The sequence below is a fragment of the Embiotoca jacksoni genome, unplaced genomic scaffold (assembly GCF_022577435.1).
Source record: "Embiotoca jacksoni isolate LCO1_2020_lvr unplaced genomic scaffold, fEmbJac1.0.p SCAF_2, whole genome shotgun sequence".
In the NCBI taxonomy this organism is placed as follows: domain Eukaryota; kingdom Metazoa; phylum Chordata; class Actinopteri; family Embiotocidae; genus Embiotoca; species Embiotoca jacksoni.
In genome coordinates, this window is record NW_027185340.1 from 1,976,157 (window position 1) to 2,552,872 (window position 576,716).

Sequence of the window (576,716 nt, forward strand, 5' to 3'; positions counted from 1 at the left end):
CAGGACAGAAATCAGTCACACTCAAAGCCCTTCATAGCCACAGCTCTGAGTACTTGACTTGTGGTTTAACAAAATGTTTCTTTGAGCCTCTCCTCGGGCCAGCTGTTGAAACCTGAGTGTTGAACCCTGATTCTGCTGCAGATGATTCATGCGAAGAGAATCTGAATCTATTTACTGCTGGACAGACATGAAGTAATTGAAAGGTAATGCGCCACAGTCTTAATGGAGCCAATCACATTCTTGACATGAGAAACTCCCTCTCCTGGCAGTGCTCTGTAGTGCAATCCACAGTGTGAAGTAACACCCTGTGACATCTGAGGATACTTAACCCTGCAGGGCTCATCGTGGCCAAATTTTCTCCTTCTTCTGCAGGAAACTTCTGTGCTACAAAAGATATATCTGTCTCCTTTACATTACACAGACGTTGGAAATGTCATCAACTTGTCTCATCACAGGAATCGATTATCAACTATATTTGCCATGATGTGATATATGCATATTAAAGTAAAGCCTCAAAGGCCACAGACACGGACACTTTAATAGAATCCAGCTATCGTGGGGAGTAAATTCCAAGACCTCGATGTAATGGAAAAAACGCCTGCCTGATCTCCCCAAAGCTCCGTTGTGGAATCTGAAGGGCTTCTCGGTGCTGTTATCAGACGTTGAACTGGGTCTGCAGTCACAGGGGTGTTATGGGTAGTCAGCCAGGGGGAAGAGGGGCTCTGACTCGTGCTCCCTCCCCGATGTCACCTAAACACACATTGCTGCAAAATTATGGCACAATCATCAGCAAAGCAATGACAGCTTCATAAACTTTGATTTAATCAGACAGGAGAAATTGAACCGTTATATGACATGATACAACTCTGTGGTGATATATCTCAAATGTGATGTGAGACTGCGCTGATTAGAATTCATACCTTAGCGTGCGATCCTGGAGAATCTAATCTAGAAAGCCGCTCGAAACGAAAAGTCCACCTGCTTCTGTGGATGTGAGTGTTTGTGTGCGTGCCAGGGCATTTATTAATTTTCTTCTGTTTGTATTATTACACATTGGCTGGCGCTGCCAGTTTAATATGTTGTACATCTCTTTTTTTTTTTTTTTTTTTTTTTGTGGTCTCATTCCTTATAGTAGATTCAATGTCATCTTTTTGTTGTCTCAAAATGCAATCAATGAAGGTCTTCCTACCCGTTCTACTGAAAGTCAAACCCAACCTATCTGGGGCCACGCTGAGCTGTTCTGTCAAATCTAAGAATCAAGCCCATATTTCTTGGGAGTCATGTTGTGCAAGTCCTCACTCCAGTTTGTGTGTGCTCTCGCACCTAATATACAAAAGATCTATTGAAATATGCATGAGAGCCATGATGCCTGCACTAAAAATACACTCAAATAGGGAATACATTGACAGCTCTGTTATTGAGCTCTCCTTGAGCTTCCTGTCACGGCAGCCACAGATCTCTCTCGTATTATCAAAAGCATGCAGCATCTCTCTCTTTCCTTCTCTCACACTCGGCACTGCTCTGTGTTTTTGTTGCTCTATCACTCTCTTTCTCATTTTACCTGCCAGCTCCGTGCAAATTCACGCTCAAATACCAACGTTTTTTTTTTTCCAAGTTCCCCTTAAAGACACTTTTCTCCTCCTAAAATTTTTAATTTAGCCAAATTATAAGTGTTTACTTCGTGGATATTTACACATTACAGAATTAAAACATAGACACACAAGTATAGAGATCAGCCGTTAAATGGTCTCACTAACTGTTCGTATACGACCAGTTTAGTTTGAAAAATAAAAGTTGACCTGATACGTCATCAGAATTATGTTGAATAATGATGTTAACTTTTATAAAACTATTTTTCCAAATACATAACATCATTACAAAAACATTGTACCTCTAATGTCAGCCTAAATGACAAAATACTGTTGGTTAGGTTAACTTACTGAGATATTTCATTCACTTGAACGTACGTAAATATTTTCATTGGTTTTATTACATTTGTAACTTGTAGTGTTTATTTCAGTCTGGGTTTTTATGTTTCCTGTTTTGTTTAGTTGTCTCTCACCCCGTGTGTCATGGCATGCTGCATTTCACGCCCTTGTCTGATTTTCCTCTCTGCTCTGATTAGTTTCAACTGTCCCTCGTTGTCCTCCTCTCTCTCGTGTATTCACTCGGTGTTCTCCGTCCCTCTTTGTCAGTTCGTCCTTCTCTCTTCCCGTGTTTTTGGATGCTTGTGTCCGGCTCGTCGGCCATGTTCTGGCCCATCTGTTAGTTCTGACTTTTCACCCCCGTGCGAGCTTGTTCACTCCGTTTTTTTTGGGATTCAGCCCAGTTAAGGTCACTTTACTTTTTTACCCCCCCCCCCCGACACTTTTTATTGAACAAAAACTCTTTTATTTACTGTTACCTCCTTTTCATTTGCTCTGCATTTGGGTCCTCTCTGCTTGTGAACATTATCTTAACAAATACAACACACATTTGTCCACATAGCATGCATAAATAAAACATGGTTGGTTGAATATGCTAATGGCCCCATGAAACTGTTATTTTTTTTTTTAGAAATGATCATACAGCTGTGTAAAGTTAGACATGCTGAGATATTTCTAGTGTTGTTATTGTGCAATTTAATTTGACTAATATAACCTTGGAAGTAATATTCACACACTTAGGAATGGATTTGCAAACAGTTGGTGGAAGACAAAACCCGAAGGCTTCCCAACTCTTTGAAACACAACATGTGTACAAATGTAAAGAGCAAGTTTAACCAACCACCTTCAAAGTACTTTCAACAATTATTCCTATAATACAGTCAAGGCCTCCTTTTACTGCACGAGATGATCTAGAGGACAGAGTTTTATGCCACATTAGCTGCTGCTCTACCATAAAGAACATTGAGGGGATAGAAATTGGCCACCAACATGCACGAGTAGACACTTTTTATTTGACATAATACGTCATAAAAACAGGACTCGTATCCCACAACTCCCCCTCTGTGTTATTGGTTCTGTAAAAAAAATGTTTCAATGTAATCACTGTAAACTGCACTGTTGTCATGTCCACTTTGACAAAAGTGGTGATGCTTTACAGTTTGGACTAAGGGGCCAAAATCGGTGACCATCAGTACCAGCTACACCTCTGTAATTGGGCAGGATTCAGAAGAGTGCCATGAAATACACCCCTGCAACTTTAATAAGTTCCAGAGTCCTGGGCTGCAGGTTGCTGCTCCCAAGGTGCTGGTCTGAGTTAGCTAACATTTATCACATAAACATCTAACACCACTCCTGCTAAAGCAGACAAATGCCTTCCTGCTCTGCAGTCCCTTCCATAGCTGTCAGAATCAGGGCAACAAATCCAGCTTTAATAGTTATCTATGGAGGCTCTCGCATGCAATGAACACCCACATTTATTTCTCTGCTTTCTCCCGATGAGGGTAAGTGGATCAATTAGTGAAGACTACAAGTTCAGCATCTTTACACATAGTATCAATTGTTAAGTTGAGCAACAGCAGGTCCCCAGATTATCTCAGATCTGTACCTCCCCTCGCTCCCATCCCTCCTCCACATCCAAAGCTAGCCTCATTACAAATGATCCTCTGATACACACAACCTTGGCACACACCTTCGCGCTAATGGCCCACAGATTGATTTTTAATTAGTAACACTTTTGGATAGTGGCCAACTCAAATGGACTTTTATGAAAAACTAATCACCTTTTAGCTTTAAGTGTCGAAAGGTGTAAGTGGATGCTTTAAAGCTTTAACCGTGTTCAGAAATTCACTGTAAATGAAAACGACTAATTATTCACCATCTTACATTTGTATGAATTATAGCGGGAGCCGAATATCTCGAAGGAAAAACTGATTTTCTTTTTCACCACACGGAGCACGAGGATGACCTTAGAGTTCTTAAAAGTTCTGTGCTGAGAAGACGGCCCAGGAGTAGGCGAAAAGTGGGTCAGGTCACGTATCGTCTCGGGGTTGCTGAAGGTTTTGGGCCAATGGAATGTCAGTCCGCATTAAACAAGCAGGTCAGATGAGCCTGAAAACGGTGCGCCCCGTGAGTTCATCTGGCATCAGTTCATTCCTAAAGTGCACCCAGCTTTTATAATCTGGGCCACTATTTATGATGGCAAAAAGAGACACGAAGAACATCTGCAACGTTTTAGGCCCAGATGTGCACACTGCAGTGTCTGGGTCAAGACCGTGAAGAGGAATCTTCATCCTTCACAATCCTTATCATTACCATCATTTCCATCACTGTTGCCTTATTATTTGAAATGAATTAGGAGTAGAAAAATACGGCTGTGTTTCTAGATCGTGGCAGTTTTTTGTCTCTCCATTTTCTAAATGTATTGATGTTATTATTTATGGTCTAAATAAAACATCTATTCACGTGTGTTTGTCATAGGAATGTTTTTTTTTTTCTCATTTGCTCTGCCCGAGTGTTTCTCTTTATTATTTTCTATCAAAAAGGTTTATTGTGGAATTTGTCCTGATCTGAACTAAGAGTTTAAGGGCTGTTATTTGAGATTTTATCTTCCACGATACATCATCATACCTCCTACTAAGTATTTCAGGAGTGTTGTTTTGAAATACTTGTTTCTGTTGAATGTTTTGAGTCATAAAGTCTTTTTTTTCCCAGTGTAGCTAAGGTTTCAAGACTTTTGCTGTTGTTGGCAAGAAATGGCAAACTTTCCGTGAAATTTGCAAAAGTAAAAGAATAAAGTCAAATTGGAGCGAAGGACACATACAAGGATGAATTTCTGCACCGTGTTCTTCACATAAATAGAGAAAACCTTGTGTATGGGCAACACATGTTCCCCTCTGTAACTCTGCAGAGAAAGACTGTAACATGTAAAAAAAAAAAAATCTATAATCAAATTTGGTTTGTTTCCACTTTAAGCTGCAGAGAAATAAGGACCGGCAGAAATGTTCCACTGCATATTGCATGGTAACTATGCATACACATACAGTATGTTTGCATTTGTTTGCCTGTCTGTGTTCACCTCGCTGGGGGGTTGAGGGACAGGAGATTCATAGTTTCCTGGGTGTTCAGGGCGATCACACGTTTGCTGCAGCTCACACACACACTAACACATCTGACCTAACAATCCACTCAACAGTAATTTATCGGTGTGATCCATCATTATCATGTTTTATTATGGCCACCATTGGAGATATAATTCACAAATAGGCACACGCTGTAGAGATGACAGTGAGGGAGAGGGATGTCCTTTACCTTCGTCCTCTGCAAGGAGCCTTGAGGAGTCTCGGAGGTCCTGTATGCAAGAGACCCAACCCCAGAATAAGCAGGCGAGCTGGGGATCTGGGGAGCGGGAGCCTGCCCTGTGAGCCCACTGCATTGTGGGCCAGCAGGACTCCCATTAAGTGCCAGAGAGGAGAAAGAGAGAGAGAACGCAGCACGGCAACAGCAGAGCCGTGTCGGTGCCATGTGTCACATGACCACCTTTGTATTCGGTAGCCATAACTCACTGCTGGTGCACAGGGATTGATCCCAGGCTGGACACTCCCAGGAGGAGCTCTGGCACTCAGTGGAGTTTGATCCCTCAGATTAATGCAATAGGGATTCCAGGCCTTTGTCTCCGGCCAAACACTTAACGTCCCCCGAATTTGTATCCAGCAAAGGTTGAGTCCCATGTTTATTTGGGTAATGAATTGCTGTAATTAATGCACCTATTGATTCCCCCTCAGTGTCTCCTACAAAGGCCAGTCCGATTTCTAATTTAAAGGGAGTAGGAGTGTTAGCAAGAGGATGAGTAAAGGGGAGGAGGGCCCAGTATAGGCAAAACAATTGCACTATGTGCTCGCAGAATGAGAGTGTAATTGTTCAATGAATCACATTTGAATACATTCAATTAAATCCTTCAGTTTGTGTGCTGGGTCTATGGGCGTGCTGTTATATCATTTTGTTTTGCCTTTCATGTTGTAATAAAAATGTAAATCCTTGGAGGGCATCTGAGAGCCGATGAGGACGTTTGCCAAGTGGCATCTCAGTGCTCCGGTGTCACACTAATAACCACAATGCAATTTTCTGGCACAAACAGGCGAGAGTACATTAGCATATAATCCCCTGGAATTATGACGATACTAATCTCCATCACTGCGCCCTCTCAGGGGAATTCAGGATTCACAAAAAAAAACCTGCATGCAGAGGAATTTACAGAGCCCTTCAAGGACAGGAAGTTTTCTGGTTTGCAAATGTAACTTGTAATTGCACCGTGGTGAAAGTGTAATATTCCTTTCCCTCTGGGTTGTGTGTGTGTGTGGCACTATTGCTTGTGTCTTTTTCTTTGAGTCTGGTTGTGTGTTTGTGTGGTTGTGTGTTTGTGTGTTAGTGTGGCTGTGTTAGTGTGGTTGTGTGTTGGTGTGGTCGTGCCCCGTGTAAACACCTGGTCACCGCTGCTGTGGAACATCTGACCACAAAACAATGAGCAGCCAGCTGCTCCATTTATTATTGTGTGTTGAGGTTCACCTCAAGAATTGCACCCCCCCCCCTCCCCACCCCACACCTGTGAGTAATTACAAGAAAATGAGCCTCTGACCTTTGATGTACATCGGAAAAAACTTTAAGGGTATATTGTCAATGTGTGCGTATTGATCTCAACTGTAATTGCAACTGAATACCTTGACAGTCGAGAGGTGGGCAGTTTCACACAGAAAACACATAACATCCCTCTAATCAGGAAGCACAGTCCATTAGATTTGGTCTTAGTTGCCATTAAGTGTGATTTTTAAATCGGTTTGATATTCAAGGAGAGCACTGATTGTGTGCGGACCAACAACGTAACAGACCTACTTATTCATCTCATTAATAATACGCTTTAACTAAATCATAGCCAGCAGTTCAGTCTATTGCCCGGTTTTCACCATTCGAACAACAATGATGATGAATAATGATTCATTGCAGCATCCTGGAGTTTCTAAGAACCTATGGCATGCCTTATTAAAGACAAAATAGGTAGAAGACTAATTAAGCTGGCCAAACAGGAATGACGGCGTGCCCAACTGCCAGAGCCAAGTAAGAGCTTGAAAAATGGCTCTTCTGCAGTTTCAATTAATCAGTTGTATTTTGCTTAATTTTGTTTGACGTTGGCAGAGGAAACGTCCTCTGGGAGTATGTGTCCTTTGACCACTAATGCTTTAGTAATTCTTCCATCAGTGGAACCCATGATTGAAACAATCAAGTGTGTGTGTGTGTGTGTGTGTGTGTGTGTGTGTGTGTGTGTGTGTGTGTGTGTGTGTGTGCAGTTCATATTTGTGTGCATGTCGCCACGGTTACGTCTGTGTTTCAGCTTGCATGCGATGACGAGTGCAGCCGTTGATGGCGAAGCCCACACAGCTGAGAGTGGAGACCTGATTAACCTCGCAGTGACTCCAAAAGCATGTGACCACCGCGGCTTCCCTTCCCCTCCAACGCGGGAGAGAGATGCTGAACTTAACCTCTGCAGCAGTGATGAATTAACAATAGAACAATTCAATGCCCCGGTAATTACAAAACACTTTGGACACGGCAACATTTTTCAGCTCCGCCACACAGGTTTTGTCCGTGTTGGTGGCTTTCACCTGGAAGACTCGGTCTCTTTGCTCTTCCTAACTTTGTTTTCTCTGACGCAGATTAGATCTGCCACCCCATTACAGATTCATTTTCCTAATTTTTCATGTCTGCGCCGCGCCCCATCTGCACAGGGCTGATAATTGTGGGGACCAGCCCTGGTGATTAACATCAGCAGAATTAATTACGCCCGCCATTAAGGCTCCAGGTTGCACACAATGATCAAGAGAAATTAACTTTCTCCCAGGCCCCTAAATCATCTCACCTTCAAGTGGAGTGATGGCAAAGAGACAGGCCGGGAGTCCTGGACCCCGCGCAACACCTTCTTAACCAAACACGAGGTGCGCATCTTGCCTCCCACCAAGGAGATTATAGCTGCGGCTGATGGGTATCAATTACGCCACCTTATGTGGTGGGATGAGCGAGAGGTGTCCGGGGTCTGGTGGCTAATGGACCTGGGTTGGAGCCACCCTGCAGCTGGAGACCGGCGGGCTGACTGTTCCTCGGGCCGGGGAGCAGCCGCCAGATGCTGAGAGTTTAAAGGCCTGACACGCAGGCGTATATCTGCACAGCACATTTGACTACGCACTCAGGAGTAGGGTGGTTGTAGTGGAGCCAGGAACTGACTTGACTTTGTTTAGTTATGCAGTCACAGAGCTTCTTTTTTTTTTTTTCTTGACAAGAATATAAGATTATTTTCAAGATGAAGCCCAATTAGAAGACAACAGAATATAAAAGAAGTGTGACTGTGTTGTAGCGTATACAGTATGAGTGTGGCGCCTCAGAGAGAGGGAGAGAGTGATGTGTTTGTAAGCTATGCTAATGGAGCAGACCCCCATGCCCCCGCAGCAGGGAGAACAGTGGTAATGTCAGGAGGAGATAAGCAAATTGCGTCGGTATCATATTGACTTGTCAAGGTTAAGCAGTGTGAGCAGGGGGGAGGAGTGAGAGGCGAAAACTCCACATCCTTCTCACTCCCTCGTTCCTCGACTGCGGAAAAAGATGCACGAGAGGAGGGTCGAAGACGTGAACGAGAAGAGACAGAGTGGTGGTTTTGCTTTGAAGGCACCCCTCCCCACCCCAACCCTCTACCCCCCCCCCCCCCCCCCCCCCCCCCCCATCCTCCATCCTCCGAACACCATCCTGTTGAGATAGCAATCACACATACGACAGACACGCGTTTGTGTAGGGAGGGTTCGGCTCGCTGCTCTCGTTTAGACTGATTTGATTTAGCTCCACAGGATCTAATTAAGCTCAGACCCAAACCTCTTTGGAGTTTCAGCAGTCATATTGTGAATGTCAGGCTTTTGAGAAATGGCCGTGAAACGATCAAACCTGCGGATGTGAGCCCGTTTGCACGCGCAGCGATGGAATAATGTCTGTTGATGGATATATGGTAATAAAAACTGACAATTGTTAGGCTTAAGGGATCGTACACATTTTAATGACAACAAATGCAACGCAACGTTGTAAAAATAATAACCGAAACACTAACAATAATGAGTCTGACAAGTTAACTTGTATAAAAATAAAAAAAAAAAAGAAGTGAAAAAACACCTCCACTGGCTGCACTGCCTAAGGTTCATCCCATGGTGATTGTCACCGTGCCTCCCCTTTCCCTCTAATTAGCTGCAACAGCTCTGCCTGAATTCACTGTACAATCCCCTGAATGAAGTGCAGTCAGCATCTTTCCTGTTCCTTAAAAGCACGAGAGGTGCAGTATCATCAACTCCATCTTCGCTCCAACACTGCCTCTGGATGATTTAATAAGGTTAAAAGACTAGTCAGCAATTACCCCCTACTCAGTGGAGGGAAAACTCCGAAACACAATCACACGAGCTGCAGATAAATGCCAGACACCACGTCCACAAAGAAAGTGGCTATCTCCACCTTTTACAATCAAGACATAAAAGAGCTTTTTAGTTAGAAATGTACTGATGGCTTATTTACATTTGATTCTCTGTGTGTGTGTGTGTGTTTGTGTCTCCATCCCAGAGTCCTTGTAACGGTCGGGGTGAGACAGTCCAGAGAGTGTCACGGAGTGACATTTACTGCCTCGGCTGTGGGGGAAACAGGTAAGCAGAGCACACCATCTACAAAGTACTCCCCTTTGACACCGGCACTCCACAAATCAGGGCTGAAGGGCAGGCCAGAATGGGGGCACTGACACAGAGGTCCTTTAGAGCTCCGGCAGGACCGAGGAATGTGGCAGAGCGAAGGCAGCTGGGGCAGAACAACCAGACGTCTGGGATTTGTCTGGCACTGTGTTTGATTTTTCTTAACCTCAACATAAGACAACTCAAAGGTAGAGAGGTGTGTCTGGTCAGCGCCTGTCCCACTAAACCAACTCCGGTCTTGCTTCCCAGTGCTAAAAGTTTTCTAACTGGGTTATCGTCTCCACGGCGACAAGCTTTTGGAAGCTGCTCATTGGGGGGTATCGGCTCCGGGTGAAATTAGTCCTCCTAGTTGCACTTATTAGATAATACTTCCTGTATTAGTGGGGCGGCAGTGATAGCAGGCAGATTTACAGCTCTCCGCGGCGGGCCCGCTCTCTTTAACATGGGCTGCGTTAACTCTGCTCATTAAACAGAGGATGTCATCACTCCACGCCACCGCTGCATGTTACATGTCCCACACATCCTCCACAGGCCAGCCTCTGTCCACCTCCGTCCACAACATCCTCTAAATCTGTCAGTGCCACCTGGACGAGCGTCCCGCGTTTGACCACACCGCCCCCTCCGCTGCAGCTTTTCTACATGCGTGTTTGTGTGTACGAGTTTCTCCCATTGTATGCGTGGACGGATGCGCGGGACGGCGGCCGGTCCGTCCACACGGGGCCGAGGTTGCTCATTACGGACCCGACTCTGTACGCAGGCCAGATAAGCAGAACAGGACAAGATAAGGAAGCGCGGCCGGCTACAGAAAAGTGCAGCCAGATATTCTGATGCCACCGCCGGATGAAGCAGCATCCACTCCCTCTCTAAACATTTACTCAGTATTTCAATTAACTGAAGTTTGATCACGGAATCTGCAGGTTTTGCTCAAAATATTTTTATTGTAACGAAAGCACGCAAATTAAAAAAGACCCCGTTTCAATTAAGACATTTCTTTGTCTGGATTTCACAGAATCAAACAGGTTTTTAGAGGAACATCGCACTACTTTACATTTCTATCATCATTATGGAAATAAACTACAAGGATGATATTATAAAGGAACATTTCATCATTTTCTGTGTCTTACTCCCTGGACTGTTTGCTTAAGACGACAGGAATGAGCTAATAGCTGTTTGCTTTTAGCGTCGCTTCAACCTCATGCTTAAGGCTCCCTCCAAAGTTGTGTCTCAGCACTGCATGTGATTTATTTTTCCGAGGACCCATATCCCTTTACATGAATCACCATTAACATCAAACAGGGAAAGTTCTCAGCAATTAAAGGGGCCAAGTATGCTTTGACTGAACCATTATTTATTTAAATATACATCGAACAAAACTAAACCTTAGGCTTATCTTAGGTCTTTGAAATGCAAAGATCAGCTCAGCTAATATAATTATTATTAGATTATTTGATTATAATGATAAAAAGGTATCACATGTGGCCAATATGTGTTTGTATTTTTATTCTAATATACGTTTTGTCTACATTAGCACGTCTGAGATACTTAAAACATTATCTATACACCTCGTTTAAATGGATCAGGTTTATTGGACATTATATGACGAGAATGGTTCCCTATAAAGTCTAAAAATGTGTTGAAATGCCTTCATAGTAATCATTTCCTTAACTGGATAAGAGACCGTGGAGGATTTGCCTGGGTCGACTTGCAAAATGACCCATGCCAGCACTGGCTATTATACCACATTAGTCATCGACTCCTGGGACCCCCGCAGACCTTATGCTTATTCCTCCTTAAATGGAGTATCATCTAATTCAAAACATTACAGAAATATGTGTATCTGACTGCCAGTGCACAAAGCTGCTGCTCGTGTGTGTGTGTGTGTGTGTGTGTGTGTGTGTGCGTGTCTGTGTGTTCAGTATTGGAACAGGTGGGAAGGTCATAATTCAGCTGTTTCATAGTGATGCAGATAGTATTTACTGTATCCAAGTGGTGCCATTAGACATCATGTCTGCTGAAATTTAGCTGCTCCCTCTCATCCAATAGATTCGCACCTCTCATCATCAACAGTACAATCATTCTCAGTGATAGTAAGACACAGGGGAGGCGAGAGGAGCCGGCCCTCCAAGATGGATGTGTGTTATTGTTTGTGGGATGACAGTGTGTTTCAATCAGGTCCTCTTCTCTAATCCCAGGTAGAGCTCTTAAAGTGCTGAGTCAGTTACTGCTTCATCGATCCATCACAGTGGGTTAGTAGTGGGCAGGTGTACTCCCCGGCTCCCGGGAGACCGAGGAAACACCTGCCCTGCACTGCTCGGGACTTCATCATCCCGCCGTTCCTTTGTCTCGTTGTGCCGGGAGCTCAACGTCGGGCCGCAAAAAACTGTGAAAGCAGCATTTTTGTGCTCGTTTGTTGCCCGTACACAAAAATTAGGGGAAGGGAGAGACGGTTTTCCCCTCGGCCTCCCACACCCGCCCCTCCCTCCCTCCCTCCCTCCCTCCCTTATTTCTCACCCAGAAAGACGGGACATGCATTGAATGGACCGCACAGCACTGCCTTGGAGCTGCACATCATTATACGCTGAGACTACTTAAACAGAGAGAAGTCATGCAGGGCGGCGCAGAACAATACACACTAGACAAATCTTCATTTTATTATCGGGTCCCTGAGTTTTCAAAATGAATACTCTTTTCCAGGAGCTGTGGAGGACAATGAATGTGGAAGCACATTGAGAGAAAGCACAGTGGTTATTACTACATCTGAGAGAGCAGCGCCGGCGACGAGTGAGAGTCTGCTGCAGGCAGTCAATTAGTGCCAGAGGGAAACACAGCTCTCCTCTGTTGCTCGCTGCTGAGGAGCTGTAAATAAAGGTTTTTATTACACCGCACTATCTGCGTCTCCTCTCTGGACATCAATAGGCCAATGCATTGGACTGCTTCCGAGCATAATCACGTCTTTCTCCGCTTAAAAGCAAAAGAAGAGGGCTTAAAACACAAAATTCCTCACGCCATTGGATCAATCTGTATTTTGCGTTACTAGCTTTAAGGCCAACTTTACAGAAATGCCTACAGTTCTTCATTTGGAAAAGCTTTGACAAAGCAAACAGTCCAGCGCACTTTATTGCTCCCTCAGAGCATTTGGAGAAAACCCTGCAATTTAAAAAGCCTTTGTCTTGGCCTGTCTGACAGTATCAATGCATGGTGGGATGGTCCCCATGTATCAGACCACCACAATCACTCAATATTAGAAACAACTTAGTGCACTCAGGCTCCTATGAAAATAAATCTCAACCCTTTTGAGAGTTCAAACAAAATACCTAAATGGGACAAGATTTTACATTTATTCCTGCAGAAAATATCAATTATTGTTGAATTATCTGTAAGAAGTAAAAACACTAAACAACGATCTGTATATCACAAAAATGTAATAGTATAATTGTATAACTCAGAATTTATAGCAAGACCTCATTAGGTATCAGTTTTACATGTAAAACATTGGATTTTACATTAAAAAAAAAATAGAAACCAGTTTTCTATTACAGACACTTACAGACAGAAAGAGGGATTTTAATTAATAATTCATTTAAGGCAAGAAAAAAAAAAAAACACCAGCAATTTGAATCCAAAATAACATTGATGGTCAGGACTCTGAGCAGTAGTGTCCATTTTTGCAGCCAGTATTCAAGTTCAGCAAAAATATATTCATGTTTAATGGGAAACAGAGTTCTCACTAATTCATCTCATCACGTTCTGCTATTTTGAGATTTGTCATAGATTTTGTTGCTGTAAACTGAAGAGGCACATAACTTAAATCCTCTTTTAATAATAATGTTGTAAGTTTGGTTTTTAACCCTGATGATCAGGATGATGATAAAACACAAGAGTCTTTCATACATGTTGTGCTTTGGGAGACACATCGGTGCTGTGTGATGAGTATAAGTCAGTGAAATGTCCAATGTTTCATCCTCGGCAGCTACACCCATAATGTCAGTGACAGAAAGAACGGAAAATTCAAGGCCACAGCCACCAACTTTTAGCTCCTGTAAATTGAATGCTGATTCTATTTATATTTGGTGTGATTTACACCCGGTTTCCGCCGTACAAGTGAACAGGAAACAGATGCTAGGAATTGTTCTGTCCATAAATTCCTCAGAGAGAGATTCTAGTCAACACCACCGTGTGAGATTGGCTTTGTACTTGCATGCGAAAAGGTAGTAGACCGTGACTAAATTGACTCCCTGGTTTCCCTGCTCTGAATCTCCATTTCCTCACAGTTTCCACTTGCGTACGTCCGTCTGCCCAAACCCAGGTTGTGGCGGGCAGGCGGGCTTCCCTAATGGAGCCGAGTCTACGCTTTCTCAGGACAAGGTCAACCTGAACACCCCAGGCACCACAGGCAATGGGAGGTAGCGTTTGTAAAGAACATTAAGTTCATCCAAATATTTCAGTGATAAATGATAAGACAAGGTAAACACATATGACTTGTGTGGCCACAAAAGGAAACCAATATATTGTCCCCTAAAATGTTCTAAAAGAGATCAGAGCTTTAAATGAATTAATCATTTCACCACAGTCTCCCTTTAGTATTGTTTTACTATGCAGCAGCTAATAGGCCAATAATAAAAATGTGTTCCCTTTAATTGCATTAATTATGAAAACAAATAGTAACAACTATAATTAAGGTTTTGAGATTATTGAAGCTAATCAAGTACCCAGACATGTGACACAAGGGGAAAATAGTAATTTAGTATTGAGGAATATTGTTTGACATTTACAAGGTGATATGATTTGAAAATAAAAAGGCCCATCTTTTCATGGACCATGGCGCCATCTAGAGGACACCGAAAACAAAATGCAAATCAGACACTGTGGCCATTATCTGAGAGGTCATATAATCTGAATGAAGCTTTTAGCTTCGTGCACATTTCAAGGCTTGTGTATGGACAAATGTGAGTTCACTGCTCCCTGGTAAAGGTCATTTTTATATTTGTCAGGCTTTACAGTTCCTCCATATGTGTTATCCTGATGTGCTGAGCATCATGATATGGCGCCACCCACTTGATCGTATCATATAATATATATATATTATTATTATATATAACTGAACCTAAAACACAATGAGAGAAGAGTTCTTATCAATGTAGTCAAATTTGATTGAAAAAAAAAAGCTTCACGGTTTAATAGCACACACGGTAAGTGAGCGTGCATGTGTGTTGTCCCTACTCGCCCGTGTCAACTGATAAGAATGAAGGGGGAAAGGTTATATTCATGTCATCCCTCACCTCCTGTATGATTTGCAGCCGCTGGCCCCTCCCTCGCAAGATTTACTACATGAAATTTTTTGCTGACATGGTACTCCTCAGCCGCTCCACAGATATATGGCAAACCATAATTTGGAGGTGTAAAATGGGCATAAAACCTGTATTAATTATTTAATCGTGGTTCTACAGTAAGTGCTGCCTTTTAGCCCAGACAAGGATGTCATCCCCCTCTATTTCAGCCGATCGTTATATCACTCATTTGTCACGGACAAAAATTACAATCAAGACCAAGATTGTGTAGCAGTATGGTAAATCAGGGCAAACCAAGACTTCTTTACGAGCGTCATTAGCTAACAATTTGATTCATTTTTTACTTCATTTGATGTAAATGAACTGCTAATTGCATTTAAATCTGACTTCACTCCACTGAGTTGAAGTCCTGGCATACGTGGATGTGAAAAATACCCAAAACTGCAGGTATTAAACAAAAGCTGCACACTTTAGAGATGAAATATGAAAGTAAAATAGGAGCCACCACAAGCACAGAGAGTCAAAATGTCCACGGCGGGGAGCAGTGTGTGGGACCCGTGATATATCTCGGTGTCAGGGGGCAGTTAGGTACAAAGACTGAGGGGTGTGATCAACAACCCAACAAACATGTTGTCCTGAGGTGAGGGCGAGGAGGTGTACACAGAGCATCCATCAAACTACATCTGCGAGAGGCTGATACTGCTCTGTTTACTCTCGCCACGCTCAGCTCATCTCCTCCTCGCAAATCTCACACGTCCACTTTCAATTATGAGATTATTCATTAGTCACAGCCGGGAGGATTGCTGGGCATTTGTTTTTTTTAATATGTATTTGCGATATGATGGTGCCCCGGTAGTCGTGTGATTTGATTGCCCTCAGCACAAATGCAAACACATCCACGTTACAGTTGTTAAATAACACAACTTATTTCAGAAGTTTCCATCTGCAGCTGTTCATTTCTTCAACTTTCAGTAATGAACACACACAGTTGCTCCTCTATGGGCCAAAATACGTCTTTGTCGTGTACAAGTAGGTCAATCATCCATAAAATGTTTCAGAAATAAAAAATACATCAGTGTCAAAAGCAAAAGTACAGTTTTTCAGGCAGTGGATCATCATTACTGACACATTCATGTGTTCACCACATTTTCATGTTTGTCTGCTGATTCTAGCTCGTTATGTGTTATTGGTTCGACCCGTACACATTACAAGCTCATCACATTGGACACAGGATACTGGATAACAGCAATATTCAGTCCAACTATACACAGTAAACCTAAAATGATAGTACAAGTAGATCCTATTTGTACCTCAGTAAATGTACTTAATTCAATAATACATGACATGAATTCATCAAATTCTAATTCCTCACGTTTAATGAAAGACACTTTCAACTGTAATTTAAACTGTGATTCTTTTCTTCTTCATTGTTTTTTTTAAAAGATATCATAGAAATAGAAAAAAATATGTGTTGCAATGTGTGACAGTAAATGCAGTAGGATAAAAAGGAGCAAAACATGGGGGGGCTCTTGAATTTGAACTATGTACCGATCGTAAATACTCATCATTAACAGTGTCAGAAAAACATTAGCCTTTTTTATTGGGGCTGTATTTTCCTCACATACTACAATAAAGTTAATGACAGACATTGTCTAAACCATAAAACAGTCATATATTTGGAGATGCTGGTCAGCTTCAACAAGGCTCGGTAACATCTGGCCCATAGATCATACTTCCCCAATCAAGAGCCGACGTCACAGAGCTGGAAATACAGATGCATGTCCTGTTTCCACTGAGGCGGCTGAAAACAATTAGAATATTTTCATTCATAATCTGAGGATGTGTAGTCGGAGAAATGACTATTTACCACATACCATTAAAAAAAAAAGAAGAAAATTAGAAAGTTAACAAAGGGGATGCCCCTCAACGTACCGAGTAACGGCACAAAACCACCACGAGGCTTCACTTTTTGAGGGCATCATTTCTTGTGTTGTAAGTCTGAACACAATCTTTTTTGTTTTAGTGGGTGATGCTGATAAATGTGGGCTGGATGTGAAATCTAACGTAGGTTTACTGAGGCTTTCCGAAAAGTAAGATTCTGCTTTGTTTTTAATTGACGGATTAACATGTTTGGGTCTATTTAGACTCTTTGTAGTCGCCCTGTCGCTGTAATAATAAAAAAAAAAAGATGTGTAAAGTTGGACAAATACATCTATTGTAGCTGAAATGAGCTTTCTTTGTATATGCGATTATAATATTGGTTGCAAACACTGTAAATGTGAGACAAGGGAGTTTAGCACAACAAGAGAAGTGCATTAAGAACCAGGAACAGCGTGGCTCAATAGCTCTTGTGGTCACAGCAACACTCATGGTAAACTGAAAATACTGAGCATGCCTCATACCTCAAACCCACCACGGCCCCTCTGCCAAGCCCTTTTCAGATCATGTCTTGTGGGGGGACCATGTGGCTTTAAGAGCTTCATTCATTTTGTTTGCAGTGTTTACATGTTGCTCAATTACTTTAATTCCCACAAACTACACAGGTTCACAGGCTCCGCCACATCTGTCAAGCAACTACAGTGTTTGTTGTTTTCACCATGCATATATTTTATTTTTTGGGAACTAACAGCACGACAGTGGATCTATTTAAAATTCATTCTTCCATTTATGGTGGCCTGAGGTCTGCCTGAACAATGCCGTGTCCCTGGAGGACAATTGTTCAAGACATGTCTCTTTTTAACCAGCAGATGGCGCACATCATTATTTTAACTCCATGAAAAGAGGCAGCATGTAAAGGACAAATTGGACTAACTTTATACTTTAATTAGAAATGATCCTTGATAGATATAAAGATTTGTATAACTGTGTGTGCATGAAGAGTTAAAGTGATTTAACTGCAGTGATTCCTTTGTTATTCTTTGTTATGATGTTTTTTTGAGTAGGTAGAAGGAGATTTCACTCACGTTGCCTGGCAAAAAACAAAATAAGGAGTTTATTTTATGTCTATAGATGATAAGGACCTATGTAGAAATTCACAATGTAGTTATGCTCAAATTTATACAGATGCTTCAAAAGAACTAAGCTCACAAAATTGTTATTTCTTTCATAGTTCGCAAACAAATCTGGGATGGATTATCAGTGTTTACTGGGGAGATGCTGGAAATGTTATTTGCATTGCAATGGGTTGAAGACGTGAGACCTTTGACAGCAGTGAGACGTTCTGATTACAGTTTACAATTACACAGCTTTTCACAGCCATTCAGACGCGAGAGCAGATGTTTTAATAATAAATATATTAAAGTAAATAAAATAATAATATAATAAAACACTATAGTATAATTTAAATGATGGGACAAAGTCGGACGTGTTGTATGGATAAGAGCACATATAGTGCTGGAACTGAAGTAAATGAAATAGCTGACAAATGTGCAAAGAAAACCACAAATATGAATCAGATTGACATTAAAACAACCTTTAGTTAAAACAGAAATGGAGACCACAATCAAGCACAAGTTAAAAGATAGGCGGCGTAGCGAGTAAGACATATGATTAAGCATTAAATGGAAATACTGGAGTAAAGTGCAAGTAGCTTTAGATTGCACTTAAATACAGTACTTGAGTAAATGTAGTGAATTACTCTCCACCACCGACGACAGTATTTTATTTAAGATAGGATGGATAATCAGGGACAGGCTGCTTGACTTGGCTGCAGGTCGTTGTTTTGATCCGTCCTCCGGGGCAGCAGGGGGCGCTCCTGCACCGATCACGTGTGTTGCGCAGAAGAAGAGCGCGCGGCAGCAGCCAGCAGAGCGGTTTCATCACGCGACCTCCTCCCTCAGACCTCCGCCCGTGGACATCTGCAAAATGGAGGTGAGCTGCAGCCAAATGCTGCAAATTAAAACACGGTTCCTGGTGAAACTGCAGGAGAGCTTCGTGTCCTCTTCAGCGCGGAGGTGTTTCTGAATATTGTCGTGTTGTAAAGTCGCGGCTCCTCTGCAGCTTTTGATGCGTTCACGGTCCAGCGCTGCTCCCGTTAGCTGCGGCTAAGCTAATGCTTGACATGACTGACAGCTAACCGGGGCCGTTTCCGTCAGCTGTCAATCATTGATCATAATTCACAGAAGGGTTTTTATTTTGTTTTTTTTTGTATAGTCGGTGCAGCGTGTTTTATCAGCTCGTCCAAATAACGCGCAGCTTATTGTTGGCCGGGTGTCGCAGGCGGAGCTGCACGGCCTGCTGCTAACACCACCCGCTGCTAACACCACCCGCTGCTAACACCACCCGCTGCTAACACCACCCGCTGCTAACACCACCCGCTGCTAACACCACCCGCAGGATGGAGTCGCGGAAACATCCGAGCAGCAGCAGCAGAGTTTCACTCTGCAGAAACACGGCAGTGTTATGCAACACGCTTCAGGTTTCTACTACTGGCTCCCTGAGGAGTTGTTTACATGCAGTCATGTTGTTGTTGTTGTTGTTGTTTTTAACAGGACCGTGAAGCGAAGGAGCCCGAGCAGCTCAGAAAGCTGTTTATTGGAGGTTTAAGCTTTGAAACAACGGAGGAGAGTTTACGGGCCCATTTTGAACAATGGGGAAGTCTCACAGACTGTGTGGTTGGTATTTATTATTATTATTATTGTTTGTTTTGTGTCATTATCTGTAAACATCGTGCCAAAGAACACTGATAAATGTCCTGGTGCATCCAGACGCAGCAGCAGCTGACCTGTGTGTTGTTTCCAGGTGATGAGAGACCCCAACAGCAAGAGATCCAGAGGCTTCGGCTTCGTGACGTACGCGTCTGTGACGGAGGTGGACGAAGCCATGAAAGAAAGACCTCACAAAGTGGACGGCCGAGTGGTCGAGCCCAAGAGGGCCGTGTCCCGAGAGGTGAGACGATCGCTCCCGAACCGGAGAGCCGGCGTCTTCCCGTCTTTTCTTTTTTTTTTTATGGCCCGCTGACGCGCTCCTTGTTTTAAGGACTCGAATAAACCGGGCGCCCATCTGACGGTGAAGAAGATCTTCGTGGGCGGCATCAAGGAGGACACGGAGGAGTACCACATCCGGGAGTACTTCGAGAAGTACGGGAAGATCGAGTGCATCGACATCATGGAGGAACGCTCCACGGGGAAGAAGAGGGGATTCTGCTTCGTCTCCTTCGACGACCACGACACCGTCGACAAGATCGTCGGTATGTTGTCACGCCGACGTCGGAGCGAACCGACTGAACGCAACGCAGCGTGACGGCGTGTTGTTGTTGTTGTTGTTGTTGTTTTTTCCTGCAGCCCAGAAATTCCACACAATCAACTTCCACAACTGCGAGGTCAGGAAAGCGCTGTCCAAACAGGAAATGAGCGCCATCTCCAGCAACAGAGGTGAGCGCGCCGCGCCGCGCCGCGTCACGAAGACTCGCGTCACGTGTTGTTGTCACCGCAGACTTTAACCTGAAGCTTTCCTTCGGTTCAGGGAGGAGCGGAGGATCCGGAAATTTCATGGGCAGAGGTGGTAATTTTGGAGGTGGTGGCAACTTCAGCCGAGGTGGTTAGTATTTGTACATCGGAACAAAGTTCCCCCGGCACGAAGCTTCGTTTCGTCGCCTTCGTCAGATCCAACAAATGATTTGTTTTCACGCAAAAGATCCACATTTGACGGTTGTGTTTTTCAGGAGGCTACGGTGGAGGACGCGGAGGTTATGGAGATGATTTTGACAACGGTGAGCTGCTGTGAAATGTTGAAGACCGTCACTGTTTTGACATCATAAGTCAGATGAACTGCTGCTGCGGTTGTTTACTTCCACAACAACTGCGTTGTGTCTTTGGAGGATTCTTTCCCACAATGTCACGTTACGGCCGCGTGTTCGTTATCCAGCAAATAAGGTAACATTGCGTGTATGGCTTCGTTTCTTTTAAAGGTCCAGGAGGGAATTATGGTGGCGGACCAGGTTACGGTGGTGGCCGAGGGGGCTACGGAGGCGGTGGCCCGGGCTACAGTAACCAGGGGGGAGGATTTGGTGGCAGCTGCGATGGAGGTTACGGAGGTAACGATGGAGGTAAAAAAAAACAAAAAAATTAAAACTTTTTGACTTCAGAATTTAAATGAGCTCTCGAGATATAATAAAAAAAAGAAAACATGAACCTGAAATCAGACCGAAAACTAACTTTAATCCTCAGGATACGGAGGTGGTGGAAATTACAATGACTTTGGAAATTATGGTGGACAGCAGTCCAACTACGGACCGATGAAGGGAAACAACTTTGGTGGCAGAAACTCCGGTGGACCCTACGGGGGTGAGTTTTACCCTCCAACCGCTTTATTACAACCACGCTTCAAAAAAATGCCACACGGAGTAACGTCGTGATTTCTTCTGTTGAGTAACAAAACTCATTTTTGCGGGGGTTGGCGGGGGTCAATCCTTAACAGGTGGCTACGGCTCCGGCGGCGGCGGCGGCGGGGGGGGCGGAGGCGGCTACGGCTCACGCCGATATTAAAACACGTCATGTGTTGGTAAGTAGAATTCAGTTTGGCACCAGCCTCGTAGCACAGTACAGAGTGAGCCCATGAAAGTGCAGAATAACTATTTGTTCTATCCTGTATCCATTCAACAGGCTTCAGTTCTTAGCAGGAGAGGCGAGGAGGTGAGCAAAAGGAATTGTCAGGAAAGCTGCAGGTTACATTGAGGCAGTCATCTGAAAGCATTAGAGGAACACAAGTCAGACATTACTGCAGCTAAATCGGAGAAGTTTATGGAAGAAGGACTGTTTACGCAAGACATGAGTGCAGATGAAACCCTTCCTTCATTGTGATAGATGTTTCCCTACTGAGTCATTTTTTCCTTCTATGCGTCTGAAGTGTGTGTATTGTGCCTATGGTATCAGGGGTAAAGAGTGAATTGTTTCTTTTTTCTTTTCTTTCTTTCTTTCTTTTTTTTTTTTTTTAATCTAAAGTCAGTTCTAAATATCTTTTTATTTTTAATTTTTTTTTTATATATATATATAGATATATATATATATATCTATATATATACATGGGTTAGTTTTCTGCTGGCCAATTAATTGTTTGTCTTTTAACCTGGTTTTTGTCAAATAGCATAGTTACATGAGCCCGTAGATCCTTACAAATTTGTTCTTTTTGAAGTTATTATGATTGCTGAATTGCAAGTGTCACGTGTAATCTGATTTTTTGTATGTAAAGCACAGTGTGTAAATCCTTCACAGTACCAGTGTCAACAAATATAAGCAGTCTGGATTAGAATCAAGGGAATCCCTCACTCCTGTTCCCAGCAAACCGAATTTTAGATTGTTCCAATATTTTGATCAGTAGAAAAATACTGAATAAAAATTGTGTAGTAAAGTAACACGAGGTTCAGTGCATCATTGGTTCAGAAAAAGATTAATTTATCTGTTGCAAATAAGCCTGTCCAGAATTTTCCCAACTTGGGGAGTAAAATTTAAGACTTCTGTGGATGAATTATAGTGTGTGTATATATACATATTGTATGTATTTACTTGTAACCAAGGCCAACAAAAAGGGAGCTTTGGCTAGTCCTAGGGAAGGGCCCGGCCACCACATATGCCAGAGTTGAGCGAGTAGGAGTGTAACGGCCACAAGCACCTGCAGTCGGGCCCTCAGCATCGCTAGGGTGGAAGATTGCAGATGACTGTCAGACAGGACGTCTTCAGCCCCAGCACAGTGGACCAGTCAGCATTTTGAGAGAAGGGAGAAGGCAGCATCGAGCACAAGGACCATGGAGGAAGCTTGCAGAGCCCGGTAGTGAGCGTCTAGCCCTCTTTCAAGGCTAGCTAAACTCTCCAGCAGCTGCTGCTAGCGAAGAAAGACTAGGTCCTGGACACACTGGAGATCCTGTTGAGTCAGAGATACCGCAGAGTTTCCCCCCCGCAAACACTAGATTACAGACATTAACGAGAAAAGGGAGTGAGTATATCACAAAAGCTGACTTGAGAAGATGGAGCAGGTAAGAGTAACCACTTTGCTTGATTTACAGATGTGGAAAGAGGCATTCTCTTCTTGCTGAAAATCTGTAAAGACCTGATAACATGGAAGGTTCTGGATGGGTAAGACTTTTTTTGAAATATTATCCAAGGCTGCTCTTATTTTAATCTAATAGTACACATTGTGGTTGTAGAAAGTGCAAGCCGAGGGATCTTAAAAGGTCAATCGAGCAGGATGGCGTCCGGTATCTCTCCACTTTGACCAGAATCAGCTTTTGCCCTTCACCCCTCTGCTTTATACGCCCTGAAGGTACAATATGTTTTATTGTGCTTACTATCAGACAATTAGTTCAGACAAAGTTCGTAGTGATGAAACACTCTTGAGCAACCGAGACGTTCCCAATACAGCCCCGTTTGCAAATCATGTAAACTCGTATTTAATTGAAAATAGATTAAAGACGACGTTACAAATGTAGAAACAAAGATATTCTTTTGGTCTTTTATAAAAATATATTCTAAGTTTGAATTTGATGGCAGAAACATGGTGGAACATTTCAGAAAGATGGAAAAGCTCTCCGCTCTTTGTATTATTACTTCAAAGGCTGCTCAGTGAAGTCGTAAGGAAAAGGGCTGGTTTTCATAAAGGTAGCGATGGCAACTAACGGAGCTCCGAAGGGGTTAAATCTTTTTCACAAATCACAGAAGCATCTTCCAAAAAAAAAAAAAAAAAAAAAATGCAAGTAATATAAAAAGACAGCCTCCAACAACGGAGCAACGGTGGTCACGAGTTGAAACTGCTGGCAACAAACATGAATACTTGACTAGTCTCAAATGTTCGTCATCTGCATGCCGTCCAAGTGTATGAACAGATGGATTTCTCTTTAAGGGCCCAAAACCTTTTCAATAAAGTGCTGACTTTTTTTTGTAATCCTGAGTTCAAAACAAGTGTAGATTTATGGGGAAGTTTCTTGGTGCATATTCTAACCTGTAGTATTCATGGAATGAGGAATCACTTCAATCAACATCTACATAAAAGTAGATTTGTGGTTTTGGATCATTTTGATCTTTAAGATTTATGAATTGTTTCTTAAAATATTTTTGTTATTAACCATTGCCAAATTAAGTAGACATGTCTGTGTTGTACTTTCTAAAATTCCACGCAGGATGAGGCTACTCTGTCTGTTTTTATTTTTATTTAAAAGGTGTCTGTGGTTTCCTGACAGTTGCAGAATAGTTTTTTCACAGAGGAATATTGAATGACTGACTTTATGACCGAATAAATAATAAACGTGTTCTTTGCAAAGGCACAAAAGTGTCAATGAGCTATTTTGGTTTTTAAACTAAAGATGTAAATGGGATGTGTCACTTGTGTTTTCAAAATAAAAACATTTCAATGAGACGAGTGTTTTATTTTTCTGAAATGAAGACGAGGTCACCGAGCTGTAAATGTTTTTCTTTATTGTGTGGTGCAGCGTTTTATTGTTTGATTTGTTGTTCTGCTCCCTGCTCTAGTTTTCCGTGGGCAGAACATGAAAAGGTAGCGTCTGTGTGTGAAAGTGCATCCAGAGGGCACAACTGACTGCGTCGCCCTTTCCCTTTGAATACGCCTCCCCGGTGGGCCGTTGTGGAGTTGCCATGCCTGGTTTACGTTGTGCATACTCTACTGTCGCTCAACAATTGTGCTCTTTGTTGTGCGTCATGATGAATGCAGTTGGGTGTGATTCCTTTGGCCAGGCATCTCATGGAATTAAAAGATTTGGGTTACTGTACAAGCAAGCTCGCCTTAATGAAAGGCGAACACGCTTTACACCGACGACTCTTTTGTTTCACTACAAGATTCCATTTGTTTGCTGTTTTGTAAGTCCTTTTGTTGAGCATTTAAGTCAAGCACCGACTTGACGTGTGGTAAGCTCTGTAATCGGTCCTTCTATAGATCCATGTTGCGGGCTGTGGCCTCACTACACCGCACCATGTTCTGTTGTCAGAAACCAGGAGGCCATATAGCTATAGGAATAGTTTATTTAAAAGAACAGAAGTTGGGATTTAACACAAAAAAAAACTGGGCAATAAATCATAAAGGAAAAGTTATAAAATAAGTAACAATGATTGAAACATCATTAGCATACAGAAATATGATATATACAATATATATATATATATACACACACACACATACAGTAACATTTTTATCAATCTCAAAAGCAAGTGCTGCTTATATTTACAAACTATTGGTTAAAGAATCTGTGAGAGTACAAAAGAAGTAAAATATCAAAAATATTACAACATTCAAGAGAAGTAAGCAAAAACTATACAATAGTTCTGCTGGGCTGCTAAAACTTAAAGCTGAGTGACTACAAAGTTATTGCATAGTATACTATGATAATGCAGTACCATATTACAAAGGAGATTAGTGGTTGTCTTCGGTCTTGAAAGTCTTTTTAATACGAGGAACGAGAAAGATGCTGCCGTCAGTGGACTGCTGGAGCGAGTAGTCCGACGGAGAGTAGCGGTTCCCCTTCTCGTCTCTCAGCATGCCGAACACCTCCAGGTACAAGCTGCTGAGCTGCCGCTTCATTTGCTTCAGGTTCGTGATGTTCTTGCTCTTCTCGCTCAGCATATGCTCCTTCTCCTCCTTCAGCGAGTCCAGCTCACCCTCCAGACCCACGATGTTCTCCATCTTGCGTTTGCGGCAGTTCTGGGCGGCCACTTTGTTCTTGCCGCGGCGGCGGATGTCGCGGACCAGCGCCAGCTGGGCCTCGTTCAGCTGGTGCTTCGACATCATCTCGGTGAAGTCGTCGACGGGCAGATTGATGATCATGTCGACGGTGAAGGGGATTTTGAGGGCTTTGGCCCTCTGCTCGTCTCTGGAGAGACGTACGTGGGAGCGTTTCTTCTGCTTGTCTTTGGTGAAGGGAGCGTCGTCGTGACCGCTCTCCTCTGACGGCTCCACCTTGCGCTGCTTCGGATTCTTTTCCAGCTGCTGCGGCTGCCCGGTCGTCGCAGATACGCAAACTGCCGACTCCAGATCATCGGGTTGGAAATTTAACGAAAACATCTCGGAGTAGTCGGACTCTGCACTCCCGGGGTTGTGGTCCATCTCCTCCATGTCTGAATCACTGTACCCGAAGGACCCGGTTCCGTATCCAGACTTCCCAGGTGAACTAGCATTTGGACTCGCGTTGGAAGAGATCCCTGAATCTGAGTCGGGCACTTCTGCTGTCAAATTTAGTTTGCCCCTCTCGAACGCATCTCCGGGTGAGAGGCTGCGAAGGTCCATGGAAGTCAGGGGTGCCGTGTTCGGGACGTCAGACACGGCGCTACTTTCATTTCCTTCGAGGCCACTCTGAACGCTGCCCTCCTCCGGCGTAGCGGCGGGATAGAATATGTCGCAGAAACTTTCTGCACCGAAGTTTGCGTTTAACTGAGGAGCTTTTATTTTCATATGGCTGAGGTCGTCAGACGGAGCCATACCGGGAACAGAGCCATCAAACGAAGCCATGAACTCTGCAGGACCGACGTTTAAACTGTTTGTTTTCCCGTCTGGGACATTGGTCATCGGGTAAAAAGAGAAGTTCGGATTCTGTCCTTCAGGACTGTTGGGAAGAGGATAAGTCGTCGTCGCCAGTGTGTCCTCCATTTGCATGTTTAGACATTGCTAGAAGAAAGACCAGAAAGATGTAGAACCATTAATAAAAGGACAGTCAAGTCACATATCACAGTTAAAGTTGAAGCGTTTTCCAACATATGAAATGTGAAAATCTTCAGACAAATTGTACAACAGGAGGCTGCGTAGCACACGTTGAAAGTGGGATTATTTGTAATGATCTAACCGGTAATCCTCAAACATCGGAACCTGAGATATGTTGAAATAAGATTATCATTTACGGTTTAAACTGTTATCATCACTGAGCAGAGTTTGTGTTGGCGAGGCCATCGACCCATCCAGTTACTCCAGTCGACTGGTATTTCCCAGATAAATCCTGGTTGAACTGGTTGTATCTCAACGTATCTCACACTAACTAGATGCTCCCTGTTGCTTTTAAAGTCAACCGACCATTTTGATCTCCAACAAGCAGTTCACGAGAACCAAAACTAAATTCTACCCATTATCAGTCTCATCAGCAGTTTATCAGATCAAGTATTAAAATGCTATTTTATGATCAGGACTATAGTCCAGTCTATTGTGGTGAGGGCAATAAATGGCACATAGCTCCACCCATCAGCGAATGCAAATATGAGGTGCCTTGAAACCAAGCTGATAAAGCAGCTTCTGAAAAAAAACTACTCTGCACAAATCTTCACCTTTCAACTACTAAGCAAAGGTTTGAACAGAAACACACCCACTCACAATAATCTGCTGGATGAAGGTAGTCAACTGCCAAAGATTCTTTCAACAGATTTGACAAATACATAAATCAGACTGGAATGAGCTGTCTGCACCCGTCTCACATGTATGACGTCCCACTCACAGGACAAACAGAAAAAGGGTTTGTCCTCTAATGCCATGATCCTGCCATTCATGCATTCGTTGGGTGTTTGTTCCACAGCAAAGATCGCCGTGGGACTGAATCCCCGTTTTATACCTGCAGCTCAGGGAGGGACAACAGCTCCATCCAGGCCTGCTCCAAGTCCGGAGACATCCTCGGTGGCGGGGTCAGCTGACCGGGGGTGAGGACGGCCGGCGACAGAGCCGGCTGCTCGGGGGACATCATGATGGGGACAGCAACAGCAGGCGTGTCCAGGCAAACGGAAGGATTCTGTGGGACAAATCAGTTTTTTATACAACCGGAGGTCACGGCGGAGGCGGTTAAATCTGCGGTAATAATTTAGTCAACACGCTCACCTCTGACTCCTCTACAGGAAACGTCTCCGCCAGTAGCTGCAAACATTCATCAAAGGACATCGCACCACCGGTCTCCCCTGTGAAGCCGACATTCTGCAGCAGAAGTTAAAGCACGTTATTTCATTTACCGGCTGGCATCCGTGGTGGCAGATCGTCCTTTCAAAAGCAGCACATGATTTGATATTTATAGAGCTCAGGTCTCTGTAGAGTCGTTTCTGCAGCACACGACATCGATGCAAAACGACAGACCCACCTGTGCTTCTGTAATTATACCAGCAGAGGTGGTTACCTAGCTACACCGCCACCGGAGCCTATCGCATCAGGTGGGAGTGCTCCACCTCCGACATGAGTAATGAGGGCACGCGCTCGTACCTGCGTAACCTCTAGAGGTGTGACGGCCGACTGCAGCGGGGCGCCGGGTGGCGGCCGAGGAATGTACTCTCCCGTCTCCTCGTCCAGCTGCAGCTGGGCCAGCAGGGCCTTCTCCTCCTCCCGCAGCAGATGCAGCCTCTTCTCCTCCTCCAGCTCCCGCTGCCTCTGCAGCTCATGCTCCTTCTGACGGTGGTTGTAGTCGAACACCTCCCGCCTGGCGCCGAGATCGATGTCCTGCTTCCACAGTATGTCAATCAGGTCCATGTCCTGGAAGAGACAACCGCAGAGCGCTTTAGGGAGTCGGCGGCGGCCATGCTGTCCCGCACCGAGAATACGATCAACAACGTCCCTGCTGGGAAACGTGGCCGCTCCACCTGCCACACCCCGTCCCTCCGTATCATTCACAACAACACTGGCACTAATGTCAAGAGGGAGACGCTGCATGAATAATAAATGTTCTTCTCTCTTTCCCCCGTTGCCACCACGCACCAGCAGAACACACGGATGCTCATTCAATACTCTTTCCGGGGGAAGCAGTCGATTACACCGAGGTGTGAATTCCTTTGTCGCATTCAAACTCACAGTCGGGTATCTTTTACCAAAACATTCTCCATTTAAAATGATGGTTTAGTTTCCAGTTACTCTCAAAGAGAATTCAAATCTCGCACATATATTTAAGAACACAGGTAGTTTTAAAGAATCCAGTTTATCTTTGAGTTTGGAGAACACGTGATGAATCATATATGTAACCAAATATAATTATGAATGTTGATGTGTCGCTGGGTGGAATTACCAGCCTGGTTTCCCCAATTTCTTCCTTGCTATGTGTTCAAGTAAATAACAACAGCTGTTGATGACTAATCTTAGCACAACACTACAATAATCTCATCCTACATTTACACAGAACATTTGGAACCAGCGAACTCGGAGTAGTAATTTAATAGTGCTTCCTGTTGAGTTCCTGCCACAGTCCAAACAACATTTGCCTTTTTAAACAAGAATGTCTAAAGATAAATCATGCTGCTCTTTTAAGCAGAATGTATTTACAGAAGGAAGCCGTTTCTCAAGGACCTCGGGATGTTGCATAAAACCCAGACACTAGTTTCACCAGAAAACATGTGACTTGTTTGTTCCTCAGATTTGGGCATAAACAGCATCATAATACTCGGTTATATAGGCGGAGAACAGACGCAGCCTGGAGGACGCCGAGGGGAAAGAAAGCACAAAGCAGAACAATGCACAATAAAGAGGATGTGAAACTGTTGACAAAATGTGATAAGATGATGTTTTCTCATGAAAGGAAAATAAAGAGTGTGTCATTAACCTTTAGACACTAATTATAGTAGCACACGACATATTTTAAGACATTGTTGACAGTTTGTCTAACTACAACTGTGCCACTGCAAAATAAGAACCCACTAACCCTCTTTGCCTCAGTGTTGCATCAGAAGCATGACCACGGAGGGATTACACGCTACGAGGGCAGTCTACTATAAACCTGCCTCACCGGCCCAGAGGTGAGCACACGACCGCAAATTATGGCCTCGGCAGGAATGAGGAAGTTCACAGAAAAAGTTCGAGGTCGCTCGTGTTTTCTAAACTTAAAAAAAAAAAACACACAAAAAAACCCCACTTCTCTGTTAGTCACACTTTATAATCTCAGACGAGTCATACGAGTCCCTTGAAAACAATCACATGTCCAGAAAAAAAAGAAAAAGGTCTGTTGTTTACACAATGGAATTTGAATCGTGACTTTCACCGACACTGGAGAGTTATGATGTTATAAAATGTCACAGAGTCAAAGTTGACTTCTTCCACCAGAGTTTATTTAGTTTGTGATGAGAAGTAGATTGTGTGAATGTGGGCGTGTCACAGATCAGGTGTTCTGTCACAGATGTCACGAGACCCAGATTGGCATCGGAACAAGGAAACAAGCTGGGAAAAGTACTCCAATTTCCCAACATCTCTACCAGACTACAGTGACAGAGACACCAGCCAAACACGCCCTGGCTTTGAATTGGACACTAAACACACAGAGCAAACAACAACCAGCAGGAAATACAGGCTCCAAAACATATTTTGACAACAAGCCAATCTGATAGCTGATGGTTCCTCCAGCTTTTCGTGCCAGTTGTTCATTTACCTCTCAGCTCAAACACAAGGGCCTCAAAGAGGGACCTGCCTCTGGTGGGTTATTACACCTTCTTTCATCACATTTCACTGGACATCCACCCTTGACCAAGGATGATGAAACGCAGCTGCACGTGTTCCCAGACGGCCCTTCAGGCCTCCCATCACTCAACTTTGTACTTCCACTGAACCCTTTTACTCGTGACAGGTTTACCCCCAACGCAGAAGATGTCCGGGCCCCTTCGAGGCTTCAGTCAGACTACATGAACATATTTGGGAAGACAAGCCGGGCCTGTGGGGCTTTAACATGATGAAACACCAACAGAGGCAGCAGTGTTACAGAAGTCCTTCACTGTGGTGAGAAGCTTGTACTATATCAGATATGGTATCACATGCTTTAAGGGAGGGGGAGGAGAGGGAGGAGGAGGAGGAGGAGGAGGAGGGACAGTTACGAGAAACGGCTCCGGACAGTCCAGCTTGCTGTTTACCAAACTTGTCAGAATGAAAGAAACATTGCAGTTTTATTCTGAAAACCCCTGAAAGCTGTTTTATTTTTTAACCATAATATTAATTTGATTTCCTGTCGAGGAAGAACGTCACAAGTGGATGACTTGCAGAACTGAAAGTGTTACAGAGGGCAACCGGAACATCTCCAACTGAACACAGCCTCGCGCTGTGACAACATTTACGCGGATATTTGTACATGATAACGTCTTCACTGCGTCATGTCATTATGACACCGGGTGTCTTGTTTGGAACAGCAAACATGAAAAAGTTGGCCTGAAGTCTGTCTCCTTCAGTGAAAGTTGACAGCCGGTGTTAGTCCAGTCAGAAATGCCGTATTTACCTGTTGACTGGAACGCATCACCTCCGTCTCCATCATCATGGAGAAGCTGTCCGGCCGGAATAGAAACACACCTTCTGACTGCTGACTGGGTTTTAGTCCTCCAATGGCAGATTAAAATGGCGAGCGGTCCGGAGCCGATACGGTCCGTCGAAGCAGCTGAGCTTAGAGGGAAATAACGCTTCCTCCAAATCTAATGAACGTTACTGAACGTTACCGAAGCCCCGGCCCTGCCCACCGAGCTGCGGCGCCGGGATCGTCCCCCTCTCAGCGGCCTATGAGGCTGCAGATAACAGACCCCGTGTGTGCATGCGCGTGGAGGCCGGAGCAGATAGTGCAATTAAATTGTTACAAAAAAAAAAAAAAAAAAAAAAAAATTACATAACATATTTATGTGCGTTTCATTTTGAACATGCCTCAGATAAATAAACTACTCTTAATGAAAATACCAAACAGGGTTGTTTTTTTTAGCGGCGCGTGACGCAGCTGATGCAAAACTGCAACCTATTTCTATTTGAACTCCGTCATCAGGAGACTGTTGTTAGGTGCATAGCGCCCCCTGCTGCTGAGGGTGTCTGGTGTGGAGCTGGAGGCCCTGGGGCCCTAATGTCCCGTGGATCCACTGCTCACTCAGAAGAGCACTCCACTGCAAGTAAAAGCCACATATTCAAAGGTCAATTTAACAGTTCAGAACAGGTCAAACTCATCATTATGCAGAACAACCGCTGCCAGTGCAGCCTAAGATGTTTTATTTCATCATCATTATAATGTCTTGACATTAATTGGTTGAACTGGAGCTAATTTGAACTGATACCTTTTGCATAGCATAATCTCGAGGATTGATTTGTGTTTTATTTGTTTATCAAATAGCCTATTTTGTATGGAAAACCGTAATCTGCAGTAACAGACAACTGCAGGTGTTAAATAAGTGTAGTAAAACATACAGTACAATATGCCCATATACTTTATGATATAGTTAAAGTGAGATGGAGGTGGTCCAGTAAAGTAGGTCAACCTATAGTTCATGAAAAAGGTTTATACTTAAAGCCACAGCTGGGTGTATAACAGGTAGTACTATTAACATGATTTACTCGTAAGATGTACATTTACTGAAGTATTACACTAAAGTATAATAATACTGGTGCTGTAGCTCAATCAAAAAAAACCAACAACAGTAAAACGTGTCTCCATTACAACATGGGCTACTACTTAAACATGAATGCTATCAGTAATGATAATCCAGGAATACAATGTGGAGTAATGCTTTGAAAAGGACATTCTCCACAGAGACTACTTTCCACTTGTTGATAACACGTTGAACTTTGACTAAGATCTGAACACAGACCTTTGGTAATAGTGTTGTTGTTTATTTACTATTTTCCTATGAAGGAATAGTAACTTCTCTCATGATCGTGGACAGGACAGACACCTTACCATAAACTTCAGCGGATCCAAGATCATTTAAGAAAGTGGTTAAGAGTCATACAGTCTGACAGTTAATGAAATGTTGACCAGTCTGACACCTCAGTGAAGTCAGAAGTCAGATCGAGCTGTAATTAAGTGTCTTTTGAAATATGTCAGGATAATAAGACCGACTTGGTCCTGCCTGTGGCACCTATCTGTAAAGAACCTCACACTGGTGCAGCTCACTGTGCCACTGCGTGAAATTACACTAAAACAGCCTATTTTTTCCCCCTCTCGTGCGCGCTCATGAGCACGCGTTCACGTTTGGCAGCTCCACGTCGACATTCTTCCAGCTGCATATAGTGAACTGCACAGCGCTGGGGGAAGAAAAGGTAAAAGCGGCGGTGGCCACCTTACGATTGGAGCGCTGCAAGTCCGCAGACGGACATCAACCGCTGAGAAAAACAGGCGTTTGCATTTTGAATGTCCAGCCTCGGTCCGCCGTGTCCTCGGCTCCATTTCTGCCTTTGCATTTTGTGATCAAGACTATTTGCCCCTCGTGTTGGATTGCAGCTGGTCCCCTTGCGTCTACCTATATCAGGTACAGTATGACTTGCAGGACTTGGTTTACCTTGATCATTTTACTTTTGACGGAAATCATTGTCCATATTGTGATTTAGTCATGGCACTATTTGTTTTGTTACATTATTTTGCACTTGTGAAGTTGCTGTCAGTTGATTGCAGATGACGTCTCCTAACTACCTTCAGACTGATAGAACTTAATACTCCTGGAGCTCAGCTGCCCTTCTGCCCTTCCGCTCATCGCTATCATATCTATCTCTATTGTTCAGTGAAAAGCCCATTCCCCAGGGCCTGTTCAATCCTTAACGTTGTGTAAATGCAACAGGTAGAGTGAATGACAGCCCGGCACAGGAGTGAAATAATCCCAGCAAAGAAATCGGCAAAAGTGTAAACTTCAAACATGTCAGCCAGATTAGTTAATGTGTCAACTTTCAAACCTGACCAGATGGTCAGGTTTGAAGAGGTAAGTAAATATATTTTAGGATCATTTTTTTGGGGGGGGAGGGGGCGGGGGGGGGTGTACTACAGGACCAACAATGGCACAAATGATATTTAGCCATTTAATAATCTCTGCATAGATCTGATAATGTGTAAAAAGACTCCACCCGGCCTGCTTTACCTGTGACTCTAGGGAGGGCCCACCACACAGCAAGGCTTTCTGTAGGCCCTCTTTGAAGCATCAGGCCTACACTTCTTACTCTATAGTCTTTTGCAAATTACACCAATTTCCAGTCCTATATAGTTTAGATTGGAGTGAACACAATGAAAAGAGATGATACAACATGGCTGTCCTGTTTTTTTGCTTGCTTTTTGTGCCTTGCTGCAGGTTAAAAGGAGCACCGAGTCATGAGGAGGATAAGGTTCCACACAAGGACAGACCTATGAGGTGGCACTGTGGCTTTCCAAATAAAGTTCTGTGATACACTCAGACTCTAATTGCCTGCAGTCAGTGCATTACAGAACTTTGTTTTGGGAGTAAAAAACTTTAACCGGCGGGAAGTGAATCCTCAAACATCTGGATATTTTAGTTTACAGCATTATTGAAATGTTTGTCTTTAAAAATGACAATTTTCTCAAATAAAGTTTTTCTGTATTTTACACATTTTTCCGCCTCTGTTCCATTTTTTTTCATTATCGTTTAACCGTTTGCTTTCCACAATATTGTTGCTTGTCATTTATGCACTATAACTTTGTGTTGAATCCTCACTTAAAGCGAGCCTCTGTGTAACATATGGAAACACAAGCCACGCTGGTGAGGTGAGGCAGAAAGGTAAACAGTGCTGTCACTCCGTTTCACGTAACTGTATTTTCAAATCCACGTCATGAAGATTACACAAGGAATTTTTATAATGTAATAAATGCAAAAAGTCGGATAAACTGCCGAATTTTGGACACAATGCAATTAAAAAGGTTTAGTGTCAATCTACACATTTATTATCTGGGGTTTACCTTATCACATTTACAAAAATACAGACTACAGTATAAATTTAGGTAATTCTGATGTTAAGCTCTCAGCTATGATTAATTGTATGTTACTACTTTTGGTCCTCTGTTCAAATTCTTGCATTATTCGGAGCGCCCATGTATATTTTCTTTTTACCTTATAAACTGTTGAATATACCAAGCAGGAAACTAGAAGGCTTCAATGCCTTTTCTACTCTTTAAGCAAAATGACTATAAATTCCAGTCTCAGCAGTCAGTGGACCATATATGCAACGAGGCCTATAGCACACTGCAAAGCATGCTGGGAAATGCGTTAAATGGTGCATTCCAGTGCTTCTGGTCAGTTCTACTTCACAAAGAAATAGGAACTTGTCATTTGTATAACTGTGTGCTATTTTTTGATTTGAGGGTTGTACAAAAAGACTAAAAACATACAATAATGACCCTTTTACTCTGAATCCTACCATAATTACAAGCAGAATGTGTCATTCCCTCATATTTGCACTGACCTCAATCCATGCACAGAAACCCGTCCCTTAAACATATCTGATCAACGGTCTCAACTCAGGATACTTTTCTTGTTATGAATTCATCCGCTGATTCATTTGATGGGTCCTAAGGTGAAAAAAATGCCCAGTGCATATTTTGTTTGAACTGTTAATTGTCTAATCAATCGATTTACTGTTTTAGCTCTAATCTGGCCCAATAACAATTTAACAAAACAAAACAAAAATAACAATTTATAATATCTATCATATGGTATTATGTTGTAATCCGTGGTGGAATGTAACTAAGTACATTTTTCTCGGGTACTGTACTAAAATACAAATTGAACTATTTCCATTTATACAACTTTACAGGCTACTTCTCCTCCACTATATCTCAATGGTAGGTTTTGTACTCCATTACAATTCACTGACAGCTTCAGTTACAATTGGTCAGGTCCTAGTAAAGGACCTGAATACTTCTTCTTACAATTAATATCGTCGTTTCTTTCTTTCTTTCTTTCCCACCGGAGAATTCTGTAATTCTTTTACATTCACCGAGGTTTGCCACTTTTGCGTAATTCGTGTGGCCCGAGTATTTCCTACGGGCCGTGAACGCAGCGCGCTCCCCCGGCCTGACCTCTGACAGCCGCCCGGATGGATCCGCTCCCTCCCGTCACAAACACGGAAGCAGCATGGCGTCCGACGGCAGCCCCGACAGGCGACGGGTCGCGCAGCAAAGACTGAGTATAATCGCCGGACATTTACGGAGACCGGGGGACCGGGACTCGGCCGTCGCAGCCGCGGAGTGCAAAGCCCCGGAGACCAAGCCAGAAGTGTCCGGCGGCGAGGGGAAGACGGTTCCGAGGAGGAGGTGAGGTACACGGCTGTGATGGTACGGCAGGACAAGGGTCCGTTCTCTGTGGCTCCGGCTGGATATTAAGTCAAACATTTAGCGACTTACCAGCCCGACCGGAGCCGTCTGGGCGGCGTGCAGCGCCGGGCTGGCGGTCCTCTCTCCTCCGAACCAAACGAACCGAGAGCCGCAGCTGGAGCGGACGGTCGTTAGCCTGCTAGCTAACGTTCCTGAGCTGTCTTCGGGGTGGGTGCGGCTGGGAGTCGGTCCGGTCCGGTCCGGTCCGGTCCGGTCCACTTTCTCAAAGTCCCCCGGAGCCTTTCTTCGTTTCTTTGGTCGTGAGACAGCGAGGTAGTAAAAGCCCAACATAAGAGTTGAACTGGAAATGGCTGCTCTTTCGGCGTTTAGTGATGCCCCGGTTATCCGAGTCGATTAATCGAAGCTTTAAGTAGCTGCTATTTGTCGAATAGTTGTTACTTTAAAGTAGTTACTGTTACTGTAACTATTACTATTAATGTTACTGTAATTGCTACTGTTACTAACTATTACTGTTACTGCTACTGTAACTATTGCTGTTACTGTAACTGTTGCTGTAACTGTTACTGTAACTATTACTATTAATGTTACTGTAACTATTACTGTTACTAACTATTACTGTAACTGCTACTGTAACTATTGCTGTTACTGTAACTATTAATGTTACTGTAACTGTTATTGTAACTGTTACTGTAACTGTTAATGTTACTATTACTGTAACTATTACTGCCACTGTAACTATTACTGTTACTGTAACTATTAATGTTAATGTAACTGTAACTATTAATGTTACTGTAACTGTTATTGTAACTGTTACTGTAACTGTTAATGTTACTAGTACTGTAACTATTACTGCTACTGTAACTATTAATGTTACTGTAACTGTAACTATTACTGTAACTGTTACTATTAATGTTACTGTAACTAACTAACTGTTACTGTAACTGTTACTATTAATGTTAATGTTACTGTAACTGTAACTAACTGTTACTGTAACTAACTGTTACTGTTACTATTAATGTTAATGTTACTGTAACTGTAACCATTAATGACGCATTATGTTTCCTTCTGCTCTGTTGTTCAATAACTACGCTGAGTGCTGTATTTCGGCTCGTGACCTTACTAGAGTAGATGTTTTAACAGCTGATTGTTTGACTGAATGAGGTCTGGTCATTTATTAGGACATACTTTTGGGGAAATAAGCATTTAATTTGCGTCTTAACATCAGTCTATGGAGACAATGAAAGTTCTGTTCCCTGTGTTTGTCTGATTGGTCAGGACAAGTGGTGGTCTGACTTCCAACCTATTGGCAGCTCAGCTCCTCTTGAGGAACCGGCACCAGTCTGAGCTGACATCTAGCGTCAGTCTGAGATAACAGCAGCGGCAATTGTACATTGTACAATCAGAAGTATGCTGCATTTGGCCTTGTGAATTGCATCATGTCCTGTTTTGGCCAATATGACACTGATAACAATCAGCTGTTAAAACATCTACTCTAGTAAATATTATGTCTTCTACTCCAGTCTGTTTTGCCAAAGGAAATGCTGTTGAAAAAGCACTAAAGGCGGTTTAATGGTTAAACACTCAGTGGGTTTGTCCATCAATACAATCACAGTAGGTTAGGTTAGGTTAGGTAGTTACTTTATTAATCCCCGAGGGGAATTTTTTTCGCTACAGCAGCATACAGAAGCAATAAGATAATAATAGAAAAGCAATAAAATAGCAGTAAAAAATATAAAATATAAAATGCACAGTATATACAGTACAGTATATATCTATATATATTATATACAGTAATAGTTCAGTCAAAGGATTTCATGGGGAATAGTGCAACCCTTCTTGATGCCACCTTTCTTGCGTGTTGAGTTCAGTTCTTTCTAAAGGATCCTGACTTGCAGGTTATGTTGAGTCTCCAGAAGCCAAAGCTGAAACCAGCACTGGTGCAGTTTTAAAAGGATATTTACTTGTATTATTACTTGTATATAAAATGCATAGTTGTTCTAGTTATACTATTCACTGAAGCCTGCATGCCACATATTCACAGCAGATTGACATCTAACAGAAAACGTATTTCCAAACTGTGGGCGATTTCCTTCCCCAAATCAGTGCATATTTGATTTGATTGTAGAAACCTCAGTCTATATTGAAAAAGGTTTTAAATACCCAGTGTCTTGCAAGTTTAAGATAGTTATTTACACGTAGAAAAGAGGGAATTTCCTTTCTGCATTCGAAGCTGCTGCATTATTCTGTCAGATTTTTGGGGTTGTAAAGTTTCTAAGCTCCAGTTGTTCACCATCAATTTGTTATATCCAAAATAAGTCACGTCAAGGCAGTTTTATTCATAAACTGCTCAAAATTATAAATCACATTCCCCTCACTGTCTATAAAACATGTCAGCCCTTATTTTTAAACCAGATCTTGCTCATAAACTCAAAAAAAAAAAACATTAAGGGTAAAAAAAACAAAAACGGTAAAACCTGAGGAGGAACAGCCGAAGATGATCCCACTTCAAGGATGGACAGACATGCAACAGATGTTGTGTGTGTAGAGTCTGAGTCACACACCCAGGAAGCAGCTCTGCTTATCAAAAGAAATTAATCAAGACCTACTGTTGTGCCTTTGAACAGAACATTTTCATACAGACTGAGATAGTTATGTTGGTAAATGTGTGAAAGTTTGTAGTCTGTATTCACCAACCTTTACAAACACTTGCATCATTTATTCACACATTTTTATTCAGTATGTTCGGCAGCAACAGGATTCATCAAAGTGTGACTCAAATGTGTCACCCTCACGTAATTCATCGGAAGCTCCATTTTGTCAGGTTTTAATCTTAATCATGTTTTCTACTCCACTGTTAGCCTCCATCCCGAGTACCCGTGAGTTATTGTGGATCTGTCTTCCTGCAACGAGTCTTAAGCACAGCACTCATGCTTTGTGCAATATTAGAGCAAAGACAAGGATCCATCATCTGTGCTTGTTAAGCAGTTATTATATAGAAATATCCCTCAACAGTAACAGAACAGCAGCGTTTGTTTGAGAAATTCTGCGTCTTTTTTTACAAGCACAACCATCTTTATAATCTTTGGCTACTTCTCCCCGAGTGGTTTCATGTTTTTACAGCAAGGAATAGAAAGTGTGGCTCATGTTTATTTGCCATTTAAGTAATCAGTGCAATCTTGTTACTTTACACATTTGGACCTCATCGTAAAACCGGAGCATTATTGACATAAATGTAGAATACTTTTAACATGTTCCATTGAAAACAGCTGAGGCAGTTTTCCTCCTCTGCCGATGGATATGTTGCTAGAACACTTTACTATGTGAGCAGTGCGTTTATTGAAGGTGTGCCGGACTTCACCTCGGATGAATGGAAAGGCTGTAAATGAAATTCAGAGAGTATGATGCTTTCTCTCGGTGATATTCTTGATGTCTGGTCGTTCAAATATCAGCATGAAGTATCAGATTGTCAGGAAGGACTTTCCTATTTTGTCTTGAGGAAATTGCAAATGCCAAACCTGTTGTGAGATGGCAAGTTGAGAATACACCAAGTGTCCCTCCTCAGGGAAACCTTAACACGTGTTTTGGTAACTTCCTGTGATGATGGTATTTCATGTCATGTCTAAATTGCAGAGTATTACTTGTTATCCTAACCTGTGGCAATGTTTATTTTTCCACAGGCAGGAGATTATGAAGTGGAATGGCTGGGGATACAGCGATTCGAGATTCCTCTTCAATAAGAAAGGCCAAGCAGAATTTACTGGCAAAAGGTAAAGTGTAATAACGCCCACTGCTCTTACAGCTGATTCTTATCTGTTGAAGATTTAGTAAAAACAATGAAGTGTCCCCCGCTGCCTCTAATCTTGTTTTAACCACAGTTTTAAGCTTCAGCATTTGTTGTGTTTGTGGGACTTGAGGTTGAAGTTATGCATTGATCTTTTTTACAGCCCTTACTTTGAAATCAGTTGCTGCCTCCCTCCTACGCTCACAACAATGTGGTGCTACTGCCACCTAGTGTTTGGCATTTAAACTGTTCATTGTCATCTGAGAAGGTCAATGCTTGTGATTTTCAGCAGACAAACTCGGGTCCTCATGAACACAAATTACTTTCCAGTCTGTTCAAAAATGGATCATATTATGCAGGGAATTATTTATGTGTCTCTAGGGAGATCAAATAATGTTGGAGGAAAAAAAGTTTAGTTTTAATGGTTGCTGGTGTCCAAAAAAAGCATATTCTCCTCAGTCTGACTGAATATTCAGTTTACAGCCAGAAGAGTATCTCTGTTCACACCTTGTCGATGCCTCCCATCAGTAGAGCGCAAGTGTACGTGTCCTGTTTTTGTCGTTTTCACTTGCTTGTCAGACAGTTAAAACAGAGAAGTGGCGCAGCGTGCACTAGGGTGTATTTTGAGCTAAAAAGGATGTTGCATAGCAGATTGTCGCCTCCTGTGAAAGTGCTCGCCACACAATGCACCGTGTCCTCCCAACTAAAACGCTTCCTGGCTGCTGTACAGAAACCGAGGCGGGGCGGCGTAGACGACGTTCTCCCCTTCAGCGCTTGCTGTGACTGAGGGTTTTTCATTATAGAGTATGTTTCATGGACAAAGGTGCTCTCCAGTCCCCTGATGGCTCAGGCTGTGCCAGCAGCTCAATTGTTCTAGAGATGGTGACGGTGATGACATGAGCAGCTCTGGCTCGCTGCTCTGCTTGTGTAATAACGTCACTGGACTCCGAGCTCCTACTTTTCTTCTTATTGGTCTCACGTCTGGTTTTCCAAATGAATTAACCCGGTCAAGTATTTAGATACTTTCAATTCCAGGTTTTTGCTTCCACTGCTGGAAGTCACAAAGACATGAGTCTTAGTTGATTATCTTTAATTGGTAGATCACATGATGTGTCCTCCTTTACGCGATACAGGTATAGACTCAGTGGGATGATCATGCCTGGTCTCAAAGATTGGTTCGAAGACACGTTCGGTGCCAGTATGCAGCATAAAACTCCAGCAACAGTGAGTGCCACTCATGTTTACATCGAACGGGAATGCTCAGCATTTAGTCGCAGCTACCAAAACCACAACGGTTTGTTTTGTGTCAGCCCATTCTGAACAGCAGCGGTGTGCAGCCGCCCACTCTGAACGAGGCCTTCGTGGAAGAACTGAAGTCGACGGGTATTCCCTTCTCTCACGATGCAGAGGACCGAGTGTTTCGTGCCCACGGTAAGGCACAAAAAAAAAAAAAAAATACTCTAACCAACTTGAAATTCAGCGATAGTAGCTTTATTTGTGACGAATATATTAAAAGTTGTGTTGTGTTTTCTTTCAGGCCACTGCCTACACGAGATCTTCGCTCTGCGAGAGGGGAAATTCGGTCGTGTTCCAGATATGGTGGTTTGGCCAAGTGAGCGCAGAAGCTGTATTATCACTTTTTTATTTTTTCTCCCATTAGTCTGTTTTTCTCCTCCCACGTAGCATCACTGATCCCCCCCACTGGCTTAGGTGATTTAAAGGGTTAATCTCTGCAGAGGCAGGGATATTAATATGTATGAGTGAAAGCTTAATAAGAAGCGTCAGGGGGAGGATGGTTGACACCCAATACTCCACAGTCTGGCCCAGCACAGTACACCCATGAATTATGATTCTGAGATTGGTTTTCTCTTGTTATGGCTGGCACTATTTTATCATGCAAATGAGTGTTGACTGATGGTTGAAACTTGATTAGCAGCCTCCCAAATGGGCAGCAAATCACAGAGCAACTGAGGGTTTATTCTCATCCTCACTGGCACCGAATTTCAACTTTTCCAACCCTGCAAATATATTCTCATTTACTATGTATCTAATGGGTATTTTGATCTGTAATTTGCATTTGTCAGTAGTCCCTCCAAGTCAAGCTGTGAATGTTTAGTTCGTTGAGCTGTAATCCGCGGCCAAAGCTGTGTGTTTAATTGGATGGCAAAATGCACTAAAATGTAAGCATTTCTCACCGCCTCTTAAAGCACTCGAGGCCAGTCAAGCACATCCATGGAGGTGGGTATTGCAGCTCTTCCCACTCACTCACCACTCCAGCGTGAATGGATGTGTGCTCTGTGATTGGTTAGAATACGTCTGTATTGATCCAGCACATCCCACCCAGGAGAGCGTAGCTTCATGCAGTGTGACTCCGCCTGAGGAAAGCCCCGGGCAAATCAAAAGATACCCTGCCTCCCCGCTGGCCCCCCGTGCTCTCCTATATGTATATATTGTCAGCTTTATGCATATATTGTTACGTGCCGTCTTTTATTTCCGTTGCTGCATTTGTTTTTATATGAACACGTATAAGCTGGTAAATGAAAACATTTCCTTTATGACGGTCCTCTAATTTTTCTTAAAATGATCTTCTATGTTTTTGCAGACTGTCACAATGATGTCGTGAAAATTGTGGAGCTGGCGTGCAAACACGATGTTTGTTTGATACCATATGGAGGTGAGTCCTGGCGTCAAGGACTTGAATCAGCACAACCTACAATATAAACAGGACACGAATACATTTCTTTTGCATGAACTTTAAATATGTGGTTTATTCTCAACCCGTGCTCCTGATTTTTTTTTTTTTTTTTTTTTGTGGATAAATAAACCTGATACATAATGTAATGCTGACGGGGCAGTAGATGCTATGCTGGATTACCTTCCCTGCTGTGTGGCTTTTGTACTGGAACATCAAGAAAATAAGAGCACACTATTCGCTAATACTTGGCAATCACCCGAAGCATATGATGCATGTCATATGTAATCCCTTTTTCTCACTCCACCAACGTCTCCTGTCACTCACATCTATCTACTATATCACGACGGCATGACAGTAGAAATTGATTTTAATAGTGTTACAGCAGTTTATGAAAAGGTTCGTAAAAAAAATCATACAATCAGTAAATGTCAGTCTTCTCATTTATTCAATGAAATCCTGAAGTATTCAGTCACATCAGAAGAATCTCGTGAACCGCAGCCAGAGGAGAAGCTGTTCACAGTCTGAAAACCTGAAATATTTGATAATAGTTCTCTGAAATAGTACAAAAGTGATTTATGGGAGACAAAACAAGACATTTACTTGAACACAGCAGGGTTTTTGTTTTTCAAAATAAAATGCTTTAAAACTGGCAAAGTAATGAGTTAAATCATGAAATCTTTAAGAGCTTCAGCGTTTTCATCAAAACTCAATTTTATAGACACATTTCAGTTGTAATCAGCAGGTATTAATAATTAGGTATTATGTCTCGGATTCTCGATCCTTTGTGTCTGCAGCCAGAGTTTCTGCTGGGGCGTAAGTGTGCGTGTTTGTTTTAAAAATATGAAACCAGGAAACTTTTCCAGTATGATCACATGGTCTGTGTGTGAGTTCCACCTTTGTGTCTCCTTCTTGGGGATATTTTGACTTGTCACAGCAGGGTAAGGACATCAGTATTAATGATGGCTGCATCCCCCCCCCAGAGGACGTCCTGATTTTGAGCGAGTTGGTTGACTGTGATGATGTACTGGGATATTTTATGTAATCATTAATTCCACCTGTGGTTTTTCTACTCTGACGAGTCAAAATGTCTGCTATAAAAACGGGCTTTATTGTAACAGCTGTTTTTTTTTTTTCTCAGGAGGGACGAGTGTCTCGAGCGCCCTCGAATGCCCCGCAGAGGAAACTCGTACCATCGTCTCTTTGGATACCTCACAGATGGTACGTCTGACACCTTTATGTTAAAGTGTTGAACTGCACTAATGACAATAAAAACAATTTAAATGCAGTGTGATACATAAAAAAACCCAAAAAAACCAAAACAACATTGTGAAATTTAAAACACAAACTGCTGCCTCAAATATGACATTGGAGCCACAATGTGGGACATCTCAGGTAAAAGACACCGTCTTGCCTGAGAGTCACCGTGTTTTTCAAAGCTATTAATTGCACGGCTTCTATATAGAATTGAAACAGTGTTTTCTGGTATAACTCGTTATCTGGGTCGTTGAAGTTAGTGAGTCATGTTCTATCGGTATTCCTATTCAGAGACACCAAGCCCTGAAGTGAGGCGGTTTTGCAGATGAAATAAGATCAGATCTTTTAATTTAATATTAATGTTTAAAATTCATGTCTCTATACATTTCTTTTATTAAATCAAGCATGAAAAGTGAGATTTAGTTTTTGGCATAACAAAATTACAGCATTATTTCCAGATACCACGTGATCTTTTTATCTAATGTGAATGGACCTAATATTCATAATATTGTTAAAACTAAAACTAAAATCCATTAATCAACCAACAGAAATGTAATATTGTGATTTAAATTATGAACATTTTCAAATTATCAAGAACAAAAAACATTCTTTCAATTCGACCTCGTAAATGTGAGGATTTGACACATTTTATATAAATATAAACTAAATACATTTTGATTTTACAAAAACTAAATTTTATTCACATTGGACTCTGGGAATCTGTGATTGGCATTTTTCATTGTTTCTTTAAAGCTTCAGTAACACAAATAAGCTTTAATGGCAGCCACAGCTAGAACTGTGTGAAACTGGGACACAACATAAGTGTTCCCCCCCATCACTGATTTTAGTAGAACACCCCCCCCCCCCCCCACCCCAGCCAGCCACATGATAATATTTCATTGGAAATAATATAAAATGGTGAAAATTGTCACCAGTACAGTACAGCCCTTTGATCCAGGCACACATAGAGGTGATATACAAGCTGTCTGCACGCTGCTAGCCTTCAAGTCATTGAGTTTGGTGCCATAGACATCAGTGACCAGTGTTCTGTGTCAGGGGTCAGAGGTCAGGTGGCTCCAATGGAAGCACATGAAAGGAGCAGGATGGAAGGAACATAAAGTTTATTACCTCTGCAGAATAATTGATGGCGGTTATGAGATGACCTCCTGCAGGTAGGGGGCAGTGGCCTAAATAAGAGGCATATATTTGGAATTAGATGTTAAGCTCAAGACAGCTGACTGGTGTCTCCGTCCAGCGACCCCGCTGTACATTTATCCTTAAACCGAGCCGGTGGAAAGCGTACAGTGTTGTAAGCAAGCTGTCGAGGGACCGTCTCCGTGGTGAGTGCAGTGTTTATGTCTGAGTCTCAGATATTTTAAATCCACATAACAAATGTAGGCAGGTTTAGAGTTCAGATGACAGACATGGTGATACATAACATTCTTATTAAGATATTGGAACCTACTTCAAATCAGTGGTTTTACATAAATGAAACAAACCGCATTAGAGAGTATTTTTTTTCCATACTGTATGACATAAAGAGTTTATTTTGAATGTTTATGACTTCCTCCGTCATGTTTTTGTTTGTTTGTAACAGAACCAGATTCTGTGGATTGACGAGAAAAATTTAACTGCCCGTGTGGAGGCGGGCATCGTCGGTCAGGACCTGGAGAGATCGGTAAGCGCCGCTCATCCGTCCACATTCATCCGCCGAAAGATCTGACGTTAACGTCGTACGTTAACGCCGACAGTCGAGCCGCGTGACCGTCGGCGTGCAGGTCGTCCGAGCTCAGTCACCTCGGTGCTCTTTGCTCAGCGGAGCTCGCAGGGTTTCGGCAGGAGTTAGAGACGGAGCAGAGTGCTGAAGGGGAGAGATTAGAGAGCGAGACGGTGGTCGTGAGCAGATGGCACCATCAAGCTAATTCAGAAAAATGGAGAAGGAGCGGGTGTTTGATGTGGAGGAATGCGTGAGCTGCATCTAAAGCAGACTCCACCTCTGCATTTAGTCTGGGCCCATTTGATAGAGCAGATGGGTCTGCATTATAAACTGCCTTCCACAGGAGTGCTGTGATAAAACCAGGCCTGACTTTACCCTTGTGCTTCTGGGGAGCGTTGTTGTCATACTTTAAGGTCTCTATTATTATTACTATTAAATGTTCTCCCTATAGATGCAGTCTTTCAGAAGTACGGCGGCCTGCAGGAGAATGTGCAGGTTCCTCACGACCTACACATTCTTCTCAAAGCCTCGGGGATGGTGTGTGTGATGCACAGGTTCCTCAGGAGGTTTTTTTGTGTGTGTTACAAACACACTAATAACCCCAGACGTATACACATTGATATGACCATGTGGCAAAGTCATTTACAGTTTGTGCTTTGGGTGGAGCTGTGGAAACTGAATTTGCAGTCTTGCATTACAGTAGTGGGAGACGGAGCCTGTACAAGTCACAGACTTACATAAAAATGTAAACGTTTCTCTTATTGTAACTTTACTAATGATGCTAATAAAAGCATCGCTGCAGTCAGGCTGAGATTTGGCTCTGCCAGATAATGCACTGATCTCTCTCTTTAGTCTTTTCGTGCTCCTTCTACGTGGTTTATTTGAGGCCGTTATAAAAATCTGTGATGCCATAAACCCTGAAATCTACATTGCAGTATAACTCATGAAGTGCAGCAGCAGAGCTGCAATTATTTTCTCCCTTTTTCCCTTTGCTCATTCTTTTCGCTTCTTATTAAAACATTCTTGTGGCTTTACTAACATCTTGTTTTCCAAACATTTTTTCTCTGGCTTTTAACTACGACAACAAACGAATGCCTTCTTTCTTTTCATCACAGCTTAATGAGAGCGGCTACTGCACCGGGCATGAGCCTGACTCCATGGAGTTCAGCTCTCTGGGGGGCTGGGTAGCAACCAGAGCGTCAGGCATGAAGAAGAACATCTATGGTAACATCGAGGACCTGGTGAGTCGCCTGCCCTCTCTTCTACCTTTCTGCTGCCGTTTGTTCCGAGCAGAGAATAATGGCCGAGACGTTACAGCGCAGGAAAGAAATTATTAGCAAGAGTTTAGTGGACTTTGCCCTCACCTCTAAAATACAGGGTCACTTGGACAATATCTACATTGTATTATTTGTCAGCATTTATAATTGTCAAAAAGGAAGGTATAATAGCGTTTGGAAATATTTGTCTCTAAAAGTGCGTGTTGTTTTTCTGTGTTGTGACCGGACAGGTCGTCCATGTGAAGATGGTTACCCCGCAAGGAGTGATCGAAAAGAGTTGTCAGGGGCCACGCGTGTCCACGGGGCCGGACATTCACCACTTCATCATGGGCTCAGAAGGTTTGCTAGTCCTCTCATGTGATTTCAGTTGTGTAAACTTGTGTGTTACTGCAGGTTTGTGTGTGCGTGCATAAAGCCCTCGTGAGCATCAGGACAGTTCTCAGGCTGTGAGCTTCTTGCACATTAACTAGCATCGCTGGGAAAGGGATCTGGAGGGGTGTTAGTTAGGAACCAGCAAGTGTCCTCTGCACCCCATCTGCAGTGCCCTGTCCTTGTGAATGCCCACAGAGAGTACTGCCATATGCCAGGTTCCCACTACATAATGAGGAGGTTCAGAGACTCTTGGCATCGCTATGTTAAACAGCTGTGGATACAAACTTTATATTCGCCCTACAAAGCTCAGCAATCTGCTCCCTGACTGGGCTGGGATTGCTGCAGAAGTCTCTATTTGTACTTATTAGAAGTGATTTCAGTACCAGGGTTTTAAAGAAATGTGCTATTTATGTCTAGATTACTTAATAATCCATTAATACATACAAGCCTGGAAATGTTTTGTCTTGATTGTGCAGGTTAACTGTGAGTTATACCGTATAAGCCAGTTTGTGATAATCAGCCTAGACCTGTATGAACTGATCGCCATCAGGCTTCATGTTTTAGCTGGCACTTACCATTTCATCCTGCCTCAAAGATATTTGCCGGAAGTTATAAACACTTTGAGGTTGCGGAGTGATAAATAATTTATATGCTTTCCCTTAACCTTACTTTTCCCAAAGGTAGATTTGAATTGAATAGATCGGTAGGCTTTGGTTACTTGTATGAAACATACTGGTATGATTCCTCCATGTTTGACTGGATTTGCTGTTCACCTCATAAGATCATGAAAAATATCATAGCAGCAAATATTGTAAACATAAAACTTCTGAAACAAATTCATTTTGAACAGATTTGTGTAATATCAGAGTAAAGAAGTGTGTACTTTTGGTATACACTTAAGTGGAACGCATCCATTTCATTAGAAATGACTGTGAAACCTCAAGCTTCTCATTCTCTGCACAACAGCGGGTCTGTCTATCTCTCTGACCTTGAAGTAGCTTGAATACAAAGCAGTTCTTCCCCCTTGCTACAGCCAGTGTAAAGAATGATTGGAATGATCAATGATAATCCCTTTCTCTTTTTAAACCCCTCTCAACCGTGGAGAATTTAATATGAAGCCAACTAATACTAATCTGAGTTAAATGGTTGCTTCTATAGTGGCTTCACACTGTCACCACACATATTTTTTTGTTGTTGTTGTTGCTGGAAATATTTGTCGTTGAAAGCAGAGACGCTTCATTGCAAACAGTCGCTCTACACAAATACTAATCCTGTAAAATGAGGTTTGTTCAGTGGAGATAGTCGCAGTAAAAATGGCTTAAGCTGCACTCCAGCATTTCATTTTATCGGCCCCAAAAGAGTGTTTTTCTGATGTTGCTGTTCTTATTGCATCCAAGTCCTCACTTGCTCACTGTCTTGTACTCACTTGTACTCCAGCTCCTCCCTAGCTCCTTTTCTCTCTCACCCTGTCTCTCGCTTGCCCAGTGGCCCCTCCCTCATGCTGTCAGGAAGGCGGAGCCTGTCTTGGGTGAGGCCCACTGGAGTCACATGTTTTCCACCAGGCCACTAGGGAGCAGCATGTGGTGTGTAGTGTCACATTAGAGGGCTCATTAAAAACCATAACAGGCTGACAAAGCTTCCTAATTGACGACGGCCTTGTTCATGAGATGTCCGTCTATAAATGAAGTCAAAAAGCCTCAGTCAGTTTGCAATGATGTAAAACAGCAACAACAAAAAAAGCAGTAGATCCTTAAATTTGAGAAGCTAAAACCAGTACTAGCATATTGTTTGATAAATTTATTAAAATTAAATACATTTTCAGTCCATCAGCAAATTGACAGACAGACAGACAGATGGACTTTATTGATCCCGCAAGGGCAATTTTTTCTAAAAATACATGAAGCGAATGATAGAATATTATAAAAATATATCTACAATCTGTCAAAGCCTCTGAAACTGTTTCTTGCCGATGATTTTCAACAGCCTTCCTGTTTTTTTTCTATGGTTTATTATAATCAGTGTTAGAATCTGCAGGAACGACAAACAGCTCTCCCTAATCCTTTGCTGTAGTTCACTGGGAACTTTTTTTTTAATTTTTTATATATATATAAGCATTCAGCATATGTGCTATGTGAGAGAGAGTAGACAGGCAATGTGACTCCTGCAGCAGCAGCTAATGGTTGACCGTTTTCAGGGTCATAAGGTAAGCCGGAGGTTCCCTTGTACCTGTATGTGTGTTGCTGCTGTTGGCCTCGCTGCCTTTGATAGAGCCCTGCTTTATTTCCTCCTGCTCCTAAGCTGATAAATCTTAGTTGTCCCCCAATGTGTGGTAGAAAACCAGGTCTACTAAGTGAAATGTGAGACAAAGGTCACCTTAACGACCCACGGGACGCAGCACAGCCCTTAAAAACGGTCTAAAGTTTCCGCTCTGAGAGGGTTAGGTCATATAAATTTGTGGGAACTGGTATAATTCTTTTTGTTCTACTCAAAATCTCTCGCTGTGATTTTCCACAGGAACCCTGGGTGTGGTTACCGAGGTAACCATGAAGATTCGTCCAATGCCAGAGTACCAGAAATACGGCTCTGTGGTTTTCCCCAATTTTGAGCAGGGAGTTGCCTGCCTTCGAGAGGTTGCTAAACAGGTAACATGTTTATCTCTTTTTAAAGTGTTGTGTTTTTCTCCTGCTTCATCTCCATTTCTCAACCCGACACCGAGGCCTGTTTTTTGTTTTTGTGTTTGAGGTTTTTCAAAATGGCAATAAGCACATCATTTCTTCACTTGTTTAAAACTGACCTGCCAACAAAAATCTAAATTTATGTGCTGTCTGTTAAAACTAAACTAGCTGAACATCAGTTTCCGTGACACACCAAGACCACTACGTTCTGTCAGGGGCAGTGATACGGGCAAAACCAAACATCATAATGTGCTTAACAAGATATCACGACCATATAGTTGGGATGACTGTTTGTGCTTTCGAAATAATAATAACACGGAGATTTTTAAGAAAAATAATCATCAGTAATGGATGTAAAGACACAGTGGATAAAGGCAAAATACTAGAACAATCTGTTAGGGTCAGAAAATGGCATCACTTTTCTGTAATGGCCAACATCTAATCTCATATTAAGATATTGATATAAAATCGATGTATATTCCATCAGCTGTGTCCAATCACTGCTTGTAGTTTTTGTGGCACATCCAACATCACGGGTTGTACTGAGCCTCGATCAGTGCTCTTCAGATCAATCTGAGGGTTGAAACAGTAAATTCAGTTTCACCTTTGCTTTTTCAGTTTTTTTCTGTTCCAACTCAAACACCACATCCTGAAACTTTCCAGAGACATTTGAAACTTGTTGTCAAAAGCAACAAGCAAACTGGAGAGGAAAACTTTAGATTTTACATTCAGGACATCCAACAAGAAACCAAGAACCAACAATCCAACAGTTGCCCTGAATCTTTACACTATTAAATACTTTGGTCTCATATCAGCTTTATTTTAAATCAATTATTTTCCTATAATTCAGCTATTTTGCGGAAATTATTATCCAAACAAACTAAAACAGACCAACTTTTTCTTCCCCAGAGGTGTGCTCCGGCATCTATAAGGCTCATGGATAATGAACAATTTAAATTTGGTAAGTTTTGTTTGATCATTAACAACGTGGCCCAGCCGTCACTGCTGTTATTACGTCTTGATGTGAACATCTCATTTCAGCCACAGTTGTCTCGTGGTGACTCGTAGGACTGTATTTCACCTGCTTTTCAGTTTTAGGAAATGTTTTTAGGCCCCATTATAACCTTTGACAGTCAGTCAGTGATCCCATTTATTTAGAGCAGTTTCTCACGCTGTAAGTTTTGTCAGTATTTTGATTGGTGTTTCAATTTAGAATAAATGGCAACGGTGCAGCAGGGAACGATGTCACCCGCTGCAGCGGCAAATTGTTCAATTGATTCTTATTCCTGCAGCAGAACACACACACACACACACACACACACACACACACACACACACACACACACACACACACACACACACACACACACACACACACAGACTTGAAGCACGATGAAAAATAACCCTCGCCAAAATTAAGTAGTTGTTACATTGAAGTTTTATGATGTTGTTTCTTAAGGTCTTGTGGAATGCATCTGGCGTTGCCAGAGATCTGTGTAAAGTAGTTCCCCAGCCTCCAGGGATCTCATTATCTCCCCTATATTTCCACTTTTCACAGAGTAGGCACTTCTTAGCCTTAAGTAGGTAAGATGAAGCAACCAGGTTTTTTTTTTTTTTTTTGTTTTTTACTAATAACTAAAACTCATGGCTCTATGATGCCTTCTTGGGCTTATTAGTGGCTTGTACTTACTTTTAATCATGTTGGCTGTTGAGCACGTTGATGTATTCACAGGTTATTTTCAGTTTGGGACAAACAAATACAATTTAGCACTGCTTGTCTTGACACCTAAGATAAAACATGATAATGTTGTCGTAAGGAGCAGCATATGTTGATATGAAAAGAAAAAATAAATAAAAAAGAAAACAGAGGGGAGAGTTAGATGTGAAATTATGCTCAGTGCAGGTGTAATTTTCTCTCTCTGGATTTTGAGTATTTAATTAACGAGTATGATGGCTGTGAGAGACCTTAAGACCTGCAATCAAATTTTGGAATGGAAACAATTAGGACACTAAGTGATGAAGAGACTTGAGCATGGGGGGAAATAAATGAACTGTTAAGTCTCGGCGACATCACCCATGACTTCCCCGCTGTGATTGATAACCATCCCATTGGCCCCAGCCCCTCATTTTCGCTTGTCCACAGGCGCTTTTGTGCGTCCGATCAGGAATAAATCAAAAAGTGTGGGTGAGGAAGACGGATATCACCGTGTCAACCCCACTTCCCTTCGGAAACTCTCTGATTTATAGTCGCTGTCGCTGGCAGCCACTGGCCAGTTGTAAAGTTATTCAAATGTTACCATTTATTTTTCCTCCTTTTGTTTGAAACTCCAAATAAACCTGACTAGCTTGCCCTCTCGGAGGTTGCAGGCTGCAGCGGGGTTTACCTAACGTGTGAAAAATAGCATCTGACTTTGAGGCCCACTTCTGTGTGAATTAATGGATCTGACTTTTATCTGATGTTCTCACAGGTCACGCCCTGAAGCCGCAAGTATCTTCAATGTTCACTTCCTTTTTGGAAGGCTTAAAGAAATTTTACATCACCAAGGTAAAACGGATCAGAAGTGAACACCACCAGTTTGTAGCCACAGGTGTTTTTTGTGGAAAATGAAACCACCTTTCTAATTCTCAGTTCAAAGGGTTTGACCCCAACCACTTGTGTGTGGCCACCCTGCTGTTTGAGGGAGACCGCGAGAAGGTCCTGCAGCACGAGAAGCAAGTTTATGACATCGCAGCAAAATTTGGGTAAGTAGTAGTTGCTGCTCACTTTCCTGTTTCCCTGTCAGTTAAAGATCCTTGCCACAGAAATGTGCCACTTGGTGGAGCTGCCTTTGGCCCTGATGTCCCTTCAGCTTATTATGGAGTAGCAGTGAAAAGAATAGAAAAGCAGTTGCACACTTCAGTTTCTGTGCTCTGCTCAGTAGTTTGTCTCTGTGTGGATTGATGGATCACCTGTGGAGGTCCTCCTGTCAGGCCGGCTCGGTCCTCCTGTCAGGCCGGCTCTAATGTTAAAGTAGGTTTGGTGTGGGCAGTGATAGCGGGGCACAGCGCCGGCCTAGAGGACACAGCTGGGGAGTGCTCGGCTGTTCTGATTGATCATGAAATGGATCAATATGGACTTTGGTGGAAATCAGTTACCTGCCAGCTTGAGCGGAAACCTCTCTCTATCCGTAGCCGTTTTTAAACCATTTACACCCTTTAAACCAAAAAATATTTGGTGTCCTCTCACAGGTGGCTGGTAGCTTTACTTTTAGAAAGTAAATAGGCAGCCTGTGTTTATGTTGAATAATTAAAAGATAAATAATGGCAAAAATCTGATTTTGAGGAGTTAACAAAAATCAGATTTGAATGCATCATATCTTGTTTTCTGTCACTAATTTAAAGAAACATAATCAGCCACCTTTGGACATTTCCCTCTCTTTATTTTTAATTTAAAATGTAAAAATTGTTCTCGCTTTAATTTAAATTCTGAACATTTTCTTTGGCCTTATTTAGTGTTAATCACACAAACAGCTCCCTCTTTAGAAACACACCAACCATTGGAAGCACACAGACATAATATTCATCAAATATATTTAAAAATTGTTATTGTAGAGTTAAAACTGAAAGAAGTCAGATCTAAGTAGTATATAGATCCTATTAATATAAATTAATTTCGATCAGGAAGATTTATCATTTCAAAGTTAATATAAAGTTTTCACTCTAAATGTATTTCAACCATTACTCTGCTCAAAGTATGAACCACTCGTTAATGAGGTACACATCGGAGATTATTCGATGGCACTGTCACTGATTTTTTGTTTAATGTTTTTTCATTATTACTGTTAGTGTTACTGCTGGACGACTGCCCTGACGATAAGAAGCAATTAAAACCACAAGAAGCTTTTAAGTCACATGCAAACATCCTCTGCATAATTGCATTGTCTCAAATAAAAGCTGATCACCCATCCGAATAAGTGTCAGTGATGGATTAGTGAGGTTTAGGTTTGGCGAGGAACGTTTTCCTCTGGTGTTGGGAAACAGGAAGAGGGGTGAAAATCAATATAGTGATTTTCTGATGAGCGCGGCCTGATTAGTTTGGATGGTAGATGAAAATGTGATTACCCACCGCAGGTGATAGATGTGCAGCTGACCTGTGGCGATGCACGGAGCCTCGCGTCATTGATCTGTACATTGTTGGACTGACAGGCTCCGAGACAGCTGTTGTGAGGGGGGGCGGTCGCACCAACAAAGCTGAAAGAAAAGAGCGGTTAAATATTAACCCTGTTGTCTCCTTCCAGGGGTCTGGCAGCTGGAGAGGACAATGGGCAGAGGGGCTACATGTTGACCTTCGTCATCGCTTACCTCCGGGTGGGTCACTCCTCTGGCTGTTTCTCTGCCTGAGCTGATGGGCAGGTGGGGCGGGTGGGGCGGGTGGGGAGGCTGCAGTCGGACAGCAGATAGGAGAGGGAGCAACAAAGAGAGGCTGCAGAATATGACCTCAGGAGGTCTTTGATTCGATCTGGTCACAGTTCTTGTCAGGGCCTCTAACAAGGAGCACAGTGGCTGCAGACAGAGTGACAATAGAGAGCTGACTGAGGTCAGTCCTGCTGGAGCCCTTTCTGATAATCATAAGAACGTATCAACAAACACGGTGTTTACATTCACTTAAGGAACCCGGTTACTGACAGCTCTCTGCTGACGTTCTGTAGTCAGGGTGAGTTATTTTCTCAGCAACATTTCAAGCAAGAAGCCTTAGCCATGTAAACACTTAACCAAGTTTCAATTCGGCTTTCAGACATCTTGTATCACTTATAATAAGGCCACAAATAATAAAATTGCACATTTAACATCATTATAGATTAATCTACTTTCTATTTTCTGGATTTATGTGTTTACTTCTTTGGTCTGTATAATGTCAGCCAGCTGGAATAAATGCTGCAGGACCCATAGTGATGTAATAAAATGTTTTATCCAATAAACTAGTAAAATAGTTGGTAATTATCTTTCTGTTGATTGGCTGAATGTTTCAGCTCTAATTAATTAAGTTAAATTAGGAAGATGCAGTTTTGAAAATAAGGTCAGAGGCTGAGGTTTTCATTCCTGATCTGCTGCACTCATATTAACAGTAAAAGCATTGCTTGTGTTGTGTACATGTACATGTATAACTTGTATATATAACTTATCAGCCGACTAATGTTCGTATTGTGCTCCAACTAGGACTTGGGGATGGACTACTATGTGATTGGGGAGTCCTTTGAAACCTCTGTGCCTTGGGACAGGTAAATACATTAACATGAGCTGCAGGCTTTCCTGTGTCAGATTGAAATAGCTCAGTACACATATTTCTTTACTCACCTCCCACACAGTCTGCCCTGAGAGAGTCCTCTGCCTTTTCTCCTGCTCCCGTTTCCCCTCCTTTCTTTTATTTCTCTTTGCCGCTGTGTTTGACATTCACCTTCATGCCTGCCTTCTCCACCATTAAACGACTGTACGTCGGTGGACGCTTTGCCTCCTCTGCCTATAAACCCACCATTACTCACACACACATGCTCACAGAGGGTAGAGGTCTATATGTAATGTGTGTCGTGTTAGCCACAGATTCATCTCACACCCATGTTGTGTGATCTGCATTCTCTCCATGTTTTCATTATGCTGTTTTCTCACTCAACAAACAAGAGCACATGCAGCTCCCTTGTTGTGTAACATGCCTGACGGGAGAGACCGAGAGATCAGGCACTGAGGCGAGCATATGTGCCTGGCTCATTACCCACCCTCCTCCCCATCCTCCACCCTCCTCCCCATCCTCCACCATCCTCCATCCTCCTCCCCATCCTCCACCCTCCACACACGGCTGCACATGCTTAGGACTGGCGGCCATTTCCACACCAGTGGGAATCTCTTCCACAATGGTCGTCATGTTCGTCAGTCTGTCCTCCTTCTCCTTCCTGGCATCCTGCCTTCCTCTGAATTTTAATAATTTTGCACCACTAATTAATTTATTACATTTCCTATACACATCACAGTCATGTTTTGAGATACACAAAAATCAGTTTAGACCGCACTCTTTAAACATTTCATGAGCATAATGTTGCAGCATTACAAATTCATCCTCTTTCTGTTTAATCCGGTTCAGACAGGACATAAGAAATCTCGTATTTATTTCCAGGGTGTTGGACATCTGCAGGAATGTAAAGGCACGCATCGTTCGAGAGTGTAAAGACAAAGGAGTGCAGTTTCAACCTTTGTCCACGTGCAGGTAATATTTGAAAACAACAGAATTGAGCCTGAACACAACACGCTGTCCCGCAATCTCCAAACAAAGGTTGAATATAGTTTTATGAAAGTTTGAATTCCAGTGTAAAAACAGACCCTATATATTCTATATTTGTCTTTTTGTCAACAAATCCCATGATAGGAACAAAACAGGTCCCAGATATCAGAGTAACTTATTAAACCTGCAGAGCTCTATGGATTTGAGCCATTGTTACTCAAACGGGAGTAAATTGTGCTCTTGTTGGGGACTATTTTCAGCCACTGAATAATACATAGTTCTAGCAGCATGACAGTATATGTGGTATTGACTCAAAATAAAGTGCAGGGCCGGTGTTTATGATAATAAAGGTGTAGCAGTGTGGCTCATTTATATGTTTTTACTAATGTTGGGACTGTAATGTATCTCTGCTGCAAAAATCTGTTTTATCAGGCTTATAGAAAATCACCAGATTCATATTTTAAATGGTTAAACTCAAACAGGAACCTCTCTAATAATATTTGTCTAAAACTGGTGTAAATCAGAAGCTATCAGTTTAAAAAGAAAACTGTGAAGCTGACTGTTGGTACTTGAAAATAATTAACACTAAATACTTGAGATACAATGCATTCATTGCTTAGGAAGTATTGGAGGTTGCGCAACTATTCCGACCCCTGTTGAGTTAGCAAGAGCCACGCAGACAGACAGACAGACGGACGGCGAGCTGGCTGAGGAGCACCCGGCTGCTGCTTGCAGATTGCCGACAGATTAGGCCTCAGCCTGATTACGCTACGGCCATTCGTTTCCCGGCTGCAGTCTGTCACATGATTGATTTGTCCATTTAACCTCCAGAGCAGTCAGTGTGCCAGGTGATGGGCCATGTCAAATGAACAAGGGCTCTGCACCAGTTCCTCCACGGAGAACGAGGCCAGAGAGAGCTCATGTAAACCAGAGAGGTGCTCACTCTCAACAGAAAGCTCACTCCACATGTTCCAACATCTGAATTCAAATTGCATTCATTCAGAAAAGTGAAGGAGTTATTTAAGTCTCTTTGAAATGATAAACATCAGCGTGTCGGTTGAACCGTCCAGTTACCTGCAGCGTAAGTTTGGCTCAGGTGATTCAGGTAAAAGTGTTTTAATGTTTGATAATGTTACGTTATTGAAGGCGACAGTGCTTCCACGCTGCCTCCGCTTTCTGGTAACCATGAATGGAATTGAGGTCAGGGGTTCACTGGGGAAAACCAAACCTCCCACTTCACTTTGTCTTCCAATTACAAAGGAAAAGAAAATGCATTTATTGGTTGAAAATGGAGCACCGGGACAAAACACTGATGTAAATGAGATTTTCAGAGGGACAGCTGAAGGAGAAACATTAAGGTGTCTTGTTTGTGCAGGGTGACTCAGACGTATGATGCCGGTGCCTGCATCTACTTTTACTTTGCCTTCAACTACCGGGGACTCGGTGATCCAGTACACGTGTATGAACAAGTGGAGGTAGGTCCAGTTTCAGTTTTAGCAGCATTAGAACAAAGTCCAACCTTTCATAGATCATAATTTAATGTAATGATATGTTGAATCTCCAACACCCACAGAGTCAATGTTTTGTTTTTTTCCAGCATGCAGCCAGAGAAGAGATCCTCGCCAACGGAGGGAGCTTGTCACATCACCATGGAGGTACTAAAAACGGAGGTTTTTTTAAACTAAAATATTGAGTCCGTCCTCTCAAACCGCAGAAAGCAGGTGCACACGAATCTCAAGAATCACTCTGACTTGAATGACGGCATTTTTGCACATTTCACTAAAATTATAATTCATGAAAACAGGGTGCCCTGAATAGCACCGAGAAAACGCTGCGCGTTCCCAGCGTGCTCTTCCGTGCCGGCGAGCAGGCGGCCAGTCGTGTCAAAAATGTGCATTTGGTCTGAGATCTTTCATAGCTTCCTTCAAGTGTCCAAAATCTGTTCCTGCAGCTCAGATGAATGACTCCGACTCGGCTATTTGTTCATTTCAGCAGTGACCAAATGAAACGTGAGCAGGGGAGGGCGGCGAAACAACTCTCTGGGCCCCATCGGGGCTAACCGAAATGGCTGCCTTATCTATATTGCCATCCGCCTCGCTGTTTTCATACATCACTTCAGGCTATTCATCACACCTGTCAAAAACAGTATGCAGTGAATCAGCTGCGATATTAAATCACAATTTCTCCTGAAGGCGGGGACGGGTTCAAAATTAAAAGATTGCTAATAAAAAGGAGGCAGCGGGCCGGGGTAAATGATGCCACCGTTATCGCTAGCTGTATACTGACCTCCAAACGGTGGCCCGGCCACCCCAAGCAGCACGGGGAGGTGACAGGGGGGAGAGGAGGGGATATTGATGCAGCTCCTGCGTGCGAGGCCCACTCTGTAATTGTGATTAATAACAGTGGGCCTCGCTATCTGGGCGCAGACAGGCCAGTTTGTCTGCCCACAATCAGCGCTTGACAAATGGAGGTAGTTTCACTGGGTTTTGTGTATCAAACAAAACAGATGTAGTCAAGGATGGTGAGGTGGGAGGGCACCGGAGGAAATATACATTTTTGTGGCCTCGTATTTACAGCAGGTCATCGTGGAGCTGCATGGGCGGAGGAAGGGGATCTGGGCGTGTGGAGCGCGCTGCCCTTTTCTCTGCAGGACATAATACTCAGCTAACACCACGGTGTGTTGACTGCTGTCCACGACAAAAAGTACAATTTCAACCTCGGAGAGGAGTCGGATTAATCCCACTTATTGTAAAACAATGCTTTATGTGTGATTATTGGCTGGTTCTGAAAGCCCGAACACTGGGAGAAATGTCCTCGTTAAGTAGGTCACCAGAGTCGCAGCGGTGAAGAGTTGTTGAACATCCATCACTCGGAGAGTCGTCCATCTATCAACCCTGCACCGCAACTTCCCAACCAATACTCGGCCTCAGCCGTATCAGAGGAGCGCAGGGCCGCTACCTTCCTCTGTCTGTCACGTCCTGACCCCCATTTGTCAGAGACACCCAGGGAGAGTGAGAGCAGCGTGTCGAGGGGTTGAAGCTCAGCCCGGCTTTTGCCTTCTCCCCGGTATGAGGCCACCCCAGGGTGCCCGGCATCGTCACCTCACCTTGGGGCTCCGCAGAGCTTCAATCTCACTCGCTCTGCCAACTGCACCTCCACGCAGGTCAGCGCGTTCAGGAGATACAACAAATGACCTGATTTAGTGAAGTTCCCCTTGTGTCATTCGTCCTGAACTTCCCCAGGCTTTTCCACACAAGAGAAATATCATTCGTAAAAAAAAAAGAAAGAAAAAAAAAAAAGTAATTTCTGAAATGGCTACCTGTACTTCTTTGCATGTCTCAGCTGCACAGACCAAGCCTGGTGAGATTGATTGCAATAGCAAGCAAAAGAGAGACAATATGACAAGATAGATGTGTAAATTATCACAGTGATGGAGGCAATGATGCAGTCCCAGCACCTTCTGTTTTCTCTCCCTTTCCTGAGAGGAGGGAGGGATGGAGGTGGAACAAGGGGGAAGGAGCGGGGAGGAGGAGGTGGAAGAGAGCACGATACTTTCTTAGTTATTGGGTAGCAGCTGATTGGTCGCTATGTCACCATCTGGAGGTTTGTGTGGTATCAGGGTCCCTGGTGACCCTGCTGTCTGCCCTGTTTTGTCAGGAGATGGGCCTCACTAGCCTCATGGCTGATCCCCATCTGGGGTTTCCTGGCTGGACTGTGATAAGGTGGCGCTGTGAGGCGTCGGGGTGGCCCCTTCGCTCCACACGCCCCGTTAACACGGGGGGCTGCCTGCTACCGATGCAGAGAGAAGCATGTGGAGAGGGATAGGAAGGCGTGTGAACACTCCCATCATGCACCTTCCTATTTTCAGGCCTCTATATCTAATCTGTGGTGATTACGTTGTTGGTTCACACAGCCAGCAGCATCTGTTCTGAGCTGCTCGCTTCTCAAATCTATCTTTTTCACTTCAGACATATCGAGTGTTCCTCTTAAAGTGACACGACCTCCAGAAGTTCATATTTACCGAGCTCTGGTCAGTGACTCTTTTTAAGTTGCTTTCTGCACTGTTACTAAAGACAGACTTTTATGTCTGTCATTTTATTTTGTGTTGATTGTTTGTTTTGTTTTTTTCCGTCACTTTAAATCTTCTGATAATAATTTGTTTTGTTTAAACTGATTTTCTCTGCAGAGTGTGCAGTAGGTGCTGTTGGTTTTATAATCCTGTTTTGTATCACATGTTCATCAGTCTCTCAGAGCTGAAACCAAAAGATCTTCAATTAGAAAGAAAAAAAGCAGCAAAACTTCACCTCCAGCACTGGAGAATTTCTGGTTAATTATTATTTTCTGCTGATCAATTAATTATCCTCTACTGGGAATGGCAGGATTGAGCTTTCAGATGGACCTCGCTTGTACTGATTTTATTACACGACTTCAGCGGTTTTAATTCCATCCAAAATATTTATTAACTTAAAAACAACAACAACAACAGCAGCTATCACACAGTAGGTCTGGGACTTTGGGGGGTCTTGGGGCCCCTCAGCAATTTCTCAGCAGCATTGCTACTTGTGGTTTTTGTTGTACGTCAGCCTCCAGCAGCTCCACCGTCTTTCCTCTTTTTTGTCGGTCTCTACTTTCTCAACTATCAAATAAAGGCAACAAATAATAATAATTTACAAAATCTTGCCTTTAAATCTTCAGCATCTATATATCAATACATCTATAAGTTTGGTCTGCTGATTTAAATAGAGTTTAAAAAGTCTGAAATGTCAAAGCTCACCAGCTGAATGTCTTGAACAGAATGTGCCTGATTTTTACAAAAAGTAGTTTAAAACGCGACTTTAAAATTAAAAAATTAAAAATATATATATATTCAGCTTTATTAGCTCGGTGAAAGTAAAAGTTTGTTTTTAATTTGAACTTCTTGAACAAGAGTGAGGTTTCACAGTCCTCCGCAGTCACCAGACCTCTCGCTGGCTCCAGACTCTCCGATAAGAACCTGTCGGGTCCAGACGCTGTGGAGGATGTCGGACTGGACAGCTGGTGAAGTAATGGCCACCCTCACTAGGCTTCATGCCGAAGCCGCTCTCGCTCCTCAGGTTGTGGTTTGGAGAAGAAGGGGAGGAGGGACGGCGAGGAGCGGCTGGAAGCCAGAGCCCTTCTGACGGAGGAGCATTGTGTGGCGCTCCACGGTTGGCTTCGGCACCCTGATGGTGATCGGGCCGGTGTCGGGGCGCGACAGCCTCGCAGGTCGTGTGCACAATGAGACAGAAACACACAGACAAAACGCCCGGTGACTCTGGAGGGAGGGAATCTGAGGGGAGCGGTGGCTCAAAGAGTGAGGGAGCTGGGGACGGCCCGCTACAGCCGCCAGCCGGCCCCTCCTCTGGGAACACACAGAGCCTAATGAGTTTGATAGTCTGCTGAGCTCCATAAATCATGCCATGCAAAACATTTCTCCTCTCTGAATAAAAGCATTTATCACCCTCTGTTTATTCACTCACTCTCACAAGATTGATTGGCTCCCAGCAGCCTGCTGAGCAATCAGCCGTGCCGATTCCTCTATTTCTCCCCCTCGGTCGTCTTCCTTGGTTTATTTATTTATTTGTCTCCTCTGTCATTCAGTGGGGAAACTTCGCAAGGAGTGGATGAGAGAGACCGTCTCCAATGTCGGCATGGGGATGCTCAAGTCTGTCAAGGACTACGTGGACCCGAATAACATCTTCGGCAACAGGAACCTCCTCTAATTTCCCGCTCCTGTTCATCTCCATCTCACCTTTTTCTAAAAGCATCTTGTGCATTTTGGATTAATAGAAACTAAATGTGAATTTAAAATGGACAGAGATCATGTCTTCTCCATCAAAAATGTCATACGGTGCCATTTAACGATTCACCCCGATTTTTTTTTCTTTTACATTACCTTGCACTTAATCTGCTGTAACAATCATATCGTCACCCATGTTGAAGCTCACTTCTGCCGTCGTGGCTTCGGCCTCTTACGCTACGGCCGCGACGCACCTTGACGTGATGCGACAAAACCTTGATTTTTGTCATGTTTGCTTTTGTCTAACCGCTTCCTAAACATCCTTGCCAACAATTTGTTTGTGTGTGTGTGTGTATGTGTGTGTGTGTGTGGGGCACTTCTTTAGTGGTGAGTTCTCGATGAATGCGCTTTCTAAAGCTCTGTGCCTTTCTAAAGCTTTTGTCTGCCTTCCCGTCTCCTACGACACACTTTCTGTACAGTGAGTCCCTTTGTGAAGCATAACAGACTTGGACATGATGGTTTTCAGTGTCTCCTGTTTGTCTTTTCATGCCCTCCTGCCTTCTGTTGTACTGACCTATTGCCATAAGAGACTTGTTTCTGGACTGAAAGAGTGTTTGTGTGTGATAAACTTAATCAGCTAAACCCCCGTTCTACTCCCAACAAATTTTACAACGACCCTTAGAAGTACAGTATGAATACTGAGAGAGAGTTTCCATGTGTGCTTAGTTTTTGTACTGAAAACGTTTACCTTGCATGGTTTGTTACTCAGAAAGCAAAGTGGAGTTTAAAAAAAAAAGAAAGAAAAGAAGCCATTTCGATCATCATGCCTGTTTCCACATTTGCAATTTAAGGCCTCTGGATCCCGGTGCTCATGTTGTACCAAAGACTCAACTCATCAGATCATGCAAACACACTGTAAACATGTGTTTGGTATCATATCCACCATGTTCATACACATTTTTAGTAACCTCATGCACAGCTACACTATTTTTTAATTAGCATATGCAAAGATAACCATCTTGAGAACTCTAAAATGTAGATATTTGTGACTGTTACATGTGCTAAAACTTTCCAACTCAACACGGTTGCATCTTGTTAAAGACCCTTTTTTTTTTTTTTCTTTCCTGCAGTATTATTTTATGATCGTTTCCCCAGAATTGTTCATCTCCTCAAACGGTTTCATAGTTTTGTGTGTCACTTTGTGGAAATGTTTTTTGGACAGATACTGTAATATCCTACAGTTTGATACCAGACTTGTACCATTTAGCGAGGGATGCACGATATTGGATTCTTTGCCGATATTCTGATATTTTCCAGCTGTTTTGCCGATTGTCGATTGTGATAAACGCACTCTCTCTTTGTTTTTCACTAATTTGTCGTAATGATCAGGATCAATGCTCCTAAAAGGGGCAGTTAAATCTGCGATGTTTAAGGAATGCGATGTGGCTCCTCCTTGCATGGCCGACACTGACCAACCACTGCAGACGGCAGCTTTACATCCATGTTGGACAAACCTCCACAAAGACATGGCATCGAGCATGTAGTCAGGCATCATTAAATACTTAATACTTACTTAATACGTCCTTTTCATATCGGTAGAAAGGATCCTTTCAGGCCGGTGCCGATATTTCATTTTAAGGCCTTTATCGTGCGGGACCGAAGACGTGCCGATATTATCCTGCATCTCAACGTTCAGCTGCTCATTTTGACACGAGGTTGATCTATCAGACAGTTGTTGACTGAAGAATCTTGGCTTGTTTTTGGTTTTTTTCTCCTGATCTATGATTAACATTTTCCAGGACCATTGTGTCCTTTTCCAGTCAAAATATTCCCCTTCCATATAAAAGGACTCGTTCGGGACCCGTCATCTGACATTTTACCTCATGTGTCGAGAGCTTTTGAAGGTCATGTCTGTACCTTTTCTTGTCAATTTTCCACTTCTCTTAACAACACAGTAACATCCAAGTACATTTCGTCAATGCTGTTTGTGCAATAAATTGGAACTAAAACATCCCAGTTGTGGATTTTTCTCCTTCTCGTACATCATATCCAATTCGGCTCTTCACTCGTAGTCTTTAATTATACTGTCAGACAGAGCGAGGAAGGTCAGCGAGAGCCTGGGAGCAGGATGGTGTTTGCTCTGCCTCCACCTGCACCATACAGAGCTCAAGGTAATCCTGCACAGCGAAGTTTAACAGCCTGTCTCTTGCTTCCTGTCAGGCTTCTTTTTTCTTTTCTTTTTTTCTACACACAGGCTCATTTGGGCGTCATCTTCACCCACACAGCCACCCACACACTGCTGGCTGACGTCACCACCACCTATCAACGGCAGTGGAGCTCAGCCTTGAACGGAGAAAAAATGTAGTTTAATACGAAGGATTGTGTGAATGGATACGTCAGGTTTAGATAAGACAGGAGGGCTTTAAAATGAAAACATTATTTCTGATTAATGACTCAGATTTGTCTTATATTGATCAGGTTTATATATTTCCATCCATTTCCTGTCTCCTTTTATATATATATATATATACTAGCTTTTCCAACCTCATTTAATGTATTGTGCAATTTTCCCTTTTTCATGATTTCAAATATATCATTGAAATGTGCTTATATCTGCAGTATTTCATTGTTATAATTTGTCTGTAAAGACACGTTTGTCCACAAGAGGGCAGCACTGCACTGGGAGAATTGTAAACTAGGAGGCAAAGGCAGTGGAGGAGGAAGGACTCAGATCTTTAGGTAAAAGGACTAATGACATTTTAAAATACAATTGATTGTCACCCAAGTAAAATCATTTTAATATGTGCATAAAACAAATCTGCTTAAAGTGTTAAAAGTAAAGGTTCATAATGTACAGTTTTATACTATATGGTTTTGGGTAGTTTATAGCAATTTATCACCTTTTAAAGATGTAAAATAAATGTAGTGGAACAATATTTCACCCTTTACGGTAGCAGACTTAAAATATACATTCAAATAAAGTGCAATATTTTGTAGGAAAGCTGGATCACCACGGTCAGAGTAAACCAGAGCACTCGTAGCAGCATATTTTTATTTAAACTCTCAACAGAAACATTGCACATTTGCCTTTTCATGCCTTTAGGTTTCTTTCAGTTTAGCCTGCCGTGACTAAATCCAGAGTCCGAACCGAGAGAGGAAAGAAGAAACACAAGAAGCACGTTACATTGCAAAAAAAGACTAGTAGAAGTCGGCTATGTCTGGAGACCTAATAGAAAAATAGAACCGCAATATTCATACGTAAATCACGTAACATGATGCAATAGAATTGAAGTCATGCATTTCTGATGAGAGAAAGTGTTTACTGATGAAAATACGAGGTATTTGTTGGCTCACGTGTTTGCTACATCCTTAGCAAGTGGTTGAATTTAATACTGCATAAAACATGCAAGTCCAAAAAATTCTTCTCTGGTTGATTTCAATTGAGCTCTTGAACTAAAATACAGTAGAGCACACAGATCCATGCCACACAATGTGCACAGTCACGTTTTAAACTTCAATTAACAAAGCTACAACATAAAGCTCCATAAGGTAAACCCCTACCCCCAAAATTATACTCATAATAATTAGAATAATACTATCAAAATCAAATGTTTGTGACTACGTGGGCACTTCAGTACTACGAGTTTCAGTGTCTCAGTCTTCTGGAGATTTTAAAAGCTGTTTGTAGCATTTTGTGAGCTTTGAGAAAAAAAAAAAAAAAAAAAAAAAAAAGGCCAAGAATTAGAAGAAAAACAAAAGTCTGACGTTTCAGAAAAAACACTTAATCGGTTTTCTGATGGAAAGTTAGACGAGAGTATATCGCTCGTATCTGTCGCTCTGCTGCAGTTAAAGTCAGCTGATGGTTAGCTTAGCTTAGCATAAAGACTGGTAACAGTAGGAAACAGCAAGCTTGACTCTGACGTCAGACATCATTTCTTTTAGTCCGTACAAGAACTGAGGTGTGAAAGTGATTTGTTTTCTGGTTTTGTGTTGGTTCAGGACTTCTTCTAGTTGGCTCTGACCGGTCCGCGCAACCAGAGGACCGAAGGAAAGTCCTGGTTCCGGCCAAGAAACAGCCGAGCACACGAACCCCTATAAAAGGGCACAACGTCACTTTTACGCGGCGTTTCTGCTGGTCGGCTGTTTTTGTGACTTTTGGACAGACCCGGACCAACTTCCTCCTCTGGTTCATAGTCCTCGTACGAAGCTAAGCCAACCTGCTGCTGTTCAACAGATAATCATGAGAGTGGTTCATAATGGATCTTCTTGTCAATCTCTTCTGCCGTAAGCGAGAAAGTGGAGCTCTTAAAATGTCAAACCGTTGGTTTTGATATTAAAGGACCAGTGTGTAGGATTTATGAGCAGCAATCGTATATAATATTCATAATTATGCTTTCACGAGTTTATAATCCCCTGAAACTTCAGATCCCTCGAGTGAGAACGAGCCCTTCGTGTCTTTACGGAGCGGACGGCCGGTTCCGGTTTAGGCCAATCACAGCAGAGATTTCATCTCTCGCATGAACCGGAGCCGGGACCCTCCACGTTGCACCGCCGTGTTTCTACAGCAGCCCAGGAGGGACAAACCAAACCCTGGCTCTGCAGAGGGCCTTTCACGTATCTACGTGACCTGAAGGCCTCCAGGAGGGAAGAGGAGGGTCGCAATCTGCAACCTCACCTCCGGATGCCACAGAAATCCTACAGACCGCTCCTTTAATGTACATCGTTTAGTTTTAAGTTGCAGCTGTCCGTGTTAAATCAGTAAATGAGAGGACTTTTTTTTTTTTTTTTTTTGCAGAAATTAATGTCATTTCAGAACAACTTCATCAAGGCACGTTGTGTGTATTTGTGTGACAAGTGAGACCCTGCATTTATAAAATTGGGCAAAATATATTTCCACGTGTAAATAATGTTTTGTGGCTAGCATGGGGTCAGGACATAACTGTAGTCATTGGTTTTTTAAAAATGATGGCGAAAATACAGCATGGTTCAACGTGGACTTCCATACTATGGAAGAACCTCAGCGAGGAGGCCATGCATTTTTCAGAAGGATCTTAAAACAAGGCACAGGAAGGGAGGGAGCGGAGAATTCAATTTGCATCGCAAGCACTGCCACAGGTCCTGCTGTTCCTGCACCCCTTTAAACTCTACGGCCACATTACAACTCAATCCTTACAGGGTTGTTGTTGTTGTTGTTGTTGTTGTTTTTTTTTTTTTTTAAACAGCACTTGTAAATAACTCAATAGCCTATTTACAGATTTACAAAAGATATCTGAGTTAACCCGGACACACCGAGAGCAAAACAAACCAACAGTCTTCTCCAATATCCTCCATGCCTTGTGCCAAAAATCTGTGCAATGCCCAGAAACAGTTCGTGTTTGCTCACAAGTTGACTGGTTTGTGTTTCCTTTCTGACTCGACGTCATCAGCTGATTTGTAGCTGCTCCGACAAGCTCGCCAAACAACTCCTGTCAGCCTCCAGCACAGGGAAACTGAAGTGAGCAGAGAAAAACCTGCAGGGCAGCGCCAGACTCAAGTCTAAAGCTCATCTCTAGTAGCAAAAGCGAAGAGGAGCAGAGCCCAAGAACCTCTGCATGCGCTGCGTTGGCCTCTGTTGCAGGCTGCATTTAGGAGGAAATAAGCCGAAGAGATCAGCTGGGACGCTCTGCAGCAGGAGCTAGCTGGCAGCTTTCGACGGTGTGCCGTCGGCGTCCCCGCTGCAGCACGGTGCGCTGCCGGTTTTGGCCACCGTGCAGCCGCCGGTTTTGGCCACCGTGCAGCCGCCGGTTTTGGCCACCGTGCAGCCGCCGGTTTCTGCGCTGTCGCCGCTGCAGGGGCTCGCGGGCGCAGACACACTCTGGCCGCGTTGTCTCTTCTTGTTCAGTTCTTCCCATTTGGCCCTGTTGGCTTTGATCATGTCAAGCATCGGCTGAAGTTTAGGATTCAACTTGACCAGAGTCTGGAGAGAGGAAGAGGAAGAGGGAGACAGATTAGAGTACACAGTTACACTACATGTGTTTACAGTAAAAAAAAAAAATTTAAAAAAAATTAGGTTTAGAAACAATTACATGTTAATGTAAATGTTTATGTAAATGTTTGGGGTTATTGGGTTAAAGTAGGTCAACTCCATGCTGAAGGATGCCAGAGCTATCAACAGGGCTGAGTAGCTTCAGAGTCTTTAGATTCTGGTTCCTGAACGACTCTTTTTAAATCTCTTGGTCTTTGTCTGACGACACCTTGCCGTGGTTGGTTACAGCAATCCACATCGACTTGGTTGGCAGATGAGAGGCAAAAATATTCAACAGAATGAATATTTTTTTGCTCGTATTTCACAAAAAGAAAGAACATATCTTGTTTCTGGACACCTGGATTAGTTGCTATTTCAGATGTGGGTTAAAAATCTTTTTCTTTGCACTACAAACTGAATATATTTTCATCTCGAGCATTAAACGAGTCTTTAAGGATTTAAAATGATCCGTTGCCGGCTACTTATTTTTCTGAAATTCAAATGCTTACTTCTGTGACTGGAATGTGACAGTAATACATGAGCGGCTGAGACTGGGGCTAAAATAAAACGCCACCTAATTCATCAAATGTATTATATGGGCAAAACAAATGAAACAATATGGAGGGAACCCCTGACTACAATAACAACAACATGCAGCCGGTTGAGAGCTGCAGTCCATTAAATAGCTGGTCTTTAAAGATTAGCAGCACATGTATGACTGAGATTAGTTGCCTTTGTCATTTTTCTGTGTTGCACTGTAAGTCAAACCCGTCACCCACCGGTTAATAAATGAGCTGACAGACGGCAGCACTTTGTTCCTTCTGTTCCTCTCATTGTCTGCTGGATTTCCAGGAAATCTGTGTAATTACCTTTTCTTCTCATTAACCCTGTTTGATATGGAAATATAACATGTGGGAATGTGTCTGATTCAGGAAACAAAAGCAAACTTTAGTATTTTTAAGGATCTGTATGAGTTCAATAGATATGTATGCAAGTGCTGTACAACTTCACTGAGGGTTGTGTATTATGTGTTTGAAAGGGAAATCAAATCTTTTGTACCAGTTGGGGAAAACACAACTAATCGCACCTGCAAATTAACTCGGCTTTAAACTCAGCTGTGCAATTTGAGATGCATTTATATTCAGAGGGTGCCTTCGCTAAATCATAAGAACAATTAAAACGCCTGTGTAGGCGTCTGACTAGAAAACAGCTCTATAATGTGGCCAAGTTCAGACATCAGGACTATTTTGTTTTTTCTGTCTGCCCACTCTTCATAAAGAAGAAGAATAACTGTTCATATTGTATTCGGTGTGTGCTGCTAATGTTGAAGCGGTCCACCTGTGATGCCGAGTAACATTAGAGCCCGACATGAATTTCCATTTCCGTGATTTGAGGACAAGTCGATGTTCATTTCTTTAGTTTAGTTTACGTTTATTTCTAGTTGGGACCATGTACAGAAAACATTAATCACAAAGAGAAGAGATGCTCTGTGCCAAATTTAGCTACTTGTGATTTCCATCTGCAGTCAGACTGCTCTGACTGCTCCTATTTTATTTCTTTTTTTTTTTTTTTAACATGTCTGTGTTTTATGTGTTTGCTTTATTGTACCATAATGTCATATAAATATATATATATATACATGTCTATATATGGTTTCATCTTCTGGAATGGTATGTCCCTTTTCTTTAATTTGTGTAATGCGATTGTATGTTCATATTTTTAGACTGTTTGTCGGACAAAAGGAGCAATTTAAAAACATCAAATTGGCCTTCAAGGATCTGACTTTTCTACGACATTTGTTGTGGCAGTTTAGTGTAATCATTGCTGTTATTATTGTTTGTTTTTGGACGTTTCACTTCATACTTCTTTATCTTAGAACAGTCATTCACAAAGGATTCTATTTAGTTTATTTTACAGTAGTAATGGTGTATATATATATATATATATATATATATATATATATATAAAATATATTTAATTGTATCTCTATTATAAACCTGAGGTTTAATGTAGTGCTACTATCTTGGCCAACACTTGTGTGAGTGAGGCTCTTGCTTGGTTATATTCTGTATACATAGCATATCAATCAGAGGCCAAACTGGTTAATTGTCTGTGGGTTTTCCAGTGGAGGACAATTTCCCTCTTTCTCTGCAGTACACACCCTCTGTGGGACATCGTCACGGGCGTCATTATTCCACCGAGGTGGACTCGGAGGAGGAAGAGCGAGACTGTCATATGGTGGGGTGTAAAGATGGAAGGTTATATAATGGGGGATTAATATTCCACAAAGTAAGCGAGCCACCACCAGGAGAAGGAGATCAGCGAGATCAAGAACGAGATCTCTTCCGCCCACGGACAAAAAAAAAAGAAAAAAAACCTGCCGCCTCTGAACTTCCTCTGTTCTCCCCCTCGCAAGTTTAATTGGCAGCAGCGTGATCGTGAGCTCCATATCTGCATTCTCCAAACATCAGCCTTTTACACGAGGCAGTGTGGAGACAAACCCCCCACGCAGACAACACACACCGCTTTGATGCTTTTTTATCTTCCACTACACAGACAGCAACAATGGTGAGACCGGAGCCCGCCGCAGATTAGTCTGCTCTAACTTTTGACACTGATCGTTGGATAATTCAGGAGATCTGTGGTTGGTTTTCTCCTCCTGATGACTGAATGTGGTCCATGACAGGAAAACGGAGAGAATTCTTGCTGCGTAGTTTAACAGCACAAAAACAAGAGAAAATCAGGCAGTGCTGTAAGAATGAATGATTTATCTCATCCTTGACTCCTTTTACAACTTCTCTTCTGTCTGACTTTCATGAATTTAACTCCAGCATGCCTCATCTCTTAACAGACCTGATCTCAGTAAGTCAGCCTCCTTCGTCCTCCCACACAGCCGCTGCTGCCGGCAGTGGGAGGGGGGGAGGAGGGTTGGGAGAGGGGGGGGGGGGCAGGTGAGTCTGTTGATGTCATCCGGAAACACACGCACACACATCACTATAGCAGCAAGGACACAGTATAGATTTCCTTTAATTCCCTGAAAGATAACCGCTAGCTTTAACTCTAATTCTAATATTTGCTCAGCCGGGATCCTCCAATAAAATCGGTCCTATTTTCTGAAGAAGAGCATCCAGCCAAGAGTCAGGCCTTGCTAATTTCATTACCGTGCAGTGAAACCCAAAGTACACTGTCTTACTGAGGGGACTTAACCCGACTTACATCACAGCTCTATTCACACACTCGACTACCTCCGAGCTTTCTCTCAGTCACAAAATGCTCACTCGCTCTGCTGTTCTCACAAGAACAGGATGCAACCTTGAAGTTGTTCCACAGCTTTAAAAAAAAAATAAAAAAGAAACCTTTTTTTTTTTTTCTGTGAGAAATCAGTGGCTGCAAAGAAAAGTCGAATAGTTGTTGGTGACAGTTTCATTGCTGCCGTCAGTAGGGAGGGGGGACAATAACTGAGGAAGGACAGCGTCTACTGATGTATGAGGCGGATGTGTGATAAGAGCGAGACAATGAAGGCCGGAGAGCAGTGAGTCTTCGAGTGTTACCTCGTACAGTGGCGCACAAATCCCATCAATCCACTCCAGCTGAAGACCCGGCAACTCATCCTTCCTGTTTCTGTCAAAGATGGCCTGAAACACAAGAAGATAGCGTTTATTTACATGTGTGCTCACACTGGAGAAACAAAGGCTGCCGGTCGGGCCTACAGTCCCTAAAGTGCTGCTCTTCCTTCTCTTTCATCTCTCAAGTCAACTGAGTTTATTTCACGTCCATTTTCTCTTCTTCTTCTGCAGCCTGAACTTGAGAGGCTCCACTGAGGCTGTGCTTCAGAGATAGTTACCGGGCTACGACTCAGAAGTTAATATTTAATTTCCAACACCCACACACATTGCGCTAAAGGTTTGACACAAGCAGCAGACCTGAGGCTACTGAATTAGTTGTTTCAGAGGAAAGGCAATGTGGCCTGGCTCGATTACTCAACTGCCATTAATTGCAGGCAGAAAGCTGTTGGTTTTCCCCCTTTTCATGGACTTGTAACAGCTCAGCTACAAAAACTCCTCAATCAAACAGACAGTGCTCTTCTGCTGGCTGAAGCTTTTAAGGTCTGGATGTAAAACATCTTCATGAGGACCATTTGAATTTATTAGTTATTTTTACACCTATATGAGAAAACCTTGAAGGCTAGTAAATGCCAATACACCAACACGGCCTGTGTGTTTTCAGATGAATAAATAGAAAGGTCAGTATTTGCTCTGCATCTCGTGCAGGGTGAGTGCTGGTTTTAAGAATGATTGTTTTCTCGGCTCACAGTTTGCCCTGCAGCGGAGCAGTCAAGCTGACCACACACTTTCCTCACACTATGAGACTATGAGACTTTTAGCATCATCAGATCTTCGAGGTCACAGAAGGGGAGAGAAACTGTAAAAAGTAGAAAAGCAGAGCGGGTTTTGATTGACTCACGGAGGGCGTGAGCTTCAGCTCCAGCCTCTCTCTGTCGCCCTGCTCGAAGAACTCACTCGTCACCAACTCTGCCACCTGAGAAAAGACACCAGACTCGTGTCAGGGCTGCAACTAACATTCATAGATATTATCTGCCGATTGTTTTCTCAGTTAATCAATACTTTTAAACATTTCCTAAAGCCCAAGATGATGTTCTTAATCAAGAAAAAGCAGCAAATCTTCACCATTTAGAAGCTGTAGGTTGGAAATGTTTGGCTCCCTTGCTTGAAAATGTCTTTAATGACATCAAAATAGTTGCTAATTATTCTCATCAACTATTCATTTCAGCTCTACATCCACAGATTTCACTATGGTTGATGTATACGTGACAGTTCACCCTGTATTTGTCACCTTGCGTGAGATGTCCCAGGGTTTAGTCACAGCACCCAGGTCGCACGCCGTCATCATCATGGATCTGAGTGGAAAGCAGATTTATTTTGTCAGTAAATATCAGTGACTTTGATAAGTTTTCATCTATTTTCAGGGAGACCAAGACACAGGACGTTACCTGCACATGTCTCTATGACCTTTCACATTCCAGTTGTACTCTCCTTTGCTGACCAGCTCAAAGAACGTGTTTCTATTCCTGAAGGGAAAACAGAAAAACTCTATCTGCAGGTGTAAATTACAAGAAATCCACAAGGGGGCGGTATTACCTAAAAGAAACCTGCAAAGCTACAGGATAGTAAACCGTGTCATGATTCAGGCTCAGCAGCTTCATTGTAAATGTGTCAGTGCTCTGTGGACATCTCACTAACAGTTTAATAAGCAGAGCGTTTAGCAGAACATACTCAAAGTAAAGAGTGAGGTCTGTGGCCAGAATCGACTGCTTCAGCAGCTGCATGAGGTCGCTGTACTCTGTAGACGACAGGTTGGAGAAGATATTGTGACCCTGTGGACACAAAGAGATAACATGATTAAAAAAAACCAAAAAAAAAACCTTACATCACTTTTCTAACTGCACACAAAGAGCCGGTGATAAAGGACAGCAGTTCCTGGAAGAATTATTGATTAAATTTAGCATGTGTTCCATAAATACTACCTGTTACGTGCCTATTTTTAAGATATGTAACAGGTCATGGGTCTGTTCGACATGATGTGGAATCTCTTAAAAAAAAATTATTATCTCACCTTCAAATATTCGGTCTGTGTATTTTACTCAGTAAAATCTTTTTATCAAGATATTTTTATTCTATTTGATTTTTATTCCCAAATATCAGCTTCAAATAGTCCAGAATCAGCCTGGCTTGTTCACTGTTAGCCTTCAACACAAGGTTTGGAGTAACAAGTAAGTATAGTTACCGCACACTCATTATCTGGATGTAAAAATAACCATTTATATCAACAGGAGAAAGGAAACTATGTTCATTGTTGAATGTTGTTGAAGGTTTTTGTGCATAAACACAAAATTATAGTCTCGATCCAGATTTCTGACCTACTGCCCATGTTTCAGGTTTTTTTTTCAGTGAGCAAAGAACAAATCGAATAATCACATAATGAACAAAATGTCCCGTCAGTCGCTCTATCGAGCTTTGTGAACTCCATTCTAAAAGGAAACCTAAAAATAAGTTGTAATTTCTGCTTCCCTTTATTGAATCACAGAGTCAGCTTTCATTTGAATCTGTAGGCCTTTTTCACAGCAGACATTTTTACTTTTCATAGCAGGAAACACACAACATGGTAAAATCTAAATTTACTACAGAGCATGATATTTACTGAGCGTGAATTTTTATGCCCTCAAAGATTCCCACAATACAGACAAGTAGAGTCAGTGGGACTGTGCTACGACCATAAAACAGCTAAATCTCAGACCAAACTGTTGGCAGCTCACAGCTTCAGTTTTGATCCCTTTAAAACTGCCCATCATGAGTCGGACAGAGTTACAAGAGAGCCGTGCTAAATCAGCTGATGTGAAAAAGACAGCTGAACATTTAGACCTGTCAGTGATGAGTTTCTATTTTAAAAGGGAGCCGTGAATGTGTGAACCAAAAGAGTGACTTTCCTTTTTTTCCACAATGACAGTTGCTTCTTCTTTTTGTACAATTAAACCGTAATGGTAAAAGGAATTGTTATAATAAAACTGATGGGATCTGTTCAGGGGAGGAGGGAAGCCGGCAGCTCTTAATAAGTAAGCAACATAGCTCACCTCATCATTAAAGCGGGCTTCTGTCTCCCCAACATGTATAATATATTCATTCAGCACTTAGGCTCTCTCCTCTGGAGGTTGGTTTGTAAATTAGCAACGATCTTTAAAACCTCTGTTTTCCTTTGAAACACTGAAAAGTCCAAATCTGATAGTGCCAACGCGCCTGCGACGACCCTCATCAGCTCACGGCTGCCCATAAAATATTGAACTACGTAACAGCAGAAGTGGAGCAGATGAAGGAGGGAGGAGAGTAAAACAGAGAGTGAGAATGACTGGAGGAAATAGAGAGATACAAAGGAAGCGCGTGACGTTTAAAAGTTTGCATTTTTATTAATGGTTGGTGCGGGCTGGTGGATTGAATCGTGAGCTTTCTCTTCTGCTTGAATTAGCCACACTATTCATTTATATGCTAATGAACTGAAGACAACCCAGTATCAACAGGCACCATTATGATATTCCAAGCAAACATTTGTCAGCTTGCTGTGTTGTCAGCACCGTGATAATGAAGCCAGCGGAACCGGCTGCTAAGCCTCGTCTCCCCGCTCCCTCGAAACACCTTCAATTACAACTTCATGAAAACCCAGTCACCTGGTAAAATGTCTCTCTCAACCGATTACCACCGAATCTATCATCTCTGTAATTACATTGATTTGAGGGCAGCGCAAGCTATTTATTAACTCGCTCAAATGTAGTCGACACTGAAGCGCCACATGGTTTGCCTTTAAGCACTGTGAGCACAAACTCCCTTATTTCTTTTAAGGGAAAGTGGCCTTTCATTGATTTGAGAAAGTAAAGTGAGAGATACAGCGTACACGTTGATTTCTGGACAGCAGTGGCACACATGGACAAACCTCAGTGCAAACCGGGTTTCCTGACTACAATTATAGTGAAAACTAAAGCTGTGAGCGGTCGGGAGGCGGAGCCAGGCTGCTGTCATGGTACAATAGGTCCACGTCACAACTTTGAAGGAATACTTTTTTTTGCTTTCTTGGTGGCAGTTCGATGAGAAGATCAACATCACTCTCTGTTAAATGTGAATCATACCATCAGCTTAACAGTGGAAAACAGATAGCCTTGTCTTTGTGCCGGAGTCTCTGCTGGTTGGCAGCAGAGACTCACGGCCGTGAAAAGTCACCAGGAAATCAGTACGCCCACACAGGACAATTGTGCAGTTCATTATCCTCACACACTTTTCTTTAAACCTTTGAGCGGCGCCTGGCCAGCTGTTTCCCCGTTTCCAGCCTGTGTGCTATGATGCTAACTGCTGGCTGCACCTTTATATTGACAGACATGAGAGTGTATTAATCAGTGCATTTCCCAAAATGTTGAACTAGTCCCTCCTTTAATTTTCCTCACTGTTCCACCAGCAGGCGGAAAAGACCTTTTTCACAGCAGACATTTTGACATGTCATAACAGGGAAAGCACAGCTGTTATTAGAAATGCCTTTGTGCACTTGTTTAAAACTAATTCACTCTAATACAAGAATAAATCCTTCATGAAAATTCACGTTCAGGTTTTGCTGAAGAGAAGTTGATTCAACTGTAGAGTCATTTTCAACGGCTGCGTTAGCTTTAGTTCGGTGTACCTAAAACTACACACGTGGACTGATAAATTATACTCTTCTCTTTTTGGCCGTTTTAACTATAAAAATAAAAGCTCTGTAAGTAAAACATCTTTTTTTTAAATACAAGACATGGAAGAGTAATCAACTTAAACTTTAAAAACATGGTGTGGCGGTTAAAGGCTGATTAACTTGGTTGTAAATGCTGTTTGAAAGCACCTGAAATGAAACAAAATGCCCAAATACAACATGCAGTGGCAGCAGATATGGTCACTGCACTGCAGCAGAGATTAGAACATAGCGCACCTCGCTCTGCAGGATCATAACAGCGTGGTTGAAGTGGTGGTGCTCCAGTGTAGCAGAGGTCCCATAAAGCAGAGCGAGGGCTGAACCCGTCCTGCCGCACACACACACACACACACACACACACACACACACAAACAAACAAACAAACAAACATACAAACAAACATACATTGGGATTAAAAAAGAGGGATGATCCGATTTCAACACATGCTGAGAAACAAAGTCTGCTCTTGAGTCTGTTGCACTTCACTCTGAGTGAGTTCACTCTTCTCTCTGTCGTCAACTTCTGGCTTGAATAATAAAAAGCAATTGTTACCAGTATTGATATGTTGGCTTCGATACTGGTTCCTGATCAATATTTTTTTTTCAGTACCAATTTCAGAAATTTCATTCGTTCAGAAAAACTAAAAATTGCAAAATTACAAATCTTTAGTCGTCATTTAATTTAGAGGAGTGTAACTCAGGCTGTTTGCTGTAAAATACAATTAACAAATGCCCCCTAAACGGCTCCCGTGCAAATTAGTGTAATAATTGACAATTATATCAGAAGATGTTTGCTGGCAGAAATGATTATGTTGTGTTAGTTCAGCTCACCATTATGACTTTCTCCCACCTAGTTTCTGTTATGGTTTTAAAACCTTGTGGGTCAGGTGAGAGCCTTTAAGTTATTTTACCTGGTGAACTAAATGCGCCCGGAGACAGCAGTGTTTACTGTCTCTTCGTTAAGCAGACTCTTATATAAACCTAAAAACAACTTCCCACTTGACTCTTGCTGATCTGGGCTGGACTGATGCAGATGGGAAAACACACTATGAACAGTGTGTAGGAGGCGGCGTGTTTGTGTGTGTGTGTGTGTGTGTGTGTGTGTGTGTGTTTGGCGGTGACAGAGGAAGCAGGAACACTTACTTTGCCTGAAAAGCGTTGTTGGTGCCCCTGTGGTCCAAGTCATGGCACACACAACCTACAATAAGCGCTAAGATCTCCACCTCCGTCAGAGTCTCCTGGAAACCCGCCGTCTGATTGGCACAGAGCAGAGCAGTCAAATGAGGAAACAAACACACACTACGAGCAACAGAGCTGCATCTCTCGCTCTTATTATTCTACGTAGCCGTGAGGAGAGCATTGAATAAAAATGGAAAAAAAAAAAAAAAAAAAAATCCTCCAACAGCATCGGCGACCTAAAAAAACAACAACAACCAGTATCTTCCTGAAATGCCAGTGGGACTGCAGTAACACAGCCACACAGCGAGATTTATGGCTTGGATGAATGGCTTCTGGAGGCCATGTGCTGAGTGAGTCACTGTAGGTCATTGTGGGGATAGCGGCAAAGATAGCAGGGCTCTGAGCCCACTCATTAAAACACATGGCAGAGGAGTGGAAGGGCCCAAAACAGCTTACACACTACTATTCCATTTTCCTCTGCCAATAATCAATTCAGATGGGACACCAGGCATTAATGCTGCGCTTGATTAAATGAGCGGTGTTTGTGTAAGAGCTTGCGTGCACGTCGGTGTGTAAATGTGCGTGAGAGTGAGTTGCCCCAAGGACCAGATGAAGTAAAGGCCTGCTGGAACCACGTGAAGTCGTTCTCCTCAAACAATCATCTCTGTGCAGAACTGGCTGCGTACAGTTGGTCAAAACAATGAGCTGCAACTTCACTTGAACATAGGTTAAGCTGAAATGTAATGTCGACTTAATATAATGACAGAATTTCAATCAACAGAAGCACTGATCACTGGTTCATTCACCAGCTGCCCAGTCATACTCAGGCAGGTGTGCAGTAACCGGATACGTCTCACTTTTATTCTCATAGCTCTCTGCCAACTTTATTTGCTTCACTCACTTTTACTGTTGAATAAGCTGTTGTCACTGCACATCTGTTCTAACTGTTTGGGCTTGTAGAGGGCTACTGGTCGGATCAGGAGGCTGTTATCGCCTATTTATTTCATCCATCCAGTGTTCAGAGAGAGTTACAGTCAATGTGACCTCTAGTGGCCTTAGTATAAAGCCTGAGATGGTATTCGGAGGACAGGATGGACATTTGACAAAGCTGATGAGTAGCATGTCTTTTTTTTTTTTTTTTTTTTGTACCGCAGCATCTAATCTCACTGAACGCGTTTCAGCCTGGTAGTATCGTGTTCCTCTTCGCTTCCTTTGTTGCGTGACGGTCGCTGGCGTACAGCTTTTAGGTGCATTACTGCCACCTTCTGGTGCTAGCAACACATTACTATCAGATGACAGCGAACACAAGGTGGACAAGTTATACGTTTGTGGTAACTTACGAAACTAGCTAAGCAGTTTTGGTGATAAACGTAACTAGACTGCAACCGCAACACAACGTGAACCATTTGTTACCATGACGACAAAGGTCTGGTTTGCCTGTGGCTGCTACTGTCTCACAGTAATATATGTTGTTGATTCCAACTAATCGATTTATTAGGCTCCTAATAACTCACACATAGGGACAGATATGTAATGATAGCTGCCTGTTCAATAGTCTGATTACAGTCAAACCATGTGTTTGCTTAAATAAAGATTTATTATTCAAATCAAACCACACATATTAACAGAAAAGCACAATTATCATTAGCAAAATGTACTTAATTATCAAAACAAAATGTCTCATTTCTGCATGAAAAATATGAATCTTATTATTAGGTTTACTACATATAATATGTTTGTATTCATTTTTGGTATTTTCTTTACAACCACCTGAATATATTTTTTTAGGGGAAATCCCTTCTTAAGTGTAACAAGAATCTCCGAGTAGATTTGTGTAAAGGGTCCCAAGTCATCCAAAACAATGCAGTGCATCTTATATCACACTGTACATGCCCTGTACTTGGGTAAAGCAGGCTACTTACTTCCACCAGAGGCAACCCCCTCCTCTTGTGCTAGACTTTTGTAATTATTGATTTAACTGTAATCTATGATGTTTACTGCTTTCACAGTATTTATTTAGAAAGAAGAATCACCGCTGCTGCTCAGATCAATTGAGATCTTCCTTAAAGAAAGCTTTTTCTGACAACTAATTTGAACATTTGTTGTAAACGGTCCCTGCGTTGAGGTCACTGTCTGTGAAACGGATCTAATGATCTATAGTCAGCTTGTTTTTTTTTGTTTTTTTTTTACCGTTAGCATGGCGAACATGCACTGGCACACGTTGAATGCATGTCTCCAGTTGTGATAGAGAACCATTCTGTAGTTTTTCCTGACAGTCAGCAGCCATCTGCACAGTGTCTGGAGGGGAAGACGGACAGAGAGGAGCACACGGGTCAGCAGTCGTCACGAGGATTCAGAACAGCGTTCAGGCCAATCAGAGTACTCAAAGGGCAGACGACGGAGAAAGCCAGCGATCTCACCTCATAGTCAATCTTGAATTTCTGCACCATTCCCAACTCCATAAACATTCTCAGAGCAGCCGTTATCATGGCGTCGACATCCAGAGAGAAATCATCAAAGGAGAGCTTGTCGATGCCCAGCTCGCAGACCAGGGGGATGTTAGCAGCCTGTTTCATCACGGCAGGAGAAAACATATAGGAGGAATGAGAATATGAGTTCAGAGAGCAGAAGAAGATGGAGAGGTCAGAGGGTGCTTTGCCATTTTCAGATGATATATGGAAGACATGCTAATTAAGACTCTGAGGCCTCATTTGGAGAGGGTTAAGATTAATGAGGGAGCTTTACTGAAGGATTTCACTGTTGTTTACTTTTGGAGCTCATTGATAGTTGCGCAATAGTAATCATCAACAGCTTTTTTTTTTTTCATTGTTATTCAAACAAAAACAAAAACACAGCACATACAAGATTCCAATTAACCATATTCATTTTGAGGCATGTCTTCTATCTTTAATGCGGTCTAATGAGCACAATGGCTGTCTGAGCAGGATACGTCCCTCCTGCCTCTAGTCAGCATTTATTATATGACCATTTCAAGCTTTCTAGTCCAAGCGCTCTTACAAATCTGTGTTTCAGTACCGCCGTGTTCCTCTCCTCTCTCGCTCTCCTCTCTAACAGCCACCAGAGCCCAACGTTTCCCTCACAAACATTTGCCTGTCAGGTCAGCAGGTATTCTCCTTTTCTTAATTCACAGCCCCGGGTTATGAAATGTCAACCGGGTTTGTTTATCACTGCCATTTTCACTCCGGTGGAACTACAGGTAAGAATAAGGCTCCATATGTAGAGAGGTTATGAAAGAAAGTGGGTGTGGGGTGGGGGGGTGGGGGGGGGGAGGCAGGAAGCAGAGCGTGATGCTGTATTGAGGGGGCTGAAAGATCACACAGGCACACCAGAGAGCAGGGATCCACGATGCGGTAATGGCCACAGGGGAAAATCCTACACATGAAAGTGCAGGAAAATAGGTCATATCTATATTTCAGAAATGTCACGCCAATTAAAAATGTAGATATTTTAAATTTTTTTCATCTTTATAAATAATGTATTGGGAATGATTGCTTATTGATTGGAGTAATCCATTTGAAATGACTCAATTAGCTGATTTGCACCGGGGGAATTCTCGGCCCATATTTATGCTTGTGTGCTAACACAGTTCTTTGGAGAAACTTCAAAATGAAGTCGAGCAGACAGGATGCCAATACTTCCTCTCTGCTGCCATAGATTTTTCTCTCTCCCATTAAAGTTAATAAGAAATTGTTATTTAATTAGAAAAAAAGCCTCTTAATTAAGGGGCCTACAAGCAAACCAAACGCTTTATGCACTAAACATCTCAAATTTTACTTTCTTACAAAGAAAGTTAAATTTTAGGCCTCAGAAACTTTACTTCACCTTCCATAATACCTCAGTAAAATATTAGGATTTAGCAGAATCGCACCTTCAATGTTGATATTTTCTTTTAGATTTCTGAAATGAATTAACTATAAATCCTTGACATTAAGGATTACATCACGAAGAAGAATTAAATAGTATTATGGCGATTATCTGCACCTCCAGAGCAAACTTCATTGAGAAAATACATTTTAATTCCCACCAAGAGTGTGTGTTCACTGCAAAGTACAGGAGAGACTGTTCTCACCAGAGAACATCAAGCACCAAAGGCAGTAACGTTTTACTCCATCTCTCAAGGTCCTTTTTTATTTTGTCATCTTTATTGCGAGTCGGACAACAAGACCACAGCATCAGTCCTCGTCCCCCCTACTTGGAATATAAGTCTTTCAAATATAAGTCTTTTTGTGGTTGAGGTATTTTGTCAAAACACCTCTGCACCACAGTTTCCAGCAGGCCTTCAACAGTAGTTGTTGTCAATTTTCTGCTGCATATTAACGGTGCCCTGTGGAGCTATGTAACTTCTCAGCTGACTCGCTGAGCTGTTGTTTAGAACGGGTCCAGATAAACCTTAAGTTCAGAACGTAGCTCGGTGCTAAACCAGATCCGACTGCTGTGTCACAACCAACACGGACTCCGCTGTACTTTGGCTAAACTGCAGCTAAACCAGGTCGTCTGAGCCGTCCAACCTATCTGTCAGAGAACTGCATCGTCACGTATGGCGATGGGAGTGGTCGTGTCTGATGGGATACCAGTATGCCCTGGGGTTCGAGGAGGATTGGCTGATATCACATGTTTATCTGTGTTGTTGTTGCGTTGTTACCACTGGGTATGTTTGTGATCTGCATTATGTTGTGCAACGTTTTAACCGCTGCTCATATTTCTGTGTTGTTGTACAATTAATCGATACCAGTGAATGATGACACCGCAGGCAATACTGACACACAATTATTGAGACTGTCACCATCGACTGTGATCGAATGACTCGACTCACTTGCAACCAGTGAATCACATTATGTGAGGAACCGTCCGTGCTATATTTTTTTCCCTCCAAGAAAAACCTTGAAAATCTTGACAGACTTATACTTGCACTTGTGGTAGTTGATTTAGAAACATCATTCGAGATATTTGAGTCGCATCATATCATAGCATATTTGCCACCTTGATTTTGATCTTTTTATGGCATTCGTTACCAGTAAGAAATGCAGCGATATTGACAGCTGTTAAAGGATAAGCAAATGTCACTCAGAAAAGAGTCAACCAATCAGAAGAGAGGGTTATTGACATCAATGTGCCTTAAAAGCAGAGACACAAAACAGCCTGTTCTTGGCAGAGCTCCAGAGAGAAGCTTAAGAAAGAAGATGTAAAACTATATTCATATGGATTTTGGTACTTAAAACCACAAAAATATCTTCTTATAAATATCAAGACTACAAATAAAACACCAGGAAAATGTAAAATATGGGAACTTTAATATCTGTGTTGAGTTCAGAGTCAAAAAAACTCCCACAACTGTCACTACGAAGTGAAAGAAACAGTGCTTGCGGAGACAAATGTAATGATGACAGCAGTGAATTATCTTTTACCTTGAATTTGTCAACTTCAGTCTTGGAGCAAGTGGCATGGTAGGACAGAACCTGCAAAATAATGACACGATGTCACTCAAGGTATTTTCCAAATCCTTAAAATAACCAATAACAGAAGCACAACTGTGGCTGCAACTGAAAATACTGCACACGGGTATAAGTGATTTTTAGTGTCTCTTCCAGATGGGGAGGTTAACACTCACATCTGGAACAGTCTACAAGAGCAGTGATGTCTGTCCTGATTCCAGCCGTGTTCCTCTCATTTCCTGAGAGAAATACCTTGTGTAAACCTGCAGTTGCTTATTTGATCATAAATGCTCATGTTTATTCAACGCTGCCAGAAGCAGTGCATCTACATATTAGTTCATTCTGTGTCTCTCTTTTAAATGCTCTACCTGTCTATATCTATCTATTCTCTACATCTCCTATGTTGAAACAGTGGCGCTCACTACTATAATGCACCTGAAAACACCCTATTGTAATCTAAGGACAAACTGTAAAGGCTGACTAGTGCTGAATGGCTACATACTGCGGGGCAGATGAGGGATTGCTTTTCACTGCCTCTCATTAATTTTCAATAAAACCTTTGTGAGAAGGTTATCTACAAAGAGAGATCAGCACTTTTTTCATGCGTATATTCTCGTGGAAAGCCAAGTACAAAGACCCCTGAGAGAGAATAAGTGGGAAGAGGCTTTATATTTTCCATGTAGCAGCTGTTGTTTCCTGTGACTTCTGGGTAAATGTGTCACCCCTGAGCATGTGTCGACTGGAATGGAAAGTAAAGATACTATCATAGCAAATAAAACAGAAGAATAGGCAGGATAGGATGGGGAAGTATGCAGAGGTTAAAATTATCTGAGGGAGAGGATGAAGCTAACATAAATACAATGAGCAAACAGTTGTGACAAACAGAAGCAGTACAAAATCAACCTTAGTCAACATTTTCTACCTGTTTGCATAGCAATGTTTTTGCAAATGTGAGCAAATGAAAAGATTTTTGTTCAAAACGTAAAAGACATGTAATGGGATAGAAGGCAAGGAAACCGAGAGATGTTGTATTCTTACATCCAAAGCCACCGACTGCTTCGCCCAGGACTTCTTCACCTGGTCGTACATGATGGTGTTGTTGATGCCGAGTCCACAAAAAATCACAAACGCCTGGGGAATGGATAAAATGCAGAAATACTCAACTCCGACAGTTTAAAAAATGCCTACTGGATACAGCAGAAAACAAAGCAAGTGTAATACCTCAAAGAGACGCTGGTCTGCATCATCAAACGGTTTCCCATCAAGCCTGTTCAGCACTTGGGCGACACCTGTTACACAAAATCAGTTTATCCACACAATAAATACGATATTGGCTGTAGTGCATGTAGCTCTGTTTCAATTCAAAGAGCATCCACCCGGAAAACAGCATGCTATCCACTTATTTGAGTTATTGATTCAAATTAAGCAAAGACACATCTTCTCACATGAATAGCAGCATTTTCCATTCATCTAAAAGGCTGTAGTAATATCTGTTGAGTCAAGCTATTAAAAATCTAAATGAAAACAGTACAATGCTGTGTTTTTCATAATGACACGTGGTTGTACAGAATGATAAAACTGTAGCTGTGGTGAAACTGGCATTCAATTCATGTTATCTTTGACAGAAAATCCAGCTGTTGTCCACAACGCAGCGGTGAGACTGAAAACCTTTTTATTTGGCAGTAATCTTCCCTGTTTAGATGGCTTCCCTCATCATGTACTTAAAAACAGAAAAGGCTTTGATACTAAAGCAACAACACTTAACTGATAGACAATGACTTTTATTATCACTGAGGAATTATGCTTGAAAAGTAATTACACAATACATTATCATTTTGATTTATCTCTGGGAGGTCAAACAAACCTGCCAAAGTGACATTTAATTTCAATGTATAGTTAGAAAAGGATTAATACTGTAGCTAAGAACAATTTTCATTACAGTTCCATTAGAATAATTTAGAATACAGAGCGAGTGTTTTCTCCAAACCTACTATTGCTCCCTCTGTAATAAGCTTGTAATTTGTGATGATTTGCAGCATAGGTGGCCCCGGGCATAAGCAAGCTAAATGACTGCTGAGAGCCTCGTGGACACCACGTAGTCTTTAACTACGCCCCGTTCCTAATGTCATAAGTGCTTTCATTATCACAATAAACATAACAAACATAACACTACAATCCTTTACAGCTCCGTTACAAGTTTGTGCATAGATGACCCATAGTGCTGTGACTGAAAAATGCAGTTATTCACCGGGGACTATCGGTGGAGGAGGTGTCAAATTCTGCTTAGAGCTTCACAAAGCCTCGGGCCGAACCTGAGCTGCAACCAGCTCAGCACTGCGTTAACCCTCAAGGAATTACTGTATATCAAACAAACCAGCTCAACTCCAAGTCGTCTTCACATGGTGGCTCTTCATCATAGTGGGTCGTGCAGGTAACAGTTGTTTGCATTTTGTAGAACAACAATCTTTAAGAAGAACTACATTTACACATTAAGTCCGCGCTGCAAATCATTGGCTTAAAACAATAATGTTAATGTCCTGGAGTAGCTGAATATGGGTCGACCTTCTCGACCTAGTTTAAGATTTTGTGGCTGAAAAAAATGCTGTTTTCTCACATAAAACCCAACAGAGTTAGAACAGTTTTACAAAAAAGAATATCCAGATGTGCAAAGCTGATAGCGACCAAATTTCAGAGGCTCATGGGTGACAACTTGGAGGTGGCAAAAGCAAACAAATACTCAATATTTTATATTTGTAATTAACTTTGATCACTTTTTTGACACCTGTCAAAAAAGCCACCTTAGAACTACTTTTACTCAGAGCTAAAACACTCACTCAATCAGAAAATCAAAAAATGTATTCATAATACAGGTCTGTCGCTCAGTCAGCTGATAAGACATCTGAATCGTGACCCTAAAGAACTCTGAAAATAGCCCCTGAATAAAAATCTGGTGCTACAACCAAACGGTGGTGCTTCAGTATTGTGTTTCTGGCCCGAGGTTCCTCATTCAAACTATTCATGGACCGCAAGACTCCAATTTTATTTTATTGTTAAATTCAGGTAGAATCAAAAACAAAATTGCTATTCACTCTAATCATTTTTATTATAATCTTACAGGATATTCATCAAATTTGAAAAACAAATCATCCCCAAAAAAAAAAAAAGTGCAGAAGCCACCCTTATTAAAATTTATTTAAATAGCAGATTGCTGCCGAAAGTGCTAATATTGATTTTACTCTTTTGATATTTGACATTAAACCCCATAATTATTGATATAGTTCCAACAATACTTCTTGTGGTTCCAGTTTGAACGAGCTGGCTGTAACCTCAGCAGATGACACACGGACATTCATTTTCTACCTGAATATATCCTTGACTTGAGAATTTCATCTCCTGCTGCTTTGTTTGCATAATGGTTTTTCACTCCCGATCCTCAGGTGCCACCCACACACTGCATTTCTTTCTCCCCTCACTCTTTCTATTCTTCTTCCTCTACCCTCTCCCTTCCCCGTCAAATGCACTTACACCTACGCAAAGACGCACACAGGTCTTAACCAACCGTTTGCAGCAGATATGCTGATCACTTTGCACTCAAATAAAACCAATGACTTCCTGCGTCAGATCTCAGTGGACCGAGAATATCCAGCACCAAAACCAGACGAGAGATCAATGATTTATCAGCGTGTCAGAGTGGTGCTAGCCTGGGGCTTATTCACAAACACAAGGCACACTGCCAGAAGAAGAGAACTCCACCTCCAAGAGTGGAGCGATGGTGCAGCGTGGATCTGATCACACACATGCAGCCTCAGCTGAACACATGCTCACGCTGCGCTCGCCTTTATTGTCAGCTTTATGCAGCAAAAAAGTGCACGCAAGAGCTATTTGATGTTAGTGCAAAATGCATTCCTGCATTATAGCTCGAACATGTTGCTGAAAGTATATGGATGCCTTTTTGGTTTGGGGCTGTTTTTGCTTTGAGCTGGTCCCAATAGTTCCAATTAAGGTAAACCTTTGTGGCCGCATGTTAGGGAAAGCAATTTTCTGTTTCAACATGACAACATTCATGATCGCAAAGCAGCAAAAAAGAAAGTGAATTTAACGGGCCTGCACAGACACCAAACCATAACTTCTAACACCTTTTTGGATTAACTGGAACGCCAACTGCTAGACAGACCTTAGAGCAGGTTTATTCAAACTCCATAGCACGAGGCCAGATAGAAAGATCACTGGGGGCTTCAGGGACACCGAATATTTTGTCAATTAGTGACTACAAATAACTCTTAATGTTATTAATAGATAAATTAATACATGAAATAAACACTTTCAGACAGCAACCTCCCTGGTGCTCTTGTAGCTGAATAGGAACAAAACACTGCAGCCAGGTTTCCAAATCTAGTAAAAAGCTGTTATGGCAGCACATTCCTATTTTTTTTTTTTTTAATCTAAGGGTTATCCAAAGGCAACTGGACTTTCTTCTGGTTTTTGAAAACGTTTCACCTCACACCTGAAAGGCTCTACAGTTCTGCACTGAAGAAGCCTTTTGCATAAGAGGTCAAATGTCTTCAAGAGACACAAGAATGTCCAGTTGCCTTATAACCCTCAGATTGACCATGACCTGGACGAATGAGAAACTTCACACACACTGGTTTTTAAAGTAGATAAACACATGGGTATGTTCACATGTCCACATACTTTATACAGATACGAGATTCATGTTTATGATTGACATATTGAATTAAAACCAAGTATCAGTGCAACTTGTGGACTTACCAATGATCTGGTGGTTGCTGTTCCATATAGGAACACAAAGCACAGAGCGGATATGGAAGTCAGAGAACTGGTCTGCCTGCAAAAAGTGGGAGAGTGAACACTATATAAATTAAGTATTATAATCAATCTGTGTAAAAAAAAAAATGTCTTACACACTGTCCTAGACACTATAATTTAGATTTTTATTTCATTAAGACTGATTCTAACTGCTTCAAATCACCACAACATGTTTTTATTTTTCAAAGTGAGGCAGTAAGGGACTGAAGCTGTCAATAAACTCAAACGTTGTATGAGCACAAGTACTGAAAGATTTAAAATGATAGCCAGGTTTTCGGTAATAAATTAATCTCTGGAGTATTAACTGTGTGTACATGCATCACCTCTAATGGAAGAGCAGTGCTACATGAACCTATAGGAGCTGCGGGAGGCAGTGTACGATAGCAAGCAGCAAGTTTCCCTCTCTAGTCAGTCCAGTGAGGACCTGCTGGTAGCTCCTCTGCCGAGCCAAGCAGCAGCGGTTGTGTTATAAATGAGTACACACTAAATCTGTTACTTAAAGAAATGTTTTATCACCTAAATCCAAGAATTGTCAAACCTTTGCTGCTTGCAACAGGACTCAGAGTGTTTCGATCAATGCAGCATCAGCTTCTGTCGATATAGCTTTCAAGTTTGTCTATACCAGGTGTGTGTGTGTGTGTGTGTGTGTGTGTGTGTGTGTGTGTGTGTGTGTGTGTGTGTGTGTGTGTGTGTGTGTGTGTGTGTGTGTGTGTTGAGTATCAATTTGTTATTGTTCACATAAAAGAAGCTTATTCAGCTGGTTTGGTGGAGCTCAGCTATGTGAATAAATGTCACAGTGTCCGAGAGCTACATGAGTAGCTGGACACATGGAGAACCCTTGTCTATACTTACACCGTTCAACTCAAGCTTTACTTTTGATCTTAAAGACATTTCCAAGAGACTCCTACATCTTTACTGGCTGGCAGCCATTTTAAATCTGTGTGAGCTCTTCACACCTGGACGAGTCCATGAGGTCAAATGTGAGTGTTTAAGGTCAGACGCCAATCTTGTGAGGCTTATTGAGGTGTAAATTGTTATGAAACCATCTTGAGTGTCAAGACAGCAACATAACCTGATACACAGGTCGGGTTTCACATTGAAGGTCCCCTTAATTTCGGTTTCACGCCATCTATCTTATCCAAATACACACTTATAATGCCATCCTGACATCACCTCCCAGGTGCTTTCATGAATGGCTTCATTAATTAATCCCTTGTGACCTTATTAACTTGTGTGTGACATCAAGGTGTGAACATCTCATCGTGGTATAAAATGAGCAGCACTCCACACCAGCCAGTGGAAGTGAAGATGCCTCTTGAATTAAACGACTTATTTGATACTTCTGGATCTATTTAGTACCTGGGTGACTAGAAATCGTCAAGGGGCACACTTCAATACTGGTCCTTTACATTTCACTGTGAAATTTGAACGGTACCTCAGCATCGAAGCGAGGATCCTGATAGGCGTCACTAATGTTCACGGGTAGTCCCGTGGAGGCCACCAGCTCTGCGATGCTGTTGTTGATGAGCCAGTCGGAGTACGATGATTTCTCCAGACTGTCTTTGAAACTAGGGGCAGAAAATAAATTAGTAGGAGGACAAAGAAAACATAATGAATACAATGCTGAACAATACATGGTAGAAAAAAGTTTGACGTAGCTCTGGCTCTATAGTCTCCCATTCAGTTTCTCTCATGAAATTAAAGTTCAATAAAGTTATTATTGTGTCGTTCGCTAAAGTCACAAACTCATATTAGTTTTCTGACAGCACACCTAAAAATGTTCCTTTTCTAAGAAAGTGTTTATTCTCAAAAAGTATTTTTTTTTAATACACTCCTTCAGCTAATATCTTTGATATTCTAAAAATGAAAATCATATTTTTTATTGTGTTCAAATAAAAAGCCTTTAATTCTCTTTCACACCTGAAATGCAAGCTGGCGGAAGGCCGCCCTTGTTTCTCCTCACGGACCCTCTTTTACATTAACTTGTATTTAATGAACTTTTTATGCGGTAGATGTCAGTAAACCTCTCCTGCAGTTTATGAAGTAATGAAAAGTTAATTGTGTGATTGTCTTCCTCATTGCAAAACGCCCCCACACTGTGTCACAGAAACCCCTGCATCACCGCTCAGCCTTCCTCTTCACATTTATTTCAGGGGCCCGGCGAGTTTTCACCTTCAAATGCAACCAGGTAAATGCCCAACGTTGCTCATTTTGTCTTTCAAGATGAGAATAAAGATTGAGAGACACTGATGTCAGATCTTTTGAATCCCTTTGATCCGGCGATACAGCTGTGTGTGCACGTGGAGCTCCCAGTGCTGCAGGGAATAGACCTCATAGGTGCGATCGCAGAAGGCCTTACCGCCTTTTTCATGCTTGTTTTCCTTCTCTTTTAATTCTCTCTGTCAGTTCCCTGTCTCATATCTGTCATTTAGCAACATTATCGTCCTCATGGGAGCTGCTGAGGATTGTCGGCACATTCGAAATCCATACAGTATGGTCACCTTTTGACGCCAAAATTGCTTATTTAATGAAACACATAAATCGCACAACCGTCTTTGTTATTCAGATTTAATCCTTTAGGAAGACTAATGACACCACAGAGACATCGTACGTTTGTAATTTCAGCACAGACTGAAATTTTTGCAGTTTTATTAGTTGAATTTACAAATTAGCTTTTTCTATTTGAACATGTGATAGCAGTGAAAGAAATGTGTTTCATCAGAAAGACTTCACGAGCCAATCTAGCTGCCTGACATTTCTTTCATTACTAATTTCCTAATATTTGTATTTCTTGTGTTTTTTTAAATGACTGTTTCCGTCATCACTACTGCCTTAAAGTGACCGTATCACTTATGGCAAGTGCAGGGCTTTGGGGGGAGGGGGAATAATTTGTCTTCCTTTCAGTGTTGTTTTCATCCATAAACATCCCACACAATATTAAGTCTTTCTCCACTCAGCCATGCCTAGCAGTCGAGAGAAGCAGCAAAACCCAATTAAGTAGGGATCCCGCAGTATGCCTTCTATTCAGAATCCGCATATTACTCCCACAGCACTACAGAATAGTCAATTTTCCTTCTCATTTTTTTGTCCTTAATGGACGCGTTACAGATTCAAAAGAGGCTCTGAAAAGAATTGACAGGTGATGTGGTGCCAAAGGCAAACAAAGATAGAGGTTACCGGTATGACAAGGGGGGTTGGGGGGGTAAATGGATAGTAAAATATACTTTTCATTGGGCCAGATGTTACTGAGGTGCAGAGCAGGTTTTAATACTGATACATGATACATACCTGCTTTCAGTGTCTGCGCTACACTTAGGGGACAGTAGTTCAAAGGACTTGGTGAACTTCACCACCTGAAAGATGTGAATGGGAAGAAATCACCCAAGCTCATGGAGATACACGGTATTTACTGAAAAGAACTAAGGCAGACAGAAAGATCAGGCATGCACATGCACAAATGTACTGACAGATAGACACATGCACAGCAGGACAGCAGAGAGAAAAACAGTACCGGTGACTCAATATCCTCCAGCAACTGAACGGAGCAGCGCTCACACTTAAGCAGTGTCTGGGCACGGTGCATGATCTTCCTGACAATCTTCTCCAGGTCAGTCTGTTCTTCAAACAGGTCATTGACTACTTCCAAGAGTGCCTGAACACCAGTAACAGAAAAAGACACTACTGGCATTATTCCAAACAATCTGAACCACATGCTTCTGCAAAATGAGAAATCTGTCAGCAGGCAATAGTGAGGACCCTTTAAATAAAGATGTTTTGCTCGCTCAGCTGTTGAGACCCGATTATTATCATCATCATCCTTAAACCATAAACCGACAGGATGATATAACATGATTACTTTCCTCAATAAAAGTAAATTAAGGCCCTTTATCTAAAGCAGTACCAATCCAAGATAATACACAAGCACATAAAAATCATGTGCTGTAAAGGGAGCTCTCCTCATTTTTCTCCTCTACTCACTGAGCTGTGTTCTCATTATGTTCTCTTCCATCACAGATCAATGTGTGACGTGAATTAGTGCATCTCTTAACATTCCTGAGGAGATTTAGATCATGGAGCCAGCCCTCGTCTGGATACAGGCCCATCCCCCTCCGCACGTCAAGGGAAAACGTCCATGCAGGGCCGCATGCCGCTCTGTGATTCCCACTGCAGTGGCAGCAAGTGGGCTGCTGCTGATCAATACTCTGCCTCAGCGTCAGCATCGGGGGGAGGGGGGCAGGAGGGGGGGGGGGGTAATGCTGATCCTAGGGAGGGGAGGGTTATTATCTTGGTTGGCCGTGTGGCCCTTACCCGACTCCTGTCGTACTCCTTCCTTGAGGCGGCAAAGAGTTGGGCGTTGGAGATTGCAATACCACAGAAGGGCAGGTACATCTGCAGCACCTGTGGACACATTAAATACCGGATCAAATTTACTGTAACTTAATGAAGCGACAGGTATTTGTTAATAGTTGTTGGAATGAGACATGTACCTGTCACATTTTTAGGGAATATGTTTAAGGATACCAGGTGGAATTTGTGCCCACCAGGAGCACTATTAGTAGTATTTGTAGAGTGACTTCGCCTGTTTCACGTGAGCACGTGGTTTGTTTCACGCTGTTCCACTCTCATACGAATAGGAATAACATCAAGGAAGCATAGCTATGAGCCAAAAAAGAAGATGACTGCTGGCTGGCAAACATAACTGTTCGGAAACAAAATGTAGACGTAACTTTTGGTTTGTTTTCAACTCGACAGGACATCTTATAGTGTTAAATTAAAGCTGTTTAGAAAAAGAAAACTAACAACAAAAAAAGAGTCATGTTTTCATCTGAGAAAAACTTAGCTTTTCAATTGGAACAGATAAGAAATGGCCTTTCATTGGCATTATTACTTGCCAGGACAAATAAATCAATTCAACTGACATTTTACCATTTCACTGAATGGACTGATTTACTGTGCCTTGGGCTGATAACATAAATTCCTTATTTCACTCATATTTTCTTCACATAAATAATGTAATCACTTTATGTGGCCTAATGGCCAGAGTTAATATGCATGCTGAAATCGAATCAATGTCTTACAGGTTTGGAGTCGAACTACATTTCTTTGTTTCTCACCACTGTTTGATTCATAATGAATATCAATATGCAAGCTCACTCTGCAGAGGATGCAAAGGCGGGGCTGCAACCGCCTGCTACTAACACAACTGATACGTGAATGCACAGCTTGGATTCTATACGACGACGATCAGCCAACAGTGTAGCTTTTATCTGGGAGACACTCAACCCCCATAACATGGAATCAATAGAATTTAGGTTGTGTGCTTCCTTCCTCTGCCTCTTTGTTTAGTTATCTATCTTTAGCATCTGGCTGCTGTGTACACAATATAATCAGTACAACAAACCCACTAATATTTACCAGCCTTCAGCCTGACCTGAGGGTAGGGACACTACAACAATGCATGAATGGGAAGTTACTCAGCTGTGGCAGCTGATACAGGGATATCTCTTTCACCTCTCAGAAATGATAATGTATCAGTTACTCATCAGCCCTAAATTAACATGTGAAGAACATAACCCTGTAGCATTAGGTGGAAAACTACACCTGTACCTACACAAAATATTTTTATGGTAGTCCACTAGTTCACAAGCTGGAGTCAGGGCTGCAATGAGGTGATGCTATGTGCAGCTGGGGGACATTAATAGACTAATATTGGTTATTCATATTTGTTTGATGTCCTTTAGAAAATACTAAATATGATGTAATAATGAAAATACAATAATAATCAAGTACAATACGTTCAGAACTTCTTTTATGCTCTTAAAATTATGATTAGGGATCTAAAATGGCATCACAGACAAGAAAAGGTTGAGAAACTCAATTTCCTCTACAATCAAGCCATTTGGCTTTGTTGTGTTTTAGTTCTCAATGATTGACTTCTCATGTTACAGTATTGTGTTTACGGCAGTGTATTTTTAATCATCAAATAAATTCAATCAATCAACATCAAAAATATAATTCTTCTGCTCTGGTATGTCGCACTGATGTGCTTATTATGATGCACATCAGAATTATGCAAATCACCTCATCAAAAACATTTTGCATCATAATGTGATATGATGTAAGGCTCATGCTAATGAGTAAATGAACTGAGAACAAGCACTTCATTCAGTCGTTATACATAATCAAGCGCCCTGTGCGATTGTTTTCGGACACAGAGAGCAGATGATGCTGAGCCATAAGTTCATTCATAATGCTACTTCAGCTGTCTTGTGGAATTCTCTAATAATGATCTTCCAGAAAGGCAGTGGCCATCAATAGCCCCAGCAGGAGCAGAATCATTAGCGAGCAGGACGTTTGGGGATCTGGCTATGGATCTGCCTGTGGAACTAACAGGCAAACCCAAGAAAAGTACTGCTCTCTAATTACATTCTGTCAGGCAGGCCATTATACAAGGTTGCATTACAAATAAGTCGTTTTTGCCTGGAGACCTCTGGACTGACCAGTAAAGAGTGGTTTAATAACAAAACTAAGTGGCCGAGGCCTCAGGGACAGTCAGCTCCTCCGACCTCAATGACTACCTTTTCCACAAATGAAAATTCACATGAAGCAAGTCGAGCGAAATTACATGGCTTGTTTCTCCATTTCTCCCACTAGTCGACTTAAAAAGCCGTGTTCACCTTGTGTGTGAGGTGAAATAAGACTATTGTTGTTTTGCCAAGAATTGGTATGAGGGACCAAAGATAAATCTCTGATCTCATATGGATCTTCACATTTGATTTCATTTAAATGAGTAGAGGTACAGATGTTTATTTTAAAATAACAAATCTACAAGAAGTAGCCTTCAGAGCTACGAAAAACACTTAAGTAATTTAAATACATATTAAATATGCAATATGAAAACTGAAGATGAAATGTTTGTATTAAACACTTAAGCATTGAGACCCAAAAAAATGTTGGGTAGAAGACGGTACTTTGTATTTATAAGCATAAAGGTTGATTTAGTCATTGAAGGGCACCGATGGCACTTCATTAACATCACTGTCACTCCGCTAGGCAGTGACACACGGTTGTTTATAGATGCTAATTTCTAGGTTGTGTAATGAGTTTAATCAGCTAGCATTATTAATTAAGAATTACATAATTTAATAATTAACAGTAGCGTGTTTTGTGTCACCAGGCCTATTGAGCTTATTAGCGTGTTGAACACCTGGAAACGTAATGACTGAAACTGTATTTCATTCAGAAATTTGGAAAAACAAACAATTTGGTGAGTAAAAAGTCACATTCAGAAGGAAATTATACAGATTTTTGTTCAGCTGATAACAGTTACAGGTGAAGAAAATAAATAACACTAATGTCACCTAAATTAAAGCATGGAAACAAAAATACAACTAACATTTTTCAAAATTAAAGCTCCATTAAAATATTTATATCATGAAATTATTTTTGCAAATCTGCCCACAATGTATAACCTGCTATTAAAACGAGATCAGTGAATCAATGTATCACATTTTCATTAAAAGTTGAAGGGAGGAACTAAACGGAGTTTTTCTTGAACAAACAATGCCAGCTCTTGCTTTTTGATGATGAGCTTAATGAAAGCTTGCACATGTTTTATATGTTGGACTCAGATGTCTTTAATTGAAATGATCACACAAATAAGGGCTCGATTTAAAGCAAATAATTATTAGTGCGCGACAGATAATAGTGGCTTTTATCTGTTCTTGTTTTGTATCAGTTCATGTTCATTTTGAGGGCTGTCCACTCAGATCTCACAATCTGTTGCAGCTGCTGAATCTCCTGGTCTGGAAACCCCCACAGTACAGTTGTAGGTCCTCTTTTTTTTTTTTTTTACTTTGAAACTAAATGTCCTCTTTGACTTATTTACAATAAAAATGGCTGTGCATTACAAAAAAAAACCAACATAAAACTCTGCTCTGAATGAAAAAATAATCTGAATCCTAACAGAAGCAACCCTTTATTGTTTATACCAAAAACAGGATAAACACAATAAGTAAAGTTTAGATTCAATACACACTTTGCCAGCATGAAGTTCAAATTCTGACATTTTTCTGTCATACGAAGCTCTTTGTAAGAAACACGTTTGTTATGATGCACTGCATAAATGTGATTTGAGCTGCTATCCACCAGGATTATAAAAACATGTGGCTCAGAGTAGAAATTGTGTTCTCTGTTCTTTAGCTGCAGATTCACATTGGGAAATTGGGATATTGTGTGAAAGTGGTTGTTACAGAATTGCTTCACGTCAATTTGACAGTGACTTTGGCAGCCAGAGGTGGTGAGGGGAGAATGCTGTTTGACAATCGACTCACACAGATGTTAAACTGTATTGGCAGATGGAACCTACATGGGAGCGTTTGCATCTCAACAAGAGACAATTCATGAAAATGTCTGCCTGAGAATAATACACTTCATGTGCAATGTATTAGAAGGCATGCAGAGTGGGAGAAAAGCTATATCAAGGTAATAATGCACGGTGTAGAGATAGCAGGATGCGGTCAGTTTATACACTTAAATTAAGTCAGTAGCTATATTCCTCCACAGAAGATAATGAGGCATTGCAATTATACATGGGTTGAACCATTATTCAAACTCCCCAAAGGCCTCCAATCCAGTGGGGGTATCAACAGAACACAATTAGGGCAGTGTGTGATTTAAAACCAGCCATGTAATGTGTTAAAAATCCTGAAAGGTTTCAGTACATAGAGACCAATTTTGTTTTGATAAAGGTTCACTTAAGCCACTAATGGCATCTGCGATCGCAGCATCTTTTAATGTTTTGGAAAACATGATACGTTTTCTTATTACAAGGTCTGCCATAAAAGCAGAACTGCAGCTGTGCTGTGCAGGGAGCTTACTGTGTTCGCTGATGCTAGCGTTGCATTTCATTACTAATTCAGCTGTAGCCATCCCAGGCACTAGTGTGACGTTAATGCAATGTGAAACATACTCAAAACAAGGGAAATAAAAAAATAAAAAAAAGAATCCCTAATCTGCATCTGTTATGAACAATGGATTGAATCTAGATGCGTAATTTTGACAGGAGAACGCCAAGAGAGAGAAACATACAATAAATATTTAAAAAAAACTAGTCACTTGCTACAGCGAAACTTAACTCTAAAATAAAAGCACAACTAGATTTACGCTTTCACGTTTCATCTTTTCCCCCTTTAGGGGCTCATGCAATCAGAGAGCAAGTCAGTGCATTGGTTTGTCACCGCCTTTCTGCTTCATCTATTCAAGCGTGCTGATGGACTAAACACGTGCTCCTCGTGCCTCTCTGATAAACGATCATTCAGAAACACAACACTATCTGGATCAGTGTGAGCCGACTGCTCTAACATATTCGATATTCAGGTATTATTTTCATTCATATACGTCTGTGCCTTCGTGTTTGTTGCAGCTGCCAACTTGACTGACCTGTTTACAGATTGAACTAATTCACGAAGGAGTGAAATACTAAGAGAGTGCTTTAGTCCTCTTGGAGCATAAATCTGTTTTAAAACAGAAGATCTGTGGACAACTGGAACAGCTGAGGGAGCCCGAGCTGTCTCACAAATTCCTTTTTCTGGTTGGCAATCATTTAAAATTTACATGAATTGGGCAATCGAGATGGTGACACTAAATTAATCGCTGACACGTTGACTGTTCCACGCAGCATTTCAGTAAACTGTTAACCAATCTGAAATTCTGTACATCATATAGAAAGTTATTGTGTCCTGGTCCTTTGGACGAGCTTCAATCCAACCAGAAACAAAGACTGAAGTTTAGAGTAAATATGCTACATGTCAGACAAGTGAGCTGGGTGAGATGTTCAGAGAATACAAAGAGTGAGCAAACATTACCCGCTGTTTATCAGACGACACATATACAGTTAGCGTTGATGGTCAAATATTCAATTTAAAATAGAAAAAATGGAAAAGGGAAAAAACAAGCGGCACGGAACGATCCACATCTGAACTCTGAGCACGATCTCGAGTAAGAAGAACTATCCATTCGGTCCTCCTGTACGCTGTGTACCTGCATCAAATACTATGTTCTTCAGTTAAATGTGAGGCTTCGTACATAATAGTATTCCTGTATATTTCAATGATTATCGTTTAGGATACTGTGAAAAAATAAAATGGAATAACTTTCTAAACTGCAAGAAACTGAATCAATTCACCGTTAAAAGCAAGTTTTTGAACTACAGTGTTCGCGAACAATTAAAAGACATGTTTGAAAACTACTTCTGAAAAATCTCAATCTGAAAACTCAGAATGATTAGCTCGGCTCCAGGCCTCTGAAACGTCACAACCAGCTCTGATTTGTTAAGCAATTCGAACAATACAGTAAAACCAAACTCAGTCTGAGTATCAGGCCACAGAAACTGAAGAATCCTCCAATGATGAATAAAATCTTCCACGATTGTACGTCAACATACAAACAATAAAATGCTTGGTGGAAAAATCAAGAAAAAAAACACCAAACTGTTTACTTATAGGAACTGAATATTTCTGCTACTGTAAACTCATGAGTGTAATGAAAAAACACAGTTCACATCACTGTGGCCCCGCTGTACTCGACAAAACACCACAAAACAGCATCAGCATTACTTCATGGCTCCTCTTATTGTTATTCTTTCCTCTGTACTCAACTTCAACGTACTGCAATAATACGAGTCTGATGACAAGCTGCTGTGTAAAGCTGTAGTTGGGCACCTATTATCACGACAACCTGCTTACAATGTAAACCTGCTGATGGTTTGCCAGTTTACCATTTTCACAACCTTTGACCAGCGTGTTAGCATTATATCATTTGCTACTTAGGCTCCTGGTAGCGCCGACAGTTTTGCAGCTATTAGTTCTCAAACCAAAATACTGGCCAACTTGAAAGTGTGACCTGATGACGGCTGTAGAGGAAAAGTCGGGGCATTACAAGTTGTTACACGTCATTGGAAAATATGAATGTCGACACAAAATTAAATCGCAATTGCTGGAACGTTTTACTCCAAACAACAACAACAAAAAAGTGTGTACTATATTTATTGTCAATCACTGAGCCAGATGCAGAGGAATCTTAGAGGATAGGCCTACTTGAAAACAATAAAGACCATTTTACACTAACCCAGAAATGTCAGCCAAGTGGAGGTGCTGGAAGAAAAGTCACAGGATCACTAGTGATTCCAGTTCATCCTCTGGGGAGCCTGAACACTTGTATCTTACTGCTGTGTGAACCAAAGAGGTGACATTGCTCTCTCTTGTGCAATGCAGCAAATGTGGCAGAATTTTACAACCAAACTAACATTTTACCATAGACCCATAAAGCATATGATAAAATGGCCAAATATAATCCAATCAATTCACTTGACTTTGCCACTCCATTGAATATACGCAAGAAAAAATACTTGATCAGTTTGATTTACTGTCCCTTTACTCATAAGAAGATTTTCTATTTATACATAAATGATAAATGATCTGATCTAAAACTGCCCCAACTATTATTCCTATCCATTTTCTGCTCTAAAAAGTTAATTAAATCAGACATACAAATATTCTTTGGGTGGTGTATTAGTGAAGAGATAATCTACATTTCACATGTGCAGAAAACAAAAATTGAATACACCAGAATGGAGAGGATACTAACAGGTTTTGAGACAAAACACAGAAAAACAAACCCATCTTGATCTATTGTGCACACGCCACGCAGGCAGCAGGCCGCATATTGTATTATGTTGGTGTGTTCTTCACCCACCATTTCTGCTCACAACTTTAATAACGAAATTACCTTCTCGTCATCTTCAGTGAAGAGTTGGCCACTTGAAGTCTTGTTGATGGCCTGAGCAACTCCAATGATCTCTCCATCACTGTTGCCAATGGGCATGCACAGGAGGGACTTGGTTTTGTACCCTGTCAGCTTGTCAATTTCATCACTGAACCGACGATCCTGCAATCCACAGGCACAGTACAAAACAAAGACACAACGTAAGCACTTGTTGGAGGAAGGCAGTTTCCCACTCTTATTTTAAGATGACAGAGCATTAAAATGAATCAGGACTACAAGTCTTACTCACAAAAACTGTCTACAGGGAAAGCAAAATGATAAGACAGCAGCCTAGTCTGAGGTTTGCTCTATAAAATATTGTCCTAAACCTGAACAGATGTCTGACTTGAAGAAGAGTTCCTCAGATGGTGGCTCAGTTTGGACAGTAAAGTGACATAACTCTTCATTTCCAGTGTGAATATTCTGTCAACCAAGAAGAATTTTGGACTTTTCTTCTCTAGAAAAGGGGGATATTTAAATCATGAAGCAATTTCACATCTTCAATCATTTTAATGTAATCTAATTTTGTTTTTGTTAGTAAAAAAAAAAAGAAATCACAGTGAACTTGTAAAAACAGCAGAGACTTAGACTTTTATATATATATCAATCAATCAATAATGACTCGTGTAAATGTGGTTTGACACAAGCTGGGCTCATTGGACTACTGTGACCACCGGTGTTGGTTTCCACGCTTTCAGTTGAGACAGTTTGACTGATGATCAACTGTAACGGATATAATGACAAGCTGAAAGAAAATGACCTGTTGTATCTTTTTCTCAGTCTTTCTGTGACTCATACGAATGCACACACACGCATGCATGCATGCACAAAGAGAAGGCAAGCACCTGATAGGCGTCAGGAATGTTCACTGTCTCTCCGTGTTCAGCCACATATCCAATGATCCCTTTCCCCCACGGCACTTGCACTTCATCTGAATTCATTGAGGGTAAAACTGTTGTACCTGCGTGCACGTCAAAGAATTTGGACATTAGTGTTTTCTTGTTGCCCGTTCCCTCCACTAGAAACAAGGAGCACCGGTCTGCATCGACCATAATACAAACAAACACAAGGATTTTGTAGCTGAGACTCGTTAGATCCAAGTCGTTAGATATGTCTTTTACAAGCTCCAGGAAAAACTCTCTTTCATTGTGTTCTTTGAGGTAATATTTAAAATCCACGGCAGTGGACGGGTACTGGGGGATGTTGACTCTGGACTCCAGCAGTGCGCTCAGTATGTGCGCAGTGGTCGGGGGCAGAGAGCTCGCCTTCCTCAGCAGAGCTCTCCTCCTCATGCTCGTCAGCGGCTCCTGGGCCCTGGAGTTCACATGTTCGTCGTATGTCCTGTTGACATTGATGGCTTTTGATCTGGCGAAAGTTTTGCGCAGCTCTTTCTGAGACGCTCTCCGCTGCAGACCATCACATCTGCTCGCCCAGCTGTCCTTGCACGCGTTGATCTTCTCTCTCGACTCGGCGGGAGCCGCCGCCGCCGCCACCGCCGCCGCCGCCGGACTTTTGCTTGCCTGGTGATTCTTGAGCCATTTCTCTACCATGCTATAATTCCCCTTTCTGTTCAGGTAGTCCTCAAATAAGTCGGGATGCGAGTCCAGAAAACTTTCCACGTCAGAGAACACCATACTTGACACTGCCATGTCTTTTCTTCAGATGGTCCTCAGTGAACCAAATCCATGAAGTCGCGCAGATAAATATCATCTATGAGGCTTTACTGAGGGTTAAAGTGTAGAATCGTGTGAATCCCATAACTTCCAAGATGCATTATGCCGGGAACACCCCTGGAGCTCTGGCTTCATCTCCAGTTTCCACTCTGTGGGGAGAGGGATGGAGACTCCCTTTGCGCTCCATATTCCCCCACAGCATTTCCACACCGCTCACTTAATTTAAGCAGATCCACGTAAAACAATGTGGAAGCAAATTGAAGCTCGCGCAGACTATCACAGGCATTTGGAAATCTCACACAGAGCCACTTCCGAGCATCATCCGTCTTATGGGTCTTCTTGTGTGCAAATGACGCTGGCTGTGGTTGGCTCGGTCCGGCTGATGCTCGCTTCGTCACACAGACAGGAGCTCGGGATTGCTTCAGCACTCAGCCCTCTGGCCATTTGAACCGTTTGCCCTCGTTTAGAAAGGCTCTGGTGATGATGGTGCTGAGGATGCTGATGATAACTATGGTAAATTACCTTATCGTCTTCTCAGCATGCATAATAAAAGGATACATGTTGTAAACAGATAAAATGGTGGATTAGAGTGGTGCATGTTTGCTCATTAATGACATTTGTGAAGCTTCTTAAAAGAAATATATCCCTATGTGACAGGATTATCTCATAATATGCTCCAAACATAATAAGTTATTATGCATGAAAAAGATTTGCTGTCTAACAAGAGAAATCGCAGTGATACACTGTCGACTAAATTCAAATGAGTAAAACAAACACTACAACATTTAGCAAATGTAAAATCTGGTCTATGTCATAATTTGTGCTATTTAACAGACTTTTATTGGCAGTGAGCACGTCAGAAAATCAAATTCCTTTATACATTATTATTAGTCAATCTGTGTGCAGATGTGCCATTTGAACGCTAGGGGGAGCTCTACTCCACAATTTTGAATACAGATTTCTGTTCAACTCTTATCGGTCTCCCATCATGGACTCATGGACAGCCCTGGTCCGAGACCTCTGACTCAAAGCCTTATAGGTTGGAAAAGTTATGAATATAAATGAGTAAATGTAAATATAATCTATACCCACGACACAAAACCAAAACTACGTTGTTTTCTACTAGCTTTTGTCAAATCAATAAAAACAATGCCCTCTCCAACTTTAGCTGAAGTCAAACAACACGTATTTACAGTATAACCAGCTTCAAAAAGATGTGGGACTTAAATAAGATAGCTGCTTCCAATTTAATCAAAGTCTCCAAAGCAATACATTTAAAGGCATGTCCTTCAGAGGGTGAAGTTAACTCTTTTCAAAATTACCCAAATGTAGTGCTGCATTATGCAAATCCAACGAGAACACGCATAAATACATTACAAAATGTTTTATAACAGCTACCCAATTTCTTGTTGAGGTGTCACACTCTCTGACATAGAAGAAATTAGAACATATGACTCTTAATTTTCGCTCATCAATCCACTATCAGCCAAAGATTATAAGCCCGACATGCAGGTTACCTTATTCTTACCATGCAGTCACATCTGGGAACATATCAAGTCAAACAAATTCAAAAGAAAATGTTACGTGCCAGTTTTATTCAACTTGAAATTTCAAAAAGGACTGGACTATTGAGGTATCATTGATGCAAAAAAAAAAAAGGCATATTCATTCTTGAAAGACAATTAGAATATAAACCAAGACACTCCTCAGCAGAAAACAACAACAATGGATGACAGATAGTAAACACAGCTTTCAGTCCTTACGTTCTGAATGAACAGTATATAGATTAATAATTTACGTTAGAAAAGAAACCTGTTAAAACCAGGAGATGTGGCCAAGATGACAATTTATGGTAACACATCTTTCGATCGGTTGTTGTTCTGCCTTAAGAAAAAAAAACAAAAAACATGTTGAGTCCTGGTCTCTTGAGAAAAAAGTTTTTCAAGACACAAAAATACACAAAGGTGCACAGATGAGGAGTTCTTTATGAAGTTGCAGACTTAAGATATGCCACAAGGTCAGCTCGCTCATTCTTCTTTTTAATCCCAGCGAAGATCATCTTTGTTCCTGGAATGTATTTCTTTGGATTCTCCAAATAAGTCATGAGGTTGTCCTCATCCCAGATAATGCCTGGAATTAAAGAAACAATGAGCAATAATGTTTAAGTCAAAATGGCATGACTTAAAAGAATATTCAAATAATGCATATATACATATATATATATATATATATGTACACAGACATGCAGGATTTACCTTTGCTTTTGTTGGCATCAGTGTAGGAGTAGCCGTCCGCCTGGCCTGTTTTGCGTCCAAAGAGACCCCAAAGGTTCGGCCCAACCTTATGTTTTCCACCATTCTCCACAGTATGACACTGGGCACACTTCTGGACAAATGCCTTCTTGCCCTTGTTAATGTCTACAGGCATGATTTCTACACAGGGAGAAAACACACACATAGAAACATTGGTATTGACTTTATGACCTTTTCATAATTACCCACATATATTAAGTTGTTTCCATTTAAAAAAAAAAAACAACAACATATTATTATTTTACTGCTTTTATTAATTAAAATACAAAGTTATACCCTCATTCAGCCACAAGGGGGAGTTCCCCTTCCAGTTGCGTAACTAATATGGCCCCGGCAATGTTACAAAACTTTTACAACTTCAGTTTTATAACATAGCTCCGAAGATAAACGGAAATCAGTGGCTGTACACGTTTACTGTCTTTATGATATGAAGGATTTCATCAAAAAGTGTCCAAATGGTTTAATAAACGGCATCTTAGACTTAAGACTACCACATAATGTTACATATGGACATTGGGACAACTTATATGAACATTATATTAAATAAACGTTAAATTGGGGATATTTGTGCGGATTAAATGTCCCTCGACATTATCAGGTCAAACATTTACAGTATTTGCCGGAAACAGACCGGCACTGGACCACGTTGCATGTGATCATCGAAACCCACAGATTTGAACCGAAAGACGGGACAGGAACAACAACGATCAGAGCAGCTTGGTATTATTTGGATGATTATCGTCTTACCGCTTCTTGAGATGTACTCAAACGTCTGGATGTGATTTTTCGGGTTTTTTTTTTGTCCGCCTGCCGGCTTTTCTCCTCACCGTTTCACAACTGAAGTTACTCCCGCTGAACGTCATCAGTCAGCTGACCTGTGTCGGTCAGACACGTCACGGCGGAGGATCGTTCACTGTCAGTTGCGCAATACAACACCACATGTACGTGATGAACTGCTTTCTTCTGATGGAAAGTAACTCAGTACTTTTACTTACTCTAAGTAGCCTACGATTTTGAGGTGCTGATTTTATCTGAGTATTTAAATCCACTGGAAACTTTTATTTGACAACAACATTACAGGTTTTTAAAATACAACACATTGTCAAAGATTTAAACCAGTGGGTTTGAACTTTCGTCTTCTGACATCTTACAAAAATCAGTGCAGTCGGGGTCACATCTCAGATGTTAAACAGCTTCTTAACTTCTAACGGTTGGATTTCAATAAATGTTTGAACAATCTAATATCCCATAAAATATTTATTTAGAAAAAAGTCCCAAAACTGAAAACAGTTTGTGGACGACAACTCGTTTTCTTCTTCTTTCCTCTCCCAGTAATCATCATCATCGACCTGTCAGCTTTATCTGCTGTCTGTCACACACTGATACTTCTGTATTAATAAGCTAATTATGTCCTATAATTAGATACTCACACTTTACCTTTAACTACATTTTGCTTTACATACATTTTCATGCTGGACTTCCACTTGTAGTAGAATATTTCTGTATTGGTATGTTTACTTAAGTTAATGAGATCAATACTGCTTCTTTTTTTTAATCCCAATGCAATAAACAAAGATGCGACAGTTCACCACACACCACATTTCAAATAGATACAGGCAATGAACAAATTGTAAGGTTTTCTGAACAGCTTCACTTGGTATTACAACCTGTTTGAGGATGGGGCATCACAAATCATACAAAAGGTTTCAACACATCTAATAGAAAAGAGCAAAAATGTGTGTCATGTCATGCTGCCGGAGCACAATGAAGAAAACGTAGTCACCTTATAGACTCACAATTAATGGACTGTCTTTGTCTTCCTACACACTTTCACTGATTTCCACCCACACAGGATTCATACAATTCCCTTGTTGTCCAACAATATAATTGAATATGAAAATGTTCAGTAATGACAGGGACTATATTCTGACAATTACAAGACATTTAAATAGGAGTATGTCAGAGTACATGCTGGGCATGCTTGCTGTGAAATCTGATATCTGATCATTTTCAGAGACAGACATGTATGGGAAGACTTTAGGTTCCCCATATTGCCTCTCAACATTTCCCATAACCCCCTGGTGTGTAAAAAAAATCTCAGGAGTTCACCAATTTCGAAGATACGGAGACTGCAAACACTGATGAGAACTAAATCACTCCATACAAATGCCCTGAGGTCACCGCCGGCACAAATCTCTCCATTATTGTGTTGCTGTTTTTTGTGACTTACCTTTCACCTAATGACACCAAAACTCCTCTAGTGTCATCCAGTGTCAAGTATTTCAATGTGGGCGGGGTCTACGGTTTGACTCCTCCCACATTTCGCCCCGCAAACAAGCCAACAGGTTTTGGTTTTGGCTGAGCCTCAGGCTGGATCAGCGGGAGGGACGCTCTGCCTGTGATTGCGGGCATGCGTCCCCCCATCTGATCCAATCCAGCACCAGCCTTTTTGAATAGCTAAAACATGTTCCAGGGGTTTATTGTGCATATTCTAAGATATCTATTTGCTATTGTAGTCGATAGTAGAATTTTAGATCCTCATCTTAAATTAAATTCATTAACCAGGGCTTTGTTAGCATACGATGATTAAATCACCTGAGAGGCTTTGAAAACTCTAAATAATGAAAAAAAAAATACAGATTTTTTTTTTTTTTATTGTACAAAAGAAAATGCTGTTCCTGTCTTCCTCTCTCAAATGATAATAATAATAATAATAATAATAATAATAATAATGCGTCCCTTTTGTCAGGTGGAACATGAAACTGAGCATTGCAGCACTTATTCTTGAAGGTTCCTCCTCGATCTACTTTGGCTTTTGTACCGAATTAAAAACAAAAGTGTCTACCAAAATGAATAAATGCAGAGCAGAAACACCACAATTTAATTATCAAACCCAACTGATAAATTAGCTGATATTTGCTTTCACTATATATCCGCATCTACAAAACGTATTGGCCACAATGACGTAGTTATTTGGAAACCACTTGTCCAGCAGAGGGCGCTGTTTCGAGCTGTGCGCCACTCCTGTTTATCCTCAACACAATTATTTAAAGGAACACGTTTGGATTCTTTTCACCAGTTTGTTAAATGTATGGTTGGAATTATTTCTTTATCCAGATATATTTCTGTCAGATAGAGTCAACATTGCTGTTGGCCTCAAAAATCCAAACAGAGATTAATCAAAATCCTTAATTACAATATTTGTCCAAATTTGACACAACTATGGGCCTAATTAAAAAAACAAACACTGAGGCTGCAATAGTTAATTTTCAGATATGGATGTGTGTAACTGTGTGAGAGTGAATAAATGCAGATTTCTGGTGGAAAACAAATAATTATGGAGGGAATCTTATTAAGTGTTCCAAATTTGAATTAATGTCACTGAGGCATTAATGCTTAAGCTGCATTGAAATGTTGAAATTGGTCGAGATGGAGATCATTTTAACCTTTTTATAGTATACTCAATATAATGTTGGATTATTTAATCCATATTTGATCCATATTTTATTAACAGATTGTTTTTAATTGCGTTTTAATTGGACAATTGCGGTTAAATGCACGCCTGAGATGTAACGGAGTAGAAATATAAACCAATACAACTCACTAGTTTCCAAAGTTAAAGTCGTAATATAGTTTATAATAATAAACTTCTACTTTTAGGACGTTGCAGGTTATTTACTTGTATTTATTATTATTTTTTTGGTGTGTGTATTGCTACTTCTACTTCAGGATCTTGAATATCTTCCATCACAACTTTAACGCCTGGTTGCATCCCATCAGTGAAGCTGATGGGATGTGCGAGAGCCGTTGCTAAGCAACCGGTCCGGGTACGATTCGGCATCAAAAAAAAAAAAAGGGGTTAAAAGCAGGTGATGGCTTTTGTTTCACAGCTGCAGGAGACATTCACGTTCAAGTCATCACTTTTTCTTTTTTTTTTTTTTTAACTTTCCGCAGCAGCAGCCGTTTGACCTCACAGCTTCCGTACGTTACTCCGTGACGTAGAGGGGGGGGTCTCTCTCCGGGGGGTCCGGGTCCCGGTCCCGTCCGAGGTTTGTGCGACTCCGTTGCCATGTTTTGTGAACAGCCGCTGTCCTCCAGTTTAGGTTTTTCTTTTTTTTTTTTCTTCTTTTCTCGGTGATCCACTCCGGCGATTTCTTCCCGCTCAAAGCCGATCTTGCTGCAGGGAGGAGCGACCGGAGCGCAGTTGAGCCGAGCCGAGCCGAGCCGAGCATCACCAGCCCCGCATTCAAGGAAACGGTGCAAACACAGCACTTTTCTTCTCTGCTCCCTCCTCGACTTCCCCATCATGTTGTAGTCTCCGAGTCTTCAACCGACACATGCACCCCGCCGGGACCCCGATGGACGCCGCCTGTCTTTGAGCAGCTGGGAATCTCTGGCCAGTCAAGGGAGACCCCCCCCCCCCCCCCACCACCTCCTCCACCACCACCACCACCACCTCCTCCACCCCTCCACCTCCTTCAATTGTTTCCTGCGCCAAGAGCTGTGAAGACATGGCCATCACACCGCAGCCGTGGTAAGACGAGACGCTTCTTCCTCCTTATTGCGAAGCAACCTGAAAGCTAATATAACGACAACTACCTAACAATGCAAATGTTGAATGTCCTGTTTCTACCCCCCCCCCCTCCTCCTCCTCCTCCTCCTCCACCCTCCCCTCCACCCCCCAACACTGAGACCCTCTCATCCTTTTGTATTTGCATCCTCAGTGAGTCAGACATGACCACACAGCCGCGGCTAAACGGAGCTAGCTCGCGTGCACTGCAGACATCGATAGTGCACGTGCATGAATCCAAACATCCCATAATCCCTGCTGCATTATCACGATGGAGGATCCATACAAAAAAAACATGGATGCCCCTGCTGGAGTAATAACACAGCCACGGCAGCCAAACTCTGTCACTGACTTTGATGATGTAGGATGTAATGCGTCACTCACATTTTCAACCTTTTTTAACTGAGGGTGCCCCCCCTCCCCCTCACCCCCCCCACCCCCCATCCACACACACACACACACACACACACACACACACACACACACACACACACACACACACACACAGTACCTTTTGGGTATAACCGTCCCGTGATATGTGGTCTCCATTCATGATCTCTGTGCGCTCCACTCATTATGTTGTCAGTGTTGAAACTGATTGAAAGTTCGCCAACTTCTGTCACTCACCCGGGTCGGCCCACGACATCATCACGACATCACCGCGACATCATCACGACATCATCACGACATCACTCGGCCTCGTCTCAACTGAAGGTCAGTCGGTGACTTTGCAGTCGTCTAAAATAGCCTCCGAACACATAAATTAAAGAGGAGCGGAGGAGAAGCTCGGTGCCTCTGTGGTTTGTAACTGACATGCTCGAATCGAATAGATGTTGCTCTGATCAGCAGTGATTATTGATCTGCTGATATATTGCCCCCCCCCGCCCCCCCCCCCTCCACCCGGCCCTGAAGAACCCTTCCTGCTGAAGGTGTCCCCGTCCCATTCACATGACGTCTTTGCAAAGCTTGCGTGTGCCTCGTGCTTTGATCGACGGAGACGGCATGAAGTCGACCTCGCTTCAAAGCTCCAAATAATCCATTCAGATTGTCTTTTTTTCTTCTCATTATTATTTACAGACAACAGCACACACTCCTATTCAGTAAATGAGCTGACACATTCAAGCACAAAGTTCTCGATGAATTAAAGCAGTGGGTTGATTAATATGATGACTCATGTATAGCTTGTCCCTTTTGTTTGCTTTTATAATTGGCTTTTACGTCACTTCTTCATTGTCTGATATTTTTCGCCGAATGAGTTTATTTCGTTTTCTGGAAGCGTCGAGCTTCCTCTCGTCATAATTTATAGACACCGTAGTAAATGTGATACCTGACTTTTTTTTTTTTTTTTTAAATCCAATGCCAAAACGATACTTTACATTCATTAATTATAAAGAAATGTTCCCCTTTCCTGCCCAACACTGCAGAGGCACAGAATAAAACATAAATCACGGTTCACATGAGGCAACAGCTGAGAGGATCTGAACAAGACTTCAGTTTCCACCACACGAGTTTTTCTAATATGGGCACAAGTCAGGCAGTACCTTAAAAAGTATTGCTGCGTGTGATACCCAGCTCTACCTAGATGATGTAATGTGTGCAGCGCGGGATAAACTGGCTCTGTCCAGTTGGTGTTATGAAAAGAGAAGGAAAAAAAAATAAATAAAAAAAAAGACAGGCCTACTTTAAAGAGACTCAGTGCTTCCATATGTCACACAGCCGGACGCTGAACACGCAGGTAGACGGTGAAAACAGCGCTCTGCCGATCGATACGCATTATCAGCCAGATGTACATTCAGACAACACTTGTCCTCTCCAGACCCTGTAATATAATCTAAGGACATTTTGTTGGCCTACTTTAATTATGCAACAGGAAAAGGGGGGTGGGAGGGGGGGGGGGCAAACTCGGTTGACGGCGGCGTGCCGGTCAATAATGTGATACTGTGCTCCTCGGATGTGGTGACAACACAAAACACGAATGTGTTCATTACGTGACGGTGACGGTGCCGTTAAACGTTTGTGTTGCTTCAGCAGCAAACGCATCACGTAAGAGGATTTCTTATTTCTAAATGTTTGGCCGGTTTGTTTATCTCTGGGTCTTGCGGTTCTTGACATATCGAGCGTCTAAGTTTATTTTCTTTATCCCTCGCAGATTTCCCAGAGCGGGCGTGGAGATAGTGGGATTATCCGGTCCTCCATGTCTCTCTTTAGACAGCTCTGCTTCACTCTTCTCAGCCTGACCCACGTCAGGACGGATGATAGTCAATTCTTTGTGTCATACTCTATTGATCCCTGAAGGAGAAACTTGACTTTTAACTTGCCACCCCCACTGAGGTCGCGGCACATATTCAGTGATCAAAAGCCTGCAGTCTGTAGGAATGAAGGAGATTCGGTGAAGCAGATTGTTGTTGTTGCAGGTTTGTGTTTGTCCTTCTGCCGCGCTGCTCAAACTAGTTCACTTTTTATTCAATCTTTTCAATTTGAAAGTAAAAATCATTTTAGGATTCTTAGGCTTCATTCGGACTTCAGGCAAATCGGACTTGTTCCTCGAATCAGATGTTTGGGATGGAGATGTCCGCACCGGTGAACGGATCAGATTCGGTGTGTGCAGACACCCCCGACCCGTATCTGCATGGCTCGCCGTAGTCGTGTCTTTTACCGGCGTTGCGGCTTTCCAACACGCCAGCGAGGCAAGTGGAGGTCCGTCATCTTGCCAGCTGACAGTTTGCGTCAGCGTCTGCTCACCAGATGTGGTTCTCGTATTCATATAGTGCCAAAATCTTCTCAGCTGGCGGTAGCATCGACTCTGCTCACTCCGTCACTCTCACAAACACGTTGTTGTGTGTTGTGTTACGAGTGACATAAGAAATCCGACCTGAGCCACCGGAGCATCTCAACAGAAATCCGATTAGATTTCAAACAAGCTCCAAATTTCCAATTTGCTGTCGAACAAGATTTAAGTACAATGACTGCCTTGTTTGTTTAGACCCTATAAAGTGTTCACCAAACCTAATTAAAAGAACCTTCAGAGATTTTTTTCTTTAAAACTTACCTCTACTGTGTGTTGTGCTCAAACACCACAATTATTACGGACGACCAAACGTGAAACTCTTTATTCCAGTTTTAATATACCACCAGTGGAATTTTTTGGTACATCTAACGTTCAATAATACTATAAAGATGTTTTGATCCACCGACGCTCAGATACAGAGAAACACTCCGATGCAAAGAAAGACCAGATGATCTTCTGAGAGGTCCACAAATCACAAAAAACATCTCTAAACCGTTTGTAGAGGTAATGAGAATTTATGTCATAACACTAATTATCATGTCCACTCTGCAAGTTATGTATATTTTCTAAAAACGCTGCTACTGTAAACAAGAGAACAGCCACAAACGAAGCCTGTTCAGCTTATTCCCACTTATTAGAGTCGCTTACTCGGCTCCTTCCACGCGTCTCCAGATGGTAGATTAATGAACCTCGTATGATCTTAGAAATTTCAAGACATTCATTTCATATTGGTGGCACAGCTCAGACATTAAATTATCCCCCCCCCCCCACCCCCAGAACATCTTCTCTGACAGTTTTCATCATCACTTGTGAAATTGAGAAAACCCCTCTCCCCAAATTCGGCTGCGTTTCTGGAACATGAAATGAGACAGAGCTAATTTTTTTATTTTTTATTTTTTACTGCGATCAAGCTGAGATGAAGGGATCGGGAAGAGAACCTTTTTTTTTTTGTTGCTTATCTAGACATTTCGTGACCATGGAACAAACACAACTGTGAGCTGTAAACACGTCTGAGGAAATTAGACGAAGGATCGGCTCATTTCATGAAGAATACTGTCGTGTGTAATTCATCATCACAAAGAGGCTGCACTTCACACAAAGGCAGTTTTGTTAATTAGTAAATGTGTAAATGTTAAAGTATAACTTTTTACACACCCCCTATATATATAGTATAAAATCAAAATCTTTTATCCACCTTTATTTCATCACTACACATAAAACTGACAAGTATTCTCTTATTATGTGTCATTACATTATTTGTTTTTACTGACCATCTGACTGCATGTTTTTCAAATGGACAATATAAAAGATGACTAAGAATAAGGGCTGAAAATAACTTAATTTCAAACGAAATTATATTCATTAGTGATTTATCTGTTATAAAAATATAATTCATCTATTGGTATAATTCAACACTCGGTACTAGTTACACCGGAGCTTCACACTTAGGTTCACTTTAATTAAACAATGAAAGTGGCCGAGGTATTCTGTTATTCTCCGTAATGTTTATATATAAAATGGGCATAAATATGGTGCACATATGTATGACAGTCTTTTGCTGTATTACGCAGCTGCTTTTGCAATAACTCTCATCTATTTTAAAACACCAGCCTTCCCCATACTTTCTTTTGCAATACTAGCCATGGGTTGAACGTAGACACAGAGAGGTGTTGACCACCGTTTATGATATTTAATCATTTCATGGCTCATCCCCCTCTCTCAGAAACAAACTGCTCATGTGCTTTGAATTGTTATCTATTTTTAATTTAGTCTTGTTATATTTTTATATGAATCGATTGGGTCTTCATGTCTGGTTGTAGAAGACGTGTTGCTCTGAAGCAGTTTGAGCAGCAAAGTGACTGCACATATTGCACATATTATTGGAAGATTCCTTCAAGATCATACAACTGAAATCTTTTGAAAAATGATAACGCTATTTAGATAATTTCTCAGGACTTAAACTGGAACACTCAGTTACAGAGAGACAGTTGATTCTTAGAAAATGAAACTTCCCTTTGTGTGAAGCACACAAATGGGTATACTTTTTTTTTTTTTAATTATTAAGATCCACACAGTCCACTCCTGTTCAGTCTTTATTGCCCCACAGGGGGAAATCTTGCTTGGAGCATAATCGAAGCAGAAGCTCATCCAGCATCACACACAATAAAAATATTAATTAGAGAAGTAATATGCAATAACAGGAAAGAGAATAAATGACACACAAAACAATGTTAAAACCCATTGCCAGTTCAAATGATAAAACTACAGGGATGCTAAAAATATTGTGAAAAAATGAGTCCTTTGTAAAAAAAAAAAAAAGGAAGAAATCCCAGAAGTCCCAGAGCCTACTGCACTATTACATCATGTTTTAAATCTGCATAGTGTTTGGTTTGACTTGGTTGAAGTCTTGACCAGGTGTTTCAGAAGTACCCTTGCAGCATGCACAGGGCCGGGCCTCCCTTGTCTTCCTGCTCAGAGAATCCTAATCATGGTGGCTGGATTTAGAACAATAAGCTCGTGACTAATCGAGTCCTGATCGGACATTCCCCAAAATTATAACCGGCTCCGCGTGGAGCAACGCAACCGTCCATCTAAACAGGAGTCAAACAGACAAGCTTAATGTCCATCTGTCAGATTCATGCTACCAAGTTTTACCTTTCTGGCCACATTCGACACTATTGGTTTTCGCTGTAATCCCACTCCACGGTTTACATCATCTGCACAAAGAGTCATAGGGCGGCAATGGTTGGCTGATTTAGTCTGTAAATCCTGAACTTTTTTGGGTTCTGCTTTAGTGTATGCACATTGTCACGAGATGGATGGTGAAATCACGTGCTCTGCAAAACGGAATAAAAACTAAGTGAAAAAGTTTTCTTTTTTTTCTTTTTTTTTTTTTACAGTTTTGGTTGCGAGTTTTCACTTCACCTTTGCTTCCTGTAGATTTTTATCAGTTTTAATATCGTTGGACTCTTTTTATGTGCTAAGAGGTATCTGTGTATTATGTCTTTCAATGTCAGCAAAATGAACTGAAAATATTCTAAACTTTTAGTTCACAAACTGGAGCCTTCAGAGTCACAGATTAATAGTGTTTAAAAAAGGCAAAGTTTACACTGAAAGCACTCGTCACTTCTGCTTTATTAGGTCAAGGAGAGTGGGTCTATTAAATAGGCTAAGTGGAGAACACTATCTGAATGGACTAAGTGCCTTGTCTTACAGTAGCTTACAGCCTAGATGGCTTAAGACAAGACGGGGATGATGACGTTGGAGGATCTGAATTATAGATTATTGTGTTTGAGTGTACTGCATGGTTGCATCATGTGATCGTTCATACAGCGCTGGGGTGTGTGCAGGCTAGAGCTGTTTAGAGGACTCTGAGTTTCCCCGACACAGACTTCCTGTAGTTAAAACCACAGGGTGCTCCACAGATGTATACAATGAGAACAAACTGTCACTGCCTACGGTGGACGGTTGGTAATTACACTCAGGTTTCTGTATCACTCTTTCAGAGTTTGTCTTTGGCCTCATGATAGATAGATAGATAGATAGATAGATAGATAGATAGATAGATGATTGATAGATAGATAGATAGATAGATAGATAGATAGATAGATAGATAGATAGATAGATAGATAGATAGATAGATAGATAGATAGATAGATAGATAGATAGATAGATAGATAGATAGATAGATAGATAGATACTTTATTAATCCCACAAGGGGAAATTTTTTCGCTACAGCAGCATTTATAGATACAGGAAAGAAATAAAATAACAGTAAAAAATATAAAATATAAAAATGCACAGTATATACAATAAAATAGAATAGAATAATGAAATTAAAACTAACTAAACAATAGTGCAAAGTTTTTTATTTTTTTATTTTTAAACAACCAAGAAAAACAGACAACGGTGTTATTGTTGTGTGATGGATTTTGCCAGAGATGAGTTATTGTACAGTCTTGTGATACACAAAAACTGATGTATTACTAACATATTCTGCCTTCATGAGACTTAATTGTCGGTGAATTTTGCTACCGTCTAGGGCTGCAATTAACAATTATTTTCTATATTGATTAAGACTAACTGATGAAAATGTCAGAAAATGTCTTTCTTTTTTTTCAAAAAAATAGAGAGAGAGTTGAGAGTATACTACCACAGATATGGATTTTATTTACGACCACAAAAGACAGAAAACCCACAAACCATCACAACAGAGAAGGTCCAATGAGGGTGTGTTTAATTAAAACTATTTATAAATTACTGAAATTGTAGGTTGATTAGTTTTCATTCAAATCAGTTCCTTGACTCAACAAATAGCGACAGATTTAACCGTACAATTGTATTACACAGTAACTATACACGGGCTGAAGTAGTGCGTGTCTGGCCATCAGGGCCAACACTTAACCTTGATGGGATTAAGGTTAATGGACCACACAAGTGTAACAGTGTTTTCTCCATACATGATTTATCAGGGAACGGCTCTATAATTATCATGTTTTGAAAGCTCTATCGCAGTAATGTGATTGAGTTTAATAGCTGGATGTAGCTGAATGAGATGAAATGAAATGAAATGAAATGAAGGCCCCTTTTTCTTTGTTCATTATATTCACATTACTGATATCTGTTTCTCAACATGTGCTTGTGGGTAAATACGGCATCCTCTCAAATCCCAAAAGTCACATTATCAACAACGATGTATTTGATGTCCAATCTCAGTCTCTCAACTGAATGGGCTTTGTTTATCTGTTTGTTTTCTATTATCTTGCAATCAATGTATGTTTTAACAGTGCTGAGGCCCCCTGAGAGCTCAGACAATTACACAACACCGCTGCAGGCAGTATTATGGGTGTCAGCATGGAGCAACACGGTGCGACGGTTAATGATGGAAACGAGCCGTCTCGACGTAAGGTTAACCAGACATTTTGAATTTAATATTCAAATTACGGCTATGCCTTTTTCTGTTGGAGGTTTTGAAAGGTCAAACTGGTGGATGTTGGTATTCTGGGAGCTTTGGCTCGTGTGTGTCAGATGTATAAGCTAGTTTGAACTGGTCTGTAACCACACAAATAGAGCTGATGTCTTCTTGTATTGATTTGGTATCCTCTTCTAAATACAATCATTATCATAGAGGTAATTAGATGTCTAAAGATTTATTCTACAAAACAGTCCTGTGGGATGATGTCAGTCTTCTGCAGTAAACACACTCACCTGTACAAAGACATACAGTTTTCTGTTTAACTGAAGTAAGTAGTCGCCACAGTTAGAAACTCGACAGGTCAGAGAGCTGAACCAGTCAATTAAATGATCTGTGGATTGACAGAAAAATGATTGGCGAATATACTTTGATAATTAATGAATTGTTAATCATTGTTTATCAAGTAAAAATTGCATGGAAAGTCTGTCATAATGTCATATAGCAACGCAATAGGCTACATCATAGCAAACATAATAGGGTTGTGGAATTGGACTGAAAATGTGTGCATTGTTTCACTATTACTGACTTTTCATGGACCAAATGATTATCTGATTAGCCTTATACAGACACTATAATGAGCATATTAATTGATCATTTGAAATATCATCAGCTGCAAACCTAATATGGGTTGTGTTTAGATTTGAGGTTATTCGTTGAACCGCTGAATGTGTGTCAAGTAATACTGAGAGGCGCCAATCCCACAGCAAACATAATGAACGGCTGATGCAGTAATGCACTCGAAATGAGAGGAATCTTAAGAACCCGTGCTTCAAAGAATAGCTCTGGGTGTCTCAAGTGAGCATCTTGTGAGTTGTATTAACATTGAAATTGCCAGAGGACACCCCTGAAAGCCTACGAGAGGCCCAGACGCTCGTGTTTTATTGTCAGCACTGCAGCGCAATGAGGAAGGCGAAGTGTAACTTCCTGACCCTTGTGTTTCAGATGAGCAGCCAGCAGTGAGCGTGAGGAAGTGTCAGGGGATGCTCCTGGTCTGTGGGGCCCAGTGCTGACGGAGGTCCACGGAGCCGACGAGCGCCCACCATGTCCTACCACCAACACTACCAGCGAGGCCCCCACGGCCGCACCATGAGCACCGAGGAGAGGAGCTCCACGCCAGTGAACAAGACCTCCACACCAGTTCACAAGAGCGCCTCCTCCTCTTCCTCCTCCCAGCGCGACAGCCGGCAGGTAATTTTCAGGCCACTGGAGCACGCCATCTCGAAATAGATTGCCGGCACGGCAGCGCTTTCAATGAATGCAACTTGAGCGGAGGTGGTACGGAGAGGATCGAGCATCGGTTTGGATTGCTGCAGTCTTCTATCTGCGTGAGGCTGTTTTATGCAGGAGAAAAGCAGGCAGATAGATGGGAACTGGTTCTGTGAGGAAGGATTCAATCATGAAATATTCAGTCAGTTGTTTTAGGATGTAAAATAAAAAAAGGCAAAACTATCTTGATGGGTTAGTTTGTTATAAAAATCAGCTGCAATCATCCAGAGATGTTAAGAGTGTACAGCGTGTTCTCGGCTTAAAGATGTTCAGGCACTGCATTGCCTTCCCTCAAACAACCTCAAACAAACAATCTGGGAAAAATTCCTCCCATTTCTAAAATTAGCCAGGGGAACTCAATTCCCAGATAAAATTAGACTGGATGTGTACAGTGTCCTTCCAGCATCATCGTGAGAGTTTTATTTCAAATTGATCTGTTAAATATGTTAAATTGTGTTTTTATTTTCCTTCTGCAAATGAATTCAAGCATACAGAACGCTCTCTTCTGATAACAAATAAGGATTAATAATTTATTCCTTTTGAAAAGTTAATTAAAAAAAAAGGTCAACCAACTATCAACCTTCCGAGACCTTATCAACTTATTAGCTACCTAATTAGTTTCGAGGCAGCAGCCTTCATTCTCCGGTTAGTAGAGAAGAGCCTTGCAGAGACACAGTAAACACTCGTATTTCACAGTTCACAGGACAAGTGCTTAAACTTAACCCCTGCAGTAAGCTATCTGAAGCCCCGCCCCCTCCCCCCCATCCCTCCGGCCCACCTTACCTCACCGAGCTGCTGTATCACTGCGGCCGCGTAGAAACAGGACACCCAAACTGGAATATCTGACATCACAGCTTTTCCGTCGGCACCGGTTGATGAATATTTCATGATGGACAGGCGGCGGCTCGGTGCTCCGCTGAACATGTGGCACACTCTGGTATGCAATGTGGAGGCCCGGCTTCGTATCCGCAGGAGACGGCTCCGAACAGAAAAGGGAACCGGTTTGAGAAATGGTGCATGTTAGAAAAGCGCAGTGGAAGTCCTGCTGCTCGACGAAACACACGGTTAACCATCCATCCAGCCCTTCTGCTCATGGTTCCTTTCTTTAATGTCGCCTACTTTCTTTTGATAACAAGGCCTGCGTGGGTGAAAGGGTTTAGCATTTCATTTTCCAAATACTCAATAATCTCAAAGGAAGGTTATGTGCTGGCACTTCTTTTCTTGTTATTCTCTTTTAATGCGTTTAAGGAAGTCTGGCTCCAGCCAAAGAAGTCGTCCCATAGATTCACTTCTTTTTGTGCACCTGCTTGATAAAGACCTTCAGATATAACCAGCAAATCAGTGACAGGACAAGAATTTAACGAGGAATTAGAGTCTTTGTTGTTGCAGCTGTTTCCAGTCGGGATTTAACAGCAGAATTTGTGCATAGATATAGCTGCTGGTGATCCAGACTCATATAAGCGAAACCTTTGTCTTCTCATCCTATATTAAATGTGTTTTAAATGCGTGATCAAAGTAGACTTCAACAAAGTCTCTTAATCATATAAAGTTGTTGTAAATTGTTTGTTTCTGCCTGATGAGGCGGTGCACGTTTATGAGATTTGATAATTTGCAAAACTGACTGAAACTGATATATAAGGCTCTTATGATGTTTCGTTTGGACCCAAGAGAAAATTCTAAATATTAAAATGCTGATAAATGCCTGAAATCCTCTTAGATTAATTGTACATAACATAACATAACATAACATAACATAACAGAATACATCTTTGTATGAGTGGTTCCTGCTTGACACCCATTAAGGTTAGGGTAGGGTAGGTTAACACTGAAGTAACAGTGGCTTCATAATGTGACATTACTTCCAAGTGAAACTAAGTACTTGTGGTGGGGCTGATTTGACTAGATTGCTCAACAGTGGGTGCGGCTTAATGAATATAAGGAGGAACAGAAAGAGAGAGGACTTTTGCACTCCACCCACACCTCCGTCACTCATGCTACATCAGGGAAAAAAGGACGAAGTGAGAAATTTTAAAATGAACTAGATTATTTTTTAGATATAATACAAGTGTTTCACAGCTGACAGCTAAATACACCTCTGAGCCATGCTACTGCTCTGACAGTTACAAACAGTGAGGCGTGGTGTTAGCTTGTCGCTACATATTACATTTGACTAGATAAATATATGTACACACTCCTCAGCTCAAACTAAGTTGTCAAAAACATTTCAGTTTTCTCGGAAGAGAAAGTAGAGGCATCTCTTTGATGGATACAGTATTTGAAATATAGCAAGAGACACGTAGGCAATCCATGCAGGGATGCAGGATTAGAAAGTTGGAAAAGCTTTTGATTTTAGTGTCACTACGTGTCAAGACATAACCTTGGAAAAAAATCGAGGTCCATTTAATAGCTTTTCTGGAGCTTTCTCTCATATCACACAATCTTCCTGAAGTCGTGTGATGTGCACATCAGAGCAGCTACTAAAAAGACCTTGTGATGAGGACGTTTTTTCAGCTGCAGTTCTCCTTATCATGAAAGGACTTTTACAAATTATTATTATACAATAGATTATTATGCAAGTGGCTGATTTGTGAGGCCCCGTACAACAAGTGTCTCTGTACTTGATTGATATTATGCAAACTTATACTTGCACTTTTGTTTGTGCATTGACCTTTATAGAGTATTAGCTGTCTGCTTAATGTCTTCTGTGCAGGGAGCTCAGCACATCTTCCTCCTGCACAGCAGACACTTAGAAAAGACCTTAGCTAGCTTGGCCGGGCCTCAGTTTTTGAGACATTTTGTGTGGGAAAAGCCTTAATGGGATCCTGCCTCCATTTCAAATCAATATATGTCACTTTCCCCTCTGCTGACAACTACTGTTCACTCTGGAGACCCTCATGAGAGCAATTAGAGGCACCACCTCCAGTAAGCACAGGCTCTCACAAACAGTCACACACAAACACACAAAAACACCACTCAGGATGTCACTGTAGCTATTTTATGTTTGTCTTGTTGCTTCTCACTTCCTGGTAAGATACTCGCAGGAAATGATAAAATCAGGTTGCTTTTCTGTGAAAATATTCAAGAAAGGTTCTCTTGATGGAGGCACGACTTGATGTATGAGAGCGGAAATCTGTGGTTCGATTGTCAGTTGCTGTCGGATTTTATGGCGATGACCAGAAAACATAATCTTCTCTCTCTTGTACAGACATCTAACTTTAGAAGCATATTTTAGTTGTGAGGTTGTCATCGAGTTTAAGATATCATACATGTTACAGATCAGCTTAAAAACAGAGGAGGGATGATTCATAAGGAACTGGAATACATAATCTGGAAAATAAGATGTGTAAAAAAAAAAAATCCAGACAGAGTTGTTTTCATCTTGGATTAAGACTCGGTAAGTTTTCAGCTGATGTTCATCCATGATCTTCTCTGTGAGATCAACCCCCTTAACCTCTTTTTATTCTGTTATTTTGTCAGTAAAGAGGCCATGGATAAATATGATCCTGGTGTTTCCAGACCCAAATTCCCAGTGTGAATATCTACGGTTGGACCACCCTCCATTGAGGATTGTTTCCAGTCGTTGCATCCTAATGAGCAAAGAACTTGGGTTCATTTTATAACTACTGGAGCGGCCTTTAACCAATCAGCATTGACCACCGAATATTATACGTTGTGTGCTAAACCACTACCGCCGCTGTCATTGGAACTACTTTAATGCCATCGTACTTAGCCGTCCCCACTCGTCGCTGTTTAGTCTTGTACGGTTTTCTGAAGGGATCATAACTTTGTGGTAAACAATCTGGCTGAAAAACTTAAACAAGCAATCCAAAAACAGGATCTGTTCCCTTTCATCACATTGTATAGGCTTTTAGAATAACTTATAAGTTAAACAATAAGTTTATTTATAGCCGGGACCATGTCCAGAATACATTAATCTCACAAAGGGAGCAGATTCTCTGTACCAGATTTAGCTACTCGCTAATTTCCATCTGCAAGGCTGTTTTCTTTTAAACATTTTTTGAAAAGGTATTTTTAATCGTGCTTTTTTAAATAAAGTAATCAGAATGTGCTTATAGACTCTAAAAATACCAATTCATCATTTGGTGTTTCATAAATATTGATGATCTGTAAATAGTCTTTCCGTTTAAACGCTACACCTTTTTAGTGGTTGTTAGGGTTGAAGAGGATTGTTTCCCGTGCCACAGCCCGTCTAATCCAACGTACAAAAGTTAAGAATTGATTTTCAAGATCAAGAATAATTCATGTTTCAGTAAATCAATCTACATTTCCTCAGTCCCGCTCCTCTTCATCAGTAATCCAATTATGCTTTTGCCAGAATGAGGCACAGTGTTTCACCTCCAAGCTAACAGGTCACACGTGTCGACCGTAAGTCTAGAACTGAATCTGTGGCGTTTACGCGGCGTTTCTCTCCGGGTGTTAACTTCCCGTCCATGCAGCGGCCGAGCCTCCGACTCGAAGCTTTACAGCTGAGCCACGCAGACACTGCGGTGAAATCCATCCTCACAACAATTCCTCTGTGGTTAATATCATCTTTCAGTGGTGATTGTGGTGAGGAGGTGAGAACATTGTACACTTTATCTATCCGGGACTACCGTTTCATAATATATCCACTGATACTCCGGAGACCGCAAACCGTAAGCTTCATTTTTATGCCTCCGTGCTGGAGACAGCCGTAGTCAGAGGAATTTAGTTTTCCGGTTGTCTGTGCGTCCATGTGAATTTATTCAGTGCGATATCTGAAGAACGCCTTTTGGGAATTTCTTTAAACTTGGCAGATATGAACTCATTAGATTTTGCTAGTCAACGGCCAGCTCATGTTGATCTCTTCTTTTGAACCCGAAGTCTCAGAATCCCCTTGATGGATCTGTGACTTCAAAATGTTAGAAAAAACACTTCTGTAGCCATTATTGAAAAATGTCCCCTTGTTGGATCAATAAAGTATATCCATCCATCCATCCATCCGTCCGTCCATCCCTCCATCATCCATCCATCCATCCATCCATCCATCCATCCATCCATCCATCCATCCAACCATCCATCCATAACTCCATCCAACCATTCATCCATCCATCCATCCATCCAACCATCCATCCATCCAACCATTCATCCATCCATCCCTCCATCATCCATCCATCCATCCATCCATCCATCCATCCATCCATCACCCATCCATCCATCCATCCATCCAACCATCCAACCATCCATCCATAACTCCATCCAACCATTCATCCATCCATCCAACCATCCATCCATCCATCATCCATCCATCCATCCATCCATCTCCATGGAGTTGATAAACAAATCATTTTATTCACTAACGGTTGCAGCTTTACTCTTATGGAGGACAGATCTTGGAGAAACAACTGGACCTTTTCTCAAGATAATAGGATATTGAACTCATTATGTTGTCAAAACAATATCTATCTTGTTACCTTGTGAGAAAACAAGACAATTAACCTGTTTACATAAAAAAAACAACTGCGTTATCTCCAGAAAACCAGAAACAGAAATTGATTCATGAGCTCAAGATTACGGAATGAAATAGAAATCTTGCTCGTCCTGCTGTCCTCGGCTCGTCCTGCTGTCCTCGGCTCGGCTTGTCCTGCTGTCCTCGGCTCCCGTCGCCTCCACAAACTGTGACTATATATTGTTCAGCTGAATTATCTGATTTTCTGGTCTTTATTTTTGTTTAATTTGGGTAATCATCTAAGCCCTCAGAACTCCCATTACAGGCTAAAAGGTTTTATGTTTTTCATCATTTTATCGCTCATCTAATTGATTTCTGTAATTTTGCTTTATTGCTGCTTGAATACACTGTATTTGAAAGTGATTGTGTTGGGTATATGGAGTGAAACCCCTTTAGAGAAGTTGCAGAGACAGACTCTACAGCAGCGTCTATGCAAGAAGCAGATGTGTAAGAGACAGTGGTCATCAGCAGTGGGCTGTTACACTGATATTTATAGTGCTGATTTAGCCTGAGGTGTCTCCAAGGAGTATTTGTCCTTTCTCCTGCTCAGGCAGACCTTAACTGTAATAGTTTGATTCATTGCAGCTTTCAAAGCTCTACTCTGCCACTGTACTGAGTGTCACTGCAGGTGGTGGATCCCATAAGACTGAGACAACTGACAGTCAGGGTTATCAAAGGTCTTTACTCACTGTATTGTTTTTTTTTAAAATATATTGGCGTCTCGTTCCACTGATATTAAGAATCTCTTTTTCAAGGTAGACAGGAAACGTTTTTCACTATCAAAGGAGCAGGTTGATGGAACAAAACATTTGAAATCTTGGCATAGAAAAGCAGGCAGTCTCTTACTGCCACAAGATGCTTCATTAAATAAGCAAACTCAACAACAGGGACCGGCTCATTCAGCTTTAAATTATTCTGCAGCGAGATCAATGAATGTAAGCAGAGTGCAGGAAGTGACTTTGGCTTAATTCAGTTCTGTTTTCAGGTTGAAACAACAAAAGCTATTTCTCCCACTGTATTAGTCATTTCCATACAGGCCAGTAATCTGCATATACTGTCTTATATACGTGCAGCCTGAGGTTGTGGTCACTGTAGCTCATAAGGAGTATGTTGATTTATATTGTGAATGGTTTGGATCTCAAAATGAGGCCCAGTAAAGTGCAATGAGTTGCAATACTTGCAACACAAGCGGTTCTTTATTTAGTGTGCTAATGGTTTATCAATTTGGAGCCAGTTGAAAGTCTGTAATGCTGCAGATAACACAGGAAGTTTGTGTGAAGCATCTCTAAGTGGCTGCGGCTTGTTATTGACTGTTAGGGAGGCTGCTCATCGTGTGCGGCGTAAAGCAGCTGTTACGTTGTAAATAAAGTGGCATTGAAGCGTTCATCATTTCACAGGTAACCACATGTAGCTGAGCTCTTCAACTGTTGATGATCTAAATGCTCAAGAGTATAATTAGAATAGACTGCTGCCTTGATAGGATTGTTTTGAGATTTTGCTGATGAAGTTGAGCTCTTCCACTTCCCCATTTTCACAGGGGCCACTCGAAGGAGGGGCTGCCCTCGGTGGAGATACACGACCTCATTACTAGACCGATCTGTTTGCCTGGTCATTAGATTAAACAAGCTGTTGTCTCCTTTTGTTAAATGTCCTGCAAACCAAGGTCAGGCGTCGTCACGCACACCCAGAGAGCTGTCTTTAAGGTTACAGCGTCTCATAGTGCAGTGAGGAGCCACGAGCTATTATTTGTTTGCCAGAGAAGCTCGTGCATTTTAAGTTGTGGATTTTGCCTTGAGGGCTCTGCCGCTACTGATTCAAGTATGAAATTAATAGTCTGACCTACTAAAATCATGGTAAATTAAATGCACTCCATTTTGTGAATTTTTTTACTAATTGTGATGTATCACTGCCTCTAAAAATAGACAACTACGTAATATTTTGTAATATTTCTACGGAGAACAGAAAATGTAAACACCTTTTAAAACAGAAGTCGATCAGAACAGAATGCCTGATTTCCTGTTGCTCTCTCCAACTTCTGTACTCATTTGACATAGCCAACAATGTGTAATAAGTGCAGGCCTATTCACTGAGGCTTGTTTAAGTCCCCTGAAAACCTGCTTTTAAATTTCTAATTAAATAAGAAATTTGAGGTTCAAATGTACTTATTTATTTCACTGTTTGGGAGTAGTGTGAACAGATGTGTTGACAGTGGCCTTGTAACCTCAGCAAGTCATCTTACAAATGCCATCGGATGTTTTATTAAAAAGCCAGTATGGCTGAATGTGTTTTTTTTTGTTTTTTTTTTGTCCAAAACAGAAAGATTGCAGCATTCAGTCGACCAGTTGTATAACGTCTACGCTCACTCACGTGCCCTGTGGCTGAGCAGCCGTGTCTCTTTATCATTCAGTCACTCACGCTGATAGACATCAACGTTTACAGGCTTCACTGTTGCGGCCCAGCAAAAAAAAAAATCAAGTTGTGTCCAATAATATTGTCCTTCTGCAGACATTTGCAAATGTAGTTGAGTAGAAATGTTGTGTTTATTAGAGATTAAAATACGCATTTAAAAAAAATCCTGAATGCCTTTAATACCAAGAAACTCTTTTAACCAAGAAACCTAATTGACTGCGGCGTGCTAGCCCTGCTAATGCAGGAGGAGATACAAAAACAGGGCCAGTAAAAGACAGTGAATGGATCATGTCAAGACATTTTTCTGTCATCAAAAGCATTACCCCGTGTTTCCCAGTGTCTCTTCCAAAGGGACGCGCATGGGATGTCTTACCTGTCCCTCCGTGACCCTGCCGTCCCCCTACTCCAGAGGCGTCACTTTGATTTCCAGACCCACCGGGAACAGGAAGAGCCGAGTCAGGAGAAAGCTAATGGAGTGGAAATGCTGAGCGAGCAGGAGGAATTTCAATGGGGCTGTATTTCTTTAAATGTGTGGCATAGGGGAAAAAAGAAGTGTTATATGTTTTCCTGTTGTTCTCCTCATGAAAATAATCGCACAAAAAGAGCGTCTCTTGGATCAGTTCTGACAGCTTTGTGATTTTATTCCTTTCTAGGAGGCAGACAGCTGGGAAATAATCGAGGGGCTGAAAATCGGTCAGAGCAACGTCCAGAGGCCTGACAAACACGAGGGTTTTATGTTGAAGAAGCGGAAATGGCCCCTGAAAGGTTGGCACAAGGTAAGATCCACATGCAAAAGGAGGCACACAAGCTTTTGTTGCTGGAAAAACACTTTCAAACTCAACTAGGGCTGTTTCTTGGAAGAAGTTCCCCTTTTCGTGCACCTCTTCTTTTTTTTTTTTTTTACCCCTTCTTACCTTTTCTGTAAGCCTGCTATGTATGTCTCATGAATTCACCACTTTTAGCATCAGCTTAACACATGAATGCTAATGGAAATGTACCGAACTCAGAGTCGCTGTTTTATAGCTAATTCTGAAAAACATGACTGTAGATGACTTTGCATTTGTTACTGGATCTACAGAATTGAACATTATCTCTATTCTGTGTTCTTCCTGTTTTTTTAACAGACACATATTTTTGTGCTTCCTTCCTCTGCAGCGTTTTTTTGTTCTGGACAATGGTATCCTGAAGTACTCCAAGTCCCCCATTGATGTAAGTAACCCTGACTATAACCCACAGGCAGAAAACAGGGCAGCCTGGGCTGACATCAGCTCGGCTTGGCAATGAGTCAGCAGAAACATCTGCAACATGGGTCACGATGTTCAGGGTGTTTGAGCATGCCATGTCACTTTGCAGGAGAGCCAAAACTTCCCTGACAAGATGGAAACGTAATAACAGAGGACTGAAGAAACCAACCACTCCTGCACAATTTGAAAAACATTTTTTTTTAGCGGTCTCTTTGAACCTGCTTATCATTTTTTATGCTCTCTCTGTAGCAACATGTGGTCCAGCTGACTGAAGCTGGTGAGGAGGACGTCCTGTTGGTAACTGCTGCAGTTGAGAATGAACTAAGCATCAAATCCGCTCCATTTTGTGGCCTTATTTATGTAAATGTTCTTCTTAATCAAATATGTGGTTATATATTTTTTAACCAATTCAATTTAGATAAGCCACTCCGCAATATATCTACATACCCATGACAAATTTCAGGAGCAGTCTCTTGGTAAAATTAGCAAACGCTAGTTCATTTCTTCACTCCGGCGGTTTGGCAAAATAGATTTTACCAGATTTTTTTTTTTAAAGTTTGAGGGCTCAGGCACAAATAATTAAAACTGTGTGGGTTTCTCGGGATTCTTCAAGCTTATCACTGTGAAATAACATACTGAAATGTAATTAAAGATAAGAAATTATGCGTGCACATAAATCACAAATATTTTGACAATATGCGCAATATAAAATATGTTTCTGTCATCCTCAGATCCAAAAAGGAAAACTTCATGGCAGCATTGACGTCGGCCTCTCAGTCATGTCCATCAAAAAGAGGGCCCGTCGCATCGACCTGGACACGGAGGAGCACATCTATCACCTGAAGGTAACACCGACGATGGATCGGTATTTCAACACTGACAGATTGGAGGTCGGCGAGATGACGGACTTCAAAGCTCGTTGTTCTCTTCCTCTTCAGGTCAAATCTCAAGACATCTTTGATGCCTGGGTGTCAAAGTTGCGTCATCACCGGCTTTATCGCCAGAACGAGATTGTGCGATCTCCCCGGGAGGTCACCATCCGAACATTTCCTCCCTCGGCTGCCATGGAGTCCCCCCAGCCCACCCCGAGTGTGGTGAATGAAGCCAAGGTGAGCGCCTCCTCATAGCACAACTGTTTGTGCTCTTTGGAGCTCTAGAATTGACAGGAAAATCGAATTATATTAATATTATTATTATATATAAAGTGTTTTTTTTGTACATACTAATAAGCAAAGAACATGTGACATGTTGATTAATGAGCTTTATTAGGCAGATTTTCATTACTAGCTGTTTCTCCCAGTTTTAAATTTTCATACAAAGTGAACCAGCTGATGCTCCTGTATCTTATTTACCTCACAGCTACATGGCGAGAGTGGCATCGATCTTCTGATCACATTCTCAGGAGGAAAGCAAAAAAATGGCAGACTGCTTTTATTTCTTCAAAACTTCACTTTGAACACGCTACACAAAGAAATCAACTGTGTGTCTGGCTCAAAAGTCATTTCTCTCAGCAGTGTGCGATCACTTATTCAAAGTGTGTCATGGGTAATGAGAGATCACCTTGTTTTGATTTTTAATGGAAGCTGGGATCGTGTACCAAAATATCACCCAGAGGAGAGGAAGAAAAATTGAGCGACAGAACTGTCAGACGTTATGGTCAGACATGATCGTGTGATGAATCAAACACGTGTGGAACCGCTGTGTTACTTGGTACAACCTGAGAACTATTTCCACATTGCGGTTCTCACCATGGGTCCGATATGTGCCCTGAATTATGTGGCTAATTGCTCGACTAATGGATGTGGATTGTGGAGACAGATATCTGCCTAATGCAGTAAAGCTGATTGGACAGGTAACTGGACCCAAACCACTCGATGACAAAACGGGCTGTTTCCAGTTTAGCATGAAGCCCGGGTCTCCGTCCGTGAGGTTGAAGTGTGTGTAAATGTGAGGATGCAGCCAGAGCAGCTTCTCCCGGGAGTGATGCTCCGTGCCATATGAAGGCCATTAGAGGTGAGCAGTAGGATTTGGATTCAGAGCAGCTGGCTGCAGCCTGATGAGCTCTCCCAGAAGAACAGATTAAATGAGAGACTCCAGTCCTGGAGTCAGAATTAACTGCTGCTTCAAAGACTTGGAAAGAAGATATTTAAGGTCTCCCTTAAGTAGGAAAGCTTTGTCTTGGCAGCCTTTGCACATGCTCCTAACAGCAGATAATACCCTGCATTATTCCTGACATGCTTTAATACAAACTGCTGTATGTATAAGTACGTTTTTTTAAAAGTTGTCAGAGAGCATGTTATTGGACGGCTAAGCTCATTCAGTTATACATACTGAGAGCGGCCAGTCCCTCACACGTAGCTGTTAACAAATTCACTGCAGCTGTTACAGATGGGTCACATGCCTTTGTCAAGACACAAAAAGTCCATGAAGTATGAGGAATCCTTTCAAACACCGGTGATGGTTTTCTGTGCAGAATTGTGCAAAAATGTATCTACAGAAATTCTCTTCAGACATTTATCAAAAAATATTTTGTGCTTTCAATTTTTTAATTATGATATATATACAAAACATTACTAATAGCTTAGTTAGCTTGGCTGGATAAAATGCGTTAACATTATAAATGTTAGTTATAAATAACTAAAGTATCATCAATAGCCGCCGTGTGTTGCACACATATGATACATGGGAACATGATGTTTCAGCCAAAACATCCAAATCTCAATCTTTGTGTTCTCGCATCACCACAGCAGGCCAAACCGAGCAGCTTGCCGTGGCAGCCGGCGGCCCCGAGTATCAGCAGCAACAGCAGCCTGCCGGCCTCCTACAGCAACGGACAGAGCAAGGTGGTTGCTTGGCTGCAGGAGTCAGAGGAGATGGACAAGTGTGCAGAGGGTAAGTGCCATTTCCCCCCCGGCCTTACGATAAGTCCGTGAGAGGTGGATTGTTGACTATTGCATGACACATAATGCCGATTGTGTTTATGAGCGAGTGGGTGTGAACTTTATTTTCAGAGCTCGCACGCTGCCAGTCCAACCTGACCGAGCTTAGCCGGCTATTGCAGAGTCTGGAGATTCTACAAAGGACACAGTCGGCGCCCAATTTCACGGATATGCAGGTGAAACAGAAACAGAAACACACACAGACACACACACACATGTGCACAGACACACACACGCATGCGCAAACACGACAGAGAGCAGGGGAAGCAATTTAGTGAGTGTTTCTTTTCGAAGTTTCTTTCCACACTGTGCTGTGCTGCATTGTGATTCCTGCATGTGTGTGTGTGTGATAAATCAGGTAATGAATGAGACACAGGATTCAGCGATGCTCACAGAACACCTGCTGCTTCTCTAACTGATCAGTTAACTATTGATTTAACACCACAAATGCCTTCTTCTTTTTTCTTTTCTTTTTTTTTGCAACCCATTTGTAAGAACGTTGTTGTCCTTTTTTGTCATTTCACTGCAATCTGCTTGTAAAATTTTGCTTCTTTTTGTCATGTGTTTGTCTTATTAACCACACTGTGCATATTTTGATCCACTTGTGTGCCACAAAGACCAGTTGTGTAGAATTGTCAAAGAAAGAAAAGCGCTTGAACAGAAGATGGAGAACAAAAAGTGTCGGCAAAGATGCAAAATTCCAGCTTCAGGTACCTCTTCAGATCTCTTCTTACAGACACACACAGGCAGGATTTGGATGTTTACATATTTGAAATGACTGCACACTGTATGGTCCTTTATAATTATAATATCACTGGTAAATGTTATAACTGAAGTCACAAAGAAAAACTGTTTATTTAGCTGTTTACAAACTTTTTAAAACAATATCTTCAAATATTCAAACACTTTTTTCAATGTTTTATGATGACCATGTAGAAAACGTGGTGAGCAGTGGTTGTTAGTGGTTGTGGAGACTCTGATGGAGCTGAGACATCACAGTTTGGATTTCCGCTTGTCAAAGTGTTGTTGAGCAAGACTGAAGTGTTAAATGTGATCACACTGCTTTTTAGACGGGACACACACACACACACACACGCACACACACACGCACACACACACGCGCACACACACGCACACACACACACACACAAAACCACAACAACTTAAGTGTTTTCTGTCCTCTTTCTTCTCTTTGGTTCTTTAATCTGCACTGCAACTGGCACTTACTAGCAATGTGTGTCATGGCCTTAATACTTTTTGCTAACTTAAGCTTATTTGGCATAATAAATTAATCTTCACGTCCTGCAAAGACTGAATGTGCTTCCATACACCGTAATGCACTTTGTTACACCAGCCTTAAAGCACGAATCACAAATAGATTTTTATGTATTTATTTATGGTAATCTCACTATTTATACGTCTTATCAGGAAGATCTGGATTCTTGATATCCTATGACCTTGATGATTAAAACGTTTACTCAGAAAGAGGATAGTATGTGCGAGTAAATAAGGAAGCAGTTATTATGTCGTGGCATTTTCAGGGAACTGGCACAGAAATAAAGTTGCTTCTGCTCTGTGTGACGTGTGAAACTCTGTCACGGTGTGAATGGTACAATTATAACATCTGTTCAGAGCTAACAACTGTATGTCTTGCTGGACCAAACTTCCTGGTCCTCGTAGTTCTGTCTGTCAGGCACACAACACATCAGCATTGTTGGACCTCTGAGGTGACTGACAGTTGTCCTCTGTGGTTGTCACCTCTCTCCAGGTCCCTCTGTCTGCCAGCATGTCCCCTGTCCGCCTCCACTCATCCAACCCCAACCTGTGTGCAGAGATGGTGGACTTTCAGCCTCCTGTCTCCCGCTTGACGGACAGCGTGGAGTGTGCCAGCGACTACATTAAACTTCAGGAGGAATTCTGCGTCATTGCCCAGAAAGGTACACAGGCAGCACGTATGACTGATCTTTAAGGATGATTGGGCTTCATCACAACCGGGATCCTGTTTTTATATTGTACTTTAGCTCTGAATTTTTCTTGTTTATGATGTCATGGCACTTACTTAAAACTTAACTATATTACTTCGCTGAGATCCTATAACAAGGCGAAAAAGAGGTCAGATGATCACATGTTTTAAAGTCCCAGGTTAAAAAAAAAGAAAAGAAAGGTGAGCAATACAATTATGAAACAAACTCTCACTTCATGAACAGCTTAAAGCGTATGCAGTGAAGGATTATGAAGATTAGAGGTGCGCTAATCAGTTTTATCTCCAAATAAAACAGTTGACATTCTAGCTAAACTGCTCACAAACAGCTTGTCACACTTTCACAAACAACACTTTCTGAGATACTTTGATTTTTAAGAGATGCATTGGTGGGTAAAGCTACTGTTTTTGTCTCTGCAGTCCACACTCTGCTGAAGTCGGCCTTCAACACTGTGGCCATAGAGAAAGAAAAGATCAAACAGATTCTGTCTGACCAGGAACAATCAAACCAGTCAGCCCAGATCAACTCTCTCAGGAAGTCTCTGTCACAGGTAAGGAGCTCCTTTCCCCCACGACCCATGATGCCTCTTTCCTCCTACTCTTAGTTGGGGTTAATTGACCTGAACTGTTTGTCAGACGTATTTCCACTACTTCCATATCGCACACGCTAATTTTGATGCTGCTTTAACATATAATCAACAGGAGCGATTGGGACACGACTGAGAAAAACACTGCTGTAATTCGACAAGTGCGTCTTTTGTCTTTAAACCGAAACCCATTTTGTAGTTCCGCTCACAGCGCCAGGCTGTCAGATAAAACACACGCTGGTGTTTATCCCGAGCAGTCGCATTAGTCACAATTAAAAATAAATAAATAAATAAATAAAAAAAAGATGACGTTTGGAGATGAGAGTGGAGGAAAAGTGAGTCGTGAAAGTCCGATCGTCTCTTCCAGTATTAATTGGTGAGAGAGAGGAACGTGCAGTGCAGTTCGTTAGCTCTGCTCCTCGGGGCTGTCTCTCTTCCCCACTGATTTAATTGGACTGTTCTTCTGCTAACAGTTGACATCATTTCGATGAAATGTTTCACTTGCTGCTTTATCTCCGTTTTGTTCCTAATTGGATGCTTGTGTGACACGGCTGTCACCGACTGGAGGTCAGGTTTTATGGCAAAGCTGCGTAGGAGGTTTGATAATCAGGAGCTGTGGTTGCTATAGCTGCAGGATATTACTGAGGGATACGGCTTTCTTAATTTTGTATGTTTTATGTTGTGTTTAACATATTTTGAATATGTTTAAACCTGCATTTGCTTCCTTATCAACTTTGGTTAAGTTGGTTTTGGTAAACCGCTGAGCAAACCGCTGTTTGGGAATCCAGCAGCGATCCGTTATCGTGTTTCCAATTTCCACTATTCATTCACTTTTAGCTCTTTTTTTTTAGTCACTACAAACTCCTGAGGAAAAAATATGTGTTACTGCAGCTGCTATGTGCTCCACTGTGTTCACGAGGGGAAGTTTTGGACTTTGACTGTCTTTCTCCACCGTTGCTGAGCAGGAGGTGCATGCAAATCACCTACTTCATTAAAAACAGCTGCTTTGTGCTGATGAAAAAGATGCTGATGAGAGCAGTGAAGCCCCTCGGACGTCTTGGGTCGGCTGGACCAGGCTCAGTAGTTGTGTCTACACTTAAAACTAAAAAACTAAACATGTGAAGTGCTCTTTGCCTTCTATGCTGCACATATGGAATAAATTGAAACACGTTTTAAACACGCCAGTTTTAATGGGGTAACCATCCAAAATCTGGAGTTTTCGGTGCATTAACGCACGAATATTTCCTATTAATTAACCTCCAGGTGTACAACCGGTTATGAATATGAACATACTGTGTAGTTTCATGTGAAATCTGGAAGATAGAAACCTTTTTTTTTGTTATTCAGGCCCTGTCCCAAAACGCAGAACTTCGAACTCGACTCAACCGCATCCACTCTGAATCTGTCCTGACTGAACAAGTTGTCAGTGTGAACATTATCTCCACGCCTGATGAGGTATATCACTGTTGTCACTGACAGAGCTAATTTCTCATTCTGATATTGATGAAACTACATCTGCCAAGGCTGGCCAGGTAGTTGAAGTGTTTACTTCCTGCATTTGTCAGATGCATTATTGATCCCTGTCCTTATAGATTGATGGTATTCCCAGTACGTCCTGGCAGGTAAGCTTAAAGGATCCTTATTCTACCAAGAACCTGACATGAAGGTTAACGGAAAAAATGAGCAATTAGAAACGGATGGGAGGTCGCCCTTTGGCAAGGAGACACATGCTGCAAGATGAACTCTGTGTTGTCTTCTGGTGTTTGTGTTTGTTCTGCTCCATTTTGGTTTCTTAAACATGTCATCATAGCAAGAAACGGTGAACATGTCGTGCTTTTGCTTGTGTTTGCCCGCAGGCCGGAGAACAGATGGGGATCCCTCTGACTCAGCAGGCCTCTAATGAGAGCCGACTCTCCATGTCGGAGTCTGTCTCCGAGTTCTTTGATGCCCAGGAAGTGCTTCTGTCGGCCAGCTCGTCAGAGAACGAGGTATAACCGCGGACGGTGGAGGCTTAAAGAGAGGATGGATGTGCTGGAGTGTGAGCAGGAGCGGGTGGTGGTGGAGGTGGATGAAGGAAGGAAGGGGTTAATTAAAGAGGAGGGGGGGGGACTTCTGATGGAGAGAAAAACGTCACTGTGAGGTCTGTGTGAGGTGTTTAGCAATTAATGAAGACACCGTGAAAAGCAGGGATAGCGTATAACAAGCTCACACACACACACACACACACACACACACACACACACACACACACATGAGAGGGCTTCTTTAGGATCTGTCCCGAAGGCCTAACCTCTGTCGTGCCTCAGAATCACGACGTTCTTATTTTTTTTAAATATCTATTTCTCCTGATTTGTAGCTTCTAGCTTTGTTAAATAGGTTGATCACGTGAAACAACCATTTCTGATGTCTTCCCTTTTAACTGCTGCGAACACCCTGCTTCAATTATACTGTGTGTCCGGAGAGCCTTTAAGCATTGAAGCTCTCCAGGCATGCATCGAGCCACGCTGAAGGATTACTCTTCACTGAACCTCCCCTGCCTGTCACTTCAACGCCAGGTCCATTCAGACCCACGGTACGCTGTCTGCCAGCCTTCACCGGCAGCAGGCGACTGTAACAGAAGCTTTTACTGAAAGTGAAGATAATACGCTCCTCTCTGATGGCGTCAATGGCCTCATTGCGTTTGCTAAATATAAAGTATGAAAACGCTGCAGTGTCTCGTCTCATGATTACTGCAGTGGGACAGATAGCCGGCGACTGCTGCAGTTTGTTAGCCACTGGCAAACTGCAGTGACTGTGCGCGTGTGTGTGCGTGTGTGCGTGTGTGTGTGTGTGTGTGTGTGTGTGTGTGTGTGTGTGTGTGTGTGAGGCTAAGTCCGTCTGCTCTCCTGATCACTTTGTGTTGCACTGACTCGCACTCCGCTCTGTACCTGTTCACCTCGCAGGGTTCAGACGATGAGTCATATGTCAGCGACGTGAGCGATAACATTTCCGAGGACAACGCCAGCGTGACCGATAACGTCTCCAGACAAAGTAGGTCCAAGTCTGCAACCATCACAAGCACCCTGTTAGAAAGAGGGAGAACTTAATAAAGCAGGGGAACCCACTTCAGCCGTGCTTCCTCTACAGCGGCAACACACTAAAAGACATACAGAAAGACACACACTTCTGCCAGCGAGCTCATTTATCAGTGTTGCCGAAGCAGTTGACTTTGCAGTGTTGCTCTGTGCCGGGTGCTTCTCTCAGGCTTTATGAAAGTTATATATGTAGAGAAGGAATCTCCCTCCTCCATCTTCATCACCCACCACACTGGTGAGAGAGAACACTCACAGTGATGAAAACACTCAGGCTTCCTCTGAAGTCTGGAAAAAGGTTTTGCGTACATGTACAGGGATGGCATAAAAAGTACATGAATTTAGTGTACAACATATTTCCTTTATCTGATGATTATTTCTATTCTGATGAACAATTGGGAAAAATGCTGTCAAAATTAACCAAGTCCAAGAGGATGTGTTTGTGTATGTGTAGACATACAGCTATATTCAGTTTATTCAGTTCACTGTCGCGTTAGACAAATACAAGCTTCACATTCAATTCCATTTTATTTATATAACACCAAGTCACAGCATAAGCCATCTCAGGGCAGTTTATATATTAAAGGTCTTCCAACAGAACGTTAGCAACCCTGCAGGGAGAAACACAACAATTTAACAGCTCCTGCATGGGCGACAGCTGGAAGGAAAAACTCCCTTTTAACGGGAAGAAAACCTCCGACAGAACCAGACCCAGAGGTGGGCGGCCATCAACCGGCTGGGATGAGGGGGAGAGCAGAGAGAGAAAAGAACAGCATAGAAAGAGAAGCGTAGCGAGTACAGTACCCTCATTGGAGGGGGCAGTAACCAGTTACTGTGATTTAGAATTATAGAAAACTACATTAATGACCAATGTTATATATGAATATCAAAACATTTTAACCTGCAAGAAAATCTCAAAACAATTTCAATGTTGAAATTTGAGAATTTCGGGCATTTTTGCTTGAACAGTTCCGATTTAATCAATTACTAATATAGTTTATTGTTCATTTTCTGTCAATCAAGTACCAGTGTTGATTTGTAGATTTCATTTATGTTATGTTTTGATTTGCTGTCACATTTTTAGGACTTGTATTTTGAAACAGCTCTATGAACGAAGATCATTATGATTGTGTTATTAAGAGTATATTTCAAGGGACAGCAGTGAGTGTTCCAGATAACATCAGTCCAGATTGAATGAAGCGATTATGAGTTATTACTGTACTATTGTTTTTGGTCTTCAGTGGCCAACGGAGACTTTGCTGGCTGCGCCTTCCGCAACGGCCGACGCATCTGTCTGCCGGCGCCCTGTCCGGACACCAGCAACATCAACCTCTGGAACATCTTGAGGAACAACATCGGCAAGGATCTGTCCAAAGTGTCCATGCCAGTGGAGCTCAACGAGCCCCTCAACACCCTGCAGCGTATGTGTGAGGAGCTGGAGTACAGCGAGCTGCTGGACAAGGCTGCCGAGACCGAGGATCCCTTTGAGCGCATGGTAAAGAAGCCGCCAGTTAAAAGCAGCTTGTCAAATGAAATCGGTTGAGGACACGGTGACCCGTCACAGCGGATCTTAAATGTTTTTTTTTCTGTACAGTAAATCCTTTTAAAGTACCTTCTGCAACTGAGGATACTTGAGTTTGTTCCCAGAGATGCATCCTAAATTCCTCCTCATTTCCCTCGTATATTTTAATGCACGCAGTCACACTGCAAGTCACAAGCTAACATAAATAGTCTCTCACGGAGAGGCATGTCTGTGAGGTGGTAGTAGGCTTCAGCGCCGCAGTCGACCTTGAATCCACCAGTTTTTGTCTTTTCCTCGGATAGTGTTCGATGCATACTAATGTGGGGCTTATTCATGACAAAGCCTGTTTGTTGGAGCCGGCTAATCCCGCTTTTGTTTATGTTGTTTTGACCCTCTGACAGGTTCTCGTCGCTGCTTTTGCTGTCTCAGGCTACTCATCCACTTACTACAGAGCAGGAAGCAAGCCATTCAACCCGCTACTTGGTGAGACTTACGAATGTATTCGGGAAGACAAGGGCTTCTGTTTCTTCTCAGAGCAGGTGAGTCCATCCACAGATAAATGACATAAGTGCATTTAAAACAGGAGCGTTATCTTGGATATAGAGCCATGCTCTTAGTGTCACAGATAATAATACATTTTTGTGTAAGAATAACACAGCGGTTGCTACTCTGAACTTTTTGTATTAAAACAAGGTCATTGCTACTTGTGGCCCCTTGTGATATGTTGCATATATCTACCAGTGGTTGGTGGTTTTTTTTTTTTTCCTTTACAATATAAGAATATTATTAAATTTTTAAAGAAATATTATTGAATCATTACCTATAAAAGCAAAGACTAAAGGGAAATATAAACAATGTTTTTGGGTTGTCCGTCTGGCCGTGCGTCCGTATGTCCTGTCCCAATATCTCAGGTCAAAGGTCAAGTTCAGCGTCACCTGACATTGACCCATCCTCGTGAACGTGATATTTCAGGAACGCCTCGAGAGAATATCTTCAAATTTGTCACAAATTGTCTCTATGCTATTAGAATTTAATTTCTGAAGGTCAAGGTCACTCTGACCTCACGTTTTTCACATTGTTATGAATGCAGTATTTAACGCTTTGAAGGACCTTCTTTAAATTTGGCAGTCATTTTTTTTTAATATAATATCTCGGGAACGCCTTGACAGAATTTCTTCAAATTTGTTAAGGATGAAGTGATGAGATTTTGGTGGTCAAAGGTCAAGGTCACTGTGACCTCACATCGACCCATGCTGCTGAGCACGACATCTGCACGACGCCTAAAGTGAATACCTTCAAATTTAGCACAAGTGTTCACTCGGCCTCAACAATTAATCGATTGTATTTTGGTGGTCAGAGGTCTGATCGTGGTCTCGGTGACCTCACATCCTTCCCAGCTTTGGGAACGCCATATCTTGGGAATGCAGTGACCTGTTGCTGGAATCATTGTCTGAACAACAATATAATATTGTCTATGACAGAGAAAAACTGAATCTTCACTACGATGAATTAGTAATCAGAAGCAGGTGCTGTATGTGATGTCTAATCTGAGCAGCTGCCAGAGATTTTTTATTTGATCTTTTCTCGAAGGTGAGCCACCACCCTCCCGTCTCTGCCTGCCACTGCGAGTCTAAGAACTTCACCTTCTGGCAAGGTAGGTTACCAGTCTAATTACTGAGGGTTGCTCCTCATGGGATCTGCTGGGGCTCAATTACAAGCTGAATATTTAAGAAACATGGATTTTATTTATGATAATAAAAACATTTTAAAAAGGCAAAACAAATGTAGAGTTCAGTGCATTATTCTTTATTTCTGATTTTTTTGTTTGTTTTTTTTTTGTTTTTTTTTGCTGTTTTTCTTTTCAGATGTGAGATGGAAAAACAAGTTCTGGGGAAAATCAATGGAGATTTTACCAATCGGAACTGTTAATCTCACGATTCCCAGGTAACTTTCACCCAGATGCTTTTTGCAGTGACTGAATTTGAAGCCTTAGATTTGATTCTAGCAAATAAGACGTGTCGTTTCAGCTGGTCTTGATGTCACATTCATGTCATCAAGGTTATCGTAACAACCCGCGTGCTACTTTTAGTTGCATTCATGTCAACATCCAAATTATAATTGTGACTGGAAAACTGTTTTTCTAAAAAGACATGACTCGGTGATCATTTAGATAAAAGAAAACTTCCAAATTGTATTATCGGTGTCGTGACAGCTCTTAATGACACTTAAGCACCAAATAAACCAAATAAACAGCTGTATCGCACCAACCAGTCTGTCATTCAAGATAATTAAACTAAAAGTTAATGGACTTTGTTATATTGTCATTAACATTTAGATATTTACATTATGCATTGCAGAAATGTCAGTGCTTCTCCATCAGTTTACAGACAATTGTGGAAATATAAAACACATTTTACAATAATATTTACTCATGTAGAGTTTCAGAACAGAAATAACTTTGACTTTCTTGTCTGTATCTGTAAAACTTTGACATTTCAGGTCTCTTCACAGTATTTTAGTATTCTGTCTGAATGTCTTTTTTAGAAAGAAACCGTGGTCTTACGTTGTCCCTCCTTTTAAATACTAATGTTCATGTGGTTCAGAGGAGCTTGGAAGGCGTTCCAACCCACAAATCACGCCCTCCATGGGGTGGATTGGGGAGAGGAACGAGCATATTTTTTTTTAAATGATTTATATAAAGTCTGTTGAATAAGCTGCCACATCAAACTAGATCTTTCACAGTTGGTTGAAAAAGAATGTCGTTGTACATTCATCACTTTTATCATCTGGTGTCGTTCCAGCAGTACCTCAAACCGAGCCGCTGTTTCTGTGCCTTTCTAGGTTTGGAGATCACTATGAATGGAATAAAGTCACCACCTGTGTACACAACATCCTCAGCGGACGACGGTGGATCGAACACTACGGGGAGATCACCATCAGAAACACAAAGAGCAGCGCCTGCCTCTGCAAACTTACCTTCGTCAAGGTAAAAAAAAAAAAAAAAAGCACCATTATATACGATTTAATCTATCTTAATGTGGTCTCTTCAAAACAATCCGAACAATTACTTAGCTAAAAGGGCCGTTTCTGTCTTGTAGGGAAACTACTGGAGCTCTAATGTGAATGAGGTTCAAGGATTTGTGATGGATCAAGAAGGAAAAGTGATTCACAGGCTTTTTGGAAAATGGCACGAGGGCCTTTACTGCGGTGTCCCACCGTCTGCCAAATGCGTCTGGAGGCCAGGTAAACAACACTTCTTCACCCCACTCACTTAGGACTTGCTGTATAAGTGGTGTTAATGGTCCCTCACGGTCCAGCGGGAGCTTTCAGGCTTAAAAGGAGCTTTGTTGCTTTTTTTGCTGTCAGGCTCCATGCCCACAGACTACGAGCTCTACTACGGCTTCACCAGGTTCGCCATCGAACTGAATGAGCTTTGCCCCGAGTTGAAAGACGTCTTGCCGCGTACAGATGCCCGATTCAGGCGAGATCAAAGGTACAGCATGAAATCTGCACCTGCTGCCATGAGACTTTGAGATACCGTATGTTTTCTGCACCTGACTGAGGAAATCTTTTTTTACTGATTGTCGTTCGTGTCGTTCGACTCATACAGGCATCTGGAAGAAGGGAACCTGGAGATGGCGTCCTCGGAGAAGCAGCGTATCGAAGACATGCAGAGGGGCAGGAGGAGGTGGAACGACGAGAACAACATCAAACTGGAGCCGCGCTTCTTCAAGTAAGGACCGAGAGTAGCTGCCAGATGTTGAGCCGTATGCAACATCATTTGTTCCATTTCTAGTTTTGTCTCTTAAGTGAGAAGTCAGTCCTGATCAGGAATCCTACTACACATTTACACAATTCAAATGTTTGCACAGCCCCAAAAAAAGATGAACAAAAATACATGTACATTGAGAAGATGTGGAAAAAGGCCAGAGGAAAAGCACCATTAGCTGCATGAGATGAAGCGAATGTCCCTGAAAAAGCTCTTCGTTTCAGGCCTCCGTCTGAACCATCAAACTACCGTTTTCTCCATTCGACGCAGCTCCAAAATGTTTTCCAGAGTGCATCAATGTTAAATTGCCGGTCTCGGGTCTCTAATGTGGAAACAGCAAAAAAGCTGCATGTGGGCTGTAGACAGGACGGGATGAATATGATTGTTTACAAGTCAGGCCGCCGGGATGTTTACCAGCCAGAGTAACATCTCCTCCTCATTCCTCTCGGGGTTATGATTTACAACTCGTGTCTTTCTAACAGGAAAGTGGTTGATGCCAATCACAGGGAGAGATGGGTGTCCAACAGCACGTACTGGGAGCTCCGCAAGAACCCTGGCTTCATCAACATGGAGTCGACAGTGAACCTGTGGTAGCACATGGATCTCTACGTCCATCATCACACACGAGAAGGCTGTTACTTATGCACAATAAGGTGTTAAGAGAAACACGTCAACAATCAAAACATCTGCGTGCACGGATATGAGCGACTGCAGAGCCGAGGGATGGCCTGACGCCCAGCGACCCCGTGGAGGTCGTGTGGCGCTGCCACGCGGTCATCCACCCATGGAAACATCCTTCATTGTGCTTGTCGAAGCTGGGTTGTCAGGGCAACAAGCGTACCACTCCTATGTAGATCTTTCCTCAGCTCTTTTGACTTCCGAGTTTGTCCTTGCCTTAAAAAGACACCCGTACAGGTCACATGATTAGGCGCCTTTTAGTTGAAGCCATTTAATTTCTGAGAGCAGTTTGGTTAGACTATGAAGTAGACGTTTTGATTCATTGATTAACTACGATACCGTGCATGTGTAGAGAACAGCTTTCAGTGGCATAAAGCCTATTTACTGTATCATCAATTATTGTAGAAAAAAAGAGGTATTTTTATAAAGTATCCTGGACTCAGAATTTAGTGAAGAAGTATTACGTGAACTGGCAGATTTTATTTATTTTTGCCTTTTTAATACTGTTGAATCTGTGAGATAGCAGTACTCTCTCATCGTGGGAAACAACTCATTTAAAATGAAGCGCGACTGCAGTAGAGCATCCACAGACGGAGTTATTTTCAAAGAGTAACTGAGGTGAAGATGAAGTAGGATTTAAACATGACGGCTGTTTAGGATGCGTGAACCGTCGACAGGTCTCGTAGTGTAAATAGAGGGAGGACCAAAACTTCACCAGTCACCACCCTTCCCTGCCTCACTGTCTAATTTTAAACATTGTTACATGAAACCAACTCCCCTGAATCACACACTTGCATAAATACCTACCGTGCCATATAAAGTGGACATACTGAACGTATGTTCGGCTTTCTGGACGCGGTGCAGAGAGATGTGTGAAATGATGGACTCTCAAACATCCGCATCATCTAAAAAAAGACAATGTAGTAGGTTGTACAGGTTGTAAAGCCCTCAAAGACACTTTGGTGATTTTTGGCCTTTATAAATAGACTTTACTTGCCAGTGAAACACGAGAAGAGGAGTCACACATTTCTATTACAAGACCAAACCCTCATCTGTTGTACATCCAACCACAACTACAGCTACAGCATGCAGTGATTTTAAATCACCTCAAATATTTCATCACCAAATCCGTCATTTGTCATAACTAGCGATAAATTCCAAAGAGAATTAACGTTCTTGTTCTTACTAACAATCAAAAATGATGACTGATGATATAAAAGTAGTAGTGACCCTCCTCATTTGTGAAACAAGTACCGGTAAATGTTTACTATTTGTCTTGATACTTTACATTACTAATCAATCATAAAATCAGAAATTCTTCTTATTAATGATTAAGAAATGATTTCTATTCAGCCACTCCATCAGCCAATCAGTGAAGGACACACAGTTCGTCCATTATGAAACACCAGAGACACCTACAGGTCGCCCTGTGAAGTGCAGGAAGTATATTCAAAGCGTGTTGAGATTTGTACAGTAACAAGTTTTACTGCACAAAATTGAAGCTGATATTTTTGATGTGTCTGATTCCCCAGAGAATTTACTGCTATGTCGCGGGCTTCTGCAAAGCACCAGTTACTTATTTGAAGTTTGTATATTTATTGCAAAGCAGATTAGCTTTAATGTTTTAACGAGTGTCCCTGTCGCCCCTTTTTTGTTTTTGTTTGACAGAGTAAGGACATAGACATGCCGGGGCCTTTTGAAATCAAGCCCGAGTACATTGCCCTCTTGTGTGAGAGCAGGTTTAAGTTGGTTCCCCTCGTTGAGAACTGCAGGGTGACGACGCTGAAGGAGGAGAAGAGGGAATATAAATATGTAGAGAGAAAACTGTGTGAAGCAACTCCATCGTGTATGCACTGTTCACATGGTACTGTAGATTATAAAACCAAAAAGGTAGTACTGCTTTGCATCCACGTACTTTTTTTTTTTTTTTTTTTTTTTTTTTAACAATGTACTTGTCGTGTTGCATTTCATTTTTTATTTTTTCTCTGATCACAGACTCAATGCTACAACTTGTCAGTTTTCACTTGCTGTGCCTTAATGCATTTATCAATGCTTTTCACAAACCCACAACTGATGAGAACCCCACGCTGAGAGGACGGTACGCCACTAAACCAGTGAAGCGCCGCACATTCTCCACAGTCCACCTGCCTACAGATGATCCACTTCACTGACGAGCAGGAGACTCGAAGGGAGATTTCTTCCACATTAGACGGAAACAGAAGAGTTTCGTCTGACTGTAAAATGCTTGCGGTGTCCCAACGCACCGCTCCGCTACTCCTAACATGTAACCGGTACATTTTGGTTATCACTATATAAATACAGCACATTTAGAAGAAGGAGCACTACTGTAAAAGCTGATTTGGTTTTCCTCCTCCATCGGTGACTACATCGCAGCAGCTGTGTGTGGAGGTAGGAGGAGTGCTTTGCATAGTGTTTGGTGTCATAGTGTCAGAATGTAGTGGGAAAAAAATATATAAGGAAACCTCCAGCTTTTCTTCATCCATTGTTCTACCTGCATGTCTAGACAACTTCGCTTGCCAATGAATGTTGCAGATGCCTTACAGGAAAAAAAAGAAAAAAAAAAGGGGTTTGTTTTCTCAATTGGACACTTTTTGGTTTGTTTCGGACTGACATGTATCATGAAGCACTATGTCGGCTCAGTTTGTTCAAATCTATTTCCTAATGGGTACCCTCTAAAGTGCAATTTTAACAAAGTACATATCTTTCCATGAACACTGTACACTGCTGCTGCATAGTGCTTGTTCTAATAAAACTGCAAAACTCAATCGGGAGGGGGGAGGAGTGTGTGGTTCATATGTTAAAAATAATTAATTAATTAATAGCTGTGCACATGAGATTTGCCAATCAATTATTTAGACTACAAAATGTCATAAAACACTGATCAGTCCATCCCAGACTCTCAGGTGACATCTTCAGTCCTCTTTATGCTGTTCAATTAATAGTCCAAAATCAAAAGCTTTTCAGTTTGTTATGAGGTAAAACAGAAAAATAAAAGCGATATCATTTGTCAATTTTTTTTTCCCAAATCATGGCAATTAATTATCACAATAGTTTGCAGTAATTTTCTGTAGATTAATTAGCAATTTATCGATTAATAATTTCAGCTATAGTTGTAAAAACTCATCAAATCACAAACCAATTATTTGGAGAAGTAAAACCCATCTTAACTCAAAAATGTGTTTTTTTTTTTTTTTTTTTTATTGAGTCCAGCAATTTAATTTGCAATAAGTGTTTCTGACCACCTTGTATATCAAACTCCAATATTCTGCTAATTAAAGTTGCTAAATCCTCCACAGTGTTCTCCAGCTGGTCTCTGAAATCGTGTCTGTTTGGTGATGAACAGCTATGAAATAAAATATGTGTCTAGAAACCTACAAATAATTCAAACTGCAAGCAGTGACATGCGGACCGTCGCACGGGTCAGGGCCGCCGGCTCCCCGACGTGCAGCACCGAGGGTCGGTATATCCCCCCTTGCAGTTATTTATTTATTTTTCTCGATCTCGTTCCTTATTCTTTTAAAAAAAAAAAAAAAAGGCTTCGTTACGTCTCATGAACGTCCCGTGAACGTCCCAGGAATGTTAGTTCCGGTCTGAAAGTTTGCCAGAGGGACGTTCAATGGACGTTGGTCACATTCAACGATGGTTTTGTCGGGGAACCTGCAGGTCTCGTTGCGTCCCGTTTTTTATGACCATTTGAAGACACCACAAACATTCAATAACACTCAAAGTGTTCGGATTTATTTTCTGGATTCATACACACGTTATTACTGCCATTGTTTTCCACAAGACTTCAGTTCATACAGCAGAGGACAACAGTCAGTCAATATATTTAATATAGCACACGTTTCACTTCTAGTACTAAGAGGCACAGTGCAAAAGAATGGCAACAGACCAGATGGGATTTTAAAGTAACACATCTGTTTTTAGAGTCTACCAGATAAAGACAGGAGGGTTTTTACTTCTGATTGCAAACTGACAGATGGAAGAGTGGAAATAGGAAGAAAGGATCATTTATATTTTCTTGCAGATGAAAATGCAGACCATCCTCACAAATAGAAAAATGTCAAATTAAGTTTTTTTCTCTCTTTCTCTGTGTCACTGAAGAGAAACTATGTGAAATAAAACAAATTAAATTAGGTCAACATGAAATTTAAATAATGTCCATCCTGATTCATTAAAAAATAAAAATAAAAATAAAATAAAAAAAAGAGGCAAAGGTATTTCCACTAAAGCAGCAGATGGAAACATGAATAACTAAAACTCTGCATGTAAAAACTATAAAAAAAGGAGTTGCTTCATAATATTTACACTTGTGTTCCCGCTTCATGTACACATTTATATGTTTAACATCGAAAATACAATGATAGCATCTTAACCACCCAAAGACAAAATATATTTCTGATTTGATTCTCAATTCTACTGACATTTCCTCACAAAAACAAAAACGCATGATTCAAGTCGATTAGTGTGTAGCTATGCCTGCTTTGCGATATGCATAAATACAAAAATATATATCGCAGGAAGACTTGGTTGTGGGGGGGAGAGGGGAGGAGGGGCAGTTGATATACAACTGGTGGTGTTTATTTGGTGGAGGCCATGATCTTGATGTACTGGAGGGCGCTGTGCGCCGCGTCGTTGTGGGCGTTGCTGCAGGAGATGCCGGTGCCGTGGCACACGGTGACGGGAGACGTGGACAGCTCGGCCAGGCACTGGTACTGCCCGTTCACCGTCAGCTCATCTGTCCAACAGTCACAAAGCACGTCAACATGGCATTTCTGCAGAGTGCTGACACGCAATTTTTTTACAGCCAGATCATCGTCCCTCCGTCATCCATCACAAACGTCAAACTAAATCATTCTTACTTCCCATTTTAGTGACAAAGTCCATCCCAATAGAAAGGAAACAATGCAGCATTTAATCAGGTTAATGTGTGTCATTCTATCTGCTCACAGCTGTCACATTACTGTCAATACAAATTGAACATTTCCTACTGCTGATGTTTCAAATTAACATGGCAGAAGTGTTTTTTCTTTTATTGTGAAGGAGTCAAATATTGATTATTTTCATTATCGATTAATCTGTTATTATTCTTTGGATTAATTGATTGGCTGTTTGGTCTCTCAAAACAAAACGCTCCACCAATTTTTTTTCTCCAAGAGAGAAAATAAAACGTTATAGTTTCCTAAATGTGGTTGAAGTTCATTTTCATTCCTTAAGTGCTGGACATCATCTCTAAAGCATTTTAAAACACTTTCCGTATCTGTTTCAAATTAAAAGCAATCTAGCATTTTAGTAGACGAATGACTCAGAAATGGAAAATTGGCCAAAGCAGAAAATAACATTTGAACAATTCCTAAATTAAAAAATAACTGAAACGATTATTTGATTAATAAAATAGTTAGTCTGGAAAACTGTGCAGCGCAAACTTAAAACGGGCTCTAATTACTTTTGACTGACTTCTTAATGAAAACGATGTGAGTGTTTGTTTGGTTGCTCTGTAACGATCCAGCTGCTCCCGTGTTCATAGGAGCGTTTGTAGTTTGTGTTAAAGATGCACACAAGCAACCAGAACTGGCGCTGAAATCTTCGATGTATGCAAATGTATTTTAAATGTAAATATTGAAATGAATTGAATTTCATTATTTTCGCATGTCTGATTACTTCCTTCAGAAATAAACTGATTTTAACTGTCCAGTCTTTTCTCCTATCACGCCCATCATAATTGATTTATTATAATTGTCATCATAATTGATTTATTATAATTGTCCATTTAAACACAGAACTAAAAATCCCAATATGTGTGCATACTAGTTATAAAGTCATTAATTTATAAACAGAATATCAATAAATGCTGATGAATAAACATTATGAAAAGTAGAGCTGCAACAGAACTAAACTGTCTTGACTGATTTCTACATAATGTCTACAGAAGATGCAAATGGCGGAAACACGACTGCAATAAAGAGAACTGGACTGAAAACACACGGTATCACGGGGGGTGAAACAGATGTGGCGTTGTCTTACCAATATCAAAGTACGTGACCTCAAAACCTTGCTCCTTGGAAAGCTCCAGCATCATCTGAATGTAATCAGTGTTGGGAATGCTCAGCGGGTTTCTTCTCAGTAACGATATCTTCTCTGCCGACGAGTTCCTTAAGTTTTCAAATCGCACACTCGGTTTGGGAGTCTGAAAAACACAAAGTTAAATGCGACAAACTCAAAAACTACTTTTGAAGACTTTCACTCATAAATGTCACAGCTGCCTCGAGAGGTCAGGGGGGAAAAGAAAAGGAACTATTTGACGCACCCATGTGATTTCAGAACAGCCTGACAGACTCTGAAGCTTCGCCACCATTTTCTCTGCAGCTGCCTTTTTTGCGGCTTTTTTTGAATTTCCTACGGCTGTCAGAAGACCAGACAAAGACTAAGAACAGGACGAACAAGACAAAATTGTAGACAATTTAACTTCTTCGTGTCAAAAATATTCCCACCTTTCTCTGACAGGGACTCCAATCGACAAGTAACTGTGAACTCTCTGTTGTGCGGCGGGCCGGCCTCCATTAAAACCGTGTACTCGGGAAGACGCCATCCTTTCTGCAACGCTAACTCCTGAAAGGAAAGACCACGTAAAAAAGGAAAGAAAGGAGAAGAGGCACAGTTTAAAAAAGCGTTGATTTTTTTTTTTTTTTTTTTTTAATACATATGCAAATTAGACAGGATTTACTAAAATCCTGACATATAGACAGAACTAGTGGCGTACCTGCAGTATTCCCACAGAGTTGGGGTGGCTGTTTGTTTCTGCCGCGACGCCATTACTGTCAGACTTCCCGGGAGCGTTCCTGTTGGGAAGGAAATCACAGCTGCAACAGGCACGAAACCAATCTGACGTATTTACTGTTGGGCTGCAGCCGACTTTTATTCCAGCAATTTATCATTTTGTCAAACTTATTCAGTTTAGTTGTCACGTGTGACAATGAAAAACTTTTGATGATAAAAACAGATGTCGACTGACTAATCCATCAATCGTTGATTTTTCACACCAGGCAGGAGGACAATTATTATTATTACTGATTAATCTGACAATTATTTCCTCGATTGTTTTTTTTTCCCTGCGTTTCAGGTATCTCAGGAAATAATTATAAATTGCCGAAGTTAGTACACTCAATACTCCATTTACAATCCAACGTGACAAATATTCACATTTGAAACCATGTTAGCAGCACATTTGTGGAAGATTTGCTTTTAAATCATTTTTAAAAACGATTTATTGATTGGCGAAATTTGTTGCCGCTTCATTTGAAATTAGTTAACTAATTAAATTCGGTAATAGTTCACCTCTACTCACACTATCCCTGCGTCTATATTCAGAATATTCAGGACGGCCTCGGCAGCCTGGTGTTTAGCCGCCTTTTTACTGGGACCTTGACCTGAAACAAAAGACAATCAGACACGTGTTATATAAAACCTTACAATAATCATTTTACAGCTGCGTGGCAGTCGTAGAGTGAGTTAACCACCTTTAGTGGCTGTGGCGTACCTGTGCAGCTGACATCTTTGACGGTCACGCTGAAGACGAAGCTGGGCTGGTGAGCTTCTCCTTCAGCCTTCTCCATCACGTACACGGGGAGGTTGCCGCTCTTGGTGCCGTATTCGTGCAGGATTTGTATCGGCGTCTTCCCGGGGCTGCTCTTCTGTGATTCATTCGTTTCCCAGCTGCTGTTTTCAACAAGCAGAAAACAAACACTGAACGAGGACCGCATCAACCGCATTGTTCAAAACATTAACATGTGAAAGTCAGGAGAAGTTTACAGACCAGAAATAATCCCTGCAAATGGTAGAAATAAATTACAGCATTAATCTGATATATATATGATTTTTTTTTTATCTGACCAACCGTCCAAAACTTTAAATATTCAGTTTAAAATAAGCGAGAAAAGCCAGAGATTCTCACATCTGCATTTAACTGTAAAAACTAAAGGCGGTGAACGTTTCTGCTTGAAAAATGCCTGAAATGACTGAATGAATATCAGAGGATTTCCTCTCTGTCCTTCAAATAGTCCTTCTTTTTTTTTTTTTTTTTAAGATTTTTCAAACTGCAGACTTTGTGAGAATCTTCCAAAATGTTGTGTTTTAGAGTTCAAAATGTGGATGATTTTGGAAGATGAAGAAAATCATTTAAAAAGACAAATTCAAGGAGTTGGAGAAAAACAAGTTTACGTGATGTGTTGAGTGGAATATACAGAAACAAGCTTTCTGTGATTCCTGAGGGACTTTTCCACATACAAAGTCGATGCAGTTTTACTGTTTTGTAATTCACGGCTGACAATAAATAATTATGCATTAAATGTACTGATGTGCAGTTTAGTGGTTAATATGATAATTTGCTGGTACAAATCTGGGGATTTCCCAAAGTCCAAACTAGATTAACCAATAATCCTTCATGCAATAATAATAATAATAATAATAATAATAATAATAAAGTCATTGGAAGTTTCCAGCATGTCAAAAGGAAGATTTTAAAGGCGTTTCTTTGTCATAATATGGGAATAAAATGAATATCTTTGGTTTGGTTGGACAGCATGTGTATACACTGTTTTGCACTGATGGAAATCATCGCAGACATTTTTAAAAAGAAATTATCGAGCAAATAACATGAAAATATAAACAAAATAGTCATTAACAACAAAAGACAGTCAAAATGTCAAAACACCTCTTAATAAATTAATATTAAGAGAGCTGCAGCTGACCGTCACCGTCGGTATCTCACGAGTTTATAATTAAACTAGATAATTAAACGTTAAGTTGTCTAACTAGTGATGATGCAAACTAACCTCGTGTCGGCGGGACTTTGCACTGCTGGTGATGGAAATGTCTCCTGAGACATCTTTGAAGACCCTAAACTAAAAAAGGACCTGAAACACCACTTTCTCGGGACATTAATTTATGTTTTTACGAAGAATATGAAACTGCCTGTGTCTGCTAACTGCGCTTCATCGCAGCCGAAAGAACCAGTCTGACATCATATCAACATCCGGGTCATCAGCGGGTCAGCCTGCGTCAGTGTGCGGCGGTAATACTTTTACTGCCCCCTGCTGGTGATGGCGGGTTAACTCTGAATGAAGTTTTGTCCACAACACCGAGACATTTGTCTTCTTCAGGCACCTTTTACTGTGCTACGAAATTTAAAACTGCTTCTTTGATACAGTGACATCTTCTGCTTTTGTCCTTTTTCCTCGTAAAAATATTAAGATTAAAATTGTATTTGTTCTAATTTAGTAGTGTACCATGTTTACATCAAACCTTTGTATTGTAATATCAATAATATGCCATTATTGCCACAGAAATATAGGAAACACAGCTCTTGTTGTGAAGATATTTGTATGCAGTGCAGCACTAGTCAGTGATATTGAAAATATTTGATAACATTTCTAAAGTCTCTTTAGATCTATTTTCTCACTCTATTGTACTCGTCACCACGGATGAGAGCACAAGACCGCTGATCAATCATTTTTAACTCTTTTCAGTGAATCCTTGGTAGGTCTAATCTATATTGTAAGTATATTTGTATGATGCAATCTTTTTTTATTGCAAAGCTATGGGACTGAAATAGGCAAGTACAAAAGCATGTGTGTATACACCTACTAAATGCAGACTTAAAAAGAGATTACTGATTTACTTTGGTTTTGTGATGTTAATATTTTGAGTTGTCTTTTTAACTTTTTAACGCTTTGTTGCATTTTTATTTGTTGGCCAGAGTATTGCACAGAAAATATTTAGGAACAAAGCCAGCAGCAGTGATGCAGCTTCACAGGGATTATGTATTAAAGACTCAGGAAGTTATGAATGAAACAGACTGTAAAAAACATTTTACGGCACAGTTGTTTTTTTAATGCATCTATGCGAAACCAAACGTAAATAACACATTCAAATTACAAAATGTTTTCAAAATGGAAATGCATTAAGAATGTGTCATTTGGTTAATAGAAAAAAACCCTCCGTTTGAACGTATTTCTAATGTGACAACTGTGTGTAAACTGTGGTAAAAAAAAAAAAGACAATATGTCAGTCTGCTGCTTGTATACTTGGACTTACTGGCTAAAAATGATTGTAAAATAAAAGAGAACATATTCAGAACTGGATGTTTTACTCCTGCATCTATGTGCATGATTAGCTCATGCAGTTCATTAAGGTAAACATTAAAATTCAAAAAAGTGCTTAATTTTGGCAATGCTTTAAAAGGAGGAAGACAGTGTGTATCTGTGTATGACGCCAGCTTGGACCGTCTTGAACACGTTCTACATCTTAAAAAAATATCATAGCAAACTTCCACCACTTACAAGCATTTGTGAATGTAAGTTAAGTGTCGTCAGTGCGTCAGATTTGGAGGAACGGCTTTGGGGACTGGAAAGATCACTTTCTTCCTGAGTGAGGAGGTTAGTTGAGGCATCTGCTTTTTCCACCCAGTGGAATCAGACTTCTTGCTCACATCTTCATTCACTTTGGTCAGCAGAGACACAAGGTCGCACCCTCTGGGAAAAACAAAAGATATAAAGTGAGATGGTGGCCTAAAAAACTACAGACTAATTGCAATGTACATATATCACATTAGTAACACAAAATTTAATTTTTGTTTCTGCAACAACAATATAAAATAGCCAAGTAAAAGTTCAGGATTTTGGCATCTAAAGTAAAAAATACATGCATATCAGCTTCTTGAAGTATAATGTAGCACGAAATGAAAAGTAAGAAGTGAGGAAATTAAATTGTAAATACATTATTTCTTTAAGTGAATGTACTTTCTCTTCCCCACTGCAAAAATTACCATCACATTCACGTGTCTTTTACTTTGTCTTACTAACCTGGGCACCATCTGAACGAGGTTTTGGCACAATGACTGAATAAACCAAGTGCCGTTTTTCGTCTCTCTGAAGGAGACAAAAGAAGGAACAGTGGCCATTGCCATGATGAAATCTGCATGAGCCGGGATGGAGGCTCCGAAATCATCATTACAACACAGACTGAAGTGAGGGCTATCGTCCTCAATGCACACGGGTTTCTGCTCGTTGCGGCCCTGGCAGGCCTGGATAAAAAACAGCTTGGGTTTTTTTACTAAAGAGGGGCAGTTAATTCCATCGAATGGGTTCGTCAGCTGCCTGAGCTCGACAGTCTGGCCGTCCACACCATACACGCTTCCCTCTAGGCCGTGGCTGAGAACGCAGCAGACCAGACAGTCCATCTGACTGTGGTCTGTGCTGCTGAGCTGCTTAAGGATGGACAGCATTTTCTCCCCGCTACAGTCTCTGTAGAGGCGGATGTCAAAGCCCAGCCACTCAAACACACGCTGCAGACTTTCTGGAAGATACACATGGAAACAGTACTTCCACACACACGCAGAGCAGGGCTGGGAAACACACACCTGTTTTATTAAGAGATTTTCAAAGTGAATCAAACTTTCGCTTACCTTCATCAAGCTTGGTTCCTATTCGCTCCTTGAGATACACACGGGATCCAGTGAAGTCATTGTTGTTGACTATCAAACAGATACCTCTCTTTTCTCCAGTCATGGAATACGTTCCCAAACCCTGCACAGATAAATCCATAACCCAGATTAAATACTTTAAGGATTAAGAGTAACATTTGTAAAATTATAATTCACATGCTTCACCATAAATTACATGTTCAAACTTTAGCTTTCATCAGCACATGCAGGGAAGAATTAACTCACTAGGGGGCCTCAGGTCAAAACTGAGCAGTGGGTCCTCTACTCTGGCATCTATTTGAACATATATACTTGTATAACTAATAAATATTAAATAAAATACCTCAGTATTTGTTGTTGTAATCTGAGGTGGCATCGTTTCTGGGGAGGTCTTGATGTCATGCGATGGCAGCTTTTCTGTGGAGGTCTTGATGTCATGCGATGGCAGCTTTTCTGTGGAGGTCTTGATGTCATGAGATGGCAGCTTTTCTGGGGAGGTCTTGATGTCATGCGATGGCAGCTTTTCTGTGGAGGTCTTGATGTCATGAGATGGCAGCTTTTCTGTGGAGGTCTTGATGTCATGAGATGGCAGCTTTTCTGTGGAGGTCTTGATGTCATGCGATGGCAGCTTTTCCAAACTACTACTTGTCCCTATGGGACATATAATTGCATTAATTTCAGGGAAAAGGAAGGGACAGTAAATATATTTGAATATTTCAAAGGTCTGACATCTCGTTTTGTTCATGACTTTATAGAGAACATACTTATAAGCACCTTTCAATAAAGCAGAGTCGCTTGTTCTAAGGCTTAAATGACCGAGTCGATGTGACAGGCCCTCACATTTATCTCCAGCATCAGGGAAATCTATTAAAAGTGAAAATAGATTATGAATAAATGAATCCACTACATCTTTGTGTTTAAACGTTTGGAGAAAAAAACATAAACAACTCACCAACAGAGGTGCTGGAAGAATTCATGGAGGACTGTGCAGGATACAAGAGAAATTTAAAATAAACATAAAAGAAAAAGAAAAAGAAATATCAGGATTTGAATTTATTGGCATATAATGTCCCCTGAATTTTAATGACTGAATACTGAGTTTCTTACCGTAGTCAACGATCGAGTCCTCGCTAAAGACTGATCATCCTGATGAGAGAGAGAACAAACAGAAACAGAACAAAAGTGAAAAGTGTGAAGATAATGTTGTAGTAGGAATCTTCCGCTGCAGCTTAGAGGGATTGAAACTGTCGAAACATGTACCTGGTTTGGTGCAGAAAAAGACGCAGACCTTTGTCGACCCGTTTCTTGAGCTATAAGGCAGCTGTGAGGTACTGTGGTAAAAAAAAAGAAAGAAAAAAATCAATCGAAAAGTGATTTGCAGACAGATGATTCAGTAAATATTAAAATCATATGTGACAGAATGACTGAAACTCTCAACACTGTAAGTTATTAAAGTTACAGGTTACCACTTTGTATATAACCTTCAATTTCTACAATAAAGGTTGGAAAGATCACCGTTCAGAAAAATGCAAGTCAAAGTAAAGTCCCTTTATCTGACTTGTCGGCAGCCCTGCTGCCTCCTCTGCTGCTGTTCTCACCTCACCACTCACTGTCTGCACATTTCTAATTCCTCTTCCTGTGTGTAGTGTCCCCTTTGAATCTTGAAGTGAACCCTCTGACAGTAAAAACCTGCAGCTGTCTCCGGTGTCTGCTCTTCCATCCTACGTTTGCCGTTACGAGTAGCTCACCCTGCTGTGCTTTAAACTGGTTGATCTTTTCATTCAACATGGGACACACTGACTTCAATATGGTCTCCAGTGTGTTTAGATTAGTATCACTGATGAGCTCCATGTGCTCCATCGCCAGGAAGACTTCCAGTGTAGTCTGAAAAATTATGCAAACGTACAGTTACACTACTTTTTATCAAACAATACATATTTTATGCAGCTGAGGTTCATATCAAATTTAACTGTATATCAGATATAATTACCTTCAAATATCTATGATATGCCTGATACCGAATCAAAAATGTATTTTTTATTAAACTTTAAAATGTTATGAACCTACAGATATATAATAGGCATGTTTGTAGGCTTTGGACTTCTATGGGATTTTCATGCCTAAAAAAAACAACTCAGATTTTACACCAACAGCAAACCAAAATTTCTAACATTGAACTTCTAAAGAAGCACTCACAACATTTTCATCTCGTTTTCTGCGTGAGATAATTTTGTCTAACAAGAACTTCATGTCTTTCAACTCTTCATCGGTGATTTCCTCAGACAGGCTGTAAAGCAGCTTCCTGGAATGACAGAGAACACTTTTACTTTTGGGTCACTACAGTTTGGTCATTATTATTAAGGCCGATCCATAATTACAGAAATAGTTGCACAGTTTAGGAAGTACATGTAATCGATTTTGTTTGTTCAGCAGGACACAAACCAAAGTGTAAAAAGTTTCACAGGGGTTGTGTGTATCTCAGCAGGAAGCTGTGGCCATGCAACTAACAAAGACTTTAAGATACTTTTAAGCCACAAAAAGTTCCACAGGTGATCATACGCTCACTGAGACAGGGTTCAACTCCCTGCCTTTTCCCGGCTCATAACAATGACTCATCCTGTTGTTACATATAAAGCTCCATGACACGATTCCAAATTAGTACCGAGATACTCCTGCACACACCACAACAAGTTTTAGTGTTGTCACAAAGTCAATCATGTCTGTGCAAACATTGGTACAACTGTCTTTTATGAAAGTTGAAAACTTTTCCTTTTTAGTTGCATGTGTTGTGCCTTGTTTGGTGTCATTTCTTTTTCCCCCGTGGACTCTGAGTCCGACCACAAAGACGAACTGACGATGTGGGGCGGCCCACCTGTAGGGAGAGATGCTTGTACTTGGTTGGTCAAGGAGGCGCAGCTTGCGGACCAGACGATCGCGTTGGATGGTGAGGAGAAGCTCAGTCAGCAGCTCTGGTTTCTCAGGTGATAGGTAGTCTTTATCGGCCAGACGAGAGAAGAGGTCACCGGCTGTCTCCACCCTGGTCGGGTTTTGGCTCAGGAGGTCCGTGCAAAGAAAAACCAGAGCTTTGACCTCGCGTCTACTCAGCTCCTTACCGACCTCCAGCAGCACCTTTTGGAATTCCATTTCCTGCAATCAGAGCAGAATCAGACTCACTCAGACTTCTTGGGCCTCACGTGGAGTTGTTCCTTCATTTGTTTTACTTATTTGGAGAAACTGGCAGCAGAAACTGTGATATTTTGTGCATCCTGGAGGAGATTCTGTGAATGTGTTGTGACTCATAGTTGACTTGTCAACATGTTAAAACTAATTTAGCCTGTAATTCTGTGTGTGTGTGTGTGTGTGTGTGTGTGTGTGTGTGTGTGTGTGTGTGTGTGTGTGTGTGTGTGTGTGTGTCAAACACAGGAAGTGTTAAGCCAGTTGCAAAATAAATCTCATGTCAGGACAAATAAATGAAGAGGTCAATATTGTAGACAAATAGAAGTGGCACACACACCATCTGTAGATATCAAACCAGCCTGACATGCCATTACATGATCACTTCAACACACGAACTGCTGCCTCAGTCACAATCTCTAAACTCGAAATGTTGCGCAACGATACCTGTTTGGAGACGGTTTTCAGCTGGTCTGACGCAAAGGGATGTTGGTTGTTCACGTCAGCATATTTCAGAGCTACTGTAGTCCGCAGGCTGCTGAAATATTTTTTTTTAAATCTCCAACTGGAAATTGACAGAGACGCGGAACTTCGGACGCTGCTGGTATCATAGAGGGTTCAAAAGAGGAAACCGAAACTGACAGTGAGAGAGCGCATGACCTGCCTGAGTTAACTCCTACTGGATGGTGCTGCCATCTGGGTGATAAACGTGCCCTTATTTGGAGATATCCAAGAGCACGTGTTCCACCATAGGCTTGCACAAGAGTAAGTGTGTTTATTTAATGAAGCACCTTTCACAGACGAAGTCACAAAGTGCGTCACAATAGAAATTAACAGCAGAACACAATAATATTAAAAGCAACCTACAATCACAGTACACAACAACAAACCACTGAAATAAAGGCAGTAGATGAGATCAAAAACAATCTGAAAAGATTTGTCGCGATCACCTTTTTCAAACGGGTGCGCGAGACAGCCAGTAAATCCTGATTAGAGCAATGATTCATCGAGGTTGGGCTGCGAAGTTCATGTGAAACACGATGAAGATTTCAAAAGAAGTTTATCTCTCATTTCTACTGATTAAATATGTTGGTCATTAACAGGACAATTTAAATACATTGATGGATGGCAGATACTGTTCTGTAGTACTGCTAGTAAGGGTGTCGACTAATGCCAGAGAATGCTGAATTAAATATATACCATTACACATTTATTAATTGTGATTAATTCATTTAAAGTATATTAAATCTACACTGTCTCTGTTTTATGTATAATTAGGACTAACGTTTTTGTTTTTTTTTATCAGAAAATGATTCAGAAATAACTATGAACTATTATCTCCTTGCATGTAATTTACAGAATAGGCTATAATTTATATCATGTTCAAATGTGGATCGATTAATTCCAGTAAGTGTCATCTTTAGCTCAGTCATCATTTACTCCCAAGTGTAAATTTGAATTGTCACGGACAAACGACTTGCAGCCATGACCTATGCATTTATTGTACTTAAAATGAACAAACAAACATAACAACATTACTTTAAGGAGCAGAAACATGGCCTGACTTGCAGGGTAATGTCAAAAATAAACATAAGAGCGCACCGAACATACTTTATGTTTAATCACAATTTTGATACAGAGTGTCCTAAACTGTAATGTACGTCACCTTGGCAACAATACAGTTCTTGGTGCAATGATGGCATTAAAAAAAGGGATAATCATTTTATCTTTTGGAGGCGGTCCTGAAAAGTGTGATAGTAAAGTTCAACGTGTCCAAATATATAAAAATAATATGGAGACCTCAACCCTGTTGTCTTTGTCTATAATAAAAGTTAACAAAACTCATTATTGAAAACCACAGATATCCTACCTGTAAGGGCATTATAGTGAAAAATAGTAGGAGAGAAAATATTGACAAAAGCTGGTGTGTGTTTTATTTCGGTTCGGTCTTCGGGGTCTTGATGTGTCCTCCGCGTCTCACTCTGACACTCAGCTACGCCTGCGACTTCACTCCAGAGCGGTTGAACCTGAAGGACTCTGTAGAGGACACACACACACACACACACACACACACACACACACACACACACACACACACACACACACATACACACACACACACACCAGAGAGAGAGAGAGAGAGAGAGAGAGAGAGAGAGAGAGAAAGAGTGAGCATTATACAACAGATGATTGTATACATAACAACTACAAAGTGCTAACAGAGTATAGTCTGAAAGTGGGTTTTTAGCCTGCACTGGAGGATGGCCAGTGAATCAGATCCACAGTTGAGAGTTCATTCAACCACTGTGGAGCCAAAACAGAGAAAAGCCTGGACTGAGATGAGGTCCTCTGAGGGAAGGGACAGCTGAGCGTCCAGGGGCAGAGGAACACAGCGGTCGGACTTTAGCTTTATAGGTAGGAAGGCCGAATTCTTTACCGTCCTGTATGTCACCAATACGGTTTTAAACTGGCTGCGAACAGCAGCAGGGAGGCATTGAGGTGAACTAAGAAGAAAAGTGAGCGAGGTGGGGAAACTTGGGAAGGCTAAACTCCAGGAAACATTCAGCATCAGCTGCAGAGGTCTGACTGCAGAGGAGCTGCAACAAAGGGGGAGTAACAACCGTCCAGGTCAAAGAGGACGACTGCCTGGAGGAGGGAAACCTTTTTATGTTGTAAAGGAGGGATCAGCAAGAGCTGGCTAATACTGGGATGTTTTCTTTGACAGGCAAGCAGCAATGCGTGTCTCCATGGGAGTGAAAGATGGAGTAAACAACAAGAAAGGCTGGGAGCCATTGACATAGCAGTGCCAGTATAACAGCAGGAAAGTCCTGTCGAGGGACACGAGGGGAGGCAACAACTTTGGGATATGGAGATCATCATCGTACTATATATTGAGGGAAAAGCTTTATAGTCAAACTCATATCCAACAATACACCACGAGGCACTAACCATGTTCTCGGCTCCGATTCAAAGAACAGAGTCGAGGGAGAAGTCGGTCCTGCTGTGGATTGATGACGCGTGTGATACTTCAGCACTCAATCAGATGAGCTCACTGCATCTTCAGACATGACATCAATGCAAAGTTGTAACCCAGATTAGTTCCTTTCTTCAGTCATATAAACAGGAGTTTTGGAGAGGGGCCTGAATCTGCTTTTGTTTTGCTTGTGTTTGACCTACATTCAGCATCCTCAGAGGCTAAGGCCTCGTCCACACCTGGCATTAATAGCTGTCCTGGTTGTTCACAAGTGGACAGCTCTAAGTCGGTCAGTTCACACCTGCCCGAATCACAACAAAATTCATGTCAGGGCACTTAACATGGCAAGGTCCTTACAACAGAACACATTTACAGACATACATATAGCAAATAAACGCACACAGTCCATCACTAACGTTTACAAAGACCAAATGTGTTGTTTTTAAATGATGCAAGAAGAAGAAGAAGAAGAAGAAGAAATCAAAACCACTTCCTCTTCGTATGTTGGCACCAAACGATGTGGACTTCCGTTTAAACAGAGGACATCAGTTGAGTAGGTGGTCCTTCATATGCTCAGCATACGTTTGTGTAATCACTGCTTTAATGTGGCCCATATGTGGACCAAACATGCTGAACGTCGTCTCAGCGCTCTGATCTGTATCATCTTGGGTGCATTGACACCGATACTTAAGAGTTGTAGACCCAAGAAGCAGTTTAATGCAGTTCAATGCAGTTTAATGCAGTTTAATGCCAGGTGTGAACAGGACAAGAGCTGTCAGCTGGAAGCACGTCCATCCACACATCCCTCACCCCTCTCACTGACAGACGGACCAACACTGCCAGCGTCTCAGAACAAGGAAAAGCAAAGCATTTACCCTGAGAGGGAATATGTCAATACTGTTGAAAGCTGTTAGGTGCTCTCACTTTTGTTTCACACAATAGTCATACAATTATTAATTTCAGAGCAGATAGGACATTTAAAATGATTTTATGGCTAAATTTACGATTTATAAGAAAATCATTAAGAAATGAGCTAATTTTGCGTCAACATATTTGACAGGTCTGATTCTGTCACAGCATGCATTGATATCATGACGTCTACACGTGAAAGTCTGGAGTTTCAGTTCTGATTCACATTTTGAGTTAATTTAACGATTTCAATGTGGACTTGAAAAACGGTGAAAAAAATATAAAGACCTTTATTGTGCTGCAAAATGATTCAAAGCAGCTGAGACTCAATGTAACATTAATTTTTTAATAATGTGGGATTGAGTGGAATAATTCACCATCATTTATTGCTGCTCTATGACTGAAACTAACTTCTATAAGTATTTATATACTTTGCAAATGGTTTAGTTCACAAGTGAGTATTATTTCACAAATTTCTCCATTAATATTTGATTTATTACATGCAGATAAAATTGAAAATAGATAATAATTAGAAAAACAACAAAATAAATTCTCAATCTAATCATTATTACAAGTGACTATTCTTTCCATTTAAAGCACCACCAGTCTGCTGGTACACTTATCCCAAGTTTTTCAAGGTATTTGACAGATTCTGCTTGTGATTTTCATTTACTTTCAATTTCTAGATCTATAATTCCGCTGATTTGATTGAGAGGAAACTTTTAGAAGTAAAATGTGTTTTTGAGCACTTACTGTCTGTAATGAGCGAGTGCACCGCGGTGCTGTGTCTCCGCCCCAGGCCGTGACTCCTGGACAGGACGCAGTCCAGATAGAGGTCCCAGAAGACCTGGGCCAGGTCCCAGAACAGCGCCGTGTGTTTGCTGTTGTCTGATGACCCGAGGGACTCCATGAGCTCCCAGAAGGCGGGCACCGTGTCAGCAATCCTCGGAGAGCGCATCTCCAGCAGCAGAGCCGAGGAGGAGTCCCAGCACTGCGGGTTGGCCCGGTTGGCATTCAACGGGTCCACCTGACCCGGCTTCTGGCCTTGCAGCGGCACGGCGCAGAAGCAGGACAGCACGAGCACTGTGGCCACGGGTACGTTAACGAGCACCGGGACCATCTGCACAGACCAAACACAGGTCAGCTGCTTCACTGGGATTTATCTATTAAGCTTTGTGTCAATTCACATTTTTAACAAAATCGCTGACAGAGGTCCACAAAATTTAGGTTATGCATATTTCGAATAAAAAAAAAAAAGGCCAGTCGAGACACTTAACATGACATATTAACATCACATAATTAAATGCATTTCAAATGGCTAACTGCATATTGGCAAACATTCATTTCTGTGCTTGTGATTAAATCATTGATCAACATTCTCAACTCATCAGTTTAAATAAACCTCATCAGCGTCTCAAATTCAAATATTAGCCCAAGAAAACTAAATACGGGTTTTATGAATACAAAATATAAATGTTGCCTGAACAGAGAGCGGTTGTGGTATATATTGTACTTACCACTAAAGCTGGGCCGACCGCCAAGGCTGTAGTGTTGTTTAGGGGTTTGGTAAATACCTGTTAAGTCTTTACTGACGTCAGTGCCTCCCTCCTTTGCGTGCGTGTTAGTCTTGTCACGTTTATTAATCGTTATGTTTAAAAAATATGCACCCTTGTCTGCACGCAAACAATAAGCATGTGGTCTTTAACATTAAGTCTTTGTTGCTGTAATTATCAAGAATTGATCATGACTTAAATTCTTGAATAATTTCAGGGAAATTTGTGAATTCAAATTTCAAAATGTATATTTTTTTGTTATTTTGTTTTATCTATCTATCTATCTATCTATCTATCTATCTATCTATCTATCTATCTATCTATCTATCTATCTATCTATCTATCTATCTATGCAACTAGTCATAATCTATATATGTACTGGAGATTTTCTCAATTAATTAACTCATACTTTGGTCTACAAAACATCACAAATGCCCATATATATATATAAATCAACATTTTTGCTGAAGACATGGGACACTTCTTTTGGCGTGAATAACTCTCAGTAACCAGCAGTATTAAGAACATCGATAAAAAAAAATTATAATAGTGATCATTTTAATGAAGAATTTGCACAATGATTAACATAACTTTTTCTAATCAATCAAATCAAAGTAATTTTTGGTATTGCATTTCATGATCTTCATTCAGAGCTTAATGTAGCCTAAACACCCAGGACAGGACAGGCTTAAGTTCAAGATAAAGAGATGGCAGAAAACATGAGCAATCTCTCCTCTTAAGCTTTGGTGGTTCCTGCCGTCTGTAAAAACAAACTCAGTGATGAACAATGTTCCAGAAGGTGGTGAACGACTTCCTTTTCTATGCTTTTACTGAAATGTCACATGCATACCTGATCTCCAATGTAATTACTTTCACAGTGAGAGTCCAACGGTAAATGTACTGGGTGGGTTTCTAACTCAGTCATTCATCCTTCTGATGATTCAAAGAAACAGACTTCACCACAATTTCCGCTGCCAGGGGTAAATTATAACTTTTAAATAAACACCTCATACATAAACACAAAATGTAATGTTCGGATGCTTCTAGACAGGAAAGGAGGCAGTAAAGTACAAATTAATATGATCAAATATGAAATTATCTGAAGGGAAAATATTTCTAACTTTAACTGTTTTTTTATTTGAAATTAAAATTTAAACAAATTAATATCTAGAAAAGAACTTCTTTTTTTAAAATCTTAATTAAAAATGTAGAAATCAAGACTTTTGTGGTTCAACAGTAATTCAGTGCTATTGTTTTACATTTATTTACTCTTTTACAAATAATTTTATATTGATAGAATTTTTATGTGAATTTCTTTCATTTTATGTGAAAAAAAAAAGGATTGTATTTTATGCTCAGGTTTTCAGGATTCTTAAAATGATTATCCTGCAGGAACACTGTGAGTCAATCATATAATACTGTCCCCGTGATAAATGTCAAATATAAGTGAAAAAACGGTGCACCCCTCCTCACTCAACTTCACCTTATCACATATCAAGCTGCAGCTGAGGCGCATCTTTACACAGCTTTTGTCTTTTATTTATTTTACTTGTACGTTGTATTTTAGTTTTGGAAATGTTTGTATTTAGTTTAGATTTATGTGCTTCTGAGCATTACTACTTGCTTTAAAAAAAACTTTTGTACAATGAAAGCCACACTGAGAACCCAAACAAACAAATTAAATCTGGTTCTACGTTGTATATTATCACCAAAAAGTGAGAACGAGTACCATCACCGTATTTGTGTTGTAATACCACTTGCAAATCTTTCTATAATAATATTATTTGCAAGGAAAGAGCGGGTCAAAAATGTCAGAAATGGCCCGGCTGAGCGTGGTTATCGTTACTTATCTTCAGCCATCACTTCCCTCAGCTTTGGTCATCTGACATTAAATCTCACTCAGTTAAAGAAAATGGATAATTTGGGAAACTGCTTTTTTTTTTTTAAAGATTTGGTTGAGAAGATCGTTACCATCCTTCAAATATAAGAGTGCATCAATCTTCTCATGTAACGTTGAGCAAATAACCCTATTTGAGAAAATGTGAAACTATTCCTTTAATTTCTGGACTTTTGAAGGTACATTGCTTTTTGTAAAAAAAAAAAAATCTAAATTGTTGTGCCGCCCCAAAGGTATAAGCTTTCAAGTAATAATACTTATATTTGGTAAAGAAAAAGACGGATGCTCGGATAAAATTTGTCAGTAGTTTATTAATCAGTCCAACTGTACATGATGCAGTGAGAGAGGGACACCAGACGATGAGTAACACGGAGGATTACAACGATGCCAGTGCTATGGCAGCACCTGGAACACACCAACTATCAGCTGGACTGGAAATGATAGCCCTGCACAAGGAAAACCTTCAGGCCTCAATGTGTACAGGCACCATACAGTGTGTGTGTGTGTGTGTGTGTGTGTGTGTGTGTGTGTGTGTGTGTGTGTGTGTGTGTGTGTGTGTGTGCGCGTTTGTGTGTGTGTTTGTGTGATTAAAAATATCAGACTGGATGAAAAACACACAAAAATGATTTTCAGTTCCACAAATGTAAAAGGGTGCTCTCGCTTTTCACTTGGATATTAATTCAGTTCTTGTTTTTTATTGGTTTGTTTGTCCATCCACAGTTTGAGTACGTTGAAAGCGAAATGAAACGAGATGTGGGAGTGGCCAGATACAAAAGATTAGCTGATTAGCAGAGGTTTCTGTAATTCCATGTCTACATTGATATCACTATTACCCATACTTTTGTGCAATATCTCTCTTTGCATAGTAAATAAAAGTTAAATGTTTTTGTTGTTGACATGCACCTATCTTTTGTAGCATATTTTTCTTGCGGATTTTGGGGACTCCCATATAGAATTATAAGCCCACTATAGTGATTGCATGCAGCGTTGCCAGTAGAGCTGAACTTGATTTCTATTAAGAGTTTATGAGAGCAAAAGGCTAAGCCAGTATAGTGGGTGTTGATGAGGACTGTTAAGTGAGACCTGGCTGGACAGGTGAGCACCTGCGTGGACAGACTTCATGGCCTCAGCACGAGAGGCACCACTGGCTGCAGACAGAGGTGGGAAAGTGCTCCGTGTGCAACAACATCCATATGTTCAGGTGATTGGTTCTTTGGCTTTTGAGTCACTGTTGAAGATACTTCGGGGGGGAAATCTCGTGACATTAATCTGACGTGGTCACAGTCTGAATCTCTCGAGAACTGACGTGCTTCTCCTCGACACCGCAGCTGCTCTGTCCGCTGTCATCCATCCAACTTTTGACTCCTGCTCAAACGATTTTGGCCCGAATCAGAATTGCAGTTTTGTTTTTAATAACATTGCCAAAAACACCCGCTATACGACATGCGAAGATACAAAACAAAAGCAGTTGATGTCCTTGTAAAATATGCAGTCAGTTCCAAACCTGAACTCCTTATTTATGTACAGTTTTTGTGTGTGTGCATTCACTATGTGGTCTGCACTGCCCTCACAGGTCCTCACATGCAGCCTCCTTAATCTTCCGCAGCACCTAAACATGACCTAGAGGAGCTTTAACCGGCGTTCCAGTGGGTTTGGTTTTTAACCAAGCTTTCTCCTGCACTGGATAATCCCTTTTTTTCCCCCTGTCTTTGTATGTTTTTTTCTGCGGTATATTCATAGCTTTGGTAGCCATGCAGAGCCCTGCAGAGAGGGCTCTTCATGCCAGAGGGCCAGCAAGCAGCACGCTTTGTGTGGATGGTCATGCCAGGTGAGAGAGTGGTGTGGATTCCGCCTGAACGCCTGTGCACTGGCACTAAAGGATGGAAGAGGAGCTCTGTCGCTTTAGAGATCAGGGTGGAGGGGGTGGGAGTGCGGAGGGGGTTGTTACATGGGTGAGGTGGAGTTGAAAAGGCTGCATTTATAATGTCACTACGATGGAATTTGTTAAAATGTCCACTATGTCTTTTTCAAGTAAATCTAATGCCAAAGATCAGCAGCAATAAGTGCAGTCCAGCTGTCAGGTAGCCAACCAAGGAAGCCTCGGAGGAGTCCGTCTGTGATTGCCATCTCTCCTTGGGTTAAATGGCTGAGGCGTTGGGGTCGTATCGCCGTTTCTTCACATTTCTTATGAGGAGATAAGAAACAGGAGTAAGTGTCTGCTAAAATTATGACTGTAACACAGCGAGTGCAACCTGGACAAGCAACCACACTCATCTCTCCAGTTAGAAAATGCTGTAATTGTTTTTTTCATTATTGTTCTGTTCAAGAGTCCCAAATACAAATGTTCCCAGTGTGAACTTTTTCAGGTTCTTCAGTATTAAAGGCTGAATACGGTGAGGTGAGGAAAGGCTGGTCCACGTTGGCCAACTCAGTCTTGACTGCAAAGAGACAGTCGGAGGTAAATATAGTCACAAACCTTAAGGACTCAACTTGTTTATGACGTCATTGTCAGAGCAAACAAAAGCCTAGTGGAAAGACATCATTTTTACTTAGAAGCCAATTAACTTCATATTTTCTGACCATTTAACCAGTTTTCTGAGCCAAAGAACAATGAAGTCTACTCAGAAATAAGCTGGAAACGTAATTTTGAAGGTCTATGAATGTATATGTCCTCTGTTGCCTCCTTGCAGACAGGTGCTGTTTGGCTTGTGCGTGCAACATCGGTTTACAAGGTGAAGTGTAGGAGACATGTGTCATTACCAGTTCTGATGGGAAAGACATTAGTTCCACTCAAAAACATAACCATCTGGGAGGAAAGAGCTAACATAAAATATACTCTAAAGAGGAGGGAAAGAGGAGACGACCACATAAACAACAACCACAGCAGCAGCAGCAGCAGCAACAATATCTACTACCACAACAGTGGGACAACAACAAATAGGACAACAGGAGTGATGCATAACCTCCCCGTACTGTGGCTTGTTGTGGGGCTCCTATCACTCTGTCATGCACCTGTTCCAATAGTAGGCCATTTGAAGGTGGCACTATTGCTGTGCGTGGTTCATGCAGTGCAATGCGCCGTGTTTGTACCAGGTCTGTGAAGCAGGCAGCAATGGCAGCTGGTGTGGGCGGGTCCGAGAGTCCTGCTCCGCTCTAGGGCGGAGCCTGGCCATCCAGGTGGGTGTGGCCAGCCATGGCACAAAGGCTGCAGGCAACAAAAAGGTCCTGGCTTCTCTCTGTCTCTGTCTCTCTCTGTCGCTCTCACCACTCCATTTAAAGTGTCAGCCTCAAAACAGTGACGGACCGAGAAAAAGATCATGGAAGTGATGAGAGCACGACAACCCTGGACCAAATCACTCTGGGTTTGGCTCAGCCTTTGTGCAATGAACTGACCTCCTCCAAATCAACAAGTCAACATGCAGAAACCTTCAGTTCCTCAATCTGTTTTCTTTGCTTTTTTTTTTTTTCCTTCTGTTTCGGTGACAACCATGATGCTTTGCTATCTGGCATGCTTTGGTGGCTGCAGGATTGTATTTTTCATTTCGTCCTTAGGTCTGTTCAGACTAAGATGCGTAACACCCCTGTTGCTCAAGACATCAGGCTAATCAGCAGTGGATTTTATTTAACATAATCTATAGTACAATAAAGTACATTTCCTGGATACACAGAGATGTTATCTACATAAAGTTTGTCTTTGGATTTCAGAGGGGAATAAGATTTTATTTACACAAGCATACACAAGATTATTTTTCTTTAAAACCATTTAGCTGTTCAAAGTATTCTTTCCCCTCTGTTTTGTAAAGATCTCTGTTATCGGGTCCTTGACTGAACATGCATGTCAAGCATTGAGCGCTGCCCGTCTAATCAGTTTGAAGTTCTGCTACAGACGCACAGAAACCCCCAGTGTCTCTTAAAGAAGAATCACATTTACACATACATACTCCTGAACGTCCTCCTCCATGAGACCACCAAGACTGCATTTCAGATACGTGGTAAAGCATGTGCTCTGTTAACGGGCTTTTTGCTCTCGTGTCGTCCACACTGGGGTCCATATTCTGTAGCAGGAGCTCAAACCCTGGTGTCTAGAAGCAGCAGGGATGCTAAGAGTTACAGCAGGAGTGGCATGCGGCGTGTTGCTTACTTAAAGCCCCATCCAGTCCCCCCCAGCACTATGGCAGCCACAAGGATGGCTCCGGCGATGGAGCCTATTATTAGATTGGTGGCACTAGGACCTGTAAAGGGTTATGGGGAAAAAGACATGAGTTTTCTATACTCACTTACTGTATCCATAACATGTATCTGTACAATGACGATTTCACATGGAACAGAAAACATACCATAGGTATACTATTACAGTAAAATGATTGAATCTGAGAATGTGTTTCGCATGCTTTTCAGCCCCCTTTAGAGTGTAAAGAGATTTGAATGTAATCAAGCAAACGCCCTGGGAATATTTACACTTATCTGGTGTCAGTTGAGGTAGTAGTGATTATCAGTGGTTTGTCTGTTAAGGTTGTGCAGAAGACTAGACCCTGGGTATCCATCACTGTAAATGTTTAGTTCAACAGATGATATGTATACGTGACCTGCAGTAGGATCAGTACCAAATGTTTTTAGGGGTCCCAGTCACCACACAGCATTACCACTGACTGACAAGCCAGGTCACTAGCTGGACACTTCTCAGGACTGTTTTCATCTAAATGCCCCACATGCCCCAGAAAGGAGAGGATCACAGGAGCAACCACATAACGACTAAGAATAAGAGAAAGAAAAGGGACAAGAGGAGGAAGAGGCAGGATGAAGAAAGAGGCTCGTCATAATGGGGGAACAACAGGAAGTGGCAGGAGAGGAGGAGGAGAAGGAGGAGGAGGAGGAGAAGGAGGAGGAGGAGGAAGGAAGGAGGGGAAATCCATCAACCAATCACACGACACTGAAAACATTCAATCACATGACAATTATATGGTCATCACCAACACACGAGAAAACACAAAGCCACCGGGACGCACACACGGGCTCAGGCCGGCTCACGAGACCGCCCGCACACTGAGGCACCACTATGAGAGGAAGAGCTGTGAAAGGGTTAAAGATGCTTACTCTATTCCCCACCCTGTGCCTCCAAAAATCACCCCCAGGGCCAGAATGGTCCCTGCTACTGCCCCTATCAGCCTGTTAGTGGCCACGCTCACTGTGCAGAGGGAAAAGGAGCATTATTACCACCCTGTCAAAAACAAATAGCAGGCTTCTGCTTCAGAGTCATGGATGAGGAGACACGGTGCCCTGTATGACGCCGCCCAACCCCCCTTAAGCACCTCCACGTATCCCCTGTGGTCAAAGCATCAGAGTACAGCAGAACTGTGTGTTCATTTCATCTTCAGGATCAAAGTACACAAATCTAACACTGATTTTATTGTCTCCGTTGGAAGTCGCTATGACTCCAGTACACCTGTGAAACTCCCGTCTCAGGAATCTGTGCTGAATCAGATCTAACAGTGTGAAGATATAAAATCTATATTTGATCAAATTGAATCTGGGCTAAAGTAAATGAACACAAATAAACTTGGGTGTTATTGATTCGTTCAGATGGTAGAGGTTGAAAGAGGTGGAAACCGACCCTTGGGTTCTTCGTCCGGAGTGACCTCGGGCTCTTTAGGCGGGTCAGGCATGCTACAGTCAGTCCCCGCCCAGGTGGTGTCACAGGTGCACGTGGCTTCATTGTTGCACACCTGTATGGATCAGACAGAAGTAGATGAGGGGAACGCAAGAGCCATAAATAAAGGCGCCGACATGGCAGGCTTATTTTTGGGACGTATACCCAACGGGACCGTTCCCTTCAGCTATCTTTACACTCGGCTTTTATGAAGTGTTATTTTTTTCCACAGGATCTAGATTGTAACAATTCAGCTCTTTATTTTTGGTCATTTTTGACAGGTTAGCTTCGTAAAAACAAATTGAATTATGCAAATATTACAAAACACATTACGTAAACCACAACGGCAGGAGCCAGTGAAACGTAGAGGACTATAATAGGTCTTTTTAACAGCAGACATTTTGACTCATCATGGAAGGAAATGTGCAGGTCATGCTACTAACATTAACACTGGCTCTCCTCTCTACAGTGCCACCCTCAGCCTGCATCAACAGCAGACCTTTTTCAAGGCAAACATTTTGCCATTATAGCAAGAAAAGCACAGATGTTACAAATAACATTACAAATAGTTTTCTCGGACAAATTTGTCCAGTTTATTTTGATGTCTGAATAATGGACTCTTTAGTTGTTCATCTATCTGAAATGCCTGTCCTCAGTGAATTCCTGTTGAGCCTTGACAAACTACAATGAGAAAGGTGTGAACTGTTGGTTGGTGTGCACCAGGACTCACCCCATGGGCAGAGCACACCTGACCATTAGGTCCACTTGGGCAGGTGCTCATATTGAGTGACTGGATGGGCAGACACTTGTGGTCAAGGCACATCATCGACGGCCCACAGGGAGTCCCGTCCTCCACGTAGCCTAAATCAGTGTCATCATCCAGAAGGACATGGGCACCACTGAGAGGAAGACAAGGACGGAGGAGAGGTGAGGCGAGAAGAAGGGAATCAAATCTCTACAGGAGCTCTGCCTGTAGTTAATCAGTCACAGCACTTAACAGGTGTTATAATAAAGTAAACATGTTTACGTGCACTGTATCACGTTGCCTTGGTGATTGAAGGAGGTGGGGGTAACTTCTCCTTTCATACTTCCGATGCGTGGGATACGCCCAACGTTGGTGCACAGCAGGTAACCGCAGAACACATCGCTGTAAAAGACAAGCAAAGACAAATGTGTACAGACGCCACTCTTCCACTTGATGTACATTATGTTTTTCAGGTCCTCGCCAGTGATGAACACATTTCAAATCTTAAGAGAACCACTGACAGATAATGCTGCGTGGCAATGGGAAACTTTAAGAGGGATGTTTGTTGAAGAAGCAGATCGATTAACAGAGTAAATGGTAAGATTTTCTTTTTTAAGCATAAAGATTTAATGTCAGACCTCTCAGAGCCAAGGAAATAATGTGTGTAACATCATTTCAGAGAAGTCTGCAGAATGCATCAGTGGGTTTAGAAAAAGAAAAACTATAGAAGGCCAAACAAAACTGAGGGATATTTTGGTGTGTGTCCTGGGTGAGAATACTTCACTAGAAAAAATGGGCAAAGTTTTGGAGTACGGTATCCAGTTTGTAAAATACAATCATGGCTTTCGAAGGCGATGTTCCTTTAAGAGAAGTGTGCTCTGTTGCCCTCTGTCGGGTGACTGCTAAATAATCAGAAACCTGAAACTGAAGATCCCCATATCAGGACAAGAGGCCGGGGTGAAATCCAATTAGTTTACAACCTGTCTTCGTACAGCCACACTCAAAGGTCGAGAAAAAAAGGCTGCAAGATCTGGACATATGTTTAAAAATTGGCTGCTTTCTCACCTCTGCACGGCTGGCTAATACCAGCAGGAAGTAAATGTTGGATTATCAGTTTACATAATCATCAGGCACAGCCTGCCCAGTTCTGATGTCGGAAAGGTTACGGAGGTGGTGGGGAAACGTCCTCATTTAAAACTCACTGCTTGCTACACTGGACCCATTTTTCTCCATCCTTTCCACAGTTGCCCTTCTCCGTGCCCTCCGTGTTCAGCTTCTCGTAGCAGAACTTCTCTGAGCCTCCAGTCTCTGAAAGGAAGAGAGAGGAGGGATGAACTGCACCGTTACTTTTGATACTACGACATCCACTAATGTGAACCAAAAGACTATTAATCTTACTTGACCCCCAGATGTATTTACACTGGTTGTCTCTGGTCTTGCACTCTCCGTTGTAGCAGCGACCCTTCGGACAGAGAAAGACACAAATTAAGAGTAAATTTACCTTCTTGGTTTGCCAAACAAAGACTGCTCCTGTTTGGAACGTAAAAGAAGTCTTTATTTCATACCAAGTTTATCTGGCAGTGGTAACCGTCTTGTTTATGAAGGTTGGGAGGGCACTGCAAAGTCACAAACAGAACACGTTTTTTGAACCATTCATTTTGTCTTCAACATGCAAAGAAGGACCCATTTGAAACCAAAATAAATTAACAGTGCAGCATAAGAACACCTGTCCAGAGTCCCCGGAGCAGGTCTCTGAGATATCACAGTCGTTCACGGCGTAGCGACAGCTGTAACCTCGTGGGTAGAACTGGCAAGAAAATGGGAGACGACAAAACACGTGAATGCTTCAGAAGTTAAGACTCGGTGCTGTAAAAGTTGAAGAAAACGCCGAGCTCGTACCAGACATGTGTTATTGCAGCACGGTCCGTCGCTGCAGTGCGCCCCGTTGGCAAGGGAGCATTTCTTGCAGCATTCCTTGTAGCAGTCCTGAAAAATGGAAATGAGAAAGAGTTTCACCCGTCTGAACAAACAGACGACAGCAGCGCCGACGTGACGCAGCGACGTAGAAAAGAAACTCACTGTTCTCATTCCGCAGTCGCACTCCTCTCCCACTTCTACAAATCCATTCCCACAATGAGCGACCTCGAACAGCTGCCCAAAGGAGACGAGACGGCGTGAAGCGAGGATGTAATTCATGTCAGCGGTGACGTGTAAAGAGAGGGGCAGAAAAGTGTGAGTCTGACCTTGGTTGGCCTGTTAAACAGACACGAGCCTCCGCCCTTCAAGAGGAACTCCTTGTAGTCTGAGATGCTGCATTTGGAGAATCTCTGTGGATGTTGAACTCTGCAGAGAAAGAGAATATCAGCGGATATTCAATCTGTGGTAAAAGTCCAACCAAAGACATTTCAGACATGTTGTCATGATGTTTTTGAGGACAACAATAAAGCTTTACGCCGCAGAGGAGTTAACTAAACCGGTTTTGAATACACTTGTTAGCAGATCTACTTCATTGTTGTTTTTTCATTGACGATAAGAAAATTGTGAAACTCAAAAGCTTCATTCTTTCAGGGCCTTTTCAAAACCAAACTGACTGGAACAAAATAAAGACTGAGTGGGTCTTCACATCAATCCCACTTTTAGTTTAGCAGTGACAAACATCTGAAAGACCTCAATCAGGCACAACATCACTGCCGATGACAGGCAAAGACTTTTGTAAATTCAATTTATATTGGGGGGAATAAATTCAATGCTTTCAACAACTTTTTAAGATATGTAGGTCAAAGCATTGATCAGTTTACATTTAAATTATGTTAAATCAGGTTTTGTGTAGTAATACATCAGGTACATGCTTTTGTTATCAACACTGGTTAAACTCCATCCCGTCTTCACAAAACCAAATTATCACAATCTTTTTTTTTTGTACTATTGCGGACTTGTCCATCGTATGTGCCACAGATTGAGCAAAAATTCCACAAAATGAAAAAAACTAAATAGCAGCTGGTGTAAACAAAAACACATCATAGTACAGAATAAAAATACATGGTACAAATCATTAAAAACAAACCTGTAGTGGGACTATAACAGAGTTAAAAAAAAAAAATTCACATATAACAGTAATTAATAACAACATGTTGACCCCATTTCTACCTTTAACACACAGTCTGTATCTACCAGGTGTAAATGAGGCCACCTTTGTTTTCCCTGAGTGGATATGTGGTTAAAAACTGAGTAACGGGCCGACGCTGAGCAGGGATTCAGAATTAATCAACATTAATCAACGAATGAAAACTGATCAGTGGTAATCAGTGATCACTACATTATAGAGCGTACATGAACAAGCATCTGTATTTTCGTTTCACTATACCTATACTTTGTGTGTGTGTGTGTGTGTGTGTGTGTGTGTGTGTCTCAGGAGTAGGTTTGGCCATTACCCAGTGTCCTCCATGATGCAGCCAGCCCACTGGTTAGCACAACCACATTCCTCTGCAAACGAGACACAGACAGCAGAAAAAACAGTCAGAGACAAGGAGAGAAAATAAATGTCCACATCCTGAATTTAAATACAATTTAAGAAGTATTTCAATTGAAATTTTTTTTTTTTTTTTTTTAAATATGATTGTGTTTCTTCCATGTCATTAGCCAGTGGATTTATCACCTGACGTCCAAAGCTTTCTGCTGAATAACAAAGAATTCCTTCACTCTGTTTGTCGTTGACATGGTCACGCTCGGACAGTTTTAGGACCCTGAGGGGAATTTTGCTGATAGTCAGCATTTATTTGAACTCACATTTTCTAACCTGGCAGCTGCTTGATGACTCTGCCTCATTAAACACTATTATGTTAAATCTGATAGCAGACAAATGCTTTTCAAACCAGACTAAAGGCAGTCTACTTTTTCCAAAACAAACAGTGCATGTTATTCTTGGCACTGAGTTTGTAATGAGGCAGTTTGCGCCGATCAAAGAGCACATTTCTGTTTTACAGACGCCGTCTGTTGTTATAAAGATCTGAAGACCTTTTAATGTGAAGATCTAACGTAAGACACTTTTAGTTCCTAAATGCAGTTTATATCAAAATGTACTTACTTATATGAAGTTCATTAATTGGTTTTATTTAACTAAAATATTTACACATCTGACATCTGAAGTCTCAGTTAACACGAAACATTTTATTGAACTAACTTGGTTTACAATATTTTGTCAACAGAGTGGACGGCAACTGAATTTCTGGTGTTCAAAGTAGTGGAAAACTACATTTGAAAAATTCTAAAGAAACGGGGCATTTATAAAAACATCCTCTCAGATGAATCCAGTTGGGAACGATTTGTGTTGGGAACTTTTTTAAATTGAATAAGAAAAACAACAGAAGTGCTGGATATAAAACCTCAGCAAATATGATGACATTGCATTACATTTATTCAGCTGACACGACTTAAAATTAAAGAGTAAATTGATTTTGATTTTTAAGGGTCTGACCGTCTGTGCCCGAGATATAAGTCAGTCAAATGATTTTAAACTATAATAGCAGAGGATCCACTGCGAGGGGAGCAGTTAGAGGAGATTGTAAAACAAGATTAATACAATCCAGTAAAAAATTAAAAGCCCACAGATATGGAATATCCTGCCATCAGAAATAAAAACATGAACTGAGTTTAAATATTTCAATACAAAGAAAAAACCAATGGCTGCTTTCTTCAGTTACTGATTGCAGTACTGTTATGCCATAAAAGCCGAACAAGACCCAAGGACTGCAAATTAGCCACAAAATGTGTTTCATGTATACTTCTCTTGGATGCCGGGTCCCACTGGATGCCCAGGTTCTGAGCCAGGCTCTGGGACAGAGACCCCACCATGGACCAGGTGGTGCCGTACTGTGGGGGCAGCAGAGACCAGAGATGATTCACCTGCAGTCACACTCTGCCGTACAAGCACAGAGTGATACTGGATGTCTGACAGCGAGTCTGACCTCATTGACTCCGACTCCACGGCTCACAGAACACATGCCTCCGAAGTATGCAGTGCTGCTTCTGCGGTAGTGGAAGGTCACGTTTCTACAAGAAGGAAGGATGACAAAGAGGAAGACATGAACAAGAGGATCAGGTCAGTCCAAAAAGTGAGCCTGACCAAATACTAAATACCACACAGTACCTAACCAAATACTACAAAGACACAGTAGTGTTTCAACAGGTAGCTTCAGTTGAACCACGAACTTACAAACACATACAGAGAGAATATTATGGGAAGAAACAGCTGCATAGAAAAGATGTCAAACTTAAGTTTTCAGTCAGTTATTTTATGCAGCATGCAGACCAGACTTCTGTAATCGGTATTGCAGACTGTTGTATGGAGTACAATTACAAAATATTGTAAAAAAAGGAAACGTAGTTTTACTTGAAAGCTAAAGTTAAACATAGACGAAGGATTTAAATATTATTTTTTCCATATTATTCATTGATCTCGCTGAATAAACTTCGATCAGGTCAAAATAGAGACTGTGCCAAAGTATTATTTCACCTATCATTTATATGTATATGTATATATATATATATATATATATATATATGTATATATTATAAGATTCAACATAAACACTGCAATAAAAATGCACGACAAGGTGATGACTTACGAGAGGAGCTGCACAGAATCGGCGTGGTGCTTTATGCTCTGCTGCCGGTACTTGGAAAAATCTCGCAGCATCTCCAGCGGCTTCACACTTATGGGGATCTGATCCTTGTCGGTCCAGATCTCCACGGCAACCAGCACCACACGTGTATGGAGTTGTTCTTTGAAGATCTGCCATTGAAGCACGCAGTGAATAAAGAAGAACAGAGAGAGAGCGAGAGCGAGCGACAGGCAGAGGGAGACAGGAAGAAGAAAAAAAAAAACAGCAGAGGGAGAGGAGAGCAACACCGAGTGTGAATTTGAATCTGAGCTGTCTGAGGAGGACAGACGACGGGAGGTAACACACTGGGAGCAGGGAGGAACAACGGGAGGATTAACACACATGACGAGGACACTGAATCTATCACTATCTCAAAGCCACTATGTTGTATGTTCCGATGTAACTCGCGCACCACCGATAGTTGGGAACTTGTTTTATTCTGCTGCGACTCCTCAACTATCAAACAAACAACATTATGCCAGCAGCTCTGTGAGGCTTTACGGCACTGAGCTAAATGCTACCATCAGCATGCAAACATAACTCATAATGGCAACGCTAACATGCTGACGTAAACAGGTATGTTCACTATCTCAGCTGAGCATGCTGACATTTCCTTATTCAGGTTAAATACAAAGTACAGCTGAGGCTGAAGGGATCGCCCCTCGCATCGCTTGCAAATTTTGGTGTTAGTTGGAATGTAAAGGCACCATCAAATTTACTATATTTTTATGTTGCAGGAGACGTTCCTGAATGACTTTTACATAAAAACAGAATAAACAGTTGTTACGTGAATTCTAAAAGTGGTTCATATGAAGCCACACCGCACATTTATCAAAGGGTGACTAAAAAGCTTACTCACACCATCCACAAGATTCACTACTGACTTTGCAAAATTCCTCGTGTGCTGCTTGTTCTTGTGTCGTTTATACTGCAGACAGAAATAAAACAAAGCGGAAGATGAATAAACTGCAGTGATTCCACAATGCACAGTGCGGTACATTAAGTGACGCTGCTCCCTCTTGTGGAATAAAGCAAAGTCTAAAATATTCATGTTTTTTTTTTTTTTATTTCTTTTTTTACCAGTACAAAAAAATAAGGTCAAAGCAGGTATTTGAAGTTGTTGTTGAGTTGAATGAAGTCACATACCATACTGTGGTCACTGACAATCATGACTTCCATATACTTCATCTCCTCAAATACACTGCGAGGCATCTGCAAAACAAAACAGCAATGAAAAGGGAGTTTTGAGGCAGATCATTTGGAGTCCTGGTATCACCACAGGTTTGACTTTGTACACTAGTGCAACGTTATGTAAACTCCTTGTATAATGAATCAAGGCTGGATGAACTGCAGTTGATGCATTACTTTGGAGAGAGGTGAGATCAGAGACTCACTGCTCGCTTTTTCCTGCGCTTCAGCCAGGATAATTCATCCACCTCTGAGAAGAGCTGCTCCTCCTCCGCTGCAAAAACACGAGGAAACAGTGACACTTCAACACACGAATGAAGTATTTACAGCTGTGTTGTTTCCAGTGTTCAAGCTTGCAGGAAGGGGATTTTGCATATTCCCAGTTCCCAGAAATTCTAAAATCTTTTCCCTAAAATGTCCAATGAAGCGTGCTAGAAAATAATGCCAGGGTCAAGAGAGGTGTGGTGCTGGACTGATGGAGAAGGTTTTTTAACATGAAGGATGATGCGATTGGAAACCTCACCCTGTTCCGGAAGGGAGGCTGTTCTTCTTAGTTTGTGAGGCCTTGCAGCTGTATCCTGCAGAGGTGAGACAAACACGTGTAAAAAGCCTGAACAGGAAGTGAGACAGGCAGGCAGAGGGACGGTGTTTACTCAGGACACCTTTAGGTCCAACCAACCTCTTGGGGTAATAGTAAATGTAAAAGTAGTATTTATACATACGTTTAGCATAAATGAATAATTACACCAGCAAAGCACATTTCTTGGATTTATTTGCATGCATCAACGTTTATTTACAGTTGTATGCTATATCTGTATTTCAACATGTATTTACTTATCTATGTTTACTCTTTTCTTTATTCTACATTTTAAAAATTTGTATGTATGTATTTTTGTCATTTAAAGCCACTGCATCGGTAGTTTGTGTCAAAAGTTTGTTTCTATGTGGTTCGTCCAGCTGACCCGTTCTGCTTCAGACCTAACAGAGGTTAGGACCTCCCACTCAATTACCATACAGACACAGAAGTACAGAAATGAAGAAATGTAGAAATACATTAATTAAATTATACCATTTTTATTACCAGAATGTAATGTTTTTTTAAAATATATTTATTCAATGTATTTAATAATTGATTTATGCATTTAGTGTTTTGTTTTTTTAATTTTTTTTTATAAATGTTTGTCCTCCATATTAATCAGGGCTGGTCATTAATTTAGGATAAGCTTTCTAAATAAATAATTTGACATTTTTGGAAGTAAGCTGATTTTCTCTCTTGCAGAGATTTAATTTTTGAGAAAGCAAAACTGTAAGAAGAACTGATCCCTTTAGGCAGAAATAGAAAGAGCTTGAATAAATAGCTTCAGAGGAGCAGCTAGGAGATTTATTTATATTTTTTGGAGAAAGCTGGACTGAATAGTTTTCACTATTTAAGCTAAACTAAATTAACTGTCTGCTGGCTGTTGCTTCATATTCATTAAACAGACATGAGAGTGGTATTAATCTTCTCAATTAACTCTTGAGTAAACTGCCGTGTTTCCCAAAATGTAAAATTATTCCTTTAATACTCTTCAGAAGAAATGTGTCATGGCAACAAAATCACACGTGGTACAAATGTTTGGGGTTCAAATAAAGTTGTAACTGACAACAGTTTACTACTGACAGTCTTGTTTGTAATTCATGACAGTGAAGCTCAGTTCACTGTTTTGCTCAGTTTTGATTATTACATGTATTCTTCCTGTGTTTGATAGGCCCTGATGTAAACTGGAATCTATAGAAATTCAAATATATCAGCCCTACATAACACAATATAACCACTTGATTAATAGAGACAAAGGGGAAATAATGACGATTCATTGTCAGTAAAGATATTGCGTGTTTGTTTTCCGATAGCAGGATGGTAAACCATAAACAATGTCCCATTATTGAAACAAGTCTGCGACAACATGAAGTCAGGAACTTAGTCACATGTTGGAATTCACTTTGTCCAGGATGCTCATTATCTCATCTCCTTCCATTAAAGACAGGGTTATCCTTGGAGAGGTCAGGATATCCTCAACTGAAAATATGAAAGCAGTCACAGCCGAGAGTGTCGCGTCTGTGCGTCACAGGTGTCTGAGGGCATTTGTGAGATACGTATTTTGAATAACTTACAATTGAATGAGTGTGTTGTAAAGGCTCAATTAGATACACATGGACTCCATCGTGAAACATCCCGCTGCCAGGCAGAAGAAGAGAAGGGAGAGAAGACAGTCGATGCTGAGTGAAGCAGAGACGAATATATGGAGGGATATTCTGTACACGGCAAGGATTACGCATAACTCTGCTGTTCACTTACTGCAACCCGTTACAAGTAGATAAGGCCACGTGGGAGTTCTCGTTCCCTCTCACCTGGCCGTGGTAGTAACAGTGCTCACCGCCCTGAGGGGAGAAGATACAGTACTAAAGCAGCATCACAGCCAGGCGGCTCAACACAAGCTGGTAACACAACACTCGAAGCAGTGTGGGCACCGACCGATCTCTCAGATTCGCCATTACACGGTGAAAGTGTGAGTTCACTACTTAATAAATCATGTGCTTGAGTTTCCTAGCACTTCTAAAAATGTAACAGCTTGTGTCACAGATGTCGGTTTGGCTTATTTGCAGAGCATTCCTGCGGGGGGTCTCAATCTATGCTCGTTAAGAAGTGAAGTTAATACATTGCAAAGGTGGGTTCTGGCGCTATTTGTGACTCAGCTGTCGGATCCAGGGTGAGCAGAGGACACCCCCCACGTCTCTCTCTCTCTCTCTCTCTCTCTCTCTCACGCACACTACCACCCATCCCACCCTGCGCTGATACTGCAGAGTGCTTTCTCTCCCGCATCACGTGACCAGAGCTCCAGCAGGAGGCTGCAGGGGAGCAAAACCCTGCTGATTCAGCTACAGTATGCCCAACCCAGCTCTCTGCCTGAATCAGCAGCAGCAGCAGGAACCAACTTTCATCCCCCTCTCTCCATCTCCTCTTTCCTTCTGCTCTACCAAACCATACACTCTCACGTTTTTATCTATCTATCTATCTATCTATCTATCTATCTATCTATCTATCTATCTATCTATCTATCTATCTATCTATCTATCTATCTATCTATCTATCTATCTACCTATCTATCTATCTATCTACCTATCTATCTATCCATCCATCCATCCATCCATCCATCCATCCATCCATCCATCCATCCATCTATCTATCATCTATCGTCCGTCCGTCCGTCCGTCCGTCCGTCCATCCATCCATCCATCCATCCATCCATCCATCCATCCATCCATCCATCCATCCATCTATCTATCACTCTTCTTTCTGTACATTTTGTTCTCTCTCTTATTCTGCAGAGAAGACTTCCTGGATGCAACTGCAGTTTTTTGGAAGAATTTGCAGACAGTTGGACAATAAAGATGACATAAAGATGAAGATAACAACCAGGAAATCACCATCAGCTCTGACATTTGTTTTACACCTTTTGTTTTGGAGCTTGTTTTCTTTCATTTTTGTGCCTTTTACTCTACCGACAACATGCATGACTGCACAGTTTTGGACAAACACAGGACTCACATCAGACTCCAGCAAAATAAGAAAGAAAATGTGCATTTTGAAAATTACCTTAGACAGAACAGGTTTACCCCCCTCATAGTGGATCTCAACATAGTCTGAAGACAGCAAGTCACTGATAAAAACAGAGATTGCAGTTAGTTAAAGCGGAAGCATGTGATGCAGCGACAATAAAAACACACAATAGTCTGCCTGCCTGTCTGTCTGCCTATCTGTCTGTCTGTCTTTGCTCCCTCTGAGTCACATATTGTGGTTTTAAAGTAGCGGTGAGTGCATTTTGGTTGGCGTTTAAACAAGAACACTCATCGCCACTGTGCCTGGATTAGCCTTCACAAACACTCCCATGACATCTGAAAAGTGCGGTGGAGATGTTAAATGTTGCCTGCCCTCAGGAAAAATCATGATGCATGTACACCAGAGGGTAATTAATCAAGCCTGAAAGAGGCTGCACAAATAAAATGGGATTTGGTAAAAATTAACAATTTCTTAAAAAAACATGTAAACAAACAACACAGTGATGAGATGCAAAAGGAGATGCTCACTTCCACTCTAATTATGCAAACCAGCCTTAAATGTCAGCCTTAAGTCAGAAAATCTAACACAATCATCTGACTCGCTGTTTCTTCCTCAAATTTCCCTCCAAATTCGAGCCCTGATGGAGAAATGGCACAAATAACAGGAACAGAAACAACTAACTCAATCTGAAAGCTGCCAATGAGGCCTAATGTGGTAAATGATTGTGAGACCTCGGCTTCACCTTGAACACAACAGTCCTCCCGGCACTTCCTGCTTTCTGAGTCAGCGTCCCTCACCATTACACGCACTCAATCTGTTAGCTGACTTCAAGAGACTGCAGTTTCTGCCACAATGGCGCTTTTTTCTGAGTAACCTTGCAAATCAAAAACGTCCTTCTCTCTGTGGACACGTAATGGTGTCGCAGCATGAAAAAAAAAATAAAGGATGGAAGTGATGGATCTGCGTTGTGTCACCGGCAGCGTGACATTTTTTGCGTGATGCTGAGCAGCATGTGAGCAGGAAGTGCCCCATTATGAGACGGGAGTCAAGGCTTGAGCAGCATCTCTGAGAGATTCCTGAGTGAAGGGCTATTTATAGCTTGACAGATGAGGCAGGGAGCGAAGAGTGGACCACGCCAGAGTGTGTTGGAGTTTGTATGAGTGTGTGTGTGTGTGTGTGTGGGTTGTCGGCAACATTTCCAGAGTATGGAGGGATGAAGTGCAGGAACATGAGCACCTCGAGGTGTTTGTTCGGTTTTAAGAGCCATGATTTTGTGTGGAGACCACGAGGAGGGAGTCCCGCCCCGCGGTCTCTCTGTCCACAGGAGACGGAGAGCCACAATGCAGCAGCAGAGAAAAAAAGGGGAAAGAGGTGAGGCAGGGAGGGAGGACCAGAAAAACTGCAGGAGGTTCTTATGTCTGGCACCAGATCAAATGCAGTTCTGAAATCCTGTAGCATCGGACGACGCTGTCACGCTGTTCATACGATGAATTAATCTGCTCTGAGTCTTAATAAATGGAGATACTCTGATAAAAGGTCAGCAGCACTGAAGTATTCACAAAAACATAGCAGAGAGAGAAAATCTCCCAGGGAACGAAAAAAATGAGCAGCTCCATTGAGGCTAAACTACAGTAAGAAGACACGATCCAGGTTCTCTCTCTCTATTTCAGAGGCTCGCAATCCCAGGTACAGTACGAGGAGAGCAAATAAAGAAGCACCCATTGGCAGGTTGCAGACCAATCTATATTTAGATCAGGACTGTCGCAGCTACAACACTAAGCAGAATTCAAACCCCTGTTCTCACACCGTAGAAAAAAAAAAAGGCATTGCACAGGTAGCCTGCAAGCAAACAGCTGGGAATCAAGGTCACACCTTCCAGCCTCTTCACTGCCGTAAAGATTTTCTGTTGTATCATGCGGTGAGTCCTGAACGTCTGACAACATTTGTTGAAAACGATGTACCGTGTGTGTCAATCCTCTGTTAGATTGTGTCAGCTGGGAACGAGAAAGCTGTCTCTCTGCTCCTGAACACGCTACATGTAAATACATATGTACATATGCTACAAGCAACACATGTAGAAACACACACAGAACAAAAACCTGACACGTTTGTGACAGAATATATAATATTGCATTTGTTCATTCCAACTAAAGCCTGCAGAATATTTTGAAATTGAAGACAGAGAGAAGAAAGACAGACGCTGCAGAGATCGTGGCAGAAGATGACTCTCCCTCTGGCCCTCCTGACACAATGTGTGATTTCCAAATAACATGGAGCTCTACACATTTCTGAAGTTGCACATTTACATAATAAGACAAGTGCTATTTACTCCAAATAGGTGCTGAAATCTGCACTTTGTAAGCCTCTACGATGCCACTGAAATGATACTTAAACCACTACAAATACTGTAGTGGAGGGGAAGGCGCACTTGCCACGTTCACTTTATTACTGTGTGTCACAGCTGTAAAAGAGCGACATGAATGTAAGTTCAGAGGAGCTTAAGCTTACGACACTTCCTTTGTGATTGTCAGACACAGACTGAATATACCACCAACCAATATTTTATGATAGAATCCAGTTTTAAATCCCATTAAGGGATCTGAAATCCAATCAGCATCTTTAAGACCTTATATCCATGTACATTAAGCCTCCACATATGTAGTCTGGCTTCTTTATGTAGAGAGTAGATCAATATGATTGAGTGTCCTCAGACACTGATGGCGGATCACAGAAGAACTGTCTCTGCTCGTTTTGATGCGTGCCCATTAGCACTCATTTAAGATGGACACTCGTTTTCCAAAATCATTCTGCTAAAAAACTGTTTGTCTTTGTCTGTCGTCTGGCAGCTGAACTAAGATGGCTTTTAGCACTTGGAAACAAGCGTGCTGATCTCTTTAGTTACAGCTTCCCTGATTACATTATCTTTGAACGGTTCTGCGTTAATCACTGATATGACATATAATACATATATCATTTACAAACACAGTAGGCTACTGATGGGAATAGTGAATGTTGTCATTTTTGCACATGCCGCTCGACCACTGAGTCAGTTTGTAGCACAGATTTGAACCTTCATTTGTAGTTATTACGATGTCAGAGGTGAGACGTGTTTAATTCAACTTCACTCAGCTTCACTGAACTATGACTTTTTGTCATATCATCAAAAACACAAAAGTGTGCCAAGTGCACTTTATTGACGGCCGTTTGAGCGTCACACTGACTGTTAGACTTCCTAACCTGGAGCATGCATTGCCCCACAGCCCCAAATCTTTTTCAATTGTATCGTAGTTTAACATTTCCTACATCATGAACCTTACATTAAAGGTTTATAACTACATTACAATCAGTAAAACTAAATCGCTCTGCTCTAGGACATATAACCTGCATCACAGCTTTCCTTTCATGGTCTTAATCATTTTCAATAGTGTCAGAAGATATTTCGCATATTATCTGTGGAGAGAAGAGTGTCAGCTGGAATCTTTTGTGGCAGAAACATTTGGACAAGATTTACGCAGCCTCTCTTCAACACCAGCATGAATAAAGATACTGACACGCCTTTTTCAAATATTGGCTCACTGCTGTCAACATGACCTTGACTGTAAATACTGTTTGTTAGGATTATAATTCTGGTTTATTTCCCTCCATGTGTATTTACCCTAAATGTGGCTGTCGTGGCTCTATGGATCATGTTAACTCTGCACAACTCCCTTGCAGAGATTTGGGGAAACGATAATTACCACAAAATAATGTATGAGCCCCTTACAGCTTTCTGAATAAATGTGATTTTTACGGGATTCATTTCAAACTCTCTGACAGAGAGTAGCCCCACGTAACAGCTCACTGCATGGGCATCGACATCCAGAATTTTCCTTTACTATCCACAGAGGCTGAGACTTAGCTATAAAACTGATTGATTGAGCTAAATGAATCGCTGTAGGTAGATCAGATGAGGAACACTTACTTGTTCAGTGTTAGATCCAGAACAAACCTGGAGCCAAATGCCTCTAACTGGAAACTGGCCTGGGCGAGGTGGACTGCCTGTGGAGGAGAGAAGAGTAGTCACTGCAGATGATGGCAGCTTGCAGAGAATAAGACGATAGCAGCAGGAATCCTCCAGAGTCCATCTTCAACATCATTCAGAGGACAGCGCACAAATAACAGATGTGCTGAATAAATGACAGATGGTGATGTACAGAGGAAGAAAGCTTTGGTGTCATTCCAGTTCTGAAAGAAGCACATAAACCATGTCTGTGGAAGAGCTGCATGTGTCTTTACGACAGGTATCTTGGCTTCGTCTAACACCGTGCAGTCGTCCGACATTAAAGACGGGCTTCATGTGTCATAATATGGACTTACAACTTCAAAGCCTTGACCACATATCCTGCTAGGTCTTCACCACATCTCCCTCATCCATCCCCTGACTCACCTGGCCCTCTGTGGCTTGGTTCTTGGCCCGGGTGTTCAGGTCATGGTAGGTGCTCTCCGAGTCCTCGTTCAGGTAGTAGATCAACCGCGAGGGGTAGGTGATCACATTCTCTGCTGCATGGCGTGTTGTGTTGTCTGTAGCAGGTGCTGCAGTTGCCTGTTGCTTCAGCAGTGCTGGCACTGCGTCCCTCTCAGCCCTGTCCTCTACTCCTTGAGAATCTGCAAGAGAATTTCCACCGCAGACATGAAAAAAAAAAACAGACCAGACCGTACACACATGCACCGAGCCAGCTGCCATCCTTTATTCATGAAACACAGATAACACTGAGGCAAGTAGCCTCAGCTTTATGCAATTCTTCACGACACCGTTCAGTTCCACTAGATACACGTTGTAGTATACTGTTAACTAAATATGGCAGTTATACAGAGCAAAAAATGGCTTCATTTACCAGAAAGCTACTTTTAACATGCTTATTTCTAAAGTGAAAACTGCACCAGATAAATGCATGTAATCCAGACAACTGCAGATATAATATCATGCACCTGCGCAAAAGGAGTCCCAGAGACTGTTAATTCAAATGTAGTAACCATACATAATTGAGAGCACTATTTTTTATTAGCTGAACAAAAGATGCTGATGTGCTGTAGTCTGCCCTCATGCAGCATCACGGCGAAGACGCCGCATATGAAATACAACAACTCCCCGTGGCTTCTGGAGATAAACGCGATCATACGTGCCAACAGCACATCATCAGATGTTATTGTAGCCACACACATAAAGTGAAAGGTGAACCCAGATAGATGAAAGTGACAAGACAGCCAGCAGGCTTTTTGCAATACGTACCGGATGAAGCTAGTGATGGATGAAGCCAAGGCGAAAGGACGCTGACGAGCAAAGTGGCCAGAAATATCAAATGCATGATTCATATTTGATAACTGAAATATCTCAATATCAACACATCAACGCAGTTAAGAGCTCGCGGTCCATCGTGGCGGGGGAGGTACCGTGCAGGGAGGGGGGCTTTCTTCATGGATCCAGGAGACACCGGGCTCTGCTGCTGCAGCAGCCGCTGAGGAGGAGGAGGAGGAGGAGGAAGAGGAAGAGGAGGAGGGGGGGAGGGAGGGAGGGAGGGTGCTGAAAGAAGGCGGTGGCCAGGCAGCTACTGGAAGTCAACCTGCAGGCTCCTCCTCGATGAGCTCAAAGATGTCCTTCCTCCCCGCAGGGCCTGAAGGAGCCCGTAGTGTCTGCACAACACGAGAAACAGAAAGGAAGTGACCGGTCACACACATGACTGTGGATCAATCATGATCAGACAACAGTTACATACGAGCCTTCATCATATATAAATAAATAATGAAGCAAAAAAACAAAAAACATAAGCTATGAATTACAAACATAGGCTATTAGAATGATGCATACTGTGATTATTATTACCACAGCAAGTAAAACATTAAATCAAATTATTGTAGCCTGTAATATGTAATATTCATCATGTTTTTGTTAATGTAGTAAAACGTGGATATTTTTAACCTCTGTTGTAAACAATGACAGGATGCAAGGATTAAGCTAGTGTCTTTAAGTGTATGGTTCACTAAAACAAAATGGTTATGTCGGCTGCTCGCTGTGAAAGCAGCATTGAGATTTTGAAGCAGCAAAAATACGCCACTGCACAAGGCAGGTTACCAACAGAGCAAAGCCCCAGATCTCCATGTGATCCCAAAAAAGCCCCAGGTTTCACATGTGTGACATGCATTTGATAATAATAGCTATTTTTCATGAAAAGCACAGCTGTTAACATGAACAAAATGTATTTTCTGCTCGAGTGTCTTAATGCACCGTGACAGTGTGACTGAGAGACAGCAGTGAGCTAAATTCAACCCAGCCATCAGTGGTTGCATATTAACACATGTCATGTCTCCTGTGAAAAAGGCTTAAATTAGGTACATTTTGATCTTATACAAATTCCAGTCCTCCACAGATACAGATGACATCTCTCACAGATGATAAAAGCAGCACATATCCTACATTCACATTTTTATTTTCACATTTTATTGATGTAAAGCACATAAAGTCAAGCTATACATTAGAATCAATACTGAATTAAAGGCTCAATGTCATTACTGTAACAAGGTGAGCTGCTAAACCTTTTTAAAAAAAGCTTTTATTAATGGTATTATACACTTTATGTGGAAACCTGAATATTTTGGGGGTATATGAACTACTGGCCAGAAAAATAAGCAATCCAAATCTGTCAACACGAGTACTGGAAAATGACAATCAGCATTATATGACAAGTCATGAAGAAAATTAAGAAAATAATTGGCAACCAAAATCTGTTGATGAATCATGTTAACGTTTGTTACAGTCCTTATAGCATTGTTCAAAAACTGCATTCAAATGTTTGCACTGATGCATGTTTCGTCACTATTTATCACAAGAAAGCTTTAAATTAAAATAAGTGGATTGTGTATTTGAACACAGCTTGGTGAGACGGTGCCTGAGGGAAAGCATGGATGCTTGCGTTAAAGTGATGACGACTGCTCCATTAAGTTTGATGAAGAGACACTTAATCTGCCCTTTCCATTTAGCCTCATTCAGAGACAGCAGAGTACCTCCGAGGAGGACTGTGTGACGTGGTCTTTGGACTGTAATCGGTACATGGCGTGACTTTTAGATTTGATTGGCGCGACACATCGTGCGCACACACACACACACACACACACACACACACACACACACACACACACACATATATAGAGACACAGCACACACACACACACATATATAGAGACACAGCACACAGAGCTATTGAGGGATGTGACAGCTCCCCCCTCAGGGCAGAGTGGTCCACAGAGGGATGAGATGGTCATTTTGAGACGCTGGAGATCAAGACAACGCTGTCTGGCTATCTGATGAAACAAAAAGGGAAGAGTAAGCATTACTGTCCACATGAACAGTCTTTGTTAGTTCAATCTGCATCAGTTTGGACCTTATACATACCAAATTTGACTCATTTGTTATATACTCTTTTTTTTTTTTCCTGCAAAGATCAGCTCACTAAGTTTTGATACTGCTAAGTTATTTATAGTACTGGACCAGTGGGAAGTAATTTTGCTGATTTGCTTTCTGTTTGGGAGATAAAGCATAAAGTTTTGCTTTGGACGGCTAGTTGTGACATCACTGATTGGGTTGAGGCCATAACAGCAACATGTTTTTAAAGTATCAGCCCGCAGAGAGTCGGGTGGCCGCACTGATGATAGGCTGTGATGCAGACATGTGGCTGCATTTTTCACTATAATTTGAGATTTAAGCATAAAAAACAGTTATATTTTTGTACGTAAACAGCCAGTTTTCCCTTGTAATTCCATTCATACTGGATGTTTTTGCTTCATAGATTTACTTCACTTGCCAATGTTCAAATACAGAGTTTGTACGTTGCCAGTTATGAAGGTGGGTGAGGTGGATGTGTGTTTCACTACACTGGAGTTTGTAACCCATCGCCAAAAGTCTGGGAAAATAACCCTCAGTGATGTCATCAGGGTTGTGCCAGCTTGGGCTTGAAACATGTTTACCAGTCCACTTGAATTGAAGTGTAGAGTTAGAAAGATGACAGTTTTAAGTCTGAAAAAGGAAGCTATTACATTGCATTATGGGTGGTGTAGTATCAAGCATTTTTCGGTCTAGATATATTAGCGGTTTAACCATACAGACTCTATACCCTTGATGCTGCGTGTTGATTTTTCAGATATAGTCTGAAGAGTCACACATTTCCCACATGAATATCAGAATACTCATCAGAGGATGTAGTGGAGTCTATGATAGCTGTTGTATAATGTCTGTTGTGTGTCTCTGGAGGAGCTTCAATCAGAAAGTAACCCCTCATCAGATTCATCTCAGCTTGTGCGTGCACAGATTGAAACTGTGTGCGTAGAGTTTCAAAGATGTGAGTGTGAACCAGGGAATGAAGCTCTGATGAGAAACATTAAAGAGCTGCATTATGGATTTATGATGTTGGAGCTGTGGAGCCTGACCGTCATGACATCTCAGCCTGCTGCAGTGATTTTACCCAAATTTATGAACGTGCAAGGCAAATTGCTTGACCTCTTTCCGCTTGACTGTTGCTGCCATGGATTCAAAATGAATTCACCACTTTTTAATGTGGGTGTTAATGGTAAGTGTAAGTCAACTGAAGTAAAAGATTCCTCAATAAATTATCTGTGACTCTGGGAAGCAGCTGCCAAACAGCACCAGCAGTCAATTTACACACAGTGACAAGGTTGGTGGCCAAAAGAACTCCAGGCTAATTTGGCTGTCTGGGTATCCAGGGGGCGCTCGACATGCAGCTCAAAAACAGAGCCTTGCTATCTTTGCTTGAACTGCAACTAGCTACATCTCCAATTGAAAATATGTAATCTCAAAATATAAGTGCGGAGGATGTTTAGGACATTTTACAGCGTTTATGATGACTCAGATATTGAGCCGTATTTATTTGAGCCAGAGTATACGGCCAAAGAAATGCAGCAGAGACGGGCTGTATAAGTTGTGCAGGAGGATACGGACCATTCAGGAACTGAGCTGCCAAGAGAAAACAGTGACTGGTGGTACCGTCTCTCAAATTGCCTCAGATGTAAACAGAAATCGAATCTTTCTACTTCAATGAATTACAGTGTAGGCAGTTTTTGAAATGCTGCTGCCAAGTCTGACCCAGAGAATCGTGTGCGAGTACTGCTTACTTGAAGAGATGTGCTGGAGACCTTCTTCAGGATACCAAAGATAAACTCTCAAATCAACAACTGAAACAAACTAAAACAACAACAACTAAAAGAGCAGACCACAAACTATGTCAACTAAAAGTGACCTTTCTGCTCATTACTGAGCGGATGCCAAAGGGAGACACTTTAGGTGTCAAAACCTTTCACACAATGCATTCTGGTACATGTAGGCTCTGCCAGCAGGAACAAAACATAGGTCAAATTAAAACTGCAAGCAGTGATATAAGGGTCGGCTCCCTGACGTACACCATGCGAGGGCCCGCATATCCACGCTTAAAGTTGCATTTTTTTGTCTCATTTCCTGTCTCCAGCAGGGGGCGCTATGACTATGAGCGAATATTACCATACAGGTGTCTTCAGGGAGTTGACTGTTATCAAAGACGTAATGTTTGAGGAAGATCGGAATACGTACATAAAAGTTAGTCACTTGTAGTGTCACGGCGAGACGCTCAAAATGGCCACCACGCCACGGGCACACCGATCGACAAAAACAAATTCATGATGCCGAGACACTTTTCGGTACATCTCGGTGTGATACACCAGTCCAACGAATTTGGTGCATGTAGGTGAAACTAGGTGCCGGGGCTGCAGTATAGGGGGCGCTAGCGAGCCGTTTGGCCACGCCCACTCGCAAAACACCACGCCGGATGTATGTGACACGTTTCGTGAGGTTTCAAGCATCCTTTGACCTTAAACATCAACTTCCTGTGTCACGGCGAGACATCAAACTTTGCTGCATCGCCACGGCGACGCCCGTTAACAAAGTCGAAGGAATTTCTCAATATGTCATCAACCACATGTTTAAGCTATTCTGATCCCGACTTTAGGTTCATGCGATCAACTGGCTCGACGTACAATGCCTATAAAAAGCATTCACCCCCTTGGATGTTTCACCTTTTTGTTGCTTTTATACATGAAATCACAGTCAATATAATTTGGCTTTTTTGACAAGAATTTGCAAAAAAAAAAAAAACTTATCAAAGTGAAAACAGATTTTTACAAAATAATGTCAATTAATTAAAAATATATAAGGTAAAAGTAAATGATTGCATAAATATTCACCCCCTTCAGGTCAGTATTTAGTAGATGCACCTTTGGCTGCAGTCACAGCGTCTGAGTCTGTGTGGATTTGTCTCAATCAGGCCGGCACATCTGGATTCTGATATTTTTCTGCATTCATGTTCCCCTCTACCTTTACAAGCCCTCCAGGGCCTGCTGCTGAGAAGCATCCCCAGAGCATGATGCTGCCACCACCGTGCTTCACGGTGGAGACGGTGTGTTTGTGGGGATGTGCAGTGTTTGGTGTCCGCCAAACATAGCGTCCAGTCTGAAGGCCAAAAAGCTCAATTTTTGTTTCATCAGACCAAATAACCTTCTTCAACTGACCTTGGAGTCTCCCACATGCCTTTGGGCGAACTCCAGGCGAGATTTAATTTGAGCTTTTTTCAACAGTGGCTTTCTCTTTGCCACTCTAACCATACAGCTTCGACTGGTGAAGAACCCGGGCAACAGTTGTTGTATGTACAGTCTCTCCCATCTGAGCCACTGAAGCTTCCACCTCCTCCAGAGTGGTTGTAGGTGTCTTGGTGTTCTCCCTCACCAGTCTTCTTCTCGCCCGGTCACTCAGTTTTTGAGGACTGCCAGCTCTTGGCAGATTTAAACAAGTGCCATACTCCTTCCATTTTTTAATGATGGATTTAACTGAACTCTGTGGGATGTCCAGTGAGTTGGAAATCTTTTTGTAGCCATCTCCTGACTTATACTTTTCAAAGATCTTTTGTCTTCATGTTGCAATTGTAGCAGGAATACTGATGAACCAGAGACTGGACCTCCCAGGGCCCTAAATAGCTGGCACTGAGGAATTACTGACCTCAGTAGACATTTAACACTGAGGGAACATTCACAGAAAAGGGGCAGCATGTCCCTTTAATGTTGCAGAAATAAATGATGAAAGAAATTGGCATTGATTTTGAAATTGTCTGAAATCAAATTCTTCAGACTGGAATGTTGAAATAACACTGGATTTTACCTTCTTGTTTTAGCAAATATTTTACAGTGTAACAAACCTCCACAATCCATGTACTGCCCACAAGCTTATTCTGTAAGCATCAAACAACAGGGTGCTAGATCATGCAGAAGCAAAACGCAGCTGACAGACCACAAACTATGTCAACGTAGGCCGCGCGCCCAGAAAAAGTTTGTCTTTGGGAGAGAATTTTGTATATTTTTGTTTTAAATCAGACATAAACAACAACAACAAAAAAGTCTGCAACAGTCAAAAACCCTTTCGTGAATCCCCTGAAGGGTACAGCGTGCAGCTGATGGTTTCCCTGCTGTTATGAGAAGCAGCCACAGCTCCGTTGAATGAAAGCATTCTTCATTCCGAGCCGGTGACCAATAACTTTTCTTCCCTCTGTGGTCCCCGTTTGACGCGTCAGCCCGGCGCACCCACTGAACATCTCAGCCCCGCCGTACCCAGCGACGGAGTTTAGTTTGGATGGACTCGCGGAAAGACTACACATGCCGCCGGAGAGAGAAGAGTTTCTGCAACCGACAGGGAAGTCACCAACCAGGCCCGGCGAGACGGAGCTAAGAGGCTATCGGAGCCGCTGATTTCATTCCAGAGGGAGCAGCTGAAGTTTGGATCCAAATACTAACAAAAGAGAGAGCTGCACTTTTAGGTAAGTGATGCATTCTCTGGCTGAAGAAAACACACTCAACGTTTATCCCATTAGTATGCCAATAGTGTGAATGTGGCACTGACTGTACAACGAACTTGTACTTCCTACCGGCAGCCAGATATTGATATATCTTACACGTTAGTGCATCGTTTACTGAGATTTGTAGATTAATAGCAGGTTCTACTTATTTTGTATTTGCTTATTGAACTGATTCTGCTCTCAGTATTTTGTCCACGTAATTTCAAGTCTGCCTTTTTTTTTTTCTTTCTCTTTTGAATAATCTAAGTTCTACTCTTGAATTTAAAAAATTTAAAGGGTAGATTTTACAACAAATCTTTATTTAACAAGTTTTTATTTCTTGATTGCACTAATGCAGCACAGCATTTTGTCCATGCAAACTCTAAATAGTGCTGGTTGGTGTGTTGATGGTGCTCTCAACAATTATTTCTTTAAAAGATTCCTATTTATCTTGTTAAACAATATTTATATTTTATTCTTTGATATTGATGTTTAATTTTGTTGTTATGGTAGTTTAAGACTTCCTTTTCACTCCATTGTTTACCAAAACTTTTTATTTAAATTTTTTTTTTTTTAAAGCTTACTAATAGGCTGCATATAAATACATGTGTATTATGTAATAAGGACTAGAAATAGCTCAAGATGAACATGTGTCTCACTTAACCAGCCAGCATCCACCTCAGTCGACTGACTCATGGTAAATTTGTTTTTTGGTCGGACTTGAGTGAAAGCTGTAGCAGCTGTGTGCTATCCCTTCACCCAGATTAGTTGGTGGTTGTGTCCTTGACAAAGATGAACAATGACATATGTTTCTTCTTTCCTTCTGATACTAAAATTTTGTACGAGTTATGTAACGTAACAGTTTTAGTCAGTTCCTCCCTGTTTACTTACAGAACAAAATAAATGAATCATGCTGCGTTACTCCTTCTGCCTCATCTACGAAGCATTTCACTGTTCAGAGTTAATCTAAATGGATGTTGACACAATGTTCCAGGGTTGTTTAGTCAGGACACACCCAGCTGAAACTTCAACACAGGAACCGAATGAGCGGAAGGACGGACGAGACGGGCAGCTGGATCTCTGTGGAGAATCAGCCAGTGAAATCACAAGAGTGTGAGGTGAGAACACGTATTACAGGTTGTATATAACGCGAGGAGATTCGTTATTGTGCTCACAGAGATGCATCGTATCCTGAGATTCTCTTTCCCACAGATTACTACAGCGCAGAGGTCACATCCCTGAAACCATGGACAACTCCACCGAAGACTACGGAAACTACACCTATGAATATTACCTGGAGTATGGCGACATGGAGGAACTTAAAGTACACCACAGGCAGAGGGAAACCATGCACATTATCTCAGTGGTCATCTACATTATTTCCTTTGTGCTCGGTCTGATCGGAAATGGAACCGTCATTTGGGTGACGGCATTTAAAAGCAAAAAGACTGTGAACAGCGTGTGGTTGCTTAATCTAGCCATGGCCGACTTTGTGTTTGTGCTTTTCCTGCCCTTCTCCATTGATTACATACTGCGTGACTTCCACTGGGACTTTGGTGTGGCCATGTGTAAGCTGAACTCCTTTGTGTCTGTGATGAACATGTACGCCAGCGTGCTCTTTCTCACAGTGCTCAGCGTAGACAGGTACGTCTCTCTGGTGCACCTGAACTGGTCTCGGAGGTGTCGCACTGTAGAGCGAGCCTGGGTTGTATGCGGCTGCATATGGGGGCTCGCCGCCGCCATGAGCTGTCCGGCTTTGATCTTTCGCGACACCATGCGCTTACACGACAAGGTGGTGTGCTTCAACAACTTCCACACGCAGGACGGGCACACGGCGGCCATGAGGCACATTGCGATCGTCGCCATCCGCACCACCGTGGGCTTTCTTCTGCCGTTTACCGCTATATGTGTGACAGGCATACTTCTGACAATCAAAGTGAAGCGGTCCGGGGGCTCAGTCCACCTGTCGAGCTTCTCCAAAACAGTCACAGCAGTGATCCTGGCCTTCTTTCTGTGCTGGACACCTTTTCATACTTTCTGCTTGATGGAGTTATCCATACATTCCTCATTTTACCTGCATAGCATACTGAAAGCTGGCTTTCCTCTCGCCACCAGCTTGGGCTTTTTTAACAGCTGCATTAACCCCCTGCTGTACATCCTACTGGGTAAGAAAGTGCGTCACATCCTGAAGCGTGCATGTTTGGACCTAACTAAGAGTTCGCTGAGAGAGCTCAGCCAGTCGATCTCCGCCACTGAGATGGAGTCTGTGACAGGGGTCCATCAGGACAGCGTCCCAGAGGAGACATTGGAGTCATCAATTCTATGATTGCGGCTTTGCTCAGACTCGTGAAGTTGTCGGTGAAAAACAAGTGTTAAAGACTGAGTGTTGCATTAATGTAAATGTGGTGGATTATCACAGCTGTTCTTCTGTAGTTAAGATTTTCCTATTTTGTTTCATGGCGCCTTCTTCAACTGACATAAAGGTGAATGGACCTGCATATAAACTGCAAGTGGACCTAATATTTTTCCTTTTTTCTTTTTTTTCAGAAGTTAAATTATATGCAGAGAAAGAGGCAACATAAAATGAAATCTGACTCCATCTGCAATTATTTGGATAATCAATTTATCATGAAATCATTTTTAAAACAAAGATACCAAGAATTCTCTGGTTTCAGCTTCTCAGTTGTGATAATTTGCTGCTTTTACGTAAGTAAATAAGATATTTGTGTTTCTGACTGTTGCTTACACTAATCAAGCCAAGCGATGACGTCTCCTCGGCCACTGGAAAGTTGTGATGGAAAATTGTGATGATTTTTCAGTATTTTCAGCATCAAGAAACAATTGATGGTTTCAGCTTTTGATCAAAAGCATCTTACATATTTACTGATTTATTTTAGTTTTTATAATCTTTTTAAAAAAGGTATTTACTCCTTTAATGCTCAATGGATTGCTACGGTTCTTAAGTATCTGATTGTAGTCTGCAATGTTAAAAAAAAAAAAAAAAAAAGTTTTTATACAGTTTCATATTGGCTGGTACAATCCCGTATTGATGCATTTTTAAGATTTTTTTTTTAACTATAAGAACATGGTTTATTCTAATATATTTAAAGTAAATAGTGTATATCTTAATAAATGTGTTCTTCTGAACATTACTGTGCTTTGTTTGGGCATCCTCTTTTATTTCATTTGATGTCAACATTGTTTGAAAAGGAGGCTTTGATGTTTCATTTAAACACTGACCAGATTTCTTGGAGTATTTACACATGCCGAGAAAGTCTGCACGTGCCTGCCATAAATCCACATGGGCACTTCCTATTTCCTGACAGTGTCTTGTTTACAAAAATCACTCATTTCCTGTTGTTGCATTTTTTTTTTTCCCTTGAGGGGAACTTTAAGGAATTGAGGATTACATCACTGCCAGATTTGAGATCGAGCACCATCCTATGTCCACGGATGCTGGGTTGAATCTACGTGGGAATATAGACAGGAAGCGAGCATTTGTTTTTTAATCTTCTTTAACATAAAGTCCTCCAATAATCCAAATGTTCTGGATCTGAGGGGAAAGGATGTCCCACATCCCACCAGGCTGTCACAAACTGAAATAGATGAATTAGGTAGGTAGGTAGGTATTTACTTTATTAATCCCCGAGGGGAAATTTTTTTCGCTACAGCAGCAATAAGATAATAATAGAAATAATAGAATAAAATAATAGAATAGAATAATAGAAAAGCAATAAAATAGCAGTAAAAAATATAAAATGCACAGTATATACAGTACATTATATATCTATATATATTATATACAAACAAACCATAATTAATACCCGCTAAAAGAGACATGTGACTTTCCTCTCCTCGTGTTGAACATCTTGTTCTGACAGGTTAGTCGGCATTTACGGAAGAAGTAGTCCTCCCGTTTGGATTATGGCACACGGGATTACTTAATCCGTGACGCAGCAGAATAACAAAACGTTGCGCAATCCCGTCGTCGCGCGCCGTGTGAGGAGGAAGGTGAGTGACGGGAGACAGAAGAGCGCGAGGCGGACATCTCGGGAGGTTTGTTCCGTTAACGGTGAAGTCAGCCTCCGGTCGGGCTTTAGATACACACCGGGTGTAACGTGGCTCGCCGGGTTTATTTATTTATTTGTTTGATTAGACGTTACAACCGTTAAAATACATCGTCACGTCGTGACGGTGACTTTTATTACGTAGCAACGACAACGTCGCGAGCTGTCGGTTATTAACGTTGAACACAGTGGAGTGACTTTTAATGTTTTAATATTTAATATTTAATATGTCTACATGTGTGATCGGGGTACTTAGACTGACGACGACGCGCTCTTTCTGCCGGTACGTCGTACGACGAACGGCCGCTAGCTTACTTCTGCGTTTTGTTTTGGTAGCCGGTCGCGCGGAGGCCAGCTTGAGCTCATACGTCACGCAGCAACTTTAAAAAACATCCTAAAGTCTCGTCGAACAAACTGGAACCGGAGAGAGTCGGTTGGGTTTGACGGTGCACGTCACGCTCGTCTGTTGTGCTTCTCTTGCAGCATGTTGCGTTTGCACGTCGCGAGCCGCAGCCTCTTTCCGGCAGCTGTCAGCAGGGGAGGCGCGGCGGCAAGTCACCATGGTAACAACACGCTCACCTGATCACATGATTGATTGATTGTACCCTTTTAATTGTTTACATTACAGACATTTTTTTTGTTGTCAGTTGTGCTTTAACTAACTATCACAGCGCTTAGCAAGCACCTGCCTTACTTTATTCCACTAATGGATAATCTGCAGGATTACCAACAGCTACCCCAGTTTGGTGCCAGGCTGTTGTTGCCGCAGTTTAATCAATGGCAGAGTGCGTTAATAATTTTGTCATTACTATGCAACATGCAGTAAATGATGGTAAAGATAAAGTCTGTTTATGTCTGTCTGTCTGCAGCTCGCAGTGCATCTGCAGCAGCAGCAGCTGCCAGTAACTTCGTGGAGGTGTTTGTGGACGGGAAGCCCATCATGGTAGAGCCAGGAACGACTGTGCTGCAGGTAAATTCAGACGTATACGTAGTTTTATAAAATGCCTAAATGTCCAGACGTCCATTTACTCAAAGCATCTGATGCAACGCTGTGATTCTGCCGCAGGTATGTGAGAAGGCAGGCATGCAGATTCCTCGCTTCTGCTACCATGAACGCTTGTCCGTCGCTGGAAACTGTCGAATGTGTCTCGTGGAGATAGAGAAAGTTCCCAAGGTAATTTTGAGGCTGCGTTTTTTGTTTTGTTTTTGTTTGTTTCTACTCCGGAAAGCCTTGAATGTCTTTGTTAGTCGTGTGTTTCTGTTCCTCATCTCAGAGAGTCGGTGCTACGGCTGCGTAAAATAACCTGTGGTTCATTTTCATTCACCTTCCAGCCGGTGGCAGCTTGTGCGATGCCCGTCATGAAAGGCTGGAACATTTTAACCAACTCTGATAAAACCAGGAAGGCCAGGTAGGATCAGTTCAAGTTAAAGTCATGTTAGGCTTTGTGATTTACTAATAATATTACATACGTGTGTTGTTGAATTACTATTGCTCTGTAATCATACCTAATTGTTTGTCATACTTAACTGAGTTGATGGGATGGCCTGCATCTGTTTTCTGGAGAATTTTGGCTATATTTTATATTAAAGTAACTCAAAATAATTTTATTCAACACGTTTTGATTTTCAACAGAGAGGGTGTGATGGAGTTCCTGCTGGCTAACCACCCGTTAGATTGTCCAATTTGTGATCAAGGCGGTGAATGTGATCTACAGGTAAATCAGAGATGTTCTTTGTAGTCTTGACTGTTTGGATAACGTGATTGTTTTGCTTGTCATATCACATACTACTAAGTGATTGACTAATAATATTGAATATCATTTTGTGTGAAGGACCAGTCAATGCAGTTCGGCAGCGACCGGAGCCGCTTCACGGAGAGCAAAAGAGCCGTGGAAGACAAAAACATCGGCCCCCTCATCAAAACCATCATGACTCGCTGCATCCAGTGCACTCGCTGTGTGCGGTGAGTCGTACTTAAATGCTCAGACTTAATTGAGTTGTTGTATTAATTTTGGAATATTAACATGTCAAAATTGATTTTGCTTCTACAGCTTTGCCAGTGAGATCGCAGGCGTGGAGGACTTGGGCACCACCGGCAGAGGCAACGATCTGCAGATCGGGACCTACGTGGAGAAGATGTTCATGTCCGAGTTATCTGGTAACGTCATCGACATCTGCCCAGTGGGAGCCCTGACCTCCAAACCGTACGCTTTCACTGCCCGTCCTTGGGAGACCAGGTGTTTTCATTTTGCTCGACATTTTGAGACACATTTAAGGGGTGAGAGACGTTTAACTTACACTCGTGTATTCTCATTGGTTTTTCTGCAGGAAGACTGAATCCATCGATGTCCTGGACGCTGTGGGCAGTAACATCGTAGTGAGCACGCGCGGTGGTGAGGTGATGAGAATTCTGCCTCGTCTTAATGAAGATATTAATGAGGAGTGGATCTCCGACAAAACCAGGTTCCTTTCTTGTCATGCGAAGTTTGTATCATATACTGTACACAGGTTTGCAGTGATGATGCTCGCTTCATTGAGAAAAACTCCTCCTTGCCTCCGATCTTGACAGGTTTGCTTATGATGGACTTAAGAGACAGAGGCTCACCCAGCCGATGGTGAAACACGAGTCTGGGTGGGTTCCTACATCCTGGGAAGACGCGCTGACTCGAGTTGCAGGAGCTGTATGTATTTCATGGTTTAATAGCCTCCGGTGCTAGTCCGATATTAAAACAGTGTATAATCATTTATGTACCTGATGTGACTATTGTCTGTTTTGTTTGACAGTTGCAAGGACCTGAAGGAAAAGATGTCGCTGCTGTGGTCGGAGGCCTGGTGGACGCAGAGGCTCTCATTTCCCTGAAAGACTTGCTAAACCGTTTGAATAGTGACAATTTATGCACTGAGGAGGTGTTCCCCGTGGCTGGAGCTGGGTAAGACCATACGAAGACAAACTGAATGTGGAACAAATCCAGTTTAGGAAAGAACTGATGTTAGGTATCTTGGCTTTTGTAGATCTGACCTGCGCTCAAACTATCTCCTGAACACGGGGATTGCTGGCATTGAAGAGGCTGACCTGCTGCTTCTCGTTGGCACTAACCCGCGCTATGAGGCTCCTCTGCTCAATGCACGCATCAGAAAAGGGTAAGAATAGCTGCTTAACTGTGGTGAACTACTGAATCTGAGGGATGGTAAACAACTAATACCTGTTCTTCAATATGACTCTGGTGTCTCCAACTCAGCTGGTTGCACAATGAGTTGCAAGTGGCTCTGGTGGGAAAAGAAGTGGACTTAAGTTACACTTATGACCATCTCGGGGAGTCTGCCAAGATCCTCCAAGAAATTGCTTCAGGAACGCACCCTTTCTCCCAGGTAACACCCTGAGCACGCTCGCTTATAAATGTCAACAGTCAGCGCCAATGTCTCGTCCTGATTTTGTGTCTTTTATCTCCTTGCAGGTTTTGGCTGAAGCGAAGCATCCTGTTGTTATGGTTGGTAGCAGCTGCCTGCAGAGAGAGGATGGCGCTGCGATAATGGCTGCTGTGTCAACCATTGCTCAGAACGCTCGTGTCAGCAGTGGAGTGGAGGAAACCTGGAAGATTCTCAATGTGCTTCACAGGTCATTGTCTGGGAAATTTAAAGGGGAAAGCGTACGGTAACAGTCCCGTCATTAATGTGCTGTTGTTTCTGTGTTGTCAGGGTTGCCAGTCAAGTGGCAGCACTTGATCTTGGGTACAAGCCAGGAGTGGAGGCTATCAGGAAGAACCCACCCAAACTTCTGTTCCTGCTGGGGGCTGATGCTGGCTGCGTTACCCGCCAAGACCTCCCTAAAGACAGCTTTATAATTTATCAAGGTCAGTGTTTTGACTTCACAAAAGCCAAAGCTCATTCACAGCATCTCACATTTAGATTAATTTGTGGCATCGTTCATGTACAGAAGTGTGAAAGCATTTAAAAAACTGCGCCTCAACAGCAGATCCAGGGGGCCGAGGCAAACCAATGCCGTGAACTTGAGACAGGAGATCTCCCATTTTGTCAATTTCTCCCGTCTTTTTCTGGAGCAGCTCCGTCATCTAAAGGAGTTAAATAAGAGTCTAATAAGAGTTTTAAAAAAATGGTATCGTTCCCTCACAGTCTAAAACTGCCCACTTGCAACTTGACACGCTGAGTCACAGGTGACTCCATCAGCTGACTTGACTCGAGTTGAATTCACATCGCTGCAACTTTTCCATGTTAACGTTCTATAGATGGTTTTGTCTCATTTCGAATCTTCTGTCTCAACTGGGCTTTAAGGGTCACGCTTAATTTCAGTAATCTTGTTTTTTCCCAGGTCACCATGGTGATGTGGGTGCACCAATGGCTGACATCATACTTCCTGGAGCTGCATACACTGAGAAATGTAGCACCTATGTGAACACTGAGGGTCGTGCCCAGCAGACCAAGGTGGCCGTGACTCCTCCGGGCATGGCCAGGGAGGACTGGAGGATCATCAGAGCCGTATCGGAGGTGAACTGCAATACAGGATAAACTTGCCATGTTCAACAAAACAAAACAAGACTAAACTCTTGTGTTTTTCCATCCCTTTTTTAAAGCTTGCTGGGGTGCCTCTGCCATATGACACCCTAGATGAAGTGCGTAATAGACTGGCAGAGGTTTCCCCAAATCTGGTGCGATATGATGACGTTGAGGAGGCCAACTACTTTAAACAGGCGAATGAACTGTCTAAGGTCAGCAGCTAACCTTCTCCACCATGTGTTCAGTTGCTTGTAGAGAAGGAACCAAAAAAAAAAAAAAAAAATCTTGATTTCAATGTTAGCTTGTAGTTAATTTATCTCAGTTCACGTCAAGACTGTTCTCCATGATGGTGGTGATGTCTGGCTCATCTCTTTCAGTCAGTGAACCAGGCTGTCCTGACTGAACCTTTAGTCCCTCCACAGCTGACTGTGAAGGACTTTTACATGACAGGTGGGTCACCAGTACTTTGAATTGAGGTATTGTATGTCTCTCCTCTAATTATATCATGTTTAATATTATTTTCATTCCAAGGTCCTCCAGGAATCAGAGCAGCGTTGTATCAATTTCCTAATTTCAGTATAATCGTGCCCGTTTTATTTTTATAGGGACAATACAAATAATACTAATCCCACATATTATAGCACAAAACCATGTGTCCTCAGTGAGAACTGTCCAAATGAAACAAATCCAAACATTTCCCTAAACAGTGTTGCTACTATCACTGAATAAAGTAATATTTTAAATCACCATTATTCTTCACATGACATTGTGAAGTGATTAAACACGCGAAATAATTCTTAGAATTATTTTAATGTAATAATGGAAAACTTCAAAATATATAAACAAATTACAGTATCATTACACTTTACTGCTGTTTTTAGATACATTAATTATGTGCACACTGCTTTACATGCTTAAATGAAAAAAAAAATGCAGACATTTTTTATTTTGACAGGAATTAGTAATCACAGTACATTTTGCAGCCAGATATAATTTCAATTTGTACAATAAGGAATTTGATGTGGCATATATAAATGCTCCTTAGTTCAAAGTAGGTAGTCTGACTTTTTGAAATACTTTATCGCATAACATGCTATTTATTCATTCATGCAATTTTGGCAATACATTTGTAAGTAATAGTCTTTTTGAAATTCAAAGCATCATAAACAGGCAATAATTTTCTACTTGCACCCATTTAAAAAAAAAAAAAAAAAATTTAATCTTATTTTATGATCTTCACAGTTAGTGTAAATGTGCTAATTTAAAATCTGCTCTCAATTTTTACCCACAGATCCGATCAGCAGAGCTTCGCAGACTATGGCGAAATGTGTGAAAGCTGTCACAGAGGGAGCGCAAGCTGTGGACGAGCCAGCCATATGCTAAAGCTCAATGGATAGCCATCCAGTTCCTAAAAAAAATGATACGCACAACTCCTGTATTTGCACATTTCTAGAAGCACATTTATTTGCACTTGTCTTTTACCATAGTAAAAGTTTTTAGATGTCTCAACATCTATAAACTATAACATACCTGCAGAAACTTTTTGTAAGTGCTATTTGGAGAGTGAATCTTAGATTTGACAGATCTTAATCTGTTGTAGCCCCTAATATTTACATTTCAGTAGGTGTGACCAAAGATTTTAATATATTTTCCCTCACAAGGTAAATGTTGTCTTCCTATAAACCAGCTTTTGAAGTGTTCAGAATATATTTTTTAGCATTGCACATGTGGTATTTGTAAATGTATTATAAATGAACAAATCAATTCCATGTAGCAAATCTAATACATGTAATACTTGTGCTTTTGCTCATTAAAAAAAAAAAAAAAAAAAAAGTATTTAAATGCGTGTAGATGCCATGGATATAACACTTATCTGTGTTTACTGAACTTTTTCCAAGTGTGGAGTTCCGGTATCCGCTTGGCACGCGGTTCATCATTAGGCTGATAACTCATCTATAAGAGGAATGAGACTCCTCGTGGTTCAGGTGGATTTTTATTTATTTATTTTACACCGTTAACACTCAGCCACTTTATTTTACCCTTATTGGTGGAACATTTCGGTCTCCATTGCCTCCCCCCCCCCCACCCTGTTCACAAACTAATTTATTTCACAGATTAACACTGTAAGGGCTTTTTTTTTTTATTATTATTATTATTATTATTATTATTTTTTGAACAAAGTTGAATTTCCAACATGGTAGGAGAGGTTGTTGTTGTTGAGCGGGTTGTTGTCATGTCCCCGCAGTGCCTGTAGTGGTGCTGTGAGGAGTCTGCTGTGGCTCCCAACTAAAATCCCCCAGCAGCCTGCCTACTGCTTGTAATTTGCTCTGGATAAGATTATATTTTACATGCATCCCTAATTCAACAAACACCGAGCTCGATGAAAGATCGCCGTCACCGTCCTGTCTGGATTATCGATGCACAAATAGCTTAGCTCGGAGTCGAACAGACATTTCGGCCGTCTGCTCTGGAGCGGATACCTCAACACAGCCCGGACCAATTCAAGGTAAGCGGAATCCTAACAACAGCCTCGGCCTCGATTTCCGCGCGTGGCCGCTCTTCACGGGGCTTCAGCCGGACGCGCGTTCTACTCGACACCGCTGCTTCTTCCTCCTCCCCCTTCATCGAAGCTAAGAGGCCTCTTTATTTTAATTTGTATAACTCGTGATAAAACCAGATAATCCGGAGCCCCAAACAGACGCGCGGCGTCACTGAGTGTTGTCGGTCTTCAGTCGTATCGGCTGCTGGTGTCAGATTATGTAACGATGGTGGTTTATAATTCATATCGATTATTACGGAGGCCTTCGGTAACGAGGCCTTAAAGCCTCGTATGTGTACCCTTTGTTTGGAAGTATTTTGACCGTAAATGTATGATATTTATCAACGGTACGATCTTACGACTGGAGCCGACCGACTATCGCGTGTATTTTATGCGTATTCTTGCGTTTCACGAAATAAAACGGAACACGAAATGGACCTTTATCGTGTTTCCGTTTCCTGGTTAGCTACCGCCTACTAATGTGGTGTTTTTAGCTTTGATAGCTAACTAGCAAATGTGACTTTCCCCGTGTTTGGTCGGTCCGTATTTCCTCCTTAAAGACGGACAGGTTTCTGTCTTCTTGAGTCAGGTCACTTGTGACCGACGCACACGTATTTAAAACACGTTTAAAACGTGTCATCGCGTGTAAAGTTTCACACAGCTTTGTCTTTATCGGCTTCGAGCTAATGTTGCTAACGCTAGCTCGACGTTACTCACCGTTTGTAACGTGTCCGGTTCTCTTGAGTTTATTTAACTTTATTTAACTTCAGAGGATTAATTCAACCTGCTGGTCTTCGTCCGGTGTGAACTTAAAGCTGTCGACACCGACTCGGGAAAAAAACAAAACACCAAAGTTTAAAATAGCAGCTAAAAGCTACAACTGAGCGCTTTTTTAAAAATTTTTTTTATAAAGTCTCAGATTCGTTATTTCACTTTTTATTTTTTTATTTTTTATTGTTTAATTGATAAAAGTTTTCTTCTTGTGTTGTTTGAGTGTTCAGATGGAAAGTCGGTTGTTTTTTTTTGTTTGTTTTTAACTAACTTATTATTATTATTATTATATTAGTTTCTATCTTTATTTTATTTATTAGTTTTAGACGAAGAATTATTAAAATCAAAGAGAGATTTTGACCTTTTTTAAAAAAAAAAAAATAATCCAGGGTTAGTTTGTTCAGACTGTTGAGTCATAGCACCGTTTTTATTATTTAAAACACACACATCATAATAGTTTAGCAAACAAGCAACTCCTGGAATAAGAAGAAGCTTTTGATTTAAAATGATTTGCTGTCACTGAAATACCTTTATAATATATATATATATATATATATATATATAAGGATGCATACAGCAGTAATCACCCTGGTTACCTCCACTGAAGTGTTAGTGATGTAATTTATTATTTTTTTTCTGCCTTTATCCCATCAGCTGATGTTGTCAAGGACAAGAGTCACGTGATGTATGAAGGCAAACACATACACTTCTCAGAGGTGGACAATAAGCCGTTGTGCTCGTACAGCCCAAAGCTGTGCAAGCAGCGCCGACTAAATGGCTACGCTTTCTGTATACGACACGTTCTGGAGGATAAGACGGCTCCCTTCAAGCAGTGCGAGTATGTGGCCAAGTACAACAGCCAGCGGTGTACCAACCCCATCCCCAAGTCTGAGGACCGCAGGTGCGTGTGTTTGCAGGTATTCCTCGTTGTCGTCCCCCGATTTGCGCGACGCGCTGAAGGACGGATGTGTTCTTGTTTTCCAGATACTGTAACAGCCACCTGCAGGTTCTCGGCTTCATCCCCAAGAAGGAACGGAAAAAGAAACACGACGCTTTGGAGGAAATGCGCTCCCGGGCTCACCTGGAGTCGGTGGCTCTCAACATAACCGTGCCCTCTCTGGCGCTGAAAACTCCCAACGGTCTCGATGAACTTCCGCCGTCTCCCCCCTGTACGCGCCTGCTGCCCCTCCCCGACGGGGAGCTCCTGGACCCTTTTGCCTTTTACGAGGATGACACGGACGGGGAGGAGGCGGGTGCGCTTCGGAAGGGCAACGCCATCAAGAAGAAACTACAGAGTCGGCTGGTGCTCAACCAGAAACTCTGCCATGACACAGACCTCTTCCAGCCGCCTCCTGAGCACTTTAGTCCCTCCCCCGTCCCCCGCGTCCACCCCTCCTCGCCGCTCAACGCCCACCTCCCACGGCAGCAGCCGGGCCTCCTCCAGCCGCCCCAGCACTCCAGCGTGACTTCCTTCATCTTCCCAGGACAGCAGCAGGGTTTATTATGCAATCCACCACCACCTCAGACGGTCAACTTTCTGCCTCCAAGGATTCCCGCTAACGCAGCACCCAGTCCAGTGCAACATTCTGGGCCGTCGCTCGGCAGGAAAACGCCTTTCACTGCTGCTCACTTGCCCGTCAGTTGCAAGGACAGCGGCAGTACCAATCAGCGGCACGTGGTCGTCATGCGGCCCGCTGCCTTCTCACCTTCTGCCAGCTGCCTGGCCAGGTTGCAACATCTGGTGCAGCTCTGTGCCAAAAGACACCGGGATCACGGAGACCTCTTTCCTCATTTAGGTGACTCATTTTAACGTATTTACCTCCTGAAATGAGCTTTTTCACAATTTACAAATGAATATGTATTTCTGAAGGACTGTGGTAGATGAGCTGCTCTAACAAGCTGTCTTCCAGGACTGGACTGGTCAGAAGACAGTGCTGACGACGACGACGACGAAGAGGAGGCGGAGAGATTTGCTCCCTTTCACGGCTCTTGGAGACCACAGAATGGGTCGGTATCCGAACGCTCATCCCCACGGTGTAACGTTGACCTCCTTATCACGACGACGACCTTCATTTGGTTTTTTCCGCGCAGGTTGGAGGACGACAGCGGTTCCTCTCGGAGAACGCGGCTACTTCGGCTCTGCTCGTACCTCCAGGAGAAATACAAGCACATGTGCAGGCAGGAGAGGGCGAGTATCCGCCAGAAGAGATACCGCTATGCCTTCCGCAAAGCCTTGCTGCATGCTGCCAGTAAAAACCCCGACTGTGCAGGGAAGCTCATCCAGGAGTTGAGTGGTGCCTCTCGCAGCCCCTCAGGGTATCATATCAGTCAATTTTGTTCACCTTTGAATATAATATGATTCGTAGGTCATAGATAGAAATTCAATGTATGTAGTTTCCTGAACTGATTTGATTTAAATCCAGTGTTTTAATGGCTAATCTCCCGACTCTCGGTTTCAAACGAACACAACATAATGAAGCTGTTATCAGTGTTGCTGCTGTTTGCTCAGTTCTGGATGTGTTTGTGTCCACAGTGTGGCTCCAGCAAGGCCGCAGAGCGCCGACTCTGGGACCTGCAGCGGCAGCACAAAGGGCCAGGCCTGCAACAACAGAGCTCTGCCCTTCACTCAACACTGCTTTCAGCGTATCCTTTCCACCACATCGCTGCAAGTGCAGAACAACAGCTGTGAATCTGTTATCTACTTTAAGATGGGATTTAATAAATCTCAGTTTTATGTGCCTTTTTAATAAAAAAAAAAAAGATATATATAAATAAATCATATGCACAATCTGCCTTTGTGCTAGAGTACCGTGATCACATGTCCTCTGGTTCGTGCGTTATGTTTTTTGTTTTTTTTTCCTTTATTGTTCTCTGCAGACATTCTGTTGAATCGTTCCCAGCAGCTCTTTGCTAGTTGCACAGCCAAATTTGCAGATGGTCAGCAGTGCTCCATCCCCGTGTTTGATATCACGCACCAGACACCTCTCTGTGAAGAGCATGCCAAAAAGATGGTGAGTTCAGTGTTTAAGGGAAAACATTTTGGGATATAGGCGTATTTGCTGTCTCCAGAGAGATGAAAGGAGACTGAGAGCACTCTCATGTGTGCACGTTCAATCTGCAGCCAGTTTTTATGTTAGAAATGGGAGACCAGCCAGCCTGGCTCTGTTTGAAGGGAACGAAATCTGCCTACCAGCATCTCACAAAATAAAAATTTATAGATCGGGAGACTCTAAGAAGTCTTGGTCCTGAGCAAGGAATCATTTTTAATGTTTCATTTTTTTTTTTAATAGATTAAACAATGATATATGTTTTAATTAATGCATTTTAGTTTTGCTTAAGTGGAATTTGTTGTCTACAGATTAATGCTTGCCAGCTTTCCATCGTGCTTCCAGTCGTTGTGCTAAGATAAGTCCGTTGCCTGGTGGCGGCAGGGTCTTATTTAAGGACCGTTTTCTCATCAAAATGTCCAGTTCTCTCTCTTTTTATTTTTTTTTTAATCGTGACTCTGTTTGATTTGATTTCATCCATCTCCTCCGCTCATTGTGCACAGGATAACTTCCTGCGTGGGGACGGGAACCGACGAGTGCAGCACCAGCAGCAGCAACAGCGAAAGCCACGTAAAAAGACCAAACCACCGGCGCTCACCAAAAAACACAAGAAGAAGAGGAGGAGAGGACCACGGAGGCCTCAGAAACCCATCCCACCAGCGCTGCCGCAGGGGAACCTGGGAATGCCTTCCACGAGCCTGGCGATGCCCTCACAGGCCAGCATCAGGTCTGATGCACCTCTCGGTTAAAAGTGCAGCATGCGGCCGATCCAGACCGTTCACGGGCTCTCGTGTTTGAACAGCTTGTTCACTTGTACCTCTTATCGAAGCCCTTTTTTCTTATCTGTGACAGAAGCCCTTCAACTCCAGACCTGAGTGCAGAGGAGCTTCCCGATGACATCACCAATGACATGGCAGACATTCCAAATGACCTCGAGCTCAACCAGGAGGACTTCTCTGACGTGTTGCCCAGAATACCCGATGACCTGCAGGACTTTGACTTGTTTGAAGGTTGCCTAGCAGCTCATTCATCACGATGCTTTCTTTGTGTACACTAAGTCCTCTCGGTCTGTCAGTTTCTAACGACGCACATTGTAAATGTTCACGCAGGTAAGAACGGGGAGCTGCTGCCCACCACGGAGGAGGCTGAGGAGCTGGTACGTGCCCTGCAGGCTATGGGGTCCTACACAGACTCTTTGGTGTGCCTGACCTCCATGGGAGACCTGGCGACCGCTGAAGGAGTGGACCACAGAGCCATGACGGTGTTTTCTGGTCCAGTCCAGCCGGGGGGGATGGGAGACCTGCTGAACAGCCGCATCCCTACAGAGAACTTCACCAGCCTCGAGCTGGAGGACAATCTACTGCAGTCCACTGGGGATCACTTTCCCCCATCGCCGCCATCGCAGCCTGCTAACCAGCCCCCGGCGTCGTGCTCCAACCTGACCTCATCTTCATCTGCGGTGGCCGCCTCCACCACCTCCCTGCTCACTCAGACCTCAGAGCGAACGTTTCCTCGGACACACTCATCCCACGTCCTGGCCAAGTCGGACGCACCGACGTCATCTCCTCAAGGCAGCCACTACAGCAGTGAGCATGTGCCATCCCCATACAGTGACCACATATCGTCCCCCCACGCCAGCTCCTTCCAGACGGACACCCCTCTGCTGCTGGAAGTCCCACTCAGCGGGGTACCGGGTACCCCGCGCTCCACGTGGAACAACCTCCCTCTCCCCCTCGCCGATCCCACGCAGTTCGGCAATCTCATCGGATCAGAAAGTCATCTCATATCCACCTCCCTGTCCACGCCCCCCGCCGCCACCCACTCTGTGACGCTGCAGCCGATGGCCGCCCTCTCGGCGATGCCCCAGAGCGGCATGACGGGTTTGACGACCCCTCCCGCTCCCTCGTCCTCCCTCCCATCTTCCTCACATGATCTTTTGACCTCCACACAGCCCAAGCAACAGCTCCCTCAGTTCAGCGCGGCCTTTGGCCATCAACTGGCCTCCCACAGTGGCATCCCGAAAGACGTGCAGCCCAGCCACAGCTCCACAGCGCCCCCCGCTGGTTTCTCCATAGTTAGTGCCACCGCTGCAAGTGCCAACAGCGCCACGCCACCCTTCACGCAAAGTAAATGAGAGCAGGCGGCACGCAGCGGCTGCGTGTCGGTCTGTGGACTCACAGTAACTTACAGTCCGGTTGACTGGCTTCTGATTAACCACCCTGTTCATCTGCTACATGTGTGCAATGTGGTAATAGTGCACTATTTGATAATGAATTTGCACAACCTCAGATTTTCCTCCTATTTCTTTTTTCCTTCTGTAGCCAGACAATGTCTGAGATTTTAAGTCAGTGTGAGTCCACTTGTTCGATGCCTCGTGGTTTCGTCAGCAGGAGGTCACCGTCAGAGTTTGTGGTGAATTAAACGGGTGAAAATTGGCAGAAGGACGTTATAGCAGAGATTATCAGTGTCACAGTGCTCAGAAGTCATAGATGCCTCAATCAGTGGTCTTTTTTTTTTTTTTTTTTTTTTTTTTTTTGCTTTGTCAGTTCGAGTCCTGTCTTAAAACGATCAACTGTACCCTGCCTTGCTCAGATGGCCATTGCATTTTTTGTTTTGTTTTTAAATCCCCACCTGTTTCATACACTGCTTCAGTCACCCTCTGAAAAACAAGAGTACAGACATTTTTGTGACCCCATTATGTTTCAAGCTATTTAACTGTTATCATGATATAGAATCTTACCGAGTCCGATTTCACAGTCATATAAATTTACCAAAATACTTTTAAACAGCTGTTTTTATATTGTGTATATTGTATGTGCTCATTTATTGGTTGGCTCAGATGTCAAAATCTCTGACCTCACCATTGGTTGTGGGACTCTGAGTGGCCTAGTAGACACTTGAAGGTAAATCTAGTTTCTTAAAGCAATAAACACATTAACATAACTCTAGCTTTGTCAGGTATTTTATTGGTCTCATTACATGTAGCTTCACTTGCTGAATCCAGGCTGGATCAGGAAAATTCCTGGCCTCCGTAACTCGTAAACTTTGGAGCTTTTGGAGGCAAGTGATCAGGTCAGCTTCTTCTCCCTCGAGGGGCTTTTTAAGGCTAATAAATTAGCTTCAGTGTTATGGTGAGGATGATGATGGCATAATCCAGGGACTTTTAAGTGTCTACTCTCAAAGGTGCTCTCTGGTCCACATGTACAATGGTCTTTCAGTGGCTTGCATGTCTCATGATAAAAGGGCAAGTTCAGTTTCACGACTCCCAAGGAAACCCGCTATCAGACGGCCCGGACGACCCGAAGAAGGCTCGAGGCGGCGACGCGTTATTGGAACTTTCTCTTGGACTCGTCGGCTCGGTGAAACACGATGGTATGAATTGGTGTATTTTGCACGTCTGAAGTAAAACGCTCCGTTTTACTCAGTTTTAAGGTAACTTTTAAGCTAAATGATGCAAACCTGGGGTCTGGTTATAGTTTTTGAAAACGCGGACTCGTCCACCTGAGAGCCCCCCCCCCCCCCCCCCCCCCCCTCCCCTGTCTGGTAACTCACACAGCAGTACAACCATGGCTTTTGATAGATACTAGACATTTGACAGCTCGTCAGACATTGTTGAGTATTAGGTATATAGAATAGAAGTCTCTATCTTGGGGTTTGTTGGTGGATTATTGAGTAGCAATGGATTGAAAATTGTTATTTGCAATGTATTCAGTGGAACCTGTCTTGTGGAATGAATCTCTTGCTCTTAATGGCTATCAAAATGGTTGTGAGTTGTCTGTCGTCGGAGGGATCAATGTTTGTATGTTGTCATGTTGTTTTTGAATAATGTTCTGATGGAGAATTTTTTTTTTGATAGCTATTAAACTCCAGGAAGAAGTCTTGAGATTGCATGGGGCAGCAACCGTTTGTGCTCGAGCGTTACGATATCATTACTAGATGATGATCTCTGGCTTTGATTCTTGGTGGCAAGAAATATTGGAATATATGCATTTGTGGAGACAAAACAGATCAACGTACTATTTCTACATTAGATTTGCACAGGAGTGGATGAGGCCCGTGTCCCATGTCTGTCTTGCCTTTTAATTTAATTTTTTTTTTTTTCGTTGCTTGGATGCTCATTTACATGAACAGCTGCCATCACTACCAGCTCTGAGCCTGCACCAGAACCCACGTTTCCAGCTGTGAGAAGGCCCAGTTCTGTCTCTCCCTTCCAAAGAGAAAAAAACCCCACAGTCTGAAGTGTGAAACTTGTAGCTCCACCAGAGACGACTGGGCCTCTCTGTGACTGCAGTGTTGTAACTTACACAAACACAGCGCCCCTAGAAATAAGGAAGGAAAAAAATAATACAAAAAAAAAAAGAGGTCGGGTGAAAATGTCCTGTTTGAAATAAGCAAGGAAATACTGCTGTATCCACATAGCATGAGATTAGTCGCTGCACCAGTTTACTCTCCCGACAACCACGTAGAACAAAATTTTACAGGGCTCGTAGGCACATGTAACTGCTTGAATTCAGAGATGGCTGACAAATTCCTATACTCATTGAATGTACTGTATTACTGTTTTTAAAGATAGGATGAGCTAATCTAGTCACCTTTTGTTATTGGTCCTTGTTTAATTTGTCTAAGGTATTTTTTGTATACAAAAGTTTACATTTTTATGTATATTTTTCTTGTGTACAAATTATGTAATATGTGTACAAACACTGTATGTAATATCTGTATATAGTGTGAGAAATTTGATCTTTTGTTTTTGGATGTATAAATAAAACTTGCTGTGAGGTATTTGCCGACATGGTTTGATGTGGTTTTTACCATCGAATCATTTTAAAGAGTCTCCGAAACATAGAAATTGAATCGCTATGATGAGTTCAGTTCAGTTTAGTTCATCAAATGCCATAAATCGACACAGTAGTTGGCGGTATGCTTCTTTAAACCAGGTTTGTGATCTGCCAATAAACCACAGGAGAAGATTGGGACAATTTTGTGAAGAAGAACGAAAACGTGTGCTATATGATGGATATCATAAAGACGGGAAAATAATCCAATATCGTGCATCTGTAAACTGAACATGTCATTCTAAAATAGAACTATTGGTTTCAATATGAAAATGACTATCTGGCAGTCATGTAATCCTGAAAAAAGAAAAGGTCATATGATCAACACAACACTGACACGTGAATCCAAATTTGTGAAACCAGACGATAACAAAACTTCAATTGAGGAAATAATCTCAGCATAAATTTAGCAGCGTTTTGTTTTTTACATTTGGATTCGAAAGAAACGGTATAAACTTCCTTCCATCTGATTTACTTTAATCCAAATACTGAATTAAACGCTACTCAAAAGTACTGAAGTCACGACATCTTAAAAAGCAAAGTTGTTTTCACATGAAAGCTGTTTTAGCTGACCGCAGACTGACAGCTTAAAAAAAAGATGAAATATTTTTAGTGGTAAGTTCAAGAACGGTTTCATTCAGAAATAGCGTTTCGGTGTCTCCCTGTATAACTCTATGATTAATGAGTTTCTGTTATAATGGTCCAAATTTGACAAGTAATTGTTTCATCTTGAAAACTCAAGCTGAAGACTGAAGATGCACCTGCAGTATTCAATTTGTGCCAAAATTCAAACTGCAAAAGGGATGAAATCCTGAAGCGGAAGCTCACGAATTGAATTTTTAAGACGGCGGATGTTTCAGGGAGGAACTGGTTTCATGTAATGCGCTTAAAATATTCTTCACAGGTTTTTAAAAAGCTTTCACAGGCAAGTAAACTCTTCAAACTTGTACAGAATTATTTATTTTGTCCTTAATCATTTGACATCTTCCAATAAATCCAACAGCACTGTCCTGAATTAGCAAACATGTATACTGGACTATAAACTGTCAGCCAAGTCACACAAAATGAAATGTACATTTCAAATGATTGCTATCCAGTGTTAACTGAAACTTGAACACATCACAGAACCGAACTTTACTCCCTCTATTACATAATACTGCTCTTTGGGGTTATAAAAATAGTTTAATAGCATATATGCCTACTTGTGCTGAGAAATGACTCTTGGCGATCACACTGCTTTATTGCCGAACAACACAAAGGGGAGGAAAAAAAAGAAAAAGAAGAAAACTGGTATAACTGCAAACAAAATATTGTAGCCTTCAGTACCATTAAAAAAAAAAAAAAAAAATCTACAAAGTGCAACACAAAAAGATAAGAGTCCTTTTATACTGTGTAAAAGGTGCAAATTGTGTTGTGTTTGTCTGAGTTGGGCGGGGGAGGGGGGGGGGGTCACATGATGGCACATTTCACGAAGTCTGAATGAAGAAGATTCGAGTCATTTTTCACAGAAGAGCAGAAAAAGGAACAGAAGGTGAAAATGTAAAACGCTGATGTAGCATCAGGTGACACGAGTCTACGGATTAATATTTGACTTTTCCTCACTCGACTGTGTCTCCTGCCGTAACTGCGAGCTGAAAAGAACAAATATAATGTATTTAAGCAGAAATGGGCTGGAAATGTTCTGTTTATGTACAAGTTAAGAGAGCAGTTTGGCATTGTGGGAAATACTCCATATTTTCACGCCACCGTTTTGTCTTGTCAGCTAAATATAAAACCACAGCCGGCTGTACAATCTAATACAATCCAACACAACAGCCCTGATAAAAAACATCCATCCTATAATGCTCAATGTTAAATTTTGAAGTTTATCATGATTTTTTTTTACAGATTTATCAGCATGTTTCCTTCATTGTAAAGATAATTGTATATTGTAATGGCATCAATGCTAAAAACACTTTACTGAAATCCAATGCCAATAATCTTTTTACATTAATAGTCATTATAGAATTAGACTTCGAGGCAAAACTCTAATCTTGTGTTGCATCAGACTGTAACAGCGTACCTAAGAAAGTCAGTACTAAATGTATATTTGAGTAGTATCAATATTCTTCTTTCCCTCCGACAGAATAAATGAAAGTATTTCCCAGAATGTTGAACTGTTCCTTTAACCTGCCCTGTGCAATATTGGCCCCCAACAAAAAACACAATATATCATCTGACCACCAAGATTCATGAAAACTCCGCAAAACAAATACTGCAACCAGGGCTGCAAATGATTATTTTCACTATCGATAATTTTCTTGATTAATCGATTAGCTCTTTAAAATGTCCGTAAATGTTGAAAAATGTTAACCGGTATTTCCCAAAGCACAAGATGCAGCCTCAAATTTCTTGTTTTGTCCCGATCGACAGTCCATAATAAAAAAACATATATATATATATATATTTTTTTTTTTTTAAATCATGGAGAACTAAAGGAACCAGGAAATATTCACATTATAGATGCTGGAATCAGAGAATTTAACATTATTTTTAAAAAAAAGAAGAAAAAAAAAAGTCGCAAAACAATTAATCAGTCATTAAAATAGTGGGCTAATCATTTTCTGTTGACCAACTGATCGATTAATCGATTAATAGTTGCAGCTCTAACTGCGTATTTTAGATTTTGTTCATGCTCATCGTATTCTGGCAAAAAAAATTAGACTAATTATTTTGATCTTTCATTTTTTTTTTTTTTGATGTATCGCTGCAAATACACTTTAATGCCAGAGAGGGAAGAAAAAAAACAACAACAAAAAAAAAGAAATAAAGAAGGAAATCACAAGAAAAACATCAGATCTACCATTTTTAAAGCTGATTCTATCCGTCCCGTTCATCACAAACACTATAAGGCTGATTCAGTCCTGCAGCAGTATCCTACAACACATACCGCCCAGGGAGACCGATCGGCTTCACACTGTTAATACTATCATGCACGTTCCTTTTAACCGACAGTCGGGAGGAGCAGCGGAGCCGCCGGTCTCCCGGCCGCCTCTCGGCTTTACGTTAATATGTACATCCGAAGAGGAGCGTCGTCTGCCGTGGGACGATGTCGTTTTACCGGAAAAACTTTTCACGAGTCCGAAATGAAAAGTTACAGCCGGGCAAATATTACACTGCACGACCAACTGTAGAGTCCAAGCTGTGAGACTTCAGGTGCACTTTTTGTTTCGTCCCAGATAGTCTGCTGCAGACCTGCAAAAATACCGCCAGTCTCATGCTACTGTTTTATGGCTACTTTGTTTATAGTCAAAAGGCATTTATACTTTTAAGTGCAATTAAAGCTGTCGGTACCGTGAGGAGATGGTACCACTTCAGCTCCTCGGAAGACTAACGGAGTCTGCTGATTTATTAACTAGATGATGGCACGGCCCTGTTAATGGAATGAATGGACGAAACCTTAGTTTATCTGATCAATCGACCGCACGGCAAAAAACAAAAAGAAAACAAAAAAGGGGATGAGCCCAAAAAAAAAAACAACAACAATGCAAGTGGAGGCTTTGTGGAATCGGGGGGCTGGAAACAGAGCGTCCAGTGTTTAAAACTGGTGGGGCTTCAATAAACCTGCCTTTTTTTGTTTTTTTTGTTCATTCTCTAATATTATTACAGCCACAGCAAAATAGTGTGAAACCAAAACGTTAAAGAGAATCAAGAAATACATAATAAATCAATAGTAAAACATGATAGAGGGCAGCCAGTCTCATTCACTGGATGAGTACTTAAAAAGTTTACAACTAGAGAGAGAAATCAAAGACTGATATACAAAAGAACACGTACGAAGGCAAGGCAATCTCATTTGTGGCCACTTTAGTCTCTCAAAATATTTACCTCACAACCATTATCTACAGTTTGCATTTGGCCATTTGTACACAGTGGTTCCAAACGCTCCATCATTGTTTTTCACACGTCTGTAGAAATGAGCTTATTTACAAGTCTGTACAACCACCTGGTAGAGCTCTTTCCATCTCCCAGAGGACCCGGTCCACTTAAAGCAGGATACCTGAGAGTTTTCAATAGAACGCTTCAACCCACTCGCCACTCTTCATTGCATGTTTCACACGAGATCTCGCACAGCTACACACACACACACACACACACACACACACAGACAGACAGACAGACAGACAGACAGACAGACAGACAGACACACACACAGACAGACAGACACACACACACAGACAGCCACACACAGCCACACACACACACACACACAGACAGACAGCCACACACACACAGACAGACAGACACACACACACACACACACACAGACAGCCACACACACACAGACAGACACACACACACACACACACAGACAGACAGCCACACACACACACAGACAGCCACACACAGCCACACACACACACACACACACACACAATTAATTAAGCAAGGTATTTTCTCCAAAAGGATGCCGAGTGTAAACCTTTGTGAAAAAAGCCACCAACGCACCAAAACCCCCAAAAAACTCAAAGAGTCCTTCCAGACAAGCTAGCCAACTCCACTCATAAAATAAAACGGTTGAGAAGGAGGTATTGAGAAGGGACATCTTACAGCAGCTGGCAGCGTGGCCACTGACTGTCCTGAATAGGACCCTCTGGTGCTGTGCTTGCATATGAACAGACATTAAGTAGGCCCGGGATTCGCTTCAGGCAAATGAGTGATGGAGACCTTCCTGGGAGACTTCATCCCGGCTGTGGAGGTCAGAGGAAAAGATCTGACCGCTGCCACCAGGGTGGGAAAGTAGAGCCGAGCCGGACGTCGCTCCTCTCACTGAGCCGGGCCGGCCTGAGGCACGGAGAACCTGACGACCGGCAGAGAGGAAGGTTAATGCTCACAGGACACCTCAACACCTGCAGTCAAGAGACGGACCTTCATGTCCCTTTACATAGAAAAAAAAAAAAAAAAAGAAAAAAAAAAGTAATATAGCGGGAAAGTGGCGACATGAACTTGACTTACGTCTGAAGTCTCTGCACTAGTTCAGCCACCAGGGAGTCACAGATCCCCGGGTGCGTTTCCTCTGCCAATAAAATGGCCTCCCGCAGCTCCTCGGCAGCTTCTGGCTTGCCGTTACTTGTCCTGCTCTTTTCTTTCAACTGCAACAATGACAGCTTTTACAACATGTGTAAAGTTGGAGACGTTGATTTAATTCTGATCAGCTCAGTACTTATTTACATTTCCTACAATAGTTGTGTTTTAAATCGTCCGTTCAACGAAGCTGATCATGTTTTAATTGGAGTAAATTTGTGACGCTTTTACCTCAGAAAACAACGGAGAAAAGATTGTTGATAAGCTTTGTGACAAAGGCCTCTTTGGAGTCTCCTGCACCTGGAAACAAGATGATTTTCTTTAAGGTGAAAAAGGAACTCGAGGAAACCTTGAACATACTAAATATATACTAAAATATGCTTCTACCTGTTTCCTTCCTATCTCAGCAGGCTGCGCCGCCCCGTTCTGAAACTTCTTCAGGTCCTTTTCCCGGATGGTGTTGAAGATCCAGTCGTCGCTGCCGGCGTCGTTTCCTCCTGACGCCTGGCCGTCTGGCTCCCTGTTGTGAAACAGGATTTCAGGAACACCATCAGTGCGCTCAAAGTTGCGAGACTTTGCTCCTCCACCTGCAGACAACTTACTCGTCAGAGTCATCGGAGCTCGATTGCTCCCGAGACTGCTCCGATTTCCACCTCTTGTATCGGTCGATCAGCTCCGTCAGATAGGTGGTCTTTTTGGCGTGCCTTACAATATACTTATGTTTCAACAACTCTTTGGCAGTCGGCCTCTGTAGAAAACACACAAAACGAAAGGTAACGCCGAACATTAAAAGAATCACTTTCCTTTTCGTGTGCAAATGCAGGAAAAACTGCTGTACAACAGTACAAACGAGATTCCGTCAAACTTACAAAGCTGGGCTCCTTATTTAAACAGGCTTCAATAAATTCTTTAAGTGGTTTACTGTAGTTTCCTTCCAGTGTCGGTGGATTGTTCTTTGGGATGAGGAACAACACCTTCATAGGATGAAGTTCAGAGTGGGGCGGCTCTCCTTTAGCCAGTTCTATTGCTGTTATTCCTAATGACCAGATATCTGCCTATTAACAAAAAACAAAACAAAACAAAAACATTTGAAACAAAAGATCAGCTCACTAGGAAACAGCAGAATCTCAAACACAAAACTCGACATTTAAACCGGCTGACTCAAGGCGGCATGGGGTGTATTTGAGGAAGCTCTGCAAACAGAAGACGACGACATAGTGGTTGTTTTGTCGAAGCCACAGTGACTCATGTGGTGGTTGTTCCAAAAATATGCAACGGGTCATTTCAAGTCGAGAAAAACCAACGAACGCAGCGCTTCAATGTTTCTGACAAAAACACGTAAGAGTTCATCTGAGCGCTGAAATGAAAAACAAAAGGTGGAAATCATTTGGCAGCAATTTCACTCACAGCTTTTGCTTCACCAACACTTTATTTAATGGCTCATTTTATTGATGCTAAAAGTGAAAACAGCAGGTTTATGTTTTACTGTGGTTTAGAAACAGATATTACTTAATGACCTTGTATCAATAACACATGCTTAACACAGGATCACCAGATATGACAAAGATCTACTGATTTCCATTCAGCCTGTGACATATTCATATAAAACAGCAGCCACATGATTTCCCATCCCACCAGGTCTTTCATTATTTACACTTTGCTGCTGTGTCTTGCCGTGAACGTGAGTATTAAGGTTTACTTGTGTTTTTGAGTTCAAAATGATTGACAGGTGACTTATTCGGCCAAAACACTTGATTTTGCTAAGTCGTCACCGATTGGTGTAAATTAAAAGCTATTTAAATCACAGAATTTACATTTTTGGAGATTCTGTACAGCTAACATGATTGTGATAAGAGGACAAGGTGGGTTAACATTTACCTTTGAGTCATAGGCAGATTGCTTTATGACTTCTGGCGCCATCCAGAAAGGAGTTCCAACAAATGTGTTCCTCTTTATCTGTGTGTCTGTCAACTGGCCCGCGACTCCAAAGTCAGCGAGCTTCACGTCACCTTGTTCTGACAGCAACACGTTGGCAGCTGGGAAAAACATGAAATGAGGTGTATATATATATATATATATATATATATATATATAAAGTGCTGTACTGATTGTTCAGCATCTAAAAAAATTTCCCCTCGGGGATTAATAAAGTAACTACCTAACCTAACCTAACCTAAAAAGGTGCAGACCAGAAAAATATCTCAACCGCCTGAGTATGATTGATGTGATTATTCCCTGATCTGGTTTCTGAAACTGAATATCTCTGTTTGGAAAACCTCAATATTTTGTCTTGGAAAGTTTTCATCTCTGCATCAGAGACCCGGGACGGAAAAAGTGTCAAAAGGAACTGGGATAAATGGCTGTTATCACAGCTCTCACCACAGAAACATCCACCTGTCAAATAGAACAGAGTCCTCTATCATCGCACTACATTAACACAGATTTCTATGATATTGTGAAGAACAGGCATTACAGAGCTGAACAGGATGAAATGTGGACAAAGTAAAGTGATGTGACTTGTGTTTGGATCTGAATACAGACTCGACAGTGAAAACAGGGAATAATTACAGACCCTGGAAATTGTGGAATTTCTTTCTTTCTTTTTTTTAAAGAAAACCTGGTAAACAGAGTCATTAACAAGACAATTGAAACACCATGTCCAGATGACTCCATTTGTTATTCAAAGACCAAGGTATGTACCAGATTTACCTTTGATATCTCTGTGTATTTTCTTTTCAGAGTGCAGATACTCGAGGCCTTTCAGGATTTCCCTCAGGATTGTGGCAATCTGCGTTTCATCGAGGGCGCCTGCTTCCAACTAGAAGACAGAAATTCCTGATGTCAGGCTTCACAATTTCAAAACTGTAAAAATGGCCTGCAAATCAAAAAGATTGTGATTACGTGTTTCAATTTGTTTAATTTGGATGAAGACTTACCAAATCAAGAGCTGATCCTCCACCCAGATATTCCATAATAATCCACAATTTTGTACCCTGAAAAACAAATCAGCTGTTGAGTCAGGTAGAGTTCAAAGTTGCAGAAGAGAGTAGGAACAGAGAAACACTTTATAATCACTGAAGACAATAAAACCTTTAAATGAATTTACTGTGTGCTCTGAGAATATTCTGTTAATATCAACATGATACGATTACTAATAATTGACAACTACTCCTGCTATCAATAAACACTAATGAGCATAAACATGATAACTATCCCCGTCTAATGTACTGCCGATCCTTCATGTGCTGGCAAAACATGGACTTTACGAGACCTCTGAATGTGTCCTGTGGTGTTAAGCACCGAGACGTGACGAGCAGATCCTTTAAATCCTGGAAGTTGAGTTGGTGTCGCCGAGGATCAGATTTAATCCAGCACATCCTCCACCACCCTGCTGCCACTTCAATGTGGCATCGTAATGTCACTTTGCAGGCTTGTTAGTCCCTTTCCAGCAGCTGAAGACTTCTGATTCATCAATCACGAATATACAAGTAAATATAACAATCAGAGCAGATGAGTTGAATTTCAAGAGCGTGAGGGTTCAGTTGGGTGAATCAGAAGATGGACAGGCTTGGATAAATTAAACACAACCTAACAACACATCGTCACTTCCTAAATTGCTTAAGAAGTGCAGATGCCACGTCAAAAAGTAAACATATTCACATTAAATCAGCAAGTTCCTGAAAAAGTCATTTTCATTCCACGTATCCAACAATTTAAAACACCCAGCATGTCGGTAGATTCAAATCCTGGGAGTGTGAGGTTGTACAGCGACTAGGCCGAGCCTCGGTGCATCCAGAGTACCGCAGACTGACTTTGGGTGAAATAAATCCTCTACTGTGTCTGATCCAGTTGGACCCAGAAGCCCAATTGGTTGTTTCGGGCCGAGGTGGTCAAACACTCAGAGGTGTCAGGAATCACCTCTAACAGCACACCAATCTGAAAAGTATCAACATCTTAGCCTAAAGCTTTTATTTAAGCTTTAATAGATTGTTTCATCGATTGTTTGTATGGATTTAGTAGATTGTACTGAGCTGTCAGTCACCTGTGTTGTTTTTTTTTTTGATGAGTTCAATATACTATCCGTCGTTATGCACATTAAAGGCTGGAAAACAGACACGATGCACATAATGTGCAAGTTATGTTTATATAGTTTATATAGCATAATATGAGCCGCTATCCCACATGTGTAGACGGCTGAATTGATTGAAAACCATACTTCCATACAAGCCTTGATTATCTCCTTCAGCCAATAGCATGACTCGTGCTAATGGACCACTTCTCTCCTTTCTGCTTTAAAGTACCCCAGTAAACACAGTGAGAGGCCCTCTGAGCACCATCACATGTAGCATGGAAATCTACTAGTTACAAAATACAGATCCTGCAACACGGCCATAAATCAAACTCCTCATTACAACGACGAGCATAATGTCGCTCCGGTGTGTAATTTTAAAAACTATGCCGGCATCATTTATCACAAACATCAACTTGGCTCTGACCTCCGCTGCCGGCTTTAACAACAATTAACCGCCAAAACATGCTTCTGTGCAAATACCTACAAACCGCACTCATAGCGCACCACGAGGTATACCACAGGCAACACTCGCCCCATTAACCTTTTTCATTATTTATTGCCCTACATTGCCAACGCTTGCTTAAATTATGTTATGCAGGTTATGTTAAGCACGGACTACGAGTTCATTAAATGATACGTTGGTTGGAGCTTACCTTGAGATAGGATCCATAATACTTGGTGATAAAAGGACTGTCACACTGGCTGAGAACTGTGATTTCCTGTTGAATGTCTTCGATTTCATCCTCCGCTTCCTCCAGATCGATTATTTTAATGGCCACGACTTTCTGCGTCCGATTGTCAATGCCTTTAAAGACTTCACCAAAAGAGCCTTTCCCTATCCTCTCCAGCTTGGTGAAAAACTCCTCCGGATTGGCCCTGAAATTCTGAAGGACAGAGAGAAAGATGTTGTAAGAGAGATGTTACAATCACATGTTCAGTTCCTTTTAATTGAACTATCTTTCAAACTCGACTGGTTGGCTTTCAAAAATGTGTCGTCTCTAAACCCAAGACGAGGTAACCCCCGGTGACATGATAAGAGTTGTTTAAAGAAACTCCACTGAAGCCACAGATGATATTATAAAGCTTTTTTTCAAAGGTAAATGTTAGTGACTATAATAAATAAGCTGATCTACAGTGTTTCATTATGTCACAAAGGGGAAATGTAGTGAAATCAGGGAAGTTAACAATCTTTTCAACCCATCGGGAACAAAATGCGAATTCATTGTGGACAGTATCGTCAACAGCCGCAACTGTCAAATTTTAGACTTGTTTGACCCATTTAATGTTTCACTCTCCCATAATGCATTGCGTTAATAAAACCCCAAAATTGGGTTAAGTCAAACCAATACTGACCAATGATAATATTGCTTTGCCGTAGTACTGATTTGAAATATTAGCTTGACATTAACTTCATGTTAAATTTCAGAGATATTTCACAAAAGTAATGTATAAAATTAAAAAAAACAAAATGAATGAATATCACAGACCGTGTATTTTAGCTCATTACTTCATCAAATCCAGTCATTATCGAATCATTTTGTTCTTTGTTGACAAGCAAACAGCCTGTAAATCAGCTTGGCCTTGACTTCTGCATGCAGAGTAACTTTGCCACTTTGCCTAATTTGTGGCTTTGAGCAACACTTGCATCATAAGAGCACAACATAGACCTGACTGAGGCTTAATGACCTTCACCACAAAGGCTAAACAGAAATTGAAGGACTTACACCCTAAATTATTGACTGAGCTAAATGGTTTATTTCCCCACGGAGCACCAGGGAGGGAATAATGCTCTTCAAGTTGGCCAGTCCAATTTCCCTTCATACACAGAAGCCAAACTGCTCGAGTAGTGTTTGCAGTGCCTTCATTTCGATGGCAAAAAAAAGTAGAAAATATTGCAAAAATTCATATGAACTCAACAAGAATTATAAATGCAACAAATTGCAATTTTGCAGCAGCTTGATTTAAAAAAAAAAAGAAAAAAGTTTTAGCCTGATGCTTAATTTACCAGGTAACCCATCTCTAACCATTTATGGGCCCACATGGTTTATTGCTTTACAGTCTCCCCCCCTCCCACCCCAGAGAATAGTTTCCTGTAACAGTGCTAATGCACGGTGGTCAACATCATACGGGAGGGGAGGTGAGCAGCTGCACTTTGGAAAAACTGGCAAAGAGGGGGCAGCTGAATTTGATAGCAAAGGGACTTTACAACAAAGACAAAAAGACAAGAGAACAAAGCAGAGTAAAAAATAACACAACCAAAATACTATCATAACACCGGTGTGGTCAGTCATCCAGGTGAAAATTATAATGTTGAGGCTGACCTCTGTGAAAACAACGGGTGGAAAAAAAAAACAACAAGAGCACTGTGACCACAGACTACACATGATGGGAATGTATTTGCCATATCCACAGTCAGCAGGTTTACCGCGACGACTAAAGCTGCCTGAATCTGGCTCTAAAAGCATGTGTTTGATGCTCTTCCATCTGCATAGTAGTACTGTATAGTCCAGTGTCATCCCCACACCACACCGCCACACCCTCAGGGTCAAAGGCTCACTGCCGGGCCTCCAACAGCGAGCACGCCTCCGCATATTAACCGACAGGAACAGATCTCCCGATGCTGTCGCTCTCATCCTGTACGAATCTGAACGTAGGAAAGACTCGCTCACAATTCAAGAGGAGTATTTCCTGCAATTATTTCACCGCAGGTATTCATGCGTTAATGAAATCCCTTAAGAGTTTGGGCTTAGTGCAATTAACAGCTTGAAGGTTGATATTTTTCACAGTTGTTTACACATTTTATATAGGCCGATATTAATAGATAACAAAAATAACAATAATTTATCGCGCTGAATAGACAATTGATTTAGTGAGAAACAATTAGCAGATAACTTAATAGTGGAATCAAGCCGTTGCTGCGACGCTGATTAACGGCAAACATTTTTAAGACATTTATATCACCAACTCAACTTACTGACGATACTGTATTTACAGAATCAGTTCAGGTCTCCTCAATCATAAGAGATGAAAGGATAAAGCTCATCATAATTACTTAATTAATGAGCCAAGCACAGAAAAACAATTCCTAATAACACTTGGCAAACAAAAGTGGAATATTTGTCCCACAAACCACATAAGGTGGATCCTATAGACGTTTTATGATGAATTTAAATTTGTCCTTAAGTTTTTTTTTGTTTGTTTTTGTACCAAACAGCTGTTGTTCCAGGTAAAATATGTACAAACCTATTTCTAAAATGTACAAGTGTGACGTTTTTGCCAATTTTGTGGTGCACTTTCCTTGGTACCACTTCTTTCATGTTTCAGATTATAAAGTAAAAAAAAAAACAATACAACAGGTGAGAGAGAAATTCAGAGACATATTTGGACTCACAAATACACAAGAAACATAAGACAATAGGACAAAAAAAAAAAAGTGTAATTGTTTGTCATTTTTTTTTAAGGCAAAGGGGGCTAAACATTAAATAACCCCAGCAGCTGAAATGTGAGAAATTGCTGCTTTCAAAACATTTTCATAGGTTTTGCATCATTTATAATAATAATAATAATTAAAAAAAGGTCTGTTTTATAAATTGAGGATGACCAGACTAAAGATCATCTGCAGGATCACTAAAGAATAAACGATGACAGCCTTTCTTCCCGTAACGACACTGGACTTTGATAAATAGGTGCATTTATCGGTGCAAAGCAAAGGTGACAGTAAAGTGACACTGATGCATCGCAGATAAAAGTTATTTACGGGCATCCTTGAACTTCCGACTTCAAGATAAGACAACGAGCGAAGTTTAAAAAAAAAAAAAAAAAAAAAAAAAAAAAAAACACGACGAGTGTTTTTTTTTTTTTTTAATTTTTATTTTTTTAAATCTTACACACTTGCCTCTGAAAGTTCGTTAATAAATATGACCCCCACCCCCCATTTGGTTTACCTGAATCCCCGACAGTCCGCTCTGAATCGGGGAGTGAGCCATGGCGGCGGGCGGCTCAGCAAAGATGACGCCTTTTCCTCGTCTTTTCAGCTTTTCCTCAAAATCCGGGTGTAACGTTACTTTCCTGCTTCGGACGACGGCGCCGCAAACTCCCGTCGGACTTCTTCTTTTTTTCCTTCTTCTTCTTCTTCTTCTTCTTCCCACGTCTCGACGGAAGTCGTCGCTTAATTTAAGAAGCAGAGAGACGGACTTGTCGGCTTCTTCTCGCTCACTCGCCTTCCGCAGTTAACGTTAGCTCGACGTTAGCCACTTTAGCGGCTAGTTAGCAAACAGTTAGCAGGGTAATTGTACCTCGGCAGACCCGCGCGGGTCTCTCGGCACGTCGCTCTTGACAGTTCCCCGGGGATAAGCGAGAGGTCGCGTTTGAAACAGCCGCACACGGTGAATGAACGCACGCCGCTGTGTAGTTTCGCCGTTTGTTGTTCTATTCCCTCATCACTTTTCTCTGTCGCCCCGGCGCCATCTTGGTTAATGTCATTTCCATTTCCCGGACGACCAATCAGCGCGAGGAAGAGAAACACGGGCGCGCATGTCGTCACTCGGAAACCAAATACGTCACAGGAAGGAAGACGTTCACGCAGGTAAGCAGCAAGGTGATGATGAAGAGAACAAATGTAAAACATGAACGGAACAGAGAAACTAAAGGAAGACCAACTGTAGACTATTTAGGATCAACAAGACTAATTGTTGTGACAATTCATATTTCATTTTCTATTCAATTGTTTATTTTTTTATTCATCTAAGTAGGCCTATGTGTGTTGTTATTTTATTCTTTGGTAGAAGAGACAGAGAAAGGTTACTCCTGATCAATGGGGGGCAGGAATGCACCCAAAAGCTTGTTTGCCAACTGCCAATTAAACTAGAAGAAGAAGGAGTACTATTTCATGTGACTTAATACTGTATTGTACTTTTTACTCCACTTAGATGTACATGAGTTATGTGGACTATTGCCAACACCAACAGTAAAAGTAATATATCTCCACGTGAAGTAGCTGCAGCACAAAAATTGCTTCTTTGCCTACATAGTAATGCATTAATATTAACTAAACAATAAAATCATGATACAACAAACAGAAGCAATTCTGCTATATAATTGATAAACTTCCCTTTTTATATTTAAGTGCATCGTGCTGATAATACTTAACCACAGTAAATATGAGGCTCCAGCAGCAGAATCAGACAACTTTTCAGCCTTTTTCAGTTTGATTTAGTTTGATCGATGTTTTTTGAATGTTATTTTGAAAATATATATATATATACATATTTTGCTATGATTGTTTCTGGCATCTTTCAAATGATTTAATCAAAAATAATGAAGAGATATCAAAACAATAATGAGTTGCCCCTCTCGAATAAAATTCAAAAGGATTTTTACCTCAACCAGCTTTAAAATTAAAATGCTGCTCACATATTAATGAAGTAATCTCCCGATGCTGTCGCTCTCATCCTGTACGTATCTGTGAACACTGGAAAGACTCACTCATAATTCAAGAGAAGTATTTCGCGCAATTATTTCACCACAGGTATTCATGCGTTAATGAAATCCCTTAAGAGTTTTGGCAATTAACAGTTTGAAGATGTAACCCTATGGTTCATATTTTTCACAATTGTTTACACATTTTATTTAGGCCATATTAATAGACAACAAAAATAACAATAATTTATTGTGCTGAATAGATAAATGATTGTGAGAAACAATTAGCAGATAACTTAATAGTGGAATCGAGCCGTTGCGGCGACGCTGATTAACGCCAAACGTGCGATAAATTGTTCAAAAGTTTTTTTTACTTCAACCAGTTTTAACAGTAAAATGCTGCTCATGTAGTAATGCAGTAATCTAATGAATGAGTACTTGGAGATCTACTTCTAACATCGTTTAGCAAATATCGTTTCAAGATCTCACGACAACGACGACGAATGAGAAAACAGATACCAGGGATGAACTTTTATTGTTTACTTCAACATAACTTAGAGATAAAAATATAAAAGAGCAATTACAACTAATGAGATATAAATGTGAGGAAAAACTAAACTAACATCTGACATCTGTTCTTACAATACTATTAACGTTATATTAATTTGTCACAATATATAAAGCAATTTTCCATTAAAATATAAAATGCTTAACACACACACACACACACACACACACACACACACACACACACACACACACACACACACTTCCATTCTCTCTTACGTGTTACATGACAAACTTTGCATAACGGTGCATTGTGAATGTCTCATCTGTGTGTTTTTTTTTTTAGACTGTTCACATTTTGGTGTGCTTGGCTTCATCATCATTATCATCATTATCATAGGGATTTTTTACTGAATTTCTCTTGACCATGTTGACCTTCCTTTTATCATCCTCGTCATCATAATCATCAACCTTCTTCCTGAACTGGGCCTCAATTTCTGCCGGGTCGATGTAGGTGTAGAAATGTGCCATGATGGAGAAGATGACGCACACGGCGATCAAGAGGCAGGCAAACAGGAGGTACTCCGCCCACTTTGAAAGAGATGGGGAGACACAGAGGGACGGACACACCGCGTATTAACGTCTCAACATGTTTACCCTCTTACTGTCACGGTTATTACATTTTACAGAAACACAAGTACGCTTGACGTGTCCATCTTTTTATAATCTCACCCGTTTGGGAATCTTTGCGAGCTCAGCCACAATCAGGACGATAAAGTTGCCAATAGCAACGGTAAACAACCAGCCTGCTTGCAGCACGGCTTTCATGTTACTAGGTGCCTTGAGGACACAAAAGAAAAAAAAGGACAAAACCATGAAGAAAGAACGTTATATAAACCTGTTGCATAATCCGGGTCTCAACTTCTGCAAAGGTCAAAGAAATGAGTAGTTTCCACACATTTTCTTTTCTGACGGCACAGTGCAGATAAAAGGTGTAGAGACTGTTAATGTGAATTTACCTGCGAGTAAGAGAACTCCAGACCAGTGACGGAAAACATCACTTCACCAGCAGTGATGAAGAAGTACTGTGGGATCTGGAGGGCCATGTGAACCGAGTTGGGCTTTATGTCTTCTACCGCAGTAATGGACTCCTGACACTGAAAATAAATCAGTGAATAAACAATGTTCAATGTAAGGAAGTAAGTCTCAGAAAGAGATAACTGAACAGATCTTGACTGACTTCACCAGAACATAAAATTACAATATTTCTATGTTTGTCCTGTTTCTACAGTCAAGTGTAAGGTTGGAGTTATTCTACATTATTCCTATTATTAGCCAATCCTATGAAAAATGTTTTTTGCACAACAATGGAGTGAGATATATCAGGGTCTGGCTACACAGACAACTCCAGTTCAAAGATCAAAAATAATAACAACAAGTGCAATAATCAAAGATAATATTTACAAAAAAAAACCTTAATATCACCATTCACTCGGGGCAAATATTTCTGGGATTTCAGATTTATCCCAGAAAAAATAAAAACACAGAATGTCATTCATTACATGAATATTAATCTTGTGTGAAACTCACATTCGGTCCAAAGGCTAATGTGCTGGGGATGAAGAAAGTATATGAACTTCCAAATCCAAAGTCCTTGCTGTATTCACATGACTGTGAACCACTCGATAAGGTGAACATGACCCTGAATATTAGAAAAGAAAATCTCTTAGAGTAACTGTATTAATGTTTGCATGAAATAATTACTGTAGTATAAAAACACAGAATAAGTCAAGATTACAAAAAAAAAATCCTTACTTTCCGTTCTTTATCTGGGAGTAGTTGGAATAATAAAATGGCTCAACTGGTCCCAAGTAGTCTGCAGGAGTGGAAACGTTCACTGCTGATTTCATTCCATTTACAAATCTGAAATAAAGTTACGTACGGAGGAATAACAGAGAAGAGAGTGAAACAATTACTCTCTCGTCAATTATTAATTTTCCATTGGTCCGCTCATCAGTGTGTTGCAGTATAATCGTTTGTAATTCAACTTACCGAAATTCATTGTTTCCTTCTTGTGGCTTATAAATCAAATCATCAGTCTGAGGAAATAAGGCAGTGGATATTTATTAATCTAACGGTTAAACCTCCTCTCGGGTGTCTTAGTTTTGTTATTTTGTGCTTTTAACTCACCAGCAGCCATTCGTGACTGATGTTCGAAGGAATAAGAAGCGTTTGTCGCTTTCCTTTGGCCAAGTGAACCGTTTTTGTCAGTCTGAGGCCGTCTATTGAAACGGAGATTTGCTCTGCTCCAAATGTGAAGTATTCATCACTCGCCTGCAAAAAACAGACATCGTTGAAGCAGAGCAAACATTGAGATAAGAAACAGAGACAGAGACAATGGTGCTTTGGATTCAAACCTGTAATTAAGATGACATACCCGAGCTGCAGGAAGATTCAGTGAAGCGTCCGGCAACCGAACTGTAACTGCACTGCTGCCCATGTTGAGTAATTTTAACTGACTCTGGGAGGCCGATGGAAAGACGGGCAACGTGTTCTGAAAAGTAGTTCAAAGTATAAATTATTTGTTTTAATAAACTCCAAAAGTAATTTTTAACACTTGTGCGAGCGTATGTGGTTGAGGTTAACTTACTTATAGGTTTAAAACCTTCTAATCTCTGAACTGTTGCATATCTTACAGTATATAAAGAGATGAAGACGTTCATTGTTTTTTACTTACTTCAATTTGAAGCTCGACCAAAGCAGCGCAGATAAAAGCAACAGCGGCCAGAAACATCCCCACAGTCATTCTTTTCAGAGGTCTGTTGAATTGACGTTAAGTTCTGTTACCGATTTGTGCAAAATTAATACAATGACAACACTAAATAACTTTTTAAAATCACTAATGTCAGCATATTCAGCGTTATCATAGACGGTGGGTTTTGGGTCAGATAGAAATATACTGAGGCTCAGCGAGTTTGAGTTCTTCTGCAGAATTTTGCTTTGTTTTGATGCTGTTGGTTGATTCACAGCCGGCCTTGCTTTCCTTCATTGTTGAGCAGTTACAGGAATAGTTTGACATTTTCCTTCTTGCTTAAAATTTGGTGATTGATGTAACTCTCGAGGCCGGTTGCTAAATATGAGGCAACACCCGGCAGCCAGTTAGCTTAGCCCAGTGGTTCCCTGCAGCCCAGAAAACTTTTTCCCATGACACCATAATTACAAAAGTGTCATCTGGTCCACTGGTCCTACACAAAGGTTAATTATTATCTTTTTTTTTTTTTTTTTAACAATAGAAGTTTTAAAGTATATTCACAAAACTTTAGTGTAACATTAGCGGTAAAAACCACTGACAGAAACTGTATAAACAATCACTTACGTGAAGTTCAGCCCACATTTTTGGATGAGAGGGTAAATCACGCTGTCCATAAGAGGCACCAGAGTCAGGATCAGGATGGGGTTGACCGTCTTTCAAAAAAACATTCATTTCCCAGTGAGTAACCTTTCAAATAAAATGCATCAGTTCCATGATGATAACATGATGAAGTTGCTCACCTGCATCTGATCAGGCTGTATAACAAGTGCTCCCTGCAGACATAAAGAACAATATTGCAACGTGAAAACACCGCTTTGCAGAATTAAAAAAAGAATCATAGTTGTTGGTTTTCTTTTTAAAATCACTAAACTTACAAAATTTCCATCCATCGTGGTGGCTTGCAGAGTCCATCTCGAACCCTTTAAAGAAGATGCAAAATTTAGCATAATTTCAACTGCCGAGAAGTGATGTCGCTTTTTTTTTTTTTTTTTTTAAATGGAAGACTAACTTGAAGGTACCTTTTGGTCAAAGAGAGTCCAGAACATGGGCAGCGGGATGTATAAAAACAGGACCTTCAGCACCATTTTGATTTGAGCAATGAGGAGTTTCTAAAACAGGCAGACGGAGTATAAACGGGGTGTTATTTAACCAGAGAAATATTTGGTTATCGAGACTTTACAGAATCAAATAAAGTGAAACTTACATCATACTTTTCGTCGGCCCAGTCCATCCAGTGCTGCTTCCCCGGGTCGCCTCTGTGCCTGTAGCGGTTTTTAATGGCAAACTGACAGAGAGAAGAGGAAAGTGAGAGAGAGATGTTTTTAAAAACACCTACAGTTTAATGTTGGTGCACATTAATGCAGAAAAGGCTGATAGCAACGACTCACCCCGATGCATTTACACACATCCAGCATGATGTTCCCCTGTGGTTCGGCTTTGTAGTACATACCGCTCCCAACGATAAACACAACTGTTAGAGAACACGGACATCTTCAATATCAACACACCGTTTATGTACCCGACCTTTACATTTTTATTTATTTTTTGCTGCATGAAGAGACAAATTGTTCAGACATACTCAGCGCGACCGCCATCAGCGCTGCAGGGACACCGAAGGCCAGAGAATAACACTTCTGATTGCTGTAGATGCCGCAGTCCTGAGCTGCAGACAAAGGAAAGCACCTCTCATTCAACCACAATTAAAAAGTTCCCCCATACTCAGGGACTGTTATTAGCGATTAGCGTGTTTATATGACGACGTGGATCATAAACTGTGTGTTACAGTCGTATCTACCTCTGAGGATCGGAGTGATGATGGTTGACAGGAGACTCCCACCGTTGATACACAGGTAGAATACGGAGAAGAAAGTTCTCCTTTGCTTCTCCTGCACAGGAAGATAAGCCAGCGACCTTTTGTCATGTTGGGCAATGCTGAATAAGACTTGTAACCAAAAGTGAAATGATCATCATCTGTATGAAGCATAATGCAACCAGAAGTCAGAAATCAGGAAATGATAACATGCCAACACGCTCAATTATGATTCTGAACATCGCAAACACTGTAAATGTTAACTATTAGCAGTAGTCATCAGCATTAGTCATAAGTGTCCTCGTAAACAAGCTGACATAAGCATTTATCTCAGTTGTGTCCAAGTCTGCCCTCACAGGTTTTGATAGTTGTAGAAAGCAGACTGAAAATTAGGAAAAACAGCAATTGAATACCTGTAACTATGTTCAACTTCCTGGTAAGAAAAGGTGAATCAATAGAAGAGAAGACTCGGGTTTAGAGAGGAGCTGAAGACAGCTGATGTTCTCACCTGGTGCTCGTTGAACTGGTCTCCACCGAAGGCAGCCACGCAAGGTTTGATGCCGCCGGTGCCGAGAGCGATGAGGAGGAGTCCCACCATGGACAACACACTGAATGTGAGGAAGAACAAGCGCGTGAGCCGGGAAGCGCTGTACAACTATGGGATGGAAACGGCAAAACGGTGTCTGCGTTATTTATTTCTGTTGCAGCGTTAGAAACCTACACATGGAAGGTCATGTTGTTCGGTGTCCCATCTCTGTCCGTGTCAGTGATGTCATGGATCGCGCTGACAGCCATGGCAACCTGGCCAATCGCATAGACGATGGACAAGTAGATGATCGTCCTGAGAGCCAAAGATGGAAAGAGATAGCAGTGAAGAAGTATGTTTGACTTTAATTTAAGTAACATTTGATTTTTAAGATAATCTGTCCAGGCGTTCTGGATTCAAAGTCCTGTTTCAGTAGAAGCTTTATCAGCAAAATGCAGATTAATGAAATTATGGCAATCATTAATTATATTGACCTCTGCCAACGAGGTTTTGTTTATGGTTCAGTTTGTTATTTTGTTTTTTCTGTCACTTTTATTAACTTTGCCAGCTACGGCGTTTAGCCTGTTGAATACGTCACCTACATCTTAAAGTTCCGTAGTGATTTTAGGCCATTTTAGAAATACGATGACTATAAAATTAATACTAGAATGCATATATTATAGTTATTTCAGATGCAAATTTGCACATCACAAGTGGACTATTGGCCTTGGTGATTCCCCTTTCTGCTTTACATTATTAGATTGTTAATATTGATCCTCGTGTCTGTGGAATTTGACATTTTCTTATATTTAAATTTCAAAGTAATAAATTCCAGTCTATCTAATAAATGCAGTAAAGTAACAAGTGTAATATTTCCCTCTGAAATATAGAGATAGAGTAGAAGTTCGTAAATGACCTTCAGTATATCTACTTGGTTACTTTCCACCACACAGAAACTTTAAATAATTCAAGCCTTCGTGTGTTAAATCAGCGGAGCTTGAAGGAGCCACTCACTTGAACTTTCCCAGCCAGGAGTCGGCCACGATGGCCCCGAGGATGGGGGTCAGGTAGCAAAGAGCCACGAAGGTGTGGTAGATGGAGGTGGCCAAGTCATCGTCCCAGCGCAAGAAGTACTTGAAGTACAGAACCAGCACGGCTGTGGGCGGCAGGGAGAACCGTCACGTCTTACCGCACATCAACTGCACAGTGCAAAGCATTCAGCTGCACAAAGGGTTAGTGAGAAACCAGCGAGGGGTCAACGACGCCTACTTTAAAAAAAAAAAACAGTAAGGAGCTCGTTGTCATTGTTACGGCCACACGTGCTACGGTTAAGGTTCCCCGACGAGATGTTCTCACCTCGCATGCCATAGTAGGAGAACCTCTCGCAGAACTCGTTCACAACGATGAAGAAGATGCTGAGCGGGTAGCCACACACCTCTCTGCTCTGTTGGGAGATAAAACAAACAAACAAACAAACAAAAAAACTGTTTCAACAGTAAATAAAATTACGAAGATGGATTACACGGTAAAACCCTCAATTCAGACTTCACGTTACATATAGTGGCAACAAAATCTACTGAAGTATGAAAAAAATACTATATTCATCATGTATAATACTACTGAAGTATGACAAAAATACTATATTCATCAAGTATAATACTACTGAAGTATGAAAAAAGACTATTCATCATGTTTAATACTACTGAAGTATGAAAAAATACTATATTCATCATGTATAATACTACTGAAGTATGAAAAAAGACTATATTCATCATGTTTAATACTACTGAAGTATGAAAAAAGACTATATTCATCATGTTTAATACTACTGAAGTATGAAAAAATACTATATTCATCATGTATAATACGACTGAAGTATGAAAAAATACTATATTCATCATGTATAATACTACTGAAGTATGAAAAAATACTATATTCATCAAGTATAATACAGAAAGCTCAGTGTCATGTTACATAGCCTAGATATTTTGTTAATCATGATTTATAATCATTTAAGCAGGATTTGTACATCGTAGTTGGTCACAGATTTCTTTTATAAATGTTATTTGGTAGAATTTAATCATTAAATGCTTTTCTATAAAATGACACGTTTTAGAAACTTTAAATCTGAAATGAATTAACAGTAAAATGAAGATAAACTATATTTGCCTCTGCACTGCAGTAGAATTGAGTTAGTTTAAAAAAAAAAGAAGAAGAAACAAAGAAGGGATTACACAAATAAAATGCAATAAATACCCTCAATTTATAATTAAAATGGTGATTAGTATTCAGTGCAGTAATAATACAGTGAAAATATATTTTGTAGGTGTATTGTGATCCTGTTTGTTTTGTTCCTATAAATTATAATTTAGCTTTACTGAGCATTTAAAAACAAAAGGCAGTACTTTACCTTTCCTTTGTACTGCTTCCCCTTTTTGGGATCCTCGTTATCTGCAAGATGAAACTAATTTATATAAAAGAAGTCCAGAAAAAAGACACATACAGCAGCCTACTATCTGCTGCTGTGTTATATTTTTGAAATCTATTTCTCCCCCACAAAATTAAAAGTTAGTAATGTCACCTGTCATGATGTCTCGCTGCTCTCTGCTGCAGTTTGATATTCCTGAGATAGTTTAGACCTCTCTGTTCACGATGTTTCAGGTGATACTGCTTCTTATTAGCCTTTGATCCATCTCAATGCTGACGGTGTTTCTTAGATAGGTGAGATGTAGGAGATAAGGAGTCACGTATGTTCAGTCCCTGACAACTTCATAAAAAGTATTAGTCAACACCGCAACTCAACCGTACCTTCGAATAACACACCAATAAACAAGTCAAAACAAGTAAGTGCTCGTGAGTGTAAGTGCAGAGAAATGAGTGTATTTTATTTAAAAGAAAAGCATTAAGAAACATCTCTGTTTACAGCAGAACAGTGACTTTTGTGTTAAATAAAAGCTGTAGATTAGACAAAAAAAACAAAAAAACATTGCTGCCCAAACATAAAGACAATTTATTGACAATTCTTGAACATTTTAATGAACACAAAATGGTAAAAGCTTCATATTACTTCCACAGTAGGCGTAGTGTCTTTTTTCACACCTCATCGCTTTGGCAAGAAGGTGAACATAATCTTTACAGTGTTTGAGCCCCACACAGTAAGATACTCTGCAAATATTGCACACACTCCTTTTTTTTTAAATTTTTTTATATACATTAATAAACAACTTGGAATATACTTTTTGTATGCAATGGCTTTAAATATTTAAAAACTCCCCCGCTCTAAGACATTGAAGTGATTTAAGGTTGAATGCTAAGTCAAAGGAGGCCCTTTAGCAAAATTTAGCATTTTTTTTTTTGTAGAAATATAACTTCATGATGAGCGTCGACGTGTGCAGCATATACTGTTCATCAAGATATCAACAGCGGCTTATAAAAATGGAATACTGTACATAAAAAAAAAAAAAAAAAAAAGTAAAACATTATCAAAATAAACAAAAATGGGCTGATGGGAGGGTGAGTGTGTGATGTGGTGACATGCATATCAAAAATCACAACAGGAATGTCTCCATGGAAAAACAAAAACACGCCCGAGTCTTTTCAGGTAGAAACAGGTGAGGACGAAACGGGTGTCTCGTCAAACATGGGTGTCCATAAAAGCGGGAACGAATTCTGTCTCCTGTCGTGCGTGCTGCTCGAGTCTCAGGCCTCGCCTTCGTACTGATCACGTAAAATCAAACTGGCCACCTCCAAAACAGCCACTCTGGTGAGAGTCACAGTTAAAAGGTGAGAGTCATCTGTGCTTCCACACAGAAGCAGGATGAGAAGCGACAATATGGCATCGCTGGCTGGCGAGTTCAGGGCGCGCCGCGGTTCGAGGCTAACCCCCGGCTTGCGTCATACCACGGAGGATGAGCTGGGGATGCCCTGGATGGTGGCACTGGTTGGTGTGCCGCTAATGGCATTAAAGATGTGAAGGGAGTCCGGGAGAAGGCTCTTCATGCCATCTTCCACAGGACTGATCTGGAAGAAAGGCAGCGTGTGAGGACGAGCGACGCAAACAGTCACCGATAAGCCGAGCCAAGCCAACAAGCTTCTGCCTGGCTGTAGATGTATATTTACAGACATTAGGGATCAGACATAAGAAAACATTTTCTCAGCAAGAAAGCGTATTTCCCGTAAAAGACTGCACGCCCATTCAAGAAGATTGACATGAAAAAAAAACACAAAAAAACAAACAAACAACAAAAGTAAGTAAAAAAAAAAAAAAAAAATCACGTAACACGAACTTAAAATTAAAAATATTCATTTGTGTGTGAATGAAAAAACTAATGTAAATTAGTTTTTTTCAAAGCACACACATTCCCATGCACGTACATACATATACTGTCCATATACATACATCCATACTGCATCCACATGCTGGAAAATATATCAGCAAGCCAAACAAAATAAGCCAATAGGAGACGGTTGGTCGAGCCAGCTGCTACGACAGGAGTGAAGGTGGGGTTTAGGTTTTAAAGTGAGTTTTTGCTTTTGTTTTAAACCAGTTGGAAGTAAAAATGAAATATTTTGTCAATCTCAGTCAGTTGAGAGAAAAATAATCAGCAACTATTTTAATAATTAATCAATACATTTTCACGCAAAAATATCAGATATCTAACGGCTGCAGACTCTTTATTGTATTATAGTAAACTGAATATTTTGGTTTTACTCTGTTGGACTTGTTTCACTTGTTATCTGGTCACGTGATGGAAGAAATCCATTAAAGGAGAATTTAATTGGCAGATTTATCTGTAATGAAAATTGTTGTGTTGTATTCTGATCAACATGTGGACCACCACGTGTGACAATATTTGCCGTGTAGCTGATTTCTCATTTATTGGAGGGATGTAAAGATAAGCACGTCTGTGATCTGATAACTTAGCCAAGATAGCAGTTGCTCTTAAGGTCAACAGATGGACCTTTGTTTTAGCAGCTTCCTTTTCAAATTCAAATTGCTGGAGGTTTTTCTTCAGAAAATAGGACAGATTGGAGAAATGTTAGTCTAAAAAGTTCTTCGTCTTTTCGTCTGGCTCGACCAACAATCAACAACGTCGAGTCTCTACTGCAAACGGGTGCTTCTTGTATTACCATCAAATCTGCTCATGTCAGCACAAGAGGAAAAAAAAAACAGAGAACGGTGTTGTCAAAGAGTGAAGTATCACTTCATCAAACATGTAATGAATGGCACTCTGTTTACTTCGCTTCGGAGGCAGACGTAACCACAGCAGTGCTGGCGGTACTTACTTGCTCGTGCATGATGATGGACAGCTCTCTGGCCAGGTCTCGGTAGTTGGCTTTCATCTCATCGTGGTACTCCTGCTGGTCCTCTTTGATCAGTCGCTCATTAATGCCCAAGCCGTGGCCACACGCCTCCACGAAATGCCTGCTCGCAACAAGTAGCGTGGACATGCGTTAAAAAAAGGCAGATTACACCGAGTTGTAAAGGCCTATTCAGGCTTTTATTTTGTAATTGAAATCCACGGACATCTGACGTCTCACCTGAAGACTTCTTTCAACTGTTTGACTTTGTTATCTGGATACTTCTTGGCGCTCGCATCGTCCAGGAAAGCTCTGGCATACGCAAGCGGCCCCGCGTTTACCTGAGGATGTCAATGTTCTCATTATAATGTTATTAAGGTATGACAGGCGTGTGTGTGTGTGTGTGTGTGTGTGTGTGTGTGTGTGTGTCCACATGTGTTGACAGAAAGTAGAGCAGGCACCTGGACACTGATGCTCCCCTGCAGTTTGAGCTGCAGACGGATCATGTCCACCTCGCTGGAGGAGCAGAGCTGTTTGATCTCGGCCACCTTCTTGCTCATCTCGTCGATGGCCACCTCGATGGGGCTCAGATCGGTGTGGTGTTGATACATCACCGCGATACGTTTCTTTACGTAGGGAAAACAATGCGTGGCTGCGGGACAGAAACACAGCGAGGAGAGGGGGGGGTGAAACACTTTGGCTCTCGGTGAACTTCTCGCACGTGTTTCGTAAGTTTTTACAGCTCAGGATCCTCTTGTGTGCGTGGACAGTAAATCCTGTGAAACCTCCAACATCATGAAGATAAGCTGAGGTGGAGCTTTTGCACCATAAAACAACATAACTGTGATTAGGATTAGGAAAGAAAAAGCTGACATGTTCAAATTCTAATCAAAGAGCTGTCATTCATGCCGAGTCATGTAATAAGTAAACAAGTGATGTGACAGCTCGGTGTGTAGCTAAAACCTGATCAGCTCAACTTGTGGAAGCCTAATGAAGGGTGAATCAGGAGATTGGAGTTCGAACGACATGAATGTTTACCAGGTTTGAAGACTTTAACAAAACACAACCAAGAGATGGAAAGTCAGGAAATCACTGAATTTGCTTTTACCAATTACAATGATTTGCAACAGGCAAACTGAATCCCTACTTTCCTTTACTTTGTCTCATGTGCCACTACTATATAAACGTAAATAGGGTTATTTACTGGTAAGTATTGTCCTGCGTTTGCACTGCTCCTCCACACCGCCTTGCTTTTTTCCTGATACGGTGAAAGGCATCTCGAATACAAATCGACGGATGTTGTGGCTCTTTTCAAAGTCGGTCTTCCTGTCGACCACCTCCTTCTCCTCCAGGTACGGAGTCACATGGGTCACTTGGATGTAAGCGTACTTAGAGTCCAGGTCTTTGGGGTTGATCTGCAGAAGACACATATTATTAGAAGATATCGTTAAAAACAAGGGATCCGGTGGGAGAAACAAAATTTCAACCTCACAAATTATAACAAACTCTCACCCGTCCAGAGTCCTGAATCATCTTCACGTTCTCCTGTCCGAACTTATCAGAGTACAACTTCAGGAGCCTCTGAGAAATCTCTGATAAAGGAGTGAATTTGGGTTCTTTGTAGATGTACTCTTTACCATCTTCATCTTCAAAGAAGCCCTAAAAAAGAGGATAAAACACTCTCAAAGGTCAGAATAAATAAAAAAAAATGAAAACCCAGTATTTATCTAATAGGATATAAGGAATCAAACAATGCCACATCAAACCAAACATGGGCTGTGAGTGGGAGTCACTCCAACAATGATCATGAAATGACAGCATTTTTTTTTTTTAGGTTGACTCCAAAACACAGAAACCCTGTAGCTCACATCAAAACACAGGAACAGGAAACTACAGATATAAAACATAGTGTTAGTCCACTGATGAGACCAAAGGACAGAGGTGGCTGCACAGATTTCACGCTGTCAGTGGGAGCACTCAATTAGTTATTAATATATGTAAATGGTAAAAAGTCCCACGAGCAGATGAATCCTGCTATTAACCCTTCAAGGATTTCCTATTATGATTAGTACAACACTGAGACTGAAGTAGAGGAGGGGTTAAAGGGCCGACTGTATTAGAGAAGGAGCACAACAACAACAACCCAAAACATCACCGCAGTCCCAACTGAAACGTTGGCTTTATATTGATTTACCTCAGACTCTGAGTCAGTAAACTGGTACTGCTACAGGGGTGTGGACAACACAAAAAAATACAATCAGTGTTATTCAATAACTACCTAAAAACTAAGAATAAATGTAATAAATTTGATATCAAACTATCAATCATTGACCACACTATCAAAGGACTACGGGTAGAGAGGCAACCACATCCAACTAATACAACTTTATAAAACAAACATGAGGTCAGTGCTAAAACCTTACAGGCTACATCTGGAACACAAAAGCAGAAACACTGAAATGAGTGTTGAAGGGAAGGAGCGCCATGCAACACAGTCCTCCAAAAACAGGCAGCAGCAGCGTCGACTGATCGTTACCGTTAACTTGAAGCGGCAGACTATGACTGAGAAGTGCAATGAGATTACGGCAGCACCAACACCACACAAAGACTCAGGCTGCTCAAAAAACAACAACAAGCCAGCAGGGTCAACTGCATCACTTACCGCTGCCTTCAAAAGAGGATAAAAAAAAAAAAGCAGAGAAGTGAATTAGAGCTCACTGAAAATGAAAAGACACCTTCAGCCGCTGCCCGTGCTTCATGTTTACACCAGCGACAACTTTAATCCGGCTTGAATGATTTAAAGCTAGTTAGCTGTGTTTGGATAAAAGTGAGTTAAAAAAAAAAAAAAAAATAACCCGAGAGGACAGAATAGAAGAGTTGAACTCACCTGGCCAAAGAAAGCCACTCGGAAGTAGGTGCCCAGCAGCCTCTTGCCTGTATGCATGACCTCTGTGACTTTGCTGTACGCACGATGCAGCGTGTCGTACAAGTGGGCAAGTTTCTGTGCAAAAGTAATACGACCGAGTTAGAAAGTTCAAGATGCTAGTGGCCGAGAAGTGGTGCTGAAATAAGTGGAGATCGTTGGCTAGAACAGTGACGTTAAAGTTTGAAACTGAAAACCTAAAAGAAAATTATAATACGTTTTTTTTTTAATGCCAGTACTTGTTTCAGTACTTTTTCCAATAGAAGTATTTCAATATCAATGTTTTTTTTGTGCCAAATTTTATTTTCAATGCCAAACTTTAATGTCACCCTTCTAGCTGCATAATGAAACTGAAGGTTGTGTTGAGTTTGCACCTCAAAGTCCCTGCGCTTCTCATAAATGGGGATGATGAGCTTGTAGATGTCGGAGATGAGCTCGTAACGCTCAGCTTTCCACAGTCCGTCTGCACACTCCTCCAAAAGCTCCATTAGGACATCCTGAGGGAACGGCACAACAGAAAAACTATTCATGAACACAATAAATATTGCTAACATAAGTCATAACAGCTCTTTTTAATGTGACTAAAATGTGCTGAACCCAAAGAGAATCACACTCTGCTGAGGTAGAATAAGGAAAGTACAGCACACCTTAATATTAAAACAAATATAAAGACTGAATTGGATTCATCAGCAAATCTGATTAGTCATGATACTGAGAAAATGATAATTGCACAATAATACATCTTCGTTTGTTTACGTCCCTCCAAAAAAGTTTTTTTGCAGCAAAAATTGTGCAATTATTATGTCCGATTTTATAAGTATAAAATGTGTTTTATGATCACGCAATTTGCTGATCTTGGAAGTTGTTAAATCTCCAATGACACCAACAGAGTCACAAAGATAATATATGTATATATATGTGTATATATATATATATATATATATATCGATATATATATCTATATATATATATATATACACACAGCATACTGTAATTTTTTTTTGTTTTTTTTTTAGCCAGCTACTTTGTTCAAAGAAACTCGGGTACAAATTAAAAAAATTCGAATCAAATAAAGTTGTGATGTTTCTTTGTTTGCATTAGTAGTACAAAATATCAAAGTACTTCATTGAAGTGGACGTCCTGCATCCCGACGTCCTCCATCATCGCTGCTTCTTCGTCAATGTTTGGAGTCACCACACGGAAAGCTGAGCAGCCCTGCTTGAACATGCCTGCACACAGCAAAACATTATTTCAACCATCAGACAAGCCTTACTAATAATAAGTTAAAACAATTAAACAGAGCTGCTGTCTGCCCAAAGCATTGGAAACATTTCCATCAGAGATTACTGAAGCACCTTTTCTCCGCAGGTATTCTGCCACAAGTGCTGCAACGTGCACATAACACATGGCCGCCTGTAAACAGCAAGAACAACCCAGGTCAGATAAGTGAGGGCAACAGAGCTCCGCTCACTACAAGAATACCAGCACACAACAAACTGGACAAACAAGAAGTATATCTAGTCTTTATTTGATATTTTAGGTTCTACGGGTCTATTATCAGACACAAACCTAAAGTGAGTCTGTCACATGTTAAATTGACCACCTTCATATCACAGTCCATCCTGTTCAGCCACACAGAGTCTTTCACTGACCTCCGACAGGTCTCCGTTCTTCACGTGGATTCGAGCCATGCTGTCCAGCCAGGTCTTGCGCAGCTCAGGTGTGCTGGCGTAAGACTTAGCGAGGCTGTACTGCAGGTCCACCAGCATCTCCGGGTCTCTCTCGTGCTCCTTCATCTGAGCCGTGGCCATCAACACCGTTCTTATGCGTTTGGTCAGGTCTTTCACGTCTGATGGGAAAGCCGTGTTCTGTTGAAGAGGATGCAGTCGTCAGAGCTACGTCGGCTACGTCATTCCCCGTTCAGATTAGGAATATTTTCTTTGTGTTAAAAGTGGAGCCAGAAAAATAACCATCCACATAAATGAGCTCCTCACCTTGATAGCTTTGTCACTGTTGGCACAGTTGTTGATTATTGATAGAGACTGCTGGAAGCGGGTACTTCCGATGCCAATGACATCAGCAATCAGCTGACTGACCGCAATCACCACCTAAAGAAAAGGAAAGCTCCAAAGTTATAGTATATTACTTTTAATCTTATACAGTATAGCGTAAAGAATATGTGAAAAAAATAGTCAGGAAAATCAATAAATATTGTATTTTCTTTTCTTCTTTTGACCGCAATAAAAACCTAATATGTATAAAAGTCTTTCCCTTTCCATCTGGTATGTTTTTGGAGTTGTTGAAAGTCTCCCTGTATTCCCCAGGATGCCAGAACATTAGGGTTAAATAATGTGAACATAGAAGCTTCATTGTAAAAAAAAAAAAAACCCAACAAGGATCCGTCTCACCTGTAAGTGTGTCCTGACAAAGGACTTGCGACCCGTGTAGTCGAAGTTACTCTTCATGAGGAAATAGAGCAGATGGGCCGCGTCGCCGCGGATGGAGCTCAGCTTGGAGTTGCAACATTTCAAGATCTCGTAGCAGAAAGCGGCGCACATGTCTGCACGGCCTTCGAAAAACGTGCACGGGAACTAGAGAGTGAAGAAGACCAGATTTGGGTCATCGGTGATCTGTGATCAGCTCAGGCCACGACGAACTGAGTCGTTGTTAAGTAAGCCACCGAAAGGCCTTCGCACCTTGTAGATGAAGGTGCGCAGCGACGTGAAGACCTGCTTGAGGGCCGTTTCTGACTGATTGATCCGCAGGAAGCACAGGTGCACTTCAAACACTTTCTTCATGAGCGGACTGTGGCCGTGGTCAGAGCACAGCTGGGCCTGCAGGGAAAGAAGGGGGTCATCTCGGAAACGGATTTACAAACCTGAAACCATGGCTCTGATGAACTGCTGATTAGGTACAACGTAAGATATGGATATACTATAGTTACAACAATATAGTGCACAGTAAGTATGATATGATACCTTGAAACCCATGATGAAGATGCTGAGCGTGTCCAGGACAGTCAGGCACACTTCAGTAGCAATGTTGGCCTCCAGCAGAGACTGATTTAACACATCTGCATCCGAGTGACTGTAGGCTAAAAAAAACCCACAACAAAAAGCTGTAGCTCTTTCACCGCTAGAGGTTCACTCAATAAAAAAGTGCTCTATAGTGACCATTTAATTATATCACTTCACATTTTTTCAACATATGAGATACTGTTAAAGGCAAAGCTGTTGCTTGAAAGATGGAAAATTATGTTGAAAAGATTAAGTTTCATTCCAAACCGAGGCTAAAATGATCTTAGGACTCTGGCATCTGAATGGCGACGGGTTGGTGAGCCAAATATTTTATTGAAGGGATTTTTGCTTTGAGTGCTGCCTTTTGTGAAGTACACAGACATTATTTTTGGAATGAAACCCTTCATATTTTACATGGACTGCTTCCACAGAGTGAAATGTAAAATAAAAGCAGATGAGCTGGGCAGATGGATGACAGTTATAAAAAAGGCATGCTCGTAATTCAACCAAACGAACAGAGCCGGTAACAAACTTCCTGCCAACCTGGTACGTTCTTACCATGGTCTACAGATATTCCAAGAATACTTGAAATCTTTCTCACACTGAAAACACAAAGAAACTTTATTAAATGATGCCATTTAACAAAACGATGACCAGCTAGCTGAACCCCCTTCAGGTAAAATCAGCCTCCTTGGCTTGCGTTTTATTAAACTTCCTGATGGTGCACCAACGTCTTCTGAAGCATTTCCTGCTCAACGGCGGGCTCGACAGAGGATGAGGAAGAGGATGGTGTTGAAAAGCATGAGGAGTCAAGACTACACAGGGTGAGGCGGAGGAGGGCGGGGTTCCTCTGGTAGAGGATGTTGGATGAAAGGTACGGTATGGGGCACTTACTGTGGTTAAAAGTGTATGAGTTATCCAGGCTGCTGAGCTGCTGTAAGCGGGCATGCATCATTCCCGCCCTGTTACGGGACACAGGCAGAGTCTGAGACTTCCGCTCATGTGCTACGGGTCCTGCCCCATCCTGGTTCCTGATGAGGAAACAGGACAATGTTAGACGAAGGGCTGACCGCCGGCAGAGCCAGAGTTAGTGAAGCAGGTTAGGGTGAATCATACATCATCGTACACGCCCGAGTGGTGAAACTAGCACTCGCATGTCACGGGAGACGAAGATAATTTAAAAGACCTGACGAAAGCTGATGGAGGTTTTGAAGGTGAAAGTCTAGTTGTGAGTGCATGCAGTTTAAGTTGCATTGTTATCTAAGCAGCATGAGCGGCATTCAAAGCGTAAACCATGCATGTAAGAACCAGAAGAGTCACAGCACTGCAGCTTCTTCACACCGAGACGATATCATGCAATTTTAGTCCGAGAAAGTGAGTTCCACCTTGAGGCTTACCCAAGCAGGAGAGGGCAGGAGCCAGGTTCTATTTCATTATGTTAAACTTGCCAGCATTTAAGTGAATAGGGATAGAAACATTGGTGGGAGGTTAGAGAGAGTGAACAGTCAAAGCCCTCTGGGAGTCGAGGCCAGAGTACAGCATGTGTGTGTTTGTCTAAATATAAATTACTCTTCAAATAATTGTGCTGACAACACAGTACAGTCACACCCGTCGACAGTCGCAGACGTTAGATAATGCGTTTTACACCAGATGACTTAATATAAAGTTGCTGCATCATCCTCATAAACCACGTGGAATTTTGTGGGTAATTCAGGTGCAGAGAAAAAACAAAAAACATTTTGTCTTCTCGACGACTTTACCTTGCGATGTATCTCTTTCCCATGTATCTGAACTGATGGAGGCACACTCTGAGAAAATAAGTGGAAGACATCAGTCGTCTATACATTTCTCAGCAGTTCCTATAACAGCGAGGTGTTCTGTGAGAGACGTCTTACTCGACTAACGTGAAGAAGTCCATCAGCTCCGCGGCCGAAGCCTTGTTCCAGTATGTAAACAGAGCATCTGGAAGAGACAGATAACGTGTTGCTTTGGATTGTCGGCGTACAACCGGGCCAAGTGTTTGAGCATCACACAGGAGGAGCAGGAGACTTTACCCTCAGACATGCTTTTAAGCACATGTAGGAAACACATGAGGAGGCTCTTGATCTCAGCCTGGTCCAGTTTATCACATCGCAGCAGGGTACTTCCCAGGGTTGAGGCGGGCTGGTTCTGAGGGACAAACAGGCGGGTCAGGCACTCACAGATAAACATATAATCCTGACTGGGCTCTTGGCTTTGACTCTAGCTGCTTTTGTTGCCTCAAGATAAACCAAAGAAACTACTGTCAATATATTTGAGACCACGGGCGTTTACCACGGCAAGCTCAAAACTAATGTAGGACTGAGATTTAGTTTTGTTGTCATTAATCAGAGCCAAGAGAACAAAAATCTTGGTGTTGAATATAAAACACAGAAGAAACTACAACTTGTTCTGACTGACAGAGTATTTATGACAGAAGTAGTTTTCCTTAAGAGCTTTGATTAAGCGGTCAAGCTACGCTGGTGGATTCACTCACTCAAGATGTTGCAGGGTTTTAATGCGTGCTGGAAAACGTGACATTGTACAACAAACATTATTTCTGCCAGCTGAGGCAGAGAGCCGGGAGAAAACATCACCGAAGCAGTGGAGCAACAGCTCTACCACAGCAAGGGGTTGGCAATATACCAAGCACGTTCCTTTGCCAGCTGTTAAGTCTAGACTATGAAAACGGACAGGGGATGACTTCATGGAAAGCATGAAGCTATAGCTTTGAGGTTTTTTTTAAAAGGGCAGAGTAGAGAACTAAAGGTAGCTTTCCATGGACATAAAATTTGAAGCTGTGGTGTTTTTTTTGTGTTTTTTTTAAACCAAAATTGTATTGTTGGGTTGTGAACACTTTAGTGTCGTCCTGTCGCCTTATGCTGTTTACTTTCACACATCACAAATAACAGCAGCTCCAACAGAAGATGAAACACAGACCGTAAAAATCAAATGTTTAACAGACATCTTCTCAGATTGAGCTTGAAGCCGTTTATCAGAGTGAGAGAAGAAATCAAGCAGCACACACGAGAGGAACTCAGAAGTGAGAAATCCCTTAAACATGCATGCTTATCAACATCTGGGGGCAAAAAAAAAAAAAAAGAGGAGAGAGGCCACTGTGGTGTAACAGGTCCGCTTCACAGCACCAGAGAACAAACAGGGCGAAGCCTGAGAATCATCTGGCAAAGAAAGGGCTTCGAGTTCAGGGCTTCTAGGACACTCTCACACACTCTAGCATTCCCAGAGGGGACACTCCTAGCAGGGAGGATGACTGCGTGAAGGAAGGAGGCGTTTTTGTACTTGAAGTGAAATGCCGGACCGCAGAGCGCTCTCTGGCACACAGGGGTCAGCGAGCAGGCAGAAGTCCATGGTGACACGCTTGGTGCGCATGGAGAGCATGGACTCCTCAGCCTCCGTAAAGAAGCGCAGGACATTGACAGAGTGTCTCCGTACAAACTTCTCCGTCTGCCACGGCCAGCCATACGGTGAGGGCGGGGGAGTTAATGGTACAAGTTAACAAAGGGTGACTTTCTGTGGCACTTTCGTTATAATCAGGGGAGCTCTAAGGTGCCTGGAGCACCACAGGGAAATGGATGTTATGTACGCATGTCACAGAAAGCCTAAATTTGATTTCGAATACAATTTTGTAGGAAATGACTTGCAGCAATGTCTGACATGTACCTTGTCCAGAGAATTGCCCTTGTCGTTGTTCCTCTCGTGCAGGCTGTTCCCAGAATCAGTGCTGATGAGTGAGCCACGAGAGTCAGCGTGGCGCACAGAGTTAATGTTGGGGGTGGACGCAGCGTGAGGTGAAGCTGTAAAAAAAAATGTGTTCATATTCAGCCAAAAATTAAAGGTCTTGGTTTTTTTTCCACCATCGTTTTTAACCGCTCACCGGTGCCAGAGATGGCCCCAAAAAGATCTTTGTGCAAGCTGGTGTCCAGAAAGGTGCTGGACCTGGGAGGTGTCATCAAAGCGTTGGTGAGGAGTGAATCTTCTCTGCCATTCTGAATGAAAAACAGAGCAAGAGTTTAAACGAATATAAACCCACATAAAACGCTCTATGTTCTTATTAAAAGATAAACCAGATGGTGCTTTTGTCTGAGTGGCTTGTTGAGCTCATTTCTTCCAAATGAGGTTTTTTTTTTAAGACTGTACCAATTTAGTATCTATGGTAAGATCCAGGAAATTTATTCTAATGCCTACAAAAAACTATATCACAGTTTAAACCTTGAATGAAGTCCTGTATATAAAAAAAATACACATAAAGAAACTGCAATATGGAATAGATAGACATCTATAGCCCATTTCTTGTCCGCTTCAGTGAATGGTCTAAATGTTAAATAAAGTTAATTTGTCTACTTTTTTCCTGTTTTGAGTGTGTTACAGTGGTTTTCCTTCTCTTTGTGTATTCTATATCAGAAAGTGTGGAAATGCCTATAAAGGGTGTGCAGAGGCGTGCTATGATTTGATGTTTGTCCAAGTCTGTTATGGCTGAGCGGCTGTGAGTACTCCATAGAAGCCACTAGGGGGCCCCCTTACATTGTTGGAGTGGTTGATGGGGAATGGAGCAACTTCCTTCACATTCAGCCTGTTGACGTTCTCTTGGAGCAGACCAAACAAGGGAAAGTACAGGGTGGCCAACCTGGCCTGCTGGCTCTGAAAAACAAATGAATCACTCAACAGAGCCGCTCATGACCTCCACCCCCACCCTCCGACACACACAAGCTAAAATCTAACAGACTATGAAGGCACTGCTCACCTTGGAGGTGTAGCGGTCATCGAATGTGTGCTTCAGCATGAGGCTCTTCAGCACCTGGATGGATATCTGACGAACCTCCCTGAACTCCTGCAGAGCTGCGTTGACCTCCCTGAGCAGCAGCCCGACAAGGAAGTGGTTCTTACAGAAGTCATCTGTCAGCGAGTAATCCAGCTGGAGGTCTGGGGGCGGGGGGGAAGAGGACGATGAGGAGATTAGGACTGACTGACAAGACAAGTAAATGAAGCATGTGAGAAGAGGTGAAGTCATGAATGTTTGAAAGTTTGGACTGTAGAGAGATTGAAATCAGGATTAAAACCTTGTAAACAAGGGATTTATTTCTCTTGCTGCCAAATGATTCCTATTAAATATCATCAAACTCTACATGAGGAGAAAAAAACAGACAAGATAAAACTTTGATGTTTGACAGCTTCCCACTGTGACTGAGCTGCAGTTCTACATCAGTCATTAAATCATGATTGTTGTGAGAAGACAGGATTAAAGATAGTGATTGAACAGCAGCAGCTGCTCACAGATGGTCTCTAACAGCATTTAAAGGCGAGCAAAGAAATCTCCAAACCACACACACACAGACAGACAGACAAGAAATAAATGTAATCAAACACATTTTTTGGTCTGCTTTCATTTTTTTAAAAACCTGCATTTCAATCATGCAAGCATTAAAAATACATCTGATTTCACAGAAATGATAGAAAACAATGTGCCCTCTTATCACTGGCCAAAAACCCAAATCAATTCAAGACACCAGCACAAAGAGGCAAATTCCATCTCATAAATTTATGATTACAAATGATAAACGGTGTAATCTGACAGTAAATCATCCTTGATGGATAAAATACTGTGCAGTAATTCTCCCACATAACCAGTTTGTAGCAAAGTTGGAAAGTCCCTGACGGGGATGAGATTTTAGAGGGAATTTAAAGCTTTCTGGACACGGATGAGCGATCGGATAAAGTGCCCTGTTTTCAGAGATGACATGCAAGCAGCACACCTTGCACCTACCTACTGGAGTATCATACGACTCCACTGAATCATGTGGAGGTAAAAACTCTAATTGAGGAAAACAACAACAAAAAATACATTCTGTAAAAAACAACAACTGTTAAAGCCAAAGAAAGTATTCGATTTACATTCGAGTACATTCGATTTTATTTTGTATTTATTAAACTAAAACAATTCACAAATATCTTTTGATAAGAAAAAATTAATTTGCTTTGGGTGTTAACATTAAAGCTGATATTCCTCTTTTAAACACAGTCAATGTCAGCTCACCTTCAAACACACCAAAGCTGCCCTCAGGCCTGGAAGTTGACCAAGAGATTAACTAATTTATCTTCTCACCTTGAAACCTCAATATCCTCCCCTTTCCAAACGGCATTGGCAGGTTTAAAGGGACGTAGTGTTCGTGGTTGCATACGACACGCAGGAACTCAAACTTGAACTCAAACAGTGTCTGCGTTTAGAAACAGAAACCAGAGAGGCACTTTTAACACAACATCACCATTATTCATCATCAGCTGTTGTGCAATTCTTTATCTATAAAGGCTACCACTGTTTTGTATTGTCAGTGTACCTTTGAGTCTCCGGGCATAAAACCGTTGATGTAGTTGTTGATCTGCTTGAAGATGAAGCCTCTGTCCATCAGGTTGAAACAACGCTACAGAATGAAGGAAGAAAAACAGTTCTGTCATTATTTCTAGCAAACAAGTAATACATTAGTATATAGAGCTCCTCTGTAAGTATATATTAAACACATGGTGCTTTCAAAGCCAATGCGAGGTCCAGTAAATGTGTCTCTGGACCTTGATGAAGACCGCCAGGCTGTGGTTGGCGTTGCGGGCAGCGTCCAGGTTGTCCTTGTATTTCTGAGTGATGTGTGGCGTCATCATGTTGACCAAAGTCTCCACAGTGTGATGGAAGGAGGCTGAGAAGCGCTGATTCCTGGACAGCTGAGGGAGGGGGAGGAGGGGAAAGCAGATGTTGGTGCAAAAGTCTTTAGAAAAAAGAATACGCTCCAGTTTAAAAGATAAATCTGGGGTGACATTTGATATTTTTCTTTTTGTCAAAGAAATTAAAGGAAAACTATGATTTGGTCCGACATACAAAATTTTCTGTCTAGTCAAGTCCCGAAATGAAAAATCTTATTTCTCTGTGCCATAAATCTCCTTTGATATTAACACATCATATTTCTTCTTTACAAAAACAATGCGTGCTTTTGTTCATATTAGTAACCTACAGTATACTGTTGTTATAAATACCCACTAGAACATCAAATGTGTATTAAACCCTGAAAAACAGTCTATTTTCTGCTGTGTGAGTAATGTTTGCTAAAAACTACAGAGTTCAGCTATTTTAGAAAATTATTGTCTTATTTGAAAATGAAAATATATACTTGTAACCCCTTTGTTGTATTCTAAGTAAAAATTTAAATGTTTGTGGTTGAACGTTGCATATAGGGTAGAAAACAAAGAGTATGAGAGATAGAATATTTTTTTACATTTTTTTTTTTCTATGGCTTACTCTTTTTTTTTACAATTACCAAAATATATGATATTGCCTGCCTTCTCATTTAAGAGACAAGGCCTGACACTTTTCAGTCTGGTATAAACTTGTCTTGTGGAGCCTTTACGTGCTTCCTCTTTGGTCTCCACATTGTGCCAGTGGAGATTAAACACATGGATTTGGTTGCTTATGGGCTTCGAACAAATGCAGCCAATTAAAGAGCACGGCAGCGTGGGACAGACTGTGGATACACAATACTTTTGACTGTGGTGTTGCGGCTGTCCACAAGACGTGGCATGTTGTAAACTGCGGTGAAGAACCTCAACTGTAATAAAGCTGACACGGGAAGACACCTCTGAGTCAAACGGACATGTTGTGGCGAGCTCACCTTCACTTTACAGCTCTCTATCAAGTACTGAGCCATGGACTTGACTAAGGCTTCAAAGAAATACCAGGAGTACTGCAAGGTAGACAAGCATAAATCAGAGAACAATAAAGAGGAAAATGATGTCAGTTATAATTACACAGTGTGAAATCCTTTAAAAGGGAACTAATATGTCACCTTGAGCAGCTTGTTACTCGTGAGGAAGTCAGTGGAAGGTTTCAGGATTGCGGTCATTGCTTTAGCCAGCTCCTCGTGCACAGTTCGGGTGGTGGAGGACGTGTGTGGCTCAGTCCTGAAGACATACTGTACGAGACACATGCAAAGACGGACAATTCACCGGAGGGAAAATAAGATGTAGTTTAAACCAAAATTCAAATGAACTTATGATATGTGAAATTTTACCTTCACATAAGATCTAAGGTAGTGCTCCAAACCTTCCTCGTGGCACTGAGCTACAATGTGAATCATCACTCTAGTTGGAAACAACAGAAGATTTATTAACAATTTTACTCACAAATGCTGCACTCACAACACTATCCAAGTGAAATATGATATTTCATCAATCATAAAACGCTTTTGATTTTAAGATGTTGTAAAGTGAAGGAACATTTCAGTGGTGCTCGCCTGGTAACGTTGACTGCCACGTCCTCTTGGGTGGCGCTGGTCAGGACCCTAAACAGCTGATTGAGGGTGGTGGGCAGGAACTTGATCATCACATGACTCTCCATGGCATGCAGACTCTGAAGGTTAAAACATCACAGGAGATGTATTTCTGAAGAGTTCAATCCACAGATCCTCATAACAATAACAACAACAACAACAACAACAACAACAACAACAACAACAAAATCACTTTTAAATAGTGCATATGAGGCCGATACAGAATATTTTGCGAGGAGCCTGATTTAATAACAACGACAGGAGGACATGAGTGAGCAACCCTGCTAATCACCCACACTGCACACTCCAGTGCCTAAAACATGGCAGCGCATCAGTGCCTGTGAACAGGAAACTAACAGGAGGCTGCCAAGTAATTTGGCGAGCTGCCAGTCAGCATGGGTGACCTGCTGTCTGACCCTCAGGCTATTGTTCATGCTCGCTGCTGTGTTTACATTAGAAACCCAAGAGATGCATTCGACCAAATGTTGCTCTGCAGGTCAATGTTCAGCAGGGGAAGAGTCGACCGGGATTCTCATGGACAGAGAGTGTGATGGAAAAAGTAATAACATAGCTGCCAGGACCATAGGAAAAAAAAAAGAAAAAAAAAAGGAAAATGAGCTATGCCTTTGAGAGATTTACTGGTGTCAGCCTAACCTCTGCAGGTAAATAAATTCTGTTTAAATGGCGTTGGAAAAAGCTCCGCACAAACTGTCCAGAAGAATGCGCTGTTGTAGAGCTACAACTAAAAACAGGACATTAATCTCCATGTGAATCAGCACCAACCAGGTGTGACTGTTAGTGGTTTCATGGGGAATACAGTTAGTGTGCAAGTTAATAGAGAGGCAAGTGTGAAAATATCCTGGTAGCTATTCAAAAAGTCTCAGATGTCAGTCTGGTCAGACTTAAAAGTCCCACTGTTCATTTTATGCAACCTTGCAAAGCATGTGGACTCAGTTATACAGCATAAACACTGACATGTAAACTGCACGTCTACTTTTGTGGGTTGTGGTTTAATGGCTCAGTGTAGCATAACAGTCTCAATAAAGTTTATTTCAAGCTGCACTGCCATTACTAGCCAATTAATTGACCTACGTGACAGCTGACAAGTCGACAGTAAACCTACATCTACATGTTGCATTAGAAACAAACAGCAAGAACAATGTCTAAATTAAATTACAATATGTACAAAAAGATAAGGAGTTCTAATGGTGTACAATCTTTACCCTGAATTTTTACAATGACTGCTTTACCTTCAGGTATTTGACCAGTTCTCCTCCTGACAGCTGGGCAGCTGATGAAGAGCTCTGACAGTGATGAAAGAAATTGTGCAAATGTTGATCCTGAAAGACAAAGAAGTTCAGAAAATAGGATTTTTTTTTTTTGGTTGTTTGGATGTTTTTTTTTTTTTTTTTTTTAGAAACAGCCTAAAATTCAGAGGACAAAAAAAAAAAAATGGATATGATGCAGATGAGTCAGCAGTCTTAATTTTCTAAAACGAACCTGAGTGTAGACAGTGGACACAAGATGCGCGGACACCTTGAATAAGGGCTTGCCTCCATCCACCCATTTGACCTCAGGACTTAAATGCTGTAATATGAGAAAAAGGAACAATTCTTTGCTCAGTATCTCACATGCAGCAGTTTTTTCATGCCATTTTCTCTGCAGACATGCAGATTCTCATGTCCCACTAAGGGATACGGCTTCTCAGATCGGAGTAAAAGTGGCTGCGGCAGAGATCGAGTTGGATCACACTTTCAGACAATCGCTCTTATTAGGCTGTACACAGAAAAAGTGCTATAAATAGCTTATTAAGATAAAAAAAAAAAAAAAAAAAAAAAAAGAGCCGGCCAATCACATCATGAAGTGGGGGTGAATGTTGGATCGTTAGTTTTGCAGATAAAGGGGGACACAGATACCTCATTTTCAACACTAACAAACCATCTGACATGCAATTTCGACAAAGCTTAAATCCTGCTTAACAGTATTATATTATTGATAATATGAATCGCAGGCTTGTGCATTTCTTTCCTGTCATCTCCAAAATGTCTTGACAGACATAACCTTCACATGTTTTGCCCCAATGAACCAACGATAACTCTGGAAATATGAGGCCAAACAACTTAAGGATGTGTTTCTACCTTGCTGGCTCCCTCCTGACAGCTGAGGTATCCAGCAGGGAGGTTGGCAGCCACAGGGATCTGACTCTCATTCATGATCACCCGGCCGTCCTTCAGCAGGGGGAGCCAGGCGTAACCCACTGAGGAGCAGACAGAGGAGAGGCTGGTCGCTTAAGAGCTTTGCAATTCATACCAGAAACAACAGCAACACACAAGACTGTTTGTGTAAAACAGAAATTCTGATGCTTTTAATGACATTATGAAGTTTTGCCCGTTTGTATTGGGTGTCTTATGTTGAGTTGAGATGCAGTGTTTTACCTTGCGTTTCAACCTGCTCTCTCTTTTTGGTGCTGGCCTTGCTGTTGCTCTCACAGCTCACGTGGTAGAAGGTGAAGAGCAGATGATGCTTCTCGTGGAGCTGAGTTGGCAACTCAAGCTTAAACTAAAGCACAAATGAACATGAAGTCATCTTCAAAGAGCTCTCACCTGTATGATACAACCTGACACTTAAAGGTCAGGCACGAGGTGTCTTACTTCATCGTAGAATTCGGGGTTCTGCTGGTGATGTAATACTGAGGCAAAGGCATTTTTGGTGAACAGGGGTCCTCCAGGTCGCCCATAGATGCACTAGGGAACGATAATAATAGATGATTAGTCCCAGTGGCTGGCCAGGCTGTCCTTTGCAAGGTGCTACCAGAACACATCAAAGTTTACCTTAAGTGAAACAGCCTCCTCCTCATCTGAGTCCTTGAACTCAATGCAGACAGCGATGTTTCTAGCCTGCAGACAAACACAAGGAGCAAAGTTGACCCAGTTAGTAACACCAGGACTTCAGATCACAAGGAAACTGTCTGCTGAAAAAGGTGGGTGGAGAATCCACTGTATGAAAAGGGAAACATTCATGTTAAAGAAATGAATATTCCTGCCTCTGTGTCAATAAAGCCACAAAACAACACTACATAATAAACGCTGGTGATACCTTTGCAAATGACTTTTGGCTGTCGTACTTCAAGTGCCTCGGGTAGACGTAGAGGTGATTGTTGTAGATGGTGAAAGGCTGAGAACATTTGGCAATGCACGGCACAAACTCCTCCACTTCGAAGAAGATGTTGGTCTTCTCGCTGACATCGAACTGCTTCACAGGAATGTAGGATGAGGTAACACAATCTATATACGGAAGCAGGAGAGGGAGACACCAAATAAACAGCAGGCAGACAATGTAACCCGTCTCAGACCGAGCACAACCAGCTTTCATCTCCCACGTTGGCTTCAAAGTGAATTTAGAGGGCTTACTTATCAAATCGGGGGCTACGTTGTCAATGGTAACGTCGAGGTTTCCTAGGATTACAGGCAGCTTGGCCATCTTCTCTGGCCTGAGGAAGGAAAAATAAACTGAAGTTAAGCCTCTGCTATCACCTACCGAACGCTGAATAATAGACAGGCTTGTGGCTTGGAGACAAAACGGTCGAGTATATGATCACATTCACAGATGTGAGCAAAGATCTTATTTTGTAAAACAGACGAGCATTTTTCCAAAGTTATAGTCACATATTTTCCATCCGTGACATCTGCAAGACTACTCAAGGCTCTTGAAAGGAGAGCGCGCTCATAGAAACACGACTAACTTTCTGAAGTCCGCCAGCAGTTTGAGCATGTCGTCGTCGGACAGTTTGTTGCTGTCCTGTCGGTACAGAGCCGAGAAGCGAGCACTTTTGTCGAGCGTCCCTGAAGCATCTTTGAACAAAGGTCTGCGAGAAAGACAAAAGAAAAGTGAGACTCTTCTCCTGCAAACATTTCATATCAATTTTGTATGAACAAAAGTTTTTATATGATTATGTTTCAAAGAACAAAGAAAGAGCATTAATAAATAGTCAGCTGCATTTCAACGACTGATTACTGTATATATTTTTTGGATTAATTGATTGTTTAGTGTAAAACATGGCACAACTTCAATAACAAATGCTGATCACACTTTTCCAGAGCCCAAGGACATATTTTCAAAATGCTTTAAAAAAAAAAAAAAACAACATTTTTTAGATCAACATTAAACAGAGAAATCTTCATATCTGAGAAGGTTGAATCAGAAAAAAAATGCCGTAGAAGATTAAATGATTATCAAAATTGTAAAGATAATAACATTCAAAACACTCTAAAATTAGATTTTATGAGAAAATCAGTTAATAACAAACCCTTTTTTATTTTTTTTTTTTTTATTACAGTCAATGCTTGTTGCTTCTTTCTCTTTCTGTGTTGGTAAATCTGTTTTCAAATGAAGATATGTGATTTTGGTTTGGTATTGAAACGATTCTCCTTCCTGAAGGACTGCACCACATACTGCTGGTGTGTGTCTGTATGGGCTGTGGCCTTTGTGTGAAAGTACACACAACTTTTTCTAGTGAAAACTAATGTATAAAAGCTGACTACACACACACAGGTAGACATTCATACAGTTAAAATAGTTTTTGTTAGAGATGAAGTACCTTGCTGCCCAGGCAAAAGGCATCATGTACTGGCCTAATCGGCTACATGCCAGCTTGGCATTTTTCAGGACCTTCTGTGCCCCCTAGTGGAAAACAAAAAACAGATTTTAACTTCAGCACAAACACACCCAAGCTCGGCCTCATTACTTAAAGCGCTGCGCTGCCAGTCTCAACACGGGTACACACACAATGAAACACAAACTCAGTTCTTCAATGTGCTTGCCTGAATCACATTACTACCCACCAAGCTCCCCTCAGGAGTGCACGACAACATTTGCGCAGCCAAAATCAATGCTTGTGTTGAGCGTCTGAGCAACTGGTCCACAGCTAAAAACAGGGATGGTTATCTGTGCATGATGTGGAATAACCTGATGGAATCTGCTGAGTGCGGCGGAACATACTGCCTCGAGAGGAGGCTCGTGATGAAAGTTGGAGATGGGTCAGTACCTTGGTGGAGTCTGAACTCTTCATGTACGGGTCAGCACAGTGGTTGATTCCCCCCTGAAGCACCTTCTCCACACGAGCCACAAGGAAGATGTCTGGGTGGGGGCATGTTACAGAGAACACTCCCTGTGGATACGATCGAAACGTTAGTATTGGTAGGTTTGGATGGCTTTATTTAGGTTGGACAGCTGTTGAGATGATACAGAAATGGAAAAAAAAAAAAAAGTTTGTTGTGCTACTCATTCACCTGTCTGGGATACTGCATGGCTGCCTCGGACACCCCGTGGATCAACCGCTGCCCTTCAGGGTGGGTGTCGCCTCCCCCGTTCATATACTGACTGGTGTTACTGGGAATCATGCCCCTGACGGACGGGTGGTTTAAGTCTACGTGGAAGTCAGAGGAGATTTTTCTGCCATTCTGGATGTCGAACAGCGACAGCGTGACGAAGAACGGCTCCACCTGAAGAAGGAGCAGATGATCCCGATGTTTACGAAGACTACCTCATTTTCTGAAAACCTTTTAGTCAACCAGCCAGGACACTCAAGACATGATCAAACATTGTAATGTTGGCCACTCTTAGGGTTAAATGTGAACTGGATAGAATCGCCACTCGATTCACGACATGGAAAAATGCAACATACCACTCAGCTGTCTTACTCGTAACTTATCAATCATTAAATAAACATTAATAACAGTAACGACAACGTGCACAGTTTCACTGTTTGTAGTCCCCATCTTCACACATAGAACATAGATACCACTACTGAAAAATATTAATAATCTGAATGAACGTCAATAAAATAGATATAAAAAAAGAAAGAAATTCATTTCCACAAACAGTAAACTCTAACATCTAACATTACCAACACGGTATCGAATACTAAATGATAAACTGATCCGATATGCTGAATCTGGCGCCATGTTACCTTGCATAACACTTATTGCCATATATTGAGGTATACAGAGCAGTAGTATCACTACATTGAGGTATCAGAATCACCATCAGGTGAGAGAAAAAGTCGGACCACTGGATGCATGTGGAGCTAGAAGCGATTCCTATAAAGTTTCGGTGGAGGGAGCTGGGCGAACACTTTTCGAAGTTTCTGCTCTGCGTGTGTGTGTGTGTGAAGACAGAAAATGTCGAGTCTTTGATGGACAGCTTCCGCTGAGAGGGACAGCAGGACATCCGACTTCATTACACAAGATTGTTAGCCATTCCTGAGCCTGTAGCCTGGTTGCTATGCCAACAGGAGTCCCTCAGCAGCTCAAATAATGAGAGGAGTCCATCCGTCCGCTGTAACAAACCGTCTCATCCGTCTTTAGCCACGAAGAAAATTAGATTTTTGTCATTTAGGGCTTATTGTGGCCAGAAAAAGATCAAGCTTACGTTTGTTGTCGGTCCCTCCTCGTTCTCGGCCACGCAGCTTTGCAGGTTGAACGAGAGGTCGTTGCAGTTCACCAGAACACGCTTGCCAAACTTCTCCTCAAACTGCTTCACGTCTGGCTCTATTCCTGAGAAATCTAGTTTCTAAAGACGGTACAGTGAAGGGTATTACATTTCACCAGGAAGTGTTCGGTTGGATCTTAATACCACACGGAAAAAAAATGAACGTCATCGTGCTTTACATTTAATTACCTGTGTATCTGGGTCCAGCGTGAACAGCTTCAACCTGGTCTCGTTCCTCATCCTGGACTCGATATCTCTTGTGCTCTGAGGAGAAGAAAGGCATTTCCTAAATCGAACCACAAACTGTCTGAAACACCAGAAGCCCTGTCTCGGAGACTCGCGGGCAGTTGGTTTTATCATTAGAAAAAAAAAATTGTCAGCCAGGCTTCATATTTTACAGGCTGATCGCGTTGTGCACATGGGATCAGCGGTGAGAGTCAGGTGGTACCAGCAGCACACTGTAACCTGTTTTCCACCTAACTGTTACCACCAGTTTCCATGCACATGTGGCTTTACTATTGCTTACCACTCAGTGCTGCAAGAGCATAAAGAGCTTTCTTCCAAAGCACCAAATATCGGTATTGGAAAAACTGCATCAGCCAGTAATTCATTTAAACAACACAGATGTCAATATGTCAGCTTTTTCCACTATGGGATATCTTATGTTGGATGTTGCTGGGTGAGCATGTTTAGAAGCGTGATGTTACATTTTTAGTTTTGGTTTTTGGATGAAACCCAAAAAATACTCTGAAAGGAAGGATATAATCCTGAGAAGACCAAAAGGTCTGTGTTTAATGTCAGATCAGATCAGATCTTCAAAAACACATGAATCACTGAGAAATTAGGTGTGTAACCCTTAACTCTTAAATCTAAATTCAAGCCACATGTTTGCGGCAAAAAGGGGCCTTCTTCCTCACTTCTTCAACGGGGAAGAGAGATTTAACTCAATGTGATGACGCACTGAATGTGAGAGCATCCAACTGAGAAAGACGGACCTACCTGAAAGCTGTCCATACTGCCAGAGGAGCCGTCAGACTTTCCAAGATCATCATCTATAAGAAAATACAAGACACGGAACAAAGGTGTAGAACATCAGAAAATCATCCTGAATCTTTACTGACATGTGAAAGTTCAGTCAACAGTAATTAAATTGTGGAGGAATCAGTCAGGATTGAGAGGAAGATACTGCCGGTCTCAGCGGCATATTTTAGGAAAGCTCCAGATCTTTTCAAGCAGAATTAGCTTTTTTTTTTTCTTTCTCAAGCACAGGATGATTAATAAAAAGCAGAGGGTTAGAAAGATTAGTGGAGCGTTTTATGCAGAGGCATGCAGCCTTGCTCCTCCATGGATAAGCCTCCTATGAGACAGGAGGTGAGTATTAAAAGCCTGGGTGGTCTGGTATCACATCTCCACGGACTACATGAACACGGACAGGAGGAGGTTGAGAAGAAGTGAGCCACGACATGTGGATGACGGTGGGAATGAACAATGTCTCTTAAAAACATAGAGTAAATAAACTGCTTGTAATGAGTGGATTTACTGGATATTATAACTGAGGGTCGTCTTCATCATAGGAAGGTTTTGTTCAAACAACAGTCCAAATCCAAAGATATTTACTTCACAATCACAGATGACAAAAGAAAGCAGAAAAATATTCAAATTTACAAAGACTGGACCACAGAGTCAAGACAATTAATCACTTATCAAAAATAGTGGTCAACAAACTGATTTCTTAATCAAACTATTAATGTTTTCGCAGGAAATATGATTTGTTTTTGAGAATTTGAATAATATTTTGACAGGACTTCCACAAAATAAACTTCCTTTTCATACAGACACACACCATCATGAATGTCTCCATTTCTCTTCTCCTGCATGGCGATCTCAAAGCTACTGTGCAAGATCTTGTTGAGCGTGTTGATCCAGTCCTCCATCTCTCCTTCGCTGTCTGCAGCCAGCAGGTAGGTGCTCTTATCCTGCATCTTCAGCTCGAAAGCAAACCTCCGAACCTTGTTGTTCTGCAGAGACAACAGGGGAACAAGGGAGAGAAAGAGTTGTCTGAAAAAAAAAGTGCAGATACAGAACAAAACAACAAGTTCAAAGAAAGACTTTTTGTTTTTGGAAAAGAAGGAATCTGTTTCTGTCTGATACTGAAAGATTGACTAAGTTTAGTTTTTCACATTTAAAAATCAAATATCCAACTATAAACACGGCTGGGCAGAAGGAATGTTTTATCTGCCTCTCCAAAGCTAACACTGAACCACTACCCGCTCACCAGAAGGCAGACAATGTTTAGTTTTATGATTTAAATCATAGCCTGCTTCATTTTAATTCCAACCTCAACCTCACTTCATTGTTTTCTGCTGTTTAAGCCTGTGAGAAAAAAAGATCTGCTAATTATTCAAAAACTGGACCCAAAAAATAAACACAAAAGTTTAGTGCCCGTCTTGGAAAAAAGGTGAATAGCAACACTCAAGATTTAATTCAACTGCCACAGTAAACATTTGGAACCAAAGTGAGTTGGGGAGGAGCAGCGTATTTCATAACAAAGCCTTCATCTCTGCAGCAGAGCCTCTCTGAACTGAGACGGAGCTGCTGAGTGAAGTCATCAGGAAATAAACTGCATCTGCAGAGCTCAACTCTGACCTCCAAACAGCCTCGAAGAGTGATGTCACCGCCTCATTACAGCCCATTCAGAACCAATCAGGGCTGAATCGGCTCCAGTCTATGACACAGCAACTCTACTGAGGTCTGATGCGTATCACGTTTTTTTTTTTTATAAAGTATTCAAGCGCTATTTCTTTTCGAGAAATAGGGAAGTAGTCTCATTATTTTCAGCAGGCAGTGAATTGTTATTGCTGGTTATCTCTGTAGCTTGTCTGTAATGTAGAGACAGCAGAGTGGGAGTGATTGGGAGGGAAAGTCAATATCTGCAGGCTCGCTAAGCAAACACGGGGAACACAGAAATAAAACTGGAGCCCAGATAAGCAGACTTCATCATCATTATCATGATAGGTAGGAGGGTTTTGTAGACACTACAGCTGCACACATTTGCAGGGAAAGTCCTTAAAATTATTTCAACAATACTGTGTGTCTACTTTATACAGTGAGGGAGATGAGAGAAGAAAACAAACCCTCGGGAGGCTTGGCTCAACAACAACTTACATTTTTGAGCCATTTGTTAATCCACAGAGTCTGCTGGTCGCTTAATTAATATATGACAAATACCTCGTGTGCTCGAGCATATGTTGACATCTTAACGAAGTACAGGAGCAGCTTTGGGCTCAGTATGAAGTCAGTCCACATGCCATCCCAGCTACAGCACGAAACATCTGCATTTCTACTCATAGAGCACTTTCTTCTGGTTCAGTTTAAGTCATGCAGATGCAGGGAGCTGTGGGGGCTGTGCACTGCTGTTGAAGGACTTTAGTGCCAATTAGGAGTTTTCTTCTAATGATGGATTGTACATAAAAGTAAAGGCTTGTATAAATAATCTATAATCAAATTATTGGGGTTTCAGTTATCCTAAACAACAGTGTTGAGCATGTTTTAACCATAGACTGGATATAAAAGTGGACGTAGCTTTCTGGTCTGAAAAATTAGGCCAAAGCAAAAGTGCTTTATACTGCAATACCAGCGTGGGCCACTAAGGGTTGGCTCCAAAAAGCCACCAGCCCCGTAGACTCATTCAACTCATGAAATACAAAGTCAATACAAATTTTCCACAAGTCATTATTGTGTCATTCACTAAAGTTATTCCTTCTTATTAGTTTTCTGATGGTCCATCTGAAAATAATTCCATTATTAATTAGATATTAGCTCTCAACAAGCTGTGTTTTTGGGATGTAACTGTTTGATTGACAGGCTTGTGGTGCAGTCAGGTTTCTGCTATTGGTGGGCGGGGCATCGTATTCTCGAGTTCCCAATCAGATCTACCACTCGTTCCTTCCTAATGTGTCCAAATATGGTCACTTCTGGCTTCAAAATACCAAGATGGCGACAGACAAAATCCAAAACTCGAGGCTTCAGAACGGCAGTTCACCAACTAATGGGTGACTGTACGGTTGTTTGCCGCCTGGTTATGACCCGACGATTTAGCCGATGGCCAACAAAAGTAAGGACAACTTGGTGTTTCTTAGAAAGGGACTTGCGGTGTTTCCCTAAAAAGAGAAGAACATAAAATGTTTGGATTTTGTGTCAATTTGTAAAAAATAATGTGTATTATGGCAGACAGCTCCAGTGCTATCTGCCCGTCTCTTCTCTGACCGAACCTGAATATTGCATCAATGCTTCCACCACTGAGGAATGAACCGACGAGGTCTGTAGTTAAAAACTGGGCGATGTAGAGGTTCCGTAAACTTTTGGCATGGACACCATGACCCGCACTGATAAAAACTCCAAACATCTTAAAGCATTCAAATGTCAAGTACACCCTTCTCCTCCTCCTCCTCATAATAGCAACCCAATCTTCCTGATTCCTGATTAATGCCAGCTGGGTGCCTCTTAGGTAAAATCAGGTTCTCTCCATCTATTGAGATGATCTGACAGATGATAACACACCCAGCGAGTCTTGGCCGACATTCAGATGTGAGCACGTGGCATTGATTTTGAGGCCGGTAGGGAAAGTGCTCGGAAGTGAGACCTCGGCATCCACCGTGTTTCAGCCGGCTGAACGTCAGCAGAAAAGAACGACCTTGGGGAAGAGGGAGTTCGGGTTTCATGGAAACGGAGACGAGAGGATCTCACTTTTCAGCAACAGTCCATCTTAGTTAGAGCAATTTGTGTTGAAATTTGGCCTGTTTCAGCTTCTGTTGAGAAATATATTTTCAGTGAAAATAACTGAGGAGGAAGTTAATTTGTCTGTACTGTAAATTCATTGTCTGTTTTAATTTCCATCACGGACTGGGCTACATCATGTGCAAACAGTGTCGGCAGGGATATCCCGTTTGGCAACGCAGGTGATGGGTCATCCATTGTCACAGAGATGGACAATCACTTTGTGCCCTAGCGTACCTGAACCACACCCATGCAGGAGTCCAAGAAAATGGTTCCTTTGGGCTCCTTGGAGATCTTCTCATCCTTGTAGAAGTTTAAATTATAGGAACCGTCCCCGAGCTGGGTTAGGTGGAAATACCTCCTCTTGAACGACTGCAACAACAACAACAAGAAATGACATTCAAATATTAATTACAGGAAAACAAAAAGTTATAAAGTCTACATCCGGTTTGTTTTACAGTTCAAAAAGATTTCTGCCTATAAAAAGATAAGAACAAAAACCTGCAGTAAAACCGAACTTTAAAAATCTAAACAAAAAAATGGTCATTGTAAGGAAAAAAACAACTTTCCATGAAGAGTGATGGGGAAAGGTTTCCTAGTAGGTAGGCAAACAACAAAGATGCTATCATATCTTGATGTTGATACCAACTATCATGTCTCTTGTCTACAACAATTTCCTAGACAAGAGAAAAGACAAAACCTACTCCTGACAGAAACACACTGCTGCCAGTGTATTTATCTTTTTATCATTTCATCTGATTCTTATCATTTGTACACAATGTGCAATATAAGTTCAGATCATTTGGATCTATAAAACAAAACAGGACAAATCAACTCTTGTTTTTATTCCAGATTAATCTAATTATTGTTTGTCATAAATCAATTAATCTTATCAACATATTTTGTTGGCTATCACTGAAAAGAAAACAGCAGCAAATCTTGATATTTGAGAGAAACGGTAAATGTCTGGCAGTTTTGCTCAGCAAAAAAAAAGATCAATTAATTAAATAATAGTTTCAGGTCTTAATGGAGTCATCAATGCTATCTCACCCTCATGGTGACGCTGATGGCACTGTTCATGTTTCCTTTATACAGCCAGCCATGCTTGGTGATTCCTCCTTTCTGGGATCCTAAGGAGGCCGTATCCTGCAGGAGACAAAGACATGAGATCAGACAGTTTATTACGCACAGCGAGGGAACAACATCTCAGCAAGCCATGTCGTCTCCTATAAAGTCTTAAAATCACAAAACAACTTTCAGAAATGAACCAATTCAGGAATAAAATTATTTCACATTTGTCAAACAAGCTGCAGTATTTAAAATACGGGGGAATTAATTCACGCGTCAAAAAAAAAATCTGTCACTTGTTTCAAAGATGTTGCAATACAGATATGCACACACATGCACATCTTTATATTCAAAAGCACTGGCAAATTTTGTATAAAGAAGACCCAGTGTGGCTTCATTTTTGCAGTGGAGCATCATAGAATAATGTCATGACACCAGCTAACAGGCTTTGGCCTTGCTTTGTAAAAAAGCCTTTGATCTGGTGGTTTGAGATGACAGAGCCGGGCTGTCTCAGGCCAAACAAAAGGGCAGAAGAACGTAAAACAAACTACGACTGCTAAACAAAATAAATATCTCCATTTTCATAGCAGATCTATGACACATGGCGTCGGGCCACCTCACACGTCTGAGGTGGGCAGTGCGAGATCACGCCTTTCACATATGACCAAACACAGAGCCACCGTGACCCACCCGCTCGCACCATCTGTAAAAATAAACCAATTAGGAGAGTAATGGAGGAAGAGGAGATGGGGACGAAGCTTACAGCCCGGTCCTGGTTTAGATCGGCCCAGCGTGAACACAAGATGTGTCATTTGCAGTTCACTTCTCAACTTTGACATAGCACAGTGAGGTACTGTATCCCTGACACTTTCACAGTCAGAGCAGCAGTCCAGAATTCTTCTTCTACTGGTCTAATAAAGCATTAGGGGGATTTAAGAGTGCTGGCAGGCATTATAATATTTTCAATGTGAAGCACTGTGGAGTGATCTGAAAAGCGTCTGAAGGAGTTCAGAGCAGGTTTCTCCTCGTCAGTGTCTAGACAGCGTTCATCTGTCCTCAGAGAGGCAGTCACCGGGTTCAGTGTCTCTGAACTCCAATTTGCTCCAGGAAACGCTGTCAAAGACAGACAAAAATAACAACACGCCCACCAAACCAAACAGTCACACTCTAAAAATAATGCCAGACAAAAAGAAAGATGAACAAAGTCACACAACCAATGCTGAATGTGGTCCAAATCCCACAATTACAACCACATCGGCAAAAGAAAGATTCATTCTGGGGATTTTAGAGGAAGACTTTAAATCCTTTTCTCTTTCATCAGCAACCGGGAACCTTGTGGTTTTAAAAACAACAGACAATCCTGCAGGGACTGTAATGGAAGGCGGTGAATGAAGGGTGATTTGGATCTTGTCATTAGTTGTGTTGAAGTCCTGCCCCTCCTGTTCTGGTGGAGGTTAAGCCGAGCATGAGGCTGAACAGGACGGGCGGTGACCCGTGAAGACTTAGCATAGCTTTACACTCTGAGGAATGCTTTCACTCATGACCTAACACACAGTTACAGGGAGAAGAAACCTTTTTCAGTGTTGTACCCAAGATCCTGACTTGTATTTCAGCTCATACTCAAGGATTCGTTCTTCCCTATAGGGGGCGCAGTTCGACACGTCATCTAGACGAGGGTAGGTCGATATCATCATCATACATCTTCTGCGACAGTGTGACCCGACACCCTTTTAGATAATGTTAGTATCAGCTTCGTATTATCATCACTGCTTTGAAGACTCGCATCGAGTGAGAGTCTCCGTCAGGTGACTTATGAACCTCCGACAAACCGTTCCAAAGCCAACAAATAGTCATTTAATCTGCGCAAGACTACACACCCACTCTGTCATGCATCAGTTAGCAGCGGATGAAAAGATCCACATGTTGCACTGGAGTCCTGAAATCTCCCTTTTTTTTAAATTTTCTTTTTAAAACATGGTGCACCAGCAAAAGTCTAATTACACTTAATTCAGCTATTAGATACAAAAATGCCTTTTATCTCTTCAACAGCAACGACGAACACCGGAAAGGAAAAGTGATGACGGGAATGAGACATTTTTCAGTGTTTTCGGTGGTGAAGTTGATGTGACTGTGTGACAAACTAGAAAATAGTAAAATAGTCTAATTAAAATTACAGGGAGGTTATTTCTGGAACGTGAAGGACTAAAAAAGTAATGGTTCTTCACACTGTTCAAGTCTTCTTACAGAGAAGTATCATATAAACTTACCTCATCTTTGTCGACATCTTCATCCACTTCAAACACATGGACAGCCAGTTTATCAGGCCTGGACACTTTACTGTAAAAACAAGCACAGTTCAAGTTTAATAGTACATATTAGGAGATATAAAACAACACATAACATCATCAACAGTACAGTGCAGTTTTTAGATACTTGCAGCTTTACCTCAATATCGGCATTTCTCTGAGATATTATCCATTGCATTTGAAAAGATAAAAAAAACCCTGTAATTTTTCTTTTTATTCCAACTTCTTTATCTAACAGCTTTTGCTACTAGTTATTTAAAGGTTTAGCTTGTAGGATTCATTTGGTTGAGATCTGCACCCTCACAGCTAGATGCCACTAAAACCTACACACTGCTCCTTTAAACAGAAAATCACATGATATTATCCGAATAAAGCATTGAGAACACTTTGATGAATATTTGTGCTTTTGATGTTTTGGTACAATTTATTGCAGTTAATTGAAATTCTAGGACTTGAATGTTAAATCAATGAAATAGTCCGGCATCAGCAGTGGATATCCAGGACACCCATTACTGTTCTGCCCATTTGCTTTCATTTCAGTTCACTCTACAAATCTTTCCAACACATGTGGTCAGAAGTGGTTTGAATGACATCATGTTTTTTACTTTTTTTTTTTTTTTTAATGAGCACTTTAGCATTTTGTAGTTTTCTCAAGAGGGTAAGAAAAAAAACAAAAACCGAATAACTAAATTCCAGCAGCGTTGAAAAGCAGCACTCTAACGCTCATGGAAACATGCAAAGGTGAATACTGCCTGCTGGAAAATTACATGTGCCAAAAAGTAAGTATCACTTAAAACTAAAAATAGTGTGAAGTTCTTAACATGATATTTGCGTCAGGCTGTATTGTTTCAACTTCCCCAGATGCGGTAAAGTGTCAGAACATTTGGCAGCAGTTGTGCTGTCAAGGTCATTGTCAGCTCATAGTCTAACACATTGGCAGTAAAATAGATATTCTTCAGGGAAGAGGCTGCAGCTGATGACACGATCTCCGCACAATGAAGGTGGTTTCCACACGGGCTGTGTTCGGGAATGAGCCGGCGAAAAGGAAACAGTCTTTTTGCGCGGAAATAATAATAATTATTTGCGAGCTGCGTTTCCTTGTAATTTAAATCACGGAAATATTTTGTCAGAAGCGGGGAACAAAATAGGTGACAGGTCGTCTACGCGACCTGAAAAACAGAAAAACCCTCGTGACCGGGCGTCAGTTTAAAATCTCTGGTATCCATGTATTAGATAGAGCAGCTGTTCTTACTTGCCCATCATACCGATGTCTTGGCACACTACAAAATTACCTCTCTGAATGTAGAGTACAGTAGCGCTGGGTATTTTAACTACACACTTACTTGGGAAGCTGCCGGAAGTCCCCAGAATAGTCTTCGTACTTGTAGTTGACGACATGCCAGTCAGACTTGTAGGTCTTAATGCACTGAGGAGACAACAGAAAGTAATTGTAGCTTTGGGAAATGTCAAGAATTTGTTGGACCATTGAGCCAAAGCATACAGTGACCCTGTCAAAGAAAGTTCTGCAAAGTGCTACTGGTCAGATGGTTGAATAGCTTTGGAAATCCCCTCCCCGGTACTGCAGTCCAATGTGGGATTACGAGGGGTAAACAGTGCCCGATAAGTTCTTAACTTTGGGATTCCTCCTTAAAACTAATGACCAGGGTCAGACCAGAGTTATCTGACTAATGTTCAACCTTCCTTTCCTCAACTCAAACCAAGTCAGTCAACACGGGTTAATCCCGGGTCAATTCAGACGGGACCTCGGTCACAACCCGGGAGAGATGCGTAACAGTTTATTCACAGCTTGACAATGAACACGATCGTGGATCTTTCTGTTACGTTTCTTTGTTATTTGTGGTTGTGATTGGCAGATGCATCTCTGATTGAGCAGCCATTTTAATTTTGTGTTTACAATGCTGTACGACGCCTCACCGTCTCGGTCCTCTGCATCTATTTCTCACCTCGCTTGGCGAAGAGATCCCACACTTCAAAATCTTGCCAGATGATTCAATCATAGTCTAGCAGCGATGTGTTTGGAAACATTCGTGCCGGTATCGCACCCTCATGGGAGCTGTGGGGAACTGTGACAATTGCATCACGACTGTACGCCCCCGTTTACAACCAGGGGGGATGTATTCGTCCGCAACCCGGGTGGTACCCTTCACATTGACATCGTCCCTTGTCCGGCCCACATCTTGACAAAAATGATTTGTTTTGAGCAGCAATTAATGGTGAAATCCATGAGGAAAAAAAAAAAGGAGGGGATGGTGACTCAACCTTGTTCCCATCACCCACCAACACAAAGGGAGTGTCTCTCTATCCTCCTTTCCTCTGAAAGAAGACATCTGTTCATTGTTAGAGTCACTGATAGGAGCAGCTCGCTGGTTTCTGTAATTCATAAGAATACATGCCGTTTACCAGAAGGGCTCCTGCAGAGAGACGAGATGCAACCTGATCAGGAGAGGAATCGGACACAGAGAGGCTCTTGTTGGGTTGATCTCCACAGCTGTCCTGGTGATGTCTCGCAACACTTGACCCCGGGTCTTAGTATCTTTATGACTTCAGACAAGGCTCTTGAAACACTGACCTTTGACCTGGAAGGTGAACTGTCTACAACCAGCTGTTGTCTGGCTTAAAAAAGACGGTAAAAGCAGTGCGCCACGGCCGGATGGTCGTAATTCATCGTTTTAATCAGCACCAACTGGAGATGGTTTTATGTTTATTTTTCTTTCTGATTTGACAAAGACTGAAATTAATTGAAAACCAAAGCTGAACCGTTTGATAGGAGACATGCTCAAACCTCAGCCCACACACAACTATAAACCAACACTGACAGAAGATAACCAGAAGTTTGTATAAACTTCTGAAAAAAATTAATTGCACTTCATCATTTCGACATCCTCTGGCCCGAATCCATCTTACTGAGAAGACACAGTTGAAATTGTTCTGATTTCTCCGGTAATGATCTATAATGAGTCCAGTTACCGATTATGCAACAGACCCTGTTTAGCTGGACACAAGAAATAAAGAGGTTTCCTGATTTGCTGTGATTTGCTTTGTACAGAACTGCTAATATTAGGCCACAAATTAAGGTAATAACTCACATTAGTGTCACTGCAGTGCAGCAATGTGTCTGTGAGGTTTATGTGCAAGTTGATATACTTTGCAAACCCTTTGTACAAGATTATATTCAAATTAAATATCTACATTTGTTTAGCCTTTTATAGTGCTTGATGTTTTTACTAACTGGCTTATTAATAATTGAAAAACTTCTGTATTCGTATTATACCGACGTATTTCTGTGTGCTTATTTTGTGAGTATTAATGTTGACCAGATTAAAGTAAGATCTGATTAACCGGACTTCCTCTTCGAGCCTACAAAACTATTAAATGCTGTCAAAGGTTCATCTCTGTGGGATTGCTGCGCCTCAATGTTCCCCTTTTCCAATAAATCTATCTTTTATTCCAACTTCAGCAGAAAATTGTGTGCTTATGTAAGACCATGTTGCTCAAACTAAGAAGTTCATTGAGACAATGTGTTTCCAGAGGTTTTGAATCGGCCTACCTCTTGGACAAACAGACTCTGGGCCTCCCTCTCTGCGTTCTCAGGCACTGTGGGGTACAGAGTTCTCCCTTGCCGCCTCAAAGTTGAAATCTGTGAAACAAAGCAAAAGAAACATAAGAAGGGGAATTACAACAGACCGCAAAACATGTTCAACATAGTAAAGCTGAAACTGAAACAAAAATGTTCCCTCAGTTTACAGTACATAGATTCAGCTGGACGCGGTGGCTCTGGGTGTTTTCTCAAATATTATTCTACGTTTGAGAAAGAGGGTTCAAAGCACTCATACAGCGAGACAGTCAGCAGCATGTGAGGGAGGCAGGATGCTCGTACGTACTTTTCAATTTCAGGACCCGAGGATATGTTTAAGCCTTTCACTGATGACCAACAGGTTCAGTTTGCAGCCATTTCACAGAAGAAGCACAAATCAAGACTCTGCTGTCTCAGTAAAGGCTTCAAATCATAATTGAACAAGACGGAGATTCTACAGCCGTTCTTGTCGCTGCTGTAAACGCTAACAGGCACTGAGACTTGGCGTTATAAATAACTGTAAAGTTTAGTCTTAATGTACACAGTTTCCATATCACACTTGTCTCAGTTGAATTTCATCAGGATTGGCCTCCAATCTGTTTGTGATGTCGTTAAAATTGAAAAGAAAAAAAAAAAAAAAAAGGTTTAAGGTGTATAAACAGAAAACACTAAATTTAAACTACCGAGCGACGATGTCACCATCAAATCGGGAGAATTAATTCTGATGGTACGAATAAAGTGCAGTTGAGCAAAAAGGAAACATAAATACAGACATTCAGTGTTCATCTGATTTAGTTAAAAAGAAACAAGTGTATTCTGACAAATGCTCGTCGGCTTTGTTTTCTATGAATGTGTGATGAGCAGAAAATACCATGACTCCTTTTTATTTTCCTCATTGAAATGAAAAGTGCTTTGAGCAGAAAAAATGTCCATGTCATTAATTTGGAGTTCGGTTTTCTGCAAATGAAGATACTTTTGACCACATATGTTTATCTATTGAAAAAAACATAAATCAGCAACTAACCGCATATGACGATGAGCCAAGCGCGTTATTCTAAAATACAACAATATCCAATAGAAAAATTAAACTGCCAAAGGGAACGTTAGCACAGGAATCACAAGTTCACAGTTTATGGAATTAAATAAGTGCTTTATTAGTTTTAAAGCTTTTCTTCAATCATAATTTGCAAATAAAATATTTCCTTTTGTAAGATATATAGTACAACAGATTGTCAGTACAGTGTCAGGGTTACAGTCTAATGTTGTCATCTTTTCCCACCAGGGAAATGATTCCTATTTAAACTACAGCGCTGCAGTATCTCGTTTATTTCTTATTTACTATTCATTAAGGTGCTGCTGATGCATAATGTTTAAATAGAGTAAAGAAAGTGATACAAGCAGCTTTAACAGCAGATTGGAGGTGAGAACAAACAGCATTAATTCACAAAACATTGAACCAATGTGTGTTTCCTCATATTTGGAGACAAACGTGCAAAACTGCGGTCTTTGTCTTTGGCGCCCTCCCACTTTCGATTATCGGGCATTTGGTGCCAGAAGGAGCGCCGATCGTGTCAACTACAACACATTCCATACCGAGCTCATATTTGTGAACCTTAAGTCTCCTCTTCCTGTCTCCTAGCCAGGTTTCCTGCAGGGGAGATTATAATCTTTACAATCCAAGCAGCAGAAATAAACAGGCATGGAGGTAAGAGGGAGGCAGGAAGTGGGCAACAGGAAGCGTTTAATTGGGCTACAAGTCGCCACGGGGAAACCATGGGATCCTCTGGTTTAATAAGCCACGCATTAGCACGGGATATGGCTGAGCTCGTCCATCAACATTCAAACAGAATATCGTTCTCCTTTCTCAAGCGAAACGGAGCCGAGTGTTCGACCACCACGCCGGCGAAGCGGCGCTTCGAGCTAAATGCTAACACGAATATGAGTTCATTTGATTTTCAGGAATATTAATAATTTAGTTCATGCTCATTGTGCAGGAAACAGTCGTGGAAAATACATTGAAAGAAAAGTTCATGTATATTTAATGCTAACAATCGACGATTTAATGACGTCGTGACGGCAGCAGGTGTCAAACGGAGAGCTGCGTTGGACACGGCAGCATATCGTTTTCCTCCCGTGTTTGTTTTACAGTAAACGTTTTCCTTTGAAAGTGGACACATCTGTCAGAAAGAAAGTTACGGTGTCTACAGCTCATTCGTGGCTTATTTTTGATAAATCAGACGGCCCGAAGACGCGTACGTCCAGTGACATGGTGATTATAAATAGGCCTCAGTGTGAATATGAGCGTGAGGGCTGGTCGGCGTCCTGTCCCGGGCGTAGCCCTCCTGGTGAAGCGGGTACACTAGCGGGTGGACAGAGCACAAAATACAGCGAGGCTGATGGGAATGTCGTTAGGTTTCCAGGTATTTAGTTATAAACCGAAGAATTCCAAGAATCTGAACGTCTGCAAGGGAAGGTCAGAGGATCACAAAGTCATCAGGATGCCAGTGAACGCCTGTACAAAAATATCACAGCAATCCATCAAATAGTTGTTGATATATCCGAGGCTGAATCAAAGTGAACGGCCGTCGATTGAGCCATGCTGCTGGAGCGAAGGAAAAAGAAAGAACCGATGTGCTGTGTCTGTGTGACCAGTTATTGTTTGTTTTTTCATCTGCAGAAACAAAATGGATTTTGGAGTTGAGCACCGCAGGGAAAAGAAAACGTCCTTTCATAACACCGGTGGTTTCATTAAATTAGTCAGCGCAGCATGTAGTGTTACCAAACCTTTTTGGTAACTAGAATAAAGAATAAAGCTCTGATCTGTGGGCTTTATAGTAGAGATGGGTTTAAATTATATCTCAGAATGAGGGGGAAGAAAAAAGGAGGCCTCCTCTATCCTGGACAAATGTCTGAAGTAACCTCACACAGGCGGACAGACACACAGCTCCACTGTGCCGGCAGCGTCCAGATCAAAAGCAGATGGAGATGATATAAACATTGCCTCACCAAAGTACAGCACGTGACTTTTGATGAGCCAGAGGGGATACGATAAGGTAGAGACCTGATGGTGGTTTATAATACTGAGAAACAGACAAAACACAGATTTATACAAACATAACTCTCAGACTGAGGAGCTCTTATTGCCTGCTTTGGCCTTCACCGCGTATCGCTGGATACAGGCCGCATAATACTGAGCTCTCTATACGAACACAGGCCGTACCACCGCTCACTAAAACACAAACACTGAAAGCTGATTACAACCCTGCCTGGACACGAGAGGCAGAAACAGATGTTAAGTTCACTCACTGTGCCTCTGGGTTTTTTTTTTTTTGGTTCAGTCAGAATCACCTGTCGGACCCTGACAACGCACTGTTTGTGTGTAACGCTGGTATGTTGTAGCAGCGGGCTGAAAGGGCATGATACAAGAGAAGACAAAGTCAAGGCTGCCCTGCTGTCACTGAGCTCCCAGCTGCCAGGCCTCTCAACCCGGAGCAGCCACCACGTTATCCAGCCACAGCTACAGATGGACGTTCATGACATTAATCTGAAGCTATTTTGATAATCGATTAATTGTTTTGAGTCATTAAAAGGTGAATATTTTCTGGTTCCTTTAATCCTCTATAAAAAAAAAAAAAAAAAGATTTTTAACCAAATATATTTTGGTTGTGGGGACAAAACGTGACATTTTTAGGCTGCAACTTCAAGAAATCTTTCACGACCATCTGGGATTTTAAAGACCGAGTTTTTGGTACAGCAGAGAAGACAAAAGAAATGCAAAACATTTTTTTATACTTATTTTGAAAAATAAATTAAAACTAAAAACATTCAACAGTGGTCATAATTCTTATTGTAACAGTTAAGTCACACACAAGCTAACATTATTGTCTGATAAGACGATAACTGGTGCACTGCCAGAGCCGTATGTATACAGTCTTGTCTAAGTTCCTCCATCCAGCTCTCCAATGTAGCTTTTCAGACAAAAGATGTTAAAGTCATCATGGTGAAATAAAGACTTCTTTCACTGGAAGGAGTGCTTTAACAATAAAAGCCCAAAATGTAAAAATGTGGTGCAGCCATGAGAAAGAGAGGAAAGGTCAGACTTGAGGATATGCTGTACATCTCATTGCTGCTCTGGCTAAAGACATCCTTCAAAAGAACGTCTCATTTCCTGAAAGCGCCAGCACCGGGCCAGATTTCCATTTCAGACTTTCCACCCGCTTCGTGGAAAGTGTGAGGGAGCGTACGTCCTGCACAGTGTGGCTGGAGATAACACTCGCTCTGTCACAACACAGCAGACGGAATGAGCCAATTAAACCGACGACCCCTGACCCCTCTCCCGCTACAGCACGGGGGGATGTAAACAAAAGGAAAGCCTCCGTGAACGACCCCACCCAGTACTCACAACACTGGCCACGCCTGGGCCGTGAGGAAAAGACCGTAAAAGCCAAACAAACACAACAAAGAAAACACACAAGTGGGTGTGTAAGAAACGGACGGATAACAGCAATGGTTCGACCTCGTGTGGTTAATGAGCACGTTCCCAGAAAAAAAAAAAACATTTGAATGACTTACAGCTGAGCAGTGGAATTTATGTCTTTTGTTAACACACTTTAATCAAGGAGATTTTTTGTTTTCATACAAAGAGCCTCGATTTATGAAAGCAGTATGGAGCCCCACTGCAGTGATAATAACACTCCCTCAGCCGTACACCACCACTAACTTTGCATCACCTTCGTATCTAGAATTTCCTCTTCACCAATATAATCCCAGAGCCAGGACGCCTTTTGCACCAGTTGTTCAAGTGTAGTTGTGACTTCGCCTAAAAATATGCAAGAAAAGGCACGAAAACTCACCTCGAAGTCTTCGAAGGGGAACTGCAGCATGTCTCTGAGGACATCGCTGAGGATCTGCGTCTTCCGCTGCACCAGAACATTTTCATAGTCCAGCGGCTCGATCACCTTCGGTTTCACCTACGAAGAACATGGACAAGGCGCCGTTACTGCGACACGTAAGGTTACGGATACAGGTAACTGCAATAATAAATGACATATAAGGCAAAGACATATACTAACATGTAATTTATTTGTCCTGCATTTTATGTCATTATTTGATAGATCCAGTAGAGAGATGAAAAAAATGATATATATATATATATATATATATATACACACAGTTATGGTTGGCACCTTAACTGTTTGGTCATTTTTACTGCCTCCTCCTCAGTTTATCGATGGTCACACGTAACGCAAAGGTCACCAATATGACAAAATTTATTTCAAAGAAGATATTGAGTACTTTTCAGAAGGCTAAGATGAACATATTAAACTTTTCTATTGTGACTATAGTTTTCTAAAACCTCAGATAAACTGCTGAACTGTTTAATGCTCCTTGGTGACACAGTAATAACAGAGATGAAGACTTTTAAACAATAGCAGTGTTTGGTTAGCCTGTCTGATGATGCAGGACGTCTTCGAGCAGGATGCACTGCACTGTATATAACCACACACAACACAGGAGGTCACACAGTGCATTGTGGAGGCTCTAGAGTGACTTTGATTAATCCAGCTGTGCTGTCACATCAGGTACACTCTATCAAGACATGCTATTTGTTAAATACACTGAGAGAAAATGCATCCGCTCCTTTAGTGGGAGGTTCTCGCTGCGCTTATCGCTTTGTGAGAGGAAACTCATAACATGTCTGTCAAAAAACCAAGGAAACACTCCATTTACAGCTGGGTAATTAAAATCAAATTTCATTTACAACTTTGGCTTCCCAAAATTATGAAAACAAAATAATTGATATAAAACACTTATTGTGCCGCAATCTGTATCTCAATTAGGCCCCTTTTTTTTGTCTTGTATTATAAAGCCAGCGGACCCCTTTTCCTTACAGTGACACACTTTCACATTTCCCTCAAAGCCCATTCACATATACAGATTATATTTTAGGTACCATTTTTGTTAAATGTATTTTTCATTTGCTTTTCAGTTAAATCACGGTAAAAGTTCAAGGAAATCTGCTGTTAAAAAGACAAGTTTCTTAAAAAGTTCAAGAAATGCACAATGTTGTCAAATCCAGGGAGAAATTATGTTAGGAATCCATTTAAGCTTGCAAATGCAACATTTTTTGTAGATGACTGCATTGAGCAGATGTGGCCCGGTTATCAGGAGGGGTGATTATGGATTTATGGCAGGCTACATCCTCGTAGTGCATCGCCGAGGCAGGAGAAAGCTTGTAAGCTGCAAAGATACAGTGGCCATTAGACAAGAGTAAGCTGTCGGCACTTGTAGCTGATGGGATGGGAGGATAAATCTAACAGCCAGGGAGACGGCAAAGTGAAAAATGAACAGTGACACACCACCAGACTTCAGGGCTGAGCGACAGCAAAGCTCACTCGTTGCCTCCAACATCTGGTACTGATAACACTCGCATGATCTCAGAGGGAGAGTCGTGAATATTGACCTGCCTAAATACATGTTGCTAGCAACCTCTGTTAATAACAGAGCACACCGAGGACGGGGGAGGTGGGGGGGGCAGGACCTCGTATCAGTTTCAAGGACACGAATGGGGTAGCAAAAGCTAGGATGGTGCCACCACGTCTGTTCGCTCGAGCAGGTTGTGACATTATCAGACAGCTTTATCTGAACACAACACGCACACAGTTACAATTAAATGCGGTCATGCTTCAAGAAACTGTTTTTCCCCATAGAAGAGGAAAAGTAAAGAGATGGAGGACGGGTAAATCCAAGAAAGAATTCATGACGTCTGAAAGATAAGATGTGTGTGTGTGTCTCGCTTGATCCGAGGCCTAAAATCTCCACATCTCATCAGACACTGAAGCCTTAAAGTATTATTAAGAGATGCCTGCCAATAGTAGTAATAACAATATTATTGATATTCAAATAAAGTAGCTGCCTGAAAGATTTGACCCCTTTACAGTTACGGTGCCCTTTTCTCACCCCTGATGGACTCCTAAAACCCGTTCTGTTGTTGCTGACTTTCGTTTCCCTCCACATTGCTTTGTCAGAGGCTCAAAGTGGTCAACCACCACGTACACTCAGCAATGAGTAAGAAAATGAACATTCATAAACCACAAGCTGTCATCCCACAGTGCTGACCAGAGTTGCATATCTGCAACTCGTTATGTTTCTTGGATTTCTACAAAACACCATAAACAAGTTGAAACAGAGTAATACGGCGTGATCCAACCAGAACAAAGCAGGCTGCCTGTTTAACATCTGTAAGTCAGCGAAACAGACAGCCATCCCTAGAAAAAGCACAAGTCAGAGACGCATGCAGCCGTCTCCCTCCACTCCCTGTCTACAGTGATCCAGCAGCTGTTGAGCTGGAGCTCCCACTCCTCCCATCACTGCACCCTCAAGCAGCCTGAAACAATGGTGCTGTGTGGTGCCTCCACTAACCGATGCGTTCAATCTTTTTGCCACTGGCTGTCCAGATGACTGTGTGGAGAGCCAACCGCTTGACACCTTCGTCGCGGGGCAGGAAACGTTCACTGCCATCAGCGTTGACTTTTGAGCCGAATAAAATGTTTTACAAGCCGAGGTCATCATTAAGAAACTTGAGGAAACTGCTAGTAAAGTGCTGGTAAAGTTCAGCTTTCCTCTGCACTGGTGTTAACGCTGCACATTATAAATGTGAAGTTGGCAGTGTTGTGTTTAAAGTAAACCAGCGCAGACGCTCACATGACACCTGCTCCGGGGCTTTTATAACTGTGGCCAGCCTTTGCAGCGCTGCGAGAAGTTCTTGTAAGTCAGACCAAATTTAAAAAGCAAACACAAAAAGACTTTTTAAACATAAACTAAGACGTCTCGTATGTCTCTGTGAAGTCCTCGAATGACTTACCACCACCTGTGGCACCGGGTCTACCTCAGCCTCAGCTGCAGTCAACCTCTTGTACTGCTGTGGACTCTCAATGACCAGCTCCCTCTTTGGAGCTTTACCGGCCCTTCCTTGCATTGTCAACAGCTGTGGTGAGATATCTCCGAGCTAGATCCCAAAGACAAGCGGACAGCCAGCATATCAGACGGAGAGAAATCCTTGTGCTGGGAAAAACATTTTGTATTTCTCCCTCCTCAGACTCAGACTCAGACTCAGCCCAGACTGCTCTGACTCAAAGCAGTGGACTCACACCCAGGCTGAGGAGATGGCCCCTCCCACACTAGAGCTCGGCTGCCTGGGGGAGTTAAACACCCTCTCTCACACACACACACACACACACACACACACACACACACACACACACACACACACACACACAATGAAGCTATTTATCCACCTGCATGGTGACACAGGGTTGACAAAAGAAAACAAAAGATAGACATTCCTCAGGTATTACAGTCCAGTCGGGGGGGGGGGGGGGGGGGGGGGGGGGGCTGTCAAAGCCTCGTGTGGGACAGCTGAAATAAGATCCGGGTTAAAATGCATCAAGGGGAACACGAGGGGAAACAGCAATGGTGCACTTCAAATGGCAAACTGACAGGAGACCACTCAAGAACCTGTGACACAAACAGCCGGAAGGAGCCCATAAACAAGTCATCTTGGCTGAAGACCAAAGTATCAAAACAGTCATCGCAAGTTATGACACACTAAAGTTTTAGTCAGTAAAGTTTTTTTGGTGCAGCAGCGATAGCCGTAATCACAGAGCTGAGATGAGGGTCCGGCTTCTGTCTCGCTGTGTGTTGATGCAACTGCTGGAGGGTCATTTCAGGCCCGACCTGCAGATTCCTCTGGTGAGCCACCACGGGGGAGGATGTTATCTTATCACGCCTGCGACTCAGTTTAAGGTGGGGCGGAGGGTGGAGGGGGGGGCTGCTCCTCTCCCTCGGTCACGTGCCCCCCATGGGCCCCACACAGGGTTTGGTGAACTCAAAATCAATATCAGGATATTAGTACGAATATTTTTCTCGTATTAGTAGAAATTTATTTATACAAAATAACCAAATGAGTGCAATGAGATGCCGTAAGTGAAAGAACGTCAGTCAGTGGAAATGGAGAGTTTTGAATAAATTATATTATGTGCACTTAGAAGAGGTTTTTTTGTAACGTGGTGGTAAACGGGGGGGGGCCTACTTTAAAACCAGATCAGTTCAGGTCAGTCTGTCAAATTATAATGACACATTTGGACAGCGTAAGAAAAGTTGAAAAAGCAGTTCTTTGTGTAAGACTTGATGGGAGCCGCCATCTGGCGTAGATCCAGATCAGCATACCGCGATGTGTTCAGGGACCGCGTGTCTGTGTGAGGAAGACATTTGCTAATCCTTTGCATCAGGTGAAAGCAGGTACCGTAGATCTATCCATTGTATTTATCCATTCAGCGTAATTAAAGTGCACAATCTACCCTGACAACCACTACAGGTACTAGACGCTTGACCTTGATCTGCGTGTCTTCCTGGACGTCTCATATCTGCAGCAGAAAGAGGCAAGTTATTTGGGGACATGTTGCTGTAACACAGGACTCACATGTTGGCTTTCCGCTTCAATCAAATTCCATGGAAACCAATACAAACGTATTTCTTGGGTGGAAGCTGGCACTTCGGTCGGAGCAGGAAGGACCGCTGAGCCCTTTTTAGTGGCGGAACAAACACTCAACTTGCCAAAAGCCAACAGACGGGCTATTTTAGAAACAGTATATTCTGATCAAATGCAGTTAAATATCCCCTGAAAATGAAGCAGTAGCATATATATATATATATATATATATACACACAAAAAGATATTGTTTCTTCCATGATTACACACTTTAGTGCTTTTCCTGTGATTCAGATAAAGAGTATACGAGGATAAGAATCAACCTAACGTAATCTGACTTCACTTCATTCATATGATTCGTTGAGCAAATCAGAGATGTGGGCAGTGATTCGGTGTCTGGAGCGCGGCTAAAAACAAGAACAATTTCATTTCTTTGAGATAATATTCATTAAAAGGTTTTGCTCTTTGCCTCTGGAGCCATTTGGGAATTTGGTTGGCTTTAGTTTTGCGTCATTGCAGCAGCATTACAGAACTGGGAGGAGACACCAACAAAGAAATTACTTTAAATTCAATATATCACATCATCTTGCGCAAGAGTCCAACGATGTAATCCATTTATATATAATTATACGTTATATACATGTTATTGTATTACTGTGTTTAGGATGGCAGTTATAATGAATCAACAACACAACAGCACTTCAGTTGTCCAACTTTTGAGTGGTTGGTGGATTTCTTCTTTTTCTCTTCTCATTTCATTTGTTGTTATTGCATTAACGTTTTTATATCCTGGACGTATATGTTCACTTTAGAAAAAAATAAAATAATAAAAAAAAAATATTAGTTAAGTAAAGTGACCAGTATTAGAGTATGAAGTAAACTGGTCTGTTATAGACATATAAATGTTAAACACTCTTTTTAATTAGTGAGATATTAACCACATATATATCAAGCTGTGGTCCCCTCAGTCTGAAAAACGGCTATTACTGAGCTTCTCCGTTACATAACAAAGGCTTGATGCAACTTCCATTTGAGCCAAAGCAAAACAGGGTGTAACCTGGAATGTAACAAAACACACCGCCCCACTACAGCGCCAGCTCCAAGACCCATCGTCCGCCGCTCTGCTTTCAGTCCTGCAGACAGTACTTTACTGGGAGCTGAGAATATAACATGGAGGTAATAATGAGACCACGCCAGGTCTCCGCATTCTGTTAATAAGATCACTGGAGGAGGATACGGGACACAATGGCATCAAGAAAAACAGGATGTCATCACAAAGAAAGTTGTCTCACAAAGCAGAGCTGGGAAATAAAGAAGTTTACTGCAATGCTTCAATTTAACGTGTGATTGTTACGATATTTACAGCTGTTAGACGGCGGGAGCAAAAAAAAAACAGACGGCTTTATTGATCAACGAGCCTTAAATGTACCTTACTGTAGTGAACGTGAATAACTTTGCTCTCAGGTATGTGGGAAAATCAAACGGGCTGTTGCCTCAATGTCTTTTAAGTACAACAGCTTAAGTGCTGGAAATAATGTACCCATGTATCAATCAGTGAGATAGAAACACACACACACACACACACACACACACACACACACACACACACACACACACACACACAATGCCTTAAAAACCTCCTTACAGTAATAATTTAAGGAAAAAACATCCCAAAGTAGGAAGCAATCACCAAGAAAAACAGATGACCAAAGTATGCTGTTGTTTACTGTAAATCCATTAGACCAAACATTATTGGTTGTCTGGAGTGCTCCGGGATGTGATGGGTGAACACAGTGTGCTCGTAATATTGGTTATATGTCAAATGTTCCACCTTCAAAAGAGAAAACATTGGAGATTAAATGTTAATGTAGACATATGGACTACTATATTACAGGAAATATGGACTTAGAAACTAAAACATAATAAATCTTAGCAAGCTGCAAGATCTTTTGCCTTTGCTTGGACACAAAAATACAGAAATAAAAAGATGTAAAACAAAACTAAAGAAAAACTTTGTACTGTAAAAGAAGTATTATGTTATTCTTTTGTTGATGGTGATCATTTGTCTTCCTTATAATGACCATAACCTCCCTCATAATCACAAACATTTGACAACGCCATATCAAACATGCATTCTTAAAACACGACAGGAGAGGATGGCATTAGTCAAGAAATTCAATTCTATTGGATGGATTTAATCTATCAATCATTTCTGGATGATGTCATGCAGGTTTAGTTTGCTGTTTCATCAACTTCCCAACACAAGGAACATATTAACTTACACTCACTTGGCAAAGTTCATTGGAAGTAAACTATCACAGGTCAAAGTTAAAAGTAGTGCTCCCAAATCATAATTGGGAAAAAAGCGCTTTCATCCTTTGCCAAGTTGACGTCATGACTTTCTTTCTTTCCTTGCGACAACATTCCTCTGATAAAACCAGGAGGCACGTCAGCATTTCTGTTGCAACTTTACTGTCTGACGGGTTTTGCAGAAATAAAGGAAGGAAACTGAACCTTTGCGACAGCAAATAATGAGAATACGTGAACACTGAAAGGTTTTCCTGATAGCTTCCTCACTGTTAAATAACAACATACGCTGTATTATCGAAATCAGTGACTTTTAATTTTAAAAGCAGATCACTCCCTGAGAAGAATGAGATGCGAGTTTTCACGAGGAAGGAAAAGGCTGAACTGTTGCAATCAGCGGCTGAAATAACTGGCAGTAAACAGCAACAACAGGTAGTTTAATGTCTGCTCATCAGCTTTGTCTGTGATTGCGTTTTAGGACTAACCCCATTATCTTTGTTTTCAATTCCATGAAAACATAATAACCTGCTGCAATCAGAAGGAATTAAAAGGGGCAAACATAATGGTTTCTATCTTTTTATAACCGGGCTTAATGGATTGAAAAGGCGCAAATAGCGCAGCAGACATTTTTGTACAAAGATATATAGTTCATAGACCAACCGTGGTACGAAGCCCCGAATCTAACGAGGCCAGAAAAGGTTATTAGGTTTAGTCAAAAATGTAACAGAGTGCATCAAAAGATAAAATAGTTTACGGTTTTATTTATTTACTGCAGATATCAAATAAAGCCAAACAGGCCCCAAAATTAAAGATATTAAAATGTATTGAAATGGTAGAAATAAACTTAATCCTTTTACTTTGCCTGGTGCACATTAGAGGATTTTTGAATCTTAACTGATTAAAAAAGAAAAAAGGAAACCACATACATGTCGACACATTTGACCAATTTGTAATATTTCAGTCATAAAAAGTGAGGAGCACACTCACTCTAAACCATATTAGGGAAGCGAATCGAGATCTCGCAGAATCTCGTGTGATTAAATGTGACTTCACAGATAAACACACTGCCAGCTGTGTGTGCTACGTTTAGCACTGACAAATAAATCCGAGAATAAACAAAAGTGAGCATGAAGTTAGACGCAATCAACAGTCCAAGGCTCACCGGTGGAACAATCAGGAGGTTTAATCAGCATTTTGATTTGCCACACAACTGACTTTAATAAATTTGAGTGAAATAGAAGAAGTCTTAGATCTTCTACTTCAACATATGAAAAATGGGGCCGATAACAAAAAGTGTGCGTTTATATTTTTTGTTGAGTGTGTTTTATTTTAATTTTTTAAGTCTTAGATCTATTATTTTAACTCATGAAGAACGGGAGTTAAAAACTAGAGTGCTACATTAATATTTGTGTTGAGTGACAAAACAACAGGCGAGTTATTAAAGTCAGCAGACAAACATTACTGATTCTTAGCCTGATGGCTTCAATGTTGAGCAGTTGAAAATATAATGAAGTTTGAAGTTGATTGGACATTAAAGACAAACATAAAGATGTTCATGTTTATCTCCTTATTAATTATCATTTAATCTAACGGGTATGGTTCATGATTGGCACTTTCTGTCAGTTTCAAAAGGTCCAGTTGCACCCTGATGACCACGTGTTAAATCAACCACATTCCCTGAATACATTTAACTATTGATTTATAAGACTGCTAAATGCTGACAGAGGATTAACTGACCCCGTCGGGATGATAAGACCATCTCTGAGCCAAGAGAAGCGACCGTGCCCTTGACCCAATTCCTTGCTCTTAGCCGGGCCACTGTCACTCGGCTCTCTGCGGTGAATCTGATGAGCCAGTGATGGGAAGGAGACATCACACACACAACAGTAGGAAGTAAACACCAACAAGAAGGGGAAAGGCAAGCTGGTACGGAGCGGCAGAAGCCCTGCCAAGCCCGTTGGTTCACAGATGAAGAGCGGTGATTGATTTCTAGCAGACACAGAGCTTACTGTCCCCTCTTACCCTCCTCACCCACATCCCTGCCCGCAGAGGCTTTAACCCATGCAGTGCTTAACAAGAGACAACATCCAGCCCTCCTACTGCCCTACTTTTTATACAGTTAACACTCAGGGATGCATATTCACATGGCTGACACGAGGAGAATTTTGCATCTATAAATCTGCCAAATATGAAAGGCGCTATGAAAATTAATCTCCACCAGCAGTTATAGTTTTGTGTCAAAAGCATTTTTCCTTGACGGAAGAAAAGGTTGCAGTGACCCTGCACATAATCCAGTTTTATAACCATCTGAATCATTTATCATGTTGATGTCCTGCTTTTTGCCATCGTAATAGCACAAATCAGGGAAAATTGCAGCATCAGTAATTTGGTTTCAAAACATCTCAGATCAAACAGCCCATTTAGATGCACTTCTGTGAGGAATAATGTCGATATTTAAGACATTTAAACAGGTCAGTGTACATTAAACTAGTGCTGAAATGCTCAGTCTGGATTTTGATTAGGTTTGAACTCATTTATCAAGCAAGAATGGTTGGATTCAACTTCTTAATTATGCAAATGTGCTGCTTTTCTTTGTTTTATATCATTTGCAAATAGCTACCAATTAGTTCTGTTATTACTTTTATCAGACCAGAGAATTATAGGATGTTTAATTAACGAGCAAAACAATAAAAAGAGCCTTTACACCAAATTCAGTCATATTTGCCATTGTACTAAAAGGAGGAGGCTTCTCACCAAGAAGCTGCTCCATAATATGTAGTTTAGGGCTGAAGCAATTGCGCTATTGATTCATAGACAGAAAATTGATCATCAACAATTGATCTCCCTCCCTCCCTCCCTCCCCCTCGCAAAATAAAATGATGGGTTGCTATTTTCTGTCTGAAACCAAAGTAAGCAGAAGAACTCCGTATTTTAGTCTGATAGCTTCACAAAACAAGAAATTTTGAAGATGTCTGACAATTCAAATGAATCAATCATAAAGAAATATATTTTCTTCATTTCAGCCTGAATATATGGATATATTTTGTTTTCTTAATAAGTCCGTTTAAAAAAAAAAAAAAAAAAAACTGTGCCAGCACACACACACACACACACACACACACACACACACACACACACACACACACACACACACACACACACACACACACACACCTTAAGCACCCTCGGTGTTGGAAACACACGCGACTCTCTCCGACTCAGCGCTCGCTCCGCCTCAGAGGGCCCGGTGGGCTCGGCCGCCTCCTTACAGATGTAGCCACTACAGTTCCTCTCTAAGACTGTACGCAGCCCATCAAACACAACCGTGCTGGTGGTGCACCCCATTCCTCCAGGTCCAAACAGGGCATCAGTCAGGAGAGCCTGCCGGTGACCCAGTTTCCGCGGTCGTCCCCTGCTCCTCCCTGGTCCATGATCTTACTCTGACCCCGCAAATCCACGGCTTCTCACCCGGGGAGAGGGCGGCGGTGTCCCGGCATAGGGATGCACAGAGGAGGAGAGCCGGAGAAGGAATTCATGCACACAGGAGGAGTCCCACTGTAATTTCCAAGCTGCAACACTCTGTCCTTGTAGGAATACCTCAGTCAGCAGACGAGATACAGTGAGCGAGTGAGTGAGGTACAGCAGAGAACGAGGGATGGAGGAAGAGGAGGAGGGGGAGGGGGGATGAAGGATGCTGTGTGAGCTCTGCTGCAGCTTCAACCAATGCTGAGCTTCGATCAACGCAGGCTCGCATGTGGATCTTTCTCATTCACTCAGTGACTTGCTTGCTCTTTTCTGAGCCACTCTGAATTTCCACATTTGCATAGTAAAACGGATTATCCCGATTCATTTTTTTTTTTTTACTCCGTAGAATGGGACTCCTTCAGGGAGTCAGATGAGTAATTGTGAAATAAATGGGTTACACTAAATGCAATCCTTCATATCCAGAGGGAGAGACTGATTCCACGCTCAGGCAAACAGCAATATGGCTGAATGCTTATTTAGTTCAGCTGAAAAACGCGGCCAGTTGTAGAACAAGTGGATGAATCACAATGAATGGACAGAATAATATATGTTGCAACAAAAAAAAATACAATATGAATAGAAAATATGATCAGAAAATGTGTTATAACATGGAGAACAGTAGACTAAATAGTTAATAGATAAAACAACACAAAGAAAAAGATGTATCTACTGAAATATAATGAATGCTGAAATGTTCAGTTTTGGTAGAAAACCAGTGACCCAACTCAAGTCTTACAGAAATCTGTCTACAAAACAGACCAAGGACATGGGAGGATTTAAACCTTTTAGGCCAAGACATCAAATAGGGAGTCTTTTACTATAAAAGATTAGCTGCACTGCTCTGCCAAGTACACAGATATATTGGGAGTGCAACGACAAAATTTGATCATGCACAGGCTTTTTGAAATGCCAGGGGATGATTCATCCGCTAGAATGGCCTTTGATTAAAATGTCTCTGACTGTGGAAGACAGAAGATGAAAGTAGGAAATGTGTTTTAAAAAAAAAAAAAAAAGATGAAGCATTGAAAAAACAAAAAAACTTGTATGTTCAGTTTTACATAGTCCTTATATTAAAAACTAACACTAAATATGTGGTACAAAATGGTGTTCATACACATGCTGACACCTCGTGTGGTTGCCCATGTTTCACATCCTGGTTATAAGGTGCAGACGAGGAAACAGGTCAATGTTGGTCATGGGTTATTTATCCCTGGTTGTTCCCTTCCTACAGCTACAAATCACACTCAAACCCCCCTGAAGACCTCAACAACTACTGTCAAAAAAATCTTGCTCGTCAAAGCGGCATGCACATGCAGCAGCCACCGAAGAGCTGCTTACTTTCATAACACTTCATTCATCACATCCCCGAACAACAAGAAAAAAACACAAAACCTGCTAGCATCTATCTGATTTATTTTCTTTCTTTGGGGATCAACCACGTGAGAAACTTTCACCCTTCCTTTGACGCATGCAGATGCGCCCTTACAAACAAACTATCACATTCGCGGCCGTCTGGGGGAAAGCGAAGAGTTCCCTGACATCATGATGGTGCACGAAGCCCTAAATGCTTGCACGCATTCCTGCTCGCTGCCGCGTTAATATTTCAGTAGCGCTTGACACACTGAACTACATTCGAGTGCAGGACGAGACGAGCAGCTGAGCCATCGGATGAAGGGATTCAGGAAGGGAGAGAGAGAGGAAAAAAGAGGGAGAGACACTTGGGGTGGGGGGTGGAGGGGTGGAGGGGACGAGACTTTGATTATGCCCATTGATCTGTTGGGAAATGCATCTCCTCTTGTGGTTTATCCCTTTTCTCACACTTCTGATCGAGTCTCCGTCCCCCTGCCTCTGCAAAGAGGGATTTTAGGCTTACTGTATAGAATAACAAGAAGCAATCTGCTGTAAAATGAGTCAAACTGCAAAGTCATAAATCTTCTTTTCTCAGACCGAGTAGGCAGTGAAACGGATTTAACGCTCTCTCTTTTTCGGGACTTTTCCTGAATTTTACGGATGCTCATCAACGAATGTCAATCACTGCTGGCGGTAATTACTGAGCACCGACACAAACACGAGTAAGACACTGCTCAGGCAACAAGTCGATGTTTTAAGTGTCAACACCTGGTCATCGTAAATCTTTAGTCCCGATGGGCACAGATTCTTCTTGTGCATGCGAGGACGTGTCTGCAGCGATGTGTTCAGGTGCTCACGACGCTGCAGGGACAATAGTGTATGGGATTTCCTAAACCTGGAAAAAAGTGTACTAACAATGCATCATGAAACAGGTTTGTAGTGATACAGAAACATGGAGACAAAGAGGAATAAAACAGCCTGAATCCACAACTCAACCAATAGGCACCATTCATGTATTCCAGCTTCAAGCGGGGTAATATGAATCTTTTAAATGCTTTGAAGGAAGAAGAGTCTAAAGCAGACCGAAGGATCAAACACAACACAAACCAGATTCACCGAGCTCCGTTTTTTTTTTTTTCTTTCTTTCTTTTCTTTCTGATAATCCAGAAAAATTAATCCGTCTGCAACAAAAGACGTGATTTAGGACTTTAAATTAAACTGACTTGATATACGACAGAGGAATGTCATGAGGTTATTTTCATTATCAGGACGCCCATTCATTAGTCGTCAATCACACGGTCCAGAATGACAAAGAATGTGAGCTGGCTGCTCATAAAACATATAGATTATGCAGTGGCAGCAATGCAACACTTCATTTCAGTTCAACGCTCTTCATTTAAAACTACATGAAGAAAAACAGGCATCGTCAGCGCCAACATAAAGTGGCATTAGATGCCTCCACATTTCCTTAAGGAACAAGTTTGTGTACTGTATTCTGCAACAGAATAATAGGGATGAATTATTCAGGTCACACATGGGACTGCTGAGTCATTAGGTGCAGGCGTGTTTATTTCAGCTACAACCACCGCTGCCAAGTAAATATCCTCTACTTTAAAAAAACAACAAAAAAAAAACAGTTTCACATCTCCAGCTGACTGTGACACACACAGCGCCCTCGGTATCATCAATAGTGTAACACACATCACTGCCCGACTTGTTCTGGTGTCCGTTCACAGCCTGTGGACATCTATACTGTGCATGTCTGTAGCTGACAAATGAAGTGGTACCGTATCCACCAGCACTACACAGTCGGACTGTGTCAGCCATGCTTAATCACGAGATGGACTACAGTGAGGGTGGAGGGTGGAGGGTGGAGGGTTACAGTGTGCTGTGGCACAGTGTGGGTCTATCTGTGGATGTTCAAGTGTGAACATGTGGAAGGTCTGCTACACTGCTCTGCTCAAATCTGCAGCAGCTGCAGAGGAGATAAGGGCTTCGTGGATTACTGCTACTGTTGTTACAACGAGGCCTCACCCTCTGCAGCGGGCTGCACTTTCTGGCACGCTATTATGACCCCAACATGATGTATTTCATAACTCATAATGCTGCTGCATTTTTAGATCATCAAATTATTTGTGTTTTGTTAATGAACATGATCACAATACATCATTTGAATAAACAGAGCAAAGTCCTTGCAACCTCTATTCCCATTATTCTACATATATAATAACCCATGTGACCACAGGCATTGTTTTACCATACTGCTTGTGCTGTGTAGTGTAGGACAGTAATGATGTCAGATTACGTGGTTTGATGGGAAAAAACCCAGCAAATTAAGCAACCGTTTCGCTCCTCCAGCTGGACTCCCCGTCCACACTCCCCACATCTGCTGCATGTGGACACCGGCCTGCAGTAAACCCCCAAATAACACCACTTGTACTAATACGGCAATTTCAAGCTGTTGGCAGCAAGTACTGGGTGGAGCTGAATTCAAAACATCAAAGCCGGCACATGTGGACAGAGAAGGGTCAACTTTAGTTTCCCCTGTCCACACGATTGACAAACAGACAAATGTCCCTGCACGGCTCCAAGGAGCAGAGGGGAAGTCGAGAGGAGCTGGCCTCTCATCTGAGGAGCCCCTCGCGGGTGGAGGGTTGAGGCTACAGCTGGCCGTATCTCCGTGCCCATGCAGGCTCTGCTGTGTGTGTGTGTGTGTGTGTGTGTGTGTGTGTGTGTGTGTGTGTGTGTGTGTGTGTGTGTGCGTGCGTGCGTGCGTGCGTGCGTGCGTGCGTGCGTGTGCGCGTGTGTGTTTGTCCACAGCGAGGTCACAGCGTGGCGGACCACGGTGACATCACCCACACAGCCAGCAGGACAGGGCAGATAAAACAAGAGTGGCTCCCAGCTGGAGCCCTCCAGGGACTCCAAAAAGGAAGTGGCTGTTTCCTGCTGATGTGTGTAAACCCTGTCATAACAAAGCCGCCTCTCGCTGCCCACTGTCCTTCAAACTCGGACAAAACTCCTGCACACGGGAGCATTCGGTGGACATTTTGTATCAAAGTACTGCTGACCTCCCTAAAGTTCAACAACACAAAAATAAAAAGTACATTTTTTATAAAAGGAGCACCGAAGAAGTGTTGGTAACTGTTTGTTTTTGTTGTTTTTATTTGTGTTTGAATCAGTTTATCAGGGTTTTTTGTTTGAGTCATGTTGTGGGTAACTGCCCTGCAGTTACACATATGGGTGGGCTGCAAAGCAAAGATAGGCTTGGATTTTTTTTTTTCAATGACCCAAATGCTGAAAGAAGCATATTCAGCTGGTTTTGGGTGGAGCTCAGCTATGTGAAAAAAATCCTACTAAACATGAGTAGCTCTCTTGACTCTTTCATTTTGTAAAAGTAGCTCCCGGAGGAAAAAAGGTTGGAGACACCTGATCTGTCGCATGTTTCTGTTCTACTACTAAAAAACGCTTTTCATGCAAACTAGATTAAACCGAAGTCTCTCTTTGACCTACAGCTGACATCCAGGTTATGTTAACTTCTTAAAAATGGTACAAAACAAACACAACGGGGCCACATCCCCTTCCTCTTGCTATTTTTGGGACGGTTTATTTATCCCTGTTGTAGAAAATGACCCATTCTCCTGAGGGGTACCGCTTCCTTTGGCTTGTAGTGGAGCCACCAGGCGCAGAATAAGTATATGCTATAACCACACACGTCATTCATCTACGTTGCCGAGTGCCATGCAGCTCTGTTGGCTCGGCAGCTCTGTTGCTGCAGTTGGTTCAGTTTATCATTAATATATGCTTCTGATCAAGCAGTGCCTTTCCACAGCCTTTGCTGCCACACGAGCAGAGATGGTGTGAAGCAGTGCCAAGTCCTGAGGGCCTGCGGTCGCCCTCTTCCAACTGTGTTTGGCTTCAGAAAACACAACACGGATTAATCTCGGTGCAAATACTTGCTTCTCCAGCTATCTGTGCATCACAAAACTGATCACGCTGCATATTTAAACCTAACTTTGATAAAAAACAAAACAAATGCCGCTGCCTTCTGTTTATTTTGGTCCTTACAGCAAAGTGAATGATTAACGACTGAATGGCTTGTAAGAAACAGCCACAAAGGAGCATTAGAGATGAAAACGGTTTTATATCAATTTAATCTCTTATCATATTTCAGCTGAAGGCATAAAGCAACCAATCAAATAAGGTCCACCCGCATACAAATATGCACAGCACAGAAAGGCTCTTTTCAGATGTAAAAGGTACAAAACGTCATAGTCTGAATGATGTTACTGCCCCCTACAGGCAAACAATGATAGTACACTCAAAAACATGACCCTACTATCTACCAAATTCATTTTATACTTAAATGATGATAAAATATTGCAGAGTTAAAGGTTATTTATCCATTAAGAACATATTCTCAATCATTGAAGACGCACGGAGTGATTGTACAACTGCTGTGTGATACAATGCTTTGTGGAAACAGCGTGCACTCAGACTGACCATTGACATAATGCAGCCATTGTTTGTTATAGGAGGGTCATTTCCAGCAGCTCAGTGTGAAAACCAATCTTTCCCAACACTGTAGTTTCTGTACAGGAAGAAGAGGTGACAGTAATGTATGGACTTAAGAAGAAGAGGGAGCCAGGAGCACCCAGCTGTTAACAGTGTTTCTACAGCTCTAAAACTAATTTAACTCTCAAACATACGACTAAATCTCAAACTGGTTTTTGTTTCAAACTAAAAAGTATTGTGTTTTATTGACCAAGCAAAACAAAGTTCCTTAATGCTGTCTCTGCTTATTGTCATGTATGTAGTGACTAAGATTTGCTGTCGACATGTCAGCGGCGGGTGCCGAGGTGTGAAGAGATGTTCGAGGGAGTGCCGTCATCACGTTCAGGCTCTGACATGCCGAGTGGAAGCTGAGAGCAGACGGATCCTGAGACAAGCCCACGCTGGCCTGGCATGAGGCAACGGCAAGGAGAGACCGCTACGAACTCTGGTCCAGCATCCTTTTCACATCGCTCACTGAACCGCTGATTTACAACATGTCAAGTGTCTTTTCTCTCGGTGTTTGCATAGTTCAGGCAGTTAAAGTTAAAACTTTGCCATGTAGGGTTAAAGGATCATCTAGAAAGTGCATCATGCTGCCTCAGTCAACAGACGTGAACATAAAAATATGCTGCTCTTGTATTAACATGTTAGAATAAAACAATGTTTCCGGGGGGGGGGTGTATATATATATATATATATATATTCAGAAATATTTATATATATTTTTATATTCAAAAAAAGGTATTTTGCCACTTTTCTGATGACTTCTCCAGAAGCCTCAAAACCTTTTCTGTCTGGATGAAAACATCATAAAAAAGAGGCAGCATACTAACATTTCATTTTCTGTAATACTCTTTTGTAATTTCTCATTGTATTTGATTTGCACAGGACAAGACAGACAGCTCAGGAAGGGGAATAACATGCAGTAAAAGAGAGTTGTAGCCCGAATGGTACGAGCTGTAACCACCATCATCAGGCTGCCGGCAGCTTTATGACAAAATTAAAACAAACCAAAATATGTCCAACCTTTGTTTGGATTAGAAAACAATGAGAAATTGGCTCAACAACTCTGTTAATAATAAATTTCTCTCTATTTATTAAAAGGTAGTTTCCACATTAAATATGGCATGTTAATAAAAACCCATTGGACCAGCTAATGGATAATATCATCACACAACCTGAGGTGAAAAAAGTCCTGCTGTCCAACAGATGGTCCATACCAAGATTTACTCTAACTATCCCACAAAGAAAGCCAGTTAGACTGAGCAGATTAAAAAGCAGCTTCGTCACTTTAAATAGTGCCACATGATACTATATATACACGGAGAGTAAACGGTGTAAAGTGTCAGGGGAGAGAAACGGGAAAGAAGAATAGTAGGACGGTCACACGGTGCATTCTGGTAGGAAGGTGTAAACACAGCGAGAGGACAGATTCATCTTAACAGCCTTTAAGATGCAAAACAGCATGAGACAGGATTTTATGTGAGAGTGGAACCAGAGGCAGTGAAGACGGGGCGTGAGAGGAGCTACAGTAGTAGAGCATATACTCTAGATCATTTGAAGGGAAGAAAATTAAAATAAGACAAAATAATCTTTAAGATATGTCACGTCAACACAAGCCAGTGTGTGTTTTTTCTAGAGACGTGAAGACGTCCTGGTGCCAGGAGACGGGGGTGAGGATAATGGGGGTGTTTGGGAACCTCGAATGATCGGCTAATCTCAGTTGGCTCTTTGTTTGTAATCAGTGGAAATCCTCTCAAGCCTGGTTGAATGAGTGCCGCTGACAATCAAGGGAAACCAGGGATGGAGGAGGAGATGAACGCATGTCCGTGCACCTGCACCATTAAAGCGGCAGTGGATTTAGCCGTAATACTGTAACACACAGTTCCCCAGGGAGGCCACTATCAGCTTCAGCAAGGAGCTGGCACACGAGATGGTGACACAGCTAGTAAATAACCGATATACAGATACAGATATAATATCCATATAGTCTGGACCAATGTGGCAATGTAAAAAAATAAAATAAATAAATCAGTTAAAAAGGCAATAATGGAATTCAAAGTGATGTCGCATAACTCATATCTGTTTATTTAATCTATGATCTAACAGTCTCCCGATTATCTCCAGACATATTGATATTAGTGTAAATAATTATTTATACAAAATAAATGATTTCATCCGTATTAATTCATTGAAATCCCTGATATCACAGAGGAGACATGAAATCCTTAAAATTCAAAACTCTGACTTGGTGTAACTTTACTTTAAAACAATTAATGGCACTCCACCTTTTTCCTGTTGTATACAGTTTGTTGGTACCACCTGAACCAAGCGGTGCCCTGACAAAAAAAAATCCCATTATTTGCGGCTGATTATTTCTCCGTTAGCATTTTGTGAAATTTAACCTCCCTCTTAGACCGCAAAGCACAAAGACCGGTGTGGCTACCATGGCAACTAAAATGAATTTGACATTTTTGCAGGTCTTAAAGAACTCACTTGGGAAAATGTCAGACAAGAAATTGAAAAATGGATAATGGAAGCAAACTGCAATTAAATCAGAATACGTCACCAAGCTGAAATCTATATATTTTTTTTATTATTATTATTATTTTGAGAAACACGGTGAATACAACACACTGCTTTGTGAGTGGGGGCTGGTGTTGTTTGCCTTACAAGATTGAGTGGAGACTAATGTGAGATTAAGTCAAGTCAGTAACACTGAGCAGTTTATCTGCACAGCAGTGTGCACAGAGAGGAACAGGGAGGTGATCCTGCATGCTGACATAACGCTGTTTTAAGGCACGTCGCACAGTCTAAATATCAGCAGCGCACTCTCCGGAGCCCGGGATCATTTTGTACCCCCTCCATCACAAACAAGTGTGATTAGGAGCAGGCCTCCAGGCACACAGCCACACCGCTGATCCTCCATAAACACCACACAACTAACTTTATTTATCCATCCAGACAAGGAACGCTGCAGCTGCAGCAGCGAAGTGCACAGTCAGTACAACCCTGCCTCCTGATGCTAAGTCCCAGAAAAACAAAGGGGGAGCAAACAAGCAAGAAGCAAAGCATGAAGGAGAGCTCTGTCTCTACTGTATCACAGGCTTTGGGAGAAAAAAAAAAAACATACACAGATTACCAGGGTCACATGACTTCCTACTGCAAGACGTTCATTTATGTCTTCATGTCATTGTGTTTTCCACCCTCTCAGTTTTCTGAATGTCAGCTGATATAACAGAAGGCATTTTTTTTTTTTTTGTATTTTTTTTAGGAATAAAAGCCCCAAAAACCTCACTTAAAACAGAACTCATTTGTTTGTTGTGGGCAGTGCACAATGAGCTTGTGTCAGTTAAAAATAAACAAATAAGGAGCTCAGTGTTTCATGTGGATGATTTTTGAATGGGAAACTACAGCAACTCATTAAAATTCCTTTTACATCTGACAGCTTGCCCAAAACTTTGCTTTGTAAGGGCTTAGTTTTGGACAGAATACGTGCTAGATTGATTCAAACAGTGTACTTAAAGCTGCAACTTTGAGAGGAGAGTGCACTGAGCCTCACAATTAGAAGGAATAAAACTCTCAGTTCTATTTTTAATAAAAGTAATGTGAGTGTTCCTGAAAGCACAGTAATTGTGTTACATATGCAAATTACTGTGCTAACATAGACGAGGAAGCCAGTAAATAATCAATTTATTTCCACTAAGCGTTTAGCCGTGAGAGCACAGACACACAAACATCAGGAGAAACTGACGCAGGCTGCCTGGACGGTTCAAAGAGTCACGTGCTCTGCACCTTTCAAACTAAACGAACATCACGTGACCTGCAGAGTGTCGTTGGTAAAAAAAACAACTTTTGATTCAAATAAAAAGATCCAGGTCCAGAAAAGAGAGAAGATTAAAACTGCAAGCAGTGATGTGCGGGCTCCCCGACGTGCAGCACATAAGGGTCCGCATATTTCCCCTTGCAGTTTACTTTTTTTCTTTTAAATTGCCTTTTTTTTTGGCAGATTTGACTTCTTCAAAAACTCATGAAAGTTGGTGCCTGACACAAGTTTCGTGAGGTTTGGAGCATCGCTTGACCTTAAACATCAACTTCCTGTGTCACGGCGAAACATCAAACTTATCCGCATCGCCCTGGCTATACTATATACTATATACTATATACAAAACATAACTTTTGGGTCACTTTTTGTACGATATGCTATAGAATTACTTTTTTTTTTTTTTTTTTTTATATATATATATATTTTGGACAACATACAGTATGAATTTTTTTTAATCATTTTTTGGAGTATGACCGTTTTCTGAAATGACATGCATGCGTCAAATGGGGATCGAACCCAGTTACAACTCACTGTGAGGCAACTGCTCTAACCACTGTGTCATACTATATGTTGTCATAATTATGGAAAAAAATTCATGCTATAGCATTAAAATATATTAATGGGATTTTGGGGGATAACGTTTGTGGTAGTTCGGACAGAAATCCAAGAAGCTTTAGACACCCTTTATTTTTTGTTACTGATTTATATTTGAGTTTTTGTTTTATTTTGTATTGTTGTTAACCTTTGGTTTTAGTATGACTGCATTTACAACGCAAACCCGAAACCGGCAAACCCGCAACCGTGTGGTTTACCCTCAGGGGGACTCGCCCTCCGTGAACCGTGTGGATTACCTTGAGCGGGGCTCGAACCCGCGTCCTCATGAGGTTGCCACGGGCACACCGATCAATGAAAACTAATTATTTTGATAACTTTTCATCCCAAACATGTTAAGAGTGCACAGACTAAATGTCAAGTCAGTCCGACAAAATCTGTAGGAGGAGTTCGTTAAAGTACAACATGTGTGACTTGCAAAAATGGCGACTAAATTCAAAATGGCGGACTTCCTGTTGAGTTGATGTAATGGTGCAATGGAACTTCTTTGTACGTGGAGGTACACATGTCCACCGAATTTCGTGCATGTAGATAAATGTAGCCTCCGGGGCATCTGTTTAGGGGGCGCTAGTGAGCCATTTGGCCACGCCCACTCGCGACTCCACTAAAATATGAAATCTTTCAACCAACTACCAAAGTGTACCAACTTTCATGAGTTTTGGAGTATAATAAGGCCTCCAAAAATGCAGTTGTTTACAGAGAATGATAATAATCGCTTGAATAATATATATATTTGGCGCAAAGCTTTGCTTTCTTTGTTTTCTTCCTTTCAGCCTCATTAATCACCTCTTGACCACTGGGACGTACTCTGGGAACTACTGGAGAGGGGCTGACCGTATAGTGGGAACCTCTGCACTGAAAACTGTTTATGAAACATTCAAAACAAGCTTCTCCTTAACCCAAACACCAGCGAAATGCTGAAACACTGATACATCAGTATTAACAATCTTACAATGTAATTTGTGATATTACAGTCCCTATTTCTGAATTTAGCTTTTGCTAATTTGAATAAATTGTATTTATAATGCTAACATAAATTTATGCATAACTTGTAGCAGAGGATTTCCACACTGTTGTATAGGCACTTCCTCTTTAATAGCTGGGTACTACTAGGGCCTCTGAAGTTTTCAGGATCTGTCTTTTCAAGTGTTCATAAAAAATCAAAAGGTGAGACTCAGACATGGCCTGAAAGCCCTCAGCCCCGCCCCTCTGTAGGTTGTGCCCCTCCTCCACTGTCTGGCCTACAGTGTGTCAGAGTGAGGAATGCCAGCTATGCAGCCGGCCTGGTAAAAAGTCATTATAGTTTATCCCCTCTGGCTGAGGCAGGTCCCATCCACACAGTGCACAAAGCCACAAGAATGAACGCTGAGAACTGCACAGATTTTAGACTCAGTTTAATGAAACTGTCAACATATGCCGTGGGAAGGGTCACATTGAGTAGCCTTTGAGTTTGATCTATTTAGCTAAATAATGATGCTTTTACCGGCTTCTTCTTTGGTACCTTGGTTGAATTAAAGTAAGTGGCAGAGAACTTTCAGGGAAATCCCAGATGAACGATAACAGCATCAGTATCAACTCTCACTTTCATCTCTGTAGTCTGATAGCAGTCAGACACAGAGCAGGAATATTATGTAGTTCCCCACACACACACTTCACAGCAGCATCTATCCTCAACACAGAACAAATAAACACTTTACAATCATTTCCACTGCAGATATGAAAATATACCTCATTTTAAATTTGTCTCTACTCTGACTCAAGTCGTACTCGAATTGAAAATGTGTTGTTGTTTTTTTAAACACTAGTTTCCATTCAAATGGGTTATTGCTCTAAATCTAAACACAGGAAACTGGCTTTTGTATTGGGTAATTGTGTGCTAATCCATCCCTTGGTGAAACACCACATCTGACAGCAGCTGATCCTGCTGTGATTCACGTAGCGGGTGGGAACAGGAGGTCAGTGACCAAGGTGAGTCAATGTCAGAGGGGCCAGAGGGGCCAGAGGGAGCGAGGCAGTTCACCTACTCACAGTGGACCGTTCGACTTGACTTTAAAGCATGTCAGATACACACAGAAGAGTGAGGGATATAAAACAAACAGGTGCAAAATGAAAGCAATACGCAAATGTTTTCTTATAATTATATGTAATTATGTTCTACAGTTCACTCTTTGGATGACTGGGTTTGTATAATAACAATGTATCAAATGACAATGTGAAAACAAAGTCATAACTTCACAGCAACCTTCAGCTTATTGTTTAGCCATCTGGCCTGCAACTTTAAAGTTTTATTTCCCTCTCACCGCTCGCATTGAATTGTTTTCAGCCACAAAAAACCCCTCTAAAAAACACCTGTGAACTGCCTGCTCAGCACCAAACAGCAGACAGACAAGTTACCAACTAGCTGATGAACATAGTTGAGAGCCCGAGATTCCTCAGGGATTGGTGGAGACCAAACACTGAGCCAAAAGAGGGTTCATCCCTATACAAAACTTCTTTTAATTTCATCCAACAGACCAACGGACTGATATTGTCTCATCCCCAGCTAACCCAAAATAGTAAACGTTTAAAAGACCTTTCCTTCATCAAGGTTCAACATAATGAAGTGGAGCGTAAATCCAAAAATCAAGTCACTCCACACATGGGAAGAATCGACACTCTACTTTAATCTCAGCTGGCAGTGATTCAAATATTGAGAGGATGGCATCCATTGGGTGGAAAACATAATAACAAGATTAGAAGTGTTCGCCTGCAGCGTACCCTCCAATCTCTTCTGTCACGGTAACAGCCTCGTTCCCACAATTACACGTTAATGGTCAGTTGCTGAGACGGATGGGAGGGAAACATGACTTTTATAGAAAAATCAAGGAGAGAAGAGACTAAATACACCTAACAAAAAAAAACGTGCAGGGTCTTAAAAGGAAATGTGCTAGTCATTAGTCTGCTCTTTCTAGAAATTTCTCCATCAGCCAACATGGATGTGTTCCTCAGTCTCCAGTCAGGGAGTGCTTTTCAGGGTTTAATCCGATGATCTTAATCTGTAGGCCTGTGCACGTGTGCAGAGCAATAGCTTTTTCCTTGGGGCTTTAAACTTGACTAGTTTCACCTCTTGGCAAATAGTCCTGGCTGGCCTCTCTCAAAACTAATGAATCAGTGATGGTCAGCATGGCAGTATCCACCTACGCTTGATATAGTCCCCTCATTCACTAACTCTTGTGTGGGCCGGGCCATGTAAAGAGCTGTTTGTAATGACGCCATTCATATGACTGAGACAGCTTGAGATTAATAAGGACGTCCCTGCACTCCATCGCAAGGCTCTGGATAAACAACATCGCAGAGCATGTGCCATTGCAAGGAACTGTGTCTAGAAATCAATGGCTATTTTAAAAGAACTCATTTGTATGCAGACAACAGAAGGACAGTTTCGATTATGCAGTTGATTGAAACCCATCGAACTGAGAAATTTCAGTCTTGACCAAAGTAGCATACTGACCGACTGGTACCGCTTCAACTGGAGCACATCGCAGCGCTGACTTGTTTTCAGGTAATTTTACAAACTGCATAAGACACAAAACAGTCTTTGTATGCTTGTATGACACGGAAACAAATCTCTGTTCTATTCTTTCAAATATCTATCACATCAGAGACGATGACACCAGAGTTCTTATCAGTATGCAGGAAGTCAAACTGGATTAACCACGTGTCATTCACAGAGGAAAACTAAGGCCAGTGCGTTTGTGACTCAGTAAGACTTCAGCAGCTGCACTAAGGTGTGTCCTCTGCTGACTCAAAAATAGCAGCCTTAATGGCCTGGAGGATGGAAGCAACGCAATACTCTACTTGATTGCCAAGCCATTGATGGTATTGTGCAGCAATCGTGGCTCCACGGCCGGATGTTTGTCTCAGCAGTGAGATGTGAGAGGAAGCGTGATTCAGATGTGCTGTACATGTATAAACGAAGCATTTAGATGAATGTTATAGGCTAACCGCCCAGCGGCTCTATTCGTACACATTCATCTCCATTAGGATGGAAAAAAGAGTCACGGAGGGCCTTCATCAAAACAAACCTCCCCTCAGCAACAAGCCTTGTTGAAAAGAAACTGAAGAGTATACATATCTTCTTCATTGCATTATGAATACTGGAGGAGGCTATAAAGACTCAAGTAAAGTGGTCCTGGATACGGGGAAATGTATATGTTCTGAGGAGGTGAGAGTAAAACAAGTCCCAGAGTGTGTCCATGCACTTGCTAACAGGAAACCACCCGCTGGCCAGGCTCTGCAGCTGACCCTCTCTGTTATGTTAATCTCTTCTGTGTTCCAAAACAGCTCCGCTCTATCAGGCCGAACACTCAGACGGAGTGGGCGGTTTAACGCCGAGCCCTGCCCAACGCTTCTGCTCAGCCCAAATACGCACACAGGAAACACGGGCTATCGAGGAAAAGAAAGGCCTCTGCTCTCCCGTGAGAAGATGAAGGACAGGAAGTCATGGGCACTTCCTGTTCAGGCAGGATGGAAGGATTTTAGTTCACGTGACAATGATTGTTAATCTGTTTTGTGACAAAAATGAAATGTACCACTCTATTTATCGATGCTGCTTCGATATGTGGGACATGGACACGTGTGCAGGCACGGAAGCAAAAATCTATAGATTACAAACTACATAATACACTGATAATCGAGAGCAGTTCAACGTTTCCTTATTTCCTGAATTGAGCCAAGAACTTGTTAAATAGTCTCATGATCTGACCACAATTCATAGGTTGGGATTCATTTCTGGCTCAACGATTATATTTAACACTTATTTTTGACATGTGGATCATGTCGACGATATTTAATCAGTGTTCATTTGCACTGGAACCAAATCTGTCTGTCTGTCTGGCCTCAGGATCACCGGAGTTGGCTTTGGTGCAACAGTATTTATGTGGACTAACCGGGGTCGCTCCGGGCTGCGTGGAGGAAATCCTTTCAATTTTTGACTGAGTGCTTTATAATATCCCAAAATGAATGTGCTCAAGTTGAGGAATTCTCAAGCTTCTCACTCTTAAATGCAAAAAAAAAAACCTGAGTGGTAAATCTGGTTTGGATTATAAACCGCAACTGCTAAGAGGCATTCCCAAACCCAAGCAGACACATTTTATAGTGAGTTTGATGGGTGTGTTTTATTTCTCACTTTCCTTGAAGCTTTCATTCCACAAACCGTGTATCACTGTTTATATTTGGGTTTGGTGAATGTTTGTTTTAACTCTGGTTACTGTACAGCCAGTTGAATTGACACCTTCATACCATTAACTTGACAATGTTTAAAGACAACAAAGCATGACTATTAAACTGTGTCAGAGCAGTGAGCTGGAAAAGTCATGCACATTGGTTGCTTTCCCTTTCATTTTCATCCCTTCAGAGGCTGAGTAGAGAAGGCTGTAGTCAAGGTACTCAACATCAAAATAACACAACAAATAAAATGAAAAACAAATGTGCACAAACAGCAGAACATGACAAATGGTTTGGAGGCTTGCAATGAGGTTTACTCGCAATAAGTTTATCTGCCAAACATTTTCATATTCAACAAAAAATCGTCAAAAACAAATACGATTTCACTACAGTAAGACGAAGCACCGCCTCACGTTCAACAACCACAAATAAACACAACATCTGATGATCAAAATAGCTACTAATTCAATCTTTGTTGATTTATCGAGTAGTTGTTGCAGCTCTATTAAAGTGGCAATTTGGAATTGCTTGCTTTGTGAAAAATTTTACTTTGTAATAAATTTATGGTCATCATTATTCTCATGTTAACTACTAATTAATAAGCATTTGTTTTCTGTCTTACGTGATGGGTTGCTGTGCTTGGAGTCAGACGGTCTCCTTCAGTGTGTATTTTAAAGCTCGACCCCGCTCAGCGTGATACTTGAACTTGGGTAAAAGGTTAAAGGCCGAGAATGGAAAATGTAAACAACGTATGTCTGTTACAGAATTGAGTTTCTTACTGTGATTTCTGTTTCATTATCATCTATAGATGGTTTGAGCAACAATGTGCTGTGGCTATCTGACCAACAGAAACAAACTGTGCATTTCCATACCCTCACTACCATATTATTTAGTATGCCAGAAAAAGATTTAGTCTGTCCCAATACATAGTATGTGAAATATCGTATGCCAAAGATAATACTATTTTGCAGTATGCTGGCCAGCTGGCAGTTCTGATCCACAATCCTTTGCGCAGCGGAAGATGCATCACATCAACTGAGCCGCCAAGAGAATTTGTGGCGCTAGTGCCCCGCCCTGTTGCAACTCACAAAAGAAGAAGGAGCGAAAGAAGGAGAGGAAGAGGAGGCATTAAAAGTCGCATCCTTTTTCCTTTTAGTTCAAATGTATGTCCAAATTGTGTCCATACTACATGTGACAGTACATACTTTGTAAGGGTGGCTGCAATACGCACTAAAAGTACAAAGAAAAGTTATGTGCTTTGGAACACAGCTAAAGTCCTTAAGTTGCTGTTCAATATAAAAAGCTCTACCTGCATGCATATTCTTTGAGACTATAATGAGGAAGTAACGTCTCCTACGCTGAAACATAAATATGTTTCCTTTGCGACGACAGGAGGTATTTGTGTTTTCTTTAAGATTCAAGAACCAAGCAGCTTTTCCACGACATTTGTCCGACAACACAATGATTAAAATGGTTCTCTGTCACTTCAGTAGTTGGTTTATCACCTCATAATTTTTTCTCTGATGAATAATTGGTAATTTAAAAAATATTTGTAACAAGACACTGTAGCATATTGCTGTCCTGCCCCACAAGCTTAAATCACATAAACTACTTATTAACTGTGGCCAAAACTGAGTTAAAGCCAGAAAGAGACAGACTGTTATTTAGCCTATGCTTATTAAGATATTCTAACAGGTGTGGACAAAATAACTGGAACACCTGTAACCAAAGTACAATACAATTAATCAGCACCACAAACTACACTCTCCAAAATTACCATACAGTTGAATCAAAACCTCTCTTTCATCAAAAACTGAACATTATAACTTTCTTCAAGACAAACTTTATTGCTGTCTTTAGTTTTAGTTTGGTGTGTGTGGGTCGCTCTGCTCAGCGCAGGGATCCCTGGTTTACTGAATTTACACTCAGGTGTTGGACAGTTTGATAGTCATTGTGGAATTTGGTACCAAATGGTCTCAGAGTTTTGGGTTTGTCTCATCCACAGCAAAGAAGTGTGAGAGAGAGTATGTTAATGGGTGCACTGGTTACCAAAGTAGTCTCATGTATTATTGACCCATCTCCCATCTCTAGCCCCCACAGAGTAACATTTACCATCATGGCAACCGAGGCAGCTCGTGCACACGTTTACCGTGATACCAGCAGACCTGACAGTGACAGGCCGACAGACCAGAGTTTAGACAGAGAGGTCAAGCTGCTTAGACCTCACACAACACTGACAGCCCTGTAATCTTCTGACAGGCCTGCAGACTACATGACAGCCACAGCCTGCTCCAAACACACACCACACCGCAGAGTTATGGCCTTCTTTTCTTTGACTTGGTAGACTAGAGCAATGGTAAGCAAGCTTTATAATATTACTCACTTGTTTAATCCATAGTTCTACACAGTGACTCAATGAAGCACATATTTGGTGAATGGCATCACTGACAAACGCAGCTTCACTGCAAGAGAGAACATGACTTTATCTCCGCAAACGATCAAAACTGGAACTGAAAGAAATCCCTGACACACCCACCTGGAGTATTTCTGTGATTCCCACATCTTCGGGAAATGTACAGGCTCTTGAGAAAACAAAAGCAGAGTGGTGTGCAGCTGTGGCAGATCAGATTAAAAGGTTCTGACAAAAGTGACGATTACGAGTATGTTTTTCATGCAAAGCAGGAGAGGCTACGCTTTATGTTGTTGTACTTCTTATGTAACACTGCATCTTGTAAGCATCGCAGCAGGGACTCATTACTGGCAATGTTTGACTTGAGGAAACAATGTAAAATGTAACTTGTCAAATGATACAGGAAGATGAGCCGTACAGAACAGAAAAGCTGTCCACCGGCTAAACAGATTAAGAAGCATCTAAATTATCCAAATTATTGACTTTTACTTGTACTTTTAAATAGTTGTATTCTAATTCAGATAACAATACTTCTTCCACCAGTGTGAATGACTGTTTTTGGGAGGGTTAATACACAAAAATGTGTCCTCTGGTAATAGTTATCCAAGTTGTTAGTGTTATTTGTCAGAGCATAAGTGAGAGCCTCACTTTCCCCTCTGGTTGCAGAGGGAGCGAGTTGTGTACCGGTCATCGGCAGCTAATGGCATCACTCCCACATAATGACACCCATCTGGTGTACAGCTCCCTCGGGTCAGGCACACGGCGTTAACACAGTATTATCGTTAGGTGGTAGGCAGTTTGGACTATTGATTACAATTACACAACTGACCCCCCAGCTGCTTTATACACATTAACATTGCCATCGATTTGTTATACTGTACACCCATCAGCCAGGACATTAACAACACTAACAGCAAAGGTATTTAAGAAACTCACACAAAAATGATTTACACTCAACAATTCGTCCTCTGAAGCGAAGGTGGAGAGGCGGTGTTGTGTGCTGCATCAAAGTGCATCACCAGCAAAACAAATTCAAAGCTGATGACAACCATCACGGAGCTTATAGTGTTCTCAGCATGCCTCAAGTGTGAAGGAACAGAGCGATGGCTCAGCTGAGAGCGATGGCCTATTACAAGTCTCTGTGCTCTGCACTCCAACAATAAACAAAGAGGCTCCAACCAGAGTGTGCCTTCACGAAAATGAACAAATTGTTTGGAGAAGGGAGCAGCATGGCGCACTTGACTCCAAAACATGGGTGGTAAATCACTACGTGGCCACTGGATAAGTAAGCATGATAATGTACGTTATAACCTAAATTAAGTAATGTGTCTGCAGGCATTGAACAACATTTATGTTTTAAGCAGAAACACCGTCGTGGTCTGAACGAGAACGGGTGATGACGGCCACAATCTCTCCTTTATGTCCCTGGAACAGATCCCTCTATTCCTGCTGTGGTATTTACATGTTTCATGGAGGAATTAATTACAAGCTGGGTGGACAGCGGTCTCGTGTGCAGTCACATTCTTGTCCCACTGAGAAACTTGAGCAAACACTTGAACTCAGTTATATACATTCACTACCACAGATCACATATCCAGGGATGAGGCCTGAGGTGCGGCTAGGGGCTTTGTAACGTAATTAATTCATATTAGAATGTTTAAAGTTGTTTGTTTGGCATCAATTTAATTCTCTGAATAGATAATCCAACTACCACAGCCTTGAATGTCTATCTTAACACATCTTTTCTTGCCAACATCCTCCCATTTGAAAGTATCTGCCCATCAATAAATTATCTCCTGGATGCCAGCTCAGACCTCTGCAAAATAAATTGACAGGCAGAGTTTCCAAAAGTTACTTTAGTCCTCCTAAAGCATGTTGATTTCCCAATAACACACATACTTGTATGTATTTCTGCTCTCCTCCCTCAGGCGTCTTTGGCAGTGCACCAGAGTGAGAATGAATAAATAATATGAAGGTGTGGTTGGATGTCTGGGATCCTGACTCAGGATTCCATTTCCCTGACAGAAAGCCTGGATGGTGTCCGTTTCGGTTGCCTAGCAACTTTTTCCAGGAAAGCTGGAACAATCATACGGAGCACCAAAGACCCCCAACACACTCGGACACAACAAAAGGGTCGACTCCTTTTTCCCTTTCGAGCTCTGAGGAAAACTGATACGGACGAGGTCCTCGTCGCCCAGATGTTGTCGACCAAAGTGGACGGTCAAATTCACCATTATGTCACTGTCACTGGACACTTTATATGTGTCTGAGGAGCATGAAACTAAAGCCTATTGCTTTCCTTTGTGAGGAGGTATTATGTCATGTCAGTGCATCCCCGTGAAAAGTGATGCCCTCATTGAAACACAGCACAGAGCTTTAAAACAGGCACTGATTCTCTGCTGACTCTCTAGGAAATAAGACACATACGATATAATAAAGGTAACAAATGAGCCTCAAAGTGGTCTTCAAGGATGTTGTGCTATTCAAACAATGTTTGAGTGCTTTAAATTTTGTACAAACTACTCGCAATAGAGTTTTTTTATAAATCTGTCATATGCAAAAGTTAAGCTAATATGCAAAATCTCTTCGTCACACACACCATTCATTCATTCATTCATTCATTGTCACGCTCTCCCCCTCTCACTCTAGATCAAGGCTACTCACTCCATAATATGACCCTGAAGTTCACCCTCAAAGCCCACGTGCTCCAACCCAGCTGGTATAAAGTCAGCTGAGGTGAGAATAAAAGTGTAGAATTACAATATTTTCTGTAGTAACGACAAACGAGAAAGTTGTAAAAACTTTTTCTATTGTGCTTTAGTTAGATATATAGATCGATAGATAGATACTTTATTCATCCCAACAGGGAAATTCACATGTGGCATGACTCTATTTACAACCAACCAATGTACAACACCAGCATTTCTACATAATCATCCACTCCCACTCTCTCTCTGTCATAGACATCTTCCTGCATTCACTCCAAATTAACTCTCCACCTCTCAGACTCATTGTCAGGTCAGAGTCACTCACTCATAATAAGACCTGAAGTATTTCAGCCTGAAAGCCCACTTGCTGCTTTAACCCAGCTGATCTAAAGTCAGTTGTATTTTGATGAAACTGTGCGTAAAAAAAATAGACAGTTGGTTTCAAGCACCACAAAAGCAAGACATGATAACACTGACCATGCTGCTGGTACAGAGGGAGAGTGGGAGGAGGGGAGTTAAGGTGTGTACTTACCACCAGCACGGACGTCCTCACCACCTCGGAGACACTTTGCCGGAGTTCAGCAGCAGTCCCAGGTTTACCCAGACCCCGCGTAAATCTCCTGGTCTCCGGATGCGCCGGAGTGGCCATCGTTGCGCACCACTTTGTACCAATTAGCGTCCAATCCACACGTTATCTCGACTAAATTTAGAGGAAATGCATCATGGATTTACCCGCGTCTCCGATCCCTGCTAGTGCGCAGCACGAGTTTGAATTTGGGTCATGTTGTGGCTGCTGATTCACTCCCACCCTCCAGTCAGTTTTCGCTCTCTAAAACCAACATGTGCAGCATTGTTCCGGTGCTCTGCCTTCTCCGATCGGATGTATTGTTGTGACAATAAAGTATCCTCCTCAGTAGTGTTTCATTGGCCGTGCAGCGCCAGTCAGGAGGTGTATAATCGGTTTTCCCCTCCGGGCACTCCGCCCCTTACCGGTTTAAAGGCCGGCCCACTCCTGGCTGTGTGAGCTGCTGCGCCCGGACTTTGGACTGAAACACTTTCAGTATGAACGACTGGTGTTTTCCTATTACCACAAAAATACCAACTGTATAGACATAGCTTTGTCGAGTACCACAACATATTGTTTTAAATTTGCACAAGGGTACATTTTTACAAAATTACCACAGAAAAAGTAAGTTAATATCAAACTGATTTTTAGGGATTTTGGGGATTTATGATAAATTTAAACCAAAACTGACTGTGATGCTACAGGGCATAACTTTTTAATATCAAAGGAAAAAAAAATAAAAAAAAATCTCAATTTTAGCAATAGGATTTCTTTCAATTTCAAACGAGTTCTGTGGTGAGAAAAATATAAACTTTGTGCGAAAAGAAGAGCACAAATCCCTTCTCACTAATACAGCTAGTGAGGGGGCCTTGTACTTTACATGTAGTTTAAATAATTTTACATTGATTACCACACATCCATTTCATATTACGCTCTTTCTTTTTCTCAGTCATCTGGGAGGGGACAAAGTCTCAAAAACAAGGCTGAGAAATAACAAGTGCTGCCTACTCAGTTTTATTAATATAATAAGGTTAGATATTATCTGTAAACTGATATAAATCCTTCAATAGAAACATCTGCATGCGGCTGGATAGGTATCAGCCTTCAGTTGTCACAAAGAGTCAAATGCAGATTTTTAATAATACTTAAAAAAAAAAAATCTGAATCAATATTTTGGCAGGATGACGCTCACTGACAAGAAAGCATTTAAACATTGCTTTCTTTATTGGTACTAAACAGAAAAGATGATGTGGTTACAGCCTGACTCAACCAACTTTCTTGATCAACGATGCCATCTGTAGGTCACAGCCAAAAACACACTGCCTGACATGTTCTGATAATCCTGCTTCTCCAGCTTCAACAAAAACACGAGGCACAAAAATCTAAATTTGAGTCAGTTTTTTTTTTTTTTATTGCTTTCATTTCCAAAGAGCTCTCTGTTGACTGGAAAAAAACAATTCGGAGCAGAACTGATATTTTCCATCTCGTATACTTCACTGCAAAACCCTGTCAAATGCATATTTCCATTCATTCAGACCCATTAAATGATCCGTATACGGGAGGCAGCCTATAGTTCAGTGAGGGCGACGGCGCTTGGAACTGAAAGTTTCTATTTAGTTTCACACATAATCTTTAAAGCTTTCAATTACACTTGCTTTCATAATACAGTGATTATGAACACATCTCACATTTTCTCTTACAGCTGAACGGGAACTTCAGAGATAATTAAAAAAAAAAAAAAAAAAAAAAAAAAAAAAGCTAAATTCTCTGAAAGTATTCATACGACAAATATCAGCAAATATAATATTTACTTTACTTGAAATGGCATTAGCAGTGATGGTAGCTACTCCTGGCCACACTGTGATCAATCCTAGGGTTATGTCAATAATACGACAAAATAATTTTATATTTTCATCTCCTTCTTTTTAACAAGAACACAATGTGCTGGGCCAGGTGTGAACAGAGTACTGACCGTTAAAGGGTGACCTGTTTTATATGGTATACAGGGGACAATCCTAATCTCCTTTAGTGTAACAAAATAGCATTAAAAAGTCCAGGACATTGATATAAACCAGTTTGGCACTGAAGTTGCAGGACTTTTTCAAAGCAGCCATTTTCAATAAGATGAACAAGTAGATAAAATGTTTATGACAATGCTGTGATAGTTTAACCACCTAAGAAAGAATGCTGAACATCTATATCAACAGGTTCCTGCTGTAAAAACATACAATGACAAAATGTAAAACCAGAAAGATAGGAAGTGGTTCAGACCATTAGAAAACAGTATAAAATGACATCCTTAAAAAGAGGTTTCAGAGTTGAGAGTAAAAATGCCAAAAACGCAGTCTCTGATGCAGTCTAAACCAGCGGACATGTCACCATTAAAGCATTAAAAAGCACCAAATGTGCATGGACACATGTACAAATGTCCCAGATATGCGTAGAAAAGAAAAGCAAAGAGTCCGGGGGGGAGGGGGGGAGATGCCACCCGAGGGAGACCGTATGGAAACAATGTGAGCCAACTCAATGAAGATGGGGCTCTTTGCTGTTCAGGACACGAGCGCGACTTGAGGGGAGCGTAGCGCTGCGGATGACCTCCATCCACCTGCAGGCAGAGAAAGGCTTTTTATCAGTCCTCGCACATTTGAGAGGCAACAAACCTTAAAAAGAAAAAAAAAGAAAGAAGTGAAACACGATGGCAAGCGTGTGTACCTCTCAAACGTGTATTCACTCTCCGCTCGGAAATAGTAGACGTGGGACTTGAAATGCAGTTTGAAAACGTAGTCCTTGTGGATGTTTTCAGACTCGGCGGGAACGGTGACCGAGTAACCCAGCAGTGGGAGGCTGGCTAGAGGATAATCATCCTGAGGAAAATAAATAATCACAAAAACAAATTGGAGATAAAGCACAACCTATTCAAGCAACATGAGGAACATAATTGACACTAGCCCAGTTAATCTCCATATTAATGCCATCATGTCAGACCTATGGAAAGGAGGACATCTTGGCGTTTATGAAGGATAGTTAGTAGAACAGCTTCAAATGAGTCCTGAATCATTTCTTGTAGCTAGAGGTCAAGCTTTCAAACCTTAATAAAACTCAGTATTATGTCCATCTGGGCCTGACTGGAATAGTTGGCAACAACTTAATGCTTTTTTTTAGCTGACCAAAATTGATTGGTCTGCACAGATCCTCTTTTTGTTCGTCTGTGGCCTGAGAGAGGGGAAGTTTAAAAACTAAAATTCATAATCATGTTTTCTATTATATCTGGATTAAACTGAGAAGCATATAAGTGTTTATAAAAAAGGCTGCTTATGTTAAAATCACTGAGAAATGATCCACAATGTCGCTAATTTGACTGCAAATCTTTATAGTGACTTCAGTTGTTTCTGAAACAATAAATCTTTACAATATCTTTGGTAAAAAAAATATCTTTGTACAACTTGTAATGACTGCGGTTGCATTTTTTTGTTCAATAATATTTGCACCATTTTCACAGCTTCTTTCAGTAAAAGCTGTAAGTCTCAGCTGCTCTCTTCAACATGTACTGGAAGTGCATAATGTGCATATTTTATAACAACTTACAAAGTGTTCTACAAATCTTTAGTTCTTCACAACTGTTCCATCATTTTCTTGGCCTCCTACATGATTTGTGCTGGCTTTAAGAGGCTTTAATTTACAGCAGGATTTATCGTTCTTGATAAGTCTTGACTATGCTACTTAAAATGTATTCATGGAAATTTGAATCTCAGAATATCTGAAGTCCAAAGACAGCTACCAAATCTTTTCCAGGATAAAATATGAGAAGAAATACTGTATGGGAACATGTTTTCACCTCTAATATGGCACACAGATTTGATATTCTACACTGAGATGTGATGCTTTTCAGCCCAGAGGAGGGAGAACACTTTGTTAGCAGGGCGGTTTGTTTGCTGGACAAACAGCAGGACTTGAGAGTGTTTGTTCGTCACCTGGTGAGACTTGTAGAAAAACAGGCTGAAGTTAGTGAAGACCACCCAGAGCTTCTGCCAGCCGTTGCTGTTCTTGAATTTCCTCAGTAAGTTTCCTGATAGCTGATTCTACAAAGACAAAAAGAACAAGTTTGATTCTGAAACTATGTCAAGTCATGCACGTCACACTGAGATCTCTAATACAATACTGAGGAAATTTAACTTCAAAATATATTTTTTTTACATTCAAACATGCACTAAAACTACTGTTGTGAAGCACTGTACCTCTCTAAGGATGTTTTATTCTCTACCCTACACAAGTACAGTTGTAAGATCTGCACCTCTTGATCATGTTTCAAGTGTGTTAACTATAATTAATTAAACCTTTTCAAAGGATGTTTTATCCATCTTCTGTGCTAAGAAATATTACTCAGTCTAGCTGAAACTAATGTGAGACTTCGTCAATCTAAAGAAGTCAATCAAGTGGAAATCTTCCAAAATACATCTTTTTAGAGAAAAATCTCTACTCATTGAGTTGTGGTGGAGAGATTGTTGCACAAAGAAGAGATATATCAATTTAACTTTAATTTATAAGTCAATCAAGACTGAAGGCTGCAGATTCATTATCACTGAAATTACAGAAGGCAGTCAGAACAGAAGGAAGGATTAAAGAAAGGATAAAACATTCAACCTTTGATTTTACGGGCACCTGACTTTTAAGTTTGCATCTGTACGTTTGACACTTTGAGTGGCAGTAGCTGGATATTTCCACAATTTATCTATCTTAGCAAATTATTTTGAGGTCTCTGCTTGCTTAGTAACTATAGTTTACATAAATGTAGTGTTCAGATGCTGCTGACTGTTACGTTAGTGTGAAAATAATAAATACAATACATAGATAAATATACCATAAATTTTGTATTTAGGTGACTATATTTTTAATGGTTGCTATGTTTTCGATGAGCTACTTCATAATCTGTTGAGAATCACTGGTTTAAAATAATTAATTATAAGACAGGAACTGAACTGACATCAACTTGCACCAGTGTTTGGCCCTACTCTTCTGCGTTATGTGTATTTTATTATCACAGTGCTTCGATCATAAATGTCATTTTGGCTCTTCAGTTTGAGTAAACACAAACACAGGGCCTCTGCTGTCTGCCTGGCTCCTTTACCTCTAGACTCCTGCAGGATTCACTAAAGGAGAGGCTCTGAACACGGTACCAGCAGATAACAGACAGAGGCACTGGTCCCTGGCCACTCGGGGGCCCCACCGGGGGGGCCTTATTCTCACTGATTGGACTAGGCTCCTCTACCATGGAGGAATGCACAGATGTATGGGGAAGAGAGACAGAGAGAGAGAGAAAAAAACAGACAGGGAGGGAAGGAGGGACAGAAACACAGAGACTGAGTAGGTGAAACACAGGCATGCAGGGTTAACAACGAGGCCGACGGTGTGTCCAGGCAAAGCTGTGAAGAGGACATCGTTACAACGACAGAGGAAGAGCAGAACTAGATTAGAACACCGCTGGGTTGGAGGAGGGTCTACATCCCAGAACACGACCCCTTCTGTAAATACGAGACTCGGACCTTTAGCACATCTACGTACTGCTCTCTCTCTATTTACAGACCACAGGTTTGAGGTGCCGGGAAGGGAGGAAAAGAGGACAGAAGCACGAAGGAAAGCCACAGTTTTGAGGTCAGATTCAGGACATCAGGCTGGCTACTGCCAGCCAAAGGAGGGGCAGATGGGAACAGTATCCTCACTGAGGTTGTTAACAGAGTGAATAAGCAGGTTTAACATACAGTGACTTGAGGTGAACGAATAGCTCGAACAATAAAGACGGATGCAAGATTACCAATCCAATCCAATTCAGTTTTGAACATGAAAAAAACTGTTTCGATTTTTTTCAAAGAAGCAAAGTTAACCTGTAAAGCTTTTATTCACTTTAGTAGCAGCACAATACTGGTTTCATAATATAAGTATTGTACATTTTTATCGAGTGAAAATAAATACTTAAAAGAGTGAGCCTAAGAAATCCATTAAATTCATTATGTTATTATTTTCAAAAGTGTGTCTGATTACGTAACGATTTAATCAAGTATCTAGTATTTAATCATAGTGAGCAATAGTTAAGGTGCAGTGCAGCACAGGAGGATACTGTTCCCACTGAGAGATCATCAAAGTCAATTCAGATACAGCACACACTCAAAAACAGAGAAAGAAAACAGTGGGGCGGGAGTGGGGGGGGCAGGTCTGAGGTTTGGCTGATACCTCCATCGCTATGCTAAAATCCACCATGGACACACTGGTGTTCCTGTGCCAGCACACGTGCACCATGGTGTTACCACGGTGAGGGGCGGGCCTCTCCAGCGAGGTGTGCGAAGCTGTCATGTCGTCCTCGGACTCCGCCTCCACCGAGGAGTCCTCCGGGCATTCTGGGAAAGTCAGGAGGTTGTTACTGCTAGACAACGAAGAGGGTGACGAGGGGAGAAAGGCGCTAAAACACAGACAGTGTCAGATCACTCACACATCAACGGGATTTCAGTCGCTGAGGTTCTTACTCGTATGCATTTTTTTTTTTTTTTGACAGTTACTGTTCATCCACTGTTTTCTTTTTCAAGTAAGCTTTTCATATTCAGCAGCACAGTTATGCAGTTACTTACTGTTGTCTGTCAGGTTACTGGTCAGCAGGTCGGATGAAGGCCCATTGCTGGTTTTTGCCATTTCTATCGCCATCTTTATGTCCTCCATCCACTTTGCCATCTCTGTAAGAGAACTAGAGGGAACAGCACACAAATGGATAAAGTGATGAGGGAACCAGGCACGAGTCACAGCGGGGTGGTCTGGAGGTCTGAAATGGTCCCTTAACAAAAATATCATGAGACTGATCCGGTCCAGGTGTCCTGCCAAATTTTCCTCTAAACAACACTAAGCCACCATCTGCTCATTGATGGAACCTGAATGTTGGTTTGAGGGCGAGACAAGTAGCAGGCTGTACTCCACCCCTTCAACAAACACACAAAGAAAGAAGGTAGATATATCTATGGTTAACAATTAAAATCAGATTAATGAATAAATGATTGATAAATATTGTATTTTCTATATCCTCTAAGCACTGTTTTTTACTGGCAGCATCTTTTTATTGGCTGTAACTCAAAATAAGCCCCTGAAATGTGCAGAGGAGTTCGCAGTACTTTTTCAGTCTTGGGTAGTAACCTGCCGTCCTCCTCGCTCGCTGCAACCTGAGGCAGTGGACTCAGAGTGGCCTTGTAGGCAAAGCCCAGGGCAGAGAGCCCATAAAGAAGTGACTCTGCCCATAAAGCTTAATTGCTATGAGCTCACTGCATTTAAAAGTGACTTTGATGAGCATATAAACATTTTTTTTTATCAACTTTTCTCTGCTCTGGTGGATCCCAGCTGGATGAGAAAAACTTTTAGTGAGTGCTTTAAACTCAAACCGTTTAAACTGACTTTTAACACTAATGTAAAAAAAGTGCGCCATCTCCCCATGAAAAATTACAGCTTTTCCCACGATGTGTTTGTCTGTGTTTTTTTTTTCTTTGCTGCATCTCAGATCGGAAAACAATGCGCACGTGAGTCGACTGTAGGACTAAGGCCTCTGTTAGCTGAAGACCACCGGTCTCACCTTGCTGCCACCACCACCGACTGTCGCTGTCCAACCAGAGTGAAGGCGTGAGGCACACCCCACTCATCCTCACTCTCTCTGATCTGAGAGAGGAACACAGGGACACAGAAAAGACATTAGAGAGCAGCGTTATCTAGGCCAGCGAGGACCAAAATAGACAAGAGATGGAGAGAGGGAAGGAGGATGAAAAGGAAGTGAGAGACAAGGACACGTGTAGCTGTCCTGAAAAAGTGTGTGAATGTGTTGACACTGTGTGTGTGTGTGTGTGTGTGTGTGTGTGTGTGTGTGTGTGTGTGTGTTTAGGGTGAGGGCAGATGTTGAAAGAGCTGCAGTTCAGCTGTTTAGGAGCAGTTTATTTCCAGTAATGACAAACTGGTGACAGACTTTTAAACACTTTGTGTTTGTTTGAGAGACACGACACTTACTGTCATGCCATGGAGCTGCAGCTGCCCGTTCACTTTGAACTGATTGGTCCCCGTCATCCCTCGACTCGTGTACAAAATCACGTCATTAAACTACCATCGGAGAGACGGAGAGAGCGACACACAACGTGTAAAATGTAACAAGCTTTGATCTGAATACCAGCGAGTCCGTTTTTGTAATCACTCAACCAAAATGCATAGGATCCAATAAAAATATTCAAAGCACAAACAACTTGCCATAACAGCTGGTTAATTATGAACGTGAACATAGAGGCAGAAAAAGCACAAAGGAATAAACACTGATATAAATTATTCTTCTGCACACCATACTTGCATACCTCTCTCCTTTTATTACCATGTTTACAACATAAGAAACCAAACCGAATACATGCGTAAAAAACTAAAACTTCAAAGCAACGTGTGATATTTTTCCCTGCAAGAACTTTTACATTTGCACTACATCTGCCAACACCTTCTAAATCATGCAAACCTGGAAAGCATAAAAGCCAGATTATTTTCCTGCTGAGATCACTCAATAATTAGACTAGTAATATAAAGTGCAGAAAGTGGGGTATTACCAGGAAAAACATTCGTTGCTGAAGGCCTTTTCCAGACAGCTTGCTGAGGCAGCCTAACCTGATGAACTCCTGACAAGAAAAAGAACAAAAAAACATGCATCGTTTTTTAGTGAATGTAACACATGTTTGTCTTGTAATGTAAAGTAATCATGGGAAAGGTTATAGAATGAAATTCTCCTGTCCATTTTAAACTCACCCGACCAGGAGCAATGAGATTGTCAACGCCAATCAAATCTTTCTTCAGCTCCAGAAGCTTCTGGAAGTTCTCCATCTTGACTAGACTTCCCTGGAGCTGCTCCACCACCTCAGACACATCCGCCAAAGCAGCTACAGACCAGCCACAGGTACGAGATCATTGGAGATATGCTGTTAGACTATTCTGCTGCACCAGAAAACCCTGAATGTCCCTTTATGAATCCGGCCTGTACCTCTGCAGTCCCTGAAGTCCACATGAGTCGCTGCGTAGTGTTTGCACAGGCGCTCCAGGATCTGCTGGTAGTGATTGAGGCGGTGCAGAGGCCGCAGAATGAAGACGTTTAGGGGGATGTAGCAGACCTTTTGCAGCTCGAAGTCCCTGCAGAGACCCTCCAACCTGCGCGACGCTTTGCACGCCCTCTCCAGCTCCAGCAGAACCTCAGACTGCTTGGTCAGGTTTGCCGTCAGCGGCTGCAGACAGAGTTGTTATAGGCAGGTCGTAAATGCATTCATGTAATTACAGAAGCATTTAAATTATATATAAAACCACCCCTCACCTTCAAACCTTGAAGGTTCTTCAACATGACATCTCCAATACGTTGGTAGTCTCCTTTAATGTGTGCATTGGAGCGTCCTTCCCTAAAACAGAAAACCATCAACACTTTATTTCTCTGAACTGTTGGAGTCGAGCTTTTGCTGTTGAGGCGTCTCTGCTTGCACAAAAAAAACAGCCAAATCAGTATCTTCTCTAACATCACTTCTGTAAACAAATCTTCAGAACTTCTTTTAAAGTGATTTTCCTCCTTTATCTGGGTTCTGAAAATGTATTTTTGTTCACCTTTCTTTAATAAGTCTTGTAGGTAATTTGATTAAAAAAAAAAAAAAAAAGCCTCTGTTTGTATGTTGGTTGGATCATGTGTGAAATTGATATGTAACATACATGTATGTGTTTTCTTCTTTCAGATTTTTTTCTTTGTCCATGTGAAGCACTTTTTGATCTCCGCTTCTCTTCAACATAAACAAAAGCTGTTATTATGATCGTGAGCAGTGAATTAATCAGCAAAGCAACACAAAAGCTCTTTAAGCTCATTGATTATTCAGAATTCACTGAATGCAAGAAAAATGTCAATGAAGTCAGACTGGGCTCTTTCAACGTTGAGAACGAGATACACCAGCAGGTGTCTCCCTCGAGCAAGAGATTCCTCATATATAACGCAGAAGTAGTGAGCTGCCATTACTGGACTTATACAGGATATTTATTCATTTGAAAAGACCTTTTAGCAGAAACTTCAGGTAAACATATCTCAGTCTGTAAATCATATCTCACCTCATCTATGACAGGCAGCTTTACGAATCATAGTCACCATAATAAAGATAATATTTGAATATGCAAAGCCACAAAGGAGACACATGTAGTGCTGGAACATTTGCATACACATCTGAATGTGGTTCTTATCAACAGAGTAAAGTACAATATCACTTTCAACTTTAATTTGGAGCTCTAACGAGTGTGACGAGCCACCATAGACTTTGAAATCATAATAACCGTCAGCGGTTAATGGCCTTAAATTTTAACAGCATGACTGGCTTTATGCTTTAATGTCTTCATGTGTGTGTGTGTGTGTGTGTGTGTGTGTGTGTGTGTGTGTGTGTGTGTGTGTGTGTGTGTGTGTGAGAGAGGGAGAGTGTGTGCTAGATACAGCACAACATCATTAAGGAGATCAGACAGCAGAACCCACAGGCAAGAAAAGGCCGGCTGTGGCGCAGCATGACTGTTGCCATGGAGACGGCAGCTCCTCGGGTCAACTGAAGGGACTGGGTCGTCCTCTCAGGCTACATGCCAGTAAAGCTCAGTTTTTTTTTTTTTTTTTTAAAGCGGGACAGAAGTTGTGATAAATTGGATCAAAACCAAACCAACATATCGCCGTGCTTCTCCTTAGCGCTGCAGGGAATATGAGGACGGAGAGGAGACGGTTCTCACCACAGAGCCAGCCTCTGCTCCACCTCCCTGAGAAAACCCGTGTGGAACTTGTGCAGAGGCTCGAAGGTGGAGAGCATGGTGTTCTTCAGGGAGTCTGGAGTTGACTCATCTTGTCCCACAGCACTCTGGAAAGACTGACACCACAGACACGTGCATACAATCAATTCAAATACAGGGTACACATTAAGATAAATCTATTATTGCAGCCTCCATCAAAGGCATTGCCATATGGAAGTCTTCAGTCTGGAACACATCCACTTTGAAAACAGAGGGACGCTATGATAAAACCTTTTCTAAACAGAAGGACAGAGGGTGTTGTTTGCCGTGCAGAAAGTCGCTCGAGGAAAATTTGTAATTCTTGGAATATTTAAGAAAAAAGGACTTCAACTCTGAAACCAGAGGAATCAGGAGACACACAGCGGGAACTTTGCATCAACAGATAATCATGTAATATGGAGGCGCTGTAAAAAAACAAACAAAAAAAAAACAACTTTAGGTCCAGATTTTCTTGTCACAGTGTCCACAAGTTATGTGAATTTTTTTTTTTTTTTTTTTTTTTTTTTTTTATAAAAACATCATAGGATGTTGTTTTTAAGCTTATTTTCCCCGATTTGCTCCAGAATCCATTTATCTGTGTTTCTGCTGTTGCACTTAGCCTTGTAATGCCGCTTAAATCCTTTAATTGGTTGAATTGAATAGAAGAATCGATAGTCAGTCAGACTTCATTAAGTCAGACTGGAGCCAAACGTCGCATGTTGTGTGTTTGTGCACAAAGGATAGAAAACAGCTTTATTCAGCTGTCAGTGTTTCAAAAAGGGACTCGAGACGAAGCACCAGCTGTCGTTCAGATGACTTCACCCTCAACAGCAGCAGCAGCACCAACCAGCGTATGTGAAGAGATGAAGAGAGGGAAGTGGAGAGACGGCACGCTGAAGAAAGAACAAGGACACAAGCCAACCCAAATATTTACAAGATGTGTGAAAGGCCTCTGAAAATTGCACGAGGAGAAAAGCTGCAGCTTTTAAAGCTAGCCAGTGGATGTGATTTCTCCACGTGGCGAATCAAGACAAACAGCAGCGCTTCAGTCCGGCCTCATACGAACATCCCCCTCGTTTGCAGCTGAAGGAGCCGTACTGCACATTTAATATCCTGTTTTCTGCTGCGTTTATTTTGAGACGTTATCAAATGAAATGCCGTCCGTATGTTTCTACCCAGTAAATTAAAATGTAAAAGGAGCAGCCTGAAACAGGGGCTCACATGCAGGAGCACAAAGCTGAATCCATCTATCTCTCCAAACACTAACACGGTTTAGTATTCACAGCCTTGAATGACACAGATAAATGCATTTCAGAGCACGAGTGTGGGGAATGAATAAAAAATGAATTCGCATCTGCCAAAATATTCCTGTGTCACTGCTCGACGCCGTGTTTTGGCGGGCGCTTTGCAATGGAGCAGCTAACCGGAATAATCAATGTTTTCTCCCCAGAGGACAGGCGCAGGAGAAAACAAACATGAGAGCAGCGCGATGGTGAGCGACGTGGCTCGTCTTACCACCGTCACCACCTCCAGGTCCTTCAGATACGTCCTTTCTGTGGTCAGCAGCTCCTTGGCGATGAAGTAGGCTCGATCTGTTGGAAACCTCTGCAAAGACACCACAACAGAGGAACGATACTAAGCAAGAAGAACTCAATGACATAACTTTGACCAAGTCCAACAATGTTTGGTGCCTCCTCAGCTGTATCGCCTCTCCAACCCATTTCCGCAGCATATTTACAAGAAAATACTCGAGTTCTGTCCCAGTGGAGGTTTACTGAGGACAGGTAATCTAGGTCCACTGCTATTTGCAGTATATGACAGCAGGTTTGAAGCACAACTTACGGAGATAAAATCTTAAGAACTGATGCAACAAGCGGTTCTTGTTTACAAACCTTCCTCCGGACCTCGTCTTCGTCGTCAGTGCGAACGCTGCCGGCGTCGTTGAGCAGCGGGCTGGTGAGGGGGGACGGTTGCCGGCCGTCGGGACTGTGACCGCACAGCTCCAGTGACTTCTGACCGTTGACCATCCCGTGGGAGTGTCCGGAGGAGGCCGACAGGTGAGGACTGTTGGCAACCGCACCTGCACCGAGCCGTACAGGGACCGCAATGAGAGAAGAACGTGTCAGTTTGTAGCTTTAAGTGTGATTTACAACATAACAGCACATCAGATCTGGAGAAAACCTTCTAAGTATTTGCTTTCACCTACTTCAGGTCTCAGATGGATGAGTTTGACACAAAGTGAAACTTCACAGTCATACAAACAGTTGTATAATCAATTAGTTAATCAAAGGAAAATGAATCTGTCTAATTATTATTTTCAGTTTTTAAGCAAAACCTCCTCATATTTCCTGTTTCCACATTTTTTTTTTTGCTATTCTCTGTTTTATTTTATTGTAATAAAACTCTTTGGATTTTTGACAGCTGGTCTGAAAAAAACGAAAGTTTGAAAAACCGTGAATTCCAGAAAATGATGACATTTTTCACAATCTTCTGACATTTGTAGGACACAAAAATGCATCAATAAACCAAAAAAGGAGTGAGGAGGTTAATTGCTGATAAAAGTAATCACTTGTGGCAGATCCACAGAAACGGGACACCGTGGTGACATTTTGGTTCCAATTAAACCTTCCAGCATTCAATTCAACCGAGAAAACTTCACCCACTGGGAAACTATACAATCTATACCAAACAGTTTTGATCATTTACAGAGGCGGTTCGACCCACGATCACGTCTCAAGTCTTCTTCTGCCACACGGTGAAACATACCGAGGTGTAGCTGAGGGAAAAGTCAGCCATGACTCACTCTACAGTCCACACAGCTGTTGGCAGCCTTTTGTACCGCGTCAATCAATACACAAGCTGAGACACATGCTGCAGGATGATCAAGAGGAACATCTTACTTAGTGTCATCACCGACTTTCACTCTACTTACTTACTATGTGTTAGCCGCCATATGCCCACCTCTCTCTGCCGTCTTCGGGTGTGTTGGCACAAACACAACAGTGATTACACGAACACAGAGACAACGCGCCCGCGCAACAGTTAGTCTCCAAACGCTACGGAGGGAAGAAGTGAAAACACACACATCTACCAGAATGCTAGAAATGAGTGTGGTAAAAACCACAAACACAGACACTCACCAACCAACGCTACAGAAAACGATGGGAAAACTCTTAATATCTGCAACGTGCACCAAACTGCAGAAAACAAATACCAACCGCTGAAGTCTCAAAAAGGAGATTCAGAAAATCATACTTTATTGTGTTTATTGATTCTAGTATGACATACATTCATCGTGATGTGAATTTGTGAGAAAAGCAGCATAAAAAGGCCAAAGCCCAGTGAACGTCTACAGGAACACCGTGAGTGAGTGAACGAGAGCGACAGAGGGAAAGTGTAGAAAAAGAAGTGTGCGTTCATGCATAATCTTTTCGGCCTTACGTAATATTATCATATAAAAATATCTTCTTAAATATTTTTGAATAAACAGCTTTTAGTTTGTAGTCTGTTATTGCTGAGATGAAAATGTCATAATGACAAGTTGGTAAAGAGGAAATAGACATTTTTCAGCAAATGAATACAAATCAGTTAAATGTACTTCCTGACGCAGTGACTTGTACAAATACTGTATATCTAAACACTGTTTTTAAATTAGTTCGTTATAATTTCCTACACTTGAAACCTGCTTTAACATCACATTCTCCAACCTGTTACTGAATAATACAATATTACAGTGAAGTGAGTGAGAGCACTACCTGTATATCACAGTACATACAGCAGAGTACATGCAGGGAGCAGCTGGGGCAGAGCAGCATGACGTGCGTCACACCACCAGTCCTTGTTTTAGCACAGCATGCATTGGAAAACACACCCTGAAGGACAACGGTGGTTGAGAGGAAACACAAGTCTTTCCCACAGGCCCGGGAATTTAAGTCGATACGACACGGAGTTTCATGTGAGCTGGGTAGGAGTTTATCAACCAGAAGGAATATATAATAGTTTGTTTTACCTTACGTGAAACTTATTGCAGGTCTGTGGGAGAGCTTGGTGCACCAGACGGGGTTCCCTGACGCTGCAGTGATCCAGTGACTTCAAATAAACGCCATCTTCTCTTGAATTTCAAAGTGCTGATGTTGATTGAACCGTGTGATGTAGCTTTGTTGTTTTATAGGCCAATACTGATGGATGTGTTTGTATTTGTATGTTTAACTAGCAGTTAGACACCATATCCCGCTCTGGATTCACTTCTGGATGTCAGAGCTAAAAATGTCTGGGAGCGCCGCAAGAGCAGTCGACTATGATGGATGAGCCAGGAGCCTGCGTGCTTTGAGGTGTTGCCCTTAAACTGCCTTTCACGCATACTGTACACACACATACACAGAAACTATTTTTCCTGCATATTCCCAAGCTCCTGTCATCTGTAACCTGATGTTCTCTCTGCTCTGGAAAAATTAACAGTAAACTGGATCGTCGCAGAAAAAGGGAACCCAGACACGGGTGATCTGGCTTTCTTTTTTTTTCTCCCTCCCACCACACGCAGTGAGTGACAGAACAGGTTTACATGCAGGGGAAAAAAAACAACAACAGACAAGATATGACAGTTTCATGCCAACAGACGAGTGCTTACATCGGACAGAGAAAAAGAAAGAACAGAAAAGTAACATAAAGAGTATCACTTCTCTTAAACGGATAAAAACACAAAGAAACATGAAGACAAAAGTGCAAAAGAAAACTGAAACGGAGACTGAGAAGAACAGTGCAGTGCCATTTTGTTAAGAAGACCGCAGACTCTGTGGACACCTCAGCAGCTGACTTATTCGAACACAAGTCGAGTGCGGATGTGGAATCTCAATAAGTGGACTGAAGAGCCACAAGTGGAGATATTACACGACCACTGCAACACGCGTTCACCTTCACCCGAGTCTGACCGAGACACAGAAGCTTCCTCTAATGCGAATAGATAATACTCAAAAAATAATGCAACATTTCGACGACTTGTGTTTTATTTCTTGCCTCTTCCTAACACACTTCCGAATAAAACCTGACTAGTGAATCATTAAGGTTGTTTCACGTCAGTAAAGACGAAGGAGAGGACTGTAAACATAAACAATACTCAACACCGATTGCAAATTTGCAGCATCTGAATTAGTTTCCGCTCCAATATCAAATACTTCAGACGCAACGTTTCACAACACGCTGGATTCCACATTAACAGTTTGAGGACAACGAGACAAAAAAGATTGTCAACAAATGCCAAGAGAGTTAACATTGACTATATCAGCACAAAAATGTGTTATATACATAAATCTGTACAAGTTCGATTTGTCTATAGAAGGATATGTGTATTTCCCTGCAGGAAGTCGTAAGGCATCCGAGAAGTAGAAACTGAAGAGACAACTCTGCAAAACACCGACTTCAGAACGAAGTCTACAACATTTTAATCATCCTCAAGTTTCACACTGACACAAACAGAGTCACAAATTCCCTGAAGTCTCTGTACTTTTTAATTAGTAACTACTCAGTGGGGACTCCTAACAAGGCACATGTGTACGTCTGCATGGACATTTTGATATAATTAAAGAGCAGGGAGGCTGAACGTTGAAGCCTCTCCGTGCAAACCAAACAAGAAAACTCCGGACAGGTTCCTTTTTTTTTTTCCCGTGCAAAAGAGAGACTTCAGCTGAAAGTGCTTGGAGCAGGATGTGCTGTGTTGTGCTTAATGAAGCCCCGCTGTGAAAATTAAATGAGGAGATTTGAGAGGTCTCCTGACAGAAATGATCACATTATACCATCAGAACAAACCTTTCAAACTCTCTTAGGGAGATAGTTTGAAGCTTTCGGCACACTAACAGCTGAAAATCTGTGCGCCATCCTCATCACTGAAGGCATGGCAACCGTCCTCATCTGCCTCCTCATCCAGCTGGAGGCTGCCAAAGGAGAACTTGTTCCTGGGTATGGGGGAATCAGAGTGAGCCTCTACTGGGTTACCAAACATGGAGGCGCTGCTGCAGTTTCCCCGGTTGTTCTCCAGCTCTGACTCACTGGACTCTGAACCGCTGGTGGTGGAGCTTTCGTTCATTTGAACCGCTCCCACGTGCGAGACACCGGCCGGACCCAATCGTTTCTGCACCGGGCCGGCCCGGGACCGGCCCGGTGCCGAGAGGCCGTTGGCCACCATGCGGCGCTCGAGAGCAGCCACGCGTTCAGCGCGGGACAGGACGGGATGCGATTGTTGCCGCGGTGAGGACGTTCCCTGGTTTGGGTCTGTGTCAGAGTGCTGACGCATTTTGTGGAGTTTCCGTAAGCGAGGAGAGCGGCCCAGGACGGGGGAACGTCTACCGTCGATGAGGTGAGGGGGGGCGGGACTGTAGCCGTTCTGCTCAGAGTGACTGACTGCGGGTGCTTGATGGAGTGTGTCTGGGCCAGGACTGGCAGTGACACTCCTTGAACCCATCATATGTGGAAGCGTGAACGGGCTGCTGATCTGTCTCTCTCTTTTACTGGGACTGGCGTCCCCCGTGGTGCTATAGGCGGTGCTATAGTCAACCTTTTGGCAGCCCTGCTTGGGAGACTGGTCTACCGCGTGGTTGAGTGGTGATCTAGAGGAGAAAGTGGACTCCCTGTACTGCGTCCTACTCAGAAAGTGCTCCTGCAAAGCCACATTTATCCCTTCATACCCCTGGCGGAGCATGGCCTGCTCCATCTGGCTGCGATCAGACCTATAAGCCTGGATTCTGCCTGTGTTATATTCACTACCTATGTTACTGCAGTCAATGTAGGGGATAGAGGAGCTGCTGCCTTTAGCAGCCAGAGAAGCTGGACCTGTACTCAGATGTTCTGGGTGAGTCTGTCGCGTTGAGCCCGTCCTCTCTTCTGTCCTGGACACAGACCCCGTCCTGTCTTCGTGGCCGTTCCTCTGGTGGGTCGGGCTCGCCCTCGTTGCCCGCGAAGCTATCGGGTCCTCTGCACTCACCAGCACCGACTCCTGCCAATGACGGCGGTGAGGAGAGTCCGCTCTGTTCTCGGGAACACCACTCTGACAGAGGAAGACGGGGGATTTAGGAATTTAAAGAGCACATTTTATTCATCATTAATAATAACTAAAAGCTGGGATCTTCTAATGAATTCTGCCTAACTTGATGGTACCGTGTGGAGTTTTCAAACAACTGTGAGGTACCCTCTGGCTCTAGTTTAATGAGCAGGTTTGTATCTTCTGTGCTAGCTCGAGCATATGCAGAGGTTGCACATGCACACACAGGGGTTTAGGGTTTGCTAATTGACAGGTAGTTGTGGTAATGGGCCAATAAATGCAGCAATACTAATCAAAAAGGACGGGAAGAAGCAGGTGTCTATCCCATATTGATATGAATGAAATCCAGACCTGCAGGCAGCTATTCCAGGGTCCATAGATGCACTGAACAAGAGGTAAAAAGGCCTTTAACAGGTGGTTTAACATGCGTTTGTTAGCATGCATTAGCAGGCTCGGGTGCTTTTCAGATCCTGCAGTGTACACTGTCAGGATCTGACCCAGCTCTGGATCACCGGGGCTCCGGAGTCAATTCATCATTTTTCCATCCAATTCAGTGTTTAAGGGTCTCCTACTTCAAGTTAATTTTAAAGATCTCCACTTGAAATGTAACAGGCACAAAAAAAAAAAAATGAATTTAGTAGGTTGTTTTCTTTAAAATGACAGTTGTGTCATGCAGGTATTTTTTTTAATATTTAAGTTATACAATACAAAAACCTGAGCATAATAACAGTCACAAGATGACTAACAAGCTGCCTGTATACAGCTATTTAACCACTGAAAAGACTCAAACACTCACTTCTGTTGGCACTTCATGGTGGCGTGGAGAAGGCAACGGCGACAGGCGGCTGTTGTGTTGGACCCGACTGTTGTACTGGACCCGGCTGTGTTTCCTGGCGGACAGGAAGTTGAAGATCAGTGTCACGCGCTCTCGCCGGAACCTAATATGTCAAACAAGTCTGCAGCCTTTACCTTTCAAACGGGATCTTTTTAAACTCAGACTCCCGCACGTAATCAATCACCTGCTTCTGTGTGCGACCGCTGCGGAGATGAGTACAAGAGAGATAATAATGAGCTCTCCTGCAGGAGCTGTAGTGGACTGTTAAGTGATGGGTGGAAAGTGCTGTGTGCCTGCAGTCCTGATCGAGAGAGAGAAAGAGAGCAGCTTTATGATGCAAACTCTACCTGAATCTGAAGGAGGAGCCTCGTGTGAAGAGCACAGGCTTGGGTTTGGGTTTAGGCTCCTCAAAGAGGCGGAAGAAGGCGTGATATTCAACACAGATCTTCCAGAAGACTTTACAGTAGTCCCTGCTGGCCATCATGAACTCCAGAGTGTCCTGATATGAACTCTGGGGGACACATGAGGACATACCTTACAACAACAACAACCACTGAGCCGAAGGGCTTTGTGTTTTTGGGAAACGATCCAGCGATGTCACTTACATTTAGATCTGGCCTCAGCTTGATGAGGAAACGTTTCCTCTTGAAGCTCAGTTTTCGAACTTTAGACCAGTTGAAGGCGTTAATCCTCGTGTGTCCCTGAAGTGAAGAAACTTTTCATTATTCTTAAATCAAGAACTTCTTATTACCAAACGTACCCACCGAAGCCAATCGAGATGCTTTTCTCAATGAAGCTCGCAGTGTTTCCATGGTTACGTTTGCCTGGTTCTTGGCCTACAAACCAGTGGGACTCACCTGGAAGACGAGGACACCCGTGTGCGCCACAGCCAGGCTTAACTTCGTGCCCTCACGGTCCTTGGCAGGGAGGAGCCGAATGCCGTACATCTCCAGCCTGCGCGCCACTTCTAGTAACTGATAGTCCGATTCTGCTGGTGTCTGACCTCTACAACACAAAACACACAGGAACAAGTTAAATAAACTGTCCCTGCTGGTAACAGGCCAAAACCAATAATCAACGGCTCCTTCTAACAAGTATTTTTTTTTTGATACGTCTTATTTCCCTTTGCCATAGACCTCCACTGCTGTCCAGAAACTATTGAAACTACATCAATGGGTCACGCCATCGGAGTGACAGGTGCCTTCATTCGATGAATAGTGGCGCTGTAGTTTGTTACATACGTCCTGCACCTCGTTCTGTAAACACTCAGCAGAGTCTAATCGCCAGGCGGTACACCAGCTGAAAATAGGAGCCAACAAAAGCACAAATAAAGATTTAACCTGAAAACACTGGACCCAGCTGTAAAAACATACTGTATATGTGTGACCTGCTTAATTATTTAATATATTGTTATTATAAAAAAAAAATTAAAAAAAAGCATTTTCAGACATTTTTGGAAAAGATTAGATTAGGGAAGCTAAATAAAGAAACAAGTAAAATTAAGAGGGCTAATCGTGCTTCCCAGATTGAACAATTTGACTCAGGAAGTGCAAATTATTTGGACAAATAAATTAAATCCTGGCTTATCATCCTGCCTTGTGTCCCACTAATTGAGGTGAAAGACCACGGTGGAGTGGATTCAGGTTGCTCCTGTTTATCTGATTGTTTGGAGCAGCAGTGGGAGGTTGGGCAGGGGCTGCAAACGTTAACTAACTTTCCTAATTCTTATCAGTGCACAAGCCTTCCTGTTTCCTGTGTGTGGTGTTTAATAAGATACTGAACTCAACATGGCACCCGGCCAGAAGAACTGCAGTTACAGTTATCAACTAGGAAGGACTTGGAGTGGAAAAAAAAAAAAAAAGAGTAAAAGGCAAAGAGGGCAGTCAAATTTAATGGAGCTACTTTCATGTTGCAGCAGCCGCCCACTGCATGTCCATCCCCGGCATGACACACTGTAATGCTGAGACAAATGTTTGCAGGGCTTTGGCTTATATTCAAACTTACGCACTGATGAGGGCATTTTGAGGGAAGGCGGTGTGGGGAGATCTGGAAGGTTTCCAGTAATATAATCCCAACAGCATACCACTCTTAAACTAGAGACTGTTTCAAGGGAAAGTGCTGCGTACAAAAGAGTCAGGTTCAGCCTCACTTCTAACAAACTTCTGCATTTGACAGCGGAGAATAGACTCTAGCAGTCTGGGTCTTTAACCTACTAACCCAGCTGACAACCGCCGTGTGAGTCATGTAGTGGGTTGAAGGATTTCAAATCAGAGCAAGGTAGCCTTTTCTTGATGCAGCAGAAGATTAAACTCATTCACCTTTGGCCAGAAGTTATAAAATACCTCACAAAGATTGCCTTTTTTTTTTTAGAGTCAAAGTATGATAAAGAACTGCAAACGGCACTCTGAGAAAGAACCAATTCATTCACTGCCTGCTTTCCTGAATGTGTCACCTGTACAATAAAACTTCTTCCTGGGACACACACGAGGTCTGAAATAACATTTCCTGTTCCTGAAGACAATAATTAAACAGAAACCGGATCCAAGGAATGATTTACTTCAAAAGTGGGCACACAAAACACAGAATTCAAGAGTCCAGCCAAGAAACTCACATGTTCTTTGAGTGAAACTCCATGATCTTGTCGATCAAGGGCATTTGATCTGGCATGTAGTTGTTGTTGAGGAGGTGTGACCGGCACTGGCTCTCCTCAAAGTCCCCAATCTCAGCTTTAAGGAAGCAAGAAAGCAAATAAAAAGAAAAAGGCTATTGTTATATAAAATACAGGTGACAAATTAAAGGAAACACAACACTAAATAGAGTGAGCCTACAGCACAGCTTCAATGCTACTTGGTGCAGAGGCTCCAAGTCTCTAAAGTCTTAAGAGTTAGGAATTCGAGTTATTTCCTTTTTTGGTGTTTTATTGATACAAAAATACACTTTGATGACTATTGGATGACAAACAATGATTCAGAAAATGCATGGTAATAAAATAGCTCAGTATTTCCAGGCATGGCACCAGTTTGTGTGGTTGCACTGCAAGTTTATGTTCAGGCATCCGACTGAAAGGTATCCATAGCAACACACCGATAATCAATTTGCAATGGTGCACAGTGTGCTATGTGACAATGCTTGATGATAAGCTCTGTGTGGGGAAGAAAAAAAAAGTGTAATGTTGACGTGTGATCTGTCGTTGCTTTGAACTAAATGAGGAAACAGTCATGTGGGACCTACACTGGATAATGTGGGAGACCATCAGTGCAGCGCTGCTGTCGTTGCAGGTCAGACGGCCGCAGGAAAGATCCTGTTTGATCTGGAGGGCAAACAGGTACCTGGCCACAAACACAAACAGCCTTTGCATTATACAAGAGAGGAGATGTGGTGGTTGCTTTTTTTTTTTTACTGCTTGACGTCTGGATCAGCTCAGAAAACAAGACATCTGAGAGAATAACTACATCCTAATTAAATACAATGTACGCTTGGTCTTTTGATTTTCCACGAGACTCCTCTGACTCTGAAAATATGCACGTCGTGAGCCAGCTCCAGAGAAAGAAAAAAAAAACAGAGACCAGAAAATCATTAGCTGCGCGCTAATCTCCAGAGGGCTAAATCAGAAACATGGCAGCCATGACATGCAAATTGCATCGCTGAGCAGGGAATAAATCTTGTGGGAAACGGGGTGCATGTTTCCTTTATGCCTGTATAACCGCTTTGAGTCACAGCTGAAATCATTCACACTGACACAACACGCACCGATACACATTTTTGATGTCGAGCAGGAAGACAAACATGGCGTGGAGTTAAAAGGGGTTAAATCGTCGGCGGAGGAGCTCACCTCGTCAGCTCCTCCAGCAGCTGGGCGTGATCCGGGGGAAAGAACTTCACAGTAAACCTCAGGGTTGTGTGTTTCGGTCCTGCGTGGGACAGATGAGTTACATCTCCAGTTGCATCAAATACACAGAACATTCACTCCTTAAAATTAGATCGAAGTGGATCGCACTTACGTCTGAGCTGCTTGATGATGGGCTTGATATGGTCTAACCAAACCTGTGGAAAAAGACAAGAACATCTCTTGGTGTCTTTTTTTTTTTTTTTTAAACACATTTGTGGAGAGGCTCTATTTCACTTTCATTTTCTCACCATCATCTTTTGATGGTTCTGAAACTCCAGGCCAAAGTAGTCCCCCTCAATGAGATTCATGTGGGAGCACACCAAGTCGAACAGCACCTTGCCTGAGGCTTTTTGCTGTGAAGCAGAAGAAAGAAAAACAAAGAGTTGTGGTTAATATAACGCAGCATTCCAGTCAAATGACCCATTTTATATACGCGTATCTTAAATGAAGGACAACCAGGACGACCCAATGACAGACGTCGACACAAAAGAGCAGTCGGGCTTCACAGACCCGTCAAACTTCATGCAAGTAAATGTTGCCCAATAGATGTTTTTTCCGTCTAAATTTGCCTTTCCACTTTCCATCCTGGCATTCAAAGGCTCAGTTGGCCTCTAAGAAGCTCCCATCCGCCCTGCTGCAGCTGAAGGGGGGTGGACCTCGCCTTTGATCTGTGTTTTCAGTGTCATTGCTGTCGCTGATGACGGCCCAGCAGCCTTTGAGGTTGATACAGTATCAGGATGGGATAAAGACTCTCCCCGACCATCTCTGTCCTCACTCTCCCCCCACTCCCCAGCCCCCCTCCCTCCACACACACACACACACACACACACACACAGCTGCTTTGAAGAGTGACTTCACGGCCCGCTCACTGACGATTACTGGCAACGTGACAACATACAAACCTCAAAAATCCACCACATCTTTGGGGAGAGAGAAACGTTCCCATGTAGGGTCAAATAAATGTCAGGGATTTCCACAGAAACTCTTTTATTACAGCCGTCTGGGGGAAGACAGATCTCTGTCAGGCACACAAGGGGAGCATTTCTGCCTGGATACTTCCTCGTGACCAGTTTGCATCGGTGCAGACCGCATCACGGCTGTAGGACGTCAGTGCCCCCCCCCCATCCCCCCCCGGATAATGATCCAAGGCTGTGTTTCAAGGAAGCCGTTTCTCCGCTACCTAAAAGGACAGTAAGTTGCTGAGGCAATGCTACGACAATAATTGCCTTCATAGAGCTGAACTGCAATAAAGGGGTTTGTCCTTCTTTAAATCCGTCTAGTGTTTCACAGGCGAAGAATGACACCATCTTTGTTCTTATTAACGCTTACAGAATGAAAACTTAAGCTCTACCAGCTTAGTGACAAGGTTTACACTTCCACAACTAAATCCAAAATCTTCCCCCGATGAGCGCCCACCCAGCGCTCCTCCCCGTGTCTGTCCTTCCTGCCGTCTCTCTTCAGGCTCTTCTCATGCAGTGCAGAGGGCATCCTCCCTCCGAGGACCAGCTGTTTCCATACGGTGACGGAGCTGGTGATGGAGGCCACAGGGTAAGAAGTCATCACCCCTCCTCCCCCATCCCCACTGTCTGAGCAAATCAACCCCTAAATGAAATCTATGTCTCGTGTTCTCTGAACAAATGTGCTCTGTAGAGGCTGCAGGAACAAGAGCAGCAGAGAAAACCGAGCTGGATACAGTGAAGGCACGAAGAGTGTTTCCGTCTCATCGGAGCACTCTCATATCCAGCCGTATAAATCTAGCAGAGATGGGTGAGGCGGCGGCTGATTAAAGCTGAGCAGTGCTTGATTAAATGCAGCTGTTGCAGAACGGACTAATGGTGCCGCCATTTGACACTGCTGCAGACCGACACAATAAGAAGACTGTCGCTAATGAAGTCACAAAGATCGGCGGCTATTGACCCCCCGAGCTCCATCCTGTCCCTGTCCATGTATTGGTTTACATAGATGATGTCAGTTTTTGTTTCTGAAGTGTCAATTCAACTTCATGATTAGCTTCAGAAGTTTGTGATGCCGTTCAGCTATACTGTGTCGTAATGACAGGAGTTTCTAATATTTACCAAACGTCTTGATATAAATGGAACGGAAACAATACTGGAGAAAATTTGAGAAAAATGTAGTATAATGTGGAAATGGTAAATGGTCTGCGTTTATACAGCACCTTTAGACCTCAGCAGTCTTAAAGTGCTTTACTTCCCATTCACACACTCACACACCAACTGCTGCAGAGCAGCCGTGCGAGGTGCTCGGTTGCAACTTGGGATTCAGTGTTTTGCCCAAGGACACTTTGGCAAGTGGACAGGATTGAACTGCCAACCTCAACAACTGATCGGCGACCCGCGGGACCATCGATGTCGTCCCAAACAACAACAACTCCTGTCTGAAATTAGGCTCGTGAATGTGCTGCAGTCCTGTTGGACTGAATTAGTTTTAGCAACATGGAAAAAGTACATGCACTTCCATAGAAAGTGTTTGGACATTGAAACATTATGTGGTTGTTAAATATTTCATTTCAAAGCCACTCGGCTGCTTTAACAGCCTCCACTCCACCTGTCAACGGGGACTTGCTCTCATTCAGGTACACAAGCATCACATCTGGCACTACTGTTCACTTAAAGCTGGTCTTATATTTCATCCTGTCACACAAAGTTGGAAGCAGACTTTTGCTGAAAATATCATTGTATGTTGACTGGAACTAAGACACCGAGTGTGTGGATATGAGCGATCACTTCATCCCCGACACATCTGATCCACAGACATTTTCCACAGCAGACATCCTGACCATAATAGGACAAGCTCAGATGCCACAAATAACATGAATGATGGCTCACTTCAAGTGTCCCAGTCAGCCATGACAAGTGTGACAGAGAGCCAGCGTGAACGATACCAGGACCCTGAAACCTAGGCAGCTGAACGGATCTCAAACATCTTTAATTTTCATATTTAAAACCTGCATCACAATGTCTTCTGTGAAAAAAGGCCTTTTGTGGTTTTACATAACAGGATCTTGGCAGTTAGCTGCAGTTTTTACCCACAATGTGTGGTCAGGGTGCCGTTAGTCGAGTGTTAACACATCACAAGCCACACAATAGCACACTTTATTGATAGCTGGTAATGACTGCCAAATACTGTCGAACACAGTACAAAGAGTACAAAGAGCCTACGGCCAGTTAGTGGCTGTGGGCCTTGAGATGCAGCTAACGCTTTCAGTAGCAGCTATAATCTTTGTTATGGAGCTGGAAGTTATTAATTAATTAGTTGATTGACAAAAAATAAATCGCCAACTCTTTTGAAAATCAATTAATAATTACATTTTAATTCCAACTAGAATTACTACCTCGAGGTCGTATGCCTTCACCAACCAGTCAAGTTGCAGCTCACTGTTTCAGGCGTCCCTGCTAAATCAAGAATGGGTCAACGTGTGGTCACAGTGACCTTCGATGCCTGAAATATAATCAGTGTGCAAAGTTTGAAGAATTCCTCTTGAGGAGTTTCTGAGATTTCTTGTTTACAAGAATAGAATGAAGGACAGCCCGAAAACATACATGATAATAAACTGAATATCTCTGAGCTGTGGACGCCGGTTGGAACAAAAAAAAAAAAAAAGCCTCTTTTAGGCTGAACCTTGGTCTTCAGTAAAAACTGGCAGACATTTTTCACCATTTTTGAACATTTTAAAAAAGACCAACAGCTAAATGATTAACAAAAGAAAATAATTGACGAATTCATCAATAATGATAAATAAACATCAGTTAGTTGCAGCCCCAGTTTGTAATGTTTAGTGATAATTAGCATGCTTCCTGTTTTCACACCAAAAAAAACAGCTGAGGGTCATTAGTTTTGCAAATGTTTGGTTGCACACTAAGGCACTGGAAAAAAAAAAGAATTTGTACCCCATTGATGGTACTTAATTAAAAGTTAAAGTGGTTACAATACATCCAGAGGGCAATGTACCAACACTGTGTGGGTCCATGACATCGTTGCATACGGTTGTTAGATATTTCACTCACTGTGTGGTGGTGCGAGCTGAAAAGTGAAGGACTCCTCTCATGAATATTCATCATCAGGGAACCACAAATGTTTGTTGAAAATTCATTCGTTTGCTGTGGAGACACTTCTGGTCTGGATTGACCCAAATTGCCATGGAGCAATGCTGCGAGCACGGCTGAGTATCTGTTGAAGCTAATTTAAAATAATTAAAGCTGTAAAGGTAAAACATAATTTAGTGCGTCAATTCGACTTTACTGAACCGTATATTTTAACTCATTATCAGTGCACTGGCAGCAATACTGACTTTTTTTTAAATTTATTTATTTTTTTAATCTCCTCAGTTCATATAGACTATAGAAAACAATAAATTCAATTTAAATGGCCTTTATGAAACCTGTGCACAAACGTTGATATTGTAAGAGGCTGATGACAATCGAACGAAGAAGAAGCTGTGACAGGCAGCTGTCCATCCCTCTGCCCCAGCAGAAAGGTTACAGACTCCGGGAAACATCATGCTCAGCAGATGACATTTCTTTCATCATCTGCAATGCAGAGAAAATGTCACCAATATCCTGTTTTTATGACCTCCATCTATAAAAGCAGCAGAGCTAGTTTACACAGGAGCATTCAATTCCAGAGTGAGATGATGCACTCTGATTCAGCGGTCTGAGTCGCCGGCCAGACCGCGCAGGCCGAGTCCGTCTGGCTTCATTAGGTTTGAACGTGGGCTCATAGGATGCTACTACTGTTTACATGTGTATGAGCTCTAACATGACTGCGTCGCTACGCTGACCTCCACATGCTCCAGCTGACAGAAGAAGGCTAAATAAAGATGACAGCATTGTCTGTACACATGTCTGCTTGGGTTTCCACTTCAGGGTAAATCAGATCCTCCTCCCCTCCCCTGCCCGTCAACCCCCACCTTGTGTTAGTATAAGCTCTTGTCAGCAAAAAGCAAAAAAAAAAAAAAAAAAGCCGTAAAGGTCAGGTGTAAAGTAGCTCTGTGTTCCCTCAACTGTTCCCCTCCAGGAGTTTGTTGGTATGGTCCACTTCACCAGAAATAAGCCAGACCAGGCGGCGCTCACCAAACGTCTCCTGTGGGGGTGGGTGCCATGGGTTGTAAACAGACTGCCAGCGCCTTTAGGCTCCAGATAGACAGACAGAACAAAGGGACTCGAGTCTGGCTGCATATCTTGGACGTAGTGCACTGGAGGAGCTGACGCTGGCTTTAAAGCAGAGCAGTCAGTCATTACTGGAGAGGGATTTAACGCTTTGGTTTAGTTTGATTTCTTTTCTTGTGTCTCGGGCCACGCTGGTCCAGAGGCCCCCGATGCTTCAGTTATACCTTCACAGATAGTGGAGCAGTCATCTCCCAGCAGGACGCCGTCAGCTGTGACATTCAGCAATAACACAGGAAGTTGATTGAGGTCAGAGATGAAAGCCAATGTGTGATTCAAAGGAGAGAATAAGCAAATTGAAAAGTGTGGAAAAGGTCTTTTCTAAGAGTCAAACTATCTGCAGCGCTCCGCTGATAAAGACGGCAGACGGGCCGAGCACAATTGAAAAGTGCTGATTTTTCATACCAGATACCAAAAGCATTTCTGATGGACTTACTTCCGCGGACTGAAAAGAGACTTCAAACGATGTACTTTTCACAACTTCCCCTTCACACACGTGACGCAGCAATGGAAAACCCCAGGAAAAAGATTTTGGAAACTTTTAAGTGAGCCGGGGCTCTGCTGATAAGGCTGCTCAGGGCAGGGCTGAGATTATACAACTGTTTACAGTCGTAGCCACTCGTATGTGAAGGCTTCACTGGCTGTTGCAATAGAACACTGCTATTTAAAGAACTTTACAGCACAGAGGGGAATCTCTGCTTGTGTTGCAGGTATCTGTGCACTGTAAGGGAAGCGTAGGACAGAGAGGTCAGCGGCAGCTGAAGCTCATTGAGATTCAGGTCGTGCGCTGCGGAGGATCCCAGGGTGACTTCGCTACAGCGGCAAGCTGACACAGAGAAGACGAGAGGAGGGAGGCCAACCTACCGATAATCCTGTCAAATTACCTGCATACTCCCAGAGCACACACAGATGTGTGACCGTGCATATGTTTGCAGCAGAGTACGCTCAATAGTTAGGACACTTTTAATAGCAATATGTGTAAATACTCCAGTGAAAGAACATCTGTAGGCAGTGTTGTGCTTACAGGAAATAATGAGTGCTTAAATTATTTTGGGGGTCGAGACACCTCTTGCTTTCCCTTCGATTGTTTTCTATTTCCAAAACTCCTGAGCTGCAGGAGAAAAAATATCAACAAAAATGAAAGGAAAAGTGATGATTGGGCTGCCACAGCTGTCAAAGTCATTCTGTCACAGTAGGCCAGCCTCCAGGCCCCGAGAGGACAACCATGAAAATAATGTCCCCTAGATTCAATAGAGGTTGAGACTGAGAATGAGCTAGCAACCATCGCCTCCTCCTCCTCCTCCTCCTCCTCCTCCTCCTCCTCCTCTCTTAGACAAGCCCCCAATTACTTTGCCTGCCTGCCTATACTCCCAGGAGTCCGGGCTGCTAGAACCATATTGATTTTGCATAAAGTATAATCAAGTGTCCCGTTGTGACTGTTGTGCTGCTGAATATCTGTGCGCATTTGTGCAAAGACCTCCCACTGTTGGTCAGAGTGCCATAAATCAGAGGCCGGACGAACCGTTGTGGGCGTGCATCGTTAGTGGACGAGCAGCAGCAGAGAGAGATTCAACCCAACACGTCGCCATGTGTAGCTGCGACTCGTTTAAACACACACCGATTTAACACAACACAACATCCTGTCGTGCCTTAGCCGAACGCAGGTTATCATTAAAACAAGCAAGAGGGCAAGAGGAGGTTTTAATGCAGCTGGAATTACTAAAAAGATTGGCCTCTTTTTTTCTTCTTCCTCTGCCGAAATCTCTTTCAGAGCGCTTCAGATTCTGTACCCATGCTGGTTATTCTCCACTCGCACCTCTTCCCAGAGCCGGGGATTACTGTCACTCAGAGGGAGGATGCGTCACTTCACATTTAGGCAGAAACTCCACATTTAGCTTAGCTAGATAAAAGCACACTGACGACCTGAATACATTTTAAACTGCTGCGAGCACATTACCACAGGAAATATTCAGGAATGAAGAGACACAAAAACACTTTTTGTTCACCATTAAAGACATATTTTCCCCCCATACAACTCCTGGACCGTTGTGAAATATAATTGAAGTTATATGAAGATATTTTCTTATAGTTGTTAATGTTTTCAGATATTATCTCACCAAATTTGACTGATTACTTGCATGTAGATTTTTTTTTTTAAATTTCATTAAATAAGATCTGAAATAATTACTTTATTAATCAAACAAAACAACATAATCTGCAATTGATTTAGAAAAATAATTAGTATTTTGTCATTTGTCAAAGCAAAAAAAACAACAAACACTCATTGGTTCCAGCTTCAATTAGGAGGAGTTGATGCTGTTTTGTCATAGTAAAATCCATTTCTCTTTTTTGTGGACTGCAGGATTAAAACAACATTTGGCTGTTTTCTTCATTATAATGCTAATCTTTCTCTATTTTCCAACATTAATTAAACATCAAATAGGTTATTTGAAAAAAATCAAACAAATGAAACTGAAAATAATCTTTAGCTGCAGCCTCAATACTTGTCATTTCAGAAAGTGAAAGCAGGCAGCTATAACTACAGTTTTCTCATCTGTGTCATTTTCATGCAAAGGTAATTATCACCACCTGCAGAATTAAGAGACAGTGAGATCTCTGCTGTAGCTGTGAACACTGTCAGCTCTGGAAGTGTGCGCAGGCAATCAATAGGTTAATTAGGAGATTAATTAAGTGTAACTGTGAGAGACAACTCCCTCAAGGTCAGGCCAAGAAAGAGAGATAAGCCTTTCATATATAATCTCAATACAAAAACATGTCAAAGAGGTAATTCTTAATGATCTGGATCCAGCCATGCCTTGTGTGACCTTAATGTCAGATGGTGTTGTTCTAGAATACACCAGAGAGTTGAGAAATAGATTAACCAGTGAACTATAGGGTGTAAAGGAAAAGTAGCTCTGACAGTATACATGGCTGAAGTTAAACGTGATCACCTCTGACGCTTCAGAAGATCAAAAATCAGTCTCAAAGAAATCTCAAACCAATATCAGAATGTGAGGCACAAAACCAAGAGAAAGAGATAAGCGGTACTAAACTCTCATCAGTCTTCTGGATAACTAAGTGGAAAAACTGCAAACCCTGAAAAAAAAAAAAAAAAAAAAAAAGTCACATCCAATCCACAATCTGTGTCAGTCTGTCAAGGCCAAGCACAAACCAAAGCAGCGCTACCGTCCTGTTTTATTCTACCTGGACATCAGAATCCTTCATATCTCTGCTGAGAGGGACGCTTCCCCCGCAGATCCGTTGCGGAACAGTTATCAGAAATATGTGCGTCTGTAATTGAGTGTATTGGATGCATGTTTCTAAACCAACTGAAGTTAATATCAGAATATGGTAAGAAGCAAGCAAACAGCTGTTGATTTAGAAATCCAGGCAGAGATCAGACACAGGGATACTTTACTGCGCCTCAAAACATGCACAAATTCATCAGATGCACAACAGATGGGACACATTCTTGTGGAAAGATTAACCTAGAAGGTATGTTAATTTAGCATAAGTAAATGTGCCGCCCCGTGTGTACAAACAGCAGTGTGCTAATATTGGAGCAGACACACCAATCTACATAATCACTGTGATGTCTGCTTATGTGCTGGAGACGTCAAGAAAACCGGAGCAAAGCCACGACATCGGATGTCATTAAAACATTATGCAGAGATACTATTTATAACATCATTAATATGTAGCTACCGGTTTGGCAAAAATTCACAGCCGAAGACATTCATATTTGTAACACGTACAAATGCAAAAGCAGCGACAAAGAATGTGAAGAAGATGCTTAACAGAAAAAAAAAAAGAAAAGACAGAAAAATGAAATTCACGTAAAGTAGGATGTAAGGACTGAGAAATACTTCTCTATGGAGCGTACCAGATACAAATATTCACACACTGACTTTGGTACCAGCAGGCTAGTTGTGTTCGGCCACCGTGGACATTACTGTGATTTAAGCAGGACTGCTTCGTGGCTACGTAGGATTTTTGTGTGGCAAACGCACTTGTCTGGTTATTTTATCCTTAAAGATTCTCTATCGATTTCCATTTTCCACATTCTGACTCAAAGTGATGAAACAGTGAGGTAACACAGATTCAGGACAATCACTGATCTACAACACAACACTTAATGTGTTGGGGGGAGAGGGAGGGGGGGGGGAGGAAAGAAAGCCACAGCGGCAGAAAAATAAGCCTTTCACTGACTGACATCACTCCGCTCAGGATTTCACACCGTAGCAGCAAACTGCCGCCTGCAGTGTTGCATCGACTCTGAATCAAAAGGGCGAGCGAGCAGCTCTCTGCCTCCCTCGCCACCTCAATCCAGACCACGACAGACGTTTTGGGAGTGAGACACACCGTGAGGAAGATGAGACGTGGGCGCTCACAGTTTCCTTCAACGGCGTGCAGGTCTCTGAGGAATCTGTCGGTGCCGTCCTGCTACATGTTTACATGTTCCTTCCTCTACCCGTAATCTCCCCCCGTCATGAATAATGACAGCTGCACACGCTGCTTTACTAGTGAGGCCAATCAATAGGCCTTCTCCAGATTAGCCGTAAACTACTTAGCTCTCGGTGCAACAAATCCAGATGCCCTGATGTAGTCAGGTGTTCATGATAGCTGTTGTGACCTGATATCTCAAACGCTGCCAAATAAGGCACATTTTCTACACACACACACACACACACACACACACACACACACACACACACACACACAGCGGCTCCTTCAGATATCTAATAGGGAGATTCAGTAGCTGTTCAGCTTTATCCAATAAATCTGTGAACTCTATCCATTGCTGCAAAACTTGCATCAACAAACTGTTTTTGTACAGTAAAATAGATTAATAGCAGTCTGATAAACTAGACTTTAGCTAATATCATTCACTGTAAAATCAATAAGCACAAAAACACTCACTCCAAGAACGCCAAGAGACCCACAAAGAAATCAATGAGTCAAAGATCACATTTTAAGCATTTTAATATATTGACACAGAAGCTCTAATGATCACTCGGCCAGTCAGCTGGGATTTCCCTGTCAGAATATAGTTGACCTTAGAACTTGCAAATGAAGAGACAAGAGCGTCAGACCAAGCCTGCACTTCCTGTAGATGAGGATTAAGGTCAACAGCCAAGGAATCACTCTCAGCTCGAAAAAGCACTGATGATGCCGCTGCTATCAGCAGCGTACAGTAACAAGCCTGCTGAATATAAAGTATGTGCTCATTAGATCTATAAAAAAATACTGTCTCTGGACACGTCGGATAAGACGGGAACAGATTTGAATTCAGTGTCTTTTTCCTACTCAGACATCCATCTAACTCGTTCTCTGTTCAAGAACGATTTAAATTGCTATGCAAAGAGATCGAGGCTTTTTGAAGGTGATGTGACATAAATGTTTCACTAGAATTAAGATATGGTTTTAAAAGGATCATAACAGATGGTCCTTTCAGCCGCATCCAGGTTTTATCCAAAGGCAACTACACTACTTTTAGTTCCTTGAAGACGTTTTGCCTCTCATTTAAAAGGCTCTTCAGTTTACCTGGAACGACCTGGATGACTGAGAAACTTTGAGTCAAACATTAACTTTCACACAATGACAATAGTAACAAGCTGCTGTTTAGCAGGTACAGTGTTCACAGTGTTCACTGTCTTAGTTGAGTGTGCTGACATGCCAACGTTTGCTTCTTCACGCTGAACACGAGGATCTGAAATAAATTAGACTGAGGAGGAATTAAAATGTATTAAAGACATTTTATTCAAAGCCAGAGATGTAAAGTCCATGCTGGTGTTAAAATAAATGTCAGGGGATCAACAAAATCATTAAATCAAATAATCTGAGTCCATTGGTTTTATTTTACAACTGCAAAACAACGCCAAGTGCAACACAAGTGTTATTGCTGGTTTCAGATCAATGCAGCTGTCCTTTTCCAGTCCATCACCCACATAGTTTAAACAGCAGAAGTACGTGTGCCCATCTGAGCACCATTGGCCATGTTAGTCCTACTATGTGGAGGGTGAATAAGCTATTTTAGGTACATTGCTATCTTGAGGCAGTGGAACGTGATTCCTTGAACCAAAGATCCACATCATTACTAAAACTCTGCCGTCCCTCAAACCACCGGTGTGGAAATTCTTCCCGTATGTTTGAGAGTTTCTAGACTAGACTTTCTAATTATATTTTATTTGAATTTATGCAGCATGAAGAGAAGGACACAACATCATTGAAAGTTGTTTTCTGGAAAGACCCCTCAGACTGCCTCCTTTATATTCTGTCAGAAACAAACCGCAGGAATTCAGCAGCTGCTAAATTAGTTACACACTGCTGGAAATGTTCTTCGACTGAGATTGAAGAACTGACTATTTATCCGTGAACAGCTGTACTTACGTTTGATCAAAAATTAAGCTGGTATGAGACCTGCTCTGGATTCAGAAAGATTCTGTAGCACTAACAGTGCAGTGATTGTGACGCATGGCAGTCAGTGCTGCATGAAACTGTCCATTTCAATGTGGCACAGTTTAAACCTGCAGCCCTCTGTGTGAACTGCCCCGTGGCGAGAGCATTACCACTCGACCTCCACAGCGTGACAAAGGCGGAAGCTGTCCTGAGGTGAAATCCCACATTTAAGGTTGTCGGCGGAGAAACTCTGGCACAAACACAACCTGGCAAACAAATGCGAGAGCAGACGAGGCAGCTGTTGCTGCGTATCTACAGGGCACTGGGTCCAGCAGGAATTTAAGCCACTCACACTGCAGAATACCAACTCCTCTGTGCAGAAGCAAGATAGCAAGCAAGCCAAGCGATTCCTATAATCTGAGAAAGAAAAATACAGCAAAGGGGAAGCTCGTGGTTCAGGTTAAATAGCAAGTAATTATCTTCACATAAAACGATGCCATTTTAATCGTTCTATGGTGTAATGTGTGCTCTACTTTCAGAGACACGCCTTAGTTTTATACTTCTATATGTAAAGATGTTGTAATTACTGTGACCATAAGCAGGGATGTTGTAAGTTAAAAAACATAGGGTGCAAACACCACACCCTGTTCATGGCTTTTCAAGCACACCCAAAACCAGTTCTATCTGCTGCATGGTTAGTGCTACTTAAAACCACCGGTGCTATTATCTATGTACACACTCAAACACACACATCTGGCTCTGGAAATGGGCACGCTGCACGCATGCTTCAGAGTGCTGGAGTTTAAGGGCTCTCGGAGAGTGAAGCAACCCACTCTGGCTAATTCACCGATTCATAAACAATAGATGAGAGGTTAACACGAGTGTTTCTGTGAGCGAGAGGTTTGAAACTCAGCCTCTCTGAGGTGTGTGACGTTTAAGAGCACGTCCTAGAGTTTGTCTCAACTAGTGTGGTGAGCAAACCAACACTGGCTGCAACCAAGGTTTTTCCCTCTCACAATGCTGGCTCACGTTTTAACCGGGGAAGATCTCCATGGTAACCTCGTGCATGCGGCGCAGCATGGTTACCCTGCTCAGAAGGAAGCTCCAAAAAAAATGTGTCGAGGGCCGGTCTGCTGGCCGGTTCACCACCTTTGTGAAATTCTTCTTCTGGGAATCGCATTCACATTTAAGTGACAAGAGTTGCCAACACCGGCCGTGAAAGAGAACTGAAGTGGTTCTCAACCCCAGCGATGAGGACAATTAAGGGAACATGGGACATTTGTTATCAGACTGCAAGAACACAATACCATTTGACAAAAAAGCTAAATCATAATTACAGTTGTATTGATTGGCTGTTATAGGCTATTTTGGCAGTAACTGGGGAAAGCATCATCAATCACTCTTTAGACATTCAGCTGTTCCATAAACTATTTTGCAGTACAATGAAAATACTTGTACTGGTCAAATGAAATAGAAAACAGTTTCGTAAGTAAGCTAAGCAGTATTTTTTTTATTATTATTATTAGTTAAATATTTTGCATTTTCATTTGTTTCTACTTGTTGTCTTTATATTAACTGGTTTTTTAAATTTTTATATATATATGTATATATATATAAATATATATAAATATATTTATCTTTTGCTCCTGTAATGAGACATTTTCCCTACAAGTTTTGTACCATCATAAATACACTATTCTTGATCTGTTGTATGGGACTGCGTGGTTTGGGTTAACAGATATCTTCTACAGTCTCCGATCCGTGTTGTTTTTCACTGAGCAGTGCTCACCAAAGCAGGAATACCAAATTTGCATCACCAACAAAAAGGCAGTAAAAGCAGATAACGGGTCACGATTTTCCAAAACTACTTCTGCATTCATACTATGGTCATTCAGCATCAACGCTTTGACTCATTTGCTACTAATATCGGTCTCATTCAAACCACATGGTTCACATTTAATGATGCGGTGTAATCACTTCACTTACGTCAGTCAGCCAAGTGTAATTTTACTAACCAAATATATCTATATTAGGCTAAATGCTTCCATGATGCCTCTCCGCCTAAAGGAGGTCAACTGAGCCTACGTGAATGAGCCCCCAGACAACGTTAATATATAATGGCCTTAAATGAAATAAAGCAAGTGAGTCACAGTAAAACCACAAGACCTGTACCTCCAGCAGAGACATAAAAAACAGATCAGCTAATCAATCCCCACTTCCACTTCTCCAAAAGGGATCAGATGTCTGCAGAATATGCACCAGTACACAGCATACTTCCACAATCATGCTCAGCATTAAACTGAAATATAATCATCTATAAGTGTAACGTGAGCTCCATGTGAATTAAACACAGAATGTGTCAGCACATCAATGACCTTCTTCTTCAATGTCTGTGGCTGACAAGGACAGAAACAGGAAGGATTCATTACCACGACAGTCTGCCTGAACAAGCTACTCTGTGAGCCCTCACCATGACAGCTACTCTGCAGTCATCTGCTGTTGAGGAGACACACCAAAGACCTGAACTCCCCCGAACAGACCAACCCCCCCCACTGGCTGTGTGAAAGCAGATGTCCCCAGGGACAAATCCTTTGATATCTATTAAGGGGCACTCCCACACTGGCCACCATTGACGGAGCTCTGAATCTTTTAGCACTCGACTTCCGTGCATCACCTATCAATAGAGACAGCCAGAGAAAAGCTCAACAGTTGGGATGAAAGGTCAAAGGAGTCCAAACATTCTCAAAGAGAAGAAGAAACAAAAAGGACGCATGCGAGTTTAGCTGTGCTGTTGCTCCAGGACAGATGAGGCCTGCTGGTCTCGATGCGAGATTACGCAACAGTTCCCACTTTAATAACAAGAGGTGAGGGACGGTCTCCAGTGGGGATACGTACAGCTGCTGCTCCTGGTTTAAGATTTCACTCTCTTCCTCTTTCTTTTAGTTTTTCCTCTCTCTCTCACACACACACACACACACACACACACACACACACACACACACACACACACACACACACACACACACACACGCACGCACACACTCAATCTTTGCCTCATTCACCCTGACTCTCCCTCCCACACATCTCCCCTATCTACCCAAGAGACCCCAAATTCAATTACTGCCAGGTTGCAGTGGGAGGCAGACTCAGCTGCACAGGTACCGCTCAAAGGAATTTTGATAAGCAGCATGTCCGGCAAATGCATCACGGGAGTGACTTCACTGCAGGCAGAGCTACAGCACTGACCGAAGATAGAGCCGGGGTAAAAAAATATAGCAATTTCCATTCTAATTACCGATCAAGCAATGCAGAAAATACCACGAGAAAAGAAGAGCAGCGTATGTGGTGATAAGAACATTTCAGGAGAGGAGGGCAGCACAGGTGGCGCCGCAGCACCCGGAGTAAAATAAGGCACCACAGGATAAGGATAATCCCATGATATCACAATGCTGGTCGGTTCTGACATGATAATTAGACCTCTGAATCTCAATGAGAAATTCATAATTCATTGAAGAGAGGCAGTGCTGCTGTGAAGCTGCCATGCAGCTGAGGCAAACTAGCCCCATGAGGGTTTCACCGTATATTTGAGACCAGAAGGACATCACAGGGAAAGTGCAGGCTAGCCAGCAGCAGCACAGCTGCCACGCCCATCATGCACCGCCATGTCTACCTATCCTGCTGCTACTCTGTCAGTGGGAAGCAGCGACACAGTTCAAGAGCTTAGGGAGAGGATCTGAAGACTGTCATCAATGGGCGACGTTCAGTGGAACAGTGTGTGTGTGTGTGTGTGTGTGTGTGTGTGTGTGTGTGTGTGTGTGTGTGTGTGTGTGTGTGTGTGTGTGTGTGTGGACATGAAAAGTCACAATTCACCTTCATCCTGTCCCAAAACAAAAGAAATCACAGGTTGTGTTTGCACTCGCCTCATCGTTTCTGTTTAAACTGACAACAGGCAAACGGTCACATCGGCAGATAGAGTCGACTTCATTGCTGCCTGAACCAAAGAAACATGAGGATCTTCCACAAAGAGGCATCCGTCTCGGTTACCATAGGAACAAGACTTATCATACAAGCATCAGTTTTCCCACAGCACCTGTGGACAGTATAGAAAGCAGTGCCGCATAATGCTGTCAGACCTAACCTGACAACATTAATGACAGCAGCTCTGCTTCAGTCTGTCCTCGAAAGAAAATGGAGAAGTGACATATGATGGAAATATTTACCATTCAGACACCAGTCAATGTCTCGTTCTGCAAAAGAAACCCACAATCTCTCAGCAGTTTCAGTGTATCTCTGTAAACTTAACGACTACTTCTGAGAGAACAATTATTTCCATGATCGATTGATCAAAATGACCATTTTGTCTAGAAGATGTCCCAAAATCGTGAAAGGTGCAGCTATAAATTCCCTATACCCAACTTAAGTGTTCAGATCGGTTGTTTTAATCAACCAACAATTCAAAACCCCATCAGAGTTGGTGCAAGCCAATAGGACAAACAAAAGCAGCAAATCACCTTCAAGAACCTGGTAAAATGATAAATGTTTCCTCAATCAGTTCACAAAATAGTGCAGATTAATTTACCGTAAACTCACTAAGCGATTAGTCACTGAAGCTCTTTTTACCGTTTAGTTACGATACATGATGGATATCAAATTTCTACAAGCTGTTCGAAATATCCTCACAGTCTGGGAGGACTTTGGCTGCTGATGAAGAAGCATTTGTTCTTCCATCCACGCTGTTGACAAAACGCCACCGTGCTGCAAAAACACTGATGTAGACCAGTTGTTCCCAACCTTCTTTACACCAAAGTAAACCACAGCCCCGTCAGATGTGTTCAGGTACATCCAAAAATTCATGAAACACTTTGTTAAGTCTTTCACAGTGAGAAAAATACATTGTCTGTGGTGGATATGCGGCTGCACATGTAAATGCACAACAGACACTGTGATCACAGACTATTTATGTTTCTGGTCTGGTGATGTTTGAATTCACGCTGCAATAACTGGGACAGGCAGAAGCTTGATTTATCAATGATTTGAGCATCTCTATTTGCAATCTGTTTTGATTTTTCTGCAGGACTCCCAACTAATTTCCTCACACTCTTGGTTGCAACGTTCGGTGCGACTGGCCCAGCTCAGTCTGCCAGCCAGAGCTATAAATATAACTTCCAGTTTTACATCACACCAATTTATAATCCAATTTTTCTGTCGATTTTCCTGCTACACACACAAAAACGCTAATATATCTTCTGCATCCATTTTTTTTAAAGAAAATCTCAGGATCTATTTTTGGTAATTAGGCGAGTTACTCGACGTTCTCTGCAGGAACCCCTGATGGTGAGCTGATGAAAGAGGAGTTTCTCTTTATAAATCAAAGTGTGTGGCTCGAACATCTTAGTATTCTTAGCCATCCGTTACCAGATAATTCCCACTATTACTCCTCTACTGTGGCTCTCATCCTTCACGACCCAATTACATTTCAGGATGTGAGGGAGGAAGATGGCTGTACGTGGGAAAGCAGCCCTCCCCCGACCCCCTCCAAGCCTCCCCCACTACATCCCGCTGTGGATTTCAATTTCATGCCATGAGAGACAGGCAGCAAAGGGTTCAGAGTTCATGTGAGGAAAGTATGAGAATATTTTCCAGCAGAAGACGGTCTGCTAGAGTAAGAATGATGCAAAGCACGTGAACGCTACGCTGACATTAAAGCACACTTTTAACATTTTCCAACTTCAATGCGTGCAGCTCACTGGTGGAAAATCTGAAAGAGGCTTTCGTCATCTTTGTAGTGGATGTCTGAGCTTTTAAAACCACAGCAGTGTCTCTACAGCAGCACGCAAATCTTCCATTTATGTCTCAATAGTGACACTAAGCATATGACCCCCCCACCCCCGAACATCCTTGCCACCCAAAACACAATGGCATCTTTCAGGGAAACTGGGTCAATCAGCAGTGACACCAAGACGAGCTAATAATTCCTCATAACTTATTGTGAGTCATATTTGAAATCAAAGGGATTTGAATCCAAAAAAGGAAACCTGCACACATTCTCACAACACTCGGCGCGGAGCGCTGCGCCTCCTGAATAAGTAAGTCAGAAATGATGTGCAGCAGCGTATCCCCACGCTTGAGCACGACGCTCACATTAATGCTCTGCATGGAGGCCCCCACCCCCCAGCAGATATCAGTGGAAGACAGAACTCTGCAGCACAGCAACCGGCTCAGACGCACCTCATCCACCTCTGTGCGTAGCCATGGCAACCCACACATAGACCGGCATCATTACATGTGCCCTTTTCAAAGAAGAACTAGTACAGCGTTGAAATTCATAGCCGCATATGTTCGCAGTGACAGAGCACCAGCCGAGGACTCAAACTACCACCTCTCAGAGGGAGTTTATCCTGCAGCTCAAAGGTCGCGGCAACGAGGTGCCTCCAAGCAGCGAAGGGAGGGATGATAAACGAGAAATAATTCATTCCCAGGGCAGCAGGCCGAACGAAGAAGCTGCATGCGTTTTCCAAGAGTGAGTAAGAATAGATTAATGCCGGCTGAAGCAACACCACTGGGACAGCCACGTTTAAAAAGAAGACATGTTTCTATTTTAAGGCTCCCAAAAGTGAACAAATGTAATACATTAGCAGAACAGACAGCAGTGACAAATATCAGATGCCGGGATGGTGGTAATTCCCAGTCTCCTTGCTGTATCAAGGCCTCTCTCTGATTATGTCCCCAGCCAGGCTGCAAACACTTTCTCGGGTGACATGGGAGATAAAAATCAGAGAGGCGCTGTTTATCTGTACACTGTCTCTAACAATCCTTTCATTCACAACTCTGTAAAGACGAGATGGCTCTAACGGGGGAGGGACACATCGCCATGGTCACCATCTCCTCGCATCTCTCCACCAGCTTTCTCCTACGGCTCCTTCTAAAATTAATTCGACACAGCAGAGGAGCAGCGTATAAACCCCCAAATGACCGTGTATATTGAAGGAATGCTGCAGTCAGAGCACAGTTAATCTTAATAGATCTCACTGTTGCTTGTGCATGACTCATATTAGCAAAAGGAGAGTGACAGTAATGGGTTTGGAAAACTCACTGACATGGTGTAAAAGGTAGGAGAGTTGGATTCTCGCTTTGGGCAGCATGGCTGCTGCCTCATTCTCCTGAGTGCCGTAACGGCCAATCAAATCCCATTTGTATTCATATTCAGCCAATGACAGCTCATCAAGAAATATTGGTGCCAAATCATCCCGTGTGCCTAAATCATTCAAGCACCACCTCTGTGAGTCCCCCCCCTCCCCCCCCCCCCCAGCGCCGTGAAGCTGGGGAAAGCAGACCGTGTCCCCACCACAGCTCAGAGTTTAACAGGATTTAGCACACCGCTTCGAGACGAGATTCTCTTCCTCCCTCTGAGCTCTGCTTTTCCTTTACAATTGACATTTAAAAATACACAATGTGAAACATGAGATACGGAGAACTCTGCGTGGTCTGTAATGCTCACAAATAATATGCAGGCTGAATTTCAATGGTATCGACCTGTGGTGCCGTGGAGACATAATGTTGATGAGGAGGAAATTCCCCAGAGTTTTTATTCACCTACATTTGAGCTTGAATTGGAAAACTTGTTTCGCTGCCAGTTACAATTTATGAATATTATTACGATATGATTAATACCTAATATGAGCAAAAACAAGCCTGGAAATGCACACCAACCCGGGGGCCGTTTTCCTTCTTTGTACACAAAATTCAGCAAACGTATAGAAAAGCTAACATTTTCCAAAGTCGTCATTAAAATGGCCGACAGGGAAGTTAACCAATAGCCAAGTGGGAGGGCGTGTACCACATGGGCGCAAAAGCCATCAGCAATCAGTCCCCGGTTCAATTCCCAGCCAGCCGGACCTTTTCTGTATATCATTCCCCTGATCTCTTCCACCACACTTCCTGTCTGTTTCTACTGCTCCTTCACATCTGATAGTGATAAAGGTACAAAATGGCCAAAAAGTAATCCTTAACTCAACAAAAATATGGTTTACATATGAATCCACCACAAAATAAACAGCCATGTATGCACACTTGTAGGGCTGATACTCCCAAATATAACACTGCATTAATCATTTTCTGCATTAAGGCTGTAACTAATGGATTATTTACATATTTGACTAATCTGTCACTGCCTTTCTCATTTAATTGGTTTTTCAATCATTTAGTAAATAAACATTGACAATAATGGATTACAATGTCCCAAACTAAAGCTTAACTTCATGCCATTAAACTGTCTTTGTGTTTACCAGCATTAAGAATAATATATATTATTCTTAATAATAATAATAATAATAATAATAATAATAATAATAATAAGATTGTTCTCACCAAAAGTGGAAGCTAGATTCAAAAGATTTGTCATATTTGCATAAAAATATGATTTTAATGTTAATCTATTATCAGAAACATCATTATTGGCTTTAGAGCCTCTTTGTGTCTCACCATGTCTGTTTAAATAATCATGCCTGATAATTGTAATAAACTTTTTCTCGTTGGGAAAATATCTGTGTTGTGTTGCCTCTTCAAAACATGAGTACAAAAACAACTGATGCACAGATTCATAGAATCGATTCATGGTATTTTACACGAGCGACAGTGGCATGAATGTAAGAATTAGTAAGTACTCTGATCAATACATGCTGTATTAACATATCCAATAAATTACCTGCTATTTGTACTGGTGCTGAAAAGGTATCTAATCATGCACCTGTGATACCCGACTCTCAACATGCATCTGGGCATTGATCCACAGGTGGCAGCTTCTCCACACTGCTGGTCACTGAACAGCCACACAGACGCTGGTGAAGACGGAGCAGAAAGAAGCCCTTCATCCTGTTTCTACTCATTAAGTCAGGACCTCATTGCCATTCAGCCGACAACAAGGCACACTGGATCTGCTCTAATTGCTCCCCATTACAATGAATGGGGGACAGCATATGGGGAGAGGAGTGGTGAGTGGTGGGATGATGGGAAGCCCTCTGGACTGGTGTGTGAGTCTTTTGCTCTGAAGCATGCAGGTCCTTCCTTTTGTGACAAGAGCCCCCTTTTAGCCTGGGTGGCCTCTGCTGCCCTGGTTTCTCTGTGTAAACATGCTTCTTGTTATGGGAATAGGGGAAAAGAACAAAATCTCTTCAGCACCGGATGACTGTTCTGGGTCTCAAAATGGGTTAGATATGCTGTATCTGTTTACATGTATAAGCAGCAGAAAAAAAAAAAGAAAAACAAAGAAGAATAAATCCAGTCAGTGACCGATTCCTGGGGATTTCATCTCATATCACAGTAAAAACACACCTCTGTCTACTCTACTGTGACAAATAGTAGTGATAAGCTATGGATCAGGCCATGGGATGTAACGACATCACGGATAGAGTGGTCGGCCTCAGTGTGAGATGAATTACACGCTGTCACATGAACTCTGTGGCTAATATCATTGTGATTCAGTAGGTCGACCTCCGAGACACCTCAGGGCAGGATGGAAGGAGAGCTGTACAATGCATTTATATATTTAAGAAGCTTCAATTGAGGAATGTGCGCGTTATAACATTCTTGTATCTGTTGAGTGTTTGTATGTTAGGATGAAGGATTATCAGACGGCTACATTAAGTGAACACAGCCCAGGAGGGGCTTCCACTAATATCTTTATCTTTATCTACTGATTTGTAATCTGAACCGACTGATCAAAAGCTGACGCTAAGAGCATCAACAACCCCCGACCCCACCCCCACCCCCACCCCCGAGATACAGCTCTGAAGCAACCGACCTTTACACGCTGCGCTCAGAAAACAATCTTAGAAAAAACTTTGTTGATCATTTATAACCGCTTGCGGCTTTGCAGTAAATCTGAAACAAGACAGAGTCAGCAGCCATGACGGTGTTTCTGTGAAGCTGTACTCAAGCACGGTACGTTAGCGAGCTAAGATGCGCACAAAGACAATTTTAACACGGTGATTTTTTTTTTCCAGATATTTTGTTAATTGGACTCACGATAGTAGTTTATCATGTTAACATTTAACTTTAAGCAGAGACAAGTACAGTCGATGCTGATGGGAATGACAGTTTTTAAATCACAAATTGTATTCTCACGGTGGTGAGATCTGAAAGGCCAAGTGATCACCGAAGTCATCATGATACATCTTCTGGGAACCATGACTGTCCAAACTAAATATAATGGCAAACCATGTAGTAGCTGTTGAGATATTTAAACTTTTGTTGGTGCTTGATTAAAAAGTCATCGGATCACTAAAATAAGAAGGAATCATCCTCGGGCTCCACAAAATGTCGTAGCAATCCACCCAGTAGTTGTTGGGATATTTAGTTTGGACCAAAGTGGTGAAGTGACTGACTGTGGCTAAAAATGTGTTTTATTTCAGGCTGCATATTAATTTGCTGTTGACTTCATCCGTAATTAGGAAAGCGAAAGTAATATATTGTAGTTTAATGAGACAGTGCTGGGAAAAAAATCTCATATGGAGAGCAAATGAAAATGCAGAGATGAAGGGGTTTGCAATTCATTAATTCATTCATTTATTTATTTATTTTTCTCTGCACGGTAGCCTTTTAAAAGGGGCTGCACCACGACTCTAATGGAGAAAGCGATGGCTGGAGAGGAGAGACTGCAGTCCTCAGTGGCTCATTATAGTTAGAGAGGAAGAACAGTGGTAGCAGAGCAATGAGGGAGAGGCAGTATGTGTCTGGGTTTCTAATGGTGAATGCCGGTGTTGCTAAAGTCAGAATTAGATGAAAGTATTTCATGTATGTTGTGCTTCATGTTTGGCTAAAACAGCCTGACTGCTTCCTTCACTTACAGGAATGAGTGAGCCTCTCCTCCCTCCACTCTGCCTTCATCGTCCCATCCCCCACATCCTTACCCCTAAGTCCACGCTCCAATCACACAACTTTTGTGGAGCTTCCACCAGCCTTTAGCAATACACATGAGCATCAAAACATCAGCACAGACATTGTCACTGCACATTAGTCGGAGGAACACAACACAGACCGACGGCTGCAGTCTGGATTTCCTGCTCTACTGAACTCTGCAACAAGCAAAACAAACAGAAGCGAATTTTGGTTTAAAAAAATACTTCATCAGAAATAACAAAACTGTCAGACCCAGACCAATATTTCGACCGGAGTGTGATTCATCATCAACGCCAGTCTACCGTTGTCCAGGTGTTTGGAGCCAAACATCATCAGCATCAACACAAGTGGGTTCACAGCTAGAGTGCTAAGTAGGCCACAGCATGGTATGTGACCCACGAGCTTGCTCGATGGCCCCTTTTTGTTTCTCAACCATCTGATACTCTGCCCGCTGAGGTGGAAACTTACCCCTCTCAAACACAGGGATAGCAACTGAATCCTTCGGTATCAGTAACAGAGTTAGACGTTTTATGTTTTCCTTAAAGAGACACATTAAAGATTTCTGCCTTGAGTCACTCTGACTATGAAATCCGCCATTACTTGAACAATCCGACATGTTCCCGTTGCAAAATAAAAGACTAGATAATTGCTTGACGTGTTTTGTACACCATGAAGTCATCTCACTTCACTGCTGCGGGGAAGAGATTAACATCAGCAGGATGTGGACAAAATGTGTCTTAAATGTAGACACTGTTGAAGTTAAGCAACTTACTATAAGCAACTAAACATTCATACCAAACCAAATTCTTTTGAGGGATATACAGTATATGCCTTCAAAAGAGGCATCAGATGAATGCCTCTCTAGAAGCTTAAAGCGAAAATAGAAAAGACCATTTACGACACTGAACTTTAAGAGTACAGTATCAGATCCTTCCAGTTCAAACGACTCAGGAAAATGTACTCCTTTGACACCTTCAGGCAAAAAACCAAAATCAAGCCCCCTGAGATTTTTATCTCGACTTGAGATAGAGGATATAATGTGTGTTAAATTGAGCATGAACAAAGCTTTCTGTTAGCAGGGGCCTTTTGTCATCCTCCATCTTCAGCTTCTTTCAGCCCATCCGGCCTGGTGCAGTGAAAAAAAAAAGCCACTCAACTACACCATAATGTTCATTCTAGGTCCTTGTAAGAGCTGTAAGAGCCAGAAGATGTATGCAGCACTCCTGCTACGCAACATTTTATCACAAAATCTCACTACATGTCCATCAAACATGTAACAAAGAAAGTGGAAAGACGAGGATGAATCAAACTGAGAAACAACATACTACTAAAGCTGCCGTATAATGTGACATGTTCGATATCAGAAAGTCCAAAGTGTCAGTGTGTGTGTATTCTTTGGATGGTAGAAGAGTGTTAAACACTACTCTGGTTCACTAAAAAGCCATTAAAACTTAATGTGTTGAGAAAACGCAGAGGTGGTTGTCACCTGAAGAAAGCCTCAGACAGCAGAGCCTCACTGCAGGTGGTTACAGATTAGGAGCCCTGAAGCAGGCTGAATTAAAATCCCCTCCTCATCTGCCCATATCAGATGAAGGCATCACTGGGTGGATGATATTCAGTTCTCAAAAGGCAGCACTGGCAAACTAATGTGGAAAATGACAATTGCAAATATGGCACAGAAGCCTGTTTAAAGAGTGCAGTTAGAAGATCCTCAAGAATCCTGTCTCTTAAAACAAAAACAAATTAGGCTTTGATGCCTCACTAAATCCAAAGTACACAAAAATAATGTAGTTTAAATGAGAGCAGATAGACAGGATTTCACTGTGAGCCTTAAGTATTAAGTACAACACATGATACCACCAGAAAGATTAGCAGTCATGCACAGGGAGAGCCGCCTCGCTTTAGGGACAGCGTTTACCCACACTGCCTTCGGAAACCGGCAGAAGGACACATCCACGTGCACTGCACACTCACGGACGGACATGAAGGCTCTGCAGCTTTAGTGCCGACCCTCATTCAGACACATTAAAACAGGCTGCTGGATTTGCTTCGCTCCATCACCACCTTCCACTTTTCTCTATCGTGGTCCGATGTTCTGGGCAGTGATGTGTTCACAGGATACAGCCGGTTCTTCCACTCTATCCTGAGACAAATAACCGTTTTCACACTTTCTCCACTCCATCTTTCTACCACTAACTCAGGAGAAAACCTTGTGGGAAGAAATGCTCGGGGAAATCATGTCTTCTTCTTCTTAAAGGATAAGGCTGCTGTTATTGTAAATATACGAGGGCGGATCAATACATTCTAAGACTGATCCTTTTGCATGCAAACAATGCGTACACTGTGATGGGCAGGGAGCAGGAGGAAGGTACAACCCTTATGAGCCAGTGTTACAAATACTGTCAATTGAACAAAATTCGCCCGTGAGTTGTGCACGTTTTTGTGAGCGCTGGTCTGGCGCATCGGAAATTTCTCCGTGAACAAACCTGAGGGTGAACATCACATTTTGTGTCAGACTCTGAAAATCACCCATGGAGACCCGCAAAATGCTTCAGGAAAGTCTAAGGAAAGGAAGCAATGAGCCTGGAGAGGTGTTTTAAGTGACATTGACATTTCAGAGGGGGTGAACGTCACTGTCCAAAACCGAAAAAGGCTCATCAGGCCAGGTGGGTTTTCTTCGGCTTCGGTGGGGCTGTGTGCCGTGAATTTGTCCTCCAGGTTCAGACTGGCACCACGAAGCTCTACTGTGATGTTCTGTGGCGTCTGAGGGAAAACATTCAGTGAAAATGACCTGAACTGTGGCTAAAAGGTACTTTGATTCTCCAACATGACAAGTTTCTCACCCACACCAACACAGTCGTCGCTCCCCGCCACCCCATCTCACCGCATTCGTCTCTCTGCTACTTCTTTTTGTTCCCCAATAATTTGTCACAAACTTTGATGTGCGAGTTTCAGGTGCGTACAACATCACAGATGGACCCGGACCACTTTTCACAAAAGCATGTGCAACAAAATGTACGAGTAAGTGAACTTATTGATCCACAATCATATTTTTTTTTTTTTTCTGTTAGCAAGTCCCAAAGAAAAAACGATATCAACAAAGCATTAGTTTGTCTCTCTTTCCTTTCACCGGTCTATGACATCATTCCCAAGTCTGTTTGTTCTAACTGTCCAGTGGACACACACATATATATATATATATATATATATATATTTTTATTTTTTTATTTTTTTATTTTTTTTCATTTCCTCAATCAGCTGGGAATTGTAGTTCTTAGAAAGTGTTACATGGACTAAAATAAGAAGCAGGTTTGTTTGGAACTATTTTCAGCTGCGGATCAATTTGCTGACCTTTTGCTGCGTATTGAGGACAGCAAGACAGTGTACATACGACTGACTTCAAATAAACTACGGTGTGAACGTTAATCATAATAACATTGGAATGAAATCTATTGTTTGCATTTTGTTTCTAGAATTTTGCATTTAAAGTCTTATGAGCACATAATAAGAGATTCACAATCAGCATCTAATTTTAGCTCCACTTTCATGTAATCTGCGTAACTAGCTTAGACCACAGAGTCTAAATTTGGATCTGCGTGATGAGAAAGTTAATCCTCTGAATCCTGAAATCATGAGTGGAATTCTAATGGCAGCTCTTTTCATTCAAAGACAAAAGAAATCCTATTCTTGTCTCTCTTGTGTTTCTGTCTGCTTTCACTACATTATTTAAGAAAGCACCGGTGGATCTCACACATCATCAACACACCAAATGTCAGAATAAAAACTGTAAAACGTCACGGTGTCATCGGTTTCCGTAGAATCTCCTAGAGGTTGCCGGGGTGTCGCAGATAAATGTGCCGCAACAGATGACAGCAGCTGAGCAGATTTGGTGGGTATACAGTCGAAAGAAATTAAATACCAGCGCAATACGCTGGAAGAACCCTGACATTACTCCAATTTCATCCATGCATTCAACATGCAGTTGCCATGCCAACCTGTTACCAGACTGCTGCTGCTATGATGAAAACGGGAAATGCTTCTTGGCCACTGTGAAATAACGAAGGGTCCGATTCTGACATTAGTATTCCCGTCAAGAAACGCGACGGGGCAAGAGAGCAATAGCAACTCACCGATATGTCAAAAAGCTCCTCTGTGTCGTCCAACATGCGGACCCTGATGCTGACGTGTCGTCCTGGGGGCATGGCCGGGGGTCTGTGCCCGGGGTCCAACGTACTGATGCCAAGAGTCTCTGGGGCTCCGAGGCGCTGACCTGCTCCGGAGGACATTGGCTCTGGGTCCGGCTCTGCCATGGTGCTCTGCACTGCTCGCTGCCCGGCCTGCACCGAAGCCAAGACACACAGGTCAGAGACACAGACGCATATTCACAGGCACGAGAACACAGAACTGCAGTTTAAGTTGTAAAAATGACGGCAGTGTTTTAACCCCCTCTTGCACAGCGTCCGTGGCGGAGGTGCAACAGAGTACAACGAGTCCATCGGGGCCCAGAGGACAGACTGCACAACCTTCTGTGTCACACTAACAGAGTAATTGCAAATGCAGTATTTGCACTCGCCACTAATGGCTGATAATTATTGCCTGTGGGGGACCCAATTACTGTAAAAAAGATCCAAGCATGTTCTTGATTTCAGAGCACAAATCAGCGAGCCATAATTTGATTTGACAAATGAATCACGATGCTAGAGTGTAAAATCAGAGTCAGGGCAACGGCAATTGATTCAGGAAGACGTAAAAGCAAAACAGGAGGGCCAAAGACACAAAGACACACTCGGGATTTAAAATGTCTCCAACATGTAAAGACACTGCAGGAAATGTGAACTCCGAATTGAGAGTAATCAGGGAGTAAAGAGAAGAAAATTAAACATGAATACTGCGTATAAAGAAATCATTTAACTCTAGTAATGACTATGCAAAATTCAGCATTATTCTGATGCTTTTGAAGATACACAGCAAAGACTTCCCTAACAATTCATCCTAATGCAGGTTGTATTTGCTGTGTTGTAAACTAAACCAACAGTACACAATTAGTAACGTGTTCTCCATCACCCAGCAGTGGGTGTTCGGCCAGAGAGGGGAGCTAACGCAGATACACTGTTAAAATAGGTCAAAGTCGTAGTTTTAAAATGATTTAAAGAGACATCTAAAAGACAAAACAGAATAAAAGTCATGTATAAATAATGAAAAGAGTTAAATGGATCCATAAAGGTAATGGAGAAATAGTTAGCTAGAAAGTAATTAAATAAACTAAAGCTATATATCAGATGCACTGATAAAATAGCTGAAAAGGCTGGTGAAAAGTAACAGATAATAGAAATGAATTAAGCGATGGTGGTTCATCTAACACAACTGTGTCCACCAATGGAGGGTCACATCTGGGGTGTAGAATCTGCAGTGTCACCCAGTCTGTGTTTTTCCCAGGTGAAATGTGTGTGTGTGTGTGTGTGTGTGTGTGTGTGTGTGTGTGTGTGTGTGCGTGTGTGCGTGTGTGTGTGTGTGTGTGTGTGTGTCTTTGTGTGTTGTAGTCTGTGTTTGGACAAACTCGTGGACTCATTTGTTCCGGGTTGACACACGAGCAGGCGACTCTCCACCCCCTCAATTTATCCACAGCCAGACCCCCCTAAGGCCCTGCTGTCCTGCTTAATTCTCTCTTCATTGCACATTCCAGCAGGCTGATGTCATCCTGAGACTTCACCAAGTGGTTTGTCCGAGTGCCGAGGCCAGTGGTCAGTTGTTCAGCCGCCGCAGAGGTGACTGACTGCTGCCAAGTCTAAGCTGAAAGCTGAATAAGGCATTTCGAAGGAGTCCATAATGTAATCCAGCAGAGTGTGTGCAGAAAATAGGCCAAGGACAGTGGATACACTCGATTCTGTCTGATGACGGTCTGCTTAATGCTGAAGAGCAGCATACAAACAGTTTCCAGTCAAACACTGCAGACTGTAGATGTTAGTAATGACTAATGGGGCTGCAACTAATGACTATGCCATTATTGGGTAATGATTGATGATTAGTTGTCAATAAAGTGTCAAAGAAATTGTGAAAGATGTCTGTCACAGTTTTCCAAAGCCCAAGCTGACATCTTCAAATTGCTTTTTTTCCTTGACCAGTGATGAAACTACAAATGAGATCATATGTACAGCAGTGGAACAGGGAAAAGCAGCAACTCTTCTGCATTATTGACCGATAATTTTAGATCTGGTTCCAGACTACTACAAAGTAAAAGGGGCAATTTGTAATGTAACTTAGTTTTAAATAGTCGAGGGTCAATGTTTGAGTTTTAGTTCATCGTTATAAACGTATTTGTCTCTTTCGGTACTAAATGAAAGGGAGCACGCTCACATTAAGCTCAGATTAAGTTCGCGGCTCTTTCACCTCCTCCATGAGTTCGCTGTGAATCATTTGCACCTGCCCGTGCACCGTCATCACCGAGCGGGTAGGTGTGAGATGTTGGTGTTTTCCACCTAAAGTACAGACTAACACTCCCCGAGGTTCATGGAAACCAGACCTGAAGCTGTCACAAGGGGGCGTGGACAGAAAACAAGTACATTTTCCTACTCGTCCAGTCGATTATGACATTTGATCCTCACTCCGTCGCTCTCGCCTTGATTACTGGCAAGTGTGTCATGTCGAGTCTGTGAATCGGCGGCTTCTATGACCTGCACATGCATGCCACGTAACCGGACACTCTTCAAACAAAGCAGCAGAGAAACAGAGGGCAGTGAAAGAGTAGACAGTGATTATTCCCTCCCCCTGCACCAAGCATCATGCATCAATCAGTCATGAGTCTGGGTCTGTGTGTTCCTCTGAAAAGGTAACACAAACACAAATAATACAGCCACTGGTTGTACAGATGGCACCTTGTTCCCAGAGGTCAGAGTGTGACATAAAGGCCGGTCGCCCGGTTTAGTGCCGGAGGGATGTTCACAGACTCCTGAGTGATCCTCTGGGTAAACCACCCCGCCTTTGAACTTGTTTGCTTGAAATTCCCCACATGTGTGTAATGTGGAGCTGTGACTGCCGGCACATAAGAGTCTCCAGGGTAGTAACAGTGGCTCCTCTGTGTGCAGGGGTTGTGGTGGGGGTGGGGGGGTGGGGAGCACACAAGGGCCCCTCACTGAGGTCCACCACTTGCACAGCTGGAATCCTTTAGTGACAGCTGAATGGCCAGAGGCTGTGGCTGAGAGAGCCAGCTGTCTACCTGAGAGCAGCTCCAACACAACAACCCAAAAGAAAGAGCTCAGTTACCTCTGTTCTGTAACAGACACTGATACCTGGGTGTGGCTGGGATTGCGTGAATAAATTCCCCCTGTATTATTGGCAGGGTGACATGTGTTCATGGAAGTGAAAGGAATGAAAAACCAAGAGGTAACATGCAGAGGCTTTTCACAACGGCCTGAATGACTGCAGAAAAATGGTTGAGATGTTTCCCTCCACGCAGACTCACCTCACACCGTCTGGTAGTGTGTTCACACCATGAATGTAATGTAGGTTAATAGAGCAGGCTGCTGGAATCCCCAGAACATTATCAGCCTATAAAGTAGGCGTAACATGAATGCACTGCTTTGGACTCACCTGGACACGCTCTGGCAAGCAAGTGGCAGATATTTAAATGCTGACTTCCTGGCGAGATTTTTAAATGTCACAGAGATGCATGAATCATTTTTTAATTTAAAAAAAAAAAAAAAAAAAAAAATTACAGCAGCGACTGCGGCGTCTGCACACATCCATACAGCGAGAAGGTATATGTGTGCAATGCAACCCACACTGCGGGACAGAAAGGACACTTAACTGGCAGCATATGAGGGTTTCCACTCAGAGTTATTTCCCCACCCTCGAAATTCACCGGATCACAAGACAACACGGGGCAGATACTCCCAAGACTTAACCCTAATCTCCTCAAACAAGTTCTGCTAAGAGCTCACTGAGACGACTTGTGCTGCACGATTCTTACCCCTTTCTCTCCAAAATGCGGGCTCGTCCACACGCCAAAGTATTTCCCGGCTGAGGGGAGATTTTTACATCCACGTCCAGCACGTTGCGGGGAAAAGAAATTGAATCCCAGTTGAGTTTTTAGTTGCAGCTCGCGGCGGAGAGGAGGCTTCCTGCGGTCGCCATGGCGGACGACTGAATGAGTGAGCTGGAGAGAGACGGGATTACATTGAACCGAGCGGCGGATCCACTCCCGGTGCCTGCACTCAGACAATAAGGGAGGTGCAGTACCTCCACCTTCTCGGCAGACCCGGGACAACGAGGAGCAAGAGCACCACCTAGCGGCGGCAGCAGCAACAGCCCAATTCACAAATTGCAAGCGAGTGGTTTGTGAACACGTTTGGACTGTGATCCCTTAAAAATGAAGCAATGCCATCTTGTGAAGCCACAACACAGGTGGATTTGAATCATCTGAGGTTCAAAGATGTAAGATTATTCCATTTTGATAAATTCACAGGTCTGGGAGAACTGAACTGCATTTGATAACTGCACAACAACAGATGATATAGGCTACTAGAGACTCAACACAATAATGCAATAAATATAAAAACACTGCAGGGAAAGCAATGTCACTGAAAATCTACTAAAAGAGTGCAAATGGATTCAAGGTAAGGTGTAGGTGTAGAGAATGGATCAAAATGCATAAAGTTATGGGCGTCTGAAAATACATTAAAGAAGGGAAATGGAGGAGAAAGAAAAATAATGATAACAGCAATTTTGAACTGTTTGTGTATCATCTCAGGCACCATGGTGAAGTTTAAGATATAAACTGGCCACTTAATTCTCAGAGACTATAAACAGTAAAAGTCAGTGTGTCAAGGAGCTAAACAATCGTGGAATGTATTAAACAAAGAGTGAAGAAGATACGGTTTTATTTATATGAAGGAGTGGGAGGGTAATGTCAGGTACTCTGTTCTCTCCTGGTTGTCTGTTCTGTTCATGTGGTCTGTTCACTTTTAGTACCATAAAAAGTACTTCGGCTTTCATTTTATTTGAGTAAACAGAGTCAGAGGTTTGGGTCAGCCACGCAACAGGAGCTGCCGTCTAGATCCTTTTATTATTTTCAAGGACGTGTCTGTTCTTTTTTCTTTTTTTTAACAAAATACAACACACTGCATGGCCTAACCTAAGCCGAATCCCTGCACTTTACCCAGAATCCACTGGAGGGTGCTTCGGTTTGCCACAAGTGACTTGCAGCAGGATCACACAGTCTGTGGAACTTGAATAGTTTAAACTCATGATCACGTGTTAAATTCTGCATTTAAAACGCTCCCTTCCCCACATGCATGAAAGCAGGGCTGTAAAAACCTGCCACAAAAACACTCAAATCAGTTTTCTTCACCAGTCAAATGAAGCCAATGACATCAACATGGCATGACCGTGCTGATTTTGCTGACACAAAGACTTTCAGTGTCCAAGTACAGAATTTATTCCATCTCTGTAATGTCCACCAAGAGATCTGTAATGTTCATCAACTTGGGATCCACAACATGGGAAAACTGATGGCACTAAAGACCAATGCTGCTTGAAACCAACCACACTGTACCAAGATCCTAAAAATAGGTTAATCCAGGGATGGCTTTAAAATGTTTGGATGGTGGAACCAGACTGGAGCAGAGTTTTAAAGAAGAGTGGCACATTTGTAGAAATGAGTAAGACTCACATTTAAAGGCCTGTTTTTTGCTGTTTCTTTTTTTTTTTTTAGTAATAAACTAAACATTATTTAAACTTACACAGTTTATTCAGTGTAACAAATAAATGTGACAGCCAACCATTTTGGGAAACACAGATTCTGGTCATTATTCAAACTAAACTAAAAACACACCTCTTCAGACTTTACCTTGAATAGTAGCACTTAAAATTACACTTACTTATAGCACTTTGAAGTTTAGCTATCTTGAATGAAAATGGTACTTTCTTGATTGTTGTTGTTCTGAATTTGTACCCTCATGGTTGAAATGTACTTATTGTAAGTCGCTTTGGATAAAAGCGTCAGCTAAATGAAATGTAATGTAATTATTCATCTTTTTGTAGGTGTGCATCTCATTCATATATCTGGGGACACTTTTGGTTCTTGTTTTGTTTCTTGTCACTTTTCATCTCTTTGTCTATTTGTTGTTGCTTCGCCGTTCTTTGAAGTAGTTTTGCATCTGTTTTTGCCACTTTTTGTGTTAGTTTTGTATTTAATCTTTTGGGACATTTTGGTTGTTGTTTGCCCTTTTGTCCTCACTTTATGGGCCATTGGGTTGGATTTTTGTCTCTTTGTGATAGTTTTCTTTGTGGGATCTCTTTGTTTTTCATGTCTGTGTCTCATTGCGGTTGTCTGTTTATTCGTTGTCACTCTGCAGTTGCAGTTTCGGGCAGTTTTGCATCTCTGTTGGGTGGTTTTAGATTTAGTTCCAGACGCTTCATGCAGAGCTTCTTATCCAGGGTCCTGGGTCTGTACCCAGTAGTATTATAGATGGAGTTCTCTGTCAGTAGGCCCTGAAAGTGTCCAACCGTGACACCAGTAAGCCAACTATCGCTTCCTGACACTGATCGTGAGGCATCAATAGGGGATAGTCCGATTTTGGGGAGCCTCTGGATAAATCAATTGGTTTATGAACATTTGCTTGTTTAGATTATGTTATCATTGCTAAGTGTTCACTGCTTTGTATTCCCTGCTTATCCTCTTTGTTTTTACGGAGGGTGGCCGGGGGCTTCGGATTGGACCGGCGCTTCCACATCGCCCACTCCCCCATGTATGTAGTTGTGAGCGGGGACAGGGATAAAACACAAGCAGTGTGTTAGAAGACTAAATCAGGGATTTTTTTTTTTCTTGTCTGCCGCTCACCCACCTTCTCACTGGCAGGAAGGGAAGTCTCCTACGCTTTAGTGGTGTGGGACTGGAGATGGAGGGATCACATTTGGTGTCTTGGCAGCTTCAGAGGCCCTCTGGAGGCGCTGTGCTGGAACTGAGGCAAAGATGAACATTTCAGCAAGAGCGTGAAAACGAGTGAGAGCCTCAGAAAAAGAGAGAAAACAGAGCAGAGACAATGCTGTTTTGGATTAGTTATGTAAGCAATCAAGATTTGGTGCCATGTTCTTAGTGATCTCTTATCCAGTTATGTAATAGTGAATTAAAACATCAAGTCAGCTTCACACTGGTTTCAATCACCTCACTGTACATTTATCTGGTTCCACTGACTCCATACTGACTTCATAAATAAATAAACCCACAATTTATCCCTCTTTTTCTTTTCTAAACAATCATACAATCCAGTCCAGTGGTCTATTCAAAGTAACCAACAGCAGCCCGAAGCACTTTTTAACATTTACACACAATATCGGTCCCTCAGGTCCTACTCACCTTAAGAAGGGATGGGAGGTGGAAATGAGATTCAGTTTCTATTTCAGTCTCTCCAGCAGCATCTCCTGCCCTGTCACCAAATTCCCTCTAACTTTGAATTCCAGGTCGTTAAAGTCAGAGCTACACTTTTACATTTCACCACCTGCCACTGTTCCAGTCAGTCTGGACGCACACACACACACACACACACACACACACACACACACACACACACACACACACACACACACACACACACACACACACACACACAAAGCTGCGATCTACTGTCTATTTACTTAAAATAATGCGGCCTGCTCTGACAGACTGTATAGGTATAAATAATTATTACAAAAAGCTTAATTACGTTACAGCGGGAGTCTTTATAAATCATCAACATTTGTTTTTGTTTTTATTGTGTTTTGCTGTGTGCAAAACAAGAGGAGAAAAGAGAGTTGCAGAATTTAAAAGCCTGTAATGAGACCAACAAATCAAAACACTTGGCCCCGAGGCATGATATGTTAAATTTATTGATTTCTTCAGTCTCATAAAAAAAATCTATCCTATAATATATGTAATGGCAGTAATAATGATTTATAGTCTGGCATGCAGTGTAAATTCCTCTGAAACAAAGCATCAATTTAAAGACTATTGATCTCAATCTGAAAAACGTTCTCGCTAATTACAGAGTCAAACAATTAAATTCGATTTGGGATTCACGTTTTTGGTTTTCAGATGCAGTAATAGTGCCCGCCTCGAGACATCTTTGTACATCTTGGTGTCTTTCCAGAACAGATACTCGACAGTGTTTGGCAACAGCAGCAAGCTCAGGTGGAAACGGGCGAGCAGTGTGGAGAGGTGGGGAGATTTTACAGCTGATCAAGCAGAGGAAGGGAATCTGTTTTGTACATAGAGCGACTATCCAAAGCCCAGGAATGAGGCTTCCTCCCCGAGACATAAGCAAAGTGGAGCTCCTGCTGAGCCCGACACCTCCACAAGAAAAGGATGCCAGCGGGGGGTGAGCCTCATCACATGCCCTATTTAAAGAAGAAAAAACAGGGAAAAGACAAACTGCTCTCTCTACTGCCACTGAATGTGTAAAAGCAGCAGGATTACACAGATTTGATTAATGTTATGTTTCTGTTTGAGTAAATTAGGTTAGAAGGCATTTCCTCAATGGAAATACTCAAGAGATTCAGGGCATGGCTGTTGCCACATACCAAATATCAAGATTTTGTCTAACTTACATACTCTATCTGGTAGTGTTAGGCTTATCTTTCATTTGATTATATTTATATCTCATCATCAGTGGAGCCACATTGGCTCCATGTTTTTTTTTTTTTTTCTGTGTTTGTATTAACTTCAAATATTTTGTCTTGTCCCATAATCAGGAATACACAAAATCCTTCAGCTGGTGTATAAATCCATGTAATTAGTATTTCACTTCATCACGTCAGCTGACTACATAATAGAGACAGATGGTATGTATGCCTTTTTATTTATTTTTTTATCACTTTTTGTAGTATGACCTTTTTCTGAGCTGACATGTATGCCTCAATTCTCACTGTGAGGAGGCAACTGCTCTAACCAGTGCACAATGAAAAAAAAAAGTCTCTTTTGGACTTTTATTTTAACAAAAAATCACCCAAAAGTCTTTTTTTTTTTTTTTTTTTCACTTTTTGGACGACATGCTATAGTATGACTTTTGGGTCACTTTTTGGCCGCCACGCCACGGGCACACCGATCGACGAAAACAAATTATTTTGCTAACTTTTAATCCCAAACATGTTAAGAGTGCACAGGCTAAATGTCAAGTCGGTCCGACAAAATCTGTAGGAGGAGTTCATTAAAAGTACAACATGTGTAAATCGCAAAAAATGGCAACTAAATTAAAAATGGCGGACTTCCTGTTGAGTTGACATAATGGTGTAGTGGAACCTTTTTGTACATCTCGGTGTGTACACATGTCCACCAAATTTCGTGCATCTCGGTACATGTAGCCGCCGGGGCATGTCTTTAAGGGGCGCTAGCGAGCCGTACGCTTAACAAGTAGACTGTATACCGGAGGTGGATAAAAACAACACAAATACCTGCAAAGATAAGTCTTTCTTTCTTTCTTGTTCATATTTCTGTTCATCTGAACTCGGTGCTACTGAAGAAATACATACCTGAACAGATGGAGAAAAAGCAAATACATCCCACTTCAAAAGTCTATCGCTGATAACAGCAACATAGATTGATGAACACATGTATTCATTGTTTGCACAGATCCTCCCCCACACACTCCTCTGTTACAGCGGCATATTAGACTGTGAAATTGACAACTCATGTGTCGCCATCTGGTTGCCATGACGCCCAGTTATTAGGCCTTCTGACAGCTTGGCTTGTTTGTTCCACCCCCCCCCCCCCCCTCCCTCACCGCACATCAACATTGTTTAAGGTATAAAAAGGTATGAGACATCAGAGTGGGCTGAGAGTGGGTTGATTACAGCTCGCCTCTCCTCGGCAGCGGTGACTCCCAGCTACGGTACAGCGGTAGTGATATGTAATCTGTCACCGCGCTCAGTCACGAGCACATCCAGCATTCCAAAATCCTGGAAAAATAAGACCGGCGGGTCCAGGACGATATCTTTAACATAACAACATACAGTACGCAGTTCATGACTCGGTCAAAACATTTCGTCTAATGCATAATTTCTTCTTTTTACATATTGATTTCCACAATTCCCCTGTGCTGCACAGGCACAAAAGCCTCATTTCCACACATTACAGGCCTCGTCTGGACCACATTCAGACTTTAATGCTCCACCGATCAATGACGGGATTAAAGCAATTTAAAGGCCCCTTTGTTTGGTCTGTGCATTGGAATCTCCTTCATCCTGAAAACTGCTGGGCTAGCAGGGTGTTCCTCTTCTTTGTGCCCTGGAGTCAGTGAGGACGGGGCAGACTTGGCCTTTTTGTCACAGACTGCTGCTATGTCTATGGGATGGTGTTGGTGGTGGCGTGACTCATGCAGGTCCTCCCTGTCGTCTTCACATTTGACATACTGATGTAGAGGATCTCAGCTAGAACAAACATAGTGTGCTGTGTCACAGCTGCAATGTCTGTGCCTCTGAGCCCCTGGAGTAGAGAGCTGATAACAGGTAGCAATGAGCCAGGGCCTATTTAATTCATACACCTACACAGTCGGGGGGTTGTTTTCAAGCTGATTTTATTGTTATTTTTCCTGTGTGATTACCGCTGGGAATTCAGCATTTAATGATGCTGCCTCACATTCCCTGGAAGTAATTCTGCAAAAGCTTGAGGAAAAAAGGGGACCTGCAGTGCACAATGATCATTTTAAAAACACCAGTCAAAGATATAAAGCTGCACGACAACTATTAGGCCAATTTCCATAAAGCATTCGGTAATCAATTCTCATTAGACCTGTTTCACTGGACAGCAGGGAAATTGTACTTCATCTCATATACGTTACCACGTACACAAATGATGCTGGTGAATAGTGAGGCATGCCAGAGGGATTCTGTTTCCTAATGAACCCCACTGAGACCTCTCACCATCAGGCCCTGCGGCTACGGTCTCATCAAGTCGGCTAAAGCACCTCAGCAAGCGCGACAGACCGGCTCTTCACTGGCTCGCTTACATCAGGGGGCTGAAGGTGGATTTTGACAAGCGTCTCAGAGGAGAAGCTGGCACACACTCTCCGAGCTCTATTAACTTGGAGAAAGACGACCGAGATGTTTAAAAGATGTCCACCAATAAAGCTTAAGAACATGGATTATCGTTTTCTGGCCTTTTGTGTCTCTTTGTCATCATTTAACTTCTCTTAGTGATCCTTTAATGGATCTTTTGGTGTTTCTTTTGTCTCTTTGTAGTCACTTTGAAGGATTTTAGACGTATTTGTGGCTGTTTCATGTTCCTTTGTTGTAGTTTGGGGTTTCTTGGTGGCCTATTTTTCTTGTCTTTGGCCATCTTCCGTTTGAGTTGGCATACAGAGAAGGCCGGTCAAATGTTGTGATTTTTCTTTGGTCCATACTTGGTATTCCCGATGGCCAGTACACAACGAATGAAAGCAATAAAACACGTGTGAAGCATGTGAACGTTTCACAGATGCTGAACACCATGACATATGCACGTGTGCGTCTGGTGGGAGAGGCTTAGGAGTTGTGGTTGTTTTTACTGCCTTTTCTGAAAATGCCGACCCAAGCTTGAAGGTAAAACCTACAGACAACTGACTCCGTGGCAATATTTTACATCCTGACAAGCCCTCAAATAATGGAAGTTTAGTTACTTCAGCATTGCTAAAAAAAATAAAAAAAATCAATGTTAAACTTGCACTATCACAATTCTTTTCATTAGGTAATACAGGGGAGTACTTTTGTCTTACAGTGACTTGGAAAACACCCGGTGTGGTTGTAAAAGTGTGTTAAAGACCTGTTAGAGGGTAAGGCCACGATGAAATTTAAAACAATGTGAGGCTACTTAATATGCAGACTTCTTAAGTAGAAAAAAAAAAGCACAGAAGAATAGAAGCAATTTGGTTATAAAACAGCATTTCTTTGAGCATGTCTATTCATCCACTTCATGTCACTGAAGCCCGGCAGCAGCAGTCGAGTGTTGAACGCACTTTTATTGTTTAGGTGTCACCATTCAGAGAGGGAGAAAGAGTAAATGGTCACATAAAAAAATAGAAAATCAACAATGAAAATGGTTACACGGGGAAAGTCTGGTTCCCGTGGCAACATAGATGTACAGTTGAGACAGTGTCCAGATCCAGACGTGTATGTGTTTGATTTGCACATTTCCACAGCCTATATTAATCTCAAACAAAAAGAGTCCTTTTTTGTTTACTAGCCATGCATACAGTTGACAATTCCACATGTGTTGAGTCAGTGTCTTCACAGGAGCTGGCACTTTCAATACAAAATATTTACACTACCATTTATTATTCGTATTATCGTCGTCGCCTTCGTCGTTACTATTTGTTACTATGAATTTGAATACTCTGTGCACATCAAGGATGGCATCAGGATGTTGAAACTCTCGAAGCGCCCCGTTTTTCATATCGATACCGGAGGAGAAAATAAAGAGAATGTTAAGTATGACAAATGTTGGCATCTTCACTTTTTAAACATCACCCATTCCTGAAAAGAGTTTGGAGAGATTGTCTGTTTAGATATTCAAACACTGAAAACGCTCTTTGTCCCGTCAGGATGAAGCAGTTAGTTATATTTCTACTCAGCAAGAGTCTCCAGGAGAGGAAAAGAAAACGTCACACGATATGTGGAAGACTCTGCTATGCTGACTATTGTTTCTCAAAGTGAGAAAATAGGAACGAGATGACTGGACCAATGTTTCAAGAAAGACACTGACTTATCCATTTTCCCTCCATTGCCAAAACAATATAAGAAAATGGAGGTGCTTTCAGGTCACCTCTTTGGTTCAGCCCTGTGATGAGTAGAAAACCCCGGCACCGACCACCACACAAACTAAACTGGGAGAAACATTGTACATACTGTAAATGAAATTCTTCTCAATGTTGGAAACAGCTGGATCCTAGAAACAGCTAATTGCAGTTGAGTCATGGTTACAAGAAATGCATCTCGGTGCTCTGTGGCGAAAACTGAAACTTTTTAGTCCTTTATATCAGATTGTTTAACAACCTAAAGAGTAAAGATACAGAACTGTGATGATGATTTTGTTTTTACTGGAAAAAAAGATCAAAACAAACAACAAAAGAGAGTAACATAAGGCGAGGGCATATTCCTTTTTGTCGTTTGTCAATTTCTCTTGCGGCAAATTCTTGCTCATTCAAAATGTACGCATGAGTCACATGTCGTTATTAAAAATCATGTCACTGCAAATTTTTATGCTCCGTGGAGTTAAAATCCGTTGAATTAATTTTCTGTTTAATTGGCGTGTGCGTGTCTAAGTGTGTGTCTGTCTGCTGCGAGTCGAAGGAGCTTCCTCTAAGTGGACATTTTGCCTGGCCTGTTCTTTTAGGCCCCCTGGGGCTATTGTATATTGCAAGAGGAGCAGCAGGGGTCGTCTTTGTCCGGCTGGGCGGCGTAGTCCATCTGCCGAACAATCTCAGCGAACAGTTCGTCTACCATGGTTTTGCTCTTGGCCGAGGTCTCCATGAACGGGCAGCCCCACTCCTCGGCCAGCGCCTGACCTTCGCTGGACGATACCTCCCTCTCGCTTTCCAAGTCCACCTTGTTCCCCACCAGGATCACAGGGACCTTCTCGTACCTGAGGACACACACAGAGACCCACATCAGGTTGACAGACGCACTCAGAGAAAACGCGATGCTTCAGAGGTGGTTAAAAGCAATCAGGGAATTTTGTGCTTTAAAAGACGAGTGATTAGCTTTTCAGAACTTGGGATTAGCACGAGCTTGATGCGACAAAGGCAAATAATTGAGCTGAGGAAATCAGCCTTTGCACATTAAAATCATTACAAATTACAAGTATTTAATTATCTATAAACCACAAAATTCATTTCTGTGTGGCATCCTATTAAAATATGACCATCAGGTCATCCAACAGTCTTTCTGACAGGGAAAACAATAGATGTTCCTGTTGAATTCATTTCTTTTTTTAAACCTACTTCTGCCTCCTTCTCCAAAAGGAGGCTAGCAGCACTGAACAAAAGACTGGGAAGCATCTTGATCGGGTTTCTGGTCTATTATAGGTCATAAATTCATACCCTTGAATCTGAGAGTCAGTAAAACAGACAAAAAAAACTCGTGGCAATTATTCTCCACAGCATCAATTTAAGTGTAATTAAAAGAGGCACAGATACGAGTGTGTGTGTGTGTGTGTGTGTGTGTGTGTAAATGTTTGTTGATGTAATGATAAATAAATATGACATAAGTTTAAAAAAAAAAATAGTAACACAACAGACAATAGTCACACAACCGTCGTCATTGTTATTTACGCAGCACATATAATTACGACAAAACTCACAGTACCATTAAGTCATCTCACATCTATCGGCTTTAAAAAGTCTAAGTTTCAGAATAGCTGAATAAAGACTAATGACATATCTCTGTGCTTCTACTTATGGTGGCTGCATTAATTCATAATAGTGATGTGACTGCGTTGCTGCCTTTGATCGAAACACTAGTTGTACTAGTGCCGACTGTGCAGCAGGAAAATGTACACGATAACAAGCAGCGCTTGGAGCTACATGCTCATGTCAGCATGCTAACATGCTCAAAATGCTTTCATTTAATGAGTGTAATGTTTACCATGATCACCATCAGCAGGCCAAAATACAGCTGATGCTGGTGGGAATGTCAACAGTTTTGCAAATTGTTGGTCAAACACTAAATTACCAGACAACTTACATTTTTGAGATGATGATTGGTGCAATATTAATGTCAGGAGATCAACAGTCATTACAGTCCATCCTGAGGGGATATAAAAGCCTGTTTCAAAGGTCATCGTAATCCTTTGAATAGTTTTGGTGACATTTCCCTTAAAATCACAAATGTCAGCCGCATTGTGGCGCAAAGAAAAGCCGGCCGATCACCACAGCCATTAGTATTCATCCTCTGGGAACCATGAATACAAAATCACTATCCTTATGACAATACCATTTTTGTGCAAATAAATTCAATAATATGATCAGATGAAAATAAAAGTTTAATAATATCATAAAGTGTGCTTTTTTTTTTTCTTTTTTTTTTTTTTACTGTTAAAATGCAATTAACAGTTTTTCAGTTTTTATTGCAGTACGAAACAATATTTTTAATCTGGACAGAAAAGACTAAGAAAGAATCCAAACATTTTTATTTATAGGATCCAGGTACATTTTTGTTAAAACCTGAAAAAAAAAAAAAAAATAATAAAAAAAAAAATATAAATCAATGACAATTAATCGATTCGACATCTCAACATCCCCAACAAGACGTGACAACTTGACAATCATGTAGAACTTGTTTTCTAAATGACAAAATAAACCTGTCTGTTTCCCACCCACCGACTAGTAGCTTCAAAAAGCTCCGCTGGGTGCAAAATGTGGGTTTTTTTTGTGGGTGGAAGCAAAAACGGAAAAGAAAAAGAATATGTTTTTGAAAGTGGTTCTACTTTGGCGTCTTTCACCGAGGGAGGATCAAGAACCCGGGTGGTATCCTGTTGCTGCAGCGCTGCCCACACAAACCGCATGTAAGCACCACGTCTAAAGTCTGACCCAGAAGAGAAGCAGAAATGGGTAGTCGAGCTGTGACCCCGCGAGGCTAGGAGGTGGCCAGAGTCCTTTGAGCTCTGAACTCTCTGCCATGTTTCGTGTCACTGTGGAAGTGGACTACTTAAAGGACAGCCAGAGAAGACGGTCAGCTAAATTAAACAGGCCGATGCTCTATAATTACTGACCGGAGCAGCCTGGATGCAGTTTCACCGGTTCTAATCACTCTTTCGGTTTTGATATCGGGGAACATGGCGGGCCTCTGAGGCGGTTTGTACACATCAGAGGAGATGACAAAGCTCAGACACATCAGAGAGATAGCAGATCTTGTGCATTCACATGCTTTAAACAAAAGGTTGATATTCCTTTCATCCTCATCTCTTTGCAGCGCTCGACAGGAAGCAGTTTCCATCTGTTGGAGCCGTCATCTGAACCAAGTTTAAATGTCCTTGTTCATGACACCGAGCAACAAAGTCAAATCTAACCCGAACACCCATCAGCATCATTAAGGTTTTCAAACGCTGCTCTCGCTCTATGAAATATACATGCTTCTAAATTATTTACAGTTAACAAAAAAGATCCTCATCCGTGTTTGCTGTAGTAACTGGTATTCAAGGAAATAGCTAATGCTGGAGACACGAGGAGACTTGCAGGAGCAGGGACTGTGATAGTTTTCCAGGTCAAGCAGCCTGAGCGTTTCTCAGACGTTATGGGCTGCAGGTTTCAGCGTTTAATAAGCTTACACTTGCCGACTTTGATCTACTCATGAATACATTATCCAGTGAACTTTAATCTCAACTATCCTGTTCTGTTCCCAGGATAAGCTCAGCAGCCGAGAGGAACTACCAGGATTTAAGAGTCGATCTCGGAGGTCGGTTGGTGTGTGACCAAAAGTATGATAGTGTTCCTCTCTGAGCTCCGAGGCAACTTGAATGAGAAACTACATCTTACGCTTCCCAACTTTAACATGCAGCGTGCAGCGCCCGGGTCTCATTCACTGCATTCCTGGTGCCAATAAAAACAGCAAGGCCGTGATTTTCCACAGAATTACTGTGGACCACATCTAGTTGGCGGTAGGTTGTGTTTGCCTTGAACGCTAAATTTCCTTTCCCACCTCCACTCAAAAAAATGCTAAACATAGTTCTGGGTGAGTAGACTAAAGGGCGGGACATTATAGCTGCATCCATTTAGCGGAAGCCACAGGGGGCTCTGTGTTTATTTGGGGGGAGGAAAGGGGGGGGATTAAAATGAGAATTAACTATGATTATCATGTGTATCTCAAACAGCAGGAGGAACTGAAGCAAACCCAGTTCTTTAAAGTCATATTAAACACTCGCCTGTGCTACGTGTTTTTTTTTTTAAATACCTGGCTGTATGCAAGTTATGCAGCTCATCATTATAGAAACAGAGCACAAAGACATCTGGTACTAAGGAGAGGGTCTATATATAGTCATGATAACAGAGGAGAAAAGCGGCGGTCCCAGGAGGTGTGAGACGGCGGCTGCCAGGGATACCGAGGCTCCCAGGGCCTCGGCACATGGTGTCGGCCACTCTGTGTCTGGACCCGACGAGACAGACGGATGCAGGGAAGCAGGAGTCGTCCGTTTCACACAACACATGAGCCCCAAATGGAAAATGAATTACCGAGCCTGGTCGCGTTCGTGCTGCGACACAAACCGCACAAACGGCGTGTCACGCTTTAGCCTTCGGGTGCGAGCTCGACGCCGAAGGCACAGGAACACCCTGACTGCAAACATCCATTCGAGCTCGCCCAGACACATCGGATCTATAATGCATGATGCAGATCATCTGGCGCAGACCCTGCTGACGGACGGTGGGACCCGGCGGCCCAGGAGCCTCTGGATTTGACTCACCTTGAGGGCGAGGGAGGAAAACAAGCCGTGCGCACGGCCTCCTGTGAATAGCTGTTTTTGCAGAGGGTCTTCAGTTTAGTCAGAGGAGAAAATTCAGCTGAGTCAGACGGCAGCAAAAAGCTCCTCTCTTCTGCCATTTTAGGGCACAGAAAGATTTCATCAGGGACGTATTTCCTGAGCCAAGGATGCAATGATTTCTACTTTTTAAAATAATCAACAGTTAGAAATAAAAAAGACGATTAATCAGAGATGCTACTAAAAGTCTCTTTGGGATTTCGCTGAAGGTTATGAAAACAAATGATCTGTTTCTCATTTCTAAGGATCTGATGGGCCTCTGATGATAGACACTGGCCAAGAGACGTCCAAATGTACAAGATGAATGAGTACTGAACTTGACAGTACAGTCATCCTTGAGTCTGATGTATTACTGCAGTGTTCGGCACACTACTCGATCCCTGCGGGCGTCTGACACCAATTTAGCCTCCTACAAAGTACAAGAACAAAAATCTGAAATGCAAAGTACCATTTTACTGGAAATTTGTTCAGACTGAGTCAGTTCATGAAAACAAAAGGAACACACAAGTTCACAGACTCATTTACAAGTTTTACAACCACAAAATATGACCCCTGAGATACAATCACCCCATCCTTACACGAGGATTGTATAGATTTTCCATGATGAATATTAGACTTATCTCCCTTGAGATGAACTTGAATGAACTTGACCACCACACAGGGAACTTTTTCTGTCTGGTGACCAACTTACTTCAGATAATTTGCCAACTCTGCATAATTTGGCGAGGATGCATGAAAAAAGTTTATTTTCTACTCTTTTTTTCTTTATATGAGGATATTGTTCTTTAACTCGCTGTGTGACCTGGTTAATTACAGAAAAGCTTTAGACCACGTATGCCTTGTTGCCTGTCTGTGTTCGTAATTGCTTGTTGTTTATTTCTTCCTTGTCATTATCCATCCTTAGACATCCACTTCAGTTCATAATGGGCCTCTATAAGAAAAGTTCACAGACATTTTTGTCGCTAACTAAAAAGCGATGTTTAACTGCAGTGCAGTCTGACACCATCCTCACCCTTTGTAAATATCAGTAGAGTTAGAGGTATATGAGACAGATGTTTATACTGTAAGTCACATAATGACTACCCTTTGTATGTTTTAAGACACACATTAGTTCAAGGACGACTCCACCAATGTGACACAAGAAACTCAGTTCATCGGGTGGAAAGAAATGTCATAAAGGGAAGTGTAGGATCCATACTGGGGCGAAAAGACTTCCCAGGGAGCAATAACAACTTTCTGGACTAACGTTACACCTAATATGTTGAAACATACAGTACGGTTTTCTACAACAGCTCTATCGCTGCTTTACTCGGCACGGGTTCGAATACAAAAAAATGCACGATAACGGCTAATCACACGGGACACGTCCCGGCTCTCTGCAGGTTCGGGGCCTCGTGGTCGGACTTGTGGCTCGAGCTGCATGTGACACACCGTGTAATGTGACACATACAGTTAGTGCACTGGACCACCTGCTGTTCGACCTGCTGGCCTGGCTTCGTGTTAAAGCCTCTGTGGTGGTAGAGAGCAGGAAAGATTTCTACCTTCTTTGAAGTTGACTGGTTCAGGTTTGTATCACTGGATGACAAACTGACTTTCTAGTTGTTTATTTTGTCTGCTTAATTTACCAAACCTGCAAACTTGAATGATTTGCGTGGGGCCTTAAATTAATCCTCTCCGCTTATCAAACAGGCTGCTTAAGATTGAACACCACCTTTGATTATCTTAAGTCAGATTTCCCCTCGATTTGAAAAGGATAGCTCGTGCTTTCTTTCTGATGCTGCTCAATAAGACTACAGCCATACTTTTAGCTCTATGTGGCACAATGCTGCTTTAAGCTATTTGCTGACGCTCGCACCCAAACTTGCCCAAAGTAGCAGAAGTAACACGTTTCCATTTAGCAGGTATAATGTTTGCCTTGTTCACCATCTTAATTCGGTGGGTAAGCACGCTAACATTTCCTGATTAGCGCCAAAGCACATCGAGTCTGATGGAAACGTCATGCAGGTATTTAGTCCTCAATTAAAACATTTCATAAATTTGACCTTAGAATCGGGTTATATGAAAAGTCAGCAGGTTGCCAAAGTGATTAGTCTATAATTCATCTGAAGGGGGAAATGAACGTATGTAGAATATTCCACCTAATATCAACCTCATGGTGGCGCTAGAGAGCGAGTCGAGGGATAATTTTCCATAGAATTCAACATGTGGGAACCATAAATGTCCGTAACACATCTTGGCACAATTCATTCCATAGTTGTTGTGATACTTCAGTCTGAACTAGCGGTAGATGACTGTTATTCTTAGAGACACGCTAAAATGTTTCTCCCACTAATTACAGTCCCGTATCCGGCGTTTGCTCGAACTCGTCCGAGCCTCTCTGAAACTGTGACTTTCGAAACAGAGCAGAAAAAAAACTTGCCGGTCTTTCAAAAACTGTTCGGAGGGGGGTCTGAACAACAGACGAGTGCTGCTTGGGGCCCTCAACACCTCATTCTGAGTGCCAAGTCAACTGTTAAGTAATCGCTGCTGACCTTTAACTCCGTTCATTTCACAACTGACAAAGACACTGACGAAAGAGGATCTGGTCAAACTGGGAGGCTGCTGTTCTTTCGTCTGTTAATCTTTCAACCAGTTGGCACATGTACAAGCCTCGAAGTGAGAACTCCAGAATTTATAAGCTTTAAGCACAATGCCCAAGTGAGTAAATAGACATGTATCAGGAATTACAAGAGCTGGAACTGTTAAAGAAATAAAAAAAAATAAAAAAAACGTGCAGATGCATCAGCAACAAACAGCTCAGGACAGCAGTGCAAACACCGAGGTTCACCTTCCCTCCTCAGCGTCCTCCGACCGTGCTTCTTCTATTTAAATGCTCTGTTGGGACACCAATCACAACATTTCCCCCGTGTTCAGTTAACTGCAGCTGAAGCGAGGAGCAGCGAGGTCCCCGGGATGTAATCACGGGCAGCCGTGGCCTCCGTGCTAGAGCTGCTCCGTGCCGCCGTCAGCGGGTCCTGAACGATGCCGGCAGGGTTCAGAGGAAGAGCGACGCACGGCGGCGCCTCCGACCCGAGCGAGTGACGGTTCGGTCCCGGCGGGTCATTCGTTGTTTTGGCAGCGGGGGCAGCAACACGGGAACAATCTGACTGCTGAGGCCAACACAAAATCACTTTTCACACAGTTGTTGAGCAAACGCTGCCACAGACACCTGTAACCATCACAACCAGCTCACGCAAACGCTTGTTAAAGGAAAATTCCACCCTTTTTTAACACATTCTGCGATCAGTCTGCGATGTTGTGAACTGCGTCTTTTTGCCGTCTCTATGTTTTTCTTGTCTTGTCTTTTCCAGCTACAGGTAGTATATTTCCTTTAAATACCTTTAAACCAGCCCCACAGGACATGCCTGACGTGTGTGCAGTCTGGCTGTGAGTCTTCAGAGATCGAAAGCAATCGCAGGTTTTTCTTACAGTCAGGATTCACAAACAGGTAAAAAGATCAAATGTCTTAATGCCGCGTCACATCATCGACGACTGTCTGTACATAAGTTGTTAATTCATCGCCTTCTAGCAAAGATGTCTCTCAGGGTAATGACAGAAATTCAGCGCAAATAAAGTCGTTTTGTGTATCATGTTTAGCCCTGATGAGATTCTTCAGTGTTTACAGTGAGGAGTTTTTCTTGGAAACCTGGAAGTTTCACTGTTACTCACCAAAGCTGTCTGTCGTCCTTAAAGTCGAACAAACAGGATCGATGCATTCCCTCCCTCACAAAGCAAAACCTTCAAACCTGCATTATTTACATACTGTACGTGTTTACTGGCTAGCAGTCCTGTCCTTCATCGCCTTCGTGGGCACATTAGTGTGTTTCTCGCCGTGCTACCGTCACCTGCACACTACTGGAACAATGTGAAACCATCCGCTGGCATGCGCATTGAATGACTGACATACATGTGCACCTAAGAAAGTCAACAAAAAGGGTCGGAGACTCGCACAAAAACATAATGCCGCGTAGCATCAACAGTGCTGAAAAACTCCACAGGGAATCTTTAAACTAGAATAGAAACAGGAATCTTTTTTCACACTTTACAAAATAAGATATAAGAAATCAGAAACAAACAAAACTTTGACCGAGAGCATTCGCAGCCAACTGTGCAGCTATCACGAGTCTAGTGGTGTTGACCGCACTCTGGGAATCTCTTAATATATTGAGTTACCTTTAATATGCTCAATATAAATATATTTAGCAACAAAAACTGTCCCTGACTCGCGGTCGTGGTTGTCGAATGTGTGCAGATGTAAATATGAACGTGCTTCCCATGTGTTGATCTTTGATGGGTGCAGAAAGTAGAATATAAAATCACATCTTTTGTAAGCTTTGCTTTCACTTTTTGTCTCCTTTTTTTTACACCCTGTTGCACATTGAAAAATGTGCCTCTTTTAGTGTCTTAAAAGCCTCTTTCTCTTCATTGATTGCTTAATTTAAAGGGATGTCATGTGGTTCTCTCGTCTGGATGAAATACTATTCGGTGAGAAAGCAAGTCTTTCCTGTTGGTGTAGCAGTGCAGTAGGAGGTGAGTTTAACACATATAGTACATTTACAACCTTTCGGGTAAAATAAGTCTTCGTATATAAGCAGCCGATGGCAGCTTTTAATAAACAGTTTGAAGAGTCTGTAAACAAACAGCGAAGTCAAGCAAGTCTTCTCTGAGCTTCAATAAAAAGCTTAAATGAAATGTTTTCTGTTGGAAGGTCAGCCATCTTCAGCTCAGTATTCTTTCTGCACAATCAAACAGAAACTGTCTGAACAGTCAGAGAATAAGACGCCATTCAGAACAAACTCCGTTGAAGGAGAACGGCGTGCAGAATGTGGGTCACAGCTTAGTAACTGAATTAAAGACTATTCATGACCTGGCAATTTCTTAAAGGAGATGCACTATTTCCAACACAATCTTAAGTCCACATCAAGCACCGGACTCTGAAATGAACTATTGTGTCGGAGCGCGATGTTTCTGCTACAGAAAATAAATTCTGCTGTGATATTAGGAAACAGCAACAGACTCAAGTGTTGACCTCATTCTTTCATCCCGAGCCACGTATTAATAGGATTGTTTAGAAGGTGTGTTGGGAAAAAAAACAAAAACAGTCTTAATCCAATTAAGTGACAAAAACTGAAGGCAGCGAACAAAAACAAACATCATCGCAAAGATTATGTTTCATTCTTTTGTGGCAGAATGAAAAAGGAAATTGGCACGTTGGCTTTACAGATTATAACGCAGCGCTGAAACATGACGGGACCGCGCTGCCCTTACCCTGAGCATCATCCAAAAGTAATTAGCTGTATCAGTAAACAGATATGAGCTGTAAGCCGATTTTAATATGCTCCTTCATTAGGCAGCCTTCCCTCTCTGGAGCCTTTTTGAGTCTTTAAACTGACTGGAACACATCCGCTGACACCTGCAACGACTGATGAACCCACACGGGGACTGAGCTACCAAACAGTGGACAGACTGCACGGTGCGTCTGCAGCTGCACGGTGCGTCTGCAGCTGCACGGTCGGCCGACGGCGAAGGAGGACCAATAACACGACGGCACCACCTCGGCTAACCTCTCCCCGTGCATGCATCAGTCGGCAGCTCACTCTGGTGACCTCATGTCTGGATGTCTGGATCTTCATGTGTAACGCCGCCGAGACGTCGGGCAATCTCGCGCCTTCAATCGTGCCGCTGGTTAATTAAACTCATGTTGTCTCTCCTCTGCAGAAGCGCGTCTCGCACCTCTTTAAAGCTGAGAGCCTCTCTGAGTCCTGGGTATTCCCGGCTGGGTGCTTCGCAGACGTCGCAGCATCCGGCACGGTGGACGTTCAGCGCCGCAAACCGGCAGCTCGGCAGATCACGGAGAGTACTCGGTGCGCTACAGACCGGTCTGACGGACAGGGTGGATAACACTGTGGTGACAAACTCGAAAGGGGAAACATTCAAAAGTCTGTGGAAACACGCTGGGACAGAAGTGTGAGGACATCTGCCTCCCTACAAGAATTGTGGGGGAGACTTGGTCCACCAAAATAAACTAGACATGTGGTCTGTCGTCTGCCCTGAAGATACACAGCATCCATTCAAGCACACTTCTCAGACCAGGCCGAGGCCCATCCTGAAACTACAGGGCCCATTAGACCACCATCATATGCCCGAAAAATCATATGCAGCATCCACACTTAACAACATGGACATTATTGTTTTCCTGCACGTCATTTCACTGACCTTTTCACTCTAATGATCTGATCCCTCATCGGCTTTATGTCCTGGAAGCTCTGCTGGTTGACCAGGCTGTACACCAATATGAAACCTTGACCGTTTTTGATGTACAGGTCCCGCATGGAGGCGAACTGCTCGGTACCAGCGGTGTCAAGGATCTCCAGCACCGAGGGCGAGGAGTCCACCTCGATCTCTTTGCGGTAAAAATCCTCTATGGTGGGGTCGTACTTCTCAATGAACGTCCCGGTGACAAACTGCACAGTGAGGGCGGATTTCCCGACCCCGCCGCTGCCCAGGACCACCACTTTATACTCGCGCATCGTGGATTAAAACAAGTCGTACAGTATTCAATCTCCGCGCGTCATTGAAATGAACTCAAAATGTTCCCGCACGAATCCCATTCACCATTCGTGTCCCACGTTGAGCGGGTTGTCAATAACACAGTCTTTGCTCGCCGCTGCTCAGCAATGGCAGAGCACAAAGACTCGGTGCCCCAAGATGGATTTCATTGTAGAAATTCCCCCATGCAGGCCAGACACTGACAGCGAGACGAGCATCCGAGGACTGCAATTGTCCAATTATGTGCAGCTGGAGGAAGAAAATATCGCCCGATGATGTGGACCGTCCGGGTTTTCATCTGCTTAGCTCACCCCTCTCTGTGCATCATAAAAAAACAAACTTGCTCCATCGAGGACACCAGAAAAACGCTGGCTTACACCAAGAATGAACTGCGGGCGCAATTTTTCATGCCGCAGGTCGCCTCAGAAAAACAGCACAAACTAAAACTGTTTCGACACTTAATTAAAGAACTTGCGTCTCTTTGTTTCTTTTTCACCATCTCTGGCATGTCTCCGCTTCCCCCGCGCTCTCCGGTGCAATTCCAGCCGCCATACTCTCGGGTGGAGACCCACGGCCGCTGCGTAACCAGCCGGTTCCCGCTCGGCTCCCGTACCGGGGCAAAAAAAAGGAAAAGAGAAAGCGTATGGACCCTCCCTCCCCCCCCCCCGTCAGACGGATGTGCGGAGCGGCCCAATGGGCGCCTCTGTTTCCCGTGAACCTGAACGAGAGCAGCACGGAGGCAGCCAGTGAAACTCCGCGGTGACATTTCCGTTCATGTGTTAAAATTCCCATCATTCGGTTGCCCCAGTGACACGCAAAGAGAGCTCGTCCAATCACAGAGGCCGCTCGAGGATGTGTATCCAAGAGGAGGAAAAGGCACCGGATGCTGTTGCTATGGTAACGCTGCATTTCTTTTTCTTTTTTTTTTTTTGTGTGTGTTGCTGCTGCCGCTCCAATTTGAGAGGGCTGTTTTAAAGCTGCTTAACCTTATAAAACACGCGAGATCGAATATTATGTATTGATCCCTGCAAATGCAAGCTTGTAATACAAAGACATTACATCTATCTGGGATGTGGAAAATCACTGTATTTACTTCCAGTGATGATGAGTTACAATAAAAATCTCAGATGAACCAACACTGAATTTATAACACAAAATATGGAGCAATTCTAAGCATTACACACCACTTGCAAGTCTATGGGATGTATTGAGCTTCCGGTGGTAGCGATGAATGAAGTTTAAGTCTATCCACCTAATTTAAATGTGTGAACTGATAAACCAGATTGAGTTTGTGTTTACACACAAAAAATAAACTTCATACGTTACAAAATAAAACAGTTTACAGTGTGGCATTTTACATGACATTTATTTATTTATTTGCAATATCAGATTTTACAGAATTTTGAATTTACAAGAACAAAACTATCCACATGAAATGTTTAATTGTGCACAAATCATTTTCACAAATATTCTTAAAAAAAACAAAAAAAACAAAAAAAAAACAAAAGGGAAACATTTATATTCAGGCCAGAATAAAAACCAAATGGCAGCAGCATGAGAGCATCACCAGAGGCCACAGTCTTTGATTTAACCATTCACTATGTTCCAATGCACATCAAAGTCTTTCAGGGTAGTTTGGGTTTTGTTTTACAATCTGTAATCATGGCCTCAAACTAAACGTAGCATAACTTAAAAGGACATTAAATTCTGAATTACTGAACAAACTTAGGAACAGATCAAAGATAAGGCAAAGTTCACAAAAAGCATGTCTTCTCAGTCGTCTGACTGTTGAGAAAGTGCTGAAGAGAAATGTTTCCATCAGTCAGCCCGACTAAACATTCTTACTGTCCATATTTTTTTGACTGGGTGATGAAAAGTCTCAAACAACCTCCGCGTGCAGGTGTATCCACGACATTCAAGCTTTTTGCCAAAAGGTAACATAAACATTCAGAATTTTTTTTCTTTTTTTTTTTTTTGCAGGTAAAATAAATAAGGAAAATCTTTCATATTTCTAATCACAACCTCAAATTTTAAAGCAATCTCATTTTGAAAACCAAATTAAGTGTTAAACAGCTGCTGAACCACCAACACCAGACTTACTGAGTTCGTCAGTCATCAGACTTTTCGTTTGTTTTGTTTTTGGCTGCAAGATGCTAACATGCAGTGGAAACCATACAAAACACAGAATTAACATTTCAAAAATTATTTTCATGTAACACCTACAGTGTTTCACCATAGCATAATAAAGTCAAATATGTGTTACTGTGACAACAAACTCATCACCTACAAAAATACAGCTTTTAATCACTGCAACTTTAGATTGCCTCGGCAACAAACCAAACAGTTAAATGACAAACTATTGTTACACCATTCTGAAAATTACTGTTTTTAATAAAATGTGGCCTGTAAAATGCAGTTCTGTACACAAAAAGCGAATCTATGGCCTTGCTCATACGGAGGTTCGTTGTCCCTTACAGGCGACAAGGCAGCGACAAGGATGAAATGCTGTAGGCTTCTCTTTTCTCCAACATTCAATCCCTGGACATGAGACGGCTTTTCATAGGCTAACAGATCAAGGTCCTTTGAGGAGCCTTCAGCAGAGCTAAAGCCAGTTTAATAAATTACATTCATCATAAAATAGAAGAGAATACATTTTAAAAGTGTTCTGAGCTAATGTAAAACTAGTAAAATATGCAGTTTTACTCATATATTCTGTTAATAAGGTGTAGAACTTTTCACAAGGAAAATACATGAAGAAAAAAAAAGTGAACAAATGCAATATCTCTTGAAAAGTCATTGAAGGAGAGGTTGATATTTGTACACGCCGTTTGCAAAGTAGGGAACTAAAACTTATATGAAAGATGCTCAAAGGAACGTAATGTATGTGAGAGACAATTATTCACCTCACCAGACACAACGCCCTCTCCGTCTGCTGGAAGTTTCAAACAAACATGGGTAATTGCATAATGTGGCATTAATCACTTCTTAATTCAACCCAAAATGTTGAACTCCTTAAATCTTACTTTTACAAAAGTATTTTACCTTCTTTTGTAAAGTACTTTACCATCTTAAAGTAAAACAAAAGGAAACGATAGTACGTACACACACGTTTGAGCATCGGTGAAATTAAGCGCAAGACTAAATCTGAACGGGCGTACACACAATATTAATGCGCTGTACATTTATTTCTAACATATGTGACTTAAGTAAAGTCAATTTAACCGGGTGATTTTCACACAAAGCCTTTTAAATATGCTTAGATGTCATTGCATGCACACTTCTTTAGGCACTTGTAACATTCAAATAATACAGTACTGACAAGGGACTGTAATATTAAGACTAACAGTTCACACAATTCCCAACACGCAACCCTTACAGGATCACAAGAGTCTGAATATAAGCGACTCCACGCCCCTTTTTGTTTGGGTTAACTTTCATGGCTGTGGAGGCTCTTCTTCGGAACAAGGTTTGCTATATCTGGTTGAACAAGTGAAAACTACTTACAGATTTATTATAAGTCAACCATTAACATGACCATTTCTTAAATAGCTTTTCAAATGAAGAACAAGGGGTAATTTGGAAATTGAAGTATGTGCATCAAATGGATAACACATTGTTTTCTCTCAGCAAACAACCTGTATATGCAATGCAAAGGCACACCAGGAGGTGGAGCACTGATCCAGTTCTCTGAGGGGAAAGTCTGTACATGCACCTCCCCTCAGAGCATTTTAAAGGGACATCCATGAGCCTGCCATCAAATTAATTACAATACAGAGTTTAAAGTAAAAATAAGTGCTTTCATTTAAAATAATTCAAATCTGGCACTAGATAAACAATCATTAATGTGGAAAAACGTTCTTAGTTTAAATAAGACATTCAAGAAGGAAAAAAAAATACTTGTTCAATATAATAATAATAAAAATGTAACAATCTCCAATATAGGACCTTTTTACACCTGACATTAACATGTACAGTCTACACACCGAAAACTGATGTCAGGTCAGATCAGTCGTCCTTTTCACTTAGAATATTTACATAATCTAAAATGGTTAGCGAGCAACATTTCAGTTCGTATTAAAGTGTTACTACTGTATCTGCACTGCCTGTTTCCTGCTTGGATTTATTCAGAAGGGCCCTTTATATTTACTCTTGTGTGTAAATCGGACATATATTGCCTTGGTTTAGGAAATATATTATTATAGTATATTAAGCATATTAATGAGGATGCGTGTTAATGCAGGTGCAAAGGAGTGTACATACAAGAATCCTCTGTGACACCTATCTAACAGTATAATCTTAGTAAACTGAGCCACTGACGGTAAATTATCAACAGAGGTCAACGTTTGTGAACATGTTTTTATAATCAGTGATGTCATCAGCATGCAGCTTGTTGAACGTTGTGTGGACAGAATATTTACAGAGGAACTGCTCGGGACCTTTAACAGCAGCACTGACGTCTGGTTCTGGCGGTTACTTGAGGATGATCTGTTCCAGAGGCAAAACACATTCACTGAATAGTTTCACACAACACCAACAAATACGAGGTTCAAACGCGTTTTTGTTACATGGTAAATGTTTTTTTTTTTTTAAGTTAAGATTTACTGTTATAGTTGAATTTCAAATTAAAAGGTTAAATGAGATAAATCTTGATACTACTCTGACGTAAACCTTATATATCTTTAAAAGAAAAAAAAAAACATTCCTAGAATTTAAATCTTATTTATGATTATTTTACCCAATTTCTTATCTTAAATATACACTTTCTGCTTCTTTAAAAATGTTCACTGCAATTTAAATGCCTAAGTATCTCATCTGAAAAATGTCTAAAAAAATGTCCCTCCTGTGTTGGTTTGGTTTAATATTGTTTTTAATTTATTTTAATCTGTTTTATTGCTCATTTGATTTGATTTAATTATTATGAGTCTCCATAATTCAGTTTTAGTGCTGTTTGTGTCGCACTTTGGTCAACTGATGTTGTGTATCAATGTGCTATATAAGTAAGCATGCCAGTTTAAACCTTCAATTCTGTGCATATGACTATATATAAACGCTATTAAACAAGGCTATGAATCAAGAAAGGAACATAATTGACAAAATAAAGAATCCTGCTTAGGACCAAATATGTTATTTCACTCATCAAAATGTTTCAAATCAAATGTTTTAGTCGGATGAGTTAAAATAAACAAAATATAAATAACACAAATGTCCCATCAATACAAACATAATATTAACTAATATAACATGTATGGTGGGATCCTGAGCTACTGTTGTGTTTGAAAAAGACACCGACATCAAACAAAGCTTAAAACATGCAATAAAGAATATATGCAACAAACTACTGGCAAATGAAAGACCTCTAAATAGGTGTTGTCTTGTTGTAAGGGAAAGGGGTGAGATGCAGCCTGGTAGTTTCTGCTGAAGGTCTACAGGTACATGGAGCTGATTGACGGCAATGCAAGCAGGGTACCTCTATGCTGACAAAGCAACTCTCCTGATTTTAAGATGAAGCACTCATTCAGAGCTCAAGGATTTATGACAGAAAGCTTTAAAAAGGAGCAAACCTGATTGGTTGGTGCTGTTGCTGCGTAGGGGACACTTGTGGCGGGAGTAGTTGCTGCAGAGACAGTAGCAGGCGTAGCACTGTACATCATGGGGACTTTTTCAGGAAGGGAACCATGAAAGCAATGAAAAGGGAGGTGGAGCATTATGGTAACCATAGCGATGTCTCTCGCTCTCTCTCACTCTCTCTCTCGCTCTCTCTTGCCAGGCAAATACAAAATGACATTAGCAGCAAGCCATCATTGGGTTAGACCAGCAGATGGCATGTGATCACACAGCAAAGCGAGACAGCAGGGGAGAACATAAAAGGAGGGCTGATAAGAGATAAAATTAGGAAATCTGTCCATAATTTGACATCCCACAAGAGATGGCCATGTACAGCCAAACATCATGATCAAAGTGTTTTTATATGACATTTTTAAAGTTTAAATCATGTAAAACGTTTAAGAGTGTAAAAAAAACACCAAAAAAACCCAAAGAGGTGGATCTCAGGGATGCTGATCAAATTTCCTAATCCTTTCTAATGGCGCACGGCAATTCTACAAACAGAACCCACCAAAATACTTTAATTTCTATACTTGTGCTTGGACTATTTGGAATAATGTTACAAGCAAGTATATATAGACAAGGCTCAGTGATCAGAGAAGCAAACATATGTGTCACAAAGCCCAAAAACGTATTCAGATGAAGAGTATCCTCTCATTGCAAGATGAAGGCTTTAGTTCAGGTTTCTGATTCAAAGTGGTGTTTTCCTGTTGGAGTAACAAGAATACACTATCTTATACAAACACAGTTCTTTTTCCCCCCTCTGTGTTCACTTTTCAATATGAGACCGTTTTAAAAGAAAACATGAGTAAGGGACCTACCAAGGCTGTTACCAGGACCCATGCAGAAGACAGAACCTGTAATTATGAAACAGAGACAAACAGAGAAGGTGTTTTAGCGAGGCTGACAAATGTCTGTTAATATTAAGCTTCATATATACACACAAAACAGGCCCACGGTGTTCAGACAGTTCTCTGATGGATAAGAGTTTAACATACTATATCTAGAGTAGTCCCACGAGCAAAAGCCAGGAGACGCAACTCTAAATGGGAGGCTCAAATCATAACAGATAAGAAATACTTTTCTTAGCAGACATTTATACTTGTCACTTGTTAAGAAAAAAATAATAATCCATAAACAGTTTAGTGGCCCACCTGTGGGATAAAATGCTGCCGTGGGGTGCTGCAGTTGTGTGTTGGCCAGAGCCTGTTGGTAGGTGAATAAACTGGGACTGAGGAGGGAGCTGGCCCAGCTGCCCTTCTCAAGAGTTGGTCTCTTTGGTAGGGGCTGCAGGAGACTGTGGGGAAAGCCCTGAAAAGTGACAAGAGGAGATATTTAACTTCCCAAACGTTCCCCTCTCTCTGTTCAACATAATCTTAAAATACACTTTAAGTTAGTATTTAAGAAAAAAAAATGGCAGAAATGACTACACAATACATGATGGAAAAACAAAAATCAAACACAGTTGTAGGATAAAGATATGATTGGAATAATGTATTAACTAAAACTGAAAACATATTTGTCAACTTAAGCAATTAAAGATACTGATGGTGACTGTACATAAGAACTATACGAGACTTGAAGAAGCTGTAAACCACAATGACAAAAATTAAAAGTTACCACAGTACAATTAATAGCTACATGCAAAGCAAAAGGTGAAAATACCAGTTCTACAGTTGCCTCGAGGGGTCGCTTCATTGCTTTGGCAGTCGACTGAGTCGTTTAATAGCAGGCAGCGAGCACATGATGGCAGTGGGCCAATGGGATTCAAGCGTATTAACATACAGGTAACAGCAAGCAGAGGTGCATCATGGGGGACAGCGTTGTGGATAGGTGAGAAGGGGAAAACAAAACAAAATAATCTGAATGTAGTATACCACATAAAACACAATATACATGCACAGTAACCAAAATAACTGATTAAAGGACACACTAACTGAAGATTCCTTAATTAGTAGGTCAACATACAGTTAATCAATAGTTTTGGCACCACAGATTCACAGTGATAAGGTACAATCCTATTTACTCTTACATGGCATATTGATTACCTTTAAAACATCAATCGAGATGAGATCAGGGTTTGTTAATGATAATCACAACACTACCGCTACCACGATGGAATCAGTGCAGCTATGCACGCTATATAATTTTGAATACATATGCTGATTTGATATAATTAAAGAAGGAATATTTACGTAATGTGCGACAAACACTGAACATTTTTTATTGCCTAATGAAAGATGGCTTGGTTTTATGAGCGCTAGCCAAAAGCAATATCACAAATCAACAGCTGAAATTTACGGTGCGTCGGCTGTCCTAAAGCACCGAACCTGGAGCTCCATTTACTGCGTTCTCACTAACGCTCTCAGCGCAACGACTGACGTCGCCTCGACTTGTACTGTTCATAAAAAAACATAATTGCTTTTGTTAGCTAAACCTCATGCGACAAAAATGTAATGCAAATGTAAGTAACCATAAAAGATGATGTGCATGCAAAGTGACGTAAACGTTCTATAGAGGGCATGGAGGGCAAAGAGGGACGATTTAGTGAAGCAACATGGCTTCACTATATAACTACAAACAAAGTAAATACAGTTCATTTTACACAATAGTTAAAGACTATGCCAAGTGAGAAACTTGAAAATGAATTATATTTAAGCTAATGTAAAAGGAGTTAATGATGTAACTTAATCCAAACAAAGAAACATTTTTGATGCAAGACAAAACAAAAGTTGAATTTACGAAAGATCACAGAGTACATAACACACCACTAAAGTCCTACAGCACAGAATTAAACCATTTATCAAGAAGATTTCTCAGTTAACTGAATTAAAGTGTCCATACTATATATATATATATATATATATATATATATATGAAGTATCAGGAACATGTGCCAATATATCAAAGATATATCATCATTCTATCAGCCTTGAAATGTGAATTAAAGTTCGACTAAATAAAACTTAAAATGCAACACTGGGCGCTGCTATCGCTCTCAGTTTGATTGTCTTTTAATGCAAATTTGCCAGAATGTAAAAGGAAAATGTTTTAAAAAAAGAATTTCAATGACTCCATGAGAACGGGTGTAAAAAGAGGGAGGTGGTGGGGGGGGGGGGGGTGAGGGATGCCTACAGTATCAAACTAAGAAAACCAAAACACTATTTCTGCCTTTCAATAAAAGTGTCAATGAAAAACAGTAAATGTAATTACTGACTTTCTGAAAAATGTAACTTTGCCACGAGACTGAATGCGCCATTAAAAATGATAGTTTACAATATGTAGTGCTCCACATTCAGGGACGTCACGGCAAAACACAACAACAACGAACAAGGCTGCGTCTTACCACGGCTGCAGCTGCGGCCTGGGCCGCCACGGCCGTCTGACTGACTTGTTGTTGACTGGATTTGATTTTGGCCTGCAAGTGTGCAGGCGGGTGAAAATACTTGCACTTCTCCCTGGAACAGCGGCTCTTGATGTAGTCCATGCAAACCGTGACGGTGTTATCGGTGGTGTCGATCATCGGGCTGTCGCTCGGGTGAGCGAAGCGGCAATCTGTTTCCCCTCTCGCGCAGTTTCCCCGCTGAAACTCACGACACACCTGAGAGGAGTAATTACGAGGACGGTGAGAGGAGCTGAGCTTTTAGCACGCAGACAAGATTATGTCAAACCGGCTGGAGTGTTAATGGATGTTTTTTTTATGTTAAATCACACTTTGTGGTGCACGAATACCTCTAACTTGTCTGTACGCTGCAGCTTCTGTGACGGAGAAGAAGAAGAAGACGAAGAAGAGGAGGAGGAGCACTGCACTGTGACAGGGGAGCTCCCAGAAACAAGAACCTGGGTGTTGGGGAGGATGTCTGAGGGAATGAGGCTCATCCCGTGGCTCAAGGGTGTCATGTAGGACCCGTAACCAAGACCAGCATTCGTGCCGAGTCCCTGCGTGACAGGAAACGTTTGCTGCGAGGGGAGACGATACGTATTCGTGAACGAGACGAGCATCGTCACATGAAACAAACACCCGTGAACGACTATGAGGACCTTACCATCGGCTGCAGGCCGGGTCCGGGGATCATGAGCTGCATCTGTTGGGCGAGCACAGCAGCTGCCGTCTTCTGCTGGATGAGATTGTTGCGCCCGTTTATCTCTAACTGCGTTTTTAAGTGCGAAGGCGGATGAAGATACTTGCAGTTTTCTCTTGAGCATCGGCCCTGCATTCAGAAAAAGTAAAAAAAAAAAAAGATACAGGAGCACTTAAGTGGCAGGCGGGTGATTTTTATATTCTTCTTTGTGAGCTGCTCTTTGAAACATAACTAAGAATACAGATTCATCAAATGAAAAGTGTAATAAAGTTCATGTTTTTTCTTTTTCTCAAAATCCTATTACATTATCCAAAAGGATTTTAATGTGAGAGCTGAATCATTGGCAATTTAGTTTATGTCAAAAGCTATCAGCACCAAGCCCAATATGAAGGCCTCTTTCCTGCACCACACTTCCACTCCAGCTCCTCGTGCCCATCTACAGCGTCTCTGAAGCTAATGTGCACATGACAGCTAGTTATGGCTAAAATAAAACCACTTTAAACAGCAGTGGGAGCTGTCATAATGCCCTTAATCAGGGACAAAACATCGCTTGTAGTGCAGACAGACAGACAGACAGCCAGAAGACGGATGGACGGACAGTTTGAGTGGAACAATGAAGAAAAACAGTAAATGTTGTATTGTACAGTCGGTGTTGCTTTAACTCTTTCGTTTGCAGAGTCCCTGGGTCAGAGATGAGATTACGATGAGACTTCACATGAAAGTTGAATGAAATATAAAAGTGTCCATCCTACATACGCAACTGTGCTTCTCACCTCGCACCATAAAATCATCTGTTGTTTGCATTAGCGTTGAACATTAGCTTTAAATATAACCGGCGTGCTGGAGAGCAGTCCCATGTGAATACAACAGAGCGGGCCGGAGGGAGCAGGACTGAGATTTAAACCGGTCAGACACCAGCGCTGTCTTTATGATTATACTCTAGCCATTACCACAGATTTTAATAAAAAGCAGACTCGCCACATAAGACGTCCCTGAGCCTGCCAGCAGCGTTGATTGGCTTTATGTCTCAACAGTTCAGTTGTTAAGCCCCTTTTAGACTTTAAAATGAGCCCTTCCTGTCAATCAAGCATTGGTATTAGCCTAATGAGAGGTTATCTTCGTCTCTCCTACATATTCAAGTTCTACAATCATGTTAACTAATTTCAGCTCATTTGCATTTCTCACCAGAGATTACATGTATTTTCTGTGAGTATCATTGGAGGTTTAACTGTCATTAGTATTTCATTAGTCGTATCTCTGAGAAAGGTAAAGTGCCCTATTTTGAAAAGCCTTGTAAGAGTTACCCATTACAGTATTTCTACCCTGGCAGTAGGTTCATGTGCTACATGTACAGAGAGGGTCAAACCCAAACAGGGTCACCTATTAACTAAATAAATGACTTGACCGTATTCCTGGTTTAGAGAGGAGAGTTTTTGAGGACAGCCTGCTCGTTCTTAAGTTCATTCTTGATGTCGTACAAAACAGTTTAAAGAAGCGATGCGAGTTGTGCTCCGCTGTTTTAGAGGTTTCTTCTCGCAAAAAGAGAGAGCGAGCCGCAGGAAACCGCTCAAGGTAGACCTGTGCCTCAACAAGACTCTCAGCTGCTTCGGTCATGAGACACCAGTATAACAAAGTTCATTTCGTTAGGGGTACACAAACAATGCTGTTTTGAGTTTTACTTTGTAGGCAAGCCTTAATTGAGGAAATCACATGGCGAGACGAACCAAAACAGGGTAGCGTTGCTTCGATGGCTATCTCGCTGTGTCTTAAAAAACAAAAGCTGAGGGGAAAGAGCTCCTGGGTAAGCAGCAGACATGATACCAGTAGAGATATCAGCAACAGACAACATTCCTTAAGACAAAAGTCTATTCATGAAGAAAATCTGTAATATCATCACGAGTGCAACAACAGTAGGTTTGCGAGCTGATCTTCACGACAGACTTTAATTCTACTTTCAGACGTCGCAGTCAGATCCTCAAAATACGATAAAACAAAGCTGGACATTCATTCACAGCTCCAGTAGAAACTCAATCCTCCCTTAAGGTAGCCTCTTTAAGTCCACATTTTAGTCTGGCTCTAAATCGTATCCTTCATTTAGAGCAATTTGTGATTTATTTGATGAGCCACGCGGGACAAAATGGTCAACAACTTTTCTGACAACTTGGGAGTTAAAAATATTTAAACTTTTGAAGTCCATAAAAATGTCAAACATTGTCTCATCCCACAGTAAATTCAGTGTTTCCTATAGTTTTGACTGTAGTTCAAATAAAACAAGCTGTCTGATGACATCGGCTACATAGATGGAAGAATAAATCGATTAACCAAGATAATATTCTGCATATTGGCTCGATAATGAAAATAAAACATGGAATTAGTTCCCCATCAAAGACGATGCAGTCAACAAAAACGGAGAGTAAAATAACACAGATAGAAAATTGAAAAACAGACTTTTAGTTTAAAAACTAAAAGTGCGTGGTAACATAATACAAATGTATGAACTAACAATGTCTGTACTCCTGGTGGTCAAATCAAGAGGAAAGATTCAGTGTCTGAAAAGAAACAAACCCGAGCAAAGCTGTTTCATTGAATAAAAAATGTCCCCCAGTTTCTACTGTTCAGGGGTGTCAGCCATTAAGATCCAATGAGTAGCTCCACTGTGAGTTTCAAAGCACTTTACTAAACTATTTTCTAAACTAAGCTGAATCTTATAACCAGTGACAACAATAACAATATAAATTGAAACACCGCATCGTTTGGATATTCGTTAAAAAAAAAAAAAAAGTCCTCGAGAAATGCAGCGACAATCTGCTTAACAATATTCAAGATAAACAATAAATGCTGTGATTAGATAAAGGAATAAGGCTGCTGCTTTGTGTTAATGCTTCCAGGCCTTGACCACTAGGGCACAGACTGGCTGGGTATAAACCTACAGAGGGGGGATAAGACGATGACTCAACATGACAATAATCCCGGCAAAGCTGTATTGTGGTGTGATAGTGAATGTGTGAGAGTGGATTAAAGCAGCCGTGGCCTCATACAGGGCAACTGAGCAAGCAGGAGAATTAACTGGCTGTAATCCAACTGGCGGCCACGTTATTTGTTTTTTTTATTGTCTACGTCAGACAAGTGATTAAAGCAACCGTTGCAGGTATTTTACTCTATTTCTGGTGTGGTATTACCTATGATTTATTTTGACCTATTTCCACAAACACTGGAGCAATATACCAAATATAATGGAAGATAAAGCTTTTGAAATTGCAAGCTGCATGACATTGGATGTTCCCGGGGCAGTTTACTGACTTTTAGAATTCATTATAAGGTAGGTTGAAGACTTTAAAGAGGACGGTGACGGTACAAGTTGAGGATTATTTCTCTATTTTTAATGCCTACAGGGGAAGACAAGGAGTTTTTATCCCATATTTTGTATACGTTTAAACCTTAAGGTGCAAAAAAACCCGAAAACGTTTCAAAAGCAGGAATGTGATTGTAAAAACATAACGTATCTAAAAAACCAAGATGTATATTTGGCATATTAAAGCTGCAACTGACAGTTTTTTTCTTTCTCGATTAATTTGAAGATCATTTATTGACCAATTCAAAGTAAAAAAAAAAAAAAAAAAAAAAATGCTGATCACATTTTCATAGAATCCAAAATCTTCAAATTCCTTTTTTTTGTCAAGCGGTCAAAAACCCAAATGATTTTTTGATATAATAGATAACAAAATGGTAAAAGCTGGAGCCAACACATGTATCATATGCTTGAAAATTGACTGCAACAATTAATTGATTATTAATTGATTATTTTAGTCTACTAACCTATTAATTGACGAATCACTGCAGCTAAACATGATACAATAAGGAAACCGTTCCCAGAGGGACTTGGCTAACATTTTCTCTCATTTAGTAAAGGATCAATAATGTCTTACCTTCAGAGAGTCGAAGCAGGCAATAACTCGCCCATTCTCAACTTGGCAGCTCTTCGGCGGGTGAGCAAATTTGCATTCCTCATCACTACGTGAACAGTTTCCTCGTTGGAACTGTCGACAGACTTCCAGAGTTAGCCATTTAGTGTCTCTGAATGACGACATGTTTAACGCCATCTCCAAAGCTATTAATCATACAATAAATGTTAAAAGTCACTCTTCCAGTCTAAAGACTCGTACACCAAAAGCCGTAGAATATTCAAAACATTGAGCTGTAAGTAAAGGCCTGTACTCTTTTAAAAGCACAGGATTTCTCCTCCATCAGCTGGAGCAGAAAAATCAGATGGCTGTTCAATCACGGAGAAATCATCCAGCAAAAAGAAACGACTGCGGACGTGGGTTGTTTTTGCAACACAGTCAGGTGTATATTCCACAACTGGTGGAGCCCATCAAACAAGTGAAGGAAGTTTGTCTGACTTGTCGCCTCAGTCACACATTCTCAGGTCATTATTTTATAGTCCTCTTATCCTCTGATATTATGGCTCAAACTTAGCATCCTTTTAGGTGCTGAAGTTGTGCAAACTGGTGGCAAAGGCCCTGCAGCTGAGGTATCTTATGTTGGAGCTTGAGCCTTATAGAAAGCACAGGCCGACCGTGAACGTGGACCCACTTCAGGTCAGGGATATCTTCACAAAGGCACTTTCTGTCGGTGATCTGAAAGAAACAAAAAACATGGATATTACAGAAAGCTAATTAGGCCAAACAAAAACAAAACAACGTGATCTTTTATTAATAATAGTATTAGTATTCATGTTATATCTAGTCATATTAGATTCTTGAGGGACAAGCACAATCCCATCTGGAAAGCAACCACTGTAAATCCACGGTAGTGACAGTCTGTCCTTGTAAATGAATCCACCCTCTAACCAGTAGTTTGATAGCTACAAGACCAGAATTGGGAGGAAAAACAAATATACAACTTGAATCAAAAGTAATATTTAAAGTAAAAACCCTGTCATTTCTCTCGTTCAAACCTCTCAAATAAGGTGATTTGCCGCTTTTGTACCATTATAAACGAAACTCATTTTAGTGTCGGTTACACAAAACCAAGCATGGGAAACTATAACAGATATTTTTCCCTATTTTTTTTTAACAGTTTGTAGACTAAACACTGAATTAATTTAGAGACAATTGGAGGAAAGGCAGGTTCAAACCCAAAACAGTGGTATATACAGAACCGCCCTGAAAACAACGTAAAACCAGTCATATTGTTAGAACCACAATAAAAACTGCATGAAGCCAAAGTTCTGCTCATAAAAACCTGTCAACACAGAAATGAATAAGTTATTTATCGGCAGCGTGGGAACAGGAAAACGTCTCTATAAACCACTCGCCACCTTCTACTGCATCTACTTGATTTTTTTTATATCTCTGAAAGTGATAAATTTTCTATCCAAACCTATTAATCTGCCACAAAATCTGACTTTGATCAAAACAGTAGGTGCAGAGTAACACGGTGAAACGCATAAAACTCCACAAAAACAAGGGAGTATTTGAATCCACAGAGTTTTGATCACATCTCATACAGCACATAACCCACTATTATCCCACAGTTTGACTTTTACTTAGTGGTTTATTGTATTGTAATGTCTTTTAAACCGAGATTTGTGTGAGCTGCTCGACATATGAATTTTCCTGAGATGAATAAAGTAAGTATCTGCCTGCAAGTCTTTTTCCGGCCTAATGTTGTAATGGCAGCCGAATAGGAGGGATAAATATGATCCAATATTTTGGCTAACAATTTTTCATCAGAGTTGTAAACTAAATGCAGCATTATATCTCATTATATCATTTCACACAATCAAATAGGATTTCTCGAGGCCACGCTTCGTCACTGAACATATTAGCGTGTAACAAACATGACGGCCAGAGGGCTGTGTCATAGGAATCAAATAATCAATAACAGCCTATGAACACTTCCGCGTTCAAATCCATATTACCATACAATGTGGGTTATAGTACTTTTTTTTTTTTTTTTAAACAAAGTTTGTTTATCACTATATGTACTAACTACATTTTATCTTAGTCACACATTTGGTGTAATAATGATGTGCTTTTTTCTCTCTCTCTAGTCTACTTTCAACTGCACTGCTCCTCTGTTGGTAATGCTGCAGTCAGATATGCTGACTCTACGCCCACCAGCGCTCATACAAACTACAAGGAAAGCAAAAAAAAAACAAAAAAACACACACACACACACACACACAGTCGGGTGTTAAACACAAACGGGATCGTCCGACCTGTACACAAAACCCTGCAACCACACAGGAAGTTGCTGAGCAGGCAGATAAAGGAGGTTAACTCATTAGCTGGATAAATCTGTGCGAGAGTTGAAAAGTTAAAGTCCACTGAGAGCAACTAACGTGATCCACGAGCACAACACTCAAAAGACATGTATGTAAAAAACAAACTCTGCTGATCTTCCGGCTTCTTCTCCAACAGCTAAATGGGATCCCACAAGCACACTGCAGCAAATTCCTTTAGGCGCAAGTCAGGAAACGAAGCAAGAAAACCAATCTCACTCTCTCACTCTCTCTCTCTCTCACTTCATGCGGCACTAAGGAACTTCTGGCTGTGGCCTCGAATCCAGGCTGGAGATACAACTTTTCACTGACTTCTTTGTGAAGATATTAAGAACAAGAAAAGCTCTTACCCCTGGTTTCACCCCCGTGGATTGAGTGGCCAAAGATTTTTTCCTCTTCGGCACAGTAAAAACAAGACTGTCTGCCCAGCTCTGACTAAAACATTTCCAGCCACCCCCCCTTCCTGTCTGAGCACTGGCCTCTGGGAAGGCCCTCCCAGTCAGACGTACGGGCCAATGAGAAGCCAGAAGCTGCTGTACTGAGTGAAAGCTTCCTGTTGACCCTTTATCGAGGAATCAAATTTGATTACGAAGACCAAATGGAATTCAACACTTGATACAGACTCCAGAATTTAAAACTGCAAAGAGGTGCAGATCTTAGAAATCATACACATAGTGGGACTGCACCAAAGAAACAACTATATATACATATACACACACACACACATACATATATATATATATATATATATATATTCCAAATCCATCCTGCCAAAGCGTTAAAATACAGTTTGTCTGTCAAGACAGTGCACGGTAATATTAATAATGTGAATTTTTATCGCATATGTTAAGATTGATGTGTGTTAATTACACTTTATACGTCATATTAAAGTATATCCTGAACATGCTTTACACTTTGTTTACACCTAGGCCTGTATTATAATCTCCCTTTTGCATTATTTACAAGTCAGTCGTAGTTTAAATCAGTTTCTGCCATTACAACCCAGGTTTTAAACTACTAGATTTGAACTTTGATATATATAGATATATGAGAGTACACCAGGATATAATACACCACCATTAAACTTTTTTTTGATAGTTGCAGTAAAATGAGTATTAATAAAAAAGTGAAGTTGCTCATGGAACATATAAAATATGATGACATTTGTTAATAAAGCATATCTTACTTGTGATTTAGTACTAATGTTTTTAAAATATTTCTAAATTGAGGATTGGCTCCCATCGTTCAGCTTCATGTTGTATTATGATGACTTGAAGCACTTTTAAATATCCTGGATGTGAATCATTTGGTTTATTAAATGTTATGACTGCTCTGCTGCGTTATTCCGATTATTGGTAGAAAATGTGCACATATCCTCTGAGGTGTGTTACAAACACAGCTGTGAGCATCTCGTTTGATTGTACTTCTGCTAGAAAAACATAATTTTTTACACTAAAAAAAAAATTTAAAAAAAATAAAAAAAAAAATAAAAAAATATAAAATAAATAATTTAAATAAATAAAAACTAAATAAAATAAATAATTTAAATAAATAAATTTAAATAAATATAAAATAAATAAAATAAAATAAAAATAAAATAAATATATTTAAATAAATATAAAATAAATAAAATAAAATAAATATAAAATACATAATTTAAATAAATATAAAATAAATAAAATAAAATAAATATAAAATACATAATTTAAATAAATAAATTTAAATAAATTTAAAATAAAATAAATATAAAATAAATATGTTTAAATAAATATAAAATAAATAAAATAAAATAAATATATTTAAATAAATATAAAATAAATAAAATAAAATAAATATAAAATAAATAATTTAAATAAATAACTTTAAATAAATATAAAATAAAAATAAATAAAAAAATGCACTAAAAAAATAATTTAAACTATAATCGGTACGTACTTGTTTTGCATCCCACCGGTGCTGCTAGCAGTTTGAGACTTCGCGGATAGCTCTGATTTGCATTCTCATCCTGAGCTACCTCCAGCTAGCTTAAACACGAAACCCTATTTAGCAGGGGCGAGCTCGACACCGCCGCTGTCACACACGCTCTTCAACATTTAAACGTCCATCTTAACACGAACGTGTTATTAGTTTGCGTCAAGCTGCACAGCGAGCCGAGCCGAGCCGAGCCGAGCCGAGGAGAGGAGAGGACCGCGCTTACCTCATCCTCGCGGATTCAACCGCTTCCCAGAAGGACACGGACGGCGACCAACGCAGCGCAGCTACCGCAGGACGAGACGACACACGGCGGGGCTGAACTCACGGAAACAAGACGTCAAAGTCCGCCCGGCAGCCCGTTTAATTCCTCTCCATTTGCAGAATTAAAAGCTCGTTATTTCATCTCCGCGCCCGACCTGCTTTCTTCTTACTTTTTGAAGCGCTGCACAGATTTAAGCAACAAGCTTTTGACAGCTTACTGTACGGGGCCGTCGGTTTCACGCGGCGAGGAAGAGGGATGTCGGGGTGCGCTGAGGAACCCGAAGGACGACCGGCGATTTAATAAACAACGTTGGAAGCAGAGTTCAGAAAAATAGTCGACTAAATAAAAGTACACGACGTGTCAATTTGACTTTAAAACGATTTTATTATTTGTAAAAATTAAGTCTTCCCGTAACTTCGATTACCTAACACCCCCCCCTATGACCGCAAAGTGGTACGATCCACACGAATGCCAGTAGGCTAAAAGGGCAAGGGTTTGCTTGTTACCAGGGGAACAGTATTGAAACCATGTGAGTTTTGTGGATTATTTTTTTTTTTAGTTTTTTTTTTTTTTATAAGAAACCGTTTTCACGAACAAAATGTAAACATTTTATCAGCAAAGCATATTAATATAGACTCACAAAGGTAATGTGAAATTATAACTCAGCCAAATAATTCTTCTTCAGCCTACAAGTAGGCTTTAAAAATGACCTGAAGAGATGTGTGATCATCTATTTGTAAAGGAAAAAGGATTTTTTTTTTAAATTTTTTTTATATATATAATAAGAGTGATAATGAAAAACCTTTGATTTTTATAATCAGGATAAAAAGCTAAAAGACTGACAGTCTCAGGTTTGCTCAAGGTCAAATAAGATGGATGCTATCCCAGATAAGAGCTGACAGGACGGGAAATGGAGGAAGACAGAGAAAGTTCAACAACATACATGTATGGCTGTTGTTGTTTATCTGCTGCAGCGCGTCGCCTATCTGTTTTATTCTTGTCTTTAATTTTGTAAATTGGTCCTGAAAGTATTTATAGAAGCCACATTCTTTCAAGTGGATTAAAAGCGTCAGCTGTGGGACGATGAATCGGTTATCTGAACACATCAGAATATAGAAACAGATCAGACGGCTGTAGTTTTATATTGCTGTGTGATGGTGTGAATAGTGTGAAAACTTAACAATAATTAGTTTAGTATTCACTCCTTCGAGCGGCATGTCTGTATGAAACCTATTCTGGAGCAAAAATGATGAACACATCTTTTTTTTTGGGAAACGCAAATAGAAAATTGTGGGCAAATGTAAGATTTTATCCATTCCATACTTACCGTGAAATGAAACAGTCGTGACTAATTGATTGCCCCTTTTCTGTTTCTGAAGTATTCTCGAGGCAACAAACGAGCTTTAGCTGATCTTTCACAGCGACAGATCCCAAACTGGAGATGTGGCACTGCACCGAAAGGTCACCATATTGCTCTCTTTGAGGGAAATGCCACCATCACACAGCGAATATAATGACGAAGAAAGCAGCTTTCATTCATTTGACATTAACTCTCTTTGTTGTCTGTTTGGTCATTTATACTCCATTTAGTGTTACTTGGCATTGTTTTCCAACCGTGTGGCTTTTGAGGTTGTTTTTTTTTATTTGTTTTTATTTATATGCTATTATGTGCTATTTAAGAAATACAGAATTTAGTGGGTTGTCAGTCACAGCATCAGGCTTGACTCCTCATGTATCAGTCAATCAGTCTGCTTGACTTGAAAACTATTGCCTGACAATAATAAAAAGGTTTATTAGGGGAAACCAATGCTTTGATTTTTAACAGCAAATAAAACAAAAGTGAATAAAAATTTTATATTAATCCTGTCACAAATAAGACAAATAATTTCAGAACTGAAGCTCTCTGCCACCTCTTGCCTTTAAATATTTTCTCAGTTTTTATTAAGAATGACTTAAATGACACCTTATAATGCATCCGAATGATTTAGTACAAAAGTAAACCTGCAGCACAATTAATTAACGAAAGCAGTCCTACAATCTAGAGGTAGAAAATGGCAAAAACTAAGAAATAAGATCTAATCTGAATGTGTTTCTACTGTCCTTACATTCCTGTTGTAAACTTTACAAAAACCATGGAAAATCATATACAAATTAACAGCTCGTCAAATAGTCAGGGGGAGACGTAAGTAGTAATTGCATACTATGACCAGTAGATGTCAGTCTTCTCTAAAATATATTTTTAACAAATCTTACCACCCCACAGATGCAACAGTGGGGTGTGTGCTCTGTGGTGCAAGCTGTGCTCACTGAAGGTTAATTGTGGGTAAATAAATTACCTGCATGATCAAATTTGGCTTAACATTTCATTTCAGTGTACAAATGATCTCTAACTGTCTGATCGTATCATCCCTACTCTACATAAAATTAGCTCGGCCTGTGTCAATTTCAGGTAAACCTAAAGCAAACTAATTATACTGAAGTTCTCGCCAGTGTCTCTGTTTTCAAACCACACTGCCTTATGACGTATTGTCGTGGTTCTGCCCTTCAGTTTGTTGGGTTCCCTGTTTTACTTTTAAATCACTTGCCTATTGTGTCTTTTTCTTTTAATTGCTGCCTTTGTGTTTTTCCACTTTCTGTGCTGCTCACCTGTGCTTCATCAGCACATCAGCTCAACTTCACCCCTGTAAGTTGCCACGTTGTCTGTTCTTCTGTGTAAATTTGGTTGTTTTTTCTTAGAATTGCTTTCGCTTGTTCATGGGTTTTGTTTGTTCCCTGATTGTTGATCAACCTGCAGTTTATAAGTAAAGCTCACTTTTGCTTTGACTATACCTGCCTCACCTGCTCCTTTAGCAGTGATCGCCAATGCATGTTTCAAAGTATCAGTGTAAAATAATGCAGCATGATGGACATAAGGATTTTCACCTGCTTAACTTTGTTTCTGCATTTGTTTGAATAGTAAAAACAGCAGAATTCTTGTTTATGTTAATAAAATTTAAGCTATTCACTATGTAAACACTGTTTGTAATGATGTTCTTAGACTCATTAGCTTCTGCTTATCAGGCGCCAGATTGTGCTGACGATAAAATTTCAGGAAGTAAAGCGCTGTATTTGAATAACACTGTACTTTCTTCAAGTCATTACACACTTATTATGGTTAGATAATGATGATAATAAAATCATACCATCTGGGTGGAAATGACTTGCTGCAGTTGCTGGCTGAAATGCTGAGCTAGCCATCCTTACTGTACAACCTGAGGGCAAGCAGAGAGCTGTAATTTACTAAGTTAACTCAATATAAGAAGAGGTGCTTTGCATTCACGATGGAGGGTATGTGGGAATTGTTGTTGAACTTAACACTAAATCTGTGTTCTCATAAAAATAACAATCAATTCATTACGTTTGAGGCTGTTTTTCAGGGTTCAAAAACACCCCACTTTGATAGTTCAGTTTATTCTTCTATAAGGGAAATTTGTTGTGTCATCCTTGTGTCTACAAACATGATTTTTTTTTTTACTTAAGTTGTCTTGCAGGAGGTAACATCTGTATTATTTCAGTTGTTGTGAAATATCAAGTCTTATAGAAGCACCAGACATGAGCATACCTTGTTTGTTCTTCACCAGAAACAAATAAAACATTCAGATGAATATGCTCTCTAATAATGTAACGTAGGTTATTTTGGACTCTTTTCTGTTTGCCTTGACATTTTGCGAGATGAAAAAGAATCAGTGCAGCAGTCTCACAATTTGTTCTGTCTCTGTAAGATGACGACGTTTCCATATTCTTCATAAATTGGTTGACAAATGCCAAGTTAAAGGAAGCAAAAAAATAAATAAAGTGATTAAATCTGTGTATACTGCACTACACATATATGTGAATGCTAATATGCGAGCACTGAGTTGTTTTGTTAAGGTTAATAAGGCAATTTTTATTCAAGCTTTCCTTTACCTGCGTTATTTCAACAGAGCTTTTTTTGTTTGTTCCTGAAATATTAAAGCTTCAGTTAGCTCCACATCTTTACTTTAAAATGCGAATGTAGCAGCAGGCAGATAAATCTTAGTGTAATATTTATGTTTTGAAAGTGATATACATCTCTATCTTTTTCCCACAGCATGATGAAGCAGATTCCAGCCAACTGTTTAAGTAGATACGGTGGGTGGATGTATCAGCTGATGGAGAGGCAGCATTAATCACTGTTAACAAAACTGAGTACATACTAGAAGGAGAACATAAAAAACAAACAGCACACACCGTAATGTCATGGTCATTCAATGCATTTATTTCCGATGTGTTAAGCAGGTCTCACTCTTTTTTTTTTAGGTCTGACATGAAAACTGGCAGATTAAATATAACACGGCAAAAGGCTTTTAGATTGTTCTTTTCATCACAAGACTTTTAATATGTACACAGAAATTCTTACACTAACAACGCTCCCTTCCAGTATTACTGATTACCGTCAGGCAAAGGTGTTCTTCAGCAACAGTTAAAATCATTTAAATAATCATATGAATCGATATCTCAGGGAAACGCCTCTTCATGGAGCGGCCGCACATGTTCATTTAACTCCTTTAACAAAGTGGCATTTCACACATTTCTGAGAACGGCATCATAATTTATAGTCAAAATCTATGTTTTCTGTTTTCGTCCCTTTTGTCTTTGAATTGGTGGAAAGTCTTCATAAAGACATTTTTTGACAAAGCAAATACTAGCAATTAACAAAGAGCGAAGAGGCATACTGCTGTTTGTTTTTTTGTTTTTTTCAGCAGTTAAACACTTAATACTTTTAATGCCTGGAAAAGTAATAAGTGGAGTCGGCCAACATGTAAAACATGATACAGAAATGTGAACCGCAACAAGAAAACAAAAAACCCAACTACGGCATGAACTGATGAGACGTCACCCTTTTACATGAGTTTTTATCAACACTTTGTTGATTATGCCAAGGCGATGAATGCTCAGTTTATAACTGTAATTGAATTTACAATGATACAATGATAACACAAAGACACCCCCCCTCCCAGCCCCCACACCGACACACTCACACAAACTGTATATGTAAATGTGTAAAACTTGAGTTCACAGCACATTTCCAAGTGTTTCATATTGTCTTATTAGTAGCTGTGAGACATTCCTACTCATCATGCCATCTGCCCCTGGGGAACATTGCCACTTAATATATATCACTGACTACAGTATGTTCACACTCTACAATCAAATCATTTTGTATGTAAGCGCTATTATTAAGTGTCACCAAAGAAAGGTCAAAAATAAATGGTGTCATGGCGAGCAGTGTGGAGGATTTAATGTCATCTTGTGGTGAGGCTGCAGATTGTAAGCTATCTGAAAACCTCTCACCTCACCCTCTCCTCCCAAGAGTCTAAGAAAATCTATTGTGGCCGTGAAAAATGGGAAAGGTCCTCTCTACAGCCAGTGTTTGGTTGGTCCCTTCGGGGCTACTGCAGAAACACAGTCGTGCAACATGGCGGGCTCCCTGGAAGAGAATCTGCTCCCGATGTAGACATGAAGGGCCCTTTCCAAAGTTTTCAGGTACACTAATGTAAACAAAACTGTGACTATTACATTCAACAGAACCCCCTGAATCCAACACATCGTTCCTTTTGTAATGAAGTCTTCTCGTGACATTAGACTTAGTGGTGAATGCATTCACTGTGAAGCACTCACACTCTCAAAGGTAACATTAGTACAGGCTGCCTTTTTCACAGCAGGTTTTTTCTTTGCAGCTAAGTGGCATACAGCTCGCTTTAATTAATCACGTGTTGTCAAAGTGTCATCTGGAAAAAAATAAACTGTAAAAGTAAACTTCCTACATTGAACTCACATTTCTATGAAGTTGAAAAAGTTTCGGTTGTTTTTCAAGAGAGAGATTTTGTTGTTTGTGTTTTAATGGTTTAAAGTGCCAGAACGCCGTCGAATTAAGGTGGAAAGTAAATTTACTCAAGTACTGTACGAGAGTCGAATTTAAAGGTACTTGTGCGCTACTTAGACATATGCCATTTCATGCTAATCAAAACAGCAAAACTTGCACATTTCAGAGGGAACTTTTTACAGTTCAATATGATGCTTTGTGGGTGAAAATGGCAGAGCTTCCTAAATTACCCATCATCAATCACTTGACATGATATTCCATTGCTACACCACAAATGGCATGAGTGCATGATTTCTAAATTATGCAAAGAACAATCAAATATTCAGAGCTGTTAACACGGTTAGCAACACTTGAAACACTTGGCTGGGTGTTATCGTTGTGCTACACACCTCGTCTTTCTTCTGCCTCATCCATCCACACACTTACTGAACTCACGCAGAAGAGCACCCATACAGCTAAAAAAAAACAAAAAAAACAACAACACCACACCAACATTCATTCAACACATTCAGTGCAGCAGCTGCATGAATAACTCACACAAGAAGTGAAACAAAACTGTGCCATATGAGGTATTCTATAGGTAACTGCAATCAGAGAAAAAACATGAGAAATTACTGTCACAATATCAGCAGCTATATGACTTCAGTGTTGACACTTGGTAAACATTTAATTTGATAAGCATGGGTTGTGAGGGAATACGAGATAAGGGACGTAAAAAGCACCTCAGTCTCTGAAGCCTGTTTAACCAGATAAAAACAAACTGGATTTGAGGGACTTAAATCGTACAGAGGAAATTACAGAAATGTTTTATTTCTGTACTATCTGCTTTGAGGCTTGTCTTTGTATCCTGGCGCTCAGCTGGTGTTAAAGCGCTCTCACTGCCCACAGTGCTGCCGCCGTCAGCTCTACAAATATGTAAAAGCAGCCAGTGTGATGGGGAGGGGCATGAGAACTGAATGCTGATCGTCTCATTAACAGTCACAGCGACAGACCGGCCGCACTGACACATTTCATCACCTGTACTATTTACCAACTTTTTATCTCCGCAACCCACTACTTCAAAAAGGGAGGGACTCTCAAAGTATGCTCTTCTTTTCACCACAGATACAATGGTCAACAAAAGTAAACGGTAAGCTATTTTGTTCTGCCATGTGACTGCCTTTTTGTTTTCTTTGGGAGAGGTGATGAAGTCTGCAAGCTATTGCACTTGAGAAAACAATATATATTGCACTGTAAACAAAATATCAGCATCAGAGACAATCTTTTATAATTTGGTTTAAAAGACGGGGACTGCATGCATACGATGTTGTCTTGAGCGAGGGCTTCGTTGGCTTTAAACAAAAAGAAAACAGACACACTGTGTTCATTAATCACTTTGACGCTGCACAGTAAATCTTTTGGAAATCACTCTCCGCAGTTGTAAGTATAATGTGGACGTGTGACATGCAACCATCAGTTCTTCCACAATAACTTTCAGATGAAATATGTTTTCTACCAGTTGCAATATAGACAATGACTTCAGTGACATTCATCAACTTTGCAGTGAATGTCAAAGTATAAATCGATGCAGTCTGTAGCAGCGTCTTTTTTCTTCTTCTTTGAACTCAATTTACAGTCTTATTCAACAGATTTTAAATAACCAAGGCAATAATTCAATGACAAAAATATAGAAACAGCATTTTAAAGATTTAAGACACCAACGGGCACTCCGAGACAGAGCTGCTGTGAGTCTCACAGACTTGGCAGTTTTCGTTACGAAATAGCGGAGCACTCGGTTCACACTGAAGCTGACAAAACAAATAGATGCGGTCGACAGATTAATGGTGAGACACAAAGAGAGACATGAGATGTGCAAGAGAGAGTCAAACGAAATGTTTAAAGTAGTCTTTGAGGATTCTCCATCTGTCTTGCTTCTCTCTCTTTATGGGATCGAAGCCTCACCAACGAGCCACTTGGCTTGTGTAGTCCTCCGTGGTGGTGGAGAAGTCACTGTCAGCTTCCTTCTCGAAGCCTCCTCCCCCTCCCCCGCCTCTGTTTCCACCGCCTCTGTGTTTGGGCGGCCACGGCCGGCCCTGCTCCCTTTGCTCTCGGAGCCAACGCCTCTCCTCGCGCCTCTTCAAGCGCACCTCCTGGTGCTCCCTCTGGCGGGTGAACTGGAAACGCTGGAGGAACAGGTCCTTCGCGTACTCGTACAACTGCACATCCAAGAAGTTAAGTTCTTCGATTCGTCTGCGCACGAGCTCGCTCAGGTCCACGTTGGCGGCTCGTGTGCTGTTGATCTGCGTGAACGCGGAGATGAAGCGCAGGCTGAACGTCCGCTCAAACAGGTACTGCGTCTTGCGTTGAAACTCAGTCAGGCCGTAGAAAGCCATGTTCTTCAGGTTGCTCATGGCGCTGCTTAAAAGAATGTGGTCACGCTGGCTCTCATTCATTGAGGACAAGTTGTAGCAGCCCACCAGGCTGAGGTCAGCCAGCATTCGGACCTGACGGTTATTGGCCAGGTTCGACGGGCAGTTCATGAACTCTGTCAGGGTGACACCGGACCAGTCATCACCGCTGTAGCAGGTGGGCAGCTCGTCCTGGGTGGGCGAGCGTCCATCGCACATATGGAGGGCGGTCTTCCATGTGGCTCCTCGCTGGACGTGTTTCCACTCACTCAGGTAGCGGGAGACTGGGTCGCGCAGCATGGTGATGTAGTAGAAGTTCCTGCAGCCAAAACAAACACAGTTAGAGAGCTGTGAGCGCATCGCCATCACAGAGGGCTGCCCTGCATTGTGCTGACAGATGGTGACTTTTGTCTGTGCATGAGACTTCAAGGTTGAATGCTAATTGGAAAACTGAAAGTCTCACTAATGAGGTTATTACAGTTAGTTTCTATATATTGCCCTTGCCAACTGAACCTCTGCACCAGAGCAGCGAATTTACAAAACTAAGTAAGAACGGTTTCCGTTTCACAGATTTCACCAACCTGCCAACACAGAGTATAATTGGGAATCAAGACATAGCTGTAATCCACGGACACAGAGAAAGTGAATAAAAACTGACCTAACTAAATCCCAAACATGTCATTGTTACAGAATAATGAGGTTTCAAATTTCATGCCACAAATCTGTACTACTTTTAACTGGGTACCTTAACCATTGTTACCGAGTCACTGCAGGGTTGGAAAAAAAAAAACAATTGACTAGTTTTGTGGTGGTGACAACTGGTAAACCCACACACACACACACACACACACACACACACACACACACACACACACACACACACACACACACACACACACACACGCATGAACATGCACTCAATCGTTGTCAGTGAACATGGGAGACAAACAAGACAGCAGAACTTTAATTCATCAGACTTTGCAGTGTAAACAAAAGGACATACGAAAGCTCTTTGATTGAGCAAGGAAACAATTTAATATCAGTATGTCTAAAAAAAAAAAGAAACATGTCAGGTTGAAATAAAACTACCTGGGTTCAAATTATGTAAAAGTTTGTTTTGCTCCAGTGACAAGCCAAGTTACAGCTGTCCTTCATATCAACAATGACCTCTGAGGTGATCTACTGTGCTGAACTGAAGGTATGTCAAAACACACTCTGATGGAAAACAAAGATTAGACAGATGTTGGCCAGGTAAACCTTTTCCTAAGATGATGTCCTTTGAGTGTAGCATGAATATTTAATGATGCAAGAACCCCCGGAGAGCAGCTTGAGCAGGTAAAGTGGAGAGCGGTGCTGAGATTTCACCCTGACACCAAAGCTGCTCTCAGCACTGTTTCACTTCTGGCAGCACAGCAAACATCCAAGCAGTTTCACCCAGGAGTGGGAATAAAAAAATAAAAGTTACACAAACATTCTCCTCTGCTTGTCCTTACTTGGACGATAGACTTGAAAGTGTTCTGAAATATTATCTGCATAGGATACAATCTGCATAGTTAAAGTCTCCAGCACGTGGGTTGCTGATTTGAGCTGCATACAAACTATAAGAAAAGGAAAAAGGTTAATTTTTTTTGCCTGAAGACACCATAAAAATGCCAATCTTTAGTGTGTGTGATGATTTGTCCTAACAGTGCCACATGAATGCCATCGCTGAAAATGAGTCAGGCATAAAGCTGTGATTACGACCCTTGTAGCAGCAGCTGCATCCCTGCACTTGCTCCTGGAGATGGCTGCCTGCAGATACATCCTCATTAGACTGGGGATATAAACACATGCAGCAAGTGTTGTGTTTGAGTGCACTCGACAGCCCAAAGGTCAGTTGTGTGCACCATCAGTGTCAAAATACATCAGGATCAGTAGGTCTGCACAGCTGTCTCGAGCAGGCTTTCCCTGAGTGATACAGATGGCTGTCGAAGAGGGGGAAGGGGTGCGCTGACAGGATTTTCTTACTTCTGGACTTTGTTATCAGCAATACCAGCCCTGCAGTCATTTCACAGGCATGATCTAAAAGTTTTCACGGCGAGGCTGCTTTCCAGTAGAAGTTATAGTGAAAGCATAGCTTGTATTGTTGTGACAAAGCCATGTCCCGTTGCCAAGATTTCCTAGCCTATTTTAGTGCGTTGAAGTCGAGAACCCTGCTGAGCTCCAGTTAATCATGGATCAATAATGGATAGGAGGCATATTGCAGCTCATTCTGCCCCAGAATACTCATCTCCAGAGCAGCAGCAGCAGCAGCTGCATGATTTCACTGGAGCACAAACTAAACAGCGGCCATTAGACCGAGATGGAAGAGGAATTTAAAAGTATGGATAAAAATGGAAACTAGTATTCCTGTCGTCAGCAGCAGCTTCTCCACTCATCATGCCTTGCTTTAAATCTCAGTGTAATTTAAACAGATGTATATAATGGATATGGAAAAAGTTTCATCATAAAAGCTGTGCTTGAAGGACACATTTGAAAAATGTTTTATTGAAATTTGAGACAACAGCTGAAAGAATGATCAGATATTCATTCAAACCACAAAGGTTGTTTTTTTTTCAATTATAAGCTCCAAGCTCTTATGAAATGATTAAAGGGCTACTGAGCATTAGTAAAATAAGACATGCTCTGTATCCCAAATCCATACTGCATATTAATTTTAAGCAGGCTCGTTCATTCACGAAGTAAAAAAGTCTTCTCAGGATGATTTTTATTCTACAAAACCATTGAAGGTTTCCTGCAGTTATATTTTTAACTATAGTAGTGGTTTGACTGAATGTACTTATACACAGCTGATCTATTCCACTAATCTAGAGGTGGTGGTCACAGAAGAAGATTGAATTTAAAATAGGTTTGAAATAATGTGAAATTATTGACGTCTAGTCTTTGGAGCCAAATCTTTTTTCTTTTTTTTTTCAGACCTTTCTGGCCCCGCCAGACTTTTGCTGACAGCTTCAGTCTTTACTGTGATTATAGTCTGGAAGTCCGGTTCGCATTAAGGTTTGCTCAGCCACTTTGAAGGGTGAACTAACCAGCAACCAGTGGGAGTGGCTGCGCGATAACTAGGAGTAGTTTTAACAATTGTTGCAGTGGTGGAGTTTTGGCTCACAGCATATGGTGTATGATGGTCAATGCAGTTTGGTTAAAGGCTGCTCCATGAGCTTCAAAATTACACCTATTGGGTTACAACAACTGAAAACAATCCTCAGTGAAGTTTGAATATATTCACGCAGTGAATTTAGGTCTTGAAATACCAGGCTACAGCAGACCTTGCAACTGAGTGGCATTGCCAGCCCTCAAGGCATGCCATGAGCATGGCTAAAAAACAGTCAGCTCCCTATAAATATTCTCCTAAACCCGAGCAACATGAGGGAACAGACGGCGCACCACGTTTTATCCTCAGCCAAAGTCAGTGCAACAGACAACTGGCTTTTAATTGCCCATAATTAGCTTCAGTGACATGATTTCAGCCCACTGCGTCTCCCTGATTGCAGGCTGCTGAAAGGGACCTTGGACTTTCAGCCTGGGCTCATGGTGTTTGGAAGTGGATGAACTGAATTCAGTCATCAAGACATTCATGTGTGGGAGTTGTATATTGTTGCAGGTGCTTCAGGGTGAGCTAGACAATAGGGAAAAGCAAAACAATATATCTCTGTGAGCCGGGCAAAAAGTTGTTGAGAGCAAAGGCTAACACAGTGAGCAGTAAATAAGTAAAGACAGACCAAGTCCCAGTGCAGCAATGGGACTGACTAATATGGTTGCGATGTAGCGTGGAAGACACTGTGTGTGTGTGTGTGTGTGTGTGTGTGTGTGTGTGGAGTCTAAAGCTAAAGCTCTTTTGTATTGCGTAAAACTCCTTCCTGTTTACTGTCTGTTGACTTCTCTGATTTATCCTCACAGTATAACAGCTTTGATCTTTTTCTATTACTCCTCTGTGGTCCAGGAGCATTAAGAAAAACATTTTTAAACATTTCTTTACTGTCACTCTCTAGACGTACGGTATTCTCCTTCATGAAACAAGAGGCAACAAGCAAGACTGCAGATGACACGTAACATCAAACCCACATAGTTACATGGTTCACATCAAAAACATTAGAGCCATAGTCAGTCATACCCTACAGTATATTGTGTTGTACAGCAATATATTCATGTGCATCTATTTAAAATTGCTTGGTCCTTGTTATTATCTGTCTTTTTTTGTTGTTGTTTAAATGCAACTCTTATTTTATTTGTCTCCTTGAGCCAAAGTGGATTAAAGCGCAGCATCGTTTTAACAGCTATCTTTATATTACTTTCGCTTTATAAATCTTTATGTATATAATTAGGCTATTTGGGTATGACAAAGTACATTGAGATGAATGTTTCCGGGGGCCGTCTCCTGAAGACACAGTACAGATTGAGTACAGTGCCCTACGTGAATGGAGTATCCTTGTAATTTTGAACCTCATTTGACTCTTGCCCTTTTCTCCACGGTTCTTCCTCTATGTCCTGCAGACATTAGTGTTCCCTTCGGATCCATAACCTTTTCTTAAAGGTTGTCACATTAATCACGGTGCTGATTTTACTCGTCAATCCCCCTCTGTATGTCTCGTGTCTGTGTCTCTCGTTCTGCATTGTCTCTCCTCGCTGCCTTCTCCTTGAAGCACTGTATTTAAGCAACCTCTCTTTGTTTTTTTTCTAAATGTTTCCAAGACACTTCTCATTCAGATAAATCCAGGTAACAATAGAAGTCGATGAGAGTTGAAGGCGGCGTTGTGATATTTTGTCTCAACAAACAATTTCAGGCTGGTATAGTTTTTTTTATAAGAGCTGAAATCAAAGAGTGGAACATATTTCAAGCTTCTGTTGAGAAAATCATTTTTTATTAAAACCATGGTGACCATGGACCATGCAGAGTATGACAAAACACTATCGCTGAGTGCAGAGACACTTTATATCATGTTTTCCACTCTGTCGCCTCGATATTTTGTTGAAATACAACTAGTTGGCAACAGCAAAGACATTTAATGCTGCCTGAATTAAGTTTTTTATTAACATAATAAGCAATTCACAAAGACACAAAATGAGGATGGAGAACATATCAGTAAATCATTCATTGACAATGTATTTTTATTTGTTTTCTGCCAAAATGTCTGATCTTCCAAAACAAAATCTGCCTGTAGTGACCACAGCCCTATTGAACTTATGTTTCGGCTAAAGACAGCACACTAAAATCTACTCTCAGAGTAGACAACTAAAGACATTTTAAACCTAGCTATAGGTTAGCCACCTCACCCCAGGCTTAGATCTTAGATATATAAGATATATAACCTATGTTTCCACGGTAACACTCAGTAGCACTAACTTAAAAAAAAAAAAAAGGGGGAAAACGTGGTTCATATTTTGTGGTTTGCCAGTTTAGATGCTTAACTAAGGTCTGACTGTTCGTTGGCTTGTGGCGTTCATAGCGACGTCACTTTTTGATCCTTCGATGTCGACTCTTCCTGTCATCGTGAAGCAGAATTCCCCCACTAATAGGGAACGTGAGCCGGGAATAGACCCTATTGATGATGTGCAATAGTAATCCTGCTCGGCTCGTGTGTTTTACTTCTATTCCCTGATTCTTTACCAAAAAAATGCTTGTGATTATATTCGACACCGCCACAAAAAACTACTTTGTACTTTATAGATGTAATACTCGGGTTGAATTATATACACGTGGCTTACAAGTGGAAAGAGGTAGCTGGTGGTGTTGCCCCAGAGCACTCAGACATGATCTGAGCAGTACATTTGATCAAAGATCACGTCAGCGCTCAGCAGTCAGCAGCAGGCTGAAGGGGAACATGCATATGCCAGTGGTACTGCCCTCAGCTAAACTACCTTAGCTCTCAGTCAGTTGGCCCCAGAGCTCTCAGATATAGATACACACTGTGAGCACTGCAGTCATGATCGTTCAAAGGACAAACTGTCCAGTCTTAAATACGTACTGGAAAGAAATTTGGTCCACAGCAGGTGTGACTCACCTGTAGAGCTTTGTGATAAAAGAACATGATACAGGAGCTTTTTGAAAAATAAAATGCTGCTAGTGTTGCTACTGTTAAGAGCCTGTAAACAACATTGTGTTCATAAAACAGCTTAGAAATCACAAATACAGCATTGGAACGTTTTGTTAAAATACTAGTTATTATGACTAAAGAAATCGTGTAGCGGTTCGAGTTAACATTCAAATATTTTCATATTTTAATATTTCATGCTGCCAAACATATCTAACTTCTTTTCACTTTGTCGGCAGAAGATAATTACATGCTGTTTAAAAGAATAATTTGATTCTAGGACCCACTATATTTTCACAGAGCTTTTACTTGAATCAGAGCATGGTGTGTTGTGGTTTTAAACTTTCTGCCCCTTCTGTTATTTGCTTGTCTGCCTTTTCAGGGACCTTCCAGCTACCCAGTTCATTTCTCTCTCCAAGCCTGGTCTCCTGTCGGCCACACCCACCTCACCTGTTCTCAGTTTCCTAATCTGCCCCACCTGCAGTCACTTGAAAATCAGTCGAGTCTGTCTATATTTACTCTTTTACACTTACGTTGCCGGATTGTTAAATCAAAAACTTAAGTCAAGTCAGACAACATCAGCTATCTGGAAATAACTGGAAATTAGCCAAAGGTCATGGACTTAAAGTCAGTGGAGGGCTGGAGAAAGACCAAAGAGGACATTCACATCCAACGCCAGAGACCATTGTTAAACAGGAGCTGAGGTTATGAGCTCACCGCCTGTTATCATGTGACAGAGCTTCTCCACAAACTGTATGTCACATGACAACAACTGAACCACCTCCATGATAACTCCATGAGCTCACAAGTGGTCACTTAGTTAAGATTCTTCTCTCAAGATTAAAGATTTTGTCTGGCTAGATCATCGTAATTAGCATTTTGCAAGAAGGTGAGAACATTTGTTCTGTCAGATAAATAGATGTTTCTAATCTCGGTACTGATGTTAGCTGTCAAAGTGTGAAGACTGGAGAGTAGAGGCGAGTTGAGAATACTGGAAAATATTAAATAACTAATATCCTGTGCTTTAACTGTCACAAACCTGCTGTGTCTGACGATATTTCAGATATTGCTTGCACCGAAAGGAATCCTCTTGTGCATGATAGAGATGTCTCGGCAGGTTTGAAAGGACACAGCAGTGTCGATATTCCTTGAGTCTGACTGTTGCATTGAAACAAATTCTGTTTAATTTTTGCAATACGGCTCGTTTTGTTTTGTGTGACCACAACTGTAATGGCACTGCTGTGTTGCTGGTTTGCATTTGCATTTTGTTCATTACATTTTAAATACGTTCCAGCGGAGAGTACTGCTCGGCCTCATCACATGGTTGTCAGCGTGAATCCTAATGCTACAGCCTGTGGCCGACAGTCTGCCAGGGAACATTTAGTCGTCTGCTTGACATTCATAGTCTGCAAGGCTTTCATTTGCACAAAAATCACTGCGTATGAAGGCAATTTAGCTCTCTCATTAAAAAGACATAGACTCCCCAGAACTTAATGGCATCTCACATTAAAAGAGCGTGGCTGTAGAGTTGTGAGATTACATCTTAAAACTGTCACGCCCATAAAAGCGTAAGGGCTGTTATCAGTTTGCCGTTGCCTTTTCATCACAGTTTGAATGGAAATGGTTAACAATGCAAATATGCTGTCGTTTGGGAAGTTGTGCATCATTCAGACATTATGTCAGGCTCCTGGCAAAGGTCAGTTTTTGCAAATATTTATTTTAATAGTTGAAGGTTCAACAGATGCACAACCCTCGGTTTTAATGTGTTTCAATTATTGTTTCTACAGAGAGAGCAACGAGCGCTGAGAGGTTAACCCATCAGCGATTGTGATCTTAATTAACCACAAACCAGCAAGTTAGGTTTTGTTATCTGCACCATTCCTTATGAAATCTATTACGGGGAGATAATGTGGTGCAGTGCAGGCTTTGTGGACAGAACTCTCTGGACAAGTTGGGTTTTCAGAGGCATTAACAATCTGATTATATTTCATCTTGATTAGTCTGTCTTTAAGCGATGCTTCCATGTTATGTGCTTAACCTTGTGCAAAAAAAATAAAACCCAGGGAGCTGCACGAGCTCGTATGAGCAAAGATGCTTAGAGGTGAATCACTTCTTTAGGTAATGACTTCCTCTTTCCCTGCGGTCTTTAATTTCAGCAGTCATGAAAAGTTTGATATTACCAGCGGTAAGGAGATGCAGACTGATGAGGACCCTCGTTTATCACTTCACTTTATGAGCTGTTATAATACTCCCAACAACAAAGTGAGTCACAGATTCTATAATAAACAGCAGCACACAAACGAGGTGTGCTTCCAATATCAACACTGTACTTGCGCTTCTGTTGTTCTCACGGTTGTTTGATGGCTTTAGAGTGGCAAACTCTTGTCTCTTCCAGCTCTCTGGTGAGCAGATGTCCTTGAGCTGCGAGAGTGAGGGCGTTATTCAGCGTGCGAGGTCTCTGCAGAGCATCTGTACGTCTCTGCGCTGTCCCGTCTCTCTCACACAAGACGAGAATGAGACCGGAGACATGCATTATTTGTAACCGATACCATTCCTTAATGGTGTCTACGCTCCCCCCGGCAGCCCATAATGGACCGTTTTTGAGGTTCTCTGCATCTTGCTCAGCTTTTTGATGGTGACGGAATGGGGACAGTGGGTGTCACCTGGGAAGAAACAAGAAGAACGATGGGACCTTTCATTTACTTGTCAGGAAGCTGGCAATGCTAGCGCTTGACACATGCAGTGAGTGCTTGTACAAGAAGTGACAGATACAACAAGGGGGGGAGGGGTGAGTGGGGGAGGGGGGGCTTGCCCTTCAAGATAAAGATATAACATTATTTCTTTTACAGTACAGAAAGAAAGGATAAAAGGACAAATGTCACATCTAATGGAAGAATTAATGGCTCACGTACACATTTCTGACACTAATAAACATTAAAGACATTTAAACACTCTTTAAAGGGAAAGTGCAGTGATGTTACACGCAACAGTCTGCCAACATGTCTGAAAATTAAACAAAATGCGGAGGTGTGGTGTGAGAAAGAAGTGAGTTTACCAGACATCTGCAGCTGCTCAACTCTGCTGAAGGCTAACAGGTAGAGGCTATTCTGCACTTTCAAGTTGTGAAAAGTTAAATATTTGAACCATAATGACCAAAATTCACAGTGTTTGAAGTAGCTTGCCTTAAAATTTGGACTCATTGCATCAGCTGTTGACCTATCAATGAGTTGAGTTAGGGATTAAAAACGGTGCGGATCAAACATTCATTGCAGGAAACCAACGGAGAAGCAGTGTATGGAAGAATTTGAGGCAAATCTCACAATAAGGTGAAGTTTACTGTTTACTGACTGAAAAAAAAAAAAAATCTTACTCCACAATCTGTCAAAAACAACTGCAATCTGAGGACTCACCTCCCAGACTGTCACTGATGTGTCAGCAGAGCAACATCAACTGTACAATCAACCAACCAACCACATCTGACACATAGTGACTCACATGCTTATCTGACAGTCACAGCTCACTGCCTCTCAGACTCACGCATTACCCCGCATGGGTCACTCTGAAAGGAATCAGAACAAATTGTGAGTTTGCATTAATTCAAACTTGACTTCATGAGAAATCGACGGCTGCAGAAGCTACATTAGAGCAGCGTACTTGAAACTACGACCACGCCGTCGGTGGATGAGTTGTCTTGTGGGTAATTGCTCTGCAATCGATGTTTAATTTTTATTTTAAAAATGTCCATCACCAGTTAAACAGAGTTGTACATATAAAATCAGTGGAGTTCTCTTTTAGCCACCATTTCTAGGACTTTGGGTCTTCCTGAAGCCAAGATAACAGCTTCCAGAACAATCATCTCAAACTGGCATAGAAGAAAGTACCTCATGGATGGAAGCGGTAAGTGAGGGGAGCAAAGTTCAGCCCGAACACAAGGACTATGGAGTGAAGTCACAGTGCTTTAATGGAATATAATGCCACTGAAAAGAGAAATCAGCACAGAAATGCACCGTAAGCCGGATCATTACAGGCTTCCTTGCCTTACATACTCTTTGTGATGTTGATGCACCCCACTCAGACACAAAGGTGCCTGATTCACAAATAAAATGTAACCTTACTGCAATAAGCAGCAGCAGCATGTAGAAGGGAGGGAAAAAAAATCTGTAACATGGTGAAGCCGAAATTATAAGCTTATAATGATGTAGAGAAATCAGTTAAGGATGCAGCTCAGGTAATGTGAACGTCTGTGGATCTTTAATGAGATCTGTCATCTGACTTTAGCTCCTGGGACAACACCTATTGACCTTCTCTGTATGTCGGGCAGCAGAGAAAGATCAGTAAGGTAAATTAGTGTTGATACGCAACACCTGCAATAGATCTCTTAATGTTTTTTCTAATGACATAAAATCTTGTAATTGAAATGGTGCATAGGTGCATTTGTGAGGTGTTTGAACATGAGTGTCTCTAAGGGACAATTCACACACACAAGACGGGACAATAACCGGCCAAGATATGCTGAGATGAAAAGTATAGGCTGGAAAGCAAATCAGAGCGTCCTTTTACGTTGGCAATTGACTCACTGCCGTCCTAACTGGTCTTCTGTAATTTGAGACCAATTAAACATTGTAATATGACAGCGCTGCTTCAATTACCATGATAGAGAAAAATCCCCCCGTCTAATTATGGTGTCCTTTTAATCTCGCTCTTTCAAAGATCTTTCCAGGAGACAGCGGAGGAGGAGACAAGGCGTGTACTCACATGGTTTCTGAATTAATAATACAGCCAGAGGAGAAGACGCGAGTACACGGGCTGGCAGTGGAAACCACAGTACGTGTCACATCACATAACGCACAGCGGAGGACACTGAGAGCTTTGCATGCTGCCATGAGCCTTACACAAGTCTTTCCCCTTTCACACACACACACACACACACACACACACACACACGCACACACACACACACACACACACACACACACGCACGCACACACACACACCACTGCGGCATTTCATCCTTTTAGTCCTCCACTATGTGCATTTAATGTACCAAAATACCATTCACATCCATTGTCAGCAATAATAGTTTTTATCCTCACTGTGGAATTTCATTATCTTCAGGACCATGATTGTGACTGTCATCATCATCATCATCATCGTTGTTGAAGCAATACAGTGAATGGTCAGGTAGCAAGCTTCCTGTGGGCGATGAGTGAAAAAAGGAGGAATTATTAATGATAACAGCAACTTTCCATATACAAATGCTACGTAGTGATAGCGCTCCTGGGAAGCTGCTGTTATGGAATATCTGTTCTGTTTTCAGCTGCTCAACAACCATTAAATGGATCGCTATGAAATTTTGAACAAATATGAATTCATGTCTCCTGCAGGTCATGTTCACATGGATTCTAATAGCTTTGGCGATCCCCTGACGCTTCATTTAGCGCCACCGTCAGGTCAAATATATAATTTGTCCCATAGAGGTACTTTGGTTAATGACAAAATCCCGGCAAAAAAAGTGCCAGACAAAGTCAAGATATTTTTTCCACCAGATATTATGGCGATACTCCATCTGATCACTGTTCTGGTGGTCCTTCTGAAAATAATTCCAGAATTAATTCCATATTATTTAATAAAGAGATGTATGCTTCAGGGCGTGTCTGGTTTGATTGACATGCCCGGGTTGCAGTCAGGTTGCCAGAATAGGTAGCATAGTGTCCTCGGGTTCTCCTGGCCTCCCAAAAAAACAAGATGGTGACAACCAAAATGCCCGAACCGAGTTTGCAAACCAAAGGATGACGTCACTGTGGGTATCCGCCCAGTCAACCAAGATTTACATGGAATCCGGGCATCACTTTTCTAGATTTGCATAGAGGCTAAATATACTTCTTTTGTTGACATTAGATAGTGTCAGATATCATTGATAATATAATAATGATACATTATATAATATACTGTATTTCCATTCAGTAACTCCATAAAAAACACATCTTATGAGTCAGCTATACCTCTACACACCCACAGTTAATAATCTTTAAATCCATAAGGATTTGGCTGACAGATATGGTCTCCAGATATTTTATACAATAATTTCAACAATATGAAGTGCTGTTACTGTTCTTTCCTATTGAGCCAGAGTTATAATGAGTATATTTAATCAAGTACAATGGAAAAATTATTTTATGACTATATCATTTTATCCTAAGAGACCGGATTGTCGGCAGCTTTATGTGAACTGCGCCGGCCCAGAGCTTATAGCCTCTGTATAATGGAGACTAATATGAGTAATAAATATTTTTATGTCATTCTCGCAAATACCATTATGCTATGGTTAATAAAACATCTTTCAATAATTACTTTAATGTAACTTTTCCAAATTATATAGCGGATGTAACCATGGTACATAAAAGCTTTAATTTCCTGTAATGTATATTTCTAATGGACTGACTCAATTTATCTTATGGCCATTTTGAGCAGAAGATTGATGCACAAAGAGTCCTAATCATTAATTGGCTCTATTTTTCTTGATTCTTTCATGTAAATATTTGCAAAGCCCACAAGATGCTACTTACGTTGAATAAAATTGGCGCTTAACAGGATCTGTACTTACAACGTATTATCTTCAAGATGTGGTCTCTGTTAGAGACGTCCAGGTGGAGCTGGAAGTTTAACCGTCGAATGAAATTAGTTCATCTTAAGTATTAGTGTTACTGGGAAAGAGTCATGTAGATGAGGCCGATTATCATATTTTCTGAAGCTCATTTTAGTCTCTGCTTGGCACAGAGGATCAAGCCAACAGCATTGGAAGGGTTTTAACCATGGCTTTAATCCCTGCCCTGCTGAGAGTCAGCAGAATTGGAAGGGAATGTGTGTGTGTGTTAATGGGAGACTGAGAAAAGGGTAGGCCGAGAGAGAAAAGGCTGAAAAAAAGAAAGAGAGATTAATAAAAGGTGAATGTGAAGCTGGTAAACAACAGTACTTGCTCTTTTGTTAATTCAGCTGTATAGGGTGCTGAAATGATTAGTCCATTCATTAATAAGTTTATGAAAAAAATGTATTGCCAACCATTTTGAGAATGGAATAGATTAAGTCATTTTTCAAACTGAAATTATTTTTTGTATAAAGAATAAACCAGAACACTTATAATTTAAGCAAATTTGCTGTAGCCATCCTTTACACCCGTAATAACTGTTTTTTGTTGGAAGACATCACCTTTGATTTTCTAGGATATTGTGGTGGACATTTACCATTATCTTCTGACATTTATGGATCAAAAATAATAGCCACAGCTTATTCTGCAACTCTACTTTAAATGTCCTTATTCAGTTTTCATGAGCAGCACATATACATTTAATAACTGATTTACGACATACAATAGCCGATTTAAGTGTTTATTAATGCATTCATAATTTAATTATGACTGCAAAGAAGAAACAGTCCTGAAAGAATGAATTGATAAATACATAAACGGATAATGTCAAAGATAGAGAATAATGAGAATAATCTCCGTGAGAGATAAAACGAGCAACACACCAGTCCAGCCCACCTTCTCCAGCACACATCGATAGAGCTCTTATTAGTCTAATGAGCACTGTGTGTGATGATATAGTGAGGCCATTACAAACTTCTCAGCCGCACACTCCCCACCATATCTCTGCAGTTCCTACTCAGACTCAGGGTTTTGCTTTATGGGTCGTCTTGGTTTGCTTTTATTACTGATATGATAACTGCAAAGTAAATTATTCATAAGCGATCGCCGCTCTCATGTATAAGGAAACTGTAGCTTTGATCAAGGAGTGACTGTTTCTGTTAACCGTCCCTGCAAAAAGCCTGCTGCTTATGAGGAACGATCAAAGCCCACTTATGTAAACACATTAGCTCCATAGGTATGTTATCATATTAAAGCCTGGTCTTTTTATGACAAGACAACTTCAAATAGTGATAAACTGTAGGCAGGGTGCAGCAGAGAGAAGTGTGTGAAACCTTCACTTTGCATGACAAAACAATAATGGCAAGTAATACATTTTGTGGTGAAACATTTTTGACAACATACTTGAGAAAGTTTAATTACTTAAATGTAGGCAAGAAATTTAAGGGGATAAATTGTAGTAAATATCACACTGTAAAAAAAAAAAAATCATAAATCATAGACTTGCAGCTTTTCAACTTCAAGTTACATCTTCTACTCTATGGACCTGATTTATTAGAGGTTTGCGTGTGTAATTTCACATGATAATCTCCTATATAGCGTTTTGTTCTTTTGCAGTCGTTCTGTCAGAACGTATGTCCCGCCTACCAATAGCAGAAACCTGACTGCACCACAGGCCTGTCAATCAAACAGACCCCCCCCCACACACACCCTCAAAACACATCTTTTTGGGGCTTACTTTCTAATTAATGACGGGATTATTTTCAGATGGACCACCAAAAAACGAATAAGAAAGAGGGACTTTACCTAACAGCACTGAAATAACTTGTGGATAAAAGTTAGTGACTTTGTAGTTCATGAGACAAATTGAATGGGAGTCTATGAAGCCGGAGATTTTTGGAGCCGACCTCTGGTGGCACTCGGTGGTATTGCAGTTTAAGGCATTTCAGCATCTGCCTCATTTTTCAGACCTGGAAGCTACGAACACTTTTATACAGTATGGTTAGCAGGTTTTACTGATCATCTCTATTTAGCTTAGCACTGATAGGTGCACACAGCATTATAGCTTGTAGATGACACTGTGCCCTTTTGGGTGTCTCCCAGCTGAGAGACGCCACGAAACAAGAACAAAACAGGAAGTGGAGATCCTTCCGTGCAGGTGATTCATTTGTGTCCTCGAGTGACATTCCCTTGTTTGACAAGGGAGTCATTTTGGGTGGCTGACCCGCTGCCATATGTGCACTTGGGCGAGCAAGATGAGGATATAAAGAGCTAGCTGTAAAAGTTGTTTATGCACTATTTTATGCAGTAGTTTAAGCGTCCTGTTTAATTCAAATGGCAGCAGGCTACATATAGACCAGTTAACAAACACAACCTATCGCAACTTACAGTATGTAACATACATACGTAGCTTAGTTAAGTAATGTAATGAACAATGTTAGGCTGGTACTTTTCAACTTTCCATAATGGGCCCACTGAGCTGACAAGGAGGTGGAGGAGGGCCACATTACCCATTTCTATGTTCTCAGTGATAACCAACAAGTCGACCTCCACAATGTCAAACGTTATTGCCACTTTAATGAGTACTGATTTTAACATTTGAATTTATACAATACTCGCCAATGCAAAAAAAAAGAAAGCAATGACATCACTATAATGTTTCACTACCTTTACCAACACGAGTCTGCAAGAGCTTCTGCATGCTTTGTGTGCCGATGAGTCATCAGACATATTTTGGATTGAAACTATGGGGTTTTATCAGCTATACAATAGTGCTAAATTTGTGTTCAAGCGCTCTCTACGGAGGGCACTTTACCTTCTCTGGAGATTAAAACCCAAACCAATTTTCAGAATGCAACTCCAGAATTGAATTATATCAGCATGATGATAATAATACAATAATTTGAATAAAAAATGAGCTCAGCAGAAGAAACAAAATCTTCAGAAGCTTTGTTATGGCATCCTGCCCGGCTGCCCTCTGAGCGCTTTCTGGCACTGTGTGAGCAGGATGTGCAAGCTGAGACTCCCATGCCGTGACAAGCACTGACCTACACACTGTATTTACAGACACCAGACAGAGAATACCTCCTCAGTCCATCACACCAGCAGGTTAATCAAACAACAGACAAGTTATTTGGTTCTGCGATTAGACAAGAATAAATTATTCACAATGGTGACAGACTTTCTGAGGAGTGCTGCCAGGAAAGAAGGGGAACAAGGTGTTGGCGGTGGGTGGTGGGTGCTCGCTCCTGTGCGTCTTCACAATTAAAATAAGGCTCCGGTTAGTCAACCAAACATTTTTTTGGAGGTGGAATTGAGTGATTTTAACCTCTATATGACCATTCATGTTTTGTTAAACACTCACCTTCGAAATTATTATTTAAGGAAGCAGATAAAGAAAAGCAACTTTCAATGATGAATACCTTCCTCTTTCCACTCAGAGCATTATAATCACAAGCTTTAGATTTCTTAAAGCCTGAAGACATCCAAGGGCTTTAGCAGCCTATTCTTAGAGTGCAGTAAAGCAAGGGAAGACACACCAGACACAGGCAAATCCTTTAACGCACAATGCTTACCGTGATGAGCACACTGTTAAGATGATCATATCACAAACATAACGGAGGATCCCAATGCCAGTCTGTTATCTCCTGAAATATTCACTGAAGTCCAGGCACAATAAGGGTTTTTCACTTGGCCTCTTTTTATGAGTAAAAAAAAAAAATCAGCATGTCAGCATTATTCACAGAAAACCAACTCTTAGGTTGTGAATGTAAGAAGTATTTTGACCAGATGTATTTTTCCAAAGTGGATGCTGTTTTTCATTTTTAAGTGAAGTCGGTGAAGGCACAAAACACTTGGTCCTGTCTGGAAGACAGCGTGTTTGTCAGGAGAGAGGTTCTCCCACATTAAGCAATTATTCATACAGCCTTCGATGTGTGATGTCAGACTGACGGCCAGGCTGACTTAAAGCTCCTCTCTGCTCCACTGACTCCATCAACCAAAAACCACTGAAGTTCAGCGGACCATAGCTCTGCATAAGTTCACAGTCCAACTTACTGTCAATCCTCCACAGCGAACAGGTAGAATAATGCTCCACTTATTAAGCTCTAATGCCTCAATATGCTTGTCACCTGGGAGACACTTATTATGGGCGTCCATTTTCCTTTTAGTAAAATATTACATAAAAAAAAAATCACTTTTTGTTTTAAGAACAAAGATTCATGACTGACCAACATGGATGTAGACGTACAGAATCAACACCAAACCTGCAGGTTTAAATCTCAGATGAATTAAAACCTCTCATGACAACCTGCTGAATCTTAACCTTTCCACTCCATTGTTGGAAAGCACAAAACTAGAACTACATATCAGATCCAACATTATCTTATTTTAAAATGGGAGGCAAGAGGCAAAAAGGGACAACGTTTGTGTCCCTGTTTATTAAGTGTCACTTAATCCAGTTCAATGTTGTGATAAACTCTAAGAAATTAACATTTCTGAAGAGAAGTGAATCATGACTGTAACCAAAAGAGTTTGAGACATGGTAACCTTTGTATGTTAGTTTTTTTTGGAGTAAATAAAAGTTTGTTCCTGTTCAGGTTAAGGCTGTCTGGGGAACTAATAAGAATAAAATATTTTCAGAGACGCTTGTATTTCCAGTAATTTCAAAGTGGGTTTGCACTTGTCTTCAAACCATAGCAAAGAGAAAAATAGTTTAGCCTGGGGACATTTCTGCATATTTAATCTTGTCCCCTGCAGTGCTGCTTCTTTCATTTATGGAGGGAAGAGTGTATCATTAGAAGTGAAAAGAACAGTTTTAGACGGCTAAAATTGCTCTTAAATAAATAACGGGTTTAGTTCCTGGCCTGTTTTCTGCTTGATAGTTTTGGTATCACTTGAACAAACATAATGACCAGAGTTACTAATTGCCCTTCTGTGCTAACAGTGTTTTAACAGTGTGGAGCTTCATAATCAGATGGGTTATGAACATGTGACCTTGTTAGCACATTTTTTTTTTATCAGTTATTAAAACCACGTAGATGTTGGGTGATTATTTTCGTGATGAAATTAACTGAGCAGCAGATCTCTTGTCTTGTTAATGAAATTCGATTGATTGCAAGAATACTGTAGCTGGGCTTAAATGGTTTCTCGATCTGTTTCTCACTCACCGCTTTTTCAAGACTCTGCTATTGAGAAATGAAGCCTCTGAAATCAATATGTGCCAAAGTCAATTTTTACTTATTATCATCAAGATCCCAGGTGTTATTAAGAGTCAATACCAGGAAAACACCTCCATCAACAAATACCGGAGCAGCATATCGTATATGTGTTCAACTAAACAGTGTAATTAACACACAATACGAGTGTTTTGAATACGAGTGCTCAGACTATGCCATCAACAGTTTTAATGCAAATGAGATGAGAACAAGATGTGTGTGCATGAGGTCGTTTACGTGCATGTTTACGTGCATTTCCTGTTTGTTTGTGTGTACATAGGATAGGATACACAAATTACAACCAAGGTGGAGACTTTAATGGTCATTATTTGTCAGAAAATGGATATCAAAGGGTTTCCTGTGGGAATTTTTTTCAGTCAAGGTGGTAAACCATGCAAATTCATGTACACTTGTAATCAACTGATTTAGTAGATCTGGCCTAAACCCCTGACACACTCATTAAAATACTGTATGGCATTTGCTGTGAAATAACACCTTTCATCTTTTCCATTGAAGTCGGTGTTTTATAGTTCTTGGAATTGGTTGGTAAAATCAGGGAGCGCCGCCTGAGATACCTGCAGTTTCAATGTGTCCTGTGATTCCTGCTGTCTCTGGTTGGTTAATAATAAACTAACAGTGAATTCCTCAGTAACCATTTTTTAGTTTTGTATAATATTACTTTACCTGAGCGATAGAAGTAATGATCAGACAACGACGAAGTAATGACAGACTTCGTGATAACCAACCAGTGATATCGGTTGCTCAGGAACGTCTTAACGATTCCAGGCGATTACTGATTCTTTTCCTCACTCTTCTTCTTCTTTAGTGATGTAACATAAAGCATTTCCAATCTTTTATGTTTGTTGTTTTGTGGCTCTAAACTCTACAGGAAACCTTGTACCAGGTTTGTCGCCTCGTCACCGGGTTGAACTCTGTTGTCACAACAACAAAGTAAAGCTAAAGTTACGACCTCTTGTGTCCTGCTGTTTCTCTTGTTTCAGGGCTGTCGGCTCAGGTCAGGCTGCAGGACGACATGGCCACAGTCTGGTCAAAAGCCACAGGAGTGGAAATTCCATCAAACTGCTGCAGCAGTGTATTGACACGCTGGTGTTGAACACAGTGTGCTGTGTCTAAAAGCACTTAGAAAAACGATTAGGTGTGTTGGCTGCCGCTCATACAGACGCGTGGAGTTGTTTAATGATTACAGCACGGCGGCTGGACGTCATCAAAAGCTTGTTTTAACATAGAAAAAATAAGAGACGGTCCTGTCACAACTCCAATCTGTGTCAAAATCATCCAATTAATATTCAAACACAATAACTTTTGCTTCCTGTGTCTCAAAATGACTTTGAAACTCTGTAAAGTTTCCTGCGTGCCACCTCAATACATCACTGCAGGTATGGAATGAGGGAGCGACTTCGGTGCAAGATTTTCCATTACATCCCAACGTCAGACGTAATGAGTCCAATGAGCCTTTGAAGACTTGTATTATTGATGCTGAGATGTGGTTCAGCCATGCTATCTGTTAACAAGAGATGTCAGCTATCTGTCACTGCACATTTCCTCGAGTTGAATTCAGAAAGTAGAGGCCACATTCATACAAATAACTGCTGTTTCAATTATTGAGGCTCATGAAGATTGTTCCATCCTTACTGCAGTGATACTGATGATCCAGGATGAATGACACAATGCATGATTGAGGCCTGAATATAGCGGGACTTTTTTCTTACAGATCTTTGCCTGAAGGCAACCCAGTCTCCCAGAAAACTATGTCTGTACATAACTACTTAACAAATATGCTTTAAAGGAAATGTAATGCATACTGAATTAGATTTCTACCAATATAGAAGAAAATTGTATTGTATTCAGCAAGTTGCAAAAATGTTCATGCTGAACATAAAGTAAAACACAACAAAGCAACAGAGGGTGAAGAACAGTAACCGTTGTGTGTTGCATGCGTGTATTAAACACTAAAGATGTGAATAGTGAACTCTGGTGTGAAAATATCCCACTTGGTTCACCCGCCTTCCGCACTGATCACAAACCCAACGTGGTTCACAGATGTAGCACCTCATTGGTTTCACGTTGCCTCTGAACATAACGCAGCCAGTAATTACATTTGTCAGCCCAACATAATTGGGAAAATAATGTATTAAATATGAATATAATATCCAAGACATAAAATCTGTTAAAGGGTATTTTTTTGTTCCTCTGCAGAGGGCTGTGGAGTACAAACACTAACAACAAGGAAGGATTCCTCCAAGAAATGCACGCTGTGTTACTTCAGGGGAGCATTTTTCTCTTCATATCTACGTTATTTAGAGTTTACTGTAAATGAACTTGTACTGAAACAGGGAGGCTGACCACTGACACATCTGTTGGTTTAATCCTCAAACTCAGCAGGAGGCACTAATCCAGCTGGGAACTTGTTTACTGTAGAGAAGTTCATTGAGACATCGTGGATGCCAAAGTACCCTTCAGCTCAGCATCAAGTGGCTTCAGGGTGATGGCACTGCAGCTGACCTTGTGCCCTACTATACTGAAGATTGAATACACGTGTGCAAGGAGGAATATGTTAAATGCAAATCTCCATAGATCCAGGGCACTTTAACCAACACTGTGCCAACCTAGAGCTGCAAATACAGCGAAGTTGTCAAAACTTCAAATTCTGTCACTTCCCGGTCATTTTCCCACTTTCCTGTCTGCTTTCCAGAGTAACAGCACCACAAAGAAAGTCACAAGTCTGCAGCACAGCATTTAACACACATGCAGGTACTGAATCTAGATGTTAAATGGAGTCATTTGCTGACAATACTCTCCGTCCCCACTCCATAGCTGTTGTGTCAGCTCTTTCACGGCGTGATATACAAAAGGTTTGACTTCGTAAACAGTGAACAGTCACATATAAGCAGACCTTCCAAGCTGGCTTCTACCGGTGGTGTTACAAAAAAAAACAAAAGAGAGAGGAAAGAAAACAGCAGCTGTGATGTAAATTTGTGTGAAAGTAAAGTAGAAAAATAATCTATGCAGTTTCAATGTGGGGTCACATCATATAGTACAATACTGCAGTATCAATGATTTATCATCTCTTTTACTTTTATGAAACAAGCTGATGATAAGTTTACAGTCATAAATCTCATGTTCAGGAGTTGGAGACTGTCCTCTTCCAAAAAGGCTGTTACGATTCGCAGATATGTTTTACAGGACCCGTTAGCGGTCGTGTGAATAACAACAACTGTTCAGATGACATCATTGTAATGTGAGTTTTTCCTTATTTGGAAGAGGAGGCTTTAAAACAAAGCCCAGATAATATTTCCTTAACCATAAACAGGTGTTTTTTTTCGTGCCTACCTAGCTGTGGGCACTAATTCAGGAAACACTCTTGAGCGTCGTATTTACGGGAAGCAACAACTGACCTACTGCATTGGGGACGTGGAGCTCTTGTTGGGGAGTTCACCTCTGAAGGAATCACTGCAGTAATGCCAAATTTGACTTGTAACACCCTGTAAAGATGTTTTATACAGTTACTTTGGATGTCTGACCCGTGAGAAGCTCATGAAAATCAATATCTAGATGTAATAGACAATACAATGGTGGATATTAGATGTAATAGATAACACGATATATATAGTCTGCCTAAAATAGAGAAGTCTATTAGTATTAAAAACCACACTGTGAATGCTTCAGGTAGTGTTGTGCTCTCTAAACTCTTCGTACAAGTACCACAATGGTGTTTAGAAAACGATTGTAATTCAAAAAGCAAAATATCGCATTATATAATCAAGTGAGCATGAACAAAACTCGAAATAATAATCATTTAGGGAGTACATACAATTTAAAACATTGCTTAGTCTTGGTCCGTGTGCAGTAGGCATGAGATATGTGTTTGTAAACCAGTCCTTACTACACACACTCTACTTCTGTTTTCTCAAATGTATGAGTGGAGAACGGTAGATGATAGATATTTCATATTTCATATCCTTGGCTGAGTGTCTCCTGAAGCTGCTTCACTACGATATGATGAAACCTCACATTTTCCAAAATGAAATTTAGGCCAAGCCGCAGCCCCTTCATAGATTTACCAACCTTCTACTCGCATTCGGCCAGCTGCATTTTCTCTCTCTGTTATTTCATGATAATGTAGATGACCAGCCTGGTGTGTCTGTTCACACGTGACTTCAGCCTGATTACAGTGAAAGGCTTTGTACCACTGCATTGGCTCATACAGGAAATGAGCCATCGGGCAGATTTCTCTTCATTAGAAACCAGACTGAGACCGGAAGATGACGTCTGTGCCTTCACTCGCCTAAATGTTTGATAAACTAAGTGAAAAAAAAAAAAAAAAGAAGAAATAATGGCTGTAAATGTTGGCATGTAAAGTTTCACGTCAAAATAATCTCCTTTTGTCAACATACAGTACAAGGCTTTTCCCACTACATCTTCCAAATGACTGGATGTGTTAAGTACAATTTGGTGAGAAAACTGTCTTTTATTCTTGTTTCTCAAAATACATCTGAATAATCTGGTTCAACTCAATTTCTTTGACAAAATACACTCCAGTAAGGAAATAACACCATCATGTGTAGAATTTAACGCACGGTGAGCAAAATGAATAGTGTGCCAATTCCAGTCAGGAGTATTTCTGCTTTTCATCTATTGGCAGAAATGGAATATAATATTTATAATAAAATTGTCTTTTGCGTATAATCTGCTGAAAACTGGCGCTGCGACTCGATTTGAACTTTTCGATTAAAACGACTTTTTGAATATTCGAAATTTGCGACCCATCCCCAACAAGGAAAAATTATAGATAAGTTCCCCATCGTCCTCGTAATAACGGAATTGTGTTTCATACAGCTCGGGATATTTCTCTACCTCAACAACTAGTCTGTCCTCGTCCATTGTGGGACTGAAATAGAAAGAGGTGAGGAAGTCCAGCTGCCACAGGAGCAGAAGAGAAGATTAACTGCTACAGGTGCTGCAAAGTCAAAAAAGCCTTTTCTTTGTGGGGGGGGGGGGGGTTCAGGCGCGGCAATGCTGGGAAAAGACCAGTGGCGTGAAATTCCTGGCTGCCACCAGTGTTTGGGTTGTAGGTAGGAAATAAAAGCAGCTACTTGGCCTGTAGAATTGTTTGCAATCTGCAACCACCCCATTAAATAAACGCTGCTCCTTTATGATGTTGACAGTTTCCGTTTGACTCCTTGCACACATTGACTGCAATAGACGATAATAATATTAGAATATTAGCATTGACTTATAACCATAAGTGTGTTTCTTTTCACCTCAGCCAGCGCTGCTATCTACCATCAGGGCTCCTCAGCCAATTACTACTTGTACTTTGCACCACTGCAGTCTCGGGGAGGACGTGAGGTCCCTGCCCGCTGCGGCTCAGTAGCAGGATGACAAGGCTTTCTGGTGTAGCTGAACATCCAGCTAATGCCTCATCTTCGCCTCCGACTACATGGAGCTCAAAGAGACGGACGCTCAGTCCTATTAGAGCAGTTCAGACCCGATGCAAAATGAGACAAATTCAGACGGATACCTTTTTGATGTATATGCTGCACACGCTATCGCACCACATCTTTCCCGGAGAGAGCAGTTGTCACCGGATTCATGACAATGCATGAATTTCCTTACATTAATCTCGCACTATCTCCCTCCGTTTTTTTCCAGGCACAGCAGGCCGTTCAGCATGTGCTTTGAATATTTATATAAAGTGGAATGGGACCCACAAGGAGGGCTGTCAAGAAGGATGGAATGACCTACAGTAATCTATCACTCATTTCCTCTGTGCTGCAGTACGTACACATAGCCGGCTCCAATATGGACTGATGTAAGCATGCAGATAAAAATCAAAGAAAGGAGCTCCATTTAACAGCAACGTACCCCGGGCAATATTCAGGGGGAGTAACGGACGCATTTGTAAAGGTGGAGAGGAGGTTGCACTGGGAGTGTAGTGTCCTTGAGTCAGGCAGGGTTGCAGCCCTCCATATCTAATTACCACATTGAGACCACGCTGCTCTGTTTGACACTTCACTCTGCAAAGTGCTGAGATCTCAACGTGAACGCTGGCACATTCAAAAGGTAAAAATACCACAACCATCAGAAAAGCTTGGGAAACCGACAGCCACCGAAACAAGCCAATGAAACGGTATCCTGACATATTCACTCATTCGTATTTAGGCACTATCGGGTCTTTTGGCCACTATGTGTCCTAGAAATTATTTTCTTTTGTGACCGTTGTGTGTTCTTTAAATAAGGTATTTATCAATATAAATATCAATGTATCTAATGAATCCCAAACTACTGACATTCGGACTATACGCCCACAGTTTCCACTCACAGCAACAAGAGTATGAATAAACTTCGTGGTTTGGTTTTGGTGCATGTTTTAAGGAATAATTGAACTTATTGTTTTTGTAAATAGCTCGTAGCGTGTTTGGTTATATTAACATAAAGACTGGAAACAGGGAAACAACTAGCCTGGCTCTTGCCAAAGGCAATCAAATCCACCTAAGAGCGCCTCACTAATTTACTGTATCTTGTTGATTTAATCGGTTGCACTCCCTTTGTTTTCAGCCTGCATGCTGAGCTAAACTAAGTAGCTGCCTGTAGTTTAGGTTTCGCAGATCAATCTCACAGTAAGCAGTTTGTATCACATCCACCTCCAGAAAACTTGTGCTACAGAAAGGTAGCACCTCCTTCACTTGGGGAAAGAAAAGAACTTCGCCTGCGTACATCATTGAGGAAGTGTTTCCCATCACAACGTAATGTGGGAAAACAAATTAGTATCATCAAATCAACACAATTTCTGGGTTTAATCTTGTAGTCTTTGACCAGTTAAATCAAAATTGTAGCCAAATCAATTTCACTTCCTTTTTTGTTGAGTATACAGTCTCCAAATCCTAACAATTGCTCCATAAAAAGAGGTGAAAAAAGTGTAAAGTGTAAAACTACTTCTGCTCTGACATACAGCCGGAAGCCCCAGATCACAATGGGATGAGTGGCCCAGCAGGCTGGATATCTCTGATTCAGCCTCTCCCCGTATCATCTGAACCCCACAGCTTTCCTAAAGCTCCACTTTGCCACGAATTAAGCCTTAATACGACTCTTCTGTCTATTGATTTGGTAGCCGTGCATTTCCTGTCCTGCTTTGATGTCATTGTGGTGACAGTGTATGGAAGATTCCAGATAAAATTATAGAGGGTTTTAGCTTTTAAGCTTGTTATTTCAGGGGATTATTCGGCCGCAGTTGAATTAACATTTTTATTCTTTTTTTGGCCACAAACTGGATTATATGAGGCAATATCAAATGCCCATCGCTGATATGCTACTGCCATGAACCCCCCCCTCCTATGGCGGAGTAGATCGGTTCTGACTGGGTCTGGAGAGACCTCTGTGTAGAGGATTTCACCGACTTGGCCTACAAGCGCCACAAAACAGTACAGTTAAAAACCGGGCCTTAGAGTCAGGGATCGGAGCAGAATAAAATACGATCACCAAATGTAGCACAAAGAGATCATTGTGCGTTATAGTGGAATATTCAGTTGCTCTGTGAATTCAGGATTTCTAAGCTCTGGCATTATTATTGCTTATTGAAGTAAACCAAAATGTCCTGTTGTTTTGGCTCCGTGTTTGTGAAAGTGGAAAAATGTAGCTTTGGTTTCTTTTGACCCGCAGGGACCCTCTCACAGTTTGCTGGGAAGGCGCTGAACTTCTGTACGAAAATAACCCCCGCCTTTGTTCGACAGCCTGGATGTGGTCCATTGGTCCCTCTGCAGAGCTCAATATTTTCTGCATGGGAACAGAGTGAGCCATGCTGCAAAGCTCTAAAATACAATACAAACAAAAGGCAGATTAATGGCCAGGATAATCACAACCCAGAGATTTGTCCCCATTTTTGCATTCGTATTTTCTGACTCAGTAATTTCTTCCCGGTATCGATCTTTTCTCAGAACCACGGACATTTCTGTGAGCAGCAGCTGAGCAGCAGATTTTCATCCTTGTTCTTATATAATGTAATTAAATCAACTCTGAGTTGGAAAATGATATCCAACAACAAGTACTTCAGTAGAAAGTTGGTGGATTATTTCACAGCTACAGGCAAGTGAAAATTATAAAAGGATGAGAGGGGGTGAGAAAAGGCTTCAAGTCCTCAAAAAGAAATATCAAAATATGTCCTTCATATATGTATATGTATGTACATTGTGTAGTTCATCTGTGGCTACTACTACTATTAGTAATAACTATTGAAAAATCAATGTTTTATCATGGGACCATGCTGTGGTCAAGGCTTAGTTTACACAATATTTTTCAGTTTTAAATGACTACTTTGCTAGTGCTACGGTGAGCTAGGTGCCATTTGTTGTTATAGTGACAATAATAAATTTGTGTTTAAGATTAGGGGAGAAAAACTTTGTTAAATGAACTACAATGTTGACTGAAACCAGCCATTCAAAACAGGAATCAAAGAGCTGTCTTCCTTCTTTAATTGAGTGTATAATGTTTCTGACTGAAGATATGAGAATCAGACTTTATCCTTTCATTGCACTATAGGCATTTTATCTAATAACAATGAACACTGGCATAAACTAAAAAAAGAAATAACTTTCACGTGTATCATGGTTCGTAAAAAGGCTCGTTTCTATATGCAGAGGACAAATAGCTGATTAGAGCTACTTTAAACACATCCTGTAGTAAACACTAATCATTTCTGGGAAGGTGTTGCAAGGGCTCAAAGGAAACATTAAAAAACCAGGGGATGCCTTGTTGTTTTACAAAGTGAAACATAAGGTTCAGGCCCCCTCCACATGCTGGTCGTTTTCATGCAGTCTCCAACAGCTTTCAGTTATAAGCCACAGCCAAATTCAGAAGACAGTAGATTTTACTTGTTTCAATTGCTGAGTTTCTCATCTTAACACTTTTTATAAATAATATTTTAATGAAGCCCACATTTAGAATTGACAAGGTTGGTATAAACCTTCACAACGCTTTATGTCATCATATAGTACAGTCCTAAGACATTATTAATATGATCATAATACTTTATAAATACGACCATAATATTGTACTTTACAGGTCAAGTAATGGCTTTATAATTTTTTTTATAACACATTTAAGTCAAAACAGTTATTTAATTGAAGATAAATTGGAAACTAACTATTGAGTCACTTTTCGAGCAAATGGAGAAATTATCTTTGGTTTCAGCTTCTCAATTATGAAGATTTGCTGCTTTGCTTTGCACCATGTAAGAAAACTAAAGCAACACGACAACACAAGCAATATGATCTGAATTTGTGCCCTTTTAAAATGTGAACGGCATTTTTCACTATCGATGACCTTTTATGAATTGAAATGCAGGGCTAATGTAATAAAATGTTGGTGATATGTTACACCTCTTTAATGGCTAAAATGTTGTGTTTGGGTCTTGCAGAGACCATTATTTCCTCTCAGTTCATTAGAGTTGTTGTTTCAACGAGGCAGCATTTCTTCTTCCTCCTGTCTGTCCGCTGAAGGATTTTAAAGGCAAATTGTAGTATCAGGATCAACAAGCTGTGGTGGTATGTGTGAGCTCTACAGTGTTTTGGTTAGCTGTAGACCCTTACTTCATTTGAAGCAGTCTCTAAGCTGCAATAAATATGTTATGGCAAGCAATTTTCTCTTCATTATAGTAACACATGACTACTTATATAAAACCTCATGACATTTTATGTTCAATGGGTAGACTGATGGGCAACTGTGGTACTTAACTATGTAAAGTATGACTGTTTTAAGATTATTGTGATAAAAGAGCATAAAATAGCCATTATGGGAGTTTACAGCAGACATACTATACATTTAATCCAAAGTGTTATGCTCATTTTATATGACTTTGCTAAATTATTAATTTTCAGCTCTATCATGTTCTACTCAATGGATGTCATTAAAACTCTTCATTTATTCTGGGTCTCCAATTAAAACCATTGTAGCTTGAAAGAGCTTTGAAATAAGGCAGTATGTGTGTGAATTGTCTGTACTTTGTGTTTGGTGTGTGGTTGATATTTCAGCGCCCATTTAGGTGTATATTACACATAGAGCATGACTGTCAAATAACAGCAGGAATTTCCACAACTCTTTTTATGCAGGACTTGATATGCGGTGAAATCACTTTGAACTGAATGCTGATATTTTTGTCTTTGTTCACATCTATGCAAATCAAATATTTCTCACCACGAGTTCAACGAATGAATATCTTAATAACAAACACAAAGGGGAGAAAATTAAATGTAATAGAATAAGCGAAATGAAAAACACAGCGGAATAAAGGAATAATTTCCTCGGGCCAGTGCATAGTTCATTCTATACAAGTTCCTGCCATCACCTATAAAACAGACGGGGAGTCAGAGACTTTCAGCAAAGTGGTAAATAACAGGGCTGTCGGATTGATTTCTTCGAAGGCTGGTAAACAGGTCAAAGTTGACACCTTTACCAGGGCAACAAGACTGCAGTCACATACAGACCTGATAAGGCTGCTACCAAGGCATTTTAGGAAATGCACATTACAAATCTTAATTTTAAAATTGTTATAGACATGATGCTTCCAGTGCACACCCAACTTTAAATACAGGTGGAAAGTTGTTGTTGGAAATATCTACAATAGCTGGAGCGAGATTGCAATGAGCTTTGGTGCACAAATGTTTTTTCAAAAGGCAACAGGACTTTTTCAGTTTCTCAAAGACTTTTCAACTCATATCCACAAGCTTCTTCAAATCTGACCAGCTGCAGGGGAGTTCCAGGTTTTAACTTCTTGTGGTGTCGTTAACACCTTGAGGATCATTGAAAGCTGTTTAGGTCACATGTGGGACCCACCGGGCCACTTAAAGCACAAGGGACACTCGTTTGAGGACAGCAATGCCCACATTTTGGCCGGAGAGGACTGAATGCTTGAAAGAGGAGTGAAGGATGTCATCCATGTTAAACTGGGGAGACTTTTACTGAATAGAGGATGTGGTCTGAGAAACCACTTAGCAGCTGAAATTGTTAGCCTCTGCGGCTTCTGGATGCCATCCATGTTGCTGTTGCTTAGCAGTGGTGTTCTCGCGCCTTAACCACTTCAGCGGCAAGCATACGGTGAGCACGACTTCGCATGTTGTAACCACAAGCCCACGAGTTCCATTTGAATGCAGCATGTGACTAGTGTGACTTTACAAGGTGTTAACGACCCCGCAAGAAGTTAAAACTTGGAATTCCCTCCAGTCGGTCAGAACTTAAGAAGCGCTTTGGATGAGAGGTTAAACTTCTGCAAGAAACTAAAGAAGTCCGAATGACGATGACCCGGATGACTGAACACACATTCATGGCTCTCAGAGGATGGAGCTTACTGACTTTAATGATTCCTCAGGCTCAAAGCATAATTTTGCATGCAACCACAAGTAACTGTGAAATAATGTCATGCCATGTTGCTCTCATTCCATCATTTGCTGGATGTGCCATTTGTTTAAAACAACATGAAACTATATGTCCAGTAAAGAGAGAACAGTGTTTGTATAGCTGTATATTCCTATTCACTGCCAGTGCAGTCAGTCGTCTTAATATCAGGACAGAGCTATTTTCAGAGCAGGGGAAATTGTGAAGTATACATGCATTTGAACCAATGTAGCAGAGTTTGTATAGTATAATGGAGTGTGGCTGGCAGCAGCAGGGCATTACACAGTTGTCTGATTCCTGCCTGCTTAATCCTCTCCTCTCCAACAATACAGCAACTATAACACAAACATACAAGTTAAACCATCCCACACATAAATGCAAACATATTCACTCTCAGACATACTGTATATAATGTGCTTATTGATGCTGTTCTATGAAACCCAAGTATCTCCAAAATTATTTTTTTTGTAATTTTGTTTTGTAAACAAACTGATTTTTAAATGTGCAATTTATCGTAAAGCTATAATGTGGTACATTTACATAAATGAACATCCACAAACACTGCCAGGCAAATCTCTGCGTATTTCACAGTATCTGGGTTTTTTTAAATCTGGTGTCTGGTGAGACATTCCCATGCCGGCATTGATGAAAATATGTTTAGCCATAGCTGCTACGATTGCTATGATTGTTCTGCCGTAGCTGAATTGGGGAGAGGAAGCAACAGTTGTGACCGCAGAGAGGAGTTGGCTGCAGAAGCTGAAGTTAGTGGAAAAAAATGATCAAGCATCCAAGAAAAGTTTCTGGAGTGGACGCTCCTGAATTAAAAAAAAAATACTCTCTGCAGTTCAAAAAAAGGATTAAGATCAAGAGAAAAAAAAGGGATTGACAGCGAACACGAACCCGGAGAGTCATTGGTGTCGCTTTTCCTCGTTGGAGAGTGCTGAAAGAAGAAAATGGACAGACACATGTCACTTTATTGCTCTTGGAGATGCTGGTATTTGTACAATGTTTGGGAAAGGTTAAGCCGGTCTTACATGTTTACAGAGGGAGTCCACAAAAGTTCCTCACTGCAGGTTCAAGACTTTTGGAAAACTTTATCCATCAATAAAGAGAAACATTAATTCCTCCACCTGATATATAATAAAGGGTTTTCACTGCATAGCAATGTTATAAAATCCATCCCAACCAATACACCACATGTTAAAGGTGGCAATGCTTTCAATATGGGAGAATAAAAAAATTTAAAAATACTTTAGGCTAATAAATTTGTTTTTTTTCAATAAATCTTAGCAGGTCGTAGCAGCAGTACTATAACGGTGTTTTTGCACCAAACAACCTCAGATATATGTTTGACATTTCTGTACTGCAATTTCCATTTACTATTAGTAAGAAATTGCATGTGTGTCTACATAACTATAACTCAGTAAGGCTATTTCATTTCCTCTGAAAGTTGCAGGAAATATAACATACAAAGTCATATTGCAGAGTTTTAATGTACCATTACAAACACCTGCTCCTCGTGCACCTGCTGTCTTGTCATCTTGTTGTGCCTATATTAGAAATGCAGCAAACCTCAATTCCACTCTTAATTTTGTGCAAGTTTACACAAATCTAACACAATACAATCTGCTGTTTTACAGCTCATGCTGTTATCAGCGCAGGTTGGCTGACACTGATAACCATCAGTTCGTGACTTTAGACGAAGCTAAAATTTCATTATTTTGTGGTCTTGCTGTGAGAAAATTTGTTCTCCTGCTTGCGCTTCACACTTTGTGAAGGACATTCAGCGAAAATGTGAGACTGTCACAAATGACCTTTCCCGAGGACTCACAGGGGCTCCTCTAATTGGCACTTTTTGTTGTTATCAACTGAAGCAAAAAAAAAAAAAAGGTTCTCCTTTGCACGGCAATGTCACCTAATGAATATAAAAGAAAAAAAGGGTATTGTGAAACGTCTGGTTAAAAATGAAATATAATATTATAAGCTGTTTTCTATTGATCCATGAAATGTCTCACTGATAAAAATCTTCGTACTGGATTATTACACTACTTTGCCTTGAAATGAGACAAGATCAATACCAAAGGAGGGGAAAAAAAGAAACATGTGCTTTGTGGATATAATGTGCGTAGCCTCAATCGATGTCATCATGCAACACTATAAGAAAGGTTAGACCTAACAAACAGAGATTCCTCTCCTCAACTTCTCAATCAATACTACCATTTTACCATCCACAGAAATAGAGTTGGGAGACTTTGGGTTTCTGTGCTGTAGCCAGCTAGCCAGGAATTTAACCTTTAACTGGACAGATGCGGATAAGAGAACACACACAGAGAAATGTCCAAAGACTTCCACCCACAAACAAATTCAAAGCCCACATAATCACAAGGACAGACGCTGACCTTCCCTCTGTTGATCTCACAGAGACCAACACTCTTTTTTTCAACCGCCCTGAAATGATTCTGTCGATTTTTGTCAGCTTATCTGTTCAACGGTTTTCTGTGTTATCTCGTGTTTAGGACATGTTGTGCGCATAATCTCGATTCGGGGATCTGCGTCCTCAATTAGAAGGCTGCCCTTAGTTCTGCTTTCCATCCCCGTCACACCAGATGGACCCACAGATGGACACAGCGACGTTCTATTAGTCCATCGGCTCAGTCGACAGCCAGCACGTCATGCCTCTTCAGTCTAGCATATCTCTCGCCCCAAATCCCCAAATTAGATTTTTATCTGCCTGTAAATCACACATTCATCGTCGTCCCGCATACGATAAACAATAAAAACCGAAAGAGACAAGCGTGCCCCGTGACGCTCGGCGGCCGTGCGAGAGCTCCACCGCAGCCCGCAACTTCCGCAAATGGATCCTACATTGTTTTGAGGGCTGCGCTTCAGATGCTTGTTAGTGTAGTGGAGCTGACTGTCGGGGGATCTGACAGGGTCAGGCCAATCTCTCTCTCACAGCTCTCACGGTTTGGAGTGATGCTGGTGTCAGATGATCCCCCCCCTCCTGCATCCTGCTCTGTTGCAGACAGTCGGTGTCCACTGAGGACGACTACAGAGATGGGAGTTTCTGACCATCATTATCAGACAAATGTAGCCAGGCCTCAATCTTGCATGGCGGCATTCGATAGCTGCTGTTTCCTAATGCTTTGTAGCGTTTTACAGCTATCAGTCCGGGTTATCTCTGAAGAGCAGAGCGGTTCAACTTCCCTGATCACCTACAGAGCAAAAGAGCACCAGCGTGGCTCCGGATCTTAACCTGATAAAATCCATGATTTATCCTCTTCATGTCATGCTGCTATTATATTGCCCAGAGACAGGAGCCAGGCCCAGCGCTGACAGCCCTACAGCTCCTTTGGATTTTGTAGCAGCCTGATCAGCTCAGATTACAGGATGAGCCTCAGAGAGCACCCCAGATACGTAACCGAAACTACTCCGCAGGCAAAAAAGCGGAAAGCTTGGAGGGTCATGGGGTTGGCAGCTATTCTCTCTCTGACTGAACCTTCACACTTTGCAACAAAAGAGGAAAATAGCAGTAATTCTTCGCAGTGAACAAATGGAGATAATAAATTGGTGTGAAGTCTAGATGAACAGATGAAATGTTAACTTCAGTGTTACGTCGAGGAGATGAGCGTGTCTGTGTACCTGCCTGCTCTGGTTGTTTGTTTCAGGAAGCCTTTAAATGTCCCTCCTTTATCCAGCAGACTCTGCAGAAGCCGAGTCTCTCCACACCATGTTATTTGTTCTGTTTAATACGCAGTCTTTAAAAATACAAAACTTTCTTTATCCAATCCAACATGGTCACAGTGGCAGTGTTAACACTCTGATATTTAGCTGGAACAATTTACTATGCTCCACATTGTTTATCTTAATAGCATGCTAATATTTACTGATTAGCACTAAATATAACTGAGGGTGATGCGAATGTCATAAACCTAAGTATTGAACAAATCAAAACACTGACCTGACGACAGGGAAACGGGAAAAGAGAAGGAAGCCACTGACTTATTACAATTCATCCAGAGGGGAGGATGGATGACTGAACCAAATTTAACTGCAATCCAATAGTTTAGGGAATATTTCCCTCCAGTTTACAAATCCCAACCTTGGGATGCCTCTAGAGGAGGAGTCAGGGGATGACTGAACGTATTGGGAGACATCCTCTGGAGACCATGAATGTCAAATCAACTGAGTAGATGGTCAATTACTGTCTGGATTGATGATGTGGGACAACCAAAACTTCAACACCATCATTTGCTTCTCTGTCCTGAATATAAACTACAAGCACACTCAATAAATCTGCAAAATAACCAGTTAGTGAAAATCTCTACACAAGTCAGTGACAAGTTTGTGACCTACAAAAATAAAAACATGTTATACTCTTTCACATGGTTAAATAAAACTTTACAGGCTTTCACTGTTTGGTTTCCTGCCTTTGAGATCACTTATACTCAGGTCAATAAAACATGTGCATTTCAGAATTGCATCAACCCGCAGGCCCATATCTACAATACCACCAGTCAATAAACCAACCCCTGCTATATACAAGATATAACTTGATTTATCAGTACGTAATATCAACATTTCCGTTTCTGTTAAAGTTCAGGTCAAAATGTATTCACCTGCTCATCATCAAACATTTCCCAATGAGTTCCTCCTGAATAGCTGAATAGACGGTCGCTGTGGAGGATCCTTCCCTCCGCCTCGCTATTATCAGAAGGCAGCTGTGTCTGACAGAGGAGCGTGGCTTTGAGTGTTTTAGTTGGTTCACAGACACAAAGTTTCATTGACAATCTGAGTAGGACGACTTGCTCAGTGAACAAAGGCGTCGGCAGCGCTGACAAGCTGATCATGAGGCCGCGGGGAGAAGAAAAAGACAGCGAGACAAAGAAACACAGAGTGAGGGAGAGAAGAAAGGAGGCTGACATAGCTGTATGTTTTTGTTGCTCACTTCTTTCTGATCGTCTCACTGTTGCTCTGCAGATGATGAAACTTCATCACTGTCCTCATCACAGGACTTCGGAGCAACTCTGAGGGGTGCATTATCCGTTCCCCGTGAGGAAAAACCCTCCTCTTCACCGCAGTCTCAAAGATAACTCCACATTTCACCTCTACAAACTGCTTCCTCAGTTGTTGAGAAGCAAAAACTGCTCAAAGTCTGATGTTGTTACAGTTTGAGAGTGCTGAATAAAGAGCCAGGCCAATACATATAAGATTGAAGAGGGCATGAAATTATCTTTGTTGCTTTTCTTGTGACACTGCACATCACCGAACTGACTTAGTGGCTGAGTTCCTTTGAGACACCATAAGTCAGGATGCTCATCCTCCACATTCCTCCTTTCTTTATCTCTCCTATGGAGACAACTTTATTTCTAAGGTCAATTTAACCTCAGCTTCCAACTCAAGTAAAGCTATGGAATACACTCATACTTCATTTCCTCTCCTGTGGCTGTACCTTTATGATTCCCCATGGGGCAGAGCGATGTTGTTTTTTGCTGCTCAGCATCCTTTTACTGCTTTGCTATATGCCTTTAATCTCGGTACCAGGGCTGTATCAGCAAATGGAAATGTACTTTATTTTCCACAGCAACTTTTTTCTTCATAAAATCTAATTAGAACACTCAGAACTGAAAAAGCAATTTCACTAATGTAAATGCCTGAGAGTGAAAATCATGAAAGTATACATACGAGGATTACATACCCACACCAACAGTCACTGGTTTTCCAGTCGATATATCAATCATTTATGTAAATATTTAGCAAATACTCAAATCGTTCCATGTTCTCTAATGTGAGGATTTTTCTATATCTTTGTAAACTGAATATATTTGTCTTTTCAACCAAAAAAAATACACCTTGAACTCTGGGAAGTTGCTATGAGAGTATTTTACCTATTTTCTAAGATAATATTGATGCTCTACAATAACATTTTGCAGACACTTGTACTATTTTACAAGCTATGATTTAAAAAAGGATTGAAAAAAAATTAATTGATCACAAAAATCTGATTTGGTTGTTTTCTTGATTAATTAATGGAACCAGTTGGTCTGTGAATTGTCCAAAAATAGTGAAAAATGTCTCTTAAAGCCAAATACGATGTCATTCAACTGCTTGTTTTTGTTAATGCAACAGTCCAAAACCCAAAGATATTCAATTCTTTACGATATGAGTCAGACAGGGGCAACAAATCATCACATTTTTAGAGTATTTTGGGCATTTTTGCCAGGAAAATGCTGACTTCAGATAATCCAAATGATTTTCTTTGATCGACTAATTTGTTTGCAACTTTTTACTGAAGCTTTGAATTTAAATGATCATCAGTTACCGCCCTGTGGTGTATAAAAAGCTAACAAACTATTAGTAAGAATAATTTAACAACTCAGGAAAAAAAGGTGTACACATTTCAGTCCAGCTGTACAAGCAGCTGTGCTTCCATGCACTTTATGTTTTGATTGTGAACTGTATAATAGTGAGACGCAGCGGATTAATTTGCTACTCTACTGTTAAAGCACAGCTGTAATGATGCATACTGCATCATGGGTATTTGTAAGCAAAAAAAAATAAAAATCAATCGCTGTAACATTTTTCCAGTGTTTGTGCAACTCCTCTGAAAGCAGCTTGTGAGCTCTGCCAAAATGCCCGAGCCATGCTGTAGGCACAATATGCCACAGCGAAGCGGAGCCAAATTGTTTCTCTAAACTGTTTTCAGTGAGAAAAATGGAGGTTAACAGTATATTTTGACCTCTATTCAATAAAGGCCCAAGATTTTTGCCAATTAAGTGGCCTTGGCATATGAGGATTGGAGGACAATGTCTTTACACATTCACCCCTCTGGCATTTCACATAAAACGCACTTCTAAACACATTGATCTCACCTCACAGGAGAGACTTTACGGTACCTGCTTCCCAATTACTCGCATAGGCTTATTCCTCTGACACAGTCTCGGGGAAAACACACTGGATTGGCCGCTAGTCATGACAGAAAAGCTTAGTAGAGGTAAATTGCGGGCAGGGTGGGAGAGCTGCCAGCTCCCAACCACAACGACTGCACTGCACTCAGATTTACCGTCTGCGCTCCTCTACAGGCCTGTCTCTGTTTGTCCTGTCTCCAGTGGCTGACTGAAGACCTTGCTCACCCAACAAAAACACTGACAGAGATAGCTTAGCCAGCCGTGAAATTGATTTTGTATTAACAAACAAGGGGATCTGGTTCTCCCATACTGTTAATCAAATCATTTCGAGGAATGAGGGGAAGATGAGAGTAAAATCATTAACTTCCAACAGTAAATCAGGTTCACTGCCAACCTGTTGTCCCATTAACCCTGAAACCTGTTCAATAGCTAATTAAGGCAATTACTTCAGGCATGACACAGCAGTTAATCATGAATGACTAGCCCATTTATAGTGGTAGCTTCATTACCATTGGCAGCACTCACTGATGGACCCCCTTCCTACACACAAACACACAAACCAACAAATACTGAGGATAAATGTAACTGTTGGTCTGTCTTGCACCTGTCTTGCACCTGCTCCACATTTACTGGAATAATGGTATCAAAAGGAGTCAAGGTATCAAAAAAGTGTGTCAAAATGAGTGCAGACTCATGCTGCTCCATCTGCCACCGGGATGCACCGGTGATACTGAGCTTCCAAGTTTTTTTTTTAATATCAGTTCAGCTTTTGATCTAAAATGTTGAATAGCCATTGTGTGTCTTTCATAGTTACCTGACAGGTTAGTTACCAAACTGGAGATTACATGCACCAAAAGCCCTCAGCCAGACGCAAACATGGGACATCATGGTTCATGGCCTGCGCTTTACATTTTCCCAGTGGATTTTTTTTTACCTTTAGTAGCGTAGAGTTTATCTCATGCACAAAGATAGATGTGTATTTTCATGTTTCACTCTACTCAACCAATAACGGATACTGAGTTTATTTGCTGCACTTGGATCCAGTTAGTAGAACGTGTTTCAGAAGTGTGAATAAAAAGGGGCAGATGAGCTTCGGACCATTTTTCCAGAGTTCGTCAATGTCGTTCTGGAGCTGTCCTTGGTGCTGAACAAGACTTCAGTCGCGCTCTAACAGTGTGATCAGTGTGCTCTGACACCTTTGTCAGCAGTTCCCATCCTATCCTGCTTGAGGGACTGATTCTGACAGACAGTCGTGCTGAGGGAGGCCCTTGTAGTGAACTGTCCTGAGTGGGAGTATTGATTTTCCTGTTTGTCTCCCTTGACTGCGGCAAGGTGGAGGCTGGGTGAAATAACTCCCTCAGCTCTGTAGCCCATTCCTCGCAGCTCCCCTCGCTTCACTTTAAGCACCAGCTGTACCATTTCTATATGTACCGGGGCATCTGCAGCAAGCTGGTCAGCAGCCTCTCATCCTCACACTGGTAAATGTCACTCTCCCCTCCACCGCACATCAGTAACTAGCATTGGCACAGCTGGACATCCCTCTTGGTTGTTGCAATTCCATTTGCAGCTATGAATATAAATGTCTGGACGACCTGCCACTCATATAGAGGCGAGGGAAATTTCATTCTGCTACTGTTCCTCTGAGCTGAAGCCTCCAAATGTTGGGTGACATTAAAAAAGCTGCACTGCGTATTTCCCTTCAGTTCTCACATTTGAAAAAAATAAATATATATATATATATATAAAAAAAAACACCTCGATTGCTCACTGCTGGGACACTTTTGACTTTGATCTACTTTTACCACACAACACAGCTGACAAGTTTGTTGCTGTGATTGCAAGTGTGGAGAGTTAATTAAAAACAGCATGGCAGCCCTCACTTAGACATTGCTTGTCCTCTTAATGTGGCAAAGCACAGCTGCTCATCAAAGGTGCGTACAAACAGGCGCCTGTTTGCTCCAACTTATCAAGGATCGGTGCAAAAAGCCTCGAGGAGTGCGAGTCTGTGCCTTCGCTTTTGACTATTACACACAAGAGACTTCGTCACACTTTGCATTTCAGCAGAAATGTCAAGACTGGCATCTTTGTGGGGAGACTCCAAGTGGACGGACTTGTTTTTCATGCCGCAGCTTTTCATGCTCGTGATGCTACGTGCAGCAGCAGCAGCAACAGATTGCATGCAGACGGGATGGAAAGCAATGGAGAACTAGCAGCCTAAATCCCAAATCGCACACGTTTGATGAGAGATGAAGCTTCACCAAGAGTTAGACTAAACCTGGTCATGCTCAAAGCCTTGGAAAACAGTGGAGCAGGGGTTTATACAAAACTCGTATACTGCTGACTATATTCCAGTAATTCTGGTATCAAAATGTCTTTCAGCTGAGGCCTTAATGTGTCCCCAGTAATTGTAGCCTTTAGTGTATAATGTGGCTTTCACTCAGGAAAAAAAAAGAAAGTCCTGCTGTACAGAGACACATTATTTCACAGCCTTTAAACACAAGCCCCCCACTGGGAAAACCATTATCATGGCTAATGTTAGATGTTCGAGGGTGTTCGTGCAGCGTGTACATGAGGATTCTGAAGGCCAATAATCAGGGAAAATATGAAGTGGCACTGTGGTGGTTCAAGTCAAAGTGTCTCGTGGCTTTTCGAGTTCCCTGCACACTGGGGCATGCATGATTACCCTGGCGGAGCCAGTCAAACAAATGGATACCAGTAAAGAGCCACTGTGCTCTAAAACAAACGGTCCTTAGATGTGCAACTGAGAGAGTGACAGGTTAGAAACGTAAAAGACTTTCAAATTGGAAACATTATTCCATTTCAGATAAGGTTTCTTTCGCTGCATCAACTGCTTTTGTCCCCCTCATGGTCAGAAAATGATCTAAAGCAGACTGATGTTTTTGCTGATTTTAATACATTCATTCTTTGCTTTTTTGGAATATGTCCAGAAACTGAAAAACAGAAACTTTCTTTACACTGCCACAGAGATGGGTTAACAGGGTCAACAAGGTCGGGGCTGTAAGAACCTTTTCATTTAGTCATTTGTACCTTAATAAATAAGTGAGTAATTATTCTTTTGCTTCATTAACTGACAACAACCGTCAAACAGAAACTCTACATTAAGGTTTCTCTGAGCACGCCAGCGTTAAACGATGATTTATGAGCATCTCATTTGTTTAGACCTCACAGGAAAGTGCTAACCTAACCGATATACCTGCGTTATTCCACTCCATCATCCTCACATTTAGCCACTAATAATGTTGCATGCAGTAAACGCAAGCAGATGATTTGAGGGAAAATGCAGATTGTTGTGCTTTCTATAGACAAAAATAAATATGCTGCTCTGTCTGACCTGTGATGAAGGGTTTGCTACACTCGCACATCTGGGATGCAGCATCAAATTAAGTGGATTAGCAACACTGTGACATTTTGCTGATCCTTTAAAAGTTGCTGAAAAGGGCAAATATTGACTGGTAGCTTTTACGTACTCCAAAAACAGGGCAATGCTTTGACTGACACTCAGAAGTTCCTGGGCTCCATTCAGTCAATGCTATTCAGACAAATATATATATATATATATATATATATATATATATTTATATATATTTAAAAAAAACTATGTCTGCACTAGATCTGCTGCTGCAGTTGGTTCAACTTTTGCAGCAACACAATAGAGCCTCACCTGGCCAAACACATGGAAGTGGAAATTCCTGTTAGTTTATGTGTTTAACATTTACCAAGTAATCACCATGACAAAAATTTTAAATATTACCCTTTGAACAACTTTCCAGAATCTTGTATCATCATCTCACCAATTCCAAAAACAATAAAATCTATTAATGTCTTCTATATTTGTTCTGTTCTGAATGCCAAAGGGTGAAACTGGATGCTTGCACATAACGCTGTGACAGCAACATCACACAAAGCTGTGACATCGAATCGGTTAGAAAAAAAACTAAAAGAAGAATCCAAAATCTCTGATTTTCTTTCTTTTCTTTTCTTTTTTTTTTGCTCCTTACTTTTTCCTTTAGAACATCTCCCTCATTCAGAGAAAATGGATGTGGTCGCTCTCAGCAGCGCTGCTTTTTGTGGACCTGGATGGATTGCATGTAAGCGATGAGATTGGTTTCAGAGTTCCCCATGGACTTGAAGCCTTTAGTGTTTGGTGATAAATGCCTCCTGTGAGGTAATACAGTGTGATTAACGGAAAGAGCCCCAAGCCGGATTCCTCCTCTCCCTCCTCACTGTACCTGAATCAATCATCTACATGGAAAGGCCACAGTCTTGTGCTGGAACAGCTGCTCAGAGCTCAACTCGCTGCTTTCTCACTTTAGGAGAACGAAGATGGCTTTAGGACTCACTTTGAGACACGGTAAATACAAACAGGTCAAGCGCGTGTGTTCACGTTTGCAGTGGTCACTGTTTGCTAACACTTTCTTTCTTAAGCGAGCATGCATTTTCAAAAACAAGTTCAATCTACGTGGTTCAAAATGATCACAAATGAAAAATGTACACGCTCAGTTTACTCCTGTTGTTCTTTAAGGGTTAAATTATTGCTGGCGTCATATTTTAAGCAAATCATTTTCCTTTAAATTTCATTTCATCTGTGAAAGTTGTGTTGAAGGTCCATGAAGCATTAAAGTAATCTGACTGATGATATTTCAGAGAAAAGAATAAAACGGCATCAAAAATCATTATAAGACATCAAAGTGCAAGTTTGATAGGCTAGAAAATTGCATGTCTGTTTTTCTTTGGCTTCAATGTTTTTTTCCCTGTCTTTAAATTTAGTGTCATGCAGTGTTGCTCTTCTCTTAACTAATGGATGCAATACGACCTTGAAAATCAAATAATGTCATATCACATAGGATGCTTCAAATGCTTTATTCAAATTAGTTTTCCAGCAGACACGCATGCACAGCCACACCACCCAGAGAATGTACACACCCATCCATTCTTGTTATGCAGAGGTGACGAGGTAAAGGGAATTCAAAAGAACAACTCGACATATGGCTCCTCAGTAATCAGCGTATGTGATCAGGTCTGAAATTACAACTGACATAAAAAAAAAAGAAAAAAAAAAAAAAGGCCACTGCAGCAGTTTTACAAATAGCTGTGAAACCATATCATTGGAGGGGAGATTATGGCAGCGGCATAAGCAGTCAAATCAATCCCCAAGTATTTTTGTGCAGGTTCGATAGAGGATCCAGGTAAGGCCCATTAGTCATGTTGGCATCCGGCATTGCGTTGCCAGGTCTGAAACAAACCTGCGATTCCACTGTCTTTTTCAATGTACTGGTTTTAGCAGGGATGTGAAAATTGAATGCAAATTTCGATCATATGGCAGTGATAAAGCCAATCTCGAGATACTTCACAAAAGGCATAATCTGCTTCTTGATGGCACTGAGAGGAAAAAGCCACTTACTGATAATTCATGTCTGAAAGGGGGCACTCAGAGACACTTAATACTGCTCCTCCCTCTGTAACTTCTTATAATTCACAGACATGCCCGGTATTACAAGGGAAGCAAATGCCACCGCTGTTAGGACAATTTCCTCTCACCACACTCGAAGAGAGAGTAAACAAATTCACATCTTAGAGTCCAAACATGAGAGGCGAGGCTTACCCAGAATGATGAATGAAGCAGAGTCCATACCCTGCTGCAGAATGGGGATTGATGAGAAGTTAACTGATCCCTGGATTTGTGGGTGGGATTTAAAGCTCTGTTTTGTAGCCATTCATCTGGCACCTCGAGAGGACTGACTCACATTGAGGGACATTGGATTCCAATGATGAGGTTGATGTTCTGTATCACAACACGTGCTGGGACATAATGCTGTTTGTTCCACACCAGCACGCCGTGATGTTGCAAGATGCTGCTCTACTCTCCAGTCCTGTACTGTTGTTAGGACAGATTTTCAATCCATACTTATTATACTGCGGCCTGGGACCCAATTTACACTGCAATATTGTAGGTGGGTGTGAATAGAAATTGATCTAAGGGAGGAAATCCTCTTCCAGTGGGAAATAAACCACTGTTCACTCATCATAACACAACAAAACGCATCAGCTCTTTCTGAGTAGAAGGAATTTCTGTCCTTGTACTCATAAAAAAATATAGAGGTTGTTAAAACAGTCGGGCACACAGATGAATGGGAATTTCTACATTTTTGAGGAGTTTATTATTTAATTTAATGAACGTAGAAAACTCCTTTTTATTATTTTGCATTATATAACATAGAATGCATTAAACATTAATGAAAATTAGTGCTTATAGTTCATTCTGTGCAAATAAAATATCTACAACAATTTTGCAAAATAAAACAGGAACAAGACTATTTATAAATGCGGGAATTTAAAAGGCAATCTGGGCTGCAATCTGTTCAGTCTGTTCAGATCTCTCCCACAAGTCTGACTGATTCTACGTGACGGAGACGATGCAGTATAGAGACCGTCAATAAAGAATTTGGTGATTGAACATATTTCATGGATTATCATTTTATTACATGCCTGCACGCAGAGACTGATTTCGGTACATGAGGTTTTATAATTCAGTTCAAATAAATGATCTATATTGCGTCAAATCACAACATATGTCGTCTCAGAGCGCTTTACATGGTGATGTCCTCACAAAATTATGGCGAGCAACACAACAATCATTATAAGTGCACTTCAACCTGTCGTCTCCTGTAACGAGGCTTTTCCGAAGTGCAGTGCCTCACTTTTATAGTCATTTTACCACATCGCCAGCCAGCCAGCCCAAACTATTACGACATCAAAACATCGAGAACCTTTATCCTGCTAGGTGGCACACTCTTGCAGCAGAAGATTAGTCTGTGAAGGTGACTCTACCTGCATTTACACTTTCCGTGTGCCAGGTGCTCAGTCAAACCTCTGAATCCATATTAGGGAGCTGCGTGAGGCAGCCAGCGTTAGCTAGCCTCCCCACAGTAAAACTTACCTGTCACCAGCTCGGCCCAGATAAGGACAGATGACCTTTCTGTGGGTTGTTATAATAAATCAACTCCAGGGGCGGTTATTCCTGGCACAGTCCTCTCGTCAGGCCTTACAGGTATCAATTGAGAAATAACACAGCCAGGCACCTCTGCTGACATTTTCCAAGTCACTGTTTGATATGTCAATCTGTCATGTAGAGACATGAGTATGAACAATACACACACACACACACACACACACACACACACACACACACACACTCACACACACACACACACACACACACACACACACACACAGGCAAGGAAACTAGGCAAATCCTATCTGTCTTGTTTATATGCTGAGCAATTTTCTTTTCTGTCTTCCTGTTGCTGTGCAGTTCTTCATTCAGCAAAATATACTAGGTAAGCTTAAATTGCAATGCAAAGCATACATCTTCATACATTCTGTTAGATTGCATTTAAAAACTGGTGACACTTTATGCTAAACTGGTTAAATGAGTCTTAAGCCAAACATTTCTTTAAAGACAAAAAGCTTCAGCATTGCTAAATAGCAACAACCAAAGCGTCTTTAAAGCGATATTAATGAACCTGCTGATCAGGCTGCTCCTGATCAGCAAACACTAACGAATTTACGGCAAAAAGCTTCAAGTTTTGCACAATTGCTTTTTCATGGACTGTTTATCGTAAAGAACGAGAGTGATCTTTTCTCAATTAGAGGAAAAAACAGAACCAAAGTTAATTGGCCCGCTGATAATAGGAGCATTTGAGCAGCTCCGACACAAAACAGGCCTTGTGGGTAAATGAAAGCATAAAATCTCTGAATCTCTGCACCGGCTGACTCATTCTCATCACACTGAACACTGCATTTAACCAGATCAGTATAAGGTGTTTTGCCGCTGTTCTTTTGACTTCAGTCCAGCAGCTGATCTGACTGTAATCAAAAGCTGACTGGGAGTCAGGGGTTCAGCTCCATGGCAGCACGTCTGCATCAGACAGTTCAGGGTGGCACAAAGTTTAGAGTTCGAGCCGGGTATTTATTATATGTGACGGCACAGATCAAATTAAGAAAAGACTGCAGAATCATTACAGTGACATTTAGCAAGGAAACTGTGAAAGTGCAGTTCAAAATAAAGTGCACTGTGCTACATTGCAGTAGCACAACATGGCAATTTCTTACCACAGGAGGATCTAAATTTAACCAAGTCTCACAAACTAGCTCCTAATGCACACAAGGGTCATAACCAGCCAGTTGGCAAGTTGACCAAACGCCACTTTTTAATCACAGTATAAGAGCTGAATCAGACGATTGGAGATTCATATTTGCCGGAGCAGCAAGTATTTGACAGAAGCACCAGAGAATCTGCAAGTCTGCTCTGGCAAGCTACAGCGCTTTCATTACCTAGAGTGGCTTTTAGAGGAAGACACTAAGCCACATCTCGATCAGTTCAGCCAAATGGACAATGACAAATATCCAAAATAAAGATTTTCCAAAATGGTCATATTGCTATGCCCCATAAGGGCTATTGTTATTCATTAAATTATTCAATCAATTATGCACTGAACAATAATGTGTGAGCACAAGATAAACCTCCGTGTTTAGTGCATGATGTATTAACCAGAATATTTTCAATAGAAGAAACCTCACAGAGCAAAACAATATATATAATCGTTCTAAAAATGATTAAAAACTCCTTAAGTATTCCAAAGTAAAACACGTTTAGTGAAATAAACATAGTGCGATCCAATGGGAGTTAGAGAAAAGAGATTTATAGCCAATGGCAAAGATCACTTTGTAACATCATCTCAATTTTTTTCTGAAGCTGTTCTCAAAATATACAAAGACCAAACAAATCCTATAAATCTGACAATTGTAGTGTCTCATCACTATTCATTAAAACCTGCAACGATTTATGTTCAGCCACTTCAGGGCAGTGCAACAAGCTTTGAGCACAACACTGACATATTATCACCTAAGCTGATATGGCAAAATACCCTATTTATACATGCAGCAGTCGGAGAGTGTCATTATGATTAATTCAGCCTGGTACCAGCCTAAAGTGTGTAATACACCCATCAGTCCACTGGAGGATACTGTGTCACGCTTCACCTCGCCTGTAGGCGTGAAAAGCACACGTATGTTCGACCAGGGTCGAAGTACAAAAAGTGATAAAGTCCAGGTCAGGAGGAGGTCGACAATGGTTGAACGAAACAAACAGGACTTTCACCTGCACGTCCAGCACTCGAGGACACGATAAAGCAAAAGTAAACACGTATTTCTTTTGTTGGGTAATTGACACACATTAACTAACAAATTTAACTTAAGAGACGTACATAACTTTACTTGTGTAAAATAACTTTAACAACCATGATCTGTTCCTAAAGCTAACTGTGGTGTTTTGTGCCTATTAGGACATTTACTTTTCACGAGTAGCCAGGGAACTAGACGAGGGAACGTCCAGTGGACTGAGGAGTATATTACATGTTATCGGCTTGATTTATACGTAGTTGTGTTACTGGGAACCTGTTGAATTTCGAATCCGCTCTCTTCTAGTTTTGTTTTTGGTCTCTCTTCAGCTGCTCCACTAAGTTCACCAGCTAATTGCTAAATGTTCTGCCATTTGGTGCCAAACAAGTTATCTGCAGCGTGTTTTAGAGCTTTCCTTGAAGCAGTTTCCTATTAATGGTGATTTGGGTGACAAGAGGGGTAAAATCCCCGACATCAATTTGTCACTACACGGGGCCACTTTGACACTATTAACATATAAATATATTTACATAAATATAAAAGAGTTTGCTTATCATTCTGCCTGTTGAAAAAATACAACAGTTTTCTGAACTCCCTCACATTTGCTCCTTCTTCTCGATCTTCATCAGTATAATCAGCATCAGTATCATCAAATTCAACCTAACCTTAACTTATATTTACCTTCATGAAGGTATGATTTGTTGAAGGACTGTTGAAATATTTTTAATTTTTACATTATGCTGTCATAAAATGTTTTTAATTGTATTTTACCACAGGAAGAAAATGACCAAAGAAAAAGAATAATTAAAACAAAATGGCTTTGCAGTTTAATGACTTTGAGAAGAATACTGGATCCTTATGTCGGATGTAATTGAAAATCTTTCTGCAAAGAATGTAGCCTATTACATTTTTCTTTTTAAGAAAAAAAAGAAGGCAATTTACATTTTCCTCTTTTTGCCTAATTTGAATTTTATTTGTCATGGCGGTGAACAAGTGCTAGACATATGCTGTTGGATTCTCTGCAGAGGTAACACTTAATTATCAAACCAACTGGATTACTGCTCAGGCCTGCCAGCAATGACGACCGGAATTAATGACACATAAAAAGCAATCTCCGCACCCTGGAAGTCCGAGGCCTGCAAGGGCAGTCTCAGCTCTACACATAATAAACATCCCATCATTTTGATGAGCACTTTTCCTCCTACGTCTAAAGATACGACCAAAACAGTAAATCTGCTCAACTTCCCTCACTCAGGTTCATCCGTGTCCGGAGGGCATCCATTACCCTGCTGCTTCACTGTGTCTCATTGAGGTCCTGCACTTTCACTTCTCCACTGAACATGAGTACATGAGTACACAGCTGAAGAGTCCATAAAGTGCAACAAGATCATTTTGGTCCATTTGCTGGTATAACTGTCTAATTAAAGTTTTAATTTTATGCTATTCTCTGTTTTCTCACAGCCCAGGGCACAGAGAAAAAGTGGATTTGGCAAACTTTCCCTAATGAACATCACGTAATCACTTCATAGATTTGCCATTTGTTTTGTCGGCTGCTGTTTCCAAAATCAAGAGAGAACATTGACCCTCAGCTCAATGATGAATTGAAAACAATATCAGAAGTAGCATGAAGTCAAACCGACAAGCTATTTTTGTAAGTACAAAAGCAAGAACTTAGATCATTGTTGGGAAAAAAAAATGTAAAACACAACTGCTCCCCGCGTTCAAGTTCATGTGGGTCAGGTTGTTAATGACTCCTTCCCACATGCTGATTCGGGAAGATGCCCAACACTGGTAGATGTCATGCGCAGGTAATAGACGGAGTGAGACATGCACGGTTCACTGATCAGAGCTGTAAGTGGTAACGACCACGCAGTAATTGCAGCCCTCTCTGCATCACTTATGCTGAATAAAATATGATGTGGGGTGTTATTCAGCCAAGGATTCGGGCATGTCATTGGAGAGCCACACAAGGAATAGCAGTCTAGTCCTGCTCCTGCTGGATTATTGTAGAATTTAAGGGCATGTGAAGTTATTTTTAAGATAAGTGGTAAAAACAAATGCACCGTATAGGCAGGACCTTTAATAGTTTTGCAGTGTATCTGTGGGTGAGATTTACGTTAAGTAGCTTCATCTGCTAATAAAGTCGCATAAAGTAACTGATGAATAAAGAATGATTCCAGTCAAGCAGATAATTCTCAGAAAGCACTGCTACGCACTCTTCATTGGTTGTTATTCAAACTCTAAGATAGAGTAATCATTAATAGTAATACTGGTGACCTAATAACACAGGACTTTTTCCTTTACCTTCCAAAAGTCAGACTGACAGTAACTGTATACATTTCTCATGTATAGAGCTTTACTACTTTACTTAACACAAATACACAGATAGCTCTACAGCCAGGATATGTAAGCAAAAAATTACAAAGACAAGAACAAAACCAAAATCCCCATTATACCGTATTACATTAGTTGCCAATCTCTGTCGTCTTTTTATTCTGATACAACAACAGCATACACAACTTTAAAAAGACACTCCACAATTCATAAAAAGCGACACTGTGATCTTAACATCCGTTTCCATAATCACTGCATTATATAATATATAGACGCATCTCTCTTTCTATGTTTCATCATTGAAGAGGGTCTGTACTCCACTCGTCTTTTCACGTTGCTCTCTTTGTCCTTCTGAACCGAGCATTCATTATGCATAAGCAACAAGAAATCTGCTAATGAAGATTGTATAATTGATAAAAACTGCGACATCAGCATATGCATTAAATTACCATGAGGCCACAGTTGAAAGGGAAGAAAAAAAGATAAAAATTAAACATTGAAAAACGCTATACACACGAAATGGGCTAACACTTAAGACATATTAATTTCATTGCTCTGAATATTGCTTATTTCTCCATATGGAGGTTTATGGCCTTTATACAAACCATAAATTTACTGTATGTAGCTACTAAATATTTTTAACACTTATACTTATTAAACATATTGTCTCATATAGAAATATATTACATCACATCATTTCTCTCCTGTTTGTCAGGCTGACTGCTGCTATTGAGCCGGTACTGTTACATATCCAATAAGCAAGATTGTTGCATGCACTTGTCAATTTCAACTCTTATTTTTACAGATAAATTCTCATTTTATATATCTATACAATATTTATTTTCTTTATTCAATTTATATTATATCATTTATAGGACTCGTACTCTTATCGCTGCATTGATCTGCTCTCCAAACATTTCATTGTACTGTTGACCTTGTTTTAACCACCGAGAAAATAGGAGAGACAAATGAAGAAAAATAACTATTTCAGTGTTGACAGCCTCGGGTACATGCAATAAAGTCTCTTTTGTTAGTATCTTTAAACCTAATTTTACATTTCTAACTTTACATAATGGAAGGGTGTGTTTTTGAAAGCCGCTATGGGCACAGAAACAAGGAGGATTTGCTTGTTTTTAATTACTAACTACAAAACTAGAAGTATGCACTCTGCAGATGCTGCACACTCTTGTGTTTCACAATTTGTGTCATTTTTCATATTTATCTGGGGGTATATTGGGAAGCTGTAGTTGTGTCTTTTTTGATACAGCTACTGGCACCAAGGTTACACATTTTCAAATCCAAGTAGCTTTGCCAAAGGAATAAAGAAATCTGCATATAGATGTACATTAACACACAGACAATTTGATTTTGAGGGCGACCTTCTTTCATCATTGTACAAGTATGAGTCATTTCTCTTATCAGTGAGTGCATATGCACAGTTTTCAGAATTATGGCAATTAATATGAACTAATTCATGCCATTTAGAAAAGCAGTCACAGGAATGGGGTAAATATAAATACTTTTCAAAAGTACATTGAAAACTTTACTTATACAGTTATTAAACTATTTTATTTTTTGAGTTGGATTCATTAACACTAAAATACAGATTTTTTTTTTTTTTTACTCCATACCTGACACCTCAGGAGGTTTGGTAACTTTATTTGAACCAAAAGTTGGCCAGGACCAAACAGACACTAAAGAAACATCAGCAGAGATGATAACAAGACTCCAAAGCACTAAAAATGAAAAGATTATCTCGATAACAAATACAGATTCAACCGTGTGTACTGTGCTTGAACTCCTCAAAGACCAGCATCACAAATGTTCCAATAAAAGTGATGCATTGTTTTTCTATAATGAAAGGACACGGCACGATATGAACGAACTTCAAATTAGTTTAAGCACCAATTCAAAGACTGAACATTAAATGTCACCAAAATACCAAATGTAGAAATGCTGTGAGCCAAACAAACTCTTAATTCTGCTGACAAATCTTGTCTCCTCCGTCAACACATATTGAGAGATGCTGACATTGTCAACAGCAGCATTAGATGCAGCAACAAGGATGTCTCTTATTAATTGTGTTTATTTGTTTATCCAAAGAAAACATTCGTGTTTCTGTGCACCGCCTGTGAAATACAGTCATACAGGAGCTGTGAACGGTTGATGCTCTGAAGAAGACAGTGGAGAAAATGACAAGCTCCCACCTCCACATTTTAATTGTGTGAAAATATTTTCACCTGAACTGTAGGAGCTGTCTTCTTTGTTTTGTATGAATGATAATGTGCACGCATGGATGTTTCTGTGTTCTGGTTTGGTGACCTTGCACTTACATGCAAGATGCTTCTTCTCAGTTTCTCTAATGAGTGACAAAGACTTCCTGTGGCTCGTCTACTCTGCTTTATATAACGTGTGTAAATGTATAACATAAATGTTTTGTTTCATCAAAATGATCAAAAAGGATTCTTTTAACTAATTAACATGTTGTTTGACTGCATAATGATGGAGACTGATGGTAAAATATAGCAGTGGGAACCTGAATAACTTCATTCTGACTCCAATGGAAAGCAACATCCAAACATTTTCTTTGATATTAACTCACAACCTTTTATTACGCAGGCATCTGAAGACCTTGTTTTATGCTTTGGTATGAAGTACATTTTGAAAATCAGCTCTTCATTTTGTGCCCCCGTGTCACCCTGAATATATCTACACGAGTTACTCCAGACGAGAGAGTTAGATAATGACTGTGTAACAATCAGAAATAGTATTCGCTGCACTCCTCAGCACAGGCCTCTGAAATCGCCTGAGAGGAAAACAACCAGCTCAACCAGCCAAATTCATGCAGAAAACAAGGTAATACCACGACGCTGTCCGCAAAGCAACTTAAGAGAAAAGCACTTAGAGGTATGCTTCTCCAGAAATCCCCCGAAGAGAGTCGGCCTGCCTGCTCCACTTCTCCCCTGACTGACAGCGCACTCCCGAGGAGTCACACCGCAGGACACGCACACTGATCCAGTCTGACACGCCTGACCTTTCCTGGGCCGTGCGGCTGGTTCACCGTGCAGGCCGCCCCGCCCGCCTCAAAAGGCCACACACAATGCCATGCAGGCGGTGCCATCGCAGCCCTCCCCGGCCGGCCAGCTGCCACCGCCCGAGCTGGGAAAGTTGTGTGTGCCCGGGACTGCGTAGAGACAGCTACTCAATCTGAGAAGCTCTCAACCACAAAACAAAGACATGCCATCTGAATTTGGCAGTGATATGCTATTGGTATTCCCCCAATGCACCCTCAGGCGGAGAGTAGAGTTTCGTTAGTGGATTATTGCGTTTTTATTACAAACGGGGTGTTTTGCTGTGCAGGAGTGCTTCTTTAAAGTGACTTTATACCACTTAAGATATTTTAATCAAGGCATTGCTCAAGATGATTATGAAGATGAAATTTGCATGATTTCCATTAGTCATCACACTTAGTAAATGTGCCTGGTGCAGTGGCTGGTTAGTGAAGGGGTTTAACATAATGTGTCTGCCAACAGTGTTGGTTGAGGCAGAATAATCTCAGAATAGATGCCGCAGGAACCCACTAAAGAACAAGGGATGAGAGGACTATAAGTGCAGAATGGATGCTGCAGCTGTGAAATGAAGAGCTGTCGCATCCAGCGAGCACTTCCCTGAGTAAAGAAAACACTTGGCACAGCAGAAATAAATCATGTGCTCGTGTACTTCAGTGTATGATTGTATTTTTTTCAAAACAGAGAAGTAAATTCTCTGCAGTTTAGAAATCCAGCTTATGTTACAAGACATTTGGTGAGTGCTCCGTCTAACTGATGCCGTGCAAGTATCCTTGAGGAAGCTGTGTAAGTGACAAATGGACTTTTAATGTGCTATTTTATTGAATAGCCTGATGGTTTTTTTTTTTTTTTAAATCATTGACTTGAGAACTTCGATAGAAAAACCAAATATGCACTTTGCTGAATGAAAACACACAAACATGTATATTGCTCTTGCAGTGCACCACATTCCTAATTGTACTGGATCTCTGCTACATTAGTGAGCAATTTCAAATGTCTTTTCTATTGCAATTACAACAGGAAAGAAGTGGAGCGATAATGCACTTCAAATGAAGCTGTTTTTCTTTGCTTTTCCTCTCATCACATTGTCAACCAAACAAGCATCTTGGGATAATTTTAACTCATTCATGAGGTAACACGGCATAAAAGGAGAAGACTTTATGTTGAATAAAAGATGTGAAATGTTTCTGTATGCCAACAAGAACACCTCAAATGACCTCATCTCAATGAGACACAAAAGGCCAAGGATGCTGGGAGAAATGTGTGTTGTATAAGCTGCATTTCAGTATGATCTAACATAACTGTTACATCTTTATCGACACAGATGGATACCCACACTCACAAGGATAAAAATTCTAAAAAATGAGTCACCAACTCTCTAATACTGATGGATTCACAGTATGTGTGCTTTTATAACATACTCTACACATTTTCTGCAGTGAACCTTGAATTTAGTGTCGTTAAAATCACCATTACGTGTTCGAACATTTGGACTGAGGACTCACAAACAGCATAATTTCAGCTGTGAAAAGAGGAGCTCTGCAAATGGTTCAGTACAATCGGTTGATGGCAGATTCAGCAAGACGAACCGCCCTGACACAGCTGGACAGGAACAGGTTCATTATGAAGGGCTGATTTAAACACTGAAAACAAACACAAGGCAATTCACATGTCAAAGGTCAAGCACAGTAAGTGTTGTATTTTAAATGTTAGGGTACATTATCTCCAATCTCAGGCACTTATGCATACACACGCACTTAACACAAATTGGGAGGGTGATTGTTAGCAATTATTTGTCAAGTATCATTTTGTTTTGTTGTGGAAGATTGCAGGAAATGTTTGATCTATATCTGTATATTGGTCCCTGCCCATTCAGGGAGGAGACTCATTATCCTGTGCCTATTCCACCACTGCTCACTTTTCGACTGAAGAGTAGATTATTCAAAAACAAAGTGACATTTTGGATTCATCAAGCGGCCCCAGAGACATGTTTAGGCTTTTTGAACACAGACTGCACCAGTCGGCGGGTCTGGGCATGTTTCTGAGGGACACACTCACACATGGACTCGGGAATTACCTTTTGTTCCTCTGGGCCTCCTTCTTATCCATAATGACAGGAACACAGTTCGTTAGCTCGGTCCAGTCTGCATGCAGTCCGCAGCTCCAGCCAGTAGAGAACCGGGAGAAGAGCCAGGACTCGTCTTTGCCCGGTCGGTGACATGTGCACTTCTTCTGTCCCGGCTTGCAGTCGCACGGCTGCTCCAAGCGAATATTCCTCACCAAGTGCCTCCCGAAAGTGGTTCCCCCGGTCTTCTGGATGTGCAGAAACACGATCACGTCGTCCCCTTTGATGTTGAACTCCACGTGTCTGTCAAGGTCTCTCTCGGTGAAGTTGAATTTTGACGGCAGCTTCGCAGGGCTGTCATCCTCCAGGTCTTGATCTCTGTAGAAATCATCGCTGTCCTGATACGGGGTTGAAAGAAGGCTTACCCCTCTTAATTTCTCCTCAGTCTTAAAGTGGCATGAATTGCTGCCAGCAGGACAAATGTACTGATAACCTATCATAACAAAAAGGACGGCTAAAATAGGAACCAAAATGAGCTTGCTGGATCTATCATCCATTATCTCAAGATAGTGTCTTCATTCCATTACTGTGAATAATAAGTATCACCCATGAGCTCTTCGGAGATCAATACTCCCCCATGCCTCGGATAGATTAAAGGTGCCTGTTATTTAAGCACCACATGTTGATCAGATGACACTCTCCCAAAAACGCATAAAACGGACAAAAGCAGAAGTCCACCTCTGTGTTTCTAAAATATTGCACGCCGTCTGCACTGCGTTGGAAATCTTGTCCAAATTCAAGAGTCATGGCATTTAAAATTGCTGGCTGTCCAACTTCTGTAACCGGTGTGGAGCTGCATCCGTGCCGACGACTCCCATACTCCGGTATCAAGTTGAAAATGAGGCGATCGAAGAGAGTTTTCACTTTTACTCCCTCATTATTTGTAGTGCTGATCCCATGCAGACTTATTTCAGCAGAAGCGTCGCGCTGGGCTGGATGCTCCGCCAGCATACTACAGCATCCTCTCCGGCTTAAGACAGTCTGACTGACTGTGCTGAAGCAATGCTTTTGAGAGGATGCTGCTGCATCCGAGCCGACGAATATGCGTTATATGCTCTCGTCTCCACATCCCATCCCGTCCAGCCCATAATCTTGTTTAACACAGTGCAAAGCCAGAAGTCCACACGGACGCTGAACGGTGATAACGTGGAGATTTAAGCACGTAAACACCAAATCCTGTTTAACTTTTTAAAGTGCAGTCATCCGAGTGACCTTTGAAGATTAAAGAGATCTGTTTGTAGTGTTTGGTGTTTGGTTGCCCGTGAAAATCTATCTATCTATCTATCTATCTATCTATCTATCTATCTATCTATCTATCTATCTATCTATCTATCTATCCATCCATCCATCCATCCATCCATCCATCTATCTATCTATCTATCTATCCATCTATCCATCTATCTATCTATCTATCTATCTATCTATCTATCTATCCATCCATCCATCTATCTATCTATCTATCTATCTATCTATCTATCCATCCATCCATCCATCCATCCATCCATCCATCCATCCATCCATCCATCTATCTATCATTTCTTTTACATGTACTGTTCTCATTTTATATTTCAGTCATGTATTATCTACTTGTGTCACTAGTGACGCCAAAACCTTAAGTCTTCATTGATATTTCACGGAGAACGTTTTAAATGCACTTGGAAAGTGATAATAACATTTGGGATTAAAGGGGTACTCCACTCATTTTACCCAAAAGAAACAGGTCATTGGAGGGACCACTTAGCCCGAGAAACCTGCTCGCTGTATCCAAAGGAAGCAAAGTGTATAATGATGCCCCCTCAAGGAAAAAAAATCGGAGATGATGTCATCAGGATTATTTTTGGTCTACCACGTAGCCATATTCACGTTTTCTGTTTAAAAAGTTCTTCAAGTGAAGATATAAGGCTTAATGAGCATTATCAGGGTAAACTTCTCTGAAAAGCATATGAATGTAATTAAAATCTGCCTACATATATTTCATTGGGATTTTTGCACTTTTTTTTGGTGTTTATTTCATGTTTTTAACAGTGCATGAAGGTTCTGCAAATTATTGCAATATTTTCTGTGAAATAAATTTGAATAGCTAAAAAAATTTAAAACATTTTGGTCATGATTAATGACTAAGTACAATTGTTGGTCCCAAGGCTTTACCAGCTGATTCCAACAATTTTTATGGAAGTTAATAATAATAATAATAATAACAAGCTCACTGTAAACTAAATGTACCACTGTAATTTGTTTAAATATTTCCATTCACAAGCAGCAGAAAGTGGCTGCACAGTTTTATAGTCACACATGTGAAACCGTTTTATGTTTTCAGCCTGTCTTTTTAGCTGTCTGCCGCTGTGCCAGACTGATTTTCCACATTATCGTCAGGTTAATTTAATTAAACATCAAACATCACTCGTCGTGTCCGTGTAAGACTTATTATATGCTGTGCTTAATTTGGTTAATTTTACGGTCGTTTTCAGACACGAATAACGCCGCTGCGACTCGCTGGCTTTCAGCTGCCCAAAGATACTGACCCGAAGACCCCTTTTTTTTGTTGTTTTGCTTCGTATGGAGGCGGTCAGCATCAGCGGGGTGAGAGCTTTAAAACCGGTACCGTAGTCCAACGGCAGCCACGTCCTTGTAAGACACACGGTTACGTGTTCGTAGCAGGCCGTGTTTGTAGTTCCTGTTGGATAAATCCAGCTGCTTTTGCCGTTTTTAGTTCACGGCGGTTGAGTTTCAGCCTGAAGGCGAAGTTAACTTGAGTTTGTTCGGTTTGACCCTTCCGAGGATCCGTTACTCTCCGATCAGTCGGTGCGGGCAGCTGATCAACGGTTCTCACGTCGCTAGCATCACAATGACATGTTGTGAGGGTTTATAGGAGGTTTTTTTTTTTTTACGGTTGGTATCATAATTGATGGTAGCTACGTGGCACCGCTCAAAAGGCAGCTCCACTGAACTTTTCACCACCACCAGCACCACCCAGCACCACCGACAATGAGGAGCGTTATCGTGCTGTCGCTGCTGCTGCTGCTGCTGCTGCTGGACATCCATCACGTTGTATCGGCACCCAAAGGCGTCACTGTCAGCCTTAAAGCCAAGTGGAGCATGACGCCTTTCCTCCTGGAGACCAGGTACAGCACCGGGAATGTTTGTCTGCCATTCAATCAAATCTGCAACGAGACAGGTGGAGGTCACGAGGCCCCAAATGAAACACCAGGACAAGGCAAGAAGCCCACCTCAAATGATCAGGTCCAGGCCAACACCCAAACATGTGCAGTTCACAATACTAATTGTCAAAGAAACGCAGAAAGTTCTCACAAGAGACTTCGTTGGAAATGGATTGAAATGATTAATTGGTCGTAAAAACAGTTAATTGATTTGCTTAATTGCTTAATTGAATACTCAATTTAGTTCTGAAATTTCGCCTTGTGAAAAATTAACTTGGCACGAACCAGAAAGTATTTAAATGTACTTATTTTCACATTTCAGAGGCCCAACAATATATTTTACTTAATTCAATAGTTTTTTTTACATTTTGATTATTGACAAACTTGATATTTAGTTAACTGTTTAGTTGTTTTGGTTGAATGTTACGTAAGGATGTTCAAACTTCCAAAGTCCTGCAATATAATGCCCTTAGTGCTACCTATGGCTCTGAAAATAAATAGAGACATAACTCACAGCTTGTTTCTTGGTAGGAAAACATCTGAAGAGTGTGGCTCTCTAAAATTGTGGATCCATTGTAGACAAATGCGAATTATATTGACTTTCATCAGTCAGAATAATAGATTTCATTCCAAAAGACATAACGATTTGGTAAACAACGGCCCTCAAGTCTTATTGACTTAAAGTAAATAACAGATAAAAGTTGTTATTTATTTATTTTGCACCTTTTTATCAAGCAATAATGTACTATGAACAGAGTTCTCTATTTTCCGGCTTAATGGGAATTTGGGAAAATATTCTAAATTGTAGTCAAAATTTAGTTCATGCTTGTGAGGTTTCTTTGGTACATACTGTAGTTACTGACTAATGCTGACCTATATTTATCTTTTTCCTGTGCAGTGAGTTTATTGGAGAAGATGGGAATGAGAAATTCTGGCATTTTGTTGACACTGTGAAAGAACTCACTGTATACAAGCAAGGAGGTATGTTTTTGTTTTTTTTAATGTTGGTGGAGGTGTAATAATGGCTGTATCAGAACAGATTTGAGGTAATTTAACTCGACTTCTAAAAAGCCTCACGTTGACTAATGTTGATCTTACAGAGTCTGTGCGCTCCTACTACAACCTGATCATTAAGAAGGCTGGCCAGTTTCTCTCACATCTTCAAGTTAATCTCCTCAGATTCGCTCTGGCCCTGCGGTCCTACTCACCAGCTGTTCATGCATCACAGCAGGTATGTTCTAGTCAAAATAGTATGATTTTAACCTTTTATAAAACTTTTTCAAAAGCAGACCGTGACTGCAAGAGAGCTTGTTTCTTGTTGGAGGTTCTTGCGTTGTCTCTAATTTCAACCCAGGATGCTCCACTGGTCTTATTTGCAGTTTTCCCTCAGTGGCTTTGGCACAGTCTTAAAATGACAGTTATTCTCAAACAACTGGAACAGACAGACCTCAGAGAGGAAACATTTTTTCAACATATTTACTATTTCACACAGATAAAGTGTATTGAGATATTTATCTCTGCTCTACAATACTACAACAAATTCAGTTTTGGATTTGACATTTTATGAGACTGTAAAGTTCACTCTAAGTAGGGGAATACATTACAAGTACACCTGAACCTTTTTATCATAGTGGTGTTTATTTGATGTAAGTTTTGGAGGAATTAGAGTCTCCTTTAAGACTTGTCTAAGACTATGTGTTCCTGAACATTTTCTCAAATGGTATTTGAAACAGCACAGTTGGTCTCTGGACAATATTACGAATATATTAATCACATAACTAAGGTCTAGGTTGAAAAGTGTGAGGGTGATGCTGTATTTAGCAATTCTAGACTTGCTACGTTGTGTTCTTCTTTGATCCAAATTAGATCATAATGCTGTGATCACATGCATTTTAATGTGGGTAATTCATGTGGGTTCAGAAACACCAGATCCTGGCAGTGTAAGGTCTATGTTGTAGTCAGTGTGTTATTGAAGATTTTTCACCCCCTTGTTCTTAACAGATAGCCAGTGATGAGCCTCCGCCTGAGGCTTGCCCTGCCTTTGTCTCCATCCATGGTCAGCATAGCTGCAGTACCAAAGACATCAAGAAACTCCTGAAGGCAGCTGCAGGCAGGTAACATGGAACAGCACTGGTTTCCCCTCTGTGGATAAACTGGATCTATTAGAGCAGAGCAAACTGAAAAGTTTAAAGTTATGTTTTCAAATTTTCATTATTTGATGCTTCCACTGACTCTCTAACCCAATTTTAGTTCTAACATATCTTTAACAACATTTCCAAATGTTTGCAGGCCAAAATCATATTTATACAAGAATGATCACACATATCCAGGGACCAATAAAACCAATGTGCCCGTTGTGATCCTGTATGCTGAGATTGGAACCAAGAAGTTCACCTCTTTTCATAAGGTGCTGTCAGAGAAAGCCAAAGAGGGCACACTTATATATGTGCTGCGTCATTTTGTAGTGGTGAGTAGCAGCGCTTTTGCATCTATTTTTTTTTTTTTTTTTTTTTTTTTTTACATTGACTGAATAATGTCTTTTGGCGTACCTCACAATGAATAAATCAACTTTAACCTTATGCCCATATCTTTTGTTTTTCCACACAGAAGGATAACATTTGTTATATATATATATTTTTTTTATTGTAAACAAATCTCACCCAAAAAAATCCAAACCAACATCCGACTTACTAATATTGCTGATGCAGCCAATACCTAAAATACTCTTCTGTGCCATACAACTCTGCTGCTTTATTTTTCTTAGATGATGGTACTTTTAAGTGATATACTGACAAAAGCTGGGTATTAAAATGAAGAACTGGAGTGTTTTGGCACCTAATACTGACGTAGTTCAGTCTTTTGAAGAAAATGTGTAATAGTTTTTGTCAAACTTTAGTCCTTTTGATTCATTTCATCAGTAACATCAAGTCTCACTTTTGTGTTTCTCTAAGCATTTTGAGAGTGCAGCTGTCGCTATCTATGTGTATGGTTACCATGGTTACAAGTGTTATTCTCACCTATCGCAAGGTCAGAAGAAAAGGCTCGGCACTGATACAACCGTCGGACTCTCCTCTCCGATCTAGATTGCGTTTCCAAACTCTTAACCGTCTGAACAGAGACGCTATCTCCCCGTTCTGCTCACGCAGCGTTAGCACCACGGCGGCTACTTGTTCTCTCCACCACAGAGTAGCGACCTCTTTCTGAAGATGACTCGCGCTTTAGCTTTAGAAGAGATGAAGAGATGCTAAATGGTTGAATAAGATCAATGCAGTTATATACAGTATTTCTTTAGGGAACATTTGAGGATGACTTAGATGGAGCGCTGTCATTAATTCCTGGAACTGACTGATTTCCTCTGACGGCACGCGAGACATATCCGACTGAAAGTAATGTTAAGATTACATCCACATCGGTGCAACACGGGTGTGTTGCGTAAGCAGCGTCAGATTAATGTTCACTTACCTTTTCATAAATGTCGGGGTGCTGCCTGCATGTTTGTAGTTTGTCTGTTTTGTTTCCTTTTCTTCTCAGAGCAGTTTGTGGATAAATTGAGAGATATTTTAATTGTGTGATTCCACAATCACTGAATAAGACTGCCTTATTCATTGTTTAATTTAGCCCTAATTTTTTTAGTAAAAAAAAAATATTTGTCAGTATTGCATGTTCTCGTTTAGTTTTTATTTATTGATGAAAATTATAAAACATTTTCTCATACTTCTTGTCCTAAAATATTGCTTTTGTTTAGTTTTGGTTTGTTTTAGTTGTGAATAGTAAGAATTTTTTGCTGTAGTGTCTGTTCATTAAATGCATGCTGCTAAAGACAATGTATTACTGACCAATGATCAAGAGACGAATCAACAGCTTCCTTAAAACCTACTGAGACACGGATGCCTTTGAAAACCTGGAAGGTGCTTTTCTTCAGAACATGTGCTGCTACAGAAAAGCAGAGTGTGGGTGGGAAAGTCGTCTTGTGCTCCTGAAAGACTGAGCTGGTGTTTTGAATCTGGGTGACATTAGTGTCAAGGTCAAGTCTGCTGCTGTACGTGGCAGCCCATGTACTTTGTATTCCCACTGATGAAACATTTTATAGTTTATCACTTTCGTTGAATGTAGTATTGAAAAAAAAAGAAAAAAAAAATCCCTTTTGTTAACAGACTTTGTACACTGAAACATCATCAGTTGGAAGATCATATACAGATTTACACAACATGTTTAAAGGAATGTGGACGCCTAAATGTGGGTTTAAAGATGTGGCTTGCAAACAGTGACTCAATGATTTAATAGGGTTTAAGGTTTGGGGAGGAAGGGTCCAGTCCAGAGCTTTATCCCTCCTAAAGTATAGTTGCACCTTGGATTGCATCGGGTTCTCTTGGACATCTGCTCTCTTAAGATGTCATCATCATACTGCCAGAGTCTAGTGCAGATTTTTTTTTACTTTACTCCTTTCTAGTCATCTTTTGACTTTGTGCATGATGATCTCAGGCTTGTGTGCTGCCAATATCTCTCAGTTTGGAATTCGCTGGTGACTTTTGCAACTAGAGACCGATGATTTTGAATGTGTCAGCAGCATTCGGTCAGTTAAGTTGTTGCTGCTCGACATGTCCCCTTCAAGTCGTCGCTGCCAGACGTGTTCACTTCATTACAGCAGTTGCAGCCGACCAGGGTAAAAATCCGATTTATTGGAAAGATGGCATCCCGTGACAGTCCCAAATTGAAATTCACGAAGTGCTTCATTATGAGCTATTCTACTCTGGATGTGTGTCAATATAAATTGAATATCTGTCTGCTTGATTTTTACGCACATGTTGGACACGGGTGTGTCTGAGGCAGCTGAACCACTAATTAAAAGGTATAATCATGATTTTGGCCCTATAGTGTCACTGTGTATATTTAGATACACAAGGACAGGTCCACAGGTTCCCTCTATGGGATTAATGCCCATTGTTAATGATTGTGATCACACTGCTTTAAAACAGCAATGTACATACAATAACATTGTACATAACAATGTACAAAACTCTACGCTCTTTTACATTTAAGGCGTTTCTCTGCTTCTAATTGTTGCAGGATCCAAAGCCTCAAACGATGCTTTTATCTGGGTATGGTGTTGAGTTGGCTATTAAAAGCACAGAATACAAAGCTGTGGATGACACTAAAGTACAAGGTCAGTTGGTGACTTATCAAACATTGTGTGTTGGACCCCGCTGTGTCCAAGGTTTTTAAAACACAAATGTTTTTGCTTTGTAGATTCAAAGACGGTTACAAATGCTGAGGATGATGATAATGATGAAGTCCAAGGATTCTTTTTTGGAACATTAAAGTAAGTAACTAAATTGTAATCCTGTCAGTTGCCATAAAAATGCTTGAATCTCTTATATTTTTTATTTTTCAGTCGGGCACCTGGTGTTTCACATGACTAAGAGATAAAACAATCTTCTAACATTATTTTGTAAAATAATTATTTTCTTTTCCCACTCTTAAGGAAATCTCACCCTGAACTCCAGGAGCAACTTATCGAGCTTCAAAAACATCTCCTGGAGAGTACCAACGACATGGCCCCTCTCAAAGTGTGGCAAATGCAAGGTATCACATTTTTATATTTCAGCACTATTGTTGATAATACTTTTAAGCCATTTTCGTCCTCTATGATTTATGGATGTTAATGATGCTCACAGAATATAAATTTCTTACCAGACAGTTCTTGGTGGACAGCAGGGATGAGCATTGCAAAAGTAAACAAAGTAAATTTTTTGACATCTTTCCAAACATCAACAGTGGTTGTGTCACAAACATAATATTTGCAGTATACGAGCAAACTGTTGACATGAGAGAGATTTTTTTTTTTTTTTTTATGGCATTCTGTTACACGTTTTACAACTAGAAAATATAATTCTTAACTACCCATCCAAGTTATGCTGAAACGCCACCAAAGAGAGCAACTGGAAAGAAGTAATGATGTGAAAGGACTGCAGGGCTGGTGCTCGAGTGTATCAGTGGGAAGGATGGTCTGTTTGTCATTGTTTGTTATGTTGTGAAAGGGTGAAGGATAGAATTAAGGACAGGGATACTGTTGGAGACCAGTTAACTGACAGAAAAACAATCTATCTCAGCAGTGTACGCTTAACAACCAATCACAGCCGGGAGGAGTTTGGCGCATGCATCCCTCCAGGGGATCCGATCTAGTGCCAACCGTTGTACAGGTCCTCAGAGAAAGAAACCCAAAGGGACAGAAAACTGTCTGTCATGAGTCACCAGACTAGATGTATAAATGTTGATGATTTACTTATTTGATCTTCGCAGATCTAAGTTTCCAGGCAGCTGCCAGAATCATGTCTGTGCCAAAGTTTGATGCTTTGAAGCTCATGCGAGACCTCAGTCAGAACTTTCCAAGCAAAGCCAGGTAACGAAATTCATCTTATTTTCTCCTTCTGCTCGACTGCCTAACGCATTTGGCACAGGTCCAAAATCCATGTTGGAGCCGTAGTCTGTGTTACAATGTGGGAATCTGAGCACAACAGATGCCGTTATTAAATGCACATGCACATTCCTTTTATTTGCCCATTTATTTGAGCGTTATTCCTCCTTCCTGTGACACCTAACACATCCACAATAAACGGAATCAATATAAATAAATCTGTAACACAGATCTAATCAGCTTTTTTGATGTCTGCTTATTTTGGCTCAAGCAGCTTGTAATAACACCAAAAAGTGCTGAGTAAGAGTTGGGTGTTTACAGGGAATTGACTGCAAACACACCATCTTGAAGTGCCCACAGGTTTTTCGAGATTAAAACTAGCATTTTACTGCCGGCTGGGGATGTGGTAAAAGCTGATGGTGACTGTACATGTTTTACTGTTCCCACAGATCACTGACAAGAGTGGCCGTAAAGCAGGAAATGAGAAAAGAAATCGAGGAGAACCAAAAGGTGTGATATCATAAGCAGCGTTTCCGGAAGTGCAGATGGCATCTTTGATAACTATTTGATAGCCATTGCACACTTTTTATTTTAGAGAATGACTTTCTAATTTATATCTGATATAAATTCCACTAGAACATAAAATCTGACATTTTATTGTTATTTTTCTCCTCATCTCTCTGCACACTTTATCCCTTCTACTTAGTGCTGTCGTCTCTGCACAGCTTCTCTTGTCAAAAGATCAGACTTGAATGGTTGAATCACTCATTTTGGTTTTTTTGGCTTGTTCTTTCAGCATCTCAGTCAGACAGTTGGTGTTCACCCAGGCAGCGGGGAGCTCTTCATCAATGGGCTGCACATTGATCTGGATGTTCACAACCCTTTCAGGTAGCAGCCCAGCAGGAGGGCGCAGTGGTCTGTCTTTACTCTTCTCAGGAGGTCTCAGACCCATCTGTTGGCTCGGTCATCTGTTGCAACAAGATCAGAATTTGCTGCAATGCAAATCCGCTGCCACACAGCTAATATGGATGAAAAACTAACCAGCAATTTTGCACTTGCAGCATTTTGGACATCCTCAGAGAAGAGGGCAGGGTCTTGGAGGGGCTTAATAACCTGGGCATAAAGGAAGAACATCGAAGCAAACTGCTGAGGTTACCTGTGAGCGCTGTGGATGACAGCTATGCCTTGGATATCAGACAACCAGCTATAATGGTGAGTCCTGTCCAAAAGCTTTATTCTCTTGGCCCTGATCAACACTGCAGGTGTTTTTTCTTTGTGTACTCACAGAGTGGGAGGTAGTGGATTGGTCATCAGGCTATTGCAGCAATCTCGAGCTTGCCAGAAACTTCAATTATTAAATGGGAAGTTAGCCAAGAAAAGTTATCAAATTAAAAACTTGCAAGATTTCATTGTGGCACCTTTGGCCATTTTGATAATTTAAGTACTTTAAAAATGCCAGAGGTATGAAGATATTAAGCCTGTCCACATTCAACTAAAACGTTTGTCATTTCAGTTTTGCCTTTTAGAGACTCGGTGTGTACTAGGACTGTTTCTGGGAGTGTGTAAGAGAAATGGTGATAGTCTGCCAGTGAGGCAAACACTTGGACTGTGAAGAGGCTTGAGAATTACAAAGACAAAGACACTGTCATTACCAGATTAGCCTGCAGTAATGGATCCTTTTTCATCTGTGATTCTGGTCATATATCATACAAGGCCATGTCTAATAGCTTTTTCGGAATCAGAATTGTGGAACTTCAGAGCAATTTTACATGTTAAATCTTGAGCACATCAAAACCAACATATTTCTGACCAGCTTTGTTGGAATGTTACATGCGTTAAACACGTGAATATAAACCTTTAACACACGTAAATACATGTTACCTGTTTATTGAGCAGGATGGTTCCTCTAATAACGGCACATTTAAGAAGAAAGTAAACAAGAAAATTTTACTTTTAGTCGTTGCTAAATTAAGAATGTGTAATGTGCTGGAGCTGTTGAGAAATCACAGGTCGTGCTGATGCTTATCACCACACTGCATCATCAAGTACAATGTGTAGTTGTTGGAACTGTGATTACACCCAGACTTAGTGAAGCCAGTGCTGGTTATCCAACCTCTGAATGAATGTTTTTAATTTTGGGGGAGTTTGTTCTGTCAGAGGTTACAGATGCAGAGTGGAAAAAGCAAAAGAGTATTTCATTTTATAGCTCCTAATGACCCATTTTATACAAGAGTCAATTATTTATTGAAAGTAGCTGTCTCGGGTTTCGTCATTTACATGTACAAAAAACGTCCCTAAAAAAAACCCTAAGCAAAGAAAAATACCGGTCACATTCATTAAAATAAGGAACACTATCAAAAGCACAGAGGAAATGTAGTCCGTGTATAGAAAACTCCAGTCTACCAGTTTGAATTGTCCTTGAGTGAAGTACCTAACGTCTGCCTTGTTGCGGGGTTGCTATTCTGCTACTGATACTGAAGTGAGGTGAACAAGCCATCTTTTTGTCATGTACCTTCTAGTGGATGAACGACATAGAGAACGACGTCATGTACCGCAGCTGGCCAACAGGTATACAGGAGCTCTTCAGAGCCACCTTTCCTGGAGTCATCCGCCAAATCAGACGCAACTTCTTTAACCTGGTGAGTTTATCAGAAGAACGGAAAACGCTAAATGAGGGGCGACCTGATTTCTGATTGATTTGGGTGCTTGCCGTACATGAGCTTAAATCCCGTCAGCAGCTGAGGACCTGGCTTGACTTGCGGCCGGCTGAACCTTTGCTGTCTGTCTTTCCACTGTTCTGTTTCCCCACATTTCCACATTGTCTGCACAGTGCTATCTGAATGATGGCAAAAATTTCCCAAAATTATATTGGAAAACAAAAAAAGCTAAGTGGTTGGATTGATGAAGCAACTGAAATTGAGAGAGGTCTTCACTGTAAATTATATTACTCAGATTAAATAGGCTGTCAGATTCTGGGTGCTTGATATTACAAGATTTCAGTTAATACAATCAGACACACAACAACAGAATAAATTGGAACACTTAGCTTTGCTTTTCATTCTCTAAACTATCCCTCATCAAGTTGTCTATCGTTTTCTCTGCCAAATTTTATGTAATTAGGAATCCAAATTGGAAAACAAGTCTTTGTAAAGGCTTTATGAACCAGGTTTGATAATGATGCCTTTGTTGTCAGGTGATGTTCCTAGATCCCCTGCAGAAAGAAAGTGTTGAGCTGGTGAAGCTAGCGGAGCTTTTCTACAAGCATAAGATTCCCCTGAGGTTGGTGCTGTCATTTCTCACACCTGCACAGCTGTTTATGTGGTCCACTCATGGCATTTATATTCTTTACCAACCAGTGATTCTCATTTCACCTACAAATTGAATACTTGTTTTGTCTTGATTTCTATAGAATTGGATTTGTGTTTGTTGTAAACACCAAAGAGGAGATTGATGGCTTCACAGATGCAGGGGTTGGATTTTTCCGACTGCTGAATTACATTGCAGACGAGTACGATCTATCCCAGGCCCTGATGTCTGCGGTCTCAGTAAGTATATCACACAAATCTCTGTTGTTTTAGCAAGTGCTTCTTTCCGGCTCACGTCTCTTCGTGCCTCAGAAGTCAGTTGCTTTATTGTGCCTTGTATTATCCTACAGTTCGTACGAGATGAGTCAGTGGGACTTTGACTCTGCTTTCAGCTTTTTCAAATAGAGTTGGAAATTATAGACATTGACGGGGATCTGAAGACAGTCTGAACTGCCTTGCCTCTCTCTTGCAGTTGTACAACAGAGTAGATGTAGGGGAGACGCTGTCTGCTGACACAATCTCTGCTTACATGAAGAAAAAATTCCCAAAAGTCAATTCTGAAAGGATTCTTGGAGTGGAATCGGAGTACGACTATAAAAGACAGGTACAATAAAACACTTCCCTTATTTGTTTTTATTAATTTTGAAGTAACAACAACTACTTGATTAATAATAAAGTAATCAGTATTCAGTCAAGGTTGTTGCTTTTTTTTTCTCCAGGAATGTGCCCTCTTCTACAAAATGAGCGGCCTGGGTGCCTTGCCTCTGGCTTTATTTAACGGAGTTCCATTGAGCTCGGAGGAGATGGACCCAGAGGAGCTGGAGACCATCATCCTTCAGCGCATAATGGACACCACCAATGCCTTTCAGAGGGCTGTCTTTATGGTGTGACGCACCTGCACGGAAAGACACATACCTATTCAAATATAATTTTTTTTTTATTTTGAATTTAAATATAAGTCGTAAACAAACATCTTAGAACAACACCTGTGGTGGTTTGCTAATGCTTACGGTATCCATAAAAGTAATACTTTACACACTAGCTCAGGGTTGACATTCTTTGATAAGTAATGCAAGAAACACATCTGATGAAACTTTAGAAAGACTAGATTATAGATTAAAACTAGGCTAATAATATGTGTTTACCATAATGTGGTAAATAATTAAAAGCCTATTGAGTAACTGATCGCAAGCTCGCTTCCTATTTGCTACAATTGCTTGATTGCAGGATGTAGAAGTTTCCAGGAAAATCCTCCTCCACAGCCTTTCACATTATTGTATTTGTAGACCTGTTTACGATTCATTGCCTGTCAACGGTTCAGATGTAGGGCCTACACCAGATCCACTACATGCTTATGGAATCGATTTCATCAGTGATGTGACTCCCACTTTCTTTCCTTTAATTCCCAGGGCCAGTTAACTGAAGGCTTAGATGTTGTGGACTATCTAATGGAACAGGCCAACGTGGTTCCCAGGATGAACCCTCTCATTTTAAGCACTGATAGAAAGTACCTTGACTTCACGGCCGCCCCAGGTGACCTGTGCTACTCATCTTACACCATGGAATATTGATTCACCGTCTAGATTTCACTCATGTTATGCTCTCTTGCTTTGCAGTTGTAGACGATTGGGAGGACACAACTATGTTTTCATACTTGGACTCCAGAGATAAAATGGCTGTGATAGCCAAGAAAATGAAGTACTTCACAAATAGTGGTAAGAAGTTGCTTATTATTTTTAGCCTAGCTTTCCCAATAAACACTATTTCAGATGAATAAACTGATTTCCAGAAACACAGAGAGTTGTAACAGTGGAAATAACTTTTACAATCATTTGTTTGTCATCCAAAGTGGAAGAACTATTGTATATGTATTGGTTGAATAGCTGTAAAATGAGCAGCATCTAAACAAAATGAATCCAACGCTGCTTTTTCGATTTATGAAAAGGTAAAATGGATCTTTTTTTTTTTAAGGCAGACAGGCTGTGCCTCCAGCAAGGCTATTGCTGCGTCCTCTGACTGGCTTTCAGCCAACAGTCTAAATGGTCATAAGAGCTGCGTTTCCCTGCCCAGACCCAGAGTGTAGCTGCAGTGAGTCTGAGGAGGCTGATTGTAGTTCTTGCTCTGTGGAATAGCTGCCCAGCCAACGATCTGCTTTTCTGAACGACTTGCTGACTGGCTGGGGGGGGCGGGGAGGGGGAAGCTATGACGGGTGGAAAAGTTCACCTATGATTGGCTCAGTTCTTTGCCAGATGCTTCAGTCTCTCTCACCTCTGAACTTTCACTGTAATAACTTGATCTCACTTTCTTCTCACTTACACCTGATTATTAGTGTTTTACTTAATCGATAATAATAAGATAGCTCGCTCCCTCGCTCTCTCTTTAAAAGCTGCGTAAACAATAAGATTGACACAGAGACAGACTTGCTCAGAAATACATTTGTTTTCCACTCGTGCTTTGATTACACATGCTGTAGACATCTATTTGGGTACACCTGTATGCCATGTTGTGAATGGAGCCAATTGTCGTAGCAGCTCAGAACATAAAAGCATACAGACATGTTAAAAAGGTTTTACGTCAACGTCAGAACGGTGAAGAAATGTGAATTTGCAACGATTGTTGGTACCTGACAGGGTGACAGTGTTTCAGGGACTGCTGGTCTCATGGGATTTTCCTACAAAACAGTCCCTAGAATTTACAGAAAATGTGCAACAAACAAAACAAAAAAACCATTCGGTGAGTGATAGTTCTGTCAGACAAACGACTTGACAAGGAGAATGGCCAGACAGGCTGAAGGCTGCAAGGGAGGTGGTAGTATTTTATCTAAACATGCCTTATAGCGATGCAGAAGACCATTTCTAAACATGAGGATGAACTTGAATGCCGTGTTAAAATGTATCTGTATGGAGTACTATAGAGGTTTTGCTCTTTTATCTTAGATGAGGATGGGATCAGTCTTGTGACCATGTGGATAGCTGGAGATTTTCAGAAGGTTTCAGGAAGAAAACTCTTACTCAATGCTCTGAAACATATGGTGAGTACAATCAACACACTTCTCTTTCTTTTATTCATCATTTAGGTTGTGTAAGGGGATGTCTGGAAGGCATAATCTGCAAATCCGTCACTCCTAATATACAGTGGGGCAAAAAAGTATTTAGTCAGCCACCAATTGTGCAAGTTCTCCCACTTAAAAAGATGAGAGACGTCTGTAATTTTCATGATAGGTACACTTCAACTATGAGAGACAGAATGGGGGGAAAGAATCCAGGAAATCACATTGTAGGATTTTTAATGAATTAATTGGTAAATTCCTCGGTAAAATAAGTATTTGGTCACCTACAAACAAGCAAGATTTCTGGCTCTCACAGACCTGTAACTTCTTCTTTAAGAGGCTCCTCTGTCCTCCACTCGTTACCTGTATTAATGGCACCTGTTTGAACTTGTCATCAGTATAAAAGACACTTGTCCACAACCTCAAACAGTCACACTCCAAACTCCACTATGGCTAAGACCAAAGAGCTGTCAAAGGACACCAGAAACAAAATTGTAGACCTGCACCAGGCTGGGAAGACTGAATCTGCAATAGGTAAGCAGCTTGGTGTGAAGAAATCAACTGTGGGAGCAATTATTAGAAAATGGAAGACGTACAAGACCACTGATAATCTCCCTCGATCTGGGGCTCCACACAAGATCTCACTCCGTGGGGCCAAAATGATCACAAGAACGGTGAACAAAAATCCCAGAACCACACGGGGGGATCTGGTGAATGACCTGCAGAGAGCTGGGACCAAAGTAACAAAGGCTACCATCAGTAACACACTACGCCGCCAGGGACTCAAATCCTGCAGTGCCAGACGTGTCCCCCTGCTTCAGCCAGTACATGTCCAGGCCCGTCTGAAGTTTGCTCAAGAGCATTTGGATGATCCAGAAGAGGATTGGGAGAATGTCATATGGTCAGATGAAACCAAAATAGAACTTTTTGGTAAAAACTCAACTCGTCGTGTTTGGAGGAGAAAGAATGCTGAGTTGCATCCAAAGAACACCATACCTACTGTGAAGCATGGGGGTGGAAGCATCATGCTTTGGGGCTGTTTTTCTGCAAGGGGACCAGGACGACTGATCCGTGTAAAGGAAAGAATGAATGGGGCCATGTATCGTGAGATTTTGAGTGAAAACCTCCTTCCATCAGCAAGGGCATTGAAGATGAAACGTGGCTGGGTCTTTCAGCATGACAATGATCCCAAACACACCGCCCGGGCAACGAAGGAGTGGCTTCGTAAGAAGCATTTCAAGGTCCTGGAGTGGCCTAGCCAGTCTCCAGATCTCAACCCAATAGAAAATCTGTGGAGGGAGTTGAAAGTCCGTGTTGCCCAGCGACAGCCCCAAAACATCACTGCTCTAGAGGAGATCTGCATGGAGGAATGGGCCAAAATACCAGCAACAGGGTGTGAAAAGCTTGTGAAGACTTACAGAAAACGTTTGACCTCTGTCATTGCCAACAAAGGGTATGTAACAAAGTATTGAGATGAACTTTTGTTATTGACCAAATACTTATTTTCCACCATAATTTGCAAATATATTCTTTAAAAATCAGACAATGTGATTTTCAGGAATTTTTTTTCTCATTTTGTCTCTCATAGTTGAAGTGTACCTATGATGAAAATTACAGGCGTCTCTCATCTTTTTAAGTGGGAGAACTTGCACAATTGGCGGCTGACTAAATACTTTTTTGCCCCACTGTATCCCCTAATATATTTCTTTGATTTCTTCAATCACTCCTCAATACAGATGCTTCTAAAATGAAATATTTACTGTTGTTACACCACAGATAAATTAGGTGTAATCCAACCAGCATTATTTTTGCCACGAAACAAAAAGATTACTGATAGAATAGGAGAATCCTTTACTGTCACACTTTGTTCCCAGTTCTCTTCCTTTGTGAAATCTGTGGTCTTTGGATATACAGTATGAGAATGTGCGATATTAGTGTGAATTTTATCATTGTTGTGTGTGTGCGCAAGCAGAAAGCCAGTCCTGGAGTGCGTGTAGGGGTGATAGATAACCCCAGCGAAAAGCCCTGCGAAGATAACACTGTGCTGTACAGGGCTGTCTGGGCCTCCCTCCTTACCCAGAAGAAAAAGGCTGCAGCTGAGTTTGTGCAGAATCTCCTAAAAGAGAAGAGCAGCCAGCTCCTCCAGCAGGGGACCAAGATGAAGGACTTACTGATGCAGGTAAAGAAGGGATTAAGAGATCCAGTTATGTTTTTGTCACCTCAGAGATAATGAGATTCTAGACATTTCATTTGCACTTCTTTTATATTTCAAACACATTGTCAAACAGTCTTTTGGATCCTGTACTTGCATCAAAGTGAAACCGTATGTCCTGAATTTTAGATGCAGTTTGGCAAAAAATATGGATTTGCTGATGAAACTGTGACATGGGATTTATTTGTCATTATTGTGTTGCAGTTACAGTAAGAACGGTTGAGTGTTCAGCCATGACACGTGTGTCCATAGCACAGAGTATTAAACAGGCATGGAGTTTCTGGTTGCATGCATAATCTTGATTTGCTCGAAATGATTCTTAGTTTAAATCAAGGTATTCCCAAATTCAGACCTCATTTAGGTTAATTTAAGTTTTTGTAAAGCTGTTTGTTTTTAAACAACATTTTAGATCGCTTGAGAACCTTGACTTTTCCTTCAAAATTAAAATAGGAAACTATTTATCAAGTATCAAAAACAGTATTGCTTTGGTATTGGTACTGAAGCTCAACACTCCAAAGTGAAGTTAGCATTAATATCTTATGTTTAGTTTTCTTCTTAAAGCACCATTAATAGTGTCACAATATACTGTGTTGATACTTTATACCAGTTGTGAGATATTTGGTAAGAATTATTGTTTTGCCCTTGTTCTATATGATTTATTATCATAGTTTGTTACACAGCAGAGACCTGCATAGCCCCCTGTCAGTTGAAGCTAATTGAAACCTTTAACCAAGCATTAAATCTTCTATTTTGCCAAGATGACAAGAATGTGACCCAAAACCCACGGCCAGCAAAGTAAACAAAGATGCATAGGAACAATGCAAAAGTACTGTTTGTGTGCCAGACATGTAATTATATTACATGCGTGTAAAGGGAGGGTATATGTCATTTTAAACTGTGTTACTGTATAATCTGGAATAGTTTAGCTGAAAATTCAACCGTTAAACCATTTAAACGTGAAATAACCAAATGGAAATGTCTGTTTCTGCAACAGTATATGATCTTACCTTCGAAATCAAGGAACCTAATCCAGTTGATGCAAAATGGAAATCCAATACTGCAGTAAAACAGTCCACAGCTCATTGATTTGCAACACTGTCTGTTGCAGTCAAATACAACCTGAGGTTTTAAAGATTTCAAAATAAAATTACTATCTATACCTTGGTGTGAATAGTGTACGCAGTAAAAGTTCCAACAGCTGATAGATTTCAATAGTTTAATGTTATACAGTATTGTACAAGTTGAATTATTTGATGTTAGCTTGCCCCTGTGATTGATTCAGGGAGAGCTATGTCATTGTGAAACGCGAGCAATGTTATTTTGCACTGACATAATTGATAACTGTATTTAATAATTGATTTTGCGCATGGTTGTCGAGCACAAGGGTAAAAACAAGGGAAACAAAGGTTCGGTATGAAACCATGTGCACAGATTTGTCTGACACTGCTTTCTTGATTTAAGTGCACAGTCAGACAAAATGGTGATTGATGAGCCCATCTTCTCATTCCTCTCCTGAACATCAGCTAACAGTGTACATTTAGAGCACGCATGATGCTCCACACCCTGTGGATACCGCGGCAAGCAGCCTGCTCACTGTCAGTTCCACTTGAAAGGTCACAGGGGCTATCACAAGGCGAGCTCCACACGCTGAATCTTTAACTAAAAAGTGCTGGTGTATACCTGCTCTCCTGGAGCTGATGAATAGCTGCTCCATGTTCATGGTTGTGTGAGCCACACGTGTTCAGCCAAGCCTGACCATCACTCTGCTGCTGTAAGCAGTCTACAACCACCGGTGTTCTCCATGCTGTGAAGTGTTGCGGTATCCACCCACACAGCATTGCACATAAGCAAACAAATTCTCAGTCACTAATCAACAAATCAGCTGACGGGAGAGCTATCGCTCCTGTCAGGAGAAACTCATACAGTTCATGTTTCATATGGGACTTACTATAACAAACTGCCCTTCAATTATATCAACTTTAAACAATGGGGAGAGAATAGGCTGGAAATAGCAATGGAGAGACAGGGAGGACATAACTGTGTGACTTGAGACACAAAGCCAAGGGATATGAGTTTATTATAGGCTGCCAGACAGACTTGCTGACTGGCTTGTGCTGACATTATTGGTATTTCACCTGTTCTCCTGAGGAGAGAAATGCTGGAGAAACTAATAACCTGACTCCACAAACCCTCCTCACTCCCACATCTAATTTGTTATAGACAAAAATGGCTGGGGTTTAATTAAGAGTTTGTTACATTAATTACAAATTGATTCATCTCATTTTCACACGTGTGCATTTCTGACAGGTCTGGCAGAAATATTTTCTGTTTGAAAACTGCAGTGATTGTGCTGATGCAAGGCATCAATGATATTGTAAATATTTGTGGCCCTCGCATACATCATTCGGTATGCTAATGCATCACTCGCATTTCTGGAACGAAGAAAAATGTCCTTCAGCTACTCTATCGGATCTTTCAGTTGCATCAGAAATGTGTGAGTCAACAATGTAATCAATTTATCTAACATCCTCAACAAACTTTTGTTTTTCTGTTCCAGGGAATGGACGTAGATGCCTTTGAGAAAAAATTCAACACGCTGGAAGTTGATTTTATCCGCAGTCAACAGCTGTTCTGTCAGGACGTCCTGAAACTCAGTCCGGGACAGCAGACCGTGATCAGCAACGGAAGAGTGAGTAGACTCCAGCTTCACCTTAATTCAATTCAGGTATATTTACTAACAGCCAGAAGTGTCAAGTCACTTGATTCGGATTCTCGCCAGACTTGAGTCATTAATTGGATGTTGTTGTATTAAATTGATAAAATCTCAAAAGGCCTTGGAACGCCATCTGTATTTTAACACCAGTGATTCATGACTTTGTGACTTAATTTCCTGTAAAAAGTGTCAAACGTATCCACCGACAAAGAAAACAATTAATCAAATCAGACAATTGTGCTGCACACACGGGAGGGAAACGCGTCGCTGGCAGGACAGACCAGCACATTAAAACATTGGCTAACATCTCGTTTCTATTTTTTCCTTGTTTGAATGACACATTTCACTGAGGGCCGATTATATTGGCGCTTAATAATGTTTTAATAAGAACCCAGTCTCGCTCTGCCGGGGGGGGGGCATGAAACTAAGACTGACGTATGATGTGTTGATAGCGAAACAAATTCAACTATAAAGTACAACCGCTGTGTAAACGTAACCCAAATTTAAAAACTCCAGAAAGTCGTTATCAATATCCACCAGGAGCAGGATCTGCAGCTAGTGACCAAGTTGCTGAAACATCTGCAGCTGTTAAAAAGTCATCCTGAAGTATTGTATTGCAGGTGTCTGAGTTGAGAGGCAGCAGGTTTTAATCCGTGTTTATTTTCTTATGACACCAGTCAGTATCAGCAATTGAGCCTTTTTTAATAATGAGGTCACTGAACATCAGCATTATATTTACAAATCAGTATTTGGGTGAATTATCAAAATAAATATGATGTGGAAGTCAGTTTTTTGTTTTTCCAATGTGTCAGATACATATTTAATCATTATTTTGTACCATATCATTTTCTAGTAAAAGATCCACATTTTATCTCTGAATTTTAGTTGTTTCTAGCTAATGTTACGAATGTGTAAATCACAAAACAAATAAATTCAATAAGGGATTGAAAACTAGATTCAGATTTAAAAAGAATATTCTTTATGAAACAGAAAACATGTTGTCAGTGAGGAGAAGCATCGGTTAAATGTTGATGGTATTGTTTCAGAGTGCTTTCTTCGCACTGTCAAATCAGCATGACGTCTGTGTCTCAAAGGTCATAGGTCACACGGCAAAGTGTGTGTATGTGCTTTTATTGTATATGTGCACAGACCTGATGACTGATGTCTCGGCAGCAGCAGCAATGCTGACAACCACAGATGTAGAGGTCAGCCTCTGAGATGGCAGTAACAATTAATATTATCCTACATTCCTCTGCTGCAGTGGTAGGACTCTACTCCTGAAATAGAAAGCAGGAAAAAAAAAAAAAAAAGCAGGCAGTGTCACTGAATCTTGTGACTTTAAGTGGATAAAACACTGTGTCACAATCACATTACATTTAACATCCCCTGGGCAAGTTGTAAATAATATATGCTGAGATAAGAATTGGAAAAGTCGTGTTCTGACTGCATTATTTTCTTCATTTTAGATCCTGGGTCCATTTGAAGAGCAGGAAGAATTCACTGTGGAGGATTTCCGCTTGCTGGAGAAGATTACACTGAGTGGCTCTACAGAGGAAGTCAAAGCCAAAGTTAAACAGATGGGGCTGAAGCCAAAGCAGTATGTTTTAATTTTTTTAGATGTTTTTTTTTTTTTTAGCTTTGTCATTTGAAACAATTTGAATGTCTTTGTTGAAAATAGGGCATCCTTTGAACTTTTCCTTTGTGCCACTTTTGTCTTAACTTTGTCTTAAATTATCTTTTTTCCTTAATCAAACTATCTTCACCGTGGGTGTTAAAGTGTATTACAAGGCAGAAAATGTACATTTCTCAGTTTTAGGGTAAAGTTGTCTTAACGTACTCTTTATTCTTCAGTGCCAGTGACTTAGTCATGAAAGTTGATGCCCTCCTATCTACAGCCCCTAAAGGACAGGTCAGAAAGGATGTCCACTTTATCAAAGACAACCACAGGTCAGCAATGTTTGTTTGTTTTTCTTCCTGTTTTTTGTCCGTTTGGCTCTGCTGTCTTACTGGAAGGTTTTCACTTTCCTTTCGTTATAATGGATTTGAAAAATTGCTATGCCATCATTTCAAGCAGTGCCAAAATGTGAATCTTTTGAATTGCAGTTCTGCTGAATAAGGATTATACAACCATGTGTTGTTGAAATGCGTTTGGGTATGTTGTCCTCCTCAGTGTCCTCCGTCTGTCTCCACGTGAGAACGAGGTGTTCTACGATGTCCTGGCCATCGTTGACCCGCTCACCACAGAGGCGCAGAAGATTTCCCCTCTGCTGATTGTAAGTTGTATTCTCCTCTCTAGTTTTTACTACAGCAAGGACACATCTTTTCGTCCTCAGATTGATACTATGATCCATGTTCATGTTTGTAGTTTTTTTTTTTTTTTAATTCTGAAAAATACCATAGTGGCTCAGACATTCTTCATAAACTGATACCAGCATGCTTGTTTTTTGTTTGACCAGATTATTTCCTCAGTATTTCAGGTTATTTTAAAATATTTGATTTATTGCTAAAGAATTTGAATTGTGAATAGACTGGCAATGATTCATTATTTTGTCTTGTTATATCATGAAAGATGTTATGTAAGGACATCTGGTCTTTGTCTTTTGAGGAACTCCAAAAATTCAGTTTAGTAAGAAACAATAAGCTGCGATCACACCTTGTGTTGATTGAAAAACTTGTGTGTGTCTTGCACCTCTCAGATACATGAGGCTCCTCTTTTCCCCTCATTTTTAACTGGGCCTCTTTTTTTTCTGTGAATGCTGCAGGTGCTCAGTCAAGTGGTCAATGTGAGACTGCAGGTGTTTATGAATTGCCAGGCCAAGTTGTCCGAGATGCCCCTCAAGAGGTATGCTCTAGCTCCAACAGTAATTAAATTTTTCTCTTTGGCTTGTTGGTTTATCTTCTTACTGCTGCAGACTTAGCATCTCTGCCTCTCCCTGTTCCTTTCTAAGATTATACTGCACAGATGCAATCTGCTTAATAACACCACCTTATTGCTTTGGGCCTCCACTTGCATCTCTGGGCAAATTGCTTACAACGTTCACCGCTGCAGTTCAAGCAATGCAGTAAAAACAAAAACAATAATAATAATAATAGTCATAAAAAAACACAGTAGAAAATGAAAGTTTGAAATTGCCCATTAACATTCAGACTATTGGGTAAGTGTTAGCTATTTTGTAATTTTGTGTTTTTATTTCTGTAATTTGTTCCATAATAAGCTGAGGGATTTGTAGTGTTACGACAATGAAATAGCTCAAATGTTGTTTTTTTTATTTCCAAATGAGAGATTCTCCAGGATGTTTACGCTCACTTTGGAGGGACAATTTACAGTATAACCTAGCTGAAGTTAAATTGTTGGAGATAAGTCTTCCCCCACAAACCACTGACACATGAACCCCCCCCAAAATTGATATTACTAATCTTTGTAACAAAACGTTGTAGCTAGAAGCATGATTCAGTGGAGCAATTTGTTCTTTTCTGGATGTCATCAAGTAGATCCTGAACAGGAGTTTAGTTTTAAAACCACAAAGTCACAACATCCCTGCTTCATATCCTTTTTAGAGCCACCAGCTTGGTAATCTTATAGCCCTCCCCTGGAGATAATGCTGTCAGTGGGAACACACGAGTCCTGTTCTGCGTCAGTGGGTTGATTTCATTCACTGGTCCACTTCTCATAGGGGGAAGACGGCAGCAGAGACCGCAGGGCTGCTCATCTTCCTTTTCCTCACACTTCTCCTTGCGGACAATTGGTCATCTCACAAATTGGAACCAATCAAATGAAGACAGTGTGTTTCCTCTGGTGTACCTCACCGACTACCTGTACTGTGTTAGCAGCTCCCATCTCACTCTGGAGTCAACAGCTCTGCGGCTGTGGTGGGAATTAACTTTTGAGAACTCTCCCTGTGAATAAAAAAAAATGTGTTGATGTACCGTTGGCGGGAAGAAGGCATTCTGAATTGAAAGAATTAGCATTGGCAATGTTTATCATCTACCACAATATCTGCACTCATTATGACTCCTCTGTGTCGGAGGACACTGAAGAAATGTAATTAGCATAAGGATTAGCCTGCAGCGTAGCTCTGACAACTGTAATAAAAGAGAAAAGGAACTTTTCTGGTGCACAGACTGCTGCATGTATTTCTGTTATTGGCTGAGCAGGAACACTGGCAGTAATAGTATTCATTTCCTCTCTTTGAAGAAATTGTATATATCCAGCTGTCACAACAGAGCCCATCTCTCCCCCCAGGAAGAAGGCTATTGCACAACATGTCATCATTTCAGTGCTTGTTGAAGAGGACAATGTGTCTATGGATTGTTGTCTCAGTCCAGTGCAGATTATTCCCCATTTTAAGGCTTTCAATTCCCTTTTCTGTTAATTTGAAGGGAATTGGCAAGCACTTAATTCTTGATCATGTGTTTGGCTGTCTTCACAGTTTTTACCACTTTGTCTTGGAGTCCGATGTGGCGTTCTTGGCCAATGACACCGTGTCTCCAGGGCCAGTTGCCCGTTTCATGGAGCTCCCAGAATCTCCACTGCTCACCCTTAATATGATCACACCAGAGAGCTGGATGGTGCAGGCAGTGCGCAGCCCCCATGACTTGGATAACATCCACTTGCAGGAGGTATTGTGCTACTTACTCATTACTACCAAGAAAATCTAAATATTCTCAGCCTTAAGTTGAGCCAAGCTGTTTTTTATTGGTTTTGGTGCTCTGTAATTTGTGGTTCTCTTCAGGTGAGCGGGCTTGTGACGGCAGAATTTGAACTGGAGCACCTCTTGTTGGAGGGCCACTGCTTCGACCTGTCCAGTGGCCAGCCTCCTCGAGGACTGCAGTTCACCCTGGGCATGAGCAGGGACCCGCTCATGTATGACACTATTGTCATGGCTAACTTGGTCAGCATCCTTCTCTACTCGTAGTCACAGTACAAAGTTTGAAACTGAAACGGCCCGGTGCTAGATTTCAGAAAACAAGTTTGAGTGTCATTCTTATTGCAATTATTCAGACTGTCACTGTTTCCACCACAACAGGGATATTTACAGCTGAAAGCCAATCCTGGTGCCTGGGTCCTAAGATTGCGTAAAGGAAGATCAGAAGAAATCTATCAAATTCTCACGTGAGTATCTCGGTCTTTCTGATCTTATCCCCAACAGATCGTTTTGTATTTTGAATCAAAAAGTTAGGTAATAATGCTAATTGGGCCGCTTCATCTGTAGCTCAGCATCAAGGTTGTTTTCAGCTACCGCTCCATTTCATACTGGTAGCTATGAAAACCATCACTATGGTAACATGGAAGGCTGCTGACACTGTACCAATGAAAGGTTTTGATGAGTGCAGGGAGTTCGCTTCAGCATAGAGGGGAGAGAGACAGGTAGGAGGAAAGGGTTGCTATTACAGAGAAGAGTGGAGGGATGATTCAGCTGGTCACCTGTCATGCCATCCACCTCAGACTGGAGAATAGCAGCAGCAGAATGTGTTTTAGTTAGGATGGCGTAGGTGTCAAATGCTGCATATGCTAGACTGAGTGAGCTGGTGGTGTCTAATTTCCCTGGATGAACAGAAACATTATTGTTTTTGGGGTTGGTTTAATAGATTTCCCTCAAAAAATACAACTATCCTTGTCTTGCTTTCTTTTAATTCTGCACTTTTACTTTAATTAAAATGTAGTTTGGTACTTTCTGCTTACATCTAAAATTAAATTCTTCTTTTTCAAGCTCATTATATCAAAACGAAGAATGCTAGTCTCTCACGGGCAAGTGGTGATTATCCCAACCATGTATGTGAGTCTGCATTGGCAGCTGTAGTGCACCATACTTATTGTCCCTGCAATCACACATACTGTCCTCTCTGGCCATCGTCACATAAGATTTAGGACACATACAGCCCCTGGTTCCTCTGGAATCATATCAGACAACCAAGATTTATCCCCCAATCCTCCAGGTGAACTTAAGAGGTGATGTCATTTTTCACCTTGGCAGTGTCATTATTCTTGTGGTTAGCGGCACTCTGCTCTGGTTAGGTGGCCGATCAGAGCGTAGTGGGTGTGTCTGCGCTCCCCCCCGTCCCAGAGTGTGCGTTTTCCTCTTGCACCCTGCACCTCGCTGTGACAGCGATGAATGAGATGGCCGGCTCGCCTCTCCTCAGAATAGGGATACAGATTGATCTCGGGTGCTTTCTAACACGAGCCCTAAAGACTGATTTGCACCGGTGACAGCAGAAAGGGGCAAAACACAAGTCGCACTTGAGTATGGGGGAGGGAAATGTGCTTTGGGTCCAATAAGGAGGGGGGCATTTATCATAGTGATACGGTTAGACTTTTTTTTGCCTTTAGTAAGCGTTGGGGTTGTAATGGCTTGCCGGGCATCGTAGCCTATTGCTCATATCTGCCTGAAGTTTGCTCTCTGGTGTTTCACCATCGGACCATGCAGATTCTGCCTGCCAAAATACATTCTCTCCAGGGCAAATCAGCCCTAAAACAATTACATTGAAAGGCTGCGTTACACAATCAATACTGTACAGACTTTCTCATTAAATCTCCCAGTATATATACAGCATGGCTGGGAAGTAGTGATGGGTAAAATAATGGTAAGGTGATTCTTAATGATGATGGAGGGTAATGAATCTGGTCAGAGTGTGACCCTGGCAGCTGTCCAGATATCCACTTTTAAGTCACTGTCTGTCCATTAGTTGTTGTTGTCTCCTTCATGACTGGAGCCTGTAGTGTATATTTTTCTCACTGATGCTTTGGGTAAAACATTAGGCTCAACCTCAGTCTTTGACACAAAACCATATTTCACTTTAATGGTGGATTCAAGGGCTCTCGTAAAAAGCAAATCTAAGTCAGACTGAGATTTAGTTCAGTTGTTCTCTAAGATCTAATAGCTTAGATGTAATGTATATATGTGGAGGCTTTAAAGGAGCATTTCCACAGATTTGTTCTGTCTTTTGCTTGCTAATACAATGCATTCAGTAAATTTGATTACCACTCTGAAATAGATTATTTTTTACATATGTTTTAATGACAGTTTTGTTGTTTTTTGCATTGATCCTTTAGATCTGTTTTCTCTTCTTTCTTTTTTTTAAACCAATATATTACTGACCCCAATTCCAAAATATTTGCAAAGGTTCTTTCTTCTAAGGAGGAGGCTAATATCAAGATGGGATAAATATGTTGTTGAATTGCCGTTTTCCTGAACAGTACTTAAAATATGACGTACTAGAAAAGGTCACAAATAATGATGTTTGGGAAAGATTTGAATTCCTATTATTTAATAATGAAGGTAATTTGATGTAATTAATGCAGATTTGACAGCACATTTTGTTAATGTGCTGTGTGCCGGTCTCAAAGTGGGCTTTTACTTGCCTTAAGACTAACTGGTTGCCGATCCATCAGTGGAACATCATAAGAATTGATTTGTACTCGCAGACAGTAAGTGTTTCCTCACTCTTTATCCACTTGTTCAGGCACGATGGAACAGATTCCCCGGCAGATGCCGGTGACGTCATCGTCGTGCTGAACAGTTTCCACAGGAAGATAATCAAAGTCAGAGTGAGTGTGTTTCTTTGATCTACGTTCTGTAGATTAGTTGCTGAACATTATACAGCAAAGTAGTAATAAATAGAACAAGTTGGAACATAATTGTTTTGTGTCTTCTTTGTTGTTACAGGTACAGAAGAAGGCGGAGAAGATCAGTGAAGATATTTTAAGTGAAACTAGTGAAAGCAAAGGCATATGGGACTCCATAGCAAGGTGAGTAATCTGTTCTCAAATGCAACGAGAATGTAGTTGTCGTTTGTTCGTAGGTTTAAAACCTCCTCCAGCTGACAGGCGGAAACTATTATGAACTCATTGATTGATGGGTTTGCTGATGTGCCGTCCGTTACAATTAATACAATTATACACTGCGGTTTCAGGAGATCTTACTCCACCCCTGGGTCCCGACTGCAATATTACGCTGTAAGATCTAGTCTTGCAAAAAATATGTGCTTCTGTAGGTATGTGCGTGCATTTGTGTGTTTTCCCCGACACCTCCTAACTGTGTGATCCTGTCTCCTCAATTAACGCTTGCTGTGTGAAGTGTTTGGAGCACTTTTGAGAAAAGGTAGGCAGATTTGCTGGAACGTATTTAACACCTAAAACTTCTTTTTCATATTTGTTAGCATGCAGTGTCCATCGGTTGCTTTCAGTTGTTGTGCCACTGTCCTACGTCTTGTTATGAATAAGAATCAGACTAAACTGTATATTCTAACTGTAATAGTAATAGCGTGGAGAGCTCTTTAAATGTGAAATTTAAATATTGAAGATTGTATTTGTTTATTATAATTAGAATATAAACAAGACTACTGGTTGTGTTGTAGCCTATATATATATATATATATATATATATATATATATATATATATATTTGTATATGTATATATATACGTGTGTGTGTGTGTGTGTATTCATGCATAACTGCATATGTTCTCAAACATATGTGCTATTCACACTTGCACATAAGCATACACATACTGCGTTTTAAGCTGTTGTATAAATTCAGAAATCGCCTCTATAACTCAAAAACTGCCCTTGAATGTATCGTGGCTCAGAAGATGAACTGATTTGCAGAGTTGTCATGATGAGGACGGCGTCTGTGGTGGAGAAACGGATCGTGTTTTACCTGTAACGGTGTGCCGTGTGGTTAAAAGTGTTTTAGTGGTTACAGGGTGGTGAATGATTGAATATGACAGATAAACCCTTTTGAGTGGACCCAGCTGGAGGGCAAACAGAAGTAGTTTGGTTCGGTTGGTGTTGTCTACAGCTCAGGATTTATCCAGAGCTCTGTGGACCCTTCCAGAGGTCCAGATTATCTTGGGTGAGTCAGCCAGACGGGCTCTCACCTGACCCTCCAAAGCTGCTTATCTGGGGGACCCTGTTGTTGTGCTGCAGGCCCTTCATAATGACTGGTTTAGTCATGGCAGGAAGTCGGCATCCCCAGACCTCCCTGACGTGTGGCGACTACCCAGAAGCCAACTGCTCCAGTGTAAAGAGGCACACTTTGAGTACAAAAGAGTACAGAGAGATTTTCAAAACTACAAAATGGTTAAAAAAAAAAAAAAAGTGTGGGTAGTCGGGGGGGCATTGTTGGTTTTGTGTTGTTTGGATGTGACTTGCTTACCAGTTAGACTCTTTAATTTGTGTGTCTGAGACTTGGTTTTAGAGGACGTTTGGAGACGAACAGTGTTGCCCCCCACCCGCCCCCTCCTCCCTTCACACCTCCCTCTCACTCGCTGGTGTCCTCCTGGAGACACGAGGCCTCGGCTGTGGTTGTAATTGAGTGTGGGAGAGACACTCCTTCCCACATCAGCAGTCTGTTACAGACAAGGACACACAGACACATCTACCCTCCAGCACAAGTCTGGAATTCTGTCCACTAAAATGTGCCTTGCATCACGAGCTCTTTAATAGCGGTGTGTTGAAGGACTCTGTGGAGAGCGAGTCCTCTGGATTTTTCTCTCATCTCTGCTGTTATCTCAACATAAAACCACTTTAGTCAACCTGCGAACTTTTAAAAAAAAAATATTTTTTTTTACACATTTTAACTATTAAATCCATTGACTCTGACTGAAAGGTAATGCACTGACTCGATGGGCACTATCTTCAAATGGGAACTGTAAAGTGAAGCATTGTGCCATTTTCCCTCAGGCATCAGTGTGCATCACGGTGGGAGGCGGGGCTCCATGAATGACCACATTTCAGGCACCATTTTCTCTACTAATTTCATCCCTCTGACTGGTGAAGGCAGACCCAGATTACTCTCCAAAAATCATTCTATTTTCACGTCTATTATCACATTTGAGAAACTGCAAGTCGTGAGTTTTTAACAGTCAATTATCATGATTGTTCATACATATTTCTAATGATCAGCTACGCAATTAATTGACTGTGTTGCACTACTAGACTCGCACGCAGTTCACTCAGTTCCCTAAAAAAATTACATCATTTAAACTCCTTTCTTTCCAAATGTTCTGGCAAAATGGCTCCAGAAACACCACATTTGTAATTATGTTGTGATGTGTTAGAGCAAGTTAATGGATATTCAAAATGATGTAATTAAATGTGCAGCCACATTAAGGGCTTAAACAGACGTTGATTACTTGGTTCTCCAGACGTTATGCTGTTTTTGCATCGAGCCTGACCAGACCAAATTTTTATTTGAACCTTTATTAATTAATTCCAGTGTAATACATTAGTAATGTTGCTTGTAAGTGGATAATGTCCAAACCAAGTTGAAAATAATCCCCAGAAATGTGTCTAAAACACGGTGACCCCAAGACATTCAGTATTAAATATGAATTTAATAGAAAGCAAATGGGCTGCTGTGCATTGAGTCACAACTTTGCATGAATATGAGTCTCCCTCAAGAGAGACTTTCTACACTATTCCCTAACGGTCAGTATTTATACCATGGTGAGGAGAGCACTGCTTCTGAAGGCGGGGATGAGAGGAGCTGATGTCTTTAGCATCATTTTTTATCAGCCAGTAACAAAGTTAATTATGTATTTTTTCCGGTGTGCCACCTGCATCCAGCTGCAAATATACAAAATCATTCATCCAGCTAACAAAATACCAAATTAGTGCACAGCAACATAAAAAAAAAACAGTGAATATTTCACTTGAATGGACATCGGACGCAGCTTGATTAAAAATAATAATAATAATAACACCCGATGCATTATGTTAATGTCTGTTACCAAAGATTTTGATCTTGTGACATCCTGCTCATTTAGAGCAGGTCATCTGTGCATAGATGTTACACAGATCTTATTTCTGGGGAGTCTATCAGAAAACAGAGTTGTTCACTGTGTCTGTTCCAAAACTTTATTTCAGCTCTCGGGATGATATTGATTGAAATTTGTTGATTTCTGAATCATTTCCATTTCTATCATTGTTATTTTATTGAAATAAAACACTTCATTTTGCCACCTAGTGTTGCATGGTTTGTTTGAAAATGTTTTCTGCTGTCTGATTGAAACTGCTATGACCGCCGGCTCTACAGAAGCATGGTGGCTACTGACTTAGTTTCCATTTATTCTGGCTTTATGAAAAAAAAAAAAATGCATCGGTGTGAACACGGCAGCCTCATGTATTGTTGTCTCATTCACAGCATCACAGGTGGCAGCTCAAAGAAGGATGACGGAGAGAAGAAAAAACAGGATGTTCTGAACATATTTTCCGTGGCCTCAGGCCATCTGTACGAGCGCTTTCTAAGGTCGGTCAATTTCACCTCACAAACACCAGCTTTCCTTTCAAGCTCTGTACATTTCAGCCCTGACCCTGCATCTAACCCCGGTGTCTCCGTCTCCGTCTCAGAATAATGATGCTGTCTGTCCTTCGTCATACAAAATCTCCAGTGAAGTTCTGGTTCCTCAAGAATTACCTGTCCCCCTCTTTCAAGGTACATTTTTTTGCACGTTACATAAAAGTTTTGTTACTCAAAAACATGCTTTTGTATTTGATGTTTTAATTTGTTTTACCCGTTATTAACTTTCTGCGTATGTAGGAGACCATCTCTCACATGGCGGAGTCATACGGCTTTCAGTATGAACTGGTGCAGTACAAATGGCCCCGATGGCTCCACCAACAGACGGAGAAGCAGCGGATTATCTGGGGATACAAGATCCTCTTCCTGGATGTTCTGTTCCCTCTGGCTGTGGACAAGATCATTTTTGTGGACGCTGACCAGGTAAAGCTCAAAATCAACCAACGTGGGAGAAAGCTACGGTGGTGGTGTGAAGATCAGATGAGATGTCAAAGTGTCATCAACCCTTTCCACACTCACCGAAGCCCTCCATCTCTCTCTGTTGCAGATAGTTCGGGCTGATTTGAACGAGTTGAGGGATTTAGACCTGGACGGGGCTCCTTATGGCTACACACCGTTTTGTGACAGCCGCAGAGACATGGACGGATATCGCTTCTGGAAAAGCGGATATTGGGCCTCACATCTTGGACACAGGAAATACCACATCAGGTATACTTCCTCAAAAGACAAAAGATATCACGAAAAGGCTGTTTACATTGGTGGGCTGGCAGCGATATTTTAGTATCTGATACAGAGCCATGGTATGAAATGATACATCATCATCATCATAAATATATTGTTCAGCTTCCTGTTGGGCTCGGTACATTGAGTTCTATTTCCGTCAATGTGATGGCTAATCAGGTGTCAGCCGGTGGATAAACAGAGAGCGCAGAACTTTCCACCTCACCGCTGGCTGATGGGGACGGAAAAAGAAAAGTCAGAGAACCACAGTGCTTTGATTGGATGCCAGTGAGGTGCTTAGCTCTGCGGGGCAGGACAAGAGCAGCGAGGATGAGAGAGGATGTGCTTCAGTGAGCTCAGGGAAAACACAAGGTGATGAATATCCACTGGGAGATCTAATCAGTGATGAGTTAAACTAAACAGTCCACACCTTTGGGTATATTAATGTGCCACGTTGGGTATAATTGCGAATATTCCCGGGGTATATATCATAACTTGAGTCCTTATTTTTTATTCCTTTAGTCGTTCCAATGGGTTTTTTTCCTTTCGGGTTTTCTTACGCCGTCTTCCATCTGTCCTCTCACATTCCATCCAGCGCTCTGTACGTAGTAGATTTAAAGAAGTTCCGTAAGATTGCAGCCGGGGACAGATTACGAGGACAGTACCAAGCCTTGAGCCAAGACCCCAACAGTCTGTCTAACCTGGACCAGGTAAATAACGGAGACGCCAGCACTGCATTTTATGATGTCGAGTTATCCGTTTTAGTACCTTCCATACTTTGTTAATATATCACTTTTGCAATGTACCTAAATATTTTGTTTTTGGACATTTTTAGGACCTTCCTAACAACATGATACACCAGGTGGCCATTAAGTCTCTTCCTCAGGAGTGGCTGTGGTGCGAGACGTGGTGCGATGACGCTTCCAAAGTCACAGCTAAGACTATCGACCTGGTTAGTCCCACTGCAGTACTGATTAGTAACGTGGAATTCCCAGATTTGGGAATTGCTAAATAATTCGGCATCAAATCAAATTGTTCCTTTTATTTAAATAGTGAAATCTGTGTCGTCTTTATTTTCGTCCTTCATTTGTGGATTGATGTGTTTATAAATATATAACATATTTCAGTTTTATTTGTTATAATCGTGAACTGTAGCTGCTGCAACACTGTAATTTAAGTGCATATTCACAGCCACTAATGTCTATGAGGCACTTGGCATTTAGGAGACAACTGAGGCGCAATCCTGCAGTGTCCTAAACTAATTTAGAGAAATACTGGATGGGTGCAGTGGACGGGAACAGGAAGCATCGTCTCATTGGGGTGTAGGTCACCACTTGGTAATTCAGACATTAGACATGGACTAATGTCCTCTTAACAGAATTGAAAATCAAATTAGTCGATCACAGACAGTGCTGGCAATGACGGTCCGACTTGTTGTCGGAGTATCACTGGTGGCAAATGAGTGATGTGCTTCGTCTGCTTTTCTCCTGCAGTGCAATAACCCAAAGACCAAAGAACCAAAGCTAATGGCTGCAGCAAGAATCGTTCCCGAGTGGGTTGAATACGACAATGAGATAAAACAGCTGCTGAGACAGGTGCAGGATCAGGAAGACACGACGCAAACACAGACTTCCTCTCGCTCGCAACAGAAAAAAGGTAAACAAAGACAAAGGAAAAAAAATAATTCCTTTTTTGTCCGTCTAAAATATTTTCTTGTTTTTAAAGGACAGACAAGCTAAACTGTGACGTCCATCTGTTTTACTCCTACATGATTAATCTTGGCCAAACTGCTTCATCTCTTACCACTGTGCTCATTTTCTCCCCCCCCCCCCCCCCCCCCCCCCGCACAGTTGACAACCAGCGTGATGAACTTTAGTGTGTGCCAGCACCATGCTGAAGAGGAGGGAGGCAGCACCTTCTGCACGCAGGCCACCTGTGAAGCTTGAAGACCGACAATCCCATCTAAACATAGCCAGTGTTACATCCTGAGCCAGAGGAGGAGGAGATATTTTCAGAGATGCCATGTCTGCTTCTGCAGCCAGTACATCTTCAAAAAAAATCAACATGTGACGTAATTGTTAATTGCCAACCGTGAACTCCTGGTGCGCTACGACCTCTGCGGTCAGATCCACACAGAAAGAGGTCAAAAGCGCTCTATTAGATGTGTTTGAGGATAAATAGTTGGCACTGGTGATGTATGCAAAGAGACAAATAGCTAAAGGCACATTTCTAAGAATCAAATTCTTTTTTTTTTTTTTTTTGTGTAAAACTTTCAAAAAGCTTATATCTTTTAGGTTTTCTTAATTTGACATTATAAATAACATGAAGACTTTTATGCCTTTGAAATGCCAAACCACAGCCGAGACTGACATTTAACTGCTTTTAGATTTCACAAATTGCTTTAAAGTTACATCAAGCAAGGGCAGTTAGGATGAGGAACAGACAGTCAACCGTTCGATAAACCCCGCCTCCGACTGATGACTGTCCAATCCTAGCTTAGCAACTGTAACTAAGCTTGGCAAGGCCAGGCTATAACAGCGTTGTCTTTTGGAGAATCATATCATATCTTTTTTTTTTTTTTTAGCTGAGCTAAAACCAAAAACGCAAGCAGGAAGTTGTACAGAATTATTTAAACTTTGCATTTATTTAACTTAAATGTGCTGTAAGCGATACTGTTTTTGTTTTTTTAATAAGTGATAAATAGAGGTCTGAAAAAACGAGGCCACTGCAGTAGCAATACCATCACAGGCCACCAGGGGTTCGCTCCAAAAAGCGTCTGTTACCATAAACTCCCATTTAACTTTTCTCAGTAAATAAATCTTTTCCACAAGTCATTCGAGCATTATTTGCTGAATTCACTCATGGTGGTCCCTCTAAAATAAGTCCATCGTTATTATTAGACCTCAAAAAGCCGTACCTTTGGGGGGGGGGGTGTCTGTTTGATTGACAGGTGGGCGCGGGCTCTGGGTTTCCGATCAGATCCACCGCTCGCTTCTCCCCAGCTCATCCAAATATGGTCACTTCCTTACTTAACCAATCACAAACAGCATCCTTCCCGCTGATCTAATCTAGGACCAGCCCCGCGGAGGTTAAAGAAGACAGGAAGTTAGCCAAATCATTTGTTTTAGTTTTTCTGGCGGTAAATGAATCTATAATGTTTAATAATCCTACAAAGGTGTTCAAGAACACTTTCTGTTGTTCTGAAACGATCTCTACAATCCTCAAAGACTTAAAAAAAAACCTTTACTCCGCTGAATGACAGAGATTGAAACTTGTTTCCCAAGTAGCACCTCTGTTTTTACATCAAATTAAAGATGGCAGCCCGTCTGATACCGAGATGGAAAAATAACGTGTTTAAGTTTGAATTAAAACACATCCATGATCAGGACGGTAAAACGGCTGTAGCTGAGGGGGCGGGGCTTGATGAACAAGTTGACTGTCAGTCAGCAGGCCAGGCTAAACTTTAATCATAATGGATATCCTCATTTGCACACTTTGGTTCATGGGTCGTATGAAGAGGAGCTTAACTTATGTTTACACGCTACGTTCATTCAGCTTCACTGTACTCACTTTCTAGAAACATCTATTTAAATCCCACAATGAACCAGTGTTTTCGTCTCAGGAATAAACTCAACAGTATTTTTTTTTTTTACCGTCTTAAACGTCCATTTCAAAGATAGGAGCTGGAAGACTGCTCTCAGGGCATCTTATCTTTCACTGTGCAGTCAAAGAGAAATGTTTATATTACTGTTTGGTGGAAAAAAATAAATCTTTGCTACAAAAGCTGAGAAGTCTGTTCGGTGTGTTTGAAGCTCTAAAAGATGTTTGAAGGCCTTTTCTTTCACTATAAAACCATTTCACAGCGTGACCAAGAGAGTCACAAGAAGCACCATCTCTCAAATCATACCTTCAGCCCAAGTAGCACTCGGAGTTCAATTTAATGTACATAAATAACTCTTTATTTACAGTTCAGAAAAATCTCCATTCATATCAAAAATAGTAGTGTACTTTTTCTACAAATAGAATTTTACGACTGGATGTGCAGTACATGGGAAGGATGGAAGTGTCCAGATAAAAAATTGTTTTAACACTTGACAGATAAAAGCTGCGTCACACAAGGCAGATATTTGTTAGCATGGCAACAGGCCTTCCCAGGTCGGAAATCAAAGTTGTATTATTATACAACAAAGACGCATCTTTACTTAAAGAGCCAACATTCCTCATGCCAGCGATCTCCCTCTTAAATAGGGAGGAACGGGAGAAACTCCCACTTCAACTCAGTTGAAGTTGAATTTAAAGTTAAAGGGCCCCGAGCCGAACGGGTTGAAACCCTGGAAGCCGTGGTGACCTTCCTGAAAGTGATGATGGTGGCGACCCTGCTGGCTCTCTGGGTCCATGGGGTCTTCTCCCTGGTCGAACTTGGTCCTCATCTCTGGAAAACACACACCGATTGTCAGAACTGAAAAACACACTTTTTTTTTTTTAATAGGAGTTTAATTTCTATCATTGCAGCCATATTTTCTGTCAATAATGTTTTAAAATTGCAAGGCACGAAGAGGAGGGGGGGAGGGGGCAGGAATTGTCAAAAGGAACAAATAATCTAAAATATAATATGTATTAACATCCGGTAAACATTTAAAGAAATGCATAATACTAAATGTGATTAATTTATGCTGGTAAGTGTGGATGGTGTTATCAAAAATAGATCAAAACTTGTACTACATTATGGTTATGAAACAGACCGCACACTTTACCTGGATCAGTGAGAACTTCTTTAGCCCGAACGATGTCTATGAACTTCTTCTCCGCCTTCTTCTTTTCCTGTAGATCCTGGAAGTTGTCCGGGTGCCACTGTTGTGCCAGTTTCCTGTAGGCTTTGATAATCTCCTTTTTCTGGGCAGTTCTGTGACAACGGGAGGGGAGGAGGGGGGGGGGAATTATCAGCACATTTGTAGAAGATAAGAGCAGCTTCTCTTTCCTTACTTTACACATAAGCTGGACCTAAAAATACTCGTCCAAGTGGAAGGGTTAGCTCTCTGGCTCCTGTGTGATGAACCGTGTAATAACTAAGAGCTTCAATTTGTCTTCCATCTTGAATCAATCAGTGCTTTTGAACAAAAAAAAAAAAAGTTTGAGATAAATTATGCAATATTGGAAGGTAGCAGGGCTTTTTTTTTTTTTTTTTTTGTGGAGCAGTGATTTTTAACCTTAAAAAGTTAAACATAAATTGCTTTCCGACTCGTTGAAAAGCGACTCCCTGGTAAAATACCGCAGCTCTCCGATCTCCCAGACGATCCGTTTAATTCTCCCGTCCAAACTACACCTCTAAAACCCGCGTCGAATTTCCCAAATCCAGTGATCAGTCCGCACCTCTTCACTCCCAGGATCTTATAGTAATCCCTCTTCTGAGACTGCTTGAGGAGTCGCTGAGTTCGTTCCAGGCCTTCTTTGATCTGACGGTCATTCTCGCTGTGTTTCGCTGCCGTCTCGTAGTCTCTGACAGCTGGAAGAGAAGAAAGCAGAGATGGGATCACCATTTCTTTTTTTTCATTCAAAGTGAAGTACAGTATGTAAAGATTGTTCTTCAGTTGTGAGAACACGTTAAAGCTTTAAAACCTCGTGGGAAGCTTCCATCTTCCAATAGCGGTCTTTGAGCAAGGCACTGAACCCATTCATGTCATGGGGGGTTGTGCTGTCTGCATCAGAGCCTCCACTCAGATGAAAACAAAAAAAAAAAGGACAAATAATCCACTTGAATCAGCTGACAATAACTGGCTGAGGCGACCAATAGCAAAGCCCGTTAGAGGGCAACGTACGTACTCATAGAACCGGAGTTGTGTCCAGTAACTACTATTTATTTCTCACTGTGTGAAACCTAAAGTGAGTGACCGTGCAGGAGATTGTTAAGAGTTATTTAAATATTAAGCACAATTCTAGCAGCGACACATTGACTTTGCGCCAGAAACACGACACGGTTCCCAGTTTATTTTCGAGGACACATTTCCCCCCCTCGAAAAAAATAAATAAATACCAGCAACTTGCTTTATGCTGCCTTTATTGAAATGAGCCTTCCACTTGTACGGCAGTAAAAACAAAGGAGAGCTGCGGCTGACGGGAACGTCTTCGGTTTCTAGTCAGAAATTTACATTTTGTCAAGTTAACACAAAGCAGGACTTAAAATCACATCGGCTACTTCTTCTGAAATGTTGTCATATTTCTCTCAAGATAAATAACTGCTTAAGTGAAGTACTGCGTTAAAGAGCACATTTTAATCTACAGTTGAAGCTTAGTGAAACTGTTTTGTTGGAGAGATTATCTTCTGGAGTGAAGTTTGGCATGTAAAGTTTAAAGTCAGATTAAATTTTTTTTTTTTTTACAAAAATCGCTCCACCATTAAAAAAAAAAAAAAAAAAAAATACTATTGTTGCCAGAATTATTGTTGCTGTTGAGTTTTTTTTTTGTTTTTTTTTTTTTAAATATAAAATTCGGACCTGCGTAGTGTTACATCACTGGAGTCCTTCTTGTAACTCCTGAAGTAAAAACACAGATTCATTGAGCTGCAGCAGCTCCGGGCTGCTAATGCCGCTCTGACGCTTGTTTGCTCTGCGAGGTGGACTGAGGTGAATTTAACACCCACGTGTACCGACAGTTTAAAAGCCCCCCATGAGGTCTGGCATCCCCCACCCGCTGATGTGTTCATGCCGGGTTAACGACTCGGCTCAGCCGGCATCTCCTGCGGCTGCAGACCTGACGGGATGTCGGTGATGGGCGCGTTTCCTCTCGGCCTCGCCTGACGACGCACTGATGCTTATTGTGGGTTTAATTGGATATCTGTGCTTTTTTTTTTTAATCTAATATGTTAAGGATTTGTTTCCTAAATCTAAAATAACACTGAATGATAAACCATTACGGCCGGGCGGCGTTCAAAAACGTTCACGAGTTGTTAGCGGAGATCAAACTAAATAAAACATCACTTCAGCTTTGTGACACGAAGCTGAAGTGAATATTGTGATTACATAGAAACATATTGAACCTCGATGACTTCACGTCTAGATTTCTTCAACTTCTCTGGTCCATCTCGTTCTACACGACGCTTCTCCAAGCGTTCTTTTAAAGTTCGTGGCGTTAAACGTTCATATATTCAGAATTCATGGGACTCTTGGTATTCAAAGGAGGTCACGAATTTTGTTTTCATTATAAATCTTCCAGTGTTTTTGGCTACTATCGGACGAACCCTCATAATTAATAATAAAAGAAGCCTTCGGTTTGGGTAATACTTCGCCGATCTGCCTGCAAACATGCCGAGATGGTTCGCAATCACTTTTCAAACTTAATTGGCAGAGACGAACATAAAACGCAAGCGGGAACTTTGACAAGAACATCCATCGCTGTGGAAGCAGAACATCAGGTGACAGGTGAAAGGGAGAGTGGGAGACTATTTCTGGGGATTTCACCAGCTGCCATCATTTCTGCAATTTGACAACGGATAGAGAAGAGACAGCTGTTTCAGACTACACGTGGAGCCGAGTCAGGCGATTTACACCAAACACCAAGTGGCCACTTTACAAGGTACATCTATGAAATGTATTTTAATCCGAAACAAGGTTTTAAAACCGGTCATTATAAACTCCATAATGAGGCAGATTTGTTACACTGAATGACATCAGAGTGTTTAGGTGTACCTAACAAAGTGGTCACGGAGTGCAGACTGGTTTTTAAGTGTTGAATTGTAACAGACAGACTTAGTTAAATTACAAAATACAGATTTTTTTTTCTTCCCACTATAACACTCGGCAGCAAGAGCCGAAGTGCTTTTTCACAGCACTCAAGCCGAATGAACGCAACGAAGAGCGTATGTGAGCATCGTGACCGGCGACGCCGTGGAAGTGGTTCCCGTGTCCTGCTCACCACCGGCTCATTAAAGTGAAGCAGGTTCGCGACAGTTAGCTCAACTGCGCCAGCCCAAACCTCCGATGACCTTCCACTCTCAGCACCTAAACCCTCCGGGAACAAACGGCGACGTCCGACGGGCTCACCTTCCTCGTACTCTTCCTCTTGGACGTAGGCCTCGGCTCGGTTCTTCAGCGCGTCAACGTTCTCCGGGTCCGACTGGAGGACTTCGCTGCACACGGAGATCGCTCTGCTGGCCTGCTGGCCCTGGTGGTCACGACACAAACACAAAAGTGAGCTGACGCATGCGGCGGATTGCATGCGGCGGATTGCATGCGGCGGGTCTCACCTGCGCCAGTGCGTGGCAGATTCTCTGCTTGGCAAGGAGGGAGAAATGAGGCTCGGTCTTCATCACGGCCTCATATTTGCTGACTGCGTCTTCATACCTGAACGAGTACGAAGCAGGTCGGAGTTTCAACAACACGGTGAATGCAGCATGGATCACTGCAGCCCCCCTCCCCCCCCCAAAAAAAACAATCAAAACAACCATCCCGCCACCATGTTATTGTCTTGTGAATATGATGCCCTGTGCGTATGTTAAACATGACGTGACATCCATTCACATCAAGATGGGATTTGCACGGCCGTCAGTAAAAGCAGGAAGTGGGAGTGCTTAAGGACAAGAAAGCAGTCAATCTTCAGCTGATGCAATCCCGGCTGTTCGGACGGGATATTATACAAGATTTACGGGGATATACAATTGCCTGAACACGTACATATTTGTACTTCTATCTTTCTGGGGACTGCCTACTGACATAATGCCTCCCTTTCGCCCCCAAACCATCACAAATGAATGCATAACACACAACTCCACGACCTGATCCTCATACAGCCCCCGTTGAGGGTCGGTGGTTCAGGAAGTGACGACTGGACCAAATGTCCTCACTCCCAAGATCCAACACTCAAACTTGTCCTCGCATAGATAGCTAAACAAACACACACACCTCTGCTCCTGGATGAGTTCCTCTGCAGACTGGATCTGTTTGTTGAGCTTCTTGACCTGCTTGTAGTGGTTGTAACACTGCTTGTGATCAGGATCCAGCTTCAGGCACTCGCGCACTTCACTGCAGATCAAAGGAGAGGAGGACGAGGGTGAAAAGGCTAAACTACCATTTTACCTCCTGTGCTACAGCACCAACAGACACGGTGGACAAAAACAAGTAGGAACAACAAGGTGTGGTCATTTGTGAAGTTATAGTCTTTGTATTGTTTTTAAACAAAGAACATTTATCTCTTTATTCCTAATGTAAATTTTCTGTGTAGCATGTGACCTTGACATTTTGCTTTTATACATTTTTAACTTGCGACATTATATTGAGCAGTGTTCAGTGTCTGACCTTGTAGCTATAATTACAAAGTCAGCAACGTACACAAATAATAAGAAATTTAATACAATTTACCAGCATGTGTCAGCTATTGAAGATCTGAAAATTATCATTTTAATAGGACCCACTTCCCCTAAAAATATATTTTTTTTAAATTGAAATATAAATGAGTGCCCCCCCCCCCCCCTAATAACCTTTTTTTTTTTTTTTTTTACTTTGGAAGCCAAGTCAAATTACAAAAATCAGATGTAATCTATTAGATATGTGATTCTGCCACTTTTGTTTATTGGAGAAACAGCTTAGTACCGAGAAGGTTTTCATATAGTGACACGCTCTTTTATCTTTGTCCTTGTCAAAATCTAAAAACAGCATTGGAGCTTCCTCAATAAAAGTAATCGGCAAGGTGATCTTACTTGAGGGACATCTCATAGTCTCCAAGGTTATAGTAGATGGTGCTGAGCTTGTAGAAAGCCTGGGTGTTGTCGTTCCTTAACTTGGATGCAGCTTTAAGGTCGCTGATGGCCTTCCCCATCTCCCCCATTTGAATAAAACACTCCGCTCGCATCTCACGAGAAGTCACATCCCAAACGCAGGTCTGTAAACAGGTGAAATGATAACTCTTACAAACTGCAGTTACTAAACGATCCTCCGCAGTGACATGGACATCGTCATGCTCGCAAGAAAATCAAGCAACACTGACAAGACATTTCTTTTACCTCAATGATCGTGTCAAGCAGAGCAGCAGCTGTCATATAATCCTTGCTGTTGAAGCTGCTGCGTGACTGAGCCACCAGACGCTGAATTTCATCTGACTTTGTCAGCTGACTATCGGCTTCCCTGTCTTCTTTGTCGCTGGGGTTGGACTTCAGCTGGAAGAAATCAAGAGCAAAGCAAGCAAATACTCAAGAGTCATAATTAAATAGTACCTGGAGATGTGGATGTTAAACCACAAACTTAGTGTGCTTAAGAAAATCTGAATGTTTCTCGCCACCAATATGAGCTCTTGTATATATCTGAAGAGATTTCTGAGTCAACTCCTGCTTCCTGTCAGCCGAACCTATCAGAGCAGTGCTTACCGTTCTCTAAACCCATTACATTATAATCATCCTCATCGTAGGGGTCATCATATTCACGAGAGCAATTTCAAATGATGACACATCCATTACAGATGGACCTGGCTGAGCTGAAGGCAAAGGGTAACGCACAAATATGATACATGAGGCCGATGCTGACGCAACAGGTCTCATCGGTCTCCGGAGGCCCAGCGGCTCTTTGCCCTCTTGGAGGAGGCGGATCTCACTTGGTCAAAGACTTTATGTCCAAGAGAGCGAGTATTTAACTTCTATTTAAAGCCACTCATCATCCAGTTTCGCCGCCTGCAGCACATAACCCTCTTCCAGATGAACCAGCAGGGGTTCCACATTACAGCCTCACCAACGACAAGACAGGACTAATCACTGAGCTCCAACCAAGACGTAATAAGATCAAAAGTGTACTGGTGTGTTCAAGAAAATTAAAATGTAAAAGGCAAAGAGCTAATAATCAAAACAGGCCTACGAGCTGCAGGCTCGATACAGGCTGGTGGCACGATGTCACATTAGAGCCCTTTTCCACGGCTCGTCTCGCCTCGAGCTTCCTAGCTAATGGTACCCCCGGTACTGGCTCTGGATTTAGTGTTTCACTTTAGATAGTACCCCTGAATGCGGCGTCATTACTATAGCAACGCTGCACGAAACTGCCATCATGTAATCGTCAATGCGACACATGAAGTACTATCCACAAGTTTTCCGCAATGGAGCCCCCCCCCCCCCCTCTCCTCCTCCTTCCCCCCAAAAAATGTGCGCAGTGGAGCTGAGCCGGTAACAGCAGTGGAAAAGGGGCTTATGTGAATTGTGCTTCCAAATCCCTACAACGAGGGCATTTATGTCTTCTGGGGATGGTATGAAACTTCAGTGTAAAAATGGTCCTTTTAGTGGAAAGATGCATTAGTGAGTTCCAGTGTTATTCCTTGGGGAGCAGATAAAATGATGCCTGGAGGCCAAGTGAGGGTTCACTGCCAGTAATGATCTATATCTTACTGGATAACTTATGAATACACCGTTTTCCTTTTCTCTCGGGTCTCGCGGCGCTACAAGACTTTAATTTCCTTCTTTGGTTTCACTTTGCGTTTTGTTTCGTCCATTTAACCTGTCAACAACAAAAACTCTCATGTGTACCTTATAACTGTAACCGCTGATAACGTGTGTAATTACAATATCATACAGCAGAGAAAGCAAACATAAATAGCAAGAAACATAATCTTTAGAAGGAAAAATAAAGGTTCATTAAATTACATATCTGTCTAAATACATCCATGATGATGCGTTCGCCTCCATAATGATAAAATAAATCAAGAGGGCAGATTGTACAGAAAATCATCACATCAAATAAGCTGTTAATTGATTGTCTTTATTTGTTATCATACTGAAAAAACTAATCCAGTTTCAGTACAACACCAGATCAACACTGACACCTCCTGGTGAACTCTGCTTACGTCACACTATTCAGTGTCCCAACATATTTCTGTACTTACCACCTTCTTGAAGTCACTCTCTGCTTCATCCAGCTTTCCCTGCTTTAGAAGAAGGTTTCCTCTCTGAAGCCGCGCCTGTTGAGACAGAAACAGTGAGAACTTGCTTTGCATACAACTACACACTTGATTTCTCAGCACAGCTGAGACCAACTATAAAACATGCACTTCCTGCATATCTAAGCCTCATTTAAATCACTGGTGGAGATCTATTTCTCACCCGGCTCGGTCAAACCGGCAGAGCTACTCTGCAGTACGTCATAAAACAACGTGAAGAGGAGTTTCTCCGGACCCAGCTGTAAAAACACTAACTCACAGAGGTGAAGTCGGGTTTCAGTTCAATGACTCTGCTCAAATCTGGCAGCGCAGACTTTGACTTCCCCATCGCCAGAAACACCGTCGCCCTCCTGTAGTACGCCATGTAATTCTTGGGATCTCCATCTGGCAAGAGTGACAAAGAAAGTATGAACACGCAGGTTTCAAACTGTACTTCCTGATGCAAAAAAAACAACAACAACAACAAGGTGAACATTTGTGTTTGTTTCTGTAACTCACCAACAGCTGCATGGAAATGAGACAGAGCATCAGCCAGCTGACCAGCAGCCAGCAGTTTCTTCCCCATCTCCATGTGGTTGTCCACACTACCATCCTTGCCACATTTAACCCCTGAAAACACACACACATTAAAATGTTTGTGAAACATGTCCTAAACGGGACATAAGGACACGTATTACCTCACTTTCAAACTTTTCGCGTCACCGTCCGACCAATAAGAGCCGACACACGTGACTTTGACGTGTAGCTCGTATCGTCCCAAGTTAACTTTAGGTTATTTTTTTTTTTGTGACGTTAATTTCTCTAAAAGTCACCAAAAAATAAATAAATAAATAAAAAAAAGCAACTCTAGGCTCAAACAAACTGGTTAACTTCCTGTAAAATGAGAAGTTACAGTTATTTAGAAGTTTTCCTCGATGTAGCTTAGCTTAGCATCAGCTACTTGGCAGGCTAACGCGATGATTGACGTGAGCCTGTCACCGTGTCAGCTCGACCGGAACAGGTGATCGAAGAAGTTCAAGTTAACGGCGTCGTTAAACAGCTGGTTAGGCAGCTACCATTAACCCGAATAGTAAAAAAAAAAAAAACACAGCTGATTCAGCTTCTTACCTTCATATCTCATATCCATCAAAACAAGAACATACGGGATGTAAGTAATTACTTTGTGAGCTATATGGTCAATGGAAACCATGATTACATGCGGATCTCGCGTATCCCGTGTCGTCACGTCCCCGCAGACTTCAGCTGATGTTGTTTAAACTAATGTTTTTCGCTTAATTCTCCACCGTCCCATGTGCTGCATCGCTCCCCCTTTAAAGCAGCACACTCAACCGACCGGGCGTGGGCGGCTGTGATTGGCTGCGTCGTTTGGAAAACCACGCCCACATCTGCTGGCTCAACGGAGTGCAGCCACGGCAGCACAAAAAAAAAAAAAAAAAAAAAAAGCTGTCACCTTACTTGTAGTGAACTGAACTAGTCCCTCTGGCTGATTTATTATTAGAAATAATATCAAAAGATTGTTAAAAGTGAAGCAGCAGAACAGCATATAAATCTGAGGGCTCATGAGATGATTAATGGGGAAAGAAAAGATGAAATATCTAAACAGTAACAACAATTGTTAGATTTATAGAATATAAAGTGTAATATTTACGTCTGAAATGCAAGAAGTATTAAAATGGAAACACGTAAGTCCCTAAAAATTGTACACAAGTACCGAATGAGTGACATACCAACGCTGACATTTATCAAACAATATTTTAAGTTTGATAGTATAGTAAGTGGAAGTAAGTCTGCGGTTCAGTAGTTTAAACTCTATGAAATACGTGACATTTTTTATGTTTCATGCAGCTGAAGTTATAGTTACTTTACATTTAAAACCTTCACATGAAACATAACTACAACTTTATCTATTATAGCTTTAGGTGGCTTGTAGTAGATGTTGTATAAAGTAGTAGGTCTCATATCTTACACTACAAATCCTCACAAAATGCACATGTTAATGACAGTAATGCCTCAATTGTACAATTTGTTTGAGTAAGTCAGTGTTTATTTATTGAATGTTTGATGATCATAGACAATTAAATGTGAATTTAAAATCTGCAAACCATTTAGTCAGATCTTGTTGTATTTTAGTACCGCGAATGTTCTCTAATGCTTCATGGTACTTTTAAGCGGGGAGGAACAATTAAACATTACAATTTATTTTCTTATAATGACTTGACATTGTTTCAAGCCCTATAAGTTATGAATCTAAAGAATAATTTCTGCCAATATTAGTTCTGTTTTCACATACACAATTTGACATACTGTACAATTTAATAGATAGTTCAATAATGTTTGCTTCAGATCAGAACAAGAGAATATTTGACTTTTAAAATTATGCTCAGACAAAGTGGTTGCATTGCATTTAAAAACATATTCCCCAATACAACAAAAAAACATGATGGTGTTCTTATAGATAATTATTTACTTGATATTTTTGTTGTCTTTTAATTTCCATTCAGCAAAATAAACATTTAATGTGAAAAGGTCACTAGAGGGCCATAGTGCAAATGGTGCATTTTGATGACAGTGTTTATAAAAAACAAATATATATATATTTACATATATATTTATATATATATATATATATATATATATATATATATAAAGATTTCACAAATTATATTTTAACATGATGTCACAGTTAATTTCAAATCAAATTTAAACAATTCGAAGAAGCATTTTGAAGTTGAGTTGTTACCAATATTACTGTGACTGATAATAATTAATAATAAATAATGGCTGATTTCCAGTACTTACGATGAAGATATTAAATTAAGCCACCCATTATGAAGAACAAAAACACTGGAAATAATTAATTTCCACCTTTGAGTCACACATATGCATTAGTCGCTGTCGTCTTGGTCGTGCTGGTTAAAGCGGAGACGCTGCTGGCTCTGCTGCCACTGGTGCTCCGTGATTTCCTGCTCTCGCTAAAATCTGTGCCAGCTGAAGACACAAGGCTCTTTTTTGTTGGAACAACTGTGTAGGCATCTGGTAGCTGGTAGGCAGGGTATCTCTTTGAGCTGTGAGGTTTCAATTAAAGAAAAATACAGTTATTTTTTTCTTTGTGGGTTGAGAAGGAAAAAATGCCGGTGAAAAAAAAAACATGATACACGAGCAGCAGTTTACCTTGAGTGACAGCCTTCCCTTCCTGCAAAGATGCTGTAAATAAGGCCTCCAACAACAAGTAAGGTGGAGCCTGCCCAGCCGATGAAGACACCAACGCCTATTTCAAACCTGCCAATAGTTTTTTTTTTTTAAAGTATTTATAAAAGTGCAGTTCCTTCTGCACAGAATAATGAGAGCAATGTTGATCCAATAAAAAGGCAGATTTGTTGTATATTTAATAGCCTACATTTGACGTACTTCTGAGCTTTGAAGAGCGGGTCTTGAAATTCTGATCTAATTCTGTTTCCGTAATATGAGAAAGCAACCATGGAGCACATTCCTGAAACAATGAGCACACATTTGTCTAAATAAATAATCATACAGTTTATTGCAATGTGACATCATTCAAACAACTCCGGCTCTTACCTCCTATAAGGTAGTTCATCCCTCCTGCAAAGGTTACTCTTGCATTAGCAAGCTCTGACCCCCCAATCTTAGTGCACTTCATTCCCACCAAGACCAAAACTGATCCAAAGAAAGCCAGGATAATAGAGATGATGATGAGAGCCCGGCACATGTGAATATCCCCTATCCAGAGGCAGCAGAAACAATGTACAACACAGTTGATGGTGCAGATTGAGGTACTAAATTCACTGGTTTTAATCGTGGATATGCCTTTTTCTGAAATTCATCTTACTTACAGTTCAGTGCGAGCATTGATGGAATTCCTTTGCAGTCAGACACTCCTGTTGAATCAGATACACAATCCTTCCACAGGTTGGAGAAGTAGTTTGACGTTGTCAGGACTATGCTGTCGACTTCAGACCAAGTCCAGATCTCTGTTGGCATCGTGGAGCAGACGAGGATCCATCCAGACACGCAGACCACAAAGCAACCGATCTCCATGTACATCACCACAGTCCTGTAACCCATGCTTGCCTTCGAGTTCAGCCGCTGGACAGAGAAGTAACAAGTCCAAATCTCCCAAACACCAACTGTGGGACATCTGTTTGCCCAGAGCTGCCTGCTCTATAGCTCCTCCTCAGCTGCCCCAAACCTAAACACCTGAACACCTGCACTCAGGAGAACAAACTCGGTTTGTGTACATCATCACATGTTTTGCCATGCGGTGTTCCCTGTGTTTTGGAAAGATCGCTGTGGTCAGTGAGTTTTGTTGTTGGTACCCGGAGGGTGACAGAATGGATTCAGTTTTGTAGAATATTTAGCTTTTACTTCAACCAGTTTGTCGAAGTCCATTTTGAAGATGTGCCACACATGAAACTAGGAGAAGGCTAATGGTGCAACTTTTGTTTTTTGAAAATTAAGATGTTGGCAGAAGAATAATGGACATATATTTGTCCCGGAGCAGAGGTCTTCAACAGGGGGTCCGCGGAGGTACTGCAGGGGATCCGTGAAATTTTTGGTTGATTAGACAATTTTTCTTTTTTTTTTTTTCCAAATTTTTTTTCCACAGGTTGGACCAGTAGGCATTTGTGGTAATGACTAGTCCATCAAGTGTTGCAATCTTCCAGATTTCCGTTGGCAACGTGGAACATACCAGCGCCCATCCTGAAGTGGTTAAAACAAAGGCGAAAATCTCTATATAAAGGTTGTTCATTCTGTAGAGAAGAATCCTCCACACCACTGAGGCTGGTAGTTAGATTGGTGGCACCTGAAACTGATAAACGGTTTCCCGGCTGGTAAAAGAAGTGCACAAGCAGGTTTCTATGGCAGTGATTGACAGTTAATGTGTGGTGGACTGTTTTATGGTTTAGGGAGGAGTTTGGCCCAAAACGGTGGCCAATGGTCTATTATAGCTTTTTCTACCCCCTCATATTGTACACGTCATACCAATGGGGACTGAATATTCTGGATGTTGAAAAGTGTCATGATGCCGTCACCACAGATATTTAAAATGAAGGCCCAGCAACCATAAGGACGTACAGTGTACGAGTAGCTGTGTATATTTTGTGTGGTTTGCAGGAATTTTGTTGTCACAATTGGAAAAGCAATCATGGAACCCATCCCTGAAACAATACGCACACATCTAATTTAAAGATGAATTGTATAGTGTATCTGAATGGGACTTCATTTAAACAACTCCAGGTCTTACCTCCAATAAGGTAGTTTATCCCTGCAGCGAAGGTGACTCGAGCAGAAGTTAATTCCCCCTGAGAACAGAACTGATTGATAGAAAGCAGCAAAAACAAAGCAAATACAGACGCACAAAAATCCAGCAGCCAGTCTCCGTGTACATCACCAGTCCTTCCTTTCCTTCACGTTCAGCCACCACAGAAAAAGAAATAACAGATTCAAACTGTCAGACACGTTTGCTCTAAACATCCTCATCAGTTGCTGCATAAAGATGGAAACACACACACACACACACACACACACACACACACACACACACACACACACACACACACACACACACACAAGGACAAATTGGGTTTGTGTACATCATCATCATGTTTTGCTTTGTACTGCATTTCCTGTGTTTTGGAAAGATCCCTTTGGTTAATGTGTTTGTTGTTGGTACCCAGGAGTCATTTTTTATTAGATTCAGTTTTCATCAACACCGAGGACAGCTGCAACCAGAAGCATTGTGTTTTCAGGTTGTACATACATACATACGTCCCAGGTGGGGACTTCCGTCAAATTTGGCACGATCGTTTACTTGGACTCAAGGATGACTTGAATAGATGTTCGTCATCGAAGATCAGAGGTCAAGAACTGTGACCTCACGTCCACCCCATCCGTCCATCCCGTTCTTTTGAACACAATATCACAGAATGTAATCTAATGAGAAAAGCGGTGTCTTGGCGTAGTTTTGCCAAAGTGGTCAGGAAAAGTATAATATTCTCTTAAATCTTGAATTATCAGCCAGATAATCTGTAAAACTTCCTGTTGGAGAAGAAGCAGTGAATTTCTACACGAACTTTGATATTTCTGTGACCTGTATTCTGCTCGTTAATACAGTTAATTAGCCACGTGGACGGACTGTAGCCTGCTGCTATCTAACCCAGCTGGATAACTTTTTTTTATTTGATTAATTTTGCCTTAAATTAAAGTGGGAAACTGTTGTATTTAATTTGAAAACGGTTTCTGGGTGTTTTCATTGATTTTAAAGGCTAAATGGTTAGTATATGCATTGAGTAGCTACCTTGTGATATCAGTCTGTTAAGTTATATCTGTGAGGTACCAGGTTTCTTTATTGATCCAGGACTAATAACACCGAGATAATTAGTTATCTGCTGTAACCTAACATCTGTCCAATTCTAGTCTCTGTGATTCATGTTCATCTCATGCTTATGAACACGCTATTTCAGGAGTCTGGACAAACATGGATGTAAACAAAAACTTGAGATGTGGGTGATCGTGTACAAACACCAAGGGGGTAATTCTTGTTTTTTTTTAAGTGATGATGATGCTTACAGAAGAATAATTGACATGTATTTGTGTAAAAGGTTTAAACCCGGTGCTGAATCCGGCCCTGAGTAACACCAGTACTTAATTTACTGAAAAGCTAAAAAGACACAAACCTCATTGAAAAGTAAAATATTTTTTTATTATCAATTCACAGGACATCATTGATAATCCAGCTACATTCTTAACTGTAATACATGCTTTGATTAAAGCACAATAACATTAACATATTAAGAGTAAACACGACTATATACAGGATTATATTTTATGAAGAATGTGACCTATTAGACAAAAAAACTAAACAAATCAAAACAGGACAAGGGCACGACACCAAAACAATATTATAATAGTTCCTATTTTCTACAGTTTGAGCTATGCTGATTGTTAGATTTAGAGACACCATGTCCAGTTTGTTAAAATAGAACTACAGCCTGTGAAAAAAAAAAAAAAAAAAAAAAAAATTAACCTACTATACAAATGCATCTCTTTCTGACTTTTTTGTTGGTGTTGTTTGAGAGAGCTTTGATAGGTTGGAGCTGCCGGATCGTCCTGAGCCATAATAAGATCGGTACTGCCTGGAGGATCTGTAGTATCCATTGTACAGGGTTCTTTCTCTGGAGACCGGGGCCATGTATGTGCGTTCTCCGTAGACTTCCACCACTTTACTGTAGGACCAAAGCATTGACATTGCGTAATAATGTGGTATGACCTCACTTGGCCCAGAAATAAGGATGTACAGTGAATGTATGGCTTACATACCTTTCAGGGCAGATTACTTGGAAGACTGTCACAGCGTAAAACACGGCTCCCAACAGGATGAAGAAGCTTCCCACCAACCCCAGAAATATGGGAGCTCCTAAATCATACCTGAAATAAGTGTAAGAAAAAAAAAAATCCATAATATAATTTAAATACAATTATGTTGTATTTTACTTTAAACTAAAAAGTAACATAGATCATTAAAACAATTTACCTTAAGACTCCTGGTGCTAAAGTGTTAGAAAAGCTCGTTCTGGCGATCCTGTTGATGTACAAGCAGTAGGCCGCGATATCTGACACGCCTGCGTCCAGAAGTGTCATTGAAACAAAGAAATAAATGAGGGCAAAACATTTCCGTCATTTACAAAGACAAACTGCACCTCGTGCCCTGTACTCACCGCCAGCAAAATGAAACACTGCTCCAGCAAAGAGCAGTTTGTCCTTCGTTTTATCAGCTCTGCCAATGTAAGTACACTCCATCCCAACAAAGCAAAGCACTGCACCGAAGAATCCAAGAGTTAACCCGCACATCAGCAATCCCCTCACTCCCTGGACGTAAGCTGATTTTCAGGAGAAAGAAGAAGAGTTCAGGATGGATAAAATGAGAAATAATTCAACAAAACAACAACAACAAATGTTTCAGGGCAATATTACATTTCTTTCAGACAGAAAAGAGGCCTCACCTCTGTGAAAGACACCCAAAGAGGTAATTTAAATACATTTCAATTTAAATTCAGTTAAGAAAGAGGTTATACAAACGGAGACTTAAGTATACAATGTAAGGTTAGCCAACATTAGCAACCAAAAGCTACCAGTTATATCAGTCCAAAAAAAAAAGCTGTGGTTACAAAACCTCTGAAATTATTGGAAATAAAACTTAACCAATTGCATTGTATTGCTAATGAATTCAACTGTTTCATTTCAAAGACAAAAATGATGTAGCTTCTTCTTTCAAGTGTCCCACAGTCTCACTTTAAGCACTGATTTCACTGTGAACTGTCTATAACTGCATCATGTTAATCAATGTTAATCAACAGGACTGCAGAACCTGTGTTCAGAGTAAAAGAATAACTGAAGCAGTATTGCAAAGCTTATTATGTAGTATACAGACATTATTGCTGAGGTATATGCAACATACCGGTTACACTCCAGAGCACTGGGAAGTCTCTGCAGTTGGTGACAGCTGTGGAATCAGTAAAACAGTCCTTCCACAGGTTGGACCAGTACCAGGCCACCTTGATGATGAAGGAGCCTCCTTGTCCTCCGAGTTGGGTGATCCTCCAAAAGTCCATTGCCATGGTGCACAGCACAAACAGCCATCCCAGCGTTGAAATCAGGAAACCAGATATTTGAATCAGACGTTTCCTCATTGCTGAAAATCAAAAAGTCTGCTGAGGTGGTGTCTACCGAGTTGCTCGGAACAAAAATCCCCTCGGACTTAACGTCCACTCCAGCAGGACGAGCAACTCGGACAGAATCTCTCGTTTCATGTCAAACAGTGGACGGGATCACGGGGAGTCTGCGCCGTGTGCCTTTATTGTTGATGAGGGTTCTGTGCCATTGTATGAAGTGTTTACTGTCAACTTTGAGGAGTGTGCCTGCTGCTTCAGATATTTAACACCACCTCTATCTACCTTTTTAGCTAGACACATCCTTATCAGAAATATATTAGTACTTGCAACAAATTCCATGATGCAATCACCTCAGATCTTTTGGCCTACCGTACTAACATATTATAATTGCTGCCCTCTGCAGACATGCTGGAGAATCACTGAGGAGCAGATATGACATCATCCACCAACAAAACACACAAAATACATAACACAATCTGTTGGAACTAAACTTTATTAATTCACTTTGTTAACATTGTATGCTAAGAAACTGAGACGAGTCATTATTGACAACACATTTCACTGTGCTTTTTTTTTTTCTTTCTTTTACCCTCTTGGAGTTTGGACATTACAAAAGTAGTTAATGGTTATGTCATGTTAAACAAGATAAAATGACTGCCTGACACCATTTTAAATATTGTCATTACAGATTAACAACACGCACACCTTAAAGATACAACCAACCAAACCAATGTCTTACAAAATACAGTATAACAAGCAAAGTATATTGTCATTTACAGATACAAAAAATAGAAAGTGATGCAGACATTTGATTAGAGTGTTTTTGATTTTGGTGTTTAATTATCTGAGCATTCAATGCTGAGTAGTACATAAAACTATTAAATATAGAAAATGTTTGCTGCATAGTAAATATATATTCCCCAAGTTCAGAGAGTAAACTGTTTCAGAAAACTTTAAAGTCATACATCCGGAAGAAACATGTAAATATTTGAGACTCAATTACCGGTGATTCTGCTGTTGATAGACAAAAAACAATTTAAACACAGTCTGCTGTATCTTTTGTACTTAGTGTACTGTATATCTCTTAAGACCCACCAGGGGCTTACACTAAAGTGTTTTGAAGTCAAATCCTTCACACATATGCGTTCTTATCAAAGTGCTGCGTCCTGGAGGAGCTTCTGTAGTCCGGAGGCGGCCTCTGGTTTACAGAGGTTTCCTGTCCTCTCGGGTGGGAGGAGATATGGGAACGTGAGGCAGCTCCTCCGTAGATATAATTCACCTGACTGTGACTATAAGGAGAAAAAAAACACAAATTAATCTTCTCACACACACAAAACTTATGAATACAGTACGATGACCTATAAAGGCTAATGTATCTAAACAAGTCCTCCGAACCATACGACCATATAGCGGCTTTTTTTTTTTTCGAGGTAGAGGCACAAAAAAAAAAAAAAAACACTTGGTTAGTTTTGGGAAAGATAATGGTTTGGGTAAAAATGATGACTTGAACCATGTTGTGTGTTACAGTTACTAATGCCTTATTGTCACCATGGCAACAGTAAACATGGTTTTAAAAAAAAATCCTCCTGACTTGTGGTTGGAAATGGGAAGTGAACGCCTAAATCTGGGTTTGTATTGACCCATCCACCCAATGCTTCACATGCTGCCTTCAAATGGGGTCGTATTTAAGTCCATCTGAATTCACTATCTCAGATCTATACATTTTTTTGAAAGTTCAGAGTTCACGAGTTGTGTTGTTGTTGCTGATGTTTTCAGAAACGTCTGAGGCTGTAGAAGTTCATTTATCATTGGATGGCAAGTCAATATAGTCGAATAGAGTGTATCTACATTAAATATTTTGTCTGAGCAAAATGTTCTCAATGGCCTCATTTATTCCCTCTGTCATGAAAAAAACCCTCAGTTTTTATTTGTATATCACCTTTTATACAACAGAGCATCATCAAGTTCTTCCCAGAGCAAGATACAAAAAAAAAAAAAAATGCAATAACAGCAATAAAGAAAAAACAATTCAATGTTCAAACAAAGATTGAACAGCAAAACCCTCAATTAAAAGTCAGGCTAAAAAGATATTTCTTAATGTTTCTTTTTTTTAAAATTCCATAGAATTGGAGTCGCTCAGGTCCACATTGGCTAAAAACTGATGTTTTAGTAGAAAAACTGCATTATGTTACCCGCGGACTAGTTTGCCAAATTTGTGAGCCTCTGTGGCTTAATCACTTAAATGCCAACCGCACTGATTCCCTGAATTCCCAAACAACATTATAACGAAGTAAAATTCCCATCATATAGACATCATCAAGCGCTAGAGGTTGCATAAAACGTAGCTGTGGGTTGTAAAAAGCTGCTGGTGCCAAAGACCTTTGGAGTCGTACTTATTAAATTATATGTTTTCAATGTAAAACGTTGTAAACACAGTTTGTGTTACTTATACTTACGTTTTGGTAAAAGTATCTGCAATTGAGAAGCAGAATATGCTGCCTCCCAGAATACAGAGGACAGAACCTGCCCAGCCGATAAAGAGAGCAGCTCCCAGCTCGTACCTAGAGACAAACAATAGTACTTCAAGGTAATGTTACTAAATTAAATTAAATTAAAACACTACAGATCAAATGTGCTCCTCACTTTTGCGCCACAAACATTGGGTCAAAAAACTCTGACGTTATCCGGTGTGCATAAAGGGAACACGCTGACAGTGAGCAGAGGCCTGGGAAAAAAAACAAGAAAAGTAATTAGATTAAATCAATAGAAATGCTATTAAACGAAAAGTTCATGTATACTTACCACTAAAAATGAAAATTACACCAGCAACGCAGGCCATCCTGGCTTTATTTTTTTCAGTCCCTCCAATTTTGGTGCATTTCATTCCGACCAGGGCAAATACAGAACCAAAAAAACCCAGACAGACGGCTGAAATCATCAGACCTCTGCAAGCTTGGATGTAACCTGAAAACATGAATCAGAAAACAACTTACAACCTATGAAATCAAGAGTTTTCTGTCCTATGCTTCGTTTAGGTGGTTTTGCATTCTGTCACACAGCTGCGCATAAGGTCAATGAGTTATTGACCTTGGGGCCAATTTACACATCAAGCAAGAAATACAATTTGGCACAAGTGACTTTAATTGCTGTTAGGCACTTTGTGGTAAAGGTGGTGACTGTGTCAATATGAAACCTGCCATTGAGATGCGAATTTGAAGCAAATATCACCTTCAAAGTTAACTCCTGAAACTAGTCAGCCGTGGTCAAAACTGCCTGATGTTCCCAGTAAATTTCCTTTATGGCTTTCGGGCTCAAAGAACTATGGCTAAACATTGACACATTGGCAGGTAAATGAATTGTTCTTTGGTCACCTGCATTAGGCTTCATCATATTTATTAGTCTTAAGTAGCAATGAGCTTTAACCTGAATTTTCCAGCAAAACTAACAGAAAAAGTTTTGATATTTTGAGGCACCAAGACCAGGATGATAAATCAGTGCTAAACATAGAAAAGTAGGTTAAAAGAACATTTACACCCTCTTCAGATGTAACCACTTACTCATGAACTGAGAATCAAACACATACACACAGAAAAATCAAGTTAACATGTTCAAATGATGGCTTAACAAAGTTAAAAAAAACAAAACAGGTACAGTCAAAGATAGATCATCTGATGAAAACGGAACAGCTCTGACCGTCCAGTGCCAGCATCGAGGCAAAGTCTTTGCAGTTGGAAACTCCTGTTGAATCAGTGACACAGGTCTTCCATAGATTGGACCAGTAGGTAGCCGTGGTAATGACTGTCCCATCAAGTGAGGACACCTTCCAGTAGTCCGTCGGCAACGTGGAAGACACCAGCACCCAACCCGAGGTGGATAAAACAAAGGCTAAAATCTCCTGAATCATGCTGCTCATGCTGCAGAGAAGACTCGTCCACACCACCGAGGCTGCTAATTAAACTGGTGGGACTTCAAGCTGATTAATGGTTCCCTGGCTGGTAAAACTTCTAGGTTGTAGCAATAGGTTCAATGGCTGTGATTGATAGTTAATGTGTTGTGGACTGTTATATTCGGTAGGGAGGAGTTTGGTCCTAAATGGCCAACAGTCTATTAAAGCGTTTTCAACACCCCCCTCCTCCCCCCTCCCCCCAAACATCACTGTGACTCAGACACCGGAGGTTGAAAGGTGCTGTGATGATGCCACTACACATGCAACTTTTTGCTTTCATAGTGGATGGGTAATTGTGTGTACTTTAAAAGTAAAGTAAAAGTAGTTCTAATGTAGAGGGGAAAAAAAAACATCATTGACAGCAGCATTTTTGCTCCGGTAAAAATAATTGCATCTCTGGATTAAACTCAGAATTTATTTTGAAGTGTTGAATTATTAATGTATTAACCTGTGAAAGTTTTTTTTTTTTTTCAGTGTTATAACAATTGTAACTGATGAGTAAGTTAACTTAAACATAACATTATAGAATAGTGTGTGGCTATTTGGGGCAAATGGGGGCTGACAGTAAATTGTGATTAGTCTATAATGTAAAGTCAATATAAACTGAAAAAAAAAGGAAAAATGACCATTTTAAGTTTTGCATAAGTAATATTTATTTGAGGTCGAGCTATTTTTGTTGCTCTCTTTAGGTCTTTGAATTCTGCTCCCTGCATGATTAGTCTAAAGCTGACATGAGAAACTGCCAATACAAAACATTTGAGAGAGAATAAAATGTCACCATCTATCTGCCACCTTGCACTGGCACCTATAATTCATACAGAACAAAAGTGCTTCAACTTCCACATGGACTTAAAATATCCAGTTTAGATGACAACACGTCACTGATGTCTTGGCAACCGGAGGAAATGTGTTTAGAGAAGAATAAATACAAAAAAAAGATCAGGATGTCACTGCTTGAGGCAAACAAGGGAAATTAACAACCAACAATGAAATCACTATTATATTATTGTATTATTAATACTATTATGCTATTGGAATATGAATTTGAGCCCCATCTGGTGGCTGCACACTGCAGGTAAAGTCACTGCCACCACCAGATGGCGCTGACAATCTCAAACCACCCTGTCGCCCACTGGTTAAGATAATTAGGACTACAGCATATAGTTGCATGCAGAAATGTGGACACCCTTGGGAACATTACAAATTTAGCTGATTCTTGAATTAGAAAAAAATAAATACAACTCTGCTTCAAACACACATTAAAAATGATCATTTTTTATTGAAGAAATTATTATAAAAAAACAAAACTGCCAATGTTTAGGTCCTATAACTTTAGCCAATAAATTGCTTGATAAATGTGTTGTTGTTAAACAACCTTGAGCTGGTCTGGGCGACAGCTTGAGGATCTGAAAATGGAACGAACTGATTCTGACAAAATAAAGGAGGTCTATAAAAGGACATCAAACTGTCATTAAATGGCACTTAAGAGGAACTGTGGAAATGAAGACAAAATCTGGGCCAATAATTATTTTTTTTTTAGATAAAACTGCATGTGTGCCAAGCAGAAAGAAGCAAAGCCACCATAAGACTGCAAAAAGCTTCTGGAAGGTTTAGCTGACACGGGAGTGGTGGTGCACGACTGACTGATACACAAACACGGTCTAAAGTTTAGACCACAGTCATCACAGTTTAGACTCTAAACTGAAGGAATCTTTACTGTCTGCTGACTAGACACAGGATTTTTCATGTTTTTTCTATTTTCTACACTGTAAAACAACATTGAAGACAACAAACCATGAAAAAAATATGGATTTATATAGACAACAACAACAAAAAACAATAAAAACAAAAAGCATAAAATGCAAATAGGTTTTATATTTTAGATATCCTCAAAGTAGCCACTGTTTGCCTTGATGACAGCTTTGCACACTATTTGCATCATTTTAATCAGCTTCATGAGGTCATCATCTTCAATAGGTAGGTGTGTCCAAACATACTGTACCAATTCAGCACAGTCTAAAATCATCTCAGAACACCAAACTGAATTATTTTTCAAAGAGTGTTTGCTACATGTGTTGTTTTTGTATATTTTCACTTCAAAAATCAACAAACTACCTACTTTTCCCAAAGGGTGCCCAAACATTTGCACACAATTGTACAAAGAAATTGATAAGATCGAATGTCAGGGAAATTTATAGAGATCACACTTTTTACCTCATCATTGTTTTTGTTTTTTTCAGAAAATGGAAGTCAGTATAATTTTATCATCACCCACATCAAATATAAATGGATTCTCACAAACTATCATCAGATGATTTGAAGTTGATTTTGGAGATGAAGTGTACTTTTCTGTTTCACTGGCTCCTTGTGTTTCTGCCTAAATGGTTTGATTTACTGTCTCTCAGCTTGGACGCTCCCAGTTTGCCATTTCTGACAGAAGATTAAACATTTGCCACAGTTAAGACACCAGAAATAATCTGTAACAGAAATGAATTTCATTAAACGCTTTGATTATTTGCTTATTTTTTCAGTGCTTATTTTAGGTATAGGTATATATTCAGGTATAGTTTCTGTTATTTAAAAAAAAATAAAATGGATGCTATTTGTGAGTGACAAAATGTCATAATATGATATTCGACAAGATGACCTCTCGCACAAACTTTCAAACAAAGACACTCTTTTTCTCAGTTTGGCAATTATCCCCTGAGATTTACATCTCTTTGCATCATTCAGGATTACTAATTGAACTTAAATAAAATTTCGCTGTCTATAACCTCCAAAGTTTTGAACTATATTTATTCTGTAAACTCTGAATTTTAAAATAATTTGGGGAGCAGCTTGATTCCTTATGTATAGTTTTTAACCCAAGGACACACATTTATGTTTTAGTGTTTATCAAAAAGTTTTACACTGTATTATTACACCATTATGAACATTTCATAAAGCGCCTTCAATTTACACACACAACACATTATCTTAAAATCGATGTACAAACACAATGTACTCAGTATTTAATTTGAGGTAAACAGACACACGTATGTGGCAGCAGTGAAACAATGACCTAATGCGCTTACCTTCCATCTGAAGGATTGAAAGATGTGGTCTGCAATGCAGAGCTCCAATAGCATTTCCAGCACAGTTCTTCCACAGACCCTGGAGCACCCAGGTTGCTGTGATGACTGAGGATGCCCGGCTGGTGGCCCTCCATTCATTGGACACGGTGGCCCCCATAATGGCGCCCAGCCCGGCCAGGCCGCTGACAAAAGCCAGAATCTGCAAACCTGTCATTTGGTGGTTTAAGAGATATATATATATATATCTTTTGCAGATTCAAGAAACGAGAAGAAATAAAATCTCTTCAGGTGGGTAAATTACACTGTTAACATGTGTTTCACTTAAATAATTAACAGACAAGAAATCTTGTCTCTGTATCTAGTGGAGAGGGTTGGACACTGTTGTCTCAAAGTGAAATAGTAAAGGAAACATCCGCTGGAAGTTAGGTATTACATTTTGGAAGGGGATTATGGGAAATAGTCAGTTTGTTTGTTCACGTTTTCACCTGCAAATAACATCAAGTCTCATATTAACACAAAAAAAAAATAAAGGAGTAATCAGTAATCCTAAAAACAGGAGACAATGTGGCAAAGTCCAGTTACTGGTTCATCTATTTCTGCCCACGATACTCAGAAACTGCATGACTCATGAGTGCCAGCTCACATGTGAACATGTATGTTGTTTTCCATGTTACCTGTTCTCTCCTGAAAATAAAGATTAAAGTGACTTAGATACTCATCAATACTGAATTATCCTGCTGATAAACATTTTATAAATCTGCTGGTGAACATGCTGAATGGAGGTAACCATGACAATGTTTACCCAATGACTTCATACAGGTAATACGTTTCTCTTGAAACAAATGCTAAATCATATTCATAAGTTATTCAGAGATAATCTCTCCTCTAGCCTCAACAGATAATCAAAGATGACCTGATGACCTCAGCAATAACAGAAGTTACCACTCATTTTCTTTCCAAGATGTCCTTACATCATCTTACAGAGATGTGAGAGATCAGTACAGAAACTAATCCTTTGGAAGAAAAACTGTTTGAGACTAAATTACATGTCTTGTGGCTAAAATGGGTTTCCATTCACTTTGTTTGAGGTTGTAGGTTTTATTTATTTGAGATACAATGCAAGCTGTCTTGTGGGCAGGTTGAGAAGAGAACTGACCTTTAGGTGTCACTATATTCCCTCATTGAAAGACTAACACATGTATTACATTTTCCATTATGACCTGAATTTGGTTAAATGTGTCCATGCAACAGTAGACATTTAAATAAACGGATGATGCCTTGAAAAGTGTTGATTTTTGGGGAGGAATCAGTCATTCTTTTATTTTACAAAAAAAAGATATCATCACTTTTATTTCAAAAATATTTTGGACAGAAGCTGATCTCCAGTCGAAGAAGGACTCAGGTCTTGACTTCACTACTCATTCTGCCCTGCTGTGAATGATATAACTTGTATTGATATACTTATTTGACTTTTTCACATTGTTAATCCTGGCTCATTGATTCAGGTTTAACTACTTTGTAAACAGCGAGCTATCAAAGTGGTTCCCAAACTTGTGGTTGGCCCCTTACAGAAGGGCACCAAATAAATCAAAGGGTTGTAAGAAAAATTCTTTTGCAAGTTTATTTGAAAAAAATTCTCTAACTTTTTATTTTGTTGTAAAACTTAGGATAGTTACAGCTATTTAAATAAAACCTTGTGAAATGTTTAGAGGGGAAATCAGTGACTAACAATGTTTAGACTTCTGTGACAGCGGGCCCAACTAGACACTGTTCTTTTGTAACTTGAGTCAGAATGGTTGGAAATCACTAATTTAATTTTTATCCATATATTTTATGAGCTTATCATACTTTTGTTCCAGGTGAAGCGCGCTGTTAAGATTTAAGGTTGTGTAATTCATGTGGATGGAAGTTTACATGAGCTCCAATAGTCAGTGATGTTGCCTAGATTATTTTATCTTTAATCTAATAAAGTCAACAAGAGAATCTTGCAATTCCCAAAGGGTGTCACTGATAAAACATCTAAAGTGTGATTGTCTGATTTCAGTCACAACACACTCCTGAAAAATTTTCACAATAAAAGCCTGATTTCTGTCTACTGAGACTACTATTACCAGCACAAATGGTAGCAGATCAATACGAGGCTTTGAGATGACATGGTAAATAAATCAATACTCCGTAATTGTCATCTGACATTTATCATTTGCACTCTATTACTGATATTAAGTATTGCAGATAATCGCCACCTTAAACAGAAATGTTTAAAGGCTGCATATTAGGGATTGTTTAGGCAACAATCGGGGAATGAATTAAAAGTATTTAATATACAATAAGTATATGGTAAAGTTACACTTGCACCGCTGCGGGGTCGATAAGAGAGTTGATGACATGAGGGAGTTTGATGGAGACTTGCGTCAGCCAATCCCGACGCGGTGGGCGGTGCTGCGCAGCCGAGCCGGCTGTCAGCCTCCTGTAGTAATCCTGTGCTGAATGTCGGTAGGTGTAATATTGACAGACATTCGACTTTACCGCAGCTGTTCTCTCAGTGTCTCCTCCTCTTCAGTGTTTATCGATATCCCTCTGCCACACAGCCCGCAGAGAAAGTCTTCAGGTTGCTTTGACTGTTGGGGGGGCATGGAACCTCTGCGGAAGGAGGGGAAGGATAATCCGTCGGCTTCAGCTAATCTTCTCTCCAAGATTTTCTTCTGGTAAGAAAAACCGGCCTCACACTGACAGCTTTGTGTGACATTAATTGAATGGAGAGCTCTCCTGTGTGACAGTTTGTGGACGCTACTCGAGAGCAGCCTGTCCCTGGATGTGATAGCTGCAGAGCATCCGTCCGTGCATAAACATAAACCACCATGTTCTGACACGAAGGGGAGAGCTCAGGCTCTTTGGAAAAATAATAATAATACAAAAAGAGTGCAGTAAAGTAAAAGTAGCAGTACTCCAGAAGTAATATTAGTTTATATTTCAGTGAAACTAGTATTAGAAACTAAATTAATCAAAGAAGTAAAAGTGAAACATCTTTCTAATAAATCCTTTCATTGAATTTTGTGGAACAAGTAGCTTTTAAGTGTATTCATTTAAAATCGAGCAATGTCATGTCATTTTCTGTCTCCTTTAGGATTTTAACGCTCTATGATCATCAATCTTCTAAACTAATTTTCATCGTTTATGTCAAGATAATATTTTTCAGATTTGTTTATTTCTATTGAAATAACATTTCACAGTATTATCTCTGTGTACCTCTGACTTATACGGTAAAAAGTAACTCCTTTTAAATAAAGTGCCATTTCTGTAACTATTGTTTTCTACTGATTGTACTTTCGTTTACATTTTCTGTAGTTGGCTGAACCCCTTGTTCAAAGTCGGGTACAAGAAGAAGTTGGAAGAAGATGACATGTACAAAGTTCTCCCAGAGGACGCATCTGATCGACTTGGAGAGGAACTACAGTGGTGAGTGATGAGTGTCTTTTATTGATTTAGTTTAATTTTAGAATTATTTTATAAATTGCATTGAATTGAATAGATCTTTACAGTTATTATCCAAAAGGTCAAACTATACAAACCATTGAACTCTGGATTTGATAAAATTTCAACCTTTTAATATTAATCTGAGCAACATGAACCAGCAGCAGGGTCATAAACACGGGATCAGATTCACATTCACCACAGCTGTGGGCTTATCTACCATCATTGTGTCCCTTCAAACTCCATCACAAATTGCACAACAGGTTGTTCTCTTATTCTTGTCTTGTTTGAACTGCTCCTATACTCAGTTAGTCTTTGTTGTTTATACTTGCGTTTTATAAGGCTATTTGTGAAACACTTTGCTATTCTAAAAATATACATGAAATATTATTTACATGTATAATGCGAATGCAACCTTTCTGGCCATTCAGGGCCCTTTAGCTCTCCATAACTTGACTCTCCCATTTCCCTGCTGATGTTATCTTTTATTTCAGAGGTTTTCAAGAGGATGAGCAAAAAAAACACCTTCTGTCTGTTATTGGCATCTGCTTTAATGATAGCGATTTTGAAAATGGTCCATCTCACCTTTTTGATTTTATTTTGGTATACAAACTGAACAAACCAGCTACATTTGACGAGCCTGGCTCTGTCCAACTATTGCTCACAGCCTCAGTCTTTGCTGTGATTATAGTCTGGAAAACCTGTTTGAGCAACGTATGCTACATGCTGGTCAACGCTGATTGATTAAAGGCTCCTCCAATAGTTTCAAAATAACTCGATGTCTACGCCGATTAGGATGCAACTACTGGAAACGATCTCAAATAGAGCGTGGTCAGACCCACAATAACACATTTTAACATATTATAGTGACGCTCTTACTTGCCAAGCATGTGTTCTGGACGCATGACGAGCAGAGATGTCAACCAACAACAAGTGACTCCGATTTAGATCATAGAGGACATTCTTGGCATCCATGCCACATCAGGGTTTCTAGTCATTGCCAGTTTAACAGTATATGGTTAGGGACTACTTCCCCCAAGGCAGAGTACCCTACACTACTATATACAACAGCCAGAGCTGTACAGTCATAATCAGCAGCAGTAGTATCGGAATCACTCCCTTTTCCACCGTGAGAAGATCCAACAACAGACCCTCGAATGACCCCTCCACTGCTTGGCACCTTTCAGCCTGCTTATGGGGGAAGGGGGAGCTGCCCCCTTTCTACGAGTTTGGTGTCAATGTGGACAATGTTCTTGGAAGTGGGCCCACCTATATATAGACAGTACTTCTCAAACTCCCACATGCAGGCAGGCTCCTCCCCCACACTGGTCATACTGACTCTTGTAGGAGTTCCCCCTTTCAGGAGACCTTGGCTTTGCAGGCAAAGTGCGTTCAGTTTGCGTATTGAAAGGTGATGTATATTACCAAGGAACTTGCCTTGCCTTTTGTTGCCACGAACTCATTTATATATACTGTATATAGTCCCTCTCCTGGCTTGTGATTTCCATGGACAGGATATAAAGTCACAGCTGAGGAATGAAGTGTTTCCGTTTGTGGCAATTTCTGTTTAGGAGCAGGTGATACTCTCATCTGGTTTGATGGCATCAGAATTGCTAATACCGAGTGGAGCCCAAAATAGAGCTTTCCCATTGTGCTACAGTCGTATAAATATCAGACTAACTCATTAGAATATTCTATTGTGTAGAAAATTCGATGTGTGTGTTCCTTTGTTTGTGGAGCAAACCAAAGCATTTGATACCGTAGATCACACGTTAGTTAACATCCAGGAGAAACATTGGAGAAACATTCAGTAGATTTTATTGTCTTCCTGAGAATCACCAGCATTACTGTGAGTATCATTTATTACTAAAAGCTTCCTAACTTGGTGAAACAGTGACTTTTTCTTTTTACATGCTTTTTGAAGGTACTGGAATAAAGAAGTTCAACAGGCAACAAAAGATCTGCGGCCGCCTAAACTTAGCAAAGCTCTTGTTCAGTGCTACTGGAAGTCCTACCTATTCATTGGGATATACATCTTTATAGAGGTACAGTACAGTCACAGCAAAGCTACACATCTACAGTTTGCAATGTTGCATTATAAAGTACGTTTTGATTTAATGCCGCTCTGCTTTGCGTTCCTTTTTCTATTAGGAAGTTATCAAAGTCGTTCAGCCCTTGCTTCTTGGGAAGTTGATTGAATACTTTGAGAGTCACGACCCTGAGAACCAAGTCGCAGTCTACGAGGCTTACAGCTACGCCGCAGGCATCTCGCTGTCCACCGTCGGCCTGACTGTGCTTCATCACCTGTACTTCTACCACGTCCAACGAGCAGGCATGAAGATTCGTGTGGCCATGTGCCACATGATCTATCGGAAGGTCCGTCGCTATGACACGCCTGTGTTTATAAAAGCACAGATGTTTGGATCTGTCACACAGCTGTAGTTTGTATGACCCTGTTGAGCGTGTTAATTTGGTTCCGTCAGGTTAACTTGATTTAATACCTTTGTTCTGCGAAGGCTCTTTCTCTAAACAGCTCAGCGATGGCCAAAACGACCACAGGACAGGTTGTGAACCTCTTATCCAATGATGTCAACAAATTTGATGAGGTAGGTGAAAGTAGCTATTTACACTCAATTTTCTAGTTTGAATTCTTCTTTGAGGATATTGTGTTTACTTTTTGTCGGAGCCATTTCAGAGAGGTATTGATTGAATGGTTATGATCATTCTAAAGGCTGTTGTGAGCGGTGGTGTTAAAATGAATGGCATTATTCTGACCATTGTTTCTATTATTTTGTCCACCACAGTTACATCAAAGAAAGTAAAAACAAAAACACAAAAGTCAAAACCATAGTGAAGGCAGGATTTATTACAGGGTTGTAACACTAATAAACTGGCACGATTTTTAAATGAATATTTTACTTTTGACTTACGCACACATACAGACTTTATGATATTTTTCTTCATCACTTTTTACAGGTAACTTTGTACTTGCACTTTTTGTGGATTGGTCCTCTACAAGCAGTTACTGTGATATTATTGTTGATGTATTCGATCGGCCCATCATGTCTTGCCGGGATGGCTGTCTTTTTCATTCTGATGCCAGTGCAGACCATGTTTGGACATTTGTTCTCAAGTCTCAGGTTTGTAATCTTTTGTCAGACTTATCAAGAGTAAATACATCTGTTTTCCGTATTAATGAAATGTTTTCTTCTTTTCCGTGGCCTTGCTGCTTTCATTGCTGCAATTTGTGTCTTCTGTTTTAGGGCTGAAACAGCGGTGTTGACGGATGACAGAATTCGCACAATGAATGAAGTTATTTCTGGGATCCGAGTTATAAAGATGTATGGGTGGGAGAAGCCTTTCGCTGCTCTGGTGGACGAGGTCAGGAGGTACAGTAGGTCTAGTTTTGTGCAGATTCAGCAGTTCTTCTTCATGACTACTTGTTATAAACTCTGATGCCTTACTTTCTACAAAAACTAAGCTGAAAACAGTTCACAAATAGTTAATGGAGTTCAAATGAGGAGATTACAAAAATGAAAGGGATAAAACCGCATTTACTCACAACATGTTTTGTTTTGTGCAGGATGGAAATCTCCAAGATCATGAAAAGCTCATATCTGCGTGCCCTGAACATGGCGTCTTTTTTCGTGGCCAGCAAGATCATCATCTTCATCACCGTCTGTGTTTACGTACTGACGGGAAACAAGCTGTCTGCTAGCAAAGTGTTTATGGCTGTTTCCCTCTACGGGGCTGTCAGACTCACCATCACGCTCTTTTTTCCGTTTGCCATAGAGAAGGTCTCCGAGTCTCTCATCAGCATCCGAAGGATTAAAGTAAATACATCCAACACAGAGGCTTCATTTACAACCAGTGTGTGTTGATTATTTTTTTTTAGAAAAACTGAAACTTTAAATTTACTATTCTTCAAAGACATTTCTGCTGCTGGATGAAGTTGCTCCTCACCATCTGGGACTTCCTGTGGCAGAGAAGAAGGACTGTATGGTGAAAATTCAGGACTTAATATGCCACTGGGATAAGGTGAGAAACATTGTGGGAAACGTGTCTCTCCCTGTAATCTTGCTGTCAATAAGCATCACATGCAGTCTTTATGTGCCTTGAGCATTAAAATTGAGGAGATCACAAATTTGTGGTGTTGAGTTCTGAATGCCATTGCTGGTCCTGCATATCCGGACTGAGCACCACTAATTGGTTGGTATGTTTTAGTCGGGTTAGAGGGTTAGGATTAGGTTGGATCCGTTGCTAAACACCTAAACAGCTTTTCCCTCTGCGTAGTTTAGGAATCTGTGGGCCAAGAATTGGCATTTACCCTCTCAAGTAAACCCAACATTAACTGACTAAGTCACTACATACTGATGTTCCAGCTCATTTACTTTTTTTTTTTTTTTTTTCTCCAGAATCTTGAAACTCCAACTTTACAGAACATGTCTTTCACAGTGAGACACGAGCAGCTCCTGGCTATTATTGGACCTGTTGGAGCGGGAAAGGTCAGAGCTGTTCTCTAGTCTCAGGTTCAGTCACACACATACATGTAAAGTAACTCAAAATACTGAAATTGAATTGTATCTACTGCCAATTTTATAGCAGCCAACCTGGCACTAAAGCTGTTGTAAGTTTGTTTAATTCATACGGAAACACAAACTACCATTTCCAGTTTGATACTGAGTTCCAGTAGTATTGATCTTCTCATTTAACATACCGGAAAGTTATTTCAAAAAGTCAAAATTGTCATTTAAATCTTAATTTTTGTTCGTGCATGTCAGTCCTCGCTCCTCAGCGCCATACTGGGAGAGCTGAGTCATGAAAGTGGTGTGGTGAAAGTCAAAGGAGAGCTGACGTACACATCTCAGCAACCCTGGATTTTACCTGGTACAATTCGAAGCAACATCCTTTTTGGCAAGGCGCTCGACCCCAAGAAGTATGACAGAGTCCTGAGAGCCTGCGCCCTGAAGAGAGTGAGAATCACTTTGGATCATGTTCTCCATTATCACATGCCCTGCTGCATTGTGTAGTCGAGGCAAAGTTTGATCTCATCTGGCTCGTATTGAGTTCAGTGTAAATATGAATATCTGGTACATCATGTTACATTTGGACCCTGCTTAGGACATGGACCTGTTGCCAGGTGGTGACTTGGCGCTGGTCGGGGACCGAGGGGCCAACCTCAGTGGAGGACAGAAAGCAAGGGTCAGCTTGGCAAGGTGTGCTGGTAATAATACAGCAGTGCACCTTCCTCTTTGGCGCCAGTGACAGAGATAACCTCCACGTATGTGTATTTTTAGAGCAGTGTACCAGGATGCAGATATCTACCTCCTGGATGACCCGCTCAGTGCTGTGGACTCGGAGGTGGGCCGGCACCTCTTCGAAGAGTGAGTCCTGTTGCTATCGTCACATCATTGTGTGTGAAAATGTGTAATGACATTTCCATTACTCATTTGTTCTTCAATAATAACAAAAGGTTTTTCATTGTTGCATTTTGTCACCAGGTGCATTTGTGGACTTTTAAGGAAGAAGCCTCGTATCCTGGTTACTCATCAGCTCCAGTATCTGAAGGCTGCAGATCAGATTGTTGTCTTAAAGGAGGTATGTGCATTCAAATAGTTTTAATCAGGGACATGATTCTAATAAGGGATATAATTTTGCCACAATTAACAGCCTCAACATTTTGCCTCATGTCTAATTCCTTTGCATTCCTCAGCTCGGTACCTTTTAAGCAGTTCAAATGTGAAAAGAAGAACTAGAATCAAGCCTCCACCAATCACTCAAGTTGCAAATTGACATCCATTATGTGACATAAAGATATGTATATATATATATATATGTATATATATATATATACATATATATATAAACACAAAATTAGTGTCACCAATCCAGAATCTGACATAAATGCAAAATATGCTCACAATCTCTCCGTCAGTTATGGTGTTAAATAATGATCAAAAGAGGTTTTTTTTCTGCAATGGTATGCATTTTTATTTGTTACAGGACATGCCAACTGTGTGAACTGTAAAATAAACAATAATGTCAAAAAGCCTTTCTGTTAAAAAAGGTTCCACCGAAATCATCCATCTGATCTAACGAGCACGTCGCCATTTTATCTAGTGATATAAAATAGAACGATAAATAATATTAACCGAGGCTGTCACAATGATAACATTTTAACTGACCAATAATTTTCATACAAATAATTGCGATTAATGACTTAATTGTCTTTTCTATTCAATTTATGCTAATATAGTTTAGCCCTAGCTTAATAAGACACACACAGCTCATGAAGAAGAACAGACATTATTCACTCATGGTAAATCCATAATATTAATGTCAATAGATGCTCAAGGAAATATGGTCTGTTGAATATTAGCACCTCGAGATGAACTCTAATTCTCTTCTCGTGCCATTACCATTAAAATTGCAATCAGGAAAGTATGTAAGAACTGCGACAGGCCTGATATTGATTTTCAGATTTGATCTTTATAGCTTTGATTGAAACACTGGACGTGGCATTATTTACCTCTTTGAACTGTTACTAGGCAATTTGTTTTTCACAGTACGTTTGTCCTCTCGCAAGGTGGTGTCAAACATTTCACAACATTCTTTGAAAAGCCTCCATTACAATATCACTTGTTGACTTAGAGGACACATTTGAGGAAATAGTGAGTCTGAGGATTTGTCTCTCCGTTACTTATATTGGTAAAACAAACACATTTGCATAAACAATTTTGCTATTGGTAATATTTGCAAATGATGTCGCCCACGAATGCTGGAGTTTCTATGACTGAGCCAGTTCTCAGGGAGTTAACTGCATCTCTTCTCTGTCTTTGTCAGGGCCAGATGGTGGCCCGGGGAACCTACAGTGAGTTGCAGGGTTCTGGACTAGACTTCACTACCCTGCTCAAGGAGGATAAGGACCAGGAGGAGGAGAGGTCGGACACCAACGCTGTCCCCGTCCCCGTCCCCGGCACCCCACAGACACTCTCGGACAACTCCTCTATGTCTTCCCTTTCTTCCTCTCACTTCTCTTTGATTGACGGAGTAGAGCCGCTTGCAGGGGTAGGTATTTTCAAAATTTGACTATAATTGGTAAAAAAAAACAAAAAAAACAACAAAAAAAAGTTTTTAGCCATCTTAATGTAGAAAAATGTAATTGTGGGAAACTGCTTGTAGTGCATCCTTTCAGCCACTAGAGAGCAGAAGATACTCGCCTTTTCTGTGCTGTTTATTACAGCCGGGTTGGAAGTGATGCTGGATGGCTGGCATTGACACTAGTGTCTATCTGTAGGTAGTGCAACCAGCAGAGAAGGAAAGCCGCTTGGAAGGAAACGTCGGCCTTCATATGTATGTGAAATATTTCATGGCAGGCGCTAACTTCCTGGTCCTCCTGGTCCTCATTTTACTCAATGCCCTAGCACATGTGAGTTCATTTCTTTAATTGATTTGATGTGTATTTTCTATCAGTATTGTAAGACATAATTTATCTTAAATTAATTTGATATAAAACTGAATGATCTAATAATTAAGAGTCAAATTTAGGTTAATGTGTTTATTCTTTGCTGTTTTATTGTTTAACTCAATGATTTTTTTTTTGTGTCATGTTTAGATCACATTTGTTCTGCAGGACTGGTGGCTTGCGTGCTGGTGAGATTTTGTCTTTTTACACACTTGTGCGAAACATAAATGCTTGCAAGAAATCTGAAAATTACCATTTTTTTTTGGAGGCAAACTAATGTATTTTCTGCGACTGAAAATGGTTGATGATTTACTAGAAGATGACTGAAGCAAACAGGTTTTCTTGACATTATCTGTCACTTGTTGAAACTAACCTTGTGCATGTGGGGGCATGTGTTTTGTATAGTGCCTACATGTTGCAGCTTTCTTTCTTCGTTGTGTTTATTTGTCCTTGTGGATTTTTGTTTCTTTTGTGACTGACTTGCAGGGCCTCTGAACAGAAGCACATCAGTGTGACAGAGCACCTCAATGGCAGCTTCCCTCGGCAGCTGGACCTTGACCTGTACCTAGGTGTTTACGCAGGTGAAGCTCACTATGCGCACATTGCTTTTTGTGTACTGTTGAGGCTCTGAATACGGCAGCCTTTCAATGAACACATCCACAGTTCTTTGGCTGTGGCCCAAGGCCTTCAAGGCCCAGTGTATGTGTACATGGGCCTCAGCTGTACAGGGAGATAGCGGCGCCTTTCTTCTTCTCTGCTGTTGGATTGCTCTGATTGTCTCCTTGTGACTCCCAGACTCTTCACTCTTTCAGACTTTTGTATTCACAGTGATAAATCAGCATTTAAGGGGGGAAAAAAACAGTTGAAGGAAAAAATGAAGTGGAATATATTTGTTTTTGTATCATATATTATGCTTTAATATTGTCCCCTTCGATGCAAAGCTGATCTTAGAACACTCACTATTATTGCATTGTAGTGTACTAATGTTTTTTTTTTTTTTTTTTTTTTTTTTGTGTGCTTTTGTTAGGTTTAACAGCCACTTCAGTTGTGTTTGGCTTCCTCCGCAGCTTGATCTTCTTCAATGTCCTGGTGAGCTCAGCCCAAACCCTTCACAACAGCATGTTTAACGCCATCCTGCGGACCTCAATACACTTTTTCGATATCAACCCAATTGGTAGGTGGCTCACCAGCGTGTCAGTCTCTCATTTAAATCTCGGAGAACTTGCATGTACAGCATGGTCAACGTTGTATGTGAATGATGAGATGATAATGAAATGTTAACATCCACATGGACCTGCTGTAGAAGTTATTGTTGTAAGATCTCACCACTAGAGAGCAGACTGTTACTTACTTTGCCATGTTTAGCTCCACTTACAAACATCCAAATGCTTCCCCCTAAACTCCATAGTTGGTCATGGCTATCAAGTCCCATATGATATATTAATTTACATTTATAAATTTTTTTGCTATTAAATCCATACATATTTTTTCTATTAAGAGATTTTATATATAAATATATCTAAATGCTCATTTAATGTGCATAAATAGTGTTGATATCTGATAAATAATAATTAGAGACTCCAATGTCTATAATATAGAAACTGTCATTTTTGAGTAAGATTGTTTAAAATTCGAGTGTGAATGAACTGGTATCATAAAAGTTCCTGTTGGGAAGTAAAATCGGTGCAAAGAAGATGTCACTTAAGTCAAAAAAAAATCTTTTTATATGATTGAATATTTAAGCATAATTTATTCAAAGCGTGCAAAGAGAGTGCTATATTTTTCTATTGTGTGCCTGTTTAAGAGAAAGCAAACAATCAAATTGAATAACTACTGTTTGCAGGAGATCTCGGGCAGTTTTGTGTTTGGACTATAACGCTGTGTAAATACATACATATTTGTCTTGTGCGCTGTATCAGAAATTTTGATTATTTCATTAGCTTTGCAGACTGTAGCTGCCGGGTCAATGGAGTGGGCAGATGCTCATGATTTTTAAAGTGAGAAAACACGCCAAACGCGTCTGACGTTACTCAGGCAGGGCTGCTGTTATTTTTTTATTCTTTACACAAATTTTACAACACTTTTTTTTTTTTTAAATAGAGACCAATAAAACCGGGAGCATAATTAAAGATTTGTTACAATTTTTTCGTTAAAATTTTTGGTCTCCTTGATATTTTATCTGTATTAATTAAAGACCTCTTTTAATTAGGTAATGTCACTATAATCTGTCATTCATATCCAAAGTCAACTGTCAAGTGGCCCACTTTGATAACTTTGAGCATTGTTCACCTGTCAGCCGATAATTACCCAGTTTAATCTCTTCATAGTGACATGCGTGTACAACACAATCAGCTCGGGTGGGAATTCTCAACAAGAAGGGAACTTGTATCTGTATAATGAGTCATAATAAGCCGGTAACACAAGTCTAAATATGATTTGAGGGAGTTCAGGAGCTTGCGGTTTCTACTGGCATTAGAGGTGGGTGTAGCAACAAAGCTTTCCTTTGCAGAGCTGTGTTTGCGAGCAAACACCGCATGTCTTAATCTTTGACTTGTTTTTCCTCCTGCCGTTGTGTTGTGCATTGGACTACCTTACAGCTTATCTGGGTGTGCCTTGCCTGGTAATCTATGCACAGGAGGAGAACAAACACTTTGAATAATGTAATAATCTGTTTAATAGCGCAGCAAAGGAGAGGCTTAACAGACACTGCTATCTGATTGCTGTTGTGCTGCTATCAGTAACCATTGTGTGACCAGTCCAGTCATTACAACTTGGCCTCCAAGCTGGCAAATAACACTCTGCTTGACTGGATTTATGTCCCTGAGTCTGTTTCCTTTGTGCACTTAACAGTAGATTAAGCATGAATATAACCATTTTTATCTTTACAATATTAATAAGTCCCACTTATTTACATTGCTTTTTTTTTTCCTTCTTCTTCTTCTGCTTCTTCTGTATTTTTTTCAAACTCCTTCATTCCCCTGAGTAAAATCTTAATAGAAAAACATCAGGAAAAAGGCGTGCTGTTGTCAGCTCTGCCGGCTTCTTCTTTTTTTTTTTTTCTTTTTTTTTTTCTGTCTTAATGTTTTGCTTCTGTCTTAATTTTTTTTGTTTTCCTTCATACAATAACTGCCACTTCCATCACAGCTTCCACATCCGCTGCTGTCTTGCCGTCACTGTGAGAAATGTGTAACTGTGTGCCCATGTGCTGTTAAGGATTTGACAGCTGTTTACACGTGTAAGTGATAGGTGCGCCGGGGCTGCTGAACAGGCCCACTGTTTGATAGCTGTCCTCAGAGTTAAAGGTTACCATTTCAAGCGTCACTGCACAAAGGTCTAATTTGTTATTCTGTGAATGTGGTTTGTAACAATAGAGCACATCTGTGGTGAATTATGAGTGATGGAGAAGGCATTGTAGACCTTCTGTACCTGCCTCTGAATGCCTCTACGCCATTTGAATCCGTTATCTTTTGTGCTGTGTCGAGATTTCCAAGTTGGTTCTTTTTGGTGATTAAAACCTTCTTTCTTGAACAATTCTTGAACAATACTGTGCGGTAACTTTCAAGATAGCTCGATAAAATTGATAAAAACACAAGCAGCTGTTTCCTCTACTCTATGAATTCCTATAACTTTAAATATTCATGTTGCTCAATTTTAGTAATATGTACAGTTCATCCAAATATGATCCAGTTAGAGCAGCGCAGACAGCGGTGGATGTGTTGAGCTGATGTTGATCCCTGTAATTTAGTGTCATTGAGTGGGCTAATCCCCTCAGAGACTGCAGGCCAGGGCTTCAGCTCATCAGCACAGTCGAGGAGTGGAGTTTTAGTCAACACACACACACACACACACACACACACACACACACGCACACACGCACATGTGTACAGTCCCTGTTTCACATCAGCATAGTGGGCCAGCTCAGAGCTGGGCGTTGCGCGGTTGCTGTTGATGCAGGGAACATTAGATCTTCAGTAGTCACTGATGTGAGATTCTAATTGTGTCCACGGAGGCAATGTTTTTAATGTCTGTATTTTAGGTCTGGAATGCAAGAGTGTTAAGAGTGAAGTGAAGGAAGTACTGCAGAGAGGATGATGATATCGAAGTGTGTAAATTGAATGTGGAGATGGAGCCGTGTGTGTGTGTGCAGTATGGCTGATAGGGCTCCCCCTCGCTCGGCACTTCCACTATTTAATTGCATGAAAGGGAAGGAGAGGAGATTGCAGGAGCCTGGCGGTGTGAGCGAAGAGAATGGATTTAGAATGTATTAGTATTGGCAGCAAGGCGCCGGCGGTGGGAGGCTGCCCCAGGCCTCTGGGCCCTTCATGGAAGTGCAGGTGAGCTGTGCCACCTCCAGCCTTGGCAGCCCCCTCCCCAGTATTCCTTCATTATCACACTTGCCTCACTGAAAGGCCCCTCCAACTGCACTGGGGCCCACACATGGCGCGGCTCTGAGTCGTCCCCTTATCTTGATGTTTACAGGGAACAGCGATTTGCCACACGCCCTGCTCTAACCGGACCCCACTGTTCCACTTCTATAAGTGTGATTGGGAGCCCTGCTCACCTAATATCTCCACCTAAGAGGCCACCTTAGTTGGGAGGGCTTGATATTTCCTGAGCCTGAAAAGTGGTGCAAATCACCCCTGGAGTCTTAAAGCATGAGAAATTGTTTGATACTAATGCTGCTGATATCCTGAAACGTCTATACCCCTCTCTACACAATAGGTGATATTGTTGACAACCACCCAGAGTGATTGAAGCCATTGTCCCATGCCGATCTTACCTCATAGGCATTTCCATGCAGTGAATGTCTTTGTGTAACTGCATCACTGTAATGTATCCCCTCTATAGTCTGGCGGGATGGAGAAGGATCTTTACTTCATCCCCTCTGAAACTCTGTTAACTGAGCTGCTTGTCAAACAGCTGATAGCTGACTGATGTGCTCTGCTCTAACACCCTCTAACCATGGTATGATGTAACCCGCGGAAACCTATCCTTTTCTTGTTGCCATTGTTTGTCAGATATGCATGAATTTGGGTCATCTATGGCTTAGACAGTAAAATTACATAAAATATTATTGGATCGTTCACAAACACAGTTTGACAAGCACTCCCCCCATTCCCAGACTAAAGCGGCGATATTCTACACTGGTATAGCAGCAGCTCTACCCCCTTGCTTGAACCCTCCCCTCGGGATGTCTGTATGCTAAAGGGGCACTCACACTGTGAATAAGATTAGTCTGCCTCCAAGTGTACAACATGCTTACGCCACTTGACTTTGAATCAGTACTGATTTGGAGCATTGCTGGGTTGTTGCGGGGAATAATGCTCTGGCTAGGTTTATGCAATGGCTGTTATGGGGAGCCCGGCCTCGTCTGCATGCATGTTTTTAGGCGGGAGTGGCATTTTGGATAAAGCTGTAAGCTGCTTACGGCCGTGGAGAGAGGTGATTACAGGGCCCACCTCCGTAGGACTGACTCACAGGCTGGGAGGCAACTTTTAGGTCAGCGGTGCCATGGCTGCACCACGCCTCCAGGGTGCCATACCGCTACATGCTGCCAATGTGCCGCTCAGCTGTTCCTTTCTTTGTACTTTACCCCACTCTGTGCCATGGCCTATTCTGTGAGCCGAGAGAAACTCATCTGTTAGTTTCACTTCATCAGGGGTACATTTGTGAGTACTGCTTATTTGCGTTCTCCTCAGACAGCTCTTATTGTTTGCTTCGAGATGTGTCATGTCGACAGACAATTGGTTGCTTAAGCACTTTTCAAAACATAATGACACCGTACTGGAGACCCTTTGACGGGGAAAATTCACTAAAATCTACAACTGCACATTCTCCAACTTGGTGGCTTTTAACGTGAAGCCCGGGTCTAGCTCTAGCAACGCTTGCTGTCTGCCTCTGAGAGTCTGAGGGCTTCCTTCAGGGACACGGATAGTAAAAGCCTCTCTGTCTTGCCTGCCTTTAGGAAGTGTACTGTGGGGATTGGCTATCACTGACCCTGCAGTAAACAGTGTGTGAAAGCAGCTGGAGTGTAATCTTATGTGCTGCGGGATCAGGATAGGGGGAGCAAAGTTACTAAAGGAGTGACAATAAAGGGCTGCCACAGCACCTGCAGAGCACCAGCCAAAATAATGAACACCTGAGCAGATTGGAGGCAACTCAATTAACGTCACTGACACTGCCAGTCAGAACAACAAAGGCAGGTACACAGCCTCTGTTGCCCTTTTGTTTCCAAACAAAAAGTTCCCTCAAGTATTCAGCCAGGAGTCGGGCGGTCTTCATGAAATACTAGACGAATAAAGATTCATTGTTTGATAGAGATAGGCTGGTGTTTTCCATCTGATATTACGCTGAATGTACAGCTCAAGCTCTGTTCTAGAAAATGTAAGGGGACTTTGTGAAGAGTTGCTCAGTAGTCTATTGAGACTGACATAAACAAACTAAATATTGTTTTTTTTATAGGTGCAATGTGGCTAATGGATAAAGCATCTGTGTTTAATTCGTTGCTCCAAATGTCAAATGAGATTCATTTAAGTTGAAACTCGACATTACATTACATGATAAATACTCCAAGTAATCGCCAAAATTTTCAGCCGACTTGAATGTGAATATACAAACGGCACAGCATCTTTCTAACCAATATAATAAAACCCTGCTGTCAAACGTGTGATTCTATTAAACTCTGGTCTCGTGTAATCTGTTCTTTTGTGTGGTGTTGTTTTTCAGGACGAATCCTCAACAGGTTTTCGAAGGACATTGGTTACCTGGACTCTCTGCTTCCATGGACGTTTGTGGACTTTATCCAGGTGAGTCTCACCTCGGCAGGTTTGGTCGCTGGCGCTGCAGCATGGGGAGGCCATTTCATGCCTGGCTAAACCTGCTTTGTGGTCCGGGTCGCCTAATCTGGAAACAATTACTGTAGGATTACCCGCCAGCGCGGCCCAGCGCCTGCACAGATTTAATAAAAGTCTGCACATAGGCTGAGGGCGTGGCTCCCATAGTGTGACACAACAGAAGTGGCATCTTCAGAGGATGTGTATGGAGACCAGACAAGTGATTGGGAGGAAAAAAGGAACCAAAGAGGACATAAAGCCACGTTATGATGGGTGAGATGAGGGGATGAAACAGTGGCGAGTCCAAGAGGGTGTGACTAGGATGATGCGTCGGGTAGCAAAGGGAAAAAAACGCGAGCAGTGGGCGTATGATCTGTTTACAGGAGTGGACCTTGGAAAAGGGGGTTGGGGCTGGGGGGGGGGGGGGGGGGGCAGGTCAGTTGGAACAGATCTCGAGCTGGACTTTCCCCTCTCAGCATAATTCACCTAATGCTTTACAGTCTTAAAGGCCTGGTAGCCGAGGGCCACCCTGGTGCATAACCAGGTTAGGTTACCAAATGCCACCCTGCCACCGTGACAGCCATCTCCCACGAAAGCCCGCGGAGATGAGCCAGCTCATGCACCTAGCGCCACAAAGAAGGGAATGTTCGCTGCACAATTCGAGGTAGAGGAGCAGGCGTGGCTCCTTGGTTTGGGCCAAAGAATAGAACAAAGACACGCTGAAAATGAATCCCCCCTCCACAATGCCTGAGTGATGTTTGTGGCAGATACCCATCTCACAGTAGACAAAAGCCATCTTAAACGCTGAAAGCACAAAAGATCATACGCACAAAAGCTTTTTGTTTGCTATAGTTCTCCTCATTTTGATAATAAGGTGAATACTGGTTAAAGTAAAATAATAACTTTGTGGAGGGCCCAGCTGTCCAACTGAAAAAAGTGAACTGCGTCAGACTGACTTAACTTTATATCTCTTCTACCAAAGTAGTCATCACCTTTGGTTGTCAAAAAACAAGCCACAAAACTATTTCAACTGTTTTAGCACTGCGGTGAAAAGTTGCATTTAACAAGTGAAGAGCGAGCTGTGTCAAAGTAAGACTGGATGTGTAATTTGCCCGTTTCAGTTGGTCCTTTGCTGCAACAGAAAGTGGGAGGTGATTGTGATCGTGGACAAAGGTGGCATCCTTTGGACAAAGCACTTTTGTTTGTGCTGCTTTCTGCTCTTGTTTGCAGGTGTCTTTCAGAGAGCAGTCTTTAATGCTTTCAGGAAGGAAGATTTTCACTCTTTTTATCAACGTATTAGCTGCTTCGAAAAGGCTGCTGATCTTGACTATTGTTGCTCATTCGCAGAGGAACATTTCCCCACAGTCATTGTTTAAATGGTTGTCAGGGGGGAATAAAGTGAAACTTCATAAACAATGCCCTAACTGGTTTATCTCTCTCTATGGAGAGAGGCCGCTTCTGTGCAGGGATTTGTGCCTGAGCCCCCCCACCCCCCTTTATGGTGGAGTAAGCACTTCACAGCCCTTCAGCACTGCCCCCATACCCGCCTAACAAGGGGATTCCCTCGAGCTGGGGGAACCTGGTTACACCCCAGAGCTCTATTTTTTCACAGGTCTCATTTAGTAGTAATTTAGTATATTGGGGGAAAAGGCTCTTTCTCTCTCCTCTTTATGGTCACGGGACAAAGACAGAAATGTCAATTAAAAACACCTCAGGGTTTGGGGACTGTCAGCTTTTGTGTGGACTTGACCTTTAAATCCTGGGTTGCCTCTATTTTCACAGAGGGGGCAGAGGAGGAGGGAAAGACAATAAGGGGTGAGTACAGGGGTCTTTCAGTGGATTTTGTGTGAAGGCTCTTGACCAAGTCACACCACCAACTGTTGGGTCCTGCACTGCATTTATAGCCCTTCTTGTCCACACAAATTCACTTTGTCACACAAATTCACTTTGCCCCTAAACTGTGGAACTGACTGCCTTCAGACATCAAGAATGGCAAAGGGAGAGTGTATTTAACCGGAAACTAAAGACCTATCTTTTTAATCTGGCTTTCTAGTGATGTTTATCATCCTGATTTAAAATTTTGATGATTGTTTTTATCCTGTGTTTTTCTTTACTTCCATGAATTTTAATTATTGATTCTTATAACATTGTTTTATTGTTGCAATTTAAATTTCTTCATTTAATTTAACCTATATTTCTACAAGTTGAGTTGAGTTGTGTTGTCAGGATGTTTATGCTAAGACACCAGCTGACAGTTACTTGCATTTCAAGGGTGACTTAGCCTGCTTTCTCCAGTATTTATGGCATATAAGGATGCATAAACAATGGCGCTCTCTACAGTCATCTGCAGAAAGAAAATAGTTATGTGTGCGAGAAAAACAACAGTACAAAAGGGCCGAAGACGCACGCAAACACTGAGCAAAGATGGCTATTGTCTAAAAACACTGGCGGGTGGATCGTTGTGAGTCTGTATATTGTGGCACATTGTGTGTCAGTCCTCTTCAGTGGCTTTGTGGGATATGAGAACTGCTGACGTAACCGTGAGCGCTGTAGGATGAGATTTCACCGGCTTTCTCTGCTTCTTTACCACGCCGGTGACAGAAGGAGTGAAGAATGCTCTGGCTTCAGGCATTACAAAGGTTAGCCTGAGAAACACAGGAGTGTGGAAATATAAAGGCTGTGCCATACGTCCCTTTGTGAGCATTGTTTTATGACAGTACCATTGTTTTCCTGCGCAAGGTGAAAAACAGAAGAGACACGGAAAGATGAGACGTCTTAAGAAGATCTCTTTTGTTTAATTCGCTTGCCTGCTGAATCGGTGTAAATACAAACCAAAACACAAGAAAACATCGTCATGTGTGCGGGTGTTTATGGGTGTAATTAACTGGCCACTCAGCAAATACCACACACGGTCATTTGATGGCGAGCGTCAGCCAGCAAAAGCTTCCCGTGTGTGTATGTGTGGTCTCCCATGATGCTGCGGTCCAGCACCTCAGCTGCTCTGACTCAGACGTCCAGGCCAGGCCCGGGGTCCTTTGAGCCTGGGAACTTGCATAACAAAAGTCCCGATCTAATCTAGAATCTCACCTTATGTCTGGATGATGACGATAATGCATTCTGTGCTCTCTCTGTGTGAATTGTTTTTTTTCTGTGCGTGTGTGTATTTGAAAATGTTTTAGTGTTGTTTTCAGGAGAAAGAAGCGATGACTGAATGAATGAATTTACCGGACACCAGTGATTTATAGGAGAGAGCGAGGGAGTGAGAGAGGCCGCATTTCAAAGCCTTTCTCTTATTTCCAAAATGGGGTTGGAAATCAGCAGCTTGACTGAGCCCAAATAAGTGACTTCTTTTACCTTTTCACAGCACACAAAGGCCTAATCCTAGGACTACTTGAGCCACCAATGTAGACAGCGACTGAGACCACCACAGTATGTGTCAGACCCTCCTCACCGCACACAAAACACATTGACTGCAGCTTTATGAAGTGAAAATGGCCCAGAAAGGGAAAAAGTGAAGGAGGTGTCCACAGTCATTTCTCCCAAAGAAAAGCCACAGCATCTGGGCATTTAATGCTAAAATAAAGCCCAAACACAGACTAGAATGGATTGGGTCACTTCTATTGTTCCAGAGCGCAAGTGGAACAGCCCTGTTTTGTTTCAGTACCACTGACCCTTGCATCGTATTGTTCGCTCTGCCACAGAAAGTGTGGAGTAAAAAAAAAGAAACATTCCTGTGATGACAGAGGACTTCTTTTGAGAAATTCTCTTTGCCGTGCTCGTGCTTCATTTCCTGTTTGTTTGTACTTTTTTTTCCTCCCAGTGGCAAATATTCCACACTGTCAGTAAAGAAAGGGAGGATGAAAAAGAGGTTGTAAAAAGCATAATGATTTCTTATGTCCAGAGGGATGTTTAATTAAAGGCAAGAGTTTATTTTCTGCAGTGGGACAACAGTCGCTATCATTGCTGAACACAAATATAGCAATTAACTTCAATTTTCTAGATTTATTTAGACATCAAAGAGCTGATAGAATCATTGAGAAAATAAAGCAATTACGGTCAGCAGAGATCTGAATGGTCTTTGGACACAGCAGTGCACCCAGTTTGCTTGAATGACTGAATCGCATGCGTGCGGTAGCTTTCTTTTCTTGCTAAAGAGCTATTAGTGGTAATTCTTTATTTAAACTGTTTGTATACAAAACCTTTCATCCTTTTATCCACTTTTATGTGCAGCGGGATGTGGCTTTGGGAGTTTTCTGTTCCTGTGTGGTTTCATGGGAGATATGGATGTGGTCTGAGAGGGTGAGGTGTGTGTTTGTAGGATCACTTATCGGAGTCATCTGTGTGTAAGTGTGGGTGGGGGCCACGGTGTTCCCGATGCTGACAAGATAAGTGCCAAACCACGCAAATGGATCAAACAGGGTCTTGGCGACAGCGGGCCCTGGGGAGCAGGAGGAGGCAAGACTTGTATCTAATAGTTCCTGTTCCTCCTCCGTCCCCCCAGATGACCCCGCTGTCAGATAAGCCGACCTGGCTCAGGCCTTCGTGGCCGCCACTAAAAATTGGGCTCAATTGGAATTCAAATTAACTAACCAGCAAAGATGAATGAGCAGTGTCACTGTGTCACCAATCATCAGCTGGGGAGTGAAAGAAAAACGGTATACAGGATAAGACATTTGTTGAGTTAATATTTGATCCCCTCAAGGGAAGGCTGGATAACATGCAGTAATGGCCCGTGTGCCATCATCTCACTTTGCAGTCTGGTAGCCTTCCATCAAGGCTAAGATTGAAACTTATGTACTGTGAAATTCTTGGGATCAGTTGTGCTCAGTAGCTTCGACTCACTGTTTGATTGTGTGGGCTCCACCACAGCAATGGTTAGACTAGTAATTCCCTCTTATCTGAACTGCAAATGGAATTGAGTGGCTTTTCATCATAAAACTACACTGAAAGTGATCATGCTTAAATGTGTGCTTAAGTGGCAGATAACATCCGTAATTAAGGTGCTAAATTAAATTTTCATCTCTCTGGGCTAGTCTGAGACCACTGAAGGTAACAGTACGATCCTAATCTCCACGTTTTAGGATTCATCTCTTAGGATGCATCTAATTTCAGGGTGTGAGGTTTCAATTTTATCATGTATCAATCGAATATGAAATGTGGAACACACCATACCTTTCAGTTAAGTAAAGATGGTCTCACACATATATTCAGGAGTGGAGGAGGTATTCAGATCCCTTTCTTAAGAAAAAGTAATACCACGTTGTAGAAACACGGCATTAAAATTAAAAGTCCTGCCAGTGAAAATATCACAAAATGTACTTGTACTGTAAGTAGAAAAATCAAAAGTACTTGGTTTGGGGCTTAAATACAAAAATATAAAAGTAAAAAAATACAAAAAAAGAGATGGATCTTATCGTACTTTTTCACGCCTATATTAAATCTGTTTGTGTTTCCCTCAGGCATGTTTTTAGTAGCCTGACTCCGCTCAACTAGTGTTTGCAGCTTCAGTCTTCACTGTGATTATTGTGTGGAAACCCTGTTTGGGGCGGACCTAGCAACGACCAGTGGTATTGTAATGACATTGAAGTAAAGCCTTTTTTCTGACAATGACAGTGGTGGTAGCGTTTCAGCGCAAAACATACAGTGTATGGGCGTTAATGCCCATTGGTTAAAGGTTGCACCAATAACTTCAAAAATAACCCGAGGTGACGCCTACCAGTATGCAACGACTGGAAACAACCCTCAAGGGGGTGTAGCCAGACCCATATATTCATGCATTGAATTTCGGTCAGGTATTTTAAGTGACAAAGTGTATATAACTTATAAATAATTTCTTTTACACTTAACACATCTACAAACATGTACAATGTACAAATGTACAAACACATATATTTGGCTCCATATAAGTGTCCAGCAATAGTCTGCCAATGTAGAGGGGCTCTACGTTTCTTCTTACTGCTTTTCCACGTCCATTTGAGTATACTAACGAAATCCTAAAAAACATTCGGGAATGAACAAAACAAAAAACAAAATTGGATTCAGGGTACAAAAATAAATTAAAATTGCAATCAGTGATATGCGGCCCTCGCATGCTGCACGTTAGGGAGCCAGCGGGTCGGGGCATACTCCAAAATATGAAAAAAAAAAAAAGTCACAGTACAGCATGTCGTCTAGAATTTGATGAAAAAGTAATTGTATAGCCTGTCGTCCGAAATATGATAAAAGGCATGTTATAGTATGCGTCCAAAATGTGATAGAAAACTCATGCTATAGCATGTTGTTTAGAAGGATGAAAAGAAGTCAGCATATCAGTGGTGTAGAGGTAAATGCTGCAGCTGTTCAGCCAGATGTTTGTAGGTTTGAATTCTGCTTATGGCTCACATGTCAATTAAGAGACAGCATACTGTTGCATGTCTTCCAATTTTTTTTTTAAGTCATGTTGTCTAAAATGTGATAAAAAAAAAAAAAAAGTCATACTATAGCATGTCGTCCAAAATATGTGAAAAAAAAAAAAATCATACTATAGCATGTCGTCCTAAATATAATGAAAATCATATTATAGTATGTTGTCCAAAATGTGATAAAAAAAAGTCATACTATAGCATATCGTCCAAAATGTGATAAAAAAACAAAACGTATATTATAGCATGTTGTCTCAAATAGGATCGAAAATTCATACTATAGCACATTGTTTAGAAGGTTGATGAGAAGTTGTTGTAGGGGTAAGTGCTGCAGCCTTTCAGCCACACGGTTGTAGGTTCAAATCCTCCTTTAGGTTAACAGACAATATACAGTTGCACGTCTTCCAATTTTTTTTTTTTTGCAGTCATACTATGCCATGTCGTCCAAAATGTGATAAAAAAGTCATACTATAGCATGTCGTCCAAATTATGAAAAAAAAATAATCAGTATGTCGTCTAAAATTTGACAAAAAAAAAAAATCATACAATAGCTAAATATGCTAGTTGAGGTCATGATGCCAAGAGACTTGTTTGTACATCTCGGTGTGAGACACGTCCAACGAATCTGGTGTGTGTAGGTTAAACTAGGTGCCGGGGTTTGTGTTGAGGGGGCGCTAGCGAGTCATTTGGCCACACCCATGGGCAAAACACATATCAGATGTATCAAACTTTGCCGCATCGCCACGGTGACGCCCTTTGACATCAACATGTTAAGGCTATTCTGACCCGAATTTAGGTTCAAAGTATCAATCAGCTCGACGAAGCAATTTTCGCTACGACTGATGCGGGGTCCAAGTTTCATGAGTTTTTGAGTTTGTTAAAGCCGCCAAAAAGCTTAAGGAACGAGAATGATAGGGAAGAAGAATTCTTTGAAGAACAATAGGGTTTTCGCCCCAAGAAACATGTGTTCATTTGAATGGATCACATATGTTTCTTAATTAACATTTTTAAATGAAAAGTAAAAAGCAACCACAGCTGTCAAAATCAGTTAAAAGTTCAATCTTTTTTATCTGTATTGTAAAGGAAATACAGTAAATTTGCCTTGGTTAAATGTACCCAAGGTCCTGACAATTACCACCACAGATGGGCTACAGTATAAGCATATAAATAGTCATAATGATATTTTCTAAACACAGTTACAGGTATGGGTGCTTTGAAAGCTGTCATTGCCTCCGATCCTGTTTAGGCAGCTCTGGTATCCTGGTTTAGATGTGTCACAGAGCCATTAGCACGGGTGATGAGTCACTGTGTTGTTGAGGGCTGTGTGGTTTGAGTGCGATGTATCAGACACCCACAGTGTGGTTCCCAGAGCTCTCTGCCAGTCACTGTGGCCATGCCTGTTGGCTGGCTGCTCTGCCAGGGCGGCTTACAGGCCAGAAGTGTTGAAGGGAAAGCCCAAGAGAGCCAAGGATATGAGCTGCAGTGGCCAAGTGGTAAATTCTCACCTGCTCCTAAGTGAGAATTAGCGCTGCGATCGTTTTCCTTTCACACTGTGAGTCACATAATCTCAGTCCCACAACCTGCTGTTACCTTACTGTACGTCTGTGGTGGTCTCACACAAATATAGCTGAAAGATTTTCTCTTGTTCAGCCTGAAGAAATAGGCCTCACTGCCCCGACGGTAGCCCGCGCACCAGCAGTGGAGCTTCTGACTCGGTTGATATTGGTTAATGTTGGGCTCCCACCTCTCCTTCTCTCCCAGGTATTTCTCCAAGTTGTTGGAGTGATTGCAGTAGCGGCCATCATCATCCCCTGGATACTTATTCCTGTTGTTCCTCTTCTTGCCGTCTTCCTTTTCCTGCGATGCTACTTCCTGAAGACCTCCAGGGACATCAAGCGCCTCGAGTCCACCAGTAATTTTTTTTTATTCTAGGGTTGGGTGGGGGTGGCCTTGTCCATTTGTGGGAATAGACAAAAGCAGACCACGGGAATGCTAATAGACCATTGAAGAAAGTCATAATCATTAGCATAAAGGCTAAAGGTGGCGGTGGCCTGTGGCTCGGCCACACGCAGTTTCCTCAAGGGATGGGAGTTCATGACATCACATACAATGGGAAAATGCCAAGTGGGCATGACTAGGCCAAAGCAGGCTTTAGTTCATCCATTTTATTCTGAGCTCAGAGCCTAGATGCATACTGACCAACAGGTTCAATTCATCTTTTAGAACAAAAGTTCTGTTAAAAAGCATAAAGGAAACATTACGATTTGGTCAGTGACTTTGTGAGTCTAATAAATAGAAACAAAAGAGCACTGAATTGCAACACTTTTGCTAAATCAGCATGTTTTATGTTTGTATGATTGAGTAGACATACATTCACTGTCGAATACCAAATCACATTTTATTTGTCTCCACTTTCTCATATATCAATATATCAAGTAGAACACCTCAAAACACACCAAATCAAAGAAGGGGATTATTAGTTTGGTTTCCTGAAATTTAATTGACTGTAATATAGACACAATTTGGAGCTGGTAGTGACCATATTTGGGCGAGTTGGGGGGGGGGGGGATCTGACTCGATCGGATTGGAAACCCGGCAATACTACGTCCCGCCCACCGATAGCTGTAACCTGACTGCATCAATGGCCTGTCAATCAAACAGACCCCCCTAATAAAATAAGACTTTATTAATCCCACACTGGGGAAATTTAGCATGGACGGCCAGAACACTAATCTGGAAGAGTGAATTTTTACTGACTGAGCATTTTATGAGAGAAGTTGAATGGGAGTCTATGGAGCCGGAGGCTTTTTGAAGCCGACCTCTAGCGGCACCTGGTGGTATTACAGGTTAAGGTACTTCCACATTGGCCTCATTTTTCAGAGCCGGAAGCTACAAACACTTTTATATACAGTCTGAGGCCCGACACTAAGTTTGATGTGCACTTTCAGCACAAGTTTCAGGTTCAGAAAAGTGTGTGTTTAACAGGTGCAAATGTTGATCAAGCAATGTGAGTTGGAATATTTACAAAAGCTATAGCTTCCCCTGCTTAATGTCCATCACTGTACCCTCTGTTTGTGCACAACGGTATCAGTCTCTGAACACTTTGATCACACCTCGTAGTATAAAGTAAGGAATTCATTTTTGAAAATCTTAAACCAAGTGTTGGTTTTACAAATGTTTGTTTGTCCACTTGCTAACAACGGCTTGTTTCTATTTGTTGTAGCTCGGAGTCCGGTCTTCTCCCATCTTTCTTCCTCTCTCCAAGGCCTCAGCACCATCCGTGCCTTCAAGGTTCAGCAGAGGTTTCAGCAAATGTTTGATGAGTATCAAGATCTTCACTCTGGTGAGAATGAAAATTTGTATTCGAGTTAAAAGGTCCAAAAGGCAAAACATTAATTTCTGTTAAGTACATTGTACTGATATCACACCCATGCAAAGCTAGTCTGATGATATCAGACCCATATTTACTGTGTCAATATATGGGTCTGCGTACGTTCCATCGGGGATGGTTTTGCAGTTGTTGCATCTTACTAGGCGTGGGCCTCGGGTTCATTTTAAGATGATTGGAACAGTTTTAACCGATTAGTATGTGCCAAAACCGACAGAAACTCCACCACCGCTGAACCCACATTGAGAAAAATAGGCTACTCTTCAATGTCATCGCACCGGTCGCTGATTGTCCCCTTTCAGAGTGGCTGAGCGAATGTTATTGCGAATAGGGTTTCCAGACTATAATCACAGTGAAAACTGAAGCTGAAACTAAAGCCACTCGTGCTATAAAAACTATATTTATATCCAAAATTTAGACTGTAAAGATCACTTGTGCTGCCTAATCAGTGTGGTTGTGTTTTTTAACAGAGGCCTGGTTCTTATTCCTGACCACCTCTCGCTGGTTTGCAGTGCGTCTGGATGGAATTTGCTCAGTTTTTGTCACCATTACTGCATTTGGCTGCCTTTATCTCCGAGATGGTAATGTATGAGCTTTTGAATACAAGAAGAAGCACATTATTGACCTCTGACACATTTAAATTATGATGATAAACCCATGAATGTGTGACTGCACACTGACTTTTTGTCTGATATCATAGGACTAGAACCGGGTGCAGTGGGTCTGGCTCTGTCCTATGCTGTTACACTCACAGGCATGTTCCAGTGGGGCGTCAGGCAGAGCGCTGAGGTTGAGAACATGGTGAGCACATTTACATTTGCTCACTTAGCATCCAGTTTTGTTTGGACATTACAAAACATATTTCTGGCTTTCTTTTCAATTTTTAATCGGTGTCAAACTGTGTTGTGGGATTCTGAGGCGTCCAGGTCACGGTCTATCTAAGAGTTATCCAAAGGCAGCTGGACTGTCTTGACATTCTTGAAGACGTTTCACCTCTCATCTTTTCAGCTCTGACTTGGAATTCACTTGTCTGTCGTTTCTTGTCCTTGGTGTCTTTTCAACAACCTTGAGGACTTCACTGGGTAGATGTGATGTCAGCTCCTAGAGCATCTGGCCAGTCTTTATTTTAAGTGCGTCGATGGTGAAATGAACCTGTCTCACTCTCGTTGAGCAGCTGTTTCGAAATCAACCGACGGATTTTTTTTGGGCTCCGTGTTGCCTTTCACAGTGGAACTCAGGTGTAACCTGCTGGGAAGGATCCTGAGTTGCCTGCATCTCTATGAAACCCAGATGGTTTCCAACTGAAGGAACCTTTTTGGATGAGCTGTGAAACATGTTCAAAAATCTCTGCCAATCTTACTGGAATTGTGGATTTTATAGTTAAATTTACCGTAACAAGGAGTACTACTCAACCTGCGAAAACTGGTTTGATGTCTCTTGTGTTTTTAAAGAGAGGGCTATTACATATTCAAGATTTTAACAAAAGCCCCACAATACAAACGGAGTGTGTGAGGTTTCAGGTGCCAATTTGGGAGCCAGGGTTTAATTAAAGACTCTATTACATTGTATTATGGAAATTGTAGGATTCAGTATTATTGGAGCTTGACTCATACTCAAGAATAAAAGTCAGGATGTTTCTGCTTCTGTTACTTTGAGTTATATCCTTCTGTTCAAATTTGCCTCTGCTTCTGACAGTTAGGTATTAAATTCTTCAATTACCATTGAAAAGTCTCTCTCCTTGTACCACCCACAAAATGATAAGCAGCCAGAAAATGTTGTTGGAAGAGAGAAAAAGACAAGAAAGCTCAATCAGCCTTTTCTTTCAACCACCAACTACGTCACTGTACACAACAAATGACGGCGCTGGTGCTGGAAGAACAGTTTTTTTGCAGCTGCTTTCCAGAGACGCAGATAATTTATTGAGGAATTTCAGCACCGATTGGACATCCACATCAAGAGTGGCAAATTTTATTTTTAAAGTATATTTTTAAAGTGTTCAAAATTCATTGTAAAAAATTGCCTAACACGCACATTATGTTTGTAGATGACATCAGTGGAGAGGGTGGTTGAGTACGCAGAGCTGGAGAGTGAGGCACCGTGGGAGACGGACAAACAACCTCCAAGTGATTGGCCCAAGACAGGCTCCATCACCTTTGACAGAGTCAACTTCTCTTACAGTGCCAGTCAGCCTTTGGTCCTAAAGAACCTGACTGTCGTCTTCACAGCCAGAGAAAAGGTTCTTTTCTTCATTCCCACCACTGCATGCTTACTGGTGTGCACAGCCCATGACTGAGGTTGATATCCAGTTAGTGTAGCGGGTGCGCGGTGGTTCTTTTTTTATGTGGCATTATTTTCAAATCAATTATTAAAGGGACACCGTATTGTGCTGCTGAATCTTCAGGACTATACCATTTGTGATTCATGGAATACATATCATGTAATTAAGACTGTTCAAGTGGATCCATTTGTTTCCAATTTGCATTTTGAGCTACCTGACGGTGACAACTGTTTATTCACTATAAGAGAGAGGAGAGGCCGAGGGAGAGGGGCGACGGAGGAGAGAGAGAGAGGAGGGCAGAGGGAGATGGTTGAGGATGATTGAAATTGTGTTTAATGCAGGGGGTGTATTTTGCATGGCTATGGTTGGCCAGGGCGGCTGATTTCACAATGGATGGGTTGATAAGTGTAGAGGCCCTGGCTCTGACAGCCCATGGGAGGGATCTCTGCCGCATGCTATGGGGGTAAAAGGCTTTGTGCATCCTGACAGTTCCCCTGACAGCCTTTAACCTGCACCTACCACCTACAGCTCAACATCCCTTCACTCTGTCCTGCACAACAGTCAGATACTGTTTACAGTCATACAGAAAAACACAACTCTTCACAACACTACAAACAAGAAATGTGCACAGTCGTCACTCGTGTCTCAACTGTAGTTTCACGTCATGCTTTCTTATTGGGTTTTGATGTATCCTCTTGAAAAAAAAAACATTATTGGTTGATAGCTTAAAATGCTTTATGATTGTTTACATTCAGGACCAATAAGGAAGCAGGATGGTATTATTTTAGTGCAAGGTGGATCGAGAGGTTAACAAAACCTTTGACTTTCATGTAGAGATAAGAGTTTAGATTTAATCTCAAAGAAGCAGTCAGTTTGCTTTTAACTAAATTGAAAAAAAGTCAAAGCTTTTCCTAACCTTAACCAAATTCTTGGTCAGATTTAACCATAACTCAACTAAAGCAGGAGCTCAACAGACACAATTATTAAAGTAATGTTTTTAATTTCCCACATAGGCTCCTACCAATAACCAATGTTGTTGTTTAGGTAAGCGAGCAATGCTGAACACCTTATTTAGACCTGTGCTCTTGAAAAACGGTATTGTGGGTTCCCCCAATAGCTCATTAGAGAATGTGGTTGGAAAAAAAACAGGCTTCAGCAAATAGTTAATTTCTGCCGGTCTAACCATTTATCTTTCTGTATCCGCGTGCTAAAAATATCAAAGTGAGCCAGCTAGAAAAAGAGAAGAAAGACCACTGCTCTGTGTCTGCTGTGTCTTTGGTGGACCCCTGTTTAAAATAAGAAGCCTACTGTAAGTGCTGCCAGGCAGCTGTGTGTGGCATCATCAGCTGAGTTTAGTGTAACAAGTGATGATTTGCGCAGTTGTTCCCCCCGTTGACACCATTTCTATTCACTGGATTAAACCTACTGTCTGAATCTTACGGTGGCAGCTTTCAGGCAAAAGTTGTCTGAGTAAAATCCTCTGAACAGTTTGTTCTTCACTACTTACGTTAGTCTTCTTCGGGTCTACTTATAACATTAGCAGAAACCTGTGAATGGCATAATTTGGGTTTGCAGAAGTCTTGAAGGGACAGCCAATGGCAAGACCTACAGGTATTTCCACCACAGCAATGGCAGGACGACTTTGATATTCCACCACACACATAATAAGAAGTGAGTGAAGACCTCCTCAGTTACATTTCATGGATTTAATGGGTTCATTCTGACTGTGAATTATAGAACATGCAAATTTTATACCCACAAATATACAGAGATGGGTGGTTAAACCTACAGAGATTATAGAGCTTTGCTTTACGGTTTCACCTCTTATATGAGTTATAATGAGCAACTACACGTTCTAACCAACAGAATATTATCATTTGTTAGTTATTTGACACAGCATCAAGACACACCGTGTAAAAAGCTTAATAATGAAAAGAATCACGATACAAAAACATTTTTGTTTTGAAACTAAATAATACATGTGAATCAAAGGCTTATGAAGGATTTTCTCAACTATCTGACAAAGTAACGTGAATGTGCTTTACATCAGTCCCTATTAATTTCAGTGCCATACGAGGGTTTGTATTGTTGTTTGCCGTATGAAATGCTCCCTCAGTGACAGCTCCCTTCAATAATAAGCATCAGCGTGATTCGTAGTGTAAAGGAGAAGAACAATGTTGAAATTCCAGAGATCTAACAATAATTCTCTCCACTGTAGGTTGGCATCGTCGGACGCACCGGTGCTGGTAAAAGCTCCCTGATCTCTGCCTTGTTCCGCCTGGCAGAACCTGAGGGAAGAATAATGATTGACGGATTTCTGACTTCTGAGATCGGTCTGCACACGCTTCGCCAGAAAATGTCGATCATCCCGCAGGTGCTCTTTTTTAAATTGCCACATTTTCAGCTCTTGTGTCTTGGTAATTGAAACTCCGTGCTGTAACCACTGGGTACATTTAAGTGGAATTTGTTTAAAATAGGAAGATATTAGATGTCATCATTTATTAAAAATCTACTACAGCCACTGCTGTAAAACTGCTTAACTTTTGCTTTGACAGCCTCAGCAAGGTGATTCTTCATGATTGAGAAATGGCAGAAATGTCAGGTGAACGATGGCAACGGAAACCTTCACGCTTCGGCTCTTTTTTTTTTTTTTTTTTTTATACGCCTGGCTTTTAAAAAGCTAAAACAAGTGAGGAGAATTACAGTCATCACTCAGGGGATTTCTGAAAGTGAGACAAACGGATGCCTTGAGACAGTTTAACTTTATTTCCGCTTGTTGAAACTGATACGGCATTAAGAAAATGCCAGCCTGCGGGTGAGTGTCAGCAGAGTGGAGGGAGGGGAGAAGACTCCCACGGCCTGTACTGTGAAGAGAGCAGTTCCCCATCCCTGACAGAGGATTAGCCCTCTACCCCCCAAACATGGGAAAGCTGCTTAGAAGAAGTCTCCCCCATCCTCACAGTCAGAGTCCCCTTGTACACCGTCACTTAGCCCAAGTCTCTAACATTTCTAGGGTGCAGCCAAGATGCCCAAAAACAGTTTCATTAATGCTTTTCTGTGGATTTGATAGGTTTCTGGCATTGCTACTACTTCAGATAAAGTTTTACTTCCTAGTCCAAACTAGTTTTGAGATGGATGTGATGTATGTTTGATGTGATTTTGTTTACTCTTTCTGTCTCTCCTAGAGGGAGAGATTGTACAAAGTGGCAGGTTTACGACTCACAACTTCCACTGCACACCCATCTGTATCACGTACTGGATGGCATTTTTTATTATGTAGGCAGCAGTCAGAAGAGTTTCTCTGCACTGTGCTCTTAGTTCTACAAACTTATGTATGGAGAGAATTCTCTTGGATTTACACAAATTCATCTGAAAGCCTTTTTTTATTCTCCTGCCAGACGTCAGAGATGAAGTGATATTCAGTCATCCCTTCATGTGGAAAATATCTTGATATAAATTGCTAGTTGCTGTACTTTTCATGTGGAATTTAGATTGTGATATGTATACTATACATTGCCAGTGAGGAGTTTCATTATTTGCCACCTACAGATTTGATTATGATAAGCTTGTATTAGCATATGGCATTAAAAAAGATCCATTTCAGTTTCTATTGAATTCTCAGGAATGACTTAGTAAAAAATGATTTCTGTGGCAAACAGAGGGCTTAGAATTGGTGGAGCTCATAATCGGTCTGTGGAAAGCTGTGCTTGAAAGCAGTTTTTCCGACCTAACATTGAATCCTCAATTAAAGTGTGTCACAAAACTAGTTTGAATTGGGACTTCAGCTGGCTTAATGACAAGGTGGTATTTTGGTGACAGAGGGAAAAGCTCATTGGAAGTAAAGAGGTGGAAAAAAATTTTTAGGCACAGGTATGAACAGGGATGAAGTCCTGAAAGCGTTATTTTTTTTTTTCTGGATGGAAATTGAGCAGTTAGTCCTGAGTTTTCTGACTAACATGACAGTTTGTTGAGATGGGATTTTTATATTTGAGGTGTGTTCACACTGTAAATCTGTGTGCCTCCACACATGAGCGCAGGCTTTCTTTTCTTTTCTGTTTTGCTGTCACAGCGCCGGCTCTGAAACTGGCTTGTTAAGAGCAGAGATGAAGGTGTGGACAGTGAGTCACATGTGGACTTCTCTAACCTTAATGCAGGACACTAAGCCTTTTAGACCCACTGTGTACACTACTTTTGCTCCGGGTCTCATCTCCCAGTTGCTAGGTGAACATTTTGTGTCTTGATTTGAGGTCAGATTCATATCTTGAGTAAACTGATTCAAATCTTGAGTAAACTGATTCATATCTTGAGTAAACTGGAGTTATTGGATTGCCGTGACCCTGATGAGGATACAATGGAAGCATCAGTTTTGCTTTTGGATAGTTGCCGCGCCGCGTCACCTCTATTTTACTGTGACGGACGCAGTCACATGTCATTAAAGCCTCTTTTCAAATGGTCATTGTAACCATTTAAGTGTCATAAATTCAGTGCAATGATTCATAGGAAATCCGAGGACGTGTTTGTTCACTGATAAAACAATGCCGAAATGATGCCATATGAAAACCTTATCTACAGCAGATGTTTACCATGAGAGGTAAGAGGGTCTCTTTATGCCGACTAGGAAGAGTCCTCCGGCAAGTGTTCAGTAAATCACTCCCAACATTGGAGCAGGATTTATGAATTATCTGACGTGACACGAGGAGAAGCCGCACCGCTCCTGTTTATCGGGTTTACCACTAACAGAGTAGTATGTGGGAACAGGGTTTGTGGAATCGCTGGCTCTTTCCTTCACACTGTAATAAAGAGCTTTATTTGCTCTCTTAAAAGGTGGCTGTGCGGCTGAACCTTGATACAGGTGTGTGGCTAACCATAAATACATATCATGGATATCATAGCTGTCTGAGATCTGCGGCTGGCCTTTCATGAGGGTAGCCCCCCGCCCCCCCTATTGACAGATGCTTGTACATTTTGGCTGACATTTTTATATAATTATTTCTAGTGCAGCTTCTGTATGCATTTTTTGGGGTATTTTAATGTTGACCTGGTGGCACTTTTGAGTTGTATTATATATTAAGACAAGATTGCAGAGCTCCTCTCCACCAGCACCAGTGCACAAGCTCTGGTTTTCCAAGTAAAAAGATCAACTTATTGAAGCATAGTTGGCGAGAGCATTGAATGGAGCTCCTGAGTGGAGCAAGCCCTTTGTGAACATCTTCCCCTCACACATTGCCTAGCGGTCCTCTATAAAGCCTGTCTTAACCCTTTCATACATCTTCCCCCTTGTCATTATCTTAACTGGCCACGGCCTTCTCTTTCTATATTCATCTATCCACAGGACCCAGTTCTCTTCACGGGCACCATGAGGAAGAATCTGGACCCTTTCAGGCAGCACACAGATGAGGACCTGTGGAATGCACTCCAAGAGGTACTCCAGCGTGGCTCTGAATGATTCCCCCTCGCCGGCCCAGGGGGGGATCCCTCTGTCCCCCTGTACAATGCTGCCATTCAGCCTCCCTGCTCGCCACAAGTCATGGGGGGAAATCCCATTAGGGCCATGGGGCCCAGCTCAATGTGCGGCTTGTAACTGGGAACCATTGAAAGTGCTGGGGGAGATGTGTTTGGGCAGTCAGGCCAACCGGGATGAAGGCTCCCCCCACAGTGAAGGGCTTCAGCTCCTGGTCCTGATTCTGAATGGGTTTGGTGGCCTGGATTAAAGCTAGAGGCTAGCCACAAGAGAGCACTGGCCAAGGTCATCAGTGGACCTGGCCCTGCATTGTGCCAGGCAGTTAATGGGTGTGTTTGGATGGCTCTTTAAAGACATCCCCACAGGACGCCTTTATGCAGGAGTAATGAAGGGTTGGGGCTGTGCTCTCCTCACTGCAGGTGCAGATGAAGGCCGTGGTGGAGGAGCTGCCCAATAAGCTGGAGACAGTGCTCACTGAGTCGGGCTCGAACTTCAGCGTGGGCCAGAGGCAGCTGGTGTGTATGGCCAGGGCCATCCTCCGGAAGAACCGCATTCTCATTATTGATGAGGCCACAGCCAACGTGGACCCAAGGTCAGGGGACACTTCAAAAGCGCATTATTTCACACCAATGTGCGGAACGGTCTATTCCACGTGTAGCTTTGTTTATTGTAAACATGGGTAGTTTTAGCTTAATTTAATAAAGCTGTAGTAGCACCAAATAGTTTATTTATAGAGCAATTTTAGGTAGGTAGGTATTTACTTTATTAATCCCCGAGGGGAATTTTTTTTTTTAAGGTATTCTTTAAACAACAGTTATGCTTAAGCATCCATACAAATATGTCAGAGGCACATACAGTAAGTATTAAACCCCTTGAAAACCCTCTTGAAAAAAAACACCAAGTGTATCAGCTGTAGCACATATTGCTCAGTGGTAAACAGAGTACATAAAAGAATCATTTCAGGAATAAAAGAGTCATATATTTGGCTTATTAGAGCTGGAGTCTAATCTCAGTGGGCGTAGTATCAAACTCCTTGTCAGATTAATTATTTTACTGGTGCCTTTCAGGGACAGATTGATCAGAATATCCATGCAGTAAGTAGCTATAAAACCTACATTATACTCTACTAGTGTGAAAGGAAAACATGTTTTTGTGTGAAAATATTATAGGTCGAGATAATCCAAAAATATAATGTCGTAAAATGTACCAAACATATCTTTGTAAAGCGAAGGACCTCTGCCAGGCTTTAGTTTGTGAGTCTTCTACGGCACATATTTTGCTGCTGATGAGCCATTGTTGTGTGTTGCGTAAAATCCCTGCCCAAGGGTCTTCAGGAAGAGAGCTTTTTCTTGTTCTCAGGTGTTGTGTTCCTTCTTCCTTTAGAACGGACAGCCTCATCCAGCAGACTATCCGGGACAAGTTTCAAGAGTGTACCGTCCTCACCATCGCTCACAGGCTCAACACTATCATTGACTGTGACAGAATACTGGTAAGTGGAGGATGCGGTAAATTTCCATTGTGCTGCACTTCAGTCAGTGTTTTAAAAATGAGACTGGGCTCCTCGGAAACGTTGATTACACTGATAGACAGAAAGCACTAGTTGAAAGAAGATAACTACTTAACACCAACTGAGCACCCCTGAAGTGCTTTTAGCCCTCACAAACAAACATGGTAAGAGAAGATATTTTTTCATGATATTCCTTCATAAACTGAAGGTCTCATCAAATACAATAAACTGAGCTCTTATTGTGTTCAGAATCTGTGGTTTAATGTAAAGTTGCCTGCAAAAACATGCGCCTCGCATTCACTCCCATTGTTGTGTGTCAGACACACCTCGATACAGCATTTCCCAATCTGCAGATTTAATTCACTCGCCTTATTTCGCAACAGCTGGGCTGATTTCTCCCTCACAGCATTCCCTTTCACTGAAGCCACGCTCGTGCCACTTGATCTTTGGCCCTTTCCTGCTGCTGCCTGCAGAGGTGCCAATTAGTGCCATTTGTGGCAGCATTTGTTAAGTGTCTACGGAGGACAGGGCGCGACCTGGTGGCTGCTTGGTCACCAAGAGGGGTTGCTGAGAAAAGCCAAATATCACACAGTGGGGACTGTTTCACGCCTACACTTGTGTTAAATGCCCCCAGATTGTCGCACACTCCGGGAGAACTGGACTGGGACCTGTGTGAATTGCCTGGTCCAAATCTTCAGCTGTGCCATCTTTCGACGCAGAATGTTGTCCAACATACAAACTGCATCTCTGGGTAGCCTGCTCCTAAACTTTTGATCATGACAACAGCTGCAGGAGTCTCCCTTTCACACTAAACACCCCCTGAAAGTGAGCTTTACCGATAACAAACTGCTCATTACCGCAGTAAGGGGATTGGGCTTGTTAAAATTTGTCTACGATATAATTGTAGTGTTTTCCAAACTGCTTGAATTGACACTATTCTTTGTGTGGTTTACATGGCATGTGATGACACTGGAATGATGGTAATTTTCTGGAGTGTCTTAAAGGTGTGTTTGTAGGATTTGACTGAGGACCACCCATAGGCCACTGAAATGCCAGGATAAATACATGGATAAATCACTGATCTCCTGTCTGTCAGAGTCAGCGCGCTCGACTTTCACGCTGCTAACAGGTTACTCTCGTTGTCCTCGGTTCTGTCGAGCAGAAGCAGGCACTGGTGTTTGCTGTGGCATGACTCACGTAAAATGGATGGTTCCTGTGTGCACAGAACTACCGTTTCCCCATTCAACTTGCACTGTCTGCATGCATCACTCAGCAGTGAAAGAGCTGAAATGTCAGTTTTCCCCAAAGTAAAGTATACAGGCAGTGGCACACACACCCACTATTGTATGTGTGATTGCAGGTTCTGGATGCAGGCCGGATCCGGGAGTATGACAAGCCATATGTGCTGCTCCAGAACCAGGATGGGCTCTTCTACCAGATGGTCCACCAGACAGGCCGAGCCGAGGCTACCTCCCTGCTACATGCAGCCAAACAGGTAACCGCATCCACCTTTGTCCCAGGACGGGGCTGTCGCTAAATAAGAGTCCAGCCGTGGACACACTAATCCCAGATTCTACCTTTAACTCCAGACTTCATTGCTCACCTCCAAAATAATACAGCGAAGCAACAGAAGATGTGCGTAACCCTGACAATGCAAAGACACTTGATTACCATTTTAATTTAAAGTGTCTACGCGCAGCATTGCGACACCATAACATTAATTTCAAGAGAGAAATTGTCCCTTTGTAGATTTACATCCTCTGATACTATCAAAGAAACTTTCCGTATAATCTTTTTTCTCATAATGTAATTTTGAGATCATTTTCGCGATGATTCTAGAAAAGCAGCTTTCTTTGCACTATATCTATTTTGAAATATTGGCTTTAACTTCATCGTGATTTGGGATAAACTTTCTATGGGGATTACTGTAATAGAGAATGTCCATATTTTTTTTTTTTCCCCTGTGAAATTCATTTGTGATGTATTTCCCCTTCAGACACTGAGCAGATAAGAGCCGGCTATTCATTGTTCAATTCCATTTTATGTGCATCTGTCTGGGACTACAGATACCATATTGCAACTTCAAACAGGTCTTTGTGAAATAAGAAAAAGTAGGCATCATTTCATTTTCTCTCTGTCCCTCGCACAAATTTATCAGCGGAACTGTATCTTCTCAGCCAGAGGAGTGAAATGAGTAAAATACTGATTTCAAAGACTCAGCACACTGTGGTATTATTTGGTATCGTCTTACCCTGCACACTGGCGGATTGGTAGTGACATTGTTCAGGCCCTTACGTTTCCTTTTCTTTATTGTAGGGTGCTCTCCTTAGATCAGATTACTGCAGCATCCATAACTGTCTACCACCACTTATTAAATACTGAGACGGTCCACATGTTGTGTGTCAAGTTTCTATAGTTGTCAGTCAAGTTTTAAATACATTTAATAATCTGATATCAACCTCTAGCTCCTTTGTGCATGTTGAAAGAGAATCCGAGGGCAGACAGTATATCTGAAGCTGTGGCCAAGCTTTCACCTCGTTTGCTGTCTTTTTTTTCCACAAACTTTCCTTGTTGAAATTGCTCATCTGTCGCCGCCTCTTTGCACAAAGAAATCACACATTTTAGAGACATTTTGAGCAAACGCTGCAATCCGGTTTTTCAAATAGTGGCTCACTGTTCAGCTTAGAAGCCACTCTCAAGAGAAAATTAACTCCACAAATAATTCCCGTGATTATCTATCTCACCAAATTTTCTCCCCTGATTTTCACAGTTGTTTATTAGGCTAAATAAGCCACTTTGGCATGCTTCAGCGGATGATAAATCCCATCACCGTGCTCTGACTGGATCTGTCATGAATCACACCTTAACAGATCGCAGCTCAGATTGGACAGTGTGCTTCTGTTCTGTGACACTGCTTCCTTGATCCGCTTTCAGGTTTACATGAGCAAAAAGCGGGTGACTGACGTGCGCTGTGCCAAGGACATCTGTGTCATCTTTGAGACGTCTCTTTGACAGTTTGGAGAGTCGCTGTGGGCCTCGTGTTAGCCATCAGTGACCAAATCTTCCACCAGTTTCACTCAGATTCCTTGATGTACATTAAAATGTCTTCAGGCTTCCTAGTGTAGTATGTGCTGCATGTGACTGGCATAGACCTTTAAACGAGGCAAGTATCTGAAGCAGGCTGTGACTTTCATTGACGCCATATTACTGCATGGCTCTTTATTGATTACACACTGCTATGTTTATGTATGTGTGCTCTGGCCTCCTGGGTATCTTCAATTCTGCACTGGTGCTCAAAAGAGGGCAGATATTGGATGTGTTTATTCAGCTGTAATAAATTATTTGTGGCTTAAATTATTCTTTTAAAGCAAACACTGTTTAGTGGGAATAAGGTCTTTTCATTATCTGGAAAAGTACTTGACAAGACAAGGAGAACCCGAGAGGAGACACCAATGCTTTTAGAAATCATTGTGCCTTAATCAGACTATTGATTCTTAGTAATTGCACTGTTTTTAACTAAATGGTCTTCCTGCACTTTGACTCTAGCGGTTTCACGTCTACCTCAGTTTAAATGTAACATGTCGTGTAGGAATGTGGGACGGAGCTTTAATGCCTCTGAGGAGTTTTCTCCACTGTTATACAAACTTTATGTCTTCACACCTTTGACAAATGTGCCGTTGCTGCTCTGAAAATGTAACATTTTTATTCTGGCAAAAATATGGATTGAATTTACTATGACTACTTATAGCTTGGTATTTATTCACTTTTGTCTATGGTTTATAGCGCAAATTGAGTTTTATTTAAGGTCATATTTTTGGGAGTTTGCACTTTATAGCTGCTTCGTCAATGTTTACTTGCACTTTACAATAGATTTATTTTCAATTTCATATAATAAAAGAGTATTGCTTGAATTTTTCCGTACTGTCTTCATTTTGTTTTATTACTGCACTGACTCACTGACGTTTCCTCCCACTGTTGCTCATCCTGTGTTCAGTTGTCTGAATGGTGTATTTGCCTCAAGTCAGCGGTTACAACCGGTCGAGGACATGATGCTACAAATTGGTAAGTGGTCAAAGAAAACAACCTAGTGATTATTGTGTTGAGTGGAGTGATTTTTAAATCGCTTCAGTGGGAAAGTGGTGCAGCTATCAGCTTTATTCTTTCAGCATGTCAGTCGTGCAGTATGACGATTAAATCCTGAAATGTAATTTTGTCATTACCAGCTCCATTTGAAAAGACCTGTTTAATTTGGCTTCATAGAGACAAGAGCCGAGCTGGTGATTACACATTCACAGATTGTTGTCAGTAAACACTTAGCTCGGTCTAAAAGGCAGTATTTAACCAGGCCCAAATTTAGGCCGTGAACTGCGGGACATCAGTTCCTTTAAAAGCTGAGTGATTTACACAATTCATTAAAGCCACTGAATCTTCAGCCAGCGTCGTATTAAACGGTTACTTACTCTCAAATAGCCCCGTGGGAGTTGAATTGTTGGCTTGCAAATAGATTAAAGTTTACATTGAAAAGAAAAATTGAATTCAGAGGTAATCAATAGCATAATGGGCCAGTGAGAGGAGCCTGCTGCCTGAAATGAAATTACCATATTTTTAATCTTAATTTTCCACTCTGTTTATCTGACAGTGTGGATGTGCAATCCAAACAGATAATGAGAGAGTGGGATATTGACAGTGGGGTCCTCTGGAGTGCTTGTTTCAGTGATTAAACGCTGTGATCTGTGATTACTTTGTGTCGGGTGTCAGGCAGGCGGCCAGGGCCCGGGGAGACATAGGCACACAGCAGCTGGAGCATCACGGGTCTCTGAGGTGCTAATGCACCTGACACAGCATTGACAGCATTCGAAACCCTATCAGAGACTTCACCACACGGCAGCTGTCACAATAGAAATACTCGTGGCACTATCTACATCAGAGTCAGCATATATCCTCTCTGCTCTCCCCTCGATAACAGCCAACATAAGAATGGGGACAACAAAGTTTGCACAATTGGTATTATTAAGCAGATACCTCCCTACGTCCACCAATAATAGCACCATTTTAAGACATATCTGAATAGGTGTGCGAATAGCAACGCTGACTACATAGTGCTGATATAGCTTTAATAAACAAATGTCTGGGAAACCTGTCTGTCCACACAATGAGGTTTAATCCCAAAGAAATAAAACACAAAATAAGAGTCAGCACAATGTGGAGGCAGTGAATAAAATGACAAATTCAAACTGCAGCGGTTCGCCCGTCCACTCTTTAAGAGAAAAGTGATACGTTGGTGCTGATCTGAGGTTGCGATACCTGCTGTATTCAGTAAAATATGTTTTATTGTCAATTGAGGGAAGAATAATGTAACAAGTATCTGTAACAAATGAAAGTGCTGCAAATTGTTTAAGGTTGTTTTGTTACGGGCCAATAAGTAGGCAGTCTGAAGGCCATTTTGGGTTGAGGAGACAATGTTTTTCACAAACTTTCTGTTGTGCCAGCATTTTCTTTTGTGACGGATACTGCTGTTTGACAAATGGAAACAAATTGCACGGTGAAGGCGTCTGAATGGCAGGGAGCTGGGGAGTGTCAAACCCGGTGCTGAAAGACGATGAAGCGAGAGCCTCAGGTTTTTGTGGGCGACTCAGACCTGACTGATCCCAACATAAAGTACTTGTTGAAGAGAAGGAGAAAAGGAGAACAGGATTTCGACAGGCTGCAGTGAAATTAGGAGAATTGACTATGGCGGCTTTGTTCCTGGCTGGTGACATGGGGTGGGGGAGATGGGGAGACTGGAGCGATTCCCCAGAGACTCTGTGCTCAGCCTTTCTAAAGTGACTACAAACTGAATATCTGACAAGTTCCCAAGGACTGACGTGACTCTGTGTAGCGCTAAGAAAAACAAACAACAAATGGCACATTTTTAAGATACATGTGGTGACACTGGATGTAGTGTGTTAGAAAATGGCTTTTTATCTTGTTAAAAATAGGCACTCAATTCGGAATATGTTGACGCTATACTTCCTATATTGTTGCAACAACCTAGTTAGACCTAGTTTTCCTCATGACAGACTTTGTGAAAGTAGAAAATTGAGAACTACCAAAATGTAAATTTCCAACTTATTAGAGGACTTATAACTAGCAGCATCTCTTGGATCAGGCTTCGTAAACAAACACAAACGGTAACTACGAGAAAATCCTGCCAGCATGCACATGTGAGATTTAATAGGCCACACCGTATCATGGTGCCTCAGCAGTTTAGTGACCACCCCGGCTTGCCTTTTGGACTGGCTGAGTAATAGTTCTACAAACAGCAATTACAGGTCACTCATATAATGGATGATTATATTTTGTCAAGTATCCAGGCGTGGTGTGTTTTAATTCTCTGCAGAGTGCGAGTGCCATTTTATAGTTAGGATAACGTCTTGTAGAGTTAAAAAGTTGATGCGCACAACGTTTGCACAGGAACAAATGCTAATCTATTCATATCAAAAGTTGTTGAAATTAAAAAGCATGCCTTAAAAGAAACCCCCATTTGTTCTGATTTTACCTGTCCCTGCTACTTTGAATTAAACTGGCTAATGTGGCCCTTTGAAAGGCCACCAAATAGGAAACCTCTTTGCATGCTTTAGCCCTAAATCCTGGACATGCTCTGTCACCTTCCAAAAGTGCCGTTTGATTCTTCAACTGCGAGAGAAAGAAGCAGAGTGGAGGGTAGACAATAGCCGAGGGCTTATCTCATCAGTAAATAAGGCTTATTGCTTAAAGCTATAAAAGGCTATGCTTATTGGTGATGTCATCTCTTTGTGGAAGATTGATGGAGCTTGAGGCAGGGGGCATAATGTGAATGTGTGTGTGTGTGTGTGTGTGTGTGTGTGTGTGTGTGTATGTGTGTGTGTGTGTGTGTGTGTGTGTGTGTGTGTGTGTGAGGGCAGGCCTGGTGCACCAAACTCTAGAGTTTCTAACTTTCCCCTGCAGAGTTTGATTTAATTTAAAATGTATGACATATATTTTAACTGCTGCTGCACTAAAATTGCAGGCTTTGGTAGTAAACTAACCCAAATGCACTTCAAAGTTCCATCTGGCCAGGGGGCTTTTATCCTTGGCCATGAGAGCGGTTGATGTTCTGTGCATGTAAACGTGCAGCTTTGGGTAAAGGTGGGGACAGCTTGTGTCCCCCATTATTGTCTGGTTGCATTTACGTGGGTCCAAGGGCCCACTGTGTCTTTTTCGGGTTACTTTCTCATCATTTCTCCTAATGTAGAGACCCACAGGGTTGGTGGCAAGCGCACAATGTGGCTGTTGTATGGTTACTGTCAGCTCTCTCAAATAAGGCTTCCTGTTCATTAGACTTCTTTTCACCTCCGCACAATGCGCCGGCTTTGCAGCAATAGTGAGTCGACGCCCATCTCTTCAATGCCATGTGAATAGTTCTAAATAGTGTTTATGCAAGCCATTGTTGTCTATTGTGTGTCCAGTCTTAATGCACAGTGATTTGCCTGCTTTTGTAGCCTGGGATACATTATCTTGCCTATGTGGCTTCAGATGCATGCCTGGCCTTTGAGCCAGTAAACAGTCTAAAAGTTAACTCCCTATGGACAATGCTGGAGATGCTTGATAAAGTGGGGCAAAGTATTCTAACTGGCCCATTTATGTCCCTTTATAATTGCTCAAATGGGCTCTTCCTCTACTTTGTACGTATCTGTTTTAAACAATGCAGTCTCATTATTTTATGCATCTTTTCTGCAAAAAGTCGCAATAATTTCTCTAATTGAATTTTCAGGACTTTTGTGTTTTGTCCCCTAAAGGATGGTTAGAAAATCAAATGCACTTCAACTATAATTCAAAGAAAGTTTGTAAAAGTGAGTTACACTTAACCTCAAAGCTGAATTAATTTATAATCTGTGAAGATCATCCTTTTTTTTTTTTTCTTTTTTTTTTTCTTTTTTCAATAAATACATAGTAAAGTTGGGGCTGTTGCTTTTCAAAGATTAGACCGACATTATCTGTTGCACATCTGGTGGAGAATGTCTGTTCGGTGGGGAGATGTATTTAAACCCTGTGTCTTTATTCTTGAAACCGTCAGTGTGAAAATGAAAGGGTAATACAGATAGACAGCCAGGTGGATAATCTGACACACATCACAGTCAAAGAATAAAAACTTTTATATCTTGAAGATAATGTCAAAATGATATGTCCTGTAATGAAAATTGTACGTCTGGTCGGTTACGTTAATATGGGTTTCTGTTGTTACACTATATGTTCGTACCACAACTTTATTGATTAAGTTGATTTGTAAAAGAAGCAAAGTCACTTACATCCATTTTGCATTGTGTTACAGTTATATTTCTGTTTGTGGCACCTACGATTCTTAATGTACAAAGTATAAGATATCGTATGAAAAGGTTCCTGCTGGCTTTGACGACGCTTTGCTGGTAAGCATCCAGACTATTCAGTTATCTTAAGGTTGCTGCCAAATAAACTCAGAAAATGTTTTTTTCTTGCATACCTTTGATATAAAGATGAGCTTTTACCTCTTTCTCTATATAAAAGAAGTTGGCAGCTCCTAAATTGTTTTTTTTTCTAAAAGCCAAATATCCCTGAAAAGTGAGAGAGTAGTAATGGGCAGCATATTATAGCCTTCATCTGTTTGTGACATTGTTCTACAGAGTGTATACATCACCTCCAGAGAGTAACTGATAGGCCCGACCATTCACTGCTCGGATAGATGCACAAAAGCAGGAGATATCCGCGGCACAGATTACATTATAGTCATTTCAAAAGCATTCACAGTCAAGTATGCAGAAGAGAAAAAAAGATGCTTTTAATGCCGGCCGGTGATTACAGGTGAGAGATGTAACTGATAGTTGGCCCATTATTGTTCGGAGATTTGGTGTGTTTGACCCCCTAAAGCATTCTGCTGCCGAGGGAATTTAAAACAAGGCTTGGACTCGGAGGGCAGGAATGTTATGATTGCTCTCAGTGACACTGATACAATACTGTCACATCGCTGACTCCAGACTAAGGGAGAAGCTCCGCCGCGACCGAGCCGAGTCTCGCAACATGAACACTAAGCAGCAGGCATTTCATTAACCTGTCACAGAGAGGCGAGGCGCTGCTTTGTCTCTGATTGCCACATCCCTTAACGCTCTTGCTGCTGCTTATACATTTCACCTCCATTAGCCCACCAGGTGTGTTTCACATTTTATTTAATGAACTGTAGACATGAAGTAATTCATTGCTTCCAACACTACTCCTTGAAGCAAGTTTTTTTTTTCTTTTTCTAACTCTAAAGTAGTGATGTTGACTTACATTGCTCCTGGGCTGATATTTTCATTAAAGGCCTTCTTATCAAATAATGAAATAAAGAATCTGTTTCTTGCCCAATGCTATTACCGCCCACAAATCAAAAGGTTTTCAGTGTAATGTCTTGCCTCCAATGCCAGTTAATTAGGTGGCGTCGTGCTACATACTGATGCTACTTTCATGAGAATAATCTGAGACAATAAACTAGTGTCTTTTGTGTCCTTCTGCAAGCCCTCTTAATTAATATCAGCAAATACAAACCAAAGTTAATTGAAATTTGAACATCCCATCTTTACAGTTTACAATAATACTATCGCTCATGTTTTGTTTGTGTTTTTGAATCCATATAATAGCTGGTATCATATCTCCATTTAGCATTTCATTGATTGCTCTAAGAGATGCAGCAGAAATATAAAGGGAAGAAATGTCTTAAGCATGAGTAAACACAGGTGGCAATATATGCAACCCCGGCATTGATTCAGACCGAGACATTAATATTCACACTCCTTCAGATAATCAGAGCAAGGTGTACATGATTTGTTTGCATTGATTAAGTGACAGCGCTCCAGCTTCTCTCACCATGGTTATTAATATAGTTTGCATTGATATTATTTCTGCATTAACAACAATCTCAACCAAGTACGTGAGATTACAGGGCTGATACAAAAGAGTAGCCTCTCTGTGGCGTGAAGCTTTAATCAGAACCCCTTTTGATATAAAATCTTTACAACTTTAATCAATCTATGGACGAGCTTTTCAAACAGTACGCAAGTTTGAATAGCATCGTTTTAAAGAGGCTGTGCCCTGCTGTCAGATATCGGATATGTTTTGCAAATTACAAATCCTTCTAGGAATATGAATTAGGTTGTGCAACCCGAGTGTTCCAGCTCCATTCATGGTGTGCACAGTTCAGATTTCACATGGTTTACATGAATTCTTGGTAGCAGCTATAATGTAATCAGGCCAACAATTCCCAACTAGTGTGGGATTGTAGTACACAGAAACCCCCAACAAAGCATAATCTGGCACGCTACAGTTTCAGTAGGATTTTGTTTGTTATCACATTTCTTTTGTCGTATTGGCTCGTCAACAGAAATAGCTAAACAAAATAAATAAATAGATAAACAGTGGGTTGTCTTTATAGCCTTTATGCAGTAATATTTCTGAGCCAAGAACATTTCTGAAGTTAACAGTATTTATGTTCCGGTAGTGTTGGTCACAGTCTGTCATACATTATTTGCATCTGCATGTCCGATTAACAAATATGACATATTCCTAAGATCAGGCTCCTAGCACTCTAACCACCCACCATGGCAATTAACTGTCTACTAAGCTAACAAGCGTAACACACATGCCTGATGCAAGCCAGTAGAATATCAAGCGACTCTCCTGGATGTATCCCTGTTTACCCTGTAGTACCACAGCAACACGCGCTGCACATGTGCAGGCTAATTTCAAACGTCGATTAACCTGCGGCTCAGGACTGAGCAGCTTTACGCTCCCCAGTATCGATACGGGGTATACGTTGAAGTGCTACTTTAATTTGAAATCCACATTAGGGACTGGCAGGACCTTGTCAAAGGGGGGAAAGAGCTCTTCGGCAAATTGAATGGGTTTTTGAACCTTGAGCACTGTTAGTTGTGAATATACTGAAATTCGCGGCTGTGATAGCCTTCGCTGTGCACAAAAGACACGCTAAAATCCTGTTGTCCTTTACACTTTTCATCACTGCTTTGGCAAGAGTACGGCAGGGAAAAATATATTACTGAATACCCACAAAAATCACTAGAGATAGTCGCAAAGAAGGACTTCATACTACATTGAGTGATCCCCTTTGTGATCCAAGTTAGATGGCAACTGGGTTCATTAAAGGAGAAGAGACCACTTGTGAAAGTACATGCTGAATGTCACCAGTTAAAATAGAGCATTTCAAGTACAAATCCATGTTATGTGTTTGTTCCACCAACGGGTCATTGACCAAGCTGGAAATATACATTCACAGATGCCATTTCACTGTTGCCAGACTGTCCCTGACATCTGAATGTACAGAAGAGCGGTTTGTAATAAATCCAGGCTGTTTTTCACAACAACAATTGCAACCAAACTAAACTATCTGTTCTATTTATTTCTTTAAAAAAAAAAAAAAAAAAGCACAAAAAAAAAAAAAAAAAAAAGCATTGACCGTCAGGGCATAGCCAATATGGAGGTTAATCCATTCTAGTGTCTATACTATGGGATGCTTATGGAAGCATATTTGCTTAGGGCAGCCATGCAAATTATTACTTACTGCCCTGTAAGCTGATAACACAAATTAGATACCCATTAAAGTTGAACAATGTATATAGAATGAGAAAAGATTGCAAGTGATACCTGAAGGGATGCTTAAGTCATATGGCACTAAAATATGCCCCATGCTTGCAAACTTCAAAAGTGGAGAGATGTTTATCCTTGGGATTGGAAGATGCATAATAGTAATCTCATATGCACAGAGGCAGCTGCCAGGTGGAGGAGAGCACACTGCATGTTTATGAATAGAAATCATTACAGGGACTGGGGAGCATACCGGCATGGACCAGTGACACAGAACTTTTTTTTTTTATCATCTACCCAGCGCACAGTGCAGCACTTAAAAGTTCATGTGTCAAAATATTTAGTACAGTATGGCGTTAGTTTTGCTGTGGTCATTTACAATGGTGCTTAAATAGCGTTTTTTTTTTTTTTTTCTATTTGTTCGAATAGATACAACACGTATTTAAAGCCTCTGTGACTTTAAGCCTTCACCTGAATGTGAGCTAATGTTGAGAACAACGAGGCTGTTAATGCGATCCTGCCACCTGAGGGGCCTGTGAAATCACAAATATGCCAGCAGTAGCAGCAGCGCCACGTCTCCACTCGGCCTCCACCTTCTCTAGCCTCTGCTCTTATCAGATGAGCCGCTTTAATTCATGTGCCAAACACCTCTCGGAGGGGCGAACGCAAATGCTCAGCAGCTTTTAAGAGGTAGGAGTGCTGTTTGTGGTGTGTTAGACGAGCGAGAGGAAGTGCTTCAGGCCTGTTTGGGAACCCTGGCTAATTCTACCTTTGACTTGCCTGTTGTTGTCTTTGAGCCCCTTTCCCTTTCTGCTCCTCTGGCTGGCCGATAGTTAGGGATTCATCTTAAAACCTCCCCTTTGTCTGACAGACCGTGGAGTCAGCAGTTATTCTTCAACTGCCGACTTTCAATGCGCGGCGGTGAAAGAGATGAAGCTGAAACACAAAGGCAAATTAAGGGTACAAAAACACTCGCTATTGTCCCATTGTTGAGGGTCACAAATCGTCAAGTAAAAGCAACACAGCGTGGTTGAAATGTATTCGCCTCCATCCCTTTCCCCCCCCTCCCTCCCTCCTCCTCTCTTTATATTCATTAGATTCATTATAGGCCACAAAGGACTGCCAACAAAACAGCTTGTGATTTTAGTTGAATTCATCCCCCTCTGAGGCCTGCAGGGAAATTAAAGTAGGTGACTATCACTAGAGGGGGAGCAAGCTTGACACATCTGAAGCTTTCAGTGATGCTAATAGCCAAGCGTATCCAAAATACACAGGAGCTGACCTCAAACAGATTGTGGGGGTTTTAAATCATTAGTTTGCAAATGAAGCAAAAGTACATTGGATCTATGGTAGAATCAGCCCACTCTGAACCTTTGATTAGTGTTTGTCAACTCCCCTTTCTCTTCATACTCCCCCGCCCACTTGCCATCCAGAAATTAATAAAGGAGACATAGCGACACTTTGGAGGGAAGCGCTCGCATCTCCAGCACCTGTTAAACAAATGCACTTAAGGCAGGAATCAAATTGCAGGCAGGTTTAAATTGGTGTAAAATCTTCATTTAGATGATGTCCCCAGGGCCTGCTTATTACTTGAGATTTATATAGCATTAGTTCTGCCTCACAAATGTGGTGCACCATTCCACCTCAGTGAAATATGAAGAGGTTTGATAAAAAGCTACAACAGATTCTCTCATTAAAAAAAAAAACCTAAACCCTTTAAAGATTCATTAATTTAACTTGTGGCATGCAGCTCTGACATGCACAGAGTTCTGTGCTTGTGCCCTTAAGCGCCGTACATTATACAGTTTGAGATTTTTCTGCGGCTCATCGGCGTACGTCTTTAAGAAACGGGTGTGCTGAGAAATTAGACTTACCTGCAACGGCGAATACTTCTCGCTGCATTTCAGAGGCTGGTTTTTGAAAAATGTACCTCTGCTGCAAAATGCTAAATATAAAGAATTGTGTAAGATTCTTTGCACCTGTTGTCTTTCTGCGACCTGGAGTTGGTTACACCTGCTGTCATGTCATGTTGCTAAGAGTGGCACACATCGTGTTGAAGGCTGGAAGGAAACAACTACAAAGACATTTCATGTGTTGCAGTGCCCCTATTGAGTTTGTCTGTTTCAGTCACCAACCTGTTTTGTTCTCCATCCTTTTCAATTTGTTTACATTTGGCCCCTACTGGAGAGGGACAGTCTATTGATTTATTGTCCCCGCTTCCTGAGAGTGGCGTTAAACAGTGCACAAGGCCCCCCCGTCCTCAGGCCCTGCTCTCACATTGTGTCGCCCGGTTTGCTGGCTTCTGTTACAGAGACGGGCCGGGGAAAGGCCCTGCCCGAGCATCACCAGGACCTGACAAGAAAAGAGCCTCAGCTGCAGGACGGCCTGAGAGACAGCACCGCTGCACAATGTAGCTCCGTCTGAATTGCAGCCGCCGTGGGACGTTTACCTCCCACAGAGGGCTTTTGTTTACTCGCTGCTTTTCAACGAAACCGTTTGTCATTTTTTTTTTAGCTGTTTTGTCCATTTAATTATGATATCATAAAACATAAAAAAAATATTTTGTTAATATATGTAAATTTGAAATATAAGTACAATGTTTATGTAACACACACATCATTCCCCCCCCCTATCAGTGTGGTTTGCATTCATGTTTCGTAACGTCTTCTTTTGCAGATGGATTCTTTTTTTCAAGAAAAGCACCTGTCTGAAATTCTACAGAACAATTTATACCAGTGAAAAGAATCATTTCAGATGAAAGTTGAAATGCCATTGTAGGAATGGCCTTTCACTCGTCTCGCTTGAAGATAAACAATTTCCCATGAATATATGGCCGGGGCTCCTATCTATCACAAAAATCAGAATGTGTCCCATACTGAGCCTATTGTAGTCTATTAAAAGGAATCCTTCCCTGTGGCAACCGTTTTGCAGGTTTCAAGTAGATAAATGCCTTCCAAGAGGGATAAGAATGCATTTCTACAAAACTGCATTAAAGAGTAATGTTTGTCAACTACTCCGATAAAAACTTCACAGTCACAATTCTTTTTAGAGGCGCCAAATGCATTGGGAATGTGTAAAGCTGATTGGTCTGGGGAGGCTGCCTACAGGTTAGCAGGCCTCATTTCCAATCTCTGACAGCAATATGTGTCGCCGTGCGCTTCATCCCGATTGCTCGTGTTGAACACAAACCATGGTCACTCTATATATGGAAATCTCTGTCTTCGGGGCGAAAAAAAATTAAAAAGGTGAGATTGGCACTTTAACCTCCGTGCCCCCACTGAAAATATGTTTTAGTCTGATACATTATACTACTGCGAATTATTTATCAAGAAGATACAAGCTTGATATTTCAAAAAAATAATGAGATGTTGAGGTGGCAGCTGGAATGTTCTGGTCCAGCGAGCAGCATCTATGAATCGGGGGAAATGAAGTAAATATGGCAGGCTGGGACACACCATGTGCTGAATGTGAAAGAGTGGAGTGCAGTGTTTAGGTGGCGATGGCCAAAAACTTCAAATCTTCCCTTTGTGCTTGTTTTGTTGTCTGTTTTGGAACCGTGATAGTAAATAGTAGCTTTTATAACAATTACATATTTTATAAAAGGAACACCTGTCTCGATGCCTAAACTGAACATCTATTTCACGAATACTGTTTCCCGATTTGCGGTTATCAAACAGCTCCGAAGACGATGAGAGCCCAACGCGGAGCTTAAAATCTACCAGACAAGCAACCAAACAGGCGTCGTGCTAAGTTGAGTTGAAGGAGCCCACCTGTCGAAACGCTGCATTCAGGGAACTCGTCATCCAGTTGTTGCAGTTCGTACAAAGCGAGTGGAGAGAAAAAAAAAATCCATTCACACGCTCTGAATACAGTTGAAGTGTGTTTCTCCTCAGATGACTGTTAGAACAAAACAGAGAAAGGCTGTGTATTAATTCACTTCAGACCCTGACAGTCATTGCTTTCAGCGTGCTGTTAGTCCCTCATGCTTTGATGAACACTGCAATCAAGGTGAACCATGACTTCCTTGATCCTTTAAGGCACCGAGTAACATATTTTTCTTGACAACGTATTCATACCAACACAATGTCGTTTGAAGTGTAGCTTCATTTTCAAATTAATTTTGCTCTAACAAAATGTAGAATATCCTTCCCTCTTTTTTTACTATCTGTACAGGATTGTAAAACAATACACATCCTTATTAATGAGAAATTAAATCAGTTAAGCAATTATTATTTGTTTTATCATCACACCAGTGTTTCAACTTGTTGACTGGATGAAATAAATCAACAAGAAAGAAAGTGTTTTCTTTTTTTTTTTTCAGAGGACCCCCCCTCTCCCCTCCCCACCCCAAACTCTTGTCTTTGTTTTGAATTATTTCATCCTCTCAGAACATCCCGTTGCTTTTCGGGGCCCCTTTTGTTCTTGGTGAAGGGGTCTTTTATTTGGGAGAAATCTCCCATCTCAGACCAGCGCTTTGCCCTGATGCAGATCTTCATTAATCTCCAAGGCCACTGCGGGCTGTACAGCAGCCTGCCGTTTTGATGGGAATTGAATTTGATACCGTATTGTGGCTTGTATGAAAGCTAACAATGGCCTGTGTTCCTTCCTGTGTCTGTGCACAATCGGAGAGACCCAATTAAATAATTTGGTACAATAAAGGGGAACAAAAGGATACCCAGGCATAAAGTGAGGGCTCCCAACATTTGCATTCTACCTATTTCTGTATCATGTTAATTAATTCGCTTTGAAACCACAAGGGGAGGCACAATGGAAAACAGTACAGCTCATTTCAGAGTGCGTCTGATGATGCTTTATATTCAGGCGACATGCTAAATCAACATTTTACAATGGAAAATTCCCTTTTTTTTTCATGAGACGGTCTATTTGAATAGAGCTCCTTTATTTAGTAAGTTTTGACTTATGTAAAGTAAACCTTATTTTGAAAAGCTTTTGTTTTAAAATGCCACAATGAACATATTTTTTTTCAACACATTTTGTGGTAAATTATAAAAGGCTCCTCTCTGGCTCAGATAAATAATACGACCTGTGTTTGAATAGAATAATTTTGCATCTAAAATGACTGTCACGATAACCTGCTCTTAATTAACAACGTGTGAATTGTGTGATATATAGCTGCTTTTGTTAATGGTAATATATCATATTCAATGAAGGGTAAATGAATTATCCACGAGTGGCCCGTTGATAAGCAGTGATGGGACCCATATGGAGCTGTCAGTGGACCGCTGGTGGGCTCTGCTAGTCCAGCCACCGTAATTGAAAGAAATGAGCCATGGAGCTGACACATTAGCAGTCTCCCCAGAGATGGACCACACAGCGCTCACACACACACGGCACAGACACACATATGCTCACTTTTTTGTATATATCATCTATACGGGCTCTATCTCACTGAAAGTGTAGCCCAGACAATGTCAGCCTGGCTGGCGCAGGACAGTGCCCTACTGTAAGTGAGACAGGGTGTAAGATTGGGTAGGTCTCCGTCTGGGTTAAGGGGATAATGAGAAACTGCCCTGCAGTCAGTTAATCAGCTCATCGCTCTCCCAGCACTGCCATTTATTTGCTGTTTATTCCTCAGCACAGGGCCCCCAGGGGGAGGTCTGTCTGTGAGGCAGCACCTGCAGCTTCCCCGACGCTTGATTTAGTGCTGTAAATGCTGCTTGTGGGCCAGATTACGCTGGACAGTGATCAAACCTTATTTGCACTCTGATTAGACGAACTGCTCCCTGCACTGACCAGGCTGAAGCAATTCTCCTTTAGCAATTTTATATTGCTGCCCTGCGTAAAAATGATTAACACTGCCTGGATGAATGTGGCAGCCATTCACCGCGGCCATATTCCTGCCTAGCCCTCTTCTGAACCGGGTGTCAGTATTACCGCTTCTATCAGCCAATTGTGACAACCATGAAGGGATATTTAATATTCATCCAAATGTTTAAGTAATCATCAAAGTTACACAGTTTACAGTGAAAAAAAAACATGACCATATATTTATGCTCGGCTGGAAACACCAACTCATTTCGCCTCTCAGTAGCCGTCAGACAACTTGATCGCTCAGTTTGCTGGCCAAAGCTGAGCCAAGATTTTCACCCCATAACAAAACGTTTTCTTTTGCTTTTGCAAAATGGCAAAATATGATGCAGACGACATGACAATGAAAATTGCAAGCACACATCGCCAGCACTTAGGGATTCCATCATGTTAACACACAAACACCTGCTTCAGCGTGGAAGAAACAACAAAAAAAGCAAAGTCAAACATGCCAACGTGCAGAATTTGTCAGCTAGAACAAGGTCCACAGTAGCAAGTGGCATTTGGGGTTTTCAAAGCACTCCGTCCACAATTAACTGCCCAAATTAAAATGCACTCATCAAATACAGCTTAAATATTTAACACATATCCGAAAAAATCCTCGCCGAACCAACGACAGACAGACTTGGCAATAATTTGACCCGAATTTGTATCAATGGAAGTCACTCGTCGCCGTGTGTGTTTTATTTTATGTACCACCTAAGTGCAATGCTTGCATATGCACACGCTTACACACACACACACACACACACACACACACACACACACACACACACACACACACACACACACACACACTTACACACACACACACACACACTTACACACACTCAACAGCACAGACAATATGTCCTGTAACCTTCAAACGTATTGTATTGAGAGAAGGTCCCCTGTTGCTTTCAGAGTGGAAAGCACTCCACCATGGTCATTGTACAGCAGATTTTCATGCTTTAGCGTACACAAAGCCCGCTCTTTTCACCAGATGATTAGACCATCTTAAATGTTTACACAATGCGCCACAGACTGAATAGGTACCTATGTAGTGCATTGGTAAGGTCTCATTTATTTCATCCACTTCTGCGCACAGGCCAGCAAAGTATTAATGACGTCGTTTTCTGATCTGCTCTTTTTAGCCTGATCCTTCCTCAGAGTGCCTCTCCATCATCATCTTTCTAGTATTTACTGTATTACCATAACCCTGATACAAGACCCATTTAGAATTGTGCTTGAAGAGACTGGCAAGCATACTGAGGCAGAATTATTGTGAAGAAAATGTACAATATAAACAGCTGAAAGGAATGGATGGCAATGCTCATAATGGAATCTGAAAGCTTTTATTTTCCCCTCATTGTCTCTCCTTCCTTCCCTAAACAACCTTCCTTTTTCCAGCTATCAGAGCAAAGTTCTCAGAGAGAAAATGAAGTGCGTTCATGCATCCTGAAAGAGGCTTTTAAGGTTGAGTAGAGCTCAAACAAAAGGCTAGGTGAGCTACGGCTGGCCTGTGTATGACTCAATGTTTATAACCTTGCTGTGCAGAATTTAAGAATGCTGGTGAAATGAATGGAGACGGCTGTGAAGCACATCCATTCCACAATGCTGAGAAACTTATTGGTATTCATTAGTACTTTAAGTCCGGGTTGCTAAAGTGACATGGTGTGTTGTCGGTTTTGTGAAATGTTTCTTGATGATTGAACTCGAGCATTCAGAGCTGCACGTGGAGAACCAACATTGGCAGAACTGAAACGGTTTGCTTTTTCTATTTTGGGAGGAAATCATTCTTTAGAATAATATTATTGTGTTATTATTGATTTAAAGTGCTAAAATGATACACATCTTGAAGATGAATGTATGGTTATGATAAGATACAAAGAGCATTTTTCTTTGCTGTCAGGCCCCCCTCCCATTGCTGCCGGCCCTTTTCTCTCTTCATTTTACTAACTGGTGCTCAAAGCTTCTCCTCCGCTGACCAAGCATCAGCTTCCCCGTGCTGATAAATGGGCTTCTTTGAATTGATGGCAGGCTGGAGGAAAAAGAGATAATCCTAGATAATGTGGACACAGTTTTCATTTCTTGTCACCCAATTAAACTGCAATTATCCCACTTGCAGGAGAGGAGAAAAGTGGAAAGAATGGCCAAAGAATGGGAGAGCGAGGCTCCCTGGGACACTCTCTACCAGACACATTAGCCCAGATTTGCTCCATCCCGATAAAAGAAACCCATTCCTTGCACTTGGCAGTGCACAGTGAGTGGCAGACCAGCTGCAACCTGGGGTTTAGAAAAGAATGCCTAACAATGTTTGTGCCATGCCTCAAAGTGGTCGGGAAGAAAAAGATCAAAATGTATACAGGTTGTCGGCCCATTAAAGCAGTGTGGCGTTTGTATGGCGCTCCGTGTGTCTTTAGCCGAAGACACCGAGGTTTTATCCCATAACAGCCCATATAGATTTTTTTTTATATTGTTATTATGTTAATGTCCACAGCACATTGTCGGAGGGAACAAAAGTGTGCATTTTGTGAACCCTTTGTCATCACTGACCAATGTAAGAACCCTGGCGGTGACTACACAGGGGTTCAAACGGTCCTTTAGCATATCCAAAAGTGCTTTGACTGCGAGCTTGTGTGCACCTACTGTTCCTTATAAGAATCGACCACTGCTTTAAAAAAAAAAAAAAAAAAAAAAAAAAAAAGGGGGACGCTTCCTCTGTGAATTGTTTGCCTCCAGATGAATCAAGGCTGAGTGAAACTCTCCCCTGGCACAAAATCTAAGAAGTAAATGAATGTCTTTTGTAATTACTGTTCCTCTTAGTAATTATCACACAGGACAATTTATGGATTAACATATTGATTTCACTTGACCCTTGGCAAGGCTTAATTTGAACAGAGAGGATACTTTTGGCTTGTGCTGCCAAATGCAAACAGCCCTCGGGGCCCCCGGTGGAGCTTTGCTCTTTGGGCGTGTCACATCATCTTTAGCAAACATCCCATGGGATGATGATGTGACTCTTGCAGGGTCCAGGCCTTTGGTTTCGCTATCTAGTCACAGTGTAGCTCTGCATGGGTATTTACTTTAGCCAAACATTGAGGAAAAAGTAAATAAATAAATAAAAGAACTGCATGAGTGAGAAACTGAGAGGAGCATTCGTAAGAGTAATTCATTAATCTTCATGCAGGCGATTAGCTGCTTTGAAGTCTTTGATTTTGAAAAGCCATGCTTTACTATCCCTCCCCTCACAGGCTGTTTAGATAAACATTGGAAATAAACAGATTAGCTAAAATCATTAGGCAAACATCTTAACACACTAACACAGGCTGTCTGTTTTGGAATGCAGATAAGTGAAACCCTCCTGCCGTGGCATCTAATGATGTTGTCGCGTGAGCTGTGTGCACACGAGCAGCGACGTGGCAGCCGCACGTCGCTGATTATGGAGAGGGGAGAAATACTCCGTCAAAATATGATCAATATTTCCTATAAGTGCCTCTGCTGCTCTGCATGAGGAATGGCCTGATTAAGCGAGCAACACGAGAGAGGCCAGTATGAATGCAGCCTCTCCACTGCTGTGTCCATCAAATAATGAGATCACCTGAGACAGCCACTGTCAACCCCCCCGCCTAACAGAACGTGCTGACAGGACACTTGCCCTCCCATTGATCATATTGTCATTCAAGCCAGTGCTTAGGAGAGAGAAAACACACACACACACACACACACACACACACACACACACACACACACACACACACACACACGTTTGGATACAAACGGTGTAATGCCGGGGAAGTAACCCTGATGTTTTCTCGTGTTGTGTGTCTGGAAGGATGAA

The 576,716-nt window shown here is 41.4% G+C and overlaps 26 protein-coding genes and 1 long non-coding RNA gene across 57 annotated transcripts; 9 read left to right on the forward strand and 18 right to left on the reverse strand.

Annotated features, from left to right (window-relative positions):
• The first annotated feature begins 18,760 nt into the window (after nt 1–18,760).
• On the forward strand, nt 18,761–24,318 carry hnrnpa3 (heterogeneous nuclear ribonucleoprotein A3). Of its 4 annotated transcripts, none has more exons than XR_011178443.1 (12): nt 18,761–18,843; nt 19,464–19,586; nt 19,714–19,860; nt 19,951–20,161; nt 20,256–20,345; nt 20,437–20,511; nt 20,636–20,683; nt 20,882–21,019; nt 21,141–21,257; nt 21,391–21,474; nt 21,576–23,042; nt 23,114–24,318. XR_011178443.1 is itself a non-coding variant. In XM_069153858.1 (11 exons), exons 1-10 carry the CDS (start codon nt 18,838–18,840, stop codon nt 21,456–21,458), a joined length of 1,023 nt encoding a protein of 340 aa, XP_069009959.1. In that variant the 5' UTR covers nt 18,761–18,837; the 3' UTR covers nt 21,459–21,474; nt 21,576–24,318. The 4 variants fall into 4 exon arrangements, 2 of the variants coding, with proteins under 2 accessions (XP_069009959.1, XP_069009960.1); XR_011178444.1 differs by having other exon boundaries at nt 22,973–23,042; XM_069153858.1 differs by having other exon boundaries at nt 21,576–24,318.
• A 602-nt stretch (nt 24,319–24,920) lies between these two features.
• nfe2l2a (nfe2 like bZIP transcription factor 2a) lies at nt 24,921–36,288 on the reverse strand. Of its 2 annotated transcripts, none has more exons than XM_069153854.1 (5): nt 35,987–36,288; nt 28,135–28,401; nt 27,763–27,855; nt 27,503–27,676; nt 24,921–26,574 (listed from the first exon to the last, which is right to left on the reverse strand). In XM_069153854.1, exons 1-5 carry the CDS (start codon nt 36,245–36,247, stop codon nt 25,327–25,329), a joined length of 2,043 nt encoding a protein of 680 aa, XP_069009955.1. In that variant the 5' UTR covers nt 36,248–36,288; the 3' UTR covers nt 24,921–25,326. The 2 variants fall into 2 exon arrangements, with proteins under 2 accessions (XP_069009955.1, XP_069009956.1); XM_069153855.1 differs by lacking the exon at nt 35,987–36,288 and adding an exon at nt 31,112–31,352.
• Nucleotides 32,859–34,196, forward strand: LOC138200696 (uncharacterized). The gene is made up of 2 exons (XR_011178419.1): nt 32,859–33,113; nt 33,921–34,196. It is a non-coding gene; the product is annotated as an uncharacterized lncRNA (long non-coding RNA).
• On the forward strand, nt 35,667–63,709 carry agps (alkylglycerone phosphate synthase). Of its 2 annotated transcripts, none has more exons than XM_069153856.1 (20): nt 35,667–35,896; nt 39,595–39,684; nt 40,832–40,922; nt 41,009–41,129; nt 41,236–41,310; nt 42,301–42,372; nt 43,532–43,611; nt 45,245–45,325; nt 46,480–46,605; nt 46,872–46,980; nt 49,528–49,655; nt 50,598–50,649; nt 52,157–52,233; nt 52,318–52,430; nt 53,966–54,035; nt 54,885–54,946; nt 55,834–55,923; nt 57,314–57,413; nt 57,536–57,593; nt 61,558–63,709. In XM_069153856.1, exons 1-20 carry the CDS (start codon nt 35,718–35,720, stop codon nt 61,677–61,679), a joined length of 1,896 nt encoding a protein of 631 aa, XP_069009957.1. In that variant the 5' UTR covers nt 35,667–35,717; the 3' UTR covers nt 61,680–63,709. The 2 variants fall into 2 exon arrangements, with proteins under 2 accessions (XP_069009957.1, XP_069009958.1); XM_069153857.1 differs by lacking the exon at nt 35,667–35,896 and adding an exon at nt 36,156–36,229.
• Nucleotides 63,710–65,427: 1,718 nt separating this feature from the next.
• pde11a (phosphodiesterase 11a) lies at nt 65,428–101,171 on the reverse strand. The gene is made up of 20 exons (XM_069153860.1): nt 100,107–101,171; nt 99,226–99,384; nt 91,747–91,836; nt 90,950–91,090; nt 90,727–90,791; nt 88,874–89,006; nt 87,382–87,457; nt 83,833–83,900; nt 83,650–83,742; nt 82,585–82,635; nt 79,579–79,725; nt 79,349–79,456; nt 77,123–77,232; nt 76,218–76,308; nt 72,995–73,095; nt 72,712–72,789; nt 72,555–72,618; nt 72,165–72,239; nt 71,252–71,335; nt 65,428–67,652 (listed from the first exon to the last, which is right to left on the reverse strand). The coding sequence occupies exons 1-20, from the start codon at nt 100,908–100,910 to the stop codon at nt 67,371–67,373; spliced, it is 2,820 nt and encodes a 939-aa protein (XP_069009961.1). The 5' UTR covers nt 100,911–101,171; the 3' UTR covers nt 65,428–67,370.
• Nucleotides 101,172–102,162: 991 nt separating this feature from the next.
• On the reverse strand, nt 102,163–104,111 carry LOC138200893 (cytochrome c-like). The gene is made up of 3 exons (XM_069153861.1): nt 103,994–104,111; nt 103,190–103,366; nt 102,163–103,064 (listed from the first exon to the last, which is right to left on the reverse strand). Exons 2-3 carry the CDS (start codon nt 103,359–103,361, stop codon nt 102,919–102,921), a joined length of 318 nt encoding a protein of 105 aa, XP_069009962.1. The 5' UTR covers nt 103,362–103,366; nt 103,994–104,111; the 3' UTR covers nt 102,163–102,918.
• A 3,214-nt stretch (nt 104,112–107,325) lies between these two features.
• Nucleotides 107,326–143,845, forward strand: osbpl6 (oxysterol binding protein-like 6). Of its 6 annotated transcripts, XM_069153863.1 has the most exons (24): nt 107,326–107,780; nt 116,522–116,767; nt 125,396–125,518; nt 125,898–125,951; nt 126,236–126,346; nt 126,718–126,831; nt 126,925–127,095; nt 128,734–128,878; nt 128,998–129,101; nt 129,543–129,635; nt 130,694–130,862; nt 131,327–131,457; nt 132,841–132,948; nt 133,350–133,481; nt 134,436–134,523; nt 135,806–136,059; nt 136,488–136,625; nt 137,677–137,740; nt 137,952–138,030; nt 138,928–139,072; nt 139,185–139,329; nt 139,453–139,579; nt 139,697–139,819; nt 140,338–143,845. In XM_069153863.1, exons 2-24 carry the CDS (start codon nt 116,621–116,623, stop codon nt 140,447–140,449), a joined length of 2,877 nt encoding a protein of 958 aa, XP_069009964.1. In that variant the 5' UTR covers nt 107,326–107,780; nt 116,522–116,620; the 3' UTR covers nt 140,450–143,845. The 6 variants fall into 6 exon arrangements, with proteins under 6 accessions (XP_069009964.1, XP_069009966.1, XP_069009965.1 ...); XM_069153865.1 differs by lacking the exon at nt 132,841–132,948; XM_069153864.1 differs by lacking the exon at nt 129,543–129,635 and having other exon boundaries at nt 107,327–107,780.
• A 431-nt stretch (nt 143,846–144,276) lies between these two features.
• Nucleotides 144,277–149,578, reverse strand: prkra (protein kinase, interferon-inducible double stranded RNA dependent activator). The gene is made up of 8 exons (XM_069153869.1): nt 149,386–149,578; nt 148,092–148,270; nt 147,900–147,981; nt 147,315–147,393; nt 147,046–147,163; nt 146,862–146,956; nt 146,579–146,741; nt 144,277–145,292 (listed from the first exon to the last, which is right to left on the reverse strand). Exons 1-8 carry the CDS (start codon nt 149,436–149,438, stop codon nt 145,135–145,137), a joined length of 927 nt encoding a protein of 308 aa, XP_069009970.1. The 5' UTR covers nt 149,439–149,578; the 3' UTR covers nt 144,277–145,134.
• Nucleotides 149,579–150,419: 841 nt separating this feature from the next.
• Nucleotides 150,420–155,825, reverse strand: casp10 (caspase 10, apoptosis-related cysteine peptidase). 2 transcript variants are annotated; one of them, XM_069153871.1, is made up of 12 exons: nt 155,655–155,825; nt 154,906–155,180; nt 154,230–154,335; nt 153,782–153,917; nt 153,294–153,364; nt 153,141–153,179; nt 152,986–153,016; nt 152,808–152,897; nt 152,377–152,684; nt 152,016–152,136; nt 151,414–151,906; nt 150,420–151,083 (listed from the first exon to the last, which is right to left on the reverse strand). In XM_069153871.1, exons 2-12 carry the CDS (start codon nt 155,175–155,177, stop codon nt 150,921–150,923), a joined length of 1,830 nt encoding a protein of 609 aa, XP_069009972.1. In that variant the 5' UTR covers nt 155,178–155,180; nt 155,655–155,825; the 3' UTR covers nt 150,420–150,920. The 2 variants fall into 2 exon arrangements, with proteins under 2 accessions (XP_069009972.1, XP_069009971.1); XM_069153870.1 differs by having other exon boundaries at nt 152,377–152,897.
• Nucleotides 155,826–157,200: 1,375 nt separating this feature from the next.
• Nucleotides 157,201–160,210, reverse strand: LOC138200786 (protein FAM237A-like). The gene is made up of 2 exons (XM_069153671.1): nt 159,844–160,210; nt 157,201–157,244 (listed from the first exon to the last, which is right to left on the reverse strand). Exons 1-2 carry the CDS (start codon nt 160,208–160,210, stop codon nt 157,201–157,203), a joined length of 411 nt encoding a protein of 136 aa, XP_069009772.1.
• A 2,621-nt stretch (nt 160,211–162,831) lies between these two features.
• On the reverse strand, nt 162,832–184,889 carry LOC138200898 (disintegrin and metalloproteinase domain-containing protein 23). Of its 3 annotated transcripts, none has more exons than XM_069153873.1 (26): nt 184,648–184,889; nt 183,805–184,022; nt 183,340–183,416; nt 179,415–179,478; nt 178,116–178,198; nt 177,932–177,995; nt 176,304–176,358; nt 175,987–176,054; nt 175,739–175,804; nt 175,452–175,520; nt 174,557–174,723; nt 173,897–173,981; nt 173,714–173,801; nt 172,364–172,415; nt 171,176–171,275; nt 171,012–171,083; nt 170,832–170,918; nt 170,659–170,739; nt 170,498–170,548; nt 170,331–170,394; nt 170,135–170,240; nt 169,215–169,334; nt 168,918–169,086; nt 168,152–168,263; nt 167,635–167,725; nt 162,832–164,724 (listed from the first exon to the last, which is right to left on the reverse strand). In XM_069153873.1, exons 1-26 carry the CDS (start codon nt 184,721–184,723, stop codon nt 164,679–164,681), a joined length of 2,331 nt encoding a protein of 776 aa, XP_069009974.1. In that variant the 5' UTR covers nt 184,724–184,889; the 3' UTR covers nt 162,832–164,678. The 3 variants fall into 3 exon arrangements, with proteins under 3 accessions (XP_069009974.1, XP_069009973.1, XP_069009975.1); XM_069153872.1 differs by lacking the exon at nt 167,635–167,725 and adding an exon at nt 166,682–166,772 and having other exon boundaries at nt 184,648–184,886; XM_069153874.1 differs by lacking the exon at nt 162,832–164,724 and adding an exon at nt 166,682–166,772.
• Nucleotides 184,890–191,015: 6,126 nt separating this feature from the next.
• On the forward strand, nt 191,016–194,386 carry cmklr2 (chemerin chemokine-like receptor 2). Its single transcript, XM_069153569.1, has 3 exons — nt 191,016–191,257; nt 192,270–192,393; nt 192,488–194,386. Exon 3 carries the CDS (start codon nt 192,522–192,524, stop codon nt 193,599–193,601), a length of 1,080 nt encoding a protein of 359 aa, XP_069009670.1. The 5' UTR covers nt 191,016–191,257; nt 192,270–192,393; nt 192,488–192,521; the 3' UTR covers nt 193,602–194,386.
• Nucleotides 194,387–194,722: 336 nt separating this feature from the next.
• LOC138200901 (NADH-ubiquinone oxidoreductase 75 kDa subunit, mitochondrial-like) lies at nt 194,723–201,641 on the forward strand. 4 transcript variants are annotated; one of them, XM_069153889.1, is made up of 19 exons: nt 194,723–194,897; nt 195,826–195,905; nt 196,212–196,312; nt 196,409–196,516; nt 196,675–196,751; nt 196,976–197,057; nt 197,175–197,305; nt 197,394–197,579; nt 197,671–197,805; nt 197,912–198,023; nt 198,127–198,272; nt 198,355–198,483; nt 198,582–198,711; nt 198,798–198,958; nt 199,039–199,193; nt 199,670–199,845; nt 199,932–200,066; nt 200,232–200,304; nt 201,146–201,641. In XM_069153889.1, the coding sequence occupies exons 2-19, from the start codon at nt 195,827–195,829 to the stop codon at nt 201,235–201,237; spliced, it is 2,208 nt and encodes a 735-aa protein (XP_069009990.1). In that variant the 5' UTR covers nt 194,723–194,897; nt 195,826; the 3' UTR covers nt 201,238–201,641. The 4 variants fall into 4 exon arrangements, with proteins under 4 accessions (XP_069009990.1, XP_069009988.1, XP_069009987.1 ...); XM_069153887.1 differs by having other exon boundaries at nt 194,723–194,889; XM_069153886.1 differs by lacking the exon at nt 194,723–194,897 and adding an exon at nt 195,169–195,331.
• A 412-nt stretch (nt 201,642–202,053) lies between these two features.
• Nucleotides 202,054–211,001, forward strand: ino80da (INO80 complex subunit Da). Its single transcript, XM_069153885.1, has 10 exons — nt 202,054–202,360; nt 203,819–204,065; nt 204,149–204,960; nt 205,075–205,171; nt 205,256–205,480; nt 205,698–205,807; nt 206,042–206,175; nt 206,715–206,938; nt 207,064–207,221; nt 207,321–211,001. The coding sequence occupies exons 2-10, from the start codon at nt 203,848–203,850 to the stop codon at nt 208,343–208,345; spliced, it is 3,003 nt and encodes a 1,000-aa protein (XP_069009986.1). The 5' UTR covers nt 202,054–202,360; nt 203,819–203,847; the 3' UTR covers nt 208,346–211,001.
• Nucleotides 211,002–211,989: 988 nt separating this feature from the next.
• stk24a (serine/threonine kinase 24a (STE20 homolog, yeast)) lies at nt 211,990–224,679 on the reverse strand. Its single transcript, XM_069153890.1, has 11 exons — nt 224,127–224,679; nt 220,836–221,066; nt 219,047–219,103; nt 218,820–218,928; nt 217,989–218,146; nt 216,980–217,165; nt 216,713–216,858; nt 216,498–216,630; nt 216,342–216,410; nt 216,042–216,178; nt 211,990–215,886 (listed from the first exon to the last, which is right to left on the reverse strand). Exons 1-11 carry the CDS (start codon nt 224,166–224,168, stop codon nt 215,853–215,855), a joined length of 1,302 nt encoding a protein of 433 aa, XP_069009991.1. The 5' UTR covers nt 224,169–224,679; the 3' UTR covers nt 211,990–215,852.
• Nucleotides 224,680–226,432: 1,753 nt separating this feature from the next.
• slc15a1a (solute carrier family 15 member 1a) lies at nt 226,433–232,633 on the reverse strand. The gene is made up of 21 exons (XM_069153892.1): nt 232,612–232,633; nt 232,270–232,411; nt 231,451–231,570; nt 231,238–231,337; nt 230,715–230,805; nt 230,499–230,582; nt 230,308–230,390; nt 230,124–230,204; nt 229,939–230,028; nt 229,795–229,839; nt 229,660–229,692; nt 229,484–229,572; nt 228,845–228,926; nt 228,545–228,661; nt 228,298–228,441; nt 228,160–228,206; nt 227,923–228,030; nt 227,698–227,809; nt 227,127–227,264; nt 226,840–226,947; nt 226,433–226,698 (listed from the first exon to the last, which is right to left on the reverse strand). Exons 1-21 carry the CDS (start codon nt 232,616–232,618, stop codon nt 226,459–226,461), a joined length of 2,061 nt encoding a protein of 686 aa, XP_069009993.1. The 5' UTR covers nt 232,619–232,633; the 3' UTR covers nt 226,433–226,458.
• Nucleotides 232,634–234,119: 1,486 nt separating this feature from the next.
• On the reverse strand, nt 234,120–305,937 carry LOC138200899 (dedicator of cytokinesis protein 9). Of its 9 annotated transcripts, XM_069153875.1 has the most exons (55): nt 284,047–284,449; nt 273,929–274,045; nt 269,049–269,138; nt 266,824–266,906; nt 265,442–265,511; nt 263,157–263,252; nt 262,344–262,478; nt 259,174–259,348; nt 258,330–258,382; nt 257,520–257,594; nt 257,271–257,411; nt 256,130–256,342; nt 255,886–256,008; nt 255,439–255,521; nt 254,584–254,706; nt 254,252–254,331; nt 253,938–254,125; nt 253,673–253,738; nt 253,493–253,585; nt 253,277–253,400; nt 252,980–253,098; nt 252,342–252,428; nt 252,092–252,181; nt 250,806–250,921; nt 250,584–250,653; nt 250,359–250,484; nt 250,185–250,256; nt 249,097–249,243; nt 248,868–248,951; nt 248,636–248,747; nt 248,297–248,344; nt 247,277–247,455; nt 247,057–247,173; nt 246,410–246,521; nt 246,196–246,329; nt 244,551–244,665; nt 244,392–244,458; nt 244,257–244,304; nt 243,391–243,527; nt 242,458–242,573; nt 242,176–242,313; nt 241,888–242,070; nt 241,474–241,587; nt 241,132–241,347; nt 240,835–240,892; nt 240,602–240,708; nt 239,854–239,976; nt 239,444–239,557; nt 238,751–238,780; nt 238,069–238,215; nt 237,761–237,971; nt 237,018–237,208; nt 236,797–236,897; nt 236,542–236,680; nt 234,120–235,275 (listed from the first exon to the last, which is right to left on the reverse strand). In XM_069153875.1, exons 1-55 carry the CDS (start codon nt 284,215–284,217, stop codon nt 235,150–235,152), a joined length of 6,393 nt encoding a protein of 2,130 aa, XP_069009976.1. In that variant the 5' UTR covers nt 284,218–284,449; the 3' UTR covers nt 234,120–235,149. The 9 variants fall into 9 exon arrangements, with proteins under 9 accessions (XP_069009976.1, XP_069009984.1, XP_069009983.1 ...); XM_069153883.1 differs by lacking the exons at nt 248,297–248,344; nt 284,047–284,449 and adding an exon at nt 305,592–305,937 and having other exon boundaries at nt 243,391–243,458; XM_069153882.1 differs by lacking the exons at nt 243,391–243,527; nt 248,297–248,344 and adding an exon at nt 243,055–243,098.
• A 696-nt stretch (nt 305,938–306,633) lies between these two features.
• Nucleotides 306,634–358,838, reverse strand: LOC138200905 (FERM, ARHGEF and pleckstrin domain-containing protein 1). 3 transcript variants are annotated; one of them, XM_069153894.1, is made up of 27 exons: nt 358,635–358,838; nt 354,799–355,005; nt 328,439–328,543; nt 328,303–328,345; nt 328,134–328,212; nt 327,533–327,630; nt 326,913–327,027; nt 325,159–325,306; nt 324,907–325,002; nt 324,649–324,812; nt 324,436–324,504; nt 324,263–324,356; nt 323,259–323,472; nt 318,329–318,516; nt 317,952–318,041; nt 316,401–316,534; nt 314,977–315,058; nt 314,653–314,890; nt 314,421–314,551; nt 314,225–314,293; nt 313,650–313,739; nt 313,225–313,307; nt 312,242–312,354; nt 310,750–310,886; nt 309,596–309,703; nt 308,337–308,488; nt 306,634–308,229 (listed from the first exon to the last, which is right to left on the reverse strand). In XM_069153894.1, the coding sequence occupies exons 2-27, from the start codon at nt 354,976–354,978 to the stop codon at nt 308,148–308,150; spliced, it is 3,102 nt and encodes a 1,033-aa protein (XP_069009995.1). In that variant the 5' UTR covers nt 354,979–355,005; nt 358,635–358,838; the 3' UTR covers nt 306,634–308,147. The 3 variants fall into 3 exon arrangements, with proteins under 3 accessions (XP_069009995.1, XP_069009994.1, XP_069009996.1); XM_069153893.1 differs by lacking the exon at nt 310,750–310,886 and adding an exon at nt 311,850–312,013; XM_069153895.1 differs by lacking the exons at nt 306,634–308,229; nt 310,750–310,886 and having other exon boundaries at nt 308,405–308,488.
• A 7,772-nt stretch (nt 358,839–366,610) lies between these two features.
• On the reverse strand, nt 366,611–379,329 carry LOC138200907 (ras-related protein Rap-2a). The gene is made up of 2 exons (XM_069153900.1): nt 378,396–379,329; nt 366,611–368,252 (listed from the first exon to the last, which is right to left on the reverse strand). The coding sequence occupies exons 1-2, from the start codon at nt 378,707–378,709 to the stop codon at nt 368,015–368,017; spliced, it is 552 nt and encodes a 183-aa protein (XP_069010001.1). The 5' UTR covers nt 378,710–379,329; the 3' UTR covers nt 366,611–368,014.
• Nucleotides 379,330–383,108: 3,779 nt separating this feature from the next.
• Nucleotides 383,109–397,169, reverse strand: LOC138200906 (muscleblind-like protein 2a). Of its 4 annotated transcripts, none has more exons than XM_069153897.1 (10): nt 396,898–397,169; nt 392,341–393,051; nt 388,379–388,543; nt 388,065–388,292; nt 387,679–387,933; nt 385,998–386,045; nt 385,487–385,643; nt 385,154–385,189; nt 384,290–384,342; nt 383,109–383,213 (listed from the first exon to the last, which is right to left on the reverse strand). In XM_069153897.1, the coding sequence occupies exons 2-10, from the start codon at nt 392,512–392,514 to the stop codon at nt 383,199–383,201; spliced, it is 1,131 nt and encodes a 376-aa protein (XP_069009998.1). In that variant the 5' UTR covers nt 392,515–393,051; nt 396,898–397,169; the 3' UTR covers nt 383,109–383,198. The 4 variants fall into 4 exon arrangements, with proteins under 4 accessions (XP_069009998.1, XP_069009997.1, XP_069009999.1 ...); XM_069153896.1 differs by having other exon boundaries at nt 384,290–384,384; XM_069153898.1 differs by lacking the exon at nt 385,998–386,045 and having other exon boundaries at nt 384,290–384,384.
• A 4,792-nt stretch (nt 397,170–401,961) lies between these two features.
• Nucleotides 401,962–459,509, reverse strand: hs6st3b (heparan sulfate 6-O-sulfotransferase 3b). Its single transcript, XM_069153901.1, has 2 exons — nt 458,129–459,509; nt 401,962–405,526 (listed from the first exon to the last, which is right to left on the reverse strand). Exons 1-2 carry the CDS (start codon nt 458,671–458,673, stop codon nt 404,758–404,760), a joined length of 1,314 nt encoding a protein of 437 aa, XP_069010002.1. The 5' UTR covers nt 458,674–459,509; the 3' UTR covers nt 401,962–404,757.
• A 1,241-nt stretch (nt 459,510–460,750) lies between these two features.
• On the forward strand, nt 460,751–494,829 carry uggt2 (UDP-glucose glycoprotein glucosyltransferase 2). 2 transcript variants are annotated; one of them, XM_069153902.1, is made up of 40 exons: nt 460,751–461,298; nt 462,233–462,315; nt 462,435–462,565; nt 463,336–463,448; nt 463,624–463,801; nt 466,402–466,498; nt 466,582–466,654; nt 466,817–466,917; nt 467,635–467,734; nt 468,199–468,259; nt 468,546–468,637; nt 468,811–468,961; nt 470,269–470,388; nt 470,943–471,028; nt 471,159–471,294; nt 471,527–471,658; nt 471,774–471,938; nt 472,464–472,587; nt 472,671–472,769; nt 473,991–474,085; nt 476,076–476,282; nt 478,873–479,004; nt 480,495–480,625; nt 480,880–480,975; nt 481,199–481,301; nt 481,791–481,870; nt 483,459–483,648; nt 483,762–483,920; nt 484,056–484,141; nt 486,490–486,574; nt 486,693–486,775; nt 487,104–487,127; nt 490,173–490,277; nt 490,379–490,463; nt 490,569–490,751; nt 490,876–491,036; nt 491,644–491,758; nt 491,884–492,000; nt 492,542–492,704; nt 492,899–494,829. In XM_069153902.1, the coding sequence occupies exons 1-40, from the start codon at nt 461,162–461,164 to the stop codon at nt 492,922–492,924; spliced, it is 4,605 nt and encodes a 1,534-aa protein (XP_069010003.1). In that variant the 5' UTR covers nt 460,751–461,161; the 3' UTR covers nt 492,925–494,829. The 2 variants fall into 2 exon arrangements, with proteins under 2 accessions (XP_069010003.1, XP_069010004.1); XM_069153903.1 differs by lacking the exon at nt 487,104–487,127.
• Nucleotides 494,830–494,991: 162 nt separating this feature from the next.
• dnajc3a (DnaJ (Hsp40) homolog, subfamily C, member 3a) lies at nt 494,992–504,269 on the reverse strand. The gene is made up of 12 exons (XM_069153905.1): nt 504,057–504,269; nt 503,448–503,558; nt 503,209–503,333; nt 502,896–502,970; nt 501,040–501,192; nt 500,737–500,918; nt 499,943–500,062; nt 499,288–499,384; nt 499,085–499,205; nt 496,419–496,551; nt 495,803–495,951; nt 494,992–495,480 (listed from the first exon to the last, which is right to left on the reverse strand). Exons 1-12 carry the CDS (start codon nt 504,136–504,138, stop codon nt 495,326–495,328), a joined length of 1,503 nt encoding a protein of 500 aa, XP_069010006.1. The 5' UTR covers nt 504,139–504,269; the 3' UTR covers nt 494,992–495,325.
• Nucleotides 504,270–504,977: 708 nt separating this feature from the next.
• On the reverse strand, nt 504,978–507,107 carry LOC138200914 (claudin-10-like). The gene is made up of 5 exons (XM_069153908.1): nt 506,801–507,107; nt 506,526–506,687; nt 506,358–506,439; nt 506,121–506,228; nt 504,978–506,014 (listed from the first exon to the last, which is right to left on the reverse strand). The coding sequence occupies exons 1-5, from the start codon at nt 507,030–507,032 to the stop codon at nt 505,822–505,824; spliced, it is 777 nt and encodes a 258-aa protein (XP_069010009.1). The 5' UTR covers nt 507,033–507,107; the 3' UTR covers nt 504,978–505,821.
• A 2,541-nt stretch (nt 507,108–509,648) lies between these two features.
• On the reverse strand, nt 509,649–511,730 carry cldn10l2 (claudin 10-like 2). The gene is made up of 5 exons (XM_069153906.1): nt 511,426–511,730; nt 510,686–510,847; nt 510,502–510,589; nt 510,288–510,395; nt 509,649–510,193 (listed from the first exon to the last, which is right to left on the reverse strand). The coding sequence occupies exons 1-5, from the start codon at nt 511,655–511,657 to the stop codon at nt 509,998–510,000; spliced, it is 786 nt and encodes a 261-aa protein (XP_069010007.1). The 5' UTR covers nt 511,658–511,730; the 3' UTR covers nt 509,649–509,997.
• A 757-nt stretch (nt 511,731–512,487) lies between these two features.
• Nucleotides 512,488–518,873, reverse strand: LOC138200915 (claudin-10-like). The gene is made up of 5 exons (XM_069153909.1): nt 518,660–518,873; nt 514,442–514,603; nt 514,283–514,364; nt 514,096–514,200; nt 512,488–512,928 (listed from the first exon to the last, which is right to left on the reverse strand). Exons 1-5 carry the CDS (start codon nt 518,871–518,873, stop codon nt 512,772–512,774), a joined length of 720 nt encoding a protein of 239 aa, XP_069010010.1. The 3' UTR covers nt 512,488–512,771.
• A 2,322-nt stretch (nt 518,874–521,195) lies between these two features.
• On the forward strand, nt 521,196–559,368 carry LOC138200910 (ATP-binding cassette sub-family C member 4-like). The gene is made up of 31 exons (XM_069153904.1): nt 521,196–521,364; nt 522,005–522,115; nt 524,055–524,175; nt 524,282–524,506; nt 524,647–524,736; nt 525,107–525,270; nt 525,394–525,519; nt 525,714–525,963; nt 526,061–526,168; nt 526,546–526,635; nt 526,912–527,103; nt 527,252–527,346; nt 527,428–527,514; nt 527,632–527,728; nt 528,974–529,198; nt 529,428–529,559; nt 529,746–529,783; nt 530,082–530,176; nt 530,623–530,769; nt 536,322–536,401; nt 544,591–544,741; nt 546,053–546,172; nt 546,688–546,798; nt 546,918–547,018; nt 548,262–548,453; nt 550,714–550,869; nt 553,828–553,917; nt 554,376–554,548; nt 555,340–555,445; nt 556,824–556,958; nt 558,398–559,368. The coding sequence occupies exons 1-31, from the start codon at nt 521,291–521,293 to the stop codon at nt 558,473–558,475; spliced, it is 3,960 nt and encodes a 1,319-aa protein (XP_069010005.1). The 5' UTR covers nt 521,196–521,290; the 3' UTR covers nt 558,476–559,368.
• Nucleotides 559,369–576,716: the final 17,348 nt, after the last annotated feature.

What these genes read in the sequence shown, in the direction of transcription:
- LOC138200906 (XM_069153896.1), bottom strand. Translation starts at nt 392,514, where the DNA reads ATGGCGTTAAACATGTCGTCATTCAGAGACACTAAATGGCTAACTCTG. An exon ending in CCTGCTTCGACTCTCTGAAG is followed by an intron (nt 388,544 to 392,340) that starts GTAAGACATTAT and finishes TTCTGAATGCAG; the next exon opens with GGCCGATGCTCAAGAGAAAA. An exon ending in TCGAGGCAACTGTAGAACTG is followed by an intron (nt 385,644 to 385,997) that starts GTATTTTCACCT and finishes GTCACTTTTCAG; the next exon opens with GGCTTTCCCCACAGTCTCCT.
- hs6st3b (XM_069153901.1), bottom strand. Translation starts at nt 458,673, where the DNA reads ATGGATGATAGATCCAGCAAGCTCATTTTGGTTCCTATTTTAGCCGTC. An exon ending in GAGGCCCAGAGGAACAAAAG is followed by an intron (nt 405,527 to 458,128) that starts GTAATTCCCGAG and finishes TTTTGGCTGCAG; the next exon opens with GAACTTCTACTACATCACCA.
- LOC138200893 (XM_069153861.1), bottom strand. Translation starts at nt 103,361, where the DNA reads ATGCCTGTAGACATTAACAAGGGCAAGAAGGCATTTGTCCAGAAGTGT. An exon ending in TGATGCCAACAAAAGCAAAG is followed by an intron (nt 103,065 to 103,189) that starts GTAAATCCTGCA and finishes CTTTAATTCCAG; the next exon opens with GCATTATCTGGGATGAGGAC.
- LOC138200914 (XM_069153908.1), bottom strand. Translation starts at nt 507,032, where the DNA reads ATGGGTTACAGGACTGTGGTGATGTACATGGAGATCGGTTGCTTTGTG. An exon ending in ATCAATGCTCGCACTGAACT is followed by an intron (nt 506,688 to 506,800) that starts GTAAGTAAGATG and finishes GCCTCTGGATAG; the next exon opens with GGGATATTCACATGTGCCGG. An exon ending in CCGCTCTTCAAAGCTCAGAA is followed by an intron (nt 506,229 to 506,357) that starts GTACGTCAAATG and finishes AACTATTGGCAG; the next exon opens with GTTTGAAATAGGCGTTGGTG.
- prkra (XM_069153869.1), bottom strand. Translation starts at nt 149,438, where the DNA reads ATGTCTCAGGAGACATTTCCATCACCAGCAGTGCAAAGTCCCGCCGAC. An exon ending in AATATAGACGCAGGGATAGT is followed by an intron (nt 147,394 to 147,899) that starts GTGAGTAGAGGT and finishes CCTTCCCAACAG; the next exon opens with GAACGCTCCCGGGAAGTCTG. An exon ending in GGAGTCCCTGTCAGAGAAAG is followed by an intron (nt 146,957 to 147,045) that starts GTGGGAATATTT and finishes GTCTTCTGACAG; the next exon opens with CCGTAGGAAATTCAAAAAAA.
- nfe2l2a (XM_069153854.1), bottom strand. Translation starts at nt 36,247, where the DNA reads ATGTTGGGCTTTTACTACCTCGCTGTCTCACGACCAAAGAAACGAAGA. An exon ending in AGACGGCTCCGGTCGGGCTG is followed by an intron (nt 28,402 to 35,986) that starts GTAAGTCGCTAA and finishes TGTCTCTTCCAG; the next exon opens with GACATGGACCTGATTGACAT. An exon ending in TTCCTGTAGAGGAGTCAGAG is followed by an intron (nt 27,677 to 27,762) that starts GTGAGCGTGTTG and finishes TTTGTCCCACAG; the next exon opens with AATCCTTCCGTTTGCCTGGA.
- LOC138200907 (XM_069153900.1), bottom strand. Translation starts at nt 378,709, where the DNA reads ATGCGCGAGTATAAAGTGGTGGTCCTGGGCAGCGGCGGGGTCGGGAAA. An exon ending in CAGATCATTAGAGTGAAAAG is followed by an intron (nt 368,253 to 378,395) that starts GTCAGTGAAATG and finishes GTGTGTCCTCAG; the next exon opens with GTACGAGAAGGTCCCTGTGA.
- ino80da (XM_069153885.1), top strand. Translation starts at nt 203,848, where the DNA reads ATGTATGAAGGCAAACACATACACTTCTCAGAGGTGGACAATAAGCCG. An exon ending in AGACCTCTTTCCTCATTTAG is followed by an intron (nt 204,961 to 205,074) that starts GTGACTCATTTT and finishes GCTGTCTTCCAG; the next exon opens with GACTGGACTGGTCAGAAGAC. An exon ending in TCTTGGAGACCACAGAATGG is followed by an intron (nt 205,172 to 205,255) that starts GTCGGTATCCGA and finishes TTTTCCGCGCAG; the next exon opens with GTTGGAGGACGACAGCGGTT.
- hnrnpa3 (XM_069153858.1), top strand. An exon ending in AGAGGGCCGTGTCCCGAGAG is followed by an intron (nt 19,861 to 19,950) that starts GTGAGACGATCG and finishes CCTTGTTTTAAG; the next exon opens with GACTCGAATAAACCGGGCGC. An exon ending in CGCCATCTCCAGCAACAGAG is followed by an intron (nt 20,346 to 20,436) that starts GTGAGCGCGCCG and finishes CCTTCGGTTCAG; the next exon opens with GGAGGAGCGGAGGATCCGGA.
- LOC138200915 (XM_069153909.1), bottom strand. Translation starts at nt 518,873, where the DNA reads ATGACAGGTTTGCAGATTCTGGCTTTTGTCAGCGGCCTGGCCGGGCTG. An exon ending in TTCAATCCTTCAGATGGAAG is followed by an intron (nt 514,604 to 518,659) that starts GTAAGCGCATTA and finishes TCATGTTTTCAG; the next exon opens with GTTACATCCAAGCTTGCAGA. An exon ending in GCAGATACTTTTACCAAAAC is followed by an intron (nt 512,929 to 514,095) that starts GTAAGTATAAGT and finishes TTCTCCTTATAG; the next exon opens with TCACAGTCAGGTGAATTATA.
- LOC138200901 (XM_069153889.1), top strand. Translation starts at nt 195,827, where the DNA reads ATGTTGCGTTTGCACGTCGCGAGCCGCAGCCTCTTTCCGGCAGCTGTC. An exon ending in TTCCCCGTGGCTGGAGCTGG is followed by an intron (nt 198,273 to 198,354) that starts GTAAGACCATAC and finishes TGGCTTTTGTAG; the next exon opens with ATCTGACCTGCGCTCAAACT. An exon ending in AATGCACGCATCAGAAAAGG is followed by an intron (nt 198,484 to 198,581) that starts GTAAGAATAGCT and finishes TCTCCAACTCAG; the next exon opens with CTGGTTGCACAATGAGTTGC.
- osbpl6 (XM_069153863.1), top strand. Translation starts at nt 116,621, where the DNA reads ATGTCCTACCACCAACACTACCAGCGAGGCCCCCACGGCCGCACCATG. An exon ending in CCCAGCGCGACAGCCGGCAG is followed by an intron (nt 116,768 to 125,395) that starts GTAATTTTCAGG and finishes ATTCCTTTCTAG; the next exon opens with GAGGCAGACAGCTGGGAAAT. An exon ending in TCAGGAAGTCTCTGTCACAG is followed by an intron (nt 131,458 to 132,840) that starts GTAAGGAGCTCC and finishes TTTGTTATTCAG; the next exon opens with GCCCTGTCCCAAAACGCAGA.
- dnajc3a (XM_069153905.1), bottom strand. Translation starts at nt 504,138, where the DNA reads ATGGTTTCCATTGACCATATAGCTCACAAAGTAATTACTTACATCCCG. An exon ending in GACTATGAGATGTCCCTCAA is followed by an intron (nt 500,063 to 500,736) that starts GTAAGATCACCT and finishes TTTGATCTGCAG; the next exon opens with TGAAGTGCGCGAGTGCCTGA. An exon ending in TCTGCCACGCACTGGCGCAG is followed by an intron (nt 499,206 to 499,287) that starts GTGAGACCCGCC and finishes CGTGACCACCAG; the next exon opens with GGCCAGCAGGCCAGCAGAGC.
- cldn10l2 (XM_069153906.1), bottom strand. Translation starts at nt 511,657, where the DNA reads ATGAGGAAACGTCTGATTCAAATATCTGGTTTCCTGATTTCAACGCTG. An exon ending in AGTGTTTCATTTTGCTGGCG is followed by an intron (nt 510,590 to 510,685) that starts GTGAGTACAGGG and finishes TTCTGGACGCAG; the next exon opens with GCGTGTCAGATATCGCGGCC. An exon ending in CAAGTAATCTGCCCTGAAAG is followed by an intron (nt 510,194 to 510,287) that starts GTATGTAAGCCA and finishes TTGGTCCTACAG; the next exon opens with TAAAGTGGTGGAAGTCTACG.
- LOC138200786 (XM_069153671.1), bottom strand. Translation starts at nt 160,210, where the DNA reads ATGGTCCCGGTGCTCGTTAACGTACCCGTGGCCACAGTGCTCGTGCTG. An exon ending in GCACTCGCTCATTACAGACA is followed by an intron (nt 157,245 to 159,843) that starts GTAAGTGCTCAA and finishes TGTCCTCTACAG; the next exon opens with AGTCCTTCAGGTTCAACCGC.
- uggt2 (XM_069153902.1), top strand. Translation starts at nt 461,162, where the DNA reads ATGAGGAGCGTTATCGTGCTGTCGCTGCTGCTGCTGCTGCTGCTGCTG. An exon ending in AACTTTCCAAGCAAAGCCAG is followed by an intron (nt 467,735 to 468,198) that starts GTAACGAAATTC and finishes CTGTTCCCACAG; the next exon opens with ATCACTGACAAGAGTGGCCG. An exon ending in AAGCATAAGATTCCCCTGAG is followed by an intron (nt 471,029 to 471,158) that starts GTTGGTGCTGTC and finishes TGATTTCTATAG; the next exon opens with AATTGGATTTGTGTTTGTTG.
- LOC138200899 (XM_069153875.1), bottom strand. Translation starts at nt 284,217, where the DNA reads ATGGGGTGCACCACCAGCACGGTTGTGTTTGATGGGCTGCGTACAGTC. An exon ending in GCCTGGCGGTCTTCATCAAG is followed by an intron (nt 248,952 to 249,096) that starts GTCCAGAGACAC and finishes TTCATTCTGTAG; the next exon opens with CGTTGTTTCAACCTGATGGA. An exon ending in TGATTCAGGACTCTGGACGG is followed by an intron (nt 237,972 to 238,068) that starts GTGAGAGTTTGT and finishes TGTCTTCTGCAG; the next exon opens with ATCAACCCCAAAGACCTGGA.
- cmklr2 (XM_069153569.1), top strand. Translation starts at nt 192,522, where the DNA reads ATGGACAACTCCACCGAAGACTACGGAAACTACACCTATGAATATTAC.
- agps (XM_069153856.1), top strand. Translation starts at nt 35,718, where the DNA reads ATGGCGTCCGACGGCAGCCCCGACAGGCGACGGGTCGCGCAGCAAAGA. An exon ending in TAATGAACAATTTAAATTTG is followed by an intron (nt 50,650 to 52,156) that starts GTAAGTTTTGTT and finishes ATGTTCTCACAG; the next exon opens with GTCACGCCCTGAAGCCGCAA. An exon ending in CAACCTTTGTCCACGTGCAG is followed by an intron (nt 55,924 to 57,313) that starts GTAATATTTGAA and finishes TTGTTTGTGCAG; the next exon opens with GGTGACTCAGACGTATGATG.
- LOC138200898 (XM_069153873.1), bottom strand. Translation starts at nt 184,723, where the DNA reads ATGCATTTGATATTTCTGGCCACTTTGCTCGTCAGCGTCCTTTCGCCT. An exon ending in GCTGCAATAACACATGTCTG is followed by an intron (nt 170,740 to 170,831) that starts GTACGAGCTCGG and finishes TTTTCTTGCCAG; the next exon opens with TTCTACCCACGAGGTTACAG. An exon ending in TGGGTCCAGTGTAGCAAGCA is followed by an intron (nt 169,335 to 170,134) that starts GTGAGTTTTAAA and finishes TGTCTTTTACAG; the next exon opens with CGATGTGTTCTGCGGTTACC.
- casp10 (XM_069153870.1), bottom strand. Translation starts at nt 155,177, where the DNA reads ATGGAATTCCAAAAGGTGCTGCTGGAGGTCGGTAAGGAGCTGAGTAGA. An exon ending in GAAAACGAGATGAAAATGTT is followed by an intron (nt 153,918 to 154,229) that starts GTGAGTGCTTCT and finishes ATAATTTTTCAG; the next exon opens with ACTACACTGGAAGTCTTCCT. An exon ending in CTTTTTCTGCACCAAACCAG is followed by an intron (nt 153,180 to 153,293) that starts GTACATGTTTCG and finishes CTCTCTCATCAG; the next exon opens with GATGATCAGTCTTTAGCGAG.
- slc15a1a (XM_069153892.1), bottom strand. An exon ending in AACAACATGACCTTCCATGT is followed by an intron (nt 231,338 to 231,450) that starts GTAGGTTTCTAA and finishes CCTCACATTCAG; the next exon opens with TGTGTTGTCCATGGTGGGAC. An exon ending in GCTGATGGCGGTCGCGCTGA is followed by an intron (nt 230,391 to 230,498) that starts GTATGTCTGAAC and finishes GTTCTCTAACAG; the next exon opens with TTGTGTTTATCGTTGGGAGC.
- stk24a (XM_069153890.1), bottom strand. Translation starts at nt 224,168, where the DNA reads ATGGCTCACTCCCCGATTCAGAGCGGACTGTCGGGGATTCAG. An exon ending in GCGGACTGTCGGGGATTCAG is followed by an intron (nt 221,067 to 224,126) that starts GTAAACCAAATG and finishes TCTGTCCTTCAG; the next exon opens with AATTTCAGGGCCAATCCGGA. An exon ending in TAAATAAGGAGCCCAGCTTT is followed by an intron (nt 216,859 to 216,979) that starts GTAAGTTTGACG and finishes TGTTTTCTACAG; the next exon opens with AGGCCGACTGCCAAAGAGTT.
- LOC138200905 (XM_069153893.1), bottom strand. Translation starts at nt 354,978, where the DNA reads ATGGCAGAGCCGGACCCAGAGCCAATGTCCTCCGGAGCAGGTCAGCGC. An exon ending in AGCTGAGGCCAGATCTAAAT is followed by an intron (nt 324,813 to 324,906) that starts GTAAGTGACATC and finishes TGTGTCCCCCAG; the next exon opens with AGTTCATATCAGGACACTCT. An exon ending in ATTTTAGCATAGCGATGGAG is followed by an intron (nt 309,704 to 311,849) that starts GTATCAGCCAAA and finishes TTGTCTTTGTAG; the next exon opens with AATCAGCTATCAGGAAACTT.
- LOC138200910 (XM_069153904.1), top strand. Translation starts at nt 521,291, where the DNA reads ATGGAACCTCTGCGGAAGGAGGGGAAGGATAATCCGTCGGCTTCAGCT. An exon ending in GAGTAGAGCCGCTTGCAGGG is followed by an intron (nt 529,199 to 529,427) that starts GTAGGTATTTTC and finishes GTCTATCTGTAG; the next exon opens with GTAGTGCAACCAGCAGAGAA. An exon ending in CAAGCGCCTCGAGTCCACCA is followed by an intron (nt 544,742 to 546,052) that starts GTAATTTTTTTT and finishes TATTTGTTGTAG; the next exon opens with CTCGGAGTCCGGTCTTCTCC.
- pde11a (XM_069153860.1), bottom strand. Translation starts at nt 100,910, where the DNA reads ATGGCAGTGTCAAGTATGGTGTTCTCTGACGTGGAAAGTTTTCTGGAC. An exon ending in TCACTGAAGATGACGAGAAG is followed by an intron (nt 91,837 to 99,225) that starts GTAATTTCGTTA and finishes ATGTGTCCACAG; the next exon opens with GTGCTGCAGATGTACCTGCC. An exon ending in TTTGTGCGCCACTGTACGAG is followed by an intron (nt 67,653 to 71,251) that starts GTAACACTCGAA and finishes TCCTCTCTCCAG; the next exon opens with ACTCTGGTCAAGTTGAATCC.